Raw genomic sequence first — 504146 nt, forward strand, 5'->3', positions numbered from 1 at the left:
ACGTCGTGGACCTCCCTCTCAGCTTCCCTACCACCTCCCCCTTGCCTCCTGCCCAACTTCCCACTTTCACAGGTGCCACCTCCAGCATCACCAAGAGCAGTGCTAGGGCCTGGCCTGGCTCTCAGCCTCCCCCTCATCTTCTCCTCCTGAGTAAAAAAAAATAGCAACATTCCTTGGAAAATAGAAGTAGCCTCAGAGTGAGGAAGGAGCACAGCCCCGGGCTCCCACACCCAGGTCTGGAGCCCTGCCAGAACCAGTCCCTGTTAAGGTCCATGGCAACTGCAGCCCTTCCTGCACTGCTCTGCCACTGCCTCACACCTGTGCCACAGGGTGAGTGGTGCCACCCAACAATGTTTAACTGTGCTCTCCCTGAGTGAGGCCTGCCTGCTGCTGGCGTGCTGCTCCCAGGGCCCAGCTCTCATGCTAGGGGGCTGCCTCCTCTGATCAAGATTGCATACAACAGCCATGGGGACAAATGACTTTTTACTTAGATGTGAGTTACAAAGGCGCTTTACTAGCAAAGAACAACAGACAGACTTGCCTTATACATGTAGCTACTTTCATCATAAATACAAGGGTGTAAAGCAAAGCTAAGCCACCAATAAATTATAAAATACATATAACTCAGTGCTGTGACTGAATCTTTTAATAGTTTTTTCTCTAGTTTGATAGTGTTAGCAAAAATGAGTAGACTCCTTCCATTTTTTTAAACTTATTTTCAAGCAACCATTTTTTTTTTTTTTCCAAGTTTTGCCAATTCAAGGCAAGAGGTAAGTATTATAAGTCACCTGTTAAGGATGTTTTCCTTGATTAGAATAAGGTAACTGCTAATACCTCATTACCTTGTTCCCCAATCTGACCACACCTGTAGTTTAAAAAAAATATATTTAAAGTGTTTTATTTAGAAAAAAATGGAGGAATCAATCTCTGTGCTTCAAGAGCTTGCAGAATACAGCTGCATTTTCTTAGTAATATTTAATAATGTTCCACCATTATTCTCACCATCCCCAGATCAAAGGAATGCAATTTTTAAGTCCTTCTATGATACAGCAAATTCAGAAGCAGCTAAAGAAAAAATTAAAGAAACAAGTCAAGACCTTTATCCCATTACACATCTCTTCTTCCGATAGCAGTGGAAATCCAGTTCTGAAGTCTCCCTCTTTCAGATGATCTGCACTGTAAAGATCTACCTTCAGTTTGATATGTAAGGATGTTTTTGTTGTTGTTGTTATTGGGTTGGACCCCACATGCATCAGCATTAAAATATAGTATTTAATACAGTCTAGATGTTAGCAGGTTGAAAGACGTAATTGCTTATTAAAGAATTACAGAAAAATTATCCTCAGGAATGTAACCATTGCAAATATTGCGAGTGGCTTTTATAAGCAAAGATCTAAGCCAATGAACTAGTGCTTACATAGGTCAGAGATAAGGCAGTTCAACTTAACTCAGTAATCTGAAAGAACAGTGAAAGTGACAATTGAGTAACTTGAAATTTGCAATTAAGTGTTATGTCCCTTCTAAAAAAATTGAAATACTAAGAAGAAAACAGGGGTGGAAGAAGGGGCAGAACAAACAATTAGTTCATTATTGGATTTATTTATTTAAGAGTCTCTGTATTTTTATTGAATCTAGCAGAACAGGCAGCACCACCACTGCTGTGGTGAAAAATCCACTAAATAGTAAAACAAATGGGGACTTCGATAGAGCTAGAAAAAAATTAACTTTTTAAAGACTGACCTATTTAAGATAGTTGTCTTCCCCCAAGGGAACTTTTTGACAAGTCTGCAGGTAGAGCTTAACATTTATTGAATCAGATAAAGATATATGGAACATTGCTCTAAACTGGAAAAAAAAATACATTTTAAATGCTTTGCAAGCAGCACTAAAAACTAACATCTTAAGATTTTTTCAGTTTCCCCTCCCAAAAGGCTTCTTTTCATCCTTATGCAGTAATAAATGTCCTCCACAGTCCTTCTATGTAATGGGCCATCTGTAAATTATTATATAGTGTCATTAAGAGAAACAAATGAAGAAAAATAAGACACTGAAGCTGTTCTATGTGTCTATAACACATAATCGTGAGTAGTTCAGCAACCATATGACACTTAATAATTCTCCAGACCCTATGCATTCTCAGCAACTGGCTTGCTGTCATCACTGCCACAAGCTCACAAACAAATGGATTACCTGGACTTCAACAATTTTTTCATTGTAGTCATTGCTGTTAGAGAGTAACTGGAGTCTGAATAAAATCTCTAACTTTTTTCCTTCATGAGGCAAATCAATAAATCAATTGCTCTATAGTGCCAATCTTTCTCTTTGTACACATAACCAGAATACGAGACTTATAAAGAACATGATTAGGCAAATAAAGCAGCCCTAAGTTTATCCTAATAATAGTTTAATCCCCAGTGCCATATAAAAATACATTCTCAGGGGACCTTCCAAGTAGAACATAAAGGTCATAAAGGTACAAGAAGCAACGCACTACAGACTCGGTCAGCACTGTCAATTCACAAGAGGTTCTTAGTCCTTTGTCATAATACATTTGATATATTTTAGCAAGGTATGGGCATATACTGATGCATAGCTAAATCATTACAAGTCATATATGCAGGTTTCTATTTATCTCCCCTTTCACAGACTTGCCAGCAGAGGTCAGTTACTTTCCATAAAATTTCTTGTTCAGAAGAAAGATCAGAAGGTTGACATTTACTTTTGCTCTGTCAAACAACTTCATGACTGCAACGCCTTCATACTGCAGCTGCAAAAGATCCTGTCAAAGAGAATACACTTATGAGTGAGTAATCCTCAACAGCTTATGACTATACAAGACCCTGTGAAACAGTAAGCTTTTGAGGAATACCCATCACAAAGCACACGGCATAAGCTAGAAAAACAAGCAAGCTAAAGACCAAATCATCGAGCAACATATTTTGCTATTTTGCATGCGCTAAGACTTTTCAGATCTTTCATCTGTGCTTACAGAAAATAAAAATTACAAAAGGGCAGAATTAGAAAGCAATTCCAAGAAAGCTGTATTTCAGATCTGGACATCGTCAGGCTTTTCACTCGCGTAACAGCCACAAAGTTTAATTTTCAAAAAGGGTCTCACTTCCATATGCCTAATGTTATCACGTACCCATGAAACATTAAAGCATTCCACAGTATGGCTTTCTAAAATGCCTATCTGCCATAGACCTCTGTGAGGCAGTTTAAAACAGCAGTTTAAGTCAGAGAAATAAACAGCACCTCCATTAGTAATAAATGCATGATGCTGATTCCAGCTCTCCAGTATTTATGCAGTATTTCTAGCTGCACTTTCCTCTTGTCTGTGACGCACCTGACAAAGCATTAAGACTACCTGCACCGATTCATCTCAGCAATGAATTTCTTTCAGCAGCTCTCACTCTTGACCACCACATACTGGAGAAGGTGTTCAGGTTGTGCTACCACGAAGAAATGTTGTGTGTTTTCTGAAATATGAACTTGCCTCCTGCAGCTGTAGAGTCTGGGTGATGCTGGAGTAAATATCAGAAAACTATTTCTGCTACTTTCTATAAAATCTTGGCAACGCAAGCAAAGCCATTGCTAATGCTGTATTTGGAAAAGCAATGGCAGCTTCCTCATTACTCCCCTCTCAGAACATCTGCTGTTTCTGAACAGCAGTTCTACAAAGACACATCAGTACAGCAACACGTGCTTGAGGACTGAGCAACCTGAGGTAGCCACATGAACAAGAGTTTGTGACCAGCTTCAATGGATTAGAATTGGAATGAGCTACAGGTGTTCTCAGAGCACACATATGGGATATGCAAGACAGCTGTCCCTTCCAGCAGCTGATTACTGAGTGTGACACAGATTTATCTGTGCGTAGGAGCTCCCTACACAGTATAATCTGTTTCAAGATCCCTGAGACATCCACGATTAACATACCTAACGATTCCTGGGGACCAGGTTTTGGCAGACACACAGATGTAGACGGAGATGACAGACATAACAATACCAGTGCAGGAAGAAGAATGGAAACCATGCAGCACAAGTTCAGTCTGCATTCCTGTTCGGTAGCTTTGCGTAAATAAAGGTTGAGGATTCTCTAGCTAAATTAGCCAGTTGCAAGGTGGCAGAAAGACTACCCGTAAGTTACAAGTAGCTGATGTCAACACATCCAAGCCTAGCTGACTGCTGACACAGGCTCCTGATCTTTCTGCTACAGCAGAAGGCTGTTGAAAGTGCTCATGCATGTACATATATGTGCACATATATAAGCATAACTAGCAATACAGATCAAGATCAAGCTTTCATTAGTAAAGAAACAAATTAGTCTGAATACTCCATTTGCATTGCATCTGTTTCACTTGATCATCTGTTTTTGAGACAGCTTTTCACACTGTTCAGGCAGAAAGTATGTCATCATTAAACAGGATAGTTCTTACCTGATAATGTAACATAAAGGTTTCCATCTGTACCCCCATGAATTTTGCTTTTACCTCAAAATCTCCTACTTCTTCTGTTGGACTGATTTCGAATATCACATTTTTAAACCTGTATATTTGAGAAATTAAAAATCACAGTTCATTACTGAACATGCAGTTCCTAATGACATAATTATTCAAAGATAATTTTTTAAGAATTCTATTCGTAACTTCTAATTCTATCTCCATTCGGAATGAGGCCATAAAAGCCAACAAGACCAAAAAAAGCCAACAACAAATAGAAGCCTAACAGTTTTATGTCTGGGAGATCACATCTTCATGCAAGCACAACCTACTTCAGCACACGCACATCCACACCCCATTTAGTGCAGAGTACAAAATCATTCAATTCAGGGTCGAAAAAAAAATTAGTAACAGGCCACTTGTCTATAACCTGCAAAAAACAGACCAATTTCTCAAGGCTAGCTAAATGCATCTGAACAAACTCAGGCTTGCATTAAGCTGTTTTTTCAGCAGTGAGAGTTATTAACCATAGTAGCAATTCACCTAAGGAGGTACCCTTCCGTGAATGGGAGTGTGGGGCTGCAGGGGGGAAGATGGTATCATCTTTAAATCCTGTTAAACTTCTCTACCAGCGATCTGCTCCTGTTTAACCAGAAATAAGAGAACTCCTAAGTGACCAATCAATACAAGGTTTCTTGGCCCTGTGTTTTGTCTGTGTAGTCTGGCAATGTCTTCACCTTTAATAGCTAAGTCTGCCAACAATGCTAACCACTAGGCGGCCTGTCACCAACTCAGACAAATCTCAGGATGAACAGAGTGGAAAGACTCCTTGTAGCTCCAAAAAGAATTCCATTCATCAACTGCGAGCACCAAGACAAGTTATAAGAGAATGCAACAATCCCAGAAAAAGAGGGAAATGGGTAAGCTATTTAGCTCTTATAAGTCATAAAACAACACTCACTGGTTAACTTGCAGGTCCTCAATCTCTAAAAGCACTCCCTTCTCGTGAAGTCGAGCTGCTGTATATTTTAGTGAAATCTTTTTACTACTTTTGCCTTTCATCTCCCTAGGCTTCTTCGAGACCCTGGAAAAAATTGATGTTCAGTCAAACAAATAAAGAGAAGTCAGACAGCAAACATTTAATCCTATTTGGGTGAGTAGCTAAAACCAGTATAGCTGATCAACTGTGATTAACGTGGCTGATAGATGATATATTCCTACTAGTAAGTTTATCTGCAAAGCATTTGTAGCTCTAATCAGATCTTCTGACAATTTACCAATAACTTACACTACAGGAGCAGAAAATACAACACTTCATAGAAACAAGTATTATTTATCATTAGGCAAAAGAGAATGTTCTTATGGTTAACTGGTACTCTGAAAATGGACCGGTAAGTTACTTTGACACACACAGAAACAAAAAAAAAAAAAGTGCAATTAATGATAGGATCCAAGATTACACATGCTACATATATTTAAGTATGACCTGTGGCCCTGATAGATTTAGGCTGTTTTTCATCTCACCTCCTGTTCAATCTCAGTGTACTGACCACACGTTCAATGGACAAGCCATTAAAGTTGCCCATCTTGACCCATGAGACTACTCATTACCCTGCTGCCTGTCCTTTGTCACTGCACTGGAGTTAAAATTTTCCGTGTGTCTGAGAAAACAGAAAGACCTGGCCTACCTTTCATTTCACATTCTATTTTAAACAAGGGTGTCTAATGCCAGCAATTTCAGACTAAAGGGCTAATATATTTCCCTTTTTCACAAATCCGTGCTTCACACCCTTTCCAACAACAAACCACAGTCGTCCAAACCCGTATCTGAAGTTTCCTCAAAACGGGAAGTTACTTCTGCAGCATATTCAGAGGAAAAATGGGAGAAGGCAAACAAACCCAGTAATTTTAAAAAATGTTCTTAGCCTAGTAAGGACGATGCCAATCCTTGTCAACATAAAGAAAAGAAACTGGGAAAGCAGACTTTTTTTTTTTTTTTCAGGAAAATTGAATTGTCTTGCACCACTCCCTCTGGGACAAAAAGAGGACAACTCATGATCAGTGCTGTCATTGTAAGTAACTATGCTGTTTTCATTCTCTGCTCCAAGAAAGGACGATAGGACAGACTGACTAAGCAGCATATGCATTATCTGGGCAAACCACCCCCATTCTCTCTGGCCTCTCTACACTTCCCTCACTCAAAGGGACAAAATTCTTTCAAATATGTCTTTTTGACCCCATTTGGGACACCACCACTCTCCCTGTACTCCCCACCACTGCTGAGACCCTTCCCTGGAACCCACCTTTGCAGTGAAGAGCCTAGCCAATGAGCTTTGTGCAGATGACATTACAATTCTTTTTTAGCAAGGACCTACATGTTCTTTCTGTAAGGAGCATTTCTAGGGTCACAAGCATAGTTCTGAGATACTTACTTGCCCTTGCTAGCCAGGTTATCCAGGCAGGTTTTTATGTAGCTTTTGTAATAATCCACTTGTTCCCCATAAAAGGTAGCTTTGGAATTCAAGGCACTGTATGTCTGCTGCAGCTTTACCAACTCTGCCTTTCTTCTCTGACGGTATCTACGCTGATTTCGGATATCCTACAGCACAGAGCAAGATATGCAGAGACCTACTGGTTATTGAAGCTCTCTGGCTGCTCGAGCCCAGAGCACTGAGACATACTGAGATGCACTGATCTTATTTAGCCTTCCTTCAGAATACAAGTTGTAGTAAGATTCCTCAGACACACTTGTCTCAGTTTAAGTGTCATTGCTTCTCCGTGTTGAACTAATCAACTCTACACAGCAGTTCATTCTAACCTTTTGTTGCTCTCTCAAATTTCAATGCTGTCATAGTGTATGTTAATAGTGTTATAGTATGCAATCTAAGGAAGGCAGCAATTTTTGCCTCCACCAGGTAAGAAGGGTACCTTACAAAGCAAAAACTATAACCATAACAGTGTATAGACTTCCTCATCTTTCTTTGTCAGTCAGTTATTTTTAAGCAAGTTACATGAGCAGCTGAATAAAAAACATCACATGTTCAAGTCAACTTCTGTTTTCATTTCTGATACTTAATCTGGTCTCTACGTGTGACAATTCATTCACTTTACACACATAATCTTTCCTACACAATATTTTGTCAAACGTATGATATAATAAAATGCATTATCAACATAGCAACATACAACAGCATTATCTCTCTTCCACAAGTCGTTTTGTTAACTTCCCACATCAGCATTTTAGGTATTCTTGAATGGATATATTAAAAACAAAACAAAACAAACAAAAACAATACTTAGGGTTTCTTTAGGTTATGGGCAAAAACTTCCACGCATGATAAAGTTTGTAGAGGCACTGTAACACTTTCTTAAGGTATCTCAGATTCTGGTAACACAGTCATTTGAGAAAACGTAAAATTCTCATAAAAATAAAGGAATTTTGAAATGTGAAGAGGTGGAAACACTGCAGCAAAGGGTATGCTTTGTATGTCTACCTACTGCAAAACTTATACCTCCTGAAAACTCCATGCCAGTTTCCCAACACTGCAAACTGTGGAAAAAAAAAAAAATCAACTCTGACTAGGAAACCACCAACTGGCATACCTTTGCAATGTCATTGATTAGTTCCTGGTATTTATTTTTAGCATTCACTATCCCCAGTTCTGTCAGCTTCTTCAGGCCTGTCTTGATTTTCTCTTTTTTTCCCTGAAGATTTAAGTTGCTGTCCTCCCTTACAGACATGGATTTTTTCATCTTATCAGGAGTTCTGGCATCACGAATGGCCCGTTTCTGCATAGCTCTTTGATGCTCTGCTTCCTAGAAAAACAGGAAATTAGAAGCTCATTAGCAGATTCATTTTTTTAGGGTGACAAAGAACTAGAATCAGGTCACCTGACAACTCTGACATAACATGATAAGAATTTTACTCAGTCATTCTGGTACTGACTCTGACGAATCCATGTTTGATGAACACATTCCACGTACAGGAACCAGTAGAAATCTACCTACTGTTTGGAAGTCTTCTAGATACCTATTTTCTGGCAACTCTCAGAGGACTTAGATTGACATGTACAATTTATTTCCATTACATTCCTTCCTCGTTATTGTTACATGCTGCTCCAACATCAGCAGAGACAACTTCACTACAACACATAATGCAGATTACCAAGTATACCCACATTAATCTAGATAAAAACAATTTCTCAGTCTAAAAAGAACGCGGTGAAACAAATTCTTCATACTTGCTCTGATGTAGCTGGAGTTTCCAAGATTTCAGTCAGTGTCTCCCCTGGCTGGAAGCGGATTACATCAACAATTAAGCGTTTTGTGCTGCAGAGAAACCGAGGAGAACAGGAGATTAAAAGTTTAGGCCCGAAGACCTTCAATATTGCTCTGCAATAACTACAGTTATACTTTTTTACATTGAAGTCATATCATCACTGGATGCACTTAGCCAGATGTAAATTAGACCGGACCAGAACTCCGGTAATTGATTTACTTTTTTTGAGATTGTTATATCAGTGAAAAGTTTGGAAACTGATTCCAAAAGTGCACCTCAGTGCTTTGTAACAAGTAGCAAAAGTACTCCGTGCGACTTTTTTTTTTTCCCCCCATGTATGCTAACTGAACCAAAGTGGGTACTCGTCTCTAATTTAATAACAAACAGTCATACCTTGATCTCAGGATCAAAGATCGAGATCTGTGACTTAACCACAGCCAATGCCTAGCCTGAGACAATTCTGTCCCTGAGGCAAATGACAGTACCAAATTGTGCCTTCAGTAATTTGTAATCAGGCTAGAATTATTTCTGGCATAATGCGAAGTGCATCAACACCTTCCTTACCATTCACATCTTAGATGACTTCAGGCATGTATGTGTGATAAATCTTTACTTCTGAAATCAATGTCACCTTCTGGTGGACAGGGAAATACTGACATATCTTTCAAGAAACTGTGTTGGGTCTGTCTGAGGTGGAGTCACATTTCCCTGCAGCAGCCCACACAGTGCTGTGCTCTGCACTCGTAGCTGAAACAGCACTGGTATCACTCCAGTGTTGTGTCTATTGCTGCATAGTGCTGGCACAGCATGAGGACTCCTTCCAAGCCCCCAAGAGCCAGCAGGCTGGGGGTGAGCAAGTGATGGGGAGGGGACATCGCCAGGGCAGCTGACCTAAACCAACCAAAGGGATATTCCATAACACCTGATGTCACATTCAGCAATAAAAAGGGGGGCTCTTGTGGGGGAGGGGGCTGTTCCTCCTGAACAACCACTTTGCGTTTTGAGGCCCTGCTTCCCAGGACATGGCCGAACATCGCTCGTCAATGGGAAGTAGAGAATAATTTTTTTCCCTTCTCTCTGTGCTTCTGTGAGGACTTACTGTTTCTTTCGTTTCTTTTTCTCCCCGTTCCCTTTCCACTTTAATTAAACCTTTCTCATCTCAAACCTTGAGTTCTCTGTGTTGTATTTTCTCCCCCTTCCTCTTTGAGGAGAGGGAGAGTGAGAGAGGTGGTGGTGGAGCTCAACTGCCCACCTAAGTAAAACTACCACAGGAACCCAGGTAATTTAACGTTATTTTTTGGAGATAAAATTCTTTTCTAAGAGATCATTGCTCCATCTAGGCCAAGTGTAAGCAGATCTGCAAAATTCACAGTTAAGCTATCTAGAATCTGAGCAGGAACGCATCAGAGGTGGTGAATGCCTAACTGCATGCCAGGTAGTTGCTCTATAAATCCCAGCAACAGGGATTTGCTTAAAACTGGCAAAGAGTCAATATTAAGTCCTCCCAATTTAAAAATAAAATAAAAAAAAAATTGGCAATAATGAAATCACTGTCTATTCATTGCTCTACTTTGATCAGTCTACAAACACCTCCATTTCCCAAAAAGTTATTAGTCTTCCTCTATCAGAGTCAAGTCTGGGACAGAGAATGCAGAGGGTACAAAAGAGCATCATAAACCAAAAAAGGTGAGCGGCATCACTCATATCATAATCATAGAATTGCTCGGGTTGGAAGGGACATTAAAGATCATATAGTTCCAACCCCCCTGTCATAGGCAGGGGCATCACCCACTAGATGAGTTTGCTCAGCTACATAGACACTATCACTGTCTTCCACTTCGCTAACAGGATAAAGACTTAGTCTACTCAAAGGCTATATAAATCAGCAAATTCCATAAGAACTAGCAATTTCAGCAGTACAGCATCACATATGCTAGGCATTCAGTTACACATAGCATTTCCTTATGTCACATGTATTCTATTGAAAAAATACACAAAGGGCATTATATAGGCAATCTTAATTTTACATCAATAAACCTCAGAGGTAAAAGTAAATTGTGATGAATGCTATGAGTTATTTACAATGAATAAATCCAACTGCTGTCATCATCACACTTGCTCACAACTGGAATATTTTCTGTTTTGGAATGTTTTCCCCTCTGAAATCATCCAAGATACGCTTTTAAAGAGTGACAAATTCTACAGTGACAAAGGACTAGCAAGAACAAGTTTAAAAGCCACAGCATTTAAACAACATGGCTACAAGTTCAATGCATTTTGAGTAACAGTACCACATTTGCTTGATTTAAACTTCAGTTCTCCTACTTTCACATGCAGATTAGCTGTGAAAATTCAGGTTCTACTCTTCCCCTTCTCTTGAGAAACATACTGGGTAGTTTATCTTTCACTTACTTCAGCAGAATTGTCCTTGCATCCATCTCTGCGTTTTCATCACCAGGAACATCAAATTTATTAGTGAGCGTGAGAGAAACCTCTGTCTTTGCTAGCATCTCCCTGTTGGGGTCATTAACGTTGCCAGACCCTTCCCCTGTCAAGCAAAAAAAGATTTTATATACTACATCATTCTTTATGTTCATGACTACTACGGCTTCACATTTTTTCCCCAACATAACAGACCTTAGAAAAACTACATTGTTTCCTTTACTGTCAAAAGTTGTTGCAATACTAGCACTTGAAAACATCTTCAATATATCAACGGACATTTTCTTCACAAATTGAGAGACTACACACACCGGAAAGGCACCACATAATCTCTAGTTTATATGCCTTAAGGGTGATGTGTATGTATTACACACTGTATCTCAGCATCTTACTCTCTACCAAGAAGAGTAGCCGGCCAAAATACTTTATAAATTAAAATATCAGTGTGTCTTTCTGACCACATCCTCACTAGAATGAATTTTCCAAGCAAAAAGCAAAGCCTTTGTTGGCAACTAAGCTTGTACTCTCCTAATAAACAAAAGTAAGCTGTCCTGTCACAATGAATTTTACCTGTTCCAACTGTAGCTGAATTTTCATCAGAACAGCTGTTAGGATGCTTTTTTGCTCCCCCTTATGCCCCCTTTTTAAAAGGCTGTAGAAATATTAAACTGAGACATTAACCACAGCAACCATACACACACAGGAGAAATGAAACGGTGAAGGAGGGTAAATTCTAGTTAAACTCAAGGTTTAGGTTCTCTCTGATAATACTTCTGTTTTGTGAGTGCTCAGAAGAAAACGTGCTAGCAATTACTCCTTTAGAAGGTTCCAAACTTCCTCAACAAGCAACTTTTTAACTATTTTTGCATCCTCTCAGAAAAACCGTGTCCATCCATCCCCAAAGCCCAGCAGACAGATTTCACGCTCCCAAAAGCTGCACCATAAAAACCAAGAGCTGCAACATTAAAAAAAAAAAAAAAAAAAAAAAGGAGAGGCTTGTGAAACTTTTCAGTTTGTTATACCATGAAGAACTGAACTGTGGCTCAGGTAGCATTTTAAAAAATTTCCACAGATTTTAACAGTGAAGTTAGTTTCTTCTTCCCTCCAGCCCAAAAAAAAAGAGAAAAAAGAAAATTCTGTATCAAACGCTCAACACCATATAGAAAACACTCAATAGGATGGAAAAAAAGTTATGCCAAAGATTGCTATAGGGACACATGTTGTTTAATATATTTGTTAATCAACTCTGAAGAGGAACATAAAGATCTCCATAACAGATGATAAATCTTTGCAAACAAGCTAGGACACACAAAGAAATGGCTCCAATGTAAGGGAACAAAAAACATTTCTAAGTTTCTGTCCATCTTCTAGAAATGGGAGTGGTGCAAGGTGACGGGATTGGGGACAAAAAGAAAGAAGAGAGATGTTTGTGTTTGTTTTTTTCCCAGGGTCACAACTTCTGCACTCAGAGGAATAAACTGGAACAAATTTGCTGCTTCTTCTTTTTTAGATTACGTACTTCCAGATAACCAGTGATACCAATGGTGACTTTTTTTTTTTTTTTTTTTTTTTTTGAAACACTGCACTTCTTCACATCATCCAAGGAGGTAATATCACACATTTCTTAGGTAAAATAAAATAGGTCACCTATTAAGGACTCAATTGTAGGAACTTCTCCAAGATCATCCAGCAACTCGTGAATTGGATCATTGTGCTCAGGAGCAATTGCATCTTGATGGTCTAAAAGCAGCTGGATGAACAGAAAAAACATTTATGTTGTTAATCATAAAACCTTTTCTAGACAGAAGAGTTACATGACTTTGCACTGGTGTATTTTAGAAAAAGATCTTACTTTGCTAAACTCCAAAGCTGCAATATCACCATTCAAAATTGTGCCATTATCACATACTCACATACTTTTGAAATAATTTAAAAAAAATTACCAAATTACTGAATTCTATAAACTTACAAGCTCTTGTACACTACAATCAAATGACAACTTTCATTTTTGTATTTGGTTACTTCAAGTTTCAACCAGAATCTTTTTTTTTTTTGTGAGGACTACTTACAAGGAGCAACTGCAGCTAATGTATACTTACAGTGTGCGTATTGATGATTTCACCAATAGAAATATAAATAACTGGTTTAGTAAGAGTCACCAAGTCAGAATACTCATCAATATTAAATTTATCCTGCAATTCAGGGACCTCGCAGGCTGCCTGAAAAAAACGTCTTAAAAAAAAAAAAAAAAAAAAAGGAAGAGGAGAAAAGAAGAACAAGTCACAAGACCTATCAAGATCATCAACTCTCCCTGATAAGCCCAAATCACTCTTCTTTAAACTATGGTACAGTATAGCATCCTACAGTTGGTCAGCTTTACTTTATTACATGAAAAGTAACCTAGTAAAATTCAACTATTGTCATTGGCCATGTGGGCACTGTTTTTTTTCAGCATCAGCAGGACAGGGCTATGGTTCTTGTGACCTTGTTCACACATCCCGTCTTTGCTGCAATTACACCCCTCACTCCCAGCAATCTCTAGTTTTCTTTCTTCCAAAAGATGAAAGGTGTAAGATGACAATTCTTGAATGAAAAGCTTCTTCTACTACATGAACGGCTAATTGCCAGCCTGCTTTATTCCTAAGCACCATTTAGTTTTCACAGGAAAGCAGGGTTCATACAGGAAAGAATGCATGTCCACTCTAGTTGCTCATGGCCACAGTGTCACAATAAACACACACAAAAAAAAACTTTATTCTAGAAACTTGCAAGTCAAAACACACCTGAGGTAGCAATCTCATTAACATACTGTGTATTGTTCATAAATTCCAGGTCCACATTTTACCTGGCACTATCACTGATGCTTATGGAAGTCTGAGGTGTAATCTCTTATTTTCAACAAACTGCATATTTGACAGGGATGGAATTTATCATATTTAATATTAATTTTCATCCCTTTTTATTTGCAACATTATCCCCGCCACCCTTCTCAACTTAAATTGGCTAAAGTCTTCTACCTGAACTTCTGGTACGACTGTGATAGATACTCATTAATGATGCTTAGATGTGCATTGTCTCCCATGAACATTTTATTGGATGCAGCATGCTGCAACATCTTTGCAATGGAACCAAGGTTTCTGCGTTGATCCGTGGTCAGCTGACCTCCAGCTGAAAGATCAATGATGTCAAACGCATCTGGAGCAACAATGGCTGGATTCATGTAGCGATAATAGAGTAAGTTGCCAACAATCTAGGAAAAGTTGAGCAGAGAAGAAACACATCAAGAAATTGGTATAGGCTCCCAGTGAATTTTACTGAAACTTCTCCAAATGAGTTTTGGCAAATTATTTTATTGTAAGCATTAGGTCCCTTCCAAGATAAATGGTATACTGTGCTGCTGTGTACAAGCATATGCTATAAAGAATCTAGCATTTATATATGAAGATGCAGTGGGACAGTCAACACAAAAACTATTAGTTCCAGGACAATACAGCTGCAGATATTTCTATGCATGAAGATTTTATATTTTAGCCTATAAAAACATATATAGGCAGACAATATTACAGACTACAATGAACTACTCATGAGCATACGATCGTCTGTCATGAGAATTAAACAATTCAGTTTAACAGAGGTCAGAACGACCGTAGTATAGAGGAACCTGGTACTGCTGTCCCATAAGGAACAAGAGCTAATTCTTAGAGATGCGTGCAGAACTGACCATCTCCAGCAAATCAAAAAGTGAAGAAGCATTGTAAACCAAGGAGTTAAACTGAGAAAATAGCAGCTACTTTCCACCCCTTCTACAAATTCCTTTTCTCTTTCAGAATAGCTTGTATAAGCCAGCAACATTTTCAGCTACAGACTACCACTTAAAATTAAGTGAGAGTAACGGAGAAATCATTTAATCCAGAGGTAAGAAACCCAGAAGTATAGAAGATGAATGGCCTTGGGCATTTCAAAATCCCATTTACCTCATTAAATGTGAGCAGCAATAAAAATAAACTTCATGGAACCAAAAATAAAGATGTCCCATTATTCATACTCTCTTACATATACTTGTAACCTGTATTTGGTATTTTGCCTAAAGTAATTACAGCAACGAAAAGGAATTAGTCCAGCATGCTGATGTAAAGCAAAAGTTCTCACACCGCATGCTCTAGTATTTTCTGGTGGTTCACAGAAATTTGTAGAGGGCCAGGTCACAGAATCTTGGCTTCTCCTGCTTGACATGTGACTTGAATGCACAGTAGAGATCAGAGGACTGAAGAAAAAGCTGAAAACAGAGAAAAAGCCTCGCCATTGCTAAGCAGCCCGGGAAATTATTAACTGCTTTCAGAGTCATGTTTCTGACAACTGTTTCATGCAAGCTCCTGCTGTACTCTCCCAGATGACATCACAGGATTACAACAGTTAAACTGTTTACTACTGGTCATAAGAAAATACATCTGTGAGAGAAACCATATTAATAATATTTAAACTTACAGGGGGAGAGGAACAGTACTACATAGCTAGCTTTGGGTCCTAACAAATCTACGAGCAGTCATTGCACACAGCTGCAGTTTTGACTTTCATGTGGACCATTACATTGTTTCCACAAAGATTAATAAAAACCGCAGTTTTCCACCTAAATTTACAGATGGAAAAAATTAATTCACCTTCACAGAAAGAATCGATGCCTCAGAATGGGAAAGCACAGAACTAGAAGAGAGAAGAAAACAGCATTCAGATTGGTAATTATTCTGTAATGAAGCAGAGGCAGAGAAGCTTAAAGAGACATTGTCAAGTATTTTAAGATCCAAGCTGTTTTTTTATCAACAAGCAAAGCATTCACAGGCATAAAGACCTTCAAAATTACAAAAAGCCATAAAAACAAATAAATTTCAATGAAAGCCACAAAGCTATACTCATCTGGGAGTGCCTACTGTTAGAATTTTTTTTTTTGTTCTCCATATCTACTGAAATGCAAAATACAAAATTGACCAGACATCACGAAAAACAACACTGTATGTTGCTGCTAAAATACACTAGAGTATCTTAGATAAGGTTAACTAGGAATAACAGATTTGCATGCAGACCTTTTAACTTGACATTGTCTCTTTAAGGAAAGAGCAGCTGGCTCTGATCATACCAGCAAAACCAAGATTTATTTTCCAGGAGCAAGAGTACCCCAAGAAACCTAAAGGACACAATGCCCAAGATACTAGAAGCAGAGCAGAAGCAGTGGGATGACTCCTTCTGACATTATATTACATCTCAGATGAAGTACACGTGAAGCTAAAAATCAAAGGCAATGTAAAACATTTTATATCCATAATAATAAATAACCTGTATATAGGTTTGCATATGCTCCTCACCACACATACACCCAACAAAGGATAAGAACAAGATGCATTTACCACAGCCAATTTGGCTGACAATTATTCACAAAATGTTCAGCTCCTCACCTTCAGAAGTTCATCCTCACCAGCATCAGGAAACTTCTCATACAGGGAATCTTTCAGTACCTTGGCAATGAAACGCATTCCATAACTTCAAAGGAAAGAAAAGGCAATTAAGACTGCTGCAAGCATGAAGCTACCACCAATAACTTCTACAGGATAAAACTATGGTACAGCAGACTTACGGGATTTTGTCGACTGAACTAACAATGGCAGACAGGAACTTGTCTGTCACCGTCCTCATATTTCTGATTGAGGCATCCAGGCGGGTCCTTACCTCTTCATGATTTAGAGCTTGTTCAGGTGTAACATCATATGGCAGTTTGCTATTTGAAAAAGTCAAATGTGAAGGTGAGTAGTCCTCACATTAGCCTATTTCTGTTAGTGCTACGCAGAATTTCTCACTTGACACAGAAACAAGCCTACATTCACTGTCTGTCAAGAGCTGTGCATTACCTTCAATTAACAGTCCAGGCACTGGAAGAGCTAAGGATTTTTTGTTTTCATTTCCTCTGCTCTCCTTGCAATAGCCATTGTGAGAAAAAGCCCAGCTAACTCAGAACTGTCCCTTGTTGTCCAGCATACCAACATGCACACTAGGCCAAAAAAAGTGCCTTCTGTGACAAAGTAGCGTCTCAGGTTGCAAATAAACTGGTGAAAGAGCAAGCTGCACATTTCAACACTAAGATGATAAAAAAATCATGCAGTGTGGTGTGTTGAGAGTTGGCTTTTACTTTGTATGCTTTTTTCCCCTTTCTTTTAAAGTACGTTAAAAAAAAGAAAGAACAAAGACTGACATCGAACTGATTCTCAATTAATTTTTCTTCCTATGATTTCTTCTAGCTTAAAAGGCATCTCATAGCTAATTATCGATTCAAAACAGGCAAAAAAAAAAATTCTCCTTCCATCTTCAGGATATTCCCTTCCAATACTCTCAGCACCACCAGTACGTGATCTTTACAACTTTCAGAAGAAAGCCGTCTTGAGGAGATTGAAAAGACAGCATCAGCTGGACAGATGCACACAGTGAAGCCATGGATGATTAACAGAAATGATTAACAGAGCAATGCACAGCAGCTGGACAACGCTTAGAAAAACATAGTAGTAACAGTTCCCATACCTGGCTTCACCAGTCTGAGATTCCATCTGGTTAACCCAAGACTTGTAAATATCCACCGGATCAGTTTTGATATTGAGTGATTTGTCATCGATGATTTCCTTCACAACTGGTGCCAAGATCTGCCTTAGTGCATTCTGACCACGGGCACCACGGTTGAAACTTACCACCATTTTAATAACAGTAGGATTCCCAGTCACAATTTCATGTATTTGGTCTACTTTTGATCTGAAGAAGAAAGAATCAATATTAAGTACAAGGTATGCGTAATTCTACTGGCTTTCGGTATGCTTCTTAGCACCACCATCAGGAAACAGATGATGATGGTTTTGTATTAAAATCTCAATACATCAATAAACTGCAACACTATGTAAGAATAATACTGCAACAATTCTCAAGACAGACTAGGCGAGGAACCTTATGACCACCACCTGGGAATTCCAACATGACTCGTCAGTAGGCACGTCAATGACAATTACTGTAAATCCAATTGTATGCTCTATTAGAGAACAGTGCAAAAATATAGATGAAATAAAGGGTGTTTTACATAGACAGAAGAAAAAGACCTGCAGGCTTCTTTCAGTATTTAAAAATAAGCACGTAACAGAAGCCATACCTAGTATATAACTATTGTAAATACACCGAAAGATAATAGAGCATCAGCGTTTTCCTAAACAACTACTCTCAACATGACCTAACTTAAAGAAGTTTGTTTGTTTGTTTGTTTTGCGCTGTTTCAGGTCACATGCCATCTTCATATTTAAAAAAAACTTTTAAAATGCTTAAAAAGTAATCTCCTCCAGTACTTCATGTGCATTCTTCTTCACAGCAAGCTGTGCAACTCTGCATCATAAAGAACTTAAGTCACGTAATACCAAGCTCCTGAGGCTCAAATGACCAACCAAAATATGCCTGAGGGCAGCCAGAGTCCCTAAGTCAATAAAAATGCCAACAATAAAGCTTCTCATTTTCAGCCTTCTCATAAGTGTTTTGAAAATCCAGAGAGCTTAGCATTACGCTCTGTCTCTGGCTTGTAAAGCCTGAGTTTGCAGTTTGTTGGAAGTTTTTGTAAGCAGACATTAAAGAATTCAGATTAGAATGAATTTTAGGAAGATTTTGCATTGGATAAAAAATAGCTGCCTTGTTGAGAAGTGAAATCTTGACTAAAAGATTTCACTTGTAGTGAAATGGCTTCATTCCTAATGGACAAGCTTCTTTCTAGACTACAAAAATGAATAATGTGAAATGGAAAGAGCAGAATGCAGGGACAGCTCAGCATTATCTGCATAGTAGCATGAGACACCATGTGAAAACTGCCTCAGTTCTAGAAACTGCAAAAACTGATTCGACAGCAAGGCCATGCCATATGCTACCACATACTTGATCTCTTCCTGCAATGCTGTTTGAAAAAGCCGCAGTAACAGATATTCTTCTCTCTGATTGGATGCATAGTTATACAATGTGAAGATGACAGAATCCATGAACTTTGTAGATTTGTTTTGAGGCATCTGGAAAATCAGTTTGGCCAAGTAGGTTGGGTTAGTCTGTAACAAAAATAAAAAATGCTTAGTGCATGAGTCCACAAAGGCCAGTATCATGAAGAACTACAGTGGTCCAAAACAATAGTGTACAAGCAAAGACTCTGCCAAAACATGTAAGCCTCTATGACAAGACGAATGCTCTACCAGCACTAGATTTTCCATACCTGAAGTAAGTAGAACAGATGCTGATAGGCTTCCAACTTTTCTCTCTTCTCTTTGCTCAAAGCTTTCAAACCTCCCCTTTGTTTGTTCAGCATCATCATGTCAGAGAGCTGTTCCTTGTTCTTCTTGGTAAGCTTTTTGCTATGCGAAACAACATCCTGGAAGGAACAGACAGGGACAGATTCCACTCTAAATATTTAATAGCATGCAATATTGGAAAAAAAAAATGCATCTGAGAGCCCACTTGCTTGGATGTGGAAATGCAGTGTCAAGGGCTATTGAAGCAGAGCATTATTTCCTACAGCAGTGCTTTCGCTGTTTTGTTCCCGACTTTCTGAATTTGTTGAGAACCACAGAAGGGCTAGTCACCCTTGGCAGCAATTACTATCAGAGCTGGTAGCATCCTAAAAATGTCTGAGAAAAATCTTTCTTTTTAAATTGGGCTTTAATCCTCAAAGTCCTGTTTTATATTTAGCTACCTCTACATACTCAGAGAGCAATGACGCTTTCTGCTGCAGGCACAGGCCCAAGAACTGGAGCCTCCTTCAGACATGAGTTTTACTACCATGATTCAGACTTCAAACTGGGACACGGCTAGCATCATGCCATTCAGGACCAAATGAAAAGCCGACTGGAACTTCATCTTGAATAAAAGGCACTGCTGTATCAGGGAGACTTTTTTTTTTTTTTTTGCATGAAATTAATTATCAGCAAAGTGACAGAGGGGACCTCCTTTAATAAAAAGCTCCAAGTGGCATAAGCATATTTTCAGCCTCTGAAATCACCTCCCTCTCTGCTATAGCATCCAAAGTAAGAGAAACTAAAATATGTAAGCTAGTGTGCAACCAATTTAACGAAAAATGAGCAACAAAGCAGGTCTGAAAACCTTCAAACATACAATCTGTTGCTTTCATTGGGTCAGTGTAGTCTGGTGTGGGTTTTCTTTTCTTTGTGGTTTTTTTTTGCCTTTTTTTTTTTTTTTTTTTTTTGGTAATGCTCCAGGTCTTGTTTCTTCTTCTACAGATGTCCTTCTAGGGATACATACTAAGTAAGTGGAATGGAGTAAGAACTTACTGGGAGTAAAATCTGTAAGTCTGGGGCAATATTTTCCGCTGGGTCAGAGCAACTGAGACCCAAGGCCAGGAGCTCTCCATGCTAACTGCCGCTGGGCTCAGTTCATTCTGTAGTTGGTCTCCCATCAGCACATTTCCTACCTGCAGTGTAATTTTGTTTTTCACTAGCAGCCCAATTTTGATGTCCATGAGATTGAGGTCATTTTCAAGTTGCTGATTGGATCGGATCAAGGTTACAACTTCTTCACGGAGTTTCATTAGCTCAAGCTCCTCCTGAAAATCTTGGTCACTCTGATCAAGCAAGTGGACAAATTTCCGAACCACAGCCATAGGTGGGTTTTCAGCATTAACTAAAAACAAGAAATAAAACATCAGGTCTTATCAATGTTTAAATAGCATGTCAAGAAGCAACCAAGCCAGGAAAAAATAACACCACCTGTCACCTTCTGACAACACCTGTAATTTCTTGTTTTGAGTAAATCATGACAGAATCGAACAGTAAAGAATTAAAAAGCTATCAGGCTACAGTAGTCCACATTGCTGAATTTACCTCACTAACTGTGGTTCTATTTCTCAGCAGCGGAAGCAATATCTGGAATCAAGTTTTCAAGTCTCAAGAACTACCTACTCTCTGAACTTCATCCCAATTGATCTTAACTGTCTGGAAGTCATACATCACGCTAGCAATATCCCTTGCAAACAGAGATTCAAGGCACATTACACTCTGCTCTCATGAGACCCCAACTGAAGTTCTATGTTCAGCTCCACGAACACAGTTCCATGTCCCCATCATAAGGACATGGACCTGTTGGAGCAACTCCAGAGGAGAGCTATGAGGCTGATAAGAGGGATGGAACACCTCTTCTATAAAGACAGGCTGAGGGAAATGGGGTTGTTCAGCCTGGAGAACAGAACGCTCCAGGGAGACTTTATACCAGCCTTCCAGTACCTGACGTGTGCTTACACAGGGAGACTTTATACCAGCCTTCCAGTACCTGACGTGTGCTTACAAGAAAGCTGGAGAAAGACTCTTTCCCAGGAGTGTAGCGATAGGACAAGGACTAATGGTTTTAAACTACGAGAGTAAACTTAGATAGATATAAAGAAGAAATTCTTTAGTCAGAGGGTAGTGAGGCACTGGAACAAGTTGCCCAGATAATTTGTGGATGCTCCTTTCCTGGAAGTGTTTAAGGCCAGGTTAGATGGGGCTTTGAGCAATCCGGTCTAGTGGGAGGTGCCCCTGCCCGTGGCAGGGGGATTGGAATTTAAGGTCCCTTCCACTGCAAAACATGCTATGATTATTTTTATTCTCTTAGCAATACTTACTGAGGGTTTTGTAGTCTTCTCGTGCTTTGTTTGCTCGGATAAAGGCTTGAATTTTTATAACATCATTTATCTAGGATGTAAAAAGAAACAAAATTTGAACTTTTTCAGGAAAGAGTAAAAATGTTAAATACTGAATTCATTTAACAGGACAGCCTCTTACGTGATCTCTGAAATACTGCAGACGATCTCTGTAACGCCTTCTGGCTTGATACATCCTGGTCATTGACTGAATCTATAGAAAAGTAACCAAAATAAGTCAGATACAAGACTTTTCCACAGAGATTACTACCCAAAAGGTTTCTAAATAAATAAGCAAATCAGCAGAGAGCCTTCGCTACCTTCACTACTTGGTCCTTGTGTGCTCGGAGGTAATCCAAACGGATTTGATACGCTTTCCTCTGTTTATAGCCACGCCACTGAGACTGAATACAGAAAAAAACACATGCTTACTTTACTTTTCAAATTAAAGAGAAGTAACTATAATCCTAAGGTTCTTTCTGCTGCTCAGCTACCAACTTCCTTTTTGGCTAAGTAAAATGTAATGGAGACATGCTTATCATACAAGAGATATACAGTAGAAAATATACAGTGAAGCACTATCTATTTATTCCACCAACTGTAACCATGAGAGACTTACCCTATGAAGAGCCTGGGCCTTCAGAAACACAGTTAGAGAAGTATATAGTATACTAGCTGGTATATAACTAAGCAATCAAATTCACATAAACTGTTCTACATGAGGGCCAAGTGGCAGATGCTATGCTAGAAAGTAGAGTGATGTAGAATTGTAAGCCTTTAGAGTGGACTAATTACCGCTGATCCTTAGAACAGAAGTATTCTTAGAACAGAAGTTAGGCAAGGGATTGGACTAAAAGTGAGAGTGTTATTTTAATGAATTGGATTTTATTATTAAATACTTGTAAAGAGCATGTGCGCTATTTAGGCAGGAACAAACACACATACACAACTCAAAGTGTTAATAGGGTGCAAAGCATGTATTTCATTTGCACACATTTCAGTTACAACACCGGAGAAAGATTTTTTTCATTGTTCTCCTGTAAATGTGCCCAACTTCATGCTGAATCATCACACTGTCTCTTTAATGCCCTCAATTCTCCAAATCCCTGGATAAATGAGAAGAGACTCTACCCAGGTATACTGAAAGCTATGTTACTTCTCCTGAATTCATTAGGAATCACAGTAATTATTCATCCCATGGTATTATCAACATGAAGACATATGGCATACTTTGTTTTGTGCTAGTCCCAAAAACCACAACCAGATGATAAAGCAGAAAGTAAAGTTTCCTCAAACGTTTTCTCCTCTCTGCAGCTCTGCCTGAGGAGACTTTATCGCTCATATGTAAAATAGAAAAGCAAACTATACGAAGACTCTTTGGGAGGAAATGCCTTTAGATAATTTGCAAAATGAGGTTGAGATAATTTTGAGTTACAACTGTTTGAGTGAACAGAAACAGTCAATAAGTGTGTATATAGAGAGCAACTGATGAGTACTAGTTTGAAGCAGAATTAAAGGAAATCCTTACCTGGATACAAGTGATTGCTGGGACTTGTTTCTTCAAAAAATTCATTCTGGAATTGAATTCCTGGCGAACAAGATATCCTCGACAGCAAGCCTGCAGTTTTGTAATCAGGTTCTCGTTGGCCAGCCACAACTGCTCTCGGTTGTATGCCGCAGTGACACCAGATATGGTGCTCTGGTTTAGTGTTATAGTAGGAAGAGCCAGAAAGAAAGAATGGTGATACGAGAAACAGGATGTTACAGTAGCTTTCTGTACTTCGCTCAAGAGAAACTTCCAAGTTGCCTTTCAATAAACAGCAATACCACAGTCCTGTACCCCTTTACCAACAGGACAAATTTTCTGAAAAAGGACAAGGAGTTTTTACACGCAAAGGCTGGTGGTGCACAGTGAACTAAATGAGTTACAAAGCTTGTTAACATTACTACTGCATTGAAACTACCTCTTAAGAGTTGCATTAAGGACTGGAACAGTGGGAACTTCAACTTTTCAGAAAAATAGCGCATGTTTTCTACCCTACCTGTATCTCCTCCCGTGACAGTTGTGTGTCATTTTGCACAAATCCATCTGGTTCATCCCATCCTCCCTCTTTGGTACGCAGGTTATGATAATAATTATAGCCTCCTCTCACCCAGAGTTTCACCCATTCACTGCCATTGCCCCCTAAAAGCAGAAACTAGTGTAAGTATCAAAACCAGACATGTCTTATCTTTCCCATACACAAATATTACAATAAGGAAATAAACACGTACAGTTGTTTCTTCCTCCAAGCAAGAGAAGGAATGTCTGCGACCCTAAGGAACTAATACAAGAACTACCTAAGCACAATGCATTCTACAAGTAGAGGATATTTCACTGTTTACTTTTTTTTTTCTTTTTTTTTTTTAAATTTAGTTTACCAGCTAGACTCAGTTTCCTATAACACAAGACTCCAGCAACAAGACACCCATAAGACAAGACTTCTCCCTACAGGTTTTTTTTCCATCTTGTTTCCATTCTGCATGCAATGATTTTGGATTTATTGTGCTAACAATTAGCTACTTGTGATTCACCTGTTGCCGTTTTTCTGCTCTTGACTTCTGCCAGCTCTCGCTGGTACGTTTCAGCACATTCTGGAGTGACTCCATATAGCCCAACATCCGGTGAACGCAAGGTACTCAGGGTATGGCCAACATCTCCACGGTCTACTGCTTCATTAATGGCCAGAATTCCTAAGGAAACTTTGACAATACAAGGAAGCAAGTTACCTTGGCATTCAGGGGCTTAGTGACTCAGCAAAGACAAAACAACAGAATAGAGCAAGGCAACAGATGCACGCAGAAACTGTGTGTGTGTACACAAATACTCAATTGTACATATACATATATACACATACAAATTATAGATTAAAAATCTACAAGGCAACTTGTAGTATAGAGGTCTTTTTAGTATGGAGTATCCAGCTATACATGGTACAGTGCCTGACAGCCCAGGATTTTTGCACAAGTATGGTGCTGACTTATTAACAGTATTTCTCTTCAACACAGTGTTCCATCCTTCCGCTGAGCTCTACCCTGACAACAGTTTTAGTTAAGACAGCTTCCTCTGACAGAGCTCAATCACAACACCTAACTGACCCAAAAGGGGCCTTTGCTACGACTAGTACCATCTCTAGTGGGATGTAATGATAGGTGGATCAGTCCACCTGCCAGCTGCGCTAAAGAGCAAAAAGATACTTACATCTCTGGGACTCCTCTGTGTCCTTGTTGGCCCTATGAATCCCATCCTGAATTTCATCTAGCCAAAGTACAGCTGTTTCATCCTGAGTGTCCTGAAGAGAATGTGACGAGGAAAGAGTTCACAGCATGAGGAGAAAAGTATCACTGGTTTTGCAAAGTGAAATATTCTGTACTGAGCAATAGCCAATACAGTAGTTTTCAGTCTCTTAGGGAATAAGAAGCACTTAAGTATCTTTCTAACCAACTTTAGCACAGACATCATGTGCATTTGTGACTAGCAGAGACAACTAGGCTACAGCATTACCAGACTCAATACCTCCTCCTATTCAAAATTGATTACCAGGAAACAGAAGCACCCCAAAATTTTGTCAATGGTAGTTGCTCTGATAAGCAGAGGTCAGGTAAGGGAACTCAAGACAGAGGAAATTGTACTTGTTAATCCTAAAGAAATATTTGCTGAGAGGATGTGCCTTTCCAAGGAACACAAAAATAACAGAATGGTTTAGACCGGAAGGAACTTCTGGAGGTTATCTGTTCCAGTCCCCATGCTCAAGCAGGTTGCCCAAGACCATGTCCAGACAACTTCTGAAGATCTTTACGGAAGAAGGTTCTACCACCTCTCTGGGCAACCTCTGTCAGAAGCTCAGTCACCTGTACACTGTAAGGAAGTAATTCCTGATGTTTAGATGAAACCTCTTGTGTTTCAGTTTGTGCCCACTGTCTCTTGGCAACAGGTGCCACTGAAAAGAGCCTGGCTCCATCTCCCTTTGGGTATTTATATACACTGATGAGATTCCCCCTCTGAACCTTCTCATCTTTATAAAGTTCCAGCACTCTCTTGAGAAGTGCTCAATATCCTTACGCATCTTGTTGGCCTTATGCTGGTCTCCCTCCGGTATGTCCATGTCTCTCCTGTACTGGGAGACCCAGAATCGGAAACAGTACTTCAGGGGCAGCCTCACCAATGATGAGTAGGGAAGAAGGATCACCTCTCTTGACCTGCTGGTAATACTTTGCCTCATACAGCCAGGAATACTCTTAGCCTTCTTAGAAGCAAGGGTGCGCTGCTGATTCACGTTCAACTTGATGTCCACCAGGACTCCTAGGTCCTTTTCTGCAAAGCTGTCTTCTAGCTGGGTGGACCTCAGCATGGACTAACACAGGTTAGTCCTTCTACAAATGAAATCTGCAAAGTATTCTTTGAGGGGGAAAAAAAAAAAAAATGAAGGTGCCAATGCACACATATGCATAGCTGCTAGAAAGTCTCAGGTAACTAATGGTACATCAGGCTATTCTTGGCCCTGTCCATAGAAGTTTGCATGCGTGCAGGAGTAAGCCAAAAAGCATTGTACATATTGCAGCTAGGTGTGAATGCACAGTAGTAAGAGCACGTTTTGAGTCTTTGTTTTAAAAAGCTTGCTCATTATGGAGTATTGATCACACAATATCCTTTATTTTGGCTGTGATTTGAAGAAATCCAATCAACTATTACATGCAGAAACCTTAGAAGGAAAAGATAAGTGTCTACCAAGTACCAAAATATATATAATGAACAATGATCCAGCAACTTCCAAGCATAGTTTCTCCCACCCACTGGTGCTTCATGTAGGTAACCATGAAAGAAATCTTAAGAAGAAACTGCTATCACTCTAACAACTGTTGTATAAATGGAACACAGCAAACATTTACTTCTGATATAGAATAATCATCAATGTCGCACAAAAAGAGCCACTACTTACACTGTTCAAGAGTTTTAGGGCCAGACTGAAAATGAACATTTCCTTACGTACCCTCCACATTTTTTCCTCACTGTTTTGGTTTGAAACCAACATATATAATGTCACTTCCTTCTACAGAACGTCTCTTTCTCAGGCAAATTTTATCTGAAAGCTCAGACAGTCCCATGACAGCTTCAGCAACAGAGAAATTCCTACCCAGGGAGTGGGGGACGATCAAAGAACCAATTTCTGTACCTGTAATCTCTACTTGCAGAGTCACCAACCCAAAGACTATCAGAACCATCCAGTGCTTTTCTATGCATTTCCTACCACAGACTTCCAGAGGGCATGCACAGCATAATACAAAGGAGTGATGCTTTCTCTCTCTACTCATCACATGATAAATATGCATCATACAATGTGCCCCTAACACAAAAGCAACTGAAGAATGTCTTGTGGTGAGCTATCATCCCTCTCAGCCTCAAGGTTCAGAATTCATCAGTTAGTAAGAGTTGACTTAGGACAGTGATAGTGATTAATTCTCCCCACAATGTTACGTTGTAATATGATCTCAATTTCTGAAATTACTGCCATGCTGCTGGGAGGAGCTCTAAAATGAACATATGCCTAAATAAGGTAATTTCACGCCAACTGAAGTTACCAGCCTAGCCTGGCAGAAGCTTAAGTGCACAATAAAAAGAGTTTGTTATTTCATTCTGACTCAGCAGAAGGAAATGCTTCAGCACAAAATGTGTTCCTGAAGAACATTAACCCTTTCAGGGCCCTTGAGGAAGCTGCTAATGATTTTTATCACCAATGTGTAGTTTCCAGCTATTGTCATCATGTATGTTTACACCTAGTCAAAAAAAAAAAAAAAAAAAAAAAAAAACAACCACACCACAATGTTCACCACAATATGATCTTAGTCTCTACTGTGCTAAATACTGCATTGAAATTAGAGCAATGAGCTGCACGGCAAACAAAATTAAACACTCTTAGGCCACTGGAAGCAAGCCAGTATGCTACTTCTTTGTAAGTATGGGGAGTGGGGGGAAAATCAGCATCCCATCCATACTACTCAAAAATCAGTAGCATGGATACACACACAGTCTCATGTTCTTTCCTAAACTATTAAGATCAGATCACTCTTCCTCTCTCCATTTTTACTTGGACATTACTCAGTTACTCCAAGTGGCAACTCCATACAAGTAGGCAGAAGTCCTTCGCGAGTAAGAAAAACTAGCGCTCAAAAAATCCTTAGCATTGAGGATGCTTAGCAACTGAAGTGTCACCAAGTGAATGACAGGCATCAAAATACATTTTGCTAGTAGCATGTATTTTGCTTCCCCCCCTCCCTCCCCAATTCATCACATAACTTATTTTTTTCTTTCAGATTTTTTTTTGCCTTATGTAATATGCCTACACCCACATTTAACCAAGAATACTAAAAATATAAAAGCTTGCACGAGACTTACATTCAAAAGTTCAGACCTAATAGAATAAAGATGGTCTCCTCACAAAACGAAACAAAGGAAGATGAAGCACTGTATCTCCAAAAATGAGATACGTATCTCATTCTGGACCTGGGATTAGCTGAGCAGTTAATAGCTTTACACCTACCTCTGTAAGTTGTGAAGATTCGTGTCTTATGGCTGTATATCTCTTTCTCTAATATAGAAATATCCAAGCTGACTGGGTAAGATCAGCTGATAGCATGCAGAGTGCCCATCTCTCCATTTCCATTTTTGTTTCCTGGCTTTCAGGACAAGGAATACCCACCATACACACACTACATAGATGCAAAAGCTTTTTCAGACACGTATTTAATTGCACTTACCTGTGCTTTCTCTCTCTTGGCCCGAAGTAGGGTGTCCTGATAATGCTGAGCTACCTTTGGGGCTACACCTTCCAATTTTGCCGCAGGAATCTGTAAGGCTTGTAGAGTCTTTTTGGTGTCCCCTTCATCCAGAGCCTCATTGATAAGACCAATTGCCAAAATCCCTAGTGAGAAAGGGGTAGGGGGAGAAATAAAAAGATCCTTTTCTTTGCAATAATCATAAGCTGTGCTTCAGAAGAAAAGGGCTATTGTGCTAAACCAGATACCAGCTGAGAATCGCAACATCTTTAACAGAAGATATTTTTACTGGTAAAGAAAGCAAGACTACTTTGCTTCTTTAGAAAGGAATCTTAACATGAAGCTAAAGATTTGCACAGAAGACCATTTAAAAATACAGTAACTTTGTATTTTAGAAATCATTTTTATTAAACATATATTAACCGTATTATCAGAGATGTGGGTGCTCTCAAGTTAAGTTTACGTTTCAGCTAAATAAAAATAGACATACACAAATATCTTATAGTTAGCTAAATGAGAACAAAGCCTATGTCATACATGCAATTTCTACAACAACCATCTCCTGTAAGTCACAAAATAACTTAGGTTGGAATGGACATCTACAGATTTAATTCCCTGCTCAAAGCAGTGCCAATTCAAGGCACAGTTTGATTAATGGAGAACAAAGATCTTTTAGAAGAAAGTGAAGAGCTCGGAGTGGGAATTTCCAAATTTGGTTAATGTATCCAAAGATCAAACCTTTTTCTTCTGCAATGCAGAAACAGAATCATTAAACAAAACTTTATGTGAAAAAGGGACTATTTCAGGGTAAGAGCTGCTATTTGGATGGAGCAGAAATTAAGGAAAAATACACACTGAGGACACTACAAGAACCAGGGTCACTAAAATGATGGTATAGTAAAATGATGGTATAGTTTCTGTCAAAAAGCACCATTTCAACTTGTATCTCCTTCAAGCCACAGAGCTGTTCTTTACAAAAGAGATTTCAAGAATGACACAAAGACACATATCCCAGAACTTCAAAATACATGGTCTTTATCATCAGATCTAACCATGTTTCAGATGACTTTTTACCTAGAACGTAGTCCCCATGGCAATAGGCACAAAAACAGATAATAAACACAGAGTCAAAATCATTACTGGATACCCACTGAGACCTTTAAGGGTCAAAACCAAGAGTCTACCTAGTCTGACTAGCATTCACATTCGCTGTCTCTTTGGACATGTCTAGGGAATAATTTGATTGCAATCTTCAGTAAAATTGTGATGGATTCTGCATTATGCAGAATTCTCAGTAAGCTGATTCAAACAGTTAATAAATTATTATAATTACGTTATAATTATCTACCAGACTTGCTCAGACTTGTTCCTCGCTTTACCTTCTCTAATTTCAGTTTCCAGATTGGCATAGATTTAGTTGGGGGAAGAGATCTTTTAGAAATGCAGAACACAAACTTTCTGAACTTACTACTTTTAAGATGTCCAGCAATAATGATCAGGTTATCAAATGTTTTAGTTAACGCCAAAATGAAAGATACTTTGTTATCATCACAATATGACTATCATCTGCTTTTACCCAAACAGAACTACCTAGTATTTACTAAGTCTTCTTTTTCTGTATTACTGACAGAGCTCTAGCTTGTAGTGGACCAAAACTACCATTAGGATTCTTTCTGTTCTTAAATTGACATCCTTCTGGTTGACCCAGGCAGATTGGTACAGACTCTTTACGCCCGTCTACAACGTGTACATATACTTCAGGTACATATTCATCTTTAAAGATACTTCTCTCCCTACAGGTGCTCGGAAGGATGTGGGGGAACCCTTTCTTTAAAAAGATCACACACACGCAAGAATATTGAGACTACTTGATCACAAGAGGACAGAAGAAAAGCAGATACGGTAACTCTTTGACCTACAAGAGGGCACAGAAGATAAGCAGTAATTATCTTTGATTAGTTAGCTAATACGGGCATGACAAGACTACTCCATGGAACAATAATATGTTTTACCCCCTCACTATAAAACATTTTTGAATTTGAAACCTTCCACTATCCACATCAGGATAAGTGGAAGGGAAAAATACAAGGTTGTATGGCTTGAGGACTTTCTCAGACTAACTTCTTCACAGACATGAGACAAAAGTATCCTTGCATAAGAGCACATATGAAACACAAACAGATGAAAGAACTGAGAAACTCCGCATGAAAACATCTTTTCCCATTACTGTATTTTTTGCACTTTTTTAATTTTTGTTGTTGTTTTACAGGGTATAGGATTGTTATAAGAAGGTTGTTGGACTACATGACCTAGAAGACCGTGAAATTAATATTTTGGTGTGTGCATACACTTGTGTGGGTCCCTGTTTGTCTAGTTTCCACGTTACTACTCGTTTGACCTAAACAGGAAACACAGTGTCTATTTGGAGATCCAGGATGTAAGTTAATCAAGATAGCAGGCTCTGAAATTAAATTTTAACCCTCTCTAGATTATAGTCTTTTGAGGTGAGACAGCTCATCAACTACACAACAGACAGTGTGTAACAAACAGGGTAACTGTTTGTCTCAGTGTGCAGTGATGAACTTAATTTTCACCTCAGTGCTTGTGACAAACCTCTCCCCTCAACACATAAAGAAGGCTTTAAACTAAATATTACAAAGATGGCTTGAACATAAATGTTTTACTACTTGCAAGGTTTTCAGTACTAGTCATAACAAAAAAATCACAGTCCCTTAATGAAACTGAAAGCAATTAATAGAAAATTAAGATAGCTGCTGGTAGTGAACCTCACAAGGAGTTACCTAAGAATAAGTCTGCTTAATTGTGCTATTTTCAAAAGCTTAAGTATCTTCACTCCAGATTATAAGTCAACTAATACTTTCTTGGAGAAAGGAGAATTAATTACCCCAATTCTCTGTTTACCTGAAATTTTTGTTACACTCAGTCCCAGTCTTTTATCACTGCTAAAAGACACTTATTACCATAAGGACCATTTAAAAATAGAAACGAGGAAAATGCATAAGTTATACAAGAAATACAAGTTCGGTTAACACCCATTTACATTTCTCAATTTGTAACAGAAATTTACTTTATGAGTATTTAAGAAATCTGGTACTCATACTTGATGCAAATATTTAGAAGTTCTATGGATTCCATACAATTAGTTCATATTAAAAGGAAACTTTTTTTTTTTTTTTTTAAACAAGTCAGAAAGTCATTTATCAGTCATTTCAGGTTTTACAGTTCCTGGCTGTAACATCTATTGGTCATACACAGCCTTAACACAAAATGAAAGCTTCTAATTTCCTTACAGAACTAGATGTAAACAAAAAGCTCTTAAAAGATCAGCACACTCCATTTCAATTCTAACTTGAGATTTGGGTCGCAACATCTGGAACTTATAATTTCAATGGCAAAACTGGCTTTTTAAGCCAAAACATTTGAATAGAGATTCTGGACTAATCCTAGATACTGAGGGCAGATCACATATTTTCCTAATGAAAGGGTAAAAATTTGGATTGGAAAGATTAACATGGTGTTTGGAGACAACGGTTTTCAATACCAGAAAAACTCCTGGATGCCCAATCTCTCCATCAACAGTTCTGCTGTCAAGACCCCTTTATCACAGACCACAAAATCTGACTCATATCTTCCTAGATATCAAATGTATTGCTCAACCATAAGCCAATCAACAACTTTCTGTATTGGCATGCCCCTACTTGTGGGGCACCTTATGATCTAGGATCAGCCTAGTATGAATCAAGGTAAACTTACGTTCATGTTCTTCGTGCACTGCTAAATTCACACGATCCACACACGACTGGATATCATTCCACGTAATAAATTCATTTCCCTCTGCACGTGTTTGAGATTTCAGCTTTAACAAATCATCGATGTATCTATCAAAGAACAAAAAACAGAACTGTCAAGTGTCATGAAAAGCTAGCCAGGGAACACACAAGACAGCATGACAGAACTGAACACAAAATGGACAGAGAACACGAGGGTTGAAACTGGAGCAAACATGAAAAAGGGGGAGGATAAAGAGGAAAGCCTGTGTGAAAGATGTCCAGCCCAAGTGTGAAATAATTGCAAAAAGCACTAAAACACTAAATGAGGGTCCAGGGCAAAAAAAAACACTGTGGGTGAGCTAGCCTAGTGTCAGTGACAACCCAGTAGTATCAGAATGTGGCTTTAACTTGAAAGCATGAGAAAGCTTCAAGAGAGCACAGAAACAAGACTAGTAAGAAATGGTAATTTCAAAGAGAAGATACAAGTGCCAACAGAGAAGAAACCAATACTGTAGTAAGTAATGAAAGAGCCTGAAGTGTAAGAAGAAAAAAATACCACAAAATATAAGCAACATCAAGGACAGACAAGATTCTTGGAAATATCCACCTTTGAGAGTTCTCATCCTCAATGTTTGTGAGCCCTGTGACAGGACTGCTCAGTTGTTTCCACACAGTATTCACATCCCCTGAATCCAAAGCCCTATTAATCAGGGCCACAGAAGACAGCATCTCTACAGCAACAGATAATTCTGGATGTGTGAGGTTACCCTGCATACAGAGAGGACAAATTAATTCTACTTTCTCTTTGCAAACTATTGCTTGAAGAATCTTGAAGTACTAAATAGCTCAAGATTTAGGGATTAAACATCATATCAGAACAGACAAAGTATCAATACAGTTCTATGAATGCTCAAGACAGGCACATTTTAATGAAACAGACAAGGTAGATCTAGCGATGCATATCGATTTCCAGAAGTAAGAGAGAACGTTACTTACTTCATGACTCTGTTGCTGCAAGGTGGACAGCTCCCTTTGGTAAAGAGCTGCAGCAAATACATAAACTTCTGGTAGTTGGGCCTCTGGATTCATCATTTCTGCCACAGTCTTCTCAGCATCACCCATTCGAATTGCAGAATTAATTTTGGCCACTGCTGCCAGCCCTAGAAATTCCAAGAGGTAGCAAAAGGAATGAGGAAAGCAGGCAGTTGAGTCTCCAGTAATGACGGCGCTTTTATTCTACTCAATTATCAGACCCCTTTCACAAAAAAAAGTAATTCCTTTAGTGGCAGGAAATGAGTGAAGCTCTGTGATTCACTTTTCCCCAGTTAATCTTCCATTATTGCAAACAACTAAACTATATAATGCCTTCTTTCAAATAAGGCACATTTTTAAAACAAGACTCATTTTTAAAACCAGTCCACCTTTTTGCCTGATTCTCAGAGGACTGTTTCACTAAGTCAGTCTTTCGATGAAAAGAAGTCTCATAATTGCCAATTTTTTCCATGGGTGATTAATAAGGACTTTTCCTTCCTGTGTCTATATAGGTCAAAGAAGTAACAAGCACTCGATAGCAGATGCACTTTGGCTAACTTTAAAATAGCACAAGTAGATAAGCAAATGCCAGGCTCTATGCTGAACCAGTAAGATACTTTGATGGTAGCTTCCTAGTTATTAGACATTCATTATTTTCTTGTAATCTAAATTCTCCGTACCCATGCCTTTCGTAGCCTTTTTTCTACATATTACAAATTGAACTAATTGCTCTTGCACAGCCAAAACTGAACGTTCTTCCCCATTAGAGAGCTCTACCTGATGTCAGAAGCACTGATCAAAAAACAGCCATTGTGATCTGTATATCATTTGCTACTTGGTATTTAGAAACAACTAGGCATACAAAAACAGCTGAAGTTCTGTAGCTCAAACCAAGTAAGACTTACATCAATGGTCAATAGATAACCTAGCTTTCACACCTCACGCAGTAATCCAGATTTCCTTCACAGATCCATAAAACTACATTAATACTAGCTGACTGGGAAATTTGTTCTTTAAGGTGGATGCAAAAATTTCACATTGCTTAGTGTTTCAACTAATGTGCTGTTTTCTCCAGCAGTATTTTAATAGCCGGATAAAAGGCACTACAGACGGTTGTCATGATTATTTTTTACTGTTTTCAGTAGCCTTTAAGTACTTAAAGAACATTCATAACAGTCTGATAGAAACCTGATGTATCTCCACATAAACACAAATATTATGCTCTCATCCTTCTGATGACATCCCACAGCTACTTTTTGCTGCAATAATTTCTGGTGCTCCTTACTTTGCTGATATTGTTGTGCTGCCCTGTTAGCAGCATCCACTCCCAACTGCAACTCTTCCTTTTGCAGAAGACCTATAAGGCCAGCCTGAAAAAAAACAAATTGGTAGAGTGAAACAATGTCAGCTCATTCACTTCAAAAAGTTCTGCAAAAAGAAAAAAAAAAAAAAGGCAGCTTTTCCCTTCTACAAAGAATGCCGCATGCATTCAGAAGACAAAACACTCAACAGATTCTCAGTTCCAAGCTGAAAGAGTACATGTGTACAACCTGATCCCTTTTAGAAGTGCAGTCCCATGAAAACAACGATTATTAAATGCAAGACCCCACTTCCAAATATTTTGAAATATGTAAGACAAAGGAGACAACTTTGTGGGGAAAAGATTTTCTGTATGAACTGTGTGCTGCAGGCAAGTTAGTATTTGTGTAGCTTGCCATGAACATACACATTAACTCATGTTCCATTTTACCTCCAACCAGTGAAAGAGCTATATGAATGTCAAAACCAGACAATATCCATTTTATGGCTTATATGTGATGCTTCTTGGACTATACAGTATCACATGAATAAAAACAGAAAATGAGACTGTGGAGCAGGATGGACAGAATAACTTGGGTACTACCTATACAGGCCATAACCCTTCATTATAGTTCACACAGGTAAAGATTTTTGTCCAGAAGCACCAACGACCATATTTATATATTAAGAGCTTTCAACTACTTTCTGGAAGAGCATGCAATCTGACTTTGCAGTTCAGAAAACAGCTGAATCTTGGTTTTGCTATGACTAAAACATTTGGTAAAAACCTTCCTGGTCCTATTTCATCCCTAGAGTTATCTTTGGAAAACTATGAAGAGTTTCTGCCACCCCAATGCTTGGTAGGACTTCAAAAAAGCCCAATTTTTTTCCTATCTGAAATGTAGCTCCCAAGAAACATCACTTGCAAAGTTATTTTTTTTTTTTCTTCAGAGCTAAGCGACATATCTTCTGAATAGCAGCAGCTGCTGAACTAAGTCCTATTATACCCACAGAAGAGCTTAACAGCTACACACATAACATACTTCAGTTTCATCTTTCGTGCAGAATCCCAAATAAGAAACACTAGCAAAGCATAGCAGTAGACTACTAACTGGTTGAAAGAGCATCCTAAAGCAGGACATTCACTTTAAGAAATTATTCTGAGGAACATCATTTAACTGTTCACGAAACAAAACTGGCATTTATAAAAATAAGTAACTCAAGAGTAACTATGAATTGCTGTTGTATCCCCTTTAGATCGAGGGATCCTTCTAAACACTAAAAAGCTGCTCTCCAGTAGAAAAAAAAAAAAAAAAAAACCTTTTAACATTCTATAAAAGAGAATTATTACATACACAGGCTAATCTACTGATCACAGATTGACATTGAGGGGGTTCAAGGAACAGAACACATTAAATTAGCAGAACAGTATGTCCTAATAAACTCTGTGCAGACCCCATCCAAAGTGGGAGCATAAATCAGCTCCCATACACCTTGCACTGCAAGTGCATTCAGTCCTGCTCCTGAAAAAAATACATACATAACATAATTGTTATATGTATTATAAAATAATGAAACAATATATAAATAATATTTGATGTATCAGAGTATATAAATATTTAAAGAGAAGACGTAAAGACAAACAACATTACAACATGTGAAGATGAACTGTTTTATTTGCTACATCACCTTCCCAGAGACTGATGTGAGGCTGACAAGACCTGCAATTCCTTAGATTCTCCTTCTTGCCCTTCTTGATTACAAGAGGGACTTTCACTCCCTGTTCCTCAGGAACCACCCCCAGTCTCCATGAACTTTCAGAGACTGCTGAGACCAGCCTCACAATCACACTGGTTAGCTCACCTCAGCACTCATGAACACAGTCCACCAGCTCACCTGTCCAAGCTGTTTAAGCATTCACTACTACAACCTTTGTGTCCCCTGTCACCTGCTCAAGTTTTTCCTAGTATTCCTTTTGCTGTTGATAAATACATAGTACTTCCACAACGTACAAGTACTTCTTGTTGCCCTTCAACATCTCCTGCTCAGATTCAGCTCCAGCGGGCTTTGCCTTTAACCCTGCCTTCATGCTCAGACAGCATCGCCGTGTTTTTTCTGAGTCACGTGACCATGCTTCCATCCTCATCCTCTTGTATGCTTCCTTCTCCTGTTTGAATTTTGTCGAAGGTGCCTTGTTCATCCAGAATAGAGCCTCTTGCCTCTTTTGCTCAGCAGGACAGGCATTATCAAGTTTGGAGGAGATGAGCCTTGAAAAATCAGTAAGCTCTCCTAGATCTCTCTTTCAGGACCATGTTTGTGCTTTTCTTCCAAGCAGTTCCAAGAACAGATTATTAGGCTCTCCTGAAGACTCCAGTAAGATCACAGCTCCTCTGAAACTGCACAGACCCCTAAATGCCTCCTCTTTGTTCCTCATCCTACATGCTTTGGTATACAGGCACTTCAGAGAAGCATCCAGTCATGATGCCTTCCCAGGAAGAGGGTAAGAGCTTCCCATATAACATTCTTCTTCTGGCACTTCTGACACTAGAAATAAGCCCCCTTCAGCCCCAATTTGTTGACTGTAGGGTCTCTCTCATCCATATCACTCTACACACACCCTTTGCTTGTCAACCCTGTCCAACACATCCTCCATCCAGCCTGGCCTTGAACACTTTCAGGGATGGGGCATCCACAGCCTCTCTGGGCAACTTGTTCCAGTGCCCTCACTACCCTTACAGCAAAGAATTTCCTGCTAATGTCTGATCTAAACCTATCCTCTTTTAGTTTAAGACCGTTCCCCCTTATCCTGTTGTTATGTACCTGAGTAACGAGTCCCACTCCATTTTTTTTTTTTTTTTTTTTTTTTTAATAAGCCCCCTTTAAGCACTGAAAGGCCGCAGTGAAGTCTCCCCTGAGCCTTCTCTTCTCCAGGCTGAACAGCCCCAGCTCTCTCAGCCCTTCTTCACAGGAGAGGTGCTGAAGCTCTCTCATCATCTTTGCGGCCCTCCTCTGGACTCGCTCTAACAGGTCCCCATCTTTCTTGTGCTGGGGTCCCCAAACCTGGGCACAGGATTCCAGGTGGGGCCTCACGAGGGCAGAGCAGAGGAGGACAGCCACCTCCCTCAACCTGCTGATCACACCTTTCTTGATGCAGCCCAGGACACAGTTGGCCTTCGGGGCTGCAAGCACACACTGCTGGCTCACATCGAGCCTTCCGTCCTCCAGAACCCCCAGGTCAACCCTGCAGAGCTGCTCAAACAGTTCTCCGAGTCCATACTCCTGTCTGGGGTTGCCCCGACCCGGGTGCAGCACCTTGTGCTTGACATGCTGAACCTCACGCGGTTCACGTGGTGGGCCCGCTTCTCCAGCCTGGCCAGATCCCTTTGGATGGCATTTCTTCTTTCTGTTGTACCAACTGCACCACTCCGCTTGGTGTCATCTGCAAACTCGTTGAGGGTGCACTTGATCCTATCGTCATGTCCTTGATGAAGATCTCGAAAAGCACCAGTCCCAAGACAGACCCCTGAGGGATACTGCTCGTCACCAGCCTCCACCTGGCCATAGAACCATTGACCACTACTCCCTAGGTATGGCCATCGAGCCAATTCCTTATCCGACGGATGGTCCACCCTTCAAATCCATATCTTTCCAATTTATAGATTAGGATGTCGTGTGGGACTGTGTCAAAAGCCTTACAGAAGTCCAGGTAGAGGACATCGGTCGGTCTTCCCTTGTCAACTGATGCAGTCACTCCATCGTAGAGGGCCACCGGATTAGTCAGGCATGATTTGCCCTTGGTGACGCCGTGCTGGCTGTCTCAGATCACCTCCTTGTCTCGCGTGTGCCTTAACACTGCCTCCAGGAAGATCTGTTCTGCGATCTTGGCTTGGAGCAGGTAATTACATATGATTACTTGATACCTGACACACAGTGTTTGCTACTTGCCCTGACAATATAAGACTTGTACTATCAATGATATCAGCTCCAGTACCTGACTATTTAGCACTTGAAAAATATAAAGCACTTATTCTCCCCAGAATTCAACATAACTGATATGTTGTCTGTTCAAACCTGACATTTATCCAGGACCTCAGTGTAAACTGCCAGGCCCTACTACAGATTCAGATCTGTAACAGTTCTCTAACTACTTCTACTTCAAACTGTGATTCAAAGGTCTTATGAACAAATACATTTCTCCAGCCTTTTACTTTATCTACGTGTTCTGAACTTTTGGAAACTTTTTTATACTCCAACAGTGCAAAAGCTGTCTCTTTCTCTCTGATGTGTTTTCCAGCAGCCACTGTTGAGTTATATCGTAGCATTTTCTACTTATAAGTACATATGTATCCACCACAGTGCCCAAGATGTAGTTTGCTGTAACTGTACAACTGACTTGTCTGCATTTTTCCTGGATCCAAATGCATGCAATACCTTGTCTACTTGGCTGTAGCTTTTCAAAAAGTAATTCACTAAAGAAATGCAGTAGTAATAACCATCTATATAGCAGCATATTTTCCCCTATTAACATGATGACACTGTAACAATTGACACAACACTTTTTTTTTTTTTTAAATCTATTTTGTGAATTTTATAAATAAAATAAGCATAAAATAAGCCAACCTGCACCTAAAATCCACTGGAGCTGGCTTTAAGTGAAAATCTAGTATCATTTTTGGTTATGGATAGGATTTTCCATAGTGAAAGTAGAATAATGCTTATCTGGATAGGTATTTATAAAACACAAATATCCACACTATGTGATCACTGACAACAGTAAAACAAGAGGAAAGATGCATCTGTATTATACTGTTCTGTGCATACACATACAAGTGAGTATTTTCAAGTTTTGTGAAAGCATTTTAATCTTATATACCTATATATAAAGTGTTACACTGGCCTTACATATGCAGAATTAAAATTAAACAATTATGTTTACTGTATGATCTGCCTAAACAATTATGTTTACTGTATGATCTGCCTATTAGTGCTAAGTTTTTCAAAACAACACTAAACTGTAATACAGGTACATTGCAAGCAATTAGTATACTACGGACAATGGTATGTCAAAAAAAGAAGTAAAAAAACCAGCAGTGATCTAGGCTTCTCCATACCTCCTTCTTCTGCTGTCTATCACTCAAAAATTGCTTGAAATACCAGTCACAGTTTTCTCGTAGCAGTCCTCGGAGTCCCAGGGCTGGCGTTGCCAAAGCTTCATAAAGTGCTAACGCATCTCCTTGTTCCAAAGCTAGGCCAATCTTTGATATGGCTGCATGTGCTAGTGACAGTAAAGTACAATTTTTAAAGAAACGTTAAATGAGAAAGTCCCATAGGTTATATAATCTACTGCTCAGAAAGAAATACTCCTAGACATGATGTGTGGCAAGTTAGGTATGTAATCTGAGCGGTAGACTTCCAAACCAATTGCAAAACAGTATTTTAACAACGAGCTGAAGGATGGAAATAACACACATTACTCAAGATGAATTGTGGGGCAGCAGAGTGGTATGTGAGGCTCCAGAAGCAATACAGGTAATCCATCCCCTTAAGGAAGAGCAGCAGAAGTCAAAATAAATTCATCTTACGACTATGTACCAATAGCACATTTAAAAAAAAAATAAAGAAGCAAAAAACAAACAAACAAAAACAGCAAGGGAACTGCCTTCCACTTCTGCTAGCACTACAGCAGCTTTCTTCTTGTTATAGAAAGCAAGGAGGAGGAACACAGGTATCATTTTAAAGTATTCTTTTAACCAGGACTATTACTTTAGCATGATACCTACTGTTCACTTTATTGATGTTTCCCTGAATCTCAGCTTGAGTCAGAAGTTCTTCATACACATCTCTCTCTCTCTCTGAATTTTCTGAGGCAATCTGAAAATGAAATAAAAACTAGTTAGTGTTTCTATGATCTCCTTTGTCTTCAGAGATCGTTCATAATCCTTTCATGTAAATAAGTCAGTGAGCACAATTGTTCATACAGAGCTGAGATGGGTCATCTATCCATGACCTACACATGCTAAAAGCCCTAGAAGTAAACACGTGGCATAGAAACACCATATTTCAATTTATGGACTCTACCTGAACACACGGCAGAGCTCCACGACACGGAAAGCAGAAGACATACCTAGGCATTTGATATATAGTGCAATAAGCTACCTTGAACCCTACTGGGAGGGTCAATTGGTTATGCTCACCATTTCGTTGATATAAAAGTGTATTAATATAGTTTGAAGATAGACGGATAGCATTCCCAACATATAAAGGATGACATGAATGCTGCGTCTACATATACAATGCGTAATTCAGATAGCTGAACAGTGTAAAGCAACTAACTGCCGTCTTCTACCATAGGAAGATGGGTTACTGGGTGCCATATTAGAATATCATCAGGAATAAATATTAATAACCTAACACTATATATACAGGACTGTAACACATTCTGTGAATTCCCTCACAGCTTAAGCTACAATACATAATTGAAATGCAAACAAATAGATGAATTAAAATAATTGATTTACCCTGTTTTTAGCATTCTCCATCTTGTCTTGTTTTGCTCTGTAGAGAGTGTCCTGGTAAGTGGATTCCAGCTGATCATCAAGATTTATCAGCATGGCATTAGGGTTCTTCATTGCCATAAGTGTGTCAGCTGGAACCTGGTGGTCGATTGCTTCATTAATGGCAATGACCGCAGCATGTACTGAAAAACAAGCCACAGCCTGAGAGCCACAAACACAACAGCCCTGCTAAAAATTGAGAACTTGACTGAAAATAAAAGAATTATCTGCAAGTTAACCGGAAAGCAAAACCAGCATGTTTTTGTGTTCCTGACAGAAAAGGATGTCTTACTTCTTAGTAGTGTATTCTAGCAGAAAGAATTCACATGTAAACCCTCTTCCCTCTCTTCAAAAAGACCTATAATGTCTTAAAACAAGGTGCATTAAAACTGACCCTTATTATTTAATATGCTGATTTGAATAATCACATAAGATGACTCACATGCTGCTTCATCCACAGAGAGCTCATTTGCCAGAATTCCTCCAATTTTGCTGAAGGCAGGCATCTGAATACCATACTTCTCCAGTTCAAGCCTCATATTACTGATTTCTTCCTCTAAAATGTACATTAAAAGTGTTATATAGGCTAAAATGCACTAGGAAACAGCTATGTATATCAATACATATGATAGGAAGTCAGGAAAACGCACAAATGATACTTGAGCATTCCTTTTTCCTGCAGAGAGACTGCATTGAGAAAAGGGGATATGGAGGATATGAAAGGGAAATGGAAGATATTGAGACACGCTATTGCAAAACACCACATAACTCAAAAACAGTGCTGTTAGTTTAGCCTTTTATAGGTATAATCAATAACTGGTTTGCAGGAAAATAAAGCATTTAAATCTAGTGTGTGTCCTCAGGCAGTAATTTTGAAAACGCAGAACACACAATTTGACACTCCTGTACAAATCAAGTAACTGAAATCTTGATGAGGCATAGGGACATAAGCAGCTCTACTTTAAACTCTTAAGGGAACTCAGAACTGCTTACCAACTTGAAGATTAAAACTTCTCCCAATGGGATGAAGGCAAGCCTAAAGCATCCTACACCAACAGCGGTGAAATATTAAGCAACTGTTATTTGTGAAAGTAATGATTAGTGAACTAATGACTATTTAACTACCTGTCTTAGAAGCACTCAAAACAAATCTTTTGCTTTAACTACTGGAACTTCTCACAGCCACTAATATTGATTTTAATTTGCATTTAGGACTCCCACAGTAACAACCCTTTCACTGATCTATATAATGCCTACAACACAACATCAGCACAGTTTTTCTTTTTACCTGTAAAGTCTACCTTCCCATATAGGTCCTGAATCTGCGGGGCAAGACCCAGTTTGAACAGGTACAGGCTGCAAAAGAAAATAATCAATCAGAACTAGTAATTTTTCCTCATGGTTCTAACAATTTTAGGAAATAAAGATTTAAGGAACCATTCAGGTAAACCAGCATAATACATCACCAACAGAATGAGAGCTGACTCTCTTCTTCCTCCCTTTTCAGCTGCACGTGACTTCACTAAGCTGATCTAACTTACTAAAATGGTATTAACATATTAACTCAGTCTTTTTTCTTTAATTTCAGTGTATTGATCCAACTGACAAAGGAGCCTGACAAGAAACGGAACTGCTACTAAGGAGGGATAAATCCACACAGCTAAGGATAGCTAGGACTGGAGAAAGAGAAACAAGTTCATCCTTCTTGCCTGTCAGGCTGGCTCAGCACAGCTCATGTACCCTCTAGTAAAATATCTAATTATACAGGAACATTAAAAATAAATTATTTAAAAAAACATAACCATTCCTCAGGCTAAACTCAGTTCTGACTTGCATGGCAAAGAAAGGACAGACAATTTCACCTTTTCACATGACCTAAACTCATAAAAATCTAAATCTCCAATCTTTACAGATCTAAGCAATATTTTATTATTTTTATTAAACACAAGCACTAGGCAGAAACACCTATGACTTATGGAATGTGAACAACACAGTGTTCTACGTCTTTAACCAGAAAATAGTGGTACACAATGCCTGAAAAAATAAGAAGCTTTTTTTTTAAAAAATATCCTTTTCCAAGTTTACATGTACATGGCATAACTATTTCTCTTTTGATGGTAAGCAAAATTATTTAAAAATCACAATCTTGAGAAGTCTGCCTTTGCAGAGAAACCAGCTATAGAACATTTCAGATGAAAGAGGTTGTTTTTTTTTTTTTCAATTAAGTAGTAAAAAGGTATTATTAAAGATTATAAATTCTTCAGCTTTAACTTAAATACTATTCAATTTCCTCCCTGAATTATTTTTCTTTTCCTGAATATGATCTAGAAAGTCTTCAGCAGCAAGCCTAATTTTCTAACTAAACTTGGTTATCGTCCACCATTCTGACTGCTGTATAGGAGGAAAAAAATAGAAAATGGCCAGGCTCTAACAAGAAACATGTAACAAGAACTTGTGCTAGCCAACTCTAGGAATAAAGTAGCTACAAAGCTGCTAGCAAGGGAGAAACTTCAACAGAACTTAAACAAAAAGGAACAGATCTCTTGATAGCAGCAGCATACCCCATCACAGGTCTACACAAACTCTTGAGTAACTTATTCTACAGTGATAACTCATTTTAGATATAATCTTGAATCAAGTTCATCATTTCTATAAATAACAACTTGATCTAAAACAATCCAAATAGCATTCAGATAAATGCAAGCCATCTGTATGGATTGTGCATTGGCAACAGATCAAACAGCAGAACAAGCTGTTCTAGAGAACTGAAACTGAGCAAACAGATGAAGATCCAAATGTATGCAATCCAGCATTAAATCACCCACTATATTCTACAGAAGGAATCCTTCTTATGTAAAAATCACATCTTCCAAAAGCCATCCAAACCAGGCTGCCAGGTGCCAGGAAGGGAGGGGGAGGAGGCAGAATCGGGAAGCCTAACGTGTCATCCCATCAAATTGGGAAGTATCAACAAAGGGGCCCCTACCAGTTTCCTCAAGGATATAAATTATCATACACTGTCTATGTGAGATTTTAAAATTTAAGAGACCTTTCAGCAACAGTTACTGCCTGATCACTTACTGTGATACACATCAAGATACACATACTACGGTACATAGCTATGATCCTACTAGATTTTGTTCAGTGTACTGACTGATCTCTGAATAGACCAGTATGTTCTTTTACACAGCTTTTAAGGCTTCAAACTTTCCTTTATGCCCCCATATTTTATTTTATTGTTAATCTCTGGCTCAGAGAGTAGAGAGGAAGGGGAGAAATGTGTTGGGAAGGTAGTAGTCACAACATACTTGATTGGTTATTTTTCTCCTCAGCATCTGAATTGGCCACTGTCTGAGACAAAATACGGGCTACGTGGATCTTTGCTCCAATCAGGTACAACAGTTCTGCTAAAGAATTTGTCCCCATCTACCCTCCAGCTCAGCTCTCCACCCCTTAGCTTTCAGCTTTTTAAACAGATTTCAGAAGCAATTAGACTTCTGCCTAGTACACCTTACCTGAGTGCATGAATACAATAGATACAGCGTGGCATGTTCTTGCGATCATAGATATCTGTAGTTTCTGGGTAGAATATCTGAAGATAAAACAAAGTTAGCAGTCTGAACAATACTCACTCTATATACCTCAATGTCATAACTGTGATAAGCCCAGGTCTTCTGCAGTACATTAATGAAGCAGCCCACCAAACAAAATTCTTTGAGCTTCTCTGCCCCTAGCTCAACATCTCTCCTATTTTAAGTGTCAATCTTTCCTTTTGTTTCTTTCACCCAAACCAAGGCTTCCTTCTCCCTGCCCAAGTTCTACACACGTGAAAGCATACAATCCTTCCTTCGTGTGCCTACCAAGATACCAGGCCATAAGATGTTAACGGGGACTTTGGTGAAAGCTAAAACGATGAAAAAATACTTGCAGTAGAAGAGAGAATGAGGATTTTGTCTGGACAAAAATACTTGTCCAGGTCCCTCTGCAGGGCTTTCCTATCCTCCAGCAGATCGACACTTCTCCCCAACTTGGTGTCATCTGCAAACTTACTGAGGGGTATTTCGATATTTCCGAATCCCAAATTTATTCCTTTAAGATCATCAAAAATCCCAACAAGGCTCAACTACTAAACCTCAACAAGTTATTTGAAAAACTTTGCCAAATATAAAATAACCAAGTTGCAAGCATATATCCAAATAAAACACAGCAGATTAAGTTATGCAACGCTTGCTTTGGTGATACCGAGTACGTTTTACAGAAAACAAACAAATAATACACTTAGAATCCATTAATGCAACTTGGTTATCAGTGCCGAACTACCACAGTTCCATATATGTTCAGACAATAGCGTTTATTGAACTCCTCTGAGGTATCAGGCCATTCTTTCCTTTAGTATAGCCAATAATTCATATTTAAGTTACACCAGGAACATATTTCAAATTAATTTAAAAATTTCATAGGCAAATCTGAAAAAATTGAGTATCTACTGTTTTCTGGTGCACTGCTTCTTTCAGTGTAGGTTTCCATAAAACTACCACAATCTAACTGTAGCTCAGAAATTGCTCATCAGAATGCAGATGGTATGCCAGACTTGTGATATGAAGGATACTGTACAGAAGAACAAATTATTTTTCTCCTAATCATTCTCTCACAGCAGAATGAAGTATGTCAGCATATTTTAGGATGGACTTTCTATAGAAATGCAAATCTAGAGAATGAAGAACCAACTATATAGAAGACTGACGATTTTAGTTAAACAGCAAATGCTTCCACAGAATGTAAAGCTTTTTGGGGATTATATACTTATCAACACATACAACATAGGAATTACCTTTGGGAGACCGATCTCAGCCATGGCATTCAGCCACTGAATTACATTATCAGTGTGCCGGAAATGAAGACCAGTTGCCTGAAATAAAAATAGGCAGAAACAAGAGGGAGGGCAGACAAAATATCACAACTGACAAGACAGATGGTGGAAACCATACTCTTACAGAAAAGGCATAAGAAGTCTTCTATGTACAATTATATTGCTTATTTATAATAGGGCAAGTTCTTTCATGAACACAAGCACAGACATAAAGCTAAGAGTCCACTCCCCTCACTTACCCAATGTTCTAAAGTGAAGGAGGAGTTTTTCAGGTAACACTAAAATAACGTAACTTTCTGCTTATTCAGTCCGCACATCCACGTGCACGTTTTCCTATTGTAAAACTATACCTAATCCAATACCCAGAGAGCAGCTCTCACCTTATATCTAGTTTGTTCCCTATCATAGATTTTCTTCACAGAAACGACTTTAGGAGAGAAAAAGTTTCCAAGTTTGGCCAGGTAGACGCCATTTCTCAAGCCTTCTTCGAGTTCTGTTGTGGGGGGCAGCTCCTCATTCAGACAGGCCTCCATCCATCTGTAAATGCAAGACGAACAAAGTAGGTCACTTAAATATAATTCCAATTTGTGAACACAACTCTATGCCAAGTAAGTGCCTTGCTGTTACCGCTATGTTACTCTCCAGCATACTATTTATTTAGCGCAGAGGCTGAAAGTCGCTATAGCACTATCGGAAAGTGTGTCATTAAGATACTAATCAGTAATGCTTCAGACAAAATATTAAGCCTCCTCATAACAACTGATTTTCTTGTTGCCTTCTGTCTCATTTAATTTAATGGTGCTATTGCAGTTCAGTCACACCACAGGAGGTTCAGACTGGGCATTAGGAACAGATTTCTTTACCACGAGGGCGGTCAAACACTGAAACAGGCTTCCTAGAGAGGTGACTGATGTCTCCCCCGTGTCCGTCAGTGTTCAAAAGGCATTCAGACAATGCCCTCAATAGTACGCTTTAACTTTTTGCTAGCCCTGAAGAGGTCAGACAGTTGGACTTGGTGATCTTCATAGGTCTCTTCCAACTGAACTACTCGATTCTACGTAAATCTGCTTCTGAATCTCCAATTTTCAGTCCAGCATTCAAGGAACGCTCAAGGGAAAGAGCTAAAAATTACATAACCTGTAACAGGTGAAAACATGACAAAAAAAAGTGATCTCTTGAGCTTGAGCAAGAAAATACATGATGATTTCTTTGCATTAACTAAAATAAATACGTTAACAAACATTTATTTTCAATTTTGACGATATTTTTGCACAGTTTACTCTTGATTTCAATTACAAAACACTGTAGAAGTAGCCTAAGGAGATGAGATGCTTCCGAATTCACCACGGGCATTTTTTATTCTCTCCTGAAAAGGCCAGATAAGGCAGTAAACTGCATTTCTAATTACCTAAGGCAGGTAGGCACTTGTGAAAATGGAAAATCTCACAGGCTGCAACATTTTAATGATCAAATGAAATATAACTTCGACTAGTGCAGATACAGAGTCTTAGGTAGTCTTCTTAACTGTCTTGCCTGCATTTATTTTCAGCTATTCCTAAGGCTTTCCTTCTTTTGTAAGCTACCACAGAGCCACCCTCTTCTTCTGTGACAACTCCTCCATTTTTAAGTCTGCTAACATAAACAGAATATTTGGGAAAACAAATTTCAGATAAACTGTACACCTTTGCTACTAAAACTCAAGAGGAATGCCAGTCAAGTTCTCACATCTGAATCTATTTTTTCTTGGTCTCTACTTGAAACATTAGTATACAATGTTGTCTGTCAGTGCATAAAGTAGCCTTCTGCCTTTTAAGATAAACAAGCCATTGTTCTTTAAAAGAGAAAGTATAACACTAGTGCTTTGTTCTTTGCTCAAATTCTGTGTTTGATTAAAGGTACAAGTCAAATAGAAAAAAACATCTGAGGATAAGTAAACATCATCTGTGAATTCTGTTGCCTACACCAAAGAGCATCTAGAAAATAACCATAAAGTAAATGCAGCATTAAGTCCCCACGTTCTTAATTCATACCTCCTGCACTTCTGTTTGAGTTTGGGTTTTTTCTTCCTTCAAGATCTAGTCCCAGACGTTTTTTTTCCAATTTGTGGATTCTTCAGCAGAGAGCTATTCTGACGGACTCATTATAGAAAGGATTCTCATGATTCAATATAGGTTTTATAAACAGCTTGATTTTACTGTTGTTGCTTTGGTTATTCACATTATTTTAAGTATCTGCATTTCTCTCCAGAGGGCACACACTGTGAAAACCTAATTCAAAAGGAAACTTATGAAATTTTCACAGCTGCTCATCATTAAGTACCTAGAATAAGCCACTGTTACTGCCCCCAAATCTTAGTTCTACTGATTCTTCCATCTGAATGAAAACAACTACGTAATTTTAAGGTTCTTCCTCTTTGCCCAGGAAAGCCTTTTCTTCACAGTTGACGCATCTACAGCTCCAAACAACTGAGGTGACACCTCTGAAAAGCTAACACAAGCAAGAAAAAGTGCCAAGAAGCTTTTCAATGAGCTTGCCACACTAACTGATCATAAAATCAGGACAGCAATGAGATGTCTCCAAAAGTGACAATTTCAGCAGAGCATGGAATGATGGGGAAGGGAAGGGAAACCACATTTCTCAGGAACTAGCACTCACAAAACAACATCAAGAAAACAGTTTTATGTTCCTGCTGGCAGCCCTCCCATAACAGCAATAGTTCAAGGGAGTGGTTCTCAGCAAGAAATGGACAACACACCAGAATCTTCCAGCTTCTGTCAACTTCTCATTCTCCAGCCTCCTCACCCACTTCTAGTCTTTCTCACGTTCCCAAACTTAAGTTTCTTAATAAACCATTAAAAAAAAAAAAAAACTCTTTAGAAAACGTACACCATGGCAGTTGTCGTCTCTGCTCTGAACATTCAGATTATAAAAACTCCGCATGGAGGAACTTTCAATCAGGAAACAAGTAGCTGGTTGGAGTAGTTGTGACAAATTACACAAAAATGACTAGACTCAAGCACTGCTTGAAAAGTCCCTTGAAACAGGACATTGCAACACCACATCCAGAAAGGGAAACACCTTTTTCCTCCATTCCAAAAGAGTAGATACTCTAGAAATACAGAAGTTGCCTTCCATGTTCTGGAGAAGCACACAGAAGTTTTTGGAAAGATACATAAATACAACAACATTTCCAAGCCTCAAGTCTCTTACGCTTCTTGTCAGTTTTACTTGCTTTCCTAAAAAAAAAAAAAAAAATTACTTGAAGTCAGAGGACTGACTTATATGACTAACTGGAAAACAAATACAACCCAAAGGTCATGTTAAGGGAGTAAGAAACTGAGTAAAAGTACGAAAATACAAATTGCAGAAAGACAAACAGTTCAACAAGTTTTGACATCGGTTTGGTATTCGATATGAACAGCTTACAAATTTTATGTAGTAAAGGGATATGAGTGCAGAAGGCATCAACTCGGGACACATACAAGTCATAGACAGAGACTACACATGAGAAAAGACAAAAACCAAAACACCCTGTCTGTATTAGAGAAACTTTCACAACGCAAAGGATGCTCAGTCTCTCTAGTACAAATTTAACAGAACTAATAATCTCAAAGTCTCAGCTACCTTCTACTTATCACATCAGATATGGTGCACTTAGATGGTAACAATTTTGAAGTGGAAAAAGTATATATATATATAGCAGGTTGCTAATTTGAGTCTAGTCTAGCATGGAAAGCAAGAGCTTTCCTGTAAGCTTCTGAACAGGCTCCGATAGTGAAAGACCATACTTTCCTTTCTGATGTGAAATAAATGCAGTACTTTGAGACTTAGACTGCTGTATTTCCTCAAGTACTTTTTAAAATTAAGAATTCAAACACTACCAAAAAGATTAAAAGCATACTAGTCACCACATCTTCTTGAACAGAATGTTCTCAAGGCTGCTTCTGCTGCAAATCAAGAATTGGGAATCAAACAGTAAGACTGGGAGAGCACCTCAAATCCCAAATGAGACATATTACACTGTGGAGGGCAGTCTGAGTCTGAGAAAAGGTGGGGCTTCCAACTGCAACCAGTATATGGAGACTGGAAAAAGCATCAAGGAATAGCATTACAAGGAAGAAAAGGTTTCTGGGAATACCTGGCCAGCTTCCATATGTGAGCTAAAAAAGGAAACTCATTTTTTTGCAACTACTAAATTCCTGCTTTTTGCTGCTTTCTTCTCAGAAACTTTATTCTTCTTCAAGTTCTAGAAAATGTGCAAAGCAACTGAATGAGTAATAGAAAAGACATGACGTAAGTTTAAAAATTCTGGCCTGTTATCCAAAAGATATTGTAAAGCAAGCTCATTACTATCATTTAAATTATGCTCTTCCCCTATCCCACAACACACAGCTGCATTTCCTGTGCTACTCAGCTTTCAGAGTCTCTGAAGTTGGAAGGGTCTTCTTGAGATTATCTAGTCCAATCTCCCTATAACCAGCTCAAGCAACCATCTTTTCCCTCCCTTGTGAGTGGGACAAGAATTTTCTTTATTGTGAGTGTGACAGCACTAGAACAGGTTGCCGTGAGAGGTAGTGCAGTCTCCTTCTCTGGAGATATTCAAAACCCGCCTGGATGCCATCCTGCACAATGTGCTCTAGGTGATCCTGCTCAGCAGGTGGGTCAGACTACGTATCTTCAGAGGTCCCTTCCAATCTCGGCCATTCTGCGATTCTGCAATGTCACTTACACACCTTAGATCATTAGAGCCAAAGACTCTTGAGAGGACACTGAGTCACTTGAACCCTGGAAGAGTCCAAATGCTAATAATAAAGCTCACAATTCTCTTCTGAATAACCTTGGGAGTGGGGGGAACACTCACCTTGCTCAAAGGTAGGAAGACCTAAAAGGAAAGAGGGAGCATACAACCACCTAACTTAACACCTTACTGAAGAACACGGTTGCAGCAAGTTCTGCTTAAGCACCTCCATGAAGACAAATAATGCGTAATGAGAACATAAACTGTCTCCATGTTCTAATACCTGTTTCAACAAGTTCCTAAGTGGGTGTTAATGTAACTACAAAACCAGGGCAATTTACATATAATAATGCTCCCCCTTCTTGCAGCATAGTTTAACCCTATGCTAGACCTGAGGACAGAATGTTTTTGAAAAGCATTATGCAAAAGCGTTTATATTTAAAACTTTCTATGCTCATGTTAAAACTAATACTTATCATCCTTAAAAAAGACAAAAATAAGTGAAAGGCAAGCATTTTTCAAGTCTCATTGAAAAAAATAAACGTGGTTGATAGGCAGCAGTGTTTAGACATTAGAACACTATGCCATCAATAAGGTTTCCACAGAAACCTTGAGGTTTGTTTTTTTTTGGTTTTTGGTTTTTTTGCTTGTTTGACTGTAGTTTAACAGCATTTATTCAGTTGCTGTATTAGGCTTATGTGGCAAAGTTTAGGTAGCAGGGGAGCTGCACGGGTGGTCTCTCTGAGGAGAGTCTAGAAGCTGCCCCACATTAGATAAGAGCCAGTTCCAGCCAGCTCCAAAAGGGGCCTGCTGTGAGTAAATGCAGAGAAAAACAATTCCACAGACACCAAGGACACTGAAGGAGGGGAGAAGGTGCGCCAGGCACTAAGGCATAATCACAGAATGGTTGAGGTTGGAAGGGATCTCTACAGATCATCCAGTTTGACCCACCTGCCAAGCAGGATCGCCTAGAGCACGTTGCACAGGATCACATCCAGACGGGTTTTGAGTATCTCCAGAGAAGTAGACTGCACAGCCCCTCTGGGCAACCTGTTCCAGTGCTGTCACCCTCACAGTAAATAAGTGCTTTCTCATATTCAGTTGGAACTTCCTCTGTTTCAGTTTATGCCTGTTGCCTCTTGTCCTGTTGTTGGGGACCACTGAAAAGAGAAAAGTTCCCCTGCAGCTTGCAGAGAGGTCCATGATGGAGCAGGCTATCCCCCTTGTGGAGAACAGTCAGATTTGTTCAGATAAGCACCAGCTTTAAGTAAAGGGGAATTAAGCAGTTTTTCTCTCTTATACAAACTTTGTGGATGGAGGTCTGCAAGCTTCATATGAGAGGCTGCTGAGGAAGGAGTCTAGTATTGGTGAGACAGCCCTATTTTGGCAGCAGAACAGAATCTTGAGGGCCCTAGTACCCTAGTGAAACCTTTTGATTCGATGTGTAAAATGAATATTAAAGTTCACACCCCTGAACATGCTAATGAGCTTAAAGAAGCATATGCTAAACAGATATGACTACAGTACTCAACTCTTCACCCAAATCATGCTAAACATCACCACAGGGAGGGAACAGATAAGGTCAGGATATAAAAGAACATTAGGAGTTAGTGTAAACGGATTAAAAAAAGAGAGAAGATGAAGTTAGAGAGAAGAAAAAGGAAAAGCTGGGGCGGAGGGAAAGGAATTGGAAACCTAGAAGAGGCTGTGACTTTCTCTTCCACCAAGACTGAGGTCAACTGCATGAAGTTCAACAAGGCCAAGTGTCGGGTCCTGCACCTGGGGCGCAATAACCCCAAGCAGAGCTACAGACTGGGAGAGGAATGGTTGGAGAGCTGCCAGGCAGAGAAGGACCTGGGAGTGATGGTGGATAGTCGGCTGAATATGAGCCAGCAGTGTGCTCAGGTGGCCAAGAAGGCCAATGGCATCCTGGCTTGTATCAGGAACAGTATGACCAGCAGGGCTAGGGAGGTGATCGTCCCCCTGTACTCAGCTCTGGTGAGGCCGCACCTCGAGTACTGTGTTCAGTTTTGGGCCCCTCGCTACAAGAAGGACATGGAGATGCTTGAGCGGGTCCAGAGAAGGGCGACAAAGCTGGTGAGGGGCCTGGAGAACAAGTCCTACGAGGAGCGGCTGAGGGAGCTGGGCTTGTTCAGCCTGGAGAAGAGGAGGCTCAGGGGTGACCTTATCGCTCTCTATGGGTACCTCAAGGGAGGCTGTAGCGAGGTGGGGGTTGGCCTGTTCTCCCACGTGCCTGGTGACAGGACGAGGGGGAATGGGCTTAAGTTGAGTCAGGGGAGTGTTAGGTTAGATGTTAGGAAGAACTTCTTCACTGAAAGGGTTGTGAGGCATTGGAACAGGCTGCCCAGGGAAGTGGTGGAGTCACCATCCCTGGAGGTCTTCAAAAGACATTTCGATGTAGAGCTTAGGGAAATGGTTTAGTGGGGACTGTTAGCGTTAGGTCAGAGGTTGGACTCGATGATCTTGAGGTCTCTTCCAACCTAGAAAATTCTGTGATTCTGTGATTCAAGACAGGGACAACTTCTTGGTAACCTCTGCACCTCCACCCTTTGGTGAGGAATATCAGGGATAGCATTTTGCTAGCACTATTATCATATATTAGCACTACAGCGGTAAGTGTATTTATCAACAGCAATTGCAAATCTGTTATATCTGTTGCCTTATTAAATACATTCAACTTTGTGAAGCTGTTTCAGTGAAAGCTCTTAGCAGGGATCTGAAACAGGCAAATGCTGGACTCTGATAATCATCCTTTAACTCAACTCCCCTGCAGCCCATGGCATACCACAGCAAAGCAAATCTCCACACTGGAGCCTGTGGAGGTGGCGGTATAAGAACAGGCGATCTGGCAGGAGCTACCACCCAGTGGGGGTGTGGACATGACAACCCATACTGGAGCAGTATGCTCCTGAAGGAGGGACCCCGTGGTATAGACCCATATTGGAGTACTTCTTGAAGAACTGCAGCATGTGCGAAGCCCACGCAGGATAAGTTTGAGAATAACTGCATCCCATGGAAGGCACCCCATGCTGAAGCAAAGAGATGAGAATAAGACTATGCTAGAACAGAAGAGGAAGTGTTAGAGACTGACCACAGCCTTAATTCCCCTGCACTGCTCAGAGGGAGGCAGAAAATGGGGGGGGGGGGGGAGGAGGAGGCGTTTTTCGTTTGCTTTTAGTTTCTCACTGCTCTAGTCTGTTATTAACAAGCACTTAATATTAGTCTCACCCCGCTCCTTTGAAGAGGGGCAATGAGAGAGAGGTGCTGCCCATCAGGGTGAAACCACTGGAGGCATTACAGTCTATAGAATTCCCACTCTGGTTCCTCCATCTCCCTAGCACAGAAACGATCATCTTTAAGCCAGAGTTAACTCTCCAATCTCATCACACAACCTCATGGGTAATGTAGGCCTTCCAATTTTACTGAAGCTTGTCCAAATTAAATACATTCACCTTTCTAGTCAGTCAGCATAACTAGTATTAAATGCATACTCCCCTCCAAGACAAGATCCTTGAGTATCTACAGGCAGCTAGTACCATTATTTGCACTTTAGAACCAGGCGTTCCTTCAGAAGACACAAAAGTAAATATCTAAACAACAGGTATTGTCAGGCAGCCAGTCTCTCAAATAACGTTATCTTCAAATTTTGAAATAAGGCATTGTTCCACTAGCAATGATTGGGGAAAAAAAAAAAGAAAAAAAAAAAGCATCAGTCTCTCACCTACTGACTTATTCTCTCCCCCAGCACAGTATTATCAAGGATTGTGACATTATACGACAGAAAGAAGAGATGCCATCCAAAGGGGTCTGGACAGACTGGAGAAGTGGGCCCACATTAACCCATCAACATGATATTCATATCATTTTAGTTGCCCTTTAGGTGCCTTTATGTTCTATAAAAAATGATATAAACTACCCAGTCTGAATGGGATATTATATTGTAATATGATGGGGAGGTGGGGTAGGGATAAGATTTGTTCTTCAATCACCTCCCACTGTCTGAACAGACGTTGATGTTAGAAAATTCACCTCTTCGGCTTCTGAGAGTGTGATGTGCACTAGATACCTTGCTCCACTATTAAGTCTCCTCAGAGATATAGCTTCATATGAAAATCTCTCACTATGAAAAAAGATGAGAAACTCTCCAATCCATACCTAAAGCTGAGACACTGCCATTAGCAGCACAAGCAAAACGCTGCAGTGCCTAATTCACACATTACATCTCAGTTACACTACCGGCAAAGAAGTAAATACAGAAAATCTCAGGACAATTACATACATTTTAAATATAATAAACTGTTTGAATTCAAGGTGTTGTTTTTTTGTTTGTTTAAGTTAAAACTCTTTTCCAGCAATGCAGCCCAAAGCCCTCTTTTTGGCTATACTAGCAGTAATTCATAACAAAAAACAAAAAAGACAATTTATAAAGACTGTTCAGTAATGAAAAACATTCTTGGAAACAGAGCATGAACTCAAGCCTGTCTGCTCTCACCTGTGTATTTTAATCACTAAACAAAGGACTCCTGATTCTTTCCTTCTGGTCATGCAATCTTTAACTCTTATGCAAAGTGGTATGGCTTCAGCTATAGGAGACAGGAATTCCCTCGCATGTGTATAGACAGCCTGTAGGCCATTAAGCAAAGTAAGTGCTCTGACTGCCAAAGTGGGAGACTGTATTACCGCTACTTGTGTTTTGAATGACACATCTGTCACTCCCTTCTTCGAAAAAGACAATGTCAACAACTAGGCTTGTCCCTGGGACAAAACAGGAAAAACATAATTCCTGACAAGGTGCAGCAAAAACAAATGCTTAACCACTCAGCCTTGTCAATGCTGAGGCAATAGCTGGAAGCAGACGCAGGACAGCCAAGAAACTTTAGTTAAAGATTATTTATCCAAAGGCTAAGTAAGTCTCCACGAATAAGCATCAGCTTAATGAGAATATTAAAGCTGTGGCCTGTATTAGGCATTTTTGCCTAACTTTCTTGTCAAGTCTGGACAAAGAATTGAATAGAATACAAGCATCTCAGAAAGCATCCACTCTGAAGCCAATGTCTAAGTGGTTTTTCTGGGGCTCATTCAAGCATGCATGGTGACTTATAATGGCATTCATCTCTCCCTGTAGCTCAGCATTCGATCCTAAAGATTTTTTATTCAGAGGGACAGGGTGATTTTGAGATACATTTCTATCTTTCTCACTAGTCCCACCTCATCCAAGTCTGCATGGAGAGAAAATTATTATCTGCTAGTACCTAAGCAACCTCTGTAGATGTGCAGTAGTGACAATTGCTATGAAGTACCTGAAAGACTATAGTATAAGCGGAGTCCTCCTAGCCCCTTCAAAAGTATTTTACAGCGGCATGAACTATTAAAATCCTGGAATGAAGTACTGAAAATGAGTCCTCCTTTATACTCTGCCAGCACTGATCTTGTACAAGATCTGTTTTCTTTCCTATAAACATGAGCCACAGTGTGCCCTGGCAGCCAAAAGGGCAAACTACATTTCGCGGTGCATTGAACAGCATAGTCAGCCAGTCAAGAAACATGACTTCCTTCCCTGCTGTATTTAGCACCGGTGCGGCCTCATATTGATTACTGTGTGCAGTTCTGGGCTCCAAAATATAAAAGGGATGTTAAGGTCCATGAAAGCAACCAGAGGAGGGCAAGAAGGCTGGTAAAAGAGCTGGAAGGCATGTCCTACAAGGACAGGCTGAGGATGCTTGGGCCATCTGGTCTGGAGAAGAGGAGATCAAGAGAGGACCTCATTGCTCCTTGCAGCTTCCTGAAAATGGGAAACACCAAAGGAGGTGCTGGTCTCCGCTCCCCAATAACCCATGACAGGACATGTAGGAACAGCAGAAAGTCACACCACAGGAGGTTCAGACTGGGCATTAGGAACAGATTTCTTTACCACGAGGGCGGTCAAACACTGAAACAGGCTTCCTAGAGAGGTGACTGATGTCCCCCCCGTGTCCGTCAGCATCCAAAAAGCATTCAAGACAATGCCCTCAATAGTATGCTTTAACTTTTTGTTAGCCCTGAAGAGGTCAGACAGTCGAACTTGGTGATCTTTGTAGGTCCCTTCCAACTGAACTACTCCATTCTATAAAACACTGCAGTGGAACACGTCTGTCTTGCTGGGGGAGACTTATACAGATGCTCCAAAATATATCACCAGTCAGAGGAAGAGAAAGTTTTCTGGCTCTTAACCTGTACCATCTTTCAAATGACAGACAGAACTATTGAGCAAATTCTAGTTAGAACACATTTTTTCATGTTCCTTACTTTTCTGCTGCAACAGAAGTTACTTTCTGTGTCATACTAGCTAGATTGCCTAGGTCTTTGTGAGAACAAAGAAACTATGTTCACAATTCGTTTCTTGACTAATTACAAAATGCAAACTGAAACACTAGCATTATTTTTAAGTCTTGTAGGAGTCACTAACAGAAACATTACCTCACCTCTTTTTCTTCAATCTTGTTCTTTAAAACTTGCCTTTAGTCGCAATCTCAGTTTCAATAGTCATTAAAAATTCAAGTAAAAAAAATCAATTTATACAAAGGCATGAAAAGACATCTGTCAGGAAAGGAAACAAATAGGCAAACTGGTCTGTCTCATTCCTATTCTCCACATACAGCATATAGGATTGAATGTTTGCAAGAAAGATTTTGAGAATATTAACAATAAGACTTCACAGATTTGTTTTTAGTATTAGTTTTGTGGGTTTTTTTTCCTTTAATAGCAAATACATAGCATCTACTATCTTCTGATCATACTTTCATTTTGTATGAAGTAACACAGCATACTTTCACGCTTACTAAACATGAAGATGACATAAAAGCTACATACATGCTGGAGGCCAGGAATAAGTTCAACATTTTTTTCAACATATTAAGCAAAAAGTCAGAAAAAATAAGTTCAGTAGTAATCATTCCCCTCACCAAATATCCATTTATTTATTTATTTATTTATTTTTAAATCACCAGCAATTTCAGTCCTTCTTCTTCTTACCTCTTTGCTTCCTCCAGATGACAAAGGTATTCATACGCTACATTCTGGCGTCGTCTTTCATCCATTTCCTCTGCTGTTAATCTCTCATTATCCAAGACAGCTGCAAATAGTCAAAAACACATTGTCAGGTGGTTGAAGACTGAATGCAGCCAGACAGGCACACAAAAAAATCATATCCAACCCTTCCCCCAGGAACTCACCACACGTTTTATTTGATTCAGAAAAATGAGGGACCAAACACACCTGATCTTTGCAAGCAACAGAAGAGACCTTGTTTCCTTACCCTTCCTCCCTCATCACGTAAGTTTGATGTCTTCCCTCTGCCTGATTTCCCCATTTGATTCTGAGCCCGCTTTCTCCCCATCTTCCACTGAGCAAAGTCTTCTCTTTTCTTTCTTTCTTCTAGCTTTGCCTTCCTCTTTCTCAAAGGCACATCAGTGACCACGCATCTCTCCACCTATCTTCTGTTTTAGTACTCAAAGATTAAAGAAGGCTAACAGCATATTTTCACGTCATATAATCTCTTCTATATTGTCATACTTCATCTCTAAAAAGATGGAAATGCTCATGGACCCTTATCTGGAGGTGAACCTTTCAGATCCACAACCTGCATATCATCTTTTGATCAAGCTGAGGACCTACCTACGGGCATATGCCTAAATCTTTCAGATTCTATACATTCAAAGCCTTCGTGATATAGCCTGTCCTTTCCACTCTTACAACTAAGTACCTCATCCATGCTCTCATGAGGAGAAAAAAAAAAAGCACATTTTTTAGGTTTTACAGATCAACTTGACAAATAGGAAGTGTCTCATACCACAATTAATCAAAGACTAGCTTACACCTAAAATGCTTTAATAAAAACAAACAAAAACTGACGTGGTAGTAACCATAGCATTTGGGACCAAGCAAGACCTTGGTTGAAACTGCAAAGCAATTTCTCTCAGAAACCTGTCCGAAGTACCTCAGAAGCACCTTCCTGCTTCCATCAACCCCTCCCAAAGCTATAAAAACCTGCCCCAAGCCACAGAGTAACACCTAATACCACGGGAAAGTTCTCCCTCCTCCCGATTCCCCCTGCTCTGTCCTTCCTTCCGACAATACACCGAGTGCGGCGCGCCCCGCCCCGTTCGCGGGACTCTACCTGCTGCTGCCCTCCCCGCCCGCCCCAGGCCTCGCCGCGGCACGGTCGGCACCGCGCGGTCCGACCGGCCGTCGCTTACGCCATCTCCCATCCGCCTCACAGCCTCTTCCTCATCTTTACTCATTCTTGACGTGACAGCTTGCACAAGCAAGCGTACATTTCGGAACCCTTGAGCTAAAGCCTCCCTCTCTACTGTGAGCGCGTGTCCAAGGAAGTGAAGGCGTTCAACCTAAACGCTTCCGATCGCGTTTCGGACGGTACGTCAGGCACCTTTACCGGAACGAACAGGAAGGCAGACGGAAGGGTCCGCCACCGCGGCGGCTCGCCGCGCCCCTTCCCTGCCGAGACTCCGCCGCCGCCGCGCCCCGTCCCGTCCCACCAGAGGCGCCCCCGCCCTGCCGTGCTCCCCTCCCCGCGGCGGACATCTTGGGCGAGGCGCGGGACTCGCCCGCGGGAGGCGCGGGCACCCCCCGCTCCCCGACGGCAGGAGACCGCCCCAGCGCCGCGCGCCCAGCACCTTCTCCCAGCGCTCTGTAGCGCCCGGGGAAGAGACGGCGGCGAGACCCTCGGCGCCCGCCCCGTGGGAGGCGCGGCGGGCCGCGCCCAGGGGCCCTCGCACCCCGCCGGTAGGGCCCGCCGGCCAGCAGCAGAACCGAGACCCCACGCTCTCCCCGCGCCTGCGGCGCCGCAGCCTCCGCTCTCAGCACCGGTCCCCGGGAAGGCACGGGCTGCGCAAGCCGGGCTGGGCGTCGCCGGGTAGGATGTTACTTGGCGGCCCCGCCGATTCCCGGACCCGAGCCTGGGAGCCCCGGTACTCACAGCCATAATGCGGCCGGGATATGGCCAGCCCGTCCACCTCCTCCGCCGCCATGGCGCTGCGCTGGACCAGGGCCGGCCGGGACCAGGGCGCGGCCGTTCCTCTTCCTGCCGCACCGGGTGTGGCGGGGGCGGAGCCGCCGCACCGCGCTCGCTCCCTCTCTCCCCGCCCCGGCCGCCTCCGCCAGCCTCATCCGCTGCCGTGGCCGGGGTGAGAGCCTGCCCCGTCTCGGCCGCCGGCTCGCCCCTCCTGCCAGCCTTGTGGTTTCAGCCGGACTCAGCGACCGGCGCGGCCCAGTCCGCATCCTTCAGCCCTGCTGGGACTTCGGTCCGCCCACTCGCAGAGCACTGTGCTCCCGCGGGCCCCACCCTGCCTGCCTCGGGGTCCCCCTCACAGGGGACCAGACTTTGTCCCACTTGTAGCACCCTGAGATTTCCTGTCAGCCCCGCTGGCAACACTCAGCTAATCCCTGGCCTGCCAGCCCTGTTACATGGGATGCAGCCTAGGTCGAGCCAGCCAGCACTCCACAGCCACCAGGCCCAAAACTTCCAACCCTTACACACGCAGCACTGCCCTGCAAGCCCCAGTGGACAGATACACTGCAGCCAGATAAAAATCAGCCTTGACAGTTATCCCACCCCTCCCCCTTACATACACTCCACCAGGCCAGGCTTACGTAGACTCTCTTGTGTATCTGTGTGTTTGATCTATTGCCTCTCCTGTTGCTTGTCCTTTTTTTTTTTTTTTTAAATGTTGAATATTTACTAGTCAGCCTTACAAACAGCATTACAGAGATACCTATTTTTTCTTTTTTTTTTTTTTTGAAACTTTTTCAGTTTCAAAATTTCAGCTAGATTTTTTTTTTAAATAGTACTTGGCCTTAATGCCTAGTCATTAGTTCTTCCCTGAGGAAATGAAGAGCTCCAAAATTCAGTCCCTTATTTAAACTACTATTATATGTTCTTTTGAAGGTGTTTATTTGTCACTTCCTTTACAAGATAGATGTCTATAAATGGTGCTGGGAGAAAAAAAAAAAAAAAAAGATTTTTAGAAAACCTGAAGATTCTGAAGCTGCAATTCTATAGTCACTTCAAGACAACCTAGCTGCAGGCTATCACTGAAACATAAGGCATCTCTAACCTCCTCTGTCCTCCTCCAAACAGTATAGTATATACAATTATTCCACCCGCCTGTGCAAAGTATTGTAAGGCCTTGCATTCCAAGAAAGACTGGGAAATAATAGCCTATTCAAACAGTTTTCCACTGAAGAATTTTTCAGACATATCCTAATTTTTAGCAAAATAAAGGCTGAAGAGGGAGTAGGATCTGCTCTATGTTCCATTTAGCACTAAGAATTCTAAGTCATCACTTACTCTCTTTGTAGTACACATGGAGCCGGCCCAGATCGCTGAAATAAAAATAACATCTAGTGCCACACCACATCTTAGCAGCCTTCATTCTGATGAATCTTCTCATCTTCATTAGTCATTTTTTCTTAACATTATTTTTTGCACCTCATGTGTTTACAGACATATGTGACCTTTCCCTTTAGACCACATTCATTCAAGATACGTTTAAATCTTATCCTCTATACCTGTACTGAGGTTTAGGTCCGTATTCGTTTTTGTTGTCTTCTCTAATTACCCAGTTTAGCTACATTCTCTGTTCTTACAGGCCCAGAATGCCCTGCATGAATCTGACAGAATTGCCTCAAATGACCCAGTGTATGTTTTAAACACACATGCATGTGTGTTATATACACACACACACTTAATGTGCACGTGCGTATATATACACATAAAATGCATGTATACAGCCGGGAGCTGCCTGGCACACAGCTCTAGATGCACACAGTCTGCAGGACTCCTCATGGAAGACTGAGAGCAAGCAACAGACAAGGAGGAACCCTAACCCTGCCCAGTCCTGCTATAGTCAGGACATGCAGCTAACACACAGCCACAGGCTGATGAAATAGCAGAGGAGCACTTACTCTTTGTAGGAAGGTGAGCAATCTCTCCATTCACAGAAACCATCATGAAAACCTCTCCTTTTCCCTGTGACAGTGCAACATGGGCAAGCTGGCAAGAACACTTCTTGAACTGCAAACACTGTGTACTTGTTTCCAAGCACCAGGTACAATTTCTTTCACTTGAAGCATCTGTAAGGTCCAGGGAAGCCCCACAGCTACCTAGAGGAAGGAAAACATGGGGCGATTCAAAATTTATTTTGTCTGTGGCACAGACATCCTCCCCTTCTTTTATTTTTTAACACCTTTTAATGTTTTTTTTTTTTTTTTTTTTTTTTTGCCTGTACTTGTTCTCATGTAGCCTACCTACAAAGGCACTTTGAGAACCAATAAAGTAATTTAAGTCTTAACCAGCCCACTATATTTAGTGGAGCTCAAACCCGTACCTCTCACCATCAAACAAGAAATTCCAATGACAAAAAAGCTGCCATATCTCTATTTCAAATGCTTTCATAATTAATTCTAGCTTTACTTTTAGTATGACTCACTTCCAACAAATCACTAACTTTACCTTCCCAAAAATTAGCTTCCCCCCACCCACAACTGCAATAGGCAAACGTTCCCTCTGCAGAGGGAAATGTTACATCATTTCCTTCTGCCTTGTTCTCAAGAAAGACACCTGACAGTCGCACTTTTTGTGACAGAATGCTACTATAACCTTGATTTATGGGTATAGAAGACTATTATGTTCAGATTCAAGAGTTCCCTGTCAGATTAAATTAGTATGTATTTACATAAATAAAAGCACCATGTTATTAGCAATGTACAATATACCACTAAATTATATATTCGGCATTTACAGGCAAAGCATTCTAGGGTCAAATATTGAGCCATCACTCTCCACATATTTAACTATATATAATCTTACTATAACATGATTAGCTTTATAGTCAGTTAACAATCGTATTTCAATTTAGCGTTAATCATAAGCCGCCTGTTAGCACAGAACTTTGAGTCAGAAGCATGGGATTGAACCACAGCCTCTAACGAATACGGAAGGACTGTGACTGCTTTCAGCACCACAAGACTGAAGCTAACAGTGCTAACCCTCAAATACAGCTTCCTAAAAGCAGGAGTATCACGTAGTTTTCCTGGCACAACTGCACACTGTGACATTCATGTCAATGATGAACAATTGCCTAGCTAAACTCCAGTCTTTGTTCAGCCAATAGAAGCTTTGTCAATATAAAGAGAATGGTTTGATTGTATTGATACACAATAGAACAATACTGTTGGAGCTCCCAGTATACTGCAAATATAGCTATAGGAAAATAAATGCATACATGTCAGAGAGGGTATTAAGAGACAATTTTATTTAGATAGTTAGGCTACGTACTTGAACATTTTTCTTCCCTGTAGGAACATAACATGAGAACTTTCTCCTACAAAACAGAGCACACTACGACAAACTGATCACAAACCAAACACACTTGGACAGTAAAGTTATTTATCTGTTGCAAATAGTAAACATTATGCTTAACGCTACTTTCTACTGAATGAAGACATAATGAGTAAAAACGCACAGGAAGAAAAGCAATTCGGTTGTCCCTCAAGTTTCTTCTTCTCTAAGTTGAGGAAACCAAGTGACCTCAGCCGCTCCTCGCACATCTTCCTCTCCAGCCCCATCGCCACCTCTGTTGCCCACCTGCAGAGGCTAATATTTTTACGCCCTCCTTATGCTGTGACACCCACAACTGTACACAGTACTTGAGGTGAGACCAACATATAACAGGTAAGACCAAGGTCAAACTAAAGTGGATAGAACAATGCCACACATCCTAAGAAAACAATAAAGAAACTTGACAAGAAATGCCAAAAACAAAGACGAGAAAACAACCTAGAAGGTTGCGAGCTTGCTGCTGTTCTGGAAGGGCCCTTCTGGACCAACACTTGCCACCACAACCACCCGAGTCACTCAGCCGTCCTCCTGCGGCCACGCCAGAGCGCCCCAGGAGCGGAGAGGAGGGCACCGGACTAGCCCGGCCCGGCCAGCTGCTCCCGGGGACTCTTCCGGAAAGCCGGCGCGCTCGCCCATCCTCCCGTTACTTCCCGGGCCCGGCGGGGAGCCGCCCGCGGAGCGCGCCCTGCCACCGGGCCGCGCGAGGCCAGCGGCAACGTCCGCCGCTCCCCGGGGCCGAGGCGCCGCCCGCGACCCCTCCGGCGGCCGCGGCGCAGACGCGCCCTTCCCGGCAGCCCTCGCGCCCCTCCCGGCAGCCCGCGCGGCGGCGCGCAGCGGGATGATCCACGAGCTGCTGCTGGCGCTGAGCGGGTACCCGGGGGCGGCCTTCACCTGGAGCAAGCGCGGCGGCCTGCAGGTACGGCGGGACCCGGCCGGCCCGCCCCCGCCCCCGCGCCCGCCCTCCCGCCCGCCCTCATCGCTGTCATTCCCCGCAGGTGTCCCAGGAACTGCCGTTCTTGCACCCCAGCGAGACGAGCGTCCTGAACCGGCTCTGCCGCCTCGGCACCGACTACATCCGCTTCGCCGAGTTCGTGGAGCAGTACACCGGGCACGTACAGCAGCAGGTGGGGCCGCCTGGCCGCGGTTTTCCCGGGGCGGGGCGGGGCGGGGCGGGGCGGAGCAGAGCTGGGCGGGTGCCGCTGCGCCCGAACCGCGCCGGGCACGGATGCGCCGCGGCGCCGGCCGGCACTCGTCCCAGCGACCGTGCTGCCTCGAACGGGGCTCCGGGAGGCTCCGCGCGGTGAAAGTGAAGGAGGGTCCGCGACAACCCATGTGGAAAGGTGGACGGAATGTAAAAATCTCGGTCCTGGGGAAACATAACGCGCTAATTCGCGATCGCTGCAGATTCTCCAGGGTTTGTGGCGACCCTTGCGTGCATACACAGAAGAGCTAAATGAAACTCTGCTGTTTCTTCTCTGGGCGCTTTCTGGGGGGTTGAGGTGCATTTCAAGATGCTGCGATCATTGGATGCTGGTGTAAAGCTGCACAGAAATTCCATCACTCTTTAGGCCTGCACTGAGGGGCTGATGTTGATTTTATTGTTTGCTTTTAGGACCATCATGTATCTCAGCAAAACCAGGGTGGATTACATGGGATTTATTTGCGAGCTTTCTGCACAGGTCTTGATTCAGTATTGCAGCCATATCGACAGGCACTACTTGACCTTGAACAAGAGGTAAAGGAGAGAAAGTTGGAACAAGAGGCTGTCCTGCTGCTGACAGATTGTGAAAACTTGTCATTTCTGCAATTAATGGGCTATGTGGTAGGAGTTAAAGAGGCGACAAGATAGTTTTCTTTCCCCTTTAGGAATGGTTTCCAAATTATTCCTGTGAGGTGCCATTATAAATGACTGTTCATTCTAATAAGTAGTCAGTCCCTTTTTATATGCAGTTCAGTAGGTGCCTCAACAGCCTCAGAGCCCATTGCTGTCTCAGACTATTGTGACTTCTGTTTTCAGTTGTGAGGGTTCTGATTAAACCGTTGGTGGCTTTGTAGCTGTTACACCTTTGTACAGTCATTGTGCAGTGGTTTCATTAAAAGTTACAGCCTAAATGGGACATGACACAAAAAAGCCGGGGGGAGGAGGGGGGAAAGCTGTCGGAACTAAGGGTATGGAATATAGAATCAAACCTGCTTTTTTACTTATCTATAACTTATTTTAATTTTCATTAATTGCTTTGTTCTTACAGTTTTTGGCTGACCCGCATCTTTCCATCTCACATGTTAATTATTCCTTGGACCAGGTATGTCATGTTAATAAACATGTAGTATTCTTCGGTTACTCTTTCCGCTCTGTGATATGTCTAATGAGAACATGGGTGGGATAAACAAAGTTTATTCTTTCATGTCATGTCACTTCTCTTTAATGCCTCCAAATTTGTAGTCCCCTGATCATGTTTAGAGGATTACTTGCACTGTAACACATATCTTAGGTTTTTCACTTTTACCCTTGCATATTCCTTGCTGCTTGTGCTTAGTCTGAACTGCAGCTGGAATGCAGTAATTTAGTGCATCTTGATCCAGGCGAGGGAGTGTATTCTTTCCGGTGATTTTCAGGTCACAGAATGGTTTCCGATTTGTGGGGAAAGCATGATGATGGCTTGGTTAAATTACTGTAATCAGGTGCTGTCCGCACTTACCCAATCACAATTTCTCTCTCCCTTGCATAGCAAACTAATTCAACATTTTGTTCCTTGTTCTGCAGTTTCAGTTACTCTTCCCATCTGTAATGGTCGTGGTGGAACAGATCAAGACTCAGAAGGTACAGCAAAATTGTAGCTAGTCTCTCTTAACAAGTTTCTTCTTTAGCTGATAAAAGTATCTTCTGACCTCACACCACAATAGAATGCTAGGAAAGAATCTGGTTTCAGTAATGGGTGCCCCATTCCTAGTACTACTGTAAGTATTGAACGTTTCACAAATCCATTTAGACTCAATTTAACTCTCTTTTCTGTTTCATTATTAGTAAGATCTCTGACAGATATTCTAATCACAGCACATTTCAAAGTACAAGATGCTGCTAACTGGACTTTCTTCTTTTCTGAGCCTGTTTTCTCTCCCACCCTCACCAGAGTTTAATAAATAAAATAAAATAAAATAAAAGGTGGAGGCTAATGTTTTCAGAGTTACGAGATGCTTATTTTTTTTGTTAAGGGAATCTTTTGAGAAAAAACTTGGGTGTGCAGCCTCACACAGGCTCACAAAGGTCATCACCTCTTTTTTCACTATATAGAGTATGTTTCATCTCTTTCTGCCAGACTTGTGCAGAAAATGCTTTTTCTAAATGCTTTTTCTTTCTGCAGATTCATGGATGTCAGATATTGGAAACCGTCCACAAACATAGCTGTGGGGGGTTGCCTCCTGTTCGCAGTGCTCTTGAAAAGTATGTAGATGCAATAAAACTTCTTAAGTAGTAACTGGAGTTAGTGTCAGTGTGTTATCTTTCTTGTAAAAGCAGATAATACTTCTCAAAATAGGACTGCATGATCTAGAAATAGGAGTAGCATGCAAGGCAAATTGTCACAGTCCCCGTTACCTATCTAAAGCAGGTTAATGGCAGGAATTAAGGCTTTCTCCATACTTTCTATTTTTGGATATCTTACTGAGGTATCAGTGCTGAGGAAAGTTCAGATCCTATGTTTATTCTTCTTTTGAAATCTACGTGAAATGTTTTCGATGTAGCAGACCTATTACTCTTTTTTTCCATCCTTCAGGAAGATGTATTTCACTGGGTGGATGTTGCTATGTTTTTGTGTCTTTGGTGAGAAAGTCAGGCCATTGGCTCTTAAGGGATGATTCTTTTCAGTGTTCACGCTGAAATAGTAATAGAGTAGAAACAGCAGAACTGGGAAGCCACTGTATATTATATATATATACAGATATATATACAAATATAGATATATTTGCTGCTTTGTTTGTTTGGTTTTGTTTGTTTGTTTGTTTGTTTTTGAGTGATCAGTTCATCTTTCTCTGATTAAAAAAATTAAAAAAAAAAAAATCTGTGTTAGATATTTAACTAACTGGACTTACCAGAATGAGGTACATTGAGGTTTTGATTAGTGCATGCAGAAACTCACTGTCCTATTTCTCTTGATCTCAGGATTCTGGCTGTGTGTCATGGAGTCATGTATAAGCAGCTATCTGCCTGGATGCTACATGGATTGCTACTAGACCAACATGAAGAGTTCTTTATCAAACAGGGTCCGTCTTCTGGAAATGTCCTTGGCCAACCTGAAGATGATGATGATGACCTAGGAATTGGGGGACTTACAGGAAAACAGCTACGAGAGCTGCAGGACTTGGTAAGGCTGCAAGTCATGGCTTGGCACCTTTGTTCCGTAGGTAACTAAAGAGGAAACGTATTGCCTTGTTTCAGTGCAAACTATGCTGGACTCGTCATTATTGCGACCTGGTGTACTGGGTCTGGCAGAGATGCAGTTCACTTTCCCCACAAAACAGCACTGATATTACACCGGTGTTTTGGCAGTTGCTAAACAGTGCTAGCACAGCATCAACACTCTCTCCAGCCCCCTCAAAGCCAGGAGGCTGGGGGTGGGCAAGAGGTGTGGGGAGGAGACATTGCCAGGGCAGATGACCTAAACTGACCAAAGGCATATTCCATACCATATGACTTCACACTTGGCAATAAAAGCTGTGGAAGGGGAAGGAGAAGGGGGGTAGGGGGAGTCTTGTTAGGAAAACATCTGTCCTCCTGAAAAACTGCGATGCATATTGAGGCCCTATTTTACAAAACATGGCCAAACATTGCTTGATGACGGGATGTTAAGAATAATTGTTTTCTCTTCGTTTCAGTGTAACCTTTTTTTTCTTTCTTTTTTATTTTTATTATTTTTTATTCATTTATTTTTCTTTTCCCTCTTTTTTTCCCCTTAATTAAATTGTCCTTATCTCAACCTGTGTGCCTTTTTAATTCCTTCTTCCCCACTCTTCCTATTAGGAGGGGAGTGAGAGAGCAGTGTGGTGGAATTCAGCTGCCCATCAGGGTGAAACCACCACAGCTGGTAGGATGGCAGATCAACAGAATATTGTCATACGTTGCAGCTAGGCATAAAGAAGAGAGACATACTGGTGGGCATAGCTGGATAATCTGGAGGCAGAAAGCCGTATTGATAGAATCTGTGTAGACGCTGGTGTCAAGTAATTTCAAGTGTGGTACTCACCCTGCTCGACTCTTTTCTGATTCGTTAGTCAACTCTTTGATTTTCTCAACCTGGACATAGATGATAGCATGAACAATTGCAGGGGAAAGAGTGTAAGAAGCTTTGGTGTAGTTCGTTTGCACCCTTTCTGGTGGTAACTGGCTCAGGTACTTATTTTGCACAACCATTGGTGCAAATCAGAGTGGAAATGTTACTTAACAGGGTAATGCCATTGACACTACTGGGGAAAAAATTGCTAAGGAATAGTCAAGAGACTGCTAACATGTCCAGGGTGCTAAGTTAAGCAAGGGGACAGCCTGCCAGAATACTGGTGAAATGCATTAACTCCTCATGTAGATGGCATACCATTAAATTGCTCTTGTGCAAAGCAGATTTCCCAATGGAGTGATCTTCCACGCTTTATGCGTCTGAATATTTTTCACATCAGGTGCTAGTGAGGAACCACTCTGTAAATTCACATTCTCTAATTTACTGTGAGAAAACATTTAATGGGCATCAATGGTGTTAGTTTGTTGCATGTAACTCCAGCTGTGAATGCATAAAAGATTCATCCCCATTACAACCTGCCTTGCGTAATTATTAAGTGCCTTGTATAAACAGTCTTTGCTGAGGAAAGACTATACACAGTCATAAACAAGGAAAAACTTCAGAAGACGACAGAGAATCAGCCATTTTGCTGTATTGGATGTATGATCTATGTGAAAATTGGTAAGTCTTCTAGATCCCTGGTGGCAAATGTAGGCACATCAAGAAGATAACAAGAAAGCCTAACTAAATCTCTTGTTCAGTATTATTGACTATTGATGTTGGCTGTTCTGCTGTCACATAGTAAAATAATAAACCCTTGGTGCTGATGGGATAGACCAATTCAAAATTCTTGGGTATCTCCTCATCTAAAAGTGTCAGAAGAATCTTAAGAATTGCCAAGCTGTTAACGTCCATATGCAAACTCATACTGAACTCTCCTGTTAAAATGAAGAATTCATTCCCAAAACAAACGTTCTCAAAAATTTGGTACAATAGTGTTTTTTGATTATGGTCTAACGAACCTAATTCTCCAATAACAAGAAAACCAGATGAAATAATCCGTATTGCTATGATTGCTTCTCTGAAAGAAAATATAGCATCGCTACCTGGAGTTCTAATATTTACTTATACCTTCAGGAGGAAGTTAATAACATACTGTGTCTTTGAAAAACGTTTTGCAGGAAATAATTGAGAAAATTCATATACGTAAGCCTTCAGATCCTTAAGCTGTCTGTTCACTAGTGGAGGTATTTGTGTTTGTGCATCTGTACCACAAATGTTCTAGTTGTGCTAAAACATGGGAATAGGGATAAAGGAGGATTATTTTTGCTAATGCTAATTAGCATTGTTATGGCAGAGAAAAACTAATGTGATGCACTTGCAAGAATAATTCATTTTGCTGTTGTGGCATTATCCTTTGGGAGAGCCAATTTACTGCTGTTCAACAAAGGCTGCACTTCATTTTTCCCCACTACCCCCCTTTCTGATGAAAACATCTTCTGTAGAGAGATCTGCTAGTATGCCAGAAGTATCAAGAAGTTTACAGCCTTATTGAAATTAGGCAGACCAGATCTGCTACTTTTCTGGTTGCTTTTAATGTACTCTGTTTAATTTTCAAAAATTTTAAGCCTGTTTTTCTCAACCTTTTGTTTCTTTTGCCTCATGCTCTCACTTTTTTCCCTGGGGTCTCTGACAGCGCTTGATTGAGGAGGAGAACATGTTAGCTCCATCTCTAAAACAGTTTTCTCTGCGAGTGGAAATGCTGCCATCATACATTCCTGTGCGGGTTGCTGAGAAAATCTTGTTTGTAGGAGAATCTGTACAGATGTTTGAGAATCAAAATGTTAACCTGACCAGAAAAGGTGAGAAACCTCTTTCTTGTTTTCTTTGTTCACCTGTGAATGACTGACGAGTATCTTCCAAAATGTTTTATGAATGAATTCCTTAACAGTTGCTGATGATCAGCTGATACTCTTCAGAAAGTATGGATGTCTGTGCCAGGTCAGACCAGTGGTCTCAGCGTTCTGCTTCAAAGTGCTAGGGAAGGATGTAAGGAATGAATGAAAAAAAACACTCTCCAAACATCAGTTCCAAGTTCCCAGCAACAACTCACCATGTGCTTTACTCTGAGTAAATACAGATATCGTAAATGTCATGTTGCTTTTTCAGTTTGTATCCCTGTCCCTGAAGGGTGCAAACAGGCACAGGAGCACATCTGGCTCTGAGTATGTATGTTGCAGGATGTGTCAAAGACTCGTAGAATCATTAGCGTTGGAAAAGATTCTATGACTCTCTGATCGGCCAGAGGGTAGGAAGGCCCTGCACAGGGACCTGGACAGGCAGGATCGATGGGCAGAGGCCAATGGGATGAGTCTCAACACGGCGAAGTGCCAGATCCTGCAGTTTGGTCACAACAACCCCATGTAGCACTACAGGCTTGGGGCAAAGTGGCTGGAAAGCTGTGCAGAGGAAAAGGATTTGGGGACATTGGTCAAGCTCACCGGAACATGAGTCAGTAGTGTGCCCAGGTGGCCAAGAAAGCCAATGGCATCCTGACTTGCATCAGGAATAGTGCAGCCAGCAGGGCCAGGGAGGTGGAAGGGGTCTGCAATTTTCCAAATGGTATTCCTTAGTATTGTCCAAAACACTTTTCTTACTTGCACAGGCTCCATCCTAAAAAACCAGGAGGACACTTTTGCAGCGGAACTACACCGACTCAAGCAGCAACCACTCTTTAGTTTGGTGGACTTTGAATCTGTGGTTGACTGGATACGGAGCACTGTTGCTGAGGTAAGGATCCCAGGAAGGATAACTATACAGTCTGGGAAGCTTTAGAGTTTTGTGAATGACCAGAGGAAGGGAAGAACTTTACAATTAGTGATTAAACAGGAGCGTGGAGGCTGCAGGTAGCTTTCAGGTTCCTATGGGACTCAGAGTGTTGTGTTACTCCAAATTCTAATGATAAAAGGACACTAACAAGTACCAGTCATTTGCATGGAGAAAAGCAGGGAATTTGTACGTAACGGTTGTTTAACTCATGAAGACTTTTCATGCCATGCTTTTGACGTAACAGTTGGCCTTTTACTTAGACAAATGCTTTGCATTGGTGCTTTTTTTTTTAATTTGGAAAAATACCAAAAACTGGAGAAGGTGGGGAGCTTAGAAAAGTGAGAATATAACTAGGATGGGAATGAATTCATAAGACTTCACTTATTTTTTGACCTGAGGCTTCATGTTTTTTGCTGGTATGCATCAGCAGTGTTCTAATTAGTAGCATGGGTTGACTTCACAGTGTGTTCTTGTATTTTATATGGGTGCTTTTTTGTGTGAATCTAAAGTATTTTAAGACAGCTACTGATCTTAGTTAATGGGTTTAGATAAATCTGAGAAGTGGTTACTTGTGTTTTGTTTGTTTCTTCGCTAGCATCTTTGGAAACTGATGGTGGAGGAATCTGATTTACTAGGACAACTGAAGGTAATACCAATTCTAGCTTGTTCTTGCTAAAGCAGCTTAAAATTAGTGCTGTAGGTTTGTTGTTGTTGTTGTTGCTTTTTTATGGCTATTCCCCCAGTAAATTCTTTACCGTCTTAGGTTCTGCATTTTTTTATTTTAGGTAAAGCTATTTTCATTTTCCAGATCTCAAGAATGAGTGCGGTGATAGAACTTGGTCAGACAGAGTTAGAGGGTTTTGTGGTTTGCCTCTTGAAGCAAGGCCTTGTAAACCTTTTGGGCAGTGGATGAATTTCAGAGCTCTCCAGCTGTTTTGAAATGGCAGAAGTTGTCTAGTAATAAATGTTATCAGTTAGGACACCTAGTATTTGTTAGGTTTTTGATATGCTTATATACAAAAACTTATCTCCACAGATTATAAAAGACTTTTATCTTTTGGGAAGAGGTGAGCTGTTTCAGGCTTTCATTGACACTGCACAGCACATGTTAAAAACACCACCTACGGCTGTAACTGAACATGGTGAGTGCTGCTTATTCACGTACAAACTGTACTCTCTATGGTATAGCAGGCAGATGGTTAGCTATGTCCAATACAGAAGAGCTCCCCATCTTATCTTCTAAATGTCTTCATTAGCTTTGAAAGAGCAGCACTTTTGAATTAAATTGTCCCACAGAGAGAGTAAAGAAAACATCTTTTAGAAACTTTCAGATGGCAGGTTTCTCTCCATATCTGTGAGTGGAACTAAATGAAAAGGGTATAAATAGTGCATCGCTGTTGTCTTTTATGTCCCTGCATAAATAATGAATGAGTGCAAAATTAACACTAGCTGCAATGTCATGAGTATTTGGTATCTGTGCTCTCTCTGTCAGATGTCAATGTTGCATTTCAGCAGTCTGCTCATAAAGTACTGTTAGATGACGACAACCTTCTCCCTCTGCTTCACTTGACCATTGAGTATCATGGAAAGGAGCATAAAGGTACCTACTTGCATGTTCAGTAATGAGTAAAGAAGAAACATGATGATCGTGTTTTCAAGCCTATTAATTACCCTTCTTTGTAGTTAAAAAAAAAAAATAAAAATTAAATCTGTTCCCTTCACAGCCCTCCGTGATGGCCTAGCTTGCTTTTGCTCTTCTCATTCTGTTCTCTCCCCTTTTTGTCCTTCTGTGGGCTGCCTTGATGGAGAGGAAGACTTAATTCAGTACCATATTTGTTTTCAGATACTCCTCAGGCTCGTGAAGGGCCTACCCGAGAGTTATCTCCACGTGAAGCCCCTGCATCTGGCTGGGCAGCTCTGGGTCTTTCTTACAAAGTTCAGTGGCCGCTGCACATTCTCTTTACTCCTGCTGTTTTGGAGAAGTAAGTACTAGGTGTGGTCTTTGTCTATGTCTGTAGGCTCCCTGATCTCAGACACTCATTTTTTCCCCCTTCTCCTGAGAGAAAGGTAGATCTATAACACTGTAGCTTGCTCCCTGAAACTTAAAATTACTCTTTCCACTTAGTCATATTGAAGGTACAGTTGTTGCTAGTGACAGTAAGATCCTGGCAGATCTGTCAACAAAATAGATCTGTCAAACTTTGACAGCTTTTCTCTGCTTATGGTGAAATTACTTTTTAGGTTAATAACCAATACAAATAGAAACCTGTTACTCTGCGACGGGCCATTTCCTGATCTGCCCTATTGGCAAACAATCGCATCCCATTTCTTTTTCCAATCTTGCACTGTTATCTTCTCCAGTACCTGTACCCAAGGAAGAGTTCCCTCTTCAACAACTTTGTATTTTTTGAATGTAGGTACAATGTTGTGTTCAAATACCTGCTAAGCGTGCGACGGGTCCAGGCTGAGCTACAACACTGCTGGGCTCTCCAGATGCAACGCAAACACCTGAAATCTAACAGAACTGATGCCATCAAGTGGCGTCTGAGGGACCACATGGCTTTCCTTGTGGACAATCTTCAGTATTATCTGCAGGTCAGGATTATACAGAATATTAAACCCATATCAGTTAATCAGAAACTGGCAGAAACTCATGGTGGGAGCACTGAAGTCCTAAGCTAAAACTTATGAGTTCCCAGATTCAGTGCTACAATTATAGTTGTTTTTTTTTGGTTGTTTGAATCAGTAGAGTTTTTGAGTGTTAATGGAAATGCAAATGTTACGGCTCTCAAGTGCTACTAAGCATTTGTGAGAGGCCCCACTCATCCCTGAAGTTGCGTCATTAAGGTACCATCCTATCTTCTTCCCTTGCCCTGTTAACTGAGTTCTAATTTCAGTTTATTTTTATCTAAGAATTGAAAGAAGCTGTACTCTTGACCTTTTGAAGTTAAAAAGAGATGTTTCAAATCTAAACACTAGTTAGTAGCAGCATAATTTTGTGAGAATCAATTTAATAGCAACAACAGCTGAATTGAGGGGGCTCGACTTTCTAGATTCTACACTAACCTGGCTGAGCTGTTGCACTGCAGCCTTTGCCCTGAGCCTCCAGATAGCATCTCCCAGTGTTCCAATTCAGAAATGAAGATAAATACCTTTGTTTACGCATTAGCTGTACATTTTTTCACTAGTTAATCTTAAAGAAAGTGACCAATTTCTTTTCTACTTCGGTAATACTTAAGCATCTATTCCCCCTCCCTTATATTATTGTACTATTGTGGTATATAGGTCTCCATTCTGGGGGCAGAGAGAAGGTGATGCTCAGCCTCTTAATCTAGGAGTAGCAATAGGGAGAGTAAGTTTCTTAAATAAAACTTGTAGCTGGTCTGAGGTACTCCTTATTCCTCATAAAGGAAGATACTAATGAGATTTTTTTACATATCCATCAGGTGGATGTACTGGAATCTCAGTTCTCACAGCTTCTCCAACAGATAAATGCCACACGAGATTTTGAGAGTATTAGACTGGCTCATGATCATTTCTTAAGCAATCTGTTGGCTCAGTCTTTCATCCTCCTAAAGCCTGTAAGTAGATCTTCACTTCCTTTCTATGAGTTCTCCAATTGCCCCAAGAAGTAGCTTTGCAAACAGATCAGACAAACAGTCTCCTCAAAAAACAGATCAGTGGTAATCTCCTGCAGAGTATAGACTGCAATTCTAAGAATAAAGCAGGTATAAACTAGAAGAGATAAGTTAATTAAGATCACTTAAGTTACAGTTGGTGGGAGTGGTGAACAATTTGCCTTAACTTGAAAAACAAAAAATGTTGCTGTGTTTTTCTCATGGGCAATGGCATTGAAGAGGTACCAATTAGCATAGTGCTGGGAGCTGTACTCCTGAGGGACTCATAGAGAAATGCATTAGCTAGGGAAAAAAATCCCGTCTCAAACTTTAGGAGGATAAAATATTTGAGATGTTCCACAGTGGACTTCAAGAATGGTCTTGTATTGTTACTCTACTCAAAAGTATATTAAAATGTTGCTTCTGTTTTTATTAAATACGTAGCCTCACAGAAAACATCTAGAAAGATGGTTGGTGCCAATGAGACTCCGTGATATCCTGGGTCTTGTCTCTTTCATTATTTTGCTCAGTGTTTGAGGTGGTAACATACTACATTTTCCAGTCTGGAACTTACAAATATCCCAGTAGTCATGCATGTGAGGTGTTTAGGCTTTTTCTTAACATTCTTGAATGCAAATTACCTTGCCCAATTGACATAAGACATTCCGAGTTTAGCGAACAGTAGAACTAAGCCCTTGAACTATATCTCTTGCTGTTCTTTAGTCTTATTCTCAACCTTGAAGCTGCAGTGGTGGCCTGCTGGTTGGATAGGATAGCCAATGATCAACTTCTGGGCCTATGTTGATGGCTGGTAGACTGATGGCAATGACTGTTTCCCCAGTGACGTCTGCAAAATGTGGTTGTTTTGGGGGTATAGGACAAGGGGAGAAGATGTAGTGCATTGTGCAAGTCTTATTTCATTCAGGAAAAAGGCCTTAAAATGCTACAGCTGCTTTATCATCTTCCTTACTGATTGTTTAAAAACACGGTATTAGTAACATCTTAAGTTATGAACGCTGCAACTTCTTAGATACTAAAAATGTTCTCTGGGGCTGAGCTGCATTTAACTGCTGTCTTGTACTTCTTTTTCCATGCAGGTTTTCCACTGCTTAAATGAAATTCTAGATCTTTGTCATAGTTTTTGTTCTCTGGTGAGTCAGAATCTGGGCCCATTAGATGAGCGGGGAGCTGCACAACTCAGTATTCTGGTGAAGGTGAATCTATATTTATATGTACGTGTTTGTCTCCCATGCAAACATCTGGCAAATAGTCATCTTGGCTTTAAACTTACTTTTGTTCTACAGCCGTTAAGCTGAGATGAGACTTTCTGAATGAGTGCAACAACTTTAATTAATCAATAACTCCTGGGTAGAAAAACTACATATGCACAGAAGGGAAGAATGTGGGCAGTTATGCAGAAATCACTCTATTGAGTAGAAAGGAGGTGTACATCAGATTGTACCTTTCTCCCTCCTTTTGGATACCCAACACCTAATAATTCTTGTGGCTGACAACTTACCTTATAGTGGACTGCAAGCATCAGTTCTTCTGCAGTGATTCTCTTCTTCAGGCTGTTAAATGTTTAGGCAGGACAAAGAGCCTTCCTCAGCATGCCTTGAAATGACTTCCTGTAATTTGTAGGGATTCAGTCGTCAGTCATCGCTGCTCTTCAAGATTCTCTCTAGTGTTCGAAACCACCAGATAAACTCTGACCTAGCTCAACTGCTACTACGCTTGGATTATAACAAATACTACACCCAGGCCGGAGGAACCTTGGGCAGGTAGGAGTATTTTCAGGAGTGCTCACAGCATTATTATGAGACACCTGAAACACAAAGTGATCTAAATGATCATTAAGATATTTTTATCAGTTAAGCTATAATTATTAGAAACAAAACATTGCTAATACCCATGACAGAAAAGTAACAGAGCCAAAACGATTTAACTTACAGTTTCCATGTGCTTTTTTCACCCTGCAGAATTTTACCTGCTATTTAATGTTGGCTGAAAAATGGTGATGTGGGTTGTTGGTAGAGGGAGCTCCTTTCAATGTAGCTAATACAGTATCCTTCTCTTGCAGTTTTGGAGTTTGAACACCAAGACCTTTTCTTCAGACTGTGATCAACAGCATGACAAGCAGTGATGCCTCTGGTGCTCTTGGAATTTTTTCCTTGTAGTTGGTACTTGCCTGATGAGCCACTGTTTAAGTGGCACTTCCTGCCAATTCTGTACAGTTGCCTATTGAGTGCAGAAAGCTTTTTCTTTTACTCTGAACTAGTAGAACCATGCTTTCTGCAGCTCAGCATCTACTCATAAATGCTTCTAGGGAGGCAGTCTGTGCTTCTTCTGAAAGTGGAGAAAAAACAAGAATTATGATGTCAGAATTGCAATATCTTAACTGGAGCTGGGCTATGATCCGTTGCAAGCTGGAATAGGGAGGAAGTAGTCTGTTCTCAACTATGACTGAAGTTTTGTCTGTCTTCAGAACTTTCACTTGTGCAATAAACTGACTTACAGGAGACAGTGTCTGCTAATCAAATACATACTTCTCTGTACGCGAAACAACTGCAATAGCAATTTGAGGTAAATTGGGAGGATTGAAGGAATGGATTTTACTAATTTCCCTCAGCCCTCAGCTGAGTGAGGCACATAAATCCAAATAAAACAGGAGATCCAGTAGCTACCACAAGAGATTGAACATTTATTTCATGATAAAAGTTCAGCAGATAAAACTATATACAGTAATCCATGCACACTGTCCAATTACACAAACATTTAAAATCTGATTAAAACAAGTCTGCACAACAATGGAACAGGAGGGCAATGCTTCAGTTTAGTCAGGGACATAGTCATGTTTATATTTCGGATGCTTGTTGTAGCCTACTCTCTCCCCAGAAATAAGGCTCTGGATCACCCACTCCTGCGAGACAACAGGCAGATGTAATGCTTCTGCACACTTCAAGACAACAGCTGGGCAGGAAAAATCAGTCACCACCACATCATAAACACCCAAAGCAATATCTGCACAGGAGGAAAGAGGCATCGGTCAGGTTAAATAAAAGAAAAAGGATCTTTTAGCAGCAGATCAGTGTGTTTCACTACTATGGATTTCTCTACCACCCAATCTCTCTCATTCCTAGCCCATGAATTCTCTTTGTTAGAAGACATGCTCTCTAGCAACTCTGACCTTGCAGGTACATTTGCTCTAGTCCAGATAGAAATTAACAGAAAACTAGTAGCCAAGATTACTGACAGGAGTAGATAACTACAAGTCCTGACTGGAGGCTGCATTTACTAGGGCCTACATCCCGTATGGAGAAAAGACAGTTGGGTATGTACACAGGAATTCAGAAGGATATGGAAACTCAATTTTAGTGGCCTGGAGAAGGCCCAGGAGCGACTCTTGACTAAGTTTGCCCTTTTAATATAAGCTGGAGGCTGATGGTTTGTATCCTGAATCGCTGCAGCATATCTTTTCACTGGAAGGTAGATCTAGATGCAAGCTTCTACATCACATTCAAGCAGCGAGCTAGTGTCAGCATTTTGCCTTCTTTTATAGACATCATTGCAAGCCATCATAAAGGTTTTAAAACCATACTAGAGACCACAGTGGCAAAGAATTCCCAACTACTAGGCCTGAGAAAGCTGATGAATACCTTTGTTGTGAGCATTTGAATAATGCTGTCTAACAGATGTTGCTCCCCCTGTCATAAGGATTTCAGACCACAGATCCAGGAAGTTCTGCTGCTGGTCTGATACCAGGAGAACCTTCAGGTTATGAAATGGATTTTCTCGTGGGTGCCTGTGGAAGAAAGGGAATTGCAGATTGCTACAAATACCTGATAATCTGAGCTTTTATTTGAAGACCGTTATCTACTTCCCCTTGTCACCTTACTGGCTCCCATATTAGTTCTTTGAGTATCTTGTATACAGTGACCTGCCCTCTTACCACCACCCCAAAACACCTGGAACAATTCTCTATTTATAGGTAATAAAAACAGAGCTAGACCACACTGGCAATGTGCATGGCAGCCTAAATTCAGAGTTAGGCTAGCCTACTCCTTGATCCTGAATCACCTTTCCTGTGCATGTCCAAAACATCTCCACTTTGACAGGGCTGAGCAAGATGATATCAGTCTCCTGCCCAAAAGCCTACGGGGATTTGAAAACTGCTTTTGTCTGTTCCTCACCTTACCTGAGAAGTTTGACCTGACATCTGTTCTCTTCGAACAGACCTTCCGGATTAAATTCCACAGAAAATACAGAACCTGACTTCAAAATGTGCCAGCTCTCCTTTGTCCATTTCTGAGCAATTAGAGAGGTCAGCCAAGTGTGTGGGAAATCTTGCCCGATTCTTCCTTAAGAGGAGACTGAAATCTTTCTTCCCAGGAGACTTTTTTGTGTATATGGCAGCCACCTTGGCATTAGAGGTAAATCTAAGGAAAGAGGTGGAAATGCTGTTTCTATCTGGAAGGGAAAACAGGGGGAGCAGTACTAGGGACACCTTCAGAACCTGCAGTATTCAAGAGCCTCCCAAGCATAATGCTTCTCTCTCCTTACTTAAATCCTCAGCCTGTGCACTCAGATCACGGTTATTACTTATGGCACTTACCATTCTAGCAGTTTTTGCTCCTGGAGGCTATAACCAGCTGGCAAAAGGTAATTCCGGTAATTTTGAAGCTGGTTAGCATGACAGCTATCATGGACCCAGATATGAGACACACAAGGGATTCCTCTGGCAAGGCACAGCAAGTATTTCCGAGTTCGACAGTGCTGGTCCGCAATTAAAAGACACTGATACGCTGCATTACACTTCAGGTAAGATAAAAAAGACATGTAAACTGGAGACAAAGTGCTTAGAAAAAAAAAATCTGTTGAAGTTATCTTGCTGCTAAACACTAAGGAAGAAAACAATCAAAACTCTGCTTTCACAGCTATATTATGAGAAAAGCGAATTAGATAAACAGATTCTGAGATCAGAAGTACCTATAATAACCACCTATTCAAAGCTATGGCTATGCAGTACAGGCAAAAACTACCTGGTAAAATTTGTATAACTGCCTGCCGCTTCAGATAAAGGAGGAAATTCATCATTTAAATTGTTACTCTAAGTCAGTAGAGAAGACTACATCTTCAGGCAAAATGCTCCAAGAACAGTTTACCTTTTTTATTAAAAATCTGAACCTTATTTTCTGACTTGAGAAAAAGTATGTGTATAATAAAAAAAAAAAAAAAAAAAAACTACCATCTGCCTCAAAGTCTGCACAATGTTGTTCTGGCTTTGTCTGCTATTTTATGTTCTCTACATAAAACTACAGGAAAAGACTTGTTCTGGAAGCCATCATTACTTGTAATTTCATCATCACTACATCATACAAAGCTTCGATACAGGTGTGCCCACATTATTCGTGCCTACATGTTTCACATATTATCTAATCTGACCCATGTGCATACCAGATCCCTCTTCACAAAGAGGTTTGCTGCCTCCACAGGGCTTCAGGGATGCTACTACGAAGTGTCTGAGCATAATACAACCTTCAGACTATTACCCTCTCCTTTTTCAAGTGGGTACCAAAAACATAGCAACAGGAAGTCTAAGGTCTATCAGGAGGGACTTCAGGGTGCTGGGGAGAAAACTAAAGGACTCAGGAGCACAGATCATGTTTTCCTCAATCTTCCCATAATAACAGGGAAAGATTGGAAAAGAAAGTAAGTCCAGGTCATCAATGCTTGGCTCCAAGACTGGTGCCTCTGCAAGAATTTTGGGATTTATAATCACAGAAGAGTCTTCAAGAACAGAGGTTTGCTGGGGCCTGATGAGACCCACCTGTCTTGTTGAGGGAAATGTTTCTTGGCCTATAGCCTAGTGAGACGGATTGAGAGGGCTTTGAACTAGGATCAGTGCAGGAGGCGAATACCATTAGGAGCACTGAGGTTAAGCCAATGGATGGTGCAGCACTGTCTCCTGGTGGCAAGGCTAACAGGAGCATCTATGCTGCTCCAGGGAGCACTGTGGGTTCAGGAGCACGTCTGATACACTTGTATACCAATGCAAGCAGTATGAAGAACAAACGGGACAAGCTGGAAGCTTCTGTCCTGTCCCAGAGCTATAATATATCTGGTATTAGTGAGATTTGGCAGGACAAGACCCACAGCTGGAGTGCTGGGATGGAGGGCTATCAGAAGTTCAAGAAGGATATGCAGGACAGGTGAGGTGGAGGTGTTCTGCTGTATGTCAGGGAGAGATGAGACTATATGGCCATTGCCGTTGGGGATGATGCCATAGAGAGCCTCTGAATGAGGATTAAGGAGACAGATATCAAAGACACCGTTGTGGGTGTCTACTATCGACCACCTACCCAGGACAATGGCACAGATGAACTACTCTATAGGCAATTTGGGGAAATTTCTGGATCAGTTACCCTCATCCTTATGGGACACTCCAATTTCCTAGGCATAAACTGGCTATATCATACCACCACAGCAAGCAAGTCTGGAAAATTCCTAAAGCATCTTGAAGGTAACTTCCTGTCACAAGTACTGAGGTTGCCAACTCAGAAAATCGCACTCCTAGATCTGTTTGAAATTAGAGATCTTCTCATATATAAGCTAGCTGTTGACTAACTAATCATTCTTCAGATGGGAGGGAATACTTTCAGCTGATTCTTGAGGCCTGGTTAGATTCTGACAGAATTGTTTTTCATCATACAAGTAGTTTACCAGTTGTAAGTCCGTTGCTTTTCAGTTTCAACTGCTCTGTCTCCCATACCATATTGTAACAGGAGCTATTCTGCGCATCCCATTTTACTTGACTCCTATTTAGACTATGCAACATTTCTCAGGGAGACAACACTGAAAAATGCTGAACTGTCTCTAGTTGCCCAAATCCTCCAGGAAATGCCCTAGAATTATTACCAATAAATTACAACACACTGTATTACATGAGAAGTATAAGTTACTCTTTCCTATGAGAACTATGCTTAATTTACTCATAATTTACCTGCCATTCATCAGAAGTACCAAAAGAGAGGAAGATGAAAAAAGGGGAGATGGCTCTATAGGAGCCTTCCTGTACATCCAGTTCATCTCTTCAGCTTACTTTTACAAAGCCAAACACTGACACGCAAGAAACACTTGTATGTATGGAGAAGCGTAAACGATGCTTAGCTTCCCCACCATCTATTCTTGCCTAAAAGAATTCAGTTTTTCAACATTCTACTGAAAAACATTGTAGACGGTGCTGCTTTTCAGGAGGGACTCAACAGGCTGGAAAAATGGCCTGACAGGAATCTCATTAAATTTGACAAAGGGAAATGTTAAGTGCCACACCCAGGTAGGAGTAACTCCATCATCAGTATGTGCTGGGAACTGACCAAGTGAAAAGTAGCTTTGCAGAGAAGGACCTGGGGTTCTGGTGGAAGACAAGATGAATATGAGCTAGCAGAGTGTCTTTGCATCAAGCCAACCAGCATCCTTGTCTGCGTTAACATTAAAGCAGGTCAAGGCTGGTTATCCTGCTGCTCGCTCTGTCTATCTATCATACTGCTCTATTTGCAGCACTGGTGAGACCACATCTGCAGAACTGCATCCAGTCCTAGGTTCCACAGTATGAGAAAGACATGGACAACCTGGAGCAGACCCAGCCAAGAGCCATTAAGATGATCTAAGATTTGGAGCATCTGATCAAGAGACTGAGAGAACTGGGTGTGTTTGGCTCCAGAGGAGATGGCTTAGGTAGTCTTACCAGAGCATATTAGTAACTGACAGGAGAGTGTAGATGGAGCCAAACTATACTTTCTGGTATCCACTAAAAGGATGAGAAGATACAAACCTAAATACAGGATTTTTTTTTTTATTTTTTTTTTAAATTGGGGGTGGTCAAACACTAGAATAAGTTGCCCTGTCAGGCTGTGGAGTCTCCACCTTCAGGGATGCTCAAAAACCAACTGGACAAGGTCCTGAGCAACTTTCTCAAGTTGATTCTGTTTTGAGCAGGGGGAGTAGACTAGATGATCTATAGAAAATTCCTTCCAATCTCAATTATTCTGTGACTATCATCCTAAACTACTACCCAAGTCCTTACCTGGGTTTCATTAAAGTCTTCCAAGATATAGCCGGCTCCTGCTCGCAGCTGTTGTGCTATATAATGTTTGTTGTATGGAGTCATATCTAAAAATTCTAGAACAGAAATAGAAGGTTAAATTTTTGGCTATAACCTGTCCATGTCCATACCCTCCTCAGTCTTCACAACTCATCCATTCTAATAAGGGATCCGCTCCCCTTTCTCCCAAGTACATCTACAAAAATTCTCAGAGGAGTCCAAAAAAAAGGACATCAGTAAAGGCAGCGCAGCAATGGCCTAATTAGCCAAGTGAGCACTTGGTGGCTTTCTTCATGCCGCAGTTAACTGCATGAAACATGACTTCAGTGAAGGTAAACTGCTGCAATCCATTCATGCTTTCAAGTCCTGTTTCTCAGCACTATCTCTTTTCTTAAAACCTTCTTTCTTATATTACACTAGTGATATATTCAGAGTCTGCTGATCCTTCTGTCATACCTTTCTTATTTTGCTGAACAGCCTTATGATCATCACTGATGTTTGCTATATTTCAGGTTGTAAATTCTCTAAGAGACTGACAGTTATCTCCTTTCTGCAAAGGATTAATGAGCAAGAGAAAAACACTCGCACCAATGCCTGATCAGACAAAATCCATCCCTTTTCCCAAAGCAACAGCATTCCACTTGAAAATGTGATGGGTAAGGTTCACCTCACCTTCTTCTTCTTCACTACTCCCTGCAGGACCATCTGATGTTTTCTGGCGATTGACCAATTTGTCACTGGGTGTTGCCATGGTGAGAAGAAAGGCATAACCCAAAAAGAGTGTCTTATTGTGGGGCAATGGTCCATGATGGTCCTCCAGAACTGGGGGATCTACAGTGTCTACACCTTCACAGGTGCTCACAAACTCTCCTGCTCTCACAGCCCCTGTGGGAAGATGGAAGCACCATGAGTCTCACAAGTCAGGTTCAACACAAAGACCTGAGGAATGATTTGGGATATGTTCAATTTCAGTTGTTTTACTGGAGAAGAAAGGGAGGCAGGACTTTGTTATGATTAAGCTAGGATAGGTTGGCATCTTTTACCCGTGTAGCTGGAAAGAATCTTTAAATCAAAACCCTAGCGACTAATAGAACAATGTTTGGCAGTTTGTCAATATCCTGAAACAAAGGGACCCTTCACAGCATTAACTGTGAAGGCATATCAGGACTGACTAAACAGGTAAGAAAGAAGAGAGGCATTACGGTCAGAACAACATGCTGCAAAGAACACTTCTAAAAGGCAGAAATGAAAAGATGGCAGACAAATACTCAGACTATGCTAAAAATATCTCTGGCTACTGAATGTATCCAGGGATAATCTATCTCAAATCCTACAGGCCAAATAAGCAAAAAGTAAGAAAGATGCTTGTGTGAAGTGGAAAGACCAACTACAATAATATATATATATTATATATCAAGGAGGAAAAAAAAAAAAAAAAAGGCTAATAAAGATTAAGAACAGAAAACAATGTTCTCACCAGGCTTCATTGTTGCTGACTTGCGGCCACGTTTAGCTGGGGATCTCTCTTCTTCAGAAGCGACAAGCTTCCTCTTACCAGACAGCACACCTGGTGGGATGCGTGGACTACTCTCCAGACCTTTACGAGTGGGAGTTGTGCTACTGCTGGAAGTGCTGGGAGAAGCAAGGTTACTACGTCGCTTCCGCTTCCCCTCCACAAGATTATCTGTAATACAGTATGCAGAGATTATAACAACTGATTTTCATAGAACATCTGAGTTGGAAGGGACCCACAAGGATCACCGAGTCCAACTCCCTGGTCCCCAAAAGACCACCCAAAATAATAATAATTAAAAAGAAAAAAAAATCAGAGCATGTGTCTGTCCAAACGCTTCTTGAACTCCTGCTGTTACCTACCCCTATCTATTTGTCCAGAGATGGCTACACTCAACAGTATCTAGCAGGTACATACTACCACCCTCTGTTAGAGCAAAACAGCAGAGAGGAAAAAACAAAAACAAACAAAAAAATCCACCCTTGCTTGCATGTCTCTTCTCTCAAGCCAAGTACTCTGCCAGTCTCTTTTCCACCCAGCATAACCGAACAGTTTATATCACAGCAGTCACCCTACATACCAAGTGTAACTGAGTACAGTAGGCACCACTACCCTGGAAGCAGGTTGCTCTCCACAAGTCAGTCAATACCACTATGTTTCTGAGCAAGAGATACAAACAGGAAAAGGGTCTCAAAGATCTCATATATTCAACAAACATGCTGTCACAGGAAAGCTGAATAAGTTATTTGTATGTGTGATAGAGAGGAACTTAGGGATAATGGAAGAAAGATGAATTAATAAGGTAATCCAATGCTTAGCAAGTCGTATCAAGGAATTCAAGTCTGGAATTGCTAAGTTACAAACAGCTGCACGTAACCTGTTGTTTAAAAATCACCTCCATACAGAGGTACACACTATAGTACTAATGAAACATTTTCTTAGCACCTCCAGCACAATCCAGAGAACTACAAAATGGTAGCTTTGTGGCTTTTTTTTTTGTACCAACAAATTCACTGAAACGATAATAAGGATCTGGTAGATTCATCAAGAAGTGACCTGGTGGGAAACAAAAACTTATTTGTATTTATCATCTTGAATACATTAGCATTCTTTGAAAGAATCAATGAGAATATGGATGATGATTGATCTGCATGAGTGACTGAAGAGTTGTTGTTTTTAAATAAAATGTGTATGTGTGTGTGTGTGTGTATATATATATATGTATATATATATATATAAAATGATCTTACCAAAAGCTTCTCTATAACTTAAGCTACTAAAGCAAACAGGAGCAATGTCCTCTCATGTGTTAATAACCGGTCATCACAAAGGATGATCACTGGGCAAGAATACATGGAACAAAGTTACTTATATAGCACTTCAAGTATTTGTGTTCAGGCATATACTGCTCAACATGCTAATAAGATATTTAGAAAGGAGAAAGAATTGTGAGATAAAGTCTACTGATGACATAAAATTACTTAATGCTTATCCAAACTAAAGCTGACTACAACAAGCCACACTGACTGTGCCACTACAACTCTGTTTTAATGCATCAGACAAAATTCAGGTCTGCTGCTAACCGATAAAAACCATGGTCCAGAAGCAGCCTCTGATCCAAAAGATTCAACAGACTTGACTACTGAAAGGCTGTATTAGACCAAAGATCAAATCCAAACTTGCTTTTCCTGTGTGATCCCCCCTAAGATACACAAAAAGCTGCTGTTTGAGGCAGCACACAGGGTTACAGGGTTAGATGGATCTTGACTTGGCTCAGTGCAATTTGTAGGTAGTTGTCAATGAACTCCATGAACATGTGAGGAGCTGCTGAAGCTACTTGGTTTGCTCAGCATGAAGAAAACAAGACCGAGGGGGGACCTCATCATGGTTTACAGCTTCCTCACGAGGGGGAACAGAGGGGAAGGCACTGATTTCTCTCTGGTGACCAGCAATTGGACCTGAGGAAATGGCTTGAAGCTGCAACAGGCAGTTCAGGCTGGTTATCACAAAAAGGTTCTTCACAGAGAGGGTGGGTCTGGCAGTGGAACAGGCTCCCCAGGGAAGTGGTCACAGCACTAAGCCTACTGGCGTTCAGTAAGTGTTTGGACAACACTCTCAGGCACATGGTTTGATTTTTTGCATGGTCCTTTGGGAACCCAGGAGTTGGACTTGATGATCCTTGTGGGTCCCTTCCAACTTGGGATATTCTATGAACTCTGAAAACATTTTCGAATATCCAGAAAGATCTAAAACATGGGTAATTGGGATTAGGAAGCAGAAACATCTCAAAGGCACAAAGATGTGTGACAGCATAGCCCCGGAAGAAAAACAGGAGCACTTCAAACTACATAGAGTCAGCAGCTCAACGGCACCTCCCCTTACCAAGACTGATGTCAGCTGCCTTCGTCAGGGGGGTGACAGGTTCATAAGGGCCTAGCCCAAACTGCTCCCGGAGCTTATTTCCTTGTTCCAGAGACAGGATAACAGCCATTCGTTTGTACCACTTCCGCTGGCCTTCCTTTTCAATGCAATAATATAGCTCTCCAGACTCTTTCCGGTGTCCTTTCACTACACCTGATAAGACAGCAAATGACACCTGTTAACTACACCTAGGCTTCCCATCCTCCTGAACAAACACCCATCTTCCATTGGATTCAGCACCTCAAGAGAACTCAGGAACTGACCTCAAGCACTGCTCTTACCTGCACTGAAGTACTCATCCTCTGAGAGTGCAGTCACCTCAGTTTCCAGTGGGATAGGGTCACACAGTAGAATATCTTTTCCTAGCACATCACATTCATACCCATCATCAAAAAGCAGCTTGTACTTCCCTGCCCCAACATCTTGGGTTATCATTCCAGAATAGAAGTACCCATTTGAAGACCACTTTGCTACAACCCTGAGGCCCACAAAGCTGCTCCCAGAGGATGAGTCTGCACAGTCTGAAGGACCAGTCACCACTTGTAACGGGATTTCTGGAGAGTCACTTCGACGTAAGGCACAGAAGCCAGAAGTGTCAGATTTCTCCCCTCCATCTGGCTGGCGAACTGCACGAACAAATGATTTCTCCTCAGGTGATGCTGTAGTTGAGAGATCCTCTACACCTGGAATTCCAGCTAAATCTCTGTAGAAAAGACAAAAGCAGACCCAGAAGGATCAGGAAAAACAGTTACTAAACAAAGAATATTTAGGACAGATTCTTGCTGCTGCTACATGCTATCACCAAAAACTAGCTCCTGAAATACTTAACTCTCCATTTTCTCTGTCACATTAATACAGCAGGCCCCCCTTCTCTTCCCTGACAATATTAAAATTACAGAATCCTTTGTCCAGGGTACCTTGTTGCTGTTGTTCGAGATGGTGGGCGGCCTCTTCTTCCTCGCCCACGAGGTGTAACAGGTGCTCTGCCACCCTGACGAGTACCAAGCATAGAGTCCTCCTCTTCCTCACACAGAAGCGCTCCTGTCTGGCTAACTCTGAGAGGAGATGCTGGCTGACCAGCTCCTTTCCTAGGGCTAGAGAATTCATGAGTTCAGTTAACTATTCTGAAAAGAGTTATCACCTTGCTATATCACCCCATTTTCCCTGTGATCTGCCAACTGGACAAGAACTTTGCCTCATCCTTCCTCAACTGCTCAGAGCAAAAGCAAAGCTATGCATCATAAGGAAACAACCATTACTCCTTCAGGAAGAAAAGATGGGAATACAAAGACTGTTCCTTATTTCTGTTCATCAAGACAGATCCTTTCTTGAATATTCTTGGTTTGGGGTCTACCTTGCTTCACATTTCACCCAAGCCAGCTGTTGACTTCTGCAAAATACCTTCTCCATTCTCAAAGCTCTGCACATACCTTAGTTTTCCTAAGATACCTCTGCCAATGGGTAAAACAAACTCTCCAGTTTCTGCACCACACATTTTCCCTTTGACAGCTCCAGTTCCTCGTGCTGAGCTGCTGCTGTGTGTTGCAGAGTGACCACTGCTTGCTCCACTGGATGTGCGGTGGAGGCTTGAGGCCTTAGATGAGAAGGAGCTGACATCACCAAGGTCCCCTGAGGTCAGTGATGAGCCCACTGCTGTTCTAGAGGAGGATGTGTCTGTCTCACACTCCTGGCACTCCACTATAGGCTCCTCAGTTTCCTTAGAAGAAAAAAGAGGCCACTTCAAAGGTGATGAACTTGCTAGATGGAAGCTACATTGTAGAAGCATCAGACACAAACAAGCTGAGAACACATTCATGAAATTGAAGACAGCTACGCAGATTGAATCTGGACTAATCAAAGGCAGACAGCAGCTCTCTCCCTACAGGCCTGTAGCTGTGCTCCATACGAAGAAGTCACATTAAGAAATCAGTCACCAAGACAGAGCTTGGACGGCTTTGATTTCAAAGCCAGAAATCAGCCTGGCTTTGAATGATTTCCACCCTTTTAGAGCGTAAGAGTGCAAGAACTACATGACACACTATCAGCCTTTGGTTACTAGTAATACAAGATCAAAATCAGATGGTTGGTCATTTGGAGCAATTCAAGTTTTATGGATATTTACAGGTCTGTCAACACAACACTGATATCAAATGTAGGTAGATAAACTGGACGTGGTTATACGATTACGATTACATAGCCTGTGAAAACACATTTAAGAAAATCTAATTCTCTATTTTAATATTACAATAAGCAATTTTGTGTGTAGTGTCAGGTGTGAGAGCGTAAGTAACTGAACTAATTTATCCATTTGTACCTTTACTCATTGCAAAGAGTAATTACATTATTCACTGTAACAAAGTTAGCACAAGACACTTATGTTATTTACCTGTATAGCAGAATAGCAGTAATATGTTACTACTGCAAGCAGGCTGGTATGTTTACCATGTATATCATATCAGCATTTGTTGACTATTCTTTGAGTTTCCCTAAAGATTTTCCAATAAAGGAATGGATTGTACAGCAATACAAGCATAGTAAAAATAGGCTTGTTTATTTTTTGATTTCGAGATGCTTTTTGGAGATCTCTTACAGAATCTGGTCGACAGGACTCAAAACCCCATGGACTACAGGTGAAAGATAACACTGAATTGCAAAACAGGCTGAACAGTCTTATATAGTTCAATTTTACAGATAGAAATGATTTTTGCTGACTAATAGAATTTCTGCCCATTCTGAAATCTCTGCTTTGACAAAAACCCAAGAATTTTACAATAGTTAGAAGCATATTATAAAGTCTTTTGTCCATTTTTGTCTCCCAGAGAAGTGTGTCTTCAGAACGCAGTAACAGGAATGAAATACACCAGCAACAAACACACAGCTTTCAATATGCACTGAATGGTCTATATGTTCACTCACTGAAAAAAAAAAATTGTCATCACGGCACACTGGTTTGCCCACTCAGCTCACGTTTTCTGCAGCCACAATACAATTTATTTTTTCAGCCAACATATTAGTATATTTAGCCCTGAAAACAGGATCTTACCTCAACTACTTTTCGTTCTACCTCTGTGCCATTTACATAGTAAACATCTGTTATAACACGGGTAACAACAGTGCGCACCTCTCGAACAGTTCGCATGTGGCGACGTTGAACCTGGCCTCTAGGTGGGTGAAGAAGGTTAAATTCCTCCTCTCCCTGTATAAACAAGACAAATTAAAATGAAAACAAACCACATCCAAAAGCAAATAATTTCTGTGAACAGCTATCTCTGCAGTACAGTTTTTTCTTATCGCATTTGAGTACTGTCGTAGGGAACCTTTCAGTATCTTGCTGCAAATTAGATGCAACAACATGAAAGACCCCGAACAAGGGAAAACTGAACACATTTTGCTCATTTGTTGAGGGGCAGAGGAAGGGAAATCACAGCAGTCCAAGGAAGAAACACCAAACTGTCTTAGTATAGCTTCTGATAGTCATTCAGTGGGCTCTCAGATCTCATAACTATTACAGAGTGTATTTATGGCCCTCTAACCTCCTATTTCTCAGAGGAGGCACAGTTCTTATTTCAAGTCTAGAAAAGATCATTATTCTAGTCCTTATATTCATAAGAAATATGCAAGCTCTAACTTCAAAGCAGTTATTTTTCTTGAGTCTGCAGCAAACTTTCTGAAACACTAGTTCAAAGCTAATTCATCTTATTAGAATGTTTAACTAGAGGAACTCTCCCCTGATGTGTTTATCCATTGTATTCTGCTGCTCCATCCAGTGAAAGTGCCAGAAGTTCACTGGTGCAAATAGGAGACATCAAAGCATTCCTTCCAGATTTCATACAACTTCCTCCTCCATCCAAAAAAAAGTTTTTTTTTTTTTTTTAATAGCGTTAACTACATCTAGACATACACAGACAGACACAAAATCACTTGCCGTAGTTTCTCAGAAAATATCAAGACATTTACTTCCCAAACTTACTCTGTCCACTGAGTACTGCAGTCCCTTAACAGCTGTCTACAGTTGATAAAGGAAAGCTTAAGCCATTTATGTTTTGAAGAGGTCTCTTGGCTTTTTTTGACAGAGGAATTATTGTTAGTGAATTTATTGGCTGAAGGGATACTTCACTGTTCTAAAGCAGTAAAATTAAATACAGGCAGCCTTCATCCCACCTGACTGTGCAGAGAGTCTGTGTCTTCTCCAGATGCATTCACAAGCTTTTCCCCACTCTCCTCAGTTTGGATGTTCGCATCTTGTCGACCAGGTTTTTGCCCAGACATACTGGTTCCCACATCCACTCGCCTACAGATTCCTTCTGCTGTTTGTGTTGCTACTGTAACAGTTGTTGGGGTAAAATGAGAGTCTGCTGCAGTTTGAATCCCTTTATTATTAGTATTTGCTTGCTTCTCTTGGCTTTCATTAATTGCAACAGCTTTACTTGGTTTCTTCCGCGTTCTTGTCCCTTCTTCCATCTGAGTGCTAACAGTACCAGTCTCCACACACTCCCTCTCCTCTGCACAGGGAGGCTGTTGATGGCAGCCCTGTTGCATCCTCCGAGGAATTAGGAGCTGTCTACCACTGTCATCTGCTCTGTGTTGCCGGCACTGCTGACTGGGATTTTTACATAATTCATCATCTTCTTCTGTGCCAGGAAAACTGAATAGATTCCCCCTGCAAACCAGTTATATATAGGTCAAAATTATTGATTAAAAAAGCAGGAAGGCCAATATTCTGCTACTCAGGTCAAAGCACTATTCAAAATACAACAATGCATTTTTTCAATTGCTTCTTAAGCTTACAAAGAACTCGGTGTGTTTTCAAATTGTAAAACATTTTGCAACATCTCTCAAGTGATCCATGTGGTGGCAGGAAGAATTGCTGACACCTATAGAAAACTAGGAGCTTTTGCAAACACTAATAAAGCAAGGTATGCTCCAAACAACAAGGACCACATATGCGAAATGCTTCTCAAAGTCACGCCATCTTGATGTTGCTACAGTCTGCTTCAGCACTTCCTTGACCTGAAAGAGTTAATCACACCTAGGAAGAAGAGGCAGGAGTGTGAACACAAATGCTGTTTAACACTTTCACTAGGATTTCTCTTCCCCGTCAATAGTCTTACCAGGTTTTATATGGGACTGTATACTGAATCTTACTAGAAGTACACATTTATCCTCTCTCATCTCCCTCATACCTGAGAGGCTTTGAGGAGTGACTGTCTTCCATTCTGTCTGTACACTGCCCAGCGCTAGAAGTTCCTGGTCATCGCTGTCTACAGTATAACCGTTCAATACTCTTGCAATATAAATTACTTTTTCTTCATAGGTCAAAACTTCAATCAAAAGATAGAATTTCAAAATCCTCCTGGATGCGATCCTGTGCTATGTGCTCTAGGTGTCCCTGCTTGGTAGGGGGTTGGACACTGTGTACTCTCCAGGGTTCCCTTCGAACCTCAACCATTCTGTGATTACCATGTGAGATATAGACATACAGTACTTAATATATTCATTCCATTGTGCCCAACCTTTTAAGTCATCCAAAGACAAAGAGACTACACTGAGTCATTAATGTTAAAAATGCACACGTGTGTAAATCCAAAATCTAACCAGGACTGGCAGTCAAAGACTGTAAGTAGTTACCTATATGGAGAAGCTGAAAGGTCATGGCCTCTGGCCTCATCCTCTCGCCGAACTTCACAGACACGACTGAACACAGATGATGCTTTCTGGGAGCTAGCAACGCAGATTAAAAAAAAAAAAGGCATTAGGGATTGTGAAAATACAGCATAACGAGTTTTCTAGCCCCCTGGGAAAACAACTACTGGCATTAAACATTCAAATTGAGTTTGCTGATGTAGGCAACAAGAAAATGAGTGTGATGGTCAGACACTCAAAGGTCAAGAAATTACCCACAATTATATAAGCACTTCTATTATTTCTGCAGACACTCTCACAGCCAAGAGCAATCTAGCAATTCCAGAAAACGTAGGGTGAAGAACTACAGCACCATCAGGAGTTTCACCATCACTATTTCTTGCAGCCACTGGGGAACACCATTAGACCATTTATGGCTTATTTAAAATCTTCATGACAGAGCAAAATTATGGGGAAAGACTTGTAAAGCAGACTCTGAGAGATCAAGTTCAACCTGCACCTACAAAGGCAACCCAACATCAACCAGTGAGGACTGATGACCATTCATCCTCAGCACTGAGGCATAATTACCATCCAGCACCTAATTCTGCGACAAGAGGTACTAAGTTTATTTCAAAGTTTTCTCACTGCTTCAAACCCTTATACTTCACTCAGACCACTATAGATAGTGTCTTCTCACTCAGATTCTTATTAGTACTTACAAATCATACAGTCTAAAAGACACAACCAAGCAACCCTAGGCGATGTGGGAATACAGTACATGATAACAAGCCTGTTTCCAAAACTATTTTTCTTACATGTGTGGTAAGACAGATACATACAGATTAAAAGATCAAGGAAGAAAACTTATATTTTGGTCAACGCGTTAAACTGTGATCTCAATCCGTCAGTGACTTTGTTATGTTTCTATCAGCCTCATATCAAACAGAATTTTCTTTCAGAACTCCTCAGAGCTGAGACTATTTGCAGAAAATTGCACAATAACAAAGAAAACCACGTTTGAAATTTCAGAGGTTGATAGTGCAGACCTGCATTCTGGACTGCACAAGACATGAATTTCTGCTCTGACTATAATCAAAAGGAGGTAAAATGCTGATGTTAGTAGGAAAGCACAAAGCCTACAGCAGAACAGCAGGTAGGAAACCTGCTGTTTTGGACCCACCTCGCATCCACATCTACTCACTTAAAACCTGATGCAAGAACTAAAGAGTTGATGCTGTTGCTACCTTTAAAAGAGCTCCCTACTTCTATGTCTCATTTTAACTGTTATTCCCCCTTCCACTGGTAATGAGCAGAAAAAGGATCTAACCAGACCTCTGTGTTGACTCTGCACAGCAACAAGCCCAGTTACCTGGCAGCAGCAGCAGATCCATTTTTCCTGTCACTGGCTGTAGGCTCTGAAACAAGAGGGAAGGGAAGGACAATTTCAGTGTCACAGTCTCTCCTGTCCTTCTAAGCACCCCACACCCAGTGAGCTGAGAGGTTGAGTAATGTCAGACAAAGAGTCCTCAGGCCTCCCCACCCAACTTACCATCACAGCCCCGAGCCTATATACATGTACATATGCAAGTTTTAGGCTATTTGACTGAATGTCACTGTTCTGATTAAAATGCTATCAAACTTGTTCATTCAGGTCATACTTTCAGTATCTTTTCATTCCTTAACATAACCAAATTCTTTTTCTGTCTTGTGATTACATGTCTCACAGAGCACCCACAAACAATTGCAATGTACATTGCAAATGCACATCACAATTTTCAGTCTGCTGGAAATATCTTTCCCCCACAACAGAGGCCTCTCTTCTCACTGCCCAAGAAGAAAAACTGCAAGATTTCAGAGACCATCTCAGGGAATGCCATGGAGAGATTCTAAGTCAGGGTGTTGAAGTCTAGTACAACCTGTATGTTCCAAGGTTTCAGTCTCTTACTTTCCAAGCAGAACCGCAGGGATTCCTCACTCCCATCATTCACAGGGGTAACAAGGTTCATTTGCAGAGAGAGTTTTGCATCAGCCTCAGGAACTACATGAGAATCTCCTTTTTCACACACTTCTGACACATCTGTTGATACCACTGCACTTTCCATGGTGACATTGTTGGTCCCCATTGTACCCTCAGCTGTAACATCACTAGTTGCTATAGTGCTGTCTGGACAACTATCAGCCACTGAAAATAGGAAAACAAAGAAGTAAAAATGGAAATAGCCATTGTGGTTCCCACTGCTGTGGTTCAGGGCCCAGTTTGGTTTTGAAACTGCTTCACTGCATGCATTATTAGTGATAGCGCAGTAGTGGAAATTCCTCTCTGGTCATCCTAGAGTTCTGAGAGGATCAAAGTTTTTTAGCACAAGTATCATCCATAGCTTGTGATGAGAGCAGAATGATTTACTATTTACCAGAAATATGCAATTCCTTTTCTCCAACACATGCAAGCTGTTATTTTGTGAACCCAGCAGAGAAAGTCTTGCAAAACGATGAATGCTGGGAACAACCTTCTTTTAATTTAAGTGCTTTCACAACTCAAAGGGATCTTCTGCATTCTTTAATGGAGTTATATATGGGAATGCAATGAAGGAAGGTATGTTCCATACAACCCCATACTAAGGTAGCAAACATCTTCATTACAGACCGAGGAAAGAAAAAGAGGGATGAACCCTCCTCAAACAGCAGCAATGTTTTTTGCCAAGACAGGTTTGAGTTATCCTATGATCCTGCATCTAGAATAAAAAGTTCCAAACTGAAGAGAACCATTTGGGTCAAACTCACCAATTGGCGTGCTGTGTCTTCTAGGTCCCATTTTAAGCTGGCCAGTAAGAGGTGGTGTTATGCTGGTCAAGGGCTGAATGATATCACCCTCCTTTGGCAAAGTAAAATGAAATGGGGTTCCTAAAAGACAGGGAGAGCCAGGATTAGTGATTTCAGGAGTGTACTCCAGTCCACGTACAAAAAGCAAAAGTTCACTGCGGTGTGGAAATGAGGAAAAGCATAACCCTTGTGCTATCCTGTACAAAAACCTCCTGAACAGTTAGTGGACTCAGGGTTGCTGCTCTAACTGATCTTCCTCACTTTTCATGTGGAAAGTCTCTCTCGGTCGAAGTATGGACTGTGGTCTACTTCGACGCAGTTGTCTCCAGAAGCTAGATGAAAGCGAGACTAAATATCCTCATGTGAAAAGGACTTCTGCAGAACGCAGGTTTTCTTGAAAAGTGCTCAGGATTTTGCACAGGGAACAGAAACAAAGCCAGAAACAAAAATGAAAGATAGGACACAACTGTATTGGCAGAGCTATGTGTTGCCTGAATTAATAACCTAACCTTGCACAGAATGGTGTATTATCATCATGGATAACAGAAGAGCAACTGACGTCATCTACCTGGACTTGTGCAAAGCATTTGACACTGTCCTGCGTGACATTCTGGTCTCTAAATTGGAAATACGTCAATGTGATGGATGGACCACTTGGTGGGTAAGGAAATGGCTGGGTGGTTGCACTCAAATAATTCTGTTCAATGACTTGACATCCATGCGCAGACCAGCAATGAGCAGTGTCCCTCAGGCGTCGGTACCGGGACAGGTGCTCTTTAACATTTTTGTCGGCAACATGGACAGTGAGATCGAGTGCACCCTCAGCAAGTTTGCAGATGACACCAAGCTGAATGGTGCAGTCGACATACCGGAGGGAAGGGATGCCTTCCAGAGTGGCCTGGACAGGCTGGAGAAGTGGGCTCACGTGAACCTGATGCAATTCAACAAGGCCAAGAGCAAGGTCCTACACCTGAGTTGGGGCAATCCCAAGCATAAATACAGGCTGGGTGGAGAACAGATTGAGAGCAGCCCTGAAGAGAAGGACTTGGGGCACTGGTTGATGAGAGACTCAACACAAGCTGGCAATGTGCACCTGCAGCCCAGAAAGCCAACTGTATCCTGGGCTGCATCAAAAGAAGTGTAGCAGGCTGAGGAAAGTGGTTTTCACCCTCTGCTCCGCTCTTGTGAAACCTCATGTTTAGCTGTGGGGTCCCCAGCCTAAGAAAGACATAGACCTATTAGAATGGATCCAGAGGGCTGGAACACCTCCCCTGTGAAGACAGCTGAGAGAGCTGCGGTCGTTCAGCCTAGAGAAGAGAAAGCTGTAGGGAGACCTTATACCAGCCTTCCCGTACTTAAAGGTGGCCTGCAGGAAAGATGGGGAGGGACTTTTCATCAGGGTGTGTAGTGACAGGACAAGGGACAACAGTTTTAAACTAAAAAAGCATAGATTTAGATTAGACATTAGGAAGAAATTCTTCACTACGAGTGTGGTGAGGCACTGGAACACATTGCCCAGAGACACTGTGGATACCGCATCCCTGAAAGTGGATGTTGGAAAAGTGGAAAATTGGATGAGGCTCTGAGCAACCTGATCTAGTGGAAGGTGTCCCTGCCCATGGCAAGGGTTTAGAATTACATGAGCTTTAATGTCCTTTCCAACCCAAATCACCATATGATTCTAAATAGCTAGCCTTGGGTCAGCAGATATACCCCACTTGGACATAGTCCTGTGCAACCTGCTCAGGGTGATCTCAACTGAGCAGTGGGTTGGACCAGATGACCTGCAGAAGTCCCTTCCAACCACAGCCGTTCTGTGATTCAGATAGCTACCTATGAGCTTGAATATATAGCAGCAGTCAATGAACAGTTAGACAATAACATCGGAAACTTGCCATCAGAGTAAACTTTTAAGGGAAATAACAGATATTGCAGTATTATAACCAGCTGACAGCTGCCACCAGAAGGACATTAATATGCAAGCATCAGTCTTTACAGATTACATGGAATTTTTAAATAAGATTAAAAGAATAACCATTTCCTCCCCCACATTATGGTCAAAATTGGTTTTCATCATCTTTAATCCTAACCTTCGTTTTCACAAAGCATTGCTCAAACAATGCAAATCACATTATAACTTCTAATTTTAATAGGCATGTATTAAAAAATAGCAAAACTAAACAGTATTGGAAATTTTCTAGTAAAGGTTTCAAGAGCTAGCACCAGATACTCACATACAATTTTTATTTATCGCAAGACATAGTGCATCATTCTGCAGTTACACAAGATGCTCACATATAATATACACAACTGCCTTGGGGGAAATGATGCCATAAATACATGACAAAGACATAACCCACTCATGGGGGAAGGGGGAGGGAGAAAGAAAAAAAAAAGATAGCCTGTAAAAAGTTATTTACTGTCCTTTTGGAAACTCATCTTCACCATCAGCCACTATACCACCACAGGTTTTGAAGATATGGTTCAGCAACTGCAATATCCTTAAGATCATCTTAGGGACTCCAGAGTGTTTTTGCAGTGGACAGGTATTTCACAGAACAATGATATTCATACTTTGTGGGTTCACTGCATATCAAAAGGCCAATTACCATTCCTCTCAAATGGCTTTTGAATGCCTGACCTGAAAAAATGCATAGTATGCCTGAAAGCTTAATTACTTTCACCTATCTGTACCAACCATTCAAACAATGAAAGGTTGTATTTCTCTAAAATCTTCTCCTATATCCTTAAGACCATCATCCTGTAACATTTGCTTTTATCTTTCAACATCAAAAGATCCAGTCTTTCTTTGGCTCACTTTGCCGCTCTCCAGTTTGCTAATGCTAAGGTATAAAAAATTTCAATTTCTTAGATAACTTTCACAGGGAGAGTTGGATGTTTTACAGCACAGTGCAAATAGCAACTACCAGCATAGCACAAAACTACACCCTTAGGAGACAATCGATTCTTCCAGCTGTGCATCAAGCTAAGCAAAGCAGATTTGTTATCCTCTTCTCTTGTAGATGAAAATTTAAGTCTCACTCCATTTTCTACATGTGGTGATGCCTCTTGCACACTATTACTGCATAGATAGCCAGCCTGAAGCTCAGGCCCCTCTGCTCTACTTCTTCTCCCTACCCATCACTTCTAAAAGGGATGTGGTGCATACTATGGCTCTCAGCCACATGAAGATGTGCACAGAAGACTATTAGTGGATGGCCATTTTGTCTTCTGTGCACACATCTACCCAATCGCTCGTACAGATCGTGCTACAGGATTATTTTCAAAAGAAGAAAGCAGAGAGGAAAGACCACTATGTGGAAGACCTAGGAACATTTTACTATCTAAGCAGCTAATAAAACTAGAGCAATTACTTATATTCAAACTGGTACAGCGTGGGGGAGGCAGGGCCAAAAATATCCACAACCAACACAAACCATGACTTACATTTAAGAACTTCCGCTTTCTCTTTCAAAAAGCCATCTCTTACCTCTGCTCTTAACTCACTCACTAGTGCTGCTAGACAGGACAAAAGCTTGATTACATCAGTGTTCTCTGTTGGTATGTTATACCTACCTGTGATACATCAAAAAGGACTAGATTAGCAAATAAGAAAGAACTGTATGTACTTCTAGAAGCCTTCCAGATCATCCCTTTTCTCCCCCTACTCTATCATATTCCATCCTATGAGTGTTTGGGTTTTTTTTGTAGAATAAATGAACAGTTCACTTAAGCTCATTCAAGGCAACTTCATAAACAGGAGGATGTGCCCCTACCCACCTCACCATTGGTTTCTACTCCTGCTTCTTGGACTCTTCAAGATCCTTCTAGTCCTCACCCAAAGTTTGTGCATACTAATGTATGCTTCATTATCTGAAGATTTGCCTCCTGTTGGAAATAACTGTTATGAGAACAAACCTGCTTAAAGAGAAGTTGGATGATGCTTTAAAGCTCTTCATACCTTAGTCAGTGTGATGGCAACAAAAAAAAAAAAAATTACGATGCATACTTTTCCATTGCAGCGCAGGAGTCTGAAGGCAGCAGGCAGAACATCTCAAAAGCCTCAACTCTCTCGTAACATAGAGCAATCCTACGTGATCTCAAGGGACATGGACCTGGCTAAGAGCAAAGTCAGGACCCTGAACTTTAGAAGAGTGTACTTCCACCTGTTCGAAGAATTAGTGGATGAGATCCCATGGGACAGTCTTTAGGGACAGAGGATCCGATCAGAGCTGGCAACTCTTTAAGGATATTTGCCTTAGAGCGCAAGAGCTCTCTATTCCCATACACAATAAATCAAGCAGGGAAGGTAGGAAACCAGCATGGTTGAACAAGAACCTTCTGGTCAAACCTAGGCAAAAGAAGGAAATGCACAGACGGTGGAAACAAGGCCATGTGCCCTGGGAAGAGTACAGAAATACTGTCTGGATGTACAGGGATGGGAAATGGATGGATGTCTGGATGGGGTCAGGAAAGCCAATGCACTGACAGAAGTAAACTTGGCAAGGGATGCAAAGAATAGCAAAAAGGGGTTCTACAGGTACATTGGACGCAAAAAAAAAAAAAAAAAAGATGGAGGGGGACTCGTTACTCAGGTACATAACAACAGGATAAGGGGGAACGGTCTTAAACTAAAAGAGGATAGGTTTAGATCAGACATTAGCAGGAAATTCTTTGCTGTAAGGGTAGTGAGGGCACTGGAACAAGTTGCCCAGAGAGGCTGTGGATGCCCCATCCCTGAAAGTGTTCAAGGCCAGGCTGGATGGGGCCTTGGCCAACCTGACCTAGTGGGTGGCATCCTTGCCTATGGCAGGGAGGTTGGAACTAGATGATCTTTAATGTTCCTTCCAACCCAAGCTGTTCTATGATTCTATGACAACTCTACTATTTAGTGTAATATAAATATGCAAGATACAACCACAAACATTAATTTTCAAGTTAATTTTCTCCAAACATGGCTCATTTTACACCTCTCTTCGGAATGTAAATCAAGCTAAATGTGATGTTTTTAAGTTGTATTTAGATTTATCTAAGAAAAGATGTGTTAAGTATGATATGCAAGAGAAATATTACCTCAAGCTAAAAGAAGTTTTATTCATGCTCTCTTGAAAAAGAAGCTGGGGATTGTGAACTCAATGAAACCCCATACAGAAGTGGAATATAACGTTCAGCTTCAGTATATAATTATAGCTATTCATCTTTATCATCATTCCAGCAGTGTCCTGCCAAACAGTTTATTTAATAGAACCAATACTCTTGTCAAATTCGAAGACCTATACTGTTCTCTTGACCATGCCACATCATCTTCAGAGATATCCAGTCCCAGCATAGCAAATGCCCCATGCTTGTTAACATTAAAGTCTTTTTTTTTTTTTAATTCAATTTTAAAAAATGTATTTTCTTCTACACAAAAAGTTATTTTCCTTCTTTCAGTTAGAGGAAATTAACAACACAGTATCTAAAACATCATCACTCACCTTCATGTTAAATAATATTTGATCTCCTCTGTATCTTTACACTTCCCTAATATCTAAAATGGCTTAATAGAAAGGAAATAGGTTTTACTATACTGATATCAAGTACCTTCATTCTTGCCATATACAGGATTCTACACAAATTGAAGTTATCAGATTTTTAAGGTTTCAGAATTAGGGGTCATCAAATGAAACTAATACCTGGTGAAATAAAGACAGTTGGGGTATTATTTTTTTAAAACTCAGAATATAATTTAAGATGTCAATCCTCCTATTGCAAGAACCTTTGATGCCTAGAACTTTAAAGAGGTTAAAAAAACACAGTGAGAATTTTCATGGAGGGAGAGAAGAACACCTATTCAAGAAAAAAAAAGTTCCTAAACCGTACATTTTTGAGTGATGAAACAGAGGCTTCTGGAGAAGTATCTCCCCACTACATTTTTGCTCTTATATTCATCCATATGCATCTGCCATTCAATATTGGGGAAAATACAGGAGGAAATTGTATACCAAAGTAGACTGATTCTCTTCTGACTGGTTAATTCCTCAGTTCACAGAGAACATGATTTTCAGTCTTTAGTTTAGTACTATTACATGGGCACAATGAGCTTACTGCAAGCCCCTAAATGGGAAGGACCAAAGAAGGGAAAAAAAAAAAAAGAAAAAAAAAAACACAATAGAACATCCATACCATTAAATGGCAACAAAATAATCTAACAAAGAGGCTGGTATTATTGGTCCACAGAATATCTAAAACCCTGGAAATGCAGATTTTGTGCAGAGCCTCCAAAGTCTGATACTGATTGCACACAGGAACAAGCTCCCCAGGGAACTAGTCACTGCACCAAGCCTGTCTGAATTTAAGAAGTGTTTGGACTGTGCGCTTAGTCACATGGTCTGAACTTTTGGGCAGACCTGTGCGGTGCCAGGAGTTGGACTTGATGATCCTTACGGGTCCCTTCCAACCCGGGATATTCTATGATTCTGTATTTTTTTCCCCTAATTTGAAAAAATGAATCATGATTAAATCAGACCACTTTTAAACAATAGTGAAAGCTTTCCCTAAATCTCACTGAAGTGGCAGCCCCCAAACTTTGTACAAGAATTTGTGGAATTCAGATGTACCCCAGCAACATACCCTAAATCTGAAACTGATGACACTACTGTCTCAGTTGACAAAACAAATGCTACCAAATTGCCTCCAGCATGCCATTTGCTTAGTGCTTGGTTCCCCATGCAAACAAAGACCTTAAGTCAGAAAACGCATGAAATCATTGCATTTCTGGTCAACTGAAACGCTCTTCTTTCTTGCTCAGCAACAGCCAGAATTTTGTTATAACATTCTGAAAGAAACTGTTTGTCGCTAGTTATGGGATGTTAAAGAAAGCAAAACCAAAAAAACACTTAAACGCTTCATTGGTAAAACCGCATTCAGAAGAATGGGTGCAAAAGTTACATCAGTTAAACTGGTATGATAGCTGGCATACTAAACAGTGCTCAAAAATACAGACTGATTCATATGAGTTCATTATTGAGAAAGTGGAGTTTTTAAATCTAAGCAAAGAGATCAGAACCCCCTAAAGCAAGGGAATTTTTGTATGACTAAACATATACTTAGCTCAAAATAAAGCAATCATGGTAGAAGTGTTTCTCAGATGTCAGTGATATTAAAAAGCTCTGGCCACAAGGCTCCATGTGGCTTGAAAGTAATTTAAGCTTTATTTTGCTTTAAAATAGGTCAACAGATATTAATAGTAAAGTCCAGCTTGAAAAATGCTACTGTCCTTTGCTGGAAATCTCTCCAAAACTGATGACACACATAAGCATTCAAATCTCTCTTCTCTACCGCACTGTAATCTAACTTCTACAGATATGAATATTTACCTGTCATTTGTAACTTACAACGCAAAATACCTTCATCCTATTTTTGAGTATCTCAAGTTTTTGTTGCCAGACAGTTCCATACTATTAAACAGCTTTTTGGGGGGTATTTTCCAAACTTGTCAGAAAATTTGGTATTAAAAGCACACAAGTATTACACTCAATCCCTTTTCATCCAAATCTCCATCTAGCACTTCAAAGTCATCTCACCTACGTCTGCTCAGACATAAAGAAGAAAGCTCTTCATCTTGTTCCTTTCTGAAATCTGCCATTCTGACCTTTCCGAACAGGATCACATGTTCCAGAAGTCAGCACGGTTCAAGGTCACAAGAACTGAAGAAAAGGGGAGGGAAGCATATAAGAATGCACTCAAAAAGCTATCAGGAAGAAACAGCCAAAGCTGTCATAAATGGCAGGATCAGTTCATAAGTGGAAAAAGTAAACAAGTAGTTCAGAAAATAGCAAAAAATATTGGACTAGTGAGACTGATCAGAGAAGTTTTGAAGAAATATACAGGTCTTGATAAAAAACAAACCGTAAGTTGGCAGAGGACATAAGTGAGATATCCCCCACTGACAAAGAATAGATCTCTCGGTGACAAAGAATAGAAAATTGCTCAGACCAGTTATCAGCTCTGAGTCCATAAAGGGAAAAATAAGACTGAACATTAGGAAATATGTTTGAGCTGTATATCTTACACTAATTTCTCAAAATAAAAACAAGAAAACATTGAACAAAGCTCTGAAGAACAGACTATAGGACAATACTACAATACCACAACCTTCAAGTGCTAGGAGTGATTCAAATCTAGTCCATGGTTGTATAGGTTCCATAAAACAAGATCATAGACTGGTCAATCTGAATCTACCAGGTGGTTCATAAACATCTTCCCTGTTGAACATCTCATTTAATTTAAATAGCACTCCGCAATTATATTAATCTTCTACTGTACTATAATTGAATGACTTAGATAATTCAGAGCAAAAACTACCCAAATCACTGTAGAGACTTAAGTAAACATAAACTAACATACTGGTCTGCTCAGATGTAAAGACAACAATCACCTATTGAGAGCTAATGTTTCCACACACTCAGCTTTTAGTCACCAACTTCAGGAGACAGGAAGTTACCTACTGCCATCACAAGATGGGGAAAACTCTCTCCTCTCCTTCTCTCTGATCCTGCAGTTTATAATGAAAAGTTACATCACAAAAATGTGTATGACTTAATACCAACTAAAACACTGTCTTCTATTATTTTCTCATTTGAGGAGAACAGAACTGCTTTAAAACAGAGCCAACGAAGGGGCAGAATCTCCACAAAACTCAGGTACAGCGTTCCAGATTCCTTAACTACGCAACAGCAAGTTAAAGAGGTTTCAACACTGAAATGAAACCACGGTAACATTATAAAGAGTTCATGGCTCTATTCAGACAAACACTTTAAGGCAGCATTGTTGGGGTTGCTCCCTTTCATTGTTTCCAGACACTTATTTCCCATCCTTGACCAGCACCAGCAGTTATGCAGAGCTGCATGGCAAAACATGAAAAAAAAAAAAAAAAAAGCAAAAAAAAAAGCAAAAACAAACAAACAAAAAACACTTTTCAATCTGTTGTTGGTTAAGCTTCAGACAGAACTGTTCCTTATTCTATCTCACTTCAAAAAATCTTGTCCCAGATTTAAAAAAAAAAAAGGGGGGGGGGGGAGGTGGGGATACACAAGGATACGTGCAAAATAGGTTAAACTTCTGTCAGTTTTTACTTTGCTTCATGACAATGCCTACTGAAGAGCAGCTTATGTGAAAGTAAAAAGCATTCATCTTTAAATTACTCAAGATAGATTTGCTATATTAATGTCTCACTTAAAGCTGCTCTGTATGTCTCCACAAAGAAAATCCTCCCCTGAGAATGAAAGGAGAAAATAAATAAATAAACAAACAAACAGTAAGGACACCTAAAAGGGAAGTATAGACTACCACAGACCCTTTTCCTTTCAAGGACACTACCATTGTTGCTTCAGGAAAAAAAAAAAAAAAAAAAAAGCATTACAGAAATCCATCAGCATTGCCAAGGTCAGAACATTCCAAGTTTTCAAAGTTGCTCAGAGTTTCTACCATAAAACAGGAAGGGGGTGTTAGGAGTATGAATTACTTTTCATCACTGTTGCCTGCAGCAGTGCTGCAACGGTGAAAAAGGGAACAGCACCTTACACACGTTAACAGTAACTTTCACTGCTGCTCTGAAGATAGGCTGTTCAACATCCATTCAGAACCAGCGCTTCCCAAAAACTCTGAGGACTGTACACAGCCCCCTTGACATTATTCAAAGTATACACACCTACAAACTACTAACCTAAATTCACTTACCATTGGAAGGACTGGGAGACTTAGCAGCTACCCTCTCCTGTGGCTGCATCTTCTCTTCTTGCTCCAGATTCCTTGTCATAGCAGTATCCTCTGTACTCTTCTGTATACAATTCTCCTGCTGAGCCACAAGCATGTCAACCCCTTTCTCCTGCAGTGGTGTGTGATTCTCCGTTTTCATTGCCTGGTCTAATTCTGAACCATCTGGGTGGCTTTTCACACACAATACCACTTCTGATGGAATGTCAGTCTTTAATCTAGGAAACAAATTGTTATGCTGTTCCATTAACTCCCCTACAGAAGGCTTAGATAAAACTTTACTGAGTTTTGGCATGTTTTCTGAAGTAGCTTTAGAGGACAGTTTATCCATGTTCTTTGCCTCTCCAATGCCAGAAGTACAGTCTTGTAAAGTTTCTTTTACACAGCATTCTGGTCCAACCTTTCCTAATTCTTCGGTATGACCAGACAATTTTTTGCTATTTTTACCAGAGCCACCAGCAAAATCCACTTCCATGTCTTCATGACTCTGTACTTCCCTTTCAAGGATAAACCTCTGAGAAAGGGCTATGTTAACAAGAGACTCATCTTTGTTTATTTGTTTCTCTTCTACTTGCAGCTTTTCTTCTTGTTCTTCACATTGAGTCTCAGGAACTGCCTCAGGTTCAGAACTCTCTTCCAATGGATAACCCTGAGACCGTGCTTCTCTGCCCTGAGTACAGGACAAAATCTCAGGCTGACCAGACTGATGTTCAGCAGCTTGACTTCCAGAAATACACCCATGATCCTGATGAGCTGTAAGGGCTAGTGACTCATTTCCTGCTTCACCTGCACTAACTAACTGCATTACAGGCTTTCCTGCAGTTTTTATACCCTCTTTTTTTGCTTTTTCACAGTTCTCAGAGAGGGCTTGATGGCCTGCATCCAGTCTCAGTTTTGTGTTGTCATTCTCCACAGCACAAAGGCTCAAGTCTGAGGCCTTGCATTCAGGAACCTTCTGTACCCATAAAGTTTCACTATCTTGGCTAGTTTTCAGAGAGCCTGAACTGACTTCTGCTTTTGTAGACTCACTACATTCACTTACAGAAAGGATCAGACTACAGGACTCAGAAGGCTGTGGCACAGAGTCCCCCATAGGCACCTTTGACAAAACATCTGTGGTTCCAGAGAGGTTTCCTGGTAAGCACGAACAGGTCAAAGCAACAGTTTTTTCTTCTCCTTCATGTCTCTTCTCTGGGCTCTGAGTTGGAACAAAAATATCCTAAAATGAAAAAATTGGCATTCTGAACATCAGGTTATCCCAAATTGGGCTGTTTATTATTTCCAAAAGATGATGCTAGATTACAGAGCAGAGCAAGCTCAGAACAAACCTATGGATTAAAACAAGTTTTGTTTGGTTGGTTGTTTTTTTTTATCCATTTAAATAAGTGTTAACTGCCACATTCTTGCTACAAGAAATTATCATCATTCATTGCTTTTCAGTACCTCTGCCAGTCAGACATGATCCTTGGCTCACCTTTCCTACTACCAAATCATGAAGTACAGGGCAAGTATGGCAAATCAGTAGCTGTTCTCAGTCAGACAAACAAGGGTTCTGGAAAGATTCTCTATAATAGTTATATTAGCATGAAGACCACTTTCAGATAAGGAAAAAACTCTGCCTCAACTACTGAAGTCTACTTCAACCTGTATTTTCTGCCTTAATTTAATTAAATTTGTTATATTGAGCTATAAAGCCACCAAGTGTCTGTTAAATCCCTTTGAACAATATTAACTTCCAGAATCAAAAAGCAAACAACAGATGGTAAGAATAAGCAACTTAAAAGAAATTTGCGCTAAGCGAGATCAAGCCTTGTTCAAGCCTTCTCCGTGACAAATAACGATTAAATCTATCTTTGTAGAAGTCTAGTTTCTGACGCAGTTTGAGATGCAGAATGCCTGGTTCAGCATGAGAAAGTAGAAGCCTTTCAAAGAAAGGAAGAAAAAAAAAAAAAGCACAAGGAAAGTTTTTAGTGTAGAATAAAAGAAAAAATCTACATTCAGTAACTCTCTATGCCCTCTTAAGCTGTTCTATATTTTCTCCGCAGGATAAACTGCCACACATATAGAGAAATATCATCAACATATAACCGTGACTGGTAGGAACAGAGAAGCTCATGACAATCAGTTTAGTAGGGAAGCCCCACACAGAAGCACAGAGGTTCGCTCAAAAATGCATTTTCTGCAATACCCCCACAAAAAAAAAGTCGGGATAGATATTTACATGAACCCTCACATGAGAGAACTCTGGTTGTGATGGTATAGGTAAAGATCCAGGAAAGAAGGCTGGGGCACTCTGGGATACTGGAGTTGAAGCCTGTGGGAGGACAGAAGGTCCTGGTGGGATACATGGGATAGCTATCTCCACTAGCGCCTCTCCCCTCTGCTGCTCCTGCATCAGCACCTCTCCCTGCTGCTCCTCCTGCATCAGCTCTCTTGCTTGTGATGGGATAGAGATATCCATCTGTTCATCTGGATTGAAAGAGCAGAAAATAAATTACTAGCAGATCTCTATGTTGTACCTACTTTCCAACATTCCATTAAGAGATTTTTATCTGCAGTGGTTTATGCAACTCTCTCATACTTCAATGGGTGAACCTGAAATCTTGGGGCGGGAGGGAGGAGTGGGGGTAAACAATAAATAAATAAACAAACAAACAAAATTAACACAATTATCTGTATCTTTAAATGAACAGGGTGAAGGGTTGGGGAGAGTTCATAACTATTTTGCTACCACAGGTCTACATTTCTACAATTAGAAATAAGTGTCTAAAATTTATACAAATTATTCTCTGAGGACATGTTTTTGGTTTTTGTTTTGCTATTTCTATTACAACGCAACCAAATTCAGACCCCACTAACTAAACATCTATTCTAAAGGTACTTCAGATTTTGTGCAGCAAATGAGATGGCAATCTTGCAGAAAGGAATGGCGATTTGTACTAGAAGTTCATGGATACGTTAACCCTGACAGCGAACGGGTACTTAGAGAAAATGTGTAAGAACCAAGGTATACAGAACAAGCTGTCTTTTGGTATGACCTTCTAGAATACATACATGTAACATATAAAAGCTTTTTAAAATATTGTATTAGCCATTTCACTTAGGGTAAGATGACTTTTATGACCCAGTTCTCTTTCCTACTGCCCTAACAGCATATATTTAAGCCATACCTACCTGTAGCAAAAGAATGGCTTGCCCCTAAGAAAGGAGGACAATGGCAAGAAGCACTCTCTTTTCCATATGAAGTTTTCCTCATCTTTCATGTGAAGGAAATTTTATCATGATAGCTATGCAGGAAATACTGACAGTATATTGGGATCTGAATTACAAATACAGATCTCCCTGCATCTGCCTCTTTCAGCATTCTCAAACCCACTTTACACTTTAAGTGTAATTTAAACAAGTTTTGAAAAGGCTAAAGGCTCAGACTAAACCACGAAGTACAGAAACAACCACAGGTGAGTATGCAGAAGACTTTACCTTTTGCTTGCTCCTGTTCAGTAGGACTGCTAGGGACAAGAGCACTGGATCCAAAGGCAACAGGAGATGGAACGACTAGGCCTGAAGAGCCACTGCAGAAAAAGGTAACATGGAAAAAGAACATATATCACTAGAAAATTGATGAACTTCTCAAATGTAGATCCAGCTTGTCACATTAGGAGTCTTCTCACAAGAGCATGTCAGGTATTCTCTAGCAAAGTCTTGTTTGTTTGTTTGTTTAATTGTTTGAAAACAGAAATGCTGAGGTATTAACAGGCCAACTCCTGTTCTTACCCTTGCCGTCAGAGTGGATCCAAAGAGTGTTTATCAATATGGTGATAGGTGCTTTATATATATGTAAATATATAAAGACCTGAGAAATCATCATTGACCACACAGGCATCATTAGTTGATATCCCTGTTGACTGGAAGCTGGCAAATGCTATCCCAGTTTCAAGAAGGGTGGTCCGTTTAAGAAGGGCAAGAAAGAAGACCCTGGTAATCACAGGCCTGTCAGTCTCACTTCAGTGCCTGGTAAACCAATGGAAAAAATACTCTGGGAGTTATTGAAAAACACACGAAGGACAATGCACCCACTGGTCATGGCCAACATGGATTCACAAGGGCAAAGTCCTGCTTAATTTATTTAATTTCCTTTTATGACAACATTACCCACCTCGTTGAGCAAGGGAAGGCACTTGATGTAATCCTTTTGGATTTCAGCAAAGCTAACAATATTGTTTCTCACAGAATCCTTCTGGACAAGAAACTCAAGCATACAGCTAGATAAATGCATAATACGATGGGTGAAAAAATCAGCTGACTGGTCAAGCTCAAATGGCTATAGTAAACGGAGTTACATCAGGCTGGCAGCCAGTCACTAGTGGGATTCTCCAGGGCTTCATTTTGGGGCCAGTTTTCTTTAATGTTTTTATAAACGATCTGGATGCAGGACTCAAAGGTATACTAAGTACATTTGCAGATGATATTAAATTAGGAGGAGCTATTGACTCCCTTGAGGGTAGAGAAGCCTTGCAGAGAGATCTTGACAAATTAGAGCCTAGACAATCACCAACCACATGAACTTCAACAAGAGCAGGTGCTGGATTCTGCACCTGGGATGGGCCAACCCTGGATATACATACTGACTGGAAGACAAGAGGCTGGAGAGCAGCCTCAGGGAAAGAGATCTGGGGGTTTTGGTTGATGGTAAGTTGAGTGTGACTCAATGGTGTGTCCTGGCAGCCAAAAGGACCAACAAGCCCAGCATTGCTAGCTGGTCGAGGAAATTGACTGTCTCGCCCTGCTCTGGTGCAACCTCAAGTACTGTGTGCAAGCTTGGGCGCCACAACATAAGGAGGTCATAAAACTATTAGACAGTGTCCAAAGGAGGGCAACAAAAAATGTGGTTGGTCTTGAGGGGAAGACATGAGGAGCAGCTGAGATCACTTGGTTTGCTCAGCTTAGAGAAGAAGATACTGAGGGGCAACCTCATTGCAGCCTACAACTTCCTCACAAAAGGATACAGAAGGGCAGCCAGGTGCTAATCTGCTCTCTCTGGTGACCAACAGTAAGACTTGAGGGAACAGCATGAAGCTGCACCAGGAGAGGTTCAGGTTGGGTATCAGGAAAAGGCTACTCAGAAAGAGAGGAACCTCACCACTAAGAGGTTGGTCAGGCACTGGAACAGGCTCCACAGGGAGGTGGTCACAGCACCAAGCCTGCCAGAGTTCAAGAGGCATTTGGACAACAATCTCAGACACAGGGTTTGATTTTTGGATGGTCCTGAGTGGAACCAGGAGTTAGACTCAATGATCTTTGTGAGTCCCTTTCAACTCAGGATATTCTATGATTCTATACTATAATTGAGGAAGACAAAGCACTTATTTGAGCTCTGGCTAGGAAATGATGATTAGAAAGTCACCTGACAACACAAACTTAATGAGAAATTGAGGAGACAAGACTCTGTCACTGCCTGCAACAGCACTAGTTAACATGTCAGCCATGGCCCGGTCATCTAACGCAGTTATTTTGAGAGCACCTCCTTGCTCTCCACATTGTACAGTATGAAAGAGATAATTACAGATAATTGCTACAGTGTATTCAGTCAACTTAGAGATAAATAATGCAGTAGCTAAGAAAGTACAAGTGTCAAGGGCATGGTTTTAAGATAGGAAAGACAAACATACACTGATAATGTGTGTGACGGGGAAACTGGAAAGTGAGGATCCTCCGGGGGAGGGGAAGTAGAGAGAAAGGAATAACCTTCAGGCTTCATTGTTGGTGGGCTGTGTGGGGAGGAAGCGTGGGAACACCACACTGAACATGAAGAAGAGAATTTTGGCCAGTGTTCTCAAAAGAACAATCAGCAATTTAGGTTCAAAGGTCACAGAGACCTTGCTAGAACACAAGCTGAACTGCTTTCTGCTTTGACAACTTCCACCTAAGACCATGCACATGCAAGAAGAGGGAGTAGACAACAGAGAAAGAGCCAGCACCAACTGTGAGACAGCAGAGCAGGGCAAAAAGTCAAAGGCAGAAGAACGTACATAATATCCACTATCATTAAAAAAAAGAAAAGAAAAGTCATCACAACAGGGTAAGTCAAAGAAAGAATTACCAACAGATAGCTGGTGCTGGAATAGAGCTGATAACCCCAGCAGGAATCTTGTTGAGGCAAAACAGTTAAGCAAAGAGCTCTTTTCAAGAGTTGCCCCGGGGTTACAAGCTAGAAGCCGCAACTTCATTCTATATTCAGCTATACATACACCTTTATTCAGTGAACATAATCAAGGACACCACAGTAGCAAGATGTGAACACTCTCTCCTAGCTTACATGCTCTCCTAAGCGCTTCCACACAATTTCCTTATGCCACACACACATTCACAGTCGAAAGCGAAGATCTCAGAGTTCTAACAACAAAAATGCACTATCATTCACTAGACCAGAACTACGGTGATGACCTTTAAATAACAGAATTCATTCCTTTTGCGCATAATGCCCTCTCAAATACATCTTCTCTGTAAGATCTACTTATTAACCATAAAATTTTCTATCCTATAACTGACACTGTAATTTTTAACTATAGAACTACACGTTATAATCTGTAATACCTGTTCAAATCATGTGCACGGAAACTTGAGAACTCTATTTAACTACCAGCTCCAAATTGCAAGGTACAAACACAAACAGGTGACATGGAATCCAAACTAGCTTAACTTGCTTTTGTTGCACAAATTAAGGTAAACAGATAGCATTAGCAGTCTTTGAATAAAAGAAAGCATGGTGGAAATGGTACAGAAGCTACTACAACATAGTTTTGTGTTTTTGGGGGTCTTTTTTTTTTTTTTTTTTTTTTTTTGCTTACGTGGAATGACTCTGCTGTACAAGAGATCCCTGTCCAGAGAGCTGCAGGAGGTGCAGACTGCGGGCAGGGGTGCATGCCAGAGAACTTCCCTCTTCCACCCTGGTTACAGGACAGCCATTCCCTGAAACAATTTTGAACAAAAGGAAGTAAGATTAGAAATCTGGCCATTAAACAAGTTGATCAGAAAGTTTTGATGAATGATGTACACCTTACTGTAAAGTCACAGCCTATCCTTGTCTGCCTTTTTCACACAAAGGTGGAGAAGGACAGCATGTAGAAGTCCAGCATGTGAAATGTGGTCATCATACAGTTCAGACGATAAAGGTAGTTTATAACTACAGAATAAATTTTTTTTCAGACCAAAATGTACATATCTTTGTACTTGGTAATTAAAAAAGAAAAATTCCCAATGGCTCCAAAATTACCCCCCCTCCTTCAAAGACATCACATTGACCAGAGATTCAATTTCCGTAAGCGGTTACTGAACCTTCCGGGTACAGGAGGTTCACACACGAAAACATACTAGCATAATCACAGTTGTACGCAAATTAAAGCTAAACAAAAACCACTAAGTGAGACTTAATTTAGTACGTGCTTTGTAGACTGTGACAAGCTTCCCTGTCAAAACTTTTATTTTCTAGACCTGTAACTATAAGCATTGCTAAGAACCCTACTACTTCTTCTCGAACCTTTTAATTATGGATACCAAAACCAGACCTAGACATCCTCATACCATGACAATACAGCGATGACCTCTTTCCTGATGCAATTTCATAATCTCTTCTCTTTCAGGAAATGAACACTAACCTAGGTGGCAAGTAAGATCGACTGAAATCATGGTAACATTTTGGTTGCAGGGTACTGTCCTATCCCAAACAGGAACACCAATGATGCTAAATGATGCGAAGGAGTAAGGTGGAAACTACAAGAAGGATATTGAGTTGCTAGAGCATGTACAGAGAACAGCAACAAAGCTGGTGAAGGGACTAGAGAAAACAATGCTTATGAGTAACAACTGAAGGAACTAGCGTTGTTTAGCCTGGATAAAAGGAGGGATGAGCAGAGACCACAACACTCTACAACTAACTGAAAGGAGACTGTAGTGAAGTGTGCGTCAGTCTCTTCTATCAGGGAACAAGTGATCAGACATGAGGAAACGGCCTCAGGTTGCACCAGGGAGGTTTAGATTGGGTATTAGGAAGAATTTCTTCATAAAGAGTGATCGAGCCTTGGAATGGGCTGTCCAGGGAAGCGGTGGAGTTCTTGTCCCTGGAGGTACTTACAAGACATGTGGACATGACATTAAGGGACATGGTCTAGTGATGGGACTCAACAGGTGAGGTCGATGATCGGACTTGATGACCCTGAAGGCCTTTTCTATGTTTTGCCCAAGTTACGCAACGTAAGGAAGCCTACAACATTTGCCTACAGTATTTAACCACACTTTAGATTGTGTGTCACTACAAGGCATGAGCATCATTATTACCAGTTTCAGAAGATCTTTTTATTATTATTACTTTTGTTCTTCAAGGGAGACGAGAAAGGAAAGGAAACATATTTAACAAGCAACTGTCACTGTTCTATCAAGAAGTGACATTTAGACACTGCTCCACAGTCCAGTGAAAGTTGTGGCCTTTCATTTCCAGTGTTCTCGATTTTATTTGAAATTATGTGAAAAGTACTCACAGCACTCCACACCCTAAATACTACACAACTGAAAATACCAAGCAGGAATGATTATGATGACCTCTGGGATGGACATTCTTGCTCTATTTGTCTATTGTTACCTGTTACATTATTCTCAGGAAACATCTCCTCCTGAGTTGACAAGATATCCAACTCCTCATGACAAATACCAGAGGATTTCTCACTTTTAAGTGGATCAGAGACGGGCATTTCTTTCGTGGTATCCTCTTCCCCTTCCTGCAGAGCTCTGGGAAAGTAGGACACAGTCACTGACCTGAGAAACTCAACATATCAACTGCAAAACTGTAAAGTAAATGTACTGGAATAGATTAAAGCTATGCACTTCTATATACCAGTCAGAAAAGTGGAAAAAAAAAATCAGAAGTCAAAAAACACACACAAAACAACTTCTGGAATTTCAGCAAGAGAAATACAAAGAACAGGGACTGTTTTACCTTTCAAACTCCTCTGGCTGGCTCTCCAAAGCAGCATGCGTTTCTATGCCTGAGACAATTTGCCTGTCATGCACGTTCAGTTCTAGCAAGGTAAAGAAAAAAACAGAAGAACATTTGTCACTCAGAGGTCAACTGGACTAATACAGAGAACACGTGTAGCTCTCTAAGTTATGTATGTATATATAAAGACAAATTTTATATGAAAAAGATTTAGCATTGAACTATCAACAGAACAAAGAAAAGGATGGAATGAGGTTTCTGCCAGGCATGGAAGTCAGTATCTGATTGTCTGAATGTTTGTTCTAGAAATAAATTTGGAAAGACAGGTTCCAGAATCAGTGACAACATTTGGGAAGCAACAAGCAAACAAATAAACTAGCCCAAAGTAAAGACAAGACAAAATTCTATTCAACTAAGAACTGTGAACTCATTGTTGCACACTACCAATATGGTATTCAGAGAATCGTAACATCTATTAGTTTAAAAAAAAAAAAAAAAAAAAAAAAGCTACAGAGCAACAAAAACACATCTAAGATCATTTTCACATACCATCTTTAGAATCACTCTTTGAAGGTCTGGAAGAAGATGGGATAGCAGCTCCAGAGCGAAACTGATGCCTAGCATCTTCTTCATTGGGCACAAAGTCACTCTCAAAGTCCTGGCTCTGTGAGAGCTCTAGAGCTCCAAAAGGCAGCTGTGACATGCCTGTATCTAACATCAAACATCCATAAGTAATATATGTACCAAAAAAAAAAAAAAAAAAAAAAGCCATTTTTGCCATGGCAAAAGATACGCTAAGATACTGCCAAAGCCCCAAATAAACTAACAGACTCTCAATTCAGCTGTACCAATTAAAACTATAGTAATAGTACAGGGACAGCGACCATTACATCTAAAGCCAGTGTTAACTAGCAAGGTCTTATACAATGCCATTGGGTACTACTGTATATTTGGATACCAGAAAACAATCCTGATAATATAGATTCTGTCCCTGAAAGTCCTTTGATGACAACCATTATGCCAGTTATCTCCTCTGCCATAAAACGGCTCCATCTCCTAGTGGTCACCACGCATATTCTAAGCCATCCCTTGTCTCCAAAATCCTTGGTAACGATGATATTAAGTCCTCACGGATTTTCAAGCTCCAAAGCATGCAGACCAGATGCCAATGGAAAAAGATAACAGTAAGATGCAATGGAAAAAGATGCCAATTTCTGACCAATTATTGCAGGCACGACTACCCTGGTGGGACAAGTGAGGGAACAGAACTGAAAGCTACACAGAAGATTGATCAGATTCACCACCCAGTGACCTGAGGCGGAGAAGATACCTTCTACACATGGCGAGGTAGGACAGTCCTCAACATCGCTTCCAGCTCTTTCTTCAGTCTTTACAGGGGCACTGCAACAGAAAGACCTACTCACCTCGGGGGTTCCCGCGGGCTGCCTTCCGACAGGCCGCTGCTGCTCCAAGGAGCTGCTTCACGGCGGCAACGAGCCCGGCGGCTCCCGAGCCCGCCGAGGAGCGCAGCCCGGCACGGAGGCAGGCCCCGCGCGGCTGCGGCGCCGGAGCCCCCGCGGACCCCGCTGCCGCCGCCCGTGCCGCAGGCCGCTCACGGCGCGCGGCCGCCATTTCGTCGGGCGAGAGCCCCGCGAGGGGGCGGCCGGCAGCCGGCGCACCTCGCCTCGCCTGGCCTCGCCCGGCGCCCACCTGCTCTCCCCGCCGGGCGGCGGCACCTCCTCAGCGACGCGGCTGCGCGGGCCGGCAGCGTCCGGGCGGGCAGGGCTCTCCATCGGCTCCGCAAGCACGGCGCGGCCCCGCGCCCCGCTCTCACCTGCGGGTCGCTCCCTGTCCGCCCCGCCGCCCGCGGGCGCCCGGCTGCCGGCAGGGCCGCGGACGATCTCCTGCAAGACAGGGGCACGCGTCGCGTCAGGGCCGGGCCGGGCCGGGCCGGGCCGAACCGAGCCGGGCCGGGCCGGGCCGCCGCTCACCAGCACGGGGCTCGGGCTCCTTCGGACCGGCAGCCGGCGGGCGAGCACGCCGAGGCAGGCCTGCTCCGCGTCCTCCTCCGGGCCCGCGCTCTCGGGCTGCGAGTCCGCCACGATCAGGCAGGGCGTGCCTCGCTGCGAGAGGCCGGGGTCCGGCTGGCTGCCGCCGGGATCCATGCGGGGCGCCCCGGGAGCAGCAGCGCGCGGCGCAGCCCACCCGCCGCGGCCCTACGGCGCCCGCCCGCCGCCGCCCCGCGCCACGCTTCCCGCAGCCGCCATCTTGCAGCGCGCGGATTGGCGGCGCGCGACCGGCCCGGCCCGCCCCGCGCCGCCGTTCCGAGGGAGGCGCCGTTACCAGGGAGACGGCGGCTGGGGCGCCGCGGGACGAGCGGCAGCGGAGATGCCGCGGCCCCCGCGCCCTTCAGCGGGAGGCGCCGCGCACGCGGCCTCTCCGTGAGAACCGGGGAGAGGGGAGGGGCGGGGGCAGGACAGCCGGCCCGCCAGAGCCCCCCTGCCGAGCGCCCTTTGTCGTTACTGGCACGCGAAAGCCCGGAGCTCCTTCAGGTCCGGCACGGAACTGAACGCCGCTCCTCCCGGACAGCCGTGATGCTGTTCTATGTAAAATTCTAGGCACCCGAGGGAAGTGAAATGCGATTCATTTTCCTGCGTTAATACCAACGGTTACTGGAGAAGCTTGGGCGCAAGTTAAGACCACGTGGTTGTCTTTCAGCTGTAGAGCTAAACTTTTTGCTAAAAATTAGTTTGAACAGACTAATTCAAATCCTCTTTTGCAACTCTTCTTTTTTACTGCTGCATCTCTCCATGTGTTATAGATGAGAATTCTATGTATTTTATTTAAAAATCTGTTGTAGAACTGAGAACAAAGAAGACTGAAAAATAATACCTGGCCTGGAAAAAACTGGTAGTATTCAAAGTTATAGGCGTGAAGTCGCACATGGTAAAACCCTGAAAATAAGAGTTCATGTTAACAAATTTAACATGTAATGTGAAATCCAAGCTTGGACACTCATGTTAAGAATGTTAAACGAGCTATAAATATTTGCAGTTCTCACGGAGGAAGGATGCTTTTTTGGCTGGCTGTTCACCTCTCAAAAGATGCTCCTTTAGCACACATTAAATTGTGTTAGTAAAGCTTTTTCTGATACACTAGCTTCCAAAATATGTACTACTTTGGATAGCGTGTGAAGTTTGTCCTGATGCTGAAGCACGCCGTGAGGCCTCTGACTACTAAATCCTCTTGAAAGCTGAAGTTGTTGATAGGCTTTTGCTACCCATCTAGAGAAGCCAGAGTTCATCTTCACAACATGCTTTATCCCAGGGACCCAACAAGAATACCAGGTTCCTTAAAGGACGGTTAGCAGTCTATGATCCCTAAGTGGCTCAGAAGTTTTAGAATGGGCTCTTGCAGTCTGTTCATTCTTTTTTTTCATGCAGAATTCTGCCTCCATCAGACTGAAAGCATTTTAGATGGTCTTCCTTTGTGCTTACTCTCAACATTAAAACCGTAAAATTCCACAGTGTTTTGGTGAAGTAGAAAGTAAAGCTGCCTTCTAAAGCATAGGTGTTTAGCATGAGCCCTCATCTTTGGGGAAAGTTTGTGGTACACCACTACTGATCCCAGCTGGACTTACTAATGTTTCTAACCTTGCTACTGTGTTCCACTTCAGTGTTTATGAATATGCTCCTTTTCTTATAGACAGAATATTACACAACTGTATCTTTCCTCACATCATCTTTTCCAATTCTATCATGCCAGCAGCACTTTTTTTATTAGCTTTTCCTACAGAATACATGTTCTTCATTAGAGCACTTGAAATGTCTACCTAAGCCAAGTCCTTCTTCAAAATCCAGACCTTCATTTGAAGGTGCTTTTACAGTAGATACAGTTAACACTAACGGGGAGGGAAAGTCAAAGGAATTGTGTTGTAACAACAGAAGTACATGTAAGTGGACAGAATTTATCTCTGGAAAGAAAAAAAGGGCAGAAAAAACAAAGAATGGATCTTGAGAAACAGACAACAATAAAACGGTAACTGGCAGGAGGTAAGATCTTATGCCACAAAAGAAGTTACAAAGGGATGGCAGTCTTTACTAAAGGTACAAGTGCAAACTATCTTAATACAAAGAAAGGATAACCCTGTACACCACAGGAAACTAATTTGACTCAGGTATGACATGCAAACATGGAAATCATTCTGGCTTTCGTAAAAGATCAGTGTAAAAGAACGTCAGAAGCATATAGGGACAAGAATGAAAAAAGCAAAGGCCCAAAGATAGAAACGGTCCAAGAGCAAGAAGAAAATTATTTTATGGACATATTAGCAGGAAAACAACAACCAGAAGAACCATTGGTCTGCCATTTTCTGAGGGGATGCTGCTGGGAGCTCAACGTCAAGAAGGCTGAAGCATGTACTGCTCTTCTCTAAAATGGTTATCAGAGAACAGGAGCTAGCTCAGTTAAAAGACAATGACAATGGCCAAGACTTCACCCTTAAAGCCAGGATGAAACTTTTTAAAGAGTGCTTATCTAAGCCAGATACTTTAAAATCTGTTGAGTTTTCATTTTAAAACATGTTGTCTTAGCAGTTACCTTCTAGAACTCCTGGAGGATAATGGGGTATCTGAAGACTAGAAGTGTCAAATGTACCAGTCTCTCAAAATTCCTTTAAGATCTCTGAAAACGTTGATAACATATCAAACAAATTACCTGTTTGTACCTAGAAGGTAATAAGGAGATGAGTTAGCAACCAACATAGATCTGCAAAGACAAAGCATATAATACCTGATTTATTTTCATGCCAGAACAGGCCTTACAAACAGAAGAAAAGTAGAAGAATAGCAACTTGACTGTAGTACAACTTTCAGCAATATCTGTATGGGGTGATCATAAGCAAAAAAGGGATGCATACCTGTGATGAAATTTCAGTAACATAATTATAAAACTTACACTTTGACATTGATTCCATGTCAAAATGTAAGTAAGTTAGGATGAGAGTCCAAACGTAGATGTGCTGTGAAGGGATGAAAGACACAGACAATATGTCCTCGTTGGAGTTCTTGAACCAACTCCTGCAGCGCCGCGACCTTATCTCTTGTGAGTGGCCATTGATCCACCCATACTGGAGATTCCCTTTTCCATGCGAGATGGAGCATCAGTTGAATTTCTTGTATCTTAGAGAGTTTGCAATGGACAGTTGAAGCTATAGTTTATTTTATTCTGAGCATTCCTTTCTAACGTAGTCTACTAATTGGGATGGAAAAATGAGAACCAGGTCTCCTAGTACTCATAATTACTTTCACTTTGAATCTATTTCTCTGTGTCTCAGAGCAGCCTCAGGTCCTATCCTCAGATGAGGATAGTATTCAGATGGAGAACACCGAATTTCCACAGGTATCTTAAAGGTGGCTGTAGCGAGGTGGGGGTTGGTCTGTTCTCCCACGTGCCTGGTGACAGGACGAGGGGGAATGGGCTAAAGTTGCGCCAGGGGAGTTTTAGGTTGGATGTTAGGAAGAACTTCTTTACCGAAAGGGTTGTTAGGCATTGGAACAGGCTGCCCAGGGAAGTGGTGGAGTCACCATCCCTGGAGGTCTTTAAAAGATGTTTAGATGTAGAGCTTAGGGATATGGTTTAGTGGAGGACTGGTTAGTGTTAGGTCAGAGGTTGGACTCGATGATCTTGAGGTCTCTTACAACCTAGAAATTCTGTGATTCTGTGAATACCAGATCTTGATTTCAAGTGAGAGTTAGATACAAGAACTAAGGCACCTAATAAGATACCTAGGCTTACTAAAGGACTAAGGGTGTTACCTGTCTTTGAAAATCTAAGTTTAAGTATCGTACTCTATTATCACAGTTGCTATTGTTCACAAGGGAAAAAAAAACAAACAAGTAAACAAACAAAACCTGCCTGGCCGATTCCTGTACAAATTATCCTTTGCTCTACTAACCCGGGAGTAAACACTGCATAGTCTACAGCATTCTCAGGGCCTGCGAGTCCGACGGCAAATAAGAACGCCCGGTATGCTACAGACCCAGAGGTCACTAAAGGCTGCCGTGCTGTTTAACATGGAAGATGCCTGGAGCTAACTGGAAGCCCTTGCGCTTACAGCTGACCTGGGGCAACTGCAGAGGCAGCGCGGTCACCGCCGTCTCCGCGTGCACGTCCCACAGCTCGCTGCTTGCAGCGCGCGGGTTAGCCCTGCTCCCCGCCACGGGACGCGTCCCCGCGCCTCCGCAGCCGCCCGGGACCCGCCCCCGCGCAGAGCGCATCGCGCCCGCGCCGCGCCCTGGCCGCGTCCCCGCCCCCCCGGCGCGGCGGCCAGGCCCCCGCGCGCCCCCGGCCCGCCGTCGGAGCTCCCCGGACAAGGCCTGCGCAGCGCCCCGAGCCGCGGCGGCGAGGCCGTCCGAGGCCGGCCCGGGCCCAGCGGCGCCCCGCAAGCGCCGCCGCGGAGCTGCTCCGCGACTTCCGCGCGCTTCTCACGCCCGCAGGGACGGAGCCGCCCCGGCCGCAGCACGGAGGACGCGGCGGCCGCGAGCGAAAGGGGGCGACGGAAGGGGGAGGCCGCGGCGCCGCCCCAGCCCCGGCCGCCTGTACCTGGTCGCAGCCGGGAGCCCGCGAGCGGGGCCAGCGTCGGCGCTTCGGTCTGGGGCTGAGGCGCCCGAGCCGCATCCCCGCCGCCGGCTGGACCCGCCCCGCTGGCGGTAGGGGGCTGGGCCCCGCCCGACGCCCGACGCCCGCACCGCGGCTTTGCGGCTGGGGCCTGGGGCGGCCGGGGCGCTCAGGCGGACGGCGGGGCCCGGCCGGCCCCGAGGCCCGGAGTAGCGGGGCCCTCCCCAACGCCTCCGAGCCGCCTGGCCGCAGCCCGAGCCGCGGCGGGCAGCAGGGAGCCGGGGGACGTACCCGGAGGCTGGGGCCAGGCCTGGGTTCACAGGAGCTGGTGTGGTCTGGGCAGCTTGGGGCGTGTGGGTCCTGCCGCAGGCCGGCAGCCCTGCCACCTCTACTGCAAACACAGGCCACCGGAGCGGGAGGCTCGTCACCCAGCAGAAGGTCTCCGAAGCACTAGAGACGCAAAACAGACCGTGTGTGCCTTCCCGCATCAGCACGGTGACCCCAGGGCCAGCAGCCCCCAGCACAGCACTCTGCTCTGTGTCTTTATTATCTGCCAGATGGCAAAAGAAGAGCCAGACCGAGTACTTCACAACTTACTGAGGTGACAGAGCCAGGAACTTGGTGCTTTCCTCCAGGGTTCCGGAGGACATGCTGAGGCACAGCAGCATCCTTGGTCATTGCCCTGGCCTGCGACCAAAAGCCTTGATGCCATCCCCACAGTGTGGAGAGTCAGTGAGCTTTTACAGTCTTGGCCTGTACTGGCATCTCACCAGCACCACAGTGCTGACAAAGTGGCACAAGCTGACCAAGAAAAATGGAGGCATTTAGGTATGGGTGTGGGAGAGGAGCTTTTGGAGAGCTGATAGAATTTTAGACGTGGAGTCCCTCCTCAGAACACAGAATCAGAAAACACAGTGTATGACATCACACACTGCACATTTGATCCCTACCAGAGCCTGGAACTCTACTGTTTGTTTCCTGAGCTAAAATACCTTCGTCATTCTTGGAGGCCATGGCTGAAAACAAGGTCATGGGTTTTCTGATAAATTTACGTGGGAATGTGGGAGAAGGAAAGAGATCAGTGCATACGCCATTTTGGCCACTGTCATCCCAGAAAGCCACATGCCATCCAGCCATGGATAGTGGACACAACCCATACTCATCCCATCCCTGTGCTTTCATTAAACCTAGTCATGCCAGTACCCAAAGGGAGTTGCTCATGGTGGCAGCCAGGAGTGACAATCCCCTCTCAGCTGTCTCACCTTTAGCCTCATACCAGCTCCCTGCTGCACTGTCCTTGTCACCTCCTCCAGGACCATGCCAAAGCTTAATTAATAATTAAGAATGATTAACTTGGCATTTGTTTTTAACATTAAATCAGTTTCAGAACAGTGTACAAAAATTACACAATGGCCCCTAGAGGGTGCCCTGCTGACATTGATGTCCTTTTTTGTTGAGAAAGATTAATTCTGGATCCTGAGAAAACGCTTCCTAAACTTCCAGTGGCTCGATTCAAGAGTAATATATGGCCAAGTGACACTATGTTTCTATCAAACTTTAAAGGAAAACTAAGATAATTTTAAATAATTTCGTACAGACGGATACATGACTGCACGACTTAGACACATTACTCTGACTTGTGCTATAGGATAAATATATGTAAACAATTACTTTCCTTGTGTTACCTTCTGAGACGTGAAAGTGGAGGACTCTGCTTCCCTTGATGTATTTGTGGTATCATGAACTCCTTAGGCAGCAGGCCTGAGGACCGCTTCCTTAGGTCACAGCAATGCCCACCTTGCAGGATGGTCTCTAAGTCAGTCCCAGAGGGTAAATGAAACAGCATTTTTTGTAGATACTCTGTTCTGATACCTTATTCCTTATTGCACTTCTTTGTCAAACTTAATTTTAGTCAGATATTTCTTTATTTAACGTTGGCTTATTTCGCCTTTTGTTAATATTGAATTTCAGTGCAAACATAGAAGAATTGATCACTTAACCACTGTTCAGAGGCTGTGTACTCTAGAAGTAGTAGAGCACTGAAAGGTATACAATGGGACAAGTGTCAAGCATTGGTATTCAACAATGCAGTTTCTTGCTCTCCTATGACCTTCAGGCAAAGGGCCTCAGCATTAATCCAATATATGTATATTCTTAAGTTGTGAAAAGACTGACTCCAAAGATGTGCTCATCACGTGAATGTAACCAAAGAACAAACAAACAAACAAAAAGGGTGGGTACTTAATCATGTATGCCGTACATAGCTAGCAATACCACAGCCAATAAGCTTCCTTCTTGGGCATGCGTGTTAGTTATTGGCTTACATATCACTTATGTTAGGCATAAATATGCCTAATATTCAGTAACATAAAAAGCACCATGTAATACCGAAGTTTAACTGTTTACCTGCAAGCCAGGATCACACAGTTTCTCTGCTCCTTCTTCTGGAGAAATCTTAGTATCACAACCTGGCTTTACCAAGCAAGGGAAATTGTGAAAGACATGCACAGATATGGTGGAAAGTGTAGTATCATAATTTCTTTGCACTGTTCAGTGAGGTTGCTGGCAACATGTACAGCTCAGTCTTCAAAAATCTATTCCATTTCTGCACATTTTTTATGCTTGTGCTTTGCCTGACTGTTTCAAGTACATTATTTTAATTGTTTTTAATTACGAGGAATGATTAAACAAAGAGGTAAGAATTCTGGCCACTTTGTATTTAATATTTAATGCATTAAAAATCACCTTGGGTTCAAACAGGAATTGCTGCATCAGCACAAATTAGTACCTTCCTTGGTCTGATAAACATCTACTTTAATTCAAAAGCTCTGCATCATTGGAAATGACACAATGAATACACAGTGATAATTTTATAGGTAGGTAAATCCCTGTCTTGATCAGAGCTGCAGTCATTCCAAATTTCACAGGAGACATTCAGTATCTTGCAAAGCCTTCTGTACAACAGAAGTTGGAAGAAAAGCAGGACTGCTCCAATAAATCATCCAGAGGGCTGAAGAGAAGCAAAACATATTAATTAAAAATATATATCAAAAATTAAAAAAAAAAAAATGGTTTGGTCAAACTGAAGGGCTTAGCTGTCTGTTTCTCTTTCTGTATCTTACAATACAACTTGGAAGTGTCAGTATAAATGGCAAAACAGTTCCATCTCTACAAGGAAGCATTATGAATGCCGGGCTCTTCTGCTCCAAGGACAGCTGTGATTCCTGCAGGTGAGATCAGGACCTTTATAAAGAGCAGAGTCCCTTTAGGAAGTCACCTATTGTTCTCTGCTACACAGAAAGGTCACAGCCAAAATTAAATTATATTTTACCTTGGTTAAAGGCAGTAGCCTTATTCAGATACTGCCATAGATCTCTGGCTCCCAGAAGTAATTTTATTCATATGGTCATTTTTAGCTAGGGAATAGAGAAAGTCAGCATTCCAGGCTAAAGGACTAAGATAATGAAATTAAGTAGATTGTTCTTCCTTTGATATTATGAAGATCCTATTTATGCTCTTTTGAGCCTGTTTTTTAAATCCATTTTTATAATGCTCATTTACCTGTGATTCATCAGCTACCTCTGTTCAGAGATACTCCTGTCTGCTTTTGCAACCTCTCATTCTGTCAGCACCTGATGCTTGTCAGGACCTGTGGTATCTGCACTCAGCCCCAGTCAGCTTGTGATGCTTCACAGGGGTGCCTATTACTGCCATGGTGCTTGAAAGCAGAAATTTGCACGTTAATTGCTCTAATCTATTGGATGCATCTAAAATGTGGATTTACAGGGAAAAGGAGGAAACTCTTAGGCTAGAAATCCCTCCTTTCGCTACCTGATGCAGAGCACACACACTAGGGCTGATGAAATGTAACACCAGTATGGCTGCACTGCTACTCCATTTCTGTTGTGACCACAGAGAGATCCGATTTACATCAGAAAACAACAGAAACGACGTGATTCTATCATTTGCTAAAGAACATGCATTGATCACGCTATGAAAACACCTTTCTTAACTGTCCTCCCAAGAGGTTCTTGTCACTATGGTACAGGACCATGCTTGGACGTTCTTTTTAAGCTTTCACTATAGTTTGCGTGCCTCCTGTTTCTTTTCCCCTTGGCAGAAAGCCAGCTGGAGGAGTCTCTCTGCACTGCAGTGGAAAGCTGCAGCTCTGGAAAGCTACCATGTCAAAAATAAGCAGCAAATGTTAAGACTGAATCACCTGAAAACAGAAGGCATTTCTACCAGCTGGTGTAAAAATCTCCAAAAATCTTGCATCTTCATATTTGCCCTCCGTGATCTACAATCCTACTTTCAAGATAGAATTTATTGTACGCTGATATTTATTTGCAGGTTTCTCTCTTTACTCATGTATTTACTTGCTTCCATACAATCCCTTGAGACAAATCAAATTAATGATGTTATGCAAGGTACAACACACAAAAGTAAGTTAAACTGTTCTGATGCACTAATTCTCTATTTGTAAGATTTATTTATTAAATATCATAGCCAGCCACGTCGCCACAATGTAATGTAAAAAACAACCTATTGCAGCATCCCCTCACTCATCTGTTGAGAGTGAAGATCTCCTTTTGAGTAAAGATCTCAAACTGAGAAACTGTGTAAGCTAGTTACATCTCCAGTAGTCCGCAGAAATAACTGTTCTGGATTTTTCCCTCTTTCTGTGGCTGGCTGTTTTCCCAACTAGCTTCTCACAGAGGCTTATGACAGTACGGATTTTCAGATTCATATATGCTTGCCAAAATGCTGTCTGAACCTTCTGAGGTTTCAGCTGTGTCCCCTCGGCAGGCTTGGCAAGTCACAAAGGAACAAAGCAGGACAAGACACCGGTTTATCGTCAAGCCTCTTAGACTGTAGCTCATCTCTGTGGAAATCTTGCAGACTGCAGGGGGCAGAACCTGACGCTGCTTTAGGAAACACTGCAGATTATTTCTGACTTCAATCTTGTTTTAAAGTAGCTGGGATGCCTTTCCACTCAGCTTCATCAGCACAAGATGTCTCTCCATTCCTTCGTCACAAGAGACATGGATTTTACTACTTTCCGGTGCTTCTCCCTCGCTCGGCACACCGAAGTCTCATACTCTGTGTTTGCTTGGTTGTTCCACATACTGCACTGAAGTGCTTTCAAGATGTGGCTAGCTAGAACAGATTGTTAGGGTTGTGGATCTGTGTCCTGAACTAAGGCCCTCTCTGGTCACTCTGCATGTTAAGAAGTCCTGTCTACACAGCAGGTGACTGCTCACAACCACTGTTTTACACCCGAGGGTAAAGTTCAAAGAGATTTTTCTTGTATACCCTGCTTCTGGAATCTAGGAAAGCTCATCATGTACCACTGGAGGCAAGTACACGTCTGCAACTGAATAGGGAAAAGAATCGCCAGGAGACAACGATCTCTCTGTTCTGTTTACTACCGCGGGACAGAGAAGAAGGAAAAGTAAATGATGGCAAGCCTGGGCATCTTTTAGCACTGCTGGCTTCCATGATTTTATTGTGGATATTGCAATAACCCAATACGGGGCACTTAACAACCTCTGCGGAGTTTAAGCAGTACTTAAGCAACTCTCTCCCGTCAGATCAACAACGATTATTCTTTCACAGGCCGTGAGTCCGGCTCACGGCTCGACCGGCTCACGGAGCGCTGCTGCGCCTGGCCGGGGACCGGCAGCCCCGCCGCCCTGCGGCCCGGGACAGCTCCCGGCAGCCGCCGGCCGGGTAGCGACGGCGCCGCGCTTGGCGCCTGCGGACGGCGCGGGTTCGGGCAGGCCGGCTGCGCGCGGCCCGCGGCACGAGCTCCCCGAGCCGGCGAGGAACCCGGACCCGAGGCTGATCCCGGGCCGAGGCGCGGGGCCCCGGCCCGCGGAGGGGCGCGGCGCCGCCGGGCCCGGCTGCGGCCTCGGAGGCCGCGCCCCCTGAGGCCGCGCCCGCGTTCGCCGCAGTAGCGCAGCAGCGCGCGCCGGCCGGGCCAAGCGGGGCGGAGCTCGGGGCTCTTTAAGAGCCGTGCGCCAGTCACGGCGCGCTGCAGCAGCGGCCGCCGGGTTGCCATGGAGACGACGGCCGGGCCGGTCGCTATGGAGACGGCAGCGCCCTGGCTGCCGGGCGGGCCGCGCGGCCGGGAGGCGCGGAGGCACGCGCTGCTGGCGGTGATCGGCGAGGTCGGGACGGAGCCGGAGCGCGGGGCGCTGCGCGGCGCCCTGGAGCGCGGTGAGGAGCGGGGCCGGGCGCCGCCGCCGCCGCCGCCTGAGGGGCCGCGCGGGGTGCCGGCCCTGCCGCCGCGCCGCCGGGAGGCGGACGCCCGGCCCCAGGCGGAGCCGCCGCCGGGTCGCAGAGCTTCGTCCTCGGCCCGGGGGGACGGGGCGACGGCGGAGCGGGGGGGCAGGTGTCGGCCGAGGCGGCGCGGAGCGGGGCGGGGGGGCCTCGGCGGCGGGGCCGGGCGTCATCTGCGGGCGGGAGGCGGCCGGGGCTCTGCTGCTGCTGCAGGCTGGCGTGCCTGCGGGCGTTCGGGCCGCGATCGGCGGGGGTGCTTGCCCTTTTTCCTTTTTCCCCTCTGCGAATTCTTCTACTTGCGTTAGCCAAATGCCTTCAGCGCTGTGCGCAAATGTCCGGAGTTTGAAGGCGTTCCGTGGTTCTGGAATTTCCACCTCAGTAGAGGAGCGGTAGACCGGGCCTTGCTCCCCTCGCCCCCGAGGTTCCTCCTGCCGAGGCTTTGTCTCGCCCGAGTGACTTCTGCAGCTGCCGGCGGGGGCCTGCGGGCGGAGGGGCTGCGGGCGGCCAAAGCCCGGCACATCGCAGGGCGAGGCGCGGTGCCGGCCGCCCGGCTGCAGCTGGCGATCGGCGCTGGGCGCTGCCCGGCGCCCTTGGCGAAGGGTCGTTGTCGGTGCGATTGGCCGCGGGGCCGTTCCAAGGGCCGGGGGCCGGGCGGTGGGGCGGGACGGTAGTTCTTGCTTTGCGGCAGCTTCTGATGGTTCCGAAGGAAAAAGAGAGGTTGGATTGCCGGCTCCGTGAGGACCTTGCGGCGGGGGAGGGGGTCCTGTTTCATCATGCAGTTTAGCGCATCACTGAGAAATGAGGGGTGGCTCATACGCTTGGAAGTTGGTATGCGCTCCCCTCGTTTCCAAGGTGCGTTGTCTTAAAAGATGCCAGTGATGTAAATATTGGCCACACTGCGCTATTGGGAGATACTTCTGTGGGTGTGTGCCTTTTGACCATCAACAGTACTAAGGGACAGACAGACGGTGTGATTTAAGAAGGGGGTGTAAAAACGTCGTGCCGTGTCCAGTTTCTCCACTTCAGCATCTTTACCATCCACCCGTCTTTGGCAGGCCACTTACCAACTACTGACAGTGCTTCATTCCATTTTCCGAGGGACAACTCTATTCAGCAGGGATAGACTGGATTTTGACCACTTAGGCTCTGAGAGGCTTTGAAGGGCTGCTCCTGCTTTCTGCACATCAGGATGGCTTTATTTGCTTGGGACTTCACTGAAATGGTGTGCCAACTTCCATCTCGATCCCATTTTTGAACGAATCTTTGAAATAGTGGCTGATTGGACTGTAAACTAATGGATTGAAATGCCAATACCCTAGGAATTCCAGAAAAAATAGATGCAAATTTTGCAATACGGATTGTTAAGTGCCATAACACATACAAATTCTACAGTTAATTGTGTCTGACCAGAAATGAAATCCTGTCAAGTGCAGCCATCTTTTGGCATAAGAGCTATTTAAGCAGGAGTATTGGTACATCTCTCCCAGTAGAAGTGAATGCCTTGCTCAGTAGCAAGTGAACTGCTGAAGAAGGTATGAACCTGGATTACAGGCTTCCTTTTGTCACTGATGGGGTGCATGACCTCCAGCAAGCCATAGAGGAGTTTTCTCCACTGTGGAAACTGAGGGAATGGCCTCTTCTTGAAATAGATTGAGATCTGTAAGTTGAAAATTGATATAAATAACAAGAATCATTAAAATGACTGTGTGCGTGTCTTGAGATCTATCAACACACAGCATGTTATAAAGGTGGAGGCAGCTATACCCTTGGTCAGGGAGTTCTGGAAGCATGGAAACAGTACAAAAATGATGTATCCCATTTCTTAAGGGTAGCTTGCTGAAGAGGTTTCACATGAGGCTTGTGTAAGGGTAGAACAGGCTGCTAAGCAGAGGATTTGATTTCCTCAGGAAACGAAGCAGTATAAATAACAAAATGCTTTTGCCCTTCACAAAAGCATTTTTCTGCAACCTTGCAAGCCTAGGAAGAGGCTTATAGATCCAGTGAAAATCAAATTAACAAAACTGGCAAATAAAGTTGGTAAGCCAAACTTGTCTATCTATCTATCATTTAAGGATAAAACAGTTCGTATTTTGTTTCTTTCTGTTGGCTGTGGGGCCCTGCCTGCACAAAAACTTACTGGGAGGAGATACTTGAAAAGTAAGTGAATAAATCTCTTACTCTGGCTGAACCAGAAAGTGTACTTTCCCTTTTCTTCTGGGTTCAGGAGAATGGAATAATGAATATAGGATACTGTGGGAACCTGCTTGTTCTCACACTTGGTGCTTCTTATGCAGTGGCATTGTGTATCTGTGGAAAACGTGAACAACACCTATTCTAAAATGCCGTCTAACAAATACTGGTCTGATTTCTCTGTTGCTGTGACTCTTGTCCAGTTATAAAACAACATCTGAAAGACATTCTATGATATTAGAAGGAAATGCCAAATCTTATGAGCCAGTTATGTTGGCAAGAAATAAAGAAGTTTACAAGGGCATTAGGATAGAGATGGGAAACTGAGTTCCATGGTACCTTACCCAAGCTGTGTACGTGTGAAGAGCGTGGGCACCTATAAACCTTGTTACGGTGTAGTCCGCACTCCTGTATCTGGAAACAGGAAGCCAATCAGCAAAGACAATGTTCTGACTGTCCTGCCATGGTATAAATTGAAACTGTGGCAAGGGGAGTGAGATTCCTTTCCTGGAGGGGAAGGAAACATTGAATAAATTGTGACAAGTAAGATAATGAGTGAAATGAGAATTTTACTTCTCCCTTTCCTTAATCTGAAAGAGTGTCTCTCATGTCTGTGTCTTAGAGGAAGTAGCAGTGCCTCAGATATCATCTATCTCTGCAGTAGGACACCAGGACTCTGGCACAGCAGCTAAAGTCAGCAGGATATGCCCTGCAGAGTGCCACCTTGCTCCTGTTTGGGTCGGAATGCTCATCAGCACTGCATTAAGAGGCACTTATATTTGACATTGGTTTAATCCATCATGCTTTCCAACGGTATTTCATAGGAAAACATTCTTTTCACCTTTTTGCTCCTTGTCTCTTATTGCACATCTTACTTTTACCTATTCCAAGGCTACACAGAAAGGAATAGATGTTCTGTGACACTGAAAGTGGCAGTAAGCTTTTTTGATGTTCAGAGGGTTTACTTTTTTATGCTCTGCTGTGCAGACTGTCGGTTGATAAGCTGCATTCCTCTGTCAGCTGCCACCAGAAAGAAACTAAGATCAAAACTTTCTTGAGTTTCTGTGGATTTTACAGGCCTCTCGACTACTGAACTGCGATGCAATGCTTACTAACTCTGTCTTGGTTTTGTGTACAAAGCTGGAGCTTGTATCCTAGAAGGTACTGTTTCCCACCAGTAGTCAGCAGCTCTTGTGTAACATCAAGTTACGGTGCTGGAGAACAAAAACTGCAGTAACTGGGAATGGTATCTGCATGAAAAGTCAAAGTGCTTCACTTGGAAAGAGAGCAGATACTGGATGCACAAACAATAAAACTTTTTTTCTTTATACAAGAGAGGACAGGTTTCCAGAAAATGGTGGAAGAATTGTCATCAAGGACCCCCCAAAAAATGGAGCTGAAACTCTTGTTGCAATAAACTCTTAGAAGTCTGTGATATTGTTCTTCAACAGCTGTGCTTCTGCAACCAGGAGCATAAGAGGCCAGAGTAGTGATTCATGGTGACTTTCCATTTCTGTTCTGTGGTACCACAATGTAGTATCACACCATCCAGGAGAGGTTGTTCCTTACTAGTTTGTGAAGAAGATCTGATCTGTAGTGTTTGGTGTCATCTAGAATGTACAGCTGCTCACGCTGAAGTCTGAAGGTGACTTCCCAGCACAGCGTGGTGCCATTTGCTCCGGGAGCAGACACTGTTTCCTGCTGATATGAAGGCGATTAGCTTACAAAGATTATGTAGATTAAAGAGCAAACTCAAAGGGTCTTTGAGTAGGATCAGGGGCTTTGAAGGAGTGATTAGGCAGAGGGAGTTGGGGGGGGGTGAGAGGGGAGGAGGCTCTTGTGACTTGGAGGATGCTCAAGCTATAAGAGCATAGAAACCAGAGTGACTGAGGTGTTGAGTAATTGAAACATTCAGTAGCCTGTCTCTATATGCAACCAGTGCTGGATAATGCAGACGATGTAAAGGTAACATAGTGTAACTGCCTTGCTTGGGCAGTCGAGTAATTTAGCCACTATTCCTTGAACTTTTTTATTAGTTTCACTCATTTGAAGCCTAGGTTGAATGACGAGTTGCTTACTGCATGTACTCCAGGGATAGATGTGTTATGGAAGGGAAACACCTTCTGACCCTCTGATTCTGAAGACTTTTTCTCAGCCTGAAACATAGAATCATAGAATAGTTTGGATTGGAAGGGACCTTAATGATCATCTAGTTCCAACACCCCTGCCATGGGTAGGGATGTTTGGAAGACCATCATTGGTTCTTATGTGTCTTGTTAATTTCTGTCTCCTCTTCTGTTTCTGGAGTAAATGTAACAACAGTTCACTGTTCTTCTTCTGTTGGGCAGGAATTCGTTCCTGGAATATTAACCTTCTCTCCTGTGACCTGAATCAGCAACTGCGACTCTTTGTAACCCGGCACCTGGCTCAGTTTTCTTCAGAAGTCAAAGGTCAGTTGTTAGTTTATCACCATTAACTTTTACTTTTTTTCTTTCTAGATTAGAAAAAATACAGAATACAGCTGATTTTGATTTAGAATGTCATAATCATTTAGTGAATTGTTTGCTCAGGATTCTGCAGGCAAACACTAAAGAAGAAAAACAGTCTTAAGGATCTGTTGGATGTAAGGAATTTAACTTAATTACTACTGAGAATAGAGTGAATACAAACGTGCCGTGTAAACGTGTATTAACCTAGTTAGAATTTGTCTGTCTTCTGTACCTTATTCATATGGCACAATATAGTGTTACTTGAGTTATGTACTATCTACCTCTTCCTTTTGGGTTTTAGAATGTACTTTTGCATGTATAAAATATGTTGCAAGGGGTGTGTAAGACTAATCAAAGGGCTTTCTGAATCACTTTTTTTGGAGGCCTGTTTCCTCCTCCTGAGAAGAATAATAAGTAAAAGCATTTTGACAGTGTCATTAACAGTCAAAGCTTGGATTCTAGTTACGCTGTTTATAATTTATGTAATGTATGTTAAAGTTGCTGTAATAAGCACTAATGATGCTGTTGCAAAACCCTTATAACAACTCTCTTATAACTCACTGTTCCTTTTACACTCTTGTCAAAGCTTCTTGAATATATTTTCCCCAAACTGTTCTCTTAATGGATAGCTGTGAAAGAAGGTACTTAGACTCTTCTCAAATCTGCCACTGACTGAGGTCTCTTAACTTACTTGTGACTCTTTTAATATGGAGATAGAAAATCTCCCTCCTGGCAAAGCAGTGTGTATATTATGGGGTCTTTTCTGTGTGTGTATTAAAATACTGTTTATTAAACTTGCAAGCCAAGACATGGCAGAAGATCTGTCTGCATTTAAAGCAACTATTACAGGGGTTATGGTACAAATAGATTCAAACAAGGTAACAAAGTATAATGTTCACTGAAGAATTCTTAACTAAGGGTTGAAATATCTGGATTAATATTAGTAGCGTGTATTCTCTCACCTAAAACTTTTTCTTTCCTCCAGAGCAAGGGGGTGATAAATGCAATGCCAGTCTATAAAGAAGGTTCCAAGAAGGATCCAGGGAACTGCAGGCCTGCCAACCAACTGCTAATTCTATTGGGCAAATCAGTAGAAACTATAATAAAGGACAGAATTAGTGTCAATCTGAAAACAGTACCCACCGATTCTGCAAAGGGAAGTCCTGCTTGTAGTTCTTTGAAGGAGCCAGCAGACATAGATAAGTGATTTTTTTCCACTTGTCAGTGTTTTGGAAATCAAAGTCCATGGAGTCTGTTCAAGGAATCCTATTAGCCATAGAACAAGGGGCAAGGTTCAGATCTCTTGTCTGGATATTTTCCCCTATAACTGAAAATATTAAGCATATGAAATGTAATACACTTTCCAGTTACCATTATCTCTTCAAAAGTGATATGCCAAACAAATGAGCTGTTTTCTATCAAATATAATAAACTAATCAAAAGGAAGCGATTCTGCTTCTGCATACTGTAAAAGTAACTTCCGGCATGAATTCCTAACCACGTTTAATATGAGTGCACTATTGTAGCTGTAATGAATTGGTTACGTTTTAGGCAAGAGCTACAGGAAATACTTTTCTTTGGTAAGTTGAAGCAGGGAGAAAGGTAGGTGGTGGCCAAATTCCTTTTTCCTATGAAAAGACAGTGTGACTTAGAGCTATTGAAGTCTCAGCAGTGGGAAATAGTACTTAAATCTCTTGCCATGTTGCTTTTTCAGTATTATGGTATCACTAAGGATAATGATCATTTTAGTCATCCTGGGGTGAGTCCATTTGCACAATCTCAGCTTGGCTTGTTTCATTTCACTGAGGAAGTTGAAATTGCCCAGGCTTTGAAATTGAAGGCTTGCAGTTTAATGTGGTACTAGATATAGTAGCACTCTTTCTTAAAGCCCTTCTCCATAAATACACATCTGCAGAATTTCAAATAGATCAACACGTTTGTTTTGACTCCACACAAAAATCTCTTGCTGTAGTACTCCTTTGGGAAGGGAGAAGTACAGCTGGCCTTCAGCTGTTCCTGCTTGTGTGATGAAGCTGTCAGCAGTATAGACATGAGATTCTGGTTTGGTTATCTAAGGATTGATCTTAGGAGCTGATTAGTTTCCATAGGTGGCTACTTGGTTTGTTGCAAGTGTGTGCAGCTGGCATATGACTTCTCTAATAGTCCCCTGGCAGCACTTAGAGCAAGAACAGCCAGGTAGAGACAGTCTTAGGGGTTATGGAAGTTGAGAGAGCAGCTTTGCATCAAACTAGAAAGTTGCATGTTCTTGTTGATCAATTCAGTAAACATGTTAGTCAAAATGCAGCAAGATGATTTCTCAGAGGGATCGCTCTGTGGGATCAAGAATCTTGAGGCAAAAAGAGTGAGTGTGAGGATAATAGCCACAACTTAAGTTGTATTAAGCAACTGCCTCGAGCTGTAGACAATGATGACAGTTCATGTAGTTCAAGATTATTGCAGAAGATAATGTAGCTTAAAGGTGAATGCCTTTCAGCTTGAAAACCGAGGAGTTAGGCTATAATACCATCATTTATTTGAAGGTGGTAAATCTTGAAGTGTAGAGAGATTTCTGGTGGTAGCTAGCAAGAAACTGGTTATGGTATGGTTAGGAGGAGAACATAGGAAAGATTGCAAAAACAGAAATTGCAGGTCACAACTGACATGACAATCTAGAAAAACTTTAAATGTGACCTGGGAACAGTCTTTATGCATTACATATATGCCATCAGATCATACCCTCTGGAAGATAATTGCTATCTTAAATGTTTTTAGCTGTGCCACACTTGTTTGAGCAGTTTTTTCTATACTAAGTACTTTCATGTTTAAGAATCCAACTTATTTTCTAACTTCTGTTTCAGCTTATTTAGAGATGAGGAACAAATGAGTCTAAGATGTGGCTCAAATGAGAGGAGATAAGCTGAGGGCAAAACCAATAACGGTGAGGCAGTCATAAATGATACCTAATCCACCTTACAAAAGGTGACTGTTTTGCTAACCTATCTTGCTGGCTCACTTCTGATTATCACAAACAACACGACTTTTTTGCTCTTGGGGTAATTGTGCAGCATAGTTTGCAGGAGAGAGCTATGGATGGTAGGGACAGCATGAAACAAAATAAGCATCTGATGATGAACTGTCTACAGGGAAAAGGGATAGTCCTGATTGGCAGCAGAATAATGGAAGAAGGTAGGAAGAATTAGAAAGGATCTTGCATGACAAACTCTCCGTGTGTTATGGAGAATCTGGAAGCTAATAAATGTCCTGAAGGAGGGAAAGGGTAATGTGATGAGAAAAATAACTGTCAAACCAACTCAAGGTGAAATATTGAAGGCTTGTGTGCCCTTATGGTGAGGGTACCCCTATGTGCACTTTTGTACTGCTGTCAGTTGCCATTGGCTGCCATAAGTACTTGATCATGTACACTGTCTGGATGGTAATAGTTCTTTGCAAAACAGAGAGACTATGCTTTTCCAATAGAAATTGACATGTGGCAATGTAAAATGCTCAGAATAATTACTTCTCAGAACATGATAAACCTACTTCCTGATCCTTGTTTGAGTTTGTTTGGGAAAAAAAAACAGTTACATTCCTGTAGAAAGCAGGAATAAAACAACAACAACAACAAAACTTCAGAAATAGTAGCAGCTGCTTTCAGCTAGACTGGTAGTTTAAGATAGTTGAATAGCTATACTAGTAATCTTTCCTCTCAGATTATATTCTGTGGTAGTCTTCAGAAAACTTGTTATAACCAACTAATGACACAATTGAAAGTCAAGCTAGGCTTAAATAGTATAATTAATATTTCATAAGGTGCATTATATCAATATGATGTTTGAGGCTCTGACAAGCTTTTTTTGGCTTTATTAACAAGTAAGGTCCTGTAATGACATGCTAGTTGTTATTCATTATATAGTCCATGTAAATCCTTACTGCTGATAGGCTGTCCAGTTTTCTAGGACTTAAATGCCAGAGTACTAGATCTCAGGTTGGAAGCTGATTTCTTCTTAGTCGATCTCTTAGTTCTTATATAGAAATAATCTGTTTGTACAGACTGTTTAACACTACCACTATTTCTAAATTTTTCTTTAGAATAGAAATTGTTTCATTCTCTAAAATGATTTATTCCAAATACATAATAAATTCACTGAATATTTCCAGCTTTATTCAACCTGTAGAATGAGAGACATGTCATACAAATGTTATGAAGTCGTAAGACTTTATTTCAAAAATACAGCTTTTACTATCTTTAACATACTTCTTTCAATACTAAGTGAGCTCTTTTTGTAAAATAATACATCTTCAGGATTGTCCGTGATAATAATATTGGGCTTCATCTTACCTGTTTGAAGCCAGCATAATGAACCTTCTTTGTTAGGCCAGGTTAGGAAGTTATGAGGAATATTTTTTGTTTTACCTTTGTGTATTTTAAAATGTTGCTTTGTTCATAAAGTATGCGTTTTAGTTCTTACTGTGATAGCCCAACAGACTGCTTGATGGAAAGTAAGAACCCAGAGCTCCAATAACATGTTCCTATATTTGAGCTAAGCAAAGGTTAAATGAATGTTGGTTTCTTGTTTTCATGCTGTCGTATCCAAATGCTGGCTACCGATTGAAAGGGTAAATAGTGCTTCTCTTGCTCCAGAATTCTTATAAATGTTTAACCTGCATTTTACAACTGACACTTCTGTACGTATTTATTATACACTTGAAACTACTGAGGATTCAGTAAAATCATATAGGATTCACTCATGTGAAGTATCATTACTATGAAAGAAATTAATTTTCAGAAATGCTCTGATTCTGTTCATCTTCTCTACTGTATAGTAAGGTAAGAAGTGAAAATTCTATTCAGTTTATTAAAAATGAGTAAGGTCAAAGGAAATGCCATACTGAATCAGATCAGTGGTCTATGTAGCCTGATATTCTGTCTCAAGAAGCAACAATAAGAGATGTATTTCAGGGAGAGCATATGAGTGTAGCTGCTTTTGATTGTCCTCTTTTCCTCATACTCACTCACTCTGCATAATGCTTGGATTTGGGATGTTAAAGGACATGTCCACAGCAACTCCTTTTAGTTAAAAAAAAAAAAAAGTTGAATCCCTTCTGAATACAAATACTGTCTGCATTCACAGCTGTGTAACAAGTTACTGAAATTACTGCTTGCTATCAAAAGAAGTTATTTATTTCTTAAGTTGATTTAGCTTCACTGAGCGTTTCCTATCATTTAGCATTTTAGAATTTGGTGAGTAGTGACCTGATCTATGACTGATTTTTTTGTAAGCCTTGAATGTATTTCATGCTCTTGCCCTTCCTCTCCAAATTGAAGGATTTGGGACTTCTAAGATTAAGTCAGTTGTTCAATCCCTGTGATCATTTTGCTTATCTAAGCTAAACTTGAATGGATAGGCGCACTACTTCACATGCTTTTGAAGATAACGCTGTGCCTTCTTAATTTATTGTTTGCCCTTTTAATAATGAGCGATTCATGAAACTATGCACCTAAAGAATGTGGGGGGAAAAAATCATCCCCTTTGAACAAGATCTATCAGATAAGAAATCTAGCAAAATACTGGCTTTCCCTATTTGAATGATTTCTTGGTGTTATTGCCTCTCTATAATTGCTGACCCTATTTGTAGTATGCTTCTTATGTGACTTCTTGTAGTACTTGAGCATACAGCTAAGACTTCCAGTTCTTATCTTCAGCTGCTGTTCATGAGTGACATCACCACAAAATAAAAACACCTACCTGCACTCCAGACTTCAGCATCCTCTAGAATATGACTTGCTTCCATAAAATTTGGCTGAGGTCAGTGCACTACTGGCTCAAGTTCTGAGAGCTGGGTGCCTTTTGCTGGAAAGCTGAATTGGCTGTTAGGAGTCAGCATTTGCATACTGAGAGCAGTGTCTTTCATGACCTTGGTGAACACCCAGTTCTATTGTTCTGACAACCCAGGCATTTCAAGTGTTGCAGGCACTGTTTTTAGCAACTTATGTAAGGCTTTTTTTTTTTTTTTTTTTACTCATCAGACAACTGCTATCTCTTACTGTGTAACCTATTTTAATTCTTTCTATTTTTTGCCTAGAATAGCACTTTTTTTCTTGACTGTCTGGCCTTATTCTCTTATCTCTACTTTTCTGAGCTGTGTTTCTTATTTAAATAAGCGTTTAACAGCTCTGAGTGAGATGGCCAGTTAAGAAGAAAGAAGGGGCATGTGATTGCACTCAGCATCTCTGGAAAAACAGCAATAAAAAGTCAATACTATTTTCTCCATTTCATAAAATGAGCAGCTTTCAATTACTGGATAACTGTTTATGAAGGATCTATATGCTGCAAAATAGTTATGTTAATTATCTGTTCTCAAAGACAGGCTTGATGCTACTTTAAACAGTGCTCTGGTAACTAGTTCATGTTCCCTCACAGTGGCTACACACAGAAACTTTGACTTGCGTGTTTTTCTTGCAGTGCTGTAGTGACACTTCTTTAACTTGACAAAGGCAACATTCTCCTGGTGGCTGTGCGCATTGTAAGCACAGCAACTACAGTGACAGTGGCCTCACAAATAAGAGTAGCTCTAGCACGCTCTTTTTTTCTATCTCCTACCCTTTGGGGAATTTCATGTTTGTTTTAGCAGAAATGGTGGAGCTAGATGTAGCTATTACAAGTTAATACAAGCTCTGGGTGACTTTGTACAAATGATGCTGGAATCCCAGCCATACTTGGAGATTGGTAACAAAAGCTTTGTTAATGTATTGCTAGTGTATTATTAGCTTACTGTGGCTATGAATGTTTCTCCTTTAGTGTCCCTGCCTTCAGTGGCTTACAGTAGGCTTTTCCAATCCATGTGAACTGGACCTTGCTAAGACATAAGATAGGCAAAAGGGAAGGAGGATTAAGTATGAAAATAATCCTGAACATGTGACAACAGCTGTGAATAACTTTCTGACAGATTTCTTGGTCTGTTTCACTCTACAGTAGTTTCACTCTACCCTGCTATGAATTTCTTCCTTTGCTTTTAAAGAATTCCTAGTATTGGCATGGGCTTGAGGAGGGAGCATCTGACCAGCAGCTCTCAATTCCTGTTTACCTGGGTGGTGTACTTAAACAGTTGGAGGTAAGTGGCTTAAGATGTTTCAGTGCCTTCCTCCTAGGAATGAGCACCTGGGCTGAGCCATTTGGACTGTTACTCTGCCTGAGATCATGAATACATCTAGAGAAGCTTGTTTTTTCAGAACGTCCCAGGATAGGTTCATAAAGTGGAAGGCATCGTTACTTACAGCCAGCAAATGTATCCTATCTCACTTCCCCACCGGAGGCATTAACGTGTAAGAAATGAGCGATGTCATCATCTTCCCATACTGGTACACGTGCTCGTGTGTTGCTCGGAAATGTTGTCCACCCATCAGTCTGCAGAGCGGCAGCACTGCTTCTGGCACTCTGTTGCATCCAGCTTGGATGAAAGAACTTAGCAGAGCTCGTCTGAAGTGATCTTTTCTAGGATTTTAGCTGCTATTTCAAAAAATATTTTTTCCCCTAGGTGTGGACTCAGAAAGCCAGCACTGAAGGAGCCTGTTAATCCTATTTTGCCATGAGATTAATTGTTGTCATGTGCTATTGTAATTTTAATGCCATAAGTCCAACCTCCTTAGAAGACAGATGTCCCTGACTCTGATTTGGCTCCGTTCCAGGATTTTGTCTTGCCCTGTTAACCATGGTGTTGCCAGAGAATATGCTCTTTTTCCTCTCTGTAAGAAGTTAAAATTGCAGACTGGAGACACTATTTTCCTTTCCTGAACTGGTATTGCTCCGTACATGGGGAATCTGAGATGACATGCTTTCTATTTGATCCTGAAAAATTATAAAATTCTCTGAGCTATAAAATCACGAAGTTTAAAATGGACTTAATGGGCATTGGTAAAGACTGTGTGTCTAGAAGCATCTTCTGAAGTAGCACCTTTTATTCTTTGTAATGGAATGTCTTGCTACTTGATTTGGAAACTTTAGGAAACTGCAAAAAATACTCAGCTTTTCTTTATTTCTTGATAGAGCAAACATGTTTCTGTATGGTGTCCACACCATACACCTATTCCATCTGATTTCTTACATATTGCCTTATTCTACTAGCCTATATGAAGCAAAAAATGAAGCAAATTAGTCAATTTCTGAATTCAGGCTTTAGAATGCTAAGAGAACTGCAAGGAAAAGATATTTACTACCTGAAGACAATCTCACTTTTTTTTTATTATTATTATTATTATAAACAAAGCAAATGTTTTAACTATTTTTGTTTGGTAGGTGAGAGTGTTGTGATTTTTGTATTATGCAGACAATTGTATTAAGGTGAGGTGCACTATGTATTAAGATGAGGCATTGCTTTTCATTTGAATGCATCAGGTTACAAGCAGTCTACCATAAACCATTGGTTATTACTTTCAGTGGTTATAATTGCTAGTGGTTAAAACTGTTCCTCACATCTAGGTTGAATTCATTTACTGTGCTTTGCAGTCACTATATTTCATTCTGACTGTATCTGCTATGTCTGAGTTCTCTTCTGGAACAAATTTTACTACCTGTAGATGCCTTCTCCCCTTCCCTCATAATGAATCCTTTTGTATAAATCAAACTAATTTTGGGGAGGGAGGGGACTGTTGACCTCAAGCAATACTTTGTGTTATGTGGGCTTGTTCAGCCTGGAGAAGAGGAGGCTCAGGGGTGACCTTATCGCTCTTTTTAGGTACCTCAAGGGAGGCTGTAGCGAGGTGGGGGTTGGCCTGTTCTCCCACGTGCCTGGTGACAGGACGAGGGGGAATGGGCTTAAGTTGAGCCAGGGGAGTTTTAGGTTAGATGTTAGGAAGAACTTCTTTACAGAAAGGGTTGTGAGGCATTGGAACAGGCTGCCCAGGGAAGTGGTGGAGTCACCATCCCTGGAAGTCTTCAAAAGACGCTTAGATGTAGAGCTTAGGGATATGGTTTAGTGGAGGGCTGTTAGCGTTAGGTTGGAGGTTGGACTCGATGACCTTGAGGTCTCTTCCAACCTAGAAATTCTGTGATTCTGTGATATGATACAACAAACAATCGTGTTACGATCTCTTCAGTTTAAAGAGCCTTAGAATCTGCTTTTCAAAAAGGAAACCAAAAACTACAAACTGCAGTGGTCTCTGACCATCCTATTGATCACATTCTTGCTCTTAACTAATAGCCTGCAATATATATCTACAGCTAGCTCTCTACCATGAACTGAATTTGTGTGTTCTCAGCCATGGTGTTGCTGTTTTCTAAATGTAACCAACATGGCACAAATGTGATATAAATTCCTTGCTTTTTTCTGTAATGTGTCTAGTCTAGTAGAAAGATCAATGGTTTTGGCACCAATCACAAGTTTCAGTTAATTATTAGTTATTTTAAATATTAATTATTAATTATTTTCTTGCAAGTAACTGAAGTCTTGATCACAAGTTATATGGGATTCCCCTAGAAATATGTTGAACAAATCTCTGCTCATCAGCTGTTTGTCACTTAAAACTGACTTTAATCTTTCTGACAGTGATTTCTGATCTAGTAGAACGTATAAATTTATCTTTTCTAACAGAGTAACATACAAATGCATCAGACCCATCCAGCCTTCTGAAAAGATTTCTCCATAGAGCAATGAGTTGTAGTCCCAGATCCTGTGTATTTGTTGTTGTTGTTGTTTGTTTGTTTTTGTTTTTCTTCAGGATGCTCAATGACTTGAGTTCAGGGATAGGGTAGGTCCTAAAACTGCGGGACAGCTTCTTATAAAAAATTTCTTGGGGAGCAGGATTATGCTGCGTACATGAAAATGATGCATGCATATGTGGTTTCTTGGGCTAAAATAGTAATGTAAGAGTTCCTACATAGTCCAATAGCTGTCACAAGATCACTTTTTTTTTTTTTAATTGCAAGTGTGATTCTTTGACCTTCTTTACCTAAAGTAAATGGAGTACTGCAGGCACACAGTTTAATTGAAAGAAAAAGTTCAGCAAAATTAGATTCCTGTTCTCTTTGGGGATGGGGTGAGGGGTGGAAATGGTAGAGGAAGTGCTATCTCCCATTGGTGCTGTGATGTTCACTTACTCCAGAAAAGCAATACATGTAAGAAACCACTCTGATCAAAAATGTGGCCAGTATAGGTATCTATTTTGCTCCATCCGTATCCTTTCCTTAATTATCACTTAAGGCTGGTATGTATGGGAAGCTTACTAACAAAACTGTCAGTACAGTGCTAGTAGGTGAATTCCATATGCAGGCATACTTAGTCCAGAATAAACCTCCATTAATCAAATAGTGTTGATTGAATTATATAATGAGAAATAGATTTATATGGTTATATTTTGTACTCTTAACTAGTCTTAATACAGAACAGACAAAAATTAACACTTGGTCTGTTCTGTTCTTTCTATTTTCTGCTTTACCTTCACGCATACCTCTAATTTTCCAATTTTGCCAGTTTATTAGATAAAGCTCCCAAAGCCGAAATAACTGAAGTTGTGAATATTCACTGGTAGCTCTTCTGAAGTTAGTACTTGCCCTACTAAACTATTATTTTTGCTTCTAAAACTAAGTATCGTGGTTTAGTATTGTTGGTAGTTTGTGGAATTCAAATTCTAGAAGTGTATATGGCATATGTGGAGGTAAAGAGTAAATGGGTGGGTTCGTCATGAAAGTCTTTTTGAATTCTTCATGAAAAATGAAGGTAGAACAGTTCTGTTTTATATTTCACATGTAAATAAAGATTCCAGGTGTCAAGATCTGTTTGAATGGAACTAGAGGGATGATTAACACTTAAATTTGATAGAAAAGGAAAACTAATAATGAAGTTGTTAGTAAAAGGTTGGTTATTTGTTCAGGACACAGAATGAAAGAAGCATATTGTCATTGTTGCATTTTCTTAGTACTTCTTGTCCCAGTGGATGTGGGTATTGTCTTACTTGATTTATTTTTAAATATGAGAATGCCAAGAAATATTAAATGCAGGCCAGTCTGTCCTTGAGGTAGTAGTGTGAATAACTGATTTGTATTTCTCAATCCTCTTTAAATGTGTTTGGTGGAATGCATTTTAAATACATCTAAAACAGTGTCTTTTTATCCCTACTGGTATAGATCTTTATCTGTAGAATTACTGGGCAGACAAGCTGGATGAGACTAGAATTTTTCATGGTTAAAAATAAAAAATGAAGACAGCAAAAAGTCCCCAACCAATAGGACACAGTTATATTTTGCTTTCAAATGACCTCTGTTTAGCAGTTCTACTCATAGTTTATAAAACCGAGGCCTGGTCTGGATTTTGTTTGCTACACTTTGATGCTTGCAATCGTGGAAACTGGTTATGGCTGTTCAGTTACTTTGCCTTTAGGTAGGTGAATAGTGTGAATTTTACCAAAGCCTACAACTTTGCTTCTGAAACTTTGAGTATTAATGATTGTGCAGGAAAATCTGCAGTAGACAGTTTGACTCCTATAAAGAATATTCTTCTGTTCTGAAGATGAGACTTGCTTGTACTTTTACTCATATTTCATGGAGATTAATAATTCAGAAGTGGTTATTGATTTTTCCTTCCATTTGTCTTTTTTCGTCTTGGGTTTCATCTGAGCTGCATCTTTGCAAGAAAGCACGTGCTACAGTGCTCATCCTGCAGGATGGCATAAAAGCAGGAGGGAACAGTGCCTAAAATGGATGTCCTATTTGATTTCTGCTAAAAAAAAAAAAAAAAAAAAAAATGCTTATTTCACATCTTTTCCTTTCTTGACTAGTAGGCCTTACAAGGAGCAAATAGCTGTTTACCATAATGCCCCCTACCATGCTTGCTATCTACTAATGCTAGTTTGGAGGAACTGCATTTTTACTATTCAAATTTCAAATATGCCTCACTGAACAGTTTCTGTTCTGTAATCAAAGTATATGGCTGTTTCCTGTAGTATCTTTGCACATAGTAGCAACTAAATCCTCTGTTTTTTTCTTTTTTGCTTGTCTTTAAATTGCGATTCATTGTGAGAGAAGCTTCCATATGATGGCACTTAAATCTGAACACTGATAAGTCACAGGTTCTGCATTTTTCCAGGCATATGACCGCTGTTTTATGTTTCTTAAAGAAAATGCCTACATTTCAACATCTCAATGTTTTCCGACTCTAAATATCACACTGAGGAGAAAGGTAAAGGAAGACAGGTATGGGTTAACAAAAACTCTCTTTTTGAGAGTCTTCAGTAGTCTTTTATACTGAGTTGCATAACAGAAATGACAGGATATTGCAAACTTTCCCATGTATATTTTGTTCTGGAAATCTTACCTATGCCACTGCCAATTCTAAAAGTTGTTCTACCTTCTCCCCAGCCTTTCTTTTGCTTTGTCTATCAGGCTTAGCTTCCCATCTTCAGTTTGCATAATCTTCAGTCGCCACTGCTTGTTGCAGGTTTGCCCCTAAGGATCCTGCTGTGAATTTCAGAACTGTCCTACAGGTGTCCTCTATAACATTTGTTATCTGGATAACCGTATCTGGTAAATCAGTGCCTCTGATCTAATAAATACTCTCCTTAAAGATGTCAGCAGCCTTTCTGTTTCTGTTCAAGCCTAGGAGGCAGTTGAAAAAGCAGCAAGTCCCTGGGAATCTCATCCTTCTCAGGGTAGCTGTTGTCTATTACAAAAGATAAGTGGCTCTTTCAGAGAAAGAATGAGATAAGAAACTGTTAAACATATCTGGAAGAAAAAGATGCTCTCTACAGTAGGAAGGATCTTGCACCATAGTTTGGTTCTTGCAGCTTCTCTCACACTGCCTTAGGTATTTCTTTGTTACTTTTCAGTGCTAGACCTGGCTTATATCTTCTGTTGTTCTCAACATATGCTGAGACATGTGAAAAGACATGATGTGCCTCTGGCTGGAGAAGTCTGGTGGGTGTTAACTGGGTACTAATGCTGATGAAGGCTGCTGAGGATACACAGGCAGCATGGACTCTGTGTGTGGAAGACAGGAGTTTTTCTTCAGGTAGACGTATGCTACTTATTGGCAACATTTGGAGCAGTCTTTCCTTGAACTCCTTGTTATAAAACCAACAGGATTATATCCTAGTCCCTCCTTCCTCTCTACTGCATTAAGCCACCCTTTTCACAGAATGGCTGAGGTTGGAAGGTACCTCTGAAGATCATGTAGTCCAACCACCCTGCCAAGAAGGATCACGTTTTGGGTGCTATGAAGTCATCCTTTGCTCATGCAGGCTACACATTGGTTCCTACTGTGCCCCAGTATTTGCTTCAATCCCTCTTTATGTTCCTTCTGGTGTTTTAGTACTGCGCATGCTTGCTCCAGTTTTGCAGCCTTGATTTTTATGTCTCTTTATCTTTTCCATCGAGAGCTCTAGACAGGTCATCTTCTGTTATTTTCCCTAAAGCTTTTGAGTTGCTGAGTTAAATTAGGATCACCATTTTTAAAACCTTCTTTTCTGGGACAAGAGAGACCAGAGTGTTGCCAAAGAACTCTCAGGTTTCACAAATTTGTTTAAAGTAGGAATTGGAAAAGAGGTTGATAACAGGTGCTGACAGTCTCTCTGGACCTACATTAAGAATGCTATTTGGTGAAGAAAATGATAAACAGACAAATGTAACAGATGATTTGGCCTATCCACCTGTGAACTTTTTAAAAACCACAAGTCAAAGTCTAAAGAAACTATTTCTCAATAGCTCAGGTAATCACTCATTAGGCCCTGAGGCATCAGAAAGATGAAAAGATTACTCTCTAATTAAGAAGTGAGCATAAATGCCTAACAATAGTGGACCTGCAAAGCAGCTGAAAGAATAAAATACTTAAGGGATCAAATGTTCCTTGACAACTAACAAGGTGTGACTGCTTTTCAGATATAGATACTTTAAAAATATAGTCACTCAACAAGAGCACGAAGTAAATACTTAGTCAGAATTTAAGCAGTCATACAGAATGGAAGGGTACTCCTATTTGTAAGTAAGAAAGAAAGCTGGAAAGACACACAAAATAGTTACACAAAAAGATTCAGGTGTATTTAGCAAAAAACAAGTATTTAAAAAAATCCTGGTAAAGCCCATAAACAAGAGCAAAAATCAGTGTACCTGGAGAGAAAAGAGGATAGGCAAGAGGGTTGTAGAAGTGATTTTCCAAAAGCTTGAAACAAGTAGTCAGTTTTGTTTGTTTGTTTGTTTTGTTTTTTTAAGAAGAGAGCCTGTGGAAAAGTCAGTAACTGGGTAGTCAAAAAATAATCTTCCAACAGGATGGATGCAAACAAATCCTTGCACAACTGTGGTCTCCTTCATACAGTATGCTGCGGAGGTATCCTGCTACTTCTCTAGTAATTACATTGCCAGGCCAGTCTTCTGTAATGAGATACCAGAAGTCAGAATTCTTTGCATTGTAAACTGTGTGCTTTTCATTTAGAGGTGCTAGGAAATACCTGACCTTACTAATAAAAACAGAACTCAAATTAAAAGCATGGCTATGGCTTGGTGTATACATGGTAATCCTTTGTTCCACCAATCCAGATGTTTGTATGCTGTTTATTAGAATCTCTAGTCTCATTAAAGACTTGGTGTATGGTTATGAAGGAAAATCAGGTGCATTTGAGCCAAAGAAGCCTATGGAAGATAGCAGGCAATTCTGAGCCACTGTCTGAATATTTACTGTAAGCTCTATTCAGTATTATGCTTTAGCATAATGTTCTTGGAATTCTAATATTTCATCAAGAAACTCAGCCTTCACTTTATATAAACTTTTCAACATCATAGTATAGAAAAGCATGGAGGTGCGATCCTGGCTGTAACCTAATACTTGAAAATAACAAGAAAAAACATCTTAAGAAGTCATTTTTGTTATTTGTGCAGGCCTGGAGAAATAGCCAGTTTGTGACTTCCAAGTATTTATGATCAAGAACAATCCTATCAGTGCGATACAGACTGAGGTACACAGCGATGATAAATGTTCGTGTCAGTAACAGTTTAATTCCTTATGTAATTCTATGCTCTAGTCAGTGGGGATCTATACCTTATATCTCAGGAAGTTTCTAGGCCCTTTCCAAGCCCAGCAGACAGGGACTACAGTTTTCCAGCATAAAGAGAGGATCTTTGTTTCAAACCCTGGTGACTTGGTGGCTGTCATTATTTGACTCATTGAAGGAGATTTTTTGTTAGTGTAAGTGGTAGAAACTCCATCCCTTCTCTAATTCTGTTAAAATAAATCTGTCCTTGCATCATAGAATAGTGTCCCTAAATACCAGTGTTCAAATGGTTCTTGGAATGGAACATCAGTAAGCCTTAGTTAATACCAAGAGCACTAGTTTTATTTTTTTTCCCCCCTCAATGTTTTGTGGTCCTGATGTTTGTGATGTCTTACAGGTGACAAGTGAAATGTACTTATTTCCTGAAAGAATGAAGAAACTGTGATGTTGATCATAGCTCTGTAGGTCTTTCTGGCTTTAGAAAGTAGGAACTGGAAGCTAGAAAATGGCCTTCCCTTTAGGAACTGGAAGAGACTTGAAGTTCAGTAAGTGCTTTCTTACTTAGTGCACCTTTTCTTCTTTCTTTGACAGCTATTCTTAGGGGGTTGGCTTTTGTTTTTTCTAAATGATAATTTGTTGATCTCTTTAGAAGCTGAAAAGAAGAGGCTATCTGCAATTGTCATCTGATCACATAAAGGCAGGAGGGCTGCCTCAAAGAACTGTGCAGAAAGAAGGCTTTTTAGGCCAGTTAAATGACTGGTTTGTGGTAAAGGCAGCAACTGTTTTAAGAATCCCTTCTGCTTTGAACAAATGTTTTGCTAGTCAAGCAGCACAGATATGAGCTGATTGTACGCCATGAATTTGTACTTTGTGAAAACTGCATAATCATATAACAAACTGGAAAGTGAGGGGGTAAATTAGAGGTAAGAGATGCATCTGTCTCCTGTTCATTCATTTAACAGAGAAAAACATTTCTGATATAAACTCTCAACAGCAACTGGAAGACTCAATTTTTTTTTTTTGTGATTTACATGGAGGCAGATACATTGAGACAAAAGAGATAAGATCATGTTAGCATTTCTCACTTTATAGATTTCTCACTTTATAGAAAAGGCAGAGGAAAAGCACCATTAAAGACATGAGAGTATGGACGCACTAGTGAAAGTTAATGGGAAATAATTCTTTTTATTTTCCTCTCCTGAATTAGGGAGTATGACACAAAATCACTGGCCAGAAGTTACAAATCAAGTACGTAGGAGGAAGAACCTTTTGTACATGATGCGTTGCTAAACAGTTGCCACAGAGTTGAAAAGTATACATAGATTCAGAGCGCAATAGAGAAATCTTCTAAACGAAGATGGAAACAACCTTTGTTGGAGAGCGAGGGCTCCTAAGCTGGTGTCTTCCAGAAACTAAGAGGTATACTCGCCGGTATACCAATCTGTCTTGTATCTTATGCTCTTGCACAAACTGGTTGAGTTTGGAAGGGACCTTTGGAAGTCATCTGGTCCAACCCCCATGCTTAAGCAGGGTCACCCAGAGCAGGTTGCCCAGGACTCTGTCAGAGATTCAGAGATCTTCTGAAGATCTCCAAGGAAGGAGACTCCACAACCTCTCTGGGTAGCCTGTACCACTACTCAGTCACTTGCACAGTAAGGAAGTGCTTCCTGATTTTTAGGTGGTACCTCTAATGCTCCAGTTTGTGCCTATTGCCTCTTGTCCTGGCACTTGGCATCGCTGAGAGGAGCTGGGCTCTGTCCTCTCTGCACCTTCCCTTCAGATGCTGATGAGATCCTACCTGAGCTTTCTCATCTCTAGGCTGAACCGTCCCAGCTCTCTCAACCTTTCCTCGTGACAGATGCTCTGCTCCCTTTGTTATCTCAGTGACCCTTTTCCGAACTCCTTCCAGAAGCTCTATGTCTATATTGTTCTGGGAAGCCCAGAAATGGACACTCAGCTCCAGGTGTGGGCTCACCAGGGCTGAGTAGCAGCATGACCCCCTGGAGTATCAGCTGCTCCACCCAGTTTTGTGTCATCTGCAACCTTCTTCAATCACTTAATTGCAGTTGTTGCTATTTCTCTGTGGCTGGAATGTTATGCTGTACTGATGATTCTGGTGACTGGAAAATAATTGTGCCCCCCACCACTTGTTAGTTGCCCGGTTTGACTGTCAAGTGCGTAGCTGGGCACAGAGCAACAGATCAGAACTGCTCCTTGTGGTGACTTTTACTTTGAAGGTGAAAGCAAAACTTAGAAGGCCCTGTCCTCACCTAGTGCTTGCCACAGGCATTCCTAGCCACCACAGTACGCTTACTGGCATGTGCAAGTAGCTGGTGTCACTGCCTCTGTGTTGGAACTGTCAAGCAGCAGACTGGGATGTGGCAGGTGTAACAGAGCAATTCAGCAGCTCCCATTGCACGAAACTATATATATATATTTTTCAATATGCAGCTGAAGTTTGTCTCTTTGAGTTCCTATTTAAAACATATTAAAAAAAAAAAAAAAAAAAAAAAGCCTCAGATGTTAGATTCCACTGTGTTAATGTTTCCTGAGGTTCACAGATATTAACCACTGATTAGCATCATCTGCAAGCTAGGGAAAGTAAAGTTGTAATTTATTGTTAAAATGCATCAGAATTTGGTTACAGTTCTATTCCTGAGCCTTCCATTGTCTCAGAAGGTCACCGAGAGGGACACTTGCTGTAGGGCAGGCAGGACGCCTTCGGCTTTCCTAGTTAACTCTGTAAGCTGGGACCTTGTGTAAGGCAAGCAGGACCCTGGTAGTGGTTTTCAGTGCTTGCTATGGATAAAAGGTTACTATTGGCAATTAACATATTATGGAGTAGTTACAGGCCCTGCATGGAGTGTTCCAAATACTGGGCTCTCATTCCTGCTCTGCTGGGCTTAGAAGCATGCTTCCCCTGCCTCGCAAGTCTAACAGATCAGGCACTGTGATATTGGTTAAGAAATGAGTTGCGAAGTTCTTAGCGAAATGCTTAAATCATTTTCTGAAAACCGTGCTGGAAATAATCTCCAGAGCTCAGGTTGCTGGCATTCTCGCGTCGCTCACTCAAACTCTGCTGCTAGCCAGGCAGCGCTGTCACCAGCCAAGCTGCTCAGGCTGTACCGGCTCTCTCCCTCTCGGTTCACGGCTAGCCTGGCGCAAAGCCCCCCTCAGACGAAGGGGGGAGTGCCGCTGCTCAGGGGCACCGCTCCGCGGAGCAGCCTGACTGGAGCCCGCGGGGGAACAAGCGTTCCGGCAACGCGGGGACCCGCTCGGCCCCCGCCACGCACCCGGCCTGCCCGCGCCCACGAGCGGCCGGCCCCGACGGCGGCGCGGCGCTGCAGCGGCGGGCAGCGCGCAGGGGGTTAAGGCAGCCCCGCGCGGGGCCGCGGGCGCGGCGGGGGCCGGGCGGGGGCCGGGCGGCTCCGCCCTCGGCTCGCCCTGACACAGCAGCTGCCGCCGCGGGCCTGCGCCGCGCATCCCCGGCTCGCCCCGCGCCCCGACACGGCCGCCGCTCCGCGGGCCGCGCGTCCCGGGACACGATGGTATGTGCGCGGCGCCCGCCCCGCCCGGCCCGGCCCGGCCCGGCCCGGCCCGGCAGTCCCAGGCTTGGGCTGGGCTGGGCTGGGTTGGGCTGGGCTGGGCGGCGGGGGGGCGGCCGCCGTCAGGACCCGCCGTCAGGACGGCGAGCCCCTCGCGGGGCCGGGGCAGCGCGGCTTTGTTCTGGGGCTGATGCCGTCCGCTGCTATGGAGAAAGCTCGTCGGTCGGGGGAGGACGGGTTCCGGGGGGTGGGGGTGGGGGGGTACTGGAAGTGCAGGTACCCGGCCCGCGGACCGCGCCCGGCCCCGGCTCCCCGGCCATGGCCGTCCGCTGGCGGACCGGGGGGCCGGGGCCGCGCTGCCCTTGCGGAGGAGCGGCTGAGGGCTTCGCGGAGCAGGCTGCGGCGGCCGCGTTTGGCCTTCCTTGGAGTCTTATTGGAGCCGGGGGCCGACCGGCCGGTGGTCGAGGGGGCCGGGGTAGCGACAAGAGGGCGAGGGGGCTGCGGATGGCGCTGGTCGTTTATGACCCTTGTGAAGACCTCGCCCCTTTCAGCTGCTCCTGCTCCCGGGTGTCGGGACAGACTGGATTCCCTAGCTGCTCAGCTGTTTACTGCGCTTGTGTCGTTAGCTCAGGCACAGAGAAGGATGCCCAGTGAATCTGGAGGAGGCTCTGGAGAAGACTGTCTGCCTGCCGGGGGCTGCCGGAGCCAGCGCTGCGGCGCTATGTCTGATCCTGGCGTGGTCGTGCCTGAAGATGCGGCGCTCGGGAGAGGGGCGGCGGCGGCACAGGGCACCTCGCGGGCGCTCCCTTTCGGCAAGGCTCGGTGGAAGCCGGCATTAATGCCCGCACCGCCGTCCAGCTCGGCGCTGGTGCTGGAACGAGGCTAATGCCTGGCAGGAGCGGGGAGGGCTGTAAAGGGGGACTGTCGTGCCGCCGATTAGATGAAAGAGAGATGCGGGCACCCTCCTGCTATTTCTCTTTCCTTCAGTGCTGCACACCCACGCACGAGTAGTCTCGGAGTAGCTGAAGTCTGGCTTTGAGCTGCTCAACGCTACATTCTTCCGCTACAGGAGGCCAAAAAGCATTCCAACTCTTCCAGTTAGTGGGGTAGGAAAAAGGGAAGGTTCTTGCAAAACGCAAGTGAGATGCAGCTTTTCTAGGGCAGCGGAGGAGGAGAAGAGATGTGGCTAGATTTGGAGTTGAATTTTGTTATAGTAGGCTACAAGGAGGCATTTTGTGCTTTAGAAGTGAAAACGACAAAGTGCTTTCTTTTTCCTAGTAGCAGTCCTTTGTCGTCCCTTACCCTGCTGTGCTTCCCCGTGTAGCACAGTGGTGTATGGGGCCAGCTTTTCCCTTTTTGAGGAGGGGAGAAGGTGCGTTACCGCTGGTGCAGTGTGATGACACCTTTGCGGTCCATGGACACACAGGGATCTGTTTTTTTTGGATATCTTTGTCCTCCGTTAGTATTGTCTGTAGTAAACATCTTGTTAAAAGTGTTAAATCATCTATGCTAGTGCTAAAATGTATTGAAGCATCTCAAAATAGGGCTTTTTATCTACAGCGTCCAGAGCTGGAGCAGGGTTTAGCGCGGTGCTCATGTCAGGCTACATGACTGTGAATATCTATCGGAGACTGCTGTTTTGGCTGCGAGGAAGAAAGAGAGGCAAACCTCTTTGACTGAGGAGGGAGCAATTAAAAGTCGGTACTGATGCCAACAAAAGCTTTTTTAATAGAAAAGAGAGGGGCCGCTGTGGCTGGGGGCTGTGAGCAATCGGGCTGGGGCTCACAGTGATGTAGGAAGGAGAAAAAGGAGGGAGCTGGACATATTTATCGCACAGCGGGCTCGGAGGGGAGGAGCGTGGCTGCTGCACACTCACACGCAGAAACGCGCGCACACACACTGCGGCAAATTCTGCAGCTGGTGCCTGCTGGCTTATGACTGCAGAAAAAACAAGCTCCAGTTTAAACTCTCTGATCTCAGAGACGAGGCGTTTCTATTCCAAGTATCTCTGGTTCCACTGCGAAAAGCCCTGCAGGCTGGGCACTCTTCCAGAAGGACAGGAATTCCTTTTCTTCTGATGGGGCAGGGGACCTTTGACTGCATAAGGTCAGTATCCTCCCTGTCTCCTTGACAGCTCTGTACTGCTTGGTTGCATCCAGATTGCATGTCTGCCCTTACACTTCCTCCAGCAAGTCGTGGTTGTATACAGGCCAGAAACTCTTTTTCTCTCCCCTCCTTTCCTTTGATCTGACAAGGCCAGGCTGTCAAATCTTCCACCTTGCTCCCATTTTGTGGACAGAGGGATGTGTAGATTTGCAGTAGTTTCTCTCCTGGCAAAACAATCCACGAGAGGAATGTCGTTCACATTGTCTTTGCCATTCTTCCACATGTCTGTATTGTCAGTATACCTTAGTCATGTCCTCAGCAGATATGGAGGTAAACAGACGATGGACTTGAGCAGAGGAATACAGTCAGCAATAGCCAGCACAGGCTCTCCTTAGTGAAAGCAAGGAAGCCGTCTGTATGTAAACAAGAAATGCAGCGTGTCTCATTCAAAGGAAGGTGGCTGGGCACCAGACTAGGGGTAGAAGAGGGGTTCTACAGCATGAGCTTCTATGGGGCATGGTCTTGCATTCTTCTGTCTGTCTTCATTCACATACCATTCTAGGTAATTCCTGGGATGGCTGCATCTCTTAAAAGAATAAGAAACTGAGAACCAAGTAAGGATCCAGCAGTATGTCTTTGTGATAGGTGTCTGAGATCCCAGTTGGTTCTACTGCTGGCCTCTTGGCTAGCACAGCCAAATGTGCTATGTGCATTATCACAGGCTTTCGTTTGTGATTGATGGATAGGAAAGAGAGAGACCTGCAGGCCACTGAATGCTATTGGAGGACAAAGAGGACAAGGTTGGTTAATATCCAAGGACTTCACAGTAATAACTAGCTCAAAATGAAGGGTGTACTTTCCAGACTGCGAAGTGTTTGTGAAGCAAAACTACTGCGAAGGGAAGGAAGGGAGGTAGTATAGTTACTGGGCTGATGGTTTGTCTCTGTGTATGGGAAGGAAAGAGAATAAGTTACATGTATATGAAAGCTTAGAAAATATTCAGGGGAAGATTCACTGCAGTGAAAAAAGAGGATTTGTTTTTCTTTCCCCTCAAAAATCCTGAATTAGTTACAGGTCCATATCATTCTACAGACACAAGTCTTGCTGCTGTTGAGAGGAAAGACTAGAAAAGGTATTGAGCTACTTCGGTTCTAACTTGGTTGGTATTTGTTCTTTTTCCATCCCCTTTGAATTGCTTGATTGAATTATGTGAATTAGAGCAGCTTGGATGAATTCTGTGGACTCCTCTTACAAATACACATTTTCCTTTGTCTAGGACAAACATTTTCCCCCTTGCTAAAGCATTCAAGGTAACAAATTTCTACAGGTTTAACGAAAACTGTGGGGCAGTAGAGGAAAGTGATCCAACTTAGTGCCTTCACTGGGACAGTACGTATTCTGTTTGGCCTGCCATCTGGGCAGTCAGCACTTATGCACCAGCTGGTCAGACAGTGCACTTCTATCTCTGAGTGTGCTGCCCCTTGACGAGTTGGTAGTTATGACTCATAAGAGGACCTGAGGATATTGCAAGGAACATGGAGGGTAGCTAGGATTATTACAGTGCGACAGTGCAGTGTGGACACATAAAATAGTCATTAATTGCACGGCTAATGGAACAACTTAATTGTATATCCGGTGCTTCAGGGAGCCTTCCTAGGCTTTATTCACAGATGAACTTGAACATTGGTGTCCTTGGCCAAGAGGTTCTTAGTTCTCCTGAAACAGGCCTCTAAGTCTTGCTGAGTCAATCTTTCAAATGGATAGAGTAACACTGGGTTGGACTATTTTTATGGGAAGTGCAATTTGGTTTCCCTTCTGCGTTCCAAAAAGACATCATCATGCAAATACCTGTGTTTTGAAATAAACCAGAAAGCCCGTTCTTAGCTTCAAAAATAAAGGTTTGGATAGTTCCTCTAGGAGGATGAAATTTGAGAATCGCAAATGAAAGGAGGAGTGTAAGTCACAGATGGGATAGGCTTTAACATGCACGTCTGTTATCAGTATGACCTACTGAACTTGAGTCTCTTTGTATGTATTACTGTCTTTCATGGGCCTTCTTGTGAAGCACCAAAATCTCTTGCAATTTGCTAGAACCTACCTTAGTGTCCTGGGTTCTCAGTAGACCAGGTATGTAAGGTTCTTGGTGAATTTGGCATTCTGCAATACAAGGCATCTTTTTAGTGATTTTTTACTGGCTTTTGAGATCCTGGAGAGTAAGGTGCAACAGGAGGAGAACTGAACTATAGTCACTGGTCAGTGCCTGGGGCGTTTTCCCTCCATTTCTTTAGTGTGAAGCAAAGGTAAAAACAAATATCAGAGCTCAGGCACGGCAAGACTGCCAGACCATTCATGTGTGATGTCTGAGCCAGTTCTCCTTTATCTCCTGGGATCCACCTAAATGCCTCAGGCAGCAGTGGTTTAATAAATGGTTGTTACTGAATATGTTCATAGAGTACCTGACCTGAAAGTCTTTTAGCTCTTTTAACCTTGGGAAGGAGAGACCGTTCCTGTCTCAAGGGAACTGGACATGGTAAGAAAATAGAAATACCAGGTGACAGGACATAAACAGCACAAGCTATAGCCTTAATCCTCACCAGGAGGCTTGTCCAAAAGTTGCATGGTACCACTGCTTGGGTGGGCTGACATTTTCTAGCTCTGTTTTTCAGGTATCTTGTTAGTCTTGAGAAAAGTCCTTCTGGTTCTTTCCAGTGAAAAGATTAAAGCTGTAAAAACTTGGTTCTGTTTTTCACAATATGCTATAAGAAGAAACAGATTAAAAAAAAAAAAGTCTGGAAGCATAACTGGCAAGTCTAGATCATTTGTTTCCTCTACTAACTTTCAAGTTAAGAGATTCTGTTAAGAAACTTTGCAAAATTGTTTTTCCACTTCCTGTAGCTAGCCAGGGATTTCACTGGGATATAGCCATCTCACCTGTGCCATCCTCTGTTAAGTGCCCCTGCCAAATTCTTAAATAACTGAGGAGAAAGATGGGAGGAAAAGGCCCTTATCTCCATTTTGAATGTTGTCTGAGGAATGTCAGCCTGTCATCAGACACTCGTGATACTAACATCTATCTTAGAGGTAAAATGGGCAAGAAACCAGTGACTTCTTGTGGGCTAGATTTATGTTCTGAAAAGCCTAAATGGTGTGAAAGGGGTGGACTGCAATACTTGGACGTAACAGAGAACATTGCCCAGGTCATATAAGAAGTAAATTGCTTCAAACAAGTACGTGGCATCTTTTTGAAGAACCAGCTTGCAGGCTGGTAAATATGAGTGCAGTTGGTGTTTTGGCCCAGTTCCTGACTGACAGATTTGCATGAGTGTTTTAATTGTTAGGGGTTTTCTTTTCTGCTGCTGGTCCATGTTCAAAAGCAAAGGCGGAGGAAGTGGAATGCATGGGACTGTGGAAGGGGTCTGTGCCTGCACGACTCTGAGGGAGCCAAACAAGAGGGAGGCTCTGAGACAAAAGTATTTGTGATCTTAGAAGACTGTTCTAGTCCTTTTTATTCTTCCAAGTTGGTAAGTTCAGTCCCTGATTGCAGCATAATCTGTGAACTGAGAGAGACCTGGCTAACTGCATGGCATTAAGAAGTAGGGGCTCAGGCAACTTCAGTGCAACTTCAGTGAACTCAGTGCAAGGCAGACTGGTGAGAAACAGTGGCTGAGTTGATCTGTCACTGGTATTGACAGAAGATGTCTCTACTCTGACACAAGCCTCCGTGCCTTCTCTCAAATACTTCTCGTTGTTGACCAGACAAGCCTTTTATTTGCTGGCAGAATGCTCAGGTGGCCTGGAAGCTCTGCACCTTTAAATAACTTTCTGTATCTCTTTCATTGTCACCATACTCCATGCTGTAAATGAAATCCCAGGAATCCAGACCATGTAGAGAACTTATGAAGTGGCAACTAGATCCAAGAGTGCAAAGTCAAAATACAGCAAGGAAAAATGTTGGCAGAGGACAGCTGCTTTTTCCTCAAACACTGACAGAATACAGCCCTTCTGTGCTTTACCACTGCTGTCACACACAGTCCACAGCTGGATTCATAAACATGTGTTGAATAGAGATCACATTCAGCATGTCATCTTCAAAGAAAGCAGGTGAGAGAGAAGACAAGCTACTTAGAATGAGACTGTTAGCTTTAGGGCATAGGAAGGAAGTTTGAGGAGTCTAAACAGATGCTAGAAGTCAGGGGCAAAGAGCAGACTTGCTAGAAACTTGGCATCTGGGTGGGCCAACAAGAGGAAATCTGAGATTGATTTGTGTCCTTATTTGTGACAGTTGTCCTCTCTCCGATACAACTAAGTTCTCTCTGCCTCAGGCAAGATCTTGCTTACACAAGATCAGCAGTAACATTTCATATTGATCAGTTGTCCAAAAAAATAAACAAAAATCAGGGAGAAACAGGACAGATCATGAGCTATACCTCCAAGTCAGACAACTATCAGCCAAATACTTCAAAACTAGAAGGACATAGCGAAGATATGTTATGTTCTGCTTGTACAAACATGTAGCCTGTTACTCATATTCTTATTAAAATTAAGAAATTGGAAGCTGCCCAGCTCTGCTACTTACAGGAGTCTTTAGCACTGGTATCTGGAATGATGCATCTGCCTCAGTGACAAAGAGTTTTATGGGAGCCTCTGTTCAGGGACTGGTGGCAAATCACAGCTGAAATTCTACTGACAAGGAAAACGAGAAAAATTAATTTGTTTTCCAAAGGGAACATCATTAGTCTGTCAATAGTTGGTGGAGTGAGGACAACAGATAAGAGGGTGTTTTAAGGTGTTCTTAGGTTTCCTTTAGTGGATTTAGCTGGAGACATTTAAGAAGCTACATCTCTAGCTCCTCACAGCTGGACAGAATGCCCGAATGCAGAGTTGTGTTCTTGATTCATGTGAATGCCTTACACTATTTCACAGCAAAAGAGACAAGGAGAGCTTCAATTAGCAAACAACTCCAAGAAGGAGAGAAGTTTCTCAATGGGAGTTTGAGTCAGCTGAAAGGAACAGAATCTCTCCTGACTGATTCTGCACCTGGCAAACTATACAGAAGTGCTCATCTTACCCATTAATGTAGCTCAGCTGTGGTGTAACTTCCAGTTCAGGGACGTTTAACAAACTGTTGCTGGAACAGTAACTTCTGGAAATAGATACAGCTGTTTCCAAAGTGAACATCTGTGTCTTCAATTAGAGGTTCTAAAATGGCTGAGTTGTCAAGTTGTTCTTTAGTATAAGAGTGAGACAGTATGTGCAATTGAAAAGCAATTAGATGGTTGCTATGGTTGGCATGGTATAGAAATAAAAGTTGTCTGGGAGAGGAGCTGTAGATGGCATGAAAATATTAGAGGCAAGGTATGGAATACAGAGGAAAATGATAGGAGGGTGTATCTCCTGGGATGTAGCAAGTACCCAGCACCTCCCATACCTTATAAAAAAAAAAAAAAAAAAAATCTCCTCTCCTTGTTCAGGCGCTGGCTTACCTTCATCATATTTCCCCAGAAAGTTGTCAGGCATTCTGCACAGTCTGTTCTTATCCAAAAGTGTGACTGAATCTCCTGACGAGCAGTAGCAGTACGGTAAGGTGAGTTATTAAACATCTCTAGCAAGGTCCACAAAAGGAAAACTGAACATTCCTTCAGGCACCTCAAGCCTTTCAGGGTGCTGTGTGATGCCTGCCACTCTTCTCTGTGTCAGTGCCTCGCATCATGAAACCCTTGAACTCTATTAGGCTTTAGTGCACGAGGTGTTGTATTCCTGAGGGGGTGCTCTTCTACCCTCTGCCCAGCTCCAGTCTAGCAAGAATACAAGTAATAATGGTAAATATGCCATGTATATATAAAACTCCCATCAGTCCATGTCTGGGATGTTACCAAAACTAAAACCAATACCAGGAAACTTCCACAGCTCATTATTCTCAGCTGCTGAATCATGCTAGAAAGCTAAAACTACAGCACTTTTCTCATAATATTTTTATTATATTAAGTAATTACTGTAACTGTCACTGTTTACATGTGTTGATAGTGATAGGACAAGGGAGAATGGGGGAATGGTTTTAAACTAAGACAGGAGATTTAGATTGGAAATTAGGAGAAAGTTTTTCACTCAGAGGGTGGTGGTGAGGCACTGGAATGGGTTGCCCAGGGAGGTTGTAGATGCCCCATCCCTGGAGGCATTCAAGGCCAGGCTTAGTGTGACTCTGGGCAGCCTGCTTTAGTGGTTGACAACCCTGCCCAGAGGAGGAGGGTTGAAACTAGATGATCTTTAAGGTTCTTTTCAACCCATGCCGTTCTATGATTTTGTGTTGTGAATAGAAGCTGGTGGAGAAGACTCTGGGACAGCCCCTTTCAGATGTGATCCAATCCATTGAGTTGATAGCACCCTTTGCTTCCCTCATCTCTGGAAAAGAAACAAAGAGTTGGACATACCCAGAATTGCTGGGATCTCTACCTTTCTTTAGGCACCTGAAGCCAATGATTGGGCACTATTTTGCACTGCAGCCTCCCACCTAGCACTAAAAATATCTCCTAGTCTTTACTGAGCAGTTTACAACAAGCTCCAGCTTTAGTCTTCACCTGATTTTTCTCCACTTACACTGCATGAAAATCTCATGTCATCTGACACAATACTACCTTTTAAGAAAAATGAGCAGTAGAGTGGGAAACATCCCCTTGTGAAGGGATCCACAAGCGGGTCCACTGGCACGTTAGCGATCCTGCTTGAATTCCTGAGCTGGAAGAAATGCACAGATTTAGGATTGCACCAAAGCAGAGGTCTCCCTAACCACAGGGCGCTGCCAGTACCAGTGTGCTCTTTGTGTCCCCTGCTGAAATAGCTGTGGCTTGTATAATTGAATAATTATTCCTTAGAGCTGTTGGGTGAGGGAGAAAAGACACTCACTGTACAGTCTGGCGTTTGGGACACAGATGTGTCACGATCTGTTCACATTTCTGTGCCTAGCGAGTGTTTCAACTATGTATACAAAAGAGACTAACTTCAGCTGGAGGGACCAAGAGCAGCTCTGTTCCGTCTCTGGCAGACATGGAACCAAACAGAGGTTTGTTCATATCCCGAGGGAGTCAGCCAAGAGCAGACCAGTGGCATCTTCCTTTGGGTTCTTTGCCTTCTACAGGACTGCTAGATACAAGCCTCCATGTGCTTCCAGATTCCTTAATACTTCTCTGTGGCAGATCAGGATTGGGATGTAGGCAACACCTTGATTGTGGGCATGGACAACGATGAATTGGAGGGTGTTTTGAGCAGTCAAGAGGAATAAAAAGGTAACTCCGACAGCCTGAAGAGCAAAGTCTCATGGCAAGAAAAAACAAAGTGGTTTAAACTGGCAAAGAGTAGCGACCCTATCTTATCTTCTCAGTCAAAGTGTACGCTGAACCCAATACAGCCATTTTTGTTTGAAAAAAGAATGAGTCTGGGATTTTATGTGCGTGAATAGAGTATCCTGCAAATAATTTTCTGAAAACTTTTAAGGGAGAGAAAGAAAAGTAAAAATAACTGACAAATCAGTGCAAGTTTAAGAAAAAAAATCTTTATCTTTTATCAATAACTTTAAATGGTATTTAATTCTGGCAAATATATTCTGTTGCAATCTAAAAAAGTGAATATTTTGCTTTGAAATTAAAAGTTTTTTAAGAACAGCTCATTAGTAAAATGATTGTTTTAATATAGTAGCGAATATGAGCACTACATTAGCTATGGAATCTAATTTACAGTCTGTGGAAACTGAGACTGTGGGTCATCTTCTCTCTTCAGAATCTGAGGAGCTGGCCAAGCTCCTTTCCTTGTGCTTGGGTGATTCAGTTTGGACGTGGGATGTAACTCTGAACATGAAGGTGGCTGCCTCCTATGTGGCTAAGTTCCCAGAAGTAGAAGCGGACTATTTTGCTAAGCCAGGCTGACACTAGCACTTTCTATGCTCCTGTTTGCCCTCTAAAGGTCAAACCAAAATGAGATATAGCCATTTGCTCTCCATGCCATGTTTGTGGCAGTGGCAGTTACTGCTGGTTGTGTAGGGCCAGGCATTGTTGCACAGATGCTCTACTTACAGCAGCTGCCTCCCTCTGCCAAAAACTTTAACTGTCAGTTTTCTTTAAAATAGAATTTTCCCCAGATCTTTCCTTTCTAGATCCCACCACAAACGTCCACATGCTGTTCAGAATCTCTTCAGCCAATCCATCTGCAAAGGGATTTCTTCTTACATTTATTGGGGATGCTCCTCTTGAACATGTTGAGCTCACAGGCAGCAGGATGAGTGCGTGCAAACTTTCCTATTGCTGCTCACATTTTAGTTCATACTGCCAGTGCTGTGGTTACCCACAGGTTGCCCATGCTTCTGCTCACAACTATGAAAGCACCAAAGCATGTGTCAAAGGTTGATGTAGCCCCCTCACATGCTACAGCAGGTCAGGGATGTTATTCCTTCAGTACAGCAAGGATACCCAGGTACAGAGATGCACAGGCAGTCGGTAGGTGAGGAGGTGCTGAGCTGTGATTTTGCGGTTGCTGGTTTGTGTACTGGCTGCCAAAGCAATCTTTGTGTTTATTTTTTAATCCCTGAGCCCATCTGACTAGCTGGCAGAGCTTCAAAATCTCCTCCAGCTAGAGCTGGTCCTACCAGCTGTATGCTGCTCAATCTGCATGCTGGAGGAAGGAACTTCAGCAGCTGCGTGCCCTTCAGGTGGTGGTTTTAGGACATTGCTTCCAGCAAGAGTGCACTCGCTCTTCTCCCTTGCTGCTAAACAATGCAGGGCTTCCTTGGGCTTGTTGGTAGGGTGGGTCTGTATTGCAGTAGAAGGTAGGAATATGTTTTTGCACAGAGGGGATAAGAAGTAATCTGTCTCTCAGTAATCTGTCTCTCTTCCAAGGAGCTGTAGCTTGCTGCACTCATTACAGTGTTGGAGTGTTTGTGAGGAAGACAAAGGAGGTAAAGAGGAATAAATAATATTCCCTGGATGGGGGAGAGTTAGTTTCTATGTGGTCAGATGAACAGCCTGCATTCTCTTTTTGCCAAGGTCCTGCTAGCTCTGTAGCACAGACTTTGCACGTTCCCATCAGATACTTTTCCAGGCTAAACAGTCCCAGCTCTCTCAGCCCTTCTCTCATCAGAGGTGTGCCTGTCCTTTAATCATTTTTGTGGTCCTTCTGTGCATCTTGTTTATTAAGGTTTGATGTACCAGTCAGAACATCATGACTGACTTTAGCACAGTCTCCCTTGAAAGATGCCTCTGTAGTGCTCTGGCCTAGGTGATTGTATTTTACAAAGACGAGAACCTGGGTACACTGGCCTGACAATTGATCTCTTATTTCAGGCAAGTGCGTTGTAGCTGTAGTTTCTCCAGTTCTCATCAACAGAATAATAAGACCTCTGAGATTTGGTGGTCTGAAAGATTACAGCAAATGACAGGCAACAGCCCTTGCAGCTATACTTGTTAGCCCTTCAGATCAGCCCAGAAATTATTATTCAGCTACAGTTTTTTATAGGTGCTTTCAATTAGAGTGGCATTGCACATTACATACAAGGATCTTATTTGGCAGCAAGAGCAACTTTTCTGCCTCCAGGGCCATCTGTCTGCTTCTGGGATCATCTCTTTACTCGACATTCTGCTTGTCACGTAGTGACCCTAGACCACTGTCCTTTGTTTTAGCCTAGACTGGTCTTCCTGCATCGTCCTTTTTGCTTGACTGCTGATCACTAAAAACAGTGTCAGGTCCTTCATTCTCTCACAGTATTTGTGTTTGCATATGTAGACAGCCGTGGATGGGTAACTCGCACCAAAATCTATATGGTTTTGCTCATCGCTTGCTTTCCTCCAACAAAACCAAATAAAGTCTACATCCAGTGGGCCACATAAAACAAGCAAACAAAACAAACAAAGAACACTTTTCTCCCTCATCAGTCACGATCCTCAAATGCAGCCTGCAAATTCTGAAATGCTCCTTAGTACTAGCTTTAGAAGTTCTGCTATTGCCTAGAAAAGCTGTTCATCACGTCTGGGACATTAATGTATAATGCTTCCCTGGACAGTTCCTGCTGACTTCTATTCAGAAGGCAACTGCCCTATAGAAAAAGAGCTTTATGCATGCTATCTGTGGTCCTTCAAGATGGAAGTGGCATTGCTTCTGCACAACGGTAAGTATTGTCATCTATGTATAGGAGAATACCCCTCTCTGAACTTTCAGTGAAGTCATGAATGAGGCATTTATATAGAAAATCTTTACATATCATATACTGCAAGCAGTTTGTGCAGGTAAAAAGCAACTAATACCATGAGTAAAAAACTAGTTAAGAGACAGAAAAAAAAAATATGTGGCCAGGTTTGTGCCACATGAGGGGGTGAAATATAAGGGCTTCATGTTTTCCTACTAAATATAAAGTTGATCAATACAGCAATGACCAGAAAAGGGTTTGGAATGAACACGGGGGTGGATCAATTTGCAGATGATTCAGTTGCTTATATCTAGAAATGACTGTTAGGAACTTATGCAACTAAACTGTACAGTCATCATGATGTCCCATTAAATTTATTGTCAAAAAATGCAAGATCAAGTACACTGGAAATATTAAACCTTCCGAACTCCTTGTAAGAGCTCAGTTAATTGCATCATGGCAGGATGAAATTTGGATGTCACTGTATACCCCTAACTGAAAATCCTAATTTGATGCAAAGTTAATGTTAGGTTATGTTATGATGCCTAAAAAAAAACAAACCAAACCAAACCAAAACAAAAAAAAACAAGATAGGGAATAATACAGAAGATACAAGAATTCCACGCTGCGTATTTTTTGTGCTCCTTCTTGTTTTGATACTTGCACTCTTACTTATCATAAGGGCCGTAGCAGAACTAGAGGAGTTTCAAGAATTAGTGACAGTGGGATGAGAAACTCTAGAGAAACTCTCCTTTTAAGAAACAGATAGCAAAGACTATGATTCTGTGATTCTGTGACTAGGGCATTTCTGCCTTGGTGGGGATATAATAGATAGAAACATTCTTTGTAAGTGCAGAGGCATTGTGGTTACTGCAGTAATTAGTGTTCCTTAGCACACAAAGTGAAGATTCATGTGAAAGGGGGATTTCAGTGTTAATGAAATTTACTCCCAGAAATACTGGGGGAGAGGAGATTTTGTTTAATGTATGCAGCAGGTGAGCATGGTTTGAGAGGGCTGAGCAGGGATGGGGATCCATGTTCAGAATGCACCTGGAGATCTGTGGGCCTCAATCTGTGCTCAGATGTTTGTGCCGGGCAAGTTGAAAACAGCAATTTTCATGAGCCGGAGAAGGATAGTCTTCATACTGTAAATGTATTTAAAGTTTTTTCTCATTTGCAGTGAGATTTCCAGGCGTGCAGTTCACCATGCTAGGGCTCTAGTAAGGATCATGGCTATGACCCAAACAGTGTGCTTTCAATCACTGCCCGCAATGTAAGTCACACTGTTACTCATTTCTGTTGCAAGTAATTTTTGTTAGTAAGAAGAAGGATACCAGTCAATGTGTTTAAATCTTGGGCAGGCCTGTGCAGAGGGAGCTGCCAGCAAAGGGCTCCTCAGACTGATGAGCACTTGTATTCAAAGAGGCTTTGGAATGACTGGCATTCCCTTAGCTGCCAAGCCTGCAGCCACTTGACTGTAGGTCTGAAAGGAGTTCAGGAACAAAAGCCTGAGGGCCAATACTCCACAGTCTGACTGCTTTGTCAGACTTTCCTGCCAGTGTTGTGGCCCAGCACAAATATGCTGTCTTCCTGGCCTGTTCTCTACCTTTTGCCTCTTACTGGCCTTGTTCTACCATGGTGCTGTCTCTGAGCAGCCAAGGCACAGTTTCCTCTTCCTGCTGACTTCTCATCTGACTAGTGAGATACTGTTTGTAAAATTTTTTCCAGACCCAGGAGATACCGTTTGTTCTAGAAGCCCACCCTAGTTATAGGCTTGCTTTCAGCTGATGTTTCCTTTTCTGATTTGTTGTGAGTGTCTAGGAAAACTACTATAAAACAAGTTAAGCAAAATTTTACCTAAAGTAAACTTTTTATTTTCCTATTCTTTTAAAAGAAAGTTGGTGTTCTTTCCTACTTTCTTCCCCTCTTTTATCGGTAGGATAGTGAATTCTAAACTCATGGTTCACATATCAGCCAGCTGTAGGAGAACCTCTCATCAGTTTGGCGTCAAGGTTCCTAATCCTGGTGAAATCCTAGGCCAGTTCGTTTCCAAAAAGCTGCAGTAACTGATTTTTACAGGTTTGCTGTGCGCATTCCTGCCTTAGGAATGTTCCTCTGGATGTTGAGTCCAAGCCAGATCAGCAAGTCCCTGAGTGGCAGCAATTGTTGATCTTTCGTTTCAGGGATACAAAGGGGAAACAATACTGATGATTGAAGTAGGACCTTGAGCCCTACTTCTCCCAGTAAACTACTCTGAAAAGGGTCTTGTTTTATCTTGGGCAGTCACCTGATGTCAGCACAGAACCATCATGGCAGGGGAGCCAAAGAAAGTATCACCCTTCTGGCTGTCCCAGCAGCATCTCTCATGTGAGACGTTGTGCCAGTAGAATAAAGCATAGTTGGGCCAAAGGAAGGGTGCTGCAGCAACAGAGGAATAGTGGTGCTGCAGGGCTGGACAAGCACCCCTTCTCTCCCTCAAAGAAACTTTTGTTTCTGCAGCCTGACACGTGCTGACAGTACCTGGCAGTCCAGTGCCAGCCGTGTGCAGCTGCCACAGCCCAGCCTTTGTTCCATCCTGGGCAGGGGTGCGGCTGTTGCCAAGCTGGGCCCGGGGTGCTGGCTCTGAGGGGCTGACAGGCCGGGGGGGTGGCCGTGTGCCACCTCAGTCACAGCACGCAGTTCAGCCAAGAGCGTGTGTGCTGGTCTGATTTCTCTCTGAATTAAGTGCAAGAACCATGTTGGGTTTTGGTGTGCATGCATGTGTACAGTGATTCAGTGTTTCTGGAATGGGCTTGTCTATGTGGTTATGCTCCTGTATCCTTCTGAGAACCAATTGCAGCCAGGAAGGCCAACCATATCCTGGGGTGCATCAAGCACGGCATCGCTAGTCGGTCAAGGGAGGTGACTGTCCTGCTCTACTCTGCGCTGGTGCGGCCTCACCTTGAGTACTGTGTTCAGTTCTGGGCACTACATTACAAGAGGGACATTAAACTGTTGGACAGTGTCCAGAGGAGGGCGACGAAGATGGTGAAGGGCCTAGAGGGGAAGATGTATGAGGAGCGGCTGAGGGCACTGGGCCTGTTCAGCCTGGAGAAGAGGAAGCTGAGGGGGGAACCTCATCACAGTCCACAACTTCCTTGCGAGGGGGAGTGGGGAGGCAGGTGACCTGTTCTCTGTAAACACCAGTGATAGGACCGGTGGGAACGGTGTTAAGCTGAGGCAGGGGAAGTTTTGGCTGGACATCAGGAAGAGGTTCTTCACCGAGAGGGTGGTCGCACACTGGAACAGGCTCCCCACGGAACTAGTCACTGCACCAAGCCTGTCTGAATTTAAGAAGTGATTGGACTGTGCACTTAGTCACATGGTCTAAACTTTTGGGCAGACCTGTGCGGTGACAGGAGTTGGACTTGATGATCCTTATGGGTCCCTTCCAACTCGGGATATTCTATGATTCTATGAATTGCTGCCACTGGAGAAAGGGAATCCACCCAAGACTGGGTCAGGAGCAAAGCTCTGGAGGACTGCACTGCTTCACAAGGTCACTGAATTGTAGGTTGGAGGGGACTTCTTGAGATCACCTACTCTGATCCTACCTACTCAACAGGGTCAGCTACAGTGGGTTTCCCAGGACCGTGTCCAGTTGGGTTTTGAGTATCTCCAAGGATGGAGACTCCAAAACCTCTTTGTACAACCTGTTCCAGTGTTTGACCACCCTCACGGTAAAAAAGTGTTTTTTTTGCATGTTCAGATGGAATTGCATGTATCTCAATTTGTGCCCATTGCCTCTTGTCTTGTCACTGGGCACTACTGAGAGGAGTCTGGCTCCATCTTCTTCATTTCCTACGATCAGGTATTTATAAATATTGATAAGTTCCCTGTCTGGCCTCTTCCTCCCCCCCCCATTCTTTTCCAGCCTAAACAGTCTTATTGTTCTCAGCCTCTCATATGAAAACACTTCAGTCCCTTAATCATCTTCGTGGCCCTTCATGAGACTCAGTACTTCGCCATTCTTACCTTCCATCTGCCAGCAGCTGCTGGCTCCACAGCTTGAACTCTTCTCTTTCTTTCAAGCATGAAGAGGACTGCCCCTCTGTGGGATGGGAGGATGTGAGCAGACTGCTAACCAGCCATGCTTTGTTTACCAGTCTCAGCAGTGACAGCTCAGCTGCTTAGGTTTGAATGACAGAAATGGCAGAAAGCAGCAGTATTTTAATGCCTGTTAGTCCTGCAGACTGGCCCCTTTCCCTCTATGACTGGCATTGTCCGTTACAGAGCCATTAGGCTGACATTGCCTCCACAGCACCTTAGTACCTGGCGCCTGGAAGGATGCCCATGTGTTGGAAACAGTGACTGCTCTCTGGGCCTGAGAGCCCTCTTCATGCAGCACAAGAATGAGGCTACTGGCCTTGGTTCTCTACACCAAGTTGTGTTCTCCAAGTGATGTGGATAACAACTGCCAAAAAGGTCTCTATAAGCAGGAAGGTGGTAAAAGTTGAAGCAATGGGATTGTTTCCATTTCTCAACTGTAGGTCTGGGACGGAGTGGAGTAGATTGCTTCTGCACTGAGCAGCATGAGTGGAGGCCCAGGTTTGGGGTGAGCTGTGCAAAAACTTCCCAATGCAATCAGTGAGGAAACCAGGTACTCCTTGTGTTCACTGATGGGATCTAAGCAACACCAAAATATCAGTGCCTTTACAGTTACTCTTACTTTAATATAAGAGTACGATGAGTGGATGAGTATTTTTTTTTGGCTGCAGTGCATGCCCCAGACACTTCCTGGGCCCTTCTCATATGCTCCACCTGCCACCCCACATACCACTCGCCGTGGGCTCACTTGCAGAATCCCTTCTTTGTGCAGGGGCTTGTTTTCTAGTCTGGCAGAAATGCCACTGAGCTGAGTGCAGACATTTGTGTTGCACAGTGATTGGTTTTGTTTTAGTCTGGAGGGACCATTTCAGACAAACTGAAAAAAATACAAGTTCACAAAGCAGATAGAGAAGCGGAGTATAAATAATTCTGCTCAGAGCTTAAAGCCTTTGTAATTTTGGTCTGAAAGATGCATTCAGGGCATTTCTAGCTGGTTTATACTTAATTGCTGGCAGTAAAACATCCCAGTAAACTGAGTTTGGTTAAAGCTATGCTAAATATTTGCCTTCCTCTGAATTCTTTCTTTTTGTGTCCTTTTGGTACCGTTCTTTGAAATACCAGTTTCATTATGTTATTTTAGAAGGATTGCAATCTGCCCAGAAAGAGAGATGATGGGAGGCTGTGGAATAAAGAGGGTGGGAAGAACAACACTGACAGAGAGCAGCAGTTGTATGGAAGATGAAGGATTAAAAATAGAAATAGATGTCCATTTTCAGTGAAGATTTATGTCCCTCTAGACTATATGAGAAGCTAAACCCTATGAAAGAGTTAAACCCTATAAATTATAAATTTCAACAGTTAAGTTCTAAATGTTTGGCTTGTAGAGTGGATGTAATATCCAGAGATAGGTATTTGCAAAGGCCAGAATGCAAAAACTTGTATACCACCTGCATTGTCACAGGAAATTCTGCAAGGAGGGTCTTTTACATAATCCCGCTTCACAGAATTGTTTGACACAGATACAAAAAGATACCTCTGTCCTTTCCTTTCAGGATAGCAGGCACTTACTACTGTTCTTTCTAAAAAAATGAATAGGGCCCAGGCATTATGTCAATATTTTGTGAAATTTCCATGTAATGCCCACATTAAGTTGAGCACACAAAGTGTTTGTTTTACACTACTAGGCACTTGTTTGCTCTTTGGCTCTTCCCTTTCTGCCTGCATACAGAGTAGATTGTCACCTGGGTGCCTGTTTGTGACTCTCGCAGAAGGAAGACAGGAGAGCAAGCATTTTAGATAGCTCCCATAGCAGCAGTTCACATCTAGGAGTGCAGGTTTTAAAAAAAAAAAAAAAAAAAAAAAAAAAAAAAAAAAAAAAAAAGCCTTACTAAGGAAAAAAAAGCTCACTTAGAATGACAAGAGTTTTGGTATTGGTGCTGCATGACAATAGTGAAGGATGAGTTGGCACTGAGCTTCTTGGCACCAGCTGGCTTACAAAGGACTGTGATGACTAAGGGTTGGACAATACCCATAGATACCTCTTCATGGTAGCTGCAATGACGGAAGATACTTCTGTCTGGGTGGGATAATCAGTCTGTGCCAGTCTGTGTGGGGCACAGTTGTCTGGCACAAGCAGGCAGCTTGATACGTCTGGCACCGTGGACTTCAGAACATGTTGAGTTCAGATGCAGAGAGTGCTGATCCAGAGCTAGGATTTTTTCCTTGTTACCAGAAAGGGCTTGCTTTGGTCTGTCAGACCCAATTAATAAATTGGGTCTTGAAAGTAAGTTGAAGCCTTGCAATCAAAGCCATGCTGAACTGGAATTTTAGAAGCTAAAACATTAGTAGACAAGACCCTTTCTTACCAACTTCTCCCTTCTCGTTTAATTTCTTGCTTCTCCCCAGGCCAAAGAACCCTCCATCACCGGAGTGATACCCTGGAGACAGTGATCCTGGTAAATCCCAATGTGGACAGCATCGTGTCTGAGGTAAGGACACTGTGTTTTCTCCACATCAGATCTCTGGCCTGTGCTTGACTTAGAGGGCCATGATTATCACACTTGGCACCTTCTTGACCATGCTGCTGGTCTCCTGCAAGGTGTGGTGAGGTTACTAAGCATTCTGGTCTTGCCAGTAAGATATACGCTGTAACCAGTATTATTTGGCACAATTTACTGCTAGACAAAGAAAGACACAAGAATGTATGGTTCCTTGTGTGCCAGCCTGTTGTGGTTTAACCTGGCCGGCAGCTAAACACCACACAGCCGTTTGCTCATCCTCCCCCCTCCCTCTCTGGGATGGGGGAGAGAAACAGGAAAGTGAAGCCTGTGGGTTGAGATAAAGACACTTTATGAAGACAGAAAAAATAATAATAACAATAATAAAATAATAACAATACTGATGATAATTGTCCTACTAATAATAATGTGTACGAAACAAGTGATGCACAATGCAATTGCTCACCACCTGCTGACCAATGCCCAGCCTAACCCGAAGCAGTCCAGCCCCCCACCCCAGCTAGCCACCCCTATATATTGTTTAGCATGACGTCAGATGGTATGGAATACCCCTTTGGCCAGTTTGGGTCAGCTGCTCTGACTCTGTCCCCTTCGAGCTCTTGCTGCACCCCCAGCCTGCCCATTGGCAGGACAGAGTGAGAAGCTGAAACGTCTTTGGCTTGGTGTAAGTGCTGCTCTGCAACAATTAAAACATCAGCATGTTATCAGCACTCTTCTCATCCTAAGCCAAAACGTAGCACCCTACCAGCTACTAGGAAGAAAATTAACTCTGTCCTAATTGAAACTAGGACACAGCCCTATGGCAATGAGCTGCTTCCTGGAAGAATTAGTGCCTATTGCTTGATGTTAACTATTTCTCAGGAGATTGTAGAGCTTCCTAGCAAACATTTTCTCTTAAAACTAGCCCACTTTCCTAACGTGAATTGTGATGTGGAGCTGTGTCAGGAAGGCAGTAGCATCATCTTCCCTTTTCAGAAACCTACTCTCCTGTATATAGAAAACTTAAGTTTTGGCTATTTGTAAATTAAATGAGTAAACATCACCTGGAAGTTTTTGACTCTCCATGTGGTTGTGTTTCTGGGTACTGGTGAAGAATATAGGTAACTTTTTGACTGCAAATCAGATTCATGACAACATTGTCTCATGGCAACAGGTTCACTCACTGTTGTGTGATTCATCAGCCCACAAACTACTGATCTTCTGTGGTCAGAGCTCAGACCAGGAAGGAGACTTGATCCTGCAGACGGGGACCTTCACTTACCAGAAGTTTGCTGAGATACTTTCAGACCCAGAGGTGAGCATGAGCAGTAAGCCAGGATGTCTCTTCCTCTTCCCAAAGAGCATGACAGAGCACTGGAACAGGTTGCCCCGAGCATTTGTGGATGCCCCATCACTGGAAGTGTTCAAAGTTGGGTTCAGTGGGGCTTTCAGCAACCTGATCTGGCAATGTCCCATGTCCATGGCAGGGAGTTTGGGCTGGATGTTCTTTAAGGTCCTTTCCCACCCCAGCCATTCTATGAGTCTATGACTCTGTGAACTCCAGCAAAATAATTGCACATTGTAAATAACTCATGGTGTAGTTGTGGGCATCTTGCTTTACTTCCCTGGCTTAAGTTTTCCAAAATTACAGGCATGGGTGATGCCACCTTTAAGTGCACAGCTTGAGACATCCTTCCAGACCAACTCTGCAGTGGGCAGACACTTAAAATTTCTTAATGCAGGTTTTAAAATATGTTCAGGTGACTTCCAAATAACGTCCAACGGAGGCCATTGTCAACCTAGTAAATGTTTCTCTTCACTTCACAGTCTGTCTAGTGAGCATAAGCTGTTCTCAAGGTTCAGTGTGTTCATTAGCGGGGTGTATAGCTATATACAGAAAAAAAAAGTGACAGAGAAAGCTTTGAATTCATTGCATAAAGATGACACAGAAATGACTAAATGATGATTAAGTAACTACAAATGTAGTTATGTAATCATACAATTGCAAAATCATTTAGGTTGGAAGGGAACTTGAGAGGTTTGTAGTCCAACCTCTTGCTTAACATGGGCTCAGCAATAAATTTAGACATGATTGCTCAGGACTTTGTCCAGTATGGTCCTGAAGACTTTATAGGATGTCTCTTAACCTTGGATTTCCTGCTTATTATCTTGGCTAGCTGTACTGTAGCTTTCCTCAGAGGCCTTAAGCTTTCTTACTATTGGAGCTCATTGTAAACACATATAGGCTTCTTCAGGTTTTGATAAGCCTAGCTTCCACTGATGATTGTGTGATAGACATTTATAATGCCTCCATTGGATTGAAAGTGCAGTTGCTGCAGGAATGGCTCATTGATTACTCTGACCATGGGTAACATTGCTGCTGTAATTATATCAGGAAATCTGAATGCCTTCAGTTATTTTAGGTTGATTGTTTGAGAATATAATGCAAAGGAGGAATGTTCCAACCTCATTCCAGATTCTTAGTAAGTTTGAGTTGTAATGCTTCTTTGCTCAGGATATTTTCTCCACAGCTCTAAGGAGCCTTGAAAGTGATATCTACCTTAGCTCTAATTACTAACCATGTATCATGTCCCCAGCCCCATCGGAGATGGAGTCCTGACTTTTTAAAATAGGCTTCGAGAAAGAAAATGGATCTGAATAGAAGAGAAAGTCCCATGGTACTGAAATGCACAAAATGTCATATGATTGTTCAGTAGCCAATAAGTGAGGATAAGTTCCAACAGTGATGCCTAACATTGAAAAGGGTATTTCAGGATTAGAATTCACAAATCAAAAAGAAACTGCTATTTTTGAATCAAGCTAGAGACTGATATCCCAGGCTGAATAAGAAGAAGTAAAGAAAGAGGACAAGGTGGCTTCTGCTTCTGTTCTCTTTCCTGAGGTATTGTCACCGTGCAGCCAAAACAGTCAGGAAACAAAAAAAAAAAAATCAACATGAAGAATTTCAAAAGAGAGCAGAGTGTGGCTGCATGCATTTATGCTTTTGGAGTATTTCATCTGTTCTCAGCATTTCCTCTCAGTAAAATGCTCGTGGAGTCTTTGCAGTATTTCTGCATTAACTGGCTATTTTTAAAAGAGCTGAATTTGTCTCAGAGCTCTGTTTGACCTTTATTTGTCTGTGCCTGTCTCAATAGGTCACCCAGATTCTTAGCAACACTGATTCAGATATCAAGGCCTCCCTTACTGTATCGTGTTTGGGAGAAGGAGACTGGAGCAACCTTGGGCATCCTCGATTTCAGGATATTATTAATCTGAAACTGAATCCTGATCCAGTTCTGCCAGAAATGGATGGGGTGTCTGAGTTTGCAGAATATGTCTCTGAAACAGTTGACGTGCCATCTCCATTTGATCTCCTGGAACCACCCACCTCAGGGGGCTTTTTGAAGCTTTCTAAACCCTGCTGCTACATATTCCCTGGTGGAAGAGGTGATTCTGCTCTCTTTGCTGTCAATGGGTTTAACATCCTTGTAGATGGTGGCTCTGACAGGAAATCTTGTTTCTGGAAGCTTGTAAGGCACTTGGATAGGATTGACTCTATTCTTCTGACCCACATTGGTGCAGACAACCTACCTGGTATCAATGGGCTGCTGCAGAGGAAAGTTGCTGAACAAGAGGAGGAACAATCCCAGGGCTCTACCAACTACAGTGACTGGATGAAGAACCTAATTTCTCCCGAGCTGGGGGTTGTATTTTTTAATGTTCCTGAAAAACTGAAGATGCCTGAATCATCTATGAAAGTAAAGAGGAGCATTGAAGAAGCCTGTCTGACACTGCAGTATCTCAACAGACTTGGCATTAAATCAGAGCCTCTTTACAGGGTAGTGAGCAGTACCATTGAACCTATCACGCTTTTCCACAAAATGGGAGTGGGTAAGCTGGACATGTATATACTGAATCCTGTCAAGGACAGTAAAGAAATGCAGTTTCTAATGCAGAAATGGGCTGGTAATAGTAAAGCAAAGACTGGCATAATTCTTGCAAGTGGAAAAGAAGGTGAAATTTCTGTTCCCTATCTCACATCCATCACAGCCCTAGTGGTGTGGCTGCCAGCTAGCCCAACAGAGAAAATTGTAAGGGTTTTGTTTCCTGGAAATGCTCCTCAAAATAAAATACTGGAAGGTCTTGAGAAACTCAAGCACCTGGATTTTCTGAGGTACCCCGTGGCTACTCAGAAAGATATCACTTCTGGAATACCTCCACCTGTGCTGAAGCAGACCAAAATTAAACAAAGAACTGACAGTAAAGAGAGTCTTAAATCTTCCCCCAAGCCGTCTGTGACAAAGCAAGCTAAGAAAGAAGAGGCAGTTGAGGAAGGGATTAAGGAGGTAAAAACAGAAGTCATAAAGGATGCTAAAACTGAGAAAAAGGTTAAAGAACACTCTGAGAAGATTCCTGAGAAACCTGTTAAACATGAAAAGATAAAGACAGAATCAAGTGATGTTCTCAAAGCTGAGAAAAGAAAACTAACAAAAGACAAAGTAGGCAAAAAGCACCTCAAAGAGAAAGTATCCAAACTGGAGGAGAAGAAAGACAAAGAAAAGAAAGAGATTAAGAAGGAAAAAAAGGACTTAAAAAAAGATGATGGAAAGAAAGAGGAAAAAAAAGATTCAAAGAAAGAGGATAAAAAGAAAGAAATCAAGCCAGAGCCCAAAAAAATGTCTAAACCAGACTTAAAACCATTTACTCCAGAGGTAAGAAAAACATTATACAAGGCAAAAGTTCCAGGCAGAATCAAAACTGAGAAGATCAAAATCAAACCTGAAAAGGAAGTACCTACTGACCTGAGGACATCACCAATGGAGAAGATGCCAGTAGAGGTGGAGCCAGGAGAGATTTCCATAGCTGAACAGAGGTTAGTCCTGTCTTCACCAGAAGATCTTACAAAGGACTTTGAGGAGCTGAAGAATGAAGAGAAAGGGAACTTGCAGGGGGCTCAAGAAATTTGTGATACAGAAGTAAGTGATAAGGTTATGAGAGTACCTGAAAAGGAGATGAAAGAGTCCAGTGACGTGACATCTCAGAGTCACCTGGAAATGGATACGATTTTGAAAACAAACATTCCTGATCAGAGAACAACTACTACTGATTTGGAAAAAGAATCCCCAGCAGAGGAAAAAGCAGTCCATCATCTAGAACCAAGAGCAGGTCAAGCTGAAAAAATAGAGGATGAAGGAAGAACGTTAGATGAAAATCTTGATATGAGATACTGCAAGAGAAAAGCTGAGCAGTACAAGGAAGTTCAGCTGTTGCCAGACAGAGAACAGGTACCAGCACACAGTGACCTCGTAGCAAAAGCTGTTTGGTCACCAGCATACAGAGATGAAGACAAGGAAGAAGAGGAAAAAATCTCTTTGGACAGAAAACAGAGGGAAGCAGAAACAAAGACCTGTGAAAAGTATACTGAGGGGACAGAGGCACAGGAGGAAGGTCAGAGGGAAAAGAGAGAGGATGTGGTAGAAAAGGCAGAACTGGAAGAAAAGGAAGAACAGCAAATGAAGGTGGAAAAGAGTAAAGATTTCTATGAACTGAAGCAGGATGAGAGGGAGGACAAAATATTTACCATTAAAGAAAATGAAAAAGAATTTAGTGATATGGGTGAGAAAAACAAGTTAGTTGGAAAAGAGGTAACAAAGGAAGAGTCGTATCTGAGCAGTCTGCCAGTCCCAGCAGGAGCAACAGCAGAACATGTTTCATATATCCAAGATGAAACTATCCCAGGATACTCAGAAACAGAGCAGACGATTTCTGATGAAGAAATACATGATGAACAGGAAGAGAGGATCCCACACTTGAAGTATGATGTCAATGCATATGACATTTCTGTTCCTGACCACCCAGGCTCTTTTGAAGCAATACATGGAATACAGGCCATGCCTACTGCAGACCTTGCAGCCAAGGGCTATGCTGGCCAGGAGTCTGAAATCCTGGCATATCCTACAAACATAGTGGCAGCTCCGCTAGCCGAGGAAGAACATATTTCTTCTGCTACCTCCATTACAGAATGTGATAAGCTTTCATCTTTTGCAACTTCAGTAGCAGAAGATCAGTCAGTTGCATCTATAACAGCACCACAAACAGAAGAGACTGGGAAAAGCTCTTTACTTCTAGACACAGTAAACAGCATGCCTTCCTCTCGGACTGAAGCAACCCAAGGTCTTGACTATGTTCCCTCTGCTGGCACAATCTCTCCTACATCATCCTTGGAGGAAGACAAATGTTTTAAATCTCCGCCTCCTGAAGATTTCCATGCACTAGCAGAAGGAGAGAGAAAACTGGAAGCTCAAAAAAAGGATATTCATGAAGAGGCAGAAGAGGAAGAGGAAGAAGAAGATGGGACTCCAAATATTGAAATGCCTGACAAACTCAGAGGCCATTACAGTGCCCCACTGTTCGCTCATCAAGAATGCACTGATAATATGTTAACCGGTGTCCCCACAGAAGTGACGCATACTTCTGGTTTGCCATTATCCACTGAAGAAACACCGTTTTCCCAGGTTGACTCTGCAGAGGCTGAAGAACGATGCATGAGTCCTGATGATAGTACAGTCAAAATGGCATCTCCCACCCAATCTGGTCCCACTAGTGCAGGACATACACCTTTCCACCAGTCTCCAGTGGAAGAAAAGCTAGAAACAGTAGATTCAGAGCTATTTGAAAAAGAAGAAGATGCTGCTACTAAGAAATTGGAAGATCGAACTTCTATTGTGGTAAAGGGAACCAAGCATGAACTGCTCAGAGATGATGAGATGTCTGCATCTAAGTATAGACATGAAAAAGAAGTGTCTGGACCTGTACTACATAAGCTGGAGGCAGGCGCTGATGTGCAGGTATCTCCTGGGGAGGAGGTGCAGGAAGCACCAGTGAGGAAGGAAGAGCTGCCCTGGCTCTCCTACCACAAGCAGGACACAGTGGTGATAGGGGAGGAAGAAGAGCTTCCTGCACTACCGCATCCCAGCACAGATGTGTTTCTGGAGCCTGAAAAAGAGCTAGAAACTAAATCCATGGCAGAAAGTTTAACAGGATTTTCAAAACATTTGTCCTTTGAGCCATTCTCTACCACAGAAACATCTGTGGGAAGTGTGGCTCCTCCATGGTTCACAAACCAAAGCAAATCTGAAAGTGAGAAAACCTCACAATTTTCTCCAGATGATACTAAATCACTCTATCTTACAGAAGAAAATCTTGCTAAAGAAAAATCCCCAGATATTTCTGTTAAGGGGATGGCTACTGAAGAAGGAAAACTACTCTATTTCACAGAAGACACCTCAGAAGAAGAAAAATCTTCTCAGGTTTCAATTAAAGACATTTCTCCAGAAGAAACTAAATCTATTTCTCTCACTGAGAGTCCCAGCAAGGACATCTCTTCAGACATTTTTGTTAAAGGTATTTCTCCAGAAGACATCAAAACTCTTAGTTTCACAGAAGAGATACCCGTGAAAGAAAAATCTCTGTCTGACTTTACCGACAAATTCCCATCAGAAGCTGTTGGATCTATGGATTTCACAGAGCAGAGCCCAGATACATATGAAAAATCACCAAACATTTCTACCAAAGTGCTCACAAAAGAAGTGGCAAAATCGTTTTCTTGCCTAGAAAGTATCCCGGTTAAAGATACATCACCCAGAGATACTTCAACTGAAGAAATGTCTCCCGATGATAGCAGTTTATTTTCTGTAACAGAAAAAGCCACATCTAAGGAAAAAACTGCAGGCTTCTTCTCTCAGGAAGTATCTCCAGATGCAAAGGGCTTATACTTTACAGAATTTAGCCCAGTTGAGGATAAAACATCATCACATGTTTCTGCTGAAGATGTAAAATCTTGTGGGTTCAAGGAAGCTAAAGAAGAAAAATCTCCAGAAATGGATGATTTTTACATGAAAGATTTAGGTTATGAGAAGAAAGTGTGGTTTCCAGAAGAAGTGGAAGAGATTCCTGTTCAGGGAAGGCGGCAGATATATGATAAGGAGAGAGAGAGCACATTCTTGGATGAGGTACCAGAATATGAAAAATCCCCTCCTAAAATGGGAGAAGTGGAGATCCCATCGCCTGTACTGCCTGGCAGTCATACCTGGAGAAAAGTAGAAAGTGAAGCATGGGGCTCTGCTTATGAGTATCTTCAGGAAGGAGGAGACACTGGAAGAGCAGGGCAGTTATCCCGTGAGGAGGATGAGGATCTCTGTCATGCCAAAGACAAACCTGTGTTACTGCAAGCAGAAGCAGAATGTTTAAAAGTGGAATCATGTGATTACAAAGAAGAGACACTGAAGAGTGCCAAACCAACAGCAGAAACAAAGATTGTTAGCATAGCTCCTGCTGACATCACTTTCCCAGACAGTTCTCATTTGGCTTCTCAGTATGTCTCTGGTGAGGAAAATCAGGTTAAACCATTAACTGGAAACATAGAAAGGCAAGAATTGATGTTGACATCCAAACAAGATTACTCCTATTTAGACGATGAGGAGAAAGCTGTCCTGGATATCTACGCAAAATCAATAGACCAAGCACTGAAAGCATCTCCCCTGCCAGTAACAGCTAGCCCTCTGGAAACAAAGACTGGCACAACACTAGAAACAGAGAGGTCTTACAAGATAGATCTGTGCAAAGCACCGCAACAGGAGGAAGTCCCATTGAAGGATACAGAAAAGAAAACAGATGTTAGTGGTTTGTCTCAGGAAATGGACTGTAAATACAAGATAGATAGAAAGCAAGAGGATGACTACAAATCCACGGAGGCTCATTATGACTCTACAGGAGGCAAAGATCAGGTGGCAGCAGCATCTGCTCTGTTCCAATCTACAAGACCAGCAGAATCTGAATATGTAGCAGCATCCTCAGAAGAAAGTGCTGCAGGGTCAGGGCAGCATGCACACTCCCCTCTAGGAGAAGTCCCTCCTCAGAAAAGCAGTGCTGCCATTGGCCATTCTGAGGCTGTGGGTTCTGTGAGCCGAGTGGCATATCTTCCTGAGTCCTATTCCAGGAGCCCTGTGGACCCTTGTTCCTATGAGGAAGGGGTCTGCAGAACCAGAGGTGATGACGATTCCATGAGACAAGAGCAAGAAGAAAGAGAACCAACACCCTATCCTGATGAAAGAAGTTTCAAGTATGCTGACATCTATGAGAAGGTAATTGTGTCTGGAGTTGGACTCTCCCCCTTCACATCCAAGGATGCAGACATCTCAGGTCACACTGACAAGGTGCTGACAACAGCACTGAGCTCTCAGAAAGATCAAGGTTTTCATGTCTCTGCGAAGGAAGAAGAGTCCTGCCTTTATACCTCTGCTGAGAAGGAGTTGTCATCTCCAGCATCCCCTAAAGATAAAGCAGATGCAGCCTTTGAATATACAGACATCCATAAAAGATACTTGCCCTTGTCTGAAACAGATAAGCCTAAGATATCGAAGGGACAGGAAGAACTGAATGTGTCCTGTGCTTTGCCAGAAGAAGTGGACTCTGAACATCATCCATCATCTGCAGGCACAGCATTTATCTCTCCCACTGACATATTTTATCAAGAAAAATCACCTGCCTATATTGGTGCCACTTGTCCAGATGAGAACATCGTTTTGTCTGGCCAGGAGCAGGTAACTCTGTCCCTGAAATCTGAAAGCCAAAATCTCAAAGATACATACTATGACAAAACAGGGCAAGGGGAAGAAAGCATGAGTGACTCAGAGTTAGAGAAAGGTGCTACAGAGAGATCTGAAAAGGAGTCTAAACTGCATAGCCCTGACCAAGCTGCAGGCACAGTCTATGCACACATCTCAGCAATGGAGAAGTTCCATGTAACAGAACCACTTCTGCAAAGCAAGCATGAGGAGTCCAATTCACCCCCTTCTACTGCCTCTTCACCTTCTGATCCAGTGTGGAAAGAGGAATATGGAATTATGAAAACTGCATCAGCCACAGCTGTGGGAACATATGTTGCTGGTTACAGTGACTTGCCAGACATAGGCAGAGATGAGCAGGCTTCAGAAATGTGCCATTTAAGCCAGGATTCCTTGCAGAAGAGAAAGGATGCTGAAAAATCCACGAAGGAATCACATTTCCATGTAAAAGATTATCCAAGTACAGAGGTTGTCTCAGCGTGCTATGACCAAGCCATATACTTGAAATCTGCTTCTGAAAAACAGAAAGAGGAATACAAGCAGGGGCCAACAGGAGAAGGCAGAGTGATGGAAATCTCTTCAGGATTTGAATGTTCCCTGCTAGGAAAGAGTGAAACATCTAGTGTGTTCAGACATGAACAAACCTCAGCAAGCCATTTAGAAGATATCTCTCTTCCTTTAAAGGTTTCTTGTGCTTTGTCCTCAGGTCAGGGGAAGAAAGATGAGTACTTGGAGGTTTCTGAGATCAGCAGCCATACCTCATCTTTAACTAAATTCTCACCACTGAGTCCATATGAAGAAGATAAACTGTTCTCCAAAGGTGTGGAAAGAGAGTCTGTGCCCCAGCAGCCACTGAAAGATGACTCTTCTAGCCTGTCAGAGGAACCATCATCTGAAGCAACTACTCCTGTAATATCGACTACAGCAGAAAGTTTTTACTCCCATATGCTTTCTGCATACACAAGTGCAGGAGCAGAACCAAGTACCAAGAGTCTTTGGGATGCATCTCCACAGATTCCAGATAATGCTATGAAAACCCATACAGCTGAAACCAAAGACTTCACATTTGCTGAAGAACGTGGTTCTGCATTCAGTAGTGGCATGGGTGAGAGCATTTTGCCATGCAGAAAGGAGTGCCAGAGTTCACAGCCCATACCACACTCTGCAGAGAAACAACAGCAGCCCTTTGTAACTAGCCCAGAGCAGAAAGCACCATTTACAGAACAGCTGATGACATTAGCATCTCTCCCTGATGTATTGACATCTTTTCCTCATCATCAGCATGAAGATGAAACCACAGCCAATGGTCCAACAGAGGTGAGCACCAGTCTGCAAGCTTTCCAAAGCACATACCATGCAGCAGAGACAAAAGATGAAAAAACGTGCCCTGATTCTGACAGCAGTTTTTCTCCATGCACAGGCAAAGAGGATACAGAGAGGCAGAGCCGTCCTTCCTCTCTGATGTCCCCTGAACACAGTTTCCAGCCCTTTTTCCCAGATGTGCAAAGGGCTGGAAGAGCAGAGGACCATGGAGATGCTTCCCATGAGATGGAGCCACATTTAGAAGGCATTTTTGACTGCAGACAGAAATTCTCCTCATGTGAATTCAAGCACAGGAAGGGAGAGCTCTCACCCTCCTTCATTAACCCAAGCCCTCATGAGCTCTCTGAAGATAGTGACCTCTCACAGGAGGAGGGTCATCCTTCAGTGCAAGGAAGACCACTCCACACGAGTAGTAGCCCTGTGCAAAGTGCCACAGCAGAGGAAACCCCTCCAACATCAGTGAGTGATTCTGGAACCTCCCAGTCAGACTCAGATGTTCCACCTGAGACAGAAGAATGTCCATCCATCACAGCAGATGCAAACATGGACTCAGATGAAGATGCTGATTTCCTCCCAGTAGATAAAGCTGTTGGAAATGCTCATCATGCCAGTTCTAGGTCCAGCCATGATCCTCAGCCTATTCCAATGGTAGATCCCCATCCTCATCCTCCTCACCCTGATGTCTGCATGGTAGATCCTGATATGTTGGCAAATGAGCAAGGCATGAGCAGAACTGATAAAATTTCCAAGAAGGACATGAAAGAAAAGAGCAAAAGTGTGAAGAAGCCTTTGAGTAAACCCAAATCTTCCTCTCCTGCCCGGAAATTAGATGTGAAAGGGAAACGATCACCCACACCTGTGAAACAGCCATCTGACAAATCCCCAAAATCTGCCACTGCCAAAAAAGAAAAAGATGGAGGAGAGAAGCCCAAACCACGTAGTGTGCTTGTGCAGCCTCCTCACACAGAGGATGAACTGGCTCGGAGTAGTCACAGCAACCCTGGCAAGAACCTTGTTAATGGCATCAAAACAAACCCTGGTAAGAAAGTCTTCATTAAACATGCATTTTTCTCTTCAGGTTCAATAAAAAGAAAAAAACACTAAGTTAAATGTAGTAGAACAGAGTTTCCCAGTCAGGCATAAGCAGTGAGAAAGCAGAGAGGTTGTCATACAAGTCACATAAAAAGATCAAAGCCTTGAGGAAAGCTCTGAACCTCTGTAGAGATGAATCCAACCACATCTGCAGAAAACCCTGTGAGACCTAATTCAGAACTCAATAGACTAAGATTCAGTTCCCCCTGGGGGCTACAGCTGTGGAGAGGCAGTAGGTATTTAGAGTTGGGTGCTGTCAAAGAAATACCAGCAACTGAAGGACAAAATACATCTGTGTGTAAGAAGTGGTGGTCACCTTTTGGCCTCTAAGTGGGGTAAGTTGCACAGGACAGAGATAAAGCTCTCATGTAGAATAACAGGAACCACTATGGTCAGATATTTTCTTTCCTCTGAAATATTAAGTGGAGGTGGGATGGGAGCAGCCCTCATGTCTGAGTACCACGCTGTAGGGCACTGAATGAAGACATGAAAAGGGTACTTTGCTGCAAGTGTCTGTACAGCCCATGGCCTCCTCTAAGTGTTCACATGGAGACCAGTGCTCTACTAGTATGCTACCAGAGGACACCAGTTTTAGATGATACAGTGTAGCTGCATTACCCCCATGTCCCTGCTGAGAAGCTGCAGTGCCAGGCTCTATGCAAAACACAGACTGATTTTTAATCTTCTGTTCCAGACCATTGATACTGAGTGTAAGACAAGAGCCAGCAGGAAGATAGTGTCAGGGAGAATGAAGAAAGTCAAAACAGTGCTGATGGGCTATGGTCTCAGCAGATGCCCACTGAAGACACTGAGGCAAAGAGAGGGTTTGCAGAGGCTTTACAAGGGACTCTTCTTGAGTAAGAACAGCTGAAGAGAAAGACCTGAAAAGAGCCTATATGTGTGCCTGCTGCAAATACATGTACAACTCAGGTGAGGAGATTGTTGTCGGATGACACACAGATGGTGTCGCTGACAGCAAGAGGGATGTTCAGGCTGAGTGGTTGATGAAGAGTCTGCTCAGTGTAGTGGGGAGTGAGAGGAAAGTAGTGGATGGAGTAATGAAGTGGTCACAGTGCCAGCCAAGGGAAAAGTCTGCAAGGGAACGTGGCCTGAAAAGTTTCTGAGCCAGCTGTCTTGTGAGTAGCTGACAGAGAAATATGGTACAGTCAAGAGAAAGCCTGCATGAGGGTATTAGTAGTGTGTCTGTACAGAGTGGTCAGGTCCTGAAGGCACTGCACAGAAAGAGCTGTCAAGATGGAGTGTCTGGACACGTAAGCCTGAAGGGAAGGTTGAGACAAAGATGCATGATTTCTGTGTTTGGAGCAGTGCTGTGGGTTGCCCAAATCACACTGGGGATGAGGAATAGACATCAGTAAGAATGGCTGCAACAAGAAAGGATTTTTTTTTGTTTGTGCCACAGCTAGCCAGCACAATTAGTTGTCCGTGTTGGTGGCTTTGTGCTCACAGAAGAGAGTACCCAGAATAGGAAACAGAAGACAGAGGCCTCTGTGACTCCACAGAGAGCAGGAGGGAGAGAAGGGACAGTCCTTCCATGGGTTTTGTCTGTATATGCCTATTTACTGCTGAGTATAACAACTCCTTTGACAATCTCTCATCTCATAAATATAAAGAGCAGTAAACGAAGAAAAGATGTACAAAAGTTACAGCAGTGTTGCTAGGAAAGAGCAATAGTCCACAGAATAGCAGTGATTCTCAGGGATGGCAGAAAGCCAGGGTGGAGTTTCCAAAAAGACCACTGCAATACCCTAGGATATAAACAGATACAGAGGCCACAGAACAGTTGTTTGTTTGTTTGTTTGTTTGTTTAAGCAAAAATAGATTATTAACATACACAAAAAAAAAAAGGTAGGACAAACTATTGATTGGGATGGCAACTCTGCAAAAGCTAATAATGGAGCTTTTGAGTCCCTTCTTCAGGAAAGACTTGCGAGTCTCAAGCCTTCCAGCCCCCCTTCATTAACCCCCAAGAACAGCAGAACTCACTCCTTTTTCCTCCCTTTCTTTCAGTGCTGGCTCAAAATTCCACCCAGATCTCCTCTGAGCCTGGATAAATGTTAACTTGTTTGCTGAAGGGAAAAACCTTTCTGGAATCCAGTTTCTTCGGTGTTAATTTGAGTGCCTGTGCGTTCCAGAAGGGTTTTGATAGTCTCTGCTTTCTTTTTTCCAAAGCTTCCAATAGTCCTAAAAGCAGTTTGGCTGTGCCCATGGGTCCACCTGTCTATGTGGACTTGGCGTACATTCCCAACCACTGCAGCGGAAAGAACACAGATCCAGAGTTCTTCAAGCGGGTTCGAGCATCATATTATGTTGTGAGTGGGAATGATGCAGCCAATGGAGAACCAAGCCGTGCAGTGTTGGATGCGCTCCTGGAAGGGAAGTCTCAGTGGGGGGAGAATCTGCAGGTATGTCACGGAAGTGCCTGGGAATGTATGTTTCTCCTTGTGTCATAAGCACTTGGGGGAAGGTGCGTGTCACAAACAAAGTACATTAAGAGGATACAAGTGGTACTGGGCATGTATTGCTCTGCAATCTCAGAGGAGTAACTACTTGTACTCTTGAGAAGGGGGACACTCTCAGAATGATGGGAGTAGTGTTAGATGTGTCCTCCATTCCACATCTTTCTGAGAGGAGGAAGCACTTAGAGATTATACATTGCTTCTCACCTGCTGCAGGATGAGCCTATCTGCAAGCAAAAACAAGCACTGTCACAGGCTGAATATTCATCAGTGTCCCTTGCCCTGTGGCATTTGTTGCTAGCCTTGCTTGCTTAAGATTTTTGTTTCTATTATACTGGTAATAAATAGTAACTTTTATTAGAGATTAAAAAACAAATGGAGCATTCTTACTTATATTTCTTGTGTAGTCAGGTTTGCAGGAGATTTTGGGTAGACGCTGTTTCTGATGACAGGTACAGGAAGTGTGTATGCTCTTTCAGATGATGCACCCCCCGATTTCAAAGTCCCTGAGCTGCACATTGGGTCAGTAGGCAGATCAAGTCTATAAAATCAATAACAGTAATACTCTCAGCATTGCTCCTTTTCACACTGAAGGATCTTTCTAAGGCTGTTTCTGGCGCACAATAAAGAGAGGCTCTCCCCTCCACTGCAGCCATTTTCACCATTTATTGGGGTAGTACTGCTAGTGTACAGCCAGCTCAGAGCCCCATTGTGCTGGTACTGCATAAAATAAAGCACCAGCTCTGCCTTAGAGAATGTGACATCTGAAAGGCATTAAATAGAACAAGCAGTACCAAGGGGACAGTGTTCCAAAATTAATGGGAAATTTTAGCCTCAGCTCCTACGGGCATTGTTTACCAGTGCAGTTGTTCTCGAACAATGATGCCTCCTGCTTTCTTTCCCCAGGTGACATTGATCCCGACACATGATACTGAGGTGACAAGAGAATGGTACCAACAGACCCATGAGAAACAGCAGGAGCTAAACATCATGGTACTGGCAAGCAGCAGTACTGTTGTGATGCAGGACGAATCTTTCCCAGCCTGTAAGATCGAATTCTAAATCTCCCAGCCACACTTTGCGTTCATCCATTGACTCTCCAATCACCGATGCAACATCAGAGACACCATCTAATCACAGTCCAGTTCTCTGGTTTAGTCCTCTACATGGTTCCCATTTGTCAGGCAATCGGGTACCCATCTAGCTCAGCACTGGATGCCATGAAAAAGAAGTGCAGGGCTCTGTAATATTCTGGACTGAGCTAAGAGTTTGTGCAAGAGCAGTTGCAGGCCAGGGGCACTTCCACTTTCCCTGCTTTATTCTGCCGCCTGTACAGTTTCTGTAGACTATCTTGGCTGCCTTGCTGCTGTGAGAGCTTGTTCTACTCTCTTCCTGGCTGCCTTGCCATTTAACTTGTAGCACCATGAGCCTCATCTTTCTGGTGAGGGCTGAAGTGCTGCTGCTGCATGTTGACAGTGTTTGGGGGCAGGGAGACAGAGAAAAAAACTAATTCACAAAGCAAACCTACATGATGAGGGAAGGCCAAACCCTCCAACTGTAACATGACAGTGAAAGGCACTCTTCCATCTTCTGTCCTGAGCATACAGGTGGTGTTCTGGGTGAGGGGGCCTGTACTCCAACCGGGCAGGGCCACCATTTGCCACCTCTGCAGGCTTCTATCCCAAATACTTGGTTACAGACTCCTGCAACACCTGCTCGCTATGCTCAAGGAGCTGGGCTGAAGGACATGTTGGTTTTGGGGGGGGGAGGGGCGGCAGTGGGAGGGGAGAGTTCAGCCTGTTGCTCTTCGCTACAGGGAGCACATTCCTAACCTGCTAACTTGAGTTTTGCACACTAAGTGGGTAACTTACTCCTGCACATCAGCAGTGCGACAGGAGGAGGCACAGAGGGGCTGTTGCCTGAACAGTCACACTCAGTATCCAAACGCACAACTACAGCCCCCTCTAAAGCAGAAGGGCTGAAACAACCCGGCCTCTGTTGGCCTATGATAGTTGAGAAACCTCCCTGCCCTCGTAAACCAAAGGCTTTCCTGAGGAGTGTGGTGAGGCAGCTGAGGAACTCGCATGCTGTACTGAGATGCTGTTGTCTGGCCAGCGTAGCTGATGTGTGCCAGTTCTGCAAGCAGCAGCAGTTTCCTTGCTACATGTATGCCAGTGGTCCAGCTTCTTAGCTGTGTTCAAGCTTTTGCTGCCCTCCCTAAGTGTGCCCAGGATGTGGGGAATAGAACCTGTGGTGTGAGGAAAGAGAACCCCTTTCCCAAAAACACTTGGGAGTAGTTTAGCAATTGTGTTAGCTCATAGATACTCCACAGCTGTGGCAGGAGCATGCATAGCTGCCTGCACAGAATAGCTGCTGGCAAGGCTGTGCTGTGCATACCCTGCAGTTGCAGCTGGCAGCCTGTTGCTTGCACATCTATTGTGGACTTAGGTCCTTGCTGTATGGCCAGCCTGGCAGAGATGTAGTTGTGTGCCGTGAGTGCATCATTGCCACTGAACAGTCACCTAGAGGCTCCTTGGCATTCAAGCCCATTCCTGCTGTGGGGCTGCCAGCCCTTGCAGCAAGAGCAGCTCCAGGAGTGCTAGTGCTCAGGCATCTGTTCTGTAGCACCCGGGGAGCCTTTGCCACATCCTAGAGCACTGCAAGAGAGCCTTATCACAGGGATAACTTAAACTTTCTGTGTGTGAAAAAAGCGTGGTGGTGGGTTGTGAAAGAGACATGAGAGGGAAAGCAATGCTGCAAGGCTTGGCATACAACTCAAAGTATTTCCATCTGCTGTGTTACCCGCTATGCTTGGCCTTGAGCCAAGATCTGATTCCATAATAAGCATCCCAGGACTATGTGCTGTGCTTGCCGGGGACACTTCAGTCTCTATGCTAGCATTTTCTAGCAGCTGATAGAAAGAAAATGCTGCTTAGAAGCCTGCTCCTAGACTAAAATGGAGTTTCTAGGGAAATGGTTTATTTTGCATTTAATTTATATATTTATTATTTTATCTTAAGCTGCATTTTGTTTGGATTTTTTAATTTATACGTGTTAACTTGACACTATGTGCTCTTGGTGTCAGCTCAGAGGTTTCTCAGTACAAATACTTAGATGCTGCAATTTAAAGAAGAACAACAAAAGACCACAGAGAAATGGGCAGAGTTTTTGCTGGCAGCAAAAGGGGGTCTCTGCTTGCAGCCTGCAAGGCTGTGTCTAAAACCCAGCAGCTGCAGGACAAAGCCTGAGGCCAGAAGCCCCTCCCCGAGGAGCAGCCAGCCCTTTTGATGCAGCCCTTGGTAGGAGCATGTGAGCTTACTCAGGGATTTATGAAATCCCTGCCCTGCGCTGTATTCACGTTAACCATGGAATCACAGTGTGTCTGCCAGAAGAATAAATGTCATTCTCTGTAACCCAATGGGGTCAAGTGTCTATGAATGTCGGGTACAGCAAGCAATTGCAGGCAGTAACAGACCTGCTCCTGTTTTCCCCAGGCACTGCTCTGGGGTTTTGCCTTCAGTGCTTTGGGGAGACCCTGGCTCACCTGCCAATAGCACTGGCTGGCAGCCAGCTGCAGGTGGAGGATGCAAAATGTTCAGTGCCAGGTAGTCAGAGCAACAAACGTGACATCTTCAGTGACTGGATCCCTGGATTCTTCAGTGTGGCTAGGGGTAAAAGCTAATGCACTAACTTTATACAGACCTACAAATGAATGTTTCTCAATTTTAAACTTGAAGCAGTTATGAATAAGAAGCAGTAATGGTGAGGCTTTGTAAGGTGCCTGCATCCTCCAGGAAGGAGTGACATGTTCCAGCAAAAACACCTGCCCTCCATGTGCTGTGCTCCAGTACTCCGCAGCTATGCTGCTTGGACTGCTCTATCCTACACCAGTTCATTTCCCTGTCTTCAAGACTCCACAATTTATTTATTTTTTAAGTCTTTTGTGGAAGTCTGTTGTGCCTCCAGCCTCTCTCTCTCCCATGAAATCTTCTGAAGCCATGGGGGAAAAGGACTTGTAAAAATGCCAAATTCTGAAGTCTGACTCCGCTCAGCCTGCAGGAGCCAGCAGAACCCATCCAGAGCCAGAGGTAATACAACACTATAGAGAGAAACAGTTAAACTCTGCTTTTGCTTGTTTCTGCATGTGGGCAACAACATGTAATCTTCCTGTATGTAATAGGTACAAAATACTATTTTAAACCAATAATTTAAAAAAAGTGAACGTCTCAACTGTATTGAAATGGCAACTTGTGCTCCCAGCTTCTATGCTAAATGTTTTAAAAACGGAGCCCTGATTCTTTTCTTCAGCATCATGTTTCTATTTGAATTTAGTTTCTTGACCTCTGTCCTTTTGCCCATTTCCATGTGAAACACTGTAACTAACTACTGTCAAGAGAGGAGCCCAACACATCAATAATAAAGCCACATTAATTGCGAACAAGAACACTTCCAGCTGTTTCAAACTGTTCTTTAAGTGAGTCTATCCTGTAGGCAGGGGGCATGCAGATCCTGCTGCCACACCAGCAGCCTTCCCTCGATGCTGGCCAGCTACTGCCCAACCTGAGTTCAGGCGGGCCTGGGTGATTGTGCTTATGCCACAATTTCACTCACAGCTGCTAAAACCTGTGACCCTGCCAAGAGGATACCCACGCCAGCGGTACAGACCTGCCTGGGACCCCGTCCTCCTTCCTCAGCTCCAGCGGGGTTTTTCACTGTTGCAGCTTTCGAAGATGTTTCCTGCCCATGTTTGGTTGGCCAAGGGCCAGGATGCAGCCCGGGTGCTCCATGCACAGCCACTCCAGTGGACACTGCAGGCAGCTGCCTCGCAGCACTAAGCCAGGCTCTCCCTGGTGGCTTCTGCACTTCTTGGGAATCACCATTCTGGCCAGCGTTCCTCAAACTGGTAGCATCCCCAGTCCTGTGGAAGGCACATCACAGCAGGGCCTGGCCAGGAGTCTGGCGCAAGCCAGCCAGGCAGGGCACCAGCATCAGGGACTCAGCTCAGGGACTGTGGACACTCAAGGCACTGACAGGGCACCAGGTGCTGCCCATCCTTAGCTCAACAGCACACCTTTGCACTACTGCAAAATTCTGCAGCCTCCCTCTGGAGGGAAAGACACTCTGTTTCAACTCTTCCGCTACTCAGCAGAACACTACCAGAGCAGCCTTCTGCCCTGCCTGTGCAGCAGTCAGGAGGGGCTGATGCCCAGTCAGCTCTGCTCCTGCCTGGTGGTCCCCTGGAGGAAGCTCAGGGGCACAGTTGAATGCAGGGGAAAAAGAGAGCAGGGATTGGGCTGCAGACTCAGAAGGGGGGGCCACTGTGGCTGGGGAGCATATCACAGCTTGTGCAGCTGTCACGGAGAAATGTCACGGAGAGCTTACAGCAGCCAGCACAGATTTGAGGAGCCAGAGCTGGCTTTGGCAGGATTAAACCAAAAACATCAGCTCCTAAAATTGTATCCAGAAATTATGCGCGCGCACACACATCCCAACCTCTGCTTTGTGACTCATAGCACTCACACCACCCATTTGTCTGGAAAGGTCTGGCTGGCCATCAATCACTGCTGCTTCTTAGTCAAGAAAAACACACTAAAGACTGCACTAAGATCAGACAGTTGTGCTCAGGTTTCACCACACACTCTGCAGGCGTTCAGGTGGAAGTGTTTGAGCACCATGAAAAACCACAAGCTTCTTGACAGAGCAGCTATTTAGCAGCTCTTTTAAAATAAAGGGCACTACTTGTTTTTAGCCTACCTATCAAAGGGAGTAGCCATAGACCAGAACCCTGTTCTGGCGCCACTGCAGGTAGCCCAGCTTCCTCCTTGGTTGCCTGTGGAAAGGTACCTGCCTTTAAGGACAGAACATTTGCCTCCAAAACATACATATAAGCATTAGTCGGTACAACTAACCAGACTGCTTCCCTGTTACCCTGCCCTGCATCAGGAAGTCCTGTGATCCAACAAACTGTCTGGAGAACACCACTTAACAGGATTACCAGTATGCAAAGTACCAATGCAGCCAGATAACTGCTGGCTAGAGGACACCAGGAACCAAAAGACATAGTCTGATGTTGAAATTAGACACTAATGAGAATTGGTATACATATTTGCACTTAAGAGATATGAAGTTTTGTATTTTTCATTACAAGTACAAAAACCCTGTCTGGGCCCAATCTCTCATTGAGCTTGAGAGCCACAGCAGAGCCACAGCTGCCAGCTGCTTCCAAAGTGCTGCTCCCTTTTTATTTCCAGGTGAAGAAACAGGCTGAAGATTGGGGACCATTCTAAATAGAACTGCTTCTTTGTGAGTGGGAACAATCTATCTGGGATTTCAACCACTGCTGCACCCTGCAATCCCCTCTTGCAGGACCCGGCCTTCAGGGATGTGCCATAAAGGCCATCTTCAGTGCTTAGATGACCTGGCGTGTCCCGCAGCACCAGCTCGTGGGCAGTGCTACCACAGCAGTCACCCTGCCCAGACGTAGGAGCACAAGGAGACTGCAGGCAGCAGTCACTTTCTCTGGGGGAAAGGGCTCCCAACTACAAAGCACCAAGGCCCAGTTCACTGCCTGCGCTGCTTGTCAGTGTGGCAGGCAGGCAGGCAGCACTGAGCAAAGCCACTGACCATATTCTGGCAACGGGGAGGGAGCAGACAGGCAGACCTTCTAAGAGACTGCTGCAGAGTGAAACCACCCCACAGCAGGCTCCAGGCCCCTGAAGCCCATGCCAAGCAAACGCCCACTCAGCCCCTGCTGCGTGACCCGGCAGCCGGCATCTCGCTCAGCCCCCCCTGCCAGCAGCAGGTGATGGCGGGGCCTGCCCAGGCCACAGCCTCCGCTCCGCAGGTGCTGTCCCCAGGAACCGTCGGTTGCTGGCAGGAGCCAGGCCCCAGCAGGGCCTCGTCTGCGAGAGCGAGGTGTTGGCAGTGGCAGGACCACGTGCAAGCCTGGGGAGGGCTGCGGTGGGGCCACACAGCAGGATTGGTGCTTGGGCATCACCCTAGGGGCCCCTGGGGTCTGGAGAGCTACTCTGCTGCCAGCTCTCCCACGGCCAGCTCTTGGGGCCAGGGCACACTGAAGCCTGGCAGCCTCAGTCAGACAGGCCAGGGTAGCTGGTCGGCAAGTCTTGACTTCAGGGTTGCCAACAGAAGCCAGAGAGCTTCTGTGCAGCATGTGGAAGGCCCTTTTCCCAGACCCCAGCACCCAAACCTGTAGAAAGGGGAGCTGGGTTTCCTCTTGGCACAGTGCTGCACTAAAAGCCACTGTAAGACTGCTGCATTTCAGGTACAAGTAGACATCACCATACTTAAATATCCAAACTTGCAGGGAGGGTTTATCAGGCACAGGAAAGAGGACATGGTATGCAGGACATGCTTGGAACTGAAGGAAACATTTAGACCGGAGCTCCCATCCTACAGCAAACCATCGTGGGCCCTGGGAAGCCATGACCTCTTCCTCAGTATGACCAGTTCTTCAGAGGAAAAAAGGTATCTGGCCTTCTCGAGCAGAGCCCCATGCCTGTGTGCTCACTTCATTTGTAACTAGTCTTGGCCACAGTTCCTCGTTCCTTCAGGGTGGACAAGAACAAGCAGTGCTTGCTGCCCTGGGCATCTGCAAGCTCTGGCACACACACACTGCTGCACTAGTCAGCATCAAAGGCAGACACCAGACCCACAGCAGAGATTTACTGTGAACGTACATCATCACAACACAGCGCAGAGATCTTTGGGCACAGCTTCACAAAAACATAAATCCTAGCTATAGACAAACACACAGACTTGTCCATAAATGCAGGAGGCGCAGGAAGCACAGTCCTGGCCTGCACTAAGGATGTAGCAGGGAAACCTGTGTCAATGTTGCCCTCAGGCTTGTGCTTGCAGGTCATTTACATAAATATGTATTAAATACTTTTCATTTTATATATAATAAAGATTTCACCTTATTGGTTTCTAACAATCCTGATTTGCTCAAATAGCAGTTTCTCTTAATTTCTGTCACCAAGACTTCAGAACTTTACCTTGCCTGACCCTTGGGGACTAGAAAAAACCCGTGTGTGCTCCCTGTACACCCCTCTCAGGCTGGATCTCCAGGCTTCTGCCTGCCCCAGCCCAGCAGAAAAATATTCAAGTCCACTCCAGAGAGATTTCTTCTTGCAAGTGGCAGTCTTGAACCTGTTCCTCTCATTAAATTCTTTCCCACGCTCATTCAGAATGATTTCTCCTTTTCCTATTCCTCCCAGCATGGACTCTCTGGATCTGTTTTTGGTGGCCAATGGTGGGCATCAAGAGAGGAAGGAAGGAACAGAGGAGGGTGGCGGTTGTGAAGAACCCAATTACTTTGGACCCAGAATGCCTTTCTCTGAAGGCTGTGGGCCAACAAATCTCTAGGGAGCATTTATCCCCTCTGGACTTACCACCCCAAAAGCCTTGACTCTACCAATCCTCTAACTCTGCTGTCCCAGCAAGCAAACAGCCCTGGGGACACCCTGCACCGATGCAGCGCCACATCCCTACTCCATGGAGGTGCTGTGCCAGTACTGAGACTGCATTTGTTTGTTTAACAGGGCAGATGGGGTGTTTGTTATCTCTTGCTGGTTGGCAAAGAGCTGGCTTGTGTCGGAGCGGAGCAGACTCTTCCACACCCCAGAGTCTTGTGGCCTTGGGATATGGCTTGTTCTGTGCTGCAGACAGCCAGCTGCATGAAGTGTTGTGCAGGAAGTTGGGCTGCCTCCAGGCTAGAAGCGCTTGCAGTGTACTGTCCAGCTAGCCGCTAGTTCTGCTGACCCTCCTGACGCATTGGCTGCAGCCCCTTCACGCTTGTCTCAGGAGGCAGTGGCTGCTCCTGGCACGGCTGAGCAGACAGAAGCTGGCCTGGCAGAGCGCTGTCCCCCAGTGGCTCCTTGCCCATATGCTCTGGGTCCAACACCTCTCCCAGCAACTCGTCTTCACAGGGCACCAAGATGTTCTTGGACAGCCCTGACTGACTCAGGCCAGTCATTCCCCCTGAATACCCTTCACCTGGCTCTGCTCTCTCTCCAGCTGGCCTTATCTCAGACTCTGCATGACACTTTGGTTTCCCTGTGTTACTTGGGTCTAGCATTTTCCCAGATGATTCTTCTTCATCCAGCGCCAGCACACTGTTCTTCTCTGGGTTAGAGTTCTTGTCAGCCAGCTCCTTGCACAGCTCCAGGACCCCACCTGGCTCTGGGCCCTCACTCCAGGTCAGCATTTCTGGGGCACTTGGCTCAGCCACTGACAACCCAGACACCCCCACCTCCACATCAAGCCCTCCTCTGTCAGGTTCTCTCTCTCCTTGCTCAGGGGACTGGCTATTCAGCTGCTCCTCGCTTTTTGGGGGACTGATGGAAAGTTTCTCGGTGAAGCTGAAACGAGCACAGCTGTCCGAAGAGGTTGGGGAGGACGGGCCTGCACTGGAGACGGTACTGGAGGGGCCACTGCTGTCTGCAAAGAGGAAGAGAAATCTTAAACATGTAGTTGATATTTCCCCAGCCCAAAGCCTGAGCAAACCCAAGCTGTTGCAGTCCCACAAGTTCTAGAAGCAATGGGTGAGGGTCATCTACATGCCATGCACCCTGGTAGGTGCTTGCAGCTGCTGTTAGGTGTGCTTCTGGCAGCTCAGCTGATGAAAACACAAGCACAAACACCACACTTACATCTTGTCATACAGTTTATCTATAATGCCAACACATCACATGTGAAATCTGATGTTGGGCTTTGAGCTGAAAAGCAGTTTCTTTCATTCCTTCATCATTATGGGACACTTTAACTTTGGTGCCCTTGCTACCTGAAGCACAAAATCCCTGAATGTTGAACTAGAGTTGCCACTGGAAGAAGAAATATTGCTTCACCACCAATGTTTGGCTTTGTTTTGTTTCTTTTGTTGTTGTTTGTTTGTTTTCATTGTTTGAGTGAAACCAGAGAAGAGATTTAGATTATATCTAGTCCAATGAATGGGGGAGGATTAAACAACTGTACACCGGATCAGTTTCTTGGCCTTGCTTCCTACACAGCTCAGTACACACTACTCCTGGAACAAGGAGTGTATGGCAAGAAGAGTGGAACCGCCCTTTCAGTGGCAACACTGACTTGTGTTATTAATGCATTTGCTGTGAAACCGTTTGATAAGCCCTTTGAGTTCCAGCCAGATTTGCAAAAGGAATTAACAACAGTCACTACCTCTGCAGAGGCTGTGGCAAGTGAGGCTCAGGAGCTACAGAAAAGCCCGTAAGTAAAGAACTAAATGACAGGCTGTCCAAAGTGGAGTTCTGGGTGAGGCATGTATGTGTTTGATAGGGTATGGAAGGTGCTTCCACATGCTGACACTGAGTTGGACACGTGTCACAGAGAAGCAAGGAACTTGAGTTAAAAATGAAGTGCATTCAGGCTATGTCCTATTGCACTCAGGAGAGGATGCCTGGGGAGAGAGCATCTATCCAACAGTAGATTTCCCTGTGATATACAATGCTATATATAGAGTTCCTTTTTCCATCTTTCTTTGGTAGCTTTCTTACAGGGCATGAGACTTCCTTCCCCTTTCTGTTTTTGTTCCTTCAAAGCCAAAGCATAAAAACCCTGAATACCAATACGTGGCTTTCAGCATTTGGCACCCTCTGCTCCCCTCTTCATCCCCGATCAAGACGCAAGCACACTCACACCAAGGGGGCTTATCCGAACGCTGGCGCAATGGGAAAGAGGATGTTGACAGGATTCGCTGAGACATAAAGGGGTCCCCTGGTATCTGGTTGCCAATCATTGAATCAAACAAAGCTTCAAGAAAAACAAACAAACAAACACACACAAACAAAGAAGAAAAACATACAGATCAGTAACATTCAGACAGAGAGATAAAGGAAAGGCCACACTGGGTCAAACCAGAGACTACATAGCCCAGTAGCCAGTAGCACGCATTCAGGAAAGAGCTTAAGAGTGCACATTCAGAGCCATGCTTGCCCCCAGCCCCTGGGAATCCAACCCTCAGATTTACCCAGCTGGAGTTTGTATCCACATCACTGTATTTATCAGCTGCAGACAGACCTGGCTGATCACTTATTGCCAGTCCTGTCTGCAGACTGATCTGCCCCAAAAATGTGAAAGACCAGAAGGCCTTAACTGACTGCTTGCCTCAGCTCTGCTCTGCCCTACCCAGAAACAAGCCCACCTCATCAGTACCTGCGGTAGACTGGACATGTGACTCACTGCAACTCCTGCACACAGCCGTCAGGAACTCATTGACCTGTCGCAAAGAGAGGGAGTTGTGCAGGGTCTCCAGGGGATAAATGGTAGGAACCATGGAACAGCCTTCAAAACCTGGAAAGAAACCCAATCAGAAAATGAATTGAGCAAACAACAACCCAAATCCATGCAGGACTGCTCATGGCTTAAGGAGCTTGGCAGTCTAGGAATCAAACAACAGCCACTCTCAGGCCTAAAGTCACCTTTCCTTTTCTAGGTCAAGAAAATCACCATTAGGCAATCACATGCAGTAACAGACCTGAAAGCAAGCATCCAGGCACACGCAAAAGGAGGAGAAGGAGAAGGAACCATATCTAGCAGCATCAACCTTTGCTGCGATACTCGTGACTTTTTCACTAAAATATCTGTTTATGACAGAGAACTCGGCATAGTTCCCCACAGTTTGCAGAAGCTAAAGACAATTTGAGTGAAGTCAACAGAATTTCCATGAAGATTCCTGCCATTAGTGATACTCCAGCCTGGGACACGGTCCACCCCTCTCACTATCAGTGAGCTAGAGCACACTGCTACCAATGCAGGGGGTGGGAAAAGAACCTCCCTCTCCCACAGCAGGCCCTCCAGTGTACACCTGACAGAACTCTCCCCCAAGGAAGGGCTGGGCAACAGTTTGAATTTTTTGTCCCATAAAGACTGCATTTCCAGCAAACCCAGAATTACCAGAAATAGGTATCTCAACATTTAACAGACACTTGCTTACAGCTAAGCTACATCACAGCCACTGACAAGAAATTCTTTGCTATTCAAGCCAGCAGAATATTATGGCAAAGCGTATCCCTCTTCATCCAAGCTTCTTGGCAATGCTTTGGGGCACCAAGCCAACATGAATCTGTCAGAGGAGCAAGGAAGAAACACATGAGGCTCTGGACACATGGGAATGCCTCCTTTTGCTCTGCCTCTTGTGTTTAAAGACCTCTATACTTATGCTTAGGTTTCCTATTCTGTGACTCCCCAAACTCCCTCTGAGAAGCCCAGAAAAAAAAATGGTGAAGGAATCATATCTGTATATCTGTTCTTACAGGTAAGGAAGATTGCTTAGAAAAGCAAAAAGAGCAACAGCTTTTGATGCACTACTGTGTCAGGACTGCTGCCCAGCACACTGACAGGCTAAAATTGGTCCATGCAGCTTGACAGCACCTGCTAAGAAGATCAAGAGTACCTGGAGTATCTGCTAAAAGTAAACATTGTTCCAATCACTTCCAGGTTTCACTGGACGCTCTCTGCTCAAACACACTCACCTAACCCAGTTCTGCAAGAGGCAAGGAGTGCAAGCCAGCAGATGGTATTTAGAGTGAATCTACATACAATACAAGGAGGCTACAGACCAGATCATCACCAGTTTGCAGTGCTGCAGAGACATTCACTACCATCTTAACAGCTACTGGAGATAAAGAACCCTACAGCCAGCCCGGAGAGGTTACCTATGCCACAAAGAGCCTACAAACATTAATTCGAGACGTAAGGATAACAAATCTTTGGCTGGAACAAAGGAATGTAAGACAGAAAAAACACCATTGTCTTCTGTCCCTTGCTGAGAAATCCTTTGAGCAGAAAGGCTGAATTCCTTATTATATTGTTTACTTAATTATTTTCTGAAAAGCATCCTGGAGACAGATCTAAAAGGAAAAGGGTAAGGTGAAGACTTAAAAGACCAGAAGAGTGGAGATGGTGTTGGAGCAGCACAGGAGAGGCTAATGTCAGTTCACAACAGAACCTGATTTAAGAGAAGCCAAAGCCAGCTCAACTATCTAGGTCTCCAAGGAAAAAGGGAAGAAGATTAAATATAACATAGGGCAAAGCAATGTTGTTACAAGATACGTTGGAGGCATCGACAGGGATGTGAGTGCATGGGCATGCCTCTAACATAGAGAAGAAATCAAATGTCCAATGTCAAAGGAAACATGTGACACCGACACCACCACTGATGTGAATCAATACACCTAGATCCCAGAAGTGCCAAATGCCTGATAGCACAGATCTGTCCAGCAATATGTGATCTCACTGCTCTCAAGAAAGTGGAGGAAAAGGTGGATCTTTCCGTTCTTAAGGGGAAGCACTACATTTACAGTTTTCAAGCAAGCCCTCTCATTTATATATGGCAGCCCACTGCCCTGCACACTTCTCTTTACCTGCCGCTTTGCTGTGGTGAGGCCAACAACAGCAGTTTCAAGCAGAAGTTATCGTTATAGACTATAGTTCTTGTATCACAACAGTAGTAAGAGTCCAAAGCAAAGGCTCTGACCACTGTTGCATAACACATGCTTAGCAAAGAACTGGCACCTTGGGGAAGAGGCAACAAATAAACAAAGCACGAGTGGAAAACACATGAACCTTTCCAATTTGACAGCTACTCAGTGCTGACAGCTCAGCTTCTGATGATACTTCCTGAACTCTTTTTCTTGGGGCCTGCTGGGCAGGAGTTTGTGATGGGGACGATAGCACAAGAAAGTGAACAGAATTTCATTCATTTTATACCAAACAGCAGCCCACAGCCATTTTTCATTTAATTCAGGTTTGTCTACAGTAGCTGCACTAGGGATGCAGACAGTAATCTGCTTCCTCCAGTTAGATCTACCTGCAGAAAGAGGCACATGTCTGGGCTCTGCAGACCAGAGTAGCTAGAAACAACTCCCAAGCTCAGCTGTAATCTCCTCTGGGCAAGAAGCACAGCATGGCTATGGCTCTCAATTTTCTGTTCAGTAAAATAAAATAAATTGGCTTTAAGAGTTGAGTAAACAAGATTTGGTAATGGAAAAAACCTTAAGATACTCAAGACAGAGGAGTCTGCATTATTTTGGATGTCCAAGGAGACTACATGTGATGTGGAGGAATCTGAATGATAACACAGGAGCAGCCTGACACAGCAGCAGAGAGCACAGGACTGCCCCAAGAGCTGTTCTACAGGTAAGAGCACTGGGAGGTACAACCCAGTGCTCTTACAACAGGATTACAAGTCCTGTTTCAATTCTCCCATCTATGCTGATGCCAAAGCTGAAAGCCCCATCACATTACAGCTGAGTCAACAACATTCCCATTTCAGCTCTCCCCCTGGCAGTTTCTTGGCAAATGCGCACATCACCACACTCTGTCAGAGCCTCTACTCTATATAACTACAGTTTATGAAGAAGTCTTCCAATTGCTGAAGGAGAGTGTGACTCTCACCTTAGAGTAGGGCTTTCAGAGCTGCCCAGTACCAACACACAATGCTTTAAAAGACTTTAATAAAACGACGACTTGGGTATAAGGACCCTTTTGCAGAGATTACCAAGCACACTACACTATATAAAGCCAATGGAGACCTGAACCTGTCTCACGTCCTCCATTTAAACCAGAGAATCCCAGTTTTCTAGGAGATTCCAGCAGGCAGTAGGAACACAGATGCAACTCTTGTGAACAGTTAGCAGATGACCCCAAAGAAAGGGTCAAGAAGCACCACCTTTTGTATGAACATAATGATGAATTCTGAAGCAGCCAACACCTACTTTATGATTACATGGCCTGAACTCCAGGCAAATACATCACAGATCACCGGGTGGACCCTCCGTGCTGTATTACTCTACTGCCCTTTCACTGCAGATCCAACAGGTATTTTTCATCTATCGAGCTGTATCTCCTCCAGTCACCCTGAGGTCTATATAATGGAAGAAGGGAGGAACAAGAGAGAAAGAAAACAAGACTTTGAATTCACAAGCATCTTCTTGATTACTACTGATGTCCCAGTCTACAAGAAAAAATAAAAGGGCAAAACCTTGAGTAAATCAACACCATTTCATTAAGTGGAAGCACCTGATTCGACTCAAGGTAACACAAAGTTTCCTAAAATATGTGTGTGTTCCAAAGAGACAAGCAGAAAGTTTACTGTTCGATATGAGTTCGGAAAGTTGAGTTTATATGGAATGCGTTTCCTCACAGAATGAAATCGGCACCTGTGTGATTACCCCTTAGAACTGGTAATTCATCAGCTCACCTGGGAGCCAGCAGAATTTGTGGCTATGTCACATAAGCAGTTTTCAAGTAGTCCAAATGGCATGTTCCTCAGCTTTACTAAGACTGAGCTCAGGTCCCAAATACGGCAAGCATCTGCACTAACAGAGTAGGCTACTTAAAAGAGAGAAGGCACTGGCTGCTCCAACAGGCTGGTAAGTAGAAAGCATCCAGACTGCTGTCAGCCAACACAGACAGAGGCCAGAGAAGGCTCAGGTAAGAATTCTTTTGGTCCAAAGCAATCCTTTTTGAGGATTATATTTTTGTCTGAGTTCTGAACATTAGTATACATTGATAAGCAGAAGTTACCAAGATACTACGCATGTCTTCAGTTGTGAAATCTACGTTGGAGGGGAAGGAGTACCTATTCCTTTGCAGTGGAGATCCGGAAAGCAGGAGGCAGACCAATGGCACCAATACATCCCCAAATGGTCTCTATGCCAAAGGTCTGTAAGTCAGCTCTTCCGGAGTAAAGAAGCACTCGCCTCAGTCTTAGCAAAGATCCTGAAGGGGATGGGAGAAAGAACACTCGGCAAGTTCCCCCTCCAAATGCCCGGTCAGTCAAGCTTTACTGTGTTGGGGAGCTTCAACATGGCACGTATATCTGTATGTGTTTATATATGCGTACATAATACGTACATGAAATACATTTTTCATGTCCATACCTACATGAAGGACTTTTGCTAAGCAGCCTTTCTAAATTTAAGCCTGTGCAGTCAGCCTGAAGGTCTATTCTCGTTCAGTATCTCTCTGCCCACAGTGCCAGAAGTGGATATTCACGATGGCAGTATGAGACATGACAGCATGTAGCGACTCCTTCCCCAAACACTCCCCCAACCTCCAGAGACCTGCGGCTCAGAACTGTTCTGAACCTAATGTGTCTCTTCCAAGACATTCTCCAGTCTCCCCTTAAACTCAGTTATGCTTTTAACACCCCCATGAAGTGCTGTGAGGAGTTCCACTCTGTGAGAAAAAATCACTTCTGTCTGATGTGCCTCCTACGTAGTCTATTAGAAAACTCGTAGCTCTTGTACTGGAGCAGAGACTGAACTGCAGATCCCCCTACCACCTCTCTCCAGACCATCCAGACTACTATTAAAATCACTCTTCCCAGACTTTCTACCTTTTCCATATCTTTCCCGGTGGTGATGGTTAGCTCAGAGCCCATCATTTTATGTATGAATTTGGGTCAGTTTCTCCCTGTTATTCTAAATTTATTTACAGTGAATATCACCTGCTGTTTTACTGCCCAGTCACTCATTATCACACGGTCCTTCTGTGCTTCTTCACAGCTGATCTTTACCCTTACTACTGCTGTAATTCATTACCAACACAAGCTCACTTCACGCTCTTCCTTTTTTTTTTTTTTTTTTTTTTTTTTTTTTAACTAGACGAGCACATGTTCCCAGACCAATCACTTCAAGGCTTCACCATTGATCTCTCCAACCACAGATGCTCACTACAAACTTCAACTCCCTGTTTCTTTCTTTTAATTCTTTTGTGTGGACAGAAGTACAGTTGAGAGATGAGAAAAAGTTGATAGGAATACCTAGTTTTTACAAAGGGGGGAAGTAGAACTGTCAGCTACAGAGAGAGGAGAAACTTTTCAAGGAAGAACCCCAGCAGGAATTCCAAACATGTTAATTAACTGTGGGCTGGATGACGCTCAGACAGGGAAAACAGCAGAAAAAAAGAACGTAACGAGCGCAGAGATCTGATTTCCTCACAGGAAAGCTCTTATGTCGATGCGCACAGCTCACAGCTTGGCTGCATTAGGATAGGTGGCACAACCCAGCATCAGCCTGCAATATTTGGAGTATCACTGCCCAAAGTGCTGAGTTCATTTCCTCTCTCTCCAGGAGCTCACAGGAGGTGGTTGAGATCTGCAGCAGGGGAAACTCAGCTTTGGCTTTGGAACAGTCTGCTTTGTTCCAGCATTTCATCCCTTCAAGCAGTTCTGATCCTCTTTAGTACTTGTTGCTAGGAGACCAGGGATTGTCCTAATTATAGATGAAAAGCAACTGCCATCTCCAAATTGACTACTTTACAGAAAGAGCCATATCAAGAAAAAAATAGACCAAATATGAAAAACTCTCAGTTCCAGGCTCTGAAAATTGCTTGATCCTGGTGCTTCACTACATAAAAAGCTATACTAGGTCTACCCTACTCCTTCCACCTATGAATCTGAATGAAAAAGGAAGTCCATGCATCACACCACACAGCTCAGCAAGCCACATGCACCAAGCAGGTTTTATGGTGCAGGGTGAACATTAACAGCCAGCCCTAGCTAGCTGCCCCTCTCAGAGAGGAATCTTTTTACTTTTCTCCGGAGCAGGGAGACGTCAACACATCAGACTTCCCACCCATGCTAGATGCTGACAAATACCCAAGAAATAGTAGCAGACTTTGATTTATAACATCTGGATTCAATAGTGAAATCACCTACATCTTCCCACCAGACACATGACACGCTGCAAACATCCTAACAGGCAGAACAGATGCCATGCAATGCAGACAAACAGAGGCTCGGTGTCTACTCTAGCTTAACTTGGTCTCTCTGTAAGTAACACAATCCCACAAGCAGTCACTTTCCCTGAATTTCCACACCAAGTTCACCCTGCATGTGAGCAGCTGCAGTGCATCCTTAATCCTTCTTCCCACACTCTTATTATCCATTTTGGTTCCTCCATTAATAATGGGACACCAAGGAGCACCCTGCTGAGACCTGGAGAGGCATATCATGTCAGCAGGGCATCACACTGGTAGAAGCACAGCATTTCACTTGAAGGAAGCTTATGGGCTTACCCTGGCTAAAGGAAGGAGGCAATGAACAATTGCCTAGGATGGAAAGAGCAGAGTTAGAGCTACACAAAGAGCACTGGCTCCACGTGAAAAGGCAACTTCCTAAAGCTCCAAAACCGCTGGGTGCAACAGCCCACACGCCTTGCTGCAGCAGCCACCCAGAGATTTAAGGGATGCAGTGAGGGAAAGGCTTTCCTTTTTTAGAAGCAAAGCATACTTTGCATTTCCAAGCAGACAGTGGTCCCTACTCAGCTACAAGAGCACGGGACCAAGGCAGCTGCAGCGTGCAGTACCGTAAAGACACTCCAAGTCATCCTGCCCTGAGATCAGCCAGCTCCTGAAGAGGCGCAGGTGGTAGGAGCACTGCTGGAGGTGATGGGCTAGAGTGGCATCCAGTGAGATGTTCCGGCTCGTGGCATAGTCAGAGGAAAAACGGCGCAGCAACTGGGCAACGTGGTGGTGCTCAAACGCATCTGGAGGAAAGGGGGCCATAAAGAGTGAGAGGAGTGGGGAGGCGCAGCTGCGAAATAGAAAAAACGTAGAGATGTGGGGAATGGAGCGGAGCTGCCAGCACTGGGGCTGCTGCATGGGAGATGACCCTCATCACACACCGCAGCCCAGTCCCTCCCACAGTAAGCAGACCAGAAATACTCTCAGTGCTACATACCCCAAATCTTAATGCAGCAGGGCAGACTCCCAGCTGGCCCAGCCTCTGCCAAACATGACTGCAGCGCACAGGCAGTCCCACCACAAGCAGAACAGCAAGGCTTCACCTTTTTAAGTGGAAGTCTGACAAATGAATAAATTCCACAACATATTCCAAGTCCAATACAGTTCAGGTTCAGCAGTATAAGAAAGACAGGCCCAGACTCACCCTCCCAGAGGAGACAAGAACTCCAGACTGCCAACAAAGCACAAAGTTCTGCATCCAAGTGCAGCCAGTCACTTCAGCACATGGAAGAGAACAAATGACCTGGCACCAAATGACTGGAGGCTGTGCAAGATACACTGTGGGGACAGCAGGGCTTGACTGAGAACATATTGTTAGTGTGTGTAGAAAAACAGAAGCACTGACCTTCCCTCTCTAGACTCTCAAAACAGCCCTGTGCAATCTTTTGTGATGTCCTTGCCATTGCATGGCAGTCCAGATACTAGCCAGTATCTGCTAGTACTAGATACAGTACTAGCCAGTATCTAGCTAGTACTAGATACATCTTCTCCATGCGTTCAGCCTCAGGACTCATACTGAGCTCCCAAGACTCGTGAGATCAGGTCATGCAACATCTGGCTTGACCCTGTGCTTGGCCATGGCTCTAGTTCACCCATCCCATCTCACCAAGTTGAGGCAGCTCTTAAGAAAAAAAAAAAAAAAAAAAAAGCAAAAACAGATTTAGGGCTACGAGTAACTTCTGCGTCCTCAGGCAAGTGGTTCATGCAGCTAAATGTCCTTGCTGTTAAAAAGATGCTTAACTTCAAGTTCAGACCTGCTGGACCTCTGTCTTTGTTTTCTTGATTAAGAATCACTTTACTATTAGAAATATTCATTGGGTTGTTGAGAAAATCTGATGCTCAGTTTCGTTTTATTGTATTTTTTTGTAGGGGGCAGGTGCTTTACAGTGTGGCTTGGGAAAGACCAGTACTTGGTATAAGTTTTGTTGGCAAGATAGAATGACACATCCTGCTGACGTACACCTTGTTTTCTCAGATGGTTTCCACACATACAAATTGAGCAGTTGGCCACTCTAGGAAAAATAAACCAAGCAAAGAGAAAATAGGTTCCCTTTAGATATGTGAAACAAAGCCACAGTTAGTTGTCCCCTCCTCTTTCATCTTTCCCAGAACTTTGGTCTTTGTAACAGTCTTCTAGATTTTCTTCATCTTCCAGATCACAGAGAGCAGAATTTCTTCGCATTTACTAAGCAACAAGATTCCAGAAGCAGCCATGACCACTTAAGACAGAAATACTTAACCTGGTATCTTTCAGTGATGTGCTTTGGATCTAACTTGTCTCAACAGCAGGAGCCATGAGGTATGGGTAGGAGTGGTGCTATGAAACAAACCTTTGCAAAAGTTTCAGGGTAAGCTATAATAAATAGTAGCTCAAGGCATCTGCTACAACCCATGTAGTGGTCTTTAATCTCACAAGACTCACAGTTCAGGTGTTAGGTTACTAGCAATATGAAGCAGAGATGGTGAGTAAATATAAGCACAGTCAGATATCTTTCCCTACCAAGCCTCTTCATAGCTACTAGCACAACAGGAGTGAATATGGTCACATCACCCTGCGTGGCACATTGCTGATCCCCTCCTAGTTTGGGATGACACCAGGCCCAAGCCAGCACTGTACACCATCAGCAGATGAAATACCTGGAGAGACATCATTTCCAGGATAACGTCATCAGGAAAGGTGAGACTACTCCCACCAGCACCACCACGCTTGGAGTAACCAAGGGACCACCGTAACAAACAAGTTTGCAAATAGGAGTACCAGTGACCTCATGGCCTCCTAAGACCCCTGTGCTAAGGAATACAATGTGCAGAAGGAATCTGCTAGCACCTCCTGCTCTCCCACGCAGACTGCACTTTTCAAGGTGACACACGTAGCTCCAGGATATCCTTGTTTTGATCCTTAAGATCTGCTCTGTAGAAACTGAAGACCTAAGCTGCAGTGCTCTTAGGATATGGAGTAGATATTCCCACACACCCTCAAATCCAAGAGCATTCTCTCCACCCCCTGCAAGGCAGCACACGAGAAGGCCTTAACATCAGCAGTGGAATTAAAGGCTGCTTTAGGAGTCCATTCACAAAGCCACTGCTGTTGCTTTTTGACACAAATGTCTGGGGGGGAAAGCAGCCTGACAGATCTCCCACAAACAGCACGGGAACCATTGTGCAGTAACAGCAGATGAGTGAACAAGTTAGTCACAATGAGACAATGGGGAAAGGTGAAGCATGTTTGGACACCAGATACACAGACACGCAAAAAAACACAAGGCGGCTGAAAGGAGAGCATGTGCAGAGAGGAGAACTGAATGTGAGCATGGGGTTAGAAGTGTGAGGGAACGTCAAATCAAGGAAGCAAACGTACCATTAGTCGGATGCTTTGCAAACGACACAGAAAATCGTTTTACGGCTGGCATAGACAAGAGCTCTGAGGAAATAAAAACAGATCATCTCAGTTAACAGCCTACCTCTAAGGATCCCCCAGCCTTCATATGCTTGCAACTACCCTTTCAAGTTCACCTCCTGGCTTGACCCCCATAACACATGCTCCCACTGGCATTGTTGTAGCACCCCAGGCACTTTCTGCCCACAGGTCTGACTGAAGCTCTGAGGTTCCTTGGACACTGTCAGCTCCCCACTTTCCTTGCACTGTCCTATCAGTGGCTCCCCTGACCCTATAAACTCCTTGGTCACACTCCTTCCTATCACACTTCCAGCCATCTTGATGGAAAGCCAGGCTCAGTCCGGTGAAAGATGCAAGTAGGCCATGCTTGCAAGTACAAAAGCACATTACCAAGCAATCAGCAGCACTAGAGAATACCCTGAAAACCTGGAACCATAGTCCTCAGGATTCACCTCTGCTCAAGGAAAACACGCTGTTCTACAGAGGAACTGAAAAGCTGTGGCACTGGAAAGAGCAGCTCAAAACATCCTCTTAATGCAAGTTAAACATAGCTATTTGAGAATTTAAAAGCTTAATCAACACCCATGAAGGCATGCCTCTGCAGTTCTGTTGCTCAAAGCATTTCAATACGGAAGACGTTTTGGGATACACTTGTCACACTGGTCCTCAGGCTTCTCTTAGAGCCATGGAGCAAATCAGACCAAGGTCTCTTACAGAAATCAAACATCAGAAAGACAGTTAGTGCAAGGATAGGCTCTATGCATCTAATGAGGCACAAACAGTTGACTTTTAAAACACATGGATTACTCTCCATATGCGCAAAAAAAAAAAAAAAAAAAAAAAAAAAAAAAAGGATGAAAACTTCAGCTTATTCCCACTCTGGGAATTCCTTGGCTATCACAGAATTACTTAGGTTGGAAAAGACTTTTACGATCACCCAGTCAAACCTTTAACCTTGAGCTACCAAGATCACCATTAAACCATGTCACTAAGCACTACATCTACATGTTTTTTTGAAGACCACCAGGGATGGTGACTCAACTATTTCCTTGGGCAGTCTGTTCCAATACTTCACAACCCTTTCAGTGAAAAAATTTTTCTTAATATCCAACCTAAACCTCCCCTGGCACAACTAAAGGCCATTTCCTCTTGTCTTATCACTGAGTGCTTGGGAGAAGAGACCATTCCCCACCTTGCTATAGCCTCTTTCAAGGTAACTGTAGAGCATGATAAGGTCTCCCCTGAGCCTCCTTTTCTCTAGGCTGAACAACCCCAGCTCCCTCAGCTGCTACTCATCAGACTTGTTCTCTAGACCCTTCACCAGCTTCACCGCCCTTCTCTGGGCGCACCCTAGCATCTCGATGTCCTTCTTGTAGTGAGGGGCCCAAAACTGAACACAGTATTCAAAGTGTGGCCTCACCAGAGCCGAGTAGAGAGGAACAATCACTTCCCTAACCCTGCTGGCCACACTTGCTGATACAAGCCAGGATGCTGTTGGCCTTCTTGGCCACCTGAGCACACAGCTCTGCCAGGCAGCTTTCCACTCACTCTTCCCCCAGCCTATCATGGGAAAGAATGGTCTAGACCACCTGTATGTATGACTTGGTGTGAGAGCCCAGCCAATCATATCTTTTGCTACTATTTAGGAACTGAGGATGTCATTTCTATTTCATGTTTCATGCATCCATTCCACCTAGTCTGTATGCCTATCACTGTACACCAAGGTTAGGGGTCTTACATACCAATTTATGCTGCCACACCCCACGTTGTATTTCTCTATTTACACCAACTGACTTGCCCATATAATGTATTTAAAACAACTCTAAAGGCTGCTGCAATTTCCTTTTGCAACGTCATAGCCCTAGAATTTATTTTTTTTTCCTCTTTAAACTCAACAGATAGATGGCAAAGCTTCCCTACATGTGCATCCTCTGAGAAGTGTCTGAGTCCTAGTGCTTCAGTCAGTCAGCTGGTAACCATCTCAATCTTGCCAGGGACACCAGTCCTTTATCAGGACATCAATTTAAATGGTGCTGCAACATAGGCTACTGGACCACCGGCTTCAGACAAACCAACTTCAAAGCATCACCATCAGTGGACCTTCCCTCAACCTGAGCTTGGGACACAACTCTCCACTGAGGTCTTGCTTAACCCTCTTTCCAGTCCCAAGCAAAAAGACATAAGGGCCACTTAAACTTCGTTTGAGCAAGTCTATGATGAAGTGCTATAAGCCATGCATCGTATCCTGAAGCATCAGTCATGAAAAATTGTCAGAGTTCATGCAAAGACATGCTTCAGAATCTGAAGGCTTTTTAAAGACTATTAGCCTGACTGCAAAAAAAAGCCTTGATACAAGTGTACTCCCAAGAGACTGCTGTAGCTGCTATGTCACTTACTGCAGTCAGTTCTAGTCATGTTTGTTTTAAATGCCAATGTTCATCATTTCATTGGTACTTGTTTGAGCAGAACAAACAGATTAAGGGCTTATTTCACATTCCAAACTACCTTCCCCAGAAGATAAATGTCCTTCTGACTCCTATTTGTTTTTCCAACCCTCCCAATTTCTTCTTATTTTTGCAGCAGGGCACTGGTGGCACAGGGTGCCATAGCACACTACGAAATGTGAAAAATGAAACGTACCAACAAGATGAATAATTCTGCATTATGTTAGTCACATATTAGTTAAGTAAGTCTGACTTTTAAATACTTGAATACACAGCTGCATCTAAGCACACAGAAACCTTGTTGCAGAATTTAGGCTAAAGCAGTAGGTGTCTGCTGTGGACCTTGACTGCAAGAAGCCAGCTGCAGGCACAGTCCCACCACACAGCCTATGGAGGAAGGCAGCGCTGCACCAGGACTGAACAGAATCTGTCCTGTTCCCAGTTGAGCACAGAGCAAGCAGTCTGACAGTTTTCCCTGAGAATTAGTACTGCCTTCGGTCCACAATGCTTGCACAGTTGTGGAAGAAAATCAGCCAGAGCCCTAGTTGGCCTTTTCAAGTGGCTTTCTTGGTATCCATATCCGTCTTGTGCCAAACACCATGAGCTTACTCTGGGATCCACAGGTCGCCAGCACTCAGGCTTGTGCAGCAGGGTTTAAAAAAATCCTTCCAGTTCATCCTCCTTGACTCTATCACACAGCCTGTTGTTTGCTAGGGAGCTCCCTAAGGAGGTGAAAAGCAACACCATTTTCTCTTACACTCTGCAAAACTGCACAGAAAGCTGGTGTACCTAATGGTCTCAATACAACAGTATTCAGGGGGTTCCAACAGGTCTGTGCATTGGATAACATCTTAACACCCTGATTGGCTAGAACATTTTCCTTGCCTTAAAACAAAAATCCAAACGAATCAATCTCCTGTTTTCCCCTATGCCACAAATTATAACCTTAGTTATCTCCCCAGCTTGTCACATACTGGTGTTGTGTTCATTGTGATCCCAATAAGAAAGGCACTCAGACACAGTAACAAATAATAATCCATCCAAATGCTGGGAAACCCGAGTTGTGAAGTACTGGATGGATTTCCAACCAATGCACAGCACACTGTGCAGACCCCATCCATGGAGAGGCTTGTCCAATGCTGCATAACTCAGTGTTTGCAGTACCTGAAGGGACATATAAGATCATTTGTCCTCTCTCCCTTCCTGTGTTACTTTTGACCAATGGTCTTGGTTGGAAAGGACCCTTAAAGATCTAGTCCAAGCGCACTGCAGTGGACATCTTTCACTGTATCAGGTTGCTCAAAGCCCTGTCCAACCTGACTTTGAACACCTCCAGTGATGGGGCATCCACAGCTTCTCTCAGCAACCTGTTCCAGTGTCTCACCACATTAGTTGCAAAAAATTTCTTCCTTATTAAAAAAAAAAAAAAAGTCTCTCTTTCTTATAAGCATTGTTTATATAATGAAAGGCCACAATAATGTCCCTCCAGAGCCTTCTCTTCTCCAGGCTGAACCACTGCAACTCTCTCAGCCTGTCTTCACAGGAGAGGTGTCCAGACCTCTGATGACTTTCATGGCCCGCCTCTGGACCTGCTCTAACAAGTCCATGTCTTTCTTGTGTGGGGATCCCAGAACAGTATTCCAGGTGGGGTCTCAGGAGGGCAGAACAGAAAGGGATGTCCTATTTTTGACCATGATAGGGATAACTTTCTTCATAGTAGCTCGTATGGTGCCATGTTTTGGATTTGTGACAGACACAGTCCTGATAACACACCGATTTCTTACTTGTTGCTGAGCAGTGCCTACACAGCATCAGGGTCTTTTCTGTTTCTCACCTGCCCCGCCAGCCAGTAGGCTGGGGGTGCAGAAGAAGCCGGGAAGGGACGCACCAAGACAGCTGACCCCAAGTGTCCAAAGGGATATTCCAAATTATATGCCATCATGTTCGGCAATAAAAGCTGGGAAAAGAAGGAGGAACGGGGAATGTTTCGAGTTATGCTGTTTGTCTTCCCAAGAAACTGTTACCCATAACAGAGTCCTGCTTTCCTGGAAATGGCTGAACATCTGCCTGTCGATGGAAAGCAGTGAATAAATTATTTATTTTGCTTTGTTTTGTGGGCACAGCTTTTGCTTTACCTATTAAACTGTCTTTATCTCAACCCCTGAGCTTTCTCACTTTTACTTTTTCAATTCTTTCATCCATCTCACTGCAGGGAAGTGAACGTGCAGCTGTGTGGGGCTTGGCTGCCTATTGGGGTTAAACCACAACAGGAAAGAATCACCTCCCTTGACCTGCTGGCCACGCTTCTTTTTATGGATGTTGTGGATGCCTCATCCCAGAAAGTGTTCAAGGCCAGGTTGAATGAGGCTTTGGGCAACCTGGTCTAGTGGGAGGTGTCCCTGCAGGGGGAATGGAATTAGATCATAGAATCGTAAAACCATAGAATGGTTTGGGTTGGAATGGGCCCTTAAAGATCATCTGGTTACAATGATCTTTATGAGGCTATGTTTGGCTTCCTGGACAGCAAGTGCACATCGTAGGCTCACATTCAGTTTTGAATCCATCAGCTTTCCCCAGGTCCTTCTCTGCAGTGCTGCTCTCAATCAATTCATCACCTAAACTGTTCTCATCAATACTTTACAGAATCTGAATGACCTCCTTACTGGGATCATAAAGAACACTTCCACTGATGCATGACATTCCTACAACTCCTCCAGGATACCTCGGCCTTTTCCTGTGCTCCAGTTTCCTTGAAAGTAGCAATAGACTCTCTGCTTCTCAATACATAATACACTAACTGCAGATCAGTCCTCAGCTGGCAACACCCCTTCATCCATGCCCACTGCACAACATTTATACTAATGGCCCAAATACATTTTACCAGGCCGTCTTCCTGAACTATACAGCAGTACAAACTAGTCACAATAACCAAACTTTACAGTCCTTTTGCGGTATATCACAAGCATATCACAACTATTACACTTGCTTTCTGACAGCTCTCTCAGACTCTTTTGTGTGCCTAGCGCACAGATGGGGTCTCCAGCACTCATCTTATTCCACCCAGCACATCACACTGCCTTTGGGATGGCCCCATCTTCTGTACGTTGAGCATTACTATCTCAAGAAAACATTGGCTTAACATCAGGAAGATCACCAAGACAAGCAAAATGATTTGACGTGCTGGATTTCAGTCACAGGACAAACCTATTTCCTATCCAGACTGATAATCCCTCTTCCACGACAGCAAGTAGTATTAAAATACAAGAGCAGAATCAGACACCAGCATGACCATACACCAGCATTACCATACATCAGCATAAAGCTCCTCACACAATGTCAGCTCCTGTCTTGTCCTAGCAGGGTTCATGATTTCCTGGGATATGACAAAATGCATTACTGTAGATGCGGCGAATATACACATTCAACCGTGTCGCTCGTCTTAATGGTCTAAGTCTCTGCCTTAGTAGTATCCTGAGACACCAAAGTCCACAAATTAACCTGCTGCACAGAGAACACACATACCGTCTTTGTATGTCAGGCTGCTGGCAAACTTTTTGCCATGGCTGCGTGCGTAGTCCTGGAGGTTGGGGGCACTGGAGGAGCCTCCCAGCACAGTGGTGCTAAACAGGCCGGTGCATTGTGACCCTGGAAAGGCATGGAAGGTGTTAGTATTACATCTCCACCACATGCAACTACAGAAAAGCAGGGTTAGTCGAAGAATGAGGAATAATCTGCCTACTTCACAGGCACCTCAGGAAGAAATTGATGCTAGGGGAGCGTGGGGAGGCAGTAAACCCCATTCTCAATTCAGCAGTGACAAATGCACATCAGGTAGGCCCAATACTCAGCTCCAAGAAAGTTCCTAACTTCTTCCAGTGGTTTATTTCCCTCTGGCTCTTCCGTCCTGGTCTAGGAAAAACATCTTGACATCTGCCAGTCAGCAAAACTAAGTACTCATATCAGAAAAGCCAGGATGCAAATCACTGATGTTCATGTCACATGTTTCTCTTTGTTTCCTTCTTCTGCAGGGCACTGAGGAGAAAGGGTTGTCTACATCTAATAAGTTTCAATGTATTTAATCTGTTGCTGTAAATGGAGATTAATTGCTCTGTCAAGCAGTAAGGAAAGCAATACGACCAGAGAATTTTCTTTCTCAAGCTGCTGCCTAGATGATATTTCACATCCACATGGTCATGCTTTGAGTCCCGAGTGGGTCCAAGTGTTCCATGATCTACATCCACAAAGCACCAGATGCCCCCACAGTGTGGAGATTTGCATAACCTGTGGCAATGATTAAGGTGTTCAAAATGGTCTCAAGCACAGAAGGGCAACCTAAGACCAATGGCTTTGGAAAGTGCTGGTGTTTCCTTCTGTGAAGTACAGCATTTTTTACAGCAACTAGACTTTATGTGATATTTAAGGAACTTGTGGGCATTAGAAACAGGACTCTTTTGACCAAGAAAAGCAATTGTCCATGAGGAAAAAAAAAAAAACACAACAAACTTCTTGCGGGCCAGAGAAACTACTGATTGTCTATGAATTCTCTGTTAAACTGTCTTGATACTACCGTCTGTACTGAGAATACCAACTACTAAAAAACAACATTACTCCCACATACATTGCTTCCAGAAACAAGCAGGTTGATCTTGCTCCATCTTATCTGCCAGGATGAAAACCCTGACATACTGCCTTCTAGCATTATGTGGAACAATGCAACTGTTACTACTGTTAAAAAGATTCTGCCTATATTGCAAGCAGCTCTTGGCTCTAAAATACAGCACAATTTAAGTTGGAAGGAACCTTTGGAAGCTTCTTTCCCAATCCCCCTAGCAAGACCAACTTGGATGAGCTTGCTAGGGTTTGTCCAGTCAAGTTTTGCATACCTCCAAGGAAGGAGATTTCCCCACCTGTCGAGGTCCCTGTTCCAGTATTTGGTGCATTTGTGAAAACTGTGCTCCTCGTCACTAATTGGAATTTCCCATACTGCAGCTTCTGCCTGTTGGTTCTCATTCTATCACCATGTGCCTTGGAGAAGAGTCTGTCTCTGTATTCTCTGTAACCTCCCATTTAGGTGGCTGAATCACATTAAGGTCTCCATCCTCCATTCAGTTTCTGACACACAGACTGCACAAGCCCAGCTCTCTCGGTTTCTCATCAACTGCACGCTCCAGCTCCCACCCACCTCCACTGCCCTGTGCTGGACTTACATAAGCCTATGTCCATGCCCTTCTTGCACTAGGGAGCTCAGGACAGGACAGCAGTACTTCAGACAGTCTCACAGATGCTGAACAGAGAAGAAAAAACAGCTCCCTCAGCCTGCCTGCTACAGTCCTGTTAACCCAGCAGAGAAAGCAAGCCATTGTCTTCCTCTGGTGGAAGGGTGCACTGCTGCCTAGCGTCCATTTGTTGCCAATGACGATGCCAGCCCTTTTTCTACAAGACTGCTTTTTAGCTGGAGCCTCTGGAGAAAAAAAAAAAAACACAGATCCTGAGCTTTGAGTTATTCAAATGTAAGCTCAGCCTCAACTGACAGCACCTGCTTCTTGGAACAGTGGAGGATGATAAAGAGTTCTCATATGCACTGAACCTTAGCTACTCCACCATGTCACTGCTGATAGCTTTTCCAGCATGACAGACTAGCACGTACACGTCCTTCGACAAATAGGCAAAGAACTCTTGCCTGCAGGGTGACTGATACACAAGCCTTAGAAAATTTTCTCCTAATGCCTTAAAGTGAAGTTCAGTGGTGACTCAGCATGAACTGGAATCTGTCAGAAAGCAAACAAGATTTTGTCGAGTGGCAGCCAGCATGATGTTCACAGTCATCCTTCTACGGTTTAAAACAAACAACATCAAAAACAAGGCTCGTTTACCAGCAAATAAAAATGTAACAGAATATTTTTATCACTTACTATCTTCTGCAATCTTGCGTCAATAATCATTAAGCTAGGGATACCCCAGTGGTTCTGTTCTGCTACAGTACAAAAAGCACTCCATACACACCCTTAAACCTGAATAGAATTTACAAGGATGACTGTGGATGACAGCAATCATCTATGAATAAACTCTAGGAGTTCACTGTAACCAAAGTAAACAAACAAACATCCTCAAACCATAATGGTATACTAGCAAATTGGTTTTAAGATGTAGCAACACTTGCCAGAAACAGCAGCGTGTACTGGATTATTTTTGTATATTTAATTTTCAGATGTCTATTCAATGTTTCAGATGTTTAAAAATGGACATCTCCGGTTTCCCTATGGTAAAGGGAGTCTCAGAACAAGGCTGTCATCCCCACCAGCAATACACCACCTCTTACTCAAACAGCAAGGAGAGATTTAATCCCATTTCAGTGTCCTTGCAAGCGAAGAAAGACATTGAAAGATCCCTAGGCTTCTCAAGCCAGAAACATGCAAAATACTGCAGACAATCCATAATGATGCACTTGCTCTTGCCCAGAAAAATGAGGCATACTCCAAAGCATCACACTACAAAGACGAAGCAAGCTGCTGCTCTCCCCTTTTCCAAACAGCCATTTTAAGGCATTTTTTAAAATACTCTAAAGACAGAATTCTAGCAGGTATGGCAACAGGGCTATTCTAGGAACTCTGCCCTGCTCCCCTTTCCTGTATGCCTCAACATATAAGGTTATACCTGAAGAGATGGAAATGTTCCCTCGGAGATAAATAGCCAGACACTGACAAGGTCAGGCAGCAAGAGAGTAAGCTCAGCTTCAAAAAAGCTCAGAAACAGTGGTAGCATCTGAATGAACCACCTCATAGCACAGCTGCTGAGACAAGTATTAAAGCCAAAGTTCAAGCTCACATGAGTTCTATATTCTTTCTCCAAGAGAGAGCATGTCAGATCATAAAGGGGGAAGCAATTAGATTTCTACAAAATAAGCAGGAATATTCCTTGAAGAGCTTGACTTTTAAAGGTAAAGAGGCACCATTCTTTTCAACAGTTCTCAGGCTGAGAGAAATTCACAGAAACAGACATCCTAATAATCAGAGATTGTGCAAGCTGGTGTTGCACCACAAGTCTCTTCTGCTCAACCCTTATTTGCATGCAGCTGCAAGTCTCTACAGACTGAACTGAGTATCCAGCTGTATCTACTGTCACAGATCTGGTCAATTCCTACCCAAAGTTTTGCCTCTGCAGAGCTTCACAGTTGGAAGTCATCAGCAAAGGCTTTCCTGCAAGGCAAGTCAGGCAAGAACCTGGTATTAAACCTGATGGGATTACATTTTAAATTTTGCTGTCAAGGAAAACTAGTCCTCTGCAAGAGGACTAGTATAGCAGTATAGCAGTAGTCTTCTCTCCGGTATAGCAGTAGTCTTCTCTATCCCCAAAACATATATTCCTCAGAATCCTCGAAAACGGTATAATATCTATGCTGTAAAATCTTCTTTCCAGAACACATGCCTCCTGGCACTCAGAAATCCAAACATTGAAGACAGTTTGCATGTTGCATTTGATGTATTAATTTTTCAAACAGATGTGCTTCATTGAGTGAGTGCTATCTTAGAAATTCTCATATTAACTCACATGGATTCACAGATTAACCACAGGTTTCCTCAGGCCTCATCAAGGCAGTTTATTATAGCTTACTTAATCCTGCAGGTGGTCTGCGAAAAGCAGTAGATATACCACACTCAAAAACCACTATGGCCAAAGTTATTACGCCTTTAAGAAAATAATATGCATCAGCATTACTTCTTACACTTTTCCAGCTGGCTGGAGCTATAGGTTGCAGACTCCATGGATATTTCCTTATTATTCCAAAGAAAATTCAATTAACTTGGCAAGAATTAGTTTCCAAAGAAGCAAATCATTCAAAAATGACCAAAAAAAAAAAAAATCGGGCCTTTCAGAAAACCCTTGGCTGCAGGATGCCCACATAACAGAGAAAAGAACTGGTAAATCAGAACTTCTGCAAGGAAATCTGTGGCCATGCCTCAAAGCCAAAATGTAAAAAATGACTTTAAAGAAAAAGAAAGTGAGCATAACTTGGGCACTTCCACCTCCTGGTGCTTATTAGTAATCTTCAGGATCTAGGTTTCTCAGCTACTTTAAACCTCATGACACCAGAGACTGCTATTCACCTTCCAAACAGATCTTGCTTTAGCAAAAATATTTCAGGAAAAAAATCCACTATTAACACATAGTTTAGCTTAGGTTGGCAGAGAATGGTATCCTCAAGAACACATGGAGAACACCAACGGCCCCAAAATATTTTCTGCCACTGGCTACCATGCAAAGAACAGCTAACCAGTGGATCCTAGCTCAACTGAAGCTGTCAAAACATTGCAGCAGATGACAGAGCTGTTCCATACAAGAGTTCTTTATGAAACAAAGGTAGAAATAAAATAGTCTTACATGAAGAGCAGCCTTGTTCACAAATTACCGTTCTTCAGAACAGAAAGCATACCAGTTCTCATGTGAAATCACCTCTTCCTACCAAGGTTAAAAATGGTGTAACAAATGATAACAACACAGAAGCAGAAGTCCAGTCTCTAAGTACACAGCTTGCTCTGTTGTTTCGTGCTATAAAAGATGACAGGTGCATCTTCTGTTGCTAGAAACTGAAGGAAAAGATCATACACAAAAGGTATTACAATAAGATAGCCTTTATAGCAGTCGAGGCAGTAGCACTACAAGAAGAGATAACACATATACACAGACATACAAGGAACTTAAGCCAGATGTATATGGGAAGGAACAGACAGATGCACGCAAAAATACAGAGGTACAGGTGAGCAGGCTGAGTATAGGTCAAGTACAGTACCTAAGCCACTTTGCTTCATCTCAGAAGACTGCCTTGAGTAAGTGCTGAAGAGGCGATAACCTCCTGATTTGGAAGAAGATTCAGAAAGCACCTGCAAAAAGAGACAGTATAGTTAGTGGCATGCCCTAAATTACCCACTGATGCCAAAAGCCTTTATACACCCATAAAAAGTAAAGTGTCTCTTCCTTAAAATCACAATTTTCAAGAAGCTGGTACTTTTCAAGAAACAAGTACATACTGGTACTTGTATGCTAAGCTTGTGACAGTGTGTGCTCAATTTTAATTTCATGTTTGTGTCGGGTTATGGAACAGTAGAGATTTCAGAAGTACAAAGGGATTCCTGTGCTAAGCTCCTTGTATCCCAAAACTCTTGTTAGAAACACTGGGACATACAGTTCCTTCTTAAGCAGCAGAAAAGTATGTCCCCTTAAATTTAGCATGCGCCCACTACAAAGAGCCCCTGCGTACTGCTGACAAAGATTACACCACAAGTGACACAGAAATAAAAGACAGCTAACAAACATCTCAAGCCCTAACTCTGCTTTCACTGGCTCAGAAAACAGATATTAAAAATGCCCATGAAGCACCCTGAAGGTGTCAGCTACCTGCTGACTGTGAAGCTAGCCTTATGGCATACAAATAGCCATGAAAGAGAGTAGTAAGATCAGTAAAATCAGTATCTGTTGCTTTAGCAGATCAGAGACTGTGACAATTCTAAACCCTATGACAGAATAAATAATAAACCCGCCAGTTAGCAGGGAGCTCTGATTTGCACGAGACCACAGACAGGAAACAGGAACAAGAAATGGGGAGCTAAATTGTAAGATGCAAAGGCTGGAATCTAAGTGAACACAAAGATAACAATGTGGCAAGGTGAAGAGGTGAGCAATCTGGCAGCTGGAACATGAATGCCTCTACAGAGCACGTAATCTAAATATACTTGTGTTTTTCAAGCATTTCCTTACTTGCTCTTCCTCATCAATTCCCTCTTTGCTCAGTGAGGAGTTTCGTAGGTCAGCTTTCTGAAAAATCCCTGTTCAATCCCATCCCCAAATCAATCCACAGAATCAACTCATACTCTGGCATGTTAAGAGGAATCTCAGGAAACTAAAACTAGGCAAAAGACCTTCACTAGAACAACCTAGACTGCCCGTTGCACTATTACCTCCATGGACCCTGTCTTCCGGTTCCTGATCAGTGGTGATCTTCGCTGAATGCTGATTGGCTCAGAGGGCTGCGGAGACCTTTGCTGTGCACGATCTGGCTCATCAATGGCCTTCTCTTTGGAGAGGTCCTCCAGGCTGCCTTGGTCTGTTTTCTTGTCCTCATTCTGCAGTACGAAACACTGACAGCTCCAGGCACATGTCCTTACCAGGCACTGCCCAGGGCATTTACTCTAGGCTCATATCTCCAGCTCTGCTAAATTCAGTGAGTTATCAGCATTCTGCTTTCTCCTTACACAAAGACTGTCCTGAAAAGCCCACGAAGTTAGGCAGAGAACATAACCCACTTAGAATCCTCAGGCACAAGACTAAAGGCCAGAGGAGAACATGCTGCTGGAGACCAGACAGGGCCCGGCAGAGCAGTATGGGGTCTGACAGATCCATGCTCACCATGTCCCCAGCACACAGGGCACAGTGTCACTCTTGTCTAGGACAATGTGCTCACCTCTGCTGATGCAGGCCGAAAGCCAAATCCCGTGGGGACATTTCTGTCTTCCTCACAGCCTTTCACACCAGGGCTGAAATGCAGCTCCACATGGAAACGCTCTTCTGAAGATGGGTCCTGTGAACAGGAGTGATAGGGAATAAATAAACGAATAAAAATTAATCCCACTGTCAGCACAGGCCATGATCTGGACTTAGGTCAGCCCACCATGCTGGTGCAGCACGCATCCCAAGCACATCCTTTCGGAAGAAAGGCAGAAGCAACAAGGAACCACAAACATACTGGCTCTAAGTTTGTCTCATCCAAAAGGACAGCCTTTATTAGCACAAAGCTGAGGCATTCAAACTGTTGTTATTTTGTGGTAACAGCCACCAGAAGACCAAAACAGCATCAGGCTATATGTATATATACAAACCTAAAGCATAGCCCCTTTCTGATCCACTCCTGTTGCAAAATCAGAACTTACTGGCACAGGGAGAGATGGGTTCCCTCCTATAACTTTAGTCAAGTTACTCCAAGATTTAAGTAACTGTCTCTCATATTAATTTAAAACATATATATATATAAAACTTATTAAAAACTTATATATATATTTATTTTATATATACATATATATATATATATATATTTAAAAGGTAGCCAGAGCTTTTACAGGATCTGGCACTAATGAAAACCCAAAGTTTTATCATCTCAACTCACTAACAGACTTATACCACAACTCAAGATCTCTATTCTACCATTAAAATCCCACATCAACTCTCTGAATACAAAATTCTAATTCTAAAGCTTACAGAAAAAAGGGACTGCTCCTCTCACCCACTATGACCTCCTGCAGTACAGGTCACCAAACCTGGGATTCAGTATGTACAATTCAGTGTCAAAACTATTTATGGTCATCACTGTCACCTTCCATATTCCATCTGTTTTTTAAGTGATTATCTTTACTTCCTGAAGATATCAGTATATACTTCCCTAACTATACCAGTCTATTTTTAATAAATAAAAGTTTATGAATGTGGGATTTATGGACATTTTTTAGAAATATTCTGAATAAACTGTCAAATATAATTCGGTTTTATTTTGTTTTTCTTATTGTTCATTTGTAATTAATAGTAAGAAACACCAAATGATTTTTCTTTAGGACATGCTTTACAATAGCTAGTATCAAATATGTAAGTTTGGTGTTACTGATCAGGATGGCATCCTGCTTACGTGTAACAAACATTAACTGGGTCACTTCCTCTCACCTAAAAATAAGAACTAGTGGTTGTGTAAATGATCCATCCATCATTATTCACAAGGTGAGAGAGCTCAGGTCACAAACTTCCCAGCTGAACACATCTCTCAGGGGACTGTGCCTTGCATCATGGCAGGAAGGATTTTGTCCTACAGCTATATCCCTCACCTTGTTGTTGTCCTCGTAGAGCATGATAACAATCTGGGTCATGTAGTTCAGCTCTGAGATAGCACTCAAATAGTCCATGGCTCTCTTCCACTGCTGGTCTTTGTTCTCCTGATATATACACATAAACAGTCGCATGGAATAAGCAACAGCAGACACCTTGCAGCATTCAGTGAAATGGGTCTGAGAGACTTAGCCTCTCCACGAGGTAACAGCATTGTCAGGACAAAAACATCTTGCTTAACTGCATGAAGAGAGATGACCTTGCAATGAGGGCAGGATGCTTACAGTAAGGAGCAATTGCATAGAGGGATACTACAGCTACCCATACAATTCACGTGCAGTTCTGAGCACATCCAGATGCAAGCCCCCTATGCCATGCTGACTGAAGAAAAGCATAACCCACAGCAGTACCCAAACACAGTCATTCTCAGTGTTCTACAGAATGAGTATCTTAGAGAAACCACAAAAAAAGCACAAGGAATGAACTGGTAAATAAAGGACTGAGTGAAGCTGCTTGTACACAACGCTGAATGACAGAGCTACACTGGACCCTTGGGCTCCACAAGGCAGGGCAGCCCACCCATAATTGTTTCCCAGCACTGCTGGGGATTGGCCATAACTAAAGTGCCACTCATGCTGCTGTGGAGTGTCCTACCACCTTGATGGTCATGAAATGAACCCCATCGGTACATATAAACTGAGATGCAGCTTAACATTCTTATGCTGGCAACATGGCATCCTCTGACACTTGTGTGGGGAATAAAGCAGCATCTTATGGAGTGAGCAAGTAATACAGAGGTACTTGCATGATGGCTGCCTGCAGATATATGTAGCTTCCAAAGACATCAGAAATCACACCTGCTAAACAACCCCAAACTCTCAAGGCTTTTGAGAACACCACGCTTAAAAGCAGGTAGATAAATCACAGTATAAAGCAGAGCTTTTCTCAGGGCCTGCATGATGATTCCTTGAGGAAGCAGATTATGAGAGCACAGGAAGAGGCTGGATTGGATAAGTTTGTCCCCTAAAACTGTGTTGTCTGTCCCTTTGGTAGAGAGCACCCCCTATGCATTTGCAACCCCAAGTCAATTCTTCTGTAAGCAAACTGATTTTCTTGACTTAAAATTGACCAAAAAACAAGAAATAACAGCGACTGCATAACTTTTTAAATAAAGAGCTGAAGGAGGCAGGAAGAAATTCCTGCATCACCACTGCCTCATATTGCTATCTTCCTACACAGGCAAGTGGTCTAGACTCATCTAAAATCAACAGAACTTTTGGAGAAAACATGCCTCTGCACAAGCAAGGCAGGCAGTGGCAGGAAAGAGGAAGACCAATCCTCCTCCATGCCAGAAAGGCAGGAAGCTGCAACATGCAAACACAGCAGAAATGGAGCAGGCCAGAGGCCACTGATGCACATCATTACTGGGAACGCTGGCTAAAGGGGCAACCTGCAAACACTGTCTACCTTGGAAAGGGCTACCAAGAAAAAGCAGGGAGGCTTACTCTGTGAGCATTGCTGGAACACTTACATCCAGGAGCCCCCCATAGCGGAAGATGCTGAGCAGAGAGTGCACATGGCTCTCACTGGTGAAGTATAACCGTGTCCGAACATGGCGACCCGGTGACAAAACTCCTCTTGAGTACCTAAAAAAAATGTTTAGCCCCATGTTACCCACAGTCTGCCAGTGTATTAACATCCACCATACAGCACCATTTCTGTTTACTTAACAAGGAAATCATACACTGGGAACTGTCAAAGAGACGCACAAATAGAACAAGCAGAGTGAGCATTAGGGACAGAAGCAGCAAGTTTTGTGGTAGACACACAGGCAGAAGTGCCTACGTCACACTAGCACTTGCCCCTTGCAGCGACAGGAATGAAGGTACCACCATCCAGCTACAATTGGTTTAAGCTTCTTCGGCACCTTGGCTCACTCTCAGCAGTCTCAATGTGTCTTTCCATTTCCCTTCCACTTCAAGGAGCATCAGACAAACCAACATATGTCCAGTGCCTCCTCACACACCAGTACACTCTTCTGCATGGCTCCCACACACTGCCCCAAAGCTGGCCCAACCCACCAATAACAGCATGCAACAGTCCTTACAAAGGATGTAGTTTGTTGACAGACTCATCTTCATGGGTTCTCTGTAGGTCCAACTGGATCTTTTTAATGAGAGGAAGACAAAAGCCAATAGCAATCTCCAGTTTCTCCTCCTTATTAATTCCATATTCCTGCAGGAAAACAAAATGAAAAACAAAACAAAACAAACAAACAAAAAAACACAATAGATATCTTTGAGCCTTTGTTCTTTGCCACATCTTCAGATGAAAAGAGGCTGAACTTCCACAGTCCTGTCCACAAACAGAACTGCAGTTAAGCAAGGCCAGAAAGGGAAACACCACTCAGCAACTTTCTAATTTCTTCCACATAAAGAGGCTCCTCCAAGAATCCCAGACTGCCTGGACACAACCATCAGTAGACTTTCAACAACTGAGAGAGACAAGTACCTGACAGGGAGCTTTCTCTCAGGACGAATACAATTTGATGTATGAACACACATACCCAGATCTGTCATGAGTAGCAATGCAACAACTGCTATTTGCAGCGATAAAACTTGAAGAGCCAAGCTGTAAATGGCCAAAGGATCTCTCATCAGGAGTAGTCTGGGAAAGCTTAGAATCCCACTTCTGCCTTACATGGGCCCAAGGCAACTGGACCCTGCTGTTAGAAGCTCATTCCACATAAATGAAAGATTTGTGCCTCAAGTGGGACAGAACAATGGTGAATAAATAGAGCTATTGCAAATGGCCCTCCTTTCCCCTCCCGTTTCTACATGCAAAAAATTTGTGAGAAGCAACCCAAATTTGCAAACTCAACAAGTCCTAGTTTAACAAGGACATTAGATCCACCATAAAAAGCCTTCACTTTAATGCAGAAAACCCTATCCCCAGGTACAATCTTGCATGTGGAAGATGTGATGTTGTACAGAGCACACACTCAACTTGAAGCTGTGCTACAATGCACTGTGATGATCATGAGAAATCTGCTGCATCAGCTGTTGATTGCTCTAATGCTGTTAGAATCCTCATCCGTGAAGAAAGCATTGCCATATCTTATGTCATATATGGTTTTGGCATTATACAAACAGTAGAAGAGATACCTGAGAAATATCTGTGTTACACTGCTTTAAAAGTTAATGTGCAGGAGACACAAAAAAAACAGAGAATAGGTCATAAAGTGGCACCACAGATATCTTCACACAGGCAGGACAGGCTATACCTGGGGTATGATCACATCTGCCAGGGCTTTAGAGAGTCTGAAGAGCTCAGCTGTGCCTTCCAGTTTCAGTGCACAGTTGTGCTGTACATCATACTTGATGCAGTCGTAGATATCGGGGATCTTGCTAATATCGTAACGGCCACTCTTCATGCGAAAATCTCTCTCCAGCTTACTCCAGCGTTGCAGCATCAGTTCCAAAGTCTCACTGTGGTACAGCTGCAGGTCTAAACAGCAGAGAACACAAAAACGCATTCACATCCTGCCTAATTCCATGTAGATTTCAAGTGACAGCTACACCTGACTTCTCCCAGCACAGAAGGCATTATGCCACCCACAGGAATCCGAGCCTGGAAAAGCCATCGGACCTGTTGCAATGCATCTTAACCTACAGCAATAAATTATTTCTGAAATATCTGGAAAAAGTGAAACTGCTTTCCTTACAGCTTGTCTACCATAGAATGTGTCCATGTCCCACAGGTGCCTTTATACAGCCTCTGCACTGTTATAAGGAAAACTCTCAGAGGTTAGTAAGTCATGACCCAAAGAACTTGCCTACAGCCTTGACCTACCCTCCAAGACATTCCTGAAAAAGCCAAGCATATCCCTCCAGGCCATAGTGCTGCTGATTATATTCCTTCTAAAACCAAAATACATATTACATTTCTGTTGCATTACAGCTCTCTTTACCAGTAGCTGAAAGCAGAATAGGAGCCTTCTATATCAATAGCACACACAAAATTTCACTCTACAATTTCTTTGCTATAGTTATATATATAAATCACAGTGATGTTTGGGAGCTCTGAAGACAGAAGAATAAATGCATCTGCTGCAGACTCTTCCCAGCTCTGATACTTACCTGCAGATTTTGGGTCTTCTAGACGTTTTCGTATCTGGGAGGTGAGATTCTCAATCAGGGTGAACACCTGGTTACAGATATCTACTGGATTCTGGATAAAGGTCATGGAGTTGAGCAGAGAAGCACTACCTGTAGGTGCCAGCTGAGAGAAGATAACAACAGAGATTAGTCAGTAGCTTTACAGACTGTGAACACAAAATATCTGCCTTCTTCAGCTGCCCTGCTTTACAATTAGGTACTGAAGTTGCGTTCCCAGCCAAGTGTAATAACCTGGTGTAACGCTCAAGGTAATTAAGCATGTTCTTAGAATCAAACTCAGAGCAAACAACTGCTCCTGTCAGATCAGACCTTCCTCCACCTACAATATCCACTCTTGGCTTGCTTTGCTTCTGTGCTTGAACAGAAGGGCTCCACAGGTGTTTTACGTATTTTTATGAGGTGATAAATATATTCCTTAATGGTAATAGATTTCAGTTCTGTAAACATATCTCAGAGTCTGGGAAAAAAAAATATTCTGTAATCGTATCTCAGAGTCTGGGAAAAATAAAGTGTCTAGGGACTTGTTGGAGAGGCAGCTACAGTGCTGGATGTAGCATGTGCTCTCTACTCTTCAGTTACCAGACACTGACAGGACCACGTAAGGGTTTGTATCCAAAAGATCTGTTCGTATGTGCACAAAAGATCTAGAATCTGGCAAAGGTGAATTGCCCACCCACAGCAACTTGGATTGTTTCAGGCAGCATGCAGCAATGCACCCAAATCAGGGAGCCCCAAAGAAGATAAGGACAGAACAGTCTTCTTGCTTTATGTCACCTATATCACTGACATGTGGTTTCCTGTAAGGCCAGGATAAACAAAGCCTATTGCATTTGGCTCTTGTGCTTACAGCCTTAGTCTCTGCCACAATCTTATCCCTCCAAGTCATGAGCCACAGCATACAAAAATAGGAGCTCAAAGATTCACTGGCTTGAAAACCAAGCAGGAAGATTGTGGCCACCTAGCCTCACCACGTGCAAATCACAGGCTCACGCAGCAGTCCAAATCCAGAACTTCTAGTTGGACTACAGAAAGGAGATTTTTCCAAAGACAAACTGGCATCTGAAGCATGTTCAGCAAGTTTTGTATCAACATAGACCTTAATGAAATTAGATAGTGAAAGGGGAAAAAAAAGTCACATGAAATACTGTCTCTTCTGCATAGAGATCACTTACAAAAGATAGTTACTTTGGGTTTATAGATCCAAAGTTCACCCTACTCCATATCAAGTTGTTTCAAAAGTTCATCGTAGTTCCTATTGAATCATGTTTATAATTCTCTCTGCTGCAAAACATACTGTTTTTAACCCCTAGCTGGCACAATCAATCTGATTTAAGTAGCAAGCAACTCACATTGCTATGCATGTGATTCCTACACTGGGGCTATCAGGTGCAGTATACAGTACATGTAGCATACAGTACAGTATACACTTGGACAGAGCTGCTAAAAAGCCAGATTCCTGGTTAGGGGAGAAGGGAAAGGGAGGGAATAAACCAGTGAGAGCTACCACATTGGCAGGCTATTCTGAGACCACTTTCCCATCCTGCAGAGAAGCAACCAACTGGAGAGGAATTTTCTCTTACACAGAAGCGGCAATGTCTTTTGCAGCTTTTCAGCTGACTCCACTGCTCTTTTCATCATCACTCCCCTTCTGAATGTAGTTCTCATTCTCTGCCCTAGACCGGCACATTTTCCCTACAGTTTTGTGCAAGAGCATACATAGAAGGTCATGCGATCGTGGCCAGCTTATTGCAGGACCCATTGTTTTATAAAAAGCCATTTAGTTTTTGACACTCCAGCATCAATGTTGGATAGTGTTTTCTGTACACCACTGAAGAAAGAGGTTTTTGTAGCGTCCTCACTAAAAATTCCCCCAGATCTATTTTTTTAAATTTTAACCTGTATGAGACATAGTTCACAAGACTGGAGGAGCAACTTCTTCCTCAACAGCTTGGAGCTTTCCTCTAACAAGGGATACATTGATTTCACACACTGAAAATCTTTGAAAAAAATGCCAAATGTCAGCCAATCGCATATTTGTGCATGCATTTATAAAACAGGTTTGTCAAACCCATTTTATTCTGGCATAGTAATGAGAATAAAATGCACTGGGACTTCTAAAGGGAGAGAAAGGTACCATGATGATGATTCTTGAAGCGGACAAGTGGACACCGGAACAACTGTGAGGATTTCCACTTGGAGAAATACAGGGATTGTTACTCCCCAAAATCCTTCCTTTGCCATTCCTAAGCTCTGTTTATATCCTGCAATTCTGACTAGAGCTGATCTGAGACTAACAGAACTACTGTTCACATCCCAGCCACCTTCACATATTAAACCACTCTAGCAACACTCTTCTCCTTCAAGACACAGGAAGCTCTAAGGCTATGCAGGTGCTTTACCTTCTCATAATCTTCTTCACAAAACTCAGCATCCTTCTGCATGATTTCATGCAGTCGTGCCTTCACTCTGTGTTGACAGCTGCTAAGAGAATCACTGTCACTGTCCAGGAGACCATTCATATTGGCACTTTTCACCATTTGCACCAGGATGGGGGTCAGCTCTCCTTCCAGGGCCAGCAGACCCTAATACAACAGAGGACAAGATTTCAGCTATGTGCAACCCATGCAACAAACATTTCTGTTAGTTTCAAGGCCAACCTTCAGTCAACTTGAGTGAAATCTCAACTGTCCTTGAAGAGCATTTTTCCAGCACCAGCATCTACTTTTTCTAGCATCAGCATCAGCCATTTTTCTAGGCAAAACACCATCTCTGCCTGCAGCAGTCCCAGATTTGTCTAGGCAATCCTTAAGCAGGCAAGACAATTTGCTGGAAAATGTTGATACAGCAGAGGCTCTGAAGAACAGCTATGGTTACCATAGGATCCCCCTTGGCAGATGAATCTGTCTCTTCCCCAGCCTTCACCCCAAAAATGCACTGAAGACATCTGGTGTCTGGGCACCAAAGACATTTGCCTTTGGGCTGGGCAGTCAGAAACTTTCATTTTGTAGGCAGTTAATACTCAGCAAGTGTTCTAACATTAAACACCAGCAATACTCTGTAAATAACTCCTCGAGTCCTATATTGGCCATAATACCAAAGACAACATACATGTGCAGCTACACTGGGTTTCCAGTGCTGCCCCACAAACTTGCTAATAGCATAGTGTACCACTGCCCTCCCAACAGGCACGTGGAAACTACTAGGACAGTTCCTTCCTCATCACCAGAAGTTTTCTTTAGAATTGTCATATTCTAAGACCAACGTAGCAGAATGTAGATGCCCAAGAGAGGAAGAACCTTTGCAAAAGCTGCTGCTGTCATCTGAACTCGTCCCTCATCGGAGGCATAAATCTTGAGATCATGACGGTATGTGCTGTGCAGTCTGAGCAGGCCACAGCCAGGGAAACCAGCATAATCACCTGGAAAGAGAACAAGGTCAAAATAGTATTCTGACATCTTCAAGACTATCAGCTGAGTATACTGCAGAATACCACTACTTTAGACAACTTCCTTGCAGTAACAAAGTTTTGTAGAGAATTAATCACTTTCGCAGCTAGCATTTAGTCTGCTCCATAACAGAGAGCTCTAGCCAATACATGAAGCCTGAAAATATGTTTCAGGTTAAATTGGGAAAGTTCATTTTGAGAATGAAATTGAGGATTCACCAGTAAAGGTCTGATGCTGTCTAAATGTTGCAGCAATCCTCTTCCAACAGTCTGTAACTGTTTTGCTAGCTTGAATGCCCCTGTGCAGAATAAAGCAGCACAACAGAATTGCCTCCTTCTATTTGTTCTCTGCACAAAAGCAAGTACTGCTGCCATCAGAACTGCAGCCAGAGCTAGCCAATAATGAAGCACCTGGCTTCCAAAGCGTATCCTGTATAGCTACAATTATCTTGTGGCATGAAAAATAGTTTATTTATGATGGCTGAGTCAACCAGAGGAGACAGATCAGTAATGAGAGAAAGCAACTCATGCAGCTTTGAGTCTGACCCTCCAAAAACAGTACAGTGGTGACTCATTTGCTATCGGATGGAATCCCATGATGAATTTGTACAGTACCCAGTCACACAGCATGAGAAGATGGGGACACAGCTCCCAGCTCTGAGCTCATAATTCAGAGAAACAGTCTGCTAGATAAGGACAGACATTAGACAGAAGTCAGCTGTATATCTGTACAAAGCTGCCATGTACCAACTGCTCTCCAGGAACTGTGACACAGCGTCTCACTGCAGATTAAGCTCTCTCTCCAGGTGCGGGACTTTGCATTTTTCCTTCTTAAACTTCATGAGGCTCCTGTCAGCCCCTTTTTCCAGCCTGTACAATTCCCTCTGGATGGCAGTACAACCCCCTAGCGTATCTGCTGCTCCTCCCAGTTTTGTGTCATCTGCAAAGTTGCTGAGGGTACACTCTGCCCCATCATCCAGATCATTAATGAATACGTTAAACAAGCCTGGACCCAATATTGACCTCTGCAGTATACCACTAGTTACTGACCTCTAACTAGGCTTCACGCCATGATCATCACTCTCTGGCCCTGGTCATTTAGCCAGCTTTTGGTCCTCACCACTGTCTGTCCATCTAGTCTATACTCACTTCATCAGATTCTCTGTGAGGATTTTATGGGAGACTGCATCAAAGGTCTTACTGAAAATACCCACTGCTCTCCCTTCATCAACCAAGCCAGTCACTTCATTGCAATTTATCAGGTTGGTTAATCATGCTTTTCCTTTGTGAAGTCGTGCTGCCAACTCCCAATCAACTTCCTTAATGTGTTTGTAAACAGTTTTGAGGATTAGCTGCTCCATCACCTTTCCAGGGATCAAGGTGTACATGACCAACCTGTAGCTCTCTTGGTCCTTCTTCTTGCCAGTTTTGAAGACAGGAGTGGCATTTCCTTTCCTCTAGTCTTCAGGCACCTCCTCCAGTCACAATGATCTTTCAAAGATAATCTACAGTGGCCTTTCAATGACATCTGCTGCCTCCAACACTCATGGGGGCATCCCATCAGAACCCATGGACTTGCATACGTCCATTTTGTTTTAGTATTCTGTAACCTGATCCTCTTCCACCTAGATTAATTCTCCCTTATTCTATAAGAAAATCTTTTCCAATTCACCTTAAATTATCTTAAGTAAATAGGTCTCATCAGACCGATATAGAAGTATATTACTTCTGACTCTTTTACTTGGATGAGAAAGGCAATCTCAGTCTTTTGTTCTTGTTGTTGGCAGGGGGTGGGCTCCTAGCTCTGTACTAGGTGCTTTTCACAGTCACAGAATTAAGGTAGAGAAAATACAGGTAAGTTACTTCACTATTGCCCTGTCCCAAAACATAATTATCAGTTTTCCAAGATAGATTTACTCTGTTCTCTACATCTGACCTAATTTAATTCTTAATAAATATATAAATTTTGAATAGTGTTGCTGCATCAGGATTACTTTGTTAGATTTGCTTGATTTTCTGAATACAGGCAGACTAACTGAAAGAGGCTTTTCCAGCCTTAGTGATTCTATGTCCCATACTAAAACATTCTGAAGTTTAACCGCTGCAACAAACACTGCTGGCTAGCTTAGCTATCTTTGGTTGCAAAGCCTGCTTGAATCCTTATCAGGTCAACTCAAAAGAACAAAAACAGTGATGACCTGAATCACAAAGGCTGCACACAACCTACAGACATATGAGCATTCCTCACACTGGTGATTACCTAGGCTGAGCAACCTGGTACAGTCACAGGACAGGACCTAAGACATATTTAAAAAGCTTACCTTGGCCACCAGGGTACATACAGCGAAAGGCTCGCCCCAGCTCTTCTGCCTGGACTCTTCCTGCTGGTGTCAGTTCTCCACCCCACTTCAGCACCAGGAGAAGAGAAGGGGAAGACTCTCTGCGACCTTCTAGGAGACAAACAGGTACTCACTATGTCAGATCTCAAAGCTGAGCTTGCAATGGGAGAGAATGAAGGAAGAAGAAGTTGTCACCAGAGCCTTGCAGAGAATTCTCAGCACAAGTCTGACCCAGAATCCACAAGAATCAAGCCAGCAAGTACCAAATTAAGAACCACTACTTTCAGATGGTATAGGCTGACATTCACTAAATTGGAAACATAAGCCCTGTGGCATCATCCAGGGTGTACTGGTACTCTACATTGTGTATCACTTCACCCCTTCTTACGATGGCAGCAAAGACAGGACATGGGTCATTAATTCTGCTTGTATATCCAGGGGTCTTTATAGGTAGGATAGCTGTACACACTCTTAAACACCAGGCTTTAAAGACCATGGCAGCAGTGTCTGATTTCTTTACCTTCATCTTCACTTGCAGCTTTTGGATGTCCATGAGGCAGATAGGTCAACTGCACCTTACGGTTAATGCCAGAAAAATGCCCGTACCTATCACAGTGAGAGGGGGAAAAATTAAAAATAAACCATCCCCATTCACCCTGTATCCAGAGGTCCCTAGACAGCACATAGCAAAAATACACAGTACAAACACTGACTTCCTGTTACAACACCGACTGCTGTGGAACACGAACATTTTTGACATCTATCTGTGACCCGGCATGAACACACACTCAAAAAAAAAAAGCTATATAACCTCCCTAAATGAAATTCAAAGACCCATTTACTTGCCTGCTCTTCAGTTGACAGCATTTTGTGCTCTCATACGCCCACAAGAACTTTAGTCAACCCGAGTTATTCTTTATCTACATCTTTAGCAAGTGAATTAGCGGGATCACAGAAAAAGAATCTGCCAGCCACTCTAAGTGTAGCCACACCTCTAATGAGCAGAGAGAGCAGGGGAAAGAATCATGGTAAAAAAATAATTTTCTGTGCTCCTCAGACACCACCTGCGTATGCCACAGTGAGAGGAACCTTCCTTTTGTTTCTGAGATGACACCACCACCACGCTGTCTTTTATTTCAGCTATATGCAATCTAAGGGGATGCAAACTTCTTTTCATGTTTTCCAAGCTGCCCTTTGTTAAACTTTTGTCACCAAACAACCTTATTTAAATCACATTTGTTCCAAATTTATAAAAATGCTTCGTATTAATATGGTCATTACAGGACTCCAGCTCCTTTCCCACAGCAAAGGAAGCTCAGTTTTGTCTCAAGTTGTTTAGACAAACACCAGAGACACTTAGAATAAGAATCAACAGCGGTTTTGATGCTAAGGAGAAAACATTAACAGGATGGCACCTTTCACATATAGCTTCTAACAAGGGACAGAGTTCCCTGAGTTCTGGAGAACTAGCTGCTTAAGACATCAGCAGCCCAATTTGCTTCTGCATCACATGCTGACCAAGGCTCTGAGACAGACTCACAGTGCCCCAGTATATGAATCCTTACATCTCCAAGACGCTCTTCAGCTGTTCCAGTTTGGATTTCCGCTCCTCAATCTCACAGTCACTGTGGGTTCCCAGTTCCACCACAAGCTGCCGTGCAATGTCCAGCACTTCCTGTTGGAGGGCAGACACTGTCTCAAACACACAGCAATTCTGCCTCTCACTCACCACCATAATCTTACAAGGCCTCCGGACAGTCTCACCCACCATCAGGGCCATACATACTCCTTAGAGGCATGTCACTTCGTAAGACACAACTCAGGGAGGACAAACTTTCACACTGCAGTTTGCTGCATCTTCACCCTGTGCTCCAGCCCCATTTAGAACCCAGCAGGTGCCTCAAACTTTCCCCAGCCTGGAGCTGTCTCTCACTGGAGGCAACCACAACAGATGGGCAAGGTCATCCTCGTTCTACAGTCTTCAAATCATCCAGGAGCAGTTTTCACTATGCTCTCATACTATTACCCTGCTGAGTGCAAAGTGGGTGGAGAATGAGAAAGGGAGTGTTTGTGCAACAGACTGTTGCCTTTCTGAGGGTCTTCTCACTCTCAAAAAACTGCCTCACACTGGGATCCAAATTGCCTTCATCCATACAGTAACCCCAGAGAGGGCTCCCCTCACCTGTAGCTGCTCTGGTTTCTTCAGCTTCAACTTCCCTGTCTTGTAACCATCATATTTCTCAAATAACTCAAAGAATCTGTAGAGACAACAAAGAACCCTGGTATAGTTTCTGTTGTTTCAGCGCTACAAATTTCATCCCTACTTATGGATTCATGCACTATTCTTCAGGAAGAATCAGCAGGCCCACTGGGTCCTTCAGAAATTCTCATAAAAATTAATGTTTCCAGGCTCATTTAAGAAAAGGAAGTAGACACTATCTTGCAATTTAGTGGGGTACTTCACTTTGAAAGGTGTAGCAGCCTTCACTCTTTCCTTCAGTGTTCACAAAGAAGGTGACTAGATTCTTATGGGGAAAGAAGACTCTCTCAACTTAGAAGAAAACATTTGATTGAATAGAGCCAGGAAAAAGCACTGCTTTCCATGTGCTCTTCTACTGTGCTTCTTAATTCAGCAAATGGGCCTTCCTCACTTCCCAGCGATGCAGCATCTTTGTGCCTTGACTCTTACCGAGGATGCTTAACTTCCATCTTCATCTTCTGCTTCGGGGTACGATCTCCATGCCGGATGACTGCAATAACACAACGAAGCTCCATCCTGGGGAAACAGAAGATATACTTGACAAATGTGTCCCTTGGACGGTATTTGCACTTTGTCCCTCATGTAGCCTCCAGGGGCATTCATTTGAGAAGATGACAAGTACTCACATGGTGCCTGAAGTTGTGGGGACAATAGGAATATCTTCTGCCTCTGTTGGGATAGACCAGGGAATATGAAACTGGGGAGCCAACTCGCGCATTATTATGTTTCTGGAAGAAATCAGAACATAAAACTCACATTCCCTTGGTTCTCCATCTCCTGCCTGGTGGTCCTGCTGAAAGATTTGAGAACCACAAACAGATCATCTCCTTACCTTCCTTGCAGAGACATCTAGCACACCAAGGACTAGTTAGGGCACCCCCCAGGGGACACCAATTTCCCCTCACATCACCAATACTGCATCTGGCCTTAGCAACCAATCTTAGATGTATCCTGTAGGATACTTCCAGGTATAGAAAAAGACAGCTAATGCCAATGCAGGCAGGAGTTCCAGCTGCTATACATAATTAACCCCTTCCTCCCAGAGCCAAGCTTTCACCTTCTGAACAAATTTCCCTAGCTGAACCATCCACAGATTTCTATGTCATACTTATCATCTCCATTCACTATACTTTGCTGTGGGTTCCTTTACCCTTTTACATACCCAAGGATTTTGGCACAGTCATCATAATACTTCATAGAGTTCTTCACAAAACTGAAGCCGTTCACATCACAAACAAAAGAGTGGCCATTTGCCCGCAGGAGGTCAAACCCACACACTGTTTGCTGCATGAGGAAACACAGGACACAGGATTCATAAGCACATTGGGAGGGAGTACAGCAAGCAGGACAGCAGATGCACAGCCAAGTACGGCTGACACACATGCCCAGTTATCATATGCTGCCCAGTTCAGCTCCACTGGTGCCTCCAAAGGCACCGCTGCTGCAGCACTTCTACGTTCTACGCCTGCCTCACTAGTCTTAAAGCGGGAAAATAGAGCCACAAGTTAGCAGTAAGAGGCCCTCTACACAAACTTATACAGCTTCACAGCTGCACCAAGAGCCCAGCCCATGAGCTCCTGGATTAAGCCTATAGGGTCCAGCCCCCCTGCTCCACAGAACACTTAAGGATCAGAACAGAGCAGCTCCAGGCTCTCTTGCTCTTGCCTCTAAACTCAACGGTTCTGAAGCACACTGAAGAAATACAGACAATAAGTGATGAATTCACAGACATCCATCAGTATGTGGAAAAGGCTGTAAAATGGAACAGCTGTATCAGCCCAGCTGCATGGGTTGCAAATTGCAGTGAAGCCAGGAACAAGTAGTCAAGTGCTGCTTCTGTTGACACTGCTGAACATGTCATGTAACTACACCTAGACTTGCATACATTCAGCTACCTACCTCTACAGTACAGCACAAATGTGCACCAAAGCCAGATTAAAAAAAAAAAAAAAAAAAAGCAGAGGAAATGAAGGTCAGGGTCTCTACACATGTACAACTAGGAATAGTAAAGGAGGGACCAGCACATATGACAAAGCAGCACACTCAGAATATGATATTAAATGCTTAGATGTGCTCTGGACACCAGCCACCTGCCAGCACAGAGCACATTTGGCGGAGGCCCTTCTGCTTTCCCAGTCATCTCTGACCAGCAAACTGCCAGGGCCAGCAGGACCAGCTGTACCCAGCCTGCAGAGATGGCAACTGGCAGCAGTCATGGAACACGGTGGGGTAACAGAACTCAGGCTTTAACACTGCTTGAGATACAAATCAGACATTCATGGAGTATCCTGCTTGTGTAGAGGAGAAAACAGGCAGACCTTAAAGGCTACACAGACTTTCCGTGCAACGAGTTTCTCCATGGCAGTCAGCATAACTGGGTAACGAATTTCTTTCCCTTCACTGTCCCGTTCAACCTTCCCATCCAAAGCAGGAGATTTGCGAGCCTCTGCATGGGCATAGTCTGGCCCAACAGTGTACACCTAGGAAGAGAAATAGATACACCTGACATAACCATCTAGAGTAACTGCATCTTCCAGAAGGTTCTACCACAGACACATGGAAAAATTTAGATGGTCTCACACTTTCTTCCTGTTATGATCTACAGAACAACCACTCCCCAGTTTGGGATCCAAGCTGCACAGACAGCACCTCACAGCTTAAACAAACACTCCAGAGTCAACTGAGGCAGGACTGCCCAACCTTCAGCTATCCCAGGCTTGGAGACAGTAGGAGCAATTCCAGGCTTTCCATTACCTTTACATCAGTGCCATCTGTAGGCATGAACTCCTCATAAATGTATGACCCTGTCTTCCTTACACTGCTCTCTGGGGAGTACACGCTACTCCGGCTACCAATCTGAAAGCAAAGAATAAACACGTCAGGGAAGTCAGTGGGGTTTGTTTTCTTATATGGAAGAACAAAAAGCATAAGCTTTGTCCCACAGGGAGAGAATGGGCTGAACACCTCTCAGAACCCCCAGCTGTTACAGCACAATTATGGAGGACAAAAAAGACTCTAAAAGGCAGACAATAGGTATGTCCTTTTCCAGGCCTAAAGAGGAGAAAAGTTATTATAGACCTTTAGGTTGACTCCAATTGCTACAAGGATATGCAACAAAAAATAGTAGATAAAGATGTGTAAAGTAAGGAGACTAGTTAATAAGGAAATGATAATAACTGATGGCAGTTCACAATCAGACCAGCTTTACTTCTTTCTAGGACAGTATGACAGATCTTATGGACAGAAGATGATGTCATTTTAAGTTTTAGTGAGTCTTTGGATACAATTTCAAATGGCATGTCTGTACACCAGCTAAGGAAACAATCTGTCTAGATTTACTAAGGGCAGATGTGTAAGTGATTGGAAAAAAAGATACATCATAGCTTTTAACTGTTTGCTGGCAAAGTAGAGGAAGTGAGTAAAGGCAGATTCTCTGTGAAATCTATGAATAAATAGTGCATTTACTATATTTGCAAGTAACACTAAGCTGAGAAAGGCAGCAAGCGTGTTAGCAGACAGGAACAGATTTTAAAAAGGATCATCTCAATAAACCAAGGAAATGATATGGAAAAAAAACAGTATGTAGTTCAGTAAGGGACACATTTCTCCGTAACTGCTACACAGGACACTGGGCAGACGTAGGATGACAAAGGTGAAGTCAGCATTACCACCAAAACACATTCCTCTGGAATTCCCAGCTGTTTAAGGTTCAACTAAAATTTCTAAGAAGTTGTGTTCCCCAACACAAAACCTTCCTTTCTCCTTCACCTGCCCCAACACTCCCTCCTGAAGCCACATGCATCTTTCAGACCCACAAATTTGTTGGTCTCAACACCAGAGCTAGAGATCCTCTCACCTTCCGAAAGAGCCGCTGGCTGCCCCCACCTGCTGAGGTCGGGTAGTAAATATACACATTATGGTCCTCAGCACTGACCGGCTTCTCTACAAATGGCTTTGGGAAAACAGCTCCATTTACTTCCACATGGTCCTCTCCTTCCACCAAGTTGCACTCTGAAGACAAAGCAGAGCAGCAGCATGTTAGGAAAAGTGGAAGCAGCCCCTGTGCAGAGCTGAAGCCCTTCAGTCCTGGCCAGTAGGCACAACGGCTTTTCTCCACCAAAGTCAATAGACTCGCGAATCAGACCTGCTTGAGCTGATTATCAGTGCCCAGCCTCTGCAGAATATCCTAAATAGTACAGTACGTGCAAATGGCTTTCAGAAGAGCCTGGGCACTTACCTTCTGGTCTATCGGGGTCTCGATTGAGGACAGCATAGCGGGGCAAGTCTATTCCCTCTTCTTGAAGGATCCGATACACTTCACGCCTGGAGAGGACAGAAACAGTGAGATTCAACAGCATGGTCTGGAATGGGGAAACTGAAATTCTTTCAGTACAATTACACCTCGAAGTACCTGTCAGCACCTGCAGGAACACTGCACACAACCCAAAAATACGGTGGGAGGTTTGGCGTCTAGTATTAGCTCTGCCCATATACAGCCAAAGCAGTTTGTATGCACCGAGGTACATGACTACAAGTTAGTTTTACTAACTGGCTAAGAAGCCTCTTGAAGTGCCTCACCAACATAACTTCCTTAGGGTCTGACCTGGCCTTGCTGCCCCCAGTTTCCGCCCCAGAACGCCATCCCACTACTTGGCTCTCCTACTAAGAGGGTAGTCTTTTTGTCTTAGGCATGATAGTCTCATCCCATGAGACCACTTCCACATCCTTCTTCATTTGGCCATTCCTTACAATGCATTTGAACCAGAAGACAAAACATGCCAAGTATCAATGGGTTTACCCCCAGATCTACTCCCCTTCATGTTATGGGGAAACAACCCCTAAAAGCCTTGCTAAAGTACCCTTCCTTCCCATCTCATTTGCTTGTGGCCAGGAAGAAGCTTGCACAGCATGCTAAGGACAGAAAGCGGACAAAGGAAGAGGGAAGGAGCTTTATTGGATCACAGACACTTACCTGTCCTGGATATAATACTGCATATCAAGGTCATTAATTAAAAATGGCTTGCACAGCTTGGCATATGCAACTGCTTTATCCAGAGGGAATCCTGAAATACAGAAAACAAAACAAAAAGAATGAATGGAAGCTCCCTTGTCCAGATCTTAGGTAGGCTAAGGCCTGCTACAGACTCTTACCTTTGGAGTGGAAGGAGATTAGGCAGTCACAGGAAGGCCAGTTCTCCACTGGTTCATTCAGAATAACATCTTCCCCCATAATCACAACTGTGATATATTCAAACTTGCACAGACGCTCCAGAATTTGTGTCATGGGCTTTGACTTGGACTTTTTGGTCATGGCACAGATTCCAACCACAATCTGCCGTTCAGGTGGCTAAAGGAAAGACACAGACTGTTTTAGTTCAGGATTGGCTACTTTACTGAATTTAAGCTCTAAGTGTGCAAATGCGGCAATACTGAACAAACACAGGATTTTCTTCCAACCCTAAGATCTCACAGCCCTTCCTAGACTCAGACCATACACAGTCCCAGCTCCCACTAGATTCCACTGGTGGATGTCATTAAGGAGCAGCCCAAAATGATTGTTTCTTTGCTGGGCAACACGTACCTCCTCCTTTTACAGGGTCAGAGAAAAAATATCTGGCACCTGAATAAGCAGCAGGGACTGGAATCCTCCCTCATATTCTCTCCAGGACTCACCAGGACAAGTGGCAGACTTAAGAAGACTTACAGAAGAGCTGCATATGCTTTATGGCAAAAGACTACAGCAGGAGCTCAGTCTGTTTTATCTGAGAGAAAATGAAGGGGAGATCACAACAGCAAGTAGTTGTGAGTAGAAGAGAAACAGTACTAACAGCTCTTCCATATACTTGACAAAGGTATAGCAAGATCCAGTGGGACAAATTTAAGTTGAATAAGGCAAGATAGAAGGCCTGTATTCAAAAAGTGTTGGTAACTGTAACAGAAGAACAGGCTAAGGTCTGTGTTGGTCTTTCCATCACTGACTGTTTTTAATTGAAGACTGGATGTTTTCCTGATGAAGTAATTCTGGTCTAAGCAAGTTCAAACTCAGTAAGGTCACCTGAAGTGATACACACAGGACTGTGGGTTACACAGCACATGCAAGTGTGGCTTCGAACTATAAACTGAGACTTCAGAAGTTACCTGCACTGACTTGCAAAGCCAAGGGCTCAGGTTCTACAGCAAAAATACAATGCCACAAACACTGGGCACTCCCATCACTGGGGCATCAATACTGTATCAGTGTATCCTTCCTAAAGCTGAGTCCCCATGTGCTGCAGATGTATTTGATATTTCAAGGCAATCTCTGTCAGGAATTCACTAGAGGGGCCAGCAGCAGAGGACTGTGCAACACCCTAAAGCATCTGCATGGGGGAAAAGCAACTTCTCATAACTTCAGAGGAGGAAATGTCACTTAATGTGCCCAAGGCACCTAACTGTTTCTCTGGGATGGACTAGTGTTTTCCTCAGGAATGAAGCAAGGGACATTCCACTCCACTCTAGAGTACTTTGCTCAGCCCATTCTGAATTAAAACAAACAAACAAACAAAAAACCAAAAACACGAAAGCTATCACCAACTTAAACAAGTCCCAGCTCAATCACCAGAATGAAAGGTCAGGAGTTCCTCTGCCTCATAGCAGTGCCCTTGCCCACGAGTCTTGCAGAGACAAGTTCAAGCTATTCACTGGTTTCTCTGCACTGTCTTTGGAAATCTACTTTCCCATCCTTAAAGAGGAGGTCAGCATATGCTGCTGATGACCTTTCTTAACTGTGCTAGAGGATCTACCTGTATTAGCCCCCATGGGCTGCACAGAGACAGGATAACAGCTGATAAAAGTTCTGCAAGGTCCCTACATACTGTACTAGGAATAAGATTAAGTCAGAGCAGTTCACCATGTGAAGGTCAAAGGCAAGATGATTTCAGTGGCACGAAGCTCCTCTGAACAGAAGCCCGGTACAGAGGCCATTGTGGGAACTGAAAGGGTGGGTTGAATAGAGGCCAAAAGCAGTCAGGAGCTGGAGATCATTCTCCTTTCTGCAGCCTGTTCTTGGAGACTACAGAAAAGAGCAAACGCTTCCTCCCTGCAGACACTTCTCTGCCCTTATTCACAGTTCCTTCAGTTTTCCTCAAGAAGTTCCCTGGTAAAGCAAAAGGTTTACAGCAGTATCAGGGTTAAGTTGCTAGGATAAAGAAATCTGCTGTTGCAACTGGAAAAGACCTGCAAGTGGAAAGGCTAGAATTTACTGCAGCGCGAGGCACTGAGTCTGGCAGCATGTCAGTGCAATGCATCTTCCACATGGCTGTGCCACACAGCCTGATGCCATGTTCCCCACAGTCCTGACTGTCTGTGGCCTCAGCAGGAACCATGCAAAACCTGGCTGAAACCCAGGAATTCTGCACAGATGCTCCAACCCAGAATGCCAGGACCTCCTTACCGACTCCTCCTCTTCATCATCTTCAAAGAAATCGGTTTCATCCGTCTTCATGTTTGATTCCAGAAAGTCTGTCTCATCATCCCTGGAACCGACAACAAACCTGGGAGTGGAGTTCTCTCTCTCACTGGAGGTCGTCAGGGACGACATGGCAGCTTCGGTGGCCGACCATCCCGCTCTGGAATCACAGTGTGCAAAAAGTGGTAAAGAAGGGCCTGAGCCAGGGCTGATGCCACTGGAAGCAGGTGAGGGTGGGCAGGGCAGGGACTGAGCTAGAGTGAACATGTCCAGGGACACGCTGCCCAGGACAAACAGGGGGAGCCAGGTGAGATGAAGAGAGCCTCTAGGCAGAGGTATGCGGGAAGAGACCCTCAGGGTGGGAGGGGATCCAGGACCCAGAACCATTTTAGATAGGCAGCTCCATTGTGCAATGAGCCCTTTTGCACCAGCTGGGAAAGGGACAGTGTTGCTAGCGCTGAAATAATTTAAACCTTACAATGATGCATGCTCCAAGCCTCTGTTTAAATCATGGAATGGGACGGTAGACTTGCTCGCAGCCTTGTACACCCAAACTGGGACTCAGAAGTTAGGAGGAAGCTTAGGAGAGTGACGGTGACTTTCCAATTGCCAATTTTCATCCTTCTAGCTCAAGAAGACCTAAAGTAACAGAGAGAACAGTTTGAAAGACATATGAGTTTGCAGGGGAGAAGGGAAAAGGAAGGACAACTCTGGCAGGTAAAGAAGACACAAAAGAAGCAGCGGCTTGCAGGTCAGGACTTTTTACGTTTTGCAAGCTTGGCTCTGATTTACTCTTTGACCATGGAGTCTGGTTATCCAGATACAAGCCGTTCTTTATAAACACTAGGAAATGAGCACATCTTGCACAATCGCCTACAGGAGCAGCACTGTCAGCCACACAAGCAACTGAGTTGAATGTACAGTATGCATGACCTGTACAGACCAAGGACACAACTGTTCAGCTCTGTCCATAGCTGTGCACACAAATGTCAAGCGGTTGCCCTTTACTTTGGTTTCCCCATGGTGAAAAGCTTTCCTCCCTCTATCCCAGCCAAAACCAGTACAGGAAGTGCAACCTCAAGAAGATGACTTTGTAAACACCTCATGCTAATATTTCCTACAAACGCACACTCTGCCGCTGCTTCTTGTACTCTCACGTGATCTCCACCCTTTCCCAGGCTGACAGTTACTGCACTTCCTCTTCTGAGGCACGCTTGGCCTTAGAGCCAGCATATCACAGGAGAACGTACCACCACGTACAACTGGATTCCCAGTCCTCCCTGACAGCTCTTCACAAAACAGAGGAGATGCACCCAAATGCCACCTGCCTGCTGCCAGCACAGTTTCATGGTAGGTGCAAATCCCCTCACCGAGAACAAAGGAGGGAGACTGACTTCATCCACTCGAGCAGGGTGGGAACAGCCAAAAGAAACAAACACACAGAGGGCAATCCAGCTGCCTCTGAAATCCCCGGGGAAACATGGATAAAACTAAGGTATGCCTCCATGCAGAAAGGCTGCAGACTCCCAGAAAGGACAGGAGAGGTAAGAGCTGGGCACTCACAGAAAGCACTGGAGCAGAAGCGTGCCAGACAAGTGCCCAAAGCCACGCCATGAGGCGCAGGCTTGACAGCAAGACTGTCAATTCGTGAGCCAGATCTGCCAGGGGAGCCCAGGCCAGCAAGAAGACACAGCAAGCCCAACTCACAGCAGTGCACAAAGGCCAGTGCTGCCTGCTCCTATGTGCTGCGTGAGGCACGGGGCACACCCAACACACGAGCATCCAGATTAGCGAGAGTTAAAGCTTTAATCCACCACCCATGCTCTCTGCTGGCAGCAGCAATAGTACTGGCAGACCAGGCCACACAGGCATTTCTACCGTGTGTGCCGTGTAATCCTGCTACTTCCACACAAGGACAAGAGAAGGATTCCCAACATACTCAGGAACCGTTTCTGTTCCTTGGCCCTGCTGCCTCAGCATGCCAGCGTGGAGTAAGACCTTAGCAAGTTCACTATCAGCTTGGTGGCTGCTGACTTACTGAAGTAAACCATGCAAGAAGGGGAGGAGGACCGTTTTCACCAATCACATACTCTCCCCTCCCTCCTGGAAAAAATAGACCAAGCAGCAGGAAAACCTTTGGCCTAAGAACTAAGAAAGCAACAGGTTCTCTACATTCCTGCTTCTATCCCAGAGAAAAAAAAATAGTAAAAAAAAAAAAACAAACTTCTACTTTGCTCTGCAACTATTTCTGGAGGCTATGACATGCCATACTAAAAATAAGTGAAAACCCTGAGCCTCAATGAAGCCAAAGGCCACTGATACATCCAGCATCCCCTTGGTGTTAATAGGATAAACCTCATTATCTCAAGTTGTTTCTGGTGAGAGGACAGGAACAGGGTATAAGCAAAACCTTTTCCAAGTTTCTGTTTAAAGCATATCCCTTCTCTGACTGGCTTTCTACCAACCAAGGCTACAGTCACTTGATGAAACAGCATAACTAAGGTACGCAAAATTTGGACAGATTGCTGCTGTTAAACAGGCAAGCGAAGTACCATTCTTGTGTAACAGACTGATTACATGAGGATTTGCCACCATGCCTGAATCAGCTCTAGAGCTGGGATATCAAAGAGTTTATATGACACGAGGAGAGCAACGCCTGTTACAGAAACAGTACTAGCAAGGTTCCTGTACGGTGCTCAGCCTACATCCTCCCCGCCGCTTTTTTTCTTCAAACCTAGCGCTGTGAGAGATCCTGGCAGTACGGGATGTCTGCTTCTCACACAGGTGTCTGATGGTTCTACATCACTCTCACTGCTCCCTGGGCTAACTGCTCCTAGAGCCCATACATTCAGACCAGCTCCCACTTGCTAAGGGTACTACTGGTCTCTCACCTTCCCCAAATCACAGCAAGAAAATTAAGCGTTAATGCTGCTGGCTGTACCATCCAAGAGAATCTAAAGCCTTGACACGACAACGGCACACACACGCAAGTTGAGCATGGTTCTTATTTTGAAATATTCATGCTCATCCCATCACAAATACATGAGGAAGTACGTACCAGCCACTCCAGCTAAAGACATCCTTGCACTCTCCTCCAAGGACAGCTACGATCTGCTACACAGTCATACCAAAGGTTAATGTAATCACCTAACGGCAAGCAGAAACTGCTGACACACAACCCGGAACTGAGATTTAAACTTTGCCTCTCAGTGTTCTGGGACTAATTCAGCTCTCTGGACTACCTTGCGTTAGTGATAAGAAACGAGATGTAAGTTGTTTCCAGGTTCCCCAGCAGATGAATCTGGTGGTGTTCTGATAAGGACGTTCACAGCATGGAGAGATTTATTCTTTGTGCCCAACTTCTGAAGTACCAGAAATTTAAGTGCAGAAAGGATGATCATATATTGCATTAACTTCACACCCAGCATGGCATTAACAACTGAAAACTATGTGGGAGGGGTGTTCTTTTTGATTGATTAGTTTGTTTTTTGTTTGTTTGTTTGTTTTTAAAACAAAACCTGTTATAGTTGCAGAAGCAGCACTTGACAGCACAGTCTCTACAGCAGAGAGCCAAAGGACAAGGACTGCCGTGGTTTTGGCACGCAGTGACCAATGAAGACCAGTCACATCGCCGGTGGCAGCAGCCACAGGTGGCTGGGAGAGGCTTCTGCACCCCAGGGAGCCTGGGGGAAGCAGCAGAGCGGAGATCAAAGGAGTGTGTGATACCACTGCACGCAACCAGGCTGTGAGGATAACTGAGTTTACAGAACCCCCACCTGACTTAAGCAAGGTCAAGTACCTGACATATGACAACCTTTAAGAATGCACGTAGCTGACACTTTAAAATAATTTAATAAAAAAGCTTATGCCTTGACCCTGAATGTATGATCAGTGAAGTAATTTTGCCAAAGGGGTCATTTCCATTGTCACAAGGTCTATTTGTATTAAGGTTAATTACACACTTACATACAAAAGGTGAAAGCCGTACTCTTATCAAAAATCAAGCCACAAACTCTTAATTGCTTCAGAAAAATGAAACCACATACCTATTTCAGAGTTAATAATTAAAAGCTATTTGTACTTGGTGTATTAAATAAAAATTTCCATGTTTTATTAACAAAGAAGTTCAATGTCTTCAAAATCAGGCAGCTGAAGTCATGCTTCTAAACATACTGTTCTGCCTGTTTGAGCAGCACTGTCAGTAACTGCAAATCTATCAACAGCTTCAAGCCCAGAGACTGCAGCAATGGTTAAAACACGTTTCCTGACTAGGAGCTCCTTCTCCTACACAATGCCTCTGCTTGCAAGTTTAGCAAAAACCTGTTGGCTCATCTCCCCTACATTTGAACAGCTGTTACATTGTTCACATAGCAAATGCAGGAGTAAGATCCACTCTTGGCTTACGAAATTATTTTAGGTGCTTTTTTTTTTTTTTTTTTTAACAAGATTTATGAGATTGTTAAGTGTGAAGCTTCACAGCATCAGAATTTCTGAGCCTGTAACCGTTAATAAAGATTTATTAGCAACTTTACACATAAAATAGTATTTCCTTTTTTTTGTAAAGAACATTATGAACAAGATAAAGATGTCTGAACTTTTACAACGCCACTTGTTGTGTTCGTCAGCTTTGGTGTATTCGCGTACAGCCTGTGGACACGCTAGCACTTAACGCTCCTTTTTCCCCAGCCCGGGCCGCAGTCGGGCCGGTGACCGCGGCGGGGGCAGCCGCCCACCCGCCTTACCCCGTCCTCGCCCCGGGCGCGAGGCCGCCGCTTCCCCCGAAGGCCCAGGCGGCGCCGGGGCCGCCCCGCAGCACGGCGGGGGAACGCCGGGACGGGGCCTGGCGCGCGGGGGCAGCGCCTGCCCACGAGGCCGGGCTGCGGAGCCCCGCCGCAGGCCCCGCGCCACCGGAGGGACGCTCGGAGCCGGCGCCCGGCCCGCCCGCAGCGCGGAGGGCGAGGCCCGGCCCGCTCCGCCCGTTCCCCCCCCGCAGGGCCGCGCCGCGCTCGGCCGCCGAAGGGGGGGCCGCGGGGAGCCGGGACGGCGGCCGAGCCCGCGCCGAGCGGCGGCCGCGACACCTCCACACCCACACACCCACCCGCCGCCCCCCGCCGCTGCCCTGCGCCCGGCAGCAGCGCCCCCGCCGCGCCCCGTCCCGGCCGCACAGCCCGCAGCGGGGCCGCCCGGCCGCAGGGAGGGGAAGGGAGGTGAGGGGAGGGGGGGGCGGCGGCAGGGGGCGCCCCGCCGGGCGCCGCCATTTCCCCCCGCTCACCTGCGGCCTCCGAGCGCACCCTGCGCGGCCGGCGCGGCCGGCGGCCAATCGCGACCTGCTGACGGCCGGCGGTGGCCAATCGGCGCGGGGGGGCGGGGCCGGCCGGCCGCGGGCGGGCGCGGCGCAGCGGCCCCTGGCGGCGACGGGCGGCGCCGCGCGAGCCGCGCGCACGTGGGCGCGAGCCCCGCGCCGGGCACGGGCGGCGCCGCGCGAGCCGCGCGTTACCGCGGCAACCGCGCCGCGCGGGCAACCGCGTCCTGCCGAGCCGGGCCGGGCCCGCGAGCCCTGCGCCGCGAGGCGGGGCGGGCCCGGAGCGGGCGGGCGGCGCGGCATGGGCACGGCCCGCGGCGCTGCCGGCCCGCGGGGTCCGCGGCGGCGGAGCGCGGGGCGGCCCGAGGCGCGCACTCCAAGCCCCGCGGCTGCCGCGGCCGCCGGGAGCGCGGCGTTCGCGGCCGGCTGCCCCGGCCCGGCCGCACCCGACGTGCGAGGGCAGCGGAGGGGGATGCCCGGCCGCGGGCAGCGGCGCGGGGCGCCACGGTGACAGCAGCCCCCCCACCCCCCCTCGCGGCCGGCCCGCCCGCCCCGGCACGCATCCCGGGCCGCCTCCCGTCCCGACACGGGGCCGTCGGGGCGCCGCGTCCCGGCATCCGCACCCCGCCGCCGCCGGCTCCAGGTGCGCGGACTTTGCCCCGGCCGCACCCTCGCAGTTCGGGCTTCGCCGCGCTGCGCCGTGCCCGCCTGCGGCGGCGGGTGCGGGGCGAGGGGTCCGGGCCGAGGGGTCCGGAGCGAGGGGCCCGAGCCCAGGGCTCGGGGCGAGGGGCCCGGAGACCGGGGCCCGGGCCCGGGGCCAGGGCGGGTCGGGCGCGCGGCCCCGCCGGCGCTGTCCGGCGCTTGGTGCTGAAGGCGGTGGCGGCGGCCCCGGGGCGGGGCGGGGCGGCCCGAGCAGGTGGCGGTGCCGTCGCGGCCCCCCCCGTGCCGCCGGCTCCCCGCCCCCCGCGCACCCTCCCGCCGCCGCCGCCGCCGCCGTTCCCATTCCCATCACGTTCGCCGCCCGGCCCCCGCCGCGCTCGCTCCGCCGCGCCGCCGCTCCGCGATGGCCAGCACCTTCGCCCGCGCGCTCTCCGCTCGCCGCTCCGCCGGCCTCCTGGCCATGGTGGGCGCCGGCTCCCTCGCCGCCGGCTTCCTGCTCGCCCGGGACACGGTCAGAGCGGGCGACCGGCAGCGGCGGCGCTACCCGCCCAGGTACCGGGCGCGGGCGGCGGGGGCGCACGTGTGGGGGGGCCGGCGGCGGGCGGCGGGCGGGGGCCGGTCCCGGCGGCCACGGCACCGGGAAAGGGCGCGGGGCCGTGCCCCCCTCCCCGTCCCCAGCCGGGAATGACCGGGAGCGCGGGGAACCGAGCCCGGGGAGCCGGGCGGGGGAGCGGGCGGCGCGGCGGCGGCGGCGGCGGGGGGCTCGCCCGTGTTGGCCGCCTCCGGCGGAAAGGAGCGGCTCCGCCTCGGGCGCCCGTCCCCGAGCCCAAGGGCACCGGGGCCGCCGGGCGCGGGGGGCGGGAGGGGCGCGGGCCGCGGCGCTGGAGCCTCCGCTTCGAGCCCGGCCTCCCCGGGCCGGCACCGGCACCACCGCCTCGCACGGCCGGGTCGGGAACCAGGAGCGGCCGCTGCCGCGGCGGGCCCGGGGGCGGGCGGAGCTGGACGGGGCTGGGCAGCGGAGCGGGCCGGGGGCTGGGGCAGAGCTGGGACCGGCGGGGGCGGTGAGTCCGTCCCGCGGGGACAGCGTCGCGGAGATGTCAAGCAAAGAAATGCCCCGAGCTTGGCCCGGTTGTCGCAGGAGCCAGGGGAGGCTTGCCAATACCCTGGTGGGAACAGGACGGAGCAAAAGGAAGGCTGCATTTTCTCTCATCCTGGCAAAATACCCTGGAGCTCTGTCTGTGAGGGCCTGTGCTGGAGCAGAGGCTTCCTGGCTGCCCCGGGGCTGGCTGTGGCTCCTAGCCTTTCACCACTGGGCTGTACCGGTGCCTGGCGTTGGGACAAGGACTTCTCCAGGGTGTTAAAAAAAAAGGTTGCCTGACAGTCCTCACTCTCCCATCTCATGGCAGATTCTAAAGGGAGAACTGGAAGGGCCCACGGGTCCCACTAAGGCTGAGCAGTTCTTCCTGTCCTCCCAGGCAGAGCTGTGCTGGCAGATGGGGGGTGAAGATGAGCCCTGAGATGTGTGATTGGGACCAGGCACGTGCCTGGAAGGTGGGCGCAGGGCTGAGCTGGGCCAGGCGGGTGCGTGCAGCCCGGTCTGGCTAAGGGGTGCTTTGGGGGTAATGCTGGCTCTGTGTGCAGGAGCTGCTGGCCCTATTTCCACAACCTGTGCTTGATCCTTTAAGCCAGATAAGTGTCAGAGCTGCGGAGCAGTGCTAAGGTTCAAGCTCCAGCACAGAAGTTTCCGTGTCCTCCCCCCACCCCTTCAAACTGCTCTCTGCCAAGGGGGACCAGGCACGTGGCTGCCCCCAGCCCTGGCCATGCAGAGGCATTACCTACTGCTCCGCTCACCACCGCTTGCTTTAGCAATGAGGAAGAGGAGGTCTCAAGGCCAGGAGCAGGGTGGCAGCTCCCTCTTGGCCCCCACGTTGCCTGGCCCTGAGGAGTGTGGGGACAAAAGCACAAGACGGGGGGCAGAGGGCAGAGCTGCCTGTGCCTCACTTGGGCAGGGCAGGGCAGGGGAGAGGGATGCCGTGGCTGCCAGCAGGCCCTTCCCCTTGCGCTGGCAGCCTGGCACAGGTCAGATGCAGGTTGGAAAAGCGAGAAGAGGTGTCCCCCCCACCCTGATGCCAGCAGGGACTGCGTGCAGTGAAGGAGCAGAGCGGGGAAGGAGGCGGCGTGTCGCTGCTCCAAACACATGCGGCTGCTGTGATGCCTGCACCAAACACCGTGTTGTCAGCGAGCGGTGCTGCTCTGCATTGCAGGCTGAGAGCTCTGCTCGTGCAGAAAGCTGTGCTGAGAGCCAGCTCTGGTGCTCAGACGTGCTGGGTCGAGCCATGGAAACAGGATGGAAATGGAACGAGTTCAGGGATTGATGAAGATTGGATGTTACTGGTTATTCATCTCCTGAGAGGATTGTGCTTTCAAGCTTTCTGAATGACTGAACGTCTTTACTGAGTGAGGATGGGGAGGAAAATCCACCGGGACCTGTGAGACCTACCTGGTGTGGGAGAGGCAGGCACTCTGCTTGTGTTCTGGCCCCACAGAGGTGTGCTGGCATCTGCAGGCAGCTGGCCTGTACCCCGCTGAACCTGAACACAGAAGTGTCCCCTTGCACGCTCAAAACACCTGCTGGGCGGGGGGGGCAAGCTGGCAGTGCTGTGAAGATGTTGCTGTGGCAGCACCAGCGGGCTGGGGGAAAACAGCAGGTCAGAGTTAGTGCTGAAAACAAAGACGGGGCTGGGGGAAAGAGACAGGCACCATCCTTTGGAAACAGAGGCTGAGATGAGTCTGGGGGAAATGATGAAATCCAGGGCAGGGGATCTGTCAGGGAAGCACTGAGAGGAGCTTCCCGGGAGGGTGCATTTGGCTTTTGTGATGATGCTGACACTTGGAAAGAGCCTGGACAGAGTCCCAGGGTGAGCCACAGCACCCTGCTCTGCAGGGCAAGTCACCCCACCTGCGGACTTGGCCCCTCCAGGTTTTAAGTCAAACAATGAGAGGCGCTGGCAACAGAGGTCTGAGCATCGCACAATGGTCAAATGGTTGCCAGAGGCACAAATGACCGCACTCCGGGGGCACGGACACCCCCGACAGCTTTCTGACACCTCGGCGTGGAGGTGCCCGCCGCCAGCAGGGTCCCGCAGCAGCCACGTTTGAGCAGTCAGGCGGAGAATCCCAGCCCCTGCCCCCCCCGCGAGAGCAAGCCGCATGCTGCGCTGCCTGCCGCAGCCTCGCCGGCACAGCCCCGCACAGCCCCACGCCTCGGGGGGGGCCCCGCGCAGCAGGGGTGGCCTCAGCGGGGTGTCCGCGGAGTGCGCCTGCAGAAGCAGCAGCCGGTGACGCCAGGAAGGGCGCCGGAGGCTGCGGGATTAGCCACAAAGGGTCACGGGGAGACGCACGGGCTGCCGCTCCGGGACAGCGGGTGGGCTAATGCTGCCTGTTGAGCACTGTGCAGGTCTCCTGGGTGAAGCACCCCTCGTGCAAGGGCAGAGAGGACGGTCACTGCAGGCAGCCGGGTCCCAGCGGCGTGGCAGGACCGCAGTGCTGAGCTGGCTCTCGCAGCAGCACGGCCAGTAGCGAAGTGCCCGCTCCCAGCCGCGCTGTACTGGCAGGCATCCACCTCCTGCTGGAAGAGCTCCCAGCCTTTGTGGCCAGGGAGCCTGACAGGAATGCACCTCGTAGCTCAGCGTTGGGGCACTGGGAAAGAAAAGCCAGCTCTGAAGGGGGCATTGCTTTAATACCGTTTTTGGGGAGCAGAACCAAAGGGCAAGGCAACTCCAGGAAGACCTTCCTGCTTGTGGCAGAGGAAACCTGGACACCCAGGAGAGCAGAGAGCCTGCTCCCCTTGTCCTCCCCACGCAGCCCAGGTGGGTGGAAGGGCAGTGCCCTGTGCAGCTCAGCTCTAGGCTTTTTGGAAGTGCTTGTGAGCACAGCACTAGGAGCACTAAGCATGTAACACCTTCATCCCCTGCACTGCCCTGCTTATCCTGGCACCATCCTGCTTAGTTGGGGTTCTCTGGAAAAGCTGAAAAGAGATTGCCCAGATTTGCTGGCTGTGATTCAGGGCTGTTCTGGAGAAGGGTGTGTTTGGGCCAGCAACTAAATCAGCACTGCAGCAGGCACAGATCCTGGGGCAGGCTCTTAGGTTTTAGTCTCTGAACTCTGCAGTGGAGGTACAGACTGGCCACAGCAGTCAGTGAGCTTAAAACTACAGCATTGTTTTCTGCAAGCAAGCTTGCTCCCCTTAGCAACCTTTTCTGGCTCTCTGGATGTAGTCCACTGACACCAGGAAAGCAGAGTGAGCTTCAGCCCTGGCATGCCAGGCAGCACTGGGGGTAGGGAAGGGACGTGTCCAAGTGTCCCATTCTGATCAGTGAGTGTTTTTTATGAGGATGTCTCTCCCCAGGGAGACGTGGATCCATAGCCAGCCGATGGCAGGGGCAGGAGCAGCAAAGAAGGCTGGGACAGGATGAGTCCCATATACAACAAGCCATCCTTTGAGCTGAAGCATCTCAACGTGGCAGAGAAATGTGCGTGGGCTGGGGGAGCAGCCTTCAGCCAGACAGGCCTGTGACCCGTTCCTGCCCGGCGCAAACTCCTCCTTGCACGGGGCCAGGCTGGAACTGCCAGTGCTTCCCCACACAGAGCGGCAACGAGAGCCCAACCTCCCTTTCTTTCTGCAACCTCCGGAAGCCACAAGCAGCAGCCAAGGCGTAGGCGCGGGGCCAGTGTGCATTCCCCGACCTGCAGACGCAGGGGTGGGGGCAGCGGTGGTGCTGTGCACTGCAGCACGGGGCTGGTTGCTGGCAGCCAAACCCACACCCATGCTGGACCTGGGCGCCTGTGGCATGTCAAGGCTGGGTGGCAGTGACGGTGGCCGTCCTCTGCCACAGACCTGGGCCTGCCTCTAGCACCCCTCTTCCCACGCAGCCCCCAAGCTGCCTGTGCCACCCTGAGGGAGAGGGGCTGGGTGTCACCAGGGCTGCGGGCCCCTCCTGTCCCACTCATGCAGGCAGTGGCACCTCCCAGCAGGAGGGATTTGGCCAAGGAGAGCACGGTCATAGCTGAGGTCCTGTCCTGCCAACACCCCACCTCACCACCCCCCAGGAACACAGGACAAGCACAAAGCCCAGCTAAAGTGGGAATGAGGTCAGGAGACGGCCTCCCACTAAGCTGATTAGAGGGAAGCATTCCCCTAATACAATAAACTGCTCCAGACTGGTGCAGTTCCCACCAGCTGCAGATTGGGGTCAGCCGATTTCCTGCCCCACGGTGCCTGAGCTGCGTGGGGTCAGGGCCCAGGGGACAGCACCGAGTGCAGGCAGACCTGGGACAGGGCTCCCAAGGGTCCCGTGCCCTGCTGCCCCGCTGGCTGCACAGGACGGGCTCGTGCCCCCGGGCAGAGCCTGGTGCTGGGAGCAGCCGCCCCTCTGCAGGAGAAGGCGAGTAAAAGCCCCCACGGCCTGGCCAGCCGGCAGCTCCACACCCGGACTCTGCGCTGGGCTGTGGCTGACGTGGCAGCCCAGAGCCCAGGAGCCCTGGTACGCAGCTGATAAGGAGCCGCACCCTAACAACCGGCCCAGGTTTGCTGGTGGACTCTTGTCCTTGTGGCAATATCAGCAGTCAGCTTGGGCTGTTCTCTGCCCTTGCTGTGTGATGCCAGCGGCTGCCTTCCTGGGCAGGCAGTGTGGCTTTCCCAGCCCCCCAGAGCTCCCCTGCACATGCCTGCCCTGAGGGTCTCTGCGGGGCAGGAGCGCTGGGACCCGGTGGCAATTTGGCAATGGATGGGCAGCTCAGCACCGCCACGCTGCTCTCACTCCCACTCCTCAGGGGGAAACAGGGAGAAAATACAATGAAAAAAAGTTCGTGGGTTGAGATAAGGAGCAGTTTAATGAAAGGGAAAAGTCACGCAGAAGCAGTAGGAGAAAAAAAATATTCTCTACTTCCCATCAGCGGGCAACATTCAGACATCTGTTGGGAAGCAGGGCCTCAGTACACGTGGTTGCTTGGGCAGACAGACGCTTTCATAATGAGACTCCCCCCTCCCCCCTTACTCCTTGTTTCCCTCCAGCTTTTGTCACTGAACAGACTGTCATACAATAAGGAATATCCCTTCGGTCGGTTTAGGTCAGCTGCCCTGGCATTGCCCCCTCCCCAGCTCTTGCCCCCTCTGGCCTTTGGAAGGGGTTGGAGGCAGCCTTGATGCTGTGCCAGCACTGCCCAGCAGTATCCAAAACGTTGGTGTGATAGCGATGCCGTTCTAGCCATAAGTGCAGAGCACGGCACCATGTGGGCTGCTGTGGGGAAAGTGAACTCCGTCCCAGCCAGACCCAGTGCAGACCCCCTGGCCCCAAAGGCTCATTGCACTCTTGCCCTGCAGTGCCGAGTACCCCGACCTGCGGAAACACAACAACTGCATGGCCAGCAACCTGACGCCAGCCATCTACACCAGGCTCTGTGACAAAGCAACCCCCAATGGCTGGACCTTAGACCAGTGCATCCAGACAGGTGTGGACAATCCCGGCCACCCCTTCATCAAGACTGTGGGCATGGTGGCTGGCGATGAAGAAACGTATGAGGTGAGTGATGGCCAAAGCCCTGCTGTGCTCCAGGCTCTCTAGGGTGGCTGCAGCAGCCACGGCAGTCACGGTACCTTTGGGATGTGGTGTAGCTCTGGCCCGATGTGTGCTGTCTCTTGCTGGCCTAGACCCGATCCCTGGGATCCAGCAGCCTGAAGCATTACCGCTCACCTCCTCCTACTCAGCTCAGGCAGCTGGAGCATGTACCCATGGGGACACAGGGCTCCTGTAGAGCAGCTGTTCCCAAAGCCCTGCAGCCTCCTCCTCCTTGCCCCTAAGCCCTACTTGTCTGGGCAGTGTTGGCCCTGTGGGTTGCCATTGTGCTGCAGGATGCGAGGTGACCCCAGCCACCCTCTGTGGTCCCCTGTGCTGCCATGTGCAGCCCCCGTGCTGGTGGCAGGGGCTCTGTGGGACTCTGGATCTGAAGAGCTGCATGCCGTCCCGTGTCCTTCCAGGTGTTTGCCGAGCTGTTTGACCCTGTGATCCAGGAGCGACACAACGGGTACAACCCACGCACCATGAAGCATGTCACGGACCTGGATGCCTCCAAGGTGGGCGAGATGGGCAGCAGTGCCACATAGCCCTGGCTGGGAGCAGGGTGCCCTTCCTGAGCCTTGGTGGACAGGGCGATGCTCAGCACAGGCACCACCCCACCAACACCCCACGGCACCTGTCTGTTCCAGATTAAGTTTGGCCAGTTTGACGAGCGCTATGTGCTCTCGTCCCGGGTCCGGACGGGGCGCAGCATCCGTGGGCTGAGCCTGCCACCAGCCTGTACCCGTGCCGAGCGGCGGGAGGTGGAGAAGGTGGCCGTGGAGGCACTGAACGGCCTCTCTGGAGACCTGGCAGGCCGGTACTACCGCCTCAGCGAGATGACGGAGAAGGAGCAACAGCAGCTCATTGACGTGAGTTGGCACAGCACCCGGCCAGCCCTGGGACCCCATCCCAGGCATCACCTCCCCAGGAGGCCGTGGCCCCCTTCCCCAGCCCCATGGTCCTGTGGGACCGGGGCTCCTTGCCCCAGTGGTGCAGAGGCTGCTTAGGGCACTTCTCAGCCCTCCTGGGGGAGGACGGAGCTGGCTGAACACGGCCCCAGCAACTCATGGGCCCCTCCAGCTCCTGCCCCGTGTCCCTGTGTATGCTCAGGGGAAGGCAGGACCACCAGCAGCCTCTGCCTGCCTGGTCAGGAAGCAGGGACTCCTGACCGCAGCTGGGACAGCAAGCGAGCTCACCCCACCAGGGACAGCTGCGGTGCATCTCCTGCATGGCACACTGGGACCAGAGAGATGGGGTGCCCCAGCTTCGGCTGTGCAGCCCCAGGGGGCATTTTGACTCTCTGCCTCCTTCCAGGATCACTTCCTCTTCGACAAGCCGGTGTCCCCCCTCCTGACAGCGGCAGGAATGGCCCGGGACTGGCCCGACGCCCGAGGGATCTGGTGAGGATCTTCCCAGCCCTGAGCAGCCAGCAGGGCAGAAAGGCAGGGGGACGCTGCTCCGTCCAGCTGCCCCAGCCACACTGCCCACACTCCCCTCACTCCCTGCACTGCAGACCCCGGCGCCCCCAGGCTGCCATCGCCCCAGCTCCGTGGTGGGGGCAGCTGGGCCCTCCCTGCCCACACCCAACCTGGGGTCCCCTTGCTGGCTTCAGCCCCTTGAGCTGTGCAGCGGTCAGAGGGTGTCTGCTCCTCACACAAACCTCAGCATCTCGCTAAGTGGTGTGCAGCCTAGGAGCCGGCCATTTCAGCCCCCTGCTGTCAACTCTGACTGCTCTTTCCTGCCTATCGCCACTCATTCTCTGGGCTGCCAAAAACCTGTAACTGCCTTCTGCTCCCCAGGCAACCCCCAGTGCTCCTTCCTGCTCTCTGCACACCCTACCTGCCCCCAGACTTATCTTGCTACAATTGCTTGTTGCCGCTCGCTCCCGGCATCTCTGCACACCCACACAGCATCCCACGCACCCGCGGAGCAACAGCCGGCACATGCGCTTGCCCACACCGCCCTGGCAGGCACAGCGCTTTTATAGCAGCCTCAGGGAAAACACCTCCATGTCACACACGGCTCCAGCCCCCCCAAAACCCAGCGCTCCAGAGTGCACCTCACACCTCGCAGCCCCTCCTGCAGGAGCTGTGTCCCTGCCCCAGGGTCAGGAAGGGCTGGCACTGCGCTGCTCCTCCCCGGCAGCGCTTGCCTGTGCCCAAGGCACAGGAGCCAGCATTCATCACCCACAGCAGTGCGTGAGGATGAATGCCGGCCCATCTTTGGGTGCATCTCCTGGCTGTCTGCCTTACTGCCATGCTGTGCTCTGGCAACATGCTCAGCTGCGGGAGCTTGGGTCCAGGGGCAGCATGGGCATCGGGGGGGGGGGGGTGAGCAGGGCACTGCTGGGCTGGCACAGGCAGCTGTGTGTGCACGGGGGCTCTGCTGGCTGCCAGCGCAGCCAAATGCTGCCCTGTCCCTAGGCACAACAACGAGAAGACCTTCCTGATCTGGATCAATGAGGAGGACCACACACGCATCATCTCCATGGAGAAGGGTGGCAACATGAAGCGCGTCTTTGAGCGGTTCTGCCGGGGCCTGAAGGAGGTGAGCACCCACCAGCCGTTGCCGTGCCAGACCCACAGACAGGTGGACAGGGGCACGCAGGGCCATTGCAGGCTTTGTGTCCTGTACTGTCCCAGGGCTGGGCAGCACCCAAGTGGCAGGAGTGCCTTGCTGAGGGCAGTGCATTATGCAGTCGGAGGCTGAACTGCTTTTCGCACCCAGGTGGAGCGGCTAATCCAGGAGCGAGGCTGGGAGTTCATGTGGAACGAGAGGCTGGGATACATCCTTACCTGCCCCTCCAACCTGGGCACCGGGCTGCGAGCAGGAGTCCACATCAAGCTGCCGCTGCTCAGCAAGGTAGTTACCACAGGTGGTTTTGTGGGGAGTGAGCCTGGGGCTGTGGCAAGCCTCAGCTGCCAGCACCGGGAGCCCAGCCTTGTGGGGAGGCGCAGGACTGCATGGGACCAGCCCCGGACCTCGTTCAGGCTCACCAGGGCAGTGAAGCATACAAGGGGCCGGACCTGCGTGTTGAGCTGGGTCTGCTCAGGGCAGGGCCCACAGATGGGGCTGTGCAAGGTGTGGGAGGGCTGCCCCGGGGAGCAGTCGGCTGCAGTGCCCTGGCTGCCTTGCTGATGGTTGCACTGAGCACTGACATGTTCTCTGGGCACTAGGACAACCGCTTCCCCAAGATCCTGGAGAACCTCCGGCTACAGAAGCGTGGGACAGGCGGTGTAGACACCGCCGCTACTGGCAATGTCTTCGACATCTCCAACCTGGACCGGCTGGGGAAGTCAGAGGTGGGTGCTGGACAGAGATGATTTTGCAGCAGGCGGTTTGGAACACGTGTGCACAACAGGCCCTCAGCTCTGGGTCTGTGTGCTGGGGCTGGCACATGAGGCCTGCGGGCTGTACCACTCTCCTAGAGGAGGCAGCATGTGCCCTTCTTGCAGCGGGGTGGCCGGGGCCCTTGCTGGCGTGGCTCAGCAGAGGCTTGGCTGGGGCCAGGACAGCCCCCGGGTGAGGATGTGTGTGTGTGCCCCCTGTGCAGGTGGAGCTGGTGCAGCTGGTGATAGACGGCGTGAACTACCTGATCGACTGTGAGCGGCGGCTGGAGAAGGGGCAGGACATCCGCATCCCCTCCCCGGTCCCACAGTTCCGGCACTGAGCTGGACCACGGCAGCGCCAGCCCTGCAGGACCCAGCTTCCCGCTGTAGCTTACACCATCGCTGTGCCCAGCATGTCGCTGCGTTGTTACCCACGACGCGCCAGGCCCGACCCCATAAATGTGCGCTGCTGTAGCTGTGTCTCGGTCTGCTCCTTACTCGAGCCCCACGGCACACCCAGCCCTGCCGACCGCCCCACCCAGCCCTGTGCCTGCAGAGAGGCACCCAGACAAATCTTCACCTTCCTCAAGGAGCTTCACCTTCCTTGAGCTTTCTCTGTGCCACCACTGCCCTGAGGAACAAGCCTGAGGGGCATCTGGGGCTGCCCGGGTCTGGGGGCTGCGAGGGGCTGCATGTGGGAAGGGAGCTGGGGAGCAGCAGGCTGCCAAGAACTGCTGGGACAGGATGAGCTGCAAAAAGGAGCTCTTGTGTCACTGCAGGCAGAGCTGGGTTCCCATCGCCACTTTGTTAGAGGGATGCTCACAGAAAGCTCTGGGGCAGGCAGAGGAGGAGAACAAAGGTGAAATCAGAGTGGAGCCCAGCTCTGTTCCTGCCTGCAGGAAAGAAAGTGCTTTCAGAACAGAGCGTGTCAGTCCTGGCACTCCATGGAAAGGGCTCACATCCCTGCTGCTGCTGTGAGCCCTTCACAGTGCTCGCACACACGCACACTTGTGCACATGCATGCGTGCACACAGCTCTGGGCAGGGAGCGGGCCGCGGCAGTCCCTGAGCTCGCCACCCACGGGACGCCCGCGGCCTCTGGCGGGCCCTGCCCGGGGCCCGTGGGACGACGACGGGGGGAGCTCCGGCTCGTGGGACGATGGGGACGGGACGCTGCGATAGCGGCCGGGCCAGGGGCTTCGAGACGGCCGCGAGGTCTCGGGGCACGGAGCCGTTCCGTCCCGGGACAGCTCCCGCAGGGCAGGCGGGGCCGAGCTGGGCGGCTGGGCTGCAGCCTTGCCCGGAGGTCGCGCCCCCAGCGTGGATCTGCGCGTGGGACCGTGTTCGTGCCGCCCCCGTGCCCTGTTCTCTCCCCCCCCCCGCCCCGTCACCACGCACGTTCCCAGAGCTGCCCGCACACAAAGCCCCGCGCGTGGGGTCCGCCCGGCCCTGCACGCCCAGCACCAGGGGATGGGCTCCCACGCGGGACAGGGGGCGGTGGTGCGGGACGGGTCCCGGGCACGGCCCCGTCTCAGCGCGGTCTGCGCTCACTCGCCGGCGCCGGGAGCCCGCAGCAGCAGCAGCCCCAGCCCGACGCGGGGCCGAGGAGCCCCCATCCCCGTGCTCTGCGGCAGCCTCCGCGCCGGGAGCCGGCGGTGGCGGGGGCTCGGCCGCGCCGTGCGGACGAGCCGGGAGACACGAAGCAGGGGCAGAAGCAGCCGCTGGGGATCACTCGATCCCCTTCTGCAACCCGACCGCTACCTGCGCCTGGCAAGGACGAGACCGGCCCGGCCTCACCTTGCACCGGGACCGTCGGGGCTGCCCCGAGCAGAGCCAAGGAGGGACCGGCGGGCGCGGCCTGGCTGCCGCAGGGCTGCCCGCGGTGTCCGGCTCCGGCCCGGCCACTCTCGCCCTCTGTGCGGCCGAGGGGATGCGGAATGGGCTCGACCTCCTCCTGGGCTCGGCGCCGGCCCCCTCCGCCGCACGGCGCCCGGCGGTCCCAGGGAGCCCGCGACAAGGGCCGCGGCGCCTCCTGCCGGCCCCGCAGTAAGGCGGCAGGCGGCTCCCCCCGCGGCTCAGGGCTGCCGGGGGCACCGGGCAGCTCTGCGGGCGGTCCGGCAGCCGGGGCCGCGCTCCCGCCCGGCGGCCGAGCGGCGCAAATCAGCGCGGCGCCCCCGGGGCTGGGAGAGGCCGGGGCCGGCTGCGAGCACCTCGGTGCCGGGGGCCGGGAGCGCTCCCGCGGGGTCTGCGGGGGGGCCGCGCCGGGAGCCTGCGGCGGGCGGGAGCGCCGCCCTCGTCTCGCCGGCAGGGCTGCTCGGCGGCAGCACCGGGCTCTGAAGGCGCCGCAGCGCTTCCCGCGGCCGTTAACGGAGCCGAGTCCCCCACGCCCGCCACCCCTGCCCGGGCGCGGCCGCTGCCCCGACCCGCCACCGGCGCCCGGCACGGCCGGACTGCGTGCGGCGGCTCCGGGCCGGGCGTGGCGGCGGGGCCCGGCGCTGCGGAACGGAACGGGGCGGGGCGGGGCGGGGCGGGCGCCGCGCTGGGCTCCGGCGGCGGGGCGGAACCGGGGCAACGCCGCGGCCCCGACGGGCCCCGAGCCCCAGGGGGCGCTCCCCGCGCGGCCGCACCGGGGTGGGCGGGGACGGCCCAGGCCCCGCCCCCGGGCCCGCCCCCGCCGAGACCCCGCCCCCGCCGAGACCCCGCGGCCGGGGCGGGGCCGCCGCGGCTCCCCAACGGCCCCACGCCGCAGCCCATTGGCCGCGGCTGGAGTGACGCGCGGCACGGCGCCCAACCGGGAGCTGCCACACGGCAGATCCGGCTGGCGAGGCGGGACTTCCGGTCCGCGGCCCCCGGCGCCTGTTCCTCCGCCGCCGCCGCCGAGCAGGGAGCGCAGCCCCGGCCGCCGCCATGTCCGCGCCCCGGCCGCCGCCCGCCGCGCTGCTGCTGCTGCTGCTCGCCCTCGCCGCCCGGCCCGGCCGCGCCTCCGACGTGGTGGAGCTCAGCGACGCCGATTTCGAGAGCGGCCTGGCCGAGCGCCCGGGGCTGGTGCTCGTGGAGTTCTTCGCGCCCTGGTGAGGGGCGGCGTGGGAGGGGGGCGGCGGGGCCGGGCCGGGCCCGGGGGGCGCCCGGCGGGGGCGGGAGGGCCCGGGCGGGGGCGGGGCGGGCGGGGGCTTCCCGGCGGGCCTAACCCCTCCGTCTTCCCAGGTGCGGGCACTGCAAGCGGCTGGCGCCGGAGTACGAGTCGGCGGCGACCCGGCTGAAGGGCATCGTGCCGCTCGTCAAGGTGGGCACTCGGCCGGGGGCGCTGACCTGCGGGAGGCTCCCGGGCAGACTTTGGTCAGGTCGAGGCGTCGGGGGTGCAGCCCTCCGGCAGCCTCCGCCCATGCGCGTGCCTGGCCTTCCGTGGCTCTTCGGAGCCCTGCCAGGCTGCTCCTCTTCGGGGGCTCGAGCACTGGGGAGCGGGCTGGAAGCCGACGCCTGTGAGGGCAGGGACCCGTTCCGTAGGCCCGCAGAGTGTGAAATGGGCGTGCACTGCTGCCTGAGAGAGGGCCCTCCCAGGCTGGGAGGAAGAAACCTGTGAGCTGCATGCGCCTAGTCCAAAAATTAGTGTGCAGTGTAGTCACGGTGTTGTTCCGTGGCTTACAAAGTAAGGGACGTTGTTCAAGAGTGTTCTGCCAGAAAACTTGCGTGGTTCTGATAAATGAGGGTTTTCCTGTTCCTTTGTGGGAAGTGCTATGGACTCCTGTTTGCTTCAGGCATGGCAGGAACCTTTAGGGTTGGTAATGTGCTAAGAATGGTCAATTCCTGTTAAGCCTGTCATTGATTGCAAGAATCTACTCTTTCTAGGATTTTTTTGCGTGTGGTCATGTCAAACACACAGCTATTTAATCTTCCCAGTATTTCCTCAAATATTTTTCTGGGTCTTCCATTACATCTGTGCTGTTACACCCGTTACATCCTTCCTGTTAATGATTTATGGACCAATTGGGCCACTTGCTTGGGTGCTAGGCCTGGGTTCTAATCTTCTACATGTGAGTCACATAGATGCTTTTCAGATCTTTACATTTTGTGTGGAAGGAATCCAGCCTTGATTAAAAGTATGTGAGAGCTTTCTAGCCATCAAACTTCCAATTTATGTCTGATGGTGTGGGTAAAGCTGCTTTTGTTTGGGTATACGGGTTGCTAGGTCACTCAGCAGCAGTATTTCTATTCCTTTAGGTTGACTGTACAGCAAACTCAAACACCTGTAACAAGTATGGAGTCAGTGGATATCCCACCTTGAAGATTTTTCGAGATGGAGAAGAGGCAGGAACCTATGATGGGCCCAGGACAGCGGGTAAGAGCTTGTTAGTCTCAGCATTTCGCTCGCTGAAATAGCGCTGGAAGGCAGGCGCACACTGAATAGGCTTGTATCAGGGATGTTAAATGTATTGGGAGATACAAAGAAGAATCCCACCTACATGTACACATTGCCCCTCCCAGAGCTCTTTGTGCTGTGAAAGTCCTGGATGCTTAGGATCCCTTAAAACTCTCTTAAAGGTGAAGGTTTCTAGATTGTCTTTCATCCATAGTACCCTTGATGGGTCGTGTGCAGAACATGCTTGAGTGGAAGACCTCATACAGATAACTTCTTGTTATGTGTAATTTGGTAATTAGTCTCTGAATTTTTTACCAGTACAGCTTTCTGTAACGCCTAACAGGCGTACCATGCAGCTCTTGGTATGAGAGCATTAAAAAAAAATCCTTTTTGTAAGGGCAATGCCCTGAAAAGCTCTGCCTTTCTTATGTTAGTTTTCAATGTGATAGCATGGAAATTCTTAAGAGAAAGTGCTGATGAATCTTTCAATTCATATCATATTTATTACGTGGCACCAGGGGTGTGGATTCTGCAGAAACAGCTTTTGTTTTTAGTAAGCTTGAGAAATGTCTTTTAGAACTTTGTATTCATCCCTTTAATCATTTCATTTGTATTTTAAGATGGAATTGTCAGTCATCTCAAGAAACAGGCAGGACCTGCTTCAGTGGCTCTCAATTCTATGGCTGATTTTGAGAAATTCATCGGTGATAAAGATGCTTCTGTAGTGGGTGAGTAGAATCAGTGCAGCGCTGAAATGAGTGGACATCTGGCCCTGGAAAATCTATTGGGAATATACAGGGAAAGGATGAGAGGCGCTATCAGACTGTAGCAAGGGAAGCAGCAGCTGGATGTGAGCAAAAAAGTTTTTCATGGCAAGAGTGAAAAAGTACTGGAACGTGTGCCCAGAAAGGTTTTGAAGCTTTTGGTCTTGGAAATTCTTCAAAACTGAGTTGGACAAAGCTCTGAGCAACCTGACCTGTCCTTGAAGCTGGTTCTGCTTTGAGCAAGAGATTGAACTCGGTGACCTCTGGGAATTTGTTCCAAGTATTTTTTTTTTTTCTTTTGATTCTTTGACTGTCTTTCAGGCTTCTTGGCACTATGGTGTTTTTTGTTGTTGTTTTTTTAAGCTTGTTGCTCTTTTGGCTGACTGACAAGAGGTAGCTTTCTTTTTCTAGAAAGTACACTAGGGTGGTATTTGTCAGCATTGTATGAGCTGATCATGGTTTACAAGTGGCAATAGCAGTTTTTCTTTGTCTAGTTCAGCTGTCATCATACAAGTGGAACGGAATGAGTATTGATCGGCAGTCCTGAACTTAAGGCTGTTGTTACCACTAGTAGTGTCTCATGTGGTTGCAAATGGAAATCTTAGTGCTCAGAGGACATTTTTCTTTTAGATGAATGACTAATTCTTGAGTAACATCCTGCTGATGGAAGGGAGGGAATGTTTCACTAAAAATGGGGGAGAAGCTGTCAAAGACAGGCCTGGACATGCATTGAAGGACTTGATTCAGAAGACACCTTTCAATGCATTGTAAAGATAAATGATGAGAGCTGCACAGTAACTGCTGCTGAGTTGGTTTGGGGTCACCATCTGTGTTTCTGCTGCAGGCTTCTTTGGAGATGCATCTGGTGATGCTTATTCTGAATTCATGAAAGCTGCCAACAACTTAAGAGATAACTACCGTTTTGCACACACCAGTGAGGAGCAGTTGGTGCAGAAGTATGAGGAAGATGGAGAGTAAGTTGTTTAATGTAAAGATTTCTTGTTATTGAGACATCTGCAACAAATTCATGGATTCCAGTTCTTGACTGGATTAAGCTTCTGAACATAGTTTAAGGTATTGTTGCTTTTCCAAATGCCAGTTGTGTGTGTGTACATATGTAGTTTAGATGTATGGAATTGAGGGTTGCAGGATGTGGAGAGTTAGTGTTTGCCTCTGAGTGAGAAATGTCTCAGCAGAGGTGTTTTGCCTCCCCGTTGCTTGTTATGGTCTTGTTAGTTTCTCACTGTAGAAGGCCATGTCCTGTCTGAATAATGGAAAACAGCCTGACGGGTAGTTATAATGCAATAGTGCCACCAAGAAAGTAGCCAGTCTTGCTGCATCTATGCACATCGAATGGGAGTAGTCACTGGAGATCAGGTTTTTGCTTCCTCTTGCTGCTGCCCTTTGGAAGCTTAGGGACACTTTGAACTAATTCATGATATCTGCTTCCCCTCAGGGGTATAGTCTTGTTCCGTCCTTCACGGCTCACAAACAAGTTTGAGGACAGCACCGTCAAGTACACAGAAGATAAAATCACCAGTGGAAAAATCAAGAAATTTATCCAGGAGAACATGTGAGTGTTTCCTTACTGCAGAACATGATAGATGCATCTATTTGGAACTGGGTTCAGACCTGTCAGAACTCATTTTTTCTCTACCTGGTGTTGCTGGGGCTTCCTGTTTAGTTTCCATAAGAACTGTCTTTCAGGCACTGTGTCCTTTGGGATATCTCCCTCCTGTCTGGAAATCCTGGCATGGTTGTTGGCATCTACTCCATAATCTAGCAACTATACTTGTATTTAAAAAACAGTAAACTTCCTGAAAAGTATGCCAAATTTGGCCTTAATTAGGTCAGATATGTTAACTGATGTAGTGTCTAGAGATAGAGATTTGACTTGGTACATGAATAGGCAAAGTGTTTCTTACTTGGGTCTTACTGCTTACTGAACATTCTTGGGTGTGAAACAGGAGTGTACTGTATCAAAACAAGGTTTTGGACAGTGAAATCAAAGCTGCTAACCTCTTTTTCATTGGTAGCTTTGGCATCTGTCCACACATGACTGAAGATAACAAAGATTTGATCCAGGGGAAGGACTTGCTGGTGGCATACTATGATGTGGACTATGAGAAGAATGCAAAGGGCTCCAACTATTGGCGTAACAGGTACGCAGTGGCCAGGGTGGTGTTCATCTGCTTCTCTTATTTGGTCCCCGTCTTAGTGCTGTTCCAGAGTTCCATTTACAGAGTTTCTTAAAACTGTTCATATGGGAATTATTTTCTCTCGGAAAAATTCCAGGTGGGTTTCTAATCAAAACTACCAGGCTGGCTGCCTGCAGAACCAAAGGCATTTATCACTTGGAACCTCACCATATTTGCTTTTGGATCTCTAGTCCCTTGACCTTAAACTGAAATTTCCTTGGTAAGGTTATACGGTATTCTGTCTTTCTTATTCACCCCTGCTTTAGACCTTAGTGATCAAGCTGATGGTTAAAAGATGAATGCACCTGGTATTTGCACAGGCTTCATTCAGAATAAACACAAGTTTGCTTGCTTACTCTGCTTCTCAACGACACTTGTGTAGGAATTACCTATGCTGAATGTATCACTTCACACTACTGAATTCCTTGTCCAGTGTGTACCTCAACTTGAAAGGAACAGCATAATGTTCCAGGCAATCATCTTTGTTTTGTTTTGTTGTTTTTTTTTTTTTTCTCCTCAGAGTTATGATGATCGCAAAGAAGTTCTTGGATGCTGGCCACAAACTGTCATTTGCTGTTGCTAGCCGGAAAACCTTTGGCCATGAGCTGTCAGAATTTGGTCTAGACAGCAGCGTGGGTGAGGCTCCTGTTGTTGCCATCAGAACAGCTAAAGGAGATAAATATGTCATGCAGGAAGAATTCTCGTAAGTTTTTTGAACTTAGCAATGTTGCCTCTCTGTTGATAGACTTTTGTCTAGGGTTCTGTGACCAGATCATACTTCATTAGCTTGGAGGAAACAGGAAAATTGGATCTTCCTGATGGAAGAAATGACTGCTGGGTCAAAATACCTTAGCTGTCAGGTGTGCTTTCCTACCCTCCAGAGAGCTTCCAAAAAAACTCTGTATACAAAGGTACAGAATTAAATTCAAGTTATTTAATGTCTGGTTTGGAAGTAAGATGTATTAAAGGGTAAGGGTGGGAATGGTTATACCTTTTTTATTGAGAAAAGAAGAAACTTAAGGGTGTTGGAAGGCCTAAAACCTTGAATGGGGTATGCATCCAGCCTCCTGTCAAAACTCTAGTGTTTTCTGTTGTGCTTGTTCTTGGGTCTTCTAAGTTGGCCCCAGACTGGTGCTCTCACAGATGCAAGTAGCATCTGTTACGTGGGTGGAAGGAGCTTATTTCAGCCTTGAAAGTTTTTGTCTCTCATCCTGTATGTGTCATGGTGGCTGTAAAATGTCACTTTGCTTTCAGCCGTGATGGAAAGGCTCTGGAGAGATTCCTGCAAGATTACTTCGATGGAAATTTGAAAAAGTATCTGAAATCAGAGCCTGTCCCTGAAAGCAACGATGGTCCTGTGAAGGTGAGTGCTGTATCAAGGGTAGCAGCAGCTCCTACTAGTGGCTGGAGAACACTTCAGTGGCAGCTTCTACTCATATGGTAGTATCCTGTACTGTGAGTGCTGTGTTGTGGCATCTTGAGAAGCCTATCCTGTGATAGATGGAAAAAAGATGGAAAAATAATTCACTCCTTTTTATGCTGCAATTTTCTGAGGTAAGGGGGAGATGCAGCTTTTGCAGTTTTGATTCCATACTGTTCTGTCAGCACAGTAACTGCTGCTTGAGCACACTAGTGATTTGTCCTCCAAGTGTAAGATCATCACAATCTACAGGGATTCTGCAAAGGCCTGCTGTCTTGATTTGTGCTCCCCCATGGCATGGCTTTCGAGCTGCACCATTCCTAAAGAGTTACATGTTCATCTCATCAGCTTAGGGGAATGGTATAATTCCTACTGTACGTTCATCCCACTAAATTCTGCCCTGAAAGAAAGTATTCCCATGGTTTGGCTTTATGATTAGGGTGTTATAGGGGAATGAAAGGCACTGTTTTTATGTGTGCATAGGGATGCCCTGGCCAGTCTGGCTAAGCTCATTTTTCAGCCTGGAACTAGTGGAATTAAAAATAAACAACTTTACCATCCTCCTGCAATGTTACCAGGTCCAAACCTCACCTGCAGGTGGTGCCAGTGTCTTATGTCTTTTGCCTGCAAGTTAAAGATGTTACAGCTTGGTGAAGAGCTGTGTGTTTGGTCATTTTGATGCTTGCTGTGTAGGTGTGGTGTGAATCCTGCTGTGGGAGAGCCAGGCTTCCTGGGGCGTAGCATATGGAGTATGTCCTGTTACCTCACTGCTGACTTACAAAGAAAAAAAAAAACAAAAAACTAACTTGTCTAATTGAACTCTGTCAGGTGGTGGTTGCTGAGAACTTTGATGAAATTGTTAATGCAGAAGACAAAGACGTCCTGATAGAGTTTTATGCACCTTGGTGTGGCCATTGCAAGAATCTGGAGCCCAAATACAAAGAACTGGGGGAGAAGGTAGGTCTTAGGACTCTGTTGTAAGAACAAACTAGAACTTTGCAGCGCTAAACAATCCTGCAGGTTCTGTCTGCCTATCCTTCATGATAACAGGGCATAATTAGTCCTTCTTGAGGACTTGCTTGACATTGCCTGTGAATGCAGAAGTGTATTAGCAGGATCTGGAGCATGGTAGCAACCACACTGTAAGGTTTAGCTTGCTCTTTTTGCTCTGGCAGGTAAATATTCCCTGATTCCCTGTCCTCAACTGGCAAAGTTCCTTTTTTAGGTCCTTTCCCTCTGAATGATTATAGTCTCTTGTCTGGTGAAGGATAACAGTGCCCTGTATATTTTCAGTAGTGGAGTAAATACAGCTATTTTCTCAGATCTGTCCAGTGTTTTCCTATTTGATTGTCAGGCACCTTTCCTACATCTAAAAGATTGAAGGTAGGTGGTTTATCTGGGGTAAGCATTCTCCAGAAGTTATACCAGACAAATTCAGCAGGTGCCTTTGGGAGTTGTATGCTGCATACAGCTGAATGAGGAGGGACTTAATTCTTTGTGCCCCTGTTGAGGCAGAAGAAAACCGCACAAATTTACTGATCTTTTTGTGTACAGTGTGTATTGTCATCTGACATCACTCTTTGCTGATGCTTAGTTCCTGGTGTTAACTACTATGGATTGGTTATTAATATGTTCTTTCTACTAACAGCTCAGTAAAGACCCCAATATTGTCATTGCCAAAATGGATGCTACAGCCAACGATGTGCCTTCTCCATATGAAGTCAGAGGGTAGGTGTTACTGCCGTTGTAGCACTGCATCAGTGGACCAGTTCAGGCTTCTGTCTCTGACCAGCAATCCCTGCAGAAGTGCTGAAAGTGTCTCCTAGGGTGGATGGGAGCACAGGGGCAATTAGCATACAACTGTTAGGCATTTGCTTAGTGTGAAGAAGTCATGTGGGGGAAAAAAACTACACGTATCTGTCACTCTCCTCTGGGATTCTGGTGTCCTGGCCATGCTTAAAGGCCTGTCTCACACAACCCCTTGCTCTGCTTTTGAATCTATGATTCTGGTCTCAGCAGTGTAAGAACAACACTGGAGTTGCTTTCATGAAAACTGTTTAGCTTGCTAAACTAGTTGTGCTCAGCCAGCTGTGCAGACAGGAGCAGGCTTTTGGAGGTCATACCTTCTGCCATAAGAGCTGGTGAAGCTGTTGCCGTGCTAAACCAGAGCAATGCAGGGTGTGAGTTCCCTCAGTAAATGTTGGCTTGATAGTCTGGAAGGACAGAGCCTGAAGAAAATAGCACATCCTGAGCTCAGACATCTATTGTGTTTCCCCAGCTTTCCCACCATTTATTTTGCTCCAGCTGGCAAGAAGCAGAGTCCAAAGAAGTATGAGGTGAGTGTTTTGCTTCTCCTGGGGCTTTGTAAAAAAGGTAAAGTAGAATCCAAGTGTTCAAATAATGAGGAGTCTCTCTGGAGTTGTGCCTGGCACTCCGTTCTGTTACCCTGGGAACACACCTGATGGTACCTGCTGGGAATGTTCTGCTGCATGCTGCAGACTCACGGGGGAGAGCTTCACTTACAGTTGCTTTGGTCTCCTGCCTGGCACCTGAACACCACCCCCACACACACCCAGCAAAGGGAAGTCCACAGGGAGATGAGGCTCTGCCTTACTGTCTTGTGCTTCCTGCAGGGTGGCAGAGAAGTGAGTGACTTCATCAGCTACTTGAAGCGGGAGGCAACCAGCACTCCTGTGCTGCAGGAGGAAGATAAAACCAAGAAATCCAAGAAGAAAGCAAAGGAGGATTTGTAAAGTACCCACTCACCATCTTGTCAGGATGAGCTCTGTGTGAATTGGGGAAGCACTGGGCAGACTGGGGCCAGTTCTGGGTTGTGAAGAGCCAGTGACCATGTGGGCTGAGGGGCCCCAGCTGCTGTATCTAGTTCTGTTTAATTTCCTGCCGTCTCTTAGCTGCACTGTTGTGGGGCTCCCCAGACTGGTTTGTTTTGTGGTTTGGGAGGGGGTGGGAGCAGGGTTATTTTCTAATTTTTTTTGTACATTTGGAGAAGTGAAACAATAAAATGACCCCCTTAAACCAAAGTGTCTCTGTCATATGTAGGTCTCTCAAACACAACATTAGGCTGCTGCTGCTGCTCTTTAGTCAGCACCTTCCTACTGTGAGTCTAGTTTACTTCAGTGAGCCTTTAGGCTCAGCTTTTAGACTGTCCAGATATGGAATCCTCCCAGAGTATAGTAGCAGCAACTGCCCCAATGGGTCATGCTTCAGGTGCAGCAGCTGTGTAGATTTGGGGCTCAGGGACCTTGTTCATAAATGCTTTTGCTGTCTGCTTGTTGCCTGGTAGGGTAATAATGCTGCTTTGGTGACTTTAGAGGTACATAGTACTTAATGTGACTGCTGGATCTAGACATGTGGACTTACACAGCAGCATATCATCAGGTTTGATCAGCAGCATACCAGCAGCAGCATAAAGTAAGCTTTTAAATTTTGCAAAATTAGCTGAGTGTAGGGGAGGAGCACTTGTAACAACATATTCAACCCAAACACAGGTAAAGCCAGTGATGGTGTTTTTCACAGCCTTGTTGAAGATCTGTTGTCTGTACTTTGTGTATGGTTGGGACACTTAAGACTACTTAATTGTGAGATTTTATTTTATTTTTTTTTTGGTAGAAAGCAGGCTGTAGCAATGCCTCTCACCAGGAGAGGGATGCAATCCCATTCTCCAGTCAGATGGTGTGGGCTGTGACTGACCATCTTGGTACAAGCAGTCCTAACCTCCTCTGTCCCAGAAGGCGCTGATTGGAAAGGTCAGGAGTGCTGTGGTGGGTGAACAAAGATAAGCTGTTGCCCTGGATATGAGTTTCTCAGGATGTGTGTGGATTAGAACAAGGAACAGCAGACTTATGAGGTACTACTATGGTGCAGCAGTTACCATGGTAAGAACTAGTGCTTTCTTTGTGGTTTCTTCCCCCATGCCTCCAAAAGGCAGCGTACCAGTTTTTTATTTCTGCTGAAATCTTCCAGGTACAGTAGATCATACAACACTTAGCACATAGTTCTCTGGCTACAGCAGCTATGTAGTATCAGTTCTGAAATACAAGAATCTCTACTACATCAGAATACTAAACCACATCTACCTTCTCTACTCTGCTGCTGGCTGCCAAGCGGTCTGTGTCCAAGCACAGGTATCAAGACCCCTTTTTGGTGGTGTCCTAGAGCAAAATCTGACTCCCTTGCACCTCAAGCTGGTAGGATCCCTGAAGCTAGCTGCAGATCCAGACACTACTACAAGAAATAGGATTGTAACAGGACCTATTTATCTTCTGTAAAACCACACTGGAGTGCTGGTTCCCTAACGGACAAGGCACTGTCCTGCTCTGGGCAAGAAGCAGCTTTTCCAATCCTTGCCATCTGGTCTAGTCTGACTTCAGAATCAGTGGCAGCCAGGTACTGAGCACGGTACTGAGCACAGGTGACATTCTTCTAAGAGTGTGGCTGAGTGCCTGCTCTTGGTGAGTGTTACTGCTTGTGCCCAGGACACGTACTTTGTTACGGAGTAGAGAAACATTTCACAACTGGCAATGCAGCATGGCAGGCAGCTGGGACAGCTTGTTTCTACAGCAGCCTGGCAGCTGGCCCAGGTAGCGACTACCCCAGGGCTGTGGGACATTCACCAACATTACCCTTAGTCTAATGCATTTTTGGGGGCCTAATTCCTCCAACTTTTCCCCTGTTCCAGGAAGAACAAGTCCTGAGAAGCAAAAAAAAAAAAAAAAAAAAAGGAATCCCAGCAGTGGTGTGCTTAGGAGTTTCCTCTTCCTTCAAACTGTAGAATCAGACTTTTGATGTGGGAGAGCTTCTGGTGCAGGTATTCACAGCGGTTCTTCTCCTGCTGGTAATTAGGATAACTCTGAAAGGAAAACAAAACAGAGAACAATAAATAAAAGAAAAACACACACAAAGATCAGCTCCTGGAGGGCCCCCAGTACCTGTTGGGCACGCAGCCTTACCTTCTTGAAGTGACTGTATTCATACACAATCCTAGCTTCAAGTGCCTGAAAGCCAAAAGCAGGAGATGAGCAGAAAACAGCACAGCTGTGTCACCCATGGCCCAGGTCTACTGCTTGCCTGGTGCTCCTCTGTTCCTTGCTTCAATGTCTTCATTCTAGCTCCCAGCTGAATGAATTTCTGGCTCACACCACCAATGCGAGCGTGCAGGTAGCGGTACTCAGCATAGTCTGCATTGAACGCTGCCTCATAAGACCTGCATTGCTCTGCTGAGCGGATGGTATGGTATTTTCTGCCACAACGAGGAGAAAAGGCTTGTTTTCCCTGTGTCTTCGAGCAGGTGGCAGGGCAGGGGCCTGGCCATGCTATGTTGTCTTGCCAATGCCCTCAGCACGAGCGGCAGTGAGCACACGGCTGTCACACTGCTGTGCCTGGGACCTGGCTTGCAGCCTTTGCTGCTGCTGCCACTGGAGGCTGGGCAGGCAGTTTGGTCTCAGCCTGTCCCATGCTGTGGGGCTGGCCCAAATTGCCCAAATCAGGATGATGGTGTGTGGTAGGCAGTGGCAAACTCAGGGTGAGGATACGATGCTGTGGCAGCTAGCACCAAACTCTCTTACCGCAAGTAATCCGGGACCTCTGCTAAGGAGGAGCTGCTGGGTTGGGACCTGGTGTCTGACAAGGAGAAGACGAGTGAGGATTGAAGCCCTCCCAGAGCCTTCTCCCACTCAGCCAGAACTGTCCAGCACTCTGTCCTAAACCAAGCTGGCAGCTGCATGGCTCCACTGGGCATGGGGGCCACGAGGCTGGGCAGCACATCCAGGCATGCATCATCCCTGTGTTCGCCTTGGCTCTGCAGCCAAAACCTCTCTGCTTACCAGAAGTCCTGTTTTGGGCCACCCACCCCCCTCCCAAGGTATCCTAGGGTCTAGTTCTGCAACACAAGCCGACCAGGCCCTGGCCATGCCCCCCCCACCTCTGGGTGCAGAGCAGCGCTTCTCGGGGCATGGGGCGCCCTCCTCCTGGCCATTGTCTGCCTCTTCTCTGCTCTCCCCCCGTTCTGCACCCTGCAGCTCCCTGGTGTCGCTACTCGGGGGCAGAGGCCCAGCCTGCTGCTGGCCCCATGCTCCTGGCTGCCTCGTGCCAAATGTCCGCAGGCAGCTCCGGTGCCTCTTGCTGACTCTTGGGTTGGAGAAATCCAGCAGTGCCAGGCGCTTCTGAAAGAAAACTCGCTCTGCCTCATGCCTGTCCCAGACCCCTGCTCCAGCAGTTGGTGCTGCATGCTTCTGCCAGCTAGCCCAGGGCTGCGACATCCCTCGCTTCACGTCACAGCCCTGGCACACCCCAGCCACTGGGCTGTGTCTGTGAGCCAGGAGCTGCAGCAGGGCCAGCCCCTGCTGCTACACAGGGCACAGGGGTGGCTGGGACACAAGGCAGGAGCAGAACCCAGAGCCCCGGGGTGGCTGGGCTCCATGGGAAGGGGACGCAGTGAGGAAGCAGCTGGATGCCTTCGGGAAGCAGACACCCAGCCGGGCCCTCTCCCCCTGTGAACCCGGGAGCTTTCTGCTGCTGGCGTCCACAAGCACTTACCACCCCCAGACGGTTTCCGCCAGCACCCGGAGGGGAGCCGCACTCCGGCGGTTGCTGCAGAGGCACCAGGAAGGACCGGGCTGCGGGGCCGTGGGGCTGACTGCAGGAGCACAAGAAGGGGGTGACCAGAGACCTAGGCTGGGGAAGCGCCTTCGGATGCCTGGTGCCCGGGCAGCAGAAGGGTGGATCCAGCTGTGCCTGGAGGGTGCTGAGCACCTGGCATCACACGCAGCGTGCCCAAGGCAAGACCCCAGCAGCAAACGTGCACCTGCAGCCCCCCTGCTCCTCGCACCTCACCCCGGTCCCCCGGCTCTACCTGTGCTGCAGCAGGGCAACCTGCCGGCGCTCCTGGGCCGTGTACCCCGGCCAGTCCTCCTGCACCCACCCCACCAGCGACTCCTTCAGGCGGTAGCAGCACTCTGTGGGATCCAGGTCTGCCACCTGTGCAGGGAGAGCAGCAGGCGCGTGTCCCGCAGTGCTCACACACTGGAGTTGAGCTGCCCCAGTGCCCCTCACCTCCTCCAGGGCAGCCAGCAGCCCTGCCCAGTCGGGCCTGCCTGCCTGCATCCCCGCCAGCCGCTGCAGGAGCTCATGCTTGCGGTGGGGCCGCAGGGCCAGGAGCTGAACCAGGCTTTGAGCAGCGGCCCTGAGGCTGGCTGCTTTTGGCCCGTGGCTCTTGCCCTCGCGGACATGACAGAGGGAGCTCTGCTGCAGCAAGCTGACCGTGCCTGCCTTCTCGGGAGCCGTGACACCTTTGCCTGCAGACGCACCCGGAGAGAGCAGTGTCAGCACCTGACAGAATCACACCAGGTTTCCTCCCCCATCACACCCAGTGCAGCCCCTGTGCCCCCAGCCAGGGGTGCCCACCCCACCAAGGTTGACAGGGCAGGAACATGGTACCGCACTCGCAGTGCCACTGGTGCCTCCTGCTACCTGGTGTGGCCCAACACCCCCAGACTCGCAGAGCTGTTGCCCCTGGCCATGGCAAGCAGCTGCCACATCCCAGAGCCAGCAGGTCCCAGGGAAGGCAGCCCCCGTCTCCTGGGGGTACAACAGGGGCCCTGCAGCCATCACATCACACCCTGGTGGTTTGCCAGCACGCCGGTGTGGGTGCTCAGTGTGGCCTCAGCCTGAGAGGCAGCAGAGGCTCAGCACCCCCTGCAGGACCCTGCTCACCATAGCCAGGCACAGCCGCATCCGGCTCAGTGACTGCTCTGCTCCAGGACTCCTTAGATTGGGACACACGCTCCCGCAGCAGTGGGTAGATGCCCTCCGAGGCACAAACTGTGATTTTTTCCTGGATGCTGCCCACGCTGTCCAGCCAGCTCTGACCTAGTCTGAGAGAAGACAATACCTCCCGCCAGCCAAGCCCAGCCCATGCTCTCTATCCCATGCAAAGCCCAGAGAAGATCTTGCAAGGCGGGCACCCCAAGAGAGGAGGCAGCCTGTCCCCAGAGAGGCCCCGTCTCCAAGGCTGCTGCTGCTCCAGCATGCTGAATGCCCCTGCAGGGACTGTGGGCTGAGGATGCTGCGAACAATGAGAGGCTGCTGGGGATTTTCAGCCCCCAAAATCCTGGGCTGCCACTGGAGACCGTGAGCAAGATAGGACACAACTGGGGTCTGAACACTGATGGGAGGTACTGCTCATGGGCAGTGCTTGCACCCATGGGTGTCTGCAGTACCATCGGCAGTGCCAGGGCTGGGGCTGACACCGTGCTGCTGGCACAGGTCAAGTGCAAAGGTGACCAGGAGAATGGGAGAGAGCTGGCTCCGGGGGGGTACAAGTGAGCAGCCCCACAGCCCACTGGACCCTCGGCTTGGCGGCGGGGGGCTCACCGGGGCACTGCCAGCCGCACACACTCGAAGCTGGCCTGCGGCTCGTCCCGGCTGCAGCGGGAGAGGAAGAAGGCGAAGAGCCGCGGAGAGGTCCCGGGGCCTCCCGGCACCGTCAGGCACTGCCGGCGGGGACCGGCTGTCAGGGCCGCGCCCCCCCCCGAGCCTCTCCATCCCGCGGAGCGCGGCGGCTCCACCCCGCGGCGCCGCCCGGCTCCCACCGGCACCGTCCCGCGGAGACCGTCCCGGGGCGCTCCGAGCCCCCCCCTCCCACGCCCCGGGTGCCGCGTCCCGTCCCGTCCCTCCTCTTTCGCCGGTGCCCCGACCCACTCACCCCCGGCCACCCCGGGCGCCCCGGTGCCCCCGAGTCCTCCCCCGCCGCCGTCCCCAGCCCCACTCACCCCCTGGCTCCCCTGGAAGGCGATCGCGGGCCCCGGCGCCCCCTGCAACACCGCGGGACGCCGTGAGTCCAGCACAGCGCGGTTCCCCCGCGCCCCCCGGCCCGCCCCGGTCCCACCTGCCGCCGCTGGCAGCCGCGCAGCGCCCGCGCCGCCGCCTCCGAGAGCCGCACGTGCAGGAGGCTGAGCCGCGGGCCCCGCGCGCAGCCCCGGTACCGGAGCCGCCCGCGCAGCTCCGTCCGCGCCCGCGGCATGGCCCGGAGTGCGGGACCGCGCCGGGCGGCACCGGGACGGGGCGGCACCGGGGCGGCTCCGGGGCGGCTCCGGGGCGGGGCGGCCGATCCCGGGCCGGTCCCGGCGGGACCCCCGCGGCAGAGCTCGACCTGAGCCGGCTATTTTTGCCGGCGGCTCGCAAAGCTCTGCCGTCACCGCTAATCCCCTTAGCGGCTTCCAGGCATTAGGTAACGGCGCGGCGGGATGCGCTCGTGGGCGCCCCTGGCTCCGGGCTGCCCGGGGCAGTCGCGGGGCGGCGGGGCCGGAGGCGGCGCGCCCGGAGCGGGCTGGGGGCTGCGGGAGCCCGCCGCCGAGCCCCGGGGAGCGAGGGCCCGCCCGGGCCGAGGTCGGGTCACAGCTGCGGGGGGGGAGCGGGGCCGGGGGCGGGCATGCAGGGACCCTCGGCAGGCGGCGGCTCCCCGAAGCGGGAGGCGGGGGCCGGCGAGCGGCCGCGGGGGCCGGGCCGGGGCAGGAGGGTCCGGTTCCGCATGCCACACACCACCATCGCGGTGCCGTCGGGCCGCGAGGAGGAGCAGCTCTTCTACCGGCGGCTGGACGGACTCGCGGCGCTGGGCCCCGCCGGTTTCACGCCGCTCTTCGCCGCCGAGGGCTGGAGCGACCTGACGGGTGAGTGCCCTGGCGCGGGGAGCCGGGGCCGGGAGCCCCGGACGGGGCGGCGGTGCCCGGGGGGCGGCTCTCACGGGCCGCCTCCCTCAGAGGACCGGCTGCTGAGGAAGCGCGTGGTGCAGGACGGGCAGGGCGGCCCACCGCCGCGGCCGGGCCAGGAGGTGTCCGTGAAGGTGCTGGGGGCCCTGGAGGACGGCGGCCTGGTGGAGCGGGACCCGCGGCTCAGCTTCGTGCCGGGCCAGGGCGACGTCGTGCAGGTCTGCTCCGGCGGGGGCGCGGGGCTCGGGGCCGGCGCCCGGCGATGCCAGCCCGTGCCCCGTGTCCGCAGGCGCTGGAGCTGGGCGTCCCCACCATGCAGCCCGGAGAGGTCTCCTTCTTCCTCGCAGCCTTCCCCTACGGCTACGGCCGCGCGGGCAGGTGGGGCCGGGGACGGGGGGCGGCGCGGCCGGGCGGCGCAGGGGGCAGCCGGCGCTCTGCCCGCAGGGAGCCCGACGTGCCGCCCGAGGCGCCGCTGCTCTTCGAGGTGACGCTGCTGGAGGTGCGCGACAGCCCCGACCCGGGGCGGCTGCCGCCCGCCGCCCGCCTCCGCCTGGGCGCGCAGAAGCGGGAGCGGGGAAACGTCCACTTCGCGCGGGGCGACTTCGCGGCGGCGCTGCGCTCCTACCGGCTGGCGCTGCGGGCCCTCGACGGCGCCGGTGAGCCGGGCCGGGGCGGGCCGGGGCGGGGCGGGGCGGGGCCGCTGACCGCCGTGCCCCCCGCAGCCCCGGCCGGGCCGCAGGAGGAAGAGGAGCTGCGGGAGCAGCGCGTCAAGTGCCTCAACAACTGCGCCGCGGCGGCGCGGCGGCTGCAGCGCGGCGAGGAGGCGCTGGCGGCCTGCGAGGCGGCGCTGCGCATCAGCCCGGACAACGGCAAGGCGCTGCTCCGGCGGGGACAGGTGCGCCCCGTGCCGCCCCGCACCGCCGCGCCCGGCCGCCAGCGCCCGCCGCCATCCCCGCCTCTCCCCTCCCGCAGCTGCTGGCGGAGCAGGGCCGCGACGAGGAGGCCGCGCTCGTCCTGCGGAGAGCGCTAGAGCTGGACCCGGCCAGCAAGGTGCGGGCGCCGGGCGGGGGGGCCGCGGCGGGGTCGCCCCCGCGCCGCCCCGCTGCAGCCCGGCCGCCTCCCCCCGCAGGCCGTGCACGCCGAGCTCGCCCGCCTGGTGAAGCGCCGCGCCCGGCCCGCCGCCCCCGAGGAGCGCCGCGACCGCCCGCGGAGCCCCGGGTGCGTCGGCGGGGCTGTGCCCGGCCCGGTCACTGCGTGGCCGCCCCGCGCCGCCGGGCCCCGCTCACGGCCGGCTCTGCCCGCAGGGCGCCGCAGGAGGGCGCGGCCTGAGCGGCCCCGGCCCCGCCCCGCGGGACGGCGGAGGGGCGGTGGCAGCGGCGGACCGGAGTGGAGACTGGACCCAGCCCGCGCCTCGCCGCTCCGCGAGGGGGCGGGGCTCTGACAGGTCCCGCCCTCCTGGGCAGTGGGCGCGGCTTGGCGGCCCTCGCGCCTGCGCCGCAGCTCTCGGTCTTTTCGCCCCCGCCGGCAGAACGGCGGTCGTAGCCCGCGGCCAATCAGGCGGGGCCGAGCCGGCGCGGCGCGCCAATGGGAGCGTGACGGGGCCGGGCTCGGCGCGGCGATTGGCTGCGGCGCGCCCTTAAAGAGCGGTGCGGGGCGGGGCGCGGGGGGGCAGTGCGGGACGTGGCGGCGGAGCGCAGGGCGGGAGGGAGCGGCGCCATGACCCGTGAGTGCGGGCCGGGCGGCGGCGCCGCGACCCGCCACTGCGGGGGGAGGGGGCCGGGCCGGGCCGGGGGAGCGGCGCCGCGCCCGGGAGTGCGGGCCTGGGGGCCGGGCCGGGGGCGCGGGCTGGGCCGAACCGGGCCGGGGCCGGGCCCTGGGGCTGGGCCGGGGGCCTCGGGGCCGGTCTGAGGCGGCCGCGCCGTGGCAGGCGGGAACCAGCGCGAACTGGCACGGCAGAAGAACCTGAAGAAGCAGAGCGACTCGGGCAAGGGCAAGCGGCGGGACGACGGGCTCTCGGCCGCCGCCCGCAAGCAGAGGTGAGCGTCGGCCGGCCCCGCCGGCACCCCCGCCCCGGCCCCGGCCCGTGCCGGCGGTGGTGCCGGTGCCAGCCCGGCGACGCGCTCTCCCGCAGGGACTCGGAGATCATGCAGCAGAAGCAGAAGAAGGCCGACGAGAAGAAGGAGGGCGCCAAGTAGCCCGGGGCCGGGCCGGGCCGCTGAAGCCCCGGGGCCGGGCCGCCCGCCGGCAGGATGCCCAGCGCAGCCCCGGGGCCGGGCCGCCCCGCCGGGGACCCCGGCAGCAGCGCCCTGCGCCCGCCCCGGGCCCCTCTCCTATTAAAGTAGCTTGTGGAGCCCTGCAGGCCCTGCCTCCTGCCTCCTCCCTCTCTGCGCCCGGGCTGGGGGGGGCTGGGGCCGCCCGGGGGGCGGGATGGGGCCGTGCCGCGGGGCTGCCCGGTGGGGCCGCGCCCGGCGCTGAGCGGACCGGGGGATGGGGCGGGGGGGGCAGCGCCGCGGAGCGGCCGCAGCCTCACGCTGAGAAACAAAGATGAGGCCGGGAGGGGAGGGCGCAGCCTGCCAGGTCTCCGCGGGCGCCGCCTCGGGGGACACCGACCGCGGCTGCGGGCGGGCGGGGGGGCCGGGCCCTGGCGGGGCAGGCGAGGGGAAGACGCCCGGGGGACGGCGGAAGGACGGGGATGCGCTGGAAGCCCGGAGGAACGAAACCAGCGGAGAAATGAAACCAGCGGAGAAATGAAACCAGCGGAGGACGGCGTCTGGGGTGGAAGGAGCTGTAGTGGGGGCCGAGCAGGGAGGCGGCGCGGATGCGGGGTAGCTGCGGGGGCAGCGGGCGGCACGGCGGGCCGGGAGCCGGGGGGAGCTGCCGGGCGGGGGCGGGCCATGGCCTGCAGCCCGCCCGCTCCTACGCTAGGCCCTGCAGCAGCCCGGGGCTGCCCTCGGGGGAGGGATGCTCGCATCCAGGCGGACGCCGCGGCCGCTGCTCGAGCCCGCCGTCCTCTTCACCTCCCTGCGGGGCCAAGCGCGGTGCCGTCAGCCAGGCCCGCTGCCCGGGCGCTGCGCGGCACAGCCGGCACGCAGAGCTGCTCACCGGGCGAGGTGCAGCACGGCCTCCACCACGTTGGTGCCGTCCTTGGCGCTGGTCTCGCAGAACAGGCAGTTGTGGGCCTGGGGGGAGAGCAGGTGAGTCGGGGGGAGGTCCCGGCCCGCCTAGACCCCGTCCTGAGCTGTGGCTGCTCACCATGGCCAGCTTCTGCCCGTGGGCCGTGCAGACCCCCGCTGCCTCCGGCAGGCCGGGGCGCAGGTCAGTCTTATTCCCCACCAGCATGAGCGGGAGCGCTGTCTCAGCAGCCTGCTGGAGCGAGGGGCAGCTCATGGCTCGGGCACGCAGCCTGGCTGGAGCAGCCTCTGGGGCTGTGGGGCTCTGCCCTTTTTGTTCCAGGTGCTCCCCAAGGCCTGGCTGGCCCCAGGCTCTACGGCCCGGCTGGAGCAGGTTTGCGGCTGCTCCCACGGCACCATGTGGGGCTCAGCACAGGGCTGCTGCCCTGCCCCACGGGGGCTGTCGGATCCTCCCCTCTACCTTGATGTCCTCAATCCACTGGCGGATGCTGATGAAGCTGCTCTGGGAGCTGATGTCGTAGAGGAGCAGCACGCCGTGGGCCTTGCGGAAGTAGGACTGGGCGATGCTCCTGTACCTGCAGCCAGGGCTGTCACTGCAGGGGGGGCAAGACCCCCGCCCACCCCAGGCCCCTGCTAGCCCTGCCGGCTGGGTGCCGGAGGCAGGCATGGCTCCTGCTGGCTCTGCTCACCTCTCCTGCCCTGCTGTGTCCCAGATCTGCAGCGTAGTTTGCTCCCCATCCACCAGCAGCTGCTTTATCTGGAAGTCCACACCTGCCAGGAGGAGCAGTCAGGCCCGGCTCCCTATGCCCCTGCCCCTCCACCTCAGCCCTGGTACCTAGTGTGGCAGAGACATCTCTGAACTCATTCATGCACAGGCGCATCAGGAAGCTGGACTTGCCCGTGCCGCTGTCACCTGCCAGCACCAGCCGGTACACGGGGCAGGGGGGCGCAGGCTCCTCTGCTGCCCGGGACCCCTGGGGAGAAGGGGGGAGGAGGGCATGGGGAGAACAGCAAGGCGAGGGTGTCCCTGCTCCCCTCCCCAGCTGGGCTGCAAGCACCGGATGGGGCGTTGCTGGTTACCTCCGGAGGGAAGGCAGGGAGCTTCCTCTTGCAGCAGTGCTGTGCAGGGTGGCAGCAGCCTTCTGCCGGGGGGACGGGGTCCTGCAGGGTGGCAAACATCACAACAAGGCTTCTGAGCCCGTGGGGTGGGCTGGGGGCCACAGGTAGGCAGAGCGGCATCCCCCTCCCCGGCTGGGGCACCGGGCAGGGCCTCACCTGGGTGCCCCAGCAGGGGCTGGGGGGACGCGCATCCTCTGAGCTCCAGCTGCCGGTGTCGCTGAGCGAGGCTGTGTCCGAGCTGGAAGCTGAGCTCTGCCGGGGGCCTGTGGCGGGGAGCTGGGGGCATGGAGAGCCGCCCCCCCTGTACCTGTGCCCAGGGCAGCGCTCAGGGAGGGGCGGCCACGGCTGTCCCTGCTCCTCCGCACCTGCTCCTCACCTGCCGTGGGTGTCCTCAGGGAGGCAGGGTGAGGGGTCAGCGAGGGGGCTGTGAGGCTGGAGGGGAGGCCATGGCTGCAGGGGAGGCATCAGTGCAGAGGGGCTCCTGGGGGGGGGGTCCACTGCTCCCAGCACCCAGGGCTGTGGCAGGACCCTGGGTGCCGGCTGCAGCCCCCGTGCTGGACACGCCTGAGCTGGGGCATGGGCAGGGCGAGCGGGGAGCCCCAGCAGCGCCCGCGCCCCTGCCCTCCCTGCTGCACCGCGCAGCACTCACCGCTCCAGGGCCCCGGCAGGAGCCCAGCAGCAGGGCCGAGCGCAGGCTGCTGTTCCTCTCACACAGGCTCCTGTTCGTCGCCCTGCCGGAAGAGCAGCCTGAGCCCCAGGCTGGCAGGGACTGGGACAGGCGCTGGTCCCGGCAGCTGTCCCCTGCCACCACTTCCCTGCCAGGCTCCTACGTACTGCAGCATCCTGACGTAGCTCGTGAAGACCAGGTTCTCCTCTGCCAGCTCCTGCAGGGCCTGCTGCTCTCTGCAGGGACACAGCACCCTCATGGCAGGGCCTCCGAAGGCTGGGGCTGCCCACAGCTTTCCAGCCCCGGCCCCGCAGGGCTGGCAGAGGTGCTGGGACGGCCCCAGGACACCCGGTGTCACAGGGGCAGGTAACACCAGGCCGGTGGGGACGTGCCAGCATCTCTGCACGGGCTTCCCAACGGCTGCCGGAGCTCACAGCACGGCTGGGTGGGCAGCACTTCCCGACGGGAGCCTGGCCCCGGGCTGCACCGGGGCCGTCCCGGCCATGGCCAGGGCTGTGTGGGGCACCCGTTTGGCAGAGCCGTGCCGAAGCAGGGGCTGGGTCTGGGGTCCCTCCTCGCCCCCCGCCACTCGTCCCTCGTCCCTCCCACCTCGCCCCCGGTGCCACCTCGTGCGCCGCTGCGCCCGCTGCCCGAAGTCCTTCCGCAGCCGCTCCAGCTCAGCCTGCAGCTGGGAGACGCCGGCCTCGGCCTGCCGCAGGGTGCGCCGCAGCCGGGCGTTCTCCTGGCGGGCAGAGTCCCGCTGGCACCGGCGGCGCAGCCCGGGGCCGCAGCCGCCCCCCCCCCGCCCCGCGCCCGTACCTGCGTGGCGGCCCCGAGCCGCTGCTGCAGCCGCGCGACGCCCGCGCCCCGCCCGCGCCCCTGCATGGCCGGGGGAAGGGGGGGCACGGGCGGCAGCCCCCGGGCAGCCCCGCTCCGGTGCCGCCCTCCCCGCTCGGCTCCCGGGGCCGGTGGGCGCGGGGCAACGGCGGACCCGCGACGCTCCCGGCCGGGCGCGAGCCGCCGCGCGGGGCCCCCGTCGGGTGGCAGCGGGGCCCCGGCGGGGCCGCCCCCGCCGTGTTTGCTCTGCGGGCGGGGCGGGGGCCCGGGGCCGGCCCCGCATTCCTGCGGCCGCGCTCGTACCGCGCCCTCCGGGCGGGTGCCGGGGGCAGTGTCCATCCGTCCATCTGTCCATCCGTCTGTCCATCCGTCTGTCCATCCATTCTTCGGCTTGGCCGCGGCGAGCGGAACGGGAGCGTGGCGTGACTGCGGTGCTGGGAGAGGGGCGGCTGTGGTGGTGGCGTGGGGTGGGACAGGACGGGACGGGACGGGACGGGACGGGGTGGGGTGGGGTGGGAGTGGACATGGGGATCAGGTGCAGATGGGGACGGGAGCAGCCCTGGTGCCGGGGCTGGGTGCAGGGCCTGCTGCTGGCTGTGGGCTGGGGCAGGACCAAGGGCGCTCCCTGGCTGCTCCCCGTCAGGCCATGCCCCTGCCCCCTGCCCCCTGTCCCTGCAGGGCTGGGGGCTGCTGGGGTATTGCTGGCACCTGCCATGCCCGGCCCCACGGCTGCTGTGTGCATGTGGGGCAGATGGCATACGCTTCACTCAGAGCTTTACATTAAAAAATAAAATGTATTCAAGGAGCTATTTACAATAACCACACGGCCAGGCAGGAGAGATGAAGTGGAGGTGGCCAGCGCAGATGCCGCTCTCCTGGCAGGCCCCGGGCCAGGGCAGGAGCCACGCCAGAAGGGTGCATGGGCAGGAGCTGCCTCCCTAGCTGGAGGGGCCGCAGCTGTAGCTGAGGCTGAGCACCCGCCACCCAGGTGGTCTCGGGATGGCCCCCGATGGCTCCAGCTCAAGGCAGGAGCAGTGTCCCTGCTGTTGTCGCAGAGCGCACGCCTCCTGGATCCTCCTCCGGTGCTGCCTTTTCCCGGGACACGAGGTCGGGCGGGGCCCGGGCACAGGAACAGGGCACAACCCGTGCACGGGGCCGGGCGCAGTCCGTCCCAGCAGGGACTACGTGGAGACACTGATACGGTGTGGGGCGCGCCGCCGCCGCAGGACGCGCAAGGCTGGGCTGCTGCGCCGGTGCTGGGGGGAGCTGTGGATGCAGAGGGGGCTCAGCAGCAGCCACAGGTAGAGCAGGACACAGGCCCAGCACGAAGCCACCTTCACCCAGAACGTCGACCAGCTGCCGTGCGTGAAGGTGGTCTCCAGCACCGCGTTCTCATAGCTGGTGGGAGAGGGCAGGTGTCGGCACCCGAGGGACACCAACAGGGGTGACCCCGGGGATCGGGCAGGGGCTGTTGGACGGAGCAGTGCAGGTCTGCAGGCACAGAGCCCTACGCCTGCCCGGCACATGACCGGACTGCTGACAATGGCCCGACGTGGAGCAGCCCGTGACAAGCACCAGGCTATGGCCACACCGAGAGCGGGCCAGAGCTGGTGCTGACAGTGCTGGTGGGCAGCCTGGGCAGGGTGGCTGAACCAGAGCTGAAAAAGGAGCAAGGATAAGGCCAGCACCCTGGGCCCTACCTGAACCAGTTGGTGAGGGTCATCATGACGTAGAGCGAGGCAAGGAAGAAGACAAAGTGGAAGGCTGAGTAGCTGTAGACCACCCGGTCTCGCTCGTCCTGGACAAGGCACTGTCCCCCGGCAGGCTCCTCTGGCTCACACGTCTGCTCCGCACCTGGGAGAGTGCAAGATGACAGCAGCTCCTGCACCCCGTCCTCCAGCACCCCTGGGGTCTGATGCTGGTGCCCACGTTTGTGTGTTCCTGCAGCCTCTCCCCGACCTGCTGGCACTCACCTCTCAGCTCCTCCTCCATCTTCTCTGGGCAGCAGAAGCAACAGGAAGGTTTCTGTAGAGAGCCAGAGAGGCGAGCTGGTGATGGTGTGGGGTGAAGGCAGGGACCTGTGGCCACCCCTCCCTGCTGCTGGGTCAGCCCAGCCCCACAGCCACTGCCCCACTTGGGCAGCCCCGCAGCATCTGGACTGAGCTGGCCCTGCTGGTGCCACGGCTGCCCGGCTGCAGGGAGCTGGCGCAGACGGGGTAAGCACAGGAGAGTCCCCAGCGGAGCTGGGCAAACCTGCCTCTGCCCCGGGGCTGGAACTGGGGCTCAGGAGGGCTCTGGGCGCTGCGGCTGGGTGCCTGTGGCAGGAGGATGTGGGGCACAGATGGGGGTGGGCAGCATCCGTACTCACTTTAAACTCGAAGCTGTAAACTTTGACCATCCAGAGGGGCCCGAAGATCTCGGCAAGATAGGAGGCTTCATTACTGTGCACGGGAGAGAGGCAGAAGGCGTAACACATGGGAATGCACCAGCCCCAGCCCACCCCATGGATCCATCACCTGGGATCCTCACAGCAGCAGCAGGCTTGCTGTGCCCGGCGTGGGGAGGTTACCCTGCCCCTGGGTACAGCCCAGCGCCTCCGGCCATGCCACGGGCTGGGGACAGGGTCCCCGCACGGTGCTGAGCTGGCTGTGCCCAACAAGGGGCAGTTCTGGGTGCGCTGTGACAGGCGGGTTCCCTTGCACCCCGTGCCCCGGGCACACGCACCATGCGAAGAGCACGCAGGCGTACATGATGGCAGCCCCCAGGACAGCAACGGTTGTGTCCTCTGTCTGCAGCTCATCCTGCCGGGTGCCGGGGAAGCAGACGGTGAGGTTCTGCCCCTTGTAGAGCACTGCGGGGAGGTGGAGGTGAGAGGGGGGCTGTATCCCAAGGGCCGGCTGTCCACAGGAGGTGGCACCACTCACCTCTCTCCGGAGGGCGGCTGGACAGCGCAGAGAAGGTGAGGTACATCACGTAGCAGCTGATGATGGAGGACTGCAGCAGCCCTGACCGCGGCTGCTCTGCAAGGAGAGGGGGCAGAGGCTTTGTGTGGGCTCCAGGCGGTCCCCTCCCGTGGGGCTCCTGCCCAGAGCCCTGTGCCAAGGCACTGAGTGGGGCCAGCAGGAGCTGGGGCCTCCCCAGGTGCCCACTGCTCTTGTGCTGAGCTGGGGGCTCGCAGCTGCCCTCCCAGTGCTGGGATGCCGCTAGCCCTGCCCCTCGGCAGGCAGTGCCGCGCTGTGCCGTGCGGCGCTGTGCAGTACTCACTGAGCCGCACGCAGGGCGTGATGGAAATGAAGGACACGATGCCGCAGAGGCTGCCGTTGACGGTGAGCAGCGCCTTGTTGAGCTGGCAGGCAGCCGGGTGGGTGTAGTACTTGTAGAGGAAGGAGAAGGCGGCGGAGGCGAGGGTGTAGAAGGCGGCCGTGGCCAGCAGCACGGCCAGGTACCAGCGCTTGTCCTGCGCAGCGCCTGTCAGCCTGCCGGGACAGTGGTGAGAGCCGGGGGCACCTGGGCACCCAGGCGGCCGCAGCGCCACTCACCAGTTCTTGTTCCAGGTGTGCGCGAAGGCGGTGATCAGCACCAGCTGGATGAGGATGAAGGCAAAGCCCCCGCAGATGCCCGTGTAGTGCCAGGCTGCAGGGGGAGAGGGCGGCGGTGGGGCTGGCACGAGGCGGGGGCACGGGGGGCTACGGGTGGGGGCTGGCTGGGCGGGGGACGCACCTCGGATGAAGCTGTCCTCGGGGATGAAGAAGCTGGCGGCGCAGAGCCCCACCAGCACCAGCAGCTTCAGGAACCAGAACCTGCGGGGCAGCGAGATGCAGGACGGGGGCGCCCGGCAGCCCCCAGCCCCCAGCCCCTGTCCCGGCCCGTACCCGTTGTGGAGCTGCGCGCGGCAGTCCGTGCTGGAGCGGACGTTGAGGAGCAGGGCGGCCTGCAGCAGGTGGAAGCAGGCGGTGCCGAAGCAGACCCGGTACACGGCCGAGGAGCCCACGAGCCGCTCGCAGTCTGTGCTGCCAGGCAGGTGCTGGCACAGCACGGCCGAGAAGGGCACCTGCGGGCACGGTGTGGGGCTGGGGTCGGTGGGGGGCCCCTGGCACCCCCAGACCCCCAGCACAGTGGGAGCCCCGATGCCCCCAGCACTCCCAGCACCCTCCCCATCCCCAGTAGCCCCGGCACCCCAGGGCACTGGGCAGTGGCTGCATCTCCCGTGCCCCTGGCTCCCCATTCTCCTTGGCACCACCAGCACCCCTGCTGCTCCCAGCCTCCCCAACACCCCCAGCACCCCCGCACCCTGGGTCTCCCAGCTCTGCCAGTCACCTTCTCCCTCACGGCCTGCGCCACGGTGCGGGACAGCATGAGGCAGCACACGGTGGAGGCCAGGACGTGCAGGAGGGTGTAGAGGATGCGGGTGCCCGTGGACACGCGGAGCCGGCCGCAGGGGCCGCAGCCGCAGCACAGCTGGGGGGGCAGCGCAGTCAGCAGGGACCCGCAGCCCCCCGCCCGGCCCCCCGTGCGCCCCGGGGTCCCACCTGGCCCAGCAGCGAGTGCAGGAGGCGGCCGCACGCCCTCGTGCCCGCCATGGCCCGGCTCAGCCCCGCTGCCCCGGCGGGATTAGGGGGATTGTCGGCTCGGCCCGCCCCACCATCTGCTCCTGGAGCGGGCCGGGGGGGGATTAGCGGCTGAGCCCCCGCACCCCTCACGCACCCCTCACCGCAGGTCGCTCACGGGCACCGCGAGGCCCTGAGGGGCCGGGGTGTGGTTGCTGGGGGGGGCCGTGCCTGGGGGGACTGTGTTTGGAGGGGGTGTTTGGGGACTGTGTCTGGAGGGCTGTGTGAGGGGGCTGTTTGTGTGGGGGGCTCTGCTGGGGGGGGTGTTTAGGGGCTGTGTTTGGGGGCTGTGTTTTTGGGGGCTGTGTGTGGGGGAGCTGTGTTTGGGGGGGCTGTGTGTGGGCTGTGCTGGGGGGCTGTGTCTGGGCGCTGTGTGTGGGGGCTCCGTGCCCCCGGGTCCAGTGCGGGCGGAGCGCCCCGGCCCGGCCCCGCCGGCCTCCCGCCGCCGGGGGGCGCTGTCCCGCCGCGAGGCCCCGGGGGCGCCGCTCCCGCCCGCCTCGCCGGTCCCGCCGCCGTGCCGGGGCCGGAAGCGGGCGGGCGGCGCGATGGCGGCGGAGGGGGACGTGGAGCTGGAGCTGGAGACCGAGCCCAACGGCTCCGGCGGCGGCGGCAGCGACGGGGCGGGCGGCAGGGCGGCCGAGAAGCCGCGGAAGCACGACAGCGGGGCCGCCGACCTGGAGAGGGTGACGGACTACGCGGAGGAGAAGGAGATCCAGAGCTCCAACCTCGAGACGGTGCGGCCGGGGCGGGGGCGGCGGGGGGGCCGGGAGGGGCCGGGGGGGCCGGGAGGGGCCCGGGGGGGCGGGGTCCCTGCACCGGGAGGGTCCCGGGGCCGGGAGGGTGCCGGTGCCGCGCCCCGCCGTGACCGCGCTCGCCCCGCCCCGCCAGGCCATGTCGGTGATCGGAGACCGGCGGTCCCGGGAGCAGAAGGCGAAGCAGGAGAGGTAACGGAGCGGCCCCGGGCCCGGCGGCGCCCGGGGACACGGAGCCGTCCCGCCGCGGAGCGTGCCCGGCCGAAGGGGGAGGCCCCCCCTCAGCGGCGCTGCCTCGTTGCAGGGAGAAGGAGCTGGCCAAGGTGACCATCAAGAAGGAGGACCTGGAGCTGATTGTAAGTGGGGGCGGGGGCAGCACGGCCGCAGGCCCGGGGCTGGCACCGCCCCAGCGGGGGTCCCGGCGGGGCGGGGGGCGCTCGCTGGGGTGCCCCAGGCTGGCGGAGCCCTGCCCGGGCCGGGCCCATGGCCGTTGGGTGCCCGCTGCAGCGGGCGGTGCTGTTCCTGCAGATGACCGAGATGGAGATTTCGCGGGCGGCTGCGGAGCGCAGCCTCCGGGAGCACATGGGCAACGTGGTGGAGGCGCTGATCACCCTCACCAACTGAGCGTGGGCCCCGCGGCTGCGCTGGCGCTGCCGTCCCCTGCTCCGGGAGCGGCCCCAGCCCGACACAGCCCTGGCTGGAGAGGACGTGTGTTAACTTATTGAATAAAGGCACCAGCGGGAGCAGGCCCTCCCTGTGGCTCGTGCAGCGCCGAGTGCTTCCCCTGGGGGCAGGTTCCAGAGGGTGCCTGGCCCCAGCGAGCGCGTGGGGAGGGCGCGTGGGGATGGCACAGGGGGTCGGGCTGGGGCTGCCCCATACCCTGTGACCAGAGAGCGGCCGCTGGGCCCTGCTGCAGAGGAGCTGGCCTGCCCCAGGGCCAGCAGGAGCCCTTCCTCCTGGGGACAGGAGGGTCTGGGCTGCTCCTGAGCAGGGAGCACACACTCCAGGCTGCACGGGGCTCCAGCAGGGCACCGCACCAGTGCCGCTTCCTCATCTGTGAACCCAGCCACAGCTGGAGGCCAGAGGTGCAACCTGTAAACAAGCCAGGCCGTAAGCAGAGAGGGCAGAGGCCGGCCTGGGACAGCCCCTGCCTTGGCCCCAGGGCACCTGCCCCACCCCAAGAGCAGGAAGCCCAGACGAGCGCTGACAGCGTCACCTGCATCCCACATGTTAGCACAGGGCTCTCCCCCTTCCTGGGGAGGGGAGCGGGAGCTGGGGGAACGCTGCTGCACTGCGGCTGCGTTGCTGCCCTGGCAGGGCAGGGGGGGGCACCTACGTCTGTGCCTGGAGCAAGGCACAGAGCAGCCGAGCTCCTCCATGGACACCGCTACCACAGTTCTTAAGAAAACAACTGCTTTAATCAAAACAATCCCCTCCCGCTGCCCAGGTACAAAAGCCAAGCCCCGCAGAAACAGGGTCAGGAAACGTTGTTACAGCTGTTCCGAACCAAGAAGAGGGCCCGCTGTGGTGACGGGCCAGGTACAGGGCACAGGGACACACCAGGGAGCAGAGAGAAGTCCGCGAGTTCCTCCGAACGCGGGGCAGGGGGCGCCGTGCTCCCGCACAGCCGGGCCCGGCTCTGTCAGGGCGGGCGGGCGGCAGCCTCCCCGCGAGGCGGGCGTGGAGGAGGCCGTGTCTGCGGGCACGGTGCCGCCGTGCTGCCGGGGACGGTGCGGGGCAGGGGCACGGGAACGGCGTGTCACGACAGAGTCCTGGCAGTTCCCTCCCCTCTGTTCCTGCTCAGGCTCTCGGGCAGCCGGCCCGGCAGCGCCTTCCCGGGACGCCTCCCGCACCTGCCTTAGGTCGTTTTCCGCTTCTTGGCCGAGGGCCGCTCAAAGACATCCCGCACGCCCGCTGCCTTCTGCTTGAAGAACTTGGTGTTCTGCGCGCTCTCCTGGCCCCAGGCAGAGTCGAACGAGGTGGTGTCCTGGTCTACCAAGTGCGTGTACTTCGTCCGTCCCGAGCGCCCGAAGTTCTTGACCTGGGGGCGGGAGGGAGAGCTGCTGAGCAGCCGCTGGGGGAGCCGCAGGGACCCGGCCCTGACACACGGCGCCTCCTCCCCCGCCGGCCGCCCCGCGCACCCACCTGCATGACTTTGGGCAGGATGGTCTTGTTGAAGTGGTCCTCCAGGGTCGGGGCACTGAAGTCCCGCTTGTACACCTCCTCGTCTTCATCCTGCGGAGGAAGGGCACAGCTGCTTGCGCTGCAAGTCTCCGGCAAGTGCCAGCAGCAGAGAAGAGCCCCCAGAAGCCGGTACCGCCGCAGCGCTGCTGTGCTGCCCAACCTCGGGGCTCGTGCAGAGCTGCCAGGAGGCAGCAGGAGCAAGGCCGTGCTGCTGCTCACCCCGTCCGGGCTCTGGCCGCAGCACTCACCATGAAGAAGGCGCCGCGGTGGTAGTACTTCTGCAGGAACTTGTATTTGCCCTTCACGGCCTTGTTGGTGATGACCTTGCCGTTGGCGCGCAGCTCGGCGCGGCGCTCCTCCTCTGTCAGGTTCCGCATCCGCTCGATCTCTGCCTTCTCCTTCTCCATGCTGCACAGGAGAAAAACCCTGAGCCCCACGCCCCCAGCACTCCGCAGACAGGAGAGCTGCTGCCACGGGGGCCTGCTGCAGGCTTACAGCTACTGGCTCCCAGAGCGAGAGCAGCAGAGTAAGGGCACCCCGAGGGATTTTGGACACCTTGTCTAGGCCAGAGCACTGCCCAAAGGGAGTCATGAGCAGAGGCCCCAGCCGTCCGCTCCCTGCGGGGCCCAGGGCTCCCCTCGTGCCTGAGCACACAATACTCACGCTTCTCGCTCCTCGCGGTCCCGCTTGATGCGCTTCAGCTCACGTACTTTCCAGGCTTCATACTCCTCCTCGTCATTCTCATCATCAGTGTCCAGAGCATCCAGTGCTGCCAGCGAGCGTTTGTTCTCCTCCAGCTCCTTCTTCGCTTCCTCTTCCACGATCTGGAGGCAGGACCGAGCTCAGCCCGTTGCAGACCCCAGTCATTGCCCCATGCAGAGCCCCGCCAGCCCCGTGGTACCTTGAGCGTGTATTTGCGCCTCTCCTCTGCCATCCTCTTTGCTTCCTGCTCCAGCTCCTTCTGCTTCAAGGCTTCTGCTTCTCGCTCCTGAACTGTGATTCGGTCCTTCCTGTAGGCACGGACCACAGAACCCTTCAGCCTTTTGGCGAGCTGCTTCCCTTCCGGTGCTGCCCAGCCCAGGGCCCGCTCCCCCTGTGGCTGTGGGCACGCACAGGTGGCAGAAGGTCCTGCCCGTGGCTGTGCCACACGGCAGAGCTTGGTGCTCGCTTCCCAGTGCCCTGCACTGCCCAAAGCCCCGTCAGGACGCTGCAGCTCTCTACCCTCCCCTCCCGCAGGAGCAGGATGTGTGCGTGGTGCCCAGCTGCCCGCTCCCGTGTCCCCAGCCAGGGCCGCTCTGCCACCTACTTGCGGATGAAGACGGGTTTGAGCCGCGGCTCCATTTCATCCTCGCTGTCCGTGTACTCCTCGTACTCGGACTCTGACTCGGACTCCTCTCCAGATCTGCCCTCGTCTTCCAGCTCCATCACCTCCAGCTCCTCAGTTTTCCTCTCCTGCGCTCGCTGGCGCATCATCCCACGCCGACGCTCAATCTCCTACCGGAGACGCATGGAGCGCAGTCAGCCCCACTCCTGCTTCCTTCTCCCTTCCCCACGCAGAGTGCAGTGCCCCGAACTCGCTGGCTGTGAGATCGCCCACCCCGCTGGGTGGGGCGGCCTCCCCCAGTGCCCCGTAGCCCACACGCCAGCGTCACACCGCCGCTGGCTGTGGCTGAGGTGCCGGCCCTTGCTTAGTGCCCCCAGACAGCTCCCAGCCGTATGACATCCACTTCCAGCTGTGGCACTCAGGGGCCTCTCTGGGCTACCCCTGGTTCAGCAACGTGATCGTACCTCATCGTCGATCTCCTCCTCCTCCTCCTCGCTGGTGTCCTCCCGCTCCAGGCGCCACGCTTCGCCCTCCACCTCAGAATCGCTTTCTCCAACCACTTCAGGCTCCACGATCTTACGGTGCCGTGCCAGCCTACGGTGGAGCCCAGTTACATTCAGTACTCTGAGTGCACAGGGACGGCAGGAGAGCTGCTCCCAGGGGGAGTCTGCCCTTAACTGGGACTGACAGCTGAAGCCACTCCATGGCAGAACCCGAACAGCACTCAGTCCCTCCCTGCCCTGGGCACGTTTTCACAGAACCCCATCTTTGCATCCACGCTGAGCTTTAGCGCATTATGGGAACTTTCAGGGGCTGCCTGCACCACCCAGAGCACACCCGAACGCGGGGCTGAGCCCTGGCACCGTCCCCACAGGCTCTCGGGGCAGCTCACGGCGCAGCCCAACGCAGCAGGAGGGGCAATAGCCAGGAGTGGCTCCAGCGCAGCCTCGGGGCTGTCCTGCCGCCCGCCTGCAGCACGGCCCTGCCCGGCCCCCCGCCCCGCGCCCCCCCAACTCACCGCTCCTCCACGTCCTCCGTGACGCGGTTCTGCAGCCGCCGCAGCCGCGGGTCGTTGGCCACCTCCTCCTCCTGCTCCTCGGGCTCGGCCTCCTGCTCCTTCGCCTTCTTGATGAACTGGAACTCCTCGTCCTCCTCCTCCGAGGACTCCATGGGCGCGTAGTCGGGCCGCTTGCCGGACACGTAGCGCTTCACCTTCACCTTCTCCATGGACAGCTCCCCTGCGGGGCGGCCGTCACCGCGCTGCCGCCGCCGCCGGGCCCCCCGCCGGGCCCCCCGCCGCCCCCCGCCCCTCGCCGCCCGCCGCCCCCCGCTCACCCTTCTCGTTGCGGACGGGCACGGCGCCCGCCGTGGACTGGATGGGCGGCTGCTTCATCAGGGCGCTGGGCACCGCCATGGCGGCGGCGGGACCGGGACCGGGACCGGGACCGGGACGGGCCGGGACGGGCGGCGGGCGATGGCAGCTGCCGGCGGCGCACCGGAAGCACGGCCCCACTTCCGGCGGCGCACCGGACGCGGAAGTCTCAGCGCTCTGCTGCGGGTGGCCGGAAGTGACGCTCCGCGCCGCCAGGGTCACTTCCGGCGCGCCGCCGGGGCTGCGGGCGGGCGGGGGCGGGGGCGGGGCCGGGAGTGGGGCGTCCCCCGGGGCTTCCCCCGCTGCGGGCCCCCGGGCGCCTCCCCCGCCGGCTGCGGGCACAGCGGGACCGTCCCGAGGGGCCGCCCCCTGCCCCCCGCCCCCCCGCGGTGCCGGTGCGGAGGCGTCGGGAGGCGCCGCGGGGGCGGCCCGTTCGTGGCAGCCGGGGGGGCTTCGTGTGAGCCCCCGGCCCCGGCCCCTGCCCTGCCCCAGCCCGCACCGGGCGGGGATTTCTGCGAGGGCTGCGCCCGGCCGCAGCAGGCACGGCTTTGCCCAACTTCAAGTAAAGCCGCGCCGCAAACACCGCGGCAGCTGCAGCTCCGCGCCGCCTTCTGGAAAGAGAGGAAGAGGTTTGAAGAGGTTTCACCTCCCGGAAAGTCAGCGCGGGGCTGTCTGCGGCACATCCTGCGGCGGGGCTCTGGGAAGCAGCAGGACGCGCCGTGCTTTAACCACAAGTGCCGGTGCCTGCTGGGCCCCCGCAGACACCCCAGGGGTTGTTGTGAGCGGTGGGCTGGCCGCTGTCTCTGGTCCCGCAGGACCACAGCACGGCTGAGGCCGGAGGCACCTCTGGGTCCCTCTGGTCCGACCCCTGCTCCAGCAGGGCCACCCCGAGCAGGGTGCGCGGCACCACGTGCAGGCAGCTTTAGAAGATCTCAGAGAAGGAGACCCCAGCACCTCTTGGGGCAGTCTGTGTCAGTGCTCCACCACCCACAAGGCCAAAAAAAAAAAAAAGTTCTTCCTGGTGTTCAGACATTCCTGTGTTCCAGTTGTGCCCCTTGTCTCTTCCTGGCACTGGCTGCCACTAGAAGAGCCCAGCTCTGTCCTCTGCACCCTGCGATCCCCCTGAGCTTTTCCACCTCCACGCTGAGCAGCCCCAGCTCCGGCAGGAGCAGAGCCGATTCCCAGCAGCTGCCCTGCCCCGCTCTGGGCCCCGCTCCTCGGGGGCAGAGTCCCCACGGCGGCCGCAGGGGTGTGAGGCTGGGGCCAGGCAGGCTCTGTTCCGGGAGATCCCTCGCCCCAGGCGGGTCAGCAGCCCCCGCTGGGTGACTCCGATCCTGCCGGTGCTGCAGAGGGAGCGCGGCTGCTGACCCACCAGAGGTTCCCAGCCCTGGGGCCGTGCAGTGCCAGCCCCTCCCGCTGTCTGTGCCGAGCATTGAGCACTGCCGGCTCCGTCCTTGCTGTGGCCCTGCGCACGGGCGCTGCCTGCAGTCTGTCTGTGTGGGCATCTCCTACAAACCTGCTCCTGCTGAGCGGGGGGAGCTGTTGGCTCTCCCCAGGGCCCCTGTGCTTCTGCTGCGTGTGCAGGCACTGGAGGAGCTGCGGTGCCTGGCCTGGGCCAGGCTGCGGCGTCCCCCTGCCCTGCAGCTCGCGCTGGGCCCTGGCGCCCTGGCACGGGAAGCTTTGTGCTGCTGCAGCAGCCCGTGCCCAGGGAGGGCAGGAACTTTCTGGCGTTCCTGCCCCTTTTGTCTGGATGACAACTGCAGCTCCAGGCCAGCTCCCTGCTCCACATTTGATGATCAGATGAGATATTACTCGCGGGGTTATCGCAGGGTGTTCCCGCCTAATGAGTCCTGTGTCACCATGGCAAGGAGCGAGCTCCAGCACATGGCTCAGTGGGTGAAACAATTAGGAGCAGCAGTTAAGGGAAGGCTTGGGAACCGTGCACAGAGCACAAAACGTCCTGATCAGGTGAAGCCAAGCTCGAGGCCTCGGCAAACAGGGAAATGTGTTCCCTGGCTGCCGTGCTGTGACCGCAGGGGGTTGGAGCCGTGGCAAGCAGCAGCCCTAATCCTGTGACGTGCCGCTCTCCCCGTGTCCCCAGGGAGCCGCAGCCACCTGAAGGAGCCAGATGCAGCCGGTGCAGGAGCCACAGTGGGCTGGGGCTGACCCTGCAGGTGCAGGCTGTGGGGTCTCCCCGGCAGGGCCCTGTGGTGCTGTCCTGGGCCCGGACGGTGAGCCCGTGCCGTGCCAGCTGCACCGGGGTGCTGCAGCTCTGCGGCTGTCCCCGTCACCCCTCCAGGGACAGGGGACGCGGGCTGGCAGCAGAGCTGAGCAAGCCCTCCTGGCCCTCTGCAGCACGCAGGGTGAGGGCAGCCCCGCTGCAGGCTGCATGTGGGCTCTCTGCACGGGTGTTCCTGTGGGCCCCGCAGCGTGCTGAGTGTGCTGAGGACGGGTGAGAGCATCTCCCTGCCTGGACAGTTGGGCAGGAGGTGGTGGCTGTGACTCACAGCCCAGAGCAGGGGCAGCAGCACGGCGGGCTGCAGTTGTGCTGCCTTGGCAGCCTCGCTGCCGTTGATGATAAGAGCAGAAGGCAGATAAAGTCGCAGAGCCGCGCTGTGCCGCCGCTGTTTGCAGGCTGCACCGCGGGCCAAGGTCAAGGGTGTCTGGGCTGGATCCCCAGCCCCCCCGCGGGCACAGCCAGACGTTGTGTCTGCGAGCGTGGCTGCGAGCGGAGCCTCCCGAGCCCCGCGGCGCGCAGCCCCCGCGGCTGTCCCAGCTGCAGCACCGGGGCCCGGAGCCTGCCTGGCGCGGGGCTGCCGTGCTGCGAGTACACACTGCCTGATCGACTGGGAGCCCCTCGGTGTCCGCCTGCCCTCGCTGCCCTCTGTTTGGTTTTCTCAGCTGTGTGAGGGTCCCAGACCCACCTCCCCAGCTTCTCCGCTCCACTGCCTGTTTTCTCCCAGCACGGTGGTGGTCCTGCTGCGCCCTGAGCCCACCTTCAGGCTGGAGGTGCCTGCGGACAGGGGGGGTGCTGCCCCACCACCGCGCTGCCCACCGCAAAGCACTGGCCCATGGGCAGTGTCACCGGTGGAGCTTGTGCAATCCCCGCAACAGAATGCCAAAAATTGACCTGTTTTTTCTGTAAAAGTAGGTTTCTGCTGATTGCAGTGTGTGGCTCAGAAGGGCAAGCCATGGGACATTGTGTGGCACAGGACGTTGTGAGGCAGAGGATATTGTGTGGCACGGGATGCCTCGTGGGCAGCTGCTGGGTGCCGTGCACTGGGAGTCACACACAGAGCTCCTGGCAACTCCTGGAGCGCGCTGATGCTACCAAGTAAAGGCCACCAAACTCAGTGCGAAGTCTGAGAGGAGGGTTTGTGGTCCTCACAGACCCTGCCACGGCAGCTACTGCACCCCTCCGCTGTCCCCGGCAGGCAGCAGCTGAGGAGGGAGCACTGAGCGGCTCCCCAGCCTTCAGGGGGTCGGCAGCCGCTCCGATCCCGAGGGGCTGCTGGCAGCAGGTCCCGCTCTGCTGCTCCCGCGTGAGCGGCGTTGTCTTTGGCAGGAGGAGCGATCGGCTGCGCCTGTCCAAAGCTAACAGTTTGTGCAAGAGAGAGGTGCTTCCTGCTCTCCTGCCCCGGAGCACCGAGATAAGGTGACAAGGGGTCCTTTGTCAGCTCCTGTCCCCACAGCCGTGGGTGCCACAGGGCCAGGCGGAGCAGCTCCGTGCCCAGCCTGGGCACAGCCGGGGCTGCTGGAGGAGGCACCTGAGGTAAGGCCTGGGCAGGGGCAGGGGCAGATGCGGGACGTGCTGGACCCACGTATCTGGGCCGCACACAGAGGGCCAGGGGCAGCAGGAAGCTGAGCTGTGTGTTGGGGCTGGGAGTGAGCCCTGCAGGGTGCGAGGGCCCCGGGCTGCCCCTGCCCCACGGCTCGTGTGGCCGGCCGGGCCCCTCGGGGGCAGTCGCGGTGGGCACCGGGCAGCCTGCAGCCCCTGCTCCTGGCACCGGGCCGTGACCGGGCACTGCCCTGCAAAATTAACCTACTTTAGCAAAGAAAAGTGCCCTGTGCCAGGTTTTCTGGGCTGTTCTCGGCATCTCAGTTACCAAGGTGACTGTTTCCTGTGCGATTGCTAACGCTTCATATCTCGATCATGATATCTGGGTGACTTCCTTTCCGTGAGATGTGCGTCCCGCTCCCACCCTGCGCTTCGCCAAGCGCCTTCTGAGGCTCAGGACTCAGGTCAGTTGGGGCTCTGACGCCTTTTTTCTCGCGCTGCCTTTCGCATCGCTCCTGGGCACGCCGACCCCGTGTGGGCAGCGCAGCGGGTCGGTGCCGGGGCAGCAGCACGGCGGGGCCGGCCGCCGGTCGCTTCTCGCCTTTCCCCCGGCTCCCGGATTGTTCGAGGGCTGCGCCCGGTGCCCTGCAGCCCGAACGCTGCCGCGGCCCCGTGGCTGCCCCCGGTCGGTTTCTCCGTGGGGCCGCTCGGCGCCTGCCCGGGGCCGCACCGGGGCGCTCCCAGCCGGGCCCGAGGCCGCCCCCGGACCCCCCCCCCCGCTCCCCGGGCCGGGCCGAGCCGCTCGGGGCCCGGCGGCTCCCGCACACCGGGGCCGCGGAGCAGCCGCCTGCCGGGCGCCCTCCGCGGCGGGGCCGTGCCCCGGGAGCCCCCGGGCGGCGGCGGCGGCGGCGGCGGCGGGGCCGGGCGGGGGCTGCGGCCGCGGCGGCGCCCCGGGACCCGTCGGCGGCGCCGGTGCGGGCGGGGCGGGCGGCGGTGACGGCATCCGGCGGCGCCCGGCGGAGCGGCGGCCGAGCCGGGCCGGGCCGGGCCGAGCCGAGCGGGGCCGCGCGGGGCCGGGCGGGGCGGGGCGGCGCTGACAGCTGTAAACAAGCGGCCCCGCGGCCGCCCCGCCGCCCCTGCCTGGGCCGGGCCCGGCTCCGGGGCGGGCGCTCGGGGCTGCCCCGCGCCGTGACGCTGCGCCGCCGCCAGAAGGGCCGGGCCGGCGGGACGGGAGCGGGCGGCGCCGCCGCGGTGAGGGCGAGGGCCGGGACCGGGACCGGGACCGGGACCGGGAACGGGAACGGGGCCGGGGCCGGGCTTTGACAGCTGGGGCGGGACGCGCGGGGCCGCCCGGCCGGGAGCGGGGAGCGGGGAGCTGCCGGTGCCGCTGCCGGTGCCGCCCGGTGCCCCCCGGCGGCCGCTCCCCGCCGCCCGCGGCCGAGGCGCCGCAGCCGGGGCTGTGCTGGGCTGGGGCCGGGCCGCGGGGAGCCGTGCAGCCGCCCCGGGCTCGCCGTGCCGCGGCCTGCGGCAGCCGGGCTCCGGCAGCCCCGGCACGGGGCCGGGCGCGATCGCTCCGGGGCTGCGGGCTCCGGGGGCGGAGCGCGGCCCCCGTCCTCTGCCCGCTCCTGCCCGCGGGCACCGCGCAGCGCCGGGCCGGCAGCCCCCCGCCGGCGGGCACGGGCACGGGCACGGGCAGGGCGCTGCGGCCGGCCGGGCTTCGTCCGCACGTGGGGCGGCCCCGCCGGGAGCGCGGGGGGACCGCGGGGCCCGGGGACCCTCGGGAGGGGCCGGCGCGGAGCCGTGCCGTGGAACGAGGCGTCCCCTCGTGCTGGGCAGCGTGTCCTCGCCGCCCGTCACTTCCCGTCCCCGGGGCTCAGAGAGCCTCCCCCGCTGGAAGCCGTGATTCGGGCCGTGGCATGGCCCGGGACTGGGGCTCCTCGGCAGCCTCCGGCGGGTGCTTGCCGCTCTGGGTGCCGTGGCAGGGCCACCTCTGGCCTGTCCCCACCAGGTATCTCCTGGCTGCGCTGTGCCTGCCGGAGGTGCTGGCGGACCCCTCTCCTGGTGCTTGTGCCCGTTTCCTCTCCATTTTGGGGATGAGTCAGAGCGGTGTCAGCACCTTGTGCTCCTGGGGAAGGGCAGTGCAGTGACAGGCAGGGTGCTGCTGCCAGGCGCGGCTGGGGCCATGGCTGGCAGATGAGGTGCTGGGGTTGGGGCTCTGCAGACCAGGGAGCAAAGGCTCTCGCTGGCTTTGCTCCTTCTCGTTTACCCCTGCTGCAGCTGGTGAGGTTCTGTCCTGGTGCCCCACGTGTCCCGGTAGCCCCAGAAGCACCCCGCTGTGCCCAGAGCTCCCCGTGTTCAGCCTGTCCGGGCCTGGCCCCTGCTCACAGCCCACAGCTCAGCCCCAGGCACAGTGGGGTGCAGCTCGCTGCCAGCGCTTCCCTCTGGGGGCAGGAGCCGCAGCCCGGGGCATCTCCTCGTGCCCCCCGTGGCACCGGGCAGGCAGGGCTCCCCTCCCGGTTGCTCAGAGCTCCGTGCCCAGACCTACCCCTCTGGGCTGGGGAAGGGGCTCCTGTCTGCAGCAGCCCCAGCAGCGGGAGGCACGGCCTCCATTTCCTCGCCTCCCTCCGCACCCGGCTCCCCTCCCGGTCTGCCTCCCGTGTTTGCAAGCACAAAGCATAAGTACACATTGGGCAATAGGCGAGGTAAACAGCAGCTCTGCGCTGGGGCCGGCCGCTGCGGAGCCCCGCGGGCAGCCCTGGGGCCAGCAGGGCGCTGCGTCGCCTGCAGCCAGCGGAGCTCCCAGCGTGGCCCGTGGGCGAGGAAAGCGTCCCGGCCGGCTCTGACCGCTCTCCGTTTCCCTGCAGGTTGTGCTGCTGTCCTGGCCGCTCCACGCCCGCAGCTCCGTCCCCATGGTGTGTCGGGCTGAGTGGGGGCTGGCGGGGCAGAGCGGGGCCGTGGGGATCTGACACAGGCGGACGCTGGACCTGCCGCTGCCTGGACCCTTGTGCTGCTGGTAGAGGAACCCCGATACTCTGATGGATCTGAGGCCCTGCTCGCTGCTCCTGCTCTGGACTCTGCTGGTTGCCTTTGTTCTCCTGGCCCAAGAGGTGTTGGCCCAGCGTATTTACACCAACACCTGGGCCGTTCTCGTCCCTGCGGGGCCCCAGGAGGCTGACAGGCTGGCCAGGAAGCATGGATTCCTCAACCTGGGCCCGGTAAGTCCCTTGCTTCCCTCTCCCACAGCAGCTGTGTCCCCGCTGGCTCTGCTCCTGCTGGGCAGGGGCTGGGCTCAGCCCCACTGCCGGCGGGTGGCTCTGCCTGGGAGGCCGGGCCCTGTGCTTGTGCTGGTTCACTGCAGCCGCCCGGTACCCACGGTGGTGGTGGGGGCTGGATGGAACCGCGGCCTCCCCGTCAGCAACACAGCCTGGTGGCACGGCACAGCACGGCACAGCATGCTCTGCCTGCTGGAGGTGGAAGGAGGAAAAGCCCATCTCGGGGCGAGGCAGCTGGGAGAGCTGCGCGTGGATGGAGGAGGGAAGGGCTCCTCATCTCCCAGATCCTGCCCATGCTCCCCATGGCGAGCGGTGCCTGAGTGTGGCGCAGCCTCCGGGCTCCGCTGAAGCAGAGGGATTCTGACAGCAGCCATGTGTCCTTGGCCCTAGAGCTGCCCTTCACAAGCCCTGTGTCAGCAGGCCCCCACCGCTCTCGGCTTTCTCTGCCATCAGCCAGTGCAAGGGTGGTGCTGTGCTCTGCAGTGCCGTGGGCAGGACGTGTGGCCCTGCCGTGTCCTGTCCCTGCTGGCTGGCCAGCACCTCTTGAGCTCAGGCCCAGCTCGCTGCCCCGGGGGCCTGATGGGTCCGTGGAGCAGGGGGCTGGCTCCGGGACAGCCCCCACAGGCTAGCAAAGCTCTAGCAAGGCAGAGCCTTTGTGGTTCTGCCGGTGCCCTGCCGTGCAGTGAGGATGCTGGGGCTGTGAGGGGCTGTGGTGCTGTGAGTACCCCCGGAACAGGGACCCCGCTGTCCTGGAGCCCCGTGAGCCAGGCAGTGCGCCGGGCCATGCTGGTCTGGCAGGAAGGAAGCAAGGGGTGAAATCCCAGAGGAAGTTGCACAACTCATGGCTGCGGTGTCAGGACCTCGCTGGGAGCCAGCTGCTGGGAGCGTGGGGAGGGTGGCTGCTGCGGGAGCCAGCGGGTGCCTCATCCTGCTGCCCGAGAGCAGCCCTGGCACAGCTGTGGGGGCAGCAGGGCTCTGGGTCAGGGAGCCCCAAGTCCTCCAGGGTGTGTGCTGGAGGACAGGGGTGCCTCCTGCTCTATAAGAGGAGATTTGGGCATGTCCTGCTGGGCCAGGTCTCTGCCAAGTCTGCTGGGAGTGGGGCACAGGGCTCAGCTGCCCTCCACCATGGCATTTTCTGCCGTGCTGCCCTTGTACCCACCCTGTCTGCTGCCGTGGGGCCCCGGGACCTGGGCCGGGACCGAGGAGGCACCAAGCTCTGCGGCCACATCTCTGCCTGCCTGGGGATGCCCCACGGTGTGCTGGAGAGCCTGGGGCTGTGTTGGGAGGCTCAGCACAAGGTCTGGCTGGGCAGCACCCCCCACCTGCCCCGCAGCCAGAGGCTGGCACCTTTCCCTGGCCCTGCCAGCCGCTGAGCTCTGGCGGAGCGGGAGCACGACCCCTGTAGCGAGCCGTCAGCTCGGGCTGCAGCAGGGGGTGTGGGCCCGAGCACGTTTCTCCCGTCCTGGAGCCTGTCCCGGGGTCTGCGCTGAGGCACGAGGCCAGGCTGGCCTGGGGGGCCGGCTCCCCACCGGGGGTGTCCGAGCGGGGCCTGGGGAGCTGCTGCGGCTGGGACAGGATGCGGCAGGAGGAGGCGGGGAGGAGCGGGCGCTGCTGGCCCTGCCCCAGGGAGAGGCCCCCGGGGTCCAGATCTGGAAGGCTCCCGGCCTCCGCGTGGTGCCTGGGCGCTGTCCGCAGAGGCACGCCGGGCTGGCGTCCTCCCTGCCCGCGGAGCCTGGCGGGCAGCGGCCGCAGCTCTGGAGTCCCCTGGGCCTGCGGGGTCTGGCAGCTGGCTGGAGGTGCTGGGGCCTTGCTGTAACTCGTGGCCACTCGCCCGGCGAGAGGGGCACGGGAGGCGCAGGCTTGAGCAGGAGATGGGCAGTAACGGGGGGAGGCACGGCTGCTGGGGCCGATGGGGTGAGCCGGCACCGTTCCCATGGGGTCGGCGCTGCCGCCCAGCTCGTGGGCGTCACGGGGACGCGCGGGGCTGGGGGCGGCTCTGCCCTTGCTGAGGACAGGGACTGCGGGGGATTAGGGTGTCAGCATGTGGGCTGGCTGGCTCCTGGCTGCTACCGCAGCATGTGTGCAGACCTAATCCAGCCCAGTGACCGGGCAGAGCCCAGATCTGCTGGCAGAACAATCGGGGCTCTGTTCGTGGCCCTGGAGGGGTGAGGGTGCTGGGGGAGCCAGCCTGGCGCGGAAGCTTTTCACCCCAGCACAGCCCCAGGTGCTACGAGCAGTTGGGCATCCCGGGCTGGACCAGGGGCACAGAGCCCTGTGGGGATGTGCCCCCCCGTGACCCTGGGGGCCCTGGGGGTGCGGAGCCGCCCTTGCAGGCAGGAGCAGCAGCCGGCTGCTGGTCGGTGCCAGGGAGCGAGGCCCCACGTCACGGGCACCGTGCGTCGGGGTGAGCTGTGGCTCCCCTGGATAGCGCCTGGATAGCACAAGCTGTGCCACTGCTGTCCTGTGCCACCAGCACAGGGCTGCCACGAGCTGAGCCCGTTCCCAGTCCTGCCCGTGGGCTGGTGCACAGGGGGAGGCGATCGCTCCTCTGGGCAGGGATTTGTGCTGCCAGCACTCAGCCCCTGGGCAGGAGCAGGGGTGGCACTGGCCCCGCTGCGGGTCAGGGATGTGTTCCCTCACCCTGCAGAGCACCTGGGCAAAGTGAGGGACTTTGGGATTGCTGCCCCGGGGCTGCGGGTGCCTCGTGGCTGGGCAGGGCTCCCCTCCTCCCCCCACTTGGTGTGGGCTGGCTGCATGGTGGCCAGGACCGTGTCACATCTGCAGGGCTCTGATAAGCTTTTGGGCTTTCCTTAAAGGTAACCAAGTTGTTTTGCCTCAGTCTGAGGGTGTGGGGTGGGCAGAGGGGTGGATGTCCCCTCCCTGTGCTCCTGCAGCCCTCGCCAGCCCGGGTGGGGGGTCCTGCCCGCAGCTCCCAGGGGGCCGGGGGCATGCGGCCCCTCTCCCACCCTGAGCAGGCAGCTGGGCTGGGAGGGCTGGGCTGCTGTGGCCAGGCCAGCCTCTGGGACATGCAGGAGGGGATGAGGAAATGGCAGGACTGGAGAGGGCTTCAGGGTTTAAAAATAACCCGCGGGGAGGCTGAGCGGCCTCCTGGGCCAGCTGGGGCTGTGCTGACGTCCTGTCCCTCCCCAGAGACACCCCCTCGTGCGTGGGGCTCTGCCCGGCTCCTTGGCTGGTGCTGCCTCCTCCCGGGGGGTGGTGGGCAGAAAGGGCTGTGTGATACCCACACTGGGCTCTGCTGGGATCGGTCACGTCCCAGGACCGACACAGGTCAGAAACCAGCGCCCTCCCTGCCAGGGCAGCAGCTCTGTGGCACCATGTGGGACTTACTGCCCCCGGGGCAGGGGTGCCACGGGCAGCCCTGGGGTGCAGGTAGCTAGGAGGGACGGAACCGGGGAGGCTGTGCTCTCGCGTCCATCCTGCTCCTCTCTCTGCTCCAGATTTTTGGTGACTACTACCACTTTCGGCACCGCGGCGTGGTGAAGCGCTCCCTGTCTCCCCACCAGCCCTGGCACAGCCGCTTGGCGCGGGAGCCGCAGGTAGGTGCAGCGTGGCGGCCGGCGGCGGGGCAGGCCGGCGGCGATCACCGTGCCCTGGCTGCGGCCCAGGGGCCGGGCACGCTCACCTGGAACCCTGAGCCCTGCACAATGGGCATGCGGCCCGGCGGCTGCCGGGCTCCTGCTGCTCAGCAGAGCTCGGTGCCCTGCCCTGCCTGCTCCGCTGGAGCGGGGCCGTGGCAGTGGGGCTGGCGCAGCGGGCGGGGTGGCCGGGAGGAGCCGGGGCTGGCGGGCCCCTGGGATGCGGTGGCGGTGATGCGGGGAGGTGCCGGCGGCTCCCTGGAGGGCACGGGCGGGAGGAGGGCAGGCAGGAGCCAAGGGAGCCCCATGACCTCCTGCCCTAGGTGCACTGGCTGGAGCAGCAGGTGGCAAAGCGCAGGACCAAGCGAGACGTTTTCATGGAGCCCACCGACCCCAAGTTCCCCCAGCAGTGGTACCTGGTGAGTGCTGGGGGAGGCGGGGGGGTGGCACCCGAGGGAGGGCTGCCAGGCCGCTGCCCCCAGCCAGGCTGGGGAGGAGGAGGAGGGGGAGGAAGGGCTGAGGCCGCAGCCCTACGTTGTGTCACTGGGGAAGGGGATGCACGTGCCCTGCTGCGGCTCTGGCAGTCGGGGCAGCTGCCCCTTGCCTGTCTCAGAAGCTGGGGTCTGTGCATGCACTGCCTGCCCCTGCACCGAGCCCGGGTGCTGGCACAGGGAGCTGTGGCTGTGGGACGTGGGCACCCTCTGGGACTCAGCCCCATTTCTGAGCACTCTCCTCAGCCAGCCCCATGCTCTGTGCAAAACTCCCGTGGGCACAGCAGAGAGCAGGGCAAAGGCTGCCTTTATAGATGGGTCTGGAGGGGTCCGCACACCCCGCTTGCAGCTCCAGCAGTTGGACATAGCTGACAATGCCAGGGCTTCTTTTGGCAGTACAACACCAACCAGCGGGACCTGAATGTGCGTCAGGCCTGGGAGCAGGGCTACACGGGCAAGGGCATCGTGGTTTCCATCCTGGACGATGGCATCGAGAAGAACCACCCTGACTTGGAGGCCAACTACGTAAGTGTGGGGCAATCCCTGGGCGGTGCACAGGAGCCTGTGCAGGGGCTGGCGTCTGCTTGCTGCATCCCCAGAGCTGCATGGCACAGGGCTCGTGCCTGCTATGGGGGTGTGGGGGCAGCAGTGGTGGTGGGACTGGAGCCCGCACCCTGCTCGGCTCCGTGCTGGGGCACGCGGTGCAGGCATGGCCCCAGGGCGGTAGGGCCTGCTGGCCAGGGCGCAACCTCTGACTGCCGGGTCTGCCTTCCAGGATCCAGGGGCAAGCTTTGATGTCAATGACCAGGACCCAGACCCGCAGCCCCGTTACACTCAGATGAATGACAACAGGTGAGGCTGGCAGAGCCCAGATGTGGCAGGGACACGGCAGGTGGCATCAGCCCTTACAGATTTTGGGAGGGTGTCGGGGTGATGGCACTTCTGCCCTATGGAGACCCCCCTGCCTCCCTTACTGACACGAGCTGCGTCCCTTGGGGCTGCCTGGAATGGGAGCAGACCACTGAGTGCCCCCTGCCCCAGAGCTCTGCGGTGCCCCTCTGTGGGTTGGTCTCAGCAGGGCTTTATTGGCAGCCTGGTGTGGGGAGGGGTGGGGTGGAGGCAGCCTGGACGCTGCCCCCAAGCCACAGCTAGTTCCCAGCGCCGTGTTCCTCGCTCCCCGCTGAGCGCCCTTGGTGCTGTTCTGCCTGCAGGCACGGCACGCGCTGCGCCGGGGAAGTCGCTGCCGTGGCCAACAACGGGATCTGCGGTGTCGGCGTGGCTTACAACGCGCGCATCGGAGGTGGGTGCCGCCCCGTCCCGCAGCCAGTGCAGAGCCCGCGCTCAGCCCCGCGGGTGCCTGCGACCTCGGCGCTGCTGCCAAGGCAGCGGACAGCCCGCGGCAGGGGCCGGCAGCAGGCGCGGAGCCGTCCCCAGTGGCACCGCTGCCCTGCGGAGCGCGGCCGCCCAGCCCAGCCCCGTCGCCTGTGACATCTGCTCTCTGGCCCTAGGCGTGCGCATGCTGGATGGGGAGGTGACTGATGCAGTGGAGGCCCATTCGCTGGGCCTCAATCCCAACCACATCCACATCTACAGTGCCAGCTGGGGCCCAGAGGACGACGGCAAGACTGTGGATGGCCCAGCCCGGCTGGCGGAGGAGGCTTTCTTCCGGGGAGTCAGCCAGGTGAGCAGCAGTTTGCCAGGTTCCAGCGGAGCTCCAACGCCTGTCCCGTGGCTCTGGGTGGCTGGGCTGTCCCGGCTGTCTCGGCCGTCCCATCGTGAGTCGTCTTCCAGCCCTCTCTGGGATCAGGCTCTGTCGGTTTTTCTGGTTCTTCCTGAGCAATGGCTGAGTCAGGGCTCCTCCTGCGCAGGGTGCTCCCCCTGCCACCCGTGCTCCCTGCTCAGGAAGTTCCCAGGGAACTGGTGCAGGGACCATCCCTCCCTCCTCCCTGGCACCCCGTTCTGGTTCTGCCTTGTTCCGTGCCAGCTGCTCGCCCTCGCCTCCGCCTGTCCTTCCCCTCGCTGTCCTCAGCTGCTGTCAGCTCCGTCGTGGTGTGGCTGTGGCGCAGCCCACGTGGCTCAGCTGTGCTGTGCTCTGCCTGGGATTCCCTGCATGGAAATGCTGGCGCGCTGTGTGGGGTGTGCTGGCGAATCCCCGCTGTGCTGTGCCAGCTCTGCTATACATGCTGTGAGTGCAGCCGTGGTGCTCAGGGGTTCAGCAGCCGGCTGGGAACGCTGTGGAGCTCCCACAGGGCTGCCCGGCAGCTGCAAGTCCCACGCGCACAAACCCCTTGTAGCCAGCCAAGCAGAAAAAGGCACCGGTTCTTGGAAAGTCCCCTGCTTGTGTTGCCTCTGCAGAGCTGCCTTGTCCACCTTGTCCTGTAACTCGGCAGCAGCAGGGCATGGCTGTGCCGGGGCCCAGGCCAGCAGCCAGCTGGGAACATCCCTGGGGCCACATTGGCATCTGCTTGGTCTTCCCGACCCAGACCCAAGCTCTGCGGGGCCAGGGCTGTCTGCTCATGACCTGGCTCCCACGTGGTGCCTTCTGCTGTGCCGTGGGGTGACGTGTGGGCACCCGTCCTCACTCTGCCTCTGTTGTTAGGGCCGAGGGGGGCTGGGCTCCATCTTCGTCTGGGCGTCCGGGAACGGGGGCCGCGAGCACGACAGCTGCAACTGTGACGGTTACACCAACAGCATCTACACGCTGTCCATCAGCAGCACCACGCAGTACGGTAACGTGCCCTGGTACAGCGAGGCCTGCTCCTCCACCCTCGCCACCACCTACAGCAGTGGCAACCAGAACGAGAAGCAGATTGTGAGTGCCCCGCTGGGGCTGCGGGGCTGGGCGCGCGGGGGCTGAGCCATGCGGGGGGCGCAGCAACCCCTACGGGGCCCTTCCTTGCAGGTGACGACTGACCTGAGGCAGAAGTGCACCGAGTCCCACACGGGGACGTCAGCCTCGGCACCCCTCGCCGCCGGCATCATCGCCCTTGCGCTGGAAGCCAAGTAAGGCCGAGCACGGTGGGGCCAGGCCGGGGAGCCCCGCACGAGCCCGGGGGGCTGGGCCCAGCCGGGCGCTGGCACCTGAGCCTCGCCTCTCCCCGCAGCAAGAACCTGACGTGGCGGGACATGCAGCACCTGGTGGTGCAGACCTCGAAGCCAGCGCACCTCAACGCCAACGACTGGGTCACCAATGGGGTCGGCCGCAAAGGTAGCGGGGTGCCGGGTGGGGGCCGCGGGAGGCGGGGAGGCTGCGGGGCAGCGCTCACCCTGCTCCTCCCGCAGTCAGCCACTCCTACGGCTACGGGCTGCTGGATGCCGGGGCCATGGTGAGCCTGGCCAGGAACTGGACCACGGTGGGACCGCAGAGGAAATGTGTCATCGACGTCCTCACAGAGCCCAAGTAAGGGCTGCTGAGCCCGGGCAGGCGCTGCCCAGCAGCCAGCGACGGCAGGGGCTGGGGTCGGCAGGGGGATGCTCGGCCCCAGGTGGGGAGCCCGGGGTTGCTCGGGGCTGAGCTGCGCCCCGAGCCCTTTGTCCCCTGGGCCACCCTCCTGTGGGGCTGGGGCAGGGCCAGGGAGCGCAGCTCGTGGCCGCCCGGCGCTGGATGCTGACCACTGCTGGGCTGGGCCGGGCACAGCCGGGAGGCGTCCGCGCTGTGGTTTTGGGAGCAGCCAGCACAAGCCATCGTCAGACAGAGGGGCTTTCAGGGGTCAGACAGAAGCTCCTTTTATTCCCACTTGGCTGCTGCCGCCTCAGCAGTGTCTGCCCAGTCTCGTGTGCAGCTGGGGCAGTCCCGGGCCCTGGGGGGGCAGCCCTTGGGCATGGGGGGGCTGGGCCCCGACTGCGCCTGCTGCCCTGCCCCGTTCCCCTGGGACCCGGCCCCAGAGAGCGGGTGCTGGCCCAGTCCCTGCCCGTCCCGAGCAGGCGGCCCCTTGTGACCGGAGCCCTGTGCCAGCACCGGGGCTGTGCCCGGGCAGTCGCACACGAGCGGCGGGACGGGGATGGCCGTGCCCATCCAGCCCTGGCTGCGCTGTGCAGGGGTGGAGCTGGCCCCTGGCTGGTGAAGAAAGGCCCCATTCATGGCTGGCACAGAGCGGTGATTCAGCACGCACGCAGCAGAGCAAAGCCTCCGTGCTCCTGGCTCCCCGGGACCTGGGGCGAGCAGCGTGCGGCAGCAAGGCTGCGCTGCTCCCGGCCGTCTGCTTCCTGCGCCCCGTGCTGGCGGGGAGCTGCTGTCAGAGGGCAGGGAGCTGCTGTCAGCTGCTGCGTGACTCTCCAGCCCCACCGCCTGCTCGCGGCACCGCTCGGTGCAGGGCCAGAGAGCAGCTGAACGCCCCTGGAGTACGCGCACGGCCCTGCAGCGGGGAGCGGGTCCAGGGCGTCCTGCTGCAGCCTCCGTGAGGGGGGATTGGGTTCACTCCTGCCATTCCTTGGCAGGGACATCGGGAAGCGCCTGGAGGTACGGCGGAAAGTAGATGCCTGCCTGGGGAAGGCCAACTATATCAGCCGGCTGGAGCATGCGCAGGCCAGGCTGACGCTGTCCTATAACCGTCGGGGGGACCTCGCCATCCACCTCGTCAGCCCCATGGGCACCCGCTCCACCCTGCTGGCCTCCAGGTAGCTGACGGGGCTGCAGGATGCTCCAGAGCTGGCACAGGTGGGTCCCCAGGATGCCAACCTACACCTCTCTCCCCAGGCCCCATGACTACTCGGCTGATGGCTTCAACGACTGGGCCTTCATGACGACGCACTCGTGGGATGAGGACCCCTCTGGGGACTGGTTGCTGGAGATCGAGAACACCAGTGACGCCAACAACTATGGTAGGGGGGGGCTTGCTGCTTCGCCCTGAGCCTAATGTGGGAGCGGGGGCAACTCCAGTGCCTGGTGTACACACGGGGGGGCTGGCGCAAGCCCTCCCCCTGCTCCCGTCCTGTCAGCACGGCGGTGGGCCTCACTCTGCCTCATTTCAGGCACGCTGACCAAGTTCACGCTGGTGCTGTATGGGACGGCCACCGACTCCCCCAGCCTCTCCAACCAGCTGGAGAGCAGCGGCTGCAAGACCCTGACCCCCAGCCAGACCTGCGTGGGTGAGTGCCAGGCCCTGGGGTGGGGGGGGTGGGCACACGGGGGGCCCTCGGGTGTGCTGACCCTGCCTCTCCCGCAGTCTGTGAGGAGGGGTACTACCTGCACCAGAAGAGCTGCCTGAAGCGCTGCCCCCCCGGCTTCGCGCCCGGCGTCCAGAGCACGCACTACAGCCTGGAGAACAGCGTGGAGCCCATCGCGCCCCACCTCTGCCTGCCCTGCCACCCCTCCTGCGCCACCTGTGCGGGGCCTGGCCCCAACCAGTGCCTGACCTGCCCCGCACACTCACACTTCAGCAGCCTGGACCTCTCCTGCTCACACCAGACGCAGAGCAGCCGTGCATCCCCTGCCCTGGCAGAGGGCGAGGGGCCGGCCGAGGCTCCCCCCACGGCCAACTTGCCCATCCTCATCGCCAGCCTCAGCTGCGTCTTCATCGTCATCATCTTTGTCACCGTCTTCCTGGTGCTGCAGGCGCGCTCGGGCTTCAGCCTGCGGGGCGTGAAGGTCTACGCCCTGGACAGCGGGATCATCTCCTACAAGGGGCTGCCCTCCGACATCTGGCAGGAGGAGGGCCCCTCCGAGTCGGACGGTGAGGAGTACGAGGCCCACAACGAGAGGACTGCCTTCATCAGAGACCAAAGTGCCCTTTGATGAGCCCTCCCGCCCCTCCCTCCTCCCTGCCCAGCGCCGCGGGGCAGGGGCAGGCGAGGCCGAGGGGCCCCGGACTCTGCCCCCGTCCCCCCCCTGCGCCGTGGCGGCCCGGGGCTCCCCGCCGCCAGCACCATCCCTCAGCCCCAGCCTGGGCGCCCAGGCACGGCCCTGCCGGCACCGTCCTCAGCTTGGCGCCGTCCCCAACTCGCACCATCTCTCACGGCCCCGTGTCCACCCCGCACCCCAGGCCCCTGGGTTGGGTGACAGCAGGACCCCGGCGCCCGCTGGCTCTGCGCTGGCAGCCACCTTCCTTGTCCCGGGCAGGCGGCTGCTGCTGGGGGCAGTGCCCGGGCTCCCCCCGTTATTGCTGCAGTGGGGCTGGTGGCACAGGGGCAGCTCTGTCCCCGCGGGCTGAGCCAAGCCTGGGCCGTGGCACCCTCTGCACTGCCGCCCTGAGCACACCCCGGGGCTCTGCCTGCCACCCCTGTCCCCTGTTGCTCCCTGGCTCCCCGCTGCCCACCCAGGGCCTGTCCGCCTCCACCCGTGCCCGTCAACAGCAATAACGGCCAGGCCTCGGCCTCTGCTGCCCGCTTGCCCGCTGCCTGCCCATCCCACCACAGCCACGGCCGCCTGCAGCGCGGATGGAGCCCCCTGTGCCAGAAAGCACGGGCAGGGCAGCGCCTCCCCGTGTGCCCGAGGCTGGGCCCCCAGCGAGGGGAGGGACCCCCTGCCCTGGGGTCAGCCCCAGCCCCCCCCGTTTTGCCCCTGGGCAGGGCCCTGTGTGCTGCCGGCCGGCTCGCTCGGGCAGCGCCGGTGCCTGCCCGTGCCCTGGCTCTGCCTCGCGCTGCCTGTACCGGGCAGAGCCCGGCAGCCCCGGCCCCGCTGCTCCTGCCCCCCGACGTGCCTTGCCCCCACTTGGTGACAATCCGTTCTGCTCCCCGCCAGAGCCCCCGGCACTGCCTGCCCTCAGCCCCTTCCCTGCGGGGTGGGGGCCGGTGCCGCCAGCCCCTTCACCCCCTGCCGCCACCGCTGCGCACCGGGGCTGCGGCACGGGCTCCCACCTGCCCCGTGCCAGCGCCAGTCCCAGCCCGTCACAGAGGGAGCTGCCGGCAGGGGGGCCACAGGACTATTTTTCTATAATAACTTTTTGGTGCACAGTAATTTTTTCTTGTAATTTAATCAGCCGGGAGCTGCCTCCTGAGCCTGTTTTTAATTTAATGGATGTGGATATAACGCTAGAGAGACTGAGTTATTAAATGTTCAGAACTATGCAAACCAGCCCCGCTGCCCGAGCTCTGTGTCCTGCCACCCTGAGGCAGCGGGGGGCCCTCAGGCAGGCACCCCGGGGCCCATGGAGGTGTGGGGCCGGGGCCCCCTGCAGCCCTGTGCCCTGCTCCGCAGCCCCACGAGGGGTCCCGGGGCAGGTGCAGGGCGGGGAGCGCTGGGCTGAGCCGGGGGTGCGGGGGGGCCCTGCCGGGACCCCCCGGCTCAGAGCATTGCGGAGCCCAGCTGCTCGCTGCCTGCGGCTGTGCTGCTGGAGCCCTGCGGCTCCGGGCCCCCCGTGGGCTCTGTCCGGGTCGGAGATGCCCCCGGAGGCGAGGAGCCCTGCAGAGCTGCGGGCTGTGGCAGGAGCTGTGCTGCAGGGGGCCGCTGTCTGGGGCTGCGGTGAGGACGTGGCACCCAGGCGGTGACCGTCACCCTCACCTGAGTGACGGGAAGCAGCTGCTTATCGCAAACCCGCAGAGCAGCTAATTTTGGAACCGGCTCTAGTGAGCGGAGGGGGGCAGCAGGCTGGGGAGCTCGCGCTGCTTCCCTGCAGCACGCGGGCTGCACCCCTCCACTGCAGCCCTGGGGACGGCTGAGCTCGCGCGCTGCAGCCCCTGTGCCCAGCGCAGCCCCTGCAGCCACGCGTTGCCTGCGGGCAGCCCCCGCTGCCAGCCCGGGCCAGGCCCAGCCCTGCTCCACCTGGGGCTGAGTGCGTGGGATGGCAGAGCCGGCCGGGGGGGCTGTCGGAGGGAGGGGGACAGCCCTGAGTGGTTTCCTTTGCGTGCTCGCTCAGGGGCTCCTCTCTGCAGCTGCCGTCGTGCCGTCCCAGCCGTGGCGTCTTCCCGTGGTCAGGAGCGGGTTCCCTGCTGCGTGCGTGCAGCTGCGGGAGCTTTCCCTTTCTCGCTGCCCTGCCAGGCTGGGCAGGGGGCACGTCCCGGCTGCCCCTCGGCCGAGGGCTGCGCAGGGCAGAGCCAGCAGCCGCAGTGACGGTGCCGTGGGGGGGTCAGCCGGGGCCAGCCCCACGGGGCACCGCAGTGCGGGGCCCTGCAGGCTGTGGGACCGTGGATGGAGGATGTGAAACTGGGTGAGCTGCAGCGCAGCCCACAGCGGCCTTCCTGCTGCAGGCAGCGGTCAGGGCTGCTGGAGAGCGAGGGCTTCTGCTGGATTCTGCAATCACGGTCGCTCACGGAGCCTCACAGCCTGGCTGCCCTGACTAGCCAGGCACAGGGGGTCAGGCCACAGCCCCCAGCTCGGGGTGCCCGGTGTCCCCCAAGCCAGCCCCGTGCACGTGGGGAAAGCCTGCGCTATCTGGGAGAAGCCAGGGGAAGCTGGAGAGGAGAAGCAGCCCCTCAGCCCAGCTGGCAGAACCCTCGCTGCTCTTGTGGAAGTGCTGAGTGCCTCTGCAGCTGGTGGTGCAGGGGGTGCTGCTGGTGCAGCTCGCGCAGAACAGAGTCCTGGGCAGGGCTTGGGATGGGCAGCGGGGGCTGGGGGTTGGTGAGCGTGTGCTGCAGGACAGAGCTGCAGTGCTGCTGCTGGTGAAACGTGCTGTGGAAAAACAGTTTCCAGGGAGACTGGCACTGACCGTGCCCGGGGGCTGCAGCAGCCCTTGGTGCAGAGCCGTGCTGAGGCGTTGCAGTGTTCCTCGACGTGACCACCCAGGCAGCGCTCAGCCGTGGGAAGGCAACTCAAGAAAACCTTTCTACGCACTTTTCCCCACAACTTCCTCAAGAAGTGGAAATGGCTTGAACGTGGCTTGCAGGTGACTGTGACACAGCTTTGGGGCCGGGGGACCCCTGCCTGGCTGCAGGAGGTGCCCCACGAGGCAGCCGAGCCAACCTGGGCTGAGCTGCAGCTGGAGGCTCTGCGGTGGCAGCGCAGCACAGCTGAGGTGAGGAAGGGGCCCGGGCTCCTGCAGGGACAAATCCTGATGGTGCAAGGCTCTGGTGCCTGGCCGCTGGGAGAGGTGCAGGAGCTGGGGGCTGCCCAGCAGCTCTGGGGCTGTGTGCTGGAGTCAGCCTCGAACGCGGGGGACCGGCAGGGAGGGGAGGAAGCGCAGGAAATCTCGCAATGGCTGTATGGTCAGCACAGGGTTTCCTGTTCCTCTCTGGGAGCCGGAGCTGCGCCAGGTCCAGATTGCACCGGCCCCAGCCCCGGGAGCACACCGGCGCCAGCTCCGCGGCCGGGACCTCGCGGCACGCACAGGTTGGAGGGAAGGGGACCCCTTTGCGGGGCTGGGGGGGGGTCACAGTCCTGTTCTTCTACAGGGTTTTAGTCTGTGTGGGGACATCCTGCCCTGCATGGAGCCAGGCTCCAGCACCCTCCTGCTCCTGGCTGTGCCCTCTCTGATGGGCTGCGCACCCTGGGGCCAGGCCTGGGCTGAATTTGGCTCCTGCTGGCCATGCCACAGTTCTGTATGCAGGGACACGTCCAGGCTTGGCACTGTCCCCTGTGGCTCAGTGCCCTGTCCCCCTCTTGCTGGCCTCCTGCCCGTGCCCTGGCCCCTGGGTGCTGTCCTGCCCCAGTGTGCCCAGCTGCCCCCGGCACGGGCACAGGGAGTGGGGCAGGATAGGGCCAGAGCAGCTGGAGCCCCATGGGGCCGGTGCTCCCGGCCTCGCGGCACACGGCAGAGCGGGGCTGGATTTTGACCCCACGCTTCCTCCTCCCTGGCATTGCCCCCGCCGCGGGCCCCGACTGCTGCGGCATGTTGGGCACACGCAGCCCTCCCAGCTGCTTCAATATGCCTTTTGCAAGGCAGATTGTGGAGGGTGCGGGTGACTCTGCCCCCCGCTGCGGGGCTGCCCCGGGCACCGCATGCCTGCCGCGGGGAGATGGGCGAGGGGAGGCAAAGAGCCCTGCCCACAGGCGAGCTCCACACAGAGCGCAGGGTGGCAGCCGTGTCTCAGGCTGCCCTGCTGCTCTGCAGCCTCGTCCCAGCAGGACCACGGTGCCATGGGCTTCGGGCCGGAGCTGTGGTGCCCGCAGGGGCACAGCGCGCTGCTGCGGCTGCAGGACAGTGAGCTGCGCCTGCTGGAGCTGATGAAGAAGTGGATGTCACAGCGGGCCAAGAGTGATCGGGAGTACGCGGGGATGTTGCACCACATGCTGTCCCAGCTGGAGAAGCAGGAGGGCTCTGGGCAGCTCCGTGCTGGTGACCACGGAGGCCAGATCGGGGAGGTAGGGACAGCAGGGTGCAGGTGCACACCCCACAGACCCGGCGCGTTGCCAGAGGGTGGCCGTCACTGCTCTGTCCCTGATTCCCTGTCCCTGCAGTCGTGGTGGGTGCTGGTGAACCAGACGGAGACGCTGAGCCAGACCCTGCGGCGGCACGCAGAGGAGCTGGCGGCGGGGCCGCTGGCCAAGCTGAGCCTGCTCATCCGCGACAAGCAGCAGCTCCGCAAGGCTTTCACCGAGCAGTGGCAGCAGCTCAGCCAGGAGTACACCCGGGTAGGCAGGACCCTGTGTGAGTGGCTGGGGGGCTCGGGCCCTTGCCCCGGCCCCGCTCCCTGAGGGTGCCTCGTCCTGCAGACCACCCAGCAGGAGATGGAGAAGCTGAAGGCGCAGTACCGCAGCCTGGTGCGTGACAGCACCCAGGCCAAGCGCAAGTACCAGGAGGCCAGCAAAGGTGGGTGGCAGCCCCGTACTGTCCTGACACATCCCCCAGCCTCGTCCTGCTGTGCCCTCTTCTCCCCAGTCCCCGGTTCTCCTCGGGCCACACCGCGGGATCAGGGATGCCTGGAGCCACGGCAGCCCCATGGGACCCGTGGGCACAACCTCGGTGGGCCTGGGAGCTTGGGGGGATGCACTGGGAGCTGTGGTGCCGGGGCAGCGGGTGCCCCCATGGCCTCTCCTCGCAGACAGGGAGAGGGAAAAGGCGAAGGAGAAGTACGTGCGCAGCCTCTGGAAGCTCTACGCCCTGCACAACCAGTACGTGCTGGCTGTGCAGGCAGCCGCGCTGCACCACCACCACCACTACCAGCGGGCACTGCCCAGCCTGCACGAGTCCCTCTACAGCCTGCAGCAGGAGATGGTCCTCACTCTGTAAGAGCCCTGCCGCCCCTCCGGGCACCCCCTTGCTTCTGCACCCCCGTTCCCCTCCAGACCCAGCGACGCTCCCTCCCCCTGCTGGAGCCCCCAGCCATGCAGGCGCTGTCCTTGCCCCGTTGCCTGTGCCACACACGCCCGTCCCCTGGCACCAGAGCCATTGCGGACAGGGCAGCTCGGGGCCCTTCCCCAGCACCTCATGAGGGGCAGGGGCTGTGGGGACACCGGGACCAGGCGGCCTGGGCAGTGCGGGGCCAAGCCTGGGCTGCGGGGGTGCGGGAGGCCGGGCAGCCCCCAGCACCCGTGTGCCCGCAGGAAGGAGATACTGGGGGAGTACTACAGCATCAGCAGCCTGGTGCAGGAGGACGTGCTGGCCATACACCAGGAAATCGCCCATGCTATCGAAGCGATCGACCCTGCCACGGAGTACAGCAGCTTTGTCCAGTGCCACAGGTAGAGATGGTGCGGCCGCGGGCACTGCACCGGGTACGGCCCTGCGGGGGTGGGCACCGAGCGGAGCAGAGGGCAGCTCTGTGCCGGGTGCCCGCAGGTACGGCAGCGAGGTGCCACCAGCCGTCACCTTTGACGAGAACCTGCTGGAGGAGACGGAGAGCCTGGCGCCAGGGGAGCTGCAGCTGAACGAGCTGACCGTTGAGAGCGTCCAGCACTCGTGAGTGGGGCCGGACCGCGGGCGGGGGGCAGGCTGGGGGGCTCATGGCTCGGCACCCACCCAACACACACATCTCTTGCAGCCTGACGTCCATCGAGGAGGAGCTGGCGGCCACCACCGAGACTGTGAGCAGCAAGGAGCAGCGGGTGCGGGAGCTGCAGGCTGAGATCCAGGGCGAGGAGCAGGGGCTGAGGCCTGGGGAGCGGTGAGGTGCAGGGGGGCGGCGGGGCGGGGGCTGAGGTGGCAGGGGCTGACCCCGCTGCATCCCGTCCCCAGGGTGCACTTGCTGAGCAAGCGCCAGGGGCTGCAGGAGGCCCAGCAGCAGCTCCAGAGCTGCCAATGCACCCAGGCCAAGCTTCAGGCGCAGCGGGATGTGCTGGCCAACAAGCTGGCGGAGCTGGGCTCCGGAGACCCCCTGCCTGCCCTGCCCCTGCAGGAGGACCGGCACTCGGTCTCCTCCGTGGTGAGTCCTCCCCACAGTGCTCCGGGAGATGTGGGGCTGGGTGACACCGGGTTCTGGCGGCCCCACGCAGGGTGCCTGCAGGGGAACAGCTCACACGTTTCCCCAGGAGCAGGAACGCAGCGGGGCCACTGCGCTGGAGACCCTCAAGAACCACATCTCGGGCATCTTCAGCCCCAAGTTCTCGGTGAGACCCTGAGCACCTCCAGCCGCCCTGCCCTGCCCAGCCACCTTGCCAAACCTCCCAGACCTTCAGCTCCCCCTGCCCTCTCCTGTCGTGCCCCACAGCCCTGCTCCACGTTGCTCTCCAGCCCCTCTCCCCACCCTGCACGAGCCCCTCTGGACCCTGCTCTCCCTGCCCCTGGGGGAATGACCGGTCTTGCTCTGTCCCCATCCAGCTGCCACCCCCCGTGCCCCTCATCCCGGAGGTGCAGAAGCCGCTGTGCCAGCAGGTCTGGTACCACGGGGCCATCCCACGCTCAGAGGTGCAGGAGCTGCTGAGCTGTAGTGGGGACTTCCTGGTGCGGGAGAGCCAGGGGAAGCAGGAGTATGTGCTCAGCGTGCTGTGGGACGGGCAGCCCCGGCACTTCATCATCCAGGCTGCCGACGTGAGTGACCGCAGGCGGGGGTGGCACTGGGAGCGGCCCCTGCAGTGGGCAGATGTCGGGGCCCTGCCTGTGCAGCCACAGGACACTGGTGTTAATGCACAGGATGTGTGTGTGCGGCTGCGAGCTGTGTGCATGTCCTTGCACGGACCAAGCACGGAGCACGAGCTGTGAGCCTGCATCGTGCGTGTGAATGCACGCTTGTGCTGCGTGTGTGTGTGCGTGTACCCCCATGCATGCACTCCCCCGGGTGTGCACCTCACGCGTGCACGCAGGCACGACCCCGCAGCCTCCCCTCCCTGCAGAACTTGTACCGGCTGGAGGGGGACGGCTTCCCCACCATCCCGCTGCTCATCGACCACCTCCTGCACAGCCAGCAGCCCATCACCCGCAAGAGCGGGATCGTCCTGGCCAGGGCCGTGCCCAAGGTGAGGGTGGGCAGCGGGAGCAGGCGAGAGCCCTGCGCAGGGCGTAGCCCCGGCCCCTTCCAGCTGCAGTGACTCATCTCTGCATGAGGGAGCTGCAGGAGCAGGAGGGGATGTGGGCTGGGGCAGCTCGCTGACCTCGGTGTCTGCTGCCTGCAGGACAAGTGGGTGCTGAACCACGAGGACGTGCTGCTGGGGGAGCGCATCGGCCGGGTGAGCTGGGGTGCGAGGGTGCCAGCGGGAGGGCAGGGCTGGCCGCGGGTGCGCTGTGGCAGGCTCGGGCGGTGCATCCGTGTCTCTCGGCAGGGTAACTTTGGGGAGGTGTTCAGCGGCCGCCTGCGTGCTGACAACACCCCCGTGGCTGTGAAATCCTGCCGGGAAACCCTGCCACCTGAGCTCAAGGCCAAATTCCTGCAGGAAGCCAGGTCTGTGTGACCGTCATGCTCGTCCTGGCCCATCTGTCTGTCCTGAGGTCTCGGGGCTGCCCAAACCCCACTGGGATTCAGCATCCCTCCGGCTGGGGGCTGTGTCCCTGCACCAGCCGGGCACAGCATCCTTGGGATGCAGGCAGTGATGGAGCTGGTGGGGGCAGCTGGGTCCCCGTGTGCTCACGGTGCTGCTCACTGTCCCCACAGGATCCTCAAACAGTATAACCACCCCAACATAGTCCGGCTCATCGGCGTCTGCACCCAGAAGCAGCCCATTTACATCGTCATGGAGCTGGTGCAGGGTGAGCGGCCCCATCCTGCGGTCCCTGGTGCATGTGTGGGGGCTCGCCCCAGTGCAAGCGTGTGAGCTCGCTGCACAGGGCTGGGATGGCCGCCTGCCAGCTCTGTGCTGCTCGGTGCAGGGGGGGACTTCCTGAGCTTCCTGCGCAGCGAGGGGCCCCACCTGAAGGTGAAGGAGCTGATCAAGATGACGGAGAACGCTGCAGCAGGCATGGAGTACCTGGAGAGCAAGCGCTGCATCCACAGGTGGGCTGGGGGGGCCGCGGGGGCCGGGCAGGGCAGGGGCAGCTGGTCCCCCCCGGTCCTGGGGACAGCTGGGTGCAGGGCTGACGGCTCCGAGCCACCCCAGGGACCTGGCTGCCCGCAACTGCCTGGTGACCGAGAAGAACGTCCTGAAAATCAGCGACTTCGGGATGTCACGGGAGGAGGAGGATGGGATCTACGCCTCCACGGGAGGCATGAAGCAGATCCCTGTGAAGTGGACTGCCCCCGAGGCACTGAATTACGGTACGGGCAGCACCGGGCACGGCCTGGGACCTACACAGCATTCGGGGAGGGAAAGGGGGAGGCTGTGCCGGGGGACCTGGGAGTCCGGGGGGCACTGCCCGGCACCCCGCGCGTGGTGCTGGGGTGGGAGGCAGGCAGAGCCGGGCACCCGGTGGGGCGGTGGTGACGTGGGTGCCCCCCACCACTCGCCGCCCGGCCCGCGCCGTGTCCCCAGGCCGATACAGCTCGGAGAGCGACGTCTGGAGCTTCGGCATCCTGCTGTGGGAGGCCATCAGCCTGGGCGCCGTCCCCTACGCCAACCTCAGCAACCAGCAGACCCGCGAGGCCGTGGAGCAGGGTGAGGGCGGCGGCGGGGCCGCGGGTCCCCCCCCCCCCAGCCGGGACCTCCGGGGCCGCGGGGGCCGGGGCCGGTGCCGCGGCCGGCCCGACCCCAGCGCTGCCCCCCGCAGGCGTGCGGCTGGAGCCCCCCGAGCAGTGCCCCGAGGAGCTGTACCGCCTGATGCTGCGCTGCTGGGACTACGACCCCCGCCGGCGGCCCAGCTTCAGCGCCGTGCACCAGGAGCTCATCGCCATCCGCAAGCGGCACCGCTGAGGGGCAGCTCCGCGGCCGGGACCCCCCGGGGCGGCGGGGGCCGGGGGCGGCGGCGGGCGCGGGCGGGCGGCTCCGGGCAATAAACGTGGGCTCCGCAGCGCTGCGTCTGTCCTGGGCACGGGGCGCGGGGCACCGGGCGGGGAACGCGGGGGGCGGCCGCTCGGGCCCGGGGTCGCGGAGCTCCACCGGCGGCGGGGCGGGGGCCGGGGCCGGGGCCGGGGCCGTGCGGGCGGGGCGGGGCGGGGCGGGGCCGGGCCCATCGCGGCCGCGGCAGGCGGCGGGGCCCGGGCGGGGCGAGCGGCGGGGCCGGGCCGCGGAGCCGCGCAGGGTAAGAGCGCAGCGGGGGGGCAGCCCCGGGCCGGGAGCCCCCGCGCCCCTCCGCCCCCCCCCCGCCCCCGGGTCGCGCCGAGCTCCCCCCCCCCGGCCGCCGGCCCCGCCCGCTCCGCTCCGCTCGGCGCCGCCTTCCCCAGCGCAGCCCCCAGCCTGCTCCGGGCCGCCCCCGGCTCCCCCCGGCTCCCCCGGCCTGCAACGGGCCCGGCTCCTCCCGGTTCCCCCCCCCGGGCCGCCCGTCGCGGGGCCGGGCCCCAGCAGCCCCCCGGGGCCGTTCCGCCGGCGCCGCCCGGTGTCGCTGCCGGTCCCCGCATCGCGCCCGGCGGGCACGGGGCGGCCGCTCCCGGTGCGCCCCCCCCCGCAGGCCCGGCCCCGCGGCCCTCCGGGATGAAGCTGAAGAAGCAGGTGACGGTGTGCGGCGCTGCCATCTTCTGCGTGGCCGTCTTCTCCCTCTACCTGATGCTGGACCGGGTGCAGCACGACCCCGCGCGCCACCAGAGCGGCGGCAACTTCCCCAGGGTGAGCGGCGGGCGCGGGGCGGCCCAGGGCCGGGCTGGCTGCGGGGCCCGGCGCCAGGCCCGGTGCTCGGGGCAGGGCTCGTTCCCCGCTGCCGAGAGCCCGCGAGCGGGGCCGGAGCCGCGCGAGGAAGCCCCGAGCCGGGGCAGCGCGCTCACCGCGGCGCCCGTGTCCCCAGAGCCAGATCTCGGTGCTGCAGAACCGCATCGAGCAGCTGGAGCAGCTGCTGGAGGAGAACCACGAGATCATCAGCCACATCAAGGACTCGGTGCTGGAGCTCACGGCCCACGCGGAGGGGCAGCCGGCGCCGCCCCGGCACCCACCCAACAGCTCCTGGGCGCTGCCCCCTGAGAGTCGCCCCAGCTTCCTCTCCGTGTCCCCGCAGGACTGCCAGTTTGCCCTGGGGGGCAAGGGCCAGAGCCCAGACCTGCAGGTGAGGGGCTGGGGTCTCGGCGCAGCAGCGAGCGCAGGGGGCGAGGGGCCCAGCCCTGTGACGGCGAGGGGATGCGCAGCAGGGCGCCTGCAGGCACCTGCCCGGTCCGGTGCCTGCCCTCTGAGCTCGCTGTCCCCTGGCAGATGCTGGCCGTGTACTCCCTGCTGCCCTTTGACAACCAGGATGGCGGGGTGTGGAAGCAGGGCTTCGATATCACCTATGAGCCCAATGAGTGGGACGCTGAGCCCCTGCAGGTGTTTGTGGTGCCGCACTCCCACAATGACCCCGGTGAGCAGAGGCAGCACGTGTTCCCCCAGCCCCTGCCCTGCTGGCTGGGGAGGGCTGGGCCCCGCTCAGTGACCCCCCACGTGTGCTGGCAGGCTGGATCAAGACATTTGACAAGTACTACTATGACCAGACGCAGCACATCCTCAACAGCATGGTGCTGAAGATGCAGGAGGACCCCCGCCGGCGCTTCATCTGGTCTGAGATCTCCTTCTTCTCCAAGTGGTGGGACAACATCAGTGCCCAGAAGCGGGCTGCGGTGCGGAGGTAGGGCTGCCCCGGCTGCCAGGCTCTGCTGCCTGGAGGAGGTGCTGGGTGTGGGTGAGGGGGGCGTAAGGGAAGGGCCCTTTGCCCCCTGGACTCGGCTCTGGCTGCAGCATGGTGTCCGTGGGCTCCACGCAGCTCCCCACAGGAGCATGGGGAGAGTGTGGGCATCGCACCACAGCTGGCAATCGCAGAGGCTGCTGCCGAGAGCCAGGTGGCTCCAGGAGAGGGGGAGGCTCTGCCATGGGTACGTGGCTGACCGCAGGGCCCTGCCCCGAGCTGACCACGTCCCTGGTGCGTGTTTCTCGCAGGCTGGTTGGGAACGGGCAGCTGGAGATGGTGACGGGTGGCTGGGTGATGCCCGACGAGGCCAATTCCCACTACTTCGCCATGATCGACCAGCTGATCGAGGGGCACCAGTGGCTGGAGAAGAACATCGGTGAGAGCTGGGTGGGCTGCAGGGGTGCTGGCTGGGGGCGCTGCTCACAAGAGGTGCTGACGGGTCTCTGTGCCCCCAGGCGTGACGCCGCGGTCGGGCTGGGCCGTTGACCCCTTTGGGTACAGCTCCACCATGCCCTACCTGCTGAAGCGCTCCAACCTGACGGGCATGCTCATCCAGCGCGTGCACTACGCCATCAAGAAGCACTTTGCTGCCACGCAGAACCTGGAGTTCATGTGGAGACAGGCGTGGGGTGAGGGCTGCGGGAGGTGACCGCAGCAGCGGACCTGCCTGGGGTGGGTGGCAGCAGAGGAAAGCTGCTGAACACTTCCCTGCGTGGCCAGGGAGCCGAGTGCCGGGAGGCGATGCCTCTGTCCTGCAGTGGGCAGGCCCAAGGGGACCCCCAAATGTGCCGGTGCCTGGTGCTCGGCGAACTTGTGTGCTGGGTCTGCTCTGCCCCTCCTCGGTGTGCCCTGTGCCCTCTGCTAGGGGCCAGGTGAGGGAGAGCCTCTGCTGATGCTCATCTGTCCTCGGTCCTGCAGACCCAGACTCCAGCACTGACATCTTCTGCCACATGATGCCCTTCTACAGCTATGACGTGCCCCATACCTGCGGGCCCGATCCCAAGATCTGCTGCCAGTTCGACTTCAAGCGCCTGCCAGGCGGCCGGATCAACTGCCCGTGGAAGGTGCCGCCCCGCGCCATCACCGAGGCCAACGTGGCAGAGCGGTGAGTGCGGCGAGGGCAGGGCGAGCGGCTCCGAGCCCCGCAGCCCGGCCTCTGGCAGCCAGCCTCACGCCCTGGCCCCGTGGCAGAGCCCAGCTGCTGCTGGACCAGTACCGCAAGAAGTCCAAGCTGTACCGCAGCAAGGTGCTGCTGGTGCCCCTGGGGGACGACTTCCGCTACGACAAGCCGCAGGAGTGGGACGCTCAGTTCCTCAACTACCAGCGCATCTTTGACTTCCTCAACTCCCAGCCCCACCTCCACGTGCAGGTCGGTGCCGGGAGCTTTGGGGCCGCCGAAGGGCCCCGTGTGCCTGGGGCAGCCTGGGCAGGGGTGCGCAGAGCGGGGAGGGGTGTGGGGCTCCCCGCAGCACTCAGAGCTGCGTGTGCTGTCCCGCAGGCGCAGTTCGGGACGCTGTCCGACTACTTCGATGCCCTCTACAAGAAGGTGGGCATTGTGCCGGGCATGAAGCCGCCTGGGTTCCCAGTGCTGAGTGGCGATTTCTTCTCCTACGCGGACCGGGAGGATCACTACTGGACGGGCTACTTCACCTCCCGGCCTTTCTACAAGAGCCTGGACCGCGTGCTGGAGACCCACCTCCGGTGAGGGGAAGCAGGCTGGGGCCCTGGGGCAGGGGCAGTGCATGGGGCACGAGGTGCAGGATGGTGCTGGCCGGGTGGCACCCGCAGCCCCAGCCTTTGCCCTGGCCTGTGCCCAGACACCGGTGTGCTGGGGATGGCCCAGGCACGGCTCGGGGGGTGATGCTTCTGCCCTGCTGGCACTGGGGCTGCCTGTGCCGGCTGCTCCTTTCCTCTCATCTGCGTTCTGGCCCCGTGGGGCCCGGGGGTGCTGGCGGGTCCTGGGTGACTCTGTCCCTGCGCAGGGGGGCAGAGATCCTGTACAGCCTGGCGCTCGCCCACGCCCGCCGTGCCGGTGCTGACAGCCGCTACCCGCTGTCCGACTACGCCCTGCTGACCAATGCCCGCCGCAACCTGGGGCTCTTCCAGCACCACGACGCCATCACGGGCACTGCCAAGGAGGCCGTGGTGGTCGACTATGGAGTCCGGTGCGTGCGGGTGGCTGCGGCACAGCCCGGGGGCACGGCTGGGGGCTGGTGGGTGCGGGGCTGGGCGTGCCGGCTGCGCCCCAGCGGGATGTGGGGGCGGTGTAGGGGGATGCTGGGAGGGGGCAGAGGGCACGGTCCTGGGTGTCTCACTCTGCCCGCTGCTCCAGGCTGCTGCACTCCCTCTCGAGCCTCAAACGCGTCATCATCAACGCTGCGCACTACCTGGTGCTGGGGGACAAGGACGCCTACCGCTACGACCCCACCACCCCCTTCCTCAGCACGGTGAGCAGCTCCCTGCCCCGAGGCTCCCCATGTCCCAGCCTCGTGCTGGGGTCTCTGTGCCCTTCCCCATGCGGCACAGCGCCGCTTGCCCACCCGCTGCTGGCTGGGGCCCTGGGGGAGCTGCCCCAGCCCCAGGCTGCACCCCTGGCCAGGTGGGCTGGGGGCAGTGGGGACGCCGTGGCTGACCTGCTGCTTCCCCTAGGACGACACACGCCTCAACCAGGACTCACTCCCAGAGAGAACAGTCATCAAGCTGGGTGCCTCGCCACGGTAGGGCTGCAGTCTGGGCTGTGGGCTGCCTCCTCCTGTCCGGCAGCGGGGTCTCGTGGGGGCAGCGGGAGGCGATGGGGGAACCACGTGCAGGGGCACTTGGGGCTCTGTGAAGCAGCCTTTGTGTGTGCAGCTCGGGGGGTGCTGTGGAGTGCAGGGTGTGAGGGATGCCGTGGGGCTGGGGGTGGCCGTCCTGGTGCATCTCTGCCCTGCAGATTCCTGGTTGTGTTCAACCCGCTGGAGCAGGAGCGCCTGAGCGTCGTGCCGGTGCTGGTGGACACCCCGCATGTGCGCGTGCTGTCTGAGGAGGGGCAGCCCCTGCCTGCCCAGCTCACTGCACAGTGGGGCTCCGCCACCAACGTGGTGCCCGACGTCTACCAGGTATGGGTGCCCCGCCACCCGCTGCCGCCCCTGTCCTCACCCTGCACAGCCCGTGTGTGCCAGCCTCCTGCCCTCACACGCCGACACGCCATCAGAGTGTTTCTGCACCACAGCAGGAGCTCCCACGGCACGCAAGACCCCAGACTCCCATGCACATCCACCACCACAGGGACCCCAAAAGCAGGGCCCGTGTGCTGCTGGCAGCCAGCAGGTTGGCTGCCCGCCGTGGAAGCCCTCGGTCACGTCTCCCTGCTGCCCACAGGTCTCCGTGCTGGCCCGCCTGCCCGCGCTGGGGCTGCGTGTGCTGCAGCTGCAGAAGTCCTTCGATGGCCAAGCCGTGCTGAAGTCCTCCGTGCGCCTGTACCTGCACGGCCGGGACCTGCCCGTGCACAAGCAGGAGGCTGTACCTGTGCACGTCTTCCCGACCGCTCCTGACGACTTCTGCCTGGAGAACCAGCACCTGCGGGCCTGCTTCTCGGGGCACTCAGGCCTGCTGCAGGCAAGCACAGCGCCTGGGGGTGGCACGGAGGTGAAGGAGGGCAGGGTGCACAGCTCTGCCTCGGGCAGGCTGCGCTCACTGCCCTGCCGGCCTGCGCCCTGCAGAGCCTCCGCCGAGCTGGGGAGGAGCGGGAGCAGAGGGTGAGCAGCGAGTTCCTTGTCTACGGCACCAGGACCTCCAAGGACAAAAGTGGAGCCTATCTCTTCCTGCCCGATGGCGAGGCCAAGGTATGGGGGCCTCCTTTGGGACCCTGGCCGGTGGCTGTGCCAACAGCCATGGGACAGTCCTGGAGGCAGCAGCCTCACTACAGCCTCCTCCCCCCACAGCCTTACACACCCAAGGAGCCCCCAGTTGTGCGAGTGACGGAGGGACCCTTCTTCTCAGAGGTTTCCAGCTACTACCAGCACGTCCAGACCGTGGTGCGGCTTTACAACGTGCCAGGTGGGACAAGTGGGGCTGTGCCAGGGCGCTCCCCAGCCCGGGGCCACTGGCCGAGGCTCCCTGCGGGGCCCAGCCGCTCACTGCTGGCCCACAGGGGTGGAGGGCCTGTCCCTGGACGTGTCTTGCCTGGTGGACATCCGTGACCACGTCAACAAGGAGCTGGCCTTGCGCTTCAGCACGGACATCGAGAGCGAGGACACCTTCTTCACAGACCTCAACGGCTTCCAGGTGTGCCAGCAGCCCGGGGAGGGACGGCAGCTGCCCACGGGGGCAGTGCTTTGCTCCCCAGCCCCTGACCCCCGTCCCTCGACAGATCCAGCCCCGCAGGTACCAGCAGAAGCTGCCGCTGCAGGCCAATTTCTACCCCATGCCCGCCATGGCCTACATCCAGGACATGCAGAGCCGCCTGACGCTGCACACAGCCCAGGCCCTGGGGGTCTCCAGCCTCAGCAGCGGTGAGCCGGGGCTGGGGGCTGTGCCACCGGGGGGTTGGGGGGCTGCTGGCGGCTACTAACGTCCGGGGCTCGGGGCCCGCTCTCCGCAGGCCAGCTGGAGGTGATCCTGGACCGGCGCCTCATGCAGGATGACAACCGAGGCCTGGGCCAAGGGCTGAAGGACAACAAGCGGACCTGCAACCGCTTCCGCCTCCTCCTGGAGCGCCGCGCCACTGCCAACAAGGTGCGTGGGCTGGGGGCGCCGCGGGACTTTGGGGGTCAGGGGCAGCGCTGCTGGGGAGCAGAGCCCAGCCCTGCCTCGGGACGCTGGGGGACGGTGGTGCACACAGAGCCGCGGGTGCAGCCGGGTGCGGGGTGCCCTCCCTGCACCTCCCGGCCCTCCCGGCCACCACGCTGGCACTGCAGAGGGATGGGGCCGTGCCCAGAGCGGGGGGTGTGCGGGGAGGGCAGGACTGCGCGGCGGGGTCTGCCCCGCGTGTGGGGGCACGGAGCCCTCGTAATCACCGTGTTCTCATCCCATCCCGCGTTGCTCTCGATCCACGCACCATTTCACCCACTCAGAGCTCCAGCTTCTTTTCCAAACTGGCCTCCGTGTTTAAAGCTTTGGGCTTCCCTGGCGCCAGGACTGGCAGCCCAGAGGTAACGGCCGGCCCGGCCCTGCCGCCCCCTGTCTCGTGCAGTAGCTGCTAGCGACTAGCCAGGCCCTAGTGGGTTTGTAGCCTCACCAGAGCCCAGCCGGAGCCGCGCAGGCCATGCGGCGAGGCTGCTCTTTGGGTGCTGGGGAAGGAGGGGCCGTGCCTGGAGGATCTGGGTGCCCGGTGCCGGGGCGTGCCTGTCCTCTGGGTGCCGCCGGGGAGGCCAAAAGGAGCGGGAGGCCCCGCAGGCCCTGGTGGGCTGTGCCTGGCCCCGCAGCCGCCTGGCTCGCGCTGACCGCTTACTCTTTGCCAGGCGCAGGACGGCCGCCCGGTCAGCTTCCCCTCCCTGCTGAGCCACATCACCTCCATGCACCTGAACGCCGAGGCCCTGGTCCTGCCGGTGGCCCAGGAGAAGCCAGCCCTGCCGGCCCTGCGCTCCTTCGCGCCCCTTGCTGCCACCGTCCCCTGTGACTTCCACATCCTCAACCTGCGGACGCTGCAGGCAGAGGTGAGCCGTGGGCAGGTGGCGGGGGGCTCGCAGGGGTCCCCAGCACCGTGCCTCACGGCCCTGCTCCCAGCAGGACGACTCGCTCCCCTCGGCCGAGGCAGCCCTGATCCTGCACCGCAAAGGCTTTGACTGCAGCCTGGAGGCCAGGAACCTGGGGTTTAACTGCACCACCACCCAGGGCAAGGTAAGAGCTGCCGCCTGCACCCTCGTGGGGTCAGAGCTGGGCTGTGGCACCCTGGCACATCTGGCACCAGGCCTGCCTCGAGCATCCTGTGCTCCTGCCAAGCCAGGATTGGGGTGGCAGGGAGGGGCCCCCTGAAACCCAGAACCTGTGGCAGTTCACACACAACAAAGCAGGCGGTCCCACTCTGCCCCTTTTGCAGGTAAAGCTGGAGGACACTGGTTTTGCAGGAAGGGAGACTGGGGTCTGGCATGGGCCCTGCACCCTCCGATGAGGGAGGGGAAAGCCTGGGCTGGGTCAGCGCAGGAAGCCAGGCGCCTGTGCCACTCGCCCTCCTCCTGCTCTCTCCCTAGCTGGCGCTGGGCAGCCTGTTCCAGGGGCTGGAGCTGGGCTCCCTGCAGCCCACCTCGCTCACCCTGATGTACCCGCTGGGCACGGCCTCCAACAGCACCGCCATCCGCCTGGACCCCATGGAAATCGCCACTTTCCGCGTCCGCCTGGGGTAGCGCGTCCCGCGGCGGGGAGGAGCAGACTGGCTGTGCGCTGCTGGAGCAGCCGCCGAGCCCTGCAGAGGCTGTGCCGGCAGGCCCGTGGCAGGCAGGAGGTGCCGGACCTGCGCAGGCTGCTGCCTTCTTAATTTATTAGTCCTGTGTTCTCAGATAGATTTCGGACAGTGAGCTGCTGCGGCAGGGCTGCGCGGAGGCTGCTGAATGCTGCCTGGTGCAGAGGGCGCGGGCTGGGCGCTGCTCTGAGCGGAGCAGGGCTGGCGGGGCAGCGGGACCGGCTGTGGTGTGCCCGCCGTGCAGCCCTGGGGCAGGGGCCCTGCTGGCGCCTGGGCTCCCACGGACCGGCAGGGCAGCACGTGGGCTGGCAGCGGCCTGGCCGGGCAGGCGCTATGGACTGGAGACTGAGCTCGCCTGGAGCTTGTAGGAAACATGAGGCTGTTTCCAGGAGCCCCGGCCTGTGTCTGCTTTGTGGTTCTCGCACCGGTGGTGCTGGGCAGCAGGAGGGGGGCTCTGCGGGGAGAGGCTCTGGGCTGTGCCCTGCGCCCAGGCGGGCTGGGAGGGCTGCGGGCGGCTGGTGCTGTGCCTGCTCTGCACCATGCGGCCCCCGTCCTGCCCCTGCTCCCCCAGCTGAGCAGGGTGGGGAGCCCTGGGAGCTCATTCCCTGGTGGCATGGCCGGGACAGCCATGCGCAAAGACAAGACAGTGCCAGGGTGAGCCTGCCCATCTGGGGATCGCCCAGACTGCTTGTGTGTACGAGCTGGTGGCAGTGCCAAAGCGCCTCGGGTCTGTGGTGGCTCAGAGGCTGCGGGAAGCCACGTTGCGTCCCGGTTGCTGTGGATGCTGCACTCCCCTGCCCCCCCCGGGGCTAATTATTACTGCTGGGGCACCGGTGGGCTGGGCTGCGGCACCCTGGGGAGGGCTGGGGGAGGAGGTGGTGCCGTCTGAGCTCCGTCCCTCTGTCCTTGCACCCCCCAGGCTCAGCCACGCGCAGCCACAGCAGCGACGAGGGGCAGAGCAGCTGGAGGCAGCGTGCTGCGGGCACAGGGCAGCACGCCCCTCGCACCACCGCTGCTCAGGGTCTGGCTCAGGCTCCCTGGCTGCGGGGCACATGGTGCCGGGGGGCGGGCGGGAGCTGGCCGGGTCCTGCCCCTCTGCAGGGCACACGTGTGCCCACGGTGGCTCTGTCAGAGCCTGGCTAATGGCACAGCTGGCCAGGGGCCAGGCTGCTGCCCGAGGGGCTGCGGCACAGCCTGCCCACTGCCCCACAGCCATGGTGCGCTCGCCCTGTGCCCGTCTGGCCTGCAGCCCTCAGCCTCCAGCCGGGAGCCCGAGCAGGGCTGAGGTGCCCGGTGAGGGCTGCCGGACCTGCTGCCAGGTGGGGATGGTGCCTCCGGTCCCGGTGCTTGGCCCTGGAGAAGCTCATTAGCGATACTCCCGCCTCCTGCCCGCGGTCCCTGCGGAGCGGGGCAGTGAGTGCAGGAGGCTCTAATGGCTCCACGAGGCTCCTGATGGGCCGCAATGGAGGCGGGAGCAGGAGGGGCTGTGGTTTCTGCCTCAGACAGCGCCGGAGCTGCCTCTGCCCAGGGATGGCGGGGAAGATGCCGGGTGGGCTCCTGCTCCGGCTGCTCCTCGCCGCTGCTCTGTGCCCCGGCATCCTCGGGACAGGTACGGCCCCTTTGCCCCTGCTCCCTGAGGCAGGGGCAGGCACTGCCCGTCCTCCCCCTCTTGGCTGGGACCACGTCCCCTGGGCTGCTCCCCGCCATCCCCAGCTGGAGGCTGTGCGGTCAGGGCGGGGAGGTGATGGTCCGTGCTGGGGATGGGAGCCAGGGGTGGTGGTGCCGGAGCTGGTCCCGCTGCAGCACAGCTGTGGGGCGAGAGGCACTGCCCTTGTGGGGCAGGAGGGAACAGGGAGACCAGCGCTGGGCTGCCGGGCTGGGCATTGCCCTCCCCTCCTGCTCGTGCCCTTCCCTGGGAGTGTGCCGGTGCCACAGCCCCGTGCCCACCGCTCCTGCCGCAGCCTCGGTGCAGAACCTGCACCTCTGCGAGGGCTACGCCGGCCCCGACGGCCGCTACCACCCCGGCTTCTACTGCCCGCGCCTGACCGACCCGGCCACGCACCGGTACTGCTGCCGGCCCGGCCCCCACGCCCTCAAGTCCTGCTGCTCGCAGGGGGCCGTGGAGGCCCTCACCGGGGTGAACCTCTCCAGCCTCCCCGTGCCTGGCCTCCTCCGGTGAGCGGGGCCGGGAGGGGCGGCGGGGGCTGCGGCGCGGGCAGCAGGGCCCTTGGGGGTGCCTGGTGCTGAGCTGCCCCCGGTGCTGAGCCGCCCCCGCCCGCAGGAACCCCCTGGCCCTGCCCTTCGTGGGGCTCTACGGGCTCCTCGTCCTCGTCCTCATGGCCCTCGACCTCGTCCACTTCTACCGCACCAAGCGCTGCAGCCTCGGCCGCCTCCTGCCCTGCGGCCGCTGCCCGCCCCGCGGCTCCCCGGCCCCCGGGGGGCTCCTGGCGCCCGGCCCCGCAGCCCCGGCCCCCCGCGCTCCCGGGGGGGCAGCGTAGGGGTCCCGGTGGCTGCTGCCTCTGGGGGACCTGGGGGCTGGGGGGGCGGCACTAGGGGGTGGGGGGGTCGGGGGTGCAGTGGGGTCACAGGGGGTGGGGGCACGGGGGTGGTACCGGGGGCACGGGGGCGGTACCGGGGGCACCGGGGGTCGCGCGGGGTCAGCGGGGGTCGCGGGGGGGCCCCGCCCTGCGCTGGCACCTCCGGGCCGCGGGGGGGCGCTGGGGGCTGCGCCCGGCCCGGCCCCGGCAGCACCGCCCCTCCCCTCCCCTCCCGTCACGTGACGCGGGCGGCGGCGTCCGGGTTCCCCGGGCGATCGGCGGTGACGTCACAGCGCGGCCGGAGCGGCCATGGAGGAGGCGGTGAGGGGGGGACGGGGACGGGGGGGGACGGGAGGGGAACGGGATTGGGACCGGGACGGGATCGGGAACGGGGACGGGGACGGGGACGGGACGGGAACGGGATGGGATCGGGGACAGGGCGGGGCGCGACCGGGATGGATTTGGGACGGGATCGGGACCAGGACCGGGATCGGGATGAATTTGGGGCAGGACGGGACGGGAGGGGACCGGGACGGGAACGGGACGGGACGGGACCGGAATGGGATCGGGATCGGGGACGGGACGGGGCGCGGCGGAATGGGAACGGACGGGACGGGGCGGGATCGGGCTGGGTTTGGGACGGGGCCGGGACCGGGACAGGGATCCGGATCGGGATCGGGGACGGGATCGGGATCGGGATCGGACTGGATTCGGGGCGGCACCGGGCGGGCCGGGCCGGGCGGGGCTGGGCTCGGGCCGTGTCGGGGGAGCGGTGCCGGTCGCGGCCCCGTGCCCTGGTGCCAGGCGCTGCCGTGGCAGGTGTCCGCGGGGCGGCTGCGGGCGGAGGGCAACGCGCTGTTCCAGGCCGGGCAGCACCGCGCCGCCCTGGCCGCCTACACGCGGGCGCTGAGCCTCGACTGCAGCGGGCCCGAGCGCGCCGTGCTGCACCGCAACCGAGCCGCCTGCCACCTCAAACTGGTGCGTGGGGACGGGCGGGGTGGGACGGGATGGGGTGGGGTGGGGTGGGATGGGATGGGGTGGGATGGGATGGGATGGGATGGGATGGGCCGTGCTGGGCTGCCCTGGGCCATCCCGGGCTGTCCTGTGCTGCCGGCTGGGCCGGGCAGGGCCGGGCACCCTGCACTGCCGGCTGAGCACCCTCACAGCCCCCGGGCCAGGCACTGATCCCTCCTCTCGCCCCTTCCCCTGCCCCCAGCCCCCAGCTGTCGCTGTCCCATCTCCCCACGGGGCCGCTGTGCCCAACCAGGGCATGCAGGCACCCCGGGTCTGCCCACCAGCCTTTGATTTCCCATCACAAACCATGCCTGGAGCAGGGGGAAGCACCAAGAGCCTCAGGGGCTCAGAGGGGCAGGGAGCACTGCCACAGCGGGTACAGAGAGCATGGGGCCTTAGGGCTGTGCTCTGGGAAGGGCAGGGCACACAACCTCTGGTCCCCAGCTCCCAGTGACACTGTTTCCCCCCCCAACCCACCCAGCTGTTTCCCTGCTCTTCTCTCAGTGCTGGGTGCAGCAGGCAGGGTGAATGCAGCCTGCACGGACGGTGTGCCAGGCGCCCCCTTCTCACCCGCTCTCTCCCTGCAGGAGGACTATGCCGAGGCGGAGGCTGATGCATCTAAAGGTACTGCCAGGGGTAGCCAGCAGGGACCGGCCGCTGTGTGCCGCCTGCCAAGGCAGCCCGGGGCACGCCAGGGGCTTTGCGATCGCTCCCTCGCTCTCCTGCAGCCATTGAAGCCGACGGCCGGGACACAAAGGCGCTGTTCCGCCGAAGCCAGGCGCTGCAGAAGCTGGGCCGCTTGGACCAGGCTATCAGCGACCTGCAGAGGTGCATCAGCCTGGAGCCCAAGAACAAGGCCTTCCAGGAGGCCTTGCGCGCCCTGGGGAGCAGCATGCACGAGAAGGTGAGGGGGAAGGTGCTGTGGGGCGGCTGCTGCTGCGCATCCCTGCGGGTGCGGTGGGTGAAGGGAGAGCAAGGGCTGAGCTGCTCTTTCTGGTCTGTCTCAGATGAAGACCATGTCCTGCACGGACTCAAAGGTGGAGCAGATGTTCCAGATCTTGCTGGATCCTGAAGAAAAAGATGCCGACAAGAAGCAGAAGGTCTGAACTCCAGGGAACGGGGGGCAACATGACTTGGGTGTTGGGCAAGGAGTGGAGGAATCATGCCTAGGTCGGCACTGCTGGCTGCGCTGTGCTGTCCTGGGAGCCCAGGCTTCCTGCCAGCAGAACACGCTCCCTGGAGACTGGGAGCGGGGCTGGGTGCCTGTGGCTGCCCCGTGGGCTCCCACATGAGGTTCCCTGTGTGCAGGGGAGTCTGTTCTGGAGGGCGGGTGATCCAAACGTGCCTCTCTTCTCCCAGGCGGCGCAGAACCTGATTGTGCTGGCACGAGAGGAGGCCGGAGCAGAGAAAATCTTCCAAAGCGATGGTGTGCGGCTGCTGACGCAGCTGCTCGACACGGCCAAGGCCGACTTGATGCTGGCAGCCCTGCGCACCCTGGTGGGGCTGTGCTCTGGGCACCGCTCCCGGGTAGGTGCCGCGGGAGCTCGGTCCTCCTGCGTGCGGGGACCACGGGGACATCTGTGCTGGGCAGGCTCTGAAGTACGGTGGGCTGGGGAGCACCGATGGCCTTTGCCTGTGTTGTGCTGTAGCCCTGCTGCTGGACAGCGGAGCTCTAAGCTGTCACCTGCCAGGCCTGAGTTGTGAGAGCTTTGTTGTGGAGGGGAACAGCTCTCAGAAGATGCTGGGGAGTGCCGGGTTTTCCCCCAAAGTCCCCAGCAGGCGCCTGTGCTTGTACCTGCAGACCATGGCCATCCTGGCGGAGCTGGGGGCCCCGCGCCTCTCGGCAGTGCTGGGTGTGGAGCACGAGCAGGTTTCCCTGGCTGCCTGCAACCTTCTGCACGTCATGTTCGATTCCCTGAGGGAGGGACTGCAGAAGGACTTCCGTGGCAAGGAGGACGCGGTGGTGCTGGGTGAGTGGCTGCTGCCCCAGCTGGTGTGGGGAGGCGCTGAGCTGCGGTGGGTTCTGCTGCTCCCTGCCTCTGGGCCTGGATTTACACGGGCTTGAGCTGGGGGTCAGGATCCCCCGATCCCAGCAGCTCCTGCTGGCCTTACTGTGATGGGGTGAGGGCTGTGTGCAGGGCACTGACTGCTGGCCCTGTCTCCCCTGGAAGATTCCTCCAAGGACCTGAAACTGCTGATCAAGGACCTCCTGGAGCTGCTGCCTCTGGAAGGGGCCTCTGCGCACGGCCGTGACAACGCCCTCAACCTGCTCATCAAGGTGGTGCCCAGGAAGTCGCCGAAGGAGACCAACAACAGCATGAGCCTCTGGGTGATCGACCAGGGTGAGTGAAACAGCCTGCAGCATCCCGCTGGGCCGTCACACCCCTCTGCCTGGGGCGACGCGTGCCTTGGCTCTGCAGGACCGAGGTGCCTGCGCGTCCCATTTTGCTCCTCGCTGGGTGCCTGAGCTCTGTGTCCTCCTAGGCCTGAAGAAGATTCTGGAGGTGGGCAGCACAGTGTGTGGAGCCCCGGGCAGCCTGCCCGTGACAGAGAACACCCGGATGAGCGCCTCGGTCCTACTGAGCAAGCTTTACGAGGACCTGAAGTGCGACGCTGAGAGGGAGAACTTCCACCACTTGTGTGAGGACTACGTGAGGTGAGCCCGGGGCAGAGGAGGGCTCCGTCCTGTGCAGCCAGGAGCATTCTGCTGCTGTCCCTGCCTCTGCTGGGAGTGGCAGCACCCTGTTCCCAGGCTTCTTGCTTTTAGTGGTAAAAGCAGAGTGCAGAGCAGCAGGGACCTGCCATGCCGCTGGTCTGGCAGGGCAGCATGGCGTGAGGCTGGTGGGGATCAGCCTTATCCCTCCTGGCCTTCTTCCCCTGCAGGAGCTGGTTTGAGGGGCACGAGCTGGCCGGGAAGCTGCGGGCCATACAGACGGTGTCGTGCCTGCTGCAGGGCCCCTCAGACGCTGGGAACAGGGTGCTGGAGCTGGAGGGGATCATGGACAGCGTGCTGTCCCTCTGCGCCTCCGTCTGCGAGGCCCACCAGCTGGTGGCGGTGGAGGCGCTGATCCACGCTGCTGACAAGGCCAAGCGCGCGTCCTTCATCACGGCCAACGGCGTCAGCCTGCTCAAGGAGATCTACAAGCACAGCGAGAGGGACAGCATCCGCATCCGGGCGCTGGTGGTGAGCGCGGCAGGGCAGGAGGAGCAGCAGTGCGTGGGGCTGGGGGGCTGCGGCGGCCCGTGGTGCCATCCTGTCCCCGCTGGGGGGCTGCCACGGGGGCACTGCGGCCTCCAGCCCTGACGCTCTGCTCCTCACAGGGGCTCTGCAAGCTGGGGTCTGCCGGAGGCACTGACTTCAGCATGAAGCAGTTTGCTGAGGGCTCCACGATGAAGTTAGCCAAGCAGTGCCGCAAGTGAGTGCTGAGGACGGCGGGGTGCGCTGGGGGCGGGAGCCCTGCAGGGAGGGCTCACGGGGCCGTCTCGCAGGTGGCTGTGCAATGAGGCGATCGATGCGGGCACGCGGCGCTGGGCTGTGGAGGGCCTGGCCTACCTCACTTTCGATGCGGATGTCAAGGAGGAGTTCGTGGAGGACAAGGCAGCGATGCAGGCCATGTTCCAGCTGGCCAAGGTGGGCGCTGAGCGCCGTGGGGGGAATGCTGGGTGGGGGGGAACATGCCCGAGTGCCCCTCCTGATGGAGGGGGTTGGGGCTCCTCCTGCGGGGCTGTGGCTGGGGTGTGCACAGGGCTCTGGTGGTGCTGAGCGGGCTCAAGCCCTGCTCTGTCCTGTGTCACGGGTGCAACGAGCGTCCCATTTCCCCTGCAGTCGGAGGACAGGAGCGTGCTCTATGCAGTTGCCTCCACGCTGGTGAACTGCACCAACAGCTACGACCACGAGGAGCCAGACCCCCAGATGCTGGAGCTGGCCAAGTACGCCAAGCAGCACATTCCAGAGCAGCACCCCAAGGTGAGGGGGGGGGATGATCGCAGGAGCTGTGGGGAGCCTTGGCCCCACGGGACAGCAGGGGGCTGGGACAGAGCCTGGCCTCTGGAGCAGGGACGGGGAGTCCGGAGATACCATTCTGGTGCCTTTGGGGTGATGGCCTCGGGGCTGGGCAGCAGGAGGCGGTGGCAGGTCGGGTGCTGGCTCTGACTGGAGCGGTGCCCCTGCCCGGGACAGGACAAGCCGGACTTCGTGAAGCGGCGGGTGCGCAAGCTGCTGACGGCTGGCGTGGTGTCAGCCCTGGCCTGCATGGTGAAGAGTGAGAACCCGGCACTCACCAACTCCTGCCGGGAGCTGATCTCCAGGTACAGGGGGCAGGGGCAGGGGCGTGGGAGCTGCCCTCTGAGGCTGCTGGTGCCCCCTGCAAACCTAGTGCCTGTGGGGAGCCCGGGCTTCTAGGAGCAGGGGGGTGTCTGGCACAGCCCGGGTCCGCTGCTGGTATGGGGGTGGCACTGGCAGCCACCACAGCAGGTTCCAGACTCCGTCTGCTCCTGCCCTGTCTGCAGGGTGTTCCTGGCCCTCGTGGCGGAGGCAGAGGACCGAGGCGGTGTGGTTGCACAGGGAGGAGGCAAGGTGAGGTGGTGGGTGCCGCGGTGCCCCCAGCCCGTTCCGTGGGGAGGGCTGGGGCTGTGACCAGCTGTAGGACAGGCTGATGCATCTCCATCTGCAGGCTCTCATCCCGCTGTCCCTGGAGGGCACTGAGGTGGGACAGACCAAGGCGGCTCAGGCCCTGGCGAAGATCACCATCACCTCCAACCCAGAGATGGCGTTTCCTGGGGAGCGGGTCAGTGTCACCACCGAGGGGCAGGCTGCCACACTGCGCAGGGCGTGGAGGGGACAGCCGGGGGTTGCAGTGGTCAGAGAGGGCTGTGGGGGGGCCTCGACGCTCCTTCTGTGCCCGAATTGCTGCAGCCAGGCACGTCTGCTCTGGAGAGGCGTCAGGCTGAGCAGCACAGGGAGGGCTGCGGGGCAGGGGCTGCCATGGTCACTGTGAGCCAGCTTTGGCTCCTCGTTTCCCCTTGCGGCAGGGCTTGGCAGCCCAGGAGATGGAGGCCTGAGGGGTGGCAATCTGAGTCTGACGTTCCTCGGGAAGGAGGCAAAAGCCCCTGGTGGTTTCCACAACAGCCTGATTGTCCAGGCCTGGCCACGAGGAGCAGTTTTGCCTTTCTGCTAGGTCTAGAGTCCCTGCCCCCTGGTTTGAGCCCTGCACTGCTCTTTCCACAGATCTACGAGGTGGTGCGGCCCCTGGTCAGCCTTCTGCACCTCCAGCGCACAGGCCTGGAGAACTTTGAGGGGCTGATGGCGTTAACCAACCTGGCTGGCATCAGCGAGAGGCTGCGGTAGGGGCAGTGGGGCCAAGGCCCAGCTCTTCCAGGCGGGGGGTGAGGGGGACCCAGGTCCAGATGGGTGCTGCCCTGGCCAAAAGTGGTGCGGGGGTAGCACCAAGGGGCAAGGAGTGCTCACCCCTGGCCTGCTGCAGGCAGAAGATCCTGAAGGAGAAGGCTGTGCCCATGATCGAGGGCTACATGTTTGAGGAGCACGAGCTGATCCGGCTGGCTGCCACCGAGTGCATGTGCAACATGGCCATGAGCAAGGAGGTGAGGGCCGTGCCGCGCTGAGCCGGCGGCTGCTTGCCCTGGGCTGCTGGCCACCTCCCTCCCTGCTGCCTGCAGGTGCAGGAGCTGTTCCTGGCCGAGGACAGCGACCGGCTGAAGCTGATGGTCCTGTACAGCGGGGAGGAGGATGAGAAGCTGCGGCGGGCAGCCTCGGGGACCCTGGCCATGCTGACCGCGCTGCATCCCCCCATCTGCAAGAGGATCCCACAGGTGGTGAGTGCCCAGGGCAGGGGCAGCCTCGTGTGCCCCCCACCCCGCGTGCTGGGGCTAGTTGTGGGCTGGGGGCCTGCTGCCGTACGGCACCCAGGGGCACGGTGCTGTGCCTGCCCATGGTGCTGAGCGCCCTGCTCTGCCCACAGACGGTGCACTGGCTGGAGATCCTGCAGGCGCTGCTGCTCAGCCCCAGCACGGAGCTGCAGCACCGCGGGGCCGTGGTGGTGATGAACATGATGGCGGCCGAGCGCGGCGTGGCGGAGCAGCTCATCGCCAGCGAGATGCTGGAGATCCTCTCGGTGCTGGCCAAGGACCGCGACAAGCCGCGCGTGGCGCAGGCGGCGCAGGAGGCGCTGGCGCAGGCGGTGTCTTACGGCCTCATCAAGCCCGGCCCCGGCCAGGACTGAGCCCGGGCCCGGGCCCTGCCCTGCACACGCTGCTCCGGGCTTGCGCTCACCGCACGCACCGCGCCGCACCGGGACCGACCGGGGGCCGCCCGCTGGGACCGGGCCGGGCCCCCCCCCGCCCGCTGCTGCCGCGTCCCGGGGTGAGGGGGGGGAGGACGGGGCCCAGCGCCACCTCCGCCACTGCCAGTGCCTTAACGGGGGCGGCACCGGGGGCACCGCACTGAAGCTGCTCCTGGGCGGCGGCGCCGCCTCCGCGTCTGTCTGCGGCTGCCCGACGGGGCGGGCCCGGTGCTGCCCCTCCCATCCCCGCCCCGTCCCCCCCGCCCCGCCATGGCGGCCCCGCGCCGCTCCTGGCTCGTGTTCGGCTTCAGCGCCGAGGAGGCGGCGGGGGAGCCGTCGCCGGGCCCGGGGCCGCGCCGCCTGGAGCCGGGCCCCGAGGGGATCGAGGGGATCCGCCGCGTGTGGCCCGCCTGGAGCTACGCCGTGCTGGACACCGGTGAGCGGCCCCCCGGGGCGGCCGGCACGGGGATGCTGCCGGGCCCCCCCGGGCCCCCTCCCGGCCCCGGAGCCCCCCGGAGCCCCGGCGGGCGCTGAGCCGCTGCTCCCGCAGGCGCGGGGCTGGAGGTGCTCGGCGCCGGGCTGCGGCGGCGGCTGCCGGCGGGGTGCGCGGAGGCGCTGCCGTCCGAGACGCACGTCCTGCTGCTGCGGGGACGGGGACGGGGACCGGGGGCGGCGGCCGAGGCCTGGCCGCGGGCGGCGGCGCTGCGGGGGGAGCTGCGGGGAGCCCCCGCCTGGCGCCGGGCCCTGCCGCCGGGCCCCCGCAGCCCCCCGCTGCCGCTGCTGCCCGGCGGCTTCGCGGTGCCCCGGCCGCCCTTCTTCTGCGAGCTGCCCCCGGCCCCGCCGCTCCGCGCCCTGGCGCTGGGCCACGAGCACGTCCTGGCGCTCGGGGCCAACGGCGAGGTCTACGGCTGGGGCGGCGGCAGGTGAGCGCCGGGGGGGGGGCAGGGGGCCGGAGGGGGGGCGCCGGTGGCCGGGGTGCAGGTGAGGGGTGGTGGTGGTGGTGGGGGTCCCTCAGCTGGTAGCACGCAGGTGGAGGCAGGGTTCAGGGCTCCGGTGTCGCCAGCACGCTAAAACGGTGCCGCACTGCGTGGGCAGCCAGCCGAGCGAGCAGCACGCACACCCGCCAGCACTTCAAGGGCTGTTCTTCATGCTGCTGCACATAAATACTGTGCTACAAGTAACTCTCGAGTCTTGGTTCTTGATTACGTGCAACTGGTCCTGAGCAGCAGCCCTGCGAGCTGCCCCCTGCCCCCCGTGCTGCTCGGGCTCGGGGCAGAGGCTGTCCCGGTCCCTTCCCTCGTGCCCCGTGTCAGGGCTGGCAGTGGGGAGGCACCTGGGGGTGCAGCAGGGACAGAGGCACTCGGGTTCTGGCCCAGCTCTCTCTGCTCGGCGTTCCCAGGCCGTGCCTTCAGGCCTCAGGTGCAGTGGGGACCAGCTGGTTGTCTGCAGTATTTTTCCCTGTTGGTACTGGCTTTGCTACTTGTACCCGAATCTGGCGTTTCCCATACTATTACCTGGGCAGGCTCAGCCTGGTGTGTTGTTGCTGATGCTGTGACATCAGCCTGGTGCCACCGGCCTTACAGGACTCCCTGAAAGTCCCTGCAGGCACTGGTCTCACCCTGTCTGTGCGGGGTTTGCCACAGGCAGCACCTGGGTCTGTCCCCATTGAGTCCAACCGCACAGGTGGCCCTGGGGTCACACTGCCAGCCCCGTGCTTGGTGAATGTGTCTGGGTACGGCCGTGCGCCCCCAGCCCCGAGCAGACGTTACCAGCACAGCTGTGGGGTTGGGGTGTCGGTGGGTGATCTGCCCTGACCACGTTAATTGCCAATTACAGATAGTTACAGGGTAGAAGGGGTAAGTTAGCGATCTCCTTGCTGCTTACGTGAAACAAAGCCAACAAAGATTAAAGCAGAGCTGTGCAAACTGGAGTGTCTTCCTCCCTCGGTATTGCCGATGTGCTCGGGTGCGTTTTGTTTCCCGGCCTCAGGTCGCTGGTGTTTGGGGGCTGTTGTCACGGCCGGCTGGTTGTCATAGCAAACAGCATTAGATCAGCCCTTACATTTACAGATATTGCCATATTGCCATCGTTCTTGCCTTCTTTCTTTACCTTTAAAGGAAAGGTTTACACACCTCACTTGCTGTCATGTATTTCAGGATTAACTTTTTGCAGACACTAAATGCCATGGTTAAGCTTTGGTTACTAGAAAAGTATGAGAAGCCTCTCGTACTTCTTTGTGCCTCTTCCTTCAGCGTTAGGGCTCTGCTGAATAATGCCGTAGCTGTTAGCCACGGGGCCCTCCAGCCTTCAGGGACGCTTGCTTAAAGCAGCCCTCAGCTCCCCAGCAGTTTTCCCCTTTCCCTGCTGGTGCTAACCCCGCTGTGCCAGCACCTGCAGCCTTGCAGGTTAAGTTCCTGACATACAAATCAGCTCAGACATAAATGACAGCAGGGGGCACGTTCGTCGTGTTACAGTTGTGCCGTGCGTTGTTCCCTTGCGCGTAGTTACTGCACCATGCAGCCCCCCCAGTCCCAGCTGTGTACCACCAGCAGCTGTGCCCCGGCCTCCCAGTGCCGGCTGTGGCCCTCGCGCTGCCGCACAGCCGGGGGGCGGCAGGAGGCCGGGTGGCGTCAGGGCTGCAGGCACCGGGTGCGGGAGGTGCCCGTCTGTCTGTCTGCGTACATCTCCCCACAGGCACGGGCAGCTCGGCCACGGGGGCCTGGAGTCGGAGCAGCAGCCGCGGCTGGTGGAAGCCCTGGCCGGCGTGCCAATGCGGGCGGTGGCGGCGGGCGGGTGGCACTCGGCCAGCATCAGCGGTGAGGGGCCGGGGCCGTGGTGGTGCTGGCAGCGTGGGGCCGGCTGCCCCATATGGGGGCAGGGCCGGTGCTGGTGCCTGGTACCCTCGAGCACTCGGCCACTGCCGCGGGGTCCGAGCTGTGCCCTGACCAGGGCCGCCCCGTGCGTGCTTGCAGAGGGGGGGGACCTCTACATGTGGGGCTGGAACGAATCGGGCCAGCTGGCGCTGCCCTCCAAGGCGGTGGCAGAGGAGCAGGACCAGGATGAGGACGCAGACACAGGTGAGGATGCTGCTGGGCGCAGCGAGGCCGTGCCCGGCCCCTGGGATGGCACGGCCAGGGCTGAGCGCCGCTGTTCTCAGGGGCCGCGGAGCTGCCTCCCCCCCGGGAGCAGCCGGGCGCCGCCTTCATTTCCATCCAGGCGTTCCCGGCCCTGCTGGACCTGCCCCAGGACGTGGAGGTTGGTGCCGTCAGCTGCGGGTCCCGGCACACGGCTGCAGTCACACGTGAGTGCCCGGTGGGTGGGTGGGGGCAGCAGCCCCGGTGCTGGGGGCGATGCCGGCTGATGGGCGCTGTCCTGGTTGCAGGAGACGGCGAGCTCTACACCTGGGGCTGGGGTAAGCGAGGCTTCTGCTCCGTGACGGCCCGGTGTGACCTGCTGGTTGCCTTGCCGCTTTGTTTGCTGGCTGTTAATGCTTTATTTGGACTGCTCCCCTTCCATCCCTGCCCAGGGGATGAAATCCCTCCTGTGGGCCCCGTCACACAGCTGCTGTGTCTGCAGGTAAATACGGGCAGCTGGGCCACGGGGACAACACCAGCTCTGACCGGCCCCGGCGTGTGGAGCACCTGGTGGCAGAGGGGCTGCGGGCCCAGGAGGTGGTGTGCGGGCCCTGGAACACCTACGTGTGCGTGCTGGAGCAGTGAGGGGCACAAGGCTGTCCCACGACCATCGCTGTGTGCATGGAGCAAAGGGAGACAGAGGAAAGCTCTGCCCCTGCCCCACGGAGCAGCCCTCGGCCCTTGGAGGTCGGGCAGAGGCTGGGCGGACACCGTGGGTGGGTTTCCCCCCCCAGGACCACAGCTCAGGCTGAGGAGCTGTGCTGCTGCCTCAGGCAGCTGGGGTTGCACTAGTGATAAAGACAGAACAGGACTACATGGATTTATTAAATCTCTTTTTGTAACAGCTGCGGTAGTGCTTCGCGTTGCGTACACATACAGGTGCCCAGCTGCTCCAGCCCCTACAGGCACAGGCAAGAAGGCAGGGGCTGAAGAGCCAGGCCCAGCCCTCTCCCCCTCCCAGCCTCCAGGGTGATGCTGGAGGAGCCTTCGGTCACCCCAACAACCACACAAACAGCAGGGGTATATACATGGATACGCATTATTCCCATAAACAGTATATACAGAGTTACAGAGCAAGGGAACAGAACCTGGGGAATAAATAACAGCAAGTGGGGGAGTGTAGTGACAACAAGGTGCAAATTAGTTCTGATCAGGGACAGACACACATACAGAGCTTCATTAACAAAAGGTGCAAACGGGCCCCCACCAGCACGTCGTACCACCAAGCCATGCGCTGTTCTGCCCAGGAGCAGCAGGCGAGAAAGGGCAGGCAGGCGATGGGGTGCACGTGCAGGGGGATAGGCAGCCCCTCACCAGGGGCTCGAGGATGGGCAAAGGACAGGGGAATCAGCCACCTGAGGGCTCCAGGGGGCAGCTGCAGTGCCCGGCGTGGGGAAGTTGAGACCCTCAGCCACAAGCCCAGGCTGCAGCAGTCCTCGGGGGCCAAGGGAGGCTGCTTAGAGGAACCTCAGCTAAAGCAAGCCCTAGCTAAAGCATGGCTGCTGTGCTGTTAAGGAAGAGCCGGGTAGATAATACCTACAGATACATGGAAGGTTAAAAAAAAAAGAAAAAAGCCTTTGGTAAGAGGCACCAAGGCCAGCTCTCTGCACTAGGTCCTGTCTGTCCCAGAGCACACCCGGCAAGGCAGAGCTCTGCCACCTCACCCCACTGCCCAGCCAGGCTCCCGCAGAAGCCACCACCCGCTGCTACGCTACCCCAAGTTTGTTCTCAGTCTTTAATCAAACAGTCACAAGAATTCCCCAAATAAAAGCATAAATGTTAGAAGTGTCCTTTTCCTTCCCCTGCCCTCGCAGGCAGAGGGGGGGGGGGCGGCCAGACTAATGCTGGGCCCTAGCTAAAAGCCAAGCCGAGGGCAGGGCCTGCCCCGGGCCTGGGCGCTGCGGGAGCGCTCCCCCGGGGCAGGGACTCACTGCGGCTGCGCAGGGCCAGAGCCGGGGGCAGCGCCTCAGCAGTAGGCGTTGGTGGTGGTGGAGTTGAGCACGCGGGAGCTGGTGTCACACCTGGAAGCCTTTGAAAGTTCGCGCTGTGGACACAAGAAGCAGGAGACGGGGGGTGAGGGCCGGGGGCCGCAGGAGGTGCTGGTGCTCCGGGGCAGCGGCTTTAGGCCACGCTGTGCCCCTGCTGGGCAGAGACAGCAGCCAACAGCCCCCTGCTTCAGGACAGGGCAGGAAGGCAGCTCTCGGCAGCTGGGAAAGATCCCCGAGGCTCCCAGGAGCAAGAGCCCTGGGCCAGGAGCCTCATCCCTCCCTCCTGCAGCTGGCAGCTCGCCGCCTGTCCTGGGAAGCGCTTCCAGATCGGCAGGACAGCGAGGGAGCAGGCTGGCAGGGCAGGAGCACAGGCAGGCTGCAAGCCTATGTGCAAGCAGTGCAGGAAGGGAGCGCTGCCTCTGCCCAGCACCTTCCCTCCCTCCCTCCCCAGGGGCTGCCACAGGCACAGCATCAGGGCCTGATGAGGAACCCCCAGCGCCGGCTCTGTTCCCAGCAGGAAGGGATGGTCCTGGGCATCAGGAGAGGTTAAAGCCTGGGCTCAGTGAGGGCTAAGGGAAGGGCAGAGGCCTCCAGCCAGCAAAGCTCCATCCACCAGCAAAGACCAACCCCCCCCCCCCAGCACCCAGCTCCCCCAGGGAGCTCCCCAGCACAGCTCAGGCCAGCAGGAGGTGGGACAAGGCAGGGTCCCTTGGGAGGCTGAGCTCAGGGGCACAGCAAGCCGAGTCAAGGCGAGCATGCAGGGGCTGAGGCCATGCAGGCAGTGGGAAAAGGACCCGGGGGCAAGCAGGACCCTCCCGCCTCTCTCCCAGCAACCAGGTTAGGACAGTGACAGAGCGCTGCTGCTGCCAGCTGCCCGTGCCCAGGAAACACCGCATCAAACCCCGGGGCTCAGTGCTCGGCTCGGGCAGCTGGGGACAGGCCCAGCTCCAGAGAGCAGCCACGCCACTGGAGCAGGGCTGTGCCGGGAGGCCTGGCACAGGGACACACCGCAGGCAGGGCCTGGCTCCTGCACGGGCTCGGGGGCTGCCCTGGGCAGCAGAACTCCTCTCGTCTCCATCTGTTCCCCCCGGGGCTGCTCAGGGCCACGCAGGATGCGAGCGGTGCTTGGCCTCAGCCCCCCAACCTCAGCGCTGAGTTCCTGCCGTGCAGCCCCCACCCGGTGCCGGGGGCGCTGGCAGGAGCAGGCGCTCTGTGCGGCGGGGGCCGCGGGGCTGTGGGAGGGGGCGCAGGCCCCGCGCGGCCGGGGGGAGGCAGGTTTAGAAGAGGTGAATTACCGCAAACTCAGAATAGGTGCTGGCAACAGAACTAACGCTGTAGTTACGCTGGGCAGGGGCTGTGGGGGTGCACCCACCGCTCAGGGTGGTTCCGTTCAGCTGCGACACGTTCTCCTTGTTCTGCTCCCTGTGTCCTGGCCGGGGGGGCTTCAAAGCCACGCGGCTGGGGGTCCGAGCCTGACCAAACTGCTGGAATGGAAGACAGGAGGCATGACCCGAGGGGGCTGGAAGCCTGTGCTAGCCTTGCTGCTCTGCAGTACCGGAGGAACTCCAACCGCCAGCAACCCTTCGTGGTCTGGGGCCCAATTCTGACCCAGAAGGCATAGGTCAGGTAATGAAGACACCTTCCCCCCCTCCCCCAAGCTTCAGGCTTGGCCCAGACACCCACCAGAAATCTGGGCTAGGGGGAGTCTTCCTGAACACTGCCCACCCTCCTTTTCCTCCATGCTGTGCTGGCCCCACAGACATCCCACCAGCTGTGCAGCTGCCCAGTTGGGGATGGGACCAACAAGCAGCCTGTATGCCCCTGGAGCCTGGCAGGGGAGGCAGGTGAAGCAGCGCGGCACGGCAGGGCTCCCCAGCCCCCCTGCAGGTAGGGACGCCCCAGAAGGGCCCTCACCTTCCCTCCGGAGGGCGGCAGCCGGGAGGTCGGTGAGTGGTAGAGAGTTGCCCCGAAGGCCGAGCGAACAGTGCTGTTGGGGGTGGCGCTGGAGATGGAAGTGGTGTTGAGCTGGGGGAAAAGCAGAGCACGAGGTGAGGGGGGAGGAAGCCGGGGCTGCGCCACACCAGGAAAGCCACCATGGAATCACCCAGCCGCACGGGGCCCTCCAGCTCTGTGGCACCCCAACAAGTCCCACCGCCCCCATGGAGAGACGTGCCCGCAGTCTGGCCCCATTCCTGCTTCCCTTACACTGCTGCAACACCCCTGAGCCCTTCTGGCACCTTTGTGAGGCTGAACCCAGAGGTGGGGCTCTGAGCACCACACGCACTACGTCGTGCCAGCACTCAAGTGCCGGCAGGGTCCCAGCCTCACACTCTGCCCGGTGTGGACAGTTTACCTTCCTTACTTTGCCAGGCGTGTGTGGGGTGAGCACGCGACGCTTGACGGGTGTCCGCGGGGTGCTCCCGTACATCATCTCTGCCTCGATCTGGCGGCTTTTCTTCAGGTGCTGCGTGAGAGAGCTGCGCTCACCACCCCGAGCAGAGGAGCAGTGGGGAGCTGGCTGCTCTGGGTCACTGCCCAGTGCCAGGGGAAAGGCAGGCTTCTGCTGGTGGGCAGCAGCCCTGCAGCCAGAAGCAGGTACTTCGGGGGAGATTTACAGGTAGCCAGAGCCAAGCCAGAGTCCTGGTGCAGCTGAGGCCAAGAAAAAGGCTCAGCACACAGACACCAGCAGCAGCAGACACCAGTTTTGGTAAGGAAGGTGACCACGTACAGAGCCAGCAGGAAGAGAAGACCCCGTCTCCCTAGGGAGCTGCCAGCAGCAGATGGGGAGCCCGGGGCTGGGGCAATTCTCGCCCCCTGAGCGGGGCTGGGCCACTGACAGCCTGGAGCCAGAAGAGGCTCCTCGAGGCCTGGAGAGCACATTCAGCTCTGCACTCACCCGCTCCTGCTTCTCCTTCTCTTTCTCCATGCGGTACAGCTGCCACTGCTCCACCACATACTCCATGAACTGCTGCCCCTTCACCAGGAAAGCGTCCTCATGCTCCTGCTCCCAGGCCTGGACCCTGCTCTCCAGCTCCTCCTGCAGCTGATGGGGACACACGGGCAGTGTCAGGAGGCTGCCCCCCGAGATACTCCTTGCTGGCTCTAAGTGCCCCACTTCTCCTTGGTCACTGCTACATGTGCCTACCCAGAACTGCAGCTCCTTCTCCTCCCTCCAGGTCTGAACCTACCTTGGAAAGCATCTTCTGCAGCTTTGCTCGCTGCTTCTCTTCTTTCAGCAGGCTCCCCCCCCGGTTGGCAAAGCGGTTGGGGTCGGTTGTTTTCCTCTAGCATAGAAAAAGGAGGTGAGGAGAGAGGCAGGCACGGAGCCCAGCCTCACTGTGCAGTGCTCCCTGCAGCGCAGCCCCGCACAGCACAGCCAGCTCTTCACCACAAGTTGTCCTGGTGCTCTGACACAGCGCCCCATCCCCTCACCATGCTGCTAGGGCTCCCCCCACCTCCCCGCTCCCTCAAGGACACTGCACACCAGAGCAGAGGCCTACAGGGCCCAGAGACCTGCCCGAGCAATACCTCCAGCTCCAGGAACAGCTTCCAGTTCTCCTCCCATTTCTGGACAGCCTCAAACAGCTCCTTGTGTGTTTCATAGTAGTTCTTCATCCTCCCCACCTCAGCATCGTGGAGCTGGAGCAGGGTCTCTGTGTAGTCCTCTGGAGAGATACAACAGCGCGTTCAGGAGGCAGGCAGGGACCCAGCACCACATCCAGCAGCACTTCCCTGCAGCCGGTCTGCTGGCAGGCAGCCTGCAGCTCCCCCAGGGGAGTCTGAGAGCCAGCACCCACCATCATAATAGGGGCTGAAGCCTTCTCTCTGCTCCTGGCTGTAGAAGCATTTATCCCAGTACTCAGCCAGCTCCACCCGGATTGCCTGGATCACAGACTTCATGTTCTGCAGCTTCAGCTCCTCCAGACGGTCCACTTCTAACTGCAGCTGCCGTGAGATCAGAGCACAGGCTCAGAAGGCAGCAAGAGCAGAACTGGATTCACGTTCTGTGTAAGCCAAATTCTAACGAGCCAGTCACCAGCACCAGCTCCCAGCTCCTCCACCTGCGAGGGCAGGCTTTGGCTCACAGCACAGACTGCCGGAAGCTGCCCCTGCACTCCGGCTGAGCAAACAAGCGTGCAACCCAGAGCTGCTGCTCCCCTGCCCTCCCCCCTCCAGAGACAGCAGGACGGTCCTTAGGTCCTTACAGCTTTCCTGGTTTTGGCTCTGGATCCGGTCATGTGCACTGCGAAGGACTCCCTCTCCTCCTCAGGAACCTGCAGCCTGTCCCAAAGCGCAGTGATCCTGGATCGCAGCTCCGCGCACATGGCCTCGTTCAGGGACCGCCGGGCCTCCAGCTGCAGCAAGGAGAGCGGGGTCAGCACCAGAACGGCCCGATGCTAACCAGGCAGGCTGTTGGCCCTGCTGCAGCCAGCAGAGCAGCCCGTTCATCCTCCCACATCTCCATGCAAGAGCTCCTAGCAGGAGGTTCTAACACAACGCGGTTACTGAGCGCAGAGCAGCCACGCTCTGTGTCACGCTGCCAGGCAGCCTCCACAGCCCCACAGTCACAGCAAGGCTGCCTCGGCGTGCCAACGTACCTGCTGCAGCAGGTTCTGGAGGGCAGCAATGTTGTCTGTGGACAAGCAGAAGGCTTCCTCGTCCTCACACACCACCTCCCGCTCAAAGCTCGTGTCCGGGGTGTGGTCCAGCTCCTCCATGCAGAGGATGACTTGTCGCTTGATACTGACGAACTGCTCCCGCCTTCGCTCCTGCAGGTGACGAGCCCCATGAGAAGCCCGTGGGCACCGTCCCCACCCCCCCAGGGAGACCTCGCCCGCCCCCCGCTCACCTTCTCGGCGCTCAGGGAGGCCAAGTGGCGCCGGTAGCGGTCCAGCTCCTCCAGGCTGGGCACGGCGTTGCTGTCGATGCCAAACGGGGACACGCAGAGGATGTCGCACAGGTCTTGGTCTTGTTCTTGCAGAGCTTTCAGCTCCTGCTGCCTGTCCCTCTTCTGCTTTAACATCACCTGCACGCGGGTGCGTAAATCCTTCTCCATCTGCAGGATGGTGCTTTCCTCCTCTGCCTAGGACAGACCAGAAAACCACTCTCCTCCACAGCTCTTGCGGTCCTGACTCACACCCAGGGCTCCTTAAGCGTAAAGCGAGGGACGCAGCCCCCGGCTCTGAGCAAAGTTCCCCAGGGAGGTGCAAACGCAGCAGCAACGCTCAAAACAAGGCGCTGCGAGGCACCGGGACCTCTCACAGCCACCTCCCAGCACCGGGGCTGCAGGGACCCACCCAGCCTTTGGCCCCACCGAGCTTTTCGGAGTTTTGGGTGCGCCTGCACGGGGAGCCCAGGCCCCGCCAGGACCCCGGGCCGAGCCCCGTCAGAGCCCCGCGGTGCCCACCTCGAAGGGGTCGAGGCGCAGCTCCCGGCACAGCGCGTCCAGCTCCTTGCGGCACAGGGCGATGCTCTTCAGGAGCCGCTCCTTCAGGCTCTCCTCCTCCGCCACCATCATGTCCAGCAGGCCCTGCGCCGGGCACGGGCACCGTCAGAGGCGGCCACCGGGATGGGGGGGGGGGGGGGGGGGGGGGGGCAGGAGGGGCGGCCCGGGGCCCGGGGGCTCACCTTGATGTGCTTCTTCACCACGTCGGTGCGCTCCAGGCGCTGCTCCTCGGGGATGCCGATCTCCTCCCAGATGTCCCGCAGCGCCGCCAGCGCGCGGTTCAGGCACGACACGGCCTCGGCCGCCAGCACCTCGCTGCGGGCACCGGCACGGCCCCGGCACGGCGTCAGCGGGGGCACCGGCACCGGGACCGGCACCACGGCCACCGCCCGGCCCCTCCCGCCGCGCCCCCCGGTCCCGGTCCCGGTCCCTCTCCCGATCTCCGCCCCGCGGTCCCGCCGCCTCCGTCCCCGGTCCCCTTGTCCCTGTCCCGGTCCCTCCCGCCCCGTTTCGCCGCGGTCCCGGTGCCGCCGCCCCCACCTCTTCCTCATGGCCGCTCTCCGCCCGCCGCCCGCCGGTGCCGGGATTCAAACTGGCAGCCGGCGGCGCTGATTGGCCGCAGCCCCGCGGCCGCGTCACGCCGAGCCCCGCCCTCAACCGCCGCCCGGCCCCGCCCCAAGCCGGCCGCCGACCAATAGCGGCGAGAAGCCGCCGCGGCCGCCAACCAATCGCGAGCCGGATCGGCTCCGTCCGCTCTCGCGGGACCCCGCCCCACCACAGGGAGGAGGCTCCGCGGCCACCACGTGACCCCTCCCGGCGGCGCTCCCGGCTCCGGGCGGCGCCCCGGCGTCACGGCGCATGCGCGCGCAGCAGTCAGGAGGAGGCGGGGCGGGGCGGGGGAGGGGCGGTTTATTGGGGGTAGGGGGGGGTTGGGGGGGGGTCAGCTGCGGGGCTCCGCCATCGCCTCCATCAGGCGGCCGCTGCTGGTCACGGCCGTGGTCAGGAAGATGAAGCGGCACCCTGCGGGGACAAGGGACACGGGGACAGGGCACGGGGCTCAGCGCACAGCCCCCAGCCCCGCGCCGTGCCCCCCCCCCCCCCCCCCCGTACCTCTGTCCCGGCCCAGGAAGCGCAGCGCCGCCATCTCGGAGCAGGTGCAGCCGCCCAGGAACACGGCCAGCACCGTGCGGCCCCCGGCCCGGCCCGGCCCCGCCTCGGCACCGCCACCTGCAACGCACGGAGACAGCGGGGTCCCGGCCCCGGCCCCCCCCCCACACACACCCCCAGCCCCTGCCCTACCTGCCTCCGAGAACTCGGGGCCGCCCAGCAGCCGCAGCACCTCCTCCAGGCCCTGCCAGCCCCTGCGCTCCAGCACCTGCCGAAGGGAGCGGATCACGGCCTGCACGCAGCGGGGGGCACCGGGGGGCAGCGGGGGCCCGAGGTCGGGCTCCCCCCGGGGTGCTCGGTGCCCGCCCCCCGCCCCGGGCCCACCTGCTCGATGAGCTTGCAGCTCAGGGGGGTGTAGGCGCCGCTGAAGACGTAGGCCATGTCCCGGGGCACCTTCAGGTCGTACTCGCCGTCCAGCCGGGGGATCTGCGGGGACGCGGTGCTCGCTGCGGGATCACGGAGCTGGCCCTGCATTGAGCCCCGCACGGCACGGCCCTCGCAGCAGGCGAGGTGAGCCAGGCACCAGGCAGCAGCCCCAGGGTGTGACAGAGCCAGGGGGAGCAGAGCTCTGGGGCAGGCCAGGGCACAGCTCTCCGGCCAGCAGCAGGCAGCCCAGCAGCCCCCCGAGCACGTACCAAGCCCAGCTTCTTGCTTATGGCTCGGAAATTGCTCTTCCTGGCCAAGGAATTAAACGCGTCTGTGATCTTTCCTGGAAAAGAAGACAAAAGCAGCTCAGAGCCCCGGGACGTGGTGCAGCAGCTGCCAGCTGGGGCCCAGCGGCTGTGCAGGCACCAGGCTCTGGCAGAGAAGGGGCAGCAGAGCCAGCACCAGCCCCGGGACTGCCCCCAGCCCTGCCGTGGGCTGCCCTGCCCCGTGGCTCCCCGTGGCTCTGGCTCTCACCAGCCGCTCGGTCTGTCACCAGCTTGCTGACCCTGCTCTCCACAGCCGTCAGGGTCTCCCCAGCCGCCTGCTCGGTCAGCAGCCCGATGCGCTTCAGGTTGTGGAAGGTCAGCAAGTGCTCGGGCCCGTAGCTCTGGGGAGGGATCACTGGGATCAGCGCGGAGCCCCAGCTGCCAGCACATGAGGCAGCAACGTGGCACCTCCGTGGGGACAGACAGGAGCCCCAGGAGGCTGCTTAGGGCACCCTGTGGGGCAGGCAGAGCCCCCGGCTCACACCAACCCCTGCAGGCAGCTGGCATATCCCTGAGGAGCACCATGGCCTGGTGCCCCATGGCAAGCAGCAGACAGGCAGCGATGCCCCATCCCGTGCTCGCCCTGCGGGGGGCCCCCAGCAGGCTCACCTGCAGGTACTGGGTCTTTAGGGAGCGGTAGTCTTTGGGGTTGAGACCTGGGGGGACAGGGCACTGCTGTGAGCTAAGCCCGAGGCCCGTGGCACTGCCCCCAGTGCTGCCAGCCCCCCTCACCGTTCTCCGTGATGGACAGCAGGCACATGAGGCGCAGGCTCTCGATAGGGGACACCTGTGTGGGGACAGGCTGTGAGCGGGCTGCCAGCCCCTGCGTGTCCCCAGGCACGGCCTGCCCCGCGGCACGGCTCTTACCTGCCGGTCGATGTGCTCCTCGATGAAGCTGGTGCTCTCCCGGATGTCGAAACCCTCCAGCAGAGCTGTGCAGGGGCAGAGGCAGAGTCATTTCACCAATTCCCAGGGCTCTCACTGCCTAGCTGAGGTAGGGTCTCAGCTCAGCCTCCCTGCCTGAACCCCGTGGGGAGGGGAAGGCTTGTGATGCTGGGCCGCCTGCCCGGCCACATGTCAGCCCTGCAAGGACGTGGCTTGACCCTGCTAAGACCTCAACACCCACCCCAACATGAACAGGGGCACCCAGGCGCAGCCAGGCTGTGAGACAGCCCAGAACTGGGGCACTGGGGCTGGGGGAGCCGGGGGGTGATGACAGACACGGAACCATGCTCACAGTGCTCAGCCTTGATCATCTCCTGGAAGTCCTGCTTGGTTTTCTTTTTCATGATGGACTCGCAGGCACCAATATCTGCACAGCCAAGAGTTTTACACTTTGGGGGTGTAACGGGCTCCGCGTACAGCTCGTCCCCCGAGCCCCACTGCAGAGCTCTGCATGCACCGACAGCCCCTGCTGCCTGCCCGCTGCTCAGACCCTCTGCCCCCCCCTCCCGCGGGCTGGCAGCGCCCTGCAACCCCCCCGCTGCCCCAGCACCTACGCAGGCTCAGCAGACGATGCTCCTGTTTCAGTCCCTTCAGTTCCTGGGAGACGAAGTTCTTCATCTGCTTGATGTCCATGCCACGGCGCCGCTGCAAAAGAGCATCGTGGCAGTGAGGCGGCTGCGGAGGGAGGCACCGGGGGTGCCCGCGTGGCCGGGTGGGACTCACGTCGTACTGTGCCTGCAGGTTGCGAGACTTCTGGCTCAGGAAGCCAAACACGCTGGAGAAGTGCTCGTTCCGGATCTGGCTGAAGACCTGCAGAGAGCACCGCAGCTCCTGCACACCCGACCCACCAATACCTGCACCCCAGGCCCAGCGGCTCCGTTCCCTGCTCAGCCCCCTCTCGGTGCCCCGTGCAGCGCCAGCGTGACCCACTGCCACCACGGCACGTGGGCAGGACTCACTTTGTCCTGGGCATTGAGCAGCACCTTAACGCTCTTGTCCGAGGAGGTGACTTCTGGCCCAAAATCCACGCTGCCTGCAGAGAAGGATGAAGAGTAGTGGAGTCACAGACTGGATCACAGAACAACAGAACGGCCCCACGTCACCCCGCTGCTGCCCTGCGACCTACCGCACTTGATGCGGAAGGTGTCGTCCACCAGCCCCTCGTACACCATCTGGGAGCACAGCGCCGTGACGTAGTCCGTGTCTGCAATGAGATCCGGCCGCTGTCCGGCTGCCTCCTGCCCTGTGCGCGTGGGCAGCCCCCAGCGCTCCCCCTGCCAGGCCCTGGCTGCAGCCTGACGCAGCCCCCACCTCTGTCTATGAGGAAGATGTTCCCGATCTCCGGATTCCTGCCCTGGCCGTCGCTCTCACTCTCCTCCTCCAGGTCCCGCCACAGCTCATAGCACATCTGCAAGGGAAAAGCACGTCAGCGCCTGTGGCAGAGCTGTTCCCTGCTCCTGCTGAGGGCTGGTGCCAACGCAGCCTCCCCGGGGCACACAGCGGGCACCTCTGGCCAGGGCAGCGTGAACCCTGCGGCTGCACCCACCTTGGCGCACCTCCCGATCCCGTAGGCCCTGCTGAACGGCCCGTACAGGGAGTTCAGCAACTGCAGGGCTCGAGCAACCGAGTTGATCCAGCGGTGATCTCCCTCCTGCAGGGAGCACGGGAGCATCAGGGAGAGGCTCTGGGCAGGCCAGGTTGGAAAAGGCTGCATGCATCGGGAGCGGGGCTGGGGCTGGGGGAGCCGTGGGCTCGGCCCCGCTCCACACGCACGGAACACGCCAGGTGCCCAGAGCCACCCAGGGAGGGCTGGAGGGGGCAGCGCAGGGGAGCTGTGTGCCAAGAGGTGGAGGCACCACAGCCCACCTGAGCAGCTCCCCAGGCAAAATCCACCCCAGGACAATAGAGTCCTCCAGCAAGGGGCTGAGCGGGACACCACGCATTGACTCCCCACACAAAGCTCTTTTGTCCTGGGCCCAAGAGGTGAGTGTGGGGAACACTGCCATCCTGCAGGGCAGCATCCCGGCAGGATCGTCCTACTGACCAAGAAGTAGTCGCGAAAGAACTCGGGCAGCTCCATGCTGATGATGTCCTCATCCAGGGGGAGCAGGTAGAAGGACCACTCATCGCAGGTGACATCTGAGCGCGGGACAGGGAAAGGCAACAGTCACCAGCCCCCGGCAGGAACAGCCCCAGGAGGCCCGGCAGCCCCACACACTGAGGGGGAGAACAGAGAGACGGGGCCTTCCCAGGGGGAATCATTCCCTTCTTCCCCCGAGGCAGGGGCAAGGCCATCTCTCTCCCTGAGCACAAGGCAGAGGCGCTGATGCTGTGCCGTGCACACCCCGCCTGCAGCAGGCAGCCTCGCGTGGCCCTGTGGCTGCTGCCCCGGCTCCAGGCCCTGTCAGCCTGGGGTGCCCGCAGCGGGGTTCCCTTGGGGTGCTGCGGTGTCAGAGCCGCCACCAGCCAGCCCCCGGGGCAGGGGGGTGGCTGCAGGCAGCACGGTCCCACTCACCGCCGAAGACTCCCTCTTCCTCCAGCACCATCTCACAGGCATAGAACTGCAAGGCAGGAGGAGGCCCTCAGCCAGGCAGCGAGCTGCCAGCGGCACACAGGACGCTCTCCTTCCCAGACACCCCCCCCCATCTGCTTTAGTGAGACATTTCTGGAAGGCAAGGGGCCGGACAGGCACAGCACGGCAGGGTGCTGGTGGAAGAAACAGCAGCCACTGACCTTCTGGGGGCTGAAGATGATCTTGTACTTGCGGCTCCGGCCTGACATCTTGTCAGCGTTGACAATATCTGCAGACAGAGCGCTTGCAGCCCCCACAAACAGAGACCACCCACCAGGCACAATGCCCCTGTAGGACAAGCTCCGGGGTCCTGCTCCTCACTGGACCCGAAATACTCAGGCAGGAAGCGAAACCCTGGGAGCGGGGCCAGCTGACAGCCCAGCAAGGGCAGCCTGCGGGGCTGGAAGGACCTGCAGGAGCTGGCCCGGTACCGGTGCGCACAGCCCCGGCTGCAGCCCGCGCAGTGTGGGACGCGCCACGCACCCCTTGCCACCGCTGCTGACCCTCCTGGGGAGGCCCCGCGGCAGCCCCCAGCCTCAGCACGGAGCGGGGGGCACCCCCTGCCAGCGGGTGGCCGATGGCTGCCCACCAGGCTCCCTGCACTCACCGGCGATGTACTTCATCGTCTTCACCCGCGGCCGGACGAGGAAGCAGAGCCTGAGCGGAGCGACAGGGGTGTGAGAGCTGCGGGTGCACAGCCCTGCCTGCCCCGGCCCTGTTCCCCGCGGCAGCTCCGCGCTGAGGCCCGAGCGGGCCCGGGGAGGCAAATCCCGAGCTGGCGAGCGGACGGGGCACCGGCCCCCCTCCGCCTCTCGGTGCCGCTCTGCCCAGGGCAGGGGCTGCACTCACTGGTCGCTGGTGCTGAGTGCGGGCCGGCTCTCCACCTTGTACAGCTTGTCCACCTCGTGCTGCTGCAGGGCGAGGCGCAGGGCTGTCAGCGGGGAGCTGTCAGCGGCACCCCCGTGCCCGGCCGCCCGCCCCGCGGTACCTTCAGGATGGAGACGTTGGCGATGCGGTCCAGGGGGCTCATCAGGTCGGCCTCGATGAACAGGTCCTTCCTCCCGGGGAGCTGCGTGATGGTGGGCAGCAGGGTGGGCACTGCCTGGGGCTGCACCGGGACCCAGCCTCGGCCCTGCCTGCCCGGGACGGCACCGTGCCCCCGCTGCCAGCTCCACCACCCCCCGGTCCCGGTCCTGGTCCGTGTCTTGGTCCCAGTGCCAGCCCCGCTGCCTCCCAGTCCCGGCACCCGCCGCCCCCCGGTCTTTGCCCTGATCCCGCTGCCCTCCTGGTACCGGTCCCGCTCCCACCGCCACCCCCCGGTCCCGGTCCCGGTCCCGGTGCGGCCGGACCTGCTCCAGCAGGTAGATGAGCTGGTCCCGCGCCAGGCGCTTCAGGATGCCGAAGTCGGGCGGCTCGGGCACATCGTGGCGGGTGGCCGAGGCCATGGCGGGGCCGGCGCCAGCCCCGGACCGGACCCCGCGGCCCGGAGCCCCCCGCCCGGAGCGGAAGCGGCTGTGGGCACGGCGGCCCCGAGCCGTTTATGGCCGCCCCGTTTCAGGGCTCCTCTGGGCCGCGCTCCCCCAGCAGCCGCCCCAGCGCCGCCCCCAGCGGCGGGCACGGCCCCGGCAGCGCGCGCTGCTCCGACCCGGCACCGGATCCGCCGCTTCCGCCGCCCCGGCCCGGCCCCGACCGCGGGCACCCCGCGGGCACCCAGCCCGTCCCGGTGCCGGTCCCGAGCCGTGGCCCAGCCGCAGCAGCTGGGCGCGGGGCAGCCCCGTGCCGGCCCTCAGCTCCTGCCCCCCCCCCCCCACCAGCTCGGGCAGCGCCGTGGCCGCGTCCCCCCCCCCCCCGTGGAGCCGCCTCCGGCAGTGGCGCCGCCCCGGAGCCCACGGGAAATGCGCAGAGAGAGCGGGCGGAGCCGGGCCCCGTTCAACCGTTTATTGCGAGCCGGGGCCCCAGGCGCGGGGCAGGCGGTACAGCAGCGTGCCGTCGGGGGCGCGCACCTCCAGCCCGCCCTGCGGAGCCGGGCCCGGGGCCGGCGGGGAGGCGGCGGCGCGCAGCGCTCGGGCGTCCTGGCGCAGGCGGCGGTGCGGCGGGGGGCAGCCCCGGCCCCGCAGCACCCTGCGCACCACGTCGGGGCTGACACCGAAGCCCCGGGCCAGGCGCTGCAGCGGCCACTCCTCGGGCAGCTCCCGCCGCAGGAACCTGCGGGCACGGGCACGGTCACCGGCAGCCGCCCCCCCCCGGTCCCGTCCCGTCCCGCCCGGTCCCTCCCGGCGCTCACCGCATCTGCTCCATGGCCTGCCAGCTCAGCGTGCGCTCGGGGGCTCCGCGCCCCTCGCCCAGCTCCCGCCGCAGCCGCTGCAGCCGCGCCGCTGCTCGCCGCCTCCGCGCCCTGCGGGGAGAGACGTGAGCGGTCCCCGCGGCCCCGGTCCCGGCCCCAGCCCGGCCCCGGCCCCGCCGCCCCGCACCTCTCGGCCTCCTCCAGCGCCGCGTCCGGCGGCTCCGGGTCCCCGGGCCGCGCCGCCGCCGCCCGCCGCGGGGCCCCGGCCAGGAGCGCGGCCGCCCGCAGCCCGCGCCGCAGCAGCGCCGCCATGGCCCGAGCGGGAGGGGCGGCCCCGGGGAGGGGGGGGGCGGCGCGGCGGGGCCGGGGACCGGGGGCCGGGGGCCCGGTGCCGGGTCTGCCCGGGTCAGGGCCGTGCGGGGCGGGCAGCGGGAGCCGGGCAGGGCAGGAATCGCCTCTGCCCCTCACCGGTCACTGATGTGAGCAGAACCAAAGCAGGGTAAGGCGTACTCACAGCCTGCAGCCTTGTTTCTGGCTCCAGAGAGCGGCTGGGCGCTCAGCGGCAGTGCCCTGGTTTTGGGGCAGGGCTGGGTCACCCCTGGTGTCTGTGCAGCCTGGCTCTGCGGGCAGCCCCCGTCCCGCGGCTGGAGGCTGTGCTGCGCCTTGGGCTGCTCACGGCAGGGGATGCTCTGGCCTCGAACCGAGAGGGTGCACACGGCGGCAGGGGCAGAGCCCTGGCCGGCTGGCGGCTGGGCCCTGGCGCTGGGCTTGTGCGTGAACGAGTGCCCCAAGGGCCGGACGGCACCTCCCAGGAGCGAGAGGGGGATGAGAGTCACCAGGCTGCAGGCCTTCTGTCCCTGGAGTGCGTCCCAGAGAAACTGCGACTGGAAGGAAAGAAAGCAGCCGCAGCTTAGCTCTGGAGGCCTTGGCAAGAGGCAGGAAGGAAAAATCTTCCCTAGTCACCTACAGGTGCTCACTAAAGCGTCTTGTTGCACTCCCTCCCCAAGCTCAGCATGCTCACAGTCTCAGACTCAAATCATCTAAGGGGTCAGTGCAGCTGCCCATCTGATGTGCCTGCAGCAGTGCTCAGACTCCCAGACTCTGCCCATAACATTGCTCTGAGCTGGAGTGGGGTTTGCGGAAAGAAATGCCAGAGCTGGCTGGGGAGACTTCAGTGATGAAGGATCTGACCCAGCCCCAAATAATGCTTTGCTGCTGGAAAAGTGTGTCCAAAGTTTAGACAGCTAGCACCAGTAGCCTGCTTTGGGAATTGGCTTGGTAGCCAGGACTCAGCTTGAGACAATCAAACAGATCTGCTTTAAGGCTAGGTCCATCCCAGGGTTCCCCTGGTGCAATCCTCTGCTGGGCACCCGGAGATAATCCAGGACGTGACCGCAGCAAAGCCAAGGGTTCACGCTATAGCACGCTCCTGCAGAGCGAGGATGACTGTGAAGGGGGAGCCCTGCACCGAGGGCTGAGCTCTGTGGTGTTTCCAGCACGGGCACTAACAGCATCAGAACACGTGTACCGGACTCATCAGCTTCCCTAGGAGGGGGCTTGTGTAATGCAGAGGGCAAATAATTTAGGGAGAGGCATTGTCTGCAGTGCAGAATACACTGAAAGACTTTTTTTTAGACATTTCCACGCTTCCCTTCAGTCCCCCTTTGTTCTGTTTACTTCATCGGGCTCCTAGTGGTTTAATGCTCCCAGCATGTTAGTGTCCCTAGCTTGTAAGAACTCCTTCCTAGGAGTTCATCTTATTTAGTCAGGAGATTCATGGTATGGCCCTGAAGGAGCAGCCCAGGCTGTGCTGCATGTTGGGGACAGCAGTGTCCGCAAGGCACTATGACCACAGCCTGTTCTTTGGAATAGCAACGAGCAACATCTTCTGGGGAAAGGTGCCCGGGGGCTCTGTGCAAGTGATTGGCATGGCCCCCCATGCACCCACTTGGAAAGAGACAAAGTCACAGAACTATAGGAAAACCCAAGGACCCAGACACTACGTTGGATCTCATTTAACTGAGCCACACCAAAGACACTCAGTGCCCACGATTCACTCCTCACGATCCTCCCGGGAATGACTTGTCTCTTATGTTGGCCTTGCAGGACGGACCTGGGCAATCTTCAGTTACCTGGATCTTGGAGGTAACAGGAGAGGATCTCTGGGTGTCAGTCGATCTATCAGTTGTGGGGAGCAGCCGGGAGAGCTGATTCGTGATGCCCAGGCCTCGGATGAGGTTCTTACGCTTCCGAAGAGCATTCACTCTTTTCTTCTCCTCATCCTCCACGATATCCTGGGGTTGCATGGAGTCATACTGCACTTGCTATATCTCAGGAAAGAAACACACAAGTTACAGCAAAGGTGAAGCTGTAGTAATGGGCAAGGGAGACAAAGCCGCAGATTGCTCCGAGCCCTAAAAGAGTTTTAGACTTTGGGGTGGAGTGGGATGGAGATCCCAGTGGGAGGCGCTGCAAGGTAGGACAACACTGGTGCTTACAAGTGCCTCCCAGCACAAGTTCTCAACCCTCTGGACTTCACGGAGGGGAGTTCCAGCCTTGTACTTTTGTTCCTCAGGAGACACACGCCCACGGCTCTGTTCCAAGAGCCCTGTTAGTGCCTTTGAGAGACCCACGGGTGAGCACTGACTAGAACAAAGTACCTTTTTATCCTGCGTCTCGGTGCTTCTGGAGGTGAGGTGGGTTATAGAAGCTGTGGTTTTGTTGGGGATCTGGGGTTTGTCCATGGCTGACTCTCCCTGCAGCTCTTCTTTCCTCTCTTTTTTCTTCTTCCTGGTAACAGCCTCTAACTTGTCTTTCTTCATGCGGATTTCCTCCAGTTGCTGCCTGCCATAGAAGAACTGCCTTGGTCACTGGTTCCATAACAGCAAAACACTGCAAAGACTTCAACCTGAGGACATTTTGCTGTAGTCAGGAGTTCTGTAGTGAATAGATCATAATGGAAATGTGCTAAGAAGTGGGAGAGGAGTGCTGCTAAGAGAGAGACTACTGTACTCCACTGCTGTAAGAAACGCCCATGAATTAGGCTGGGACTGCCAGCAGGGTGGGAAGGGGGGAGGATGCTTTCAATGTGTCTCCTGAGCCCAGAAGTCAGTGGAATATTGCATTTGCCTCTCAGAGGTACGCACTAAAGAGGCTGCTTTGCCATGGCAACAGCATATGCAGACTCTCCTCCTTCCAGCTCTCCCCAGCTTGCTTACAGCTGGTAACCAACAGGAGTCACTCCCAAGAAGGGATCAGAAGCGAGTGGTCTCTGCTCCGCCCCTGTGTAATGTGAGGGGTGGGTTTTCTGCGGGAGCAATGTACCTGGCACACTCCTCTCGTGCTTTGGATGATACCGTTTCCTGGAAGAGAGAGCTGCTCTGCTTGAAAAATGGCTCGTACTTGTCTGTTCCACACGCTGGGTAGATGCGCCGGTAGCTGCCCAGGTGCGAGTTCTCGTACTCCTCTGCCTGGGACAGCCACGCTGCCTGGTTGCTCTCTAACTCCTCGCATCTGCAAACCAGGAGAAAGCACAGGCAGGCAGGGAGCTGCGATGGGAGACTCCATTATTTTTACTGCCCGAGAGACAAAAGGCCTGGCTAGCTTTGTCCCCGTCTTTCCCCATCTGGGAGCCTGTTTCACACAGAGTCACTGCAGGGAACCTGCACAACCCACACTTCTTCATCCTCTACATGCAGAATGCTGGTGAAGCATTTTCAGGTGCCTCCCCTGCTCCAGGCTCACAACCTGCCCCTCAGCCTTTTCAACCCAGTTAATAGGGCAGTTCAGTCACAATGTGCCTGTACAAGGAATGCCTGCTACTCCGCATTGGGCTGGGAGATCTTCACGCCAGCAGGGAGCGTGGGGCAGCCGAGGGACATGCCATGTGCAGGGCTGACACGCTCAGCTTCTCCAGCCTGTAGTTACCCCGGGTCTCATTGAAATGGGAGCTGGAGGGAGTTCCTGCCTTGCCCTGTGTGGCAGGAAAAGCCCGGGCAGCAGGCTCATCTCCAATGGCCTCGGGCAGCCATGTGGATTCATGATCATGAAAGGACACGCAGACAAAGAAGGGTGGGAAAACCCTCAGCCCTGGGAAAGGAGCCCTGCTCTGGAGAAGGGCCCTGTGGCCCGGGGTGCTCCCAGCCCCTGCAGCAGTGCTGCAGTCTGTCCTGTGAGCGTCACTGTAAGCCCGGGCATGCTGGCACGGCCTGACGGCAACACAAGGACGTGAGGAGCAGGCACAGCTCCATGGGGAAGGTTGTAAGGCCAGAGGCCAGAGCACGGGGAGCCTCAGATCTCCTTGCACCCGGGGACCGGTCCTGGCTCTTCCCATCCACGGTGCAGATGGTTTGGGGGATCTCTTCTCAGAGGCCCTGTGGTGCCCCAGCCCCTGGAAGCTTCAGTGTCACATCCCGGCTCTCCTCACCAGGGGCCTGCAGCACCGTGCAGAAGAGCAATACCTGGATACCCGGGGAGCCTGATGGCTCTGGAGCAGCCGTTCCTTTGCCCGCTGTCTGTCTTCTTCCAGCACTTTCCTCTTGTTACAGGCATGCACGTTTATTAAGTTGATGGTGTCACAGAGAAGAGCATCCTTCACCTCACGGTCCAGGCGAGTGTCCGTGGTGAAGCTGGGAGAGTGGTTCACCTGCCAAAACAAGCAGCTGGTCGAACCTGGCAACTCCCAGCAGCAGGACACCAACTCCCAGACCGTGCTGCCAGCTGCAGGCTTGCTGGCCCCAGCCTGCCTCCCTGTACACTTTCCATCAACCATCGAATATCCTGAGCTGGAAGGGACCCACCAGGATTGAGCCCAACTGATGCTCTCCCCTGTAACAGCGACAGAAAGCGGGAGGCTGCCCGCAGTGTCTGGTCCTGTCCCTCTGCCCCTTCTGCAGTGTGATGCTCATCCCCACCGCAGGCCATTCAGCTCCTATACCCCACAGGACTGCAAGAGCTCAGGGCAGCTATCATAAATTCAGGATGCTGCTACAGATCAAGGAGCTCTAAGATTCAGGAAACTCCCTGTTGTTAGAGAGGGTGTACAGGGAGCAGGTTCTTAGATCTGGTGAATTGAGGTTGCTTAGCCTGCAGCAGGTTGCTTGGCCACTTGTCTTCTCAGACTGTTTAATGTTGTGAGCGAGGTGGCCCAGTTTAGTCAAAGAAGTTCTGTTCATCCCACCACCCCTTCTTCTGGAGCTTTCCCCAGACAAGCAAGCTCTCAGCTGTCTGCTGCTTCAACGCAGCAGGAGACTTTTCCTCACCTCTAGCAGCCAAGGTTTCAGGTTTCTGTCTAGCAAAATATCAAAACCCAGTATCTCGAAGCAGGCACAGCTAGTAGTGTGGTTAGGAAAGCAGCTTTGGTAATTGTGCTTCACCACAGGGTAAGCTGAAATAAGAGTCTTTATAATAATATCTTCAATATCTTCCCAGAGTTTTGTTGTGTTGTAGCTGTTAGCCATCATCCAGGCATTCAGGGTAGAGAGTTTCCTGTGTGGGGGACAGGAGATGGTAAGAGCTCAGCTGTGGTACCATGTTTCTCCCAAGAAAGATGGAAGTAAACCAATGTCCCCAACACAGCTTTCCTGCAGGGTGTGCACCAGGCATCGTGGTACCTGAACGAGACAATACCTCTTACTGCCCATCGTGTCATCCTGGATGAAGTTTGCATTACGTTTGTTGATAGCATAATTGGTCAAATGCATGCAGATATCACCCTGAGAGAGGAACCGCAAGAGACCTTTCATTAACTCTCAGCTGCAGTGTAAACAGAAACAACAGCCCCATTAGCACTAACCTAGCCGCCAGCCTCACCCACCCCTGCCTCCTCTCTCTCCGTGTCAGTGGCTTGCAGCAAGGAGTGAATTATGCTGGTGATTCATTCTCTAGCCAGAAGTTAGAGCAAACAGAGCTCTACCTGCTCCCTACCACTGTCCTGTCTCTTGGGGGAGAGCATGGGAGTAAGCCCCACAGATGCCATTCCAGTTGCGGCCCCACCAGAAAACAAGGGACTCCTCAGGGCAGAAGCTGCAGCACGTTTTTGCAGATTCTTCCTCTTCTTTTATTCATCCAAAGCAAAAGACCTCTCCAATACATAAATGTACTGGAGAGAGGGAGGGAGTACAAATACGCAGCTCTGGGACAAGGGGGCACATAGTCAGAAACCCAGGGTGTCTCACACCAGCCCGTGGCCAGAACGCAGCAATCCAACACTAGAGTCTGTCTTCCTCTGGGATTTTATAGGATATGGACCCCTACCTAGAGATGGGCATGGGTATGGTCTACAGCTTTCTTTCCCTGTTCTCCTTCCTGTCTTTCCTAGGCTGTTCCACTACCACCAGGTAATTCTCAGGTCCCTCTTCTACCTGAAGCACAGGCAGACACAGAAAGGTGCAGACCTGAGAATGCCCACAGAGGCAAGAAGCAGTAGCAGTGTTGCCCAGAGACGTTGTGGAGTCTCCATCTGTGCGAGATTTCAACACCTAATTGGGTGAAACTCAGAGAAACCAGATCTGAATTTATTGTTGACCCAGTTTAGAGCAGAATGTGGGACTCAAGAACATCCAACGTTCCTCCAAATCTGAACACCTCTCAGATTCTGTGATAATGCCAGTAAACAGCCCAGATGTGGGACCTGGGAGTAGATCTACTTCAGACACTCCCGAAATAACTTCTGTGGGGAGGAGATGCAGAGGGAGGGGAGAAGAGGAAAGAAAGAAAGCTGAGTCCCATAAAATGCACCAGTACCCGCCTTATCGGGTTCTGGAATGCCCCTAGGACAACCTAGGGTCTAAAAACTATAGATACTATGTGAGTTTTTTGTAAACCTCCCTTTTTTACCAGGTTTCTCCTGCTGGGATCGATGTACCTCATGGTGGCAAACCGGGCCAGACCCTCCTTGTAGACAAAAATCCTCAGCGGGTCACAAGATGTGACCAGCACATAGATACGCATGTCAAATTTAAAGCCATCAATAAGGAAAGGCTGTGAGAAAAAAGGCAGGAGCAAGCATGAGATAAAGGAACATTGCTAGGCGTGCCGCGGATTCCTGGAGGTCAGCTGCTCTGCGTGCACTGCTGGTGCCACTTCCTGGCAGCTCAGCAGCGAGGAGAAGGGCGAGCTTTTGCTTTGCTGCACTGCAGCCACACCGGTGCCCGTGGCAGATTCAGGAGACATGGGGCAAAGGACACAGGGAGGAGGCAGGGAGCTGGAAGAGCTAAGAAGTTGCAATCCTCCACCTGTATTTCAAGACGATCTCCATTACCTTAGAGATATACTGCTGGCAGATCATGTGCTCTCCGTGTTTGATCTCCTCTGCATTACGTGTTATGAAGATGCCTCTCCCCTGGCAGCCACTGTCTGGCTTGCAGATGAACGTTCTGTTTTTCCTCCTGCGCCTGTAGGCCTGGAAGTCTCCGTAGCTGTACAACGAAGGGGTGACTGTTACAAGCTGCAGAAAGAGAGCCCCTCACCTCTCTGATAACATTTGGATATTCACACTATGGTGCTGTGGGGCTGAGCTCACATATCATGCTACATGGCTGATCTTCAAGAGCAGCTCCACTGGGAGCACGATGCCTTGAAGCGTCAGGCCCACACGGCAGTTAATTATTTTGCTCTTGAGGGAGGAACCCAGTCTCTATACCGGGCACCACATTTAAGGGAAATGGGGAGGCAAACAGGACAAATCCCAGAAAACAGTGCCAAGAACAATCAGAGTCCAGGAAACGCAACCTGGAAAGGCAGACTGAGAGAACTAGGTCAGTCTTCCCCAGAAAGGAGAGGACTGAGAGGACCTGTACCAACAGCCTTCCTGGACCTGGTCCTGTTAGCAAAACCCAGCAAACCACTGGGCCAGTGCCTACAGGAGAAGTACTAAAGCGCTGATATTTCAGCAAAGGTGCTTTAGGTCAGATATTAAGAAAACCATCATAAACGTGAGGAGAGTTCAGCTGCAGAACATATCTGGGAAGCCCTACTTTACGTCTTTCAGGAAATGCTACAAATAAAATCTGTCTGAAAACGGATATCTTATCTCCTTACACCACCCAAACTTACGAGTGCTCTTTGGCATCTTTCAGCTACACTTCTGTGATTGTTTGCCTGTGTATTATCAGAGAAGCCGGGCCTTCTGCCCCAAACTTCGAATAACGTGATGATGGTTTACATATAACTGTACCCGTATTTTGTTTAGCATGACGACCTGCACTCTCAGTATCCTCTGCCATGACACAGCATGCTTCTCTGTTACCTCTCCTGTTCCCAGTGAGCTGATGATCCTCAGAAGCACAGGTATTATGCTTCCCACCTAGCCCAGTGCCCTTTGTCCTTCAGGGTGGGTCCCTCTTCTGAGATTTAGCCCTTTGGCCTGCAACCTGCCAAGCAGCAAGGCGTGTGTTGTAGCAGGTGCTACTCCACAGCCTATTTCAGTCTAATCAGGATTAAAGATGTGTGAAACTAGAAACGGGTCTCGGTGCCCTGTTCAGATCCAGGGAAGGTTACGAAGGCCCAGGCCAAGACACGAAATCTCAGAGAGGCCCCCCACGTCCAAGCCCTATCTGTCAAGCATAGACCTTCCCACTTCCTATTTCACACCCCCGTTCTCTGCTGCAGTAATGTGTATCACTCACTCAGCTGGCAGGCACCAAGTACGGGGAAAAATATTGTACTCCTTGGGGAAGAGTCTGAGCATGCGGTTAAGGTTGCGAGCCAACAAGTTCTTACGGCAGATCTCTATCATGCCAGGAAAATGGTTGATTTTCTGAAAGAGGTGCAGAAGAAAAAGAGAATCATCACTGATAGTCCTTGAGACCCAGAGACAGCCAGTGTATGAAGAAAGAAGCAGCAGAACGGGAAGCCAGGCGAGCAGTTGCCTTGAACGTCTGCCCAAGGATAAGATTACACTAGAACCGCTTTATCTGAACTTCACCAGTGTGATTTATCTGCTCGTTCCATCTCAGCCCTGAAGCTCTCCCTTCCTAAAATATTGCAGCTTGTGGAAGGGAGCAGTTTGTCCAGAAGAACCATTTATTTCACCCTGCATTAAAGAGGCTGGCAACTTTCCAGTTCGTGCTACTGACTGAACTGTTGCTGAGGGCACCAAATCAGAGACACAACAGAAGCAGTGGCTGCTGAACCTGCGCGCTCTGGGACCAACACCGATAAGGAGGGCGCACGGGTGCTCGTTTAGACACTTCTGGTTTGTTCTGCAACGCTTTGTTCCGCTAACCCTCTCTCATCCTCCTTTCCTGAGCTCTTCCTGCTGGGCGCCCTTTACACGGGGGTGTTTACCTGAAACCGTTTCATTTCCATGACACGCTCCAGAGAGACCGAGCAGTCCGTCCAGTACAGCGTCCATTCTTCGTTTTCTCCCACTTCTTTCAGCCCGCAGCACCGTGCAGCACGTCGCACTGTACCAAAGAAAGCGTGTGACAAGGCGCCAGCAGAGGATGTAAATGCCCGGGACTGTTAAACCCCCAGACTAAACAGGAGCTAAACAAAGCTCTGCGGGCTGCACTGCCACCCGCACAGGTGACGAGGTCTCGATGGGACCCTGCAGGAGGCACCGCAGCCACCAGCTGTACCACGCTAACTCACTACAGACCCTGACCACAAGTACACTGGGGAACATCGTCCCTGTAAGCCCTCCTGCTGTGGGGTCCCAGAGCACCCCCTGGATTACAGCAGGCTTGCATCTGCCACGTGTTTGATGCCACACAGGCAGATACGAGTCTTCTGAAGACTGCCACACCACCTCCTGTGGGGATCCTCAGCCACCTCCTGTCACCAAACTGCGCGTAGCCCTAGGAGGAACAGGCGCTGCCTGTCGCTCTGCGTAAAACAGTGCTCCTTGCACAGCCAGCCTTCAGCTGACCACAGCTAAAGGCTGTGACTTTCAGCAGTGCATATGTGGTTGCAGTGCGAGAGTAGTCATTAGCAAATTGACTAATAACATCTGTCCAATCGTTCCTTTAAGATACAGCTTGTGGCAGCCAAGAAGAGCAAGACGAGGAGCAGGAACCAGTTACCCAGAGCACGTCACTGGAGACGAATGGCAAGGAGATGTTGCAGGCACTGATCCAGCCTGTTCCACCACCCGCTTCAAGTTAAGCTGTTCACAGAGCTCGCTTCGTCTCCCCAAGCACGGGTACCAGTCCCGCTTTACGACTGCCCCCAGCCGAACCTGTCTCTCTGATCCAAGCAGAGGCCTGGTGAATGCAGGTGTATGGGGTGGTGAGAGCTTGCAGTGCTGCCTGATTTGGGTCTCTTTAAGCACTGAGCACCTTGGCCCAAAGTGCAGGATTTTCACAGGAGTTACATCCCTTACAAACAATAAATTCATGAAACAAAAGCAACAGTGCAGCAGAAATTCAACACCAGCACTCCTCGCTGGCCAACTGGGCATCCGAGGAGCTCGCTGCGGGTGGGTTTCATCCAAAGGGGCACTCGGCAGCGCCCCGGCCTTACCGCGGTGCCCCGGCCTTACCGCTCTCGTACTTGCAGGTGGTCAGGTTGATGGACGGGACGCTGGAATTGAAAGAGAGCAAACAAGAGCTGCTCAGTGCGCGACCAGAGCCTGTCTGAGACTGGGTGGGCAGGAGGGGGCCGTGTCACCCGAATGTCACCCATATGTCACCCGAATGTCACCCGTGCCCCGCAGAGCACATGGGCTCTGTGCAGGGACCAGCACGGCCCTGGGGGGCTGCGAGGTGACCCGGTCCCGGCCACGGGGTGTTCCCAGGCGTCACGTCGGGGAGATTTGGGGGTCGCGGAGCTCCTGCTCCGTGCCGGAGGGGCCCCAGAGGCCTCACCGGGGCAGGGCCCAGCCGGCACCTCGCGTCCTGCCCTGCTGCGGGGGGCACACGGGCACCGCGCCCCGGGACAGACACCAGGACACGGGGCATGCACCGACAGGCTTTATGTGCGCGGCCGCGGGCAGCACGGACGGACCGACGGACAGACGGACCGACGGACTGATGGACGGACCGACGGGTGGACAGACAGACCGACGGACAGACAGACAGAGCTCCCCGCGCCGCCCCCTCCCGCCGCACTCGCCTGCGCTTCTTCCGCTTCCCCCGCGGCCCCGTGCCCGTGCCGGACGGGGGGGTCCCGGCGGCGCCGTGCCCGTGCCCGGTGCCGGTGCCGGGGGCCGGGGCCCGGCTCCCGCCCGCAGCCCCCGCGGCCGCGCCCCCCCCGCCCACCTCCATGGCGCCGCTGCGGGGCCGCCGCCGTCTCCATGGCGACGCCCCCCCCCCCCCGCAACCATCGAGAGGCGGGCACGTGGGCGGGCGGTCACGTGTCCCGGGGGGTGTCACGTGTCCCGCGGCGTGCCGGGCAGCAGCTCCCGCAGCAGGCGGCGCAGCTCGGGCTCGGGCAGCAGCGGGCGGCGCAGGGCGCGCAGGGCCTCGGCCTCCGACAGCGCCGCGAAGGGGGCGGCGGCCGGCAGGGGCAGGTACCCGGCCAGCTCGCACAGCGCCACGGCCGGCACCGCCTCGTCGGGCCCCTCGGGCTCCTCGAAGCTCGGCCGCCGCGCCCACAGCAGCACCCGCAGCCCCGCGGCCGCCGCCCCCCCCGCCGGCGGCGCGCCCCGCGTGGCGAACACGTTGTAGGCCAGGCCCCGCGCCGCCAGCCCGGCCGCCAGCCCGCACACCGCCTCCGCCACGGCCCGCAGCTCGGCGCCCGCCGTGTAGAACAGCAGCGCGGGCGCCGGGACGTCCCGCAGCAGGGCCGGGCCCCCCTCGGGGAGCAGCGGCTCGGCGGGCGCCGACTCGACGCGCAGCGGGTGGGCCAGGTAGAAGGCGTGCAGGTGCAGGTGGTTGACGGAGGCCGAGGCGCCCAGGCTGTTGAAGCCCACGCGGAAGCCGGGCTGGGTGCTGAGCAGCACGGCCTCCAGCCCGAAGCGCAGCAGCTGCGGGGTGAGCGCCTGCGGCAGCCCCAGCGCCGGCTCGGGCAGCAGCAGGACGTGGCCGCGCTCCAGCGGGCTGACGTTGATGGCCACCAGCACGCGGTCCAGGGGCGGCGGGTCGCCCCCCGAGCGGCGCCGCAGGCGCAGCAGCACCTCCCCGGGCCGGATCCGCGTGAAGTTGAACTGCTGCGGGTCGAAGGGCTGCGTCAGGCTGCGGATGGCCTGCGGCGGCCGGCGCTGCGTGGCGCGCTGCGGGTTGAGCTGCGCCACCAGCCCCATGGCGCCGGGCAGCACGCGCGTGGGCAGCTCCTCGAGGCGGTAGCGGAACAGGCCCCGCGCCATGCGGTCCTGCCACGCGCCCAGCAGGGCCCGGTCGAAGCGGGACGGCGTGGCGCTGGGCCAAGAGACCCCCTGCAGCACGAACTCGTCCTCCCCGTACACGAAGTCCTCGGGCTCGGGGATGTCCGGTGGCCCCGGCTGCTCCCCGCTGCTCGCCGCCGCCATGCTCGGTGCCGCCGGGACCTGCTGGGGGAGAGGGGGGGGCGGCCGGGTGAGCGCCGCGGTGCCGGGGCCGGCCCCGTGCCCCGAGCTGCCCCCGGTGCCGGTGTCCCGGTGTCCCGGTGTCCCGGTGCCGGCCCCCCCGCCCCTCCCCACGTGCCGCGCGGTACCGGAGGTGGGGCGGGGCGGGGGGGGGCGTTGCCATGGCAGCGGCAGTGACGTGGAGGCGGAAGCGGCACCGGCGGCATGGGGGGCGCGGGCAGCCTGCTGCACAGGGAGGCGCTGCGCGAGTACCAGGTGGGGGCGGCACCGGGGGCACCGGGACCGGGGGAGGTTGAGACCGGGGGCACCGGGACCGGGGGGCGCAGGGGAGGGGGCCGAGGGGGCTCCGGGACCGGGGGGCGCAGGGGAGGGGGCCGGGTTCGAGGCGGAGGGGACGGGACCGGGGGGTTCCGGGGACCCCGGGGGGAAGCCGGGGCCGGGCTCGGGTCCCCGCCGAGGGCCCGGAGCCGCCCGGTGGCGGAGCTGACGCGCGCTGTGCCCGCAGGAGCTGACCTTCCTGAGCAAGCAGGAGATCCTGCTGTGAGTGCCCGGGCCGAGGGGGGGCTCCGCTGCGGGAGGGGGGCTGCCCCGGGGCGGGGGGGGGGGGGGGGGGGGGCGGCGAGGTTGGCCCGGGGCCGGGCAGAGCCGTTTCCCTGCCCGCGGGGTGCCGGCGGCTCGGTGCGAAGGTCGCTGGGTGCGGCCGCCCCGGGCACGGTGCCCGGTTAGAGCGGGGCCGCCCGGGGCACGCGGGGGACGGGCGGCGGGGCCGGGTCCTCGCCCCCCGGGGCCGGTGCCGGGAGCCGGTGCTGGCCCCGCGCTGCCCCCGGCCCGGGGGCTGCCCCCGCACAGAGCCGCTCTTGTTCTTGCCTCCTCAAGTGCCTACAAGAGGTTCAGTGAGCTGCTGCCAAAGGAGCAGAGGGACAATGCCTGCTCCCGGCGTGTTCCCAAGAGCCGCATCCTGACGCTGCCCGAGCTGCGGGTACGGAGCCTGGCGGCAGCGGGACCCCGCGCTGCTCCCCGGGGGGCTGCGTCTGGGCAGGGCAGCGCTCACCCCTCGGGACCCCCGTGGTGCCCAGGCTCAGTCCTTGCCGTGCTGCTCTGACCGGCACTTGGGCAGCGTATCGCCCACCCCATATCAGCCATGCCCACAGTTGGATCCTTCGTCCCCATTGTGCCACTGGGCTGAGGGCCCTGCTGCCTGGGGTGGCACAGCTGCACTGTGCGCCATGGCCTGGTGGCAGCGTGGGACACCCCGGGTGTGCAGGGCTGTGCTCCACGGGGCCTGGCACCTGTGGGAGCCTGCCCTGAGCCCCCCCATCTCGGCAGGCAAACCCCTTCCAGCACCGGATCTGCAGGGTCTTCTCCACCTCGGAGGAGGGGGACGACAGCATGTCCTTTGAAGACTTCCTCGACATGCTGAGTGTCTTCAGCGACTCCGCCACCCCGGATATCAAATCCCACTACGCTTTCCGCATCTTTGGTAACTCGAGGGGCAGACGCAGTGTTCTGGGATCCTCCCCCCATGGCTGGGGACAGCCTGCGAGGGCTGGCAGGGCCCTCAGGGTGCCCACAGCAGCGGCAGCTTTAGGGACTCCCTGCGGGGACCGTGCATTCGGCAGGGCGTGCGTAAGATGTGCAGTGCGGGGTCGCCGTGCCTGCAGGTCATCCAGGCCCCCCCTTCCCTAAGCATGAGTGCTTCTGACTCGAGGCACGGGGGCCCTCCTGAGATGTAACTTTCCTCTCCCCAAAGACTTTGACGAGGATGGGACTCTGTCCAGAAAGGACCTGGAGAAGCTGGTCAACTGCTTGACGGGGCAAGGCGAGGAGGTGTCTCTGAGCAACGCGGAGATGGAGCAGCTCATCCAGAACGTGAGGACCGTCAGGCTGGGCAGGGGTCGCTGCATGGTCCTGGCCACGCAGAGCTCACTGCTTTTCTCTCTCCCCTGCAGATCCTGGAGGAGTCAGACATCGACAAGGACGGCACCATCAACCTCTCCGAGTTCCAGCACGTTGTCTCCCGCTCCCCGGACTTTGTCAGGTACCGTGGCCTGCAGCGGTGCAGTCCCAGGGGGCTCTCTCTGGGGCTAGCCCACCCCGATTGCTGTGCTGGCTTTGGGGCAGAGCTCTCATGGGAACAAGCCTATCCCTCACGAGGTCTCCTGTAACAGTGAAGGGAACTTCATGCCGTGATAACTCTGTAGAGGCCTCTGGCACAGGGTGATGTGTCCCTAGAGCACAGGTTGCTCGCACACCGCCCGCTTGCAGCACCGTGAGGAGATGCAGAACTTGTCGTGTCTCTTGCAGCTCCTTCAAGATCGTCCTGTGAGAGCCCTGCAGCTCTCCAGCAGAACTGCTTCTCCAGCTACCACAGCTCTTCATGGTCTCAGACATTTCCTCTTCCAGCGAGCAGGGTGGCAGAGGGCCCTGCGCCTCACCAGCCTGGCAGTACCGCAGTGCCTTAGGCAGGACTCCGCTCCTGCTCCCTTCTGATGCCCAGCAGGTGTCTGCAGGGCTCTGCAGCCGATGAGTGATCCTGGGACGCTGTCTTTCACTGTCCTGGACATGTCCACCAGACCAGGCAGCAGCTCTGCTGCCCCAGGATCAGATTTTAGCCCTTCATAAGCACAGCTCTGCGGTGGGTTGGGGCAGGCACAGAGGTGCTCCTGGCTGCGGCCACGCTGCACCAAGCACAGCCCCCCCACCGCCCACAGCACCAGTTTGTGCCTTCCACTGCTCTTCCTCGGGGTCTTCCTGCACAACAGGGATTCTTCTAAGAAACAATCCACCTCAGATGCAACGTCCCAGCAGCGATGCTGTCCTCGTGCCACTCCGGAGCTGCCCCTCGCTGCTTGGAGGGCTGGCCCCGGGGCAGCAGGAGCCGCAGCCGCACTCTGCTGCAGCATCAGCGTGCTCAGGGTCTGGGTTTCCTTTTCTTTTCCTCTCTGCCCCTCCTCGGGCTCGCATTCAGCTCAGCATGGTGCAAGGAGCGCCTGGCCTCTTCCTCTCTGTGCTCTGGAGAGGACAAATAAAGGGCTCTGGTTTCACCCTCTGCCTGGCCCTGCTGCTTTTGTCTCGCCCCAGGGGATGGAGGAGGGGGGGCAGCCCCCGGCGCTGCAGGACCACTGCCATGAGGGGTGCTGGGGACAAGGCCTCCTGCCAGGCCCCTCTGCGTGTGCCAGCCGCAGCTCCCAGGGATGGGAACGGGTCCTGTGGGGGGCCAGGCACTGCTGGGGAACACCTCCACCCTCGGGGGGCACCTCCACCCTCGGGGGGACGCCTCCCTCCTCGGGAGCACCAGCGGCTGTTTCCCAGCGCGCTCAGCGGGCGCTGCACAAAGAGCTCGGCTCTTAAGCAGGAGGCACAAAAGGAAATCCAGGGCAGGCAGCTACCTTCGGGGCGAGCAGCGCCGGGGCTTTGTGTCTGTTCATCCAGCGGGCTTCGCCCTGGCCGGCTGCCAGCCGCTGCAACGGCCCCGTGCGGGGAGCCCACGGCTCCCGGCCTCCCCCAGCGCTGCGCCTGGTGCTGCTGGAGCCTGGCCCCGGCTCGCAGACGTTTCTCACGTCCCAGCTCCTCGCTCCCGGCGGTGCCGGCCCTTCCAGCTCAGTGCCCCGCAGCGCTGATGGTATCTGCCAGCCGCGGCCTGCGGCCCCAGGGGCTGCGTCTGCTGGCACCGCACCAGCCGACGCCTCCGGTGGCTTTTCTGATGTCCCAGAACAGGCTGGGCAGGAAGCTGGGCGCGCTGGGCCGGCCGGGAGCGAGGCAGTGCTGGTCCCGGGGGGGGATCCTGCCCCAGCACGCCAGCTTGGTGCAGAGCTCGCTGCTTCCCAGGCGCGAGGGCTGAGGAGCGGCGCTGTGCTGTGTGCAGGGTCCTTGCCCCAGCACCATGTCCCTGTGCCACAGCCGGGTCCCTCTGGGGGTCTGGTCCCAGCTCTGGGCACGGCCCCCAGTCCTGCCAGCCGCAGCAGCACACACGCGTACAAAGGAGACACCAGAACTTTATGTAAAAACCACAGACGTTTCTGCACACGCACATTGGGGAGTGCAGGGGCGAGGGGCCCGGGCCCTGCCAGCCCTGCACGGGGTGGGCTCCGCTGCCTGCTGCCCCCCCCCCCCCCCTCCCCAGGACACAATTCACATTTTCAACATATTAAAACCGATCCAAGCACGGACACACAGCACATGCCGCGGGGCCGCTGCGCTCTGGCACCACCCGGCCGCATGCGTGGCTCTGAGTCCCGCAGCGGGACGTCACAGTGAGTCAGGGTTTGGGGGGGCTGCGGCCGACCCCCCCCGCCCTCTGCATAGACGGGTCCTGGGCTGCGCCGGCAGCCCGTGCCGGGCACCGTGTCCGTCCCGCGGCAGGGATGCGGGCGGAATCCCGCCCGTCCCTGGAAGGCACGCGATGCCCCTCCACGCTGGGAGCCCCTAGACCCATCCCAGGGCGTGGGGTTGGAGCTGAGGTGGTGCCCGGGCAGCCCCCGGGGGGCCCCGGCAGCTGAGCACGTGGCGTGGCGGGCGCGGGCTCCGGGCATGCACACACAGACGAACACCGATCCCAGCCGCGGCACCGCGGGCCGGCGAGGCTCAGCAGAGCAGAGGCAGTCGTGCGCAAGGGGGCTGGGCTCTCAGCCCCCGTCACACCACCGAGTCCTGGATCTCAGAGCCCAGGCGCACCCGGGGTCTTTGGCAGGCTGGAGACACCTCCACGAAGCTGTCCCGGACGTGGAGGGGCCTCTTCTCCGACTCGGAGAAGGTGCGCGTGGTGCCCGGGGGCTCGTGCACGGGGGTGCTGACGATGTAGTTGTCCTGCAGGGCCTGGTAGCCCTTGTGCTCGGGCACGGCGCTGGGCAGGCTGCTGCCGTTCAGGGGCAGGCTCTCCACCGGCTTGCGGGGCGGCTTCTGGTGCCGGCCGGGGTCTGCGGGCTCCAGCAAGGCTTTCATGCCGTCGCGGTGCCGGTGCAGGAGGAAGAGGGCTAGCACGAGCACAGCCGTGGCGAAGAGCACGCACATCACCAGGAACTCGGTCCAGTAGGTCTTGCCCTCCAGCCGGGCTGCGGCACTGCCCACTGCCGAGGTGCTCCGCGAGGTGCTGACGGCCTCCAGCGCATCCCGGCCGGCGGACACCTTGCTGCCGGCCTCCAGGGGCCCGTGGGTCAGCTCCTGCACGCCCACGCAGTAGCTGGCCATCAGCTTGCGGAAGCCTTCCTCCAGCGACCAGCACTCGTAGGTGCCTGCGCGCTCGGGGCTGCCCACCAGGATGAGGGCCCCCTCGGGCAGCACCAGGTAGGAGGCGTTGACGGGGGCTCCGTTGTGCAGCCAGCGCCGCGAGGCCAGGTTGGAGAGCAGGCGGCAGGGCAGCGGGCGCACCGCGTTAGGAGGCAGCTGGATCTGCTGGCACGGGGTGTGCGAGGCTGCGGGGAGACAACCCGCGGGGACGTCAGCGAGGCCGCGGGACCCTGCTGCTGGGGGAGCCGGGGGGGGCAAGCGGGGGCCTGGGGCCGGCAGCAGCCCCTGCCCCAGCGCAGCGCCCCGGCAGCATCTCACCTGGGGTCAGAAGGATGCGGGGACGGGGCTGGGACACGTTGGCCGACTGGCAGAGCCGCTCCGTGTCAGCGCCTTCGATGTCCTGGGCCCAGAGCCTGGGGCAGAGGAAGGGGGTGAGGCACTGGGGGCTGCAGGGGGCTGGGTGCAGCTCTTCCCGGGGCGCAGCACTTACTGGGGGTGCGCCGAAGGGTGCAGGGCAGTGCTGCGGCAGGCGCCCCGGCTCCAGGCGCAGAAGGGGTCCCGCGCCAGCACGCACTCGCCGCAGCTGCGGTACAGGCTGCAGTTGGCAAAGGGCACCTGAGCCACCACCGTGTAGGAGGCTGCGTACACCAGGCCCTGCAGTGGGGAGGCAGGAGGGGGGCAGCGTCACGGCCCCGGCCCCAACACCTGCAGCAGGGCCGGATCCCAGCCCCCCGGGGCTCCCCAGCCTTGGGCTCGGAGTCACAGCTCCCAGCACAGCGGGGGCCTGGCAAGGAGGGAGAAAGGGATCCCCAAACCACGAGCAGATCCCTGCCCCTCGCAACACCTCCCCTTGCTCCAACCCCACAGCGCCCGTGCCCGGCCCCTGCCTGGTCGTGGTCCAGCAGCAGCTGCAGAACGGGCTGCCCGGCGGGGAAGAGGTGGATCTCCTCGATGATGTGCACCCTGTGGTTCACATGCACAGCCTTGTGCAAGCGGCCGTCATCTGCGAACACAAGGGCTGTGCTGAGTGGGGCTGAGGACACGCAGTGCCCATCCCATCCCATCCCATCCCATCCCATCCCATCCCATCCCATCCCATCCCATCCCATCCCATCCCATCCCATCCCATCCCATCCAGCCCCCGGCTGCACCCACCCGTGCCCAGGAAGAGGACGTCGTAGGTGCCGTGGAGGCCCTGCGCGCGGTGGACGCCGATCTGCTGGTAGCGCAGGCGGCTCTGCAGCAGCAGGGGCTGGCTCCGGACGGGGCTGTCCATCAGGAAATGGTCCTTGATGAAGTTCAGCACCCGGTCCGGCATCTGGAGGGACGAGTTGATCTTCATGTGCCGCGTGTGGCTGGTGATGCACTGGGGAGGGAGATGGGGGTCAGCCGGGGTGTGGGCAGCGGGTGGCCCTGCTGCCACTGCCAGGAGCCAGGACGGAGGTGGGGGCGGGCGAGGGGCCACCCCATCCTGCAGTTATTGTGCCCAGGGGCACGTACCGTGCCTGGACGGGGCTCCGGCACGGGGCTGGTGTCCGTGTACCACTGCTGTGTCTCGCGGTTCACCTCCTTGTAGAGCCCGCTGAAGGCCCTCTGCACGCTGCGGATGGGGAAGGCGCACACCGCCGAGCTGCCCAGGCCACCCTTGTTCCTGGGGAGAGGTGAAGCCCACGGCAGGATCAGGCACCGCGGCTCCGCTGAGCCTCACCTGCCTCTGGGAACCCAGGGGGGGGCGAGAACCGACCCCGCTGCCCCCCGTGGCCCCCGCGCCGCTCACCACTGCGAGGTGAAGACCCCGTAGAAGACCGTCTCCCTCCAGCGCAGCTCCCCGGGCGTGAGCACGAAGACGTCCTGCAGCACGTTGAAGGGGAAGCCGTCCTCGGGGTGCGAGCACAGCAGCTGTGCCTTCAGGAAGGTCGTCCACCGCCTCTGCAGCACCCGCTCCCCGCCCTGGTCCCCCTGTGCAGGCACCGGGGGTCAGGGCAGGGCACGATGGCTCCGCTGCCCCACGGGGGAGCCCCACGGGGACACCCCCATGCTGCAGAGCCCCCGGGCTGGCTGAGGGGACAGGGGCTCTGTCTGTCCATGCGGCAGTGCTGAGGCTCTGGCCAGAGCAGCCCCAGAGCTGGGGAGGCACGAGCAAAGCAGCGTGCACAGAAGGGAAATGCAGTCCAGGAGGAGAATGGGTTTGTGTCCCCTACATCGGGGGGCACAGGAGGCAGGGAGGGGCTGCTGCTACCCGTGGGGCAAACAGCAGCAACAAGCGTGAGCGGGGCTGGGCACTGTGGAGCTGTGACTGCCCCGGAGGGCTCTCCCGCAGGTGCTGGTCCCTTCCCAGGGACGGACACGTGCAGGGGGGTCCCACATCCCTCCTCCTGCCCCGCATCAGCGACACCCTGGGCACATCCTCCCCACGTGTGCCCCCGCTGCCCCGCGCTCACCTTGCACACGCGTGCGATGCGTGAGACGATGGTGTTCTCGAAGTAGTCGAACTCCTTGCCAGTCTCGCTGAAGAAGAAGTACACCTTGTCGTCGTCGCCCTCGGGGTTGCCGGCAGGCAGGCTCTCCCGCAGGTAGGCTGAGCCCACGAAGACTGGGTCTGGGGGCACAGGCGCCTTCAGCACCACCCCGTCCCCGTCCCCGTCCCCGCTCCTCCCCAGCCCAGGGCCGACGACCTGACGTCTGTCCCGGCCCCCCTCACCCTGCAGCCAGTTGAGGGAGTTCTCCGTCTTGAGGGCGATGCGGCTCTCCTGGCTGCGGTAGATGGTGGGCTCGTTGCCCTGGAAGTTGCTGACGGTGCCGGCATAGAGCTCGCCGTCTGCCAGGGAGAGGCTCCTGCTGGGACCCGGCACGGACACGGACCCGCTCCCACCGGGGCTGCCCGTGCCCGGCCGGGGTTCGTCCCACCGCAGAGGCCGGGGGAGCGCGTGCCTTACCGACCATGACGGCGGTGGACCGGTACTCGGGGTCGAAGGGGCAGCGTCCCTTCCCGTCTTCCAGCAGCACCCTTCCCGACGCATCTCGCTCCAGGCTGAAGCGCTGCACGTTCTGCACGGGGACGGGGCTGTGAGCACAGCACGGTGCCCACCTCCCACCCCGGGGACTTGTGGCCCCGCAGGGCCCCCCGGCACCCTCCCCATGCTCACAATGTAGGCGCAGGCGGGGCTGAAGGCGCAGGTCCCGCAGGTGTAGAGGTGGGTGCTGTTCAGCTGCAGCAGCATCTTGATGTAGTTGTGACAGTCCCTCTGCAGGGGGAGGACAGGGCTCAGCCACCACGCCTGCAGGTGCGGCGCACGGGGCACTGCCTGCCCCCGGCAGCACGACCTGCTGGGCTCACCTGGGGGTCCTTGCCCTTGAACACACACTGCCTCTTCTTCTCCTCATCCGCACCCCACAGCAGCTGCAGAGAGGGGACAGTCACTGGGAGCCCCTGTCACCGGCTGGCCCCCTGACACCCCTCCTGGGGCTGGCAGAGCTCAGCCCCAGCACCGCTGTCCTCCCTTGGCTCCATCCCACGAGGAGCAGCAGCCGCTTGGGGCTGAGCACCCGCTGCCAGCACAGCAGGGGCAGCAGCCTCCTCACTGTCCCAACTGGCTGCAAAAAGCAGCAGGTCTTGCACAGAACCCGTGCCAAACTTGGGCTCGGTGCCCCCAGCCCTCCCCGGGGCTCCGTGGTCCTAGGGGGCTCTGCACGGGCTCACCCTGCGGGCTGGGGCTCCGGGCTGGAAGTGGCTGGTGTTGACGGCGAAGAGCACCTCGCGTGCCCCCAGGTAGAGGGTGCCGCCGTCCGGGCTCAGCAGCAGCGCCGTGTAGTTGGACACGCCGGGCACCGTGAAGCGCTGCACGACCCGCTCGGCAGAGTCTGCGGGGGAAGAGCGAGGGATCAGCACCGCGCACGCTGCTCCGGGCTGCGCGCACCACACCGACCCCCGCTGCGGCCGTGACTCGAGGCAGAAAGCAGCAGACTTTGAGAGGGGGCAGCTCCCCTCGCCCCTCGCTGAGGGAGCTGGCAGCATGGGCTGCGCTGGCTGAACCACATCCTTCTGTACACCCGGAAAACCACCAACGGCTGCAATGTCTGTACTGCTGGGAGCACGGGCTGCAGCATCCTGGCCCCCGGGGACAGCCCCGGGGCGCACAGCGCTGCAGGCACTCTGCCCAGCACAGGGCAGCACAGCCCCTCGGGGCTCGGCCCTGCGGCCAGCCCTGGGGGGACCCCCGCCCGCAGAGCCCCCCTGGCACTGCCCCAGCCGCTGCCCGCTCCGGCCCCGGGCAGAGGCAGCGTCTGAGTCAGGCGAGCGCCTGTCCCGCGTGGGTGGCCTTGCCCCGGAAGCCCTTCCTCTCGCGCCAGCAGCCCTCTGATTCAGACGGCCTGGCTGTGTCAGTGGGACACGTCGGGCTGACTCACGCTGCCAACTCCCTCACCCCTGACCCACAGCTCCCCGGGGATGCCCCGACCTGCCCGGCCCCCAGCTCAGTGCCAGCCACCGCACGGACTCTGTCCGGTGCGCTCGGGTGCTGGCAGAGCTGCCGGGGCAGGGCCCTGCTCCTCTCCCTGCTCTGCTGCTGCCACCACGGCACGGGGGGGCACAAGAGAGCCCCACAGGGACACAGCACTCCCAACCCCGATCCCCACCTGCTGCGCCTGACAAGCACCCTGGACTCCCTCCCCAGGAGGCACGGCACGGCGTGGAGCTGCACGGCACAGCCCTTCCCTGATCCCGGCAGCCTGGGCACAGTCCAGGGCACCTGGCCCAGTGCCTGCCCTCTGACGCTGCCTCCCTTGTGGCAGCACGGAGGGAAGGATGTCCCGGGGAGCTGCATCCTGCCAGGGGGTCCCGTGCCTGGGTCTCAGGGCTACACCACCCGTGGCAGGTGCAGCGCAGCCAGCAGAGGGGCAGCAGCAGCCCCTGCACCCCGCAGAGCTCTCCCAGCCTGGGAGCTCTGGAGCCTGTGCTGGCTGCCAGGGGGACCTGTTAGGACAAGACCTGCTTCTTCCAGACAAACCTGCTGGAGGCACATCCAGCCGCTCAAGGGGAGCAGCTCGCCTGCTCCTCCCCCCTGCCAACCGCAAGCCCCACACAGGAGCCACTTTCGGATGCACGACGCTGCAGGCACCCCCTGCCTGCTCCTGCAATGGCACCGGGGGGATCTAGGTCGGGCCCCCTAGGTTCTCCCCACAGCCCCGAGCCCAGGCTGCAGCCTCTGCCAAAACAGCCTCTGCAGGAGGGCAGAGCTGGGCCAGAACCGGTCTGTGCAGGCACGGTGTGGCACGGCACGGTGTGGCAAGGCACGGAGCCGAGCTGGGCTGTCCCGCTGGCTCCGGGGGCTCCCATCCATCCCAACCCACTCAGCAGGTCCCAGATCTGCTGGTGCCACCACAACTGTGGCCGGCGGTCACGGGAGCACGTGGCAGGGCCACGTCCACGCCAATGAACCACAGCGCACGGAGCCAGAGAGCGCTCCTGTGCCAGAACCATCCTGACCCAAAGCCACCGCGCCCTCCCCAGCTGTCCCCAGCCGGGAGCCAGCGTGGGACAGGCACCGCTCGCCAACGGCAGCTGGATTTAGCCACCTCTGGGAGCCCAGCGAGCCTCAACACTTGTGGGCTGCCCACGCCACAGCCTCAGTGCCGGCTGATGGAGCTGGGCCTGTGGCTGCTGGTGCCAACCCGAGGTGCCCCCAGGAGCAGGATGCTGACCCCCCCGATGTCAGCCGGTGGCACATGGCCCCAGGCAGCAGCCAGGAGGGACTCTGCAGGGCGAGGGGGGGCTCTGCCTGCCAGGACCCCACTTGCCCTGGGCCACCCCTCCCCAGCCCCTTCCCCAGCCCAGTCCAGGGCCAGGGGGTCCCAGAGCACCTGGGGCTGGGCACAGCGAGGGGCTGCGCACACCCCCAGCTGTGAGGGGGGTCCTGCAGGCACCCTGGCTGCCGTGGCAGGGCTGGAGCTGCACGGAGTGCCAACGTGCAGAACCCCTGTGGCCAGCTCGCCCCCTCCCACACTCATGCACCTCATGCGCAGGGGTCAAGAGCACCCTGCCCCAGCTCCATGCTCCCTGACCGCTGTGCCAGCAGCCCGGGGGCTCTGCCCCATCCCTGCCATGCAGCCCCTGCTGCTCCCCGTGTGTCCACGCTGCCGGCAGCCCCCGGAGCGCAGCGAGCCCCGGCTTGCCGGGCTGGCTGGGAGGGAGCTGTGCAGGCTCAGCACCCCGCGGGCTGTCACAAGGCGTTTCCACGCCGGGGCGGCGGGGCCGGCTCCGTCCCACGGCCGGGGGAGGCCAACCCCTGTCCCGGTCCCGGTCCCGGCCGAGCGGGCGGGGGCAGCCCGCGCCCCCCAGGGGCGGCCGTCGGGCACGGCGAGATGCTCGGGGCAGCCCCGCCGCCGGGGCTCCCCCCCGCGCTCCCGGACGGGGTCCCGGGGGTGCCGGCAGGGGGGTGCCCGGCCAGCCCCCGGGCCCGCCCCGCCCGTCCCCCCCGCGCAGCCCCGTCGGACACTCACCGTAGGGCAGGCTGACCCGCGGCACCGGCTCCTGCGCCGCCGAGAGCAGCAGCGCCGCCAGCACCGAGTGCGCCAGGACGGGCAGCGCCGGGCGCGGAGCCATGGCGAGCCGAGCCGGGCCGAGCCGAGCCGGGCCGGGCCGGGCCTCCGCGGCGTCCCGCGAAGCCGCCCCGGGCGCTGCAGACCTGTGGGGAGAGAGGGGCTGAGCGGCACGGCTCGGCTCGGCTCGGCACCGGGCACCGCCCCCCGCCCGCCCCGGCCCGCCCCGGCCCGCGGGGCTCCCCGCCCGCTCGGGCACCGGCACCGGGCGCAGCGCCCAGTCCAGCCCTGCCCAGCCGAGCCCAGCCCCGCGGAGCCTTCCCCGCCCCGCCGGGACCCGCTGCTGGGCACCGCCGCCCCCCGGGGAGGGGGCACCGGCACCGGCACCGGCACCGTGCCGCCAGCTTCCCCGGCTGCGCCCCGGGGCCGCCCGCCCGCGCTCCCGGCACATCCCGGCGCCCGCTGCCCTGCCGGGGCCGCAGCATCCCCGGGGCAAAGCTCCCGCCCGCCGGTGTCCGCGGGGGGCGGCTCCGGGCAGCACCGGGCAGGGGCGCTGCCCCCCCGACGGGCCGCCCCCGGGGGCAGGCTGCCCAGCGGGACCCGCTCCCAGCCCCGCGGTGTGCGGGGCCGTGTGTGGCGGGGGGGGGCTCGCCACCCCCTCACAAAAGCACACGCAGACCCCCAGAGAACCGCCGCGCTCGTCCAGCGGTTGCCATGGAAATGCGTTATTAATGACAGCTGCTTATTTTGCCATGGCAACGGGGGGGAAAGGGAAAAGGGTCTCTGCTCGGCAGCCCTCCCGGGGTCGAGGCCCGCCCAGCCACTTCGCTCCTATGCCTGGGGCAGAGCCCCTGGCTGCCCGCTGGGCCAGCCCCAGCCCTGCACCCCTGGGCCATCGCCCCCCCACTGGCAGGGGCCCTCATGCGAGCCCCCTGCCCGGGAGGTACCCCAAAATCCTGGCAGGGCCGTACCCCGCTTCCACGCTCTGCCAGTGGGACATGGCCGGAGGGTGCCCACTCCAGGGCCGAACGGGGCTCCCAGTGCCTGGGGCTACCAGCGGGGCCCCTGCCTCCCTCCTTGGCTCAGCTCCATCCCCGCTCCCGCTGTGGCCGCGGTCCCTTCCTGGGCACGGGCCGGGGCTGTACCCCACCTGCCTTATCAGCACCCTTTGCCCGGGAAGCGCCACAGACAGGGCCGTGATTCTGCGTCACAGGGCTGGGCAGCATCACGCTGCGTGGGGTGGGAGGGCGGACGCTCGCCCCTGCAGCGATGCCCCCCCTGCCTGCTGCAACCCCGGGGATCCCCGCGGGGGCTCTGGGGACCTGAGCATTGCCTGCGCGTGGCCACGGGAGCGCAGTGCCAACCCCCTGGCGTGACGGCACGCAGCAGTGGGAACCCCCGGGGGGAGGACGGCCGCTTTCAGGCCAGGCAGGCAGGGCAGGGTGGGCAGGGTGGGCAGGACTGGCCGGGCAGGGCAGGCAGGGTGCCCCGGTGCAGGCTGCCTGGCCGGGCAGGAGCAGGGCAGCGGGGCGAGTCCAGAGCCTGCGCCTTTAAGCGCCTGCCGGCGGCGAGCCTGGAACAGCTCCCCAGCCCGCTGCTGGCAGCCCGGCCTGTTTACGACAAACTCCCATTTATCTCCTCCGCCTGCCCACGCAGGCTGCCAGCGCGGGGCAGCGCGAGGGGCACCCTGCAGCACCGTGCCCCTCGCTCGGCGCGCAGGCGCAGCGGCCGGGCGGGCATGTGCGTGCCTGCGTGCCCTGCGCGGCTCTGCCCGTACCTGCACGCACATGTGCGGCCGCCCTGCCAGCCCTCCCGCCCCTCCACCTGCAACAGCGGTTAGGGATGGGGAAATTGCTCGGGGTGTTGGGCCCGGGCAGCACCAAAACCCGTGGCCTAGGGTCAACTGGCAGGCACGCTGGTGGTTTTTGCACCAAATTCCCACGCTGAAGCCCTCCGCCCTGCTCCCGCAGGTGGCTGGGAAGGCGGCGCAGAGCCGTGCTGCTGCCTGCGAGGAGCTGGGGCCAGGGCCACCCCGCCGCCGCTGCCTGCGTGCTCAAACCCTGCTCATCAACCTGCCCCGGCACGGGCACGGCACAGGCACGTCCCCCGCTTGGAGACTCCAGCCGTGCTTACACACAGCCTACACACGGCGCGCACGCCCCCAGCTCGGCTCCCTCCTGGCGGCTGCCAGACAGCACCAGGCCGTCCTCGCAAGACCCCCTCCTCCCCCCAGCCGCGCACACAGGCAGAGCGGGAGCGCGCTCGCACGCACACCTGCAGCCGTGCACGCTGCCGGCCCTGCTGATTCACGCACAGATGCTCCCAGCCCCAGCTGCTCAGCGCCAGCAGCTCAGAGGAGGACGCGTGTCCTGCTGGAGCGGGGCCGCCTGGGGCGGCACAGCCGTGGTCAGCACGGCGGGGGGAGCGAGGAGCACGCACGCCTGCTCTGCTTCGCTGCACGCCGGCAGGCAGCGGGGAAGAGGCCCCGCTCAGGACCAGGGGCTGCGGCAGCTTCCAGCCGCAGGGCAGGAGGGGCACCCTGGGGCCCAGGGTCCCTGGGCATCTTCCCTGTTCCGCAGGCACCGGCCGTGTCCCGTCCCGAGCTGGGGGCCTCCCAAGGGGCTGCAGCCCTGCTCCCTGCTCCCACCTGCCTGTCCCTGTGCCCCATGCCTCCCTAGCTAGATCTGGCCCCACCACCTGGACGTCCCCTCTCTTTGTCTAGGTGCTGGCCCCACACTGCCCTGCAGCATCACCTTTGGCCCTGTGGCAGGGGCCCTCCGGACCCTACAAAATGGAGCCGTGCCCCCATTCCCTCACCTCATTCTCCTGTGTGGTCTGTGTGCCTGCTGTTCCGTGCTGCTGGCCTGTGAGGCTGCAGGACACATGGGACACAACGCTCAGCCCCAGCTGCTTGTTGAGACACCGAGCACCCCTTGGAGGGCTGGGACCTGGTGGTCTCCGAGCCTAGGCACTTCTGCTCCCGGGAGTGCAGGAAACAGGGGGGCCTGGCTCAGGGATGTGTGACCCCTTCCCAGCCACCCCTGGCCCCACAGAGTTTAGGCCAGTGCTGGTGTTCTTTGGCCCCGCTCCCCCCACCCCACAGCAGCTCCCTTCCCTGTGGTGCTGCCTGTGGGAAAAGGGGGCCCCTGACCTCACGACCTGTGTGGCCCCCGCTTTCCCAGTGCCCCCAAGCCCAGAGGCTGCAGAGGTACCTAACACCACCGGGAGCAGCCGGCACGCCTGGGACACGCAGCACGCGTGCAGCCTGCAGGCATCCCGGCACTGTGCACACACACACACACGTGGCACACGCAGCACACACGCGTGCCCCATACCTGACACCGAGCGAGCGCACACGCCTCCTTACAAGAAACCGAGATGCCTGTCCAGAACACTTCCTCGGGCAAGCACCGTGCGTACCGCGCGCCGACACACATGTAAACACACGCAGGGTGGATTAGGGGAGGCACACACCCCACCCTGCAAACACTCACACCTGGGAACGCCCCCGGTGAGCACAGCCCCACGCTCTGGGGCGGGCAGCCGTCCTCACACGTAGCCCTGAGTGCTCCCGCTCCCTGCACACGCAGCCACACGCATGCTGCACGATATACACACCGAATATACACACTGATACACACTGATATACACACGGATACACACTGATATACACACGGATACACACCGATATACACACGGATACACACGCACGTTGCACGCACACTGCACACACACACACAGGCCCTCTGCCACCCCCGCGGCAAACCCAGGGCAGTGGCCGCCCCTGCACACACACAGCGTGTGGGAGCCCCGTGCAAGTGGCCGCCCGCAGCCTTGCACACCCGGTGCACGTACACACCTCCCCCCGCACACAAGGGCTCCCCAGCAGCGCGCACATCCCCCCGCACGCCCCTCCCGTGCACACCCCCTTGCACACTCACACTCACACACACACACAAACGTCTCTCACACACACTAGCACACACTCACACACACTCACACGCTCGCCCCCCCGCGCCCCGCCGCCCTCTCCCCGCCGCTTACCGGCTCCGGGCGCGGCGCGGCGGGACCCGCCTGCAGCGCGGGGCGGCTCCGGGGCTCCCCGCCCGCGGCGGGGCGCGGGGCGGCTCCGGGGCGGCTCCGGCTGCTCCGCCCGCCGCTCGCAACAAAGGGCCGCCCCGCCCGGCCGCCCCCGCCCGCGGCTCCGCCACCGGCAGCGCTGCCGCCGTCCCGCCCGGCCGGGGCTCGGGGGCGGGGGGCCGGGAGGGGGCGGGCGTTGCTCCTGCCTCGGGGGGCTGAAGCCGGGGCAGCCCCGGCCCCGGGGCGCAGCAGGGGGGGACTCCAGCTCAAGGCGCGGGGGGTCTCGGGGGATCCCGGGGGTTCCCTGGGTGGGGGGTCCCCGGCACGATGCCGCTCGCCCCAGCAGCACGGTGGTCAGCAGAGCCCGGGGCCGGTGGGCAGCGGGGCTCTGCGGGGTCCTGCAGCATGGGTGATGCTGGGGGCCCTGCCTGGGGAGAGAGCCTGCGGCCCCCATACTGGGGCAGCCCCAGCAGCAGGGGTGTTGGTGCTGCGCGGTGGGTGCAGGACACCAGGTACAAGCGTGTGTGGCTGCAGGCGTTGCCGTGAGGCCCTGGCGGCGATGTGCAGCTCTGGGTGCTCTGCAGCAGCACGTGGCTGCAGGTGGCTGCTCCGTGGCACATGGCTGGAGGCTGCTGGCCGGGTGCCATCGGTGAGCAGAGCCCATGGGGATCCACGGGCCTGAGCTGGTGTTCGGGGTGGCTGCAGTGGGGGCCCCTGCTCAGCCCAGGGACAGGCAGCGTGGGAGCAGCCAGGCACTGGGGGAGGCACAGGACAGGAGCTGAGCCACAGGGGTGAGGGGAGCCAGGCATGCGGCTGTGCCCCAGCACGGGGGTCCAGTGGGCTGATCCCCCCCCAGCCTGTGGGCAGAGCTGTGGCAGCAACACCAGCTCTGTGGGGAGCCAGCGCTGTGCTGTGAGTGAGCACCAAGCTGCTGCCCAGCGCTGGGCCAGGCAGGGACACGGGGCCAGCCAGCCTCAGCCCTGCACCTCCAGGCTCCCCGTCCTCCTTTGTGGAGGTTCCACTTGTGTTTTCAGCTGTGCCATGTCCCCAGGCACCACCATCTGCTCTGCCTGATGTCACGCCGCGTCCCTGGGGTGGCCGTGCTGCCCTGCCCCGCGTGGCCCTGGCTGCCCCTAGCCAGTGGGGATGGGGTCCCTGCAGCTGCTGCCTCTGTGCAGCCCCTGGGCCCTCGGGTGGGGGGGTGAGGTGTGGGGTTGCTGTATGGGGGCAAAGACAGCCCCCCTTCCCTCCCTGCACCCTTGCTATTTCTCTGGCTGGGCTCTCGGTGCCCCAAAATGCTGGAGTCAGCCCCCTGCACGCGCTGCTCCCCACGCAGGGCTGGCTGGAGCCCGGCCCCGGCCCCCACAGCCAGCCCGGCCAGCCCGCACAGACCCTCCTGGGGCCACCCAGCTGCGGGGGGAGCTGCTCTGGCAGCAGCCCGGGGCGTGTGGGCTGGGCTCCGGCCAGGGATGCCTCCTTTGTTCAAAGGCAGCCCTTCCCTGGGCCCGTGCCACATGGCTGCTCCGTCAGCACGGCCGGAGCCTGCACGCCCGGGGCCGCGCTGTCCTGACCTCGTCCCTGCGAGAGCCCGGTCACGGGGAGGCTGCGACCGCAGGCTTGGCAGGGCTGCAGCCGGTGCCGTGGGGCAGCCCCGCGCCCTGCGCTGGGGTAACGCCACTGCCCCCCTGCTGTGGGGCAGCCCCACGGCGCTGTCCCTGCGGCTGCAGGGCTGGGTGCAGGGCAGGGTGCTGTGGGAGGGTGGTGGGACCCAGCTCCCATACGCTGCCCCGGAGCAGCGGCCCCCCGCAGCTGGCAGCCCGTGGGCTGCGGCTCTGGTTAATGTTAAAGCCAACAGACGTCAGCGCCGGGCCCTGCCTCCTCCCCGCAGCCCCTCTGCTCGAGGCTGGTGCCTGTTTTGCTTTCCTTCCCCGAGCGGGACCTGCCCGGCCCCCGCAGCTAAAAAAAGCCGCTGGCCTGGCCCGTGCACGCAGGGACAGCAGCGCTCTGGGCCCCTGCACCCCTCCTGCCCCCCGTGCACGCTCTGGGGGTGCCCCGGGGCGCGTCTCCCCCCCGGTGCTGGGGTCAGGCCAGGCGAGGCTGGTGGAGGTGGCAGCGGCTGCGTGTCCCGCTTGGCCCGTCCGCCCTGCGTCACGAGCTGGCAGCGCGCACGCCGCTGGTTTCTCTCTATGTAGGGAAAGCCGGAGCGCCCAGCCCCAGGCTGAGCTGGCAGCGGGTGCCCTGCCCGGCCCAGCCATGCGGGAGCCACGTCCCCTGCCCGCGGAGGGCACGGGCACCCCCTTGCGCCGCCAGAGACGCACGGAGGCGAGGGGCTAGCTGTGTGCCGGGGGTGCCCCGGCCGAGGGGGGGCCGTGCCAGCACTGCCCGCCAGCCCTTGCCCGGTGAAAGCCGATCCCCGGCCGCCGGTCACCTTGTGCTTTGGCACCGGTTGCGCCCGGCGTGCAGGAACACCCCCCCGTCCCCCAAACGCCCCCTCCCGTCCCCACGGTGCCTCCCCGGCGGGGTCCTCTCTGTGCACCCCTGTAGGGCCGTCGGGTGGATGCCGGGGGGGGGGCTGCGGGCTGCGGGACGGCGGCGGCTCCCCCCGACCCCAAGCCGGACCCCGCACGGGCCCCTCCGGGGCCGGCTTTGGGGGGGGGGGGCCGGGCGCAGGCGCTCTCGCACCTCCCCGGGGCGGGGCGAGCCGCGTCCCCGCTCCGCCGGCCCCGCTCCGCCGCCCGCCGCGTCCGCCCCGTCGCGCCCCGCCATGGCCGCCCGCTACCTCCGAGCCGTCCCGGCGCTGAGCCGCGCCGCCGGGCTGCCCCGCTGCCCCCCCGCCGCCGCCGCCGCCGCCGTGCTGGGACCCTCGGGGCCGCGGCGACACTGTGAGTGCGCGTGACCTTGGCCCGGGGGGCGCGCGGCGGGGGCGCGCCCGGTGTCCTTGGGGCGGAGAGGGCGGGCGGGGCAGCGGGGGGGGGGCACGGCGCGGCCCGGCCCGGCTCGGCTCGGCTCGGGGGGCACGGCGCGGGGGGCACGGCGCGGTTTGGCACGGCTCGGCTGGGCTGCGGGGACGCGGCGCGGTTTGGCACGGCTCGGGGCGCGCTGGCTCGGCACGGCTCGGCCCCGGCGCCGTGCGCAGCCGGCCCCACCCCCAGCACGGTCCGACCCGTGCCCCTGCGGCCCCGATTTTAGGGGGGGGGGAATCGTGCCCGGAACTGCGGGCGGCCCCGGGGGGCTGCACGGGGCCAGGCCCGGTCCCACGAGGGGTTCTGCACCCCACTTGCACCCGGGTCCGGCCGCGGTCCCATATGAAGTTTTGCACCCCCAGCTGCACCCGGGTCCCGCCCTGAGTGGGGTTTGCACCCGGGTCCTGTCCAGCCCCGGTCCCACGCGGGGTTTTGCAGCCCAGCACCCCGACCCGCACCCTGGTGGGGTTTGTGCCCCGACCTGTGGCCACCCCCGTGGAGGCTTGCTCTGAGGCTGGTCCTGGTCCCAGGCAAAGTTTTGCACCCGAATTTGCACCCGGGTCCAGCCCCAGGAGGGGTTTGCAGCTGGGCTGTGTGGGTCCCACGGGGGGGCTCTGTGCCACGACCTGCCCCCGGGGCCGGGTGTGCGCCCCTGAGCCGTGCCCCCCCCCTGCCCAGATGCCGACAAGCGGATCAAGGTGGCCAACCCGGTGGTGGAGATGGACGGAGACGAGATGACGCGCATCATCTGGGCCTTCATCAAGGAGAAGGTAGCGGGGGCCCGGCGGGGGGGCGCGGGGCCGGGCCCCTCCCTGCCGTACGGGAAATGGGCGGGCGCTGCACGCGCGGGGCTGGCGGGTGCCGTGCAGGGAACAGGTGGTCCCTGCCCTCTGCCCTCCGTCTGTCTGTCTGTCTGCCCGCGTGTCTGTCTGTCTGCAGGAAGCAGCTGGTGCAACCCGTGAGCCTTCCGGTGGAAGGAGGGCCCCGGGGAGGGGGGTGAATCGGGCGGGGGGCTGGGGCTGGCCATAGCACAGTGCCTGGTGCTGCTCCCGGGCACCCCAGTGCCTGCCCCGACTCTGACGTGCTCCTGCCCCCCCAGCTGATCCTGCCCAACGTGGACGTCCAGCTGAAGTATTTCGACCTGGGCCTGCCGCACCGGGACAAGACAGATGACCAGGTCACCATCGACTCGGCGCTGGCCACCCAGAAGTACAGCGTGGCCGTCAAGTGTGCCACCATCACTCCGGACGAAGCCAGGGTGGAAGGTGGGCAGGGGGCGAGGGGATGGGGCTGAGCCCCTGCTGCAGGGGGGGGCTGGCGGCGGGGTCTGGCAGAACCCACGGCACTGGGGGTTGGGGGGGCTGTGTGCTGTGCCGGGCTCTGCCTGGTGTCCCACACCTCACCTCGCTGCGTGCCAGAGTTCAAGCTGAAGAAGATGTGGAAGAGCCCCAACGGGACCATCCGGAACATCCTGGGCGGGACGGTGTTCCGGGAGCCCATCATCTGCAAGAACATCCCCCGCCTGGTGCCCGGCTGGACCAAGCCCATCACCATCGGCAGGCATGCCCACGGTGACCAGGTGAGCCCGTGGGGCGGCTGGTGCAGCGCCCAGGGGTGCCCGCAGCCCCCCCCGGCCCTGCAGTGACACCCCGTGCCGCCCCTGCAGTACAAAGCCACCGACTTCGTGGTGAACAAGTCCGGGACGTTCAAGATGGTCTTCACGCCGAAGGACGGCAGCGGGGTGAAGGAGTGGGAGGTGTACAACTTCCCCGGCGGCGGCGTGGGCATGGGCATGTACAACACAGACGAGGTACTGGCGGGGGGCGTTGGGGTCCCGTGGGCTGGCACGGCCCTGCTGTGGGCTCGTGGCCAGGCTGGCAGGGTGGGGGTCCTGCAGCAATGCAGGGCAGCCAAGGAGCCCGGGTCCCTGCTGACCGTAGCGTCTGCACCCGTTTGTTGCAGTCCATCTCGGGCTTCGCTCACAGCTGCTTCCAGTACGCCATCCAGAAGAAGTGGCCTCTCTACATGAGCACCAAGAACACCATCCTCAAAGCCTACGACGGGCGCTTCAAAGACCTCTTCCAGGAGATCTTCGATAAGTACGGACCTGGCCGGGCTGCTGGGGCTGCTCTGCATGGAGCTGGAGGGGGGCAGCCGCCTGCCCCTGCTGGGGGGGCTCTGGGGCCTGGGGAGGGGGCCCCACACCCTGCGACACTCACGCCTGCTGACAGCCGCTCTGGCTCCCAGGCACTACAAGACGGAGTTCGACAAGCTGAAGATCTGGTACGAGCACCGGCTGATCGACGACATGGTGGCCCAGGTGCTAAAGTCCTCCGGAGGCTTTGTCTGGGCGTGCAAGAACTACGACGGGGACGTCCAGTCGGATATCCTGGCCCAAGGTAGTGCCGGGGCTGCTGGGGGGGGAATTGGGAGGGGGTGGCCGGGGGGGCGCCGCCACCCGCCTGGGGCCACCCTGACCCCGTCCCACCGCAGGGTTTGGCTCCCTGGGGCTGATGACCTCCGTCCTGGTGTGTCCGGACGGGAAGACCATCGAGGCAGAGGCGGCCCACGGCACCGTCACGCGCCACTACCGGGAGCACCAGAAGGTGGGTGTGTGGCCCCCGCAGCCCCGGGGCGAGCTGTCCCGGCCCGGCCGCTGACGGGGGCTCTCTGCGTGCAGGGCCGGCCCACCAGCACCAACCCCATCGCCAGCATCTTCGCCTGGACGCGTGGGCTGGAGCACAGGGGCAAGCTGGACAGTAACCCAGAGCTGATCAAGTGAGCGGGGTGGGGTGGGGTGGGGTGGTTTGGGGGTGCCCCCAGGGTGGCCCCGTCCCACCCGAGCCCTGCTGGTGCCGGACACTGCGGGACACGGGGCCCCACGCTGTGGCTGCCGGTGACCCCGCTGCCCCCCAGGTTTGCTCAGACGCTGGAGAAGGTCTGCGTTGAGACCGTGGAGAGTGGGACGATGACGAAGGATCTGGCAGGCTGCATTCACGGGCTTGCCAAGTAAGTGTGGCTTACGGGGCGGAGGGGTGTACAGGGAGCGTGTGCCACGAAGGCAAGCTCGCCCTCTGGGGCGGCCACAGGACGGGCACCGGGGGCTGGCCGGCCTCTGGGGACACTGGGCATCTATTTACGGCTCGCCCTGGTCGGGCGGTGGCTGTGGCTGGGCAGGGAGCCACGTCCCGCTGCGGGGGCTCCTCTCCCCGCGGGCGGCCAGCTGGCGCTGCGTGGGCAGGGACGGGCAGGGCGCTCGCCCCCCCGGGACCCCCCCAGCCCTTCCCCGCACCCTTCTCTCGCAGCGTGAAGCTGAACGAGCACTTTGTGAACACCACCGACTTCCTGGATGCCATCAAGAACAACTTGGACAAGGCCCTGGGCAAGAAGTAGAAGAGGCTCCCCCTGGGCGGGGGTCCGCGTGTGCTGCCCAGCCTTTACCTCATTTTTAACAGGATAGCGAGCCAGCGCCGCCTCTAGCTCACTGACACGGCTCAGGAACATTGGAATCATTTTTATAAGCAGTTTTCCTACGAGTGTTTTTAAAGCCTTTCTAGCAGGGGTTTGTAGGAAGGGGGTGGGGGGGGGGGGCTGCCCTTCACCGTACTGTACTTTCTGTAACCTCTGACCTCATGGTGCCAAACAGCTATTAAACACGTCACCGAGGCGCGCGTGGTGGTGGCACGGCTCGCGGGGGGGGCACGGGCACGCAGGGGGCTCGCCGCCCGGCCACGTCCTCCATGCCCGGGCGCAGGAGGCAGCCAGCAGCTAAAGAATATTCATTTATTTAGAATTATTGCTAAACAACTCTTCAAACCAAAGAGATCAACAAAAATAAACACAGTAGGGCTTTGCACAAGGGGCAGGTGAAGCACTCTGCGGGCACAAGGCGGGCACGCCGGGGGGTGCGGGGCGGCACCAGCCCCCGTGCGGCACGGCTGGGGGTGCTCCTGGGGGTGCTCCTGGGGGTGCTCCTGGGGGTGCTCCTCGCACCGCTCCCGCTGGCACCAGCGCTTTTTGGTAACGGGACAGAGGTAGCTTGTGGGGGATGCGCCGTGCTGTCCGGGAGCAAGGGGCGGGCGTGGGGAGGGGGCTGCGCCGTGGGGGGCTCCGGGCTGGGGGGAGGCCGCTGCCACCTCCACCCTGTGCCACATCTCGGGGGGCTGCAGCCGGGGGATGAGGCTGGGGCTGGGGCTGGGGCTGGGTGGTGGCACCAGGCCCCTGGAGGCAGGCAGATGGCAGCACCTCTGTGCTGGTGCAGCAGGAGGAACCCCCCCAGGCCACAGGGAAAGCCGCTGGCCCCCGCACGTGCCCTGCTCCGGGAAGTGTGGCTGTGGGGAGGCTGCGATCGCTGCGTGCCCCGGGGCTGCTGCAGCCTCCCTGGGCTGGCTGGGGCTGTGCCCCGCACTGGGAGCGAGCTGTTCCCTGCCTGCTCCCTCCCCGGGCAGCAGGGTCCCCGTCCCCATCCCCACCGGTGCCACTTCTGCCTCCGTCACTCCTTGGGCTCGGTTCTCCCCCACAGCACCTGGGAGCCCGTCAGGCAAACCAGCATCCCGGGGCTGCGTTCCCAGAGCAAAAACCTTCCCGAGCCCCGGTCTGGAGAAGCTCACGGGGGCGAGGAGCGCCGGCAGTGCGTACAGCAGCTTTGGTGCGTTAGTGCAGGCGGGCACGGCCTCCCGCGGGCAGCAGGAGCCCCCTGGGTGCTCTGCCCGCCCCGCGCCCCTCCGCCGCCTGCGCTGCTCGCAGCTTCACAGATCACACACGTTACACAGGTTTACAAAGAACATTGGTTGAAGGAAACTGAACTCAGTGAAAAGATAAATCCAACCACGCGGCACATCTGAAAAAAATAAATTACTTTCAAAATACCATCATTTGCTCAAGTTGAACAGGGTTTGCCTTCCTTTAAATACATCGCTCGCTAAAGCTGCTCTATACTCAGAGCTGCTGCTTCCACTGAGCTTTGCAATTAGTTTGTAAGAAAATATTCTGTTTTGTATGTGCCCTGTGGCCTCTCTTGGCTTGCCACAGCTTTGCCTGTACCAGCTCGCAGCTGATGCCAGAACGGCTCTCCCTGCCGAGGAGCCGGGGATGAGCGGGCGCTGCGGCACAGCCGCCTCCCTCCGGGCTTCCTGCAGGCAGAGGGGCTCCTGCGCTGCTGGGCGCATGGGGGGTGCTGGGCTGGCGCTGCAGCCGAGCAGGGAGGACCCAGGAGGTAGAATCACAAATAATGCTCGTCGTCTTCTGGGATGTGCCCTCCCCTGCCCGCAGCTCGGAGTGCGCTGGGTGCTGGGCTACAGGCAAGGGGAAGATTGGGGCGAGGTCCTGGCTTCCCACCCCGCAGCGGGGCGGGTGGGAGGGCAGGAGGACAGGCAGGATGGTGCTGGGCAGGGGAGCTGCGTGCAGCTCAGGTGCTCCTTCTCCAGGGCGGATGGGGGAGACGGGGCCCCGAGCAGGAACAGCCCCCGTTGGTGGCAAGAGCTTGCCCAGGCTTCTGCAGCTCTCAAAGCGCGCTGGAGCCTCGTCGGCTTGGCATGCTTGCTCCAAGTGCTTGAGGCAAGCAGCAACCGCTGCCCTGCAGCACCTCCAGCCTCCACCCAGCACAGCCTGCAGGACATCCCCATCTCTGCCCGGCTGCAGCCTGCCCCTCTCCAGCGGGTCTGCCTGGGCGCCGAGCCCGCGGGCAGCAGCAGCTCCTCTTACCACTCGAGGTCCACGCAGGCCGGCGGCCGCCCTCCTCCAGCCTGCTGCGGGCCGGCCGCCCCCCCCGGCTTGGCTACAACATGTTGTAGTACGCCATCTCCTTCATGGCCTGCTCCGCCAGTGCACTCTCGTCCGGGGGGTTGCCGACCCCTCCGTAGCCGTAAGAGTTCTCCTCCTCGAAGTCTTCCATCTCCTGCTGGCCGTCCAGCTCGGCGTGCTCAGCCCCGGCCAGGTCCATCATGGGGTCTAGGGGACAGCGCCCACACAGTGTCAGCCCTGCCCCGTGGTGCTGGTGCTCCACGCGTGGCCCTGCGGCACCCTCCCCACCGCAGCACCCACCGGGTGTTCCCCAGAGGTGCCGCGGCACAGCCCGGCGCCCGCAGCACGCCGAGGGACACCACAGCACCCAGCCTGCGGTGGGCAGGGCCAGCTACCGGCCACAGCCTCCGGCCCCACCTGCACCTACCTTGGCTGTCCAGGCTGATGTCCATCACCCCGTGCTTGACCTTCATGTGCCGGCTCAGGTTGCCCTTCAGGTTGAACTTGCTGGAGCAGTAGGGACACTTGAAGGGCTTGCTCCCAGCGTGCAGGTGCATGTGGCCCAGCAGGTTGTACATGCGGTTAAAGGACTTCCCACAAACCTACAACAACGTTCCTGGGGTTAGTGAGGGCTCTCCTGCTGCCCCCCGCCCCCCAGCAAGGGCTGAGCAGCAGGCATTGCCCCTGCCGGGCAGCACTGCCTCGGGGACGTGGGCTCTGCAGACCTGACCTTGCTCCCGGGTCCCCGACTGACTCCACGGATGTCCAAGACTAATGGGGCTGCCCCCCTCCCTCCCCCTGCCTTTCATGGGAGGCCTCGAGGACGATCTGCTGGTGTTTCTGTGAAGCCCACACTCGTGAAACCCCGCATGTGTAGCACTGCTTAGAGGCAGGCAGGAATTGCCCTCCTCGGGTAACTGTGCCCACTCCCTCGTCCCGAGCTGCTGCCTGCCTGCTGCACGGCTCAGGCAGCACAGGACGAGCTGTTTGCCCGTGCGAACAGAGGGAGGCATCACAAAACTGCATTCGTTTGGCTGAGGGCTCAGCCCAGCCCCGGCTGGCACCTCTCCAGGAGCAGAGAGCAGCGCCAGGACGGCCCCCCCGCCGTACCTTGCATTTGAACGGCTTCACCGGTGAGTGCACAATCATGTGGGTCTTGAGCGTCTGCTTCTGCACAAACGTCTTGAAGCAGATGTGGCACTGGTACGGACGGACGCTGGTGTGGATGAGCATGTGGCGCTTCATGTTGGCCTGCAGGGTGAACTCCCGGCCGCACACCTCGCACTTGAACTCCTTCACGCCCTGGAGGGGTTGCAGCACGGGGTGAGCGCGGGCAGGGCTCTGCTGCGGCAGCTCCGGCTGCACCCTGCCGGCCGGGGCGCACGGGGGGGTCCCGAGCAGAGCCTCCTGAGGCACAGGGATGGGAGCTGAGCTTCAGTGACTGCCGGCTGGAGCCAGCCGCGATGGGAGGTTTTCCCTAACCAGCCCTCCTGCACCTTCCCAAAGCATTTCCTGACTCTTTCTCCCTGCCTGTTCTGTGAGCAGCGCTGGTGCTGCCAAGAGCCTGGGGCCGTCCCCTCCCGCTGCCTGGGACCCCAACTCCGCCACACAGCAGGCAGCCCCCACCCCTCCTCGCCCCACACATCACCGCTTGGTCCCCCTGGGAAAGTATTTGCAGCACTTGGAAAACCCAGCACTGTGTGCTGCTGGGGTGACACCGAAAGCAGCTCGGCCAAGGGGCAGGAAGGAGCCATCAGGAGAGCACAGCCCCGCTGCAGCCCACGCTGTGGTGCGGCACCTCGATGAGCCCTGCCCAAGCCACCCTAGGGAGGTGGGCTGTGGGGGGAGCTGGGCACAAGGAGACCCGGCTGCCAGGCTCTGCCCTCTGGCTCACCGGGCAATTGCTCCCCATTGAAAGAGCCCCTGAGAAACAGCACAGCCCTCAGTCAGACCCACTGCGGGGCCAGCGCACTGGCCAGCACCCAGCACAGGTTTGAAAGCCCCCTTCCCGAGGGAGGGAAACCCCCAGGCCATCCCCTGACACCCTGCCTGCACGATGACTGCAGTTTCTCTCCCATTTAAGGAGCTGTAGTGAATGCTATCCAGCCCACCAGCACCCATCCCCGGGGCCAACGCCTCTCCCTGGGGCACAGCAAAAGCAGCAGCCCTGGGGCGCTCCATGCGCCGCACGCCCGGCCCCGGCACCTACCTTGTGGGTGAGCGAGTGCTGCTTGAGGTGGTGGATCTGGCTGAACTCCATGCCGCACTCGGTGCAGACGAAGGGCCGGACGTTCTGGTGCTTCAGCATGTGGTTCTGCAGCTGGCTGCGGTAGTGGAAGGACTTGCTGCACTCCAGGCACTGGTAGAGCGTGGGGCCCTGGTGCGTGGCGAGGTGCCGCTTCAGCTGGGTGAGCGTGGAGAAGTCCAGCCCGCACTCCACGCAGACGTGGCAGCGGCCGCTCTCGTGCTTCACCTCGTGCGCCTTCAGCTCGCTGGGGTAGGCGAAGCCCCTGCCGCAGAAGCGGCAGCTGTAGGGCTTGATGTCGGTGTGCAGCAGCATGTGCCGCTTCAGGTGGCTGGTCTGCGTGAACGCCTTGCTGCACACCTCGCACTTGTGCGGCCGCGTGCCCTGGTGGGTCAGCAGGTGGGTCTGCAGGTGGCTGGGCTGCTTGAAGAGCTTGTTGCAGTGTGGGCAGGAGTGCGGCTTGATGCCGTTGTGGCCCAGGATGTGGGTCACCAGGTTGTACTTGGAGGTGTAGGACTTCTCGCACATGCGGCACTGCCAGCGCTTCTGGCGGTCCCCCGCCTCCACCAGGTAGGAGTCGTCGATCTGCACGTTGATGTCCAGCCGGTCCAGCTGCGCCTTCTTGTTGCGCTCGCTGTTGGCGCCCGCCGCGTCCCCCTCGAGCTCCCCGGGCTCCTGCCACGAGAAGCCCTGCTCGCTCTTCACCTGCTCGGGGGACGCGGGCGCCTCGGCCTCGCCGGGGGACGGGGCGCCCGCCTCGAAGGCGCACTCGGTCTGCGGGGTGCCGGCGGTGCTGCCCTCCGCCGTGCCCGCCGGGTCGGGCTCGCCGTGGTGCGGCTCGTAGCTCTCCGAGGACTGGCGCGTGTGCCGGCGCAGGTGCCGCAGGCGGCGGGGCTTCCTGCTGAAGGAGCTGAGGTCGATCATCTTCACGGCGCTGCTCTGCACCGTCTTCTCCTGGCTGGGGTCCGGGAAGGCGGGCGGGAGCTTGTGCTGCAGCTCGCCCTTGTCTTCCCCGGGGACGGACACTTCGTACACCACCTCCTCCTCCACCTCGGCCTTCTCACGCTTGACCTTGGGCACCAGCCTCACAGGAGGCCGCTTCCTCCTCCGGGCATGCTTCTCCAAGGAGGACTCTGCCTCCAGGGCTTCCTCCTCCTGCCCGTCCCCCGCTGCCTGCCCGTCGCCCTCCGGCTCCTCGGGCTCCCCTCCCGCCGCCTCGGGCAGTTCTCCTCCCAGCCCCGGGAAGAAGCCGGCGGGGCTGACGGTGGCCCCGAGCAGCTCATTGTCGGACACCAAGCCCAGCACCGCCGCCTGTGCCAGGGAGAGCACCACCACGGCGTCCGTCTGGGTCCCACACTCGGTGAAGCGATCCATTTCTCACCGCTGCCTATGCTGTCATGGCTGGGGAAGGAGAGGGATGGACGTTAGTTAGCCTTCCTCGGGGCTCCCTCCCACCCTGCGCAGCCCGACAGCCAGGCTGCCCTGGTAAAGGCTCGTTTCAGCACGGACTGACCTATTTGGTGATCACTGTCCCCAACACCCCCCCCAGACTGAACACGGGCATTTCCAGAGCTGGTCCCGGGCTCTGTGCGCCCTGGGACACGTGGGGCTGCCCAGCTCCAGGGGTCCCACGTGAGACACCTGCAGCAGGGGCCGGGGACCAGGCTGCAGCAGGGAGGCACAGCCCAGGACCCGCCGTTGGCCCTGCTGGCTAGGTTACAGACCCTGTGGTTTGAGGTCTGGGCTCCCTGTGCCTCTCAGAGCAGAATTTCCCATGGACAGACTCCCGTGCAATTCAGGGGCAGGCCGGGAAAGCCAAAGGTGCCCCTTTCCTGAGTTCTTTGCAGGAAAGATGCAGCAGCAAAGGGCACGGGGACACAGGGCCCAAATCCTCCTCCCTGGGAACATTTCGAGCTGACAACTACCAGGCCCACGAGCCCGAGTGAAACGCACGGCGGAGGCTCCAGGTTGGCACGGAGCTGGTGCTTGTGGTGCACTCTCCTGGCACAGGCTGCCCCAGCTCTGCCATGCCCCCACCACCCCAAGACCCTTCCATCCTCCTTTCGTTGCCATTCGAGCACATCCTCGCTCCTTTTTTTCGTTTCTATTAATGCCTTTCCCCAGCAGTAAGCATGCCAGGCTCCAGCAGCTTTCCCTCAGATTTTATGTTTCCATTTTTCCTGCCTTCCTCCCCCCTGCAGTAGCACTGGGCCTATACAGCCTGCTTACGGGCAGATTTATGAGATCCCTCACAGAGCCAGGGCTACAGAGTTGGTTAAAATCATTGCAAAAATCACAGATCTCCAGGGCATTGCTGTGAATGCACCTGGGCCCAGAGAACCGTCCCCCCCACCCTCTGGGAGGGCCTGCAACAGGATCCTGCCGGATTCCTAGAGCTATTAATAATTCCATCTATTTCCAGGAAGAAAGTCAAATAATTGCTTACAAATGGCACAAAGCACTGCTCGCGTACACGGGGAGCAGTGCACCGCGGTGCGACTGGCTGGTGGCACAGCCTGCTCGGGTTTGTTGGCAACACAAGCTCTTCCGAGCAAGTTGTTCTGAGAGAAATAACGCACGGCCACAGAGCGAGGGACAAACAGTGCGGACGGGGCTGCAGGCAGCAGCCTGTCCTCTGCACCAGGCGTGCAGCCCCAGGGCAGGGTCAGCATGCAAGGGAGCGGTTTCAATTCTTCTGCTTGCTCCGTGGCACCATTCTGGTGACGAGCGAGGGGAAGGAAAGGCAGACGGTGGCGTTCGCACTGGTGCCACGCATGGCACCGGCCAGTTCGGGACACCCGGACTGGAAAGGTCACACAGCCACCAACCGTGGGGCTGCGGGGCCACACGAGCCCCGGTCCACGCAGCGCTGCCACCACTTGTCCCGGCCCCAGAGCCTGCGGGGTGCAGCCCTGGCCCCACACGGACAGACCCACAGCCCCACGTGGCCCCGTGCCCGGCTGGTCCCGGGGGACCCGCAGCAGCCAGGGCTGAGTCACCCCGGAGGGGGAAGAGAGCCTCGTGGGGAGCCCCCGCTCCTTACCGTGCGCACTTCCCGGTGAAAACCAGGAGCAACCTGCACCCAGCAGCGGGCAGCACCTGCTCGAGCTCAGGATTTAAGGAGGCAGCCAGGAGGGGGTTCAGAACCACCCGGGGAGCTGGGACAGCGAAGCACTGGGGAGCGGTGGCAGGGGAGGAGCGCGGGACATCACCTGCGGGACGCTCAGACCCCAGAGCTCTGTCTGCTGGCAGTGCTGGCTGGGAGAAGCCACGGCTGGGAAGCAGCAAGGGAGGATCTCAGACAAAGCAAAAGAGAAAGTGGGAGAGAGAAGTGGGAGAGACGCTTAAAGAGGCAGGCAGGGCTGGGAACAGGAGCAGCCCAACAGCGGGCGGGGAAAGCAGAAGTGCCAGCTGCCAAACGCGCTTAGCTTGGGGCATCCTGCGCTAGCGTGGGGGCATCCCGGGCGCTCTGGTTTGTGGGGACTGAAACAAGCCCTGAGAGGTGCCCGCGCACGCAGCCCACTCGAGCCCTGCTCCCCGTGCCTGGCCTTGGAGACAGCTGGGCATGGCCACGCTGCCGCTGCAGCTCCGGTGTCCCCAGCAGAGCTGGGGGGAGCTGTGCATCGCCCCCGGGCTGGCATCGCCTGGAGCAGCCCCCCCGGAGCAGCCCTTGGAGCCTGATACGGCCGGGCAGGGCAGCGCTGGGGGAGCTGCCCCTGAGTGAAGCAGAGGAGGCCACGGCTTCCTCCTGCAGTGGAGAACGTCCTTCTAAATATAATTACTTCTGCAGCTACAACAAAGAGGAATCCTACGGGGGAAGTAAAACAGGAATAAACTCCAAACCAGATGATGTCGCAGTCCCTGGAGCACCTGCAAGACTTGAAAGTGGCAGCTGTGGGCTAACCAACCGCTGCCCTTCCCGGAGCGCAGAAGCCCCACTGTCCGGTTATCGGCCTCGCTGCGGCAGGGGAACGGCCGCTGTCCTGGCCGCCTGGTTGGGGTGCAGGGCTGGGCACCAGCTGCCCGCTCCGTGCATCCTCCCATGTCCGCGCTGTGCCTACAGCACACATCCTCCTGGGGAGGGAGAAGTGATGGGGGAGGCAAACCAGCCGGCTGGAGAGCAGGAAGAGGAAGCCCGGGGGAGAGATGAGACTTCGCTGGGCACAGCCATGGCCACAGCCTCGCCGTGTGCTCAGCACGGGCGCTGCTGGGCTCGGGGATGGGAGCAGGCACCCCTGGGCCAGTGCCCACGGTGTGGGGTGTGGGAGCCCCCCTGCAGCACTGAGCAGGACAAGTCAGTGCTGCGTGGGAAGCTGACACCACAGCCCTGTCCAGAACCCCCCCAGTACCCCAGTGGGCACACAGGAGCTCTGCTGGGAGCTCGACCGCTTCCCTGTCCTCCGTCTGCCTGCAGTGCCCCCAGCACCGGCCAGGCTTCTCCAGCCCCCAGAGCCCCCCGACCCACCAGACAGCATGGGGGGAGCGCAGGGAGCCGGCTGTGCTGCTGGGCAGGGGGTGTGGGGGGGAAATCACAGCAGCCACCTCCTGCGCTCCCCTCAGCGCCAGCCTGCAGTGCTGCTCCGGAGGATGCGCAGCGCGGATGAGCCTCCTCTCTCCGGCGTGGGTGGAGTTTTTGTGGACGTGCCGTGGTCTCCACACCCTGCATCACCCCGCTGCTCCCGTCTCCCACGCGCACGCTCCCTCCGCCGAGCTCAGCTGGATGCTTCGCTTACAGCGAGCGCCTCGGTGGGGTGCACGGCTACCGGAGAGAGCCGCACAACAGAACTCACCCCTGCAAAAACATCCCCTGCCTTTTTGCGCGGACAGGAGGGATTCTCACTTCCGTGCTCCCTGCTCCAATTTCCCCGGTCACGCCGTGCTCAGCAGCCCCCTGCCGAGCCGCGGGGCCGAGCTGGCCGGAGGGCGCCGCGGCAGGAAGCACGAAGCCGGGGCTTGGAATGACAGCAGCTTCCCGGAAGGAACATGGGCGCAGTGCTGCTGGCTTCGAGACCTGCTAATGCAATTCCTGCTCCAAGTAAGGAAGCTAAAAACAAGAGGCAGCTCCCCAGGGCCCCGGTCTGGGCAGGAAAGCCAGGGTCCCTTCCCTCAGCGCTGGCAAGAGGAGCCAGGGAGACCGGAAAGCAGGAAAAGCTGTTCTGATCCGTTTTTCTTTTTGTTTTCTTCCTCATTTGGGGGCCAGTGCAGCAATTTCTATCTATTTCCCACATGGACTGGACGTCTCTTCCAGTCCCCTTAGGATCCTGCTTTCTCCAAGGGGCAATTTCTCCACAGCCATTTATCGTTCGGGACAATGAATGCCCACCCATCTCCTCTGGCCGTGTTCTGCAGCCGTGCTGTGGTCACGCCGCCCGGCTCAGGGCAGGAACCAGGGGCTCCCGGTGCCCCGGCAGTGCCAGCGTGAAGGCACCGTGCTGGTGTGGCACCGTGCCGGGACGGTGCCGGCTGCTAGGACGGCTTTGCCTCCGAGTACAGCACCACGAGGCAGAGGCTGAGCGGCTGACGCACACGCACGCGCTCCTGAGACCAGCACTCGTGTGTTTAAATAGCAAAACGAAACCCAGGAAAAAAACAAAACAACAGCCCTAAGACAGAGGCCTTCAGAATAAAGTAAATTACAGATTCCTATCTGCAGCACTCCGAGAAAGGGGACGAGCGCCGCTCCTCTGGGGTTCCAGGGCAAAAGCAAAAGCTGTGTGTGTGGTACGCAAACCTTTGCATTTGCTCTGTCAAACGTTCAAGCCCTTGTGCATAAGACTGAGCTTTGCTATTCAAAGGAGAGCAAGGCCGCAACAGTCAGCAGAGCTGCTGAGGCAGCTGCACAAACACCGCGCCGAGAGGGAAGTGGGGGATCAGACAAATGCTTTTGTTTCACTTCCTTGCTCTCACTTCCCTCTTCAGCCTTCTCGAAGGCCTTGCAGAGCGGGCTGGACGCGCTGTCTCCCGACATACTGGCAAGGCTGGGCCAGGCATTCCCAGATCTTGCAGGGATGCTCGGACGCTCCCCGTGGCCGCAGCCGGACCCTCTCCTCCCCAGGGAGCTGCTGCCAGCCCCAGCCCCCAGGGCCCCGTCCCGCAGCGCGCTGCTCGGCCCCCGCCGCACAGCTGCACTGAAGGCAGGGGAAGGAAAATCACCAGAAATTGGTTGTCCCTCCTGGCTGCGCCAGCACAGCAGCAGCTGGGCTGCTGCCGAGCCCCAGCTGGGCAGGCAGGAGCTGCTCGTGGCCAGGGAGACGTGCAGGCAGCAGGGACAGGGATGGTGCTTGCCTCAAGGTGCCAGCACAAGTCCCAGCGCCGACCCAGTGCCACCAGGCTGGCGCAGGGCAATTTAACCCCATTGTTTGGTGCAAAAGGTGAGCCCTGCACAGGGCCCTGTGCTTCGGTGCCACCCCTAAGGAGTGGGTAGGAGCTCGCCAGCGGGACCAGCTCGTCCCCTGCCCGCGGGGGCTGCCTGTGCCGGGGGTGCAGGTCCTCCTGACGGGCACTGTGACCGCGTTACCACCCGCCCCCTCTGCACTTCTCCGTGCTGACTTCCCTAACCCCGTTCCTGATGACTGCTTCTTGAGTTCGGATCATCCGCCTGTCCCACTTCCCCCAGCTCAGAAAAACAGGAAATGGATTAAATGTGCCTGAATATTGATCCCAGCAGCAACACGAGAGCAACTTCTCCGCAGCCCCGGCTCCGGTCTCCAAGTCCCTCCTGCGGAGGTACCGGCAGGCCCGGCCCTCACCCAGCTGCAGCAGTTCCTGCCCGCGTGCCGAGCTGGGAACCAAATGCTCGCCTGGGCTTGCATCAAAGCCCCGAGTTCGGGTTTACGTGCTCTCCAGCTCATTTGCTGATCGAGGCACTCGCCCGCCTGTACTTTTCCCACACCCAAAGTTACACAAATGCACTTGTGAATGTCTCCTCTGAAAACCACAAGTGCTGGTGTTCCCCTCTTCCCTCTCGTCCCTGCCTCCACCGACGGTCATGCTTCTTCTTTCCCATGGCAGATTGGGGAAGGACGTACCTGGGGCCGGCGGCAGTTCCTGCTCCTGTTCTTCTGGGTTTTCCGACATTTTCTTTCATGCTCTCCTCCCTCTCCTGGGAGGCTCTGTCTGGGTGTGATCTGCTCTCCCCCAGTGTCAGCACGGGCTGGAGGTATCCAGCTGCCCCCCCGCATTTCGCTGCTCCTCTCGCCCCAGCCCCTGCCCATCAGCCTCCTCAGAGTCTTGCCATTTCTTACCGACCGCCTGCTCCTTAGGTGATTAAAACTGTTTTTTAGAGAGCTGCCACTTCCTTATGCCATCTAACTTCTATTTACCCCTGTTCCTTTGTGTTTAATCACTCAAGCACCTGGCTCTTACCTGCAGCCCCTTACAGGTTCTCCTCCTGCAGCGCTTGGCACCACGGCCCCTTCCTTGCCTCTGGTACACTTCTTGCTGGATTCCAGCTCTTTCAGGAGCTGCACCAGGCTGAGTCATTTGCTGCTGAACACTTTTGCTTTCCTTTCTCTGCTTTAACCTCCTTGGTTTCCCCTGACCTCTCCTGAGCTGTTCCAGCACCATGGGCAGTCCCAGGCAGCTCCGGCACCAGGGCTCGGTGGCAGCTTGGGGGCTCCGAAACGCCCCCAGTGCTACGTGGAGCAGCCCAGGGCAGCCCGTGTAAATCCCACCAGCAAACATATACGGCCTGCCCGGGGCCTCCCCGACACTAGAAGGGGAGCAGGGGGAGCAGAGGCTCTGTGATTGACCTCACGGCCCCTGGGCAGCCGAGGAGCCCCAAGTCCTCCTTGTTACCCCTCCTGCACGGTGCTGGGGCGGTGGGCGCTGCACTGCTGGGGCTGGTGGTGGCCAAAACCCCATCCCCTGTGCGTGTCGGGGCGTCAGGGCTCTGCGGCAGTCGGCAAATGGCTAATTGGTAGGTCTTGAGTATCTGTGAGAAGAGCTCCGAGTTTATTTTCTTTGTCTTTTAAAAGAAGCTTTCAGTCAAGTTTGATAAAGGAGAAATCAGTCTTTCATCTTTTCTTTTTTTTTCTGTGTGTGGTTTTCCCATAAAGCTGCTTAAAACACCCATAAAAATTTTAAGCTGAAAAATATATTTTTTCTCTGAAAATCACAACGAACAACTGAAATGATTCATAAAACTGACCCAGAACACTTGTTCTGTACCAGGCCTGAGGATTTATGAGGTCACCTTGGTTTCAGCCGCATGCTGAGCGAGGGCTGAGTGACAAAAGAATGGCTGGGGTCTCCTATTCTCTGCCCAGCCCACAAAAGCGTTCCCATGCAGGACAATCAATCTAACACCGCGGCAAGGCGAAGTTGCTTCCATGCCTAAATCCTGGTGTAAATCAAAGCCAGACCGTCCGCCTCGTTTCTAAAGCCTCCGTGACCAGCCCGGACGGAACCAAAGAAGGTGCACGGAGGGTTTAGCGTTTGTACGGAGCGAAGTGGCAGGTTGGGGGCGATTACAGAACGGGGGGCACGGTGCTTGGAGGATGAACACGAGCTGCTGGGCATGGGGCGGTCGGCTCCAGGACCCCCGGGGTGAGCTCCCCACCGCCTGCACCCAGCCCTGCAGCCCAGCCTGCGGGAGCGCAGCGCCAAACCCCGCAGCGCTCTGCCCGGAGCCTCCCTCCTGTCGGCATCTGGGTCAGCACTAAAAATACCGCCCCTCTGCCCGCGACTGACATCCCATGCAAATAAACCAGGCTGTGAGCTCAGGAACGAGCCCAAGTTCTGAGCAGCGGGAAGGAGGGCGCGTTCGGCTGGATTGCTGCCTACCAAAGTCGTCACTTCTAAAGAAAGCAAAACAATTCCTAAAGTCATTCGGTCAGTGTCTCCAAGTTAGGTATCGCCCAACTCAGTTTTTTAAAGGAAAACTTCCATTAACTAGTTCTCTAGAAAAAAAGATAACACCCACTTACTGCGAGTAGATTAGAAAGCAGAACCGCTCCCTGCACGCAGACACTTTCTGACGAGGACAGCCCGACGTGACAGCACGCGGAGCGTTCTGCCTGGAAGAATTATCCTCTTTGGGGGCTTTCACTTCAAAAACAAGGACACAACCTACCACTCGCACTGTGACAAAGGCACCTTTTTTGGTAAGAGGAGGTGAAAAAAACAAGTTGGGGAAAAAGATGATTGTATGCCTGCGTGACAGACGGTGCGTCAGGAAGGAAGTGGATCTCCTTGCCAGATCACGTTAAAAGCCACCGCTAATCAATCTTTTGGTCATTCTGCTGGTGACTCTTGCCGCGATGGTTACACGCAGAGGTGAGAGTGAACATTAACGGGCTCGTAGCCACCGGATCTCTGGCACACCCTGGCTGGAGGGGAAGAAGGAGGGCTTTTTAAAGACCTGCACAGAACCGGGGAGGCGCACGGCCCGGAGCTGCCAGCTCTCGCCCCATGAGGCTGAGGAGCCAGGACCCGGTGCAGGGCCAGCACCCGGAGCTGGGGGCACAGCACCAGGGCAGCACTGGGAGCTGCAGCAGCAGCACTGGGAGCACTGGGAGCCGTGTCAGCTTGCTGTGGGGAGCGGGGCCACGACCCAGACCGCTCCTGCACTGCCCTGGGCAGCGGGGCAGGACCCCCGCCAGGCCCCCCCGCCCCCATCGCCGAGCCCCCCACCCCTGCGCCCCGCCCCCAGCACCCTCCATCCCCACTCCTCCATCGCTCCCTCATTCTTCCCGTTTCCCTGGCAACCCCTATCTGGGCGCTGTGGATCTGTCCTCTGCCTCCCTCTTATCTCTCTCCTTTCTCTTTCATCTATCTCCTAATCTCCCTCTGTATTCCAAACCTCTGTCCTTTGCTTGCTTGCTTTCTCTCGCGCTTTTCATCTCCTCCAATGTCTTCTTTATCTCTGGGTTACAATTATTTGAATCTCACTCAAAAAAAAAAAAAAAAATCCACTCCATTAACCGCTGTGGCACCAGCCAGCTCCGGTTCCTCTGGCAGCCCGGCTGCGCTGCTCAGGACCCCTGCCCCTACCAGAGGCTCCTGGCCGGGTCCCCAAATACACACCCCGCCTGCTGGAAACAACCACGGAGCTGCCATGCTCGCAGGCAAGGCCCTTCCTCAAAACCCTTCAAACAAAGGGAAAGCAGAATTTCAATCTTGTGCTACAAGATGTTCAGGATTGGGCAATTAGAGCCAACTTGCAAACTGCCTGCAGGGTTCACTTGCCCATGTTTTGCTGCAGTGCTGCAGTTGGAAGAGCCCCCACTTTGCTTTATGTTCACCGCGCGTGCTTTTCTCTCAGACCCTCTGCTTTGCTGGAGGAGCACGGCCGCTCGCACACCCTGTGGTTTTGTCCTGCTCTCTGCAGGACCGCGCTGCCCGGCCGCTGTGCTCCTCTCGAGCTCCATCCTCCAGCCCTCCTCCAACACAAAACGAGAGCTGGCCGCTCCGGTCCAACCTGTGCTCCTACACTAGACTGTTCCTCAACTTCTGCTTTATTTTAGAGCAGCTGGGGAGACCATCATTAATGGGGAAAATGGTAGCGCAGAGGGAGAGCAGGGATTTTCCTTGCTCTTTGCAGTTCACCTGCTTGATGAACTTCTGGCGTTTCGCTGCCCAGCAGAACAAGGTCTGTCTCTTGCTTAGGAGACCAAAAGGACCCCACCGTGACGCTCACCAGCCCCATCTCCATCAGGTTTGAGCACGGTGCCTTTCCATGGCAAACGGGGACCAGGCTTGGCCCCTCGGCAGAGAGCTGGCTCTGCCGCACAGCCCGGCTCTTCCCAAGGGCTGCTTTTCGGCCGCCCAACGCTCCCCTTCCACACGAAGCTGAGGCGTTCTCCCCATCCCCACCCACCCTTCTCTTCCCCCACCTGAACAGGCAGAACTCTCCTGGGATCCCAAGGGCTTATTGCCGTGCCATGTTTTAAATGGTCGCTGCTCACCCGTACAGTAGCACCAGCAACATTGGCAGCAGGCAAATTGTACCGAGCTGCTGCCGGGAGCTGCCGCGGGCAAGGGCAGTGCCACCGGGGCGAGGGAGCGGCACCGCTCCCCATCCAGCCTGGCCTTGCTGCCTGCGTGCGGAGCGGGGAGACGGCACGGGGAGACGGCACAGGAGATGGCATGGGGAGATTGCACAGGGAAATGGCACGGGGAGATGGCGAGGGCATGCAGCCCGCAGTGCCCAGTGCCACCCCGGCCCCATGAGCGCAGGCTGGGTGCTGGGTGTGTGCCGGTGCCGTGGCACTGGGGGGTGCCTGGACCCGACCACCAGCAGCACGCTGCACCGGGCTCCCTGCAGCAGGTTCCTGAGGGAAATCACCCTGTTCTTTGGAAAACAGTTTTTGCTTTTAAGTGAAATAAACAGGGAAAGAGAGACTTTCAAGTTCCTCCTTGCTGTAACGACTTCTCTTCTACATACTCTTTCCTCTCTGAAAATAGAAGAGCTATTCAAAAAAGATGCGAAAAGAAAAAAGGAACTGAATAGAGGAAAGAGGAAAGAAAAAATGGAGCCCCAAGGGGGAGGAGAAAAACAGAATGAAAAGACAGCAAAAGTAAAGAAAAGGGATGAAAAATAAAGGAGGGGGAAGAGAGAGACAGACAGAGAAGCTTTGAAAAGAAAGAATGCTTCTAGCCTGAATACAGTGTGCATGAAAAAAAGAGCGCTTGAAAAGAAACAGCCACATGAAATGACCTCTCATTCACAGACTGTGCCAATCACGACGACAATGTAAATCCTTTCTTCTTTTTTACATTCTCTCTCTTTCCAGTGGGGGCAGAGGGAAAAGGAAGAAAGGAGAGTTAATTCTCAGCACAGCAGAAAATAAATCTGGTCTTTTCTAACTCCCTGAAAGAAACGCTGGGCTACTTTTAAAAATACTTCTCCTAGTAATCACACATGCAGATATGTAAAAAACAGCAAATGAAATTCTGAGTTTCTGCAAGAAAGACTCTCACTCGTGCAGTCCCCGGTGAAAATAACAGCAGAGAAAACAAATCTGCAAAACCAAACGCTTCCATGAAGGCAATCAGCATCACAGATCTGGGTCAAGAAGCAAAGGAACGGGAGGGGATGTTCTGGGCAGGCAGAACCCAGGGGCCTGATCCTGAGCCTGCTCTGTGGGGGCACCCTGTGGGGCCGGGGGTGCACAGGACTGGTGCTCCCTGCGTCTGCAGGAGCTGGGGGGAGGCTGTGGTGCCCGGCCAGCTGGGAGCGGAGCGTGCAGCAAGAGCTGGCGGCAGCGGGCCAGGCGCACACTGGTGCTGTGCTTCTCCCAGTGCCAGCGGGTCCCATTTTGGGTCCCATTTTGGGTCCCACTTTGGGTCCCCCTTTGGGTCCCACTTTGTTCAGTGCCACCAGCAGTAGCAGGGGGCTCACAGCCTGTTGGGTGCGGAGACGTTCCCAGACTGAAAAGCGTAGTACGGAGAGAGGCATTGTAAGCCAGGACAAAGGGAGAATAAAAACGCAGCGAGGAGACAATAATGGAAGTGGAGTCAGCAAGGAGAAAACTGCGGGCCTGCTGGAGCAGGACCTGCAGCATGGCCCCACAGAGAAGGCGAGAAGCCCAGCAGCAGCAGCAGCAGCAGCAGCGTGCCTGTGTTATGGGGAGGGACGATGGCCAGCCAGGGTGCAGTGGCGATGCCATAGGCAGTGCACGCTGAGCCCAGCTCTGGAGAGGCACGGAGCGGTTCTGCTGGCACCACCAGGGTGCTGGGGCTCCGGGAGGGCACCCACTGACAGCGGGGACCTTGGTGAGGGGCGATGGAGTGCTGGGTTCAAGGAACTGACACGCGGGGACGAGCACCCTTCTGTGTCTGGTCTGGCAAGTGGCTGTAAAAGGGAAAAACGGCCCAAACGGTACAAGGTGGGATGTGCCCCATCCAGAAAGTGCAGCGGGGGCCTGATGTGATACCACAGCCTCTCTGAGGAAGAGGCCCGGACAAGACAACTGCAGCACAAAGACGTCACTCTCGAGGCTGTTGCTGCCATTTTCCCTACAAACAATTTTGGCTTTTGTGTTCTGCGCACGGGGCTGCCGGGTCCGGATCTGGCTGCTCCCCTCCTGCCCCGGGCCGCATCCTGTACCCAGCCGAGCCCAGTGGGGGCACAGAAGCTGCCCAGACCCGTTAGCAGCAGGGGGAAAGTTGTGAACAGGTAGTCAATGACCAGAGGGAAGGTGATAGCTACTGAACACAGATGGTTTTGCTGACGAGTCCGGTCTCCATCCACCGAACAATGGCTGGCCAGGAAACATCCCCCCGAGCTGCAGCTACCAAGTATTTCTGCTCTTACTTCTGCTAAGGGAAGGAACCAGAGCCATCTGTGACCCCGGGACTGAAAAGGGACGAGAACTTCAGCACAGCATTCAATACAGCCATGTAAAACTTTCTTCTGCTTTTCAAACCGCTGCTTTGGGTGTTCAGGGCACACGGTCTGCCCGAGCCCCGAGGGGCCGGGACATTCCTCTTGGTGGCCACAGAGCCACAGGTGGCCCTCGGCAGAAGCACGGCCGGCTGGTCCCTGTGGGGTTGCCACCCATCCCCAGGAATGTCACCTGTCCCCAAGGATGCCACCCGTCCCCAGGGATGCCAGCCCTGCCCAGATTGTGACTGGGAAGCCCCCAGCTGCTGGTGCTGAGGACACGGACGGGCTCCATCCCAAGGGACCTCGTGTCTGTGTCTGGGACACGCGGCAGCAGGGAGGCGCAGCACAGCTGGGGCCTGCACGGCATGGCAAAGTGTCTGGGAGGTTTTAATTTGAGGGTGCTAGTTAACACCAGCCTGGATATTCCTTCACAAGCAGAACTTCTGAAATCTGCTCTTGTTCAGAAAGAACAGAGGAGCAGCGGCCTCGCGGGGTCCCCGAGCACAGCACCAGCTGCCATGGGTTCATCGCAGCAAGGCAGACATCCTGCGGCAGCCCTGGCTGGGCAGAGCGTGGCCAGGATAGCAGCGGAAAGCCTGGCTTCCCAGCGCAGTTTCTCAAAGAATCATCTCAAGCACACAAAATCTTCCCCTACAGAACTCGCAGGTGCCACCAGTCACGTGGGCTGGAGATGTTAAATAACAAACACATCAAGTGTATTTTTCTGTAACCCATAGATAAAAGGAGGAGGGAAAATCACAGAGCTTTCTCGCAGCAAGCGTGCAGGAACACGAGAGCAGCTTGACTTCTTCCTATTCACACAAGGCGTCAGCCCTGTGGGAAAGCCCCGGTTCTGATTTCTCTAACAGCAACGTTGTTGGACATGTTGCACCATTTTAGGAGCAAAACTGATTGCTCAGCGGCAAACGCCACATTATTTTCAGATCCGCAAGGTGAAAAACGTTTCAGATCCTTTTCTGAGTAGGGGAGCAGTTTGGAAAAGTGAGCGTTCGGTGTTTGGAGAGCCCTTCCCAGGGACTGCCGGAGCGGTGAGCACCAGGCGGGGGGCGTCCGCTGCCCCCACGAAACCACAGCTCGGGACTGACCCAGGGAAGGATTTCGCTAAGCCAGATGCAGAAAGTGTAACGTCCCCCAGCAGCGCTGGCCAGAAGGGGCCAAGTGGTGGCTCGCACCACGCCAGCGGGGGCACGGGAGGGTGGCCGGCGGGCAAGTGGCCCTGACGCTGCTCCACCCGCAGCCGCACCGATCAGCCCTGATCCACAGCTCCAAGGGACCCCCAGACACCGAGCCCGCTCACCGACAGCGACCGGCGGGTGTTGTATTGACCAAGTCTTGCCCTGGCAAATCCGGGGTCTCACAGCCAGCAGCGCTCTGCCTGCCGTTATCTCCGAGAGCACAACTGCTCTTGTGCACGCCGGGTCCGAGCAGGGTGACCGCTCCTCCAAACTGCACTTGTGTATGTTGGGGGTTCCAGCAAGGAATGTGCCTAATGCACTATCTTGCTTTTATTTTATCAAAGTTCAGCAAACACATTCGCAAGCACCTGTGTGTGCGCTCACGTGGGCCTCTTGCAAAAAAATCCTCTCTAAGCCTCTGCCTAGGGCCAGAGATGGTGGCTTCTTTCTCGAATCTCTTAGCCCGGAGAAGCAGCACTGTGGGAGCACAAAGCGAGTGTGTTTCAAAATACTGAACTTTGTCATTAAAGGAAGAAAAAAACCTCCAGCATGGAGCCTCACCTAACACAGATAAAAAGTTCGAAACGGTGACAGGTAAAATTCAAGCCACTGAAGTCAGAGTGACTGATATGGAAAACACCTCTCCCAAGCTGGGAGGCATTGTTTCTGCCCTAATGAAGGATAATAAATGTATGGCAGACACAGATGGAGGGTGCTTCAGAAAATAAAGGCTGTATATGTAATTTAAGACTATTTGAGAGTCTAGGAGAGAATGAAGTTGGGGGATTTTTTTTTAAGCTGAGCTACTTTTTCCTCTACTTCAGATACATCAGTGAGGAACCTTTTGGGTTATCTCTGCAGAAAGACTCACTGGCATAAAGGGCTCCACATCTGACTTCTTTCACATTTCTGATGACTTCAGGGGAGCGGAAATTTAGATTCAGAAACGTGACTCCTGCAATGTATCGGATTCTCAGATTTAAATATCTGACAGTGGAGGAGGAGAGCTGTCCTGAGCTGCATCTCTGCTCCCGTGCAGCTCCGCACACACTCAGCTCCCCGTGTGCGCCCCAGACACCCCCCGCTGCATCCCCCCCAGTGCAGTGCCCCCGGCCCTGGGGCACCCACCAATGCCAGACCCCAGCCCTTGGCACCGCCGCCTCTCCTGCACAGACACCTCGTGGTGCGTGGCCGTGGGGCCAGGCCTGGTTCTCCTGGCGGGGAGGCAGAGGTGCTAGCAGTGCCCTTCTGCAGGGTGTTTGTTGCCGGCTCGGAAAGAAGCTCCCAGCCGCTTTCAGGCACTATTGCACGTGTGTTCTTCTGTGTGCTGACACGCTGTGGGCTCACCAGCCCTCCTAGCTGCTGCGTGGACTGAAATTTCACACCAGAGCTGCACATTTCTCTACGTGTTTGCATGGATCCAGAGGCAGCGCTGTGCACTGCTCCCATGCAGGTCCCCTCCTGCAACACCCATGGCTGTGCGCTGCTCCTGCTGCACTGTGCCGGCACTGGGTCTGGCAGTGCCCGAGCTGGGGGCACCGGGGTGCTCGGGGTGCTTGGCACGGCCTCAGCGTGCCACCAAGGCCACCCGCTGTGCTCACACGAAGCTGTGTGCTCCGGGTACTTAAAGGATGGAAAGCCCAGAAAAATCTGCCCGCAGTGAAACGAATATTTGGGACAAGAGGGAATGGCCTCAAGTTGCACCAGGGGAGGTTCAGGTTGGAAATTAGGAGAAAATTCTCAGAAAGAGCAGTCAGGCTTTGGGACGGGTTGCCCAGGGAGGTGGTGGAATCATCGTCCCTGTGGGTGTTCAAGGGAAGGCTGGACGTGGTGCTTGGGGACATGAGAGTGGTGGTAGGGGGTGGCTGCACGAGATGAGCTTGGAGGGCTTTTCCAAGCTTAATGATTCTGGGGCCACTTGTGCCCCACATCACCCACACCAAGGGGCTGGCGGTGCCCCTGGCAGCTCCCCATTGCCCCCCACCCGGCCTCACGCAGCCCCCCCAGCCCCACGCAGCCCGGAGCAGAGGGAGCCGAGCTGGGAGCGGGTGGCAGCGCCAGCCCCGCACCGCACGGGCAGAGCTCGCTGGCTAACGGCATGGAAAATGCAGCGGATAAGCTGCTGGCCGTGCTGGGGGGAGGCTGGAAATGTTTGTATTTTACTAGTCTTTATAAATATTTGATACCTTTTATACCATGGCCACAAGGCTGCTTTTATCTAACGCATTTTCCCCTTGCTTTGGCAACTGTAAGGGCCTGCTTGAACTACCTCCAGTCCGCATTTTCAAAACAATATGCATAATTGCTATATTTTGCACTCTTTCTTCTTACAGCAAGAAAGTCCTATAAATATACAGAATATTCAACTGTTGAAATAATTTGCTTATATGTGTCCCTTGTTGATAATCATAAAATGAAACCAAACCACTCAAAACCCCCCAATAAATCAAGGCTTACTCTCTGCAGATGAGTTCTGCAATTACCCTGATGGGCTTCTGAAGCACATGCTGAATGGCCAAAGCATAAAACGGGGAAGGAGAAGAAGAAATTCAACAAAGGGGCTTGGCACCACTGACAAAAAGGCTCCACAGTTCTGTCTTCTGGACAGTAATTTTCCCCTGGAGCGCGCCAGTGCCTACAAGCTCAGGCCCTCAGCCCGCAGCCCCCTGGGGAAGCAGCCGGGGGCTGAGCGGTGGCCACGCACGGGCACAGGCTGCAGGACGAGGAGCTCCGTAACCACACAACAGCCAACGGGAACGTGTTACTGGCAGCTACAGGGGACTGACAAGAGGCAAACAAAGAAGGACAGGTCAATCAATGCCTGAAAATTATAACTCTCCGGTGGTGCAGAGAAATGAGATTGCAATCAGCCACGTACGGAGCTATTGAAGTTCAAGTCTTGTGCTGACCTGTTTGCAGATGGCCGGAGGGCGAGCACTGGAGAGCGGCAAGGCTTCCATCAGGGACCAGCACGAGCCTCACCATCTTTGTTTGGGTCCAGCTCCCCAGAATATCCCTTCTTAAATAATAATTCATGTTTCCCAACAGCAGCCGGCTGGACCGGGCCTGGGACACACCCGGCAAAGCTCAGCACCTTCTTACCCAGACCCTGAGGAGGCCACGGACCGGCAGGGATGGCGCCTGCCTGCCTCCTGCATGGGCCCGGCTCTGGTCAGCAAGCCATGGCCAAAATTTCCATTCAGCTCTGTCCCCAGCACTAACATCTGAGCCCTGGCCGGCACCTGCAAGTGGGAAGCAGCAGGAGAGCTGAGACAGAGCCGCGGTGACACTGTGCCAGAAAGATAAGGCGAAGGAGAGGAATGGGTAGAGCGCTGAACGGCCGCACGTCAGAGCACCGGCATCCTTCTCTTACTCATTGAGAGAAAGAGAACAGCATATTAAATTTTAAACAAAGGCCTCCCCATGGGAAAACCTCCAAACACCGTCCTCCAGCTCTCTTTTATTTCCAGCCCTGCTCATGCTGAGCTCACACGAGCCGAGGCTCCGCTCTAGAACGAAACCCGCAGCTGGACGGAGCCGGGGCTCTGCAACGGGGACCCCGCGCACCCCAACCTCTGCTGGGGGAGTGAGGGCAGGAGGGGAAAGAAATGGGGAGCCCCTGGAGAAATGAACATAGGAGAAAAAAGAACAGGGAAAGGAGGGACCTTGATAAATGCCAGGGAAGCACTGGAGAGCAATGCAGTGCTGAGAGAAGGGGCAGAGAGGGGAGAAGCGACCTGGCCCCATGGTGCAGGCGCACTGGGAAGTGCTGCTGCTGCCAAACAGGACAGCCAAACCCAGGGGACAGATGCACCCCAAGGATGGACATACCCCGGGGCTGCCAGCACTCAGCCCCTGCCAGCTGCTGGCTTCTGCCTCAGCTGCTCCTGGCCTCATCCCGTGAGCCGCGGGACCTCCCCACGTACCACTGCGGGACCGTCCAGGGCACGGTGCAGGCGTGGAACCGGGCTTTCATACGGACAAGCCATGCAAGTAAAGCCCTGAACATGTCCATGCGCTGCTTCCTAGTCAACGTACATCCCTCCCCCAAACTGGCGTGCTGAGATAAAAGCTGTAGAGCACAGACTGGCGTTCCCTAGGTCAAAGCTTCTGGTGCCTGCCATGTGCCTGGCTGCAAGCAGCATGGAAGCACGCTGGTTGTGGTGGCACACAGAGCATGCTGCAGAGCCACTGGAAAAAGATGAAGAATAGAGTTTTGATTTTAACTGAATTTACTCATTTCAGTTGCTCTGTGTCACAGAATTAATTTAAAATACAGTTGCCCTGCAACTCGCTTTTCTTGCTGCAGTACTGAAGCCTCAAAGCACACCCAGCCATTCCATTTTTAAGCTGTTTTCAGGCCAGCACGGTGCTGGCTGCTGGGCACTTCTACCAGCCTAGGGTTTGGAGCTGCCACTGCTGCCCCAGCCACCCCACTCCCTGCTGCCCCACACCACAGCCCCAGCCCCCAACTCCTCTTCATCAGCCTCACCTTGCACAAGGCTCCTGGCCCGACAGCGCAGCCCCAACCTGCTCCGCTCACCTCTACCACCCACCCGTCTGCCCAACCACCGCCATCCCAAAGCTGCAGGAACTCCAGCTGGCAAATGTTCTCCACCAAAACTCGTCTCCTTGCACGTCTGCCTTCCCCAGCACTGCACGGTGGGGAGGAGCAGGGCAGCACTGTGCATCCCCTGCTCTGCACGACCCTACTTCACAGGCAGCTGGCGTCCTGCCCTCCTGTGCTCCACTTTCCCAAGAAGAAAGCACCGCTGCACGGGAGCCCTCCCGGGCTGCCACCCTCCTGCCGTCCCGCCCGCGTTCCCGGCCGTGGCTGCACACCGAAGCCCTTCCCCTGCCTGAGCTGCCAGCAGCAATGCTCAGGTCCGCTTTGTGGTTTAATGTAGTTATCTTTTAACCTCGGAAGGTGACAAATAGTTACAAAATTTCTTCCTTCGTACATTATTTCTCAGCTACTGACTTGGAATTTCCTCTGCCACTGCGCTCCCCGTCACGCGGTGCGGATTCCCTAGTTCCGAGTAACTTCTGGAACATAACTAACGAATTTAACCGTGGAAAGGGCTTCACTCATGTGCCCACCTCCCTGCCCACACCAGCCAGACGCTGCTGAGCCCCGCAGTGCCTGCACCCTCGCCGCGGTAATTTACCTCCATTTACCTCGGTTTAATTTCGCATCTTGCCTCTGCAGTGCCTCTTGCGCTCCCCCAGTTACTGGACTACTTCACTTTTTACTCCCAAACTATGCGAGATTTATAAAATTCCAGATGAATTTTCTACAAGCTTTTTCCTCTCCCCACGCAGAAGTAATTCAGACACCGCCCTTCTACCTCAGTTTCTCTGTTATGAAACTAGAGGTGGCCTGGGAGGGAAGGGAGAGTGGGAAGTTAGGTTTCTTCTTCCCACTTGAGAACATTCACGGAAACTCAGAAGACCTGACGTTTAAAAAAGAGAAGCTTCCCGCCCGCTCACTTCTCCTTTACTAAAAAGACTGTGATATCTTGTGAAGACCGTTACACAAACGGGGAGGGAAATGGGAGGACGGCGTTATCACAAGCGCTACGAGGAAGCTGTGTACTTTCCAAAGAAGTTTTGAGGCAGGCTACTTACATGTTGTTTCTATTTCTGTTGTTAAAATGCTCTATTGTCATTCAAATGACTGTCAGACAGCTGAGAGCAAAGACCACCATGGGGAAAATTTAAAATCCCCCTCTGTCCCCTTCAATTTAAAGTTTGAGAAAGAAAATGCATTGCTTGCTCATTCTCCAAGCAGGCCTCCATCAAAATCAAGGGGAAGAAGAGTGATGGTTGCTTAATTTCTCAAATAAAAAATCCTCCGCGATTCACACTCCAGTGAGAGTACTCCTGAACACCACCCTGTATTTCACTCCATTGCCATATACATTTGAAAGACACTATTTTTTTAGGGAACCGCAGCTAGAGGCAGGCAGGCTGAGTTGGCCCTGCCTCTCCGAGCACCAAAGTCACCGTGTGGTACCACGGCGTGGTTGTGAGAAGGACCCAGGGTGGGAGTGAGAGCAGTGTGCAGGGGTGGAAGAGGGAAATGCGGAATGGCAGGACAGGGAAAAGCCCCTCACAACTCGATCCCAGCCCCGTGTCTCAAGGTCCAGCTGCGCTGGAAGGCAAAAGTCCCACGGGGACGGGGGCTGCCGGCCACCCCAGGCAAGGCAGAAAGGAGACGACCGCAGCTCCTCGAACACATCTGAGCCACCCAGTGACTTTCTTCCAGCCAAAGCTGCGGCTGTCTCCATGGCAAGCCAGCCCTGTGCAGGTATTTTGAGACATTTCATTTGCTGCCATCAGTGTTCAAGTGGCCACAGCACCCCTGTCTCAGGCTGAGTGGGCTCTGTGGGCACAGGACAAAGCTGTGGTTCCTGTCTGCCTGTGCTTAACAGCTTGCAGGATGAGATGTAAAAGGTCAAGGAAAACCAAAAACCCATGGCAGGTAGTGGAGGGAAAGGGGAGCAATGGTCATAAAACTGTAGGAAAGCCTCTGATCCAGCCAGGCAGCAGCAGCATGCACAACTCTCTGCTTACTCTGCCTCCCTTCCTTATTCTTTTGGCCCTGATTTGGCAAAATATCCAAGTACACGACTGCTCCGGCTGAAATTAAGACTGCTTCAGCAGATGTTGAATTGGAGCCTACCTCGCAGCACCAGTAAGCATACAGAGACACGGCCTGGATCAGCACGGCACGTTTGCCTCTAACGCTCACTTTGGGTCGTACGCTGGCATGCTCCTTGCAGTACGAACCCATTGTATTGCCTGCTCATTAACATTTCTAGCTGTTCGGTACAGGACAACATTTGTGCTCATCCCTCCCCACACTGTTTCCTAACCTAATTTATAAACAAAAAGCCTTCTTTGCATTTTAGTCCAATAAAACCAACTAAAAATACCTTCTCAGAGATTAACCCAACCCTAGCGATGTCAAAAGAAACAAGCAGACCCTTTACTTGGGCACCGTGGAAGAAGGCTCTATCCACCACAGGCACCTACTTCTGAGCTCCTGAGTTCCCTCCTAAGATCAGGTTGGGAATGTTTCTCGGTGTGTATCTGAGCCCAAGTTACTATAATCTAACACACCCCTTTACAGGGAGATAAGGTGATCAGTGTCCACAGAGGGCATTCATTTAAGCCTGCTGGTAGAACAAGCAGCCTCAGCATCACACTTACTTAGCCCCTATCTCTGGTGGCTCTCAGTTACAAGAACTTGCCAGACTCCCATGACTGCTCCCTGCGAGTGGGGGGGCGCGCTCCCATGCCTCTGCTGACAGGGAACGCGGTGCCACAGCTGCTGTTCCTCAATTCACTGCCCGAAGGCCGTTACCCCCGAAGGGCTGCACAGGGGGTGGCGAAACCAGTGCCCCTGCTCATGACTTCCCTGAGGTTTCCCCGGGAGCACCGTGCTTTTAGGGTCTCCCACTAACCTAAGGCACGTTCATAGCAAGGTGATGGCCAGGCCAGACGGCCCCCACAAACCAAACTGGAACTGTGCTTACTGGAACGGTGCTTACTGGAACCGCAGAGCGCACCAGCTCATCAGGCTGGTTCACATCAGTGACACCCAGCAGCAAACGAGCTGAACTCGTCCCTGCTGCGCGGGGCAGCGTCCTCCCGCCTGCAGCCCCGGGACGGGTTGTGCGGCCGGGCGCTGGGCGCGGTGAGAAGTTCGGCTCCTCGGATGCCATCTTCCCCTTGCATCATCCCACCTTCCCTTCCCACACGGAGTGCTGACAAAGGAGCTACTAATGATTGACTAATTAATTAATTGTAACTAATTCAACCGCCGCATCCTGCTGATTCTCAGGAGCTACCAAGGGGCCGCACAAAGTTCCGAGAGCCGCTCTCCCTGGCCCGAAGCGCGACCGAGCAGGCGCTGCCCGGACACAGCCGGGGGCCCGGGCCCGGCCCCTCCCGCGGCTCCGCAGCCCCCGGGACGCCGGGGCACAAAAGGAGCGAAGCCCCGGGGTCCGCCCGGCCCGGGGGTGGCCTCTCCCTCCCGGGCACGGCTCCCCGGGGATCCCCGGTTATTGCCCCTCCCGCCGCCGGGGCCCGTCCCTTCTCGCCGGAGGTGCCGGTGGGCGCCCCGCAGGTCCCCACCCGGGCAGCGGCGGCGGCTCGGCCGCCACCTCCAGCAGCCCCGCGACCGCTCCCAAACTCGGGGCAGCCTCGCCGGGGGAAGGCGTCTCCGTGCCCCCCCCGGCGCCCCGTGCCGGCCCCGCGCAGCGCCTACCTGCCGGCTCTCCTCGCCCCTCGGGGCCGCGCGGTGCAGCCGCAGCCCCGCGGCTCCCCCCGGACACCGGCGCGGGACGAGCGGGTGACAGGCGGGGGCGGGGGGGGGGGGACGGCGACGACACTCGCGACAGCGCCGCGCGCGCTGCCAGCCGCGACCGGCCCCGGGGGCGCGGGGGGGGTCCCGGCAGCGCCCCCCCCTCCCCCGCCGCGCGGCCCCGGCCACGCGCGTTCCCGGCACGCCCCCCCCCCTCCCCCCGCTCCCGCACCCGCACCCCCCCGGCCTCCCCCGGCCGCCGCGCCCGGTGCCGGTGCGGGGTCCCGGTGCGGGGTCCCGGTGCGGGGCCGCCGCCCCCCGCCGCTCCCTCCTCAACAGGTACGTGAGCGGAGCGGCCCCGCACCGAGCCGGGCCGAGCCGTGCCGGGCCGCCCCCGGCCCCTCTCCCCTCCCCGCCCCACCGCAAGTTTGGCGGCCCCGCGGCCGCGGAGAAAGTTTGCGAGCGGCGGCGGCGAAACTTGTGGGCGAGGAGCGGGGCGGGCGGACCCACGTGCGGACCGGGCACCGCCGGCGCCCCGCTCCCTCCCTCCCTGCCGCCGCCATCGCTCCCGGCCGGGCGCGGGGAAGGTGGAAGCGGGCGGGCGGGCGACATGTTGGCGGCCCCGGCCGCGGGCCTGCGGCCCCGGGGGCGCGGGGCGGCGGGGACTCACCGTGCGCTCCCGCGGCGGCTCCGCAGGGCGCGGGGCGGCGGCGGCGGCGGCTGCGGGCCCGTGGGCCCGGCGCTGGGCGCGCAGGAAGGAAGGAAGGAGGGAATGAGGCAGGCTGACGTGAAGGGATGCAAAACAGCTCCTCCTAACTCGGCCGGGAGCGAGGAGCGCGGCGGCGGCGGCGGGGCCCTTTATCTCGCCGCCGTGCCCCCGCGTCCCCCCCGCCGCGCCCGGACAAGTTTCCCGGGCTCCGAGCGGCTTCGAGCGGCCCCGCGCCCCCCGCCCGGCCCGCTCCGGCCGCCGGCTCTGCCCGGAGCCGGGCCCGCCCCCGGCACCGGCCGCGGGGAACAAAGCTGCGGGGCGCGGCTCGCCCGCCGGGGCCGCGACGCTGCCGGGAGCGGGGGCGGCCGCCGACCGCCGGGACCCCCGCGCCGAGCCCGGGCCGGCGCTGGCCGCGACCACCTGTGGCGGAGCGGCCCCGGCCCGCGGGGCGCAGCGGGAGAGCGAGCAGCCGCCGCCGGCGGCCCCGGCCCCGGGCGTGCGTGGGGACGCGCCCCCCGTGTGCGGGGCCTGCTGCCCGCCGGGGCTCCGGGGGCCGCTGCCGTGCTCCCCGGCCGGGGGCACAGCTCCGCACGTGGCTGCCCGTGGGGCTCGCCCCCGGCGCGCGTCCCCCGAGCCCTGCCCTGGCGCCGGGCGGCAGCCGGGCATCGCCGTCCTGTCCGCACGGTGGGGCCCTCGGGCCGGGGTGTACCGCGGGGAGCTCGGCTCTCCCCTGAAGGGAAGGCCGGCCGCCCCTCGGTGGGCAGAATTTCCCGTATTCCCCAAACCCCAAAGCATGCCGTGGTTGGGGGTTGCTGTTCAGGCCCCCTGGAGGTGGCAGGGGTGGGTGGAGGGGCTCTGGGGAGCGGGAGGGGGCTGCAGTGGCAGGAAGGGGGCACAGGGTGGTGGCAAGGAGTGGTGATGGCTGCCAGGTCCCTTGTGGCTGCTGCCAGGGGACAGGGGCTGCGATGGGAGAGGAGGAGGAGGTGAGGGTCTCCTCCTGCAGGGAGCAATGGAAGAAGGAGCGAAGGCAGCAGGGATTCAGCTGATGCATGTGAAGGCAGAGACTCATCTCCATGGAAGCAGAGGGAGCTGGACAGACTAATCACAGCGAAGAGTTTGTCTGAAAATGCAGTCCTTTGTCTCGCAGACAGACTTTTCATTTTCATTATTTTTTTTTGTGTGTTCTTAGGTGAAAACTGGTGTTTCCAATACACCTAAACTCTCAGTGATCACGGTTATCACTTCACATATCTACACTGCTTGTGGAGTGCTGGTCCAGCAACCCTGGATTATCATTTCTGCTCTCTGACTGGCCTGGTTCAAAGCTCTGCCAGAAACCAGACCCATCTGATGCAAATATTCATGGCACTGACACTCTCCTCCTTGTGCTTGCAATCCTTGCTCACTGCGTGGGCTTTGTTAAGGATGGAATTTGCCTGTGCAAATATTTGCAAATATTAAAGGATCACCAGTAGGGCTGAAGCAGACTGGTGTCCCCCCGCGCAGTACAGGGGGCGCAGAAGTGGCTGGGGAAGGATGGGGACGCTCGCACAAGTGGCGCAGAGATGGCAGCGGTGGGCACGGGGCGAGTACGGGCGGCCCAGACCAGGAAGGGCGCTGGGGCAGGAGGGGCAGCGGCTGGGGAGCCAGGCGGCCTGCTGGGGAGCAGCCCCTCGGCCAATCGGCATGCGCGGACAGGGGCCCCTGGGCAGCGGCAGCCAATGGCGCCCTGCGGACACGATCCGGCAGCGCCCTAGAGCCCCGCTGCAGCCGTGGGGCCCGTGGTGGTGTCACCCTGCTGGGCCGCGGAGCTCACTGCCCCTCCTCAAAGGAACGGGGAGAAGGTACGATGGAAAAGGGCTCCAGGGTTGAGATAAGGACAGGGAGGTTGCTCACCAATTACTGTCATGGGCAAACCAGACTCAGCATAGGGAGATTAATGTAATTTATTGCCTATTACTAACAGACTAGTGCGGTGAGAAACTGAAAGCAAAGGACCCCCCCCATCCATCCTACCTCCTCTCCCTGAGTAGTGCAGGGGAACAGAGATTGGGGGACAGGCCGTAACACTTTATCTGCCACTCCTTCATGGTCCCTCTCTGCCCCTGCTCCCCATGGGGTCCCTCCCACGGGATGCTGTTCTTCCTGAACTGAGCCTGCGGGGGCTGCCCACAGGCAGCAGCTCTTCAAGCACTGCTCCCACATGGCTCCATCCCATGGGGTCCATCCCTCAGGAACAAACTGCTCCAGCACGGGTCCCCCACAGGTGGCAGCTCCCCCCAGACCTCCTGCTCCTGCGGGGGCTCTCCATGGGCCGCAGCCCCCTCCAAGCCACATCCACCTGCTCCACCGGGGGCTCCTCCACTGCAGAACTTTTGCTCTGGTGCCTGGAGCACCTCCTGCTCTTCACTGACCTTCATATCTGTGGGATTGTCTGTTTTTCACTTCTCTCTTCCCAGCTGCTTTTGCGTGGCATTTTTTTCCTCTCCATGTTTTAACCACACTCTCACAGAGGCCCACCCAGCTTCACTCCCTGGCTCAGCCCTGGCCAGCAGCGGGTCCCGTTTGGAGCTGGCTGGAGCTGGCTCTGATCTCATGGGGGGCAGCTGCTGGGCTCTGCTGGCAGGGGGCACTGCTGCACCTCGGCCATCGCACCCGGCACACGGCGGGGATGCCTCAGCCAATGGCGAACCGCAGCCATGAGCCTTGCAGGAGCCTCGCAGCCTCAGCCAATCACAACGTGCAGATATGATCCTTCAGCAGGCTCGTAGCCACAGCCAATCAAAACGCGCAGATATGATTCGTCAGTGGGCCCGTAGCCACAGCCAATCAAAATGTGCGGATATGATCCCGTATCAGCCTCTCTGCAGCAGCCAATCAAACCTTGCGGTTGCGATCCTTGCAGCAACCTGCCCATCTAAGCCAATCAAATCAGGCAGACGTGACCTTTACAGGAGCCTTGCAGCCTCAGCCAATCAAAATGTGATCCTTGAGGCAGCCCAGAAGCCTCAGCCAGTCAAAATTAGCAGCCATTATCCATGCAGCAACCTCGCGGCCACAGTCAGTCAAAGCGTGCGGACACGAAGCTCACAGGAGGCTCACACTGTCAGCCAATCACAACTGGCTGCAGCAATGCCCATGGTGGCTGAGCAGCTTCAGCCAATCATCTTGTGCAGATGGGAGCTCCCAGGCTCAGCCAGTCCAAACGTGCCAGCATGGTTCTCCAGCGGGCTCACATCCCAGCCAGCCACGGCTCAAGGTCATGGCCCCTGGAGGAGGAAAGCAGTCCCAGCTGACCAGAGATTGAAGACACGGTGCTCACAGCAGCCTCCCAGCCTCAGCCAATCAAAACCCACAGACAGCTTCACAGCCTCAGGTAATGGCATCTTGAACAAAACAATGATGTCAGCAGACGCACAGCCCCAGGTAACCACAATGCGTGGACACGGTGCTTGCAGCTGTCTTTCAGCCTCAGCCAACCTAAACCACAGACATGATTCTTCAAGGGCCTCTCAGGCTCAGCCAATCAGAACGCAGGGGCATTACCATAAGGTGAGGAGAGCAGCCTCAGCCAATCACAGCTTGCGGACATGATGCTCCTGGCAGGCCCAGCCAATCAAACAGCACAGAAACAGCTCATCAGCAGGCTTGTGGCTTCGGCCAATCAGAACGCGCAGACATGATCCTTGCCGCAGCCTGACATTCTGTGCCAACCACAACGTGCAGACAGGCTCTCCAGCAGCCTTGAAGCCTCAGCCAATGACAAAGAGAGAACGTGATTCTTCTGCAGGCTCACAGCCTCGGCCAGTCACAACTTGTGGACCTGATCCTTGCAGCAGCCTTACAGCCTCAGCCCATGGTGTTTTGTGGGCACAATTCTTCAGCAACCTCGTAAGCTCAGCCAATCACAACTCATGGGTATGATTCTTGTTTCAGGTTCGCCACATCAGTCAGTCAGAATTGGTGCACATGATGCTTGTGGCAGCCTCACAGGTTCAGACAATTGAAAAGTGCGGACATGATTCTTCTGCAGGCTCACAGCCTCAGCAGATCAAAACTCCCAAATACAATCCTTGCAGTAGGCTAGCAGCTTCAGCCATGCAAAAGCAATGGACATGATGCTTGCAACAGCTTCACAGCCTCAGTCAGCCAAAACTTGCAGACATGGTGCTTACAGAGGCCTCTCCACATCAACAGCCAAAAGCTGCAGACACGATCCATGCAGGGGCCTTGCGACCTAAGCCAATAAAAAAGCATGGCTACATTCCTCAGCAGGCTTGCAGTCTCGGCCAATCACAACACAAGGACTTGAACTGCCAGCCTCAGCCAATCACAACTCACGGCCGTGATCCTCGCAGCAGCCTAGCAGCTTCAGCTAAACCACATTTGCAGACATGAGGCTTACAGCGGCCTCACAGCCTCAGCCAATCAGAATCTGCACACGCGGCTCCATCTTGCAGGCTCAGCCAATCACAACTTGAGGACGTGATTCCTGCGGCAGCTCCTCATGCTCAAACAAGGGAGTCTTGCAGACATGGTGCTTACAGCAGCCTCTCTGCATCAATCAATCAAACCATGTAGACATGATCCCTGCAGTGGTCTTGAAGCCTGAGCTGATGAAAAAGTGTGGGTATGGTTGTTCAGCAGGCCTGCAGCCTCAGCCCATCATAACTCAAGGACACAACATGTGTAGGGAATAGCAACCTCAGCCAATCACAAGCTGTGGATATGATCCTTGTAGGAAGATGCTAGCCTCAACCCATCAGAATATGTGGTCACCATCCTTGCAGCAGCCTGGCAGCCTCAGCCAGTCAAAGAACACAGACACGGTTCTTCACCAGGCTCACAGCCATCAGAACTGGTGGACGTGATTCTTACAGCTTCTTCACAGCCTCAGATCATGGCATCCTGTGGACATGGTGCTTACAGCACCCTCACTGCATCAACCCATCAGAACATGCTAACATGATTCTTACAGGAGCCTCACAGCCCCAGCCACTCAAAATCTGCAGACATGATTCTTCAGCAGCCTCAAAGCCTCAGCCAATAAAGACCGGTGGACATGGTCCTTGCAGCAGCCTCACAGCCTCAGCCAGTGGTGTCTCGAGGACCTGATTCTTCAGCAGTGTTGCAGGTTCAGGCAGTCACAACTCAGGGCCACGGTCCTTGCATCAAATTTGACGCACCAGCCAGTCCAAGCTCATGGACACGGTGCCTGTGGCAGCCTCTGCGCCTCAACCAATCACAGTGTCCATCCTGCCTGCTGTGAGGCTGCCCATAGCTGCCTCAGCCAATCACCTCTCACCGATGTGATCCGTGTAGGAAGGTGTCAGACTCATGGAATCCCAGAGCGCTTTGGGTTGGAAAGGGCCTAAAAAAATATCTAATTCCACCCCCCCCCACCATGGGTAGGGCCCCCTGCCCCCAGCCCAGGCCGCACCCAGCCCTGTCCAGCCTGGCCTTAGGCACTGCCAGGGATGGGGCCCCCACAGCTCCTCTGGGCAGCCCGTGCCTTTGCCTCACTGCCCTCTGAGTGAAGAATTTCTTCCCTATATCTAATGTAAATCTCCTCTCTTTTAGTTTGAAGCCATTACAAGCCAGTGGCCACTGATGAGGTTTTCTCTGGTGAAATGGGCATGGGTTGTTCCTTTCTTCACCCTGCCCTATGGGGCATGCATGCTTCATTTTAGGTGCTTCACTCTGGTGTCACCCCGGTGACAAGCACAGTGCTGGGGCAGCTCTGCACCCATGGGTGCTGGTGGCCCCCTCCTGCAGAGCCCGGTGTCCTTTTGCCTGGATCTTTGCCATCTTTCCCCTCTTCAAATCAGCAGCGTTAAATCTGGTCACAAACGAGGTTTTTATACGAAGGCTGTACCAAAGATGGCTTCTCAGTACCCAAGGTTATTTTATTCCCTTTTCCCACCAAGCGATGATGTTTATGTTCCCGTCTGCCTCTTTCTTCCATCGTACAGCGCACTGGATCCTTCTCGCAGCCCTTGATGTCCCTCCAGCCGTGACTGCCGGGCCATCCCTCTGTGCCAGTCCCGGCCCCGTGCCCTTTGTCTCTGATGTTCGGCTGGGGAGGGCTCCCAGCAGCTGGCACTGCGGGGGCTGCTCCTCCCCGGGACCCAACGGGCCGCGCTCCTTCACCGCTCTCAGAGTGGCTCAGCACGGGGGGGTCGCCGCCGGTGGCCGCCCTCCGGGGGGCTCCCGGCCCCGCGCACCTCGGGGCCGGTACCGAAACGGGGGGGGGGGCGGGGCGAGGCGAACCGGGGCCCCGCCCACGACCCCCGGAGGGCGTGGCCAGCCTCAAGGCCCCGCCCAGGCGCCCCCTCCCCGCCCGGTCGCCGTAGCCCCGTGGCGGGGGCGCCCCCTGGCGGCGCGGCCGGGAGCAGCTGCGGGGGCCGGGGCCGGACCGGGCCGTACCGGGCTGTACCGGACCGGTTCGTGCCGGGCCGTGTGGGACCGGGCCGGGCCGGGCCGTACCAGCCCTGGGTCGCCCGCAGGGGCCCAGCTCGCGGCCAGGGGGAGCGGCTGCGCTCGCAGCCCGTGCCGCGGGGGGGGCCGCGAGTTCCCGTTGAGCCCCACCGGGGCGGGGACGCGGGGCCCCCGGTTCTCTGCCCGCCGGGCCCGGGGCCGCCCCCCCCGCCGCGTTTCCGGCCGGGGCTTCCTGCGGGGGGGCTGCGGCCGCCGCCGGCCCCGTTCTGCTTCCGGCGCGTCCCGGGCAGCCGCCGGGATGATCAACGCCGTGCTGGTGTTCAACAACCACGGCAAGCCGCGCCTCGTCCGCTTCTACCAGCACCTGGTGCGGGGCCGGGGCCGGGGGGCGGCGGGGCTCGGCTGGGGCCGGGGGCCCGGGGCGGCGGGGGCGGGCGGGGGGAGCCGGGTGCGCAGCCCGATGGCACGGCCGGGGCCCGTGGGGGGTCCTGGGCGGCGGGGGGGGGCTCCGGGCTCTGAGCTCCGAGCTCCGGGCTGTGTGCCCCGTGCCCTCCCGGCCCTCCCGGCCCCGCCGGCCCCGAGCACCGCGGGCGCTCCGCGTGTCCCCGGGCCGCCGTTCCATGGCCGCCTGTCCCCGGCTCCCCGCAGGCGGAGGAGGTGCAGCAGCAGCTCATCAGGGAGACCTTCCACCTGGTGCTGAAGCGCGATGAGCACATCTGCAACTTCCTCGAGTGCGGCAGGTAACCGCCTGCCCCCGCCGAGGGGCGGCCTGGGGGGGCTCAGCCCCGGCCCCGCTCCTGCAGCCCCTCGCCCGTCCCCGTGTCCCCGCAGCCTGTTCGGCGGCGCTGACTACAAGCTGATCTACCGGCACTACGCCACGCTCTACTTCGTCTTCTGCGTGGACTCCTCCGAGAGCGAGCTGGGCATCCTGGACCTCATCCAGGTCCGTCTGCGGGGGGACCCCGCTGCCAGGGGGTGGCCGCTGTGGGTGCGGGTGCTCAGCCCCCGGGTGCCTGGGCAGAGACCCTCGCCCGGAGCAGCTGGAGGTGCTGTGATGGGCAGCGGGCGCTGCCGGCAGCGGGGACAGTGCGGGCTCTTGCTCTCCCTGAGTTGTGCTCAGCCCCTTCCTCCTGGGCTGGGCACTGGCGTGATGGGGCTGGATGCTGTGCACAAAGGTCATGTCCCAGGGCAGCGCTGTGCCCGCACTGGGTGTAGCTGTGGCAGTGGTGGGGACACCCCTGGACCCCAAGCTGGGGTGCTGGTGCTGGCAGGACAGTGGTGCCCAGGTCCCCGGGGAGCCTGGTGCCAGCACAGTGACAGCAGCACCGGGTGTCTGTGCCCTCAGCCCGTGCCTCTGTAGCAGCACCAGCGCTCTGCTGGGCCATGGGGAGGTGCCTTCCCCCCTGTGCGGTCCCTGCTGGCTGCCCGGCCTCCTCAGCCTCCCCATGGTGCTTACAGGTCTGAAACACACCTGTACATGGAAGTGACAGAAGCTGCTCTGTGAACGCAGCCAGACTCAGACCGTGCTGCCAGGTGCTGCACGTGTTGGCTGACATGGCTTAGAACTCACCTGTGGGGAAACACTGGGGGAAGTGCACCTCAATGAATGTATTAGTGTGTTTTTAAATCATGTTCAAGCCCTGCGTGGGCTTCTAAAGTGACCCTTGCTAAATCCAGTAGAGGCACACGTGAGAGTGCTGGCGCAGCAGGCTGTGGGAGGATGCGTGCCGTGCCCGGATCAGCTGCTGGGACTGCGCAGTTCCCAGAACTCGGCCCCTTTCAGGCGGTTCCAGCCGGCTGCAGGACGCCCCGAGCACGCTGACCAGCTCTTGTCCCACGTGGCTGCAATGGATCCAGGCACCAACACCTGGGTTTCTCCCCCATAAAGGCCAAGCTCTGCATTTCGGTGCAGTTGTCCTTGTGCCAGGCCCTTTGAGCTTGGCCCTGGGTCAGATCCCTGCACCTGGATGTTCTGGGTGCCAAGGGCAGGAACAGGAGACAATAGCAGCCGGGTACAGAAATCTCTTCAGGGGAAGGCTGCCTCTTGTTATCCCAGCACCATCAGGCAGTGCCCGTGTGAAAGGCATTTCCCTTGCCTGGCTGTGCCCCATGCAGGTCTGCCCAGCCTGCTCTGTGCCTCCCCGTCCCCCAAATGTCCCTGGGCCACAGCTCCCGGGGAGCCTCGGGCTGGGCAGGTGGGGTTGTTTGCCCTGGTTAGGCTGTGAAGAGCGATCTGATGGGTTCTGGTCGGGGCTGTACCTCTGTGGGTCCTGCTCTGCTCTGCACTGACCTTCCCTTTCCTCGCCCCTCAGGTGTTCGTGGAGACGCTGGACAAGTGCTTTGAGAACGTCTGCGAGCTGGACCTCATCTTCCACATGGACAAGGTGTGTTCCTGGCTTCTGCCTGCTCCCCCAGCGCGTTCCTTGCCAGCCCCTCGCTGCAGTGCCCATGGCCCCGAGTGCAGGGCCTGGCTCAGCCCAGGGGCCGTGCAGGGACTGCCACGAGCTTGGGGCTGCCGTGCCCAGAGTGAAACCCTGCTGGGGCCGCATGCTCTGCTGCAGTGTGCTGGGGCTCTGTGCCTGAGGGCTGCTCCTGGGGGCTGCCCCCGGACGGCAGGCTCCGTGCCGCGGCTTTGCTCCTCACCTTCTACATGGGATGGGTGCTGATGGGGCTGTGCCTGGCTCTGGCTGCACGTGCGGGTGCTGCACCTCCTCTGCTGTGCTGCAGGACACCATTTGGAGCCTTGTTAACGTTTTGGGGGAGTTGCAGGGAAAAAAAAAAAAAAAGAGGAACAATAGAAGTATTTGGAATACAAAGTGTTTGGTAAACTTTCATTTGAGCCACAACCTCTAATGTTTCCTCTTCAGCTGGACAGAGCCTCTGGGCGGAAATGTTTTCTCTTTGATCGTCTCCTAGATGGAGCTGCAGATAGCAGGGACTGTCCTTAGGGAAAGGAGGGTTAGTTGACGTGTGCTGGACTTGTGCTGCTCTTGATAAGGCTGTTCCTGCTTTCTTGGAGACAAAACATGCCAACAAAAAAAAGGAGTGAAAAATCGATAAGGCTGTAAAAATGTTCCCTTCCTGTTGGTGATTCCAACTTAGGAACTGTCTGGCAGAGAAACAGAACTGGCAAGTGTTCTTAGGTGACCTAGAGCAGCTGAATGTTCTAGCGGCTGGTTAGGTAAGACTTTGACTTTATTATTTGACTGGCTGTAAACTTTTAGAGATGTTACAAGGTTGATTATTTTGTCAGCAGAAGTGCTCTTATCAAAGCAAACAAAAGAAGAGGGTGAGTAAGGATGATTGTAAGAGGAGTTTTCAAGGAAGAAGTGATGTCAGCCACTGAAATCTGAGGCCACGTCTTGGGTAGGGTGCACTTCCATTTGCTTGTTTGTGGCATGGCCGAGACCTGGCAGTTTTACCCTGAATCAGCAACCCGCAGGCCGGAGAGGTTGCCCTCTTGCTCGTGCGCTTAGCCAGCAGTAGCACAGAGTGCCCTTCCTCCGAGCCCTTTTGCCAAGCTAAGAGTTCAAAGGCGAGAAGTCATGGAGGGTTTCTGATAGGGACAGTCCTGGTCCTGGGCTCAGCTTTCCCCAGGCTCACTTGTTTATATCCGGTGCTGGGCTCCCTTTGTTTCCCAGCCTTAACTTTGGTCCTTGGCCGCTATCAGCCTGCCCTCCTGTCTGGCCCTGCTGTCTTTCTGTGTTTGGCATTTTTCTGTTTCTTGGAGGTCGGGCACCTGCTGTCCAAGTGCTTGGTGGTGCAGTGCTGGGGCACACGGCCATGCCCGCTGCTCTCCCCGCTGCCCCTCACGTGCCCAGGCAGGGCTGTGTGAGGCCGGGTTCCCCCTGCCACCAGGGGAACAAAATCCACACAGATTTTGTGAGTCCCTAACTAGAAGCAGTGTGGAATTAGGCTGACACCAACTGGAAAATGCTGGTTTGCTGAGCAGAGACGTTGGCTGAGAACGTGCTGAATGCAGTGGGTTCTGGCTGGGGCAGCAGCACGAGGTCCACGCCATCGGAGCCGTGTTCGTGGCCCCTGGCCCTGCAGCGTGCAGCCGGGTCTGCGGCTCCCAGGCACCAGGGGCACGTGTGCCTTTGGGCTGTCAGCTGTGGCAGCAGCGACCTTAGAGCTGTAGGGATCCCCCGGTCCCAAGGGGAAGCTGCAGGCACAGAAGTCGTGGGGAGGCCCCAAGGAGGCTGCGGGGTGGGGTGGCCTCGCTGCCCAGCCCCTGCGCTTTGTGCCTCGGAGGAGAACGTGAGCTTTGCCCAGCAGCTGTGAGCTCCCGGGGGGGACGTGGTTAGTTCAGGAAGCCCTGTGTTCAGTTTGGAAAACAAAAGGTTGTTGGGATTTCTGCCCTGCTGGTTTAGGTCCAAATTGGACTGAAGCCAGATCTTGAAGGAACAACATTTCCTGCATCCCAGATGCTCTCGGGTTGCAGGGAGCTGCCAGCGCCGTGCGGTTTGGGGTGCACTGGGGGTGGGTGCGAACCAGGACGGTGCTGAGGGGGGTGCACGGAGGTGGCTGGGCTGCTGGGGTGTCTCGGGCAGGCTGGGCTGTGCCGGGCCCTCGCTGTGCTGCTGCCAGGCTGGTCCCACACACCATGGAGCTCCTGGCACTGTCAGATCCAACAGAGGGGCTGTGGGGGCATCGGCCCCGTGGCTTGCACAATGCTGGATTTTCCCCTCCTCGGGGAGGGGTTCTCGGTATTGTTTTGTTTTTCAGTGCATTGCTCTGGCAGTGTTTGTCGCACAATATTCGCAAGTGCAATCAGCCCTCATGCAGCCATAAAACGATGTAATAACTTAACAATCTTCCAGGAATAGCATATTTTGCGGAAGTATCCAAAGAGCCATAAACTCGTTATCTGTGCTGGATGGTGCTGGAAGCTGCCAACTCAGCAGGGAATGTGGTGCTGTGCAGGTTGGCATAGCCAAAGGTGTGTTGCTGCAGCACAGCACGTCCTGGCCCACCTGCAGTCCTTTTATCTTGTTTTCCTTGGATTGCCAACCAAGATGGGCCTTGTCCAGGGCGGTATTTGTGGGGCATTGCCGGCGTCCTGGGGCTGGCGGGAGGCAGCAGCTCACAGCTCGGGGACTGCTCCGGCTTGTCCTTGGGCATGGGTGACCCAGGGGAAGGAAGGGGACTCTCTTAACAGTTTTGTGCCTTGTGTGTGTGTGCCACAGCCCCATCTTTTCTAATGGAAAGCAATGAAGCTGGGCTCTGCCTCTGGCCTGGCTTTCACTGGGAGGAAGCGGCGTGCCTGGAGGCTGCGGGGAGGCCCTGGGCATCCGTCAGCGGATGAGGCTGCCCCTCTGTGAGGACGGGGCTGTCCTCTTGCCCTCGGAGCTCTGTGTGCGGGGCTGTCGGGCCCGTGCTTTCTGGCTGAGAGGAGGAAGGAGCTGGGTTTGCCTCAGGTCGATGTCATCCCCATTGTGGCTTCCACACCAGCCTGCCCCTGTGCCCCTCTGGCACAGCCACGGGCTGGGTTCGCAGCCTGCTCTTTTGTTCCAGGTTCACTACATCCTGCAGGAGATGGTGATAGGCGGCATGGTCCTGGAGACCAACATGAACGAGATCGTGGCGCAGGCAGAGGCCCAGAACAAGCTGGAGAAGGCGGAGGTGAGTGGCGATGCTGCAGCTCTCCGGTGGGGTCTGTGGTGGGGACAACTCGGGGGTCTGGGGGTGTGGGGAGATGTGCTCAGGTGTCAGAGTGGGGCAGTGGGAGGGCAAAACGTGCGCTTGTGCGAGGGGCTGGTGTCCTCCAGGCCACGACGTGGGTGGGTAGCGAGCGGGGGCTGCCTCTGTGGGGCGAGAGGAGCTGGCACGGGCGGGGTGCCCCCAGAGGACCCGGCCTCTGCCTGTGTGCATCCCCGGGGAGAGGGCTCGGGCAGCGCCTCCCCAGCTGAGCTCCGTGTTTGGGAGCACGGGGAGCAGCCCGAGCACGGCTATCACCGTTCCTGTCAAGGTTAATCACGTGAGTCAGTGAAAAGTTTATGGCCCCTGTTTGTACTGTCATTGGGAAGATGCGTCCGTGATGTGATAGCAGGGAGTGAAACGCGGCCCCGGCCTCAGCAGATAGCGAGCTGTCGGCAGTGCCTGAGCCTGGGGGAGGCTGCGGTTTGGGTGTGGGCCCTTCCCGGCAGGCTCGGGGCAGGGCTGCAGGCACTGGGCCCGTATGTGCTGCGTGTGCTGCGTGTGCTGCGTGTGCTGCGTGTGCCGTGCCGCAGGCATTGGGCTCTGTGTGCTGGGCTCTGTGTGCTGGGCTCTGTGTGCTGCCCCCCAGGGCAGCGGGGCTGAGCGGTCACCGCTCCCCTCTCGCCAGCAGGGAGGCCTCTCGGCCGCTCCGTCCCGCGCCGTGTCGGCCGTGAAGAACATCAACCTGCCAGAGATCCCTCGCAACATCAACATCGGAGACATCAACATCAAAGTGCCCAGCCTGTCCCAGTTCATGTGAGCGGCCCGAGGCGAGGAGGGACCACGGCCTGGGCTCGCTCTGGCAGGGGGGCGCCGGTGGCCGCTGGGCTCCCCGTGCCTGCCCGGGGCTGGCAGACCCGATGAGAGCGGAGCCGTGTCTGTCACCCCAGGCTGAGCCGTGCCCTCTGGCTGCCCAGCAAGGGTGGCTCTTCTTCCTCGCCCTCCCTCTGCGGTGGGTGTGCAGCCTCTCCTCTGTGCTGGGCAGAGCCGGGTCCTGCCTCTTCCTGGGATCGTTCCTTGCAAAGCCACCCCTGTAGCTGATGGCTCCGGGAGGAGCTGTAGGTTGTCCTGCTTCTCTGCCCGCCCTGGGCTGGACGGCTCCGTGCCCACCCCTGGGCCTGGTCAGGGTGGCAGGGGGGCACCCCCTGAGGGGCACGGTGTTGGGGGGGAGGGCACTGGGGAGCTGTGCGCTGCCTCTGGGACCCCTGCCAAACGCTGCAGGGGGACAGGGGGGACCTGTCCACATGCCCCTGCTGCGCCCAGGACACGTGCATGCTGAGAGCGTGTCCTTCCTCCTAATAAACCACTGTGAGAACCTGTGTCTGGTGGCTGCTGCTGGCCTGGCTGGATGGGGATGCGGGGCTGGGGGCTCTGTGCTGCTCTGGGACTCCTGGCTGGCAGAGGCTGCTGGAGGGGTGGTGGGGCCCTGGGGTGCTGCCCGCTGGGTGCTGCATCCATGGAGCAGATGGGAGTGTGGGATGGCCACACTATGGGGCTGGGACAGCGGCGTCCCCTGCTCAGGGCCTTGGGCAGCTGGGCCCCCAACCCGTGCCCTCCCCGCTGCCCTCCTGCCAGCCTCCCTGCCTGCTGTGCAGCGGAGCATCCCCATCCCTGTCCCTGTCCCCATCCTTGCTGTGGCTGGGTGCTGGTGAGGAAGGGAATGAGGCAGCCACATCTCTGCTCAGTGGTGCCCCGTGCCCCCAGCTCCCCCCTGGCCCCCCAGCCACCAATGTCCGGGCTGGCGCGGGGGCCCCTTCCTGTCCCGTTTCCCTCCCGCCCGCCCCGGGCCAGCTGCGCTCCCGCGGGCTCTGCCTCCACTTCCCCTGGCAGGGAAACGGTGACTCTGCTTGGAAGGAATTTTCCTGCTGTCTCCCCTCGCTGCAGCTTAACCCTTCCCCAGCTGCCCAACGTACGCCCCAGCAGCTCTCGAGGTCACCGAGCTGGGCAGCCGTTTCTTCACCGCTGCCAGCCCTCCTCCTCCTCCTCCTTCTCCTCCCAGCAGCCGCCCGAGCCACGCGGTGGTGGGACGTGTCAGGGGTGGGACGTGTTGGGGTGGGACGTGTCGGGCTGGGATGTGTCGTGGGCTGGGGCAGGGCAGCGAGGGGCTCAGCGCGGTGCCGCCGTGCTCCAGGCAGCCCGGGTGCAGGGGGAAGGGGGCGATGGGCAGGCAGCCCCGGCTGCGCTGGGCCGTGCCCGTGCTCCAGCCCGGCGCTGTGGTGGTCAGCAGCGCGTGCCTGGCCACACGTGATGATGAGCAGCTCGGGCACCTCCGGTAACAGCTCCGTCCTCGCCACCCTTTCCTGTGTCCCACCAGAGCTTCAGCCCCGTGGGTCTGCACGACGCCGAGGGCCGTGGAGGCTGCTGCGGCTGGGTGAGTCCGGCTGCTGCTCCCTTGTCCCCCCTGCATGCAGGGCAGGGAGAACGGGATGGGCCAAGCTCCCTGCCCTGGCCCCCACCCAGGAGGGCTGCAGCCCTGAGCCCGGCAGCGTGGGGACAGCCCCGGCTGGGATGGGGCAGGGGTGGCCGTGCGAGAGGAGAGACCTCAGGGGAGACCTCGCTCCTGCTGCCTGGGGCAGAGCTGTGGAGGCGAGAGGCAGAGCTGGCCCCCAGCCCCTTGTCCCTGGGAGGCTGCTGGGGGCTGGCCTGTCCCTGGCCAGGCTTTGGCACCGACGAGTTCCCGGGTTCCCCTGAGCTCAGCCGGGGCTTGCTTGTGGGAGCACGTCCCCCGCTCCGGCCTCCCTCCCTGGCAGTGCGATGGAGGGCAGCAGGACGGAGCCTGGCATGTGCCCAGCCCTTCTGCAGGCACCTGCACACCCTCGACAGGAGTGTTTAACCTCTCCCTGCCACGGACAGGGTGAGACTTCTCCCCTGGCCAAGGAAATCCTGCAGGGACGATGTTCCTGGGGTGCCCGGGTGCACTGCGTGCCGAGGGGCGCACAGCCAGGCTGTTGCTGCTGGCAGATGCTGGCTTGTCCCCTGGTGGCTTGTCCCCTTCCTTGCCACCCCCAGGGACGAGTGTGCTGGCAAAGGCTGGCATGAGGGAGGGGACACTCGGCAGGGTGCTGGGGGGCTCTGGGGGCAGGGCAGGCAGAGGCATTTTGTCCCTGGCAGTGGGGCATGGGGGTGCCCAGGCTGCGCAGGGCCGGCGGGCAGCCTCCTCCAAGCAGTGCCTTCCCGATGGGGCAGCGGTGGCCGAGGTGGGGCCCGCAGCTCGCTGGCATCCCCATCTGTCCTGGGGGGCCCCGGTGTGCCCAGACCTGGCAGCGCCTTCCCCAGGCAGCGGTGCCTCGCCCTGTCCCTGTGCCGGTGCTGTGCCGGACAGCCCTGGTGTTCCAGCTGGGCTCTGTGCCGCGGCCCCCCTGCACCATGCCGCGGCCCCCCAGCCCTCCGGGTAGGGGCGGCCAGCAGCACAGGGGTTAAGGTGCCGAGGAACGGTTCAGGTTACTTCCCTTGGAGCACGAGGAGGAAACTTTCCTTCCTACTGGTGCCTGAACTAGCGGAGCAGAGAGCCCAGGCAGGGCGCCTGGATGGCAAGGGGGCAGGCGGGAGCCCCGGCGCCTGCTGCACCCCACGCCTGAGCGCAGGAAGGTGGGTGCTGGGCAGACCCCGCAGCCGCTGCTCCTGGGGCTGGGGGCCTGCCTGGGGCGCCCGTGGGCTGGGCTGGGGGACCAGGGGCTGCGCACATGCAGGGGCCACAGCGGGACCGTGGCGTGTGGGACGGGGTTTGGCGGCGTGCTTGGGGCTGTGGCGCTCATGTGCGTGGGGGCTGCGGAGCACACGTGATGGAGGGGCTCCGGGGGTGTGAGGGGTTATGGAGTGGGCGTGCAGCTCAGAAGAGCTACGGGGAGCAGGGAGCTGCGTGTGCACCCTGGGGCTGGAGGTGGTGGGCAGGGAGCACCCCACACCGCTGCCCGCCTGTGCGCTGTCTGCAGGGACCTGTGTGGAGGTGGGGGCTCTGCGGGGAGGCTGGGGGCTGCGTGCACTGGGGAGGGGGAGGTGGAGCAGGGGGTGGTGTGGGGCGGTGCAGGCGGCCGTGCCGGGCTGGGAGCGGTGTGTTGGGGGGCTGCTGTCTGCGGGTGAGAAGTACGTGGGGTTGGGCACTGGGGTCTGCGTGGGGGAGCCGGCTCTGCAAGGACACAGAACAGTGGAGGGCGTGCGGGGCCCCCCTGGTCTCCAGGGTGCCATCGCAGCCATGGCTTGGGGTATGTTGTTTCCTGATCCCAGTTCCCAAAGCAAAGTCAGGAGCCTGGCTGTGCTACAGGGGGTGGAGGCTGCCCAGACTGCGGGGCCGGTGGGGCTGTGCAGGGCAGGGGATGCCCGGGGACGCTGCAGCCTCCCAGGGCTGCTCTGCCAGCTGCAGTGATGCTGGGTGCATCTGGGTGCTTATGGGGACAGGGCACGGTTCCCCAAGGACACCTCTCACCCTCTTCCCCGGTCTGCCCCTTGCCCTGTCGTGCCAGCTGCCAGCAGAACCAGCCCAGGTCAACACCACTGAAGGAATCAGTTCCTGGGAAGTTTCTGTTCCCAGTGTGAGATGCAGAGCGTTTCCTCTCCCCACCCCACCCCACCCCACACGGGGACTTTACTCCTTTGCTTTCTGCTGTGCCCGCAGAAGCCTCTGGCAGAGGGCAGTGGGGCACGGCCTGGGGGGGCTGGGGCTGCTCTCCCGTGAGGGCAGAGCCCGGGGGACAGCGCACAGGCGATGTGCGTGCCCCTGCCCCATGCACCAGCACGTCCAGCCCCGGCACCTTTGCTTGGCTCCCAGCCAGGGCCCCTGCTGGGGAGTGCAGGCGAGGCTGAGCCCCCGGAGCCCCCCCAGCTGTGTGCTGTGTGTTTGGGACCCCCAGCTCGCAGAGCACGCAGGATGCTGGGTGCCCTGCAGCCGGCCGCAGTAGGCACGTGCCAACCTCTGCTGAGTTCATGGGGCTGGAGTTTGAACTCCCAGTGCACTCCAATTAACGCAAACCTGGACTTTGAGAGGGCCGTGGGCAGGGCAGGCTCCCCTGAGCACGGTCCCAGGCTTCCAGCCCTGCACCACTGCGGACCCCCGGGCTGCAGCACTGCACCCTCCTGCTTCTCCCTGCCGGTGTGGGGAGCCCCGGGTGGCTGTGCCCGTGCCGGGGGGCCGACGGCGGCTCCCACCCCTCAGTGCTTGCAGACCCTGCCACTTGAGGGTGAACGGTGCGATGCTGAGCACGAGCCTGGGCTTGGTACTGGGGCTGCCTGCCTGCCCTGTGGCAAGGCGGGGACGTGGTCACCGGCTGTGACTCAGCTCTGTCCCTCCTTTTGCAGGGCCAGGCCAGTGCCCAGGAGGGACGCCAGGAGCCCTGGCCTGTAGCTGTGCCCCCTCCCGTGCTGCCCATCCCTGCTGATGTAATCCTGAGCTCCCGGTTTCGCTCCAGCAGCGGCAGCACCTGGGATTAGTGCTCCTGCGAGGCTGGGAGGTGGGCGGGCAGAAAGCTCGTCCCAGGGGCTTGTCACCACCCCGAGCCTCAGGGTCGTTTAATCCTTCACCCATTAACTTGGACTAATAAACCCTGGGGGAGAGAGAGGCTAAAAGCCGTGCCTGCCGGGCCGAGCGTCCTCTGTGAGCGCAGCTCCTGCAGCCCCGCCATGGCGGCCGGGTTCTTCATCAGCAAGGCCGTGGGCGTTGTGTGCATCGTGCTGGCCGTGGGGGCTGTGGCCACCATCATCGCGCTGTCCGTGGTGTATGCCCAGGAGAAGAACAAGACAGCGAGCTCTGGCGGTGACACCACCACCACCACCACCACCACCACCACCACCACCACCACCATCACCTCCTTGGCTCCTAACGCCACCGCTGCCCCCAACAACCCCTGGAACCGGTGGCGGCTGCCAACAACACTGAAGCCTGAGTTCTATGGCGTGACCCTGCAGCCCTTCCTGAAGCCCGATAACAACAACATGTACATCTTCAAAGGGAACAGCAGCGTGACCTTTACCTGTGAGGAACCAACCGATCTCATCATCATCCACAGCAACAAGCTGAACTACACCCTGCAGGGGGGGTTCCACGCCTCGCTGCAGGCGGTGGACAACCCTCCAGCGCCCGCCATCACCAAGACCTGGCTGGAGACCACCACCCAGTACCTGGTGGTGCAGCTGAACGACACACTGCAGAAGGGCAAGAGCTATGTACTCTCCAGCATCTTCACGGGGGAGCTGGCTGACGACCTGGCGGGCTTCTACCGCAGCGAATACGTGGAAGGAGATGTCACCAAGTAGGTGGGGGGCACGGCGGGGAGGTGGCTGTGCGTGCTGGGGAGCCCGTGCCCTCACGCACCGTGGGCGCAGGGTGCTTCTGCATGCCACCCTGAGCGGGCAGGGTGTGGGGTGAGCGGGGGGACCCCGGCTCCCTGCAGGGTGCAGAGGGGGCAGAGACCCCAGGCGCTGGGGTGCTGACAGGGTTTTCTCGCAGGGTCGTGGCCACCACACAGATGCAGGCACCCGATGCGCGGAAAGCCTTCCCCTGCTTTGATGAGCCGGCCATGAAAGCCAACTTCACGGTCACACTGATCCACCCCTCCGACCACAAGGCGCTTTCCAACATGCCCGTCGCGAGTGAGTGGGGCAGGGGGAGCCCGGTGCCGGGGTGGGCAGGCAGGTGAGCTGACCCGCGTCCCTCTGCTCCTCGCAGGCACCCAGGTGGTGAAGATAGACGGCGAGAACTGGAACATCACCAGGTTCCTCACCACTCCCAAGATGTCCACCTACCTGCTGGCCTTCATCGTCAGCCAGTTTGACTCTGTGTCCAACACGTCGGAGGAGGTGCTGGTAAGCTGGGCACGGGCGCCCTGCACCCAGGGCAGAGCCCAGGCAGCGCCTGAGCCCGGCACCGTCTCTCCTCTCAGATCCGCATCTGGGGCCGCCCCCAAGCCATTGGCGAGGGCCAGGGTGACTACGCGCTCCAGGTGACCGGGCCTATCCTCAACTTCTTCGAGCAGCACTACAACACGGCCTACCCGCTGCCCAAGTCCGGTGGGTGCTGGGGCAGCCGGGGCACGGGGACCAGGCTGGCAGAGCTGCAGCGGTGTGCGGGCGGCCGGGTCCTGCTGCTGGCTGCAGGGCAGGGGACCACTGCTGCTGGAGCAGTGCACTGACAGCACCCCTCCATCCCCCAGACCAGGTCGCCCTCCCCGACTTCAACGCGGGCGCGATGGAGAACTGGGGGCTGGTGACCTACCGGGAGAACTCGCTGCTCTTTGACAGCAACTACTCCTCCATTGGCAACAAGGAGCGCGTGGTGACCGTCATCGCCCATGAACTGGCTCACCAGGTACCCGCCGGTCCCCCTGCCTGCCCCCACTGCTGGCGGTGCCCGGCCGACACGGTGCTCTGCTCCCCGGCAGTGGTTTGGGAACCTGGTGACACTGAGGTGGTGGAACGACCTGTGGCTGAACGAGGGCTTTGCCTCCTACGTGGAATACCTGGGCGCCGACTCAGCGGAGCCCACCTGGAACATTGTGAGTGCTGGGGCTGGTGGGCACGGGCATGGGACACGGGTATGGGGTGTGGGGCTCAGGCACGGGCACCTCTTGCTGCCCGGAGCCCCAGGGGCTGCCCCGCTGCACGAAGGCCACTGGGCCTGAGCGGGGCTGATGCGGGTGCCGGCGCTCGCCCCTGCAGAAAGACCTGATGGTGCTGAACGAAGTCTACACCGTGATGGCGACCGATGCCCTGACCACATCCCACCCGCTCTCCTTCCGCGAGGATGAGATCAACACCCCAGCCCAGATCAGCGAGGTCTTCGACACCATCGCCTACAGCAAGGTGGGAGCTCAGCGCGCACCAGCCCGGGGCACGGGGGGCTGGGAGCGCGGGGAGCCGGGGCAGGGGCTGCGAGGAGGCACGGGGCCGCGCGGCCGGGTCTCACGCGCTGTGTCTGCAGGGAGCGTCGGTGCTGCGGATGCTCTCCGACTTCCTCACTGAGGACGTGTTCAAGGAGGGGTTGCAGGTGAGGACCTGTCGGTGCTGGCTGGACACCGGGCCCCTGTGCGGGGTGGGCGGCTTGGCAGGCAGCCTCTTGGAGGCTGGTGCCTCCCTGGGCGCCTCCACCTGGGGTCTGCCCCTGCCCACGAGTCTCCCCCGCTGCTCTCCCGCAGTCCTACCTCCATACCTACGCCTACGGAAACACCGTCTACACAGACCTGTGGGAGCACTTGCAGAAGGTATGAGGGAGGTGTGCTGCTCTCAGCTGCTGCCTCAAACTCCCCCAGCCCCTTCCCTGCCGGGGCTGGGCAGGATGGGGTGCTGGGCGCTCGGCGAGGGAAGCAGCACCTGCTGAGCCCCATGCCACCAGCCCCTGTGTGCGGCCAGCCCTCGTGGCACCAGGGACCCACAGCCAACTTTTCCCCGCAGGCTGTCGACAACAAAAACGTCATGTTGCCCGGCAATATCAGCACCATCATGGACCGCTGGACTCTGCAGATGGGCTTCCCTGTGGTGACCGTCAACACGAGCACTGGCAGAATCCAGCAGAACCACTTCCTTCTGGACCCCACCTCCACGGTGGAGAGACCCTCCGATTTCAAGTGAGTGGGGCTGTGAGAAAAGTGCCGGGGGGGCACAGGGGGACCGGGGGGTGCAGAGGGTGAGAAACTTGCGGCTCTCTTCCCGTTCCCTGACACAGCTACACCTGGATTGTGCCCATCACCTGGATGACATCCCAAACGAGCGGCAGCAGGTACTGGCTGGTAGAAGTCTCAGGTACGGCGCTGGTGGGGTCTGGCGGTGGGGATCTTGCTGCCATCTCCCCTGCCCTGCTGGGTTTCGGGGCCTCCCCAGGTCACAGCGGAGAGCAGACCTCCCTCCTCTCCCCTTCCAGACACCAACTCCAGCTTCAAGGTGGACAGCCCCGACTGGCTCCTGCTGAACCTCAACGTCAGCGGCTATTTCCGCGTCAACTACAACCAGGAGAACTGGAACCAGCTCCTCCAGCAGCTCTCCAATGACCACCTGGTACGCGGCACTGGGGGTGGGCGCCTGCTCCCCGCACCCCATGCCAGGGCTACCCGGTGACACCGGCTCTGTTCTCCCCCAGGTCATCCCTGTGATCAACCGGGCGCAGATCATCGACGATGCCTTTAACCTGGCCAGGTGAGCAGTGCGGCAGGGCAGGGATGAGAGGCACAGGCAGCGAAGCCAGGTGGCACAGGGCTGGGGATCTTCACGCTGCCCTGTCCCTGCTGCAGGGCCAAGTATGTCGACGTGACGCTGGCCTTGAACACCACGCTGTTCCTGAGCCAGGAGAGGGAGTACATGCCCTGGCAGGCGGCGCTCAACAACCTGAAGTACTTCCAGCTGATGTTTGACCGCAGCGAGGTGTTCGGGGTGATGAGGGTGAGCTGTGCCGCCTGCCGGGGGGTTCGGGCCCCATGCTACAGGATGGGGACTGAGGGCTGGGTCTGCGCCCGGGGCTGGGGTGCGAGGTGCTGCCGGTGCTGCCCCGCACTGAGCGCCCGCCTGCCCTGCAGAGTTACATCCAGAAGCAGGTGAAGCCCCTCTTCGAACACTACAAGAATGTCACCAAGAACTGGACCGAGGTTCCCCTAGGCCTGATGGACCAGTGAGTGTCGCACGGCTCCGCTGCCTCGCCAGACCCCTGGCATCTCCCCAGGCGCAGCGGGGTGCTCACCCCCACGTGTGCGGGGAGGAGGCGCAGGGTCCTGCCCGTGGCCTGGCACTGGCCGGCTGGTGTCTGGCTTCCACGTGCCCAGCCCCAGCCCCATGGGCTCCTCTCCTTCCAGGTACAATGAGATCATTGCCATCAGCACAGCCTGCTCCTACGGCATCCCTGAGTGCCAGGAGCTGGCCACCAGTCTCTTCCAACACTGGCAGAACACCAGCAACAACATGTGAGTCCCTGGGGTGCCCCCACGGCCGGGCTGGGCACGGCGAGGGCTCCCTGTCTGAGACGCCTCTTTCCCCTGCAGCATCCACCCGAACCTGCGCTCCGCCATCTACTGCAGCGCGGTGGCCACGGGCGGTCTGGAGGCCTGGAACTTCTTGTGGGACCGGTTCCTGGAGGCCCCCGTCGTGTCCGAGGCCGACAAGATCCGCGCGGCTCTCGCCTGCAGCACTGAGCCCTGGATCCTCCAGCGGTGGGTGCAGGGGCCAGGGCGAGGGCCGGGGCTCTGCTCGCACAGCCCCTCACCCGGTGGCTCCCCCCCCCCAGGTACCTGCAGTACACCATCGACCCCACCAAGATCCGCAAGCAGGATGCCACCTCCACCATCAACAGCATCGCCAGCAACGTGGTGGGGCAGTCCCTGGCCTGGGACTTCATCCGCAGCAACTGGAAGCTTCTTTTTAGCCAGTGAGCACCACACGGGGGCCGGGGGAGGGCATAGGGGCTGGGGGCATCGGTGGGCTGCCTGTGCCCCCGGGGTGGGGGCTCCGTCCCTTCCCCCTGCTTGTGCAGCCCGCAGCCCCCGGCTGAGCTCCCCTCTCTGCTCTCCCAGGTACGGGGGTGGCTCCTTCTCCTTCTCCAGTCTGATCCTATCCGTGACCCAGCGGTTCTCCACGGAGTTTGAGCTGCAGCAGGTGAGGTTGGGCCCCGGCAGGGTCTGTGTGCTTGGGCGGCTGCCCCCCAGGCTCCCCGCGGCCGGGTCCATCTCCATCCTGCCGCACCTTGCAGCCCCGGGGAGGGGGCGGCCGCCTCTGCCCCTCATGTGGCCGGGGGTCTGGGCAGCCGCTGCCCTGCCCTGAGCTGCTCGGCCCCATCGGGGGGGAGGATGCTCGCCGCGGGGGTCCCTGCACCAGCTCCAGCCCCTCTGTCCCCCCCGCAGCTGGAGCAGTTCAAGGCAGACAACCAGGACATCGGCTTCGGGTCGGGGACTCGCGCCCTGGAGCAGGCGCTGGAGAAGACGAGGTCCAACATCAACTGGGTGAATGAGAACAAGGCGTCTGTGCTGGCCTGGTTCACGGAACACTCCTGATAACCGCGCCTGGCCCCGCACACCTTCCTGCATGGGGCAGGCGTGGGGCTCGACACGGCACTTGGGCCCCCGCTGCTCTCGGTGGCCACATTGGACACTCGCCCGCTCCGGCCCCCTCCTGCGCCCACCCCAAAGCGCTTCTGCCCGCGCCCCCGGGGCCGGCCCGGCCGCATCCTCTGCTGCTGGTGATGGGAAGGGGCCGCTGCCCCCGGCAGTGCCCGGCACCTGAATGGTGGGCAGGGACGGGTGAGGGCCGGGGCTTGTGCCAGGCCTTAGCTCTTGTAAATAAAGGGACGCATGGGAGCTTGGGCACGGGCTGTGGCAGTGGGGAGTGGGGGGCACGGGCTGGCCCAGGGGGCTGACGGGGGGTCAGGCAGGAAACGTCCGGGACCCTGCAGAGCGCGAGGGAGCGGGGAGGCAGAGCCCTGGGCGTTAGGAGCCCGGTGCTAAGTGGCTCTGGGGGCTCTGCGACGCCAGCGCCCGGCCCCTCCGTCTGACGGCTGCGTGTGAGCTCTCCTGCTGCGCTCCCGGGGGGGGGCAGCACGGACACGGCAGCCTGCGAGCCTCGGCCCCAAACCCTCCCCTGGGGCTTAGGCACAGAGAAGGGACGGGACGTGGTGGGCAGGGGGGCAGCGGGGCTGAGGAAGCCCGGGGTGGGGGTCCCCTCCGTCACCGCAGCTCGGGGGGTGTTTGGGGTGGGCTGGGACTGGGCGTGACTGGGCGTGGGGAGGCGATGGCTGAACTTTGTCCCTCCACAGCCCACCCTGGGGTGCCCCAAGCTCCTTCCCGTGCTGGGGCACAGCACGTGGGATCTGCACAGTCACGAGGCAGGGCAGCGCGGTGTTCAGCAGCTTTAATGAGGAGCCCTTCCCCAGCACCCCACGGCGCTCCGTGGCACTGCTGCGCCATCCTTCCCCCCCCCCCCCATGCTTCCTCGCCGGCCGTGGGCACGGGATCAGCTCCACCACCCCCAGCACCGTGCTGGGGCGCTGCTGGTCAGGATGGGGGCTCCAGGAGTGTCGGAGGAGAGGAGCAAGTCTGGGACTGGGCTGCCGAGCTGTGCAGAAAGAGCTGTCAGGGGAGCTGCGTGCGACACCACTGTGCCCCGTGCCCTGTGCCACGCGGCCTGGGCTGCCTCTCCAGCGGGCTTCACTTCTTTCTGCCCCCCACCCCCCAAATTCAGTCACCCCATGCAGTCTTCCCAGTCATGGCACACGTCATTGCTGGTGCACTTCTGCCTGCACTCTGTAGGAGCATCCCCCCATCCCGTCCCCATCCCCATCCCATCCCATCCCATCCCATCCCATCCCATCCCATCCCATCCCATCCCATCCCATCCCATCCCATCCCACCCCACCCCACCCCACCCTGGGCTGTGCTGCCAGCCTGCTGTCCCCGTGTGGCATGGTGCAGGAGCAGAGTGGGGAGGGAGTTGTGCATACCTGGGAGCCATGCGTGGGGGGGCCAGGGACCCCCGTGGCCGTTGCTCCTGCCCCGGGAGGCCGGGCAGGGGCCGAGGGTTCCAAGCAGCAGGAGGGAACTGTCCCGGGGCCTGTGGCTGCTGCACAGCTCCAGGGCGGCTCCAGCGGGGTCACTGCTCCGAGGCTGCACAGCGGTGAGGACCAGGACCCCGAGGCTGAGCCAAGGGTCCCGTGCAGCGCCGCGGGGGTCTCCAAGGCCGGGCCATAGGAGGGTGACCCCCAGGCCCCCGTCCCCACGTCGGGAGCCTCCTGCAGCGCCAGGGGGGGCTCCATCACGGGGGGTGACCCCCACACCCCCATGCCGGGGGGCGAAGCGTCCCGCGGGGCCGGTGCCGGGGGGGGCTGGCAGCAGCCCAGGCCCTGGGGGCAGAGGGGGCAGTGGCGGGGGGCCGCCCCCCGCCGCCGGGCCAGCGCCTCCTCGCTGAGCCCCAGCAGGGCCGAGAGGTGGGCGATGTAGCGGATGGCGAGGCGCAGGGTCTCGATCTTGGTCAGGCTCTGCCCGGCGGGCGCCAGCGCGGGCGGCAGGTAGTGCCGCAGCCGGTGCAGCGCCTGCGCCAGCCGCCTCATCCGCAGCTTCTCCCGCTCGCTGGCGCTCTGGCGAGGGCCCCCGGGACCCCCGGCACCCTTCCTGCCCACGCGGCCCCCCCACCGGCCCAGCTCGGCCCCGCCGCACGGTCTCTGGCCCCGCAGGGGGCACGGGGAGGCGCTGGGGGGCTCCGCAGGCAGGGCTGGGGAGGCGGTGGCGAGGTTGCCGAGGCGGTGCTGGAGCAGGGCTCGTCCCGCCGGGGGCTGCAGGCCCTGGGGCAGGAGTGGGGCTGGGGACCCGGCCATGGCTGGGGTCCTCTCTGCCGCCCGCGTCTGGGGGCACCCCGGCAGCCCCGGCTTTATGTGGGTCCGGGGTGCGAAGTGACACCTTGGTGGCCACCCGGAGGTGTCAAAACCTACAGAGTGCAGGCTGGGGCCGGACCGGGAGCCTGGGAAAGCCAGACCCATTTGTGGAGGTGTCAGTTCTGACTCCTCTGGCCCTTAATTGGCACTGCCCGGTGCTGGGAAGTGTGCAGGGACCAATTCACACGGTCGTGAGAGATGCTAACGTGCCGAGCAGCCCTGCCAGCGCCCGCACCGCCCGGTGCTGTGCTGCGAGGGGCAGCGGGGACTTGAACTTCTCCCGCAGGACACCCCCGGCATCCCCCCGCTGCCCCTGCCCCTCTGCACTGCTCCCAGCTCTGAGCTCTGCGTGTCCTGGGGGCGCTTCCACCCCCAATGAGTGCCGCGAGGGGCAGGAGGACGCAGGGGTGCCCAGCCAGGCGGGTGCCCAGCCAGTCTGGCAGCCCCGTGTGCCCCCTTCCTGGTCGAGGCTCCCGGCCCCTGGCCCCCAGCCCTGGCTGAGCTCCATCCCTGTGCCCTCACCACGGCTGCCCCGCAGCGCTGCGCTGGGGGGGGACCCCAACTCCCCCAGGGAGGGGTCGTGGGCGCTGCCCCACGGGGGGGCTCTGACCCCGCGCCCAGCGCTGCCGTGGCACAGCCGCGCTTCAGCACTTGTCTAAACACGGAGGGAAGTGGGAAGTGACTGCCCAGCGGGGCCGCAGAACTCATTACCCAGGAGCTCATCAGCTAATGAGAAACAGGAGGGGGTCTGGGAATGGGAGGGGAGCAGGCAGCGGGGGGAGAGCCGCGCAGGGGGACGTGCAGGGAAGGGGCCGTGCCCCCGGCTGTGCCCATGGGTGCAGAGCCCTCTGCTGAGCACCCCTCTGCGCTCCTTGGGCCGGAGCCCCCCGCTCCCCCAAATGCCACAGACCTGCCCCAGCCCCAGCCCCAGCCCTGCGGCCGGGCTCTGGGCGGCTGAGCACGGAGAGGTGCTGTGAGCCCGTGTCGGCTGTGCCCTGGCACGCTCGGACCTTGGACGGGGCAGCAAAAGGGCATTTCCTCCAGCAAGGGCAGAGGGGTCAATGACATGAACTCCCCCGCGTTCACCTTCTATTCCTGCAGCGTCTGCAGGGAGATAACTGCGCTTTTAGTGCCGGCGGTGCCAAGCTGGGGTGGTGCAGGCGATGGGAGGCGGTCACCTGGAGGGGCCTCGGGGTGCAGCAGGTGCCGGGGTGCCCTGCAGTGGGGTGCCCCTGAGGTGCTGGGCTGCTGGGGGTGCCCTGGGGTGCTCTGAGTGGCACCGGGGCTGGGCATGAGGTGAGCTTGGTGCAGCGGGGATGGAGGGGGGGGAGCGCCTGTCCTGGCAGTGCTGGCACCGCCAAGTGCCTGGGCATGGTGGGACACACATGGTGTGGCTTTTATGGGGTGGAGATGTTCCTGCCCAGACCCTGCAGCTGCCCGGGGTCTGGCTCCGGGTCAGTGTGGTGAGGAGTGGGGAAACACAGGGACCAGCAGTGACCAGTCAGCAGGACTTACATGTATGTCATCACCTCCATGCTGCTGCTTTTCCGAGGAAAATCCCATGATTTTCATGTGACCATTGGGAACCAGGAGCCTGCTGGTGACAGCGCTGCCTCACCCGGCCCCATCGCCAGCACTGCCCTGGGGAGGATCAGCCCCGTGCCCCGCTGCTGGCTCCATGCCCTGTGCCCGGCACTGTGCCCCCTGCATGGGGGCGGAGGGGCCTTGAACCCCGGTGTCTGGGGGCTCTGCACCCCCCGTGTCCGGGGCCATGCACACAGCTGCACCCCGTGCTGCTCACCCCAGTGCACGGCCAGGCTGTGCAGCCTGAGCTTCGGGGGCAGAGTGGCGGGGGGCTTGCAGCCCTCGCTGGGATGCAGCTCTCCCCCCTGTCTGCCCCGGGCTCTCTCCCTGATCTGTTTTCCTTCCCGCGGCAGTGCTGGGTTTCCCTGGAAACCTTTACACCCGCAGGGAGCGACCCCTGCACAGGGCCTGGGAACGCGGCGGGGGGCCCCCTCCCAGCCCCCGGAGCCCCCGCCAGTGGCCGGGACGGGGCTGCGTGTGCCGGGAAGGGCCAGGGACCCGCGGGGCCGTGCTCACTGCCACCACCCCTGGGTGCTGCTCCCGGCGGGTGGGGAGCAGCACCTGGAGACTGGGGGCTGGGACTGGGGGCTCAGAGCTGCTGCAGGGTCTGGGGGAGCAGGGAGGGGTGCGGGGGGCGGCACAGAGCCCCCACGCTGTCAGTCACAGCTCCGGGGACTGCCGGGCACCAGCCCCTGGCAGGAGCTGAGCGGCTCTGCAGGCGTCAGGGCTCATTAGTGTGAGCATGTGAAATGCCATCAGCCAGGGCTGCGGGGACCTGGCCAAAGCCCTCTGCCGTGGCTGGCACTGGGGGGGGGGAACGGGGCCTGGCCCCCAGCCTGGCTGCTCACAGGGGAGGGGGGTGCAGGTGGGATGGTGCCTGGGGTGCTGTGCTGGGCACCGTGCTGCTCGGGGACGTGCTGGGGACATGGGGATGGGCTGGCCCTGGTGTGACTGCACCTGCACCCCCCTGGGGACCCCCCTGCAGACCCCACAGCGCACATTCTGCTGCTGCTGGCCCTGCTGCAGGGCCCATGGGGGTCCCAAGCTCACAAGGACCCCTCCAGCCGGTGCCGGTGCCGGTGCTGGGTGCGGGATGTCCGGGGGGGTGGGCGGCACAGAGCAGCCTCACACCGCTGGGGTAAAATTCGTCACCCGCGTGTTCAAAGGCTGGCTGCGCTTGGCCCCCCCCCGGCCTTTGAAGTGCTGCCGACGCCGGCCATGGAGGTGCCACTTCACACCTCCGGCTCGGCATAAAGCCCAGGCACCGGGGGCCGCCGGCACTCGGCCCCGCAGCCATGGCTCGCCCCGCAGCCCCTGGCCTCCTGCTGCCCACCACGGCCTCGCTGCAGCGCTGGGGCCTCTCCGCAGCCCCGGAGCCCGAGGGCTACAGCAGCAGCTCGCCCGCACCCTCGCCCGACTCCTGCGGCCTCTCGCCTCCCGCCGCCGCCCGGGGGCCTCGCCGCGGCTCCGCTGCCCCCCGCCCGCGGGGCGGCCCCGTGGGCAGGAAGGGTGCCGGGGGTCCCGGGGGCCCTCGCCAGAGCGCCAGCGAGCGGGAGAAGCTGCGGATGAGGCGGCTGGCGCAGGCGCTGCACCGGCTGCGGCACTACCTGCCGCCCGCGCTGGCGCCCGCCGGGCAGAGCCTGACCAAGATCGAGACCCTGCGCCTCACCATCCGCTACATCGCCCACCTCTCGGCCCTGCTGGGGCTCAGCGAGGAGGCGCTGGCCTGGCGGCGGGGGGCGGCCCCCCGGCACTGCCCCCTCTGCCCCCAGGGCCTGGGCTGCTGCCAGCCCCCCCCGGCACCGGCCCCGCGGGACGCTTCGCCCCCCGGCATGGGGGTGTGGGGGTCACCCCCCGTGATGGAGCCCCCCCTGGCGCTGCAGGAGGCTCCCGACGTGGGGACGGGGGCCTGGGGGTCACCCTCCTATGGCCCGGCCTTGGAGACCCCCCCGGCGCTGCACGGGGTTCCTGACATGGGGACGGGGGCCTGGCCATCACCGCCCTACAGCCCCCCTGTGGGGACCCCTCCGGAGCTGCACGGGGCTCTCGTCTCCTCCTGGCTGCCCCTCCCTCACTGCGCAGGGGCAGGGACCCCGCCGGACCCCCCCATTGACCCCATCCTGGACGCAGGGCTGATGCTGCCGGAGGCTGCGGATGCAGGGACAGCCACCCAGGTACGTGCACGGTCATGGGGCTGGGGTAAGCACGGATGGGCCCTGGCAGGGGGCTGGCATGGGACAGGGCACAGCCTCTCCGGTGGGCTTGGAGCACCCCCAAGGCAGTGTGGGGCTGGGGTTGGGGTCACAGCAGCATGGTCAGGGATTGGGAACGGAGCCCTCGTCCCCTTTCCCTTGCAGTGGGTGCATGTGGGGCGCTCGGTGCCTTCCCCTGGTCCTGTCCTCCCCAGTGCCACCCTCCCTGTGTCTGTCGGAGTCCCACCAGCAGGCACAGACCTGGGGCCAGGCTCCTGCAGGTCCCTGAGCGGTGCCCTCCTGGCGGCTGGGCTCTGCCAGCCCCTGTCCCCGCTGCCCCGACATCCCAGCCCTGCCCTGCTGGTCCCCATCTCACCCACACTCTCTCCCCGCAGGACCTCTCCGCAGATCTCCTCTCTCTCCTGGAGGCTCTGCTGCCGCCGCAGCCCCAGGACTGACCGGGGCAAACCCCAGCTCCTCGGAGCCGGAGCCACGCAGCACCTGGACGCCTGTGACCTGGGGGGCTCAGGGGACGCGTGTCCCCCCTGGGACAGCTGGGAGGTGGGGGGGACGAGGCGCCTCGTGAGCCCGGATCCGTGCTGGCTGTGCCAGGCTGGCTGTGACTGTACATAAATAAACCCTTTTGCCCACCCTGTGTGTCGCCACGAGCCCATTCCTGCAGCAGCTGCTGGGCATGGGACGGCTGCGACCCGCCTGGGCCAAGGTGCTGAGTCTGGGGCCAGGGGAGAAGGGCTGAGGTGGTGAAACCGCTGCTCCGGGGCGAGCCTCGGGGCATGGGCAGGAGCTCCGAGCACCACCATGGGGCTGGGGGCCACCACACAGCTGCGGGCAGCATCTGGGAAAGCAATCGCTGGGAGGTATCAGGAGAGACACCTCCTGCTGCACGCCTGGCGGCACCACGGCTCCATCCCGGGGCTCCGTGAGGGCTGAGCATCGCTCACCCCCCGCACAGGGGGCTCGTGGGGCCCCCACACCGCAGGGTTACACGGGGGGCTGGGGGCAGCAGTGAGGAAAGGGCCGGGGTGCCGCAGGGTGGGGGCTGCACGCCGGCAGGCAGGGCACCCTGCGGGTGGGGGGACCCCACGGCCATGGGGGGGTGCAGGGGGGTGCAGGGGGGAGCAGGGGGGAGCAGGGGGGAGCAGGGGGCTCGGCCCCCTCCCAGCCCTGGCTCAGGGGTGTCTGGAGCTGGCGCTGGGGCCCTGGCCGGGACTGGCAGGCAGATGCTAACGCGCTCCGGGGTCTCTGGGGCAGGGGGTCTGCAGGGATAATGAGCCCCACTTAGCTGTGAAATGACTTGCTAATAACCCTAATTCCCTCCGCCGGGGGGGCACGAAGCCTTTGAGATGCAAAACGGCCACGTTCCCCTCCCCCAGGCTGCAGCCCCCGGGGGGCTTTGTGGCCATGGGGACACGCTGTGGCTTTGGGGACACGCTCAGCCATGGGGACAGCCAGCCGCGTCTGTGCGCGTGCACCTCCGTGGGTGTGCATCTGAGCCCCTGTGCGTGTGCACGAGGGCTGTGCACGCCCGTGCCTGTGTGGGTGGCTGGTGGTGAAGGACCCAGACGTTCCACCTGGGCTGGCTACGTCAAGGAGCAACCCGAGCTGCCAAGGGCGTCCCGCAGAGCGGCTGCGTGGGGCCGGAGCGGAGGTGGCTGCGGGCTGTGGGCTCTGAGCACCGCGGTGCCTGCCCTGAGCCCTTCTCCCGGCCACCTGCGGCTGAGCCGAGCGCCCATGCGGGACCCCCTGGAGCAGGGAGCCGGCGGCGTGTGAGCAGCAGCCCCGAGATGGCCGGGCAGGGGCCGGGCGCTGTGGCTGCAGGTGAGGGGCGTGGGGAGCGGGGAGCTGCACCCGGGGGTCCTGCGCTGGGCTGCCTGCGCCGGGAGGTCTCTGCCTGCGGGCAGGACCGGGAGGGATGCTGTGGGGTGGGGGGCGTGGGGTGGCAGGCGTGCCTTGGGGTGGGCAGGGGGCTGGGGCCAGCTGAGAGTGTCTGCCCCTGCCCTGCCTGCTGATGCCAGGGGTCCCAGATCTCTACAGGCTGTGGGGGGGTCTCTGGAGGCTTCCCGGAGCCCCCGGCTGCAGGGAGCAGCCGAAGGCAGGAGTGCACGGAGCTGGGGTGGGGGTCCTGGAGGGGACAGGGCCCTCCTGCCTCCTCTGGGACCCCCACCCCAGGCCCCGCTGCCTGTCTGCCTGTCGTGGCAGGAGGGCACCGGCCAGACGCAGGCTCCACGGTGGGGAACGGCAGCGCGGAGCCCCCCGGCAGCCCGACCCTCCCGGAGCAGGGCTGCGCCTGGAGCCCCCGCCCCGAGGGCGGCGAGGAGCCCCTGCGGCTGCCCACCTTCTCGCCGGCTGCCCAGGCCCGCGTGGCCGTCACCTTCGCCCTCTTCGCCCTCTCCGCCGGCTGCAACCTGGCGGTGCTGCGGGCGGCGGGGGGCCGGGGGGGCGCGCGGCGCTCCCACATCCGCCTGCTGCTGCGGCACCTGGCCGCGGCCGACCTGCTGGTGACGGTGGCGGTGATGCCGCTGGATGCCGTCTGGAACATCACGCTGCAGTGGCGGGCGGGCGACCTGGCCTGCCGCCTCCTCATGTACCTGCGGCTGCTGGCCATGTACGCCTCCGCCTTCGTCACCGTCGTCATCAGCCTGGACCGGCAGGCGGCCATCCTGCACCCCCTGGCCATCGCCCGCGCGCGCAGGAGGAACCGTGCCATGCTGCGTGCCGCCTGGCTGCTCAGCGCCGCGCTCTCCCTGCCGCAGGTGCCCGCCATGGAGCTCTGCTCCAGCCCCGCGCACCCCCTGCTCCGCTCCTGGGGTTCCCAGGGGGGTCCTGGGGAAGGGGCCAGGGGGGCGATGCCGTGAGCCCCTGGCACGGCAGCTGGGAAGGGCCGGAGGGGTTCGGGCACAGCAGGGTCTGCCCCTGCCGCTCTGGTGCTCTGCAGCCCCGGGGCAGAATTGCCACGCGCTGCCTCGGGGAGGGGCAGGGTCTCTGTGCCCTCTGCAGCCCCCCGGGGTGGCACCAAACCGCCTCTGCTCTGCCCCCAGCTCTTCCTCTTCCGCACCGTCACCCTCCAGCCCCCGCACAACTTCACCCAGTGCACCACGCGGGGCAGCTTCCCCCAGCGCTGGCACGAGACCCTCTACAACATGCTCAGCTTCACCTGCCTCTTCCTGCTGCCGCTGCTCATCATGGTCTGCTGCTACGCCCGCATCCTCCTGGAGATCTCCCGGCGCATGGGCTCCGGCCTCTGTGAGTGGGGGCTGGCGGGGCCTGGCTGCGGGAGCTGCCAGCGGCATCCCGGAGGTGAAGCCCAGGCCAGGGCTGTGTGGGGCCCTCCAGGCTCTGCTCTGTGTGCAGGTCCCTGGCCCCGGCCAGGTGTCTGAGCCCCCCGCTCAGGGGCCCCCTGCTGCATTTCAGTCCCCTCCAGGGACGTGCCGTTGCGGTGCTCGGGGAACAACATCCCGCGGGCGCGGCTGCGCATGCTGAAGATGAGCCTGGTCATCGTCTCGTCCTTCATCCTCTGCTGGACCCCCTACTACCTGCTGGGGCTGTGGTACTGGTTCTGCCCGCGGGCCATGCAGAAGAGGGTCTCGCCGTCCCTCACCCACATCCTCTTCATCTTCGGCCTCTTCAACGCCTGCCTGGACCCCATCACCTACGGGCTCTTCACCATCCCCTTCCGGAGGGGCTGCGGCTGCCCCTGCGGGCACAGCCCTGAGCCCGAGCCACCCTCCCCGGCCACGGGCTCCTTCCGCTGCTCGGCCTCGTCCCTGCGGGCCAGGCGGGGAGCTGGGGGTGCGCAGGGGCAGCAGGTGCCTGCCGGGCAGGGGCTGCCCGCTGGGGCTGGCTCCTGCCAGAGCAGCGCCCTGTGAGCCGGGGCTGTCCTGGCGCTGTGCAGATCCCCAAGGGGCTCCGGAGAGGGGACCCGCGATGGCACAACAGCAAGCACAAGTGGTGGGGGCTCTGCGGCTCTGCTCCTGTGCCCCAAAACACCTCTGCAAGTGGTGGGGCAGAGCTGGTCCTGTGGCTGGCTGGGCACGAGGGCACCCAGGTCTCCTCCGCCCTCCCTGTGCCCGTTAAGCCTTGTGCTGGGGCAGGACGCAGCAATAAAGCTCCCCGTGGCCGACTCGTGCGCTGCCTGCATCCATCCCCAGCTCGGGCTGTGCTGGGGCTGCCGGGTCACGGGGCTGGGAGTGGGCTGTGCAGGGACCCCCGCTGCTGTCCCCGAGGGCACCCGGCCTGGAGCTGCTCCTGTCCCCACAGCAGAGCCCCTGGGGACACCCCTGCTGACAGGGGGCAGCTTCAGGGATGTCTGCGGGTGGGACGGGGCTGGTGCTGCTCCCCCTGCAGCTGCTGGGGGCTGCTCGCCCCAGGCAGAGCCCCAGCCTTGTGCCCACTGCCGGGAACGGGAGCTGGGCTCCTGCCCAAGGGCGTTGCGAGGCGCGGGAGCCCAGCAGCTCCCGGCTCTGCGGCTCAGCTCCAAGGCCAGCGCGGCCACCGGGGCCAGGGATGCCTGGAGACGTGGCTGTGCCACCCCGCTTCTGTGGGGTGGGGGCTGCAGCTACAGCCCCTGGTGCGAGCTGTGCCTGGGGCCTCTGTGAGGGTGGGGGCTGCTGGCAGATCCGGCACAGGGCTGGCAGGTCCCCCCCAGTCTGACACCCGGACCTGTGCTGGGAGCGCATTCACCAGGTCCTGGAGTTGTTGCTGGGCCAGCCTGTGCAGGCAGGGACGGTGGCCGTGAGCGCCAGGACGTGGGAGCAGTGCCCAGAAACAGCAGCAGGAAGCACAGTCGCATGGTTTATTATGAAGTGGCAAAGGGGAACGACAGTGGTGCTGATCTCCCGTGGGTCCGGCAGGAGCTGCTGGAGGGGCTGGGGACGGCTGGGTGCTGCAGCCAGCCCCACTGCTGCTGGGGGCTGCAGGGAGCGGGGCTGCTGGGGGCTTCCTTGGCTGGGACAAAGCAGAGCTGTGCCCACCCCTGCTGCCTCGCACGGTGCAATGAACCCACCCAACTTGCCCCCCGACAGCCTCTGCAAGGTGGCTGGGAAGGGGAGGGGGTGTGGGTCTCAGCACAAGTCCCTGGCACACACTCATGTAAGGATGCCAATGTTTCCTGTGGCGTACATCACCTGCGCGTGTGGCAGAAAAGGGCCTGGGAAATGCTGCATCGCGAGAACCGTGAAAGCAAATGAAACAACCGAGCAAAAAGCCCCTGCTGAAACCTCACCTCCCTTTTCTGAGCCAGCCAGGGTCTCCTGGGACCCTGCTCCCAGCCTCGGGCGGTGCTGCAGCGTGCTCCAGGGGAAAGCTGCCCGCAGCGGACACAGAGGGGAGCTGTGTGCACGCAGCCGCCCCGCCCGCCTCGCACGGATGCTGCAGCCCCTGGGCAGCACGGGGGGCTGGGGGAGCACCCAGGAGGGGGGCGCTGGGGGCTCTGCTGGGGGCACAGCTCCCTGCCCTGCGCTCTGCTGGGTGCCCGTGGCCTTGTGCCTGCACCCAGCGGTCACACCTGGCACGGACACGGGAGCAAGGTGTTGGTGCAGAGCTCAAAGCCCTGGGAGAGCCGGGGAGCGGGGCAGGGCACGGAGGGGCAGCGGGCAGGGGGGGCGGCAGCAAAGCGGGAGGTGCTGCTGGTGGGGTTTGCGTGGGGGGGCTGGTGCTCGGGTGGCCGTTCTCCATCCGGCTCAGCAGTCACATCACCAACCTCTGCTCTGTCCCCAGCCACGTCCCCACGGCAGCACCCTGCGAAAAGCAGCGGTCAAGCGTGACCCAGGGGAACGCTGTCTGCCCGCTCCCTCCTGCCCCCCCCCTCCTGCAGTTTGGGCATGGGCACAGCTTCGGCATTAGGTGCCAGCTCCGCCGCCGCCTGGTCTCTTCTCGGTGAAGAAGCTTTTGAGCAGCATCACTTGCCCAATGCTGACCACAAAGAGGATGATGGTTTCCCCCACCGACCAGTAGGAGACCCGGCCGTTGAGGTCTTCGGCTCTGCTCCGGTCCTGCGCTTCCCGCAGCCGGTAGTGGGTCTGGGAGTCTATCACCGCGTTCAGAGCCTCGTGGATGGTGACGCAGGCAGACTCCATCTGGGGGGACAAGCACACGCTGCTGCTCGCGGGGCCCCACGCAGCCCAGCCCAAGGACCGTGCTCGGGCAGCGGGGACAGGCAGCGGTTCCCTGCACGGCCGGGTGTCTGCCAGCCCCTGCCCCAGCGCCGTGGTGCTCGAGACAGAGCAGCCCCCAGCAGCAGGGAGCCTGCCTGGAGCTGCAGGGCACAACAGAGAGCCCTGCCCCGTGTCTGGGCTCAGGGAAGGGCCCTCAGTCTCATCCTGCTCAGCTGGTATAGCAGCTGTGCTCGTGCCAGCAGGAGGAGGATGTGGCTGGCACACCGCAGGGGCTGTTGGCGGGTGGTTGGCACTTCTGCATTTGGCGGAGGGGAAGGGGGCGAGCCCGGTCCTGCGGGGCTGTGCCGTTTAGCCACCAGCAGGAGCTGCAGCAGCACCGTCCTCCTGCCGCCAGAAGCAGCCACGTCGCGCAACGCACCTGTGTCAAGGCGGTGACGCGGCTGCTCATGTCGGGCAGGATGGGCGGCTCGTCGCCCACCTGCAGGTTGAAGTAGATGGTTTTGTGGGAGAAGGTGGAGAACTCGTTGCTGAAGCAGAAGGTGTAGATGCCCTTGACTTCGGTGTGGTGTGGGAAACTGTCGTACTGCTTCTTGGTCTCCCTGTAGATGGTCCTGCCGTTGGGGTCCTCCACGTAGCAGTCCACATCGTAGTGCCCTCCGGTGATCACCTGCGCAAGGAGATGCTGGTGGCACCTGCCGAGCCTCCGGAGGATCCCTGTGCCCCGCACGGAGCAGCGCTGTCCTGCCACGTGCCCATAGCACGGCCATGCCCTCAGCAGCACAGGCACCATGCCCACGGCTTCATACTGCAGGTGGGGGCCCAGGCCCAGGGAGGTTCTGCCCCACGGTGCCCAGGGCTCAGGTGGGGCTCCTGGGCAGGGGGACAGCCCCTGCCACTGCTCTGGGGGCTGCTGCAGCCCGTGCAGGTCCATCCTGGCTCTGCCAAACAGCTATGGGGTGGGCAGTGCTGGGCAGGGCTCAGGGCAGGGAATGGCCCCCAGAGCGGTGCAGGGGGAGCAGGGGCTGCACGGGAGAGGTGCGGGGGCAGCCCTGGCTGGGGCTCGGCGGGATGTGGGCAGGGGCATGGGCAGGGACGGGGGGAGACGGGTAGGGGCAGGGTAGGGGCAGGGTAGGGGCAGGGTCCCGGAGCAGGGTGCCGGGGCAGTACCTGGTAATCCAGCGTGAACTTGAGGCCCCTCTCCATGTCCTGGTGGAAGCAGTGCTTGTCGCTGTCGGGCAGCTCGAAGGTGAGCTCGGTGCCGCCCGCCCGCAGCGCGCCCAGCAGCAGGGCCAGCGCCCAGCCCCGCATCCTGCCCGCTGCGCACCGCTCCCGGCCCCGCAGCGCCCCGCAGCACCCCGCAGCACCCCGCACCGCTCCCGGCCCCGCTCCCGCTCCCGGCCCCGCTCCGCCCGCGGGCCGCCCAGCCCTGACGTGGCAGCGGCTCCGGCCCGGCCCCGGCCCCGGCGCTCTTCCGGACGGGAGGCGGCGGCTCCGCGGGGATCGGGGGGGCCCGGGAGGGCTCCGGGAGGCTCCGTGGGGAGAGAAGGGGAAGGGCGAGGAGCGGCCGCGGGGCAGGGGCAGCGCTGGTGCCGAGCGAGCGGCGGCACGGCCAGCCCGAGCCCGCACCCGGAGCCAGCCCCGCACCGCGCCTCGGTGCCCTGGATGCGCCCGCGGGGCCGCCCGGCACCCGCCCGGCTGCAGCGCACGGAATGCAGGACGCTCGGAACGGCTGAGCTGCGGTTTGCAGGCACCATTGTTTCATTGTTCTCTCAGACCAGCGGCAAATGACATTAAATAGTACTTTAAAAAAAAAAAAAAAAAAAAACACCAAACACACCACAAAACATCAGAATATTTAGAAACGAAGGCTATGGGATTTAAAATTCCACAGCCTAAAATATAAGACAAACTTCATTGATATAGGTAAAATACGCCTGGAATTCAATCCATAAGACATTTGACAGACAGAAAGTGTAAACTTTAAGGCTGTAAAAATATAAGCCCACCTTTGCTCTAAATAGCATATTTAAATCTAAAATGCACTTTCGGGGAACATTCTTGTGCAGATAGAACCAGAACACGACGCTGCTGTGTGCAGGACCTGTGCAAAGTTTTGCAACAGCCCGGAGAAGGACCGCTAATGCCCCGGGTAAGGAACCAGCTCGTCCCACGGGGTGGAGGTGGCGACACAATCGTGCCCCAGCCCGGCATGTGGGGCCGTGTCCCTGCGTCCGCTTCACCCCAAAGGACCGTGGTGGCAGCGGGGTCGGCAGGAGGGGGGCGTCCTGGCTGCGGCTGCCTGTGGCCAGCACGAAGCCCTGGTGCTCGCCACGTGCCATCCTCGGCACCCGCGCTCCCCTGGGGGAAGCTTCCCGCAGGGACAAGCTGGGACGTCAGTGCTCGGAGTTGCTCAGTGTGGTGGGAACTGCCCCTGCGCCTTGGTGGCTCTCAAGATGCTGAGGCAAATCCGTCCTGGTGGCAGGCCCGCTGAAGACTCTGGGTTGCACCAGCAACAGATTTAGCTCAGCCTCCGGCGTTTCAAAGTGCTCGGAAATCTCTGAGGCAGGAATTGTCTCCCTTCTCCGGCACAGTGAGGGTAAAAATACATTCAATTGCTAAGGAGGGTTATTTCTGCTCTTCCAACCTCTTGCAGCATTAAGCTCCTTCCTGGTAGGCACTTCACAAATACATCAGCCCCCGGCTCCCTGGCGTGGGGCTCCCAGACCGGTTTCTGTATTAGAATGAGTGGGATGGAAGAAAAACGGATCATAAATAATCAGGAATAAATAAACTGCAGCCAGGAGCCTTTGTGTGAAGCCTGACTCTGCATCTGAGATGTTCTGGGATCGGATTTCTCAGATAGTTACTCTTGGGGGAAAGTCCAGAAATGAGTTATCAGTACATGACAGATGCTTCAGATGCTTGGGCTTGATTCCTTGCTGCCTGCGACTCCTGGCTCTCGGCAGCTCTGGGAAGCAGCACGAGACCCTCCTCGCTCAGCCCCTGGGCACGGGGCTGAATACCCAGGGCTGCCAGCACTTCCCCACGGCCGCTCTGTTCAGGAACCATCATTTATGTTTCTACAGAGAGCACATACTTAGTAAATTTTCTGGGAAATCGACCGTGACTCAGCTACTGGGCCACTATTTCCTCAAAATCAGAGAGCTGCCTCATCTGCTCCACCTGCATGGAGTGTCTCCGGAGAAGCTTCTTTTTGGTTCTCAGGTCACCCCGCTTGGGTGAGCTGGGAGCGATGGGCACCAGGGACTTCAAGCCAGCAGCAAGCAGGGAGGAAGGTTTGCTGCTGGAGCCAATGTCAGGGATGGGGGGGTTGGGGTTCACATTCAGAGGGGGCAGGTACCCCGGCCGGGTATGAGAGATGTGGTCTAGCAGCAGGGTCCCGGACCCTCGGCGCTCCAGGAGGTTGGGCGGCCGGCGCCGGGCAGCCACGGGGGACGTGCTGGCGAGGCTGTCCAGGGCCTCCCGCGAGCTGTTGAGCAGGGCCAGGTGGGACCCGTTCAGCTTCCTCCTCTCCGAGGCCACCTTCCCCACCTCCGCCAGGCCCGCACCATCATCGCAGTCGTGGTGCTCGATGCTCAGCCTCCGCCAGTGCAGCGCCTCCATCGCCGCCGGGCCCGCGGAGCCGCCGCTCTCCGGCTGCTCGGGCACCGTGCTGCGGCGGGGCAGGCGCTGGGGGCCGGCCGGACCCTTCTCGTAGCCCACCTTCCTGGAGACCTGCCCCGAGGCCGACGGCGTCCTCAGAGCCTGCTCGTCCACCAGAGGGAAGAGAGACGCGTCTTTGCTCTTGCTGCTGTTGCTCCGGGCGAGGGGAGCCTTTTTGGAGAAGGAGAGCTCACCGATGCCCATGATGACTTCGTCGTCCGTGCGCACCCGCTGCTCCTCGTGGTGCGCGGCGGCGGCCAGCACCGAGGGCGCGACCAGCCCCCAGGGCTCGGACTGCAGCCGCTTCAGCTGGGGCAGCCGCGCTCTCTTGGCAGCGCCACTTTTCCTCCCGGGGGAGGGCGGCTCAGGGGTGGCCTTGGCAGGGGGATTGTCCCCAGGCTGGGTCAAGTGTGGCCCGAAGGCACCGTCCTCCTTCTCAGTGGGCGGGGGGGACGGGACGGCTGCTGTCAGGCTGAGGCTGGGGGCTGCCGTGCACGCCTCGGGGGGGGCCCCGTCCTTGAACTCCAGCGAGGGGGGCACGTTCAGGTACTGCTTGGTGGCCTTGGTGCCGGTGGCCGACTTGTCCATGGTGATGATGATCACCTCCTTCCCTTTCGCTCTGCAGGCATTCAGGAGGTGCTGCAGCACGGCCTTGTCGTCTGCGTTGATGGCGTGGACCAGCGCGGAGGCTCCGGAGTGGTCCTCCAGGCTGGGGTCAGCCCCGTTCTCCAGCAGCAGGGACACCACCTCTCCCCCGGCGCCTCGGATGCAGGCGTGCATGAGGGCCGTTTTCCCAGACTTGTCCTGGATGTTGGGGTCGGCTCTGTTGTCCAGCAGGTACTTCACCATCTTGGCCTTGCTGATGCTCTGCTGGTCAACGTGCTTGGTGATGCAGGCCACCATCAGGGCGGTCTCCCCTTTCTCGTTGCTCTCGTTGATGTAAGCCCCCCCTTCCAGCAGCAGCCTGGTCAGCCGGAGCCGGCCAAGCCACACGGCCTTCAGGAGGGAGTTCCCCCCCATCTGCAGCACCGTCACCTCGTCCATGGCACCCGCTGCTCACTGGCAGGGAACGGCAGCGTCAGCCGGCAGCTGGGAAAGCAACCGGGATGGAGAGGTGAGGCTGGCGCCTCCGCCACGGCCCTCGCCCCAGCCCTGCCTCCCTCCCCTGGGTGCTGCGCTCCCAGCGCTGCTCTGCCTCCCGTGGCTGCCCCCCCCATGCATTTTCCCAGATCAAAGGAGATTTTGATTAGATACCATAAAGGAATTTTTTCCCACAAGAGCACTGAGGCGCTGGCACAGGCTGCCCAGGGGAGCTGTGGATGCCCCATCCCTGGAGGTGTTTGGGGCCAGGCTGGATGGGGCAGGGGGCAGCCTGGGCTGGTGGGAGGTGTCCCTGCCCCTGGCTGGGGGCTGGAATTGGATGATCTTTAAGGCCCCTTCCAACCCAAACAGTGCTGTGATTCCCTGGCCATCTCCTGTGATTCCCTGGCCATCTCCTGCTGCCTGCTGGGGTTGCTGGGGTTTAAGGGGGACGGCAGCAGGAGGAAAAGCCTCCCCTCCTCTGGGACCTCCTGGAGAGAAAGAGCGGCTCTGTGGCAGCTGGGAGATGCATTGGCCCAGCCTTCTCACACCCCTACAAGGCTTTTACTTTATGACATCAATCCACTCTCAGTAATCTGATGTTAGGATTTACGGTATTTTTCCAAGAAGCCCCACCAGGCACAGGGTCTCCGGCCTTACTCTGCTTTAGGCGTGTGCCCTCAGCACCCCAATCAGCCTCCATTGCCCTGACCAGCCTCACCTGGGACCGCACCCACGGCCTCTGCCCGGGCTGGGGGCTCTATTTAAATGCAGGCCAAGAGGCTTGGGGCTGGTTTGAGTGTGTGGGTGCCCAAGGCTGCGTCCAGCCCTGTCAGGCTGGGGTTGTTCATCGGCCTTCCCTCGTGGTCTGATTTGTCGCCTTGCCTTGGCCCGCTGCTCTGTGTTGGTGGGACCTGTCACCAGCCTGTCCCTGCTGATGCGCTCTCCCCACCTGGCTGCGCGATGGTTGCCTGCTGCTGACGGCTGGCCGCCCCTCCTGGAGCTGCTCTGCTCTTGCTGCCCCTGGCAATGCAACTCTCAGCTCATCTTGCCTCGCTCTTTTCCAGCTCTACTTCTCCAACAGCCATGCTGGCGTTTGCCTGGATGCAGCCGATTTCCTCGAGTGCCAGAGAAATCAGAACGGTCCCGATGCTGCTGTGGTTTCTGCAGTGTCTCAGAGGTCCCTCAGGCTGCAAGGCAGAGCCTGCTGGAGGCTGCGAGCATCTCCTGCGGCTTCTCGAGCTGAGGCTGTGATCTTTGCTTCCTCGCTGCTGAAGGAAATTTTAAGCAGCCGCTGTCATGCTGTCTGCAACCCTGTGCTGCTTCGTGGTGCTGTGAGCTGCTTGTGCAGGAGAGTGCTGTAGGAGAGCAGCTCCACTCGTGGCAGGACTGGCTCAAGAGGCTCAACGGGCACGGTCTCTTCTGGAAAGTGCTTCCCTGACTGCCTGGCATGGGCTGGCTCCGGGAAATTCAGCCGGGCAAGGCTCCTGCGTGCTGCCCCACTGCCACCGCCCAGGATCTGGGTGCCTCCTGGCCCTGTGCCTGCCTCCTGGAGGAGCAGCACCCGCAGCTCTGCGACCCGCTGAGCTCCGTGCACGAGGCACAAGCGGCGGCTCGGAGCTCTGCTGGAAGGGGCAGCAAACGCCCGGCCCCGCGGGAACGTCGGAGGCACGGGGACCCTGCCGCCTGCGAGCCCCCCCCCCGCTGCCCGTCCCTGGCCGCGCAGCCGGCGGCAGCTCCCAGCCCTCCCGTGCCCACCCGGTGCCCCCCAGGGGCCGCCAGCCCGCAGCTCACCGGCCGTCCCCGGAGCCTCCCCGGCGGAGGATGCGCGGCCCCGGCCCGGTAAGTGCCGCGCCCCCAGACCCCCCCCCGGGTGCCCGCAGCTCTCACCTCCATCCCCCTCGTCCCGGCCGCCGGCGGGACCCGTGCCGGTGCCTCGGCCCCCCCCTGCCGTCCCGGGGGCCAGCAGGACGGACCGGGGGTGCGGGGGGCTCCTTCCCCTCCCTCCCCTCGCGGCGGGGCTCCCCCGGCGCCGCTCGGTGCTGCGGGCACCGGGCAGAGCCCCCCGGGAGGGGCCGGCCCCCGCCGCCCGGTGCCCCCCGCCCGCTCCGTGCGCCCCGGGCGGCTGCGGCACCGCCGCCGTGCCCGCTGCTCCCGGCCGTGCCCGGCCGCACCGGGGCTGCGCGGGGAGGAGGCGGGGGGCGGCGCGTCCGCCCCCGGCTGGCTGCGGGGAGCGGCGGGGAGGGGGGGGCGAGAACGGGCGGGCGTCCTGCCGGCCGCCTCCGCGCGTGGCCGTGGGCGAGGCGCGTGGCCGGGTGCCCCCGGCCGGGTGCGGAGCCCCGGGGGTCCGCGTGCGCGCACGCCGGGTGCGCCCCTCCCGGAGTGGGGGCGATGCGGGCAGCACCGTGAGAGGGTCCCCGGGGGTGTGCGTGTGCCCCCGGTGCGGCTCTGTCCCGGCACGCGTGGGCACAGCGCCGGGGGGGCTGCGTGCGGCGTGCGCGGCTCTGCCCCGCGTGTGCCCGGCGCCACTGAGGGCAGCCCAGCAGGGAGAGGGTTCCCCGGGGGGGGCTGTGCTGCCCCCCGCCGTGGGGGCTGGCAGGGCTCGGGGGGGCGCAGCCAGGAGCAAACTGGGCAGAGCCCACGGCTGGACCTGCCTGGGGTGGGGTTGGGCTGAGCCCCCCAAGCTCCACCTGACAGAAATGTAAATGTGACCCCGGGGTCTGCGTGTGCAGGGGGCTGCCCAAGTGCTGTGTTGCAGGGGGAAGCCAGGGGCTGTGTGGTGCCTCCGAGGGCAGAGCCTCCCCTCGGGGTCCAGCCAGAAGCTGCCACAACCCTCTGCTGTCACAGGGGCAGAAGTCCCCGGTCCTTGAATCTCATCCAGGCAGAGAACCGCTTTCCTGCAGCCTCCAGCCCCTCTTGCTCAGCTGAGAAGCTTGGCTCTTCAGGAGCAGTCCCAGCAGAAACAGGTAATTGGCTACAAGGTGGGGAAAAATGGTCATAAATGCGTGATAAACACAACGTTGCACATGACTCTGTAATTTAGCAGGCTACTGCTGCCTGTAGTGGTATTTATTATAGCACTCTCCCTGAAACTAGATTAACATTAAGGGAAATTCTCTCGTGATTACTAAAATATAACCTAAAATTGTAGCCTTCTTTGGTAAAAGATGATAATAACAATAATAATCAGAGCCAGCAGAAAAATGAAGTAGGTCTTATTACGTTAGCAAGCGTTTAGGAAAACTTTATGGCAGCTTCTTAATTAAATCAAGTAAAGCAAAGACTTCTCGGTAGCTTGCTAATTTGCCCATATAAGCTCTGAAAATGTAACTGTTTGTCCATTCATTTTCACAGATGCACGCACAGCAGATTATTTGTAGCAAGGCTCTACATGCAGAACAGATTTAGAATCACAGAAGTTGCCTTGGCAGGATGAGAGCTCTCCCCAGGAGTGTGGGTTTGTTCTCCCTTCTGCTCCCCATGGCAGCGCTGCAGCTCCCGGGCTGGACCAAGAGGAAAGGCGCCCACCTGCCCCGGTGATTCCAGAGCTAAGGGCAGCGAGGTACAGCCACAACGGGGGAGAGAGGGTCTGGGACCTCAGATGTGATGGGAGTGGGCGCCTGCATAAGGGCAGGGCGATGTGACAGACCAAGGCTGTCCCCTGGGGCAAGGTGCCCCTGCGGAGGGGCCTGGGCTGGTGGCCTCATCCAGCTCCTGGTGGTGGTGTGCCCCAGGCTGGTCGCACCCCACAGTGGTTCCACTGAGAGGTTTGGGGGGGCTGCTTCAAAGGGAGGGGCTGCTGCGTTTCCAGTGTGTAGCATTGGCTGCTGCATGGAGAGCTGGCCGTGCTGTACAGAGGGCTGTGAGACACGGTGAGTGGCGTGTGACATCCCCCAGGCTCTAATTATTGCTCCCTGTAGCTCTCCTCTCTGTTAGGTGTCAGCAGCAAGAGCCGAGGAGCCGGCACCTCCTGTCTGCACGGGACTCTTGCCCAGCCCTGTCCTGGTGCGTGGTGATGCTGGCTCCATCTGCATGTGGGTTTCCAGCCCTGAGGAGCTGCTGGTGGGCTGCCCACGGGGCGTTTTGGGTTGGGGCTGGGTATGGGTAGTGCTGGCAGGGCTGTGTGCATGGGCCAGACCGCTCAGATCACACCAGGGATACCCCACGGATGGGGCTCAAGTGTCCCTCGTAGCCCACTCCATTTCCACACCAAGCGTTTGCCTCCTGCTTCCTGTTTTGTTGAATAATTCATAACGAGTGATTAATGGAGATGTGCCTTCCCTGTTCACACATTATCACAGGTTGCATTTTCTCAGCGCTATTAGTTATTCAGAACGATTTGCTGAGTAATGCCCGAGCTCCTCGGGCCGCAGTGCCCTCCCTGGTGATGGGGTGGGGGGCGCGGGGGGCTCCCGGCTGCACCCACCTGCTCGGGGCCAGGTAAGCAGCACTGCGTGCCCAGTGCCAGGTCACCGGGCTGGGAGCGCAAGGCCCAGTTGCTTGGACATACAGACGGGTGTGCCTCCAGCAAGAGATGTGGGTTAAACGGGTGGTTGGTTACACAGCAGAGTTGTGAATATTCCTGCGCCTTCCCTGGTTTAACACAAACATGAAGGGGTTTGGCTGAACCAAGGGGTTCGTAGAGATGCCTGGAAAGTGCTCTGTCATCGCAGCTTTAACCCACCCTGTCCTTCTGGGCTGAGCATTTTGAAGTCACCTCTGCTGCTGGAGCATCAGTGTGGCTCGCTCACAGCTCTCTGCTCACACAGATCAAGCAGTGCTGTCCGAGAGCCCCCGGGGGGCTGACAGAGGAGGGAGGGCAGAGCTTTGCCTGAGCTGCCAGGGCCAGCTCATCCTGCAGCTTCGTGCTGCTGGCAGCGAGCATGGGGCTGTCCAGGAACTGCTGCCAGGGGCCATCTGGGGGAGGCTGGGTCGTCCCAGAGAGGGGATTGGGGCCAGATCCTTGCTTCAGCCTCCTCCATCCAGCATCCCGGGAGGTGCCATGGCAACGGGGCTGGCAGCGATGGTTGCAGGGGGAGAAGCTGAAACTCTGGTGCCGGGGCTGGATGTGGCCCCGGGACAGGCTGCGCAGAGCGGGGGGCTCGGCTGGAAGTGCTGGGGGGAGGTCTGGGGCCTGGGCTGGGGTTGGAGAGGACAGAGCTGAGCCCAGCAGGATCCTGCCCCCAGGCACTCCAGGAGGGCCCTGAGTGCTGCCCATGAAGATGCTCTGGCGAGGGGCTGGGTGGGCACCTGTGCCCTGTGAAGCCACCAGCAGCACGGCAGGGCACGCGCTGTGCCGCAGGAGAGGACAGCAGAGCCACTGGGTGTTCCAGCCACCTCGCTGCAGACAAGCGGGCAGCTCTGGTCAGTTTATTGCAGCTCTTGGATGCTATAATTAGAGCCTGGCCTGGGAGGAGGGACCTGCTGTCAGCTGCTTAGGGCCTGTGACGGGACATCTGGTGTGTCTGGTGCTGCTGTGGTCTCTGGCGCACTTGTTCCAGGGCTGCAGTGCTGCTCCGGGAGGCCAGAGCTGTGAGCGCAGGATGGATGCGGAGTGGCAAGGGGTGGCCACAGCTCCGAGTGCTTCTGGGGCCATGGGGGGAGCTGCAGTGCACGCAGTGGGTGCCTGGTCAGAGCCCAGCCCATCTCTTGGGGTAGGGGCTCCTCCTGGCACAGCGGCTCCCCGGCCCTGCGCAGCCCACCCCGGGTGTGGGGGCTGCCGGGGGACGCGGGGACACGGTGCGCAGCCTCGCCTCTGCCGGCGGGCTTGGCTAAATGCAGACCGTCTCCCTGGGGACGGCACGGCGCTGGCTCTATTTTGGGTGCTCTTGCAGAACAGCTGGTGATCATCCCTTACACCGCGCGGAGATGGCTGCGCACGGCTATTTCTGCCAGCTCATCCACGCACGGCAGCTTTTTATAAACACGCTCGCCCTGCAGGGACGGACGCAGGTGCTGGCGGCAGCGGTCGGTGCTGGCGTCTCGCAGAGCACCACCTCTGCCCCGAACGCTGCTCCTGCCCTGCTGGGGCACGGCCACAGTGCAGGATGTGTCCCCTGGCCCACAGGGCTCAGTGGGGCACAGAGCCTGGGGCTGCCTCGGGCACGTGGGGGTCTGGGGGCTCTGGGGAGCTGTCCTGGTGCAGGGACCGTGGGGACACTGCAGGGTCACCGCCCGGCTGGTCCTGGCTCAGGGGGGCAGCAGCTCGCCCTTACCCTGGGGCACCAGGAATGGAGGAGCAGGTAGGTGCCTGTTTGCTCCTCAAGGGCTCTTCCACATCCCACGGCATTGCCAGGGCAGGCGGAGGTGCTCGCATGGACCAGCAGCCCCCTCCTGGCTTTAGAAAATGCTGCCTGCTAATTTCTGAGTCTGAGCGCTGTGCGTGCTGCACAGCTGGACACAGGGCCAGAAGGGACAAATCCTGCTCAGATGCTTTTCACCTCCAGCTCTGTGAGCTCCTGGGCCCCAGCCCTCCTGGGATGCCCTGTGCTGGACAACCTGTGCCATCTCCTTTTGTGGCTTCAAGGCAGCCCAGCTCTGAGCCTCTCCTGCCCAGGGGAAGGGAACCCCCACAGCTGCTGCTTTGGCAGGTCCATCTGCCCAGAGGGCGACTTGCTGGGGAAATCCTCCTGCTGCAGGCACAGGGAGAAGCCCGAGCCTTCTCTCCTCCCAGACCTGGTGAGGCCAGAGCTTGCTGCTGCTCAGGGATGTGCAGGAGCAAGGAGGCAGCTGAGGGGAGGACAGAGGGTGGCTGCTACTGTCCCCTCAGGTGGCCCCGGGATGGGGAGCAGCAGCTGGGGGGCAGGGGATGGGCCCTGAAGTGCCCCCTCCATCCGTCCCCACCTCTGCTTCCGAGCTGGGCAGTCCCCCGGGGCTCATTGCCTCCTGCTGGGGGGGGGGGGGGCTCGGCCGAAGCACAAAAATAGCGGCCCCCTGCCCCATGAGCTGTCGGAGGCAGGAGCAGCTGGTGAGCCAGCGCTTCCGAAAGAGGCTGCATCATCGCAAGTGGGTCTGGGGTTTCTATGGCAACCGCGGGGTAAAAATAGTGTGGGAGCACTGGGGAGCTGCCAGGCCTGGCAGGGAGAGCTCCTGGTATGCGGCGCTCTGCGCAGCGGGGCTGGTGGCCGGGCCCTGTGCCGTGTCCCCTGGGGAGATGCTGCCCGTCCTGGAGCCCCTCTGCTCCGTCCCCCTGCCCCTGGGGAGCTGCTGTCCCCACGGGGGGATGCTGGGGCTGGGATGTCCCTCCTGCCCCTGGCTGGGAGCCCTGCAGAGCGGTGCCTGGGCTTCTCCCCGCGGTGACCCCTTTGTGTCCCCTTCGTGTCCCTGCTGCAGTGGGATGCTCGCTCCTGGGGGTCTCCATCCTGGCTCCATCCCGCCCTGAGCAGGGAGCTGCCCTGGGGCTGTGCAAAGCCCCGCTGGTCCCGTGCTGGGTGTGTGGCTGGGATCCATTGTGGGGTGCCCTGGGGCACAGCTCGTGCTGCACTGAGCTCTTCTCCCTGCCAGGAAGCCAATCTGGGGAGCAGTGGGGAGCAGTGGTGTTCTGCTGGCATCCAAGCGGGGTTGCTTCAGGAAATGGGGAGGGCTGGGAGTGCTGCTCTCATGGGCTGGGGGTCGTGGCTCTGCCCCTTCCCGTGCTGTGTGCCCCGTGGGAGCAGCATCCATCCGTATGGGGCCTGGGTCCGAGGGACTGAGCCCCACATAGGGGGCCCTGTGCTTGCCTTTGCAGCTCTTCCCCCTGCCTGGCTTGGCCGCCAGCTCCACCCCGTTGGGCTGAGCCCCTCGCCACTCTTATCTCCCCTTGGAAATGAAGCCAGAAGGGGGGCAGCCCGTGGGGCGCGGTGGAACCTGTGGGTGACCCCATAGTGCCAGCGCTCGGCTCCGGGGAGCTCAGCAGCCAGCCCCTGACCCACGTCTGAGGCGTGAACAAAGTTTAAAACCTTCCTGTGAGTGAGTAGCGTTTGGGGATGGGTGAAATCTGGGTCATCCCCCATCGCTGGCTTGACAGTGTAGTGCGTTAATTAGACTTTGACTCTAATAAGCTGTGTTAAGGCCTGAAAATAGAAATGCCACTGCGACGTGTCACCGAGCAGTGAGTGCTGCTCGTTTCCTAATTACTGGGTGACATTTTGCACAAATAACCCCAGCGTGCTGCCCCCCAGGTAGCCGTGCCTTCCTGCCCTGCAGCCTCTGCCCCTTGCCTTCGCAGCATGGGGGGGTGTCCTGCATGGTGCGGGGACGCTGTGCTCGGTGCCAGCCCCTGGCACTGTCCCTGCTGGGGGAGTACAGGACTGCCCAGGGTCCGCACCCTCACCCCTGGCCGGGCTTTCTCCTTCCTAGCACGGGTGTTTGAGAAGCTGCTGGGAAAGCGTTTGTGAGCCCACCGCTGTCCCTTGGAGCTGAGCACTGGGGGGCTGCCTTCCCTCGGAGGCTGGGCTCGCGGTGCAGTGGCTCGCCTGGCTTCTCTGGGCACATTGGTGTGAAAATGCCACGAGTGCCATCATTTCTTTCTCTCTCCTTCTTTCTCATTTCTTCTCCTTGGTCTCTGTCACTCCTGCAGTTGGTGGTTGCCTTGGCAACATATCTGTCTCCTTGCACTTTTTCATCCTTTTTCCTTTGTAATCTATAAATTCTTTCACCTCCACTTTTATTTTTTTTTTAATCTCGGCTGTACTCCAGAGGATCTGTAGAGAAGCCCTCTGGATTGAAAGGCCTGGAAATACAGTCAGTGCCGGGCTGGAAAACCTTGGACCCCAGCAGGGGAGCATCTTTACAGCTGGCAGAGGAGGAGGAGCCCTTTGTTTCCCAGCCTGTAAAGCTGCACTGCTCTGTCTGAGCACGGCAGGCAGCACCGTGGGTCCCTCGGGTTGAGCTGTCCCAGCTGGGGCTGTGCTGTCTGCACCAGGAGACTGGGGGTACCCGAGTCCTCCTGGGGCTGGGCACCCAGCGGGTCCCTGCCACATAATTCCTGTATGTGGCCAGCCCAGTGCAAGGGGCCAAAAGCTGGGCCTTGGAGGCAGGCTGAGCACCTCGAACAGAGCAGCTTTCCACAGGTTCTTGGAGCCTGCTGACTCCAGGAGTTAATAGGCAGGCGTAGGAGGAGCTGAATGGCAATTCAATTTGTAGCGATTATTTGCCAATTAAGATTAGCACAGGCAAATGTCTGGGATGGGCGGAAAAAGCTGCTTGGCCTGAGGGAAGGGGCTGCAAGAGAGAAGGCGAAGCTGGGGCGCAGGCGGGGGGAGCGCCGCAGCCGTGCCTGCCTGGAGCTGCCCCGGGGGGCACAGGAGGTGTGGGGTCAGAAGCCACTGCTCCCGGGGAGCCCTATGGGGACAGTGCCAGCAGCCGTGGCCCACGGGGATCGCTGCCGTGGGGCCCTGGGGGCTGTGCTGGGGCGGTGAGGAGGTGGCAGAGCCAGCGGTGGGTGAATGTGGGTGCTGAGCATCACCTCCAGCCCCCCTGGGACGGGGGGTGCTGGGTCACGCTCGGTGCCCCAGGGATGGCACGTGCTGCACCCACGAGGACTGGTGACTGGTGTCCTGTGTGTCCGTGACCATGCCATGAGCTCAGGTCCCTGCTCTGTCCCCTGCCACATGCGTGCTGGTGGCCTCTAAGGCAGGAGGGACCTGGGGAACCCCCCGGCCTCTCAGCTTCCTGCTCAGGGCCAGCACTGCTGCCTGCGGCCAGGGCGTTGGGCAGGGGTTGGCACCGTGGGCGAGGGTCTCTGGGGGTTTTGGTGAGCCTCTGTGGGGCATTATCTGCCCCACTGCCTCCTGGCCGGGTGCCAAATCCCTGATTCCTGCAGGGTGCATGCAAGCCCTGAAGCTCGGAGGTGGCCGTTAAAGTGTTTTCTTGTGTTTGCGTTGCAGTTTGACGGGGAAAGGGAGATGCAGGCAGTAGTTCCCACCCAATACTCTTTTTTTTTTTTTTTTTTTTTTTTTAATTTAATATTATTAATCTAAGTTTTATAAATATTCATGGCAATGAAATCAATGCAAAAATATTCCATTCTCTCATTTTGGCAGTTTAATTTTAGAAACTCATTTTCTCTTGAGCTCTCTACTGAGAAGTCATTACAATGCTTTTTGGATCGCGTCTCACTCCTAACCCTGAAAGGATCCTCAGACGTAATAGCGCATGAAACAACAACAGCAAATGTCAGCGCCTCGGCCTCGGGGCTGGCGGGGAGGCAGGGCTCCAGGACAGAGGCTGGCCTATTGCAGTGCGCAGGAAAATGCCTCCTAGCAAGCATTTCTAGCGGGCTGGGCTGGCTCTCCCTGGGGACACGGCCCTGTGGCAGGGCAGCAGCAGCAGGACTGAGGAGGGCCCCTTCCCCCAGCCGCTCTCTGCCTTTCCCACACCGCAGACGGCACCGGTGGTGCTGGTGCAAGCTCTGCACGCGCCCTGCTTGGAGTGAAGCTCCTACATTTGGTCTGACCCGATGTCACCCTGCTTGTGCTCTCTGCATTAAAGGTGACTGAGGTCAGGAGCTGGCACCTGCGTTGCATCTTTCTGTGTCCCCTGCCCCGTTCCCATTCCAAGCATTTTTTTTGTGCTCCAGGCAGGTTAGGTAAATAGCGCCTGAGCTGCGCTGCCGCTCCTGCCTGGTGCATGCAGCGCTGAGACCAGCACAGCAAACAGACTTTCAGCTAAAAATCATCTCGATTTAAGCTTGTTTATATAGAAAGTAATTTTATGTTGACCTCATATAAATTCTGCACGGTGAAACATTCATTTTCATTACTGTTTGAACAAGGGAACCTGGCAGCAGCCGTGAGGACGGGACCAAAGCCCTATTTTATTAGCGGTGCGCTGCTGCAGGAGGGCACGCAACAGGCACCCACGTGCTCATGGCTCAAGTTTGTGACTTGTCGAGCGGGGGCCTCTGCACCTCCCCAGCCACCAAAGGAGATCAATCACATCTGTGCTGGGCTGCGGGCGTCTCGCAAGCCAGAGTTCATTATTTCACTGCTTCTGAGGCCCTTACGCAAGAGAGGTGTCAGCAGGAATTTCTCCTCCCTGCTCCCACAAGCAGCCTGCACCAATGCTGTGAGCAGGGCCCTGGCGGCTCTGCTGAGCCCTGTGTGTGTGCTGCCATCGCGCTGCAGAGTCAGCTTTGGGTGGGAAGCAGCAGGGACTCGGCAAGAATGCGATAAAACAACAATTTATTCACTTAGCCGGGTGATGCAGCGGGGAGTTTTGTTAGACTGCACTCTGAGTTATGTGCTGAAAATACACGGTGTGAGGTTCATAACTCGTCCTTCGCTTGTCTGAGAGCCACCCCTAAACCCATCCAGGGGACAAACACTGCGCATGGAAAATAACGGCGCGGTTTGAGGTGCCCGTGCTACGTCCTCTGCCAGCGCGGTGACACGCCGCAGCTCCCGGCGGTGAGGAGAGGTGCTCGGGTGGAGGAGGGAGATGATTGGAGTTTGCCTTACACAGAATGCTTGTCGGAAGAGAAGTGATCTGTATTTAACAACAGCGGTGCTGTAATAACCTGCAATTACCTCCGAGCACAGCCTGTGGGGGTGGCTCTTTGCTGGCAGAGGCTCGGGGGAGGTTGGCGCTTCCCTTCCCTTCCCTTCCCTGCGCTCTGCTGCCGACAGCGCAGTGGTGGCTTGGGGGTGCTCGGGGGGTGCCCTCCCTCGCCCGGCTGCTGCTTGCAGGGGGAAGGGGCACAAAGGCACCGACACAGAGCGGTTTGCAGAGCAGCCCGACCTCCTGCCAGCCACATCACTGATCCCTGAGGCAGCAGCTCCCCACGGCCCAGGCTGACGCTGGGGCCTCGTCCTGGCACGTGCGGCGGCAGGGGGCTGCTTTGGTGCTACCGCCACGTCTGGTCCCCTGGCTCTGAGCCCCTCACCCAGAGCCGCGGTGTCCCGGCTCCCACGGCTGCCTGCCGACGTGCCGCCACGTCGGAAAGTGCGAGAGCTCAGCGTGATTAGCTGGCCCTCCTCCCCTGCCTGCGCAGCGCTGGGAAAATGCTGCAACGCCTCTCTGGCGAGAAAGCGAATTATGCAGGCTGGCTTTGCTTTGAAAAGCTTGTGATGTGTAAGCAGAGGAGGAAGATGAGGGTATCTGCGCGCTGCCAGGCTGGCCCTGGGCCAGCCACGCAAGGGAAGACACTTCTGCATGCCTCAGCACGGCGCCGTGCCGTGGAGCTGGCGCTGCGGGGGCACAGCTCTCCCCCTGGCTCTGCCAGCAGCATGTTCTCTGGGGAAAAAAAACATTTACACCCCGGCATCACCCCTGCTGTCCTGTGCCATGGCAGTATGTGACATTTCTGCTTTCTTCTTTGCAGCTGTCGGCAGCCCCTGGAAAAGCCTCCTGGCCTCTTTGGCCACCGCAGTCGCGGTCTGCTCCTCCGGTACGGGGCTGGGGGGCGCAGTGATGTGTGGGGCATGCAGACAGGGCCCTGCTGCCCCCACCACAACCCTCCTGCCAGGGCTGCAGCTGAACCCCAGCACCTGATCCTGGCCCTGGGGGGTGTCGGTGGTGGGCTCAGAGCTTTTTCCTTCCCCCTTCCTTGTACCCACTTTGCCCCACTCCCCTCTCCGCAGGCTGCCTGTCCCCAGGGACCCCCGCTGCCAGGCCCACAGGGGACCCGAGCTGCAAGCGGGATGCGTGCACTGGCAGCCCCATTTGGCCCTCCCGCTGCCTGCTGAACCCTCTCTGTCCTGGTGGGAGCTCTGCACGCTGCAGCCTGGCTCCCTGAGCCTGGTGGTTGCCTCTTGCTGACAAAGTGCTGTCTGCGTGCTGGCCCCATGCACGCTGCGTGTCCCCTCGCGCTGCGCCTGCAGGTGCTTTTCCGTGGCTGTCTGAAGGGCTGCGGTGGTTTTTAATATCTGTGCCGAGTGAAATTTCCTGATTCAGCTTTCATGTCCCTTGGGACACTTATGAAATATCCGGATTCTGTTTTTTTCCGAAGAAGTGGAATTTCCTATTTATGGATTTAATCTAAGGGCTACGTGCTCGGGGAGGGAAGGGGCTCTGCCTCCCCTGGGCACCTACGGCCCGGCGGCCCCATGGCTCTGCTGCCCCGTGCCAGCGCTGGAGCCGGGGCTGCTGCGGGGAATTCGGCTGCCTCAGTAGTTTTCCAGCTGGCGCTAAGCCCGCTTTTCATGGCTTAATCACACTGCCTGCGATGAGTGAAGGTTAAACGCACGCCGACCGTCTGCTGGCGGGCCCATCTGGGGAGGGATCAGGCGAGGTCCCGTCCCAGGGCTGAACCCCTCACACAGACACCGGCTGTGAGAGCTGCGCTCTGCCAACACCCCGTGCTGGCCCTGCACCACCAGACACAGTGCCATGGAGCAGCCAGAGCACCCCAGGTCCTGTCCCCTGGCCACGGGGGAGCACAAAGGAGGAGGAACCTCCTCGCCCACCCTTGGCTTTCAGGAGTCCTGGGGAGCCACGGGGCAAGCGAGGTGCTGCAGGGTAGGGCACAGCCTGCTCATTGCCACCACGGTTGGCCTGGGGCACCCATGAGCTGCACATGGGGGCTCTGCTGGGGGCTGCTGGCAGCTGGGCGCTGCGCCTGGCAGACATTTGAGCAGCAATACCAAGGGCAAATTGTGGTCCTCCAAGACATGGAAGTACTGAGCGTAAAGCCAGGGATGTTTTGTAGAGGAGCTGGGCTCTGTTCCTCCTGCTCCCCGCTGAGCTGGGGGGATGCCATGGGTGCCCCGGTGCCAGCCTGTTGGGGCTGTCTGCCCCCTGCATACCCAGCCCCTGTTCTGCAAAGCTGAGGGCCCAACCCTTCCCCTTTCGGCCCGTGCTCAGCAGTCTGAGTCAGCAGGGCATTTGCACAGCAAGGATTTCGTCTCCTGACTCAGGCTGGCAGCGGCGCTGACGGAGCCTGCTGCAAATATTGACATTTCCCTCTCTGCTCCCAGGGGCCGCTGGAATCTCACCTGCACAGCCGGTGGTGGCAATGCCCCGTCCCCCTGTGGCGGGGGCTCCCTGTGTGAGCGTGGTGTGGGGCCGTGAGCTGCCTTGCCCACGCTGATCCTGGCCCCGATGCCCAGGGCGTGGAGGGTTTGGGCTCTCCTCCATCCCAGGGCAGCAGGGAGCTGCGGGTAGGAAACCTGCAGCAGATCCCTGGTGCTTGGAGCAGCTGCTTGTGAGGCAGGGGGCTGAGCGTGCCGAAACCTTGTGTCCCGTGGCAGCACACACGGGGCCAGGGCTGGCGGCACAGGACCAGCACAGGATGGGGCTCGTGGTGCTGCTGGCATTGCCCATACAAGCAGGAACGGGCCCCAACCCCTGGTGCTGGGAAGGAGCTGGAGCACCCAGCACAGCACCCTGGCACCAGGAGACACATTTTTGGTAAATAGTGAGACCTATTTCTGCTAGATCGTGAGCTCTGTGTTAGCAAGGCTGGTGCCAGGCGGATGGGTCGGAGCCTATTCTGTTCTCAGAAAACAGCAGGATGGCCAAACAGGACGTGGGGCACGCTCCCTGAGCCCCCACCCGCAAGGTTTCCTCCCTGGAGCCGGGCTGGGGGTCTCCCCGGGGTGTGGGGGTGCCCCCCGGGTGCCAGGCTCGGCGAGTGGCACCGGGTGCACCCAGCCGGCAGCGGGCTGCGGCCCCGCCGGGGTGCGGGCACCGGGGTGTGCAGCTGTGGGAGGCTGGCTGCAGGCACACCTTTGCATTAAGCAAATATCCCCCGTTACCTAATGCTTTCATTTTGCTTTCCTAACTGGCCGGTTTTGTTCTCATGACTCATGGGATATTTGCCTTTCTGTTACCGTCATTCCTTTCATCAGCTGCAGGCAGAGCCGCGTTGCCACCACTCACCTTTAAAATCATGTGCACATTCGAAATAAATAACTTTTAATGTAAGCAGTTCCAAACAGAAATAAAACACAGGCGTTTCACACTTATGCAAGTCTTACTTCTTACTTTTGTAATCGCTCTTTAAACTGATTCCAAAGGATCTCGATGGCAAGCTAACTTCACCGACACACGAACAAACTGCAATTTGCTTAATCAGCGTTTCGCGACCCCTCGTACAAAAAGTACTTCAAGACCTCTTTAAAAAAACGCGTTTCCCTGCAGGGCACCTGTCGTCGATGCTGAAAGATAAGAAGCGGGGCGCAATACAACCTGCTGGCTCTCAGTACGGACCAAGTGTTTCTTTAAGCGCCGAGTTTGCTTTGCAGTCGGTTCCACTTAAAGCCAGCATCTGCGGCAGAGGCGGCACGGCACGCCTGCCGGCGCATCCCAGCTGCTGCCGTGCGGGGCCGGTGCTGGGCGAGGTCGCTCGTGTCACTCACATACCCTTATCAGTTCTCCGTCCAACAGTTACAGTGGAGAAGCTGGGCTGGAAAAGTGATAAGGGGATGAGAATGGCCTCAGAAGACGCTTCCCCCCTAAAACTTCAGAATGAAAAAAAAAAAAAAAGAAAAAAGAAAAGAAAAGCTAAGCTGGTAACAAGTGAAATAAATCGTAAGACATCACCGGTTGCCTCCTCCCCAGCCCTCGTCTGCATCGTCTTCCAGAGGCCAGCGGTGCGGCGGGGCGATGCTGTGCGGGGAGCCCAGCAGCCCGTGGCTCCGCTGCCCCGCAGTGCCCGCGCCGCCGCTGCTCTGCTCCAGCCGCAGACACTCCCCATTCACAAATTTCATAACCTCCAGTCCCCTCCCTGCGGGTGGGATTGGACGCCCCGCTCCCCCCCCTCGGTGCGCTCCGCGGGGCTGAGCCGGCGCCCCGGCCCGTCGGATTAAGCTGTACAAATTGTGGGGCTGGAGACGGGCGGATTCGTCTGACGCTGCAGAAAGGTGCTGGCAGCCCTGGCCCCGCACCCCGTCCCGCTGCCGCCAACCCCCAAACTGGGGCTGGGGCTGGGGGTGCCCCCACTTGCAGAGGGCGAGGAACCCCATGGTGGCGGCTGGGAAAGGTCAATTCTGTCCGTGCCCACGCTGGCATGTCACTGCTCCTGTTTCAGCTGCAGGCCCCGGAGCCAAGCCCTGTTCCATGGTGCCAGCCCCATCCCGAGCCCCAGGGCAGCTCCTCCTGCACACCGTGTCCCTGCCCTGGTCCCCACTCCCGCACCCCATCAGTCAGCCCCTCAGCTCCCCAAGATGTGCGAGCAGACCCCAGCACACCCCAGGGCCAGGAGGGTGAGCGCTGGGCTCCGGCTGCCTTGGCCACGTTCGTGGGCAGCCCTGGCGTGCCCCAGGCACCCCGCTCACAGCAGAGGCTGGAGCCGAGGAATCCCATCACCACTCCCCGGCTCGGGCTTGTGCTGGCTTGACACGGAGCTGCCGGGCGATGCGTGCAGGGATTGGCGAGCTGGCGGGCACGGTCCTGCGCCGCGCATTAGGTGATGCTTGGGCTGCGCTGGCAAAGCGAGCCCCAGCAACTGCTCGGGGGCCTCTGCTGGGTCAGCGCCCGGCTCTTTGCTGAGCGACCCAGGGCTCCTCTTGTCCTCAGGGCACCCGAAATGGGGGCACACTGTCCTGGTGCCCGCTCTGCACGGGTCAGGCCCTGGGAACCAGCAGCATTCAGCGGCGGTGGAGAACCGGTGAGGGTTTTCCACCAGAGTGCGAGGCCACAGCCGGTGCTGGGCTCGGTGTTGGGGACACAGCACGGTGCTTTTTGTCTGAGCTGAGTCTGGAGCAACACCCACCGTGTCCTGTCCAGCCCCAAAGTCCCCAGGGCTGCTCTCTGGAGCCGGGCTCTCCCCCTGCAGAGCTTCAGATGCAGGAGCCCCCACGCTGTGACCACTGCGCTGTGTGCCACCACCAACAGGACCTTGGGGTTTGGGCTGGGGAGGTGACAGGGGATGGCTCGGGGTGAGAGTGGCACACAGGGCTGGCACACGGCGAGGAAAAAGAAGGGAAAGGGTCTCATGTCTGGGTAATGTGGACATTTTACCCCTCCTCAGGTGGCCTGGCACCTCAGGACCTGTCAGGCTAACGAGGGATGCTCGTTAGCAACAAGCTAAACCTGTGCAGCACAGTCCGGGGTTAACGGTAGCCGTGCCCTGGCGGAGCACATCTGGTTGTGTGCACAGCGTTAATGCAAGCTGAATTTTAAAGCAGAGAGCAGGAAATCTCGCAGATAAGGGTGGAGTCAGTACAGCAGCCACGACACCGATGCCCTGTGCCCACCCTGTGTTTGTGTGAGAATTTTTAGGTGCAAACAGCCTTTTTTCCAAAACCTGAAACTTTCCCCCTGTTCCCCTGCTGGAGCACGCGGAGCCGTGTGAGTTTTGGCACACCCCTGCAGCGCGGCTCGCCAAGCCTCCGCGACAGCTAACGCAGGGCAGCTGCGGCTGATTCATTGTTTGCTCCATCCGGGCTTATTCACCCCCGTAACGCCTAGGTGGGGCCGCACCTTGTGGCCCCCCTTTCTCTCTGTGTGCCGTGCCGTGCCGTGCCGTCCGTCCCCAGCTCCTGCTGAGGAATGCCTCCTGCTGAAGCGCCCGGTGCCTCGCTAAGCCCTGCTCCATCTGCAGCTTGCCCCAGGCTCCTGGTGTCCGTTGCAGCAGCGCCCAGCTCAGTAAACACGGCACATCCAGCTGACTCAGTAGCCTGCCGTGGCTTTATAACCTCCCCTCTGCGTTTCAAGCGCAGGTCGGGAACATTTCCACCTTGGAGCTGCCAAATGCCAGCTGGGGCCCGGTGCCGCGCGGTGCCCACCGGGGAGCCCCTCACTGTGCCAGGAGCGCGGTGCCGTGGGGCGCTGGGCAGGCAGCAGGGACCTTGGCTGGGGCTGCGGTACCGGGGCCGTGCTCGACCTTGGATTTGCTGGAAGGGACAAACAGCCTCATGCGAAACATCTGGGAGGAAAGGCGGAGGGACAGCAGACAGATGTTCTCCTGCATCGCAATGAGCTGGTGCCGTGGTGCAGTGCGTGGCCGCTGGAGGCACAGGGGTGGGGGCGCGCTCGCTGTGCCCCCCAGCTCTGGCTGAGCACGTGCCCGCACGGTGCCCGTGTCTGGGCTGACACAAGAGGCCCATGGGTCGTGGAAAGGCTGAGGAGCTCAGGACACAGCAGTTTAGGTGGAGGACAGGACTGGGGGCCAGGGAAGCTGGACCGAGTTAAACTGGGTCAGAAGCTCTGCAGGTGTGCCAGCACGAGGGCTTCTGAGAGCACCGACTGCTGTGGCCCCAGCTCAGCACCTCTGGGAAATCTCTGAGAGATACCAGACGGATGGGTCTGTCCCCATGCCAGCCCCTCCCCAAAAATGACCGAGCCTGGCTGTGGGCTCAGGGCCGTGTGCGGCCACGTCTCTGCTTTGGGGCTGTCCCCCTGCAGAAAATCACCGGTGGACCTTTTCCCCCTAGCTGTGAGGGGTGTCACGAAGTTTTGCAATCGCCCTGGGGGCTGCTTCCCCTGCTCGCAGGAGGCTCACGTCCCGCTCCAGTGGTGCCCGAGCCCTGCAGCACTGCTGGCCGCCAGGACACCGATGTCCCCCCACGTCCCCACGCCCCGGGCACGGTGTCCGGCCGCGCGCCGCTGCCAGGGAGCGGTGGGAAAGCTCCGCGGGCTCAGGACACAAAGGCTGCGTGACCGGCGCTGCCGGCCAGAGCCGGGCCTTTCATGTCTGTGAGCAGCCACTGGGCAAGGACAAAAAGAAAGAGCAGCCCCGGGTCCCGTGTTGGTTTTGGTGATTATTTCGTTGAGTAGCTTCAAGGGATGTGAACATTTGGTTCAGAGTAAACAGGGCGCTCTCCCAAAACGAGCTTCTCTGCAGAAGCTGCTCATTCATAGTGCCGACGTGGTCGCAGTGGGTTTGGTGCCCCAAATACCGGGGCACAAAGTGTCCCCCAGCGCCCAGCAGCACCGGGGAGGTGGCAGCAGGGAGCCACCGGCCCCCGCCGCGTCCCCAGATGCATTGGGGTCAAGGTGCTGGAGCTGCAGGGGCTGGGGCAGAGCTCCCGGGCAAGGCCCTGGGTGCAAGGCAGGCTCCCACCGCAGCTGCTCCACTTTGCTGATTTATTTGTTTTACTGGCCTCCTTCCCCACATACTTCTGTTATTAAAGTAGCTCTTAGAGGGAAGAAGAAAAGCGAGCTTTCTCCTGCTCCCCTCTGGAGAGGGGAGACAAAAATCCCCCTGGGTTGGGGAGGAAATTGCAAATACCTCCCGGTGCCTGCAGAGCCCGGCCGTGCCCCTTCTCCCCGCAGCCGGGTGCTCCCTGGGGGTGCCTCGCATGGGCAGCCCGCTCTGGGGACTGCTCGAGGCTCGTGCCCATGGTGATGTGTCATCACTCAGCTCTGCCAGCAGCCTCAGTTTCCCAAGGCTCCAGTTTGGGGCTGCCTCCCAGATTGTTTTCACTGGGCCTGACCTGCTGTGGCCGTCCCACTTGTCCCTGCATGGAAGGCACCAGCTGGCACTTGCATGTGCAGGGGATCCCAGCCCCTGTGCAAGGACCAGGGCCCAGGAAAGCAGAGGCACAGACGGGCATCCAGCCCGGGACCCTTTGAGGCTGAGCTCACACAGGGCCCTTTACCGTGTGTCCCCCCCAGCAGCAGCTGGTGGGGGGCAGCAGGGCATGGCCTGGGCTCTACCAGGGCTTTGGTGCACCTCAGCCCCTGTCCTGCCCCGTGCAGGGCTCAGGGCAAGCAGGGAGGCCCCGGGGCTGTGGGGCAGTGCAGTGATGCTGGGAGCCCGGCAGCTCCGTGCTGCGAGGCTCCTCCTGCCCCACGGCCGTGCCATCCTCCACCCCGACTGGGGCCGGTGGCAGAGGGCTGGGAGCTGTGGAGCTCTGCGAGGTGCTGGGGCTGGGGCTGTGGGGCTGCAGCAGATGCACCGATTGCTGCACCGAGGGCTGCACCAGCAGCCCGTGGCCACTGGATGTCACCTGCAGCAGCAGCAGCTGTGGCCGGCTCCATGTGCAGCAGGATGGGGCAAGACCCTCGGCTCTGCCCCGGGGGGCACCGGCCCCAGCCCCTGTGGGATGTTGAAGGGTTTCACAGGGCTCCTGTGTGTGCGCTGAGGAGCCCAGCTGGCAACCCCCTTGTGCTGCCTCCACGGCTCCGTGCCCACAGCTCCGGCTGCACGGCATCGCCAGGGCTCACCGTGCCTCCTGCACCACGATGAGCTGGGACAAGGCCGGGTCTTGCCTCTGGGGCAGGAGGGTGCTGGGGCCTAGAGGGTGGATGCAAATGTTGCAGCATTTCTCCTTAAAAAAAAAAAAAAAAAATAGCCCAAGGAAACAGGTTTCCTGGCTCAGGCACCTGCTCGGTACCTGTGTGGGTGTCCCAGCTCTCTGGGTGCTCCTTTTGGTGTGCAAACCACCTAGAGGAACTCCCTGTCGGGGCAGACACCCGTCCTGCCCGTCTGCCGTGGAGCACACGCAGCAGGGCTGGCACACACCGTGCCTGCTGCCAGGGGCTGCTGCACACCCCTCCGCAGCACCGCTGAGACCCCAGAACCCCTCCGTGGGACCCGGGCCCTGCAGGGTCTCCCCTGGGTCTGCCTCTGCTCCCCCCGCTGAACGTGCAGGGAGTCGCAATACCGTGGTGCAGGGAAGAGAAAAATAAAAAAAATAAAAATAAAAAAGGAAAAAAAATCAAGCAAAAGACAAGAATTTGTTCAGTTCTTACCAGTCCACAAAGCCTGCTCTGCTGTGCCGTTTCCAGGTTGCTGCCTCCTTTCAGCTGCTGTTCACACCTCCACATTCACCTTCCCGAGGTTTGGCTCTGTGTGCTGCTCCCAGATCATTGTTTCCTCTCTGCTCCTGTTGCTGCCTTTACATTCAATTTACCATTCTGGATCCCCGATCCCGTTCTGGCAGCACTCTGAGCAGGGGGCTGCGGCACCGCGGGCGCTGCGCTGGGAGGGCTCGGGGAGTTCGCTCTGAGGTGCTCCAGGAGTGCTGTTTTCATGAGAGGTTGGTAAGAACTACAAAATTACTACATCTGTAATGACATGACTGCAAGTACAATGTACTTCCATTTGGCATTTTTTTCCCCTAGAGAGCAAATTATTCATTATTAAGTTTCATTTTCACATCCACATTGTTCTGCTGTTGTGGGATACATCCTTTTAATATTTGAGATCAGTAATTGAAAGGGCTGTATGCAAAATCGTTTTCAGTGTCGCTTCTGCACAGAGGCGCTTTGGTAAAGCACCCAAAGCCAGAGGCTGGGTGCAGAGCACAGCTCATGGCTCTGCTGCTGCTGAAGGGCCGGGTCCTCTGGGCAGCTGAGTGTCCCCCCCTGCCCGGCAGCAGTGGAAGGTGCAGAGTCACACCTGATTTTGCTCTTTGCTTTCTAAGAAGTTGTTTCCCCAGAGCACTCAGCTCACACAACTCTTCCCCCTGCTGCTGCCCACAAGGCACCTCTGGTCGGTGCAGGGCATGGGGGCTGCTGTTTCCCCCCACCCACCCCCCACCACCAGCTATGTGGCACAGCAGAGGTGCTGGTGCCATGGTGCCACCTGGGGAAACCTCCCTGGGGGCTGCAGCTTCTTCTTTCTGTAACTCCTAAACCGCACCTGAAGCAGTGAAACTTTGCGGGCAGTTGTGCAGGGCTCAGCCAGAGCACAGCTGTGCTGCTCATTGCCTCTGCCAGAGCACGATTCAGCCCGACGTGCCCCATTGTGGGTCTGACAGGGATGGCCCCTGCTGTGCCCTGGTGCTCCTGCAGGTCACCCACACCTGTGGGTGCAGCGCAGTGGCAGCAGCACCCAGGGAGAGGACCCGCTGCGGGTGCTGGGCAGATGCTGCCAGGGCTGCTGCAGCCTCCAAAAGTCCTCCTGGGGCTGCCCGGGCCCGGCAGAGACCCCTCCTGCAGCGGGGGCAGAGGAGCTGTGCCCTGCCCTGTGCTGGCCCTGCTGCGGGCACTGAGCTGCCCTGGGGCCCAGCAGCGCCTCGCACGCAGCCCCCCAGTGCCAGCCCGCTCCCTGGAGCAGAGAACCCCACTGCTTCTCCTTGGCTTTTACAAGTGACTGGGTTGCCCAAACCATTTCTGCCCCTCTCAGCATCAGCTCCCTGATTGCCCCCTCCTGCAGCAGGCAGCAAACCACGTCCTTCCCCTGACTGCACGTCCAGCCTCGTCCCATAAAGCCCACACTCTGCTGGCATGCACCTGCGTAGGCATCTGTTTGGGAATTAGCCCCCTAAAAGCAATTCAACATAAATAAGCAGGAACAAAGCTGCGCTTCTGAAAGGTTTCCAGTATGACCAAGGAAAATGCTGATTAAACGCAGCTGGGGATTTTCTGCGGCGTGGCATGAGCCTGAGGTTTCGGTGAGCTGGCAGCCCCGGTGCAGGACACACACCCCTGCCAAGCAGCCTTGCATGGGCTCTGTACAGAGAAACCCACAAAAACGGTTTTCCAGTGTTATTTAAATCCCTGCTCTTGGTGCAGAGGACCAGTGCAGGAGCCTGCACATCGGCTGCGCTCAACCTCGGGGAGCGTGCGCGAGGCAGAAAACGGAGCTGGGCCGGCCCTGCGCTGCCAGGGAGCGCACTAAGCACGCGGCAAGATGCAGGTGGAGCCAGAGCCAAGTGCTGCAGCGGAAAGTGCCAGGGATTTGGGAAAACATGTTTTTTCCATCACCTCCTACTCAGCTGTTTTAGGAGGAGAGCGCGGAGCTGCAGCTCGCTGCTTCCTCCCGCTAATGACAGCGAGGAGAGGAGGGCTGCCCTCCGTCAGCATGGGGAGGGGTGAGGGGAGACATTTCGCTTCCCTTGTTATCTAGAGAGCAGCGGCTGCAGAGATGTCAGTTCCTGCAAAGTTCAGGAAAAAAAAAAAAAAAAAAAAAAAAAAGGAAATAATTGGCCTTGTGCTCCTGGAACACCTCCCTGCTCAGCCTTGTTTGTGATTTCTTACAGGCAGCCAGCACCGGCATCATTCACAGCCCTCCTCCCCGGCTGAAAGCATCGGGGCATCCTTTTTGTCTCCGAGTTTTCCAGAGGAATGAAAATTGAATAAAAGATCAAAGTTCAGTGAACAAGAGAGCAGAGTATTTCTGGAACGCCCGCGAGCAGTGATTGCTTCCAGCCCAGCGCGCTGGGCGGCGCGGGCAGCGGGAGGGGAGCTGCCAGCCTGCAGGAAGCGGGGCCCTAACCCGACCCGCACAACGCTCACCAGGGAAGGTCTGTGCCATGTAACAGAGAAATCATCGCTGCCCCTGGGTGATCTTTCAGAAACCAAGATGCGATGAGCGAGCTGGGTATCACAATGCAGCAGAGGGAAAGTTTTCCACCAGGCGTGAGCTCCTGGCCCTGAGTCCCCTTGGCCCTGGAGATGGCTCCGGTGGCTGCACCAGCTGAGGATGCCAGTAAGGGGCTGCTGGGGTGGCTCCTGCACCCAAATGGCCCGGTGGCACCCAGGGATGTGTCCCCAGGTGGCACCCAGGGATGTGTCCCCCAGGGCTGCACCTGGGTCTCGCCCCAGCAGCTGCAGAGCCAGGGTGCCCGTGTGCCCGTGCCCCAGGAAGCTGCGGTTTGGTTTAAAATAGCTCGCTCAGAGACATTTCTCCTGGCCTGAGCTGCTTCCCCAGAGACCACCAAGACTGAGATTGCTGCAAAAACTGGGCAAAATCCACCTCCTTAAAAGCACAGCCACCTCCCAGCAGATGCTGGGGAGCAGAGGGGTGAGGTGGGAGCAGCTGTGGCATGCTCAGGACCCCTCACCAGTGCAGGCAGGAACCCGCGCTGGGAGCGCCACAGCTGGGAAGGGGCTCAGGGGTGAAACCAGGGCTGTGCGAGCTCCAGCACGTGGGTGGCTGGTTCACAACCAGCACTCCCCAGCCATCCTGAGGCGTTGATTTGGAAATTGCTTTGCCCTGTAGCAGCAGCACAGCAGTAACTCCTCTCTCCTTCCCTGTCCCAAGCGCATCTCCCCTGCGGTCCGCAGCTCGGTTGGCAGGCAGGACGTTTTTTCCAGCGAGCACGCTGGGTCAGAGCTGCTTCTTAGCATGTTAGACAGTAATTTATTTTAAATGGGATGTAGTGGGCTGTTCGTTTTTGTCTCTTTACAAGAGAGCTCATCCTATTTATAACAAGGATAGGAAATGCATAAGATGTTCTACAGATCTATTTCTTTGCAGAACGAGACAAGAAAGCGTTCCCTGCGCTTTTCTTGTTACACACTGTTTTAGAGCAGGGATAACATTTTATAGGGTAGAGGAACGTCTTTGCAATAGATCACAATTATGAGAGCCCAACGCAATCTTGTTGTCCCTCCGGTGACTTAGCATTTCAGGGATATACTTCTTCCTTGCCTCGCGTGTCATTTTGACTTAATTTACTAGTCAGGAGCATTCCTGCCACCCTCTGCCCTGCAGGGTAAACACGGCTGATCTCCCAGGCTGCGGCCCCTCGCTGCATGCAGCACCGGGTGGCACCGCTGCCCACCGCCAGCTCCACGTGTGATTTCCCACGGGGGGCTCTGCCTGCCTGTGGTCTGCAGGAGCACCGGATAAACCTCGTGTGGCACGGCTCCTCGATGGAGCAAAGCAGTGCGAGGCGACGGGGAGGCCTTGAGCAGCTCTTGCAAGTAGCGTGCTCAGGCTGGCGAGGCTGCTGCTCCTGTTGCAGCAGTGCAGCCCACCCGGGGACCCCGTGGCGCCCTGTGCCCACCCCGGCACGGCTGCAGCCAGGAGGCAGCTGGCGGCAGAGCCACGGCACACGCTCCTCTGCAGCTACGGTGGGGGACCGGCTCCTCCTCTTCCCGCGTCCCCATTTATTTTTGGCTCCCAAGTTGTCATAAATGATTTGAGCTCAACAGTTTTTAAAATTTGAGCTCCAAACAGCTATTTAAAGCCTTGACAGGATGCAAGAGTGTATTAAAAGCTTATTTTTAGGCCCATTCTTAGCGTGAGAGGCTCACTCAGAGGCAGTTCAGCCCCCCTGCTTCCTGCTGGCTGCACGAGACGGCCCTGGGGATGCGACCAGGAGCCACAGGGGCTGGGGCCCATCCAGCTCACAGCCCTGTGACCCTGCCTCGCCCTTCACCTCCCCACCGTGCCCCCACACCCTGCAGCCCCACATGGAGGTGGAAGGGCTGGGCACTGCCCGCAGGAGCCCCCGGCTGGTGAGCTGTGCGCGGGGGGCGAGCCGTGCAGGTGGGGAGCGACCTGCATGTGCCGGCAGCACTGCTGTACCAGACACAGGAAACGTCTGGGAAACCACCTTGGTTCTGCTCTGGCAACACACTGAAATGTTGTTTTTTTTTGTTGAAAACCCAAAGTTTGAGTGTGGCTGAGGTGGGCACGGCCCCAGGCCCTGCGGCCCCACGCTGTGATGTGCCACCCCGCGGCTCCTGCCCCGCCGTCTGCACCGCAGCGCCCACGGCTCGGGGGGTGGCTGCTGCAAAGCAAAACGGATTTGTTTCAAAGAGGTTTGGGATCTGCCAGTTTTCAAAGTTCTTGTGATTAATACAGAAATTAATTAGCATGTTGCAGATTTAAAAATTCTGTTAATTAGGGGTTGATGTTGCTAAGTATCCCAACGCTTTCCAATGGAAGAAGCTTTCTGAGCACACTTCTGCTCTCCACATATTTTTCAATTAAAATCTCTTATGCATATATTTACCTCCCGATGTCCAGGAGTTCTGCTGGCCTCAAATATTTAATTCCCCGCAGTGGGCGACTATAGTTCTGATCTGGGATATTTTTCGGCCCGCGCTTAATTAGTCATAATTCAGAGGTTTTCATAAGTCACATACTGCACATGCTTAAGTGATAATGAGGTATTTCCATGCTGAATCACCAACTAATGATTTACAACGATGATTTTGTTATTAAATCTGCAACCCCTGGCTCCAGAGAGCAGCGTTTGGGAGTAGCCTGTTTGCTAATACATGGAGACAGCGGAATGCAAGCAGAAAATATTATGAACTCGTCATTAGAGCGCTGACATATTGATGTGGCACCTGCACCTGCCTGCAGGGTTTTCCAAAAAACGCTCAGGAATGAGGCTGACAGATTGGTTATTTTCAAATTCAGGCTGCTTGTTTAATGCACCGGAGCCAAGCTCAGAAGCAGCCTGTTCAAGGAGCCAACGCCGGAGAAGCACTGCGGCACCGGGAGCGCCACGACAGGCACACGGCCCCTGCCCACCCCGGCCCTGCGGTGTCCCCGTCCCACTGCCCCCCTGGGGTGGCTTCTGGGGGCCGGTTCCTGCCCTGTGCACCCCAAAGTGGTGCCACCGGACCCCTCACGCATTTTCTGCAGCTCCTGTTCCCTTCGTGGTGCGAGGCAGCAATCTGCTCCCAGGACAGGGCGGGCAGACAAAACGGTTCGTAGGCTTCAGCAAAGTGAGGCCTCGGTGAGAGGAGCCGAGTGCTCCCCACTGCGACTCACCTCGAAAAGGTGAGCGAGATGGGATTTTAAAAAAATTCAGTAGGTTGTATTCACACGTAGCAGCGGCGCAGTTTCTGTTTGTGGAAACATCTCCACGGGGAATCGGGGAAGTGATGCATTTAGAGGGTTTCGAGCAAGAAATTGCAAAAATGCTTCCCCATGGGTAAACACAAAACACGCTGTTAGTGGTTGTGTTTATTCATGAGCACAACTGGCCACAGAACAATTGTGCTTTGCAGACACCCTGGGAGCAGAGCACAGGGCTTTTCCGCCCGTTTGCCTCCACTTTGCTTGTACTCAATCTCTCCTGTGCTCGGGAGGAAACAAGTCCCTTCCCACAAAGTCAGGAGAGATGAGAAGATTTCCTCAGCGTGCTGGAGATGTGAGGGCTGGAGCCAGCTGTAGCAGGAATCCATGCGTGGTTAGAGCCAGGTGACGAGGAGAACACGGCCCCAGCAGTGCCAAGGCATTTTCTCACACCACACAGGGTGTTACTGTATGGCCCCTTTTACCTGCTGTACCTCGTCCTAAAAGCTTGGCCCCTTTGTGGTGTTTTGGGCTGGTTCCCAAAGCGAAGGCAGGAGGTGCTGGTGGCAGAAGGAGTTGGGCTGATTCCCCGTGCTGCCTGCGCCCACCTCCATGGGCCCAGCACCAGCAGAGCCTCAGGCAGAGGGGTGCCCAGAAACCTGCTGGGGGTGCCCAGAAACCTGCTGGGGGTGCCCAGAAACCTGCTGAGGGTGCCAGAGGGAAGGGGCAGAGCAGGGCCCCCAGCTCCAGCACTCACACCCCACGGGGCCAGCTGGGCAGGCCCCACACATGCTGCTGCCCAGCACTAATGACCCAGAGCCTTCATATATCAGAGGGTGCTGGAGGGAGGTGTTGATTAATTTGAGGGGCTGCTCCATGTTCCCAGGGCTTGAGGAGTCTCCTCTGCATGCAGCCAGGTGCCCCCTGCTTTTTGGGGGCAGAGATGAGGCGCTGCACAGCCCCCAGTGTATGGCAGGGCTGGGAGCTGTGCCTGCCCTGAGGGCACGCTGCCTGGAGCATCCAAGCAGTCAGGGATTTGGCTTGGGCTCTCCAAATTGCTCTTCTGATCAGAGCTGTTTGTTGGGGGCCTCCAGTGCTTGGCTTCTTGGGCCCCTCCACTTTTTACTGCCCCAAGCCAGCGCTGCACGTCGGTGCCTGCCAGGTGAGCCCATGGGTGCTGTCGGTGAAATGTGCAGCTTGGAGGGTGCGAAGTGTTGCTGGTTATTTCCTCCGGGGTGTTTTCCTGGGGGTTTGTTCCCTGCTCTGGGTACACGCTGCTCTGTTACTGCCACGTGCCCCCTCTGTGCCCGTCCTGCAGGCGAGCGGCTGAGCCCTGCTGGGCTGGTGCCAAAGCGCCGGCGGCTCTCCCTTGCTGCTCTGCAGTGAAATGCGCAGCCTTGGTGAGAAGGTGTTTGGAGGAGAAGGAGCTGGTTCTCACTCCTAAACTCTCACTCGCTTTCCTGGCAGAGCTGTGCTGGATTGAGGCAGGCTTGGAAAGTGGGTCAGGCGCTCCTCTCCAGTGCGAGTGGCACCGGTGTGCTGCCCCGATGCCTGTAAAGCAGCGAGCGCCGTGCTGTGCTTCCACTGCCCACCCTTCCAGAGTGCTCTGCCAGCAGGTCCCCCTCGGCTGGGAAGGGCAGAAGCTTTCCCCGCAGTCAGAGACTGACCCACGATGTGCTGGGTGGGTGCAGCCCTTGCCTGGGGGCTCTTGTGGGCACGGCCCGGGGCAGGGCTGCTCCCTGACGGCTGCTTTGGGATGCTGTGCCTGAGCCCCCGGCCGTGTGTGCGTGCCGGTGCCTCCGTTAATTATAACTGCCTGGCCTTTAAGCTGCCGATGGGAGCCAGCTGCACAGCAAACCAAGACAGCCTCCCACCACGCAGCCAGCCAGCCTTGTGCCTCTTCAGAGGCAGCGTGGGCTTTCCTGGTGTGCGCAGAGTGTGGCGGGGGGTGTGTGTGTGTTGGGGGGGCTCAGTCCCGTGTCTGGCAGCCACTTCCCAGCCACATGTGAGCAGGAATGGCAAACAGCCTCACCGCAGCCTGAGGACTGAACTCTTCCAGGCAGGAGTGAGATGCCACCGAAGGCAGCTCCCAGCTTGAATTCCAAAGAGCAAATCCCTCCAAGAGGCTGGCTGCGGGCACTGGGGCTGGGTGCTGGAGGTGTGTGGGTGCTACTGGGCGCTGCTGGGTCAGCGTGGGCCCCTCCTGCTCCGCCGGCTCTGCAGAGGGAGCCAGTGCCCACAGCAGCTGCCAGCTGGTGCGTGATGCTTGCTCATGAGATGCAGGCAGGAGCTGCAGCGTATCAGCCAAAATGTTCCCCAAATAGAGGAGCTATTAATAGCTGGGCGAGGAGTTTGGGGAGAGGCAAGCGGGCTCTCCGTGGCCAGATTCTGTGCTGGCAGCTCCCTGTGCTGAGCAGAGGCATCCCCCAGCTGCAGGAGGGCGCCTGTGGCTCCGAGACCACCGGTGTCCGGGGGGTGGGTGGCTCCACGGTCCCAGTGCGCTGAGCAGCTCTGTGTCTGCTACAGTGAGCAGAGCCCTGTGCTACCTCCCCTGGCTTCACATTCACTTTCCCCTGCCTCAGGAGCATTTTTTGCTGCTGCTGAGATTCGGGGGCTGTCTCAGAGGCTGGCTGTCCTCCTGAGCTGGCTGCTCCCTGTGCATCACCTCCTGCCGCTGCAGGGAGCATCCTGGGGACACCAGGTTGTGGCTGCAGCATGGGGCAGCCTGACTGTGTTGGGGCTGGCTGCCTGGTGGGCAGAGGATGCCCATGTTTAGCTGCTCCAGTGGCATGGTTTGAGCTCCTTCATGGCTGTGAAGGGTGGGGAAGCCATGTGTGGGAGGCCAGAAGCAGCCCTACGCACAACATCCCATCCTAGGACATCAGCATGGTGATCACCAGCAGAACACCTTCCTTGTGTAGATCTTGATTAGAAAGAGATGGGATGGGAGGGCACATGGAGCACAGCGTGGGCAGGCTGGAGAGGGGTGGGTGGGTGGAAGCTGGGGAGTTTGTGAGCCCGCCAGAAGCTGAGTTTCCAAATGCGGTTCCTTGAGCAGTGCCCAGGAAGAGCAGGGCTGCTGCCATCTGCTCCGAGCTTAAAACCTGGACGGAGGCACTCGTGCAGTACCTGGCACATCCAAGGGCTTGCACAGAGATGTCCCTCGGGAGGGTGAGCAGTGCTGAGATGTTGACCTGTTCCTAGCCAGCCACCTTAAAAACACTGCATGAGCTTTGTCCTAGGTGCCTCTGTCACTCCCGAAATGCCTGTTAATAAAGGCTGCCCATCCCTGCTGAGGTGCCTGGTCGGATCTGGGGGTGCTGTGGCAACCAGGCAAGTAACATGTTCTGCCTCTTGTGTATGTAATACATGAGCTATGTTTTCTCCCTCTCCTTCCGAGACCCAGCTTTTTGTGGAATAATGCTGCTGAGCTCGGTGAGCTTCAAAGCAGGAGCGGTGGCTGCTGACCCCTCTCCAGGTACCTGCGGGGCTGTGAGTGGCACGGCCGCAGTGCTGCTGGCTGCAGGGCACTGGGACACCCGCTCAGGTGCCTGGGAGGAAGAAGTGCTTGGCGTGTTGCAGACAGAGGGGTTTATTGCAGCTGACTGCAGGCCGAGGCAGCAGCTCGGTGTCACTTTGAGATGCTGCAAATGGCCACGACGTCTGCGTCTCCTGGCAGGAGGTGTCTGCGGTAGCTGCTCCCACCAGGTAACCAGTGGTACACCCCCGAGGGGGCAGCGGGGACTTCCAGGGGCTGCATTCCCCACCTGGGGTATATCGACCGCTTCACGACAGTTGTTGGTGCCCTTAGCTCCGAGGGCTGGGCTGTCGGCTGGGTTGCGCCGGCACTGTGCGTGCTGCTACAGCAGGGCGTGCGGCAACCATACCAGGAATGCATAATGAGATTAGATTTGACAACCCATCTTCCTGGGAACATCTATGTAATCTGTAATAAAATGAGATCAGCCAGCTGGAATTGCCACTCAGCTCCCGCTGAATCAGAACGCATTTCTCACGCCGGCCGAGCCTCCCCAGCTCCCCGCGTGAACGCGCCGCGCTCTGTGCAGGGCCCCGAGCTGCCCTGTTGGACCAGGAGCCATGGGCTGCTTGCTCCCTGCTCGATGCAGGCAGCAGAGCTCTTGGGCTCTGAGCACAGTGATGTGCCATGAGTGTGTCTAAGGTTGCAGGCTGTCTTTATCCTGGTTCATTTTTACCTGCAAAAGCAGGTTGTTGGTGCCAAAAGGCGCGGGGTCGTGCTGGCACTGCGTAAGTGTCTCACCTGGCAGAGGTGAGGCCCGGAGGCATTGCAGGGTGGCCCTGCCCGCTGGAGGGCTTTCTGCACGGTGGGGAGGAGGTGCAGAGATGGGGCCACCTGCAGGGAGCCAGCTTTGGGCCAGCTTTTGGCCAGCTCTGCCCGCAGCCACCAGCATCCTCTGGGCTCCGTTGGGGCTCCACCTGGCGCTGAGGCCTGGGCTTCATCCCAGCTGATTTGTTTATGTTCTGGCTTTAGTCAGTGGGTTTTGTGTGTGTTTTATTTTTTATTTTTTGAGGATGGGACCGTCTCAGCTGGATAGAAAGCCAACACACAGGCTGTGAGGATGTTTTCGTTAGGACGAGTGGTCGGGGATGACCTGGACGCATTCCGTGTTTCTTGCTCTAGATCCTGTTTCCTTGAAGAGCGCTTTCCTATTTTTGTGTTCTGTGGGGTTTTTAGCCAGGTTTCCTAGGGAAAGGAGGCATGCGTAATGGCAGTCCATCTGCCCGTCTCCCTGCGGGGGATAGAAGGCGCAGTGCTGCGGGGTGCTGCGGGAAGTGGGGCCGGGCACGGGATTGCTGGAGCGGCCGCCAGCCCCCGCAGCCCAAGGAGGGTCCCGCGCTGTCCCCAGGGGCCACAGGTGCCACCGTGCCAGAGGCAGAGCTGCCTGCAGCTCAGCAGCACAGCCGTCCTCGAAGGGTTAATATTTCTGTAAGGATATTCCATTTTCTAACTACACACCCCCCGCTGTGTTCAATGAGAAATGCAATGCTTTCTGCAAATTTGCATTGCTTTATATTTTGCTGTATCTTTTAAAAACTTGATCAGAAGCCTAAAGGGTACAATTAAATTCCTGTCTGAGCCGCGGCTCCTGCAGCACAGGAAGGTGCTGGGTTGACTTTAGAGGCTGGTTTATGTCCTACTTGTTGGCGCTAATTTTGCCAGCAGAAACGGTGTCTCCTGGAAGTCCTCAAGGACATGCATGGACCCGGTGATGAGCCAGGTAAAAAGCAGCACGTAAGGCACACCTGAAACAGGCTGTGTGCGGCCGGACCCTGCTGGGGCTGCCACGAGCCCACCCGGGCAGAAAAGCCCTGGCAAAGCCCCATGGCAGCTGGGTATGGCGACATCACCAGTGTGCCGAGCAGGGGGAATTAGAAATGTAGAGGCATAGACACAGAACGCTGTCAGTAAATATTTCAGTTTAATGTTGCTGCTCTTGGTGTCTCGGTCACATCCTTGTCACCAATCCCTGAGCAGGAATTTTGTGCTGGCCTCCCTGCGGGGTCCTGCAGCAGGGCCACCCCGTGCCCCTCCTGTCCCAGGGCAGACAGAAGTGCCCCCAAACTCCCCGTTTTTTAGTGCTGGTGCTCCCGTGGTGCTGGAGCAGGTCAGCCCCGGTTGTCTCCTCCGTGCTGGTTGTGGTGCTGGGGGCACAGACAGCTTCATGTCCCCCCGTGGTGCCACGTGGGCTGGGGACACAGCAGGACCAGCGGTGTCCAGGTGTGAGCCTTGGGCAGGGCGCTGGGCACGGGGTGCTCCCTGCCCGCTGCTCCTCTTCCCCCACACCCAGTCGTCACCAGCAGCTCCCACCTGGGGCTCACGGCCCCAGCACCCCCCGGACACGTGCATCATCTCCCCAGCCCCTGCTATTCCCACCTTTGTGAGATCTTCACTCCAGGACTAATTAATTTTTAATAATATGCAGCATGCTTGTTTTCAAAAAAAAAAAAAAAAAGTAAATTAATTTGTAAACCATTTGCGCTATTTTATCTGTCACTTAAGCTTCTGGGATTTGCAATTTTAATGCATTACATCAGTTAATCAAAATTCTCTTCCAGCAACAGTTTTAATTAAACCCACTTTCACTCTTTTTTGCTAATTCAATGCTGTAGCTGAAGGCTGCTAATTAGATCATGATTTTTTTTGTTTTACATTCACCACTTACATTACAAAGCTGCAGAAGGGGAAGAAAGGAGGAGCACGGGGAACAGGGGCCAGGGCTCAGGGTCAGTGCCTCGCCAGGGCTTTTCCCGAGGGCTGGGCACTGGGCTCGTGCCCCAGCTACCTGGGAGGGGGCCTGGCCCCACGTGCGTGAAGATGAGGGGTGCTGCAGGGCATCCCCAGCCTGGGGACAGGGAGTGCCAGGGGCTGGGGGGCTGTGGCTAAAGAAAACCTGGGAGAATGGAATGGAAACAAACCCAAAAAGACCCCCACGCTTTTACAGGCTTAAATGTAAAACCCCTGACAGTGAGGGCCGGGCAGTGGTGCTTCAGTGGCTTTCTCTGTTCGACATTAGCATCGGTAACTTCTTGTCCTTGTTACTTCTTGTTCCTGTTCCCAATGTTTGGGACCCAAGTAACACTTCTTGGAATTTTTTTTGGACGCACCCAGGTGTGTGCAGTGATGCTGCAGTGCAGGTGTGACCAGCGCTGCGTGTCGCTCTGCTCCCCGAGCATCTAGGGGTGGGCATGGATGGCCTTGTGCCCAATCTGGTCTCAGCAGGGATTTCTGTTGGGGATTTTTCTTCTATGTCTGCAGCTGCCTCCAAACAGCAGGGGGTGCCCGGGCCCGTCCCGGCAGCATTGGTGCCCTGGCAGGGCTGAGCCGTGCTGGGGGTTGCAGCCCACTGGGTTCCCAGACGGGTTCCCAGTCTGCCCAGAGCCACCAGCAGCAGGCTCGTCCCTTCTGTCCCACCAGCACGTCGTCCCTGCAAGCCTCCCCCAGCGCCGGCAGTGCCAGCTCCCCCTCGCCCACGTGCCCATCTCGGCGAGGCCCTGGGAAATGTTACTGCACTGAATCACGCCTGACTGCCAGCCAAGCCCTGCGATGCTCCTCATGCAGAGTGTGGGGGGGGGTTGGATCCGTTCTGGGGCCGTGCAGGTGGGAGTGGGAGGCTGCAGACCCCCGCTGGGGAGCTCCTGGGTGTGCCGTGTGCCAGGGGGACATCGGTCCCCTTGGTCGTGCTGGTTTTGCCCAGCTCGGGCTCTGCTGCTGATGCAGCCCGTGCTGTGAGCGCTGTACCTGTGGCTCCTAAAGAAAACCCATCAGAGTGGGCCAGCAGCAAAACGAGGCATTTTGCTGAGCGTTGGAGCTTGGTTTGCTCCCTGGGGAGGGCAGAGGACCCCAGCTGCCGGCAGTGCTGGCCCCGTCCCTTGCCAGGTCCTGGGCAGCCCACACCAAGCAGGGGTTCAGGCTCTCACCCTGTGCTTTTCCAGTCGTTTCCTGACTGTGAGCAACCCCCACAGGTCTGGGAGCAACCCCCTGTCGTGGAGTAACGTTGTCCTGGTGCAGGCGCTGCACATAACTTCTGAGGCAGCAGCTTTGTAAAATTATCTGCTGTAATTGCAAAACCTCGTGGCGTACTGACATCACAGCCTTCTTATTACAGACACGGCTCCTTCTCTTTTGGCTGAATTTCTAAATCCATCCCTAAACAAACAGCTCTGCAGCAATTGACACCTGATCTGTTATTCAGATCCAACAGCAATATCTGCTCTGACAACTTGCTAACAAGCTTCTACGACAACAGTCAACATTGAGATAAATGGCTTTGACAGGCCCTCACTAAATTAGCAAATGTAAATGCGATCCAAAACGCTGTCCTGAATCCATGGTAGTCTTTTTGTGGCAGAGACAAGCTAAATATATTATTGCCTTTGCAAGCTGCACGGCGTATTTGCACCGTTTTAGTGCTCCACAAACAACCCCGTACCTGGCCCCAGCACATGATGCTCCACAGTCGCTCCTGTCCCTGTCTGCTCCTCTTGTTCCAGCAGGGGAGCCCCTGGGTGGCCGTGCAGCCCTGCCAGCCCCTGTCCCCAGCCCTGCCACGCTCCCAGCTCCAAAGCAGCTGGGCTGAAGGCCGAGCAGACCCCGTTGGGTGACGGAGCCGTCTCCCTGCCCCATGCAGTCCCTGGGTCTCTCCGGCTGCTTCTGGGACCACAAAGAAAGCTGTGCCCTGGGGTGAGCAGGGACCCCAGCCCCGGTGCTGGTGCCTCCAGTGGGGAAGAGAAGCTGGTGGAGGTGTCCCCTGGAGGTGTCCCCTCTCCATGCAGGGACACGCATACCCGCTGCTGTGCCCGCAGGTTCAGGGCATTTGGGGAGCCAGAGGTCCCTGCACCCCCTGCTTGCTGGTACTGCGCTCCGATGGGCAGCGGGGCCCTGCCCCAGACCCAGTTTCTCTCTAGATATTTGCTTTGCTCAAGTCTCGGCCATTTTTTGAATGCATTTTAATTAGCCAAGGTGCAGAAATGCAGGGGTCATATTTACACCTCCCCCGGTTCTGTTCCAGTCCCGTTGTTCCCGCTAATTGTGCGTACACACAGAGATCAGTCCAACGGGTAGCATTTGGCAGCGAGAAGATTTTTAACTCAGAAAATGGAAAAAAATATATAAAATGATGACAAGCTTATTTATTTGTGCAGCCAATACTGCCAATTGCTGTATTTTAGAGGCATTTTTGCCATTTACTGAAGTCAGTTGGAACAGAGAGACAAAATCCAACGTTTGTGACATCTCAGACAGCTTGGAAGGGCTCTTTCGTATGCAGCAGAACTCAGCAGGCTTGACATTTGAAACTCACTTATTTCACTGCCAGGCAAAACCTTATGCCTTTATACTGTATTTTTCCTGCTGTTTCTCAGTGCAGGAATTCCTACTTTTTCTGGTTTCATACCATTATGAACAGAACAGCTTTAAAAAAAAATCTATGCTGTAATAACAAAATTGGCTTTGAAATAGCGGAAATCTGGATTGTCCATGTGGTTCCAGGCACAGAGGGAGCTCTTGGATACCCACATGCTAGCTTTGTTCCTCGCCTATAGTCATGGGCAATGGGAGTGTGTGCAGCCATTATATCACTGCTCTGAACACCTAAAACTCATGAAATGTGAAATTCTCAAAGATTGCTTGATGATTAGCTTTTTTAGAATTAATTCATGTACTAAATAATAATCTCTGGCGTGCTGCAATATGCATCCCTGTACAACATTTCCCCTGGAGCGAGGAGAAGCTGCTCTCCAAGCGCTCCTGGGCAGCTGTGCTGCTGCTCTCCAACCCCCTCGCCAGCCCTCGGTCCCTTTCCCTCCAGCCCTTCGGTCCCTGTTGTGCTGGGGAGTTTGAAACCCTTCATTTAATGGGACTGGGCTTTATTTTCTCTTCCCTTCACACCCGAAGCTGAGCAGCCTGGGGACAAGGCTTGGCCCCAGCCCCTTTCTACCCATGGAGAAATTCCCCTTCCTTGCAGCCCCTCTCCCGGTGCCGCCAGCCGTGGTGGTGCCATGGCTAATATTTAGCTGCTGTTGGGCTCTGCACCCAGCCTTGTCCTGCAGGGAAGGGACAGTCCCAGACAGGACGTGCAGCAGTGGGGCTCTCACGGGCCCCCAGCCCCTCGTCCCCACACTGGCAGTGGTGCTGGCACAGGGGAACGAGGCCGGTTTGGGTGCATGGCACCTGTGGCACAGATGCTCCCAGCCTGGCCATCCCCTCCCAGGGCTGGGTACAGGCAGCAAACCCTGGGGAAGGAGTGGAAGGTGCTGGGGGAGCACAGACCCCGGCTGCCCCTTCCAGCTGGGAGCCCTGCGGCCCTGCAAACGGCCCCATGGCCCCACAGCTGTGGCTGGGCACCCCGCACAGCACCGCTCCTGCTCCCAGGAGCAGCCAGGGCAGGGACAAAGCCAGCCCGGGGGCTGGGGGAGCAGAACCGCTGCTTGGGAAGCGGCAGGAGGGAGCTGAAGGCTAATTAGCCCTCATTAGCAGCTACCAGGTGCACCGAGCTACATAAATGGGAAGTGCAGGCAGCCTTGGTGTGGGTGTTTCTGGGTCATTTTCTGAAGTAAAAAAAAGGAAAAAAAAAAAAAAAAAAAAAAAAAAAAAGGAGGGGGAGAAGTGCTGCTTGGCTTGTGCTGGGCAGGTTTTCATGGGCTCTGCGTTTGTCTGTGGGGCTGCTCGGTGACTGCAGGTGAGGAGAGCTTCCTGTGGGGATACTGGGCTGTAGCCTGGAGTTCCTCCTTACATGTAAGACAAGCAGGAAAAATAGTGGTCTTGTCTGAGGTGATTTCTGCTCTCTGTATCCCAATATAGCCTCACCAGACCTGAGCAATCACGGCGTTTCTTACGTCTGCATGGGATGCTAATGGTTCATGAGGATTCTGCATTAGGGCAAGCTAAAATTTGCTACCTGCTAAAGCAACTGCGAGCGACGAATCAATACCCTGGGGGAAGTGTCTGCTTGCAGCAATCAGTATGGTTCATTTTTTTTTTATTTTTTTATGAGCAATTTAGAGGGAAACAAATCGCTGCTCCTGAAGCTTGCAGGTTATGTAAATGCTGGTGGGGTGATCTGGGTTGCACAATAGCTGGGCTGCTCGAACATATGTTTTGATTTGGAGGAGTATAAAGCCAGGCACCTGGAAACAAAGGAGAGCTGGCAGTGGGCTGTGCTGGGGAAAGCAGTCATTTAAGGGCTTCCCGAGGCTGCGGGGAGCAGCGAACTCTGTGGTGCTCTGCGTAAAGCCGCTGATAAGAGCTAACGCAGCCCCGCGTGTGCAGGCAGTGGTGTTATGAAAACGGCTGGAGGAGGATATGGCGTTGAGGCTATTATTGGAAAGCAGGTCTGATTCTGTGTGACTCTGCTTCAGAAATGATACCCGTGGCTGGGAAGTGGTTTGGGAAAGACCCACGAAAACCTCTTGAAGTTAGAAAACCCCAGAGCAGGGCCTCAGCCCGTGCAGACCAGCTGGGAGCTGGAGAGGCAGCGGCTGTATCCCTGCCCAGGGACAGGGCTGGGGATATGGGGTTGTTCCCTGTGTGAGCTGTCTCCGTCCCTGCTCCTGCCCCGTGGCTGTTGTGCGCAGGGGCCTCCTGTGCTCCTACTGCTGGGGGGGCATCACCCCATGTTAAACGGTGTCTGGTGTGACCATGGGGCAGGAGAACAGCCCCCCCAGGAGCCGCTTCCAGGGGTCCCACCACAGGGCAAGGAGGTACCCCCATGGCCAGGCCCCCCCACCCCACCGCAGAGCTTCTGCCCCGCTGCTGGGGGTTTGTGTTGTGGCTGCTGACCCTCACTCATTGCCCTGTGCCTCTGGAAGAGCCTCCTTCACACCCTCCCGTGGGGTCATAAATCAGCTTTGGGCTTCTCCTGCTGGGACTGAACAACATTTTGGCTTGGGAGAAGCCAGCTGCTCTAAATGCCAGCTCGCTTTGTGATTCAGTGTCTGCACAGGCAGACGCAGGGCAGTGAGGATGCTGTTCTTCAGGGCTTATTCTAGGAACAAAACCTCCTCCTTCCCCCTTGGTGGGTCCCCTTAACAAGAGCTCAGAGCCGTGACCTGCAGCAGGGACGTGGGGCTGGGATGTGCCCGGGCTGCCCCCACAGAGCCTGGGCAGCCGCTGGCCCTGGGGAGGTGGAGGTGGCCCCGATGGCACCAGAGCCAGCAGACCAGAGGAGACCTCGTGGCAGGGGGCCCTCTGCAGTCCCACTGGCAATGCCCCAGCTCGTGAAGCCTCTGGCATCCTTGCAGTCGCTTTCTGTACCTTTGGAGCCAAGCCTTCATTGCTGTGTTTCTGCCCAGCTGCAGTGCTCTGACCCCGCTGGGATGCCCGGCACGCATCCTGCCCTGGTCCTGCGTCCCTGCTCTGTGTCTTGGGGGAAAAGCATTGCTCCCTCCACCAGCGGGGCTCGTGGCTCTGTAATGCTATCGGGAATAATAGGATTTAGTAGAAAAATCCCTCTTTCAAATGAAATTGATTTGGGTTCCCCCACAGTCCTGGTTTCAATGCACCAGCCGGCTGCTGGAAACACTTCCTTTGCGACAGAAAATCTATGGGAAAGTAGGCAGCCTGATGAGGTATTCATGGAGATTTTTATCATCAGCTTTCGCCCGCTGAAGAAAAAAAAAAAAAAAAAAAGCACAATCCTTATTTTTAGTGAGCTATGGATACAGCTGTAATAGAGGAAATTTTCTCTTTTCCTACCCAAACCTGCATGTGACAGACCCAGGCGTTTGGTCGCTGGGGTCCCCTTGGGTACCCGTCTTTGTGCTGGGCACAGGTGGGTGAGGAGCCAGAGACCTGCAGGCAGAGGCTTGTGTCCGTTTGCCTTCCCAGAGACGGCTGGAGGTCGGTCAGAGGGGAAATGCTGGCAGCAGGCACCTCTTGGGCTAAGGAGCATGGCATAGGAGGTCCAGGGCCTGGAAACCGAAATGTAACAAATTGGCTACGAATTGTTTCCTGATTTACTCTGGATTCATCAGGACAACTTAACGAGGCTGTAGGAGATCCTCTGCTGGTAGTGGTGCTGGGGCTGACCCTGATGCTGCAGCCCAGCCGCTCCTGCTGGAGCTGAGCCGGGAGAGGTTTTGGGCAGCGCGGGGCTGCTCCCGTCCCCGTGAGCGCTGTTCCCTTCCAGCCCAATGATCCCCGAATCCCAGCCTGTCCTGCAGAGAAAGCACGGGAGTGAATCACATCTGATGAATTTGCCATATCCAGAAGAATCTCCCTGCATTAGCAAATGTTTTGTTTTATTTGTTTCTGCCACCAACATGAAAACATCCTACAGAGCCCGGCATCTGCACCGGCACGGGTGCCAGCGCGCCTGGAGCGCAGCAGCGTGCGAGCAAAGCCGGCCTCTGCTGCTGCGTTGCTCTCGCTTCTGACCTAAAATGATCTCAAAATGCATTCAGGAGCCAGCTGAGTTCAGCCGCTGCCTCCCCTGGTGTTTTCCTGCCGCATCCCCCCGTGGGCACTGCTGGCTGGAAAGTGCCCAGGCTGCGCCCAAGATGTGCTCTGTCAGCAGCAGATGCTTAATCTGATTAAAAATAAACCTGTCACTCTTCCGTGACTGATGGGAGCCTGTTACAGCAAATCCTATTGTAGAATAGAAGTGAGCAACGTGTGCTGAATCTCTGCATTTTCTCCCTGTTGAACTCCAGGCAAGATTTGATCTGCTTGCCGCAAGTCCCAGGAGAAGCTCCGTGGCTCATGTGTCTGCGCTCGTTAGTGCCCGTCTGTGAACACAGCTAAAATAACACCCAGCGAGGACGAGGAGAGCGGGGGCCTCTCTCTGCAGGTGTGACCTTGGGCAGCTCGCTCCTGTGCACCTTCCCTGGGCGATGTGTGCGTCTGCAAAGCAGAAGTGAGCGGTGTCTGCGCTGCGCCCACGGGCGAGCAGACACAGCCCCAGCAAAGCTGCTGGGGGCCGTGAGAAGTGGGACTGGTCCCCTGCTAAACCGAGGGATGGTGGGCGTTGGGCTCGGCACGAGGGGGGTGCTGGGGGCACACACGGGTGTGCAGGCACACGGCCACAGACCCTCTCCTGGGACAGGCCTGTGCTGGGTGCTGTGTGTGGGACCCCTCGGGCAGGGGATGAGAGCTGGGGACAGCAGAGCCTCGCCAGGTGCTGCAGCTCCAAAGTCGTTTTTATAACGAGAGGTGGTTAATGAGGCTGGGGCTGACACAGCACTGCCTTCTCAGGCAGGAGAATGAGGGCGCAAGGAGGTCTCTGCCCTCCCTCTCAGCTAATCAACCCCCTGATGATGGAGACATGTTTGCTCTGGGGTGCTGGTTTGCTGCAGTGATGGGGTGACTTTGCCTGGCCCTGGGGCACCCCCTGGCTGCCCTGAAGGGATGAGGACGTGATCCTCACCTCGGGATCTGTCTCCTGTCACTGGCTGCTCTGCTCAGTATGTGCTGCTGCTGCTGCTCTCCAGGGGTGCTCAAGGCTCCTGGCAGGAATTTGGCCCTGGCTGCTGGATGTCTCCTTCTGGGGGCCGCTCAGCCCTGCACCAGCACCCTGCCTCAGCGGCCGGGTGTCCTTCAGCCAGCCTGGGCACTCAGGGTGCCGGCCAGCTCCCTGCCCTGGGCACAGCAGGGTGCTGTGCACAAGCCTCGTGCAGCACTGCTTGTGCAAGGCGATGGAGCTGTGCTTGTGGGAGTGGGGCTCTCCACTTGATAAACGACAGATGCGTGCAGACAATTGGCTTCGTCTGGGCTCTTATGGCTTTGTTTGTGGAGCACTCTGGCTGCAGCAGTGTTGGAAGGATGTGGGCATCCCTGGGTGCCCTTGGTGCAGCTAATCCCCCACTGCGTAAGCAGCTCACGCAGAGCTGGGTGCTCAGTGATGGGGGTGCCAATGCTCCCAGTGCTGACCAGTTTAACAAACGACATTGGTGTCCTACCCACAGCTGCCCATGCTGTCTGTCCCACGGCTTTGTCTGCTGTAAGGGCTTGTTTCACCCACCCCAACCTAGTGATGTGGCTCCTGCACCTTGCACCATCGCTTCTTAGCAGATACAGGAGCGCCTCATCGTCTTGCAGATCTGCTGGAAGAGAGACAGGGAGAAACAATTTCTCCACAATGATAAGTAATTAGTTGCTTCCTGAGATCCAGTTATTAAATTCTTAATTAGAGATGGGCTACAGTGTGTAGTAACACTGGCCGCAAGCTCCCAGCTGGCAGCCCTGTCCCTGGGAGCACCAGCAGCAGCAGCAGCCTGCTGTCCTTGCTTCTTGGGCTAATCCTGGTGGCCCTGGGGATTACGTGCCCAGGCACGGTGTGTCCAGCCCCGGCACAGACTGTCCAAGGTGATCCAGAGACGCTGCCCAGCACCTTCCTGTGCTGTCACCAGCAAACACGTCTGAGCTCAGCAGCCGCTGGCCTCGGGGCCTCTTCTTGGTGCCTGGCTGCCAAAACCTCTTGTGGCACCCGGTCTTGTCAGGGGCTGACTCACCTGGTCTTAACTTTCAGATACCCGCATGAGAGCAGTTCTGCCCTGCTGAGCGTGCAGGGCTGCCTGCGAGGGGGTCGCATCGGTTTTGCAGCAGCCTCGAGGAACGCCTGTCCCGGGTCCGGGTGCTGAGCATGGGGCAGGCGATGCCCCTGAGCACCCCGAGCCCTCCAGGCCAGGACTGCCTGGCGAGATCCGGGCAGAGCTTTGCTGTTTTCTTTCCTCCCAGCTGTGAGAGCAGAGCTTGGTTTTCCAAAGCATCCAGGGGGATGTCAAAAATAGACTTTGCCAGATCCGCTTTTAGTATTGCTGAATAAAGGTCTGGCGTGCTCTTCAGAGCATGGAAGGATTGGAGCCCTCTTTATCCTTCCGTGAAAGCAGCAAATTGGAAAAAGAAAAAAAAAAAAAGCCCTTATATATATGTATCTTATCGTGGAGATTGCTAGCCGCTGCAATGAGCCCTGATTTACTGGTTTTCTCTGAGGGCAGCTCTGGGACCTGCAGCACAGCCCCGCAGCGCAGGGGGTCCAGCACCACGGCCCCGCAGGCGCAGCAGTTTTGGCACAGAGCAATGGGTGTCTGCACACCAGTCCCACGGGAGGAGGGGGCAGGACCCCCCCCCGAGCAGAGCAGGGGAGCCCCCAGCAGGGTTTGGGGAGCCCCCAGCCCGCCCCCTGCCCAGGGCTTGCCCCACATCGCGGGGGCTCCCCGCCCGCAGCGAGCTCCCTGCTGCAGCCAGGGCCGTGCTGCCTCGTTCAGCTCCTTCCCTGCTCCTGCAAGTGCCACATTTAACACCTCATCAAGTCTTTAATTGTTTGTTTACTCCTTTGCTAGTAAGATGCAATATTGGTTTAATTAGAGAACAGAAAGTAGCACGCTCCTCCTTGGGCGAGCGGAGTTCAGGGGAGGATTTGAGGCTGCCCTGCTCAGCTGTGCCACCGCCTCGCCCAGCCCTCTGCTGGGACCCAGAGCCTGGGACCCCGCGGGTCCGAGTGCTGGTACTGGCCTGGTGTGAGGCTCAGGGAACGGGGGAGCTCGGCTCCACTTTCCATTTCAGCCTGAATTTGGTTTCCCCTCTGGCAGCAGGCTTCGCCCCGTGCGCTGTTGACTCTGAAGCCTAATGAAGGAAATCGTGGAGCTGCTCCATCCGCAGGTGTCACCGCGCCGAGCAGCGGGAGGCAGAGGGGAGGCTTTGGCCTCGGTCTGCAGGGTGGGGAGAGCTGCCGTGTGTGCTGGGGGGACGTGGGGAATCCTGCTGGAAACGGCCTCCCACGCTGCCAGCTCCGTGGCAGCCAGGCAGGCACCAAGGAGGCATGAAGGGGCCTTGGAGGAGGACAAGCTCCGGGTTTCTGCAGGAGCTGATACAACTTGAGTGTTAGGTGCTTGTTTGCTGGAGCTGTCTCCTCATGCAGCAAATATCCCCGTGCCTAGAACACTCCAGCGCGTTACTGACAGAGCTGAGCCACAAAAGCACGATTTTCGTGGCTCCGCTCACGGCGTGTACCCAGGAGTTACTAAAACTTCACCGGCTGCGTTGGGGATACCCACGGCTTTTCCTGCAGACTGAGACTTCCCGCAGCAGCAGAAATGGGGATTGCTGCTCGCTCCCATCCCATCGCTGCTGGGGAGCCCGGCACTGGTGCTGGCAACTGGGGAAGATGCCGATGCCCCTCGTGCTGCTGCTGCTGCCCGTGGTGGGATGCGGTGGGGTGCTGGGGCTGCACAGCCGGGTTTGCTCCCGGAGCAGCCATCAGCAGCTTGTGCCACGGCCAGCGGGTGGTCAGTGGGGTTGTTCCCCCCCGGCCCTGTGGGCAGGGAAGTGTCAGACATGCCCAGTGGCCCCCCAGTACCAACAGTGTCTGTGCAGTGTGCAGGGAGTAAACGGACCGGGAAATCAGCAGTAAATATTATTAAGTACTTCTGCTTATTGTGCCTCTTCTCCAAACGGGGAAAATGCCCTGGTTCAGCCCACAGTTTGGGCTATTTTCCTCTCCTGCAGGTCCTCCCGGGCTCTGATGGAGCTGTAGACTCCCGCAGATGAGGCAACTCCATAAAATCCAATCCTGTGCCCGTGGGAGGTTTGACAGAGGCTCGGTGCTGCCAACAGCAGCTCAGGGCATCCGTGCCAGGATGGGCCAGGGGACGGAAAACATCTGCCACGAGGTCTCTCCCTCATGCCAAAATCGGGGGGGTTGTGGCTCTGCCTAGGGGCTCCCCAAGGCTTGTGGATGCTCCCCTGGGGGTGCCCAGGGGATGGACACGTGCGAGGCTGGGTGACCGCGGCACAGCCCGGTCCTGCTCTGCTGGCACGGTGGCTGCAGGGTGCAGGGTGCCTGCCCGGTGCCGGGTCCTGAGCTCAGAAATGGGGTGAGTGGGGGTGCACCTGAGAAAACCCCATACCTGTGGGGACAGGAGATGTCTTTAAATGTCTGTGGCTGTGATTTTCAGGAAGGTTTCAGTGTCCTTGTGTCTGTCGTGTGGCAAACATTGCCACATGGCTCGGACAGGATCGCACAAAAACACAAAATGCGTTTTAGCTGTAGTCCGTTCGGAGATGCTTGTAAAACACTGCGGTTTGTCTCAGAAATGCCTAAAAATAACATTGGGTTACCAAAGCACTGCTGGAAGTGCAGCAGCGAGCCGTGCCAGGCAGCTGGGGGAGCTCGGCAGCAGAAATGTTTGTGCCCCCACCGGCGTGGTGCTGGCAGTGCCAGCCCTGCGCCCCCAGGGACACGGCCCCCCCAGCGGCTGCTGCTCCCCTGGGGGCTCATGATGAATATTGATGGGTCACGCTATCTGATGGCAAACCAGGGATTCATTCCCTGGGCCATGGGTGATGTGAATGTCCCTGTGCGAGGAGCAGCAGCCAGGGGCTGACACTCAGCACCTCAGAGCATCTGCCGGGCAGGCGGTGCCCGTTCCCAGCACTGCGTGCCTCGGGTACCTGTGCTGGGTGGTGTGGGTGCTGTGCCATCGTCCCAGCAGTGCAGCGTGGCACGGGGACATCCACAGGGTCCACAGGGTGCAGCTCCGCAGCACTGGATGCCCCCAGGCTGTGTCCCCCAGGGAAATGACTGCCCCACGGGTCCCCAAGCTGATGGTCACGGCCGGAGCACTCAGTGCAGGGCGATGCGCTGCAGCCCTCGGAGCACAGGAGGGGCAGGGACAGGCTCAGCAGTGCGGTGGCACAGCGGGCGCTGTGCTGCCTGGCCACGCTTCGGCTGGCACTGTGCTGGGGGTTCTCAGCTATCCAAAAAAGACTGCAGCTTCCCGGGTCAGCGAAACGACCTGTGGAGACAGCAAATCCCTGCCAGAGTGCTTGAGCCAGGAGAGGAGGCAAGCAGCCCCGCGGTCTGGTTGTCGCTGCCCTCGCTGTGCCCACCGGGAGGCTGGGGGTGGTGTGGGGCTGAGCTGCCACCAGCACCCAGGACCCGAGCAGGGCTGGTGGTCGGGGGGGAGCTCTGGGCCCTGCCACCCCCGCCCTGCAGCAATTTCTAGTGCAGAGCTGTAATTCCTGGAGCTCCTGCCGGTGCTGGGAAGGCTCCTTCAGCGCAGGAAGCTGCCGTGCCTTTTCCAGGCTCTGTAATTATAATCGCTGCCTGCTTCATCTGCTTTGGTGCTGGCAGGGCCCCGTGGGGCTCGCTGGCTCCCTGCAAATGCAGGTCACCGATGCAAAAACCCCCACCGTGCCCCCTGCTGCTTGGCCCCCCGTTCCCTTGCAGCAGGGGAAGGGCCCCAAGCAGGCGTTTACTCCATGAAATGCAGAAAGCAGCTCTTTTCTCCCCATATTTCAGGTGAAGGAGCTGGCATCCAAGCACTGCACAAAGAGGAGCGAGGAGCTGTGCCAACAGCCCTCTCTGCGTGCTCTGAAAGTGAGCGAGGGATGCTGGCATAAATTACCACATTGTCATCCCCGGCGCTGAGATTCCCAGAGAATAGCTTAGCAGTTCAAAGGGCTGCCGAAATAATTTTGCACAGCATAATAACAGTTCTTAAGCTTTCCATTTAAAAAACGTCAACAAATATGATTTCCGCAGCGTGGCTGCCTCCCTGGCCCCCGTGGGTCACGTGCAGCCGGCCCCCTTTTGACACCCGGTGCAGCTGGGTCAGTTCTAAGTGACAAATTAGCCTAATGAACTCGCAGCATCCTCGTGCGGGGAGCAGCCCTGATTTATCCATCCCTCTCCCCCTCAGCACTTCTCACAAATGCCTCTCCGCCGGCTGCTGGCAGTGGGTGCCGGGGGGGCAGGACCCGAGCCCCCGCGCTGCGGGACCAGGAGGCGGCGTGTCGGGGCGGCCGGAGGGCAGGCAGCCCACCCCAGCCCCGGGCTGCACCAACAATTTCTATTTTAGCCACTAGATGGGTGAGCACTTGGTGATGAAACCGCTCCAGCCTGGGTGCCGCGGCGCCTCTTGGAGCATCTCGCGTTTCCTCCTCTGCCGAGTTATTTCAGACTCCTCGCTGCCGAGAGCCGCTCGCTCAGAGCCATGTGCACACCCAGCCTTGTGCTGTGCGTGTCGCCGAGCTGTTTCCAAGACAATGATGCCACCCAAGGCATCGGCTGCACGCAGGTCCTTGGCACCGGGAACGATCTGGTGTGTGGGCAGAGGGAAGTCTGCGGATCGCGGGGACGTGGGAGCAGCGGGCGTGCGGTGGGGAAGGGCAGGGACTGCTCTGCGCTCACACTGCTGCTGCTGGGGGGTGTGCGGGTGCCTCGTCCCCCCGGAGCCCTGCACAGTCCCAGGGTGACAGCAGTGTCCCCAAGGCACGCACAGCCCCGGGTGCTGGGCAGGCCCCAGGCTGTGCTGTCCTTTGGTGGGAGAGGCTGGCGGGGGGCAGGATTTGGCCAGGGAGGCTGCAGCTCTGCTGGCTGAGCTCAAGGTATGGGCAGAAATGAGAAAGGCAGAACCTGGGAGGATGAGGAAGAGGTGCCGATGAAGGTGTGGGATGATGGCTCTCTGGCACAGATTGCCCTCCTCTCCCCACTCCCCCAGGCAACTGGGACCACTGGGGCACTGGGGTGCAGCTGGGGAGCCCTGCATGGCACCAGCCCTGTGCTTGACCCAGGGCTATCCCCAGCTCCAGGCTCTGTGCTGCTGCCCCAGCAGCTTTCTGTCCCCATCCCTCGGCACACACAAAGCACCAACACAAGCTCCAGCACCGTACCCAAGCTCACGCCCCTCCTGTGCCCCAGGAGGGCACTGGCTTCCCAACACCTCCTGGCGTTCTTCAGCCAAGGAGTCCATGGGCATCTCTAACCCACGTCTCAGATTTGCAAACCCTTTAAATGCTCACAAATAGCGAGTGAAATTGCCAAGGTTCGTCTTGATTGCCCTCCTGGCAAAACGCTTGTTAACACAGCGCAGCACAGACAGGGCGTAAAGGGCCCTTTACGGCCACTGAACACACATTGCAGTGTAAATGCTTGTAAACCAAACCGTTTGTATCCGTGATTCACACGTCCAGAAGCTACGGGTTATTCCTCACTGGAGCTCTGTTCTGGGCACTTATGGCTCTACAGCTTTGCATGGACATTATTTGCATTTTTACATAATATTATGAGCTGCCTTGCAGGAAAGGTAGGAGGTTGATTCCAGCTCCATTGTGCTTGTGGAGAACCTCTCCCCACAGCGCTTGTTCTCTGGTTTCACCGGCCATCCAGAACAGATGAAGTGCCTGGTAGGCTTCCAGAAGCCTTTGCTGGTGAACCCAGTTGCTGCTGAGGGATTTATAACGGGGAGGAGAAGATGCTTTTCCCACGTAAATCACTCAGCAGATCTGTGCTCCTCCTGTTGTTTATGTCCAGGCGTGGGGTGTGTTACAGACTGAGAGTTGATGTTTCTCAGTGACTGGAGGTGCCCTATCCCACAGCCTGCCCAGAGGAGTGAACTGGAGGTGCAGCAGGTTACTGCAAGCACAGTGGCAAAGCAGGAGGAAAACGTACCCAACAAGGAGGGTGGCTTACAGAGCTGCAGCACACGTGAAGCAGCTCTTTGGCATTTCCACAAGTATCTGCTTCCAGCTCCTTGGCGAGGAGGCTGCCTGTGCCTGCAGATCAGTGCCGCTGGGGAGCAACGGCTTCGTCTGCAGCCTGGGGGAGCTGCATGGAGACCCCCCCCCCAGTGCCCCCAGGAGCCAGGTTTTATCTCCGCCCTGGGGCCACCTGGGGCAGGGTTAAATGCACGGTGCCAGCGACCTGCACCCGCTCTGCCAGAAGGAAACGCTGGATGGGGCCACCTAGCAGAGAGCTGGTGCAGGAACGTGCTGGGGCGGGTGGATTGGAGAGGGCACTGCGTACCAGCCCGCAGCACTGGCACTCCTGGTGAACACAGCAGATGCCCACCGGCGCTCTGAAACTCTCTTCTCTCTCCTGCCATTGCCCTGGCAATATTTTTAAGAACACAAAGGACAGAGCATTCGAGCACTGCTGGGGAATCGGATAAAAATCAAGGGCACACTTGAGAGGAGCTGTAGCTGAGGGTGCGTTTCAAATCAGGTTGCTTTGTCCTGTCCCCAGATGCTCCGGTACACCGTCAGCCCGACCAGGGTGCCTTGGAAGTCAGTGCGAGGTTACTATTCCTATCCTTCAAAGTTTTCTGCTGAGCTAAGAACAGCAAAGCCCTGCTTGCCTTGACACTACCAGCTGCTGTGCTGTGTCTCCCTGCTACCAAAGCGCCGTGCCCTTGCTCCCGCAGATCAGCTCCCCGAGCCCAGCCCTGCAGGAGCAGCTCAGACCTCCCCGACCTGCACACGAGCACTTTGAATGCCAGCCTCCCTGCTGCACGCCTGGTGCAGCTAAATCACACTCGTACAGCTCAGGTACCCGGCCTCCAGATTGTTTAGGTGCAGATCCAACTTGCCCAACAGAATATGGGACTTTCAGGCTTGCTTATAAGATTTGGGAGCCCGAGCCAATGGACTTGATTTTGAACACAGCTTGGGCTGATTTCTTTTGGAAAGCCCAGCCTGGGCAGGGTCCAACACGCTTGGAGTCCTCTCTAGCAAGCACAAGCTCTCTGTGCACATGCTGCAGGTAGAAGAGGAGCTCTGGGGGCACAAAGTGAGCACCCACTCCCAGCACTGAACGTGAATGTGTGCCTCAGAGCAGTGCTGTGTCCTGGGGATATGTTTTAATGACACAAATGTCAACACCTGCCCTGTTTCCTCAGCCCCCTCTGCAGCCTGAGCTTGATGCCTCTGAGCCTGTCTGTATAGAAAAATGCCCATTTTCCTTTCCCTGGGGGCTCCTCCCGGGGCATCTCACCCATCTCACTCCCCTGCCAGGCGAGGGAGCTGCCAGAGCCAGCCCTGCAGTGAGTGCGTTCACACCGAGGTGTTAACGAGCGAGTGGGCAGCGAGCCCCCAGCACCCGTCCTGCCTACCCCGCTACAGCTGGGTGCACAGATTAACAGGTTATTTCCTACATTCAAGCTTGAAAGAGGGAGGAGACTGCGAGGGAACTGAATTGATCAGGAGGATGCTGGCATGTAAGAGTGCCTGCCATCAGCTGAGTCAACGTGAGCCCAGCTAATGCGAAAGGTGGAAGCAGGCGCTAAAACCACCAGGAGCCACCTTTTACACAGCTGATTATTTTGGTGTGGAAATAAGAGAATGAGTGCTTCACTGGCACCAGCACCCAGCAGCAGGCATCGAAGGACAAGCAAGCCCCTGCTGCAGTGCTGCTGCCTCCCTGCTCAGGCAGCCTGTGCAGAGCCCTGTGCTGCATGCACCGGCGGTGCCGTGCTCGGCCGGCGGCTGCAGCACCTCTGCTGTCACCCCACGTGCTCCACCTGCTCTTTCGGATTCTCCCCTAGAGCCCGTTACAGCGTGCTTGGAGCTGCTGGAGCACAATGTCCCTGCTGCTGCTTTCCCATTCCACGGGGTCACAGCGGGATGGGTGCCCCGTTCCTGTGCTGGCTGCATGGAGCTGTGCCTGCTTGGGGCACGGCGAGCGGGCCCACGGTGCTGCTGCAGTGACTGCTGCTGCTGCACGCAGCTATACTCGGGCTCAAGCCTGGGCGTTGTGAAGGATGCCCATAGGAACTGCTTTGATGTTTATTAAACACTTAAATGGAGAGAGAAGAAGCTGCTGCAATTAAAATACTTGGAAATGACGAGAAATCTTAACTCTGGCAAAACTGCTTGTCTCTCCATGGCCACCAGCAGCGGG

The 504146-nt window shown here is 54.1% G+C and overlaps 37 protein-coding genes and 4 long non-coding RNA genes across 99 annotated transcripts; 22 read left to right on the forward strand and 19 right to left on the reverse strand.

Annotated features, from left to right (window-relative positions):
* Nucleotides 1–466: 466 nt before the first annotated feature.
* On the reverse strand, nucleotides 467–63917 carry IQGAP1 (IQ motif containing GTPase activating protein 1). Of its 2 annotated transcripts, XM_084532817.1 has the most exons (39): nucleotides 63795–63917; nucleotides 61922–62119; nucleotides 57971–58070; nucleotides 46581–46737; nucleotides 46162–46239; nucleotides 44846–44922; nucleotides 42619–42686; nucleotides 41773–41886; nucleotides 41295–41473; nucleotides 40557–40647; nucleotides 39888–40051; nucleotides 34763–34847; nucleotides 33442–33605; nucleotides 33053–33213; nucleotides 32429–32553; nucleotides 28637–28800; nucleotides 25083–25173; nucleotides 24416–24583; nucleotides 23884–24026; nucleotides 23370–23540; nucleotides 22162–22245; nucleotides 21984–22055; nucleotides 21824–21893; nucleotides 20639–20847; nucleotides 19427–19582; nucleotides 19102–19265; nucleotides 17725–17949; nucleotides 16790–16930; nucleotides 16611–16695; nucleotides 14181–14413; nucleotides 13263–13395; nucleotides 12811–12913; nucleotides 11134–11269; nucleotides 8684–8771; nucleotides 8046–8258; nucleotides 6875–7041; nucleotides 5404–5526; nucleotides 4440–4548; nucleotides 467–2779 (listed from the first exon to the last, which is right to left on the reverse strand). In XM_084532817.1, the coding sequence occupies exons 2-39, from the start codon at nucleotides 61965–61967 to the stop codon at nucleotides 2666–2668; spliced, it is 4971 nt and encodes a 1656-aa protein (XP_084388943.1). In that variant the 5' UTR covers nucleotides 61968–62119; nucleotides 63795–63917; the 3' UTR covers nucleotides 467–2665. The 2 variants fall into 2 exon arrangements, with proteins under 2 accessions (XP_084388943.1, XP_084388942.1); XM_084532816.1 differs by lacking the exons at nucleotides 61922–62119; nucleotides 63795–63917 and adding an exon at nucleotides 59934–60072.
* On the reverse strand, nucleotides 48301–49422 carry LOC311442628. Its single transcript, XR_014696783.1, has 2 exons — nucleotides 49087–49422; nucleotides 48301–48467 (listed from the first exon to the last, which is right to left on the reverse strand). It is a non-coding gene; the product is annotated as an uncharacterized lncRNA (long non-coding RNA).
* Nucleotides 63918–64061: 144 nt separating the features above from the next.
* Nucleotides 64062–77588, forward strand: TUBGCP4 (tubulin gamma complex component 4). Its single transcript, XM_084532818.1, has 18 exons — nucleotides 64062–64272; nucleotides 64352–64480; nucleotides 64969–65091; nucleotides 65606–65659; nucleotides 66121–66177; nucleotides 66719–66798; nucleotides 67516–67717; nucleotides 70320–70485; nucleotides 71289–71413; nucleotides 72048–72098; nucleotides 72489–72594; nucleotides 72945–73052; nucleotides 73296–73434; nucleotides 73870–74047; nucleotides 74899–75033; nucleotides 76167–76283; nucleotides 76711–76850; nucleotides 77150–77588. Exons 1-18 carry the CDS (start codon nucleotides 64195–64197, stop codon nucleotides 77160–77162), a joined length of 2001 nt encoding a protein of 666 aa, XP_084388944.1. The 5' UTR covers nucleotides 64062–64194; the 3' UTR covers nucleotides 77163–77588.
* Nucleotides 77589–77746: 158 nt separating this feature from the next.
* TP53BP1 (tumor protein p53 binding protein 1) lies at nucleotides 77747–116559 on the reverse strand. 5 transcript variants are annotated; one of them, XM_084532814.1, is made up of 26 exons: nucleotides 116286–116558; nucleotides 116005–116198; nucleotides 115625–115695; nucleotides 114844–115005; nucleotides 114295–114376; nucleotides 113941–114086; nucleotides 112154–112274; nucleotides 108786–108877; nucleotides 107539–107774; nucleotides 105270–106503; nucleotides 95511–95630; nucleotides 94675–94911; nucleotides 94099–94144; nucleotides 92733–92825; nucleotides 91266–91764; nucleotides 90148–90300; nucleotides 88535–88821; nucleotides 88022–88198; nucleotides 87386–87807; nucleotides 87066–87257; nucleotides 84648–84854; nucleotides 83843–84055; nucleotides 83153–83247; nucleotides 79682–79881; nucleotides 78726–78871; nucleotides 77747–78090 (listed from the first exon to the last, which is right to left on the reverse strand). In XM_084532814.1, the coding sequence occupies exons 1-26, from the start codon at nucleotides 116457–116459 to the stop codon at nucleotides 77903–77905; spliced, it is 5787 nt and encodes a 1928-aa protein (XP_084388940.1). In that variant the 5' UTR covers nucleotides 116460–116558; the 3' UTR covers nucleotides 77747–77902. The 5 variants fall into 5 exon arrangements, with proteins under 5 accessions (XP_084388940.1, XP_084388938.1, XP_084388939.1 ...); XM_084532812.1 differs by having other exon boundaries at nucleotides 105270–106524; XM_084532813.1 differs by having other exon boundaries at nucleotides 107527–107774.
* A 10466-nt stretch (nucleotides 116560–127025) lies between these two features.
* On the forward strand, nucleotides 127026–187175 carry MAP1A (microtubule associated protein 1A). 2 transcript variants are annotated; one of them, XM_084531693.1, is made up of 7 exons: nucleotides 127026–127131; nucleotides 131733–131834; nucleotides 169153–169235; nucleotides 170419–170559; nucleotides 172400–181232; nucleotides 183476–183708; nucleotides 184669–187175. In XM_084531693.1, exons 5-7 carry the CDS (start codon nucleotides 172550–172552, stop codon nucleotides 184822–184824), a joined length of 9072 nt encoding a protein of 3023 aa, XP_084387819.1. In that variant the 5' UTR covers nucleotides 127026–127131; nucleotides 131733–131834; nucleotides 169153–169235; nucleotides 170419–170559; nucleotides 172400–172549; the 3' UTR covers nucleotides 184825–187175. The 2 variants fall into 2 exon arrangements, with proteins under 2 accessions (XP_084387819.1, XP_084387820.1); XM_084531694.1 differs by lacking the exons at nucleotides 127026–127131; nucleotides 131733–131834 and adding an exon at nucleotides 150334–150392.
* A 4250-nt stretch (nucleotides 187176–191425) lies between these two features.
* PPIP5K1 (diphosphoinositol pentakisphosphate kinase 1) lies at nucleotides 191426–244268 on the reverse strand. Of its 9 annotated transcripts, none has more exons than XM_084531697.1 (32): nucleotides 244191–244268; nucleotides 239397–239557; nucleotides 238904–239078; nucleotides 236623–236818; nucleotides 236444–236534; nucleotides 235709–235794; nucleotides 235328–235482; nucleotides 234226–234327; nucleotides 233790–233951; nucleotides 232634–232755; nucleotides 232098–232199; nucleotides 231901–231987; nucleotides 231394–231469; nucleotides 230777–230886; nucleotides 229732–229817; nucleotides 229194–229319; nucleotides 226724–226845; nucleotides 225827–226009; nucleotides 223389–223530; nucleotides 222533–222756; nucleotides 221357–221484; nucleotides 220781–220895; nucleotides 219249–219356; nucleotides 217844–217960; nucleotides 217341–217505; nucleotides 216176–216266; nucleotides 210910–211032; nucleotides 204905–204967; nucleotides 202110–202289; nucleotides 194950–195087; nucleotides 194434–194547; nucleotides 191426–193221 (listed from the first exon to the last, which is right to left on the reverse strand). In XM_084531697.1, exons 3-32 carry the CDS (start codon nucleotides 239048–239050, stop codon nucleotides 192530–192532), a joined length of 4353 nt encoding a protein of 1450 aa, XP_084387823.1. In that variant the 5' UTR covers nucleotides 239051–239078; nucleotides 239397–239557; nucleotides 244191–244268; the 3' UTR covers nucleotides 191426–192529. The 9 variants fall into 9 exon arrangements, with proteins under 9 accessions (XP_084387823.1, XP_084387821.1, XP_084387822.1 ...); XM_084531695.1 differs by having other exon boundaries at nucleotides 229194–229322; XM_084531696.1 differs by lacking the exon at nucleotides 244191–244268 and adding an exon at nucleotides 241977–242140 and having other exon boundaries at nucleotides 229194–229322.
* Nucleotides 244269–245004: 736 nt separating this feature from the next.
* CKMT1A (creatine kinase, mitochondrial 1A) lies at nucleotides 245005–255300 on the forward strand. Its single transcript, XM_084531704.1, has 9 exons — nucleotides 245005–245432; nucleotides 251263–251461; nucleotides 251917–252012; nucleotides 252145–252366; nucleotides 252812–252897; nucleotides 253921–254044; nucleotides 254225–254359; nucleotides 254674–254799; nucleotides 255051–255300. Exons 1-9 carry the CDS (start codon nucleotides 245284–245286, stop codon nucleotides 255165–255167), a joined length of 1254 nt encoding a protein of 417 aa, XP_084387830.1. The 5' UTR covers nucleotides 245005–245283; the 3' UTR covers nucleotides 255168–255300.
* Nucleotides 255301–257698: 2398 nt separating this feature from the next.
* On the forward strand, nucleotides 257699–266605 carry PDIA3 (protein disulfide isomerase family A member 3). The gene is made up of 13 exons (XM_084531712.1): nucleotides 257699–257896; nucleotides 258030–258108; nucleotides 259044–259161; nucleotides 259803–259910; nucleotides 260791–260920; nucleotides 261403–261519; nucleotides 261983–262108; nucleotides 262665–262847; nucleotides 263399–263507; nucleotides 264393–264521; nucleotides 265213–265292; nucleotides 265843–265900; nucleotides 266198–266605. Exons 1-13 carry the CDS (start codon nucleotides 257733–257735, stop codon nucleotides 266315–266317), a joined length of 1521 nt encoding a protein of 506 aa, XP_084387838.1. The 5' UTR covers nucleotides 257699–257732; the 3' UTR covers nucleotides 266318–266605.
* On the reverse strand, nucleotides 266517–272746 carry ELL3 (elongation factor for RNA polymerase II 3). Its single transcript, XM_084531711.1, has 12 exons — nucleotides 272470–272746; nucleotides 272354–272395; nucleotides 271956–272074; nucleotides 271296–271456; nucleotides 270636–270877; nucleotides 270436–270560; nucleotides 270120–270219; nucleotides 269506–269746; nucleotides 269150–269204; nucleotides 268653–268824; nucleotides 268535–268579; nucleotides 266517–268434 (listed from the first exon to the last, which is right to left on the reverse strand). Exons 1-12 carry the CDS (start codon nucleotides 272602–272604, stop codon nucleotides 268327–268329), a joined length of 1545 nt encoding a protein of 514 aa, XP_084387837.1. The 5' UTR covers nucleotides 272605–272746; the 3' UTR covers nucleotides 266517–268326.
* Nucleotides 272747–272880: 134 nt separating this feature from the next.
* Nucleotides 272881–275007, forward strand: LOC311442459 (peptidyl-prolyl cis-trans isomerase FKBP8-like). 6 transcript variants are annotated; one of them, XM_084531706.1, is made up of 5 exons: nucleotides 272881–273507; nucleotides 273579–273945; nucleotides 274012–274184; nucleotides 274262–274507; nucleotides 274594–275007. In XM_084531706.1, the coding sequence occupies exons 1-5, from the start codon at nucleotides 273013–273015 to the stop codon at nucleotides 274927–274929; spliced, it is 1617 nt and encodes a 538-aa protein (XP_084387832.1). In that variant the 5' UTR covers nucleotides 272881–273012; the 3' UTR covers nucleotides 274930–275007. The 6 variants fall into 6 exon arrangements, with proteins under 6 accessions (XP_084387832.1, XP_084387833.1, XP_084387834.1 ...); XM_084531707.1 differs by having other exon boundaries at nucleotides 273579–273667; nucleotides 273734–274184; XM_084531708.1 differs by having other exon boundaries at nucleotides 272881–273250; nucleotides 273341–273507; nucleotides 273579–274184.
* SERF2 (small EDRK-rich factor 2) lies at nucleotides 274944–275647 on the forward strand. The gene is made up of 3 exons (XM_084531713.1): nucleotides 274944–275012; nucleotides 275217–275325; nucleotides 275421–275647. Exons 1-3 carry the CDS (start codon nucleotides 275006–275008, stop codon nucleotides 275482–275484), a joined length of 180 nt encoding a protein of 59 aa, XP_084387839.1. The 5' UTR covers nucleotides 274944–275005; the 3' UTR covers nucleotides 275485–275647.
* Nucleotides 275648–276108: 461 nt separating this feature from the next.
* LOC311442921 (ras and EF-hand domain-containing protein-like) lies at nucleotides 276109–279422 on the reverse strand. 4 transcript variants are annotated; one of them, XM_084532665.1, is made up of 13 exons: nucleotides 279026–279422; nucleotides 278833–278948; nucleotides 278374–278442; nucleotides 278189–278270; nucleotides 277916–277989; nucleotides 277696–277802; nucleotides 277501–277581; nucleotides 277256–277394; nucleotides 277110–277191; nucleotides 276881–276995; nucleotides 276542–276655; nucleotides 276392–276468; nucleotides 276109–276310 (listed from the first exon to the last, which is right to left on the reverse strand). In XM_084532665.1, exons 1-13 carry the CDS (start codon nucleotides 279388–279390, stop codon nucleotides 276211–276213), a joined length of 1521 nt encoding a protein of 506 aa, XP_084388791.1. In that variant the 5' UTR covers nucleotides 279391–279422; the 3' UTR covers nucleotides 276109–276210. The 4 variants fall into 4 exon arrangements, with proteins under 4 accessions (XP_084388791.1, XP_084388790.1, XP_084388789.1 ...); XM_084532664.1 differs by having other exon boundaries at nucleotides 276542–276652; nucleotides 277696–277846; XM_084532663.1 differs by having other exon boundaries at nucleotides 277696–277846.
* A 232-nt stretch (nucleotides 279423–279654) lies between these two features.
* SERINC4 (serine incorporator 4) lies at nucleotides 279655–283688 on the reverse strand (the record flags this gene model as incomplete). The annotated part of the gene is made up of 11 exons (XM_084532162.1): nucleotides 279655–280441; nucleotides 280744–280897; nucleotides 281017–281068; nucleotides 281412–281484; nucleotides 281768–281894; nucleotides 281968–282063; nucleotides 282308–282519; nucleotides 282583–282676; nucleotides 282764–283094; nucleotides 283361–283640; nucleotides 283681–283688. The coding sequence occupies 11 exons, from the start codon at nucleotides 283686–283688 to the stop codon at nucleotides 280225–280227; spliced, it is 1644 nt and encodes a 547-aa protein (XP_084388288.1). The 3' UTR covers nucleotides 279655–280224.
* A 488-nt stretch (nucleotides 283689–284176) lies between these two features.
* HYPK (huntingtin interacting protein K) lies at nucleotides 284177–285145 on the forward strand. Its single transcript, XM_084532667.1, has 4 exons — nucleotides 284177–284384; nucleotides 284539–284594; nucleotides 284707–284758; nucleotides 284931–285145. The coding sequence occupies exons 1-4, from the start codon at nucleotides 284196–284198 to the stop codon at nucleotides 285024–285026; spliced, it is 393 nt and encodes a 130-aa protein (XP_084388793.1). The 5' UTR covers nucleotides 284177–284195; the 3' UTR covers nucleotides 285027–285145.
* Nucleotides 285146–285798: 653 nt separating this feature from the next.
* On the reverse strand, nucleotides 285799–289417 carry MFAP1 (microfibril associated protein 1). Its single transcript, XM_084531715.1, has 9 exons — nucleotides 289246–289417; nucleotides 288929–289148; nucleotides 288375–288504; nucleotides 287893–288080; nucleotides 287488–287596; nucleotides 287250–287410; nucleotides 286835–286994; nucleotides 286548–286637; nucleotides 285799–286443 (listed from the first exon to the last, which is right to left on the reverse strand). The coding sequence occupies exons 1-9, from the start codon at nucleotides 289322–289324 to the stop codon at nucleotides 286261–286263; spliced, it is 1320 nt and encodes a 439-aa protein (XP_084387841.1). The 5' UTR covers nucleotides 289325–289417; the 3' UTR covers nucleotides 285799–286260.
* A 4699-nt stretch (nucleotides 289418–294116) lies between these two features.
* Nucleotides 294117–307431, forward strand: FURIN (furin, paired basic amino acid cleaving enzyme). The gene is made up of 16 exons (XM_084531714.1): nucleotides 294117–294311; nucleotides 295925–296275; nucleotides 299791–299889; nucleotides 300252–300347; nucleotides 300816–300944; nucleotides 301195–301271; nucleotides 301631–301719; nucleotides 301928–302100; nucleotides 303019–303231; nucleotides 303322–303422; nucleotides 303524–303627; nucleotides 303702–303819; nucleotides 304857–305036; nucleotides 305116–305240; nucleotides 305391–305507; nucleotides 305585–307431. Exons 2-16 carry the CDS (start codon nucleotides 296096–296098, stop codon nucleotides 306151–306153), a joined length of 2370 nt encoding a protein of 789 aa, XP_084387840.1. The 5' UTR covers nucleotides 294117–294311; nucleotides 295925–296095; the 3' UTR covers nucleotides 306154–307431.
* A 1782-nt stretch (nucleotides 307432–309213) lies between these two features.
* FES (FES proto-oncogene, tyrosine kinase) lies at nucleotides 309214–315546 on the forward strand. Its single transcript, XM_084531716.1, has 20 exons — nucleotides 309214–309307; nucleotides 309508–309621; nucleotides 310343–310593; nucleotides 310690–310863; nucleotides 310945–311041; nucleotides 311274–311457; nucleotides 311776–311913; nucleotides 312011–312130; nucleotides 312213–312335; nucleotides 312407–312593; nucleotides 312700–312777; nucleotides 312989–313198; nucleotides 313501–313623; nucleotides 313780–313833; nucleotides 313927–314045; nucleotides 314256–314350; nucleotides 314471–314594; nucleotides 314698–314855; nucleotides 315070–315192; nucleotides 315305–315546. The coding sequence occupies exons 3-20, from the start codon at nucleotides 310369–310371 to the stop codon at nucleotides 315445–315447; spliced, it is 2475 nt and encodes an 824-aa protein (XP_084387842.1). The 5' UTR covers nucleotides 309214–309307; nucleotides 309508–309621; nucleotides 310343–310368; the 3' UTR covers nucleotides 315448–315546.
* A 314-nt stretch (nucleotides 315547–315860) lies between these two features.
* Nucleotides 315861–324108, forward strand: MAN2A2 (mannosidase alpha class 2A member 2). Of its 4 annotated transcripts, XM_084531720.1 has the most exons (23): nucleotides 315861–316296; nucleotides 316472–316726; nucleotides 316870–317014; nucleotides 317107–317278; nucleotides 317587–317714; nucleotides 317794–317967; nucleotides 318257–318443; nucleotides 318530–318707; nucleotides 318837–319039; nucleotides 319321–319503; nucleotides 319671–319785; nucleotides 319988–320055; nucleotides 320271–320436; nucleotides 320699–320935; nucleotides 321040–321162; nucleotides 321262–321376; nucleotides 321471–321604; nucleotides 321690–321831; nucleotides 321921–322054; nucleotides 322393–322470; nucleotides 322780–322974; nucleotides 323048–323158; nucleotides 323509–324108. In XM_084531720.1, the coding sequence occupies exons 1-23, from the start codon at nucleotides 316165–316167 to the stop codon at nucleotides 323659–323661; spliced, it is 3528 nt and encodes a 1175-aa protein (XP_084387846.1). In that variant the 5' UTR covers nucleotides 315861–316164; the 3' UTR covers nucleotides 323662–324108. The 4 variants fall into 4 exon arrangements, with proteins under 4 accessions (XP_084387846.1, XP_084387843.1, XP_084387844.1 ...); XM_084531718.1 differs by lacking the exon at nucleotides 322393–322470 and having other exon boundaries at nucleotides 315862–316296; nucleotides 323045–323158; XM_084531719.1 differs by lacking the exon at nucleotides 322393–322470 and having other exon boundaries at nucleotides 315862–316296.
* Nucleotides 324109–325247: 1139 nt separating this feature from the next.
* LOC311442660 (protein shisa-like-1a) lies at nucleotides 325248–326215 on the forward strand (the record flags this gene model as incomplete). Its single annotated transcript, XM_084532163.1, has 3 exons — nucleotides 325248–325326; nucleotides 325637–325892; nucleotides 325999–326215. 3 exons carry the CDS (start codon nucleotides 325248–325250, stop codon nucleotides 326213–326215), a joined length of 552 nt encoding a protein of 183 aa, XP_084388289.1.
* A 333-nt stretch (nucleotides 326216–326548) lies between these two features.
* On the forward strand, nucleotides 326549–333656 carry UNC45A (unc-45 myosin chaperone A). The gene is made up of 20 exons (XM_084531721.1): nucleotides 326549–326575; nucleotides 327074–327232; nucleotides 327856–327892; nucleotides 327997–328172; nucleotides 328276–328368; nucleotides 328628–328795; nucleotides 329070–329238; nucleotides 329440–329610; nucleotides 329753–329924; nucleotides 330152–330452; nucleotides 330590–330684; nucleotides 330758–330899; nucleotides 331095–331235; nucleotides 331449–331576; nucleotides 331778–331844; nucleotides 331942–332055; nucleotides 332496–332611; nucleotides 332752–332869; nucleotides 332945–333100; nucleotides 333247–333656. The coding sequence occupies exons 1-20, from the start codon at nucleotides 326564–326566 to the stop codon at nucleotides 333505–333507; spliced, it is 2796 nt and encodes a 931-aa protein (XP_084387847.1). The 5' UTR covers nucleotides 326549–326563; the 3' UTR covers nucleotides 333508–333656.
* Nucleotides 333657–333697: 41 nt separating this feature from the next.
* RCCD1 (RCC1 domain containing 1) lies at nucleotides 333698–338582 on the forward strand. 4 transcript variants are annotated; one of them, XM_084531743.1, is made up of 7 exons: nucleotides 333698–334003; nucleotides 334118–334490; nucleotides 336262–336383; nucleotides 336540–336644; nucleotides 336725–336868; nucleotides 336950–336979; nucleotides 337144–337515. In XM_084531743.1, exons 1-7 carry the CDS (start codon nucleotides 333838–333840, stop codon nucleotides 337284–337286), a joined length of 1083 nt encoding a protein of 360 aa, XP_084387869.1. In that variant the 5' UTR covers nucleotides 333698–333837; the 3' UTR covers nucleotides 337287–337515. The 4 variants fall into 4 exon arrangements, with proteins under 4 accessions (XP_084387869.1, XP_084387870.1, XP_084387868.1 ...); XM_084531744.1 differs by having other exon boundaries at nucleotides 336784–336868; nucleotides 337144–337282; XM_084531742.1 differs by having other exon boundaries at nucleotides 336950–338582.
* PRC1 (protein regulator of cytokinesis 1) lies at nucleotides 338423–344881 on the reverse strand. 14 transcript variants are annotated; one of them, XM_084531731.1, is made up of 14 exons: nucleotides 344676–344881; nucleotides 344318–344450; nucleotides 344097–344219; nucleotides 343539–343772; nucleotides 343288–343458; nucleotides 342895–343044; nucleotides 342487–342634; nucleotides 342218–342354; nucleotides 341878–341973; nucleotides 341586–341732; nucleotides 341052–341153; nucleotides 340604–340714; nucleotides 340062–340170; nucleotides 338423–338745 (listed from the first exon to the last, which is right to left on the reverse strand). In XM_084531731.1, exons 1-14 carry the CDS (start codon nucleotides 344684–344686, stop codon nucleotides 338717–338719), a joined length of 1701 nt encoding a protein of 566 aa, XP_084387857.1. In that variant the 5' UTR covers nucleotides 344687–344881; the 3' UTR covers nucleotides 338423–338716. The 14 variants fall into 14 exon arrangements, with proteins under 14 accessions (XP_084387857.1, XP_084387862.1, XP_084387856.1 ...); XM_084531736.1 differs by having other exon boundaries at nucleotides 339985–340170; XM_084531730.1 differs by having other exon boundaries at nucleotides 340062–340173.
* A 147-nt stretch (nucleotides 344882–345028) lies between these two features.
* VPS33B (VPS33B late endosome and lysosome associated) lies at nucleotides 345029–351286 on the reverse strand. Its single transcript, XM_084531727.1, has 23 exons — nucleotides 350861–351286; nucleotides 350500–350580; nucleotides 350361–350422; nucleotides 350119–350168; nucleotides 349673–349740; nucleotides 349455–349500; nucleotides 348984–349078; nucleotides 348486–348590; nucleotides 348251–348347; nucleotides 348066–348143; nucleotides 347899–347972; nucleotides 347663–347749; nucleotides 347494–347584; nucleotides 347232–347306; nucleotides 346862–346926; nucleotides 346727–346781; nucleotides 346604–346650; nucleotides 346203–346335; nucleotides 345938–346011; nucleotides 345627–345728; nucleotides 345435–345510; nucleotides 345246–345362; nucleotides 345029–345155 (listed from the first exon to the last, which is right to left on the reverse strand). The coding sequence occupies exons 1-23, from the start codon at nucleotides 350954–350956 to the stop codon at nucleotides 345076–345078; spliced, it is 1854 nt and encodes a 617-aa protein (XP_084387853.1). The 5' UTR covers nucleotides 350957–351286; the 3' UTR covers nucleotides 345029–345075.
* Nucleotides 351287–351435: 149 nt separating this feature from the next.
* NGRN (neugrin, neurite outgrowth associated) lies at nucleotides 351436–352207 on the reverse strand. Its single transcript, XM_084531750.1, has 3 exons — nucleotides 351983–352207; nucleotides 351796–351906; nucleotides 351436–351716 (listed from the first exon to the last, which is right to left on the reverse strand). Exons 1-3 carry the CDS (start codon nucleotides 352105–352107, stop codon nucleotides 351449–351451), a joined length of 504 nt encoding a protein of 167 aa, XP_084387876.1. The 5' UTR covers nucleotides 352108–352207; the 3' UTR covers nucleotides 351436–351448.
* Nucleotides 352208–352243: 36 nt separating this feature from the next.
* Nucleotides 352244–363002, reverse strand: TTLL13 (tubulin tyrosine ligase like 13; the record flags this gene model as incomplete). Of its 5 annotated transcripts, XM_084531722.1 has the most annotated exons (14): nucleotides 352244–352679; nucleotides 353928–354119; nucleotides 354456–354639; nucleotides 355120–355308; nucleotides 356256–356440; nucleotides 357057–357282; nucleotides 357424–357509; nucleotides 358191–358274; nucleotides 358633–358776; nucleotides 359057–359213; nucleotides 360423–360553; nucleotides 361084–361202; nucleotides 362279–362319; nucleotides 362851–363002. In XM_084531722.1, 14 exons carry the CDS (start codon nucleotides 363000–363002, stop codon nucleotides 352260–352262), a joined length of 2310 nt encoding a protein of 769 aa, XP_084387848.1. In that variant the 3' UTR covers nucleotides 352244–352259. The 5 variants fall into 5 exon arrangements, with proteins under 5 accessions (XP_084387848.1, XP_084387849.1, XP_084387851.1 ...); XM_084531723.1 differs by lacking the exon at nucleotides 358191–358274; XM_084531725.1 differs by lacking the exons at nucleotides 362279–362319; nucleotides 362851–363002 and adding an exon at nucleotides 361821–362272.
* LOC311442477 lies at nucleotides 354141–354760 on the forward strand. The gene is made up of 2 exons (XR_014696659.1): nucleotides 354141–354430; nucleotides 354633–354760. It is a non-coding gene; the product is annotated as an uncharacterized lncRNA (long non-coding RNA).
* Nucleotides 362696–364329, reverse strand: GDPGP1 (GDP-D-glucose phosphorylase 1). The gene has a single exon (XM_084531748.1). The coding sequence runs from the start codon at nucleotides 364202–364204 to the stop codon at nucleotides 363107–363109; it is 1098 nt and encodes a 365-aa protein (XP_084387874.1). The 5' UTR covers nucleotides 364205–364329; the 3' UTR covers nucleotides 362696–363106.
* Nucleotides 364330–364375: 46 nt separating this feature from the next.
* Nucleotides 364376–367289, forward strand: CIB1 (calcium and integrin binding 1). The gene is made up of 7 exons (XM_084531749.1): nucleotides 364376–364495; nucleotides 364746–364780; nucleotides 365117–365219; nucleotides 365567–365720; nucleotides 365991–366109; nucleotides 366190–366278; nucleotides 366545–367289. The coding sequence occupies exons 1-7, from the start codon at nucleotides 364445–364447 to the stop codon at nucleotides 366564–366566; spliced, it is 573 nt and encodes a 190-aa protein (XP_084387875.1). The 5' UTR covers nucleotides 364376–364444; the 3' UTR covers nucleotides 366567–367289.
* Nucleotides 367290–368215: 926 nt separating this feature from the next.
* SEMA4B (semaphorin 4B) lies at nucleotides 368216–380175 on the reverse strand. Of its 3 annotated transcripts, none has more exons than XM_084531752.1 (15): nucleotides 380048–380175; nucleotides 375965–376149; nucleotides 373167–373327; nucleotides 372804–372866; nucleotides 372613–372711; nucleotides 372403–372514; nucleotides 372168–372284; nucleotides 371908–372065; nucleotides 371244–371425; nucleotides 370967–371117; nucleotides 370622–370832; nucleotides 370354–370469; nucleotides 369957–370120; nucleotides 369785–369879; nucleotides 368216–369651 (listed from the first exon to the last, which is right to left on the reverse strand). In XM_084531752.1, the coding sequence occupies exons 2-15, from the start codon at nucleotides 376065–376067 to the stop codon at nucleotides 368876–368878; spliced, it is 2508 nt and encodes an 835-aa protein (XP_084387878.1). In that variant the 5' UTR covers nucleotides 376068–376149; nucleotides 380048–380175; the 3' UTR covers nucleotides 368216–368875. The 3 variants fall into 3 exon arrangements, with proteins under 3 accessions (XP_084387878.1, XP_084387879.1, XP_084387877.1); XM_084531753.1 differs by lacking the exon at nucleotides 380048–380175 and adding an exon at nucleotides 379339–379614; XM_084531751.1 differs by lacking the exon at nucleotides 380048–380175 and adding an exon at nucleotides 376975–377051.
* A 2626-nt stretch (nucleotides 380176–382801) lies between these two features.
* On the forward strand, nucleotides 382802–386713 carry IDH2 (isocitrate dehydrogenase (NADP(+)) 2). Its single transcript, XM_084531761.1, has 11 exons — nucleotides 382802–382965; nucleotides 383725–383816; nucleotides 384146–384311; nucleotides 384465–384625; nucleotides 384713–384856; nucleotides 385009–385145; nucleotides 385294–385445; nucleotides 385540–385652; nucleotides 385727–385824; nucleotides 385963–386055; nucleotides 386352–386713. Exons 1-11 carry the CDS (start codon nucleotides 382848–382850, stop codon nucleotides 386437–386439), a joined length of 1362 nt encoding a protein of 453 aa, XP_084387887.1. The 5' UTR covers nucleotides 382802–382847; the 3' UTR covers nucleotides 386440–386713.
* A 1102-nt stretch (nucleotides 386714–387815) lies between these two features.
* Nucleotides 387816–415041, reverse strand: ZNF710 (zinc finger protein 710). 7 transcript variants are annotated; one of them, XM_084531754.1, is made up of 5 exons: nucleotides 414541–415041; nucleotides 390998–392434; nucleotides 389899–390195; nucleotides 389216–389390; nucleotides 387816–388995 (listed from the first exon to the last, which is right to left on the reverse strand). In XM_084531754.1, exons 2-5 carry the CDS (start codon nucleotides 392405–392407, stop codon nucleotides 388823–388825), a joined length of 2055 nt encoding a protein of 684 aa, XP_084387880.1. In that variant the 5' UTR covers nucleotides 392408–392434; nucleotides 414541–415041; the 3' UTR covers nucleotides 387816–388822. The 7 variants fall into 7 exon arrangements, with proteins under 7 accessions (XP_084387880.1, XP_084387886.1, XP_084387884.1 ...); XM_084531760.1 differs by having other exon boundaries at nucleotides 389899–390090; nucleotides 414541–415019; XM_084531758.1 differs by lacking the exon at nucleotides 414541–415041 and adding an exon at nucleotides 413835–413940.
* On the forward strand, nucleotides 414014–416061 carry LOC311442481. The gene is made up of 2 exons (XR_014696660.1): nucleotides 414014–414209; nucleotides 415769–416061. It is a non-coding gene; the product is annotated as an uncharacterized lncRNA (long non-coding RNA).
* A 4968-nt stretch (nucleotides 416062–421029) lies between these two features.
* AP3S2 (adaptor related protein complex 3 subunit sigma 2) lies at nucleotides 421030–428036 on the forward strand. Of its 2 annotated transcripts, none has more exons than XM_084532303.1 (6): nucleotides 421030–421384; nucleotides 421666–421757; nucleotides 421849–421960; nucleotides 423330–423401; nucleotides 426535–426642; nucleotides 427346–428036. In XM_084532303.1, exons 1-6 carry the CDS (start codon nucleotides 421316–421318, stop codon nucleotides 427475–427477), a joined length of 585 nt encoding a protein of 194 aa, XP_084388429.1. In that variant the 5' UTR covers nucleotides 421030–421315; the 3' UTR covers nucleotides 427478–428036. The 2 variants fall into 2 exon arrangements, with proteins under 2 accessions (XP_084388429.1, XP_084388430.1); XM_084532304.1 differs by having other exon boundaries at nucleotides 421046–421384; nucleotides 427349–428036.
* An 810-nt stretch (nucleotides 428037–428846) lies between these two features.
* ANPEP (alanyl aminopeptidase, membrane) lies at nucleotides 428847–437978 on the forward strand. The gene is made up of 21 exons (XM_084531762.1): nucleotides 428847–429088; nucleotides 432010–432959; nucleotides 433157–433299; nucleotides 433376–433512; nucleotides 433590–433716; nucleotides 433860–434014; nucleotides 434088–434201; nucleotides 434365–434508; nucleotides 434627–434692; nucleotides 434841–434906; nucleotides 435097–435269; nucleotides 435368–435444; nucleotides 435563–435696; nucleotides 435779–435834; nucleotides 435930–436077; nucleotides 436212–436303; nucleotides 436485–436592; nucleotides 436671–436838; nucleotides 436913–437053; nucleotides 437199–437280; nucleotides 437526–437978. The coding sequence occupies exons 2-21, from the start codon at nucleotides 432331–432333 to the stop codon at nucleotides 437673–437675; spliced, it is 2910 nt and encodes a 969-aa protein (XP_084387888.1). The 5' UTR covers nucleotides 428847–429088; nucleotides 432010–432330; the 3' UTR covers nucleotides 437676–437978.
* Nucleotides 437979–438417: 439 nt separating this feature from the next.
* On the reverse strand, nucleotides 438418–439987 carry LOC311442661 (uncharacterized protein; the record flags this gene model as incomplete). Its single annotated transcript, XM_084532164.1, has 2 exons — nucleotides 438418–438732; nucleotides 439118–439987. 2 exons carry the CDS (start codon nucleotides 439985–439987, stop codon nucleotides 438631–438633), a joined length of 972 nt encoding a protein of 323 aa, XP_084388290.1. The 3' UTR covers nucleotides 438418–438630.
* A 2531-nt stretch (nucleotides 439988–442518) lies between these two features.
* LOC311442483 (uncharacterized protein) lies at nucleotides 442519–444389 on the forward strand. The gene is made up of 2 exons (XM_084531763.1): nucleotides 442519–443802; nucleotides 444216–444389. The coding sequence occupies exons 1-2, from the start codon at nucleotides 442924–442926 to the stop codon at nucleotides 444276–444278; spliced, it is 942 nt and encodes a 313-aa protein (XP_084387889.1). The 5' UTR covers nucleotides 442519–442923; the 3' UTR covers nucleotides 444279–444389.
* Nucleotides 444390–445625: 1236 nt separating this feature from the next.
* Nucleotides 445626–447707, forward strand: LOC311442662 (gonadotropin-releasing hormone II receptor-like; the record flags this gene model as incomplete). The annotated part of the gene is made up of 4 exons (XM_084532165.1): nucleotides 445626–445659; nucleotides 446041–446594; nucleotides 446880–447084; nucleotides 447253–447707. 4 exons carry the CDS (start codon nucleotides 445626–445628, stop codon nucleotides 447705–447707), a joined length of 1248 nt encoding a protein of 415 aa, XP_084388291.1.
* Nucleotides 447708–448619: 912 nt separating this feature from the next.
* Nucleotides 448620–451304, reverse strand: TMED3 (transmembrane p24 trafficking protein 3). Its single transcript, XM_084531771.1, has 3 exons — nucleotides 451122–451304; nucleotides 450373–450621; nucleotides 448620–449915 (listed from the first exon to the last, which is right to left on the reverse strand). The coding sequence occupies exons 1-3, from the start codon at nucleotides 451260–451262 to the stop codon at nucleotides 449679–449681; spliced, it is 627 nt and encodes a 208-aa protein (XP_084387897.1). The 5' UTR covers nucleotides 451263–451304; the 3' UTR covers nucleotides 448620–449678.
* A 390-nt stretch (nucleotides 451305–451694) lies between these two features.
* On the reverse strand, nucleotides 451695–456830 carry ANKRD34C (ankyrin repeat domain 34C). Of its 2 annotated transcripts, none has more exons than XM_084531764.1 (2): nucleotides 456588–456830; nucleotides 451695–454706 (listed from the first exon to the last, which is right to left on the reverse strand). In XM_084531764.1, the coding sequence occupies exon 2, from the start codon at nucleotides 454659–454661 to the stop codon at nucleotides 453087–453089; it is 1575 nt and encodes a 524-aa protein (XP_084387890.1). In that variant the 5' UTR covers nucleotides 454662–454706; nucleotides 456588–456830; the 3' UTR covers nucleotides 451695–453086. The 2 variants fall into 2 exon arrangements, with proteins under 2 accessions (XP_084387890.1, XP_084387891.1); XM_084531765.1 differs by lacking the exon at nucleotides 456588–456830 and adding an exon at nucleotides 455419–456262.
* LOC311442487 (uncharacterized protein) lies at nucleotides 456148–477612 on the forward strand (the record flags this gene model as incomplete). Of its 4 annotated transcripts, none has more annotated exons than XR_014696663.1 (4): nucleotides 456148–456539; nucleotides 457545–457663; nucleotides 458052–458259; nucleotides 477491–477612. XR_014696663.1 is itself a non-coding variant. In XM_084531772.1 (3 exons), 3 exons carry the CDS (start codon nucleotides 456148–456150, stop codon nucleotides 458075–458077), a joined length of 537 nt encoding a protein of 178 aa, XP_084387898.1. In that variant the 3' UTR covers nucleotides 458078–458992. The 4 variants fall into 4 exon arrangements, 1 of the variants encoding a protein (XP_084387898.1); XR_014696664.1 differs by lacking the exon at nucleotides 477491–477612 and adding an exon at nucleotides 467258–469381; XM_084531772.1 differs by lacking the exon at nucleotides 477491–477612 and having other exon boundaries at nucleotides 458052–458992.
* LOC311442488 lies at nucleotides 469512–476129 on the reverse strand. Its single transcript, XR_014696666.1, has 2 exons — nucleotides 475257–476129; nucleotides 469512–470022 (listed from the first exon to the last, which is right to left on the reverse strand). It is a non-coding gene; the product is annotated as an uncharacterized lncRNA (long non-coding RNA).
* Nucleotides 477613–504146: the final 26534 nt, after the last annotated feature.

The sequence above is a fragment of the Aythya ferina genome (assembly GCF_964211825.1).
Source record: "Aythya ferina genome assembly, chromosome: 11".
Classification (NCBI taxonomy): domain Eukaryota; kingdom Metazoa; phylum Chordata; class Aves; order Anseriformes; family Anatidae; genus Aythya; species Aythya ferina.

Coding starts and splice junctions, on each gene's coding strand:
- IQGAP1 (XM_084532816.1), bottom strand. CDS start 59,985: ATGGCGGCGGAGGAGGTGGACGGGCTGGCCATATCCCGGCCGCATTAT. Junction 46,738..57,970: donor CATCTGGAGGAAGCAAAGAG/GTAAGAAGAAGA, acceptor TTGCATTTACAG/ATGGATGGAGGCCTGTCTGA. Junction 24,027..24,415: donor GAGCAGAAAAACGGCAACAG/GTGAATCACAAG, acceptor TTCTGCTTTTAG/GGGGCAATGGCAGTGAATGG.
- TUBGCP4 (XM_084532818.1), top strand. CDS start 64,195: ATGATCCACGAGCTGCTGCTGGCGCTGAGCGGGTACCCGGGGGCGGCC. Junction 71,414..72,047: donor TACGGAGCACTGTTGCTGAG/GTAAGGATCCCA, acceptor TTTCTTCGCTAG/CATCTTTGGAAACTGATGGT. Junction 73,053..73,295: donor TCATGGAAAGGAGCATAAAG/GTACCTACTTGC, acceptor ATTTGTTTTCAG/ATACTCCTCAGGCTCGTGAA.
- TP53BP1 (XM_084532811.1), bottom strand. CDS start 116,459: ATGGATCCCGGCGGCAGCCAGCCGGACCCCGGCCTCTCGCAGCGAGGC. Junction 94,912..95,510: donor AAGACACAGCACGCCAATTG/GTGAGTTTGACC, acceptor TCCTATTTTCAG/TGGCTGATAGTTGTCCAGAC. Junction 91,765..92,732: donor CTTTCAGCTTCTCCATATAG/GTAACTACTTAC, acceptor ACTGGTTTGCAG/GGGGAATCTATTCAGTTTTC.
- MAP1A (XM_084531693.1), top strand. CDS start 172,550: ATGGATGGGGTGTCTGAGTTTGCAGAATATGTCTCTGAAACAGTTGAC. Junction 181,233..183,475: donor TGGCATCAAAACAAACCCTG/GTAAGAAAGTCT, acceptor TTTTTTCCAAAG/CTTCCAATAGTCCTAAAAGC. Junction 183,709..184,668: donor AGTGGGGGGAGAATCTGCAG/GTATGTCACGGA, acceptor TTCTTTCCCCAG/GTGACATTGATCCCGACACA.
- PPIP5K1 (XM_084531695.1), bottom strand. CDS start 239,050: ATGTCGTCCCTGACGACCTCCAGTGAGAGAGAGAACTCCACTCCCAGG. Junction 232,200..232,633: donor GACTGTGCCAAAATCCTTGG/GTATGTAAAAGG, acceptor GATTTCTTCCAG/AAACATAATAATGCGCGAGT. Junction 217,961..219,248: donor TCTACGAGGACAACAACAAG/GTGAGGGATATA, acceptor TCCTGTTCACAG/GACCCATCTTCAGAAGAGCG.
- CKMT1A (XM_084531704.1), top strand. CDS start 245,284: ATGGCCAGCACCTTCGCCCGCGCGCTCTCCGCTCGCCGCTCCGCCGGC. Junction 251,462..251,916: donor GCGATGAAGAAACGTATGAG/GTGAGTGATGGC, acceptor GTGTCCTTCCAG/GTGTTTGCCGAGCTGTTTGA. Junction 252,013..252,144: donor CGGACCTGGATGCCTCCAAG/GTGGGCGAGATG, acceptor TGTCTGTTCCAG/ATTAAGTTTGGCCAGTTTGA.
- PDIA3 (XM_084531712.1), top strand. CDS start 257,733: ATGTCCGCGCCCCGGCCGCCGCCCGCCGCGCTGCTGCTGCTGCTGCTC. Junction 258,109..259,043: donor GCATCGTGCCGCTCGTCAAG/GTGGGCACTCGG, acceptor CTATTCCTTTAG/GTTGACTGTACAGCAAACTC. Junction 261,520..261,982: donor AAATTTATCCAGGAGAACAT/GTGAGTGTTTCC, acceptor TTTCATTGGTAG/CTTTGGCATCTGTCCACACA.
- ELL3 (XM_084531711.1), bottom strand. CDS start 272,604: ATGCCGCGGGCGCGGACGGAGCTGCGCGGGCGGCTCCGGTACCGGGGC. Junction 269,747..270,119: donor GCGGAAACCGTCTGGGGGTG/GTAAGTGCTTGT, acceptor GTTTTCTTTCAG/AAGCGCCTGGCACTGCTGGA. Junction 269,205..269,505: donor GCGCTGCTCTGCACCCAGAG/GTGGGGGGGGCA, acceptor TCTCCTTGTCAG/ACACCAGGTCCCAACCCAGC.
- LOC311442459 (XM_084531705.1), top strand. CDS start 273,013: ATGCAGGGACCCTCGGCAGGCGGCGGCTCCCCGAAGCGGGAGGCGGGG. Junction 273,508..273,578: donor GCCAGGGCGACGTCGTGCAG/GTCTGCTCCGGC, acceptor CCGTGTCCGCAG/GCGCTGGAGCTGGGCGTCCC. Junction 274,185..274,261: donor CGCTGCTCCGGCGGGGACAG/GTGCGCCCCGTG, acceptor CCCCTCCCGCAG/CTGCTGGCGGAGCAGGGCCG.
- SERF2 (XM_084531713.1), top strand. Junction 275,326..275,420: donor GCCGCCGCCCGCAAGCAGAG/GTGAGCGTCGGC, acceptor GCTCTCCCGCAG/GGACTCGGAGATCATGCAGC.
- LOC311442921 (XM_084532663.1), bottom strand. CDS start 279,382: ATGGACACTGCCCCCGGCACCCGCCCGGAGGGCGCGGTACGAGCGCGG. Junction 278,271..278,373: donor AGCTACGTCAGGATGCTGCA/GTACGTAGGAGC, acceptor CTCTTCCGGCAG/GGCGACGAACAGGAGCCTGT. Junction 277,192..277,255: donor AGATGTCTCTGCCACACTAG/GTACCAGGGCTG, acceptor TCCTCCTGGCAG/GTGTGGACTTCCAGATAAAG.
- HYPK (XM_084532667.1), top strand. CDS start 284,196: ATGGCGGCGGAGGGGGACGTGGAGCTGGAGCTGGAGACCGAGCCCAAC. Junction 284,385..284,538: donor AGAGCTCCAACCTCGAGACG/GTGCGGCCGGGG, acceptor CCGCCCCGCCAG/GCCATGTCGGTGATCGGAGA. Junction 284,595..284,706: donor CAGAAGGCGAAGCAGGAGAG/GTAACGGAGCGG, acceptor GCCTCGTTGCAG/GGAGAAGGAGCTGGCCAAGG.
- MFAP1 (XM_084531715.1), bottom strand. CDS start 289,324: ATGGCGGTGCCCAGCGCCCTGATGAAGCAGCCGCCCATCCAGTCCACG. Junction 287,411..287,487: donor GGCGCAAATACACGCTCAAG/GTACCACGGGGC, acceptor TCCTGCCTCCAG/ATCGTGGAAGAGGAAGCGAA. Junction 286,638..286,834: donor ACCGCGGCGCCTTCTTCATG/GTGAGTGCTGCG, acceptor CTTCCTCCGCAG/GATGAAGACGAGGAGGTGTA.
- FURIN (XM_084531714.1), top strand. CDS start 296,096: ATGGATCTGAGGCCCTGCTCGCTGCTCCTGCTCTGGACTCTGCTGGTT. Junction 303,423..303,523: donor GCCCTTGCGCTGGAAGCCAA/GTAAGGCCGAGC, acceptor CTCTCCCCGCAG/CAAGAACCTGACGTGGCGGG. Junction 303,628..303,701: donor CAATGGGGTCGGCCGCAAAG/GTAGCGGGGTGC, acceptor CTCCTCCCGCAG/TCAGCCACTCCTACGGCTAC.
- FES (XM_084531716.1), top strand. CDS start 310,369: ATGGGCTTCGGGCCGGAGCTGTGGTGCCCGCAGGGGCACAGCGCGCTG. Junction 311,458..311,775: donor CAGGAGATGGTCCTCACTCT/GTAAGAGCCCTG, acceptor GTGTGCCCGCAG/GAAGGAGATACTGGGGGAGT. Junction 313,624..313,779: donor TGGCCAGGGCCGTGCCCAAG/GTGAGGGTGGGC, acceptor TGCTGCCTGCAG/GACAAGTGGGTGCTGAACCA.
- MAN2A2 (XM_084531717.1), top strand. CDS start 316,165: ATGAAGCTGAAGAAGCAGGTGACGGTGTGCGGCGCTGCCATCTTCTGC. Junction 317,015..317,106: donor GCACTCCCACAATGACCCCG/GTGAGCAGAGGC, acceptor GTGTGCTGGCAG/GCTGGATCAAGACATTTGAC. Junction 317,279..317,586: donor AAGCGGGCTGCGGTGCGGAG/GTAGGGCTGCCC, acceptor TGTTTCTCGCAG/GCTGGTTGGGAACGGGCAGC.
- UNC45A (XM_084531721.1), top strand. Junction 328,173..328,275: donor GGAGCAGCATGCACGAGAAG/GTGAGGGGGAAG, acceptor GGTCTGTCTCAG/ATGAAGACCATGTCCTGCAC. Junction 331,577..331,777: donor TGCCGGGAGCTGATCTCCAG/GTACAGGGGGCA, acceptor CCCTGTCTGCAG/GGTGTTCCTGGCCCTCGTGG.
- RCCD1 (XM_084531742.1), top strand. CDS start 333,838: ATGGCGGCCCCGCGCCGCTCCTGGCTCGTGTTCGGCTTCAGCGCCGAG. Junction 334,004..334,117: donor CTACGCCGTGCTGGACACCG/GTGAGCGGCCCC, acceptor CTGCTCCCGCAG/GCGCGGGGCTGGAGGTGCTC. Junction 336,384..336,539: donor GCACTCGGCCAGCATCAGCG/GTGAGGGGCCGG, acceptor GCGTGCTTGCAG/AGGGGGGGGACCTCTACATG.
- PRC1 (XM_084531728.1), bottom strand. Junction 341,733..341,877: donor TGCAGAAGATGCTTTCCAAG/GTAGGTTCAGAC, acceptor TGTCCCCATCAG/CTGCAGGAGGAGCTGGAGAG. Junction 341,154..341,585: donor AGAAGGAGAAGCAGGAGCGG/GTGAGTGCAGAG, acceptor TCTCTCACGCAG/CACCTGAAGAAAAGCCGCCA.
- VPS33B (XM_084531727.1), bottom strand. CDS start 350,956: ATGGCCTCGGCCACCCGCCACGATGTGCCCGAGCCGCCCGACTTCGGC. Junction 350,581..350,860: donor TCATCTACCTGCTGGAGCAG/GTCCGGCCGCAC, acceptor ACCATCACGCAG/CTCCCCGGGAGGAAGGACCT. Junction 349,079..349,454: donor GGAAGAGGGAGTCTTCGGCG/GTGAGTGGGACC, acceptor TCCCGCGCTCAG/ATGTCACCTGCGATGAGTGG.
- NGRN (XM_084531750.1), bottom strand. CDS start 352,107: ATGGCGGCGCTGCTGCGGCGCGGGCTGCGGGCGGCCGCGCTCCTGGCC. Junction 351,907..351,982: donor GCGCTGGAGGAGGCCGAGAG/GTGCGGGGCGGC, acceptor CTCTCCCCGCAG/GGCGCGGAGGCGGCGAGCAG. Junction 351,717..351,795: donor CAGGCCATGGAGCAGATGCG/GTGAGCGCCGGG, acceptor CCGTGCCCGCAG/GTTCCTGCGGCGGGAGCTGC.
- GDPGP1 (XM_084531748.1), bottom strand. CDS start 364,204: ATGGCGGCGGCGAGCAGCGGGGAGCAGCCGGGGCCACCGGACATCCCC.
- CIB1 (XM_084531749.1), top strand. CDS start 364,445: ATGGGGGGCGCGGGCAGCCTGCTGCACAGGGAGGCGCTGCGCGAGTAC. Junction 364,781..365,116: donor AGCAAGCAGGAGATCCTGCT/GTGAGTGCCCGG, acceptor TGCCTCCTCAAG/TGCCTACAAGAGGTTCAGTG. Junction 366,110..366,189: donor TGGAGCAGCTCATCCAGAAC/GTGAGGACCGTC, acceptor TCTCCCCTGCAG/ATCCTGGAGGAGTCAGACAT.
- SEMA4B (XM_084531751.1), bottom strand. CDS start 377,003: ATGTCCCACTGGCAGAGCGTGGAAGCGGG. Junction 372,712..372,803: donor TCAAGGGCAAGGACCCCCAG/GTGAGCCCAGCA, acceptor CTCCCCCTGCAG/AGGGACTGTCACAACTACAT. Junction 369,652..369,784: donor CCGCATCCTTCTGACCCCAG/GTGAGATGCTGC, acceptor GTCTCCCCGCAG/CCTCGCACACCCCGTGCCAG.
- IDH2 (XM_084531761.1), top strand. CDS start 382,848: ATGGCCGCCCGCTACCTCCGAGCCGTCCCGGCGCTGAGCCGCGCCGCC. Junction 382,966..383,724: donor CTCGGGGCCGCGGCGACACT/GTGAGTGCGCGT, acceptor CCCCCTGCCCAG/ATGCCGACAAGCGGATCAAG. Junction 385,446..385,539: donor GTCGGATATCCTGGCCCAAG/GTAGTGCCGGGG, acceptor GTCCCACCGCAG/GGTTTGGCTCCCTGGGGCTG.
- ZNF710 (XM_084531754.1), bottom strand. CDS start 392,407: ATGGATCGCTTCACCGAGTGTGGGACCCAGACGGACGCCGTGGTGGTG. Junction 389,391..389,898: donor TGAAGCCGTTCAAATGCAAG/GTACGGCGGGGG, acceptor ACGTTGTTGTAG/GTTTGTGGGAAGTCCTTTAA. Junction 388,996..389,215: donor CATCAGCCTGGACAGCCAAG/GTAGGTGCAGGT, acceptor GCTGTCCCCTAG/ACCCCATGATGGACCTGGCC.
- AP3S2 (XM_084532303.1), top strand. CDS start 421,316: ATGATCAACGCCGTGCTGGTGTTCAACAACCACGGCAAGCCGCGCCTC. Junction 421,385..421,665: donor TCCGCTTCTACCAGCACCTG/GTGCGGGGCCGG, acceptor GGCTCCCCGCAG/GCGGAGGAGGTGCAGCAGCA. Junction 421,961..423,329: donor GCATCCTGGACCTCATCCAG/GTCCGTCTGCGG, acceptor CTCGCCCCTCAG/GTGTTCGTGGAGACGCTGGA.
- ANPEP (XM_084531762.1), top strand. CDS start 432,331: ATGGCGGCCGGGTTCTTCATCAGCAAGGCCGTGGGCGTTGTGTGCATC. Junction 435,697..435,778: donor AGCTCTCCAATGACCACCTG/GTACGCGGCACT, acceptor GTTCTCCCCCAG/GTCATCCCTGTGATCAACCG. Junction 436,839..436,912: donor GAGCCCTGGATCCTCCAGCG/GTGGGTGCAGGG, acceptor CCCCCCCCCCAG/GTACCTGCAGTACACCATCG.
- LOC311442483 (XM_084531763.1), top strand. CDS start 442,924: ATGGCTCGCCCCGCAGCCCCTGGCCTCCTGCTGCCCACCACGGCCTCG. Junction 443,803..444,215: donor ATGCAGGGACAGCCACCCAG/GTACGTGCACGG, acceptor CTCTCCCCGCAG/GACCTCTCCGCAGATCTCCT.
- TMED3 (XM_084531771.1), bottom strand. CDS start 451,262: ATGCGGGGCTGGGCGCTGGCCCTGCTGCTGGGCGCGCTGCGGGCGGGC. Junction 450,622..451,121: donor AGTTCACGCTGGATTACCAG/GTACTGCCCCGG, acceptor CTCCTTGCGCAG/GTGATCACCGGAGGGCACTA. Junction 449,916..450,372: donor GCGTCACCGCCTTGACACAG/GTGCGTTGCGCG, acceptor TTGTCCCCCCAG/ATGGAGTCTGCCTGCGTCAC.
- ANKRD34C (XM_084531764.1), bottom strand. CDS start 454,661: ATGGACGAGGTGACGGTGCTGCAGATGGGGGGGAACTCCCTCCTGAAG.